The following is a 576716-nucleotide window of genomic DNA, read 5'->3' on the forward strand; positions in this document are numbered from 1 at the left end:
GTGAGTAACAACGTCGAAAGCTTTGCTCATATCACAGTACACAGTATCAACCTGACCCCTCTGAAGGACAGCTGCAGAGGCATACGTCATAAACGTGACAAGGTTGGTAGAAGTAGAGCGGCCCGACATGAAGCCATGTTGATTCGGTACTATGATATGTTTGAGATGGAAGGAAAGTACGCTGTGCAAAGCTAATTCGAACAGCTTAGAGGTTGCACATAGAAGAGAAATCGGACGATAATTGGAAACATCAGATTTGTTTCCAGACTTGAAGACAGGAAACACGCGTGCCATTTTCCACACGCGAGGAAAGGCAGCATTTTTTAAACAGTTATTAAATATGGCAGTCAGTACTGGTACGAAGATATAACTGAAGGCTTTTATTATGGCAGCTGGAATGCCATCAGGTCCAGGAGACAAAGATGGTCTCAGACGCTTAAGACTCTCAGTTATCAACTCCTCGTCAAAGAGAATGGAATTAGATAGTGCACCAGATGGGAGGCAAACGGAATCACAATGTGGATGTTTGTAAACGGATGAAAAATGTTGTGCAAAACTGTCGGCAACATCCCGAACTTCCGAACCCTGAGAGTCAACTAAGCTGATACTTAAATCTGATTTAATGGAACGCTTGCGAACGTAACGCCAGAACTGACTAGGACGATTATTATTATTATTATTATAATAATAATAATAATAATAATAATAATAATAATAATAATAATAATAATAATAATAATAATAATAATAATAATAATAATTGTTCACAGGAAGGGAAAGGCGCAGTATCTGTCACACTTGCTACGTGGGCACCTGAACAGCGCCGTAAGGGAAGGGATGAAGGTGGGAGTTAAAGTGAAAAGAGAGAAAGGGGAGTCGTAGTGGAGGGCTACGGGGTATTTTGACCACCTGGGGATCTTTAACGTGCTCTGACATCGCACAGCACATGGACGCCGCTTCGTTTCGCCTCCATCGAAACGCAGCCGCCGTGGTCGGGTCCGAACCCGGGAACTCCGGACAGTAGTCGGGCGTCCTGGCGGGGCCTAACTGTTCTTCCCTGCCGCTAATCTCGTTACGGTCCTGACTACTTTGGCTACTGTAGAGATCTGTATAGAACTCCTCGGCTACTTTGACTATCTTGTCCATATTCGTGATGACGTTGCCCGCCTTGATCCTTATCGCATACATCTGGTTATTGCCTATGCCCAATTTCTTCTTTACCGCTTTAAGGCTTCCCCCGTTCTTTACAGCATGCTCAATTGTCTCCATGTTACACTTTCTTTTATCGGCCACCTTGCGCTTATTGATTAGCTTTGATATGTCGGCCAATTCGATCTGGTCTGTTGGATTGGAAGCTTTCATACTCTTGCGTTTCTTAATCAAATTTTTCGTCTCCTTAGATAGCTTACCGGTATCTTCTCTAACTATCCGACCGTCTACTTCTACCGCACTCAGTAGTGATATCTCTAAAGTTATTGTTCATTACTTCTAGACTGATGTCGTCATCCTCGGTTAGACAGGAATATCTTTTCTGTAGCGAGATCCTGAACTTTTCTGCTCTTCCCCTCACCATTAATTCGTTGATTGGTTTCTTTCTTACTAATCTGTTGCGTTCCTTCTTCAGATTTAGGCTAATTCGGGACATCACCATCCATTCGTCACTGCTTCGCACTTTCCCGATTACCTCTACATCTTCAATAATGGCGGAGGTTGAACACAGTATGAAGTCAATTTCATTTGTAGTCTCTCCGTTATTGCTTTTCCATGTCTATTTCCGGTTTCTCGAATTGCTGAAGAAGGTATTCATGATTCTTAAGTTATTGCGCTCTGCAAACTCAACTAGTAACTCCCCCCTGCTATTCCTACAACCAATGCCATAGTCATCAACTGCCTGGTCTCCTGCCTGCTTTTTTCCTACCTTAGCATTGAAGTCGCCCATTAGTACAGTATACTGCGTCTGTACTTTTCGCATTGCCGATTTTACATCTTCGTAAAATCTTTCAACTGCCTGGTCATCATAACTACATGTGGGTGTATAGGCCTCTACAACCTTCAGTTTATATCGCTTATTAAGCCTAATTACAATGCCTGCCACCCTCTCATTATTACTATAGAATTCTTCTATATTACCCGCTATCTACTTACTGACAAGGAAACCTACTACTAGTTGTCGCCCCTCTGGTAAACCTCGATAACACACTACATGGCCATCCTTCAGTACACTATATGCCTCATTCGGCCTCCTAACCTCTCTAAGCCCTATGACATCCCATTTCATACCCTCTAGTTCCTTAACAGTACTGCTAAACTAGCTTCACTAGCTAGGGTTCTAACATTAAACGTTGCCAGGGTCAATTTCTAATGGCGGCCTGTCGAGCGGAGCCAGAAGTTCTTAGCACCCCCTGCTGTGTCACAGGTTTGACCGCCGCGTGGTCGCTTGTTCCGTAGCCATAGGTGACTGAGGGCCGGGGTTTTATAAAGCTAATCTTGAGAGGGTGTGGCCAATTACTGCACCAGTGTGGCCAACTCCTGTTCTGGTGAGGGAGTGCGTTGCCGGAGGTGTTCACCGGCATCAGGTCGCACCCCAAACCTGTTTATGCAATTCCATCGACATGTGGTTTTTTTTTTCCCGGTGGAGAATTGCGCGGCACCGGGATTTGAAGCCCGGTCGTCTTCCATGCGAGGCGGATGTTTTACCGCTACGCCACCACTGTAGCTACAACATACGCATTGGCATATTTCAGCACTGCGCTTTTAACACGTGACCGCAAGAAAAAATTGCTCGCTCACGCCCAAAAACAAGCATCCGCCGCCGGGGAAAACATGCACCTCAATCCGTTCGTCGTTCTGCAGCGTTCAAAACCTACCGACAGTAAGCAACACCTGACACGAGCAAGTACCCTCTGTCGCGCGTCAAACGCAAGGTAAAGGATGAGTTTTTAAAAACAAAGGACGAAGTGCAAACGACACATTCACATGAAAGAAGGCACGGACAAGCGCTCACTGACAGTTTATCTTTTATTGAAGGAAAACACACATTATATATGCACACCGTGGCGGCGGTAATCAGAGGCAGCAAACGTCAAAAGATGAAAGGACCATAAAAGCGATACAAGACAACAGGCATAAAAGTGATAAAAAACAGTTATGATCGATGGTTCGGAAACAACAAACTGATCTATGACACGTGGTGTATAGGGCCAGATGGAACATGAAGACAATCACAAAAATTGTAAAAAAACTGACAATCACAACAAAAACTCTTTTCAGACAAACGACTAAAAGGAAAATACCTTCAAGCGCTCTAGCATAATAAAGATATTAGTTATTCAATTCATCAGGCATGCGAATCTTAATGCGACTCCAAAATTCAGGCGCGAAAATCAACCGCGCCCTTCTAAAAAAGAGACCTCACTCTGATACAGCACTTTGGACGGTTCGCTAACGCAATCTAGACCTTTCCTTATTATGAAGAAGGCTTCTTTCAGCTCACGAGCTACATTGTCTCGACTTTTATACAGGACAGAAGTTTCTTTTAGGATAGGCACGCATTTGCACTTCTTGCAATGAATCGGCAGATTAGATCCAGTGCCTTTCTCAAGCGATCGCTCGTGCTCTCTCAAACGCTCGTTCAAACATCTCCCAGTCTGGCCGATGTATACCTTACCGCAAGTGAGTGGGATCTGATATACAACGCCTTCCTCGCACCCGACATATGGTTGGGTATGGCGTGTTCCACATGTTTCCGTTATTGGTCTCGGGTTATTAATCCGAGGGCACAGGGAAGCCAGCTTGCAATGGCAGAAAATACTACTGGGACTTTAAATTTATTTGCGACCTTCTTCAAGTTGTGCGCCGTGCGATGAAAATAGGGCACAACTACAGGTTTAACCCTTCTAGAATCGTCTTGAGCGGCCCTACCTCTCGTACCTTTTACTTTTTTGATCAAGAACTCAACTACAGCAGATATAACGGTCTGTGGGACAGCTGCCTTATGTAGCCTTTCAATCTGAAGTTCAACGCCACTTTGCATGCAATGTTCACAAGATTTCTTTAAAGACGATTCCAAGACTGATGTGGCTATGGCTCTTTTTACTGTATTCGAGTGGGCCGATTCGTAAGACAAAAGCGATTTTTGTGCTCGGGGGTGGTACATCCAGCAAACTCCTCCTTGTGCAAAGGAGAGTTCTAAATCCAAAACTGTAGCTTATTGCTTCCTGGAAGTTCAAAGGTCTACTCCAAGCCATGGCTACAGCCTCTAAACATTTCTAGAATTTCATTTATAGTGCCTTTGTAAGTCGATAGGTCCTGTCTGTTTAATACTATAAGAAAATTGTCTACCATACCTAAACACCTTCAGAATTTTCCTTTTGTCAAATTTACTGTCAAGAACTGAGTCAATGGCTGACAAAAAAATGTTACTCAAAACAGGAGCAACACAAGAACTTATGCAAATACTTCTTTTTTGCATGTAAACCTGATCTTCAAAACGGACCAATGTGGCGCTAAGATAGAATTCCAACAAGGAAAGGAACCGTTCTATTGACATGCCGGCTGCATTCTGGAAACGCACAACACATTTCTTTTCAATACAAGACTTAACAGCTATAAACAGCTCTTTGTGTGGAATAGCATAAAAAATATCTTTAACATCTACTGAGAAAAAACTGCCTACAGTTCTGCAGGACTGTAAGATACCTATTACATCAGTGGAGTTTTTAGTAGCAAAAGGATCCTCTACTTCAAGCGAGTTCAGGTGTTTTAAGAGAAATTGGCTTATATGTCGTTGCCAAGACTCGCGCTCACTAACAATGCAACGAAACGGAACTTCTTCCTTATCAGCCTTGGCCGTGAAAAAGATGCTTAGCGTATTTTCCTTGCATTCGCTTATAGCATTCGCTATCTTATCCAGTTCAAGGTTTGTACAGATGGAGACTGTCCGTGATTTTACTTTTGCTGTCTTGAGACTTGTTGGAGCGAAATTCTTTTAATAGCACGGCAGGCCTTTTCTCTGTAGATGTCTGGCGGGACCACCACGAAGCCTCCTTCCTTATCGGCTTGCATTAGCCGCAGACCACTTTCCTTGAAGAAAGTGACGACGATGTTCATCTTAGATCGGCTGCCTGTGGCTCTCTTCGGAACTGTTCTTGACAGAGCGTCTACTCCATCCAGCAGGCATCTCTCGCCGTCTTCAGGCGACGCCTTCCCCGCAACGCTCCTATTCAAAGATAGAAGCTCATTGTCCACATTCGCAGGTTCGAGGCTGAACTTCGGTCCCTTCGAAAGAACCTTGCCAACTTCGTCAGGGATTTTAGCTTACCCAAGAACTTTCACTTCCCCGCTGCGTTCCTTCGTTGTGGGGTTCTTAGGTGTGTTGTTCAACATGTGACGCCACCAGAACTCCACAGCCTGAGCTGCAAGCTTCCTGTATTCTCGAAACTTCTCGGCTATCCATTCCGGGTCTTGGTTGTGACATGCGACACGCAAATAGTCAAAGAAGAACCGCACTTGTCTCCACAGTTCTGATCGTACAATCCTGCACACCCGCTTAACGTGGTCGTAGGAAGGCCGAAGAGCGCCGAACAGCGTGATGACCTCACCTGGGATCAGTCCATGCTTGAGGCAGAACGATACGTGTCTGGCTCGGCGGGTTGACCATGTGATATTGGTGACAAGCGCAGCCAGATGTGCCGTAGGAGATGAAACACATAAAGAAGGGCCCACTGAATAAGAAATGTATTCAAGAAGGACTTTTTGTTGGGCTAGTTGATGCTGCATTTAAAAAAAAAAAGGACAAAGCGCTAACGACACATTCACAAGAAAGAATACACGGACAAGCGACACTGACAGTTTATCTTTTATTGAAGGGAAACACACATTATATAGGTACATCGTGGTGGCACTAATCAGAGGCAGGAAACGTCAAAAGGTGAAGGAACCATAAAAGCCATAAAAGACAACAGGCATAAAAGTGATAAAAAACAGTTATGGTCGATGGTTCGGAAACAACAAACTGATCTATGACACGTGGTGTATAGGGCCAGATGGAACATGAAGACAATCACAAAAATTGATAAAAAAACTGACAATCACAACAAAAACTCTTTTCAGACAAACGACTAAAAGGAAAATACCTTCAAGCGCTCTAGCATAATAAAGATATTAGTTATTCAATTCATCAGGCATGCGAATCTTAATGCGATTCTAAAATTCAGGCGCGAAAATCAACCGCGCCCTTCTAAAAGAGACCTCACTCTGATACAGCACTTTGGACGGTTCGTTAACGCAATCTAGACCTTTCCTTATTATGAAGAAGGCTTCTTTCAGCTCACGAGCTACATTGTCTCGACTTTTACACAGGACAGAAGTTTCTTTTAGGATAGGCACGCATTTGCACTTCTTGCAATGGATCGGCAGATTAGATCCAGTGCCTTTCTCAAGCGATCGCTCGTGCTCTCTCAAACGCTCGTTCAAACATCTCCCAGTCTGGCCGATGTATACCTTACCGCAAGTGAGTGGGATCTGATATACAACGCCTTCCTTGCACCCGACATATGGTTGGGCATGGCGTGTTCCACATGTTTCCTTTATTGGTCTCGGGTTATTAATCCGAGGGCACAGGGAAGCCAGCTTGCAAGTGGCAGAAAATACTACTGGGACTTTAAATTTATTTGCGACCTTCTTCAAGTTGTGCGCCGTGCGATGACAATAGGGCACAACTACAGGTTTAACCCTTCTAGAATCATCTTGAGCGGCCCTAGCTCTCGTACCTTTTACTTTCTTGATCAAGGATTCAACTACAGCAGATATAACGGTCTGTGGGAAAGCTGCCTTATGTAGCCTTTCACTCTGAAGTTCAAAGCCACTTTGCATGCAATGTTCACACGATTTCTTTAAAGACGATTCCAAGACTGATGTGGCTATGGCTTTTTTTATTGCATTCGCGTGGGCGGATTCGTAAGATAAAAGCGATTTTTGTGCTCGGGGGTGGTACATCCAGTAATGTCCTCCTTGTGCAAAGGAGAGTTCTAAATCCAAAAACTGTACCTTATTGCTTCCTGGAAGTTCAAAGGTGTACTCCAAGCCATGGCTACACTCTCTAAACATTTCTAGAATTTCATTTTAGTGGCTTTGTAAGTCGATGGGTCCTGTATGTTTAAGACTATAAGAAAATCATCTACCATACCTAAACACCCTCAGAATTTTCCTTTTGTCAAATTTACTGTCAAGAACTGAGTCAATGGCTGACAAAAAAAAGTTACTTAAAACAGGAGCAACACAAGAACCTATGCAAATACCTCTTTTTTGTATGTAAACCTGATCTTCAAAACGGGCAAAACGGACCACTGCGCTTGTCCGTGTCTTCTTGTGATAGTGTCGTTAGCGCTTTGTCCTTTTTTTAAAAAATGCTGCACCAACTAGCCCAACAAAAAGTCCTTCTTGAGTAAAGGATGAAGATGTTTTTCGATCTGGGGTCGCCTCAGCTCGGGTGATTTACCACGTTGTGCCTAATTTGCCTATTTTTATCTAAATACTGACATTCTGGTGGTTACTGATATTGTAGTGGAAATCAAGAAGAAGAAATAAGCATGGGCAGAACATGCAGTGCGAAGGGAGGATACCCGATGGTCACTTGGGGTAACACATTGGATTCCAAGGGAAGGAAAGCGTAGCATGGGGCGGCAGAAAGTTAGGTGGGCAGATGAGGTCAAGAAGTTCGCCGGGGTCAAGTGGATGCAGCTAGCACAAAACCGGGTTATTGGATATGTAAGGGGGAGGCCTTCGCCCTGCAGTGGGTATAGTCAGGCTGATGATGATGCTGATGATGATGATCATGATTTAAATATTGGAAGACGGCCACATCTTCAAATCAGTACTGTCCATATGAGAAGAGTACGGCTGTTCTAGTGCCAGCATTTCTAAAGGGACTGCACCACCCTAAGCAGGCTAGCACGGAAAAGGCGGCCATCGTTTCTCAGGCCATGGAGCGACCAGAACATGGAGACGACCACCCATTCAATGAGACTTCATCCCTCAGTGGGGATGAGTCAACGATCGTGGACGATATGGCTGACGTGACAATCAGGGCTTCAGGTTAGTGTGTCACCGAAGGCAAAGAACGGTCGGTTTCCCAGAAGTAATTTTGTCCACTGAGAAAGTGATTGATTTAAGAGAGAGGAACTCCATCTTGCTTTTCGCGGCCATTCAATCACTGCTCGGGTTAGCTCCGATTCGCAGTCGGTTAACCTAGCAAGGGGCTCTTAAGCTGGATGTCGCGAAGGAAGAACAAGTTGATGAACTCCTGCAGTGGACTCAGATTGGCGACATCAAACGTAGAGGGCGGTTGCCTCATTCCTACAGAAAAGCACCTGTTTTATTAAGGGTGTACTAAAGTGACAGTCAGAAAGCCACCTATTGATTACTTGAAACCACAAGGTGTTCCGCATGTTAAGCAACTCATGCGTCATCTGAATTCTGAAGAAAAGGAATGGACTACGGAGCCTACCAACTCTGTCGAGCTGGCATTCGCTCCCAACTCAGAGAGCCCCGAAAAAATTGGCCTGCGATTCGCAAAACACGCAGTCGCCGATTTCACTCCTCCACGGTGTTTTAGATGCCAATGGGTTTAGTAGTGGTCCAAGTTTGCACTAAGGATTGGCGCTCTAAGCGGTGCGGTGGCGGCCACGATTTTATAGCCTACAAGGCAGATTTTGCTTGTGTCATCTACAGTGGTGATCATCCAGCGAGTTTTGGTGGCTGCCGCTTCTGTGTGACCGCTCTACACCTTCGAATATCTTTCATTACTGGTACCGAACCCAGAACGACTGAGAAGCCTGGGTAAGGCATTGAAGAGTTCCTAGCGTTGGAGGCAGCTGTTGTTGCGGCAACCAGCAGTGTCCCTAAGACACCTGAGTCCAGCAAAATGCCAAGGTCTACTGCGTCCGAGTCGGTTACCTCTAGTAAAAAGTGGCCAAGTTTCTGAGCGACCGGAACATTGCCAGACTCAACGGCAGGGAGGAATTTCCTATGCCTCACTAGCGACAAGAAAACCAGCTACTGCGGCCAAGAGTGTTTCCCCGTCTGCATCATTTATCGACGTTGTGAGTGAGCGTGTTTGTCAAAATAAGGAGCTCAGTATTAAGGTGTGTCCGGACTTCTCCATGTTTTGTTCGGTGCCCTGCTTTCACATATTACAGCAATGCCGCCTGGTAACCTGAAGAAATTCCTACAGCTGATGCTTTCACTGGAGTCCACGATTAGCGCCTTCGCAACCAAATTCCTTTCGACTTCATATGGCTGGTATTCAACCTCCTGGATCTAAAATCCACTGAAATGTGCAGTTCATATTGCAATGAAACTTCGCGGGGATTTCAGGCCGGTTTGCAGAACTGAAACTATTCCTAAAAGCGACTGGTGTTCCAGCGTTGGCCTTGTCCGAAGCTGGCCTGCCAAGCGGAAAATATTTGACAGGATATGTTGTCTATAAAAACTGCAGCATAAAGTCATTTCCTGCAGCCAGTGCCACACTTTACATAAGAAGGGAAATTCCACTTGTTTATTTAAACGTTACCGATCTTTGGACAGATGACATTGAGGTTGCGGCTGTGAGAATACAGCTGGGCTTTCAAGCTCTTTCTATTGCATCCGTGTACAGTTGTGAGCAACTATACCTGCATCTAAACGACATCGAGCGACAGCATCAAGAACATCAACAACGGCACATGCACGAAGATAAAATGCAGCACCATTACGATTTTCTCGATACAAGATAGCTGTTGCTTGATGGTATTGAAATGCAATTTTCCCAAGCTCCGCCACCGGCAGCATGTTATATACCACTTTTGCTCACGACCCTACGTATCCCCGCGGAAGTAGGTAGCAAATGATTTGTTTCTGCAGCAGCTCTGCGACCACTGCCCAGCACTTCGAATCTTTGACGAAGATTTCAAAGACCATCATTCCGTGTGGGGTGACATGAACACGGACTCCGGCGGATGCAAACGCTTAGACGTTATTGCCAGTATTGACCAGTGTGTTGCCAATTACGAAAGCCCCATTTTCTTCTGACCTCCAGCCTCAGCGACAACTATAGACCTGACTTTGCATTCACCTGATGTCCGCGTGAAGTGATCAACAGAAACTGACCGTATGGGAAGTGATAATTACCCGACGTTTGTGTTTGCTTCCAATTTTTGTATCGGCGGCCCTAAACTCAGCCATGTTGTCAACTGGGACAAGAACAGAGAGTACCTAGAACGGATTTCTGGTGATGTTACTCACAAAATGATTTCTAGTAAGATGGCAGCAACTACGCTGGTCAAGTTACCTGATCATTTTCCGGTCCCGGACTTAATATTGAAATATGGCTTATAGCTCTGCTATGCCTGAATATATGTAGCGAAAAGCAGTGACTACCTAGGGATCCGGAAAAGTTAATTTCTCCAGTCTTCTGCGCCGTTCGCCAGCAGCTAAACTCTCCTTGGCTTCCATGTCAAGCGCATCTAAGTTCTATAGTTCATTTACAGGAAAGGAATGGCGCAGCATCTGTCGCTCGATGGATGGATGGTATGGATGGAATATAGGAGCGTCCTCTTTAAAACGGAGTGGTAGCAGTAGCTATCATGCTTATTTTTCTCCCTATATCCTAATTATTGTTGTAGATTGGTTAACTATACCGCGGAAGGCCAGAAGCGCCGCTCGGCATTCGTTCCCGCTTGGTCCTCATAGCTGACGGCAGATGGGTGATGTCATATCCTTGACGTCACCCTAATTTAAGTGACTTAACTATTTTAGTCTTTGGTACTTTCAAATTGCGCGTCAATCGCAATATCTATCACTCGCGGAATCCCGCTATCATCCTCACGGTAGACAATCGCAATTATGAAGAGCGTTTCACGACCCAGGGACAGGCACAGTGGTAAAGCGCTAGGCTAGGGATCCAAGGGATGGAGGTTAGATGGAGGTTAGGAGGTTAAGTTAGAGTAATTTTTCTTAATGAGGAGGAGTCGCACACCTCTTAAGCTTTGCTACGAAACGCTCGCAAGAGCTGGGTGAGGGGGCTGCACAGCTGGCCTCGGCTGTGATGTCACTCGGTCACGGCATATGGCATTCGCGAAGCTCGGCTGCGACCCTCGTGGTGAAGCTTTTCGCTTCAAAACTCATGAACCTTTCCCCTGTGAGAAGGGCGGAGCGACATCTCATGCGGAAGAAGGTTGACCGAGACTTCAAGACAGCCTGCAATAGGCTGAATCCTGCCATTCGGCGGCACGCCAAGTGCTCTACAGGTAGCAATGGACCTCGTTCTGCTCTAGTTTTACTGTATTCGCACCGATGACGAGGATATGGTGAGTCATTGGCAGTCTTGCTGGAAAATCTCGCCCTGTGAAGCCTTTTGAAGCTCTTGCAATGCGCAACAAAAACCCCTTTGCGTGCTTGGCAGAGGATTTCGCAGACGAGATTGTATCTGCAAATACTGAAAATGACCCATATACACCACCTGCTTCCTCCACCTCTATCATGGATGCTTAGGGAGCTTCAGACTGCGCTCAGTGGCCTGCGGCGCCAGCGTGCACCAGGTTCCAATGCTATCACCAAACAAATCCTACAGAACCTGCCCCTGGAAGTCATGAAGGAGCTCCTAAACTTTATCAGTCAAGTTTGAGAGACTGGCGACATACCTCCGTCATGGAAGATTGCATATGTAATTTTAGTGCTGAAGCCTGGCAAAGATATGACGGACCTTGCCTCGTATTGCCCTGTGTCACTGACCTCCTGTGTGGCTAAGCTAATAGAGAAGCTGGCAAATAAACGCTTATCGTAGTGGCTTGCCCATTTCTTCTTCTTAATTTCCACATGGGCAGGACATGTAGTGCGAAGAAAGGATAACCGATGGTCGCTTAGGGTAACAAACTGGATTCCAAGAGAAGGAAAGCGTAGCAGGGGGCGGCAGAAAGTTAGGTGGGCGGATGAGGTTAAGAAGTTCACAGGGGTCAAGTGGATGCAGCTAGCACAGAACCGGGTTAAGTGGAGAAATATGGGAGAGGCCTTCGCCCTGCAGTGGGTATAGTCAGGCTGATGATGATGATGATGATGATGATGTAGTGGCTTGAGGACATAAATGCACTGCCAACATGAATGACAGGATTCCGCCGAGGACTAAGTGCACAAGATAGCGTCTTAGATTTGGTGGGTCACATTGAACACCAGAGAGCTTTCGGCCTTTCTACCTTAGCAATTTTCTTGACGTTGCAAATGCTAATGACAAAGTGCTTCAGAGCTTCATTTTGAGCAGATTGCAAATCATGGTATAAAGGGCCGTATTTTAAGGTTAATTTACTCGTTTGTCAGTGGTCGTGCGGTCAGTGTGCGGTTAGAGAGTACCATAAGCACCGAATGTGCTGTATCTTGAGGTATGCCTCAAAGAGGTGGTCTTCCACCTACGCTCTTTAATGTCGCAATGGCTGGCCTTGCCGATGAATTCCGAAAACATTGCCGGCAAGTGTGCATGTCAATATATGCTGAAGGCATTTGCATTTGGATTACTGGCTACCAACACAAGCAATTATCCTTGATAGCTCGACAGGCTCTACTTTAGGTGCAAACTTATCTTCACTGTGTGGGATTGTCTCTATCAGTAGAAAAATGCGGCTTTGTTCTACTTTCGGGTGTAGGATGACGTCATACGCGATTAACGATAGAGCTTTGTCACTCTTCCATTAGCCGATTCAATCACACGCGTTTTCTGGGTGTCATTATTGACTTCCGTCTACAGAGGCGAAAAGCTGTCGACGCGATAGTCCCATCTCTACCTTCGCGTCTCAACGTGATCTATGAAATTGGAAGTGAGCAATGGGGAAACCGTCCTTCATCAATGATCAAACTTCATGAAGCGATGGTGATCAATTGTACCAATTACCTTTAGTCTCCCCCTCGGCATCACAGCTTGAACGTCTCGGAGGTTCCCATAGAATGGCCTGAGAGAGCCATTGGAGTTCATCTGGCGGCTGCGAATAATGCAGTACTTCATGAGTTACTATCGAAACCACTTAATCTGGTCGCTTTATAAAGATTACTAAGAGAGACGGAAGCTGGGCAATCCATTCTTCAGCGGATCCACTAGAGATCTGAGTCGAAAGCCTACTTGGCACTTTATATTCGGACTTCTCTAGGCATTACTGTTCGAAGGCAAAGGAAACGACTGAATCCACCCTCGTCATTTCCTACCCTCGACTGTAAATTCACGATTCCCCGTGTGAGCGCAAAGTGGAGTTCTCCTTTTCCGACAACGCGTTCGCTCGTACTTGAAAATTTACAAAGAAAATAAGCCCGCCGTCTTCATACTTTCACTGATGGGTCTGTAGACGAGGTCAGGAAATCTAACTCAGCGGCTTCTTACATTCCTTCTATGGACTATACGTGGTCTGACCGCTTTAGTAAAGTATCCTCCACAGCAGCTTAAGGTGTTGCTATTAAGGTGGATTTACGTTCTTGTTCAGCTTAAGCTGTTGTCTTTCTAACATATTCAAAATCGTCCCTTCAAAGGTTAGCGCGCGGGTTCCATACTGATGCCTTGTCTATGAGCTCTCTACGCCTGGTGGAGAATCTCCACAGCAGAGGCTTTATTTTACATTTCGAATGGGTGCCCTCACACAAAGGTGTCAGAGGAAAAGAGGTGGCAGACAGTTTCGTCCATAAAGCTAGCTCAGGTACTTCCTAACAAAAGTCCCCGACGATAAAAAAGGCTTCAGAGCAACGGTACTCAACCATCTTATTACCCTGTGGAGTGCGCCTCATAAGTCATGTGTGACCAAGGAACTGAGAAGGCATCAGGCCGCTCTAGTACATCGAATTCATACGGGCTCTGCTCGCACTCCTGCCTAGATGCATAAAACGGGCATGTCCTATATGTAGTGTGTGCGGGCATACAAAACATATTATGTACAGTAACAGTATATTATGTACAGTACAACACAGAAAGGTGGGTGATGCTTGTTTCCTTTAAGAAGACAGGGGCCCTTCACAGTGCATTTCAAAAAATTTTCTACATGAGTGGAAACCAGACATGCAGAAGGGAGGCTTAACACCTTCTATTACAATTTCTGCCGGACACTGATCTTGACTCTAGACGGTGACAGCTGGAATGGACTGTGTTTTATTGTGAGTTAATGTATTCATAGATGGTGATATTTTGAGTCGACAACGTTATACTGTGAATGAACGCGTGCATAGATGGTGACTGCTGGAGTGGAATATGTGGAGTGACTGTGCGCAAAGTGGGGCAGATATGTGACGCTACGGCGGAGCAAGTGCCGGCAGAATAAGCAAGGCTAATCTCGCCTGTAGCATTCAACCACTCAACTCAACAGCAGGTAAATGCACTAATCCAAATAAATTAACTCCCTTGCTGCCCCCCTTCTTCCCGGTGCAATTAGAGAAGTCTACAATGCAGTATAGAAGGTTCAAACAACAGCAGCAATTAATAATTAGGTAATAATAAGTATATTTTATGCACATTACTCAAACAAGGAAGAGAGCTCTTTTTTTTAAATCGATATTTATTGCCCCAGGGCATCAGTAGGGTATGAGATGAAGGATGAATAAGTGATTAAATGAATGGAAAAAGGTTTTCTGATTTTATGATAGAGGGAGCTCCTGTTGGCTATATTTTCGAGTAGCTGATTTGTACAGCGATAGGCAAGGCTGCATACTGTCGCCCTGCCTATTTAACCTATATGCAGAGTGCATCATGAGGAAGGCCGGTCTGGATGAGTCTTCAGCTGGAGTGAAGATTGCTGGAAAAACGTATCAACCTTAGATATGCGGATGATACCACTTTAATGGCAGAAAGTGAAGTGGAACTCAACAGACTTCTGATGCGCGTACAAGAAGAGAGTGAGAAGTTTGGGCTTAAACTGAACATTAAAAAGACAAAGATCATGGCGTCTTGCCCTATCAAGTCCTGGAGCATCAATGGACAAGAAGTGGAAGCTGTGACAGATTTTATGTTCTTGGGCTCCAAGATTACCTCGGAAGGAGACTGCAGCCATGAAATTAGGAGACGCCTGCTTCTGGGAAAGAGAGCAATGGTTAGCCTTGACCGCCAAGTAAAGAGCAGAGACATTAGTCTGCCAACCAAGATCCGTATAACTCGTGCTATGGTTTTTCCAGTTGTGATGTATGGATGCGAGAGTTGGACTGTGAAAAAGGCTGACCGCCGAAGAATTGACGCGTTTGAATTCTGGTGTTGGCGAAGACTCTTGAGAGTTCTTTGGACTGCCAGAAGATCAAATCAGTCGATATTGTCGACCATAAACCGTGACTGCTTATTGGAGGGTCAAATTCTAAAGTTAAAGCTGAGCTACTTTGGTCATCTGATGAGAAGAGAGGAGTCGCTGGTGAAAGATTTGATGTTGGGAAAGGTTGAGGGTCGCCGGAGAAGGGGTAGGCAGCGAACGCGATGGTTAGATGGCATCCTCGAGGCACTGCAGATGATGTTATGTGATGTTAGGAAGATAGGTCGAGACCGGAAAGCGTGGCGTGACATGGTCCATAGGGTCACGAAGAGTCGGACATGACTGAACTGAACTGATGCTCATAACAAACAAACAAACAAACAAACAAAAGAAGCAAGCTCAACGGTGCAAGCAAAAAGCCAAGGAAGTACCCCTTGAAAATCACTTGAGCTGTGAACACACAACTGAGTAAGTAAGCAGTTTTTTTTTAAATTTTGACCTGACGTACGATCCAAGCTCTGCTCGCGTATTAAAACACGTGAAAGCCCATCGAATGCGGCTATGCCCTGACTTCACGACTTCACGAGTCGGAGTCTTCATTTAGTTCCCTACGAACAAGTTCAACTATACTCAGGTGGTCTCTACCTCCTAGCGTTTATGCTCCGGCTCGTCGTTTCCCTAACTACGTTTCTTTTCACTTTAAGCATGAAGGACCCGACCAGCAGGAGTTACTCTCTTTGGTAAATGACCTGTCCCTCTCCTTATGCTTTTCGCAACAATCGCGCGTTTTCTCAGCACGGGTGTATTTGTGACGTTGGGATCGTCGTCGCTTGTTTTCGTGTCGCGAAAGTTTGAGCTTTCTCTCCTTTTGGTAAAAGCCTTCTTTCTTGTACCTGCCTTTCCACTCTACTTATCGGCTGCACTTCGGTGCTTACTTTGTTCTTTCGTTTGGCAGCTGGTGAGGCTGCTTTGCATTATAGACCCAGACCTTGATTCCTTCTCAATATCGTCATTGTTTTCACTTTACATACCGCCAACGATATACGTGATGGATTTCATAGCTGGATCAGGACTACCTTCCTTAACGTCTCGAAACGCTCTTTCATGCTGAACTTTCTGGGCTAAAATTGCATCGACAAAGTCCCTAATGCCTTTCTCTCCACTGTCGATCCGGGCCTTGCTTTCTACAGGCATTGCACAAACGTTCTCTACTGACATCAACGCTGTCATGCGTCTGTAATCGCTTTCATTTCCACCTGCTGCCAGCCTTTGCCAGCTCGCGGTAACCGGAGCAAGTGCGGTGCCCCGTCTGCATTGCGGCTAGCACCACAAGCCACACTCCCAGTCATATCCAAACAAGGCTCGATCACGCACGCACCCAAGCTAGGCATTTCCTCTGCCGACCCGCCACTCTGGTTACCCTGATCCGCCGCTGGGCCACTTAGCTCAGAACTAATCTACGCTAGATCAAGTTTCTTCGATAGTTGGGGCGCTTCGGAGCGTGCGAGAACCACGTAGGCGTTCACAATAGGTCGGTTGCTTTTATGAATGCAACTGAACTCGTCAGGGCACGAACGATCTGCACTCCTCTCTAGTCGCTCACTGGGAGCTTTACAATAGTGGCTCTCAACAGCGTCCTTGTCATGGGTCTGCCTTCGCCGATCAAAACTCCTGCGATGCGCAGATTCCAAGAGCACAACATCATTTTTCGGCCTGTCATTTTCTCTGACGACGCTGATTTTGGAAATCACAATTTTGACATCTTCTAGACTGACTACATTTCCGCCATTCGGCGAGCTTCTCCTTTTCTGTCGAGAGGCGGTTCAGTTACTATCAGGTCCCCGCTCTCATTTAGTGGAACCGGGTCATTTACAGCTACGTGGGTCGGCGTGAAGTTAACCTTGTCTGACGGTGCCACTTGGAATTTCTCGCCAATGGGACCGGCTCAAACCTTTTCAGCTGCCAGTGGCTCGGCCAAAGCTACCCGAGGCTGCCATTCGAGACTCGGTCGGCTCGCTGCTGTGGTCGCGTTGCTCGGCCTCTTCCCCAAGCTGCGTATCACTCTGGTGCTAGTGAAATTCGCTCCGACTTCCTCGCAGTCTAGCTATTTGGTTACAGCTCCTTTCCATTGATGCGCCAAATCTAAGCACGAATTGGTACCGGTTTCCTCGCTCTGATACTTATTCCGAAGAACTTGCGGTGACAGCCGCTGCTTTACTTGTAATCGCTTCTTTCACCTTCTTTTTTTCAAGCGCTCGCCAACAAGCTCCTGATTTCTTTAGGCGCTTCAGCGGAGACAAGAGCTACCAACTTCTTTGCCCTACTATCTTCCTCGAAGTGCTTACTTTTCCAGAAACACTCAAAGTCTGCCAGATACCCTGTGATACGATTGCCTACCGTCATGGCGGTAGCGAAATGCAGCGGATGCAAGAGCATCAAACAAACCAGCGGGCATTTCGGCCATTTCACGCCGTGAATCCGGACGCCCAACGATTCCTCCCACCGGCGTGTTCCGCCCTGTCCAAGCTACACCTGTCGTCATGTGTCCTCATGTGTGTGTGTAAACGCTGGTCAAGCCCAGCGCTCGAAGGAGACAGCGTCGCCTGGGCCGGTAAAAAGAGGTTCCTCCGCGCCACGGTGACTGAGCCAACAAAGCTTGCTGTAACATACATCATTCTCCTTCTGAACTCCCGAGTGTATAGAAAGGAGCGGCTGCTTCCGCTGCGACAGAGACGATGCAGAGACGACGCCGAGATGCCTGCTATGTGAGCGTGTAAGTTTTCGTTTTGGGTTTGCTTCTGTGGCCGTTCCTACGTGATGCTGTGTTGAACGTTGTTTTTGTTTGTAGACGCCTCCTCATTTGCCGGGACTGCTGCTGCCTTCCGCTGGACCCCGAGCCGCAAGGCCAATGCTACCCTTGGGGCTTTCGAGCCTCATATCCTCGGCAATATAAAACGATTGCAAGATCAAAAAACAGCGCGGCTACTTGGGACAAACAGAGAAGGGAGAATAACGGACAAGCGCTGACTAACAACTGAAGTTTATTCGAAAAAAGCACAGGTAATATACACTTTTTTTCTTCAAGAACCAGGACGCATGCGCTCCCAAACAAGCATCAGTCTAATCATGGGAATCCAAATATACAATCTCAGTGTCATGCAGAAGCACCGATGGCGTGCTCACGCAACTATCCCCTTCTTTATGGATGTGATAGGCTTCCGATAACTCCCTGGTTAGTTGATCCTTATGCCTGTAGATTACATTAGTGTTGTTAAAAAGAGGTGTGCATAGTTTTTTATCAGGATATCTCTGATCATTATTTAAAGGGCAGTCCCTGTAGTGCAGGGCAAGGTTCGAAGATGGGGCATTTTTCAAAGATGCCTTATGTTGGCGTAGCCGGGTGTTGATACATTTACCTGTTTGGCCTATATACCTCCTTCCGCAAGAAAATTCTATGTCATACACCACGCCTTCAGCACATGGTACGAACTTAACCTGGTGGTTTATTTTACACGACCTCCTCTCGCTTTTTTGTTGATTCTTCATTCTTCTGTCCACTATGGCACATATCTTGGCAAGTTTTTTGGGGGCTGAAAATACTACATCAACACCATATCTTGATCCTATGTTCCTTAACCTATGCGACAACCGGTGTACGTACGGGATGACTGCGTACTTCTTTCTACTGCCCTGCTCCTGTGGCTGAGATCTATCCACCGACTTTAGTTTTCTTAAAATTTTTTTACAGGCAAGTGAGATTACCTGATCCGGATATGCCGCCAATCTTAATCTGTCAATCTGCTGTCCAAAACTACTAATCATTTCATGCTCACACGATTTTGAAAGGGCAGACCCCAAGCACGCGACAGCTATACCACATTTTACCAATTTTGAGTGGGCTTATCCGGATCAGGTAATCTCACTTGCCTGTAAAAAAATTTTAAGAAAACTAAAGTCGGTGGATAGATCTCAGCCACAGGAGCAGGGCAGTAGAAAGAAGTACGCAGTCATCCCGTACGTACACCGGTTGTCGCATAGGTTAAGGAACATAGGATCAAGATATGGTGTTGATGTAGTATTTTCAGCCCCCAAAAAACTTGCCAAGATATGTGCCATAGTGGACAGAAGAATGAAGAATCAACAAAAAAGCGAGAGGAGGTCGTGTAAAATAAACCACCAGGTTAAGTTCGTACCATGTGCTGAAGGCGTGGTGTATGACATAGAATTTTCTTGCGGAAGGAGGTATATAGGCCAAACAGGTAAATGTATCAACACCCGGCTACGCCAACATAAGGCATCTTTGAAAAATGCCCCATCTTCGAACCTTGCCCTGCACTACAGGGACTGCCCTTTAAATAATGATCAGAGATATCCTGATAAAAAACTATGCACACCTCTTTTTAACAACACTAATGTAATCTACAGGCATAAGGATCAACTAACCAGGGAGTTATCGGAAGCCTATCACATCCATAAAGAAGGGGATAGTTGCGTGAGCACGCCATCGGTGCTTCTGCATGACACTGAGATTGTATATTTGGATTCCCATGATTAGACTGATGCTTGTTTGGGAGCGCATGCGTCCTGGTTCTTGAAGAAAAAAAGTGTATATTACCTGTGCTTTTTTCGAATAAACTTCAGTTGTTAGTCAGCGCTTGTCCGTTATTCTCCCTTCTCTGTTTGTCCCAAGTAGCCGCGCTGTTTTTTGATCTTGCAATGCACCAACTAGCTCAGATTTCCGTTCTTCTGAAAACGATTGCAGAGCGCCTCGCGGTTTTGAACCGTTACCTAGCTTGAATGACAAAGCGTTATGCCTCTCCACGCTCATTCCAGGTGCTGAAATTTCCAGCTGCATCAGTTTCTTTACGCGGGAAAACTGCTCTTATGCGCTCTTGGCGTTCTAGCCTTTCGGCGTCCTCCTTTATTGTGCTTTCTTGGATATCATTGAAGGCCTCATTGGCTTCCGTCACTTTCTCTGCCTCAAGCATTTTCATTTTTCTTTCTTTTTGTTGAGCCCAAATTCATTCCCAACTCATCACAAATTTGGAAACGTTCTTTGACCTTGTAACTCTCCTCTTATAATCCGGGCTCTTGCTGATAGTCCTTTCAGAATATGCTTGACGCTCGTTAACTCACTCAAGCAAAACAAGCGCAGGTATTTCATACAGTACATTGTTTATGCTCTTAGCATCCCTTGCTTGTTATTTTCATCTTGGCTTGAAACACGCAAGTTTAGCACAATGCTATCTTATTCAGAGTCAAAGAAAGACTTGCATTTGAGGCAAAGATTAAGTACTCACCGCGCCGAGCTCTGACGCCAGTCAATCCACAGTTTCCATCTAGCGTTGGGAGACCACCGCTGCACGCCAATTGCACGTTCAAGCCTGGGACATTCGACGGCTTGCTACCAGTGTGGCGCCACGGTCACACCTGGGACATCCCAACGCTGGCACCAATAGTGTTCGGAAGGTGTACGGCTCGTAGCTCACGTCCCCCGTTTCGTGATCGAGAGCTGCCTGCTCTCTTGGCGGTAGCGGTGAAACCGAGTCAGCGTCGAAGCGATGAACAAAGGCGTCTTTACCCACTGCGTACAGAGCATATTTACAGCAAATCGTACGGGACCGAGGACTGTAAGCTAGACTCAACTGTAGTGGCACAGCCATGGTCGCCACCTCTATGACGCGTGCCTTCATTGGGAGCGGCACGGCACTCGACGAACGCTCGTGCAGGTCTCAGTCTCCAGGGGCTGTACGCTCGCTTATATAGTCTGGAAAAGATGTTGGCACCCAGATTGCCTAATCCGGTGGCAGCATGTGACGGCAGCCCGAGAGGTGCAATCAGCGAGCGCGGTATTGGCTCGCTTCAAATCTGCCGTGGCGAGAAGGCAACTCGAAGCCAGGTGACCGGTGCTGTCGCGTCTGGAATTCCGGACGTCTTGAAACAAGAATCTCGCCGATGCTTCTTGGTAATTCGCCGCTACATTGAGGAGCAGCATCGAGGATCACGGAGGGGGAAGATCGACGTTTGATTGAGCAGAATTCGGGCGGCTTGTCAGCGCACAACAGAAATTCACAGAAGGGAGTGGCCGTTTGGTGCCATAGAGAAAGAGACACAGAGAAAGTGTCGGAGACAGAACTGACAAGGAAAACAAACTTTATACAGCAAGAGACGATACACATAAGTTGACATTAGCACTTAAAGTACGTAGACAAGAGGTTCAAAGAAAGACAATTCAAAGCATGCAAATGAAGAGGCTTTCAAAAACACAGACGGTTCGCATCAGTGATCCATGCACGAGAAAGTCAGAACAAATAAACACCAACTTGTTCACCGGCACTGTCGCAGACCGACGTCTGTAGAGTCACGATGTGGCCGTCTTGTAGACGACCGCTGCTACCTCGCAGATCAGTGGGCTTGCGGAGCAGTGGGTTCACTCCAGCAGCCGAGCAGTAACCCTTGCTTACTCGGCGCCACGGTGTATAAATATTTTTAGGCGCCAAAACTGCGCCCGGCGGGGCGACCACATTATGTTCGCCGCTCTATGCGCTTCTTTCGAACATGGACAGATGGCGCAACGCCACGGACTCTATACCAGTCGCCGAGCTGCGCAGTTCGTATAGTGGGATCGTTCGGTTATCCGACGTGTATATGCGCTCTCGATAGTGTGTAAAGGGCTCAGCAGGATTCAAACTACTGTCGACACTGAATACAGTAGGATGCTCCTGGCTTTATTTGCTGGCACTGTTTGAATCGGCGGTACTGAAGCGGCGCCTTGATCCTTCCGAACTCGTCATCGAAATGCTCTCATTGCAATTTGATATGGGCATCAAATGTTGGTCGCTCCTATACCGAAGTCCGCACTTTACGTCATGTTTGCCCGGCCCTTCCTGCTATGCCCTACCATTAACCGCGCTTATGGCAGATCCCAGTACTACCTAATCTTTCCACGTCTATTTTCATCACATCTAGTCTTTCATATAAACCTTCTGTCATTATACAGTAACCAATGCTGGAGTGGGAAACGCCAGATTCCCACGTGATTACGCCATCACATTTTTCTTCTCTGCTTACAATAATAAGGTCGTGTTGCTCACACATTGTCAACATAATTTTTCCGGAGGCGTCTACAAATCCATCCCATTCATCTATGTGAGCATTAATATCTCATAGTGTGAGTATCTCCCCTTTGTCTCACATTAGCCTAATATCTTCCGATAGACATTTCATCAAAGCTTTGTTTCTCAACCTGCTGTTGCTTCCTGTCCGCAAGTACACCACTCCTAACAGTACTTGTTTGCCTGCCATGTTGCATTTAATCCATGAATGCTCCTCACATCCTTTGTTTGCTCGCTGCCAAGTACGTCCATGTCTAATTACTCTCCTACGCCAAAACCTTTGCTTTCTTCGCCTTGTCTATTGCAACCTTCCCAACTGTAACATGGGATAAGCGGAGCTTCTTCGAGATCCCTAAGGTACGTTTCTGAAAAGCCATATAGCGCAATACCCTCTGCTTCTATCGGCTGCTTGATTTCAAGCCATTTTACTGCTGATTTTCTCCTCGCATATTTATGTAAGGGATATTGTCGGACTTTAATTTCTTCTTCCTCTGTCGTTTCTTACGGCTCGTCTCAGTATCCGTTAGGTTGCATGGTTCTTCAGGGCATCCTTTGTGCTCAGCGAAATATCCTTCAATGCAGTTCTTAGGTGCCAGAAGCTGCTCGTCTCCCTTTGCGCCCTCTTTCTGAGGGCTTTCATTCCGCATAAAAAAGCTACAGCTCTACCCACAAGGCGCTATCCATATGTTCTGCCTGTGACTGTCGGCGCCCTCTACGCGTTTCATCGTTCAAACCGGACATCTCGGCCCCATTGCTTCGCGCCGAAGGCAGCGCAGTTCCCAGCAATGTAGTACTTTAGTGAAAGGGCCGCTTGCAATCGAGTGAGGAAGGGGGGCGCAGTTGCGCTGGCTGTGTGACAATAAAAGGAGGCATTAGGGTTATTGGTCCGGGTTGTTTGCGTGGGGGCACTTTTATCATTGCAGCGCTTCGAAACACCTACTCCACGCTCGCCGACGCGCGCGCGGTGCGAGCGCCAACGTTGTAACGCCATAGAGAAAGAGATTGGTAAAGAGCGGACACTCCCATAGGGCCCAGCTGCCCATTTGACTGTAGTGCACCAAGCGGCAACTACTTCCTGCTTTGCTGAAAGGCGCGCGATTTGAATGTTAGCATGCGCTGCGCCCTTCCCTGCTCTTTTGGCGCATTATTTTGGTTTTACATGGTCTGCTAGTGTTTCTATTTATTTTCAGCATGCATAATAACATGAAAAATAGATTCCCAGTTCTCTACACTCGCCATCAACGCAGCTGCGCCACAGCCTTTGCAAAACAGTATTGCAGAAAAGACGCCAAGTGCTTTGTGAAATGAACATTTATTTTGCTTTATATAAAACACACAAGTGATGCAACAGATGTAGACGGATGCATAGACAAACTTGGCACACATTAGACGATGTGCACAGTACAGAAAAATAAAAATACACAAGGCGAGAAACAGAAAAAATAGCATGACGTTGATTTCCGCATTATGACAAATGATATGTAGCAAAACAGGCCTTATACATTAACTACACAGTCCCAGTAGCGGCTACCTTAGTAAGGGTAACTTGTATTGTTCAGGGAAGAGAGTACTGACGCTTGGGGAAGGCCACACCGTTCACTTGTCGCATCTGCGGTGCTTCGGCTGCAGTCCGTGGGTCCATGCAGTGCTGCTGGAAAAGGAATGAACATCATGCAGAAGGTTGCAATGAACTGTAAGGCCACTGCACCGCTCACACATCTGTGCATGTGGGTGCGTACTGAAGACTTTGTGAGCAGCAGTTATGGTCTAGAACAGAAAAGCTGTCATTCGTAAAACTGATACAAAAGCTACTCTTGCAACGTAGAGGTCAGGAAATGCAGGCTAACCGAACCTATCGGAAAATGCATTTCTACAGTGAGTGAAATAACAGCCACTAAGCTAACAATATTCCTCAAAGCACTTAACAGCTGAAGCAAAAAAGCTTGAAGCATAATAAAAAACAACTCACTTTAACGTTGTCCCGTTAAATGCAATGCGACACCGCGCAAAACTAGCCGTCCGCAAAACCGCGGCCGGCGAGCACACCATCTTGGCTCGCCCTTCATACGCGTCTTTGTGAAGCGCAGACCGCAGTGCTGAGCTAAACTGCCTGAAATGCCTCGCAGTTTGACAAAAATGAAACAGTTCTCACCTTGCGGTTGCCCTGTTAAACGCGTGACACCACGCAAAACTAGCCGTTCGCAAAACCGTCTCACGCCATGTCACGTCACCGCGGCGGCCAGCACGCCTTGTCATGCCTGTTAGCTTGCCCTTCACGCGCGACTTTGTGAAGAGCAGTCGCCGCCGTACTGAGCTAAACTGCTGGAAATTCTGCAGTTTCACAGGAAAGTCAAGAATGCAACATTTCTGACCTTACCGTCGCCCTGTTAAACGCGACACTTAGGAAAACTAGTCGTTTGGCAAACCGCGTCAGGCCTGGCCGCACCGGCCGGCTACGCCATGTTGCCGCAACGGCGTGCCTTGCTGCTTCGCATGCCACTTTGACCAGCGTGCTGAGATAAACTGTTCGAAATGCAGCTCAGTTTCGCAAGAACACAACATATTAATTCTCGCCGCGGTTGGATTCTGCCGGAGCGTCACGAACTGCGCCTGAACAGCCGGCGCGCTTGTTCACGAGCTGCGAAACTTAATTGGCACCGGACGGCGTGGTAATGGAAACTGTTTAAAATGCAGCGTAATTCAGCAACAAACGTTGCTCACCTTGACGTCGTTCCAAACCGCAGTCGTTCCGCTTAGCAGCCCACGAGAGATAAAATATGCGGTCTGTGCGGCACAGGCGCGGCGAGGCACGAGCAGACAACAGCTCGCTCCCTTCGACAGCTTTTTGTCCTCTGCTCCGGCGGGCTACCGCTGCAGCGAGTGCCGTCGCGCGCGTGTCCGCGCATGCGCACGTTGGTGCCGCCATCCATCATTCGGCGGCAGCGCAAAAAGTCGCGCGTCATTTCTTGGGGCCAGTTTTCGCCGAGTGACCGCTCTTTACCAATCTCTTTCTCTATGGTAACGCCCGCTGGAGATAAGACGTGGCTGATGATTACCACCACTGGCCACTCTGCGTGAAGAAGCTTCAGTGGCTCGAAGCCTTACGCGCACGCTGCGCCAGGAAAAAAATGAACCAGAAAAGGTTTGAGACCCGCTTAGCTCCTGCCATCGAGCCATGCGCTGCATGCGATTCTTTTCGGGCTCCTTTTCTCTCATTCTTGAACGTTGCAAGGTTTTTCGCGAAATGTATTTTTCAAGATCAAATTTTTATACCAGTGAATGTACACGCTTTCCGGCGACTACAAAACGGAACAGTGGCGTGATCGCACTGGTCTATTAAATGTAATAATGTGTGTGGTGTAAAAAGCACGGAGTTAAATTAGGCTTGCTTAAGGGCGGATAAATTTAATTTAACTGTGGTTTGCATATCAATAAAAGCGTAGTTCTTTGGAAAACTTGGATTAAGGGTGTCGGCTTAAATTACAATCTACTTAATTGTGGTGAATTAACGGCGTATTACGATCGATTCGGATGGAGTAAACTTGATTACTGTGTATTTAAGAAAAGTTGTGGTTGACCAAGAGTGGATTACAATAGGTTAGGGTAGGGTAGCTTAGGATACATTTCGGGTTTACGGGTTCACACTTGAAGATTTTTATTTTGCGAAACGCGAACATTTGGGGTGGACTTGATCAGTCAGAAAGTGCTGAATGAAGCCCCCCGATAAACATGCAAACTGGCGTAAAACAAATCTTTGATGTATTTTCTTATTTTCTGGGCATGCCCTCTTCATTGGTAATGGTTTGCAGAGACGCTTCGCAGCAAAAACGGCACAAGTTTCTTACACACTGCACTTCCTGCACCGCAATGGAGATGTGAAAATTTCTAGAGGAAAAATGCGAAAGCCGTTGCTGCTGTACACAACCACTGTTCCGTTGAACGTAATAAAGTTCATCGGCGTTCTATAATTGATTTACAGAAAAGACGCAGAATCCCGCTGCTGGCATCCTTACGGTAGACAAGGAGAATTACGATGTGCATTTCGCGAAAGTCCTTGCGCACGCCGAAGATCTGGCATTCCTCGACATTGATAAACCCTGTATTGACAAACTATAACCACTCTTGAGCAGTTTAGCATTGTATCTGGCGTTCAAATGAATAACTCTAAAAGTTCGGGTATGTGGTTCGGCTCATGGGGATCAGTGCTGACTCATTATGCTGAAATTGAATGGTCTTGTGTCCCAGCTAAATACCTTCAAGTTCCCCTTCATGCATTCAAGTCCAGGGGGCGCTACTCAAGACAGCTAGACTTGACCCTAAAAAGCTATTCGCAGATTTTTGTTCCGCACTGTCTATCAGTTTTTGGTCGAGCGCAGGCCTGCAACATGTTTCTGGCGACAAAAATGTTTGTTTTTCAGGTACTCTGTTGTGCGACGCACTACATCCAAAGATTTCATCGAATGTTTGCGACATTCATATGGTCCTCCAGTTTAGAGCCGATGTAGCACGATAACCTATGAACGCCTGTTTATGCTAGCGGACCAGGTTTGACACCTCTCTATGTCTGACATTTGGTCGTTTCTTCTTTTTCCTTATTATCACCCATCAAATCAGTGTGAGATAGTAGAGACATCAAGTTAAGGATTAAGCGAGTAGCAAAGTTCACTTACGCAAACTAATGATTTGAAAGGAGAGCCATGGACGGGAATGATTAGCGCTGTGTCGTCATTGCCTTAAAGGCGGGCCTTGAAGTGCCCATGAAACGCAATTTACTAATACTAGAAAATGCACACGAGTGATGGGTGTCCCATCAGTCTTCTGCCCAACGCAAAAACGTTTAAGCTAGCATGACTGCTATGAAAATATCGGAGATTGAAGATGCCCTCTCAACTGAAGGATGAAAAAGAAAATGTAGGAATTAAGCCGCCATGGCGCCCCATCCCACCCACGTTGCATGGGAACCTCGATGACATCACACGGGATGTTTGCGCTGGGGATTGCAAGCGGTCACCAGGAGCACTTTTAATGATTATTTCTAAATTATCGGTTCCACGCAAGCTTTTAAATTTGGATCCCACACTAACAGACCGCGTCTACGCATTTCTTCACTTGAATATTCGCACTACCACCGTTTCAGGGGCTATTTAGACGTCACCACAATTTTATAAAATGTACTACACTCCCTGACAGTGCCCAACACCCGTTTGTGTCGGTTCTCGCTGTAAGTATGGTGCATTGCTTGTATCAAGGTCGCATTGGTATATCGGCGGAAACTTGCCCTTAGCTACGGAACTCATTCAAGGCACGGTTGCACACCCTGTTCTGTGCACGCAAGTTAGTTCAAGTGAGTTCCTAGACACGAAAACATAATTGGTCTTCCTGACATCTTTGCTTAAACTAGATTTCTACATCTCTGGAATCCGCAATTTTTATCCTCCCCTCCTAAGCTCGGGCTAAGCGTCAAATCAGTATTTGTTAACTCTGCCGAAAACATTCGTGTAACACTACAGATCAGCATTTTGTTGCTTCTTCTGAGAACTCAGGAAAATGATTGCCGGACCAGAGCACCTGCGATTCAAATGACTTGTCAACTGTTTGATTCATTTAGACTGAAATTAAAGTCAGCCATAATTGGCGCGTAAGCAAACATTCTTTTTGACTAATTTGAGGAGAAACCATTCTGAGATTTTAGAAACGAGCGCAATAAATTTTAATTTTCTATTGAATTTTTTTAGACTTTACACGGACTAAATAAAGTGCTCAAATGAAACTGAATGCATATTTTGTAAATAATAGCGACTCCGCGGCATTTTTCCAAGTTCCTTCCCTCGGCATCTGACACGGGGAGAAAGACTCATCTCTTTCCTGTCCCGCCTTCACAGCTATGCTACACAAGTTCAGAGGAGGGGCTGTATAGGTTAGGCTGATGCAAGCATTAACTGCAAGGCGATTGCAGTAATTACGGCAATCATTCTAGGAAACCTTGCCTTGGAAAGAACCTTGCTGTCACAACCACGGGATCGCATCTGATTTTACCCTAAAGGGATCCCTCTGCTTGTGACACGGTTCCGTTGGAGGATATACAGAGGAGCCTTATGACCTCCATGATCCCAGGGTGACCATACTCCATAATTGTCTATATAAAGCTCTGCTTGATGAGATATGGGTATGAGAGAATAACACACTAGCACTCCAATGTTCAATGCAGAAATTTCGCTCGGTATCAGGCTCGCACTGCGTTACCGCAGCAGTGAAGGTCGTGTGAGCTCTACATTCGGTGATTTTCGGACATGGCAGTTGCCTCTAGCGTAAAGATTTGCCAGCTGCGCTGTGGTCACGCCGAAGGACACGGCGGAAGACCCGGAGAACATGTTCTTAAGTTTTAAGCTTCGCGACACTCTGCATAAAGGCGTAAGCTTACATGAAAACCTATTTTGGCAGCATTTGGTGTACATCAAGGATTCCCATTTTTTTACCAAGCCATTAAAGCGATGACGGCAGTCCACATTTTATTTCTGGTCACCTGAAGCCTGGGGAGGGCAAAAGTCAACACCGTGGTGGTAAGGGGACTGAACCTATTTCACGGTATTGCAAAAACCAGCGTCTTCTAGCATCTTACATTACAATAGCAGCATACCCTTCGCACTGGTTTTTGCTCGGGACGCTGGCGGGCTGCGAGGTTCGTTGAAGGGAAGAGATTGTACTGGTACGATGGTAGAGAAGGCTGACATTCGGCTTACGACACTGGATGTGCCACTGGTATCTTCATGGCACTTGTAGAAGTGCTCTACGCCCCATTCCGGAAATTATTCTTAAAACTGGGAGATATGGAATTGGGCAAGGGAAGAGTATTGTCTCAGAATGCATTGTTATTTTGGAACTCATGGAGCAACTAAATGGTAGTATTTTTTATTTCGGGCGTGTAGATAGATGCGTAGGCTTTAAGCTACCACGATTTGCTCAGCTCTCACTGTAATATCGACCACCGACGAAAAAGTTGCATCGGAAAGACGAACTTAATGATGTAGTCCACAATTACAAAACCGTATACCGGAACATTTATTGCGAGCCTGGTGATATGCTTTAATCATGGCCTGCGTGTTAGCGAGCGCACTCTCGCCTTGGCGGAATAGAAATAGATTAGAGAAAAACTAAACTAGGAAAAGACTAGCCTGCCGAGTGGTGAGCCACTGTGCGAAAAAAAAAGGACATACCGCGCGTGTAATGTGCCATATATATGACGCTTTCTGCGTTTTAGTGCTTTGCTCTGTACGCTGCGTCTAAGTTAGCCTAGCCGTGGGTCATCGTAATGTTTCTTTTAACTAAGATTTCGTCAGCATTAAGATATTGTCGTCGCTGCTCCGTCTGCCTGTTGTGAGGCTTTGTCGCTGAAGTTCTGCGCCGGAGCAACATTTTCGTGCACCGTGCCAAAGCACCACCAAACAGAGAAGCATGTTAAAATACTTTCCATGCACAACCTAGTGCGACATCCAGGCGACAAGCTTCAGTGCTCCAGCCGTCAGAATCGTTACAGCGGGTACCGTACCCTCTACATTTCAAACCATCAACTCTCGACGCTAAAATGTGCACGCATGCCTAATAACCAAATGTAATGACTAGCTTGTAAATTGTCGGCGTGGTTTAGCGGCTCAAATCACATGTTGGTTTCAATCTTACTGGCGTTAATTTTTTTCCTCTAATATATTTTGTTTGTTTTCTTGAGCTTTTGCTATGCTATAGGAGCTACTTTAATATTTCACCAAGTCTTTTTTTCGCCCGTCTACTAATGTCAATAAACGAAGCACCCCAGTCTCCAGCGTCATATTGGGTCCATAATCAGGCATAAAGCTGTGATTCTTGGCATCAGTAGGACTGGAAAAACATCCCTTCAATTTGAATTAACAAGTATTTTTCAACCGGTATTTTGAGCACATTCTATGTGCAAGTATACCTCACGTCACTCGACGAGACCGTTGCTCCTTGCCGGGAGTGATAATCTGAGAACAAATGATTTTACAGAATGAATTTATCAAGCACTGACGGTTTGCATTTTCCAAGTCTCGCTTTACTGTTCCGTTACATGATGTTTTGATGTATTAGTTCCTGCGTTCTCTCCTTTCCTTCGCGGTATTTTGCTGTTCGGTCTATTGTTCAGCCCTCAACTTACATTCCCATTCCGGCTATTCGCGTTACAATCACCCGCTACTGCCTTTTATTTTTCAAAATATGCCTGAGGTCTTGTCCTACTGCATAATGTGGCACAAAATTATTCATGCAAAAGTCACAAGTCGCCTCACGTTTGCGGGCCTCACCAAATTCTGATTTCCCCCTGAAAGCTCAAAGTTTAAAACTCGCGGTACAAGAGTCTCCAGAACATTTTCTTTGTAATGTTTAGGGCGGTAGTCCTCACCAAGCGCTTCGTCAGACGTGCAACGTTCCGGGAAATAATCTCGGCTTTGCATTGCTCGTCAACATCATGATAGACGGTACTCACATGCGTAGTTTTCGGTTCATGAAACTTGTTTTTATCTGACAACCGGTAGCGTCATTCTGCACTCAGATGATAAACACTATTACTACAGGTGTGGACAACGATGGAGACGAAGAGGGGTCCCCTAGCTGTTTTTTTATTGCGCCAGGTTTCGCGTAGCAATGGTTGACCTCGAACAGACGCGAAGAAGAAGGCCACCGACAGCTAATGCTTTCGCTCCACATTCAGTAGCCTTGAATTGTGGGCTTACGCTCTCGCGTCATGCGCTTAAAGGATGAGCTTAGGTGTCCCCAATAATGTAGCACCTTTCACTGATAGGAGAATAATGTAGCAGGCAAAAGAAGCTTCCGCAGTTGCTATCGCAATTCGACTAGAGTTAACCACAACTAATATTGTTAAATTCGCAGTCTTGAAACAATATAATCAAAGGAAAGCGCATATGTAGGTTCTTAATGTCATGTTTTCTCAAAATATCTATCGTGTAAAACAGCCCGAATCAACAGAGACGCACTCATCATGCCATGGCCTTGGTGCGTTTTGGTCGGAGGGGTGAAGGAGTTGTCGCAGGTGCCCTTCATATGTGTACAGCATATAGCAACCAAAATCTTTAATTGCCTTCGTTTATGAAGACGTTAGACTTTTCTTATTGCTGTTTAAAATTGACTTCTGTTTCTCGTTTTAAGTTGTATGAAAGAAGAAAAAGATACTTACGCTGAGAAAGGTAGTTACTATAGCAGGTCTTTCCGCTGAAAAGCTTTGGCGACATCAAAGTTATCCGATTTGGGTTTGGTTTCCTCACTGTAGAGTCAGCCGCACCCTGATCGGAAGTGTTTGAGAGCTCATGTACGTATGACATATTCTTCAGTTTATTTGTGCAAAGAAAGGAATCTTCAAGTTTTGTTGCCTCTCAAAACATTTTTCTGTAACACAACCAAGCTTTCATTCAACCAACAGCCTTCTAAGACAAAGTACGTTTTAGTGCTCGTGCTCATATTGTTCCTGTGGTCAAGTAAAGATTTACGGGCCAAAAAGCATATTTTTAGTGCTGGCAACTCTAAATCTAAAACCTTGGACACTGTAGCGTTTGCACTGAAAGAGCTTTCGCTTATGCTTCAAGGGGAATTATCGTACACTTAATTATTCAAGGTGACTACATGCATGCCTCGCATTCCATAACCTCTGGCCACAATGTGCTCTCAAAGAGCAAGACAAAGATCGACAAGAGGAATACACACTGGTCGGCAAACAACGAGTGGGTGTGGTTAGAGAGGGTACAAAAAGAAGGATGACATTACAGCCAAGTGTAGGGCTTCACTTACTCGTGCTTGAATAACAACTGATTGCCGATGGTTTTTCTCCTGTGTGAAAAGGCATTCCAGCTCGCACCCTCAATCTGATAAGCAATCGCACGCAGTTATTGAATTGGTTGGTCATTCAGCTGGTCATTACTTTGCGAAATTCACCTGTATATTACCTCTGGGCACCGCATAACTCCAAATAACGATTTTCTCTTTTCTCCACATCAATAGCGGTTTACAGTAGAGGCAGTGGAAGAGATCTTCGGTGGGAAAAGTTACTTGGTCATTCTTTGATAAAACAATGTTAAAGGAATTTAGCATACCATCTACCGCACCACCATTACCGGAGAGAAAGAGTTTTAATAGGCCACCACGAGCAGTAAAAAGGGTAGCCGTGTTCTAACTCCATTAATAAGACTTGCGAAAGCCCTGTTTGGCATGGTTGTTGAGCATTGAATAATAATATATATGAAAAGGCATTACTGAGTGGAAATACGTTTCTGGACAGGAGGTCACACTGAGGCCAAATCGAAGGCAAATGAACTTTAAGTCGTGTATCAGTACAGCATCCTTAGCGCTGACGATGAAGGAACTTAATTTTTAAATGAAACGTAGATTACGTGTTTTGGCTTGGCGCTTGCGTTCCTCGGCGGTATGCTTTTTCCAGTAAAAAATTCAGTTGTTAGTCCAGCCTCTGTCCTGTGAAGTTCTCTCTCGTGTTTGCGTCGTTTTTTGGCTGGTTTTACCCTTTGAATTGAATCCCGTAAAGCTGCACAATGCTTTGAGTACGGAGAGTTCATTAAATATGTCATCACTAACCGGCCTACCAGAAGCGTCGTACTGGAGGTGACCGGAAACTGGATTCTTTATCGTCCTTAGCTTGAGTTTAGTTGTTGTGCCAGGTGAGATCCAACTGAGACGAAGCTCCGGCTAGTTTTTTAATTTCCTCATGCCTGGTTTGTACTGAATGTGTGACCGCATCGCGAAAACATATGGTAGCCTGATTAGTCAGCACCAAGAAAAGGAAACAAAAATACCTGATCGAATTAATTAAAGATAATGGATACGTTTGGTTTGTATGGTTTACCGTCCCAAATCGACTCAGGCTTTGAGCGACGCCGCCGTGGAGGTCTCCGGAAATTTCGACCACCTGGGGTTCTTTAACGTGCACTGACATCGCACAGCACACATCCATCGAAGCGCAGCCGCCGAGGGTCCCGCATCAGACTGGGTTTAAGGCCTGTGAAGTTGCCATGCTCAACTTTGTCCTTATATCCCATATAATATATATATATATATATATATATATATATATATATATATATATATATATATATATATATATATATATATATATATATATATATATATGGGAATAAAGGCAATTCAAATTATTGTGCAGAGTAGTCGAGCGCCTAACCATTCCGCCGTCTCAGCGGAGCAAATATATAGATACATACTGAAGTTACAAAAAATAACTAATGATAGCCAATACTTAATGGTGGTTATTTAAATTAAAAAAGAACTATTAAGTTTGTAAATATAATCGCAGAATATTAACATAAAAAAGAAAAGGTGAAAAGAATGAAAAAAAAGGTTCCAATGTAGATGCCGAACGCACGAGCTGTGGAAGGCAAAATTTAGAGGATTCTACTTAAACACTCTTGTGTTTGGCCTTTCTCACACCAGGTTGGTTTTACAAATGTTAGTTGAAGTTTGAATAGCAGACTACATGTTTTTGCCGTCTTTACTAATCTCTGTTTCAGCTCTTAAACGAGACTCCCAATTGGAATCTATTTTAAATACTATTCGCATGAAAATTGTTCTCTCCTTTCTTTGAAGCGCGCTCGTTCCATGCAAAGATGCCTTAGGAAAAGAGGTTCGGTCTGATAACGCTTACGTTTCCAAATGAGTGCGCACTGCGTAGACAAAAGAACTGTCCAATTTGTATGCCGCTTTGCGCACGTGGGTCTGCACGTCTTTGGGGAAGTAGGAACCACGAGGGCAATCCCTTGAAAGGACATCGGGCTACGCTCGGTCGAGGTCGCCGCTTCACGTCACATAATATTACGTAAACGTCAACAGGCTTGAAATTGAGAATAAACGCAATTATCAGAAATGCGAGAGCTCTTTGCCAGTATACCGACTGAGTGGGTAGCAAGTGCGAATTTTAATTGTAATTAGGACATAGACCGAAGACCGTAACATTGCGGTTACAACATAAAGACAAATTCACACGTATCTAGTCGGTTTCTGGTATTCCGGTAGCGGTAACAGAGTGAACAATCTGCAAAAAGTCTGTAGTAGCAGTGCACCAACTAACGTATGTTGTTAAAGGACAATATTAGTGGTCAAGACACAAGACGCGAAGACGTCGCAAAGTTAATGATAACGCTAACTGGTTTCGGTCAGTTACAATTTTGAAAGTATGTCCTCGAATTTGAGGTGTATGCGAAGCCATAATGACCACACTGCTTGACACTAAGTATCCACAGTGCTCTCTTATCCAAGACACTGACCGCGGCACTAATTCTCGCTTTATGGATGAGAGTCCTCTCCGTGGGCATGCGCTGTTTTTGGCATCAAATTCTCTAGGCAGTGGCGGACACAAATATGCTGTTGTACTCTTAAAAGACGAAACAGAGGAGTTGAAAGCGCACACGCCCAACAGCCCGATGACATCGGTTCTCTTGTGGAGCTGCATCAGGGCGCAACGTTTGATGCATTGCTTGGCACGTCTGAAGAAACACTTCTGTCTGCATTGGGCTTTGTGGACCGCTTCCAGGCGGCGCGGGAAACGTTTCTCAGAAGTCCTCGTCCCATCCCGACGTTTCATCGGGCGGAATCTCGAAGTTTCGGGGATAGACGTCAAAGTTCGAGCTGTCTGCAGGTCCCCGGATCTGCAACAGTGCATTTTTACTAACGTCAACAATAAAGATTTTCAAAATGTCGATGTGCCTGCCAAGTTCAAGCACGGGAGGAAGAAAATACTTTCAGATGTATCATTACTGAGTGGACAGGAGAATTAGGCGGTAATTGACAAAATATCGAAAAAACATCTGAGGAGACAAAAGGTACTACTAAATAGCATTAAAGCGCGAAAGCCAGTAAGCAAAAACACGTATGCAAAACTGCAGAGCTATCGAATATAATCAATAGTCGTAAAATGTCCAACACAGAGAAGTATAATATAGAGTATAACCTTACAAAGACGGTAACCTAAAAATGGCAATGGAAGAACTAATTATAGGCAAAAATTAGATATATCCGCTGAGAGACAATGCGGGCGACATCATTACCAATACGGAAAAGACAGTTAATGTTCCCGAGAAATTCTTGACTTATCTGTATAGAACTGGAAACAATCATCCTAATAAATAAGTGCCAGTACTGCAGAGAAATCGCACGTTAATTATTTTGAAAGCCTTAGAGGGCAGAAAAGGGAGAAAGAAGTTGGGAAGAATCTGTCGATTGCTGATTTGTTGAACGACGGAGGAGAGATGGTTCTAAAAACCCATGCGCTCTGCATACGAGACGCTTCATCGCCTCAATTGCACCACAAGCTTGAATAGCTTAAGAACTCATTCTAAAAAAAAAAAAGGTGGAAGGGGTCGTCAAGCAGTTGAGAAATTTCAGGCTGCTCAGCTAACCATCCATTACGTGTAGGGTATTTACAATTGTGATTCAAAATGAAATAAATATAGCCTTTGAATTCAATCTAGCTAAAAGGAGAAAAGGAGAGATAGGCTTGCCAAAAGGTTGCTATATACAAACGTTAGTTCTATACTGTCAACCAAATGATAGAAAAATGCTCGGAGAATATCCAAACTATACATATGTTCCAAGAATTGGGGAAAGCATTTCACAAAATCGCTTTGCGGAATCAGTATGTAGATGTGCTTTATGGGAAATCACTCGTGCATGCATATGTATATAATAGAAAGAGGGAGAGAGAGAGAGATGTGTCGCTTCTTCTGCACGTAGTTGGTAAAAACGCCTTCATGACAGGTTAGGAAGGAAATCCGACTGGAAATAAAGGAGCAGTGAGAGCCCTAAAAAGATGACGACACTCCAAGAAAGTCTCGTGGTGCGGCAGCTCTTGCTTTCAAATACTACACTTGGATTTGTATTAGTGGGAAAACAATCTTACCGGTGCCAAGTGACGATCTTTGGTGCGCCTGACTATGTGTTGGCCCATCGTGACCTCCCAGGACACGAGTCCTGGCGACGGTAATTTAACAATGCTTTCACAAGTTTAATTTTTTGCAGAAGCCTTCCTTTGTGGCCGTTCCCGTGCCGCACCATGGGGATTGCACTCTCATGGATTTTTAATTATGTCTCCAGAAAGGAAGAGATACGGCATGAAAGACACGTGAGGTCATTAACCTACACGGACGAGGCTATAAAGAGGTCAGCAAGGAGATTCCTTTCATTCCGATCTCTAGACTCCTTTTGATAACAGTCGTACCAATTTATCAAGAAAACACTATGCCTGTCCACTATTTATGCACTTTCGGGATTGCCTAAGTTGTTTGTAGCGTTCATTTTACCCTAGGCATGAGAAGGCATGAGGTAGTCGATCTCTAAAAAAAGTGCGATTTTTTCTATGTCCAAGGAAACAAAAGGAGCACCTTACATGCCACCGTCTTATGACTGCAGGCAGAACCTCATCTGAAAGCACTCCCCTCTGATAGGTCTTCACATTCAACGTCTGGCTGACGTAACGTTACCTATTTTTGTCTGTGCCTACTCTTCATTTCCGACGTCAAAGGGGTCGTGATACCAATTTTGAAATAGAAACTGTTTTTTGCTTCTTATTCCTAATGTGCCAAGCAACTAAACCTCAAAGTTTCAGCTGCTTTGTAGCTGCAGATATTTTCACACCTAGTATTTTTCTTTCTTCGCGCTTGGCTGGCAACATCGGCCGACGCCCCGTCAACTGCTGCATTTTCTGTGCACGAGCAGCGTCAGACACGGTTACGCGAAGCCGCGGTAATGTCGGCCAGACAGCAGTCATGCTGCTTACCGCAAACTAAGCTTTTCATCGATCTCTGTTAACACTTTTAACCTACGGAATAGCGGCATCTGTGGGCGGGATTCCGGAGCACGTCGGCCCCCGGGTATGAACAGCGAACCCGCTCGAACAACATTGTGCATTGAAACAAGTCTTAAAAGCAACACATAAAATGTATCGTCCGACGGCGCCTTCGGGTACCGCACAGCAGCTGCATCTTAGCCGCTCATTGTCTGGCCCAAATCAAGCGCAAGGAAGATGGCGCCTAATCATCTAAATTACTACAGCGGACGACACTCAGCGCGGCATTTTAGTAAATGGACCCTAGATCATGAAACTTCCTTACTCTTAACCCCACTGTTTTGTAGAAGAGGAAATGACTACTTTCGGCGACGCCTCGTTCATGAACACCGGCTGTGAGCATTAACTCTCACCGAATGTGACGGCATTTCACGAGAAGGATTTATTTTTTAAATTCTTTTTTCGATGGCTTATCATTATTACGAGAAAAACAAATTTTAACATTCTTTTCTGACGCTGGATATATGTTGGACACAAATATCGTGACGTCCAAGCAGGGGTCCGCTCAAGGGGTCCGCCGTTATCGCTGGCGCAGACGACTTCCGTGGCGGTGTGTACGGCGATGAGGGTAGTGCTGCCATCGGACGATGGCGGTGGTCCCGCTGAAGGCAAAAACTAAATCGCGCTTCACTACAGTCCGTGTTTTGTTTTCCTGAAACATGCTGATTACACTTATTGGGAGTCATGATAGCAAGCGCGAACACAGTACAGTGTAACGGCAGCTTATCGGCGCCGGCACAGCAGCAGACGATGCAGTCGTCGATGTCACTCTGTGACGTCACCAAGCATTTCAACATGGCAATGCTGTCGGCGGGAGGAGCTTCGCGGTGTCAACTTCAGCCACTTACTTCGAAATAAGGAATGCGACAATAGGCGCTCAAATTCCGGCAATAGAATAATAAGGTCCAGTATTATCTGCCAGACTACAGAACTGTAATATATTGGATGACCGTGGCATGACCGCATTTAACTAATGTCGCTATGGAAGCGAACAGGCTCGTGCCTTCGGCAGTCTGCACCTTTTGAAAGTAGCATCATTATGTGCCTAATTGAAACAAATGTCGCGGAACGTATTGTAGGAAGTATCGACTGCTGATTTGTCCAGGCGCCACAAAAATAAGAGATTTGGCATGGAAAAATGGATCTGTGTGTGCGGGAGAGGGGATATGTAGCCAATCTCGCCATGCTGTCTTATCGCGCTGTCATACACGACATCGATGCAGACTGACTTTGTCGGAAGAGTTTCTCTGTGCGGAAGACAAATAATTGGGCCCCGTTTAAACGCACTGCATGAGCTGCGACGCCAGTACCACCAGCAATAAAAAAACTCCCATCCGTCGGCACACTCTTGTCATTCTAGAAATAATATTTATACGGTTTCGCCATCCCTACAGCGGCGTCTTTCCCATGGCACCCCCGTCGCTAAGACGCGATTGTCTCTTATAACTTGCACCCACACTGCCGCCAGTTTTTCCGTAAGTACAAGCTTTCCCATGGCCTGGTGCTCGGTTTTTCTGTGGTGCTTGGGAAATGGGCCGGATATCAAAAAACGTTTCGTCTTCGGGCCCAACTTTTTCTGTACTTACCGGTTGTCAATGGGTGCAAGCTTTCCTCCGGCCTGCTGCTCGGCTCTTTGGGGTGAAATGCTTGGGAACGGGGTCATGGACCACATAAAAGGTCCCATATCAGCTTCTGCCGCACGAGGCGAATTATGTTTGTCCCATGGCGGAAAGAATCACCGCCCCATTGGCGCAACGTTTTGGGCGAAGCGGTGGCCATGTGGCTTCTGTCTCTTAATCGGGAGGTACCAGGTTTGATCCTTAGTGCGGTCCAATTTTCAATAGGCACAAGCGTTCTTCTGGCTTGGTGCTCTTCTGGAGTGAAAGGCTCGGGAAAGGGGTTGCGTCATCCTGTAACGAGCGAAATGCAACCTCTGGCGATGAAGTTCGTAGAAATAAGACTGGGAGCACTTGCGCGCTGTTGGAATCCAGTCAATCGGACTCGACGCTGATATCAGGTGGTACATTCACTACGTATGAGGAATTCAAAATCCCTTATGCTCTTGGACCACTTCAATGGGGCCCACTGACACTGCAACTTTCACCGATGATGTACCCTATCGAGAAACGGGACCAGGTTATAAGGCTGGGGAGCAACCGGCTCTCTGTCATTCAAAGGAAGGAAGACGCTTCAGTCAGAGTTGACCGCTCCAACGTGGCGACAGTCAAGATAGAGTTCACTCGCTGGTGCTGTCGACGGATGGGCTGCGCCGGCTGTGCCCCCCCCCCCCCCCCCCCCCGTAGATTTAAGTCATTAGGAGTAGGGGCAACCCTGTAACCTGGCACGCGAGGATGCATGGGGGCACTCTCAGAGACTGTTTTCATTCTCCCTTCAGCAGACCTGGGAAACACTGAGGTCTGTGGGCGTCCCAGTAGGTTAACAGACAGAATACAAAGCGAAAGCAGAATGCACGCTTTGCGCTTCTGCTAGTAGTACCACCGTGAGACCAAAGAGGTGGGTGATGGAGCCTCCCCTCGCAATTGCAATACGTTGACGGCAGGTCCTGAATCCAGCTATAGAGCCGACGTCAAAACTACAATTTTTAAAAAAATTGATAGAATGAGGCTCTCGCGTGGAGCGCGGCACGAATAGAGTTACCGAATTTGGAGGCGCTCCGGCGTCTGATGGGGGTGCACGTCAAGGAAGTGCACCACAGGAGTTGCGAACCTGTCTGCCCGAACATTAAGGAGAATAACATTTTCTTCCCCATCGGACACGTAAAGTGGCGTTTAGAAGCTAATGGCTTTAAGATGAGTTGAAGTGCATTGACACCTAAGACCAGTGAAAGGAAGCCGTGTTTTCATGTCGTTTAATACATGTGCTGTTGATGCGAAGTTTTCTGCCGGCAGTAGTGGTGGTGCGGGAAAATGATGGCTTAATTGGACAACCGATTAAACACGCCCACTGTAAGCGGTGGGGTTTAGAATTTTGGAAAACAACTTTCCAAATAATACCGCTGAACGGATGACGACCTTAAGTCTATTCACGGTGTCGAAGTAAACACCAAGGACGAATTGTTGGAAATGAGTGTATTGACGTTTGCTATAAAATAATAGATGTGTGTACAGTAGGGGGTCTAGCATTTGTATATTGTTTTCTTATTATGTCGAGAAATGGATTTTTTGCATTTCACACCCTTATTTGCTCTATATGGGCTTCCCTAAGGTAATGGTCCATCTTTATCTTTCTGAAAGGTATGAATGGTTGGAATATATGTTTGTTGCATGAGCGACTTAGAAAACAGTTATTTATATAATGCTTTAATGCTCATAAGCACCGGCAGCCATTATGAAACAAACAAAGGTTTAATGGCCTCTTGTTCTGGCTAGACGTTTTAATATCTATAGGACCCTGCGGCACTATCCCCGTCTTCTAGCCCCAGAAACCCACACAACTGGCCAATAACGCCAACCGTCGGAAGCATTTTCTCTTGATATCCACGCCATTGTCCATGCCCTCCTTCCTTTTTTTCCGGAGTGCACAGTATATTGCGACTCTCAAACTGCCCTTTGTCACACACGCTGCTCTTTGAGGACCAACAAGTGGTCTCCGCTGTTTTCCTTCTTTGGCCAACTGGCTTCTCCTGGCTTAAGACAATGAACGGCCTCCATCACTGTGTCAGAGGCCTTCCCCGAAACTAATGAACACACTAACCCTTCCGATTCTTCCTATAACGCATTGCTTCCTATCTCTTAATCTTACCCCTACTAGTTTTCGTTCCACAGCCCTCTGCGTTGTCCTCAACTTAAGTAGATCCCTCTTGGTTAGCCTCCACGTTTCAGCCCCATAGGTGAGTACAGGCAAGAAGCAACTGTTGTATACTTTCCTCTTGAGCGATACCGGTAAGCTGCTAGTCATAATCTTAGAGTGCTTGTCAATGCGCTCCATCCCAGTCTTATTCTTCTTGTTATTTCCTTTTCATGGTCCGAGTATGCGGTTACTGTCTGTCCTAAGAGACGTTAAGAGATAGGAAGCGTGGAGAGTGGGTCAGAGAAATAACTCAAGTTACTGACATTCTAGTGGAAATTGAGAAGAAGAAATGGGCATGGGCAGGACATGTAGTGCGAGGAGAGGATAACCGATGGTCGCTTAGGGTAAGAAACTGGATTCCAAGGGAAGGAAAGCGTAGCAGGGGACGGCAGAAAGTTAGGTGGGCGGATGAGGTTAAGAAGTTCGCAGGGGTGAAGTGGATGCAGCTGGCACAGAACCGGGTTGATAGGAGAAGTATGGGAGAGGCCTTTGCCCTGCAGTGGGTATAGTCAGGCTGATGATGATGATAAATTAAGCATTGACTCTTCCTAGACAGCTATCAATCCTACCCCTTCTGCAAAAATTGGTCCTCCACCTACGGAAACCTATCTCACTGCCTCTTTCACTGCCTGCTCAGTAATCGGATTCCCCCCTTTGTCACCTGGCACACCCGTCGGAGCTGCCGCTTCCGAAAGCTCCGCACTTGTGCAGGCATGCTACTGTTACACGAGTAACTAGCGGGCAGTAGTGATAACACATTTCTTTTCTGGTGCGAACCCAATGAGCACTACATTGCTACGCCGCCAGAGCAGTCCGGTCTCGGCTACGGCGACCAGCAACGTCGTCCGTTACGCTGCCCATCGCCGCGCCGACAAGGTTTAGTGAATATGAAAATGGCCATGAAATAATTTTGGCTACTGTGGTTGCAGTGAGTCATCTTGTCTTCCATCCATTAGAGCCGTTAGAACGTTATCACTCTATGGAAGAGCCAAAATGAGCCGATCAGCAACGTCAAAGTTGCTTGGGTTGATGGGCAGGTAGCGGATGATGTCAAAACCGATGACGAACGTCAAACCAACTTTCTTAAGTCAGAAAACTTTGTAGTGGCGTCACAAATACCTGTATATGTTTCTTTCAGTGAATCTAGGTCACAGTCAATGCCTTGCGGTAGGTGCAGAGTATGACAGCGGGCATTTCCGTAAAGTTTAAGTTAAGATTAAGCAATTTCTGCGCCTCCCTTGAAATTTTAATACTTGACTTGTGATGGTCACATAAAGAAAGCTCATAACGAGCTTTGCACAACATTGCAGTTTGGTCTCTACGCCTTTAAGACGCGCTCAACACGCCCATATTTCCGAGTCTGCATAAAACGTGTGGTAATAAAGTTATGAACCTTCACCTCATTGTTCGAACCAATAAATGAAATGGTGAAAAGGACGGCCTTCCCATATTTCCTCCTACACAGAACCGGGATTGTATGGAGGAACTGCACTATCTCCACTGTAGGCATGAAATAAACTGCCGCCCTCCGAATGTGAAAACAAAATGGTGCAGCTGTTACCTGAGGTTCAAAGGGAGGTTGGAGCGTCCGCGCTTGTAACCCGTCCCAGTCAAAGCCCTGGAACCACCTGCGAAGTAAATCGAGTAATGTCTCAAAGTGGTAACGCTAGCCGATATTCGAAAATATGTTCTCCTCATGAGTTCAGTAAATGAATGATTTTTAGTTTTCTTCAGAAAGTATATGGCCGGTTGTCTAATAAGATACTCGCTACTTCTGCAGCAATGAACCTTCAGACAAAAGCCTCATTTATTAAAAAAAGTTTTTGGTAGGAAGAATAAACGCGAAGAAACACAAGTGGGGAGCCTACTCCTCAATTGCAATGGACAGTTTTCAAATTATAACCAGTCATCCCAAAAAGTTACGTTGGAACACATGTGTCTCGTGCGGTAAGAGACAGATCATTTGTCAATGTTGCTGTTTAAATGGCTCTGCATATGACACTGCGTAAAAAACAACCCTTTCAAACAAATCAATTTTAAATACCTTGTGCCCGTACTTTGCACATATTTAACTGTAGGGTTAAAAAGGAGACAAAAGTGTAGGCTTAGGTTTCGTTGAACCGCCTCACTAGGCCTTTCTATCACACAAAAAAATGGCTGTATGTTCGTGTAACACGAATAGTTTGACTCGTTTTTGTTTCTTACGCTATCGCTGAATGCAATATGGCATTCTTGCGAGCGTGGTGAGTTAGGAAAAGGTAGACTCGTTCCTAAAAACAGGACATATAGGTATCTATTTTGCCCGGAATGTTTACTGTCGTATCTGTAGTGGGGAGTGTTTTTGGCTGTGTTTGGTATTTATTTATTTCAATAATATGATCTGTGTAGTCTACGCATGAAAAAGCCGAGAATGCAAGGCGGCAGTTTTTTAATAAACATAAATATCCAAGGAAGGTGTGCCAGCCTTGATGAATAGTGTTCGAAACTGCCTTATAGAGTCACAGTAGACCTATAAAAAAGTACTAGGAAGGCACAATGCACGCAAATGATGTCCCAAAGCTTGCACGTCGTAAACACATGTGCGCGTTAACTAACTCTGTGATCCGTGACGTTCATTTTGCTCAAACATATCCCGCCCAATCTATCAAAAACACGTACTTGTGTTTCTTGATGTCCATTATGCCACCCTTTTGGTAGCCCAGCCGCTCGGACGGGTTCTCGCGGCAAAGGCGCTTCATAAGCGACACGGCGTTGCGCGACATGGTGCGCGGAAAATCCAGCATGTCAATGCCGCGCAAGATGATGTTATAGGTCTTCATGGGATCATCGGCGGTGAAGGGCGGCGAGCCCGCCAGGAGCTCGAACATCAGCACACCCACGGACCAGAAGTCCACTGCACGATCATGGCCTTTGTTCAGCACGACCTCCGGGGCCACGTACTCGGGTGTGCCGCAGAAGGTCCACGTCTTCTGGCCGGCTGGCACGCGCTTCGAGAATCCGAAGTCCACCTGCGAGAGTTGTGGCATCGTTCTTACATTCGTCAAGAATACGCTGCCCTCCACTCGAGCCACACAATTTCACGGTATTCACATATACACATGTGGCTGCCTATATTTTTTTGGCACATTCAACGACCTTCTAGCCGCCCCCAGTAAAAACAGCATAATGATTACTTCAGTGGCAGTTTTACGGACGCTCCCATCGTAAAAAATGCCGTATCGCGCCAAACCGGTTTTACCTGTCTTGTATTATCAGGTATCAACCTCATATCGGCGTGACCTGTCCTATATGCAGCTTAAACATGTTTATATCGGTATGGTGTAACGCTTAAACCGGCAAAATCAGTCCGGTATGGAGCTTATGTCGGACAGACCATGTCCGTGGTGCAGGTCGAACCGGACACACCATGTCCATTGTAGATCTCAGTCCGGACGGACCAGACTGGTATGCAGCTCATATACTGCACAGACCATGTCCGGTTTTACTCAAAATGCACGTACCCGTGCATGGATCTGATACCGGCAAGAGTGTTTCCACTTGTCAACTTAAGCTGGACCAATCGATAAAGCTGAGTATGAATGACCATGTCAGAGCATGCCAGCCCGCTAATAAGCATAAAACCATACACAATATACGTCACAACATTTTGTGTATATGTGGGATACGCATTTTTTCACAAATACCTCGAAGAATTTGCAGCCGTCGAAGAGTGCGTTAGTAAGTACATTCGTGCATCACATCGCTTTTGCGCGTGCAACAGTCGCAACAGCTTGTCCGATCTTGAAGTGTATCTTCATATCTGCCACTGAAGAGCCTTGAAGTGAAAGCGCAGGGAATAACGTAACGATTCGCTAGCGAAGACAAAAATATGTTCGAGTATAATTGAAAGACATAGCTGACAATTTAAATATGCATGGTGAAGCATTCCTGAGTGTTTACATATGCAAAACGGTTAGTCAGAAATGTATTCATTGACGTCGCTGCTTCACTGGAAGCACTAAAGCTAAAACGTAAATTATAACAAGCATTATCGCGCCGAATATCTCTGTATTTAAAATATTGCATGCATTCGAGGATGGCGACAAAACACTTAACACTATAAATTTAAGATATTCTGATATTTACTAGCAAGAAAGCGATGCATTATAGGATGTGGGACATTGCTGAACCTTCGTGATAGCCGGGAAAAAGATAGTTTGAAGGGAGATCGGTGAATGACGATCACAACTTTGTACCCGAGAAAAACACTAAGTTCGAAGGCTGCAAGTTTGCTATATAGGAAAAATAAATATATAACCACCGTGTTTGGAGCGATCGTGGAGTAGTACGATCCAACGTGAGCACGAATTGAAGAATTCATCGTCCAATCCTTTATCTACCTCTTTCGTCCTAGCAGGTCGCAGTAATACTAGACAAAAGCTTTCCAGATCCCTTCATTGTCGCTGGTGACGGCGCTAGTGTGCCTGATCTGCGGAATTTCAATTCTTGCTGCATATATTTTTCATCTGTGATTGATCGCTTCGTTGCTGTTTCAAGTTGTATCGTACCGTAACGGCTGCGCTTGAAATGCCTATCGCAGTGCAAGAGATAGCCATCGGGTAGCATGGAATGTCGCATGCATGTCGAAGCCATCGGGTGAGCATGGTCGAAGCAGATGGCATCGGCTCATCTTGTTATAAAGGTTTCAAAAATGACCTTGCGATTGTTCTTCATCGCGTAATCAAACGTGCATAAGACTACAAGCGTCTCCATCCTTCCTTTTGGAGAACACGTGTCATTCTTATTCCGGAAACGAATGACCCGTTAAGCAGTTGTCGATAACTTCATATCGGCCAGTGAGCCTGACGAACGTGGATGATAAAATCTTCATGAAGGTATAAGTGAAAAGACTACAAGGAGTCACAAAACAAATTGTTCGGCCACATCAGTCATGCGGGATTAAAGGACAAAACGTTTTTCAAATATTCATGTGGCAAAAAGTCTCCTAAGTGTTGCGATGTACGTCGCCATGATTCAGCTTGATTTAGAAAAAGCCTTTAATCGGGTTGTCTACGAAATTTCGCATCTGATACTAGAACATGTTAACTTTTGATGAGCAGTATTACAATTCCTTTAAGATGGCACATTCAATGTGCTCTACGAGTCTTGTTGTAAGAGTGTCGCAAGCGCTCTTTGAATATTAGCATCACTGCGACAAAGATACCCGCTGTCTCCCTTGTTCGCTCTAAACTTCAAGCCGCTTTTTAAACATTAAGCAGAATGAAGGCTTGAAAGTTTCATGATAATGGCAAGTGAGGTAATAATTTTAGCTTACGCCGAATATGTAGGTGTTTTTTGTAGCGACAAAGATAGCATCATGGAAACAGTTAATAATACAAATATAGTTTGTCAGATGTCCGGAGGCGCCACGAATTGGAGCAAATGCTTAGGCTTTTGGCACGGGTACTGTAACACCAAACCATTTGTGTTCTGAAATATCCAGTGGTCACAGACATCAGTAAAGTAGCTAGAGGTACCACTAGATCTCTATAAGGATAAGAAGGAATACTGCAATATGATGATGACACCTGCATCTAGGATTCTGGTTCGACGCGCCCACAATTACGTGCGAGATTGCAATGAGCTATGTTATCGACATCGAGGTACTTACGGCGTCAAGGATTACTTTTAGCAGCAGAAAAGTGTGCAGCGATCGCATTTACGGGAAAATGTGTCAGCCGCTACTCGATTACTCTTCAAGGAGTTCAAATACTGTACGTCTCCAGGCACAGATTCTTGGGAGTAATTATTGACCACCGACTATTTTGGTCGAAACATATTACTATGGTGAAGAAAAGGCTAATTAATTTTTGCCATGTACTTTCTTTCATGGCTGGCATCAAATGGGGTCCAACTGAGCACTCCTTAATACGGCGAGACTGTTGGCTACATTTGGTACAGACTCCCAGTACTCTCTAGTATGAGCATTTCCTTCTTGAGGACACCTCTAACAACGGCACGAGTGAAGAGGCACATGCTCGCCCAATATACTTGTCACACGAACCACTTCGTGTATATTTACCATTTTCACTCATTTATCAAGATTCTGGATGAGCGGCCGGACTGCAGTTTTAAAAATTCACTCCGCTGCCATCAGTCGCAAGTACCGACAGGATATGCCCTCCCATATCGTCCAACCCAATCACTTTGGACGATGGATAAACCTTTGGTGCATCTTCGTATTCCCGGAATACTAAAGAAATCAATGGTGCCATTTAGTAGACTCAAACAACTCACTCTGCCACTCATCTGATCAGAATATCTAAATATATTCACGTATGCACCGATGGATCTGTGTCAGCACAGGCATCCGCCGCAGCTGTGGTCATACCAGCTCAGAAAACGACCCATTTCCTTTTGGCACATTCTTCTACATCAACCGCTGCTGAACTTGTAGCCATTCGGGAATCTATTCGCTACAAATGTGAGAACCACCTCAAAAATGGTGTATATTCACGGACTCAAATACTGCATTGCAAATTTTGGAAAACTTCTTACGCCACACTGCCTACCAGTGCCTGGCAGTAAACTAAGCTCCTCACATCTGCCCAGCTGCAAGGCCATAGGATTATGCTTCAATAGATCTCTGCCCACTGCGAGGTCCATGGCAATGAAAAGGCTGATGTTGAAGCGAAAAGCACACTCAGCAATGGCCTCCAAACAGCTGTGCCTTTTTCAAGAGCAGATACGACGTGCCTTCTTACGAGTTGTGTGAAAAATGCTACAGCAGCTTACTGGGCCCAGCCGGACGCCCGACACATTCGCCTAAGAAGGCTCGATCGAACATTGAAATTTTATTTTCCGCGTGATATTCCGCATCATCAGGCATGCTTGCTACATAGACCTCGTTTAAACTTGGCTTTCACGCGCAAGTACTTACCTTTAATTGGTCAGGTAGACTGGCGGGAATGTTCAACTTGGCATCCCAGAAACTGTGGACCATATATTATAGGTGTGTCCAGCGTATGCGTGCGAAAGAAGTGTGCTAGCCGCTTCTTTGAAGCGTTTGGACAAGAGGCCTTTGTCAGAGGAACTGCTCCTGGGTGCTTGGCAGGACAAGGGGAAGGGTGTCCAGGCAGCACGTGCTCTTTGCCGTTTTTTGTGCGCCAGTGGACTTGATTCGCGCTAGTAAAGCAAGCTCAGTGCCTGTATATGTATTTGATATGCCTTCTCCCACATCGTCACCCATCATGATCTTTCTTCTCTCCTTCCCCTTCCCCAGTGCAGAGTAGCAGGCCAGATTTGAATTATTCCGGCCAATCTCTCTGCCTTTTCCTTTCAATAAATCTATCTATCTATCTGGGATAGTGAAACCGACAAGGCGCGGCAGAAGACTCTCAGCTGAGGTGGTCACGAGCTTTTAATATTCTCTCGCGCCACCGTGTGCAACTTGTTCATTGTCGGGAAACGTTTAGTCGTGCTTCAAGGTTGTGCATAAAGAAAGCAGACATGCAAAAGACAGAGTCTTCGCGATCTTTGTCTCGGAATCTAAGTGGTAGTAAACTAATTGGACAAATTTGTCTCGCTCTCTGAGACAAGAGGGTCTTGGACTGGTTGATTTGTTTTTACAGCAGGTGGTGTCTAGGGTTCTGATTTTGTGCGATAAAAGTTATCTGTTTTTTTTTTTGAGCAGTGATACTAGTAATCCTACGGGAAGTTTTATCTCACTTTGTTGCGTTTACGTCCGACGCAATGACCACACGTGTTCCAGGTTTCTTTTGCGAGGTTGTATCAGCTTGCCAGATTTTGAAAGCTCGGTTTTCTTTGGAATATCTGTCTAGTGTTACAAGTAGAAACATTTAGAGACATTTATGAGACGTGCTATTACCAGTGCCCCTATAACGTTCCATATATGGTGCAGTTCCAGGAGGTGACGTCTAAGAGAGTTAAAAAATGCCAACTCGGTCTTCATCAAAACCCTCCTTCCAACTTCCCACTAACACGTTTCGGTTAAGCCCTGGCTGCAAGAAAAGGGGATTTTATTGCTTAAGCAATACTACGCGAGGTTTCAGCCCGTGGCATAAACCCGGCCGGTAGCCAAATTTGAGGTCTTAGAAAAAGAAGAAGCAGCACAAAAAGAAGAAAAAGGAAAAGAAGAAGATTAGAAAAAATAAAAAAAAATTAAAAATAAAAATAAGAAAAATAAAAAGATAAAGGAGGAAAAGGAAAGAGGAAGAAGAAAGAAAAGAAAGAGAAGCTACGTCGGCTTGCTCACGCAACTTACCGGGTTTAACTAAAGCTAAGCCCCAGCTAATTTTGTACTATGAACTGTAAGTTGCTTGATTTGTCATAAGCCTGAAACAATAGAGCACATCTTTCTGGAATGTTGGAAGGCTAAAGAAAGACCTCCGTTTAGAGCTTTTGACATCCGCTTTTGCCAGTACATGAACGAGGTGCTGTGCCATATGACTTGATCATGCTGGTCTGTATGCATGGTGTATGGAACACGAGGACAGCAGTTTGTAATGAAGATGTGAATGTCAGGCCTGCTGGAAACTATTTCATTGAGCACATTGTGTAGATTCGCGATGCGTTGAAATCACTGTTTCCCGAAGCTGGTTATCAATTTTTGACCAGCTGGCTTCATTCAAACAATTTTAATTATGATTCATGAGGTTTCAAGAAGCATTGCTTTTATATTTTATTTCCAATGTTCTGTTAGCTTCTAAAAGGAAAATGCAAGGCTCCCCCGTACGCAAGGCTTCCCGTAGAGTTACGACGAAGTGTCATGACCAGTAACACTATCGATGACTTGAGTACAATTCAGTGACTGGTGCTAGGCTAGCCTGTGGGAAGCACCCCGAAAACACTCCAACGATCGTCTACATCTTAATAGCGTCATCTGCACGTCGGTATTGTCGCACATTAGCAGCAGCGAGTGTGGTGATCGGACGCCCCCTTATCTGCTTTGTTTTCGCCTTACAGATTGGTTACCCCTGACTGCCTGCTGCCATAGTGCACTGCCTTGCTCTATCCTGAACACGTACATTCCAGTGCCTGCCGACGGTCAGCTTCCGTGAATTACTTGCATCTGCAGATTTCAATGACGAACCCTGCTGCGCTGGCCTCAGGACAGCTCTAAGTGTGACGTCACCGACCTTTGCGCCACCGCGCTTCTGCCGGCCGAGCTGTAAACGGGTCACACGAGCAGCAGAGACGGTGGTGATCGGACGCCCCCTTATATGCTTTATTTTCGCCTTACAGGCTGGTTACCCCTGACTGCCTGCTGCCATAGTGCACTGCCTTGCTCTGTTCTGAAGGCGTACAGTTCCGTGCCTACCGACACTCAGCTTCCATGAATTACTTGCATCGCAGATTTCAACGACGAGCCCTGCTGCGCTGGCCTCAAGACAGCTCTAAATGTGACGTCACAGACTTTTGCACTACCGCGCTTCTGCCGGCAGAGCTGTAAACGGGTCACACGAGCAGCAGCGACGGTGATGATCGGACGCCCCCTTATCTGCTTTGTTTTCGCCATACAGGTTGGTGAAAAACCTACTCTTCTACTAGACAATTTTCTTTCACCACCGCTGCTGCTGCCGTGCTGCTCGCTGCTTGCTTTTTTTACCGTGCTCTCATTTGTAGTGTTAGGAGAAAGATTTTCCAATTTTAAACCTGTATGTTGCATAAGCTATAGTAAGGCTAACATGCCGGAGACATGCCCTTCTTGCCAAGACTGTCTGCCAAGTGACGGACTCGCCATCAAGTGCGTCGAATATGAGTACACCTACCATCTCTGCAATTGCTCTGGTGTTTCTTCGTCAACATTAAGGGAGAAGGCGAGAAAGGTCGCAAAGCGTGGCGATGCCCACACTCTCGTAAAACAAACGCAGGAAGCTCTGACAGGCCCAGTACGCAGCTAGTCCTTGATAACTGTTTAGCCGGCATATGTAAAACACTTTATGCTCTTGCTGCCCTGCCTGATCAAGTCGATGAAGTGAAGAAGTCCATTGAACTAATGTAAAAAAATACGATGATATACTTGAGCAACTCGTCAAACGATAAAGAAATCTGTACCTTAAAGAAACGTGTTAGTGCCCTTGAGACCAGAGTCGACGCTGATGATGTTGAGTCGTTGAAAATGACTGTGAACGACCTTGAGTGGCGAAATAGAGAGCTGAACCTTGAGGTGCATTGCATACCGGTGACAAATGATGAGAATCTGATGGAAAAGGTAAATGATATAGCAAAATTTTTGCCAAGGCTCATTTTGAACGACGTCGATGTTGTGCACAGACTGACTTCCTTTAAACGCAGGGAAGGTACCCGGGATCATTGTACGGTTTTTAAAGCTCTCAACTCGTGACATGTGGTTTCAGAAGCGGACAGCCTCAAGAGATGCTCAGTCGGATGTTTCAGTCACTGAAAACATGACGCGTCAAAGTCGTGAGCTGCTGCGCTATGCAATGGCTTGGGCAGGTGAAAATGATACCAGTACGTTTGGCACCGTAATGGAAAAGTGTTCGTTAGAAAGAAACAATACGATCCTTTGATTGTCATCCGTTGTGCTGCAGATTTAGACCAGTTGTGAGGCCAGTAATGTGCGGTAATACGCGGCACTCATTTTTCAGTGTCTTTTTTTACTGATCTATTTGATCTCCCTGACCTCAGTAGTTCCAATAAGCGTGATAATCCTCGTTGCTGGTGTTGTATTCACGTTAATCTCAGATCTGGCCGAAATAAACAAGAAGAACTTGACTGTTTTTCAGCGTAGTGGAAACTTGTTTCGCTGTTGTTGTTTTCGGAAACATGGTTTACTTGTGAAGGTGACGTTTATGTTATACCGACGTACAAGTGTTTCTATATGAATCGATCCATAAGAAGGGGAGGTGGTGTTTCAATGTTAGTTTCGAATCTTATGAAATCAGAAATGCTGCCTGAATTTTGTCGCATCACGCCCCAAAACGAAGTCTTGGCAGTCAAGTCTGGCACAAGGATATTTTGTGTCTGCTATCGTCCCGCGGGTAGCAGTTCTGCTGAGATCTTTTTATTTCTTCATTAATTCCTAGAATGTGTTAACATGAACCAATATCAGTTAGTTTTAGGTTGCGATTTTAACATTGACATGCTGGCCAATAATAACACATCAATCGAGTTTAATACTTTATTAAACGTTCACTCCTGTGTAAATTTCATCAAGTCACCTTCACGGATTAGGACAGAATCAAAAACACTTTTAGATCTTGTCATAAGAAACTTCAAAACAGATAGCTTGAAATCTGGCACTATCGCTTATGCTCTGAGTAATCACATGCCAATATTCATATTTGTCAATGTCACTCTGAAATCCCAACGACAACCGCACCAAACGTCATTTTATTGAGTTATAAATGATCACACTTTATGCGAGTTCAGGGAACGCTTATCTATTGTTAACTGGGAACATGTTTTTAAGGAAAGTGACCCTGATGAAGCATACGCAAAATTTTGAGAGATATTTACTGACATTTATTATGCTTCCTTTCCTCACATTCAAAGAAAAGTAAAAACCATGGGTCGAAAAAGAAAACGAGATAAATTTTACATAGTGTTTTTACAAAGTATGTGTCCTGAACCGCTGTAGAAGGTTTTAAAATCTATCTTTGCTAATTCTTCCGAACCGACCAGAAATATTCATGAAGGGATTGAATTAAAAGGTGCTGACCTAGCAGATGGCTTTAATGACTACTTTCTTTCCTTTGCTGATACATCAAACGGCGACGTAAATCTGTCTAATATAAGTGCCCGAAATAGTGAAACAATATTTCTAACACCGGTTATAGTAAATGAAGTCGTTACAAAAGTTTTATCACCTTAAGTAAAGCTACAAATGCGTCAGGTTTCCAGATACAGCCCATAAAATTTACTATCGACATCTTTGCACCTTGCCTTGCCAATATCTTCATCCTATTTTTGGTGTCCGGCGTTTTCCCGCGTCTTATGCAAAAAGCAAAAGTTACAGTAGTGTATAAAAAAAAGGAAACACAAATGAAGTGGCAAACTATAGCCCGATATCAATCTTACCTGTGTTTTCAAAAGGCCTCGAAAAATTCACTATTAAACGGCTATCCTGCTTCACTGAAAGATATAACATTATCACTACAGCTCAATATGGTTTTCGTAAAAACAGATCGACTGAGTTAGCTTTCCTTGATCAGAAAGAGTTCATACTAAAAACTTTTGAATAAAAAAACATGGTACTTGAATTTTTTTTAGATTTTTCAAAGGCGTTTGACCTTGTTAATCACTCTGTGCTGCTTACTAAATTGGGTTACTACGGCATCACAGGCATAGCCCATATGCTGATTTCCTCATACTTGCGACATAGGTCTCAGTTTGTTAGTATTGCCGGTGAATGCTCCGAGTTGAAAGCGGTAGCTTCTGGCGTTCCGCAAGGGAGCATTTTGAGTCCACTTCTTTTTGTTCTTTATTTTAATCATATTCTGAACATCGCTAAGTACTTAATTTACGCAGATGACACTAGCCTGTTTTCTTCGGGTACTTCAACTGCTTATCTCGCAAATCGAGCTAATAAAACCTTAAAATAAATAAATACTTGGGCGGCTGATAATCGCTTAAGGATTAACGTTAGCAAAACTGCTGCAGTCATGTTTCATCCACGTCATAAACATTTTGAACCTCCTCTAATTGAATTAAACAATACCAGAATCGAATTTGTGCAGTCTGTGAAAACTCTCGGTGTTTACTTTGCAGCAGATATGTCGTGGAATGACCGTATTAATTACGTAGTTTAGAAACTTTCCAGAACAGTTGGTATCATGCACCGAAATTGCTTTAATTTTCCTACGTCAATTAACATATTACTTTACCACTCTTTGTTCTTTTCAATTGCCAACTACGGATGTATGGTGTGGGCAACAACAAGAGCTGAAAATATGAACAAACTCACTGTCTTACAAAAACGCATTATACGCATTGCATGTAAAGTGCCGTATTTCTTCCAAACTGCAAGCCTTTTCCATCAACACAACGTTATACAAATGAAGTCCATGTATCAATATAGGCTGTGCTATAGATATAAACTCGCCATAAAGAAAAATGGTGACTTCTTACTTACACTTTCTGCGTTAGGGCAAAGCAGAACTGTGTATGATACCTTCGCAGCAGAACCTTGGCATGTTAAGAAATGCCGCACGAACTATGGCAAACAAATGTTGCAGCATACCTTATCCACCCTTCTGAACCAGTTGTACAGCTTCGAAAATACGAAAATATAGATCTATTGAATATTTCTCTGAAAGAATTGCCCCAAATGTTCGTGTATTTTTGTACTGTACAAGTACAGTTTACTGCGTACTGAATGTACATGTCTCTTTCTTTGTACCGAACATGTTTTTTTTCCTCACACCTTGTTTGATGTTGTACTCCGCTGCCGTCAATGCTGCTCTGCCAGGACCTCTCAAGCTGTCTATAGAGCTTTTCCTGTGACTGTTCTCGCAACACCAGTTGAGGAAATAAACCTTCAACCTTCAATCCCCTGCACCCTGCTGGAGCCATCGCTACCTACTAATCTGCATTGACAGATTGATGGCTGGCCGTGCGGACGTAACGACAGAGTCGATAGGTCAAACACTACGCGATCTGAATTAGCCGCTATGACGACCTTCCACCATTACGACTGACCGTGAATGTCAGTTTGACTCAATATTGTTCGCTAACTTCTCTCAGCTGCTCGCCGTGAATCATATCAAGATATCTTACCACACAATATCAAAAGGTGTCATGGATCGTTTTCACCAGCAACTGAAGGCTTCACTCGTGGCTTCGAATTTTTTTTTCAACATGGATTGAGCATTTCCATTCGTTATATGCTTGGCATCCGCTCTGGTCTTCGAAACGACTCTTCCTCCAGTGCCGCTGAGCTGACATTTTGGCACTGCTCTTTGAGTACCGGTCGAATGTTTATACTCCTTGCCAGCCTTCTCTAATGACACTTCTGACTACACCTGTCGTCTCAGTAGCGCTATGCGTGATATCGTTCCTTAAGCCGCACGTACGGGTTCGTACGCAACGGCGCTGTGCGTCTTCCCTTGCGCAATCGTACGATGGTCCATTCAAGGTCCTCTGGCTAGCACCTTAGTTTTTACTACTCCTTAATGTCCGGGAAGATATTGTCTGCATTGATTGGCTGAAACCTGCCTGCTTCGACTCGGAACACTGCTTGTTCATCATCATCATCATCAGCCTGACTATGCCCACTACAGGGCGAAGGCCTCTCCCATATTTCTCCACTTAACCCGGTTCTCTGCTAACTGCATTCACTTGACCCCTGCGAACTTCTTAACCTCATCCGCCCACCTAACTTTGTGCCGTCCCCTGCTACGCTTTCCTTTCCTTGAAATCCAGTTTGTTACCCTAAGCGACCATCGGTTATCCTCTCTTCGCGCTACATGTCCTGCTCATGCCCATTTCTTCTTCTTAATTTCCACTAGAATGTCGGTAACCTGAGTTATTTCTCTGACCCACCCTGCACGCTTGCTATCTCCTAATGTTACCCCTACAATTCCATAGCCTTCTGGGTTGTCCTCCACTTAAGTAGAACTCTCTTGGTTAGCCTCCACGTTTCAGCACCATAGGTGAGTACAGGTAAGGTGCAACTGTTGTATACTTTCCTATTGAGCGATACCGGTAAGCTGCTAGTCATAATCTGTGAGTGCTTGCCAAATGCGCTCCATCCCAATCTTATTCTTCTTGTTATTTCCTTTTCATGGTCCGGATCTGCGGTTACTACCTGTCCTAAGCAGACATATTTGCCTACTACTTCCAGTACTTCGCTACCTAATGTAAACTGCTGTTCCTTTCCGAGGCTATTGAACATTATCTTAGTCTTCTGCATATTGATTTTCAAGCCTACCTTTATAGTTTTCCTGTCTAGGTCACCAATCATTATTTTCAGTTCATCCCCCGAGTTGCTTAGCAAGGCAATGTCATCAGCAAATCGCAGATTACTGAGGTATTCTCCATCTACCCTTATCCCTAACTGCTCCCATTCCAAGTCTCTGAATACTTCTTCTAAGCAAGCTGTGAATAGTACTGGGGAGATTGTGTCTCCTTGCCTAACAACCTTCTTTATGGGAATTATGTTACTTTCTTTATGCAGAACTATGGTTGCTGTGCAGCCACTATATATATCTTCCAGCACTTTCACGTACGGCTCGTCTACCCCCTGATTTCGCATTGCCTGCATCACCGCCGAGGTTTCAACTGAGTCAAATGCTTTTTCGTAATCAATGAATGCTATGTATAAGGGCTGGTTATATTCCGAGCATTTTGCTATCACCTGATTGATGGTATGGATATGATCGATAGTAGAGTTCCGTTTCCGAAAACCTGCTTGATCCTTTGCTTGATTGCAGTCTAAGGTTGTCCTGATTCTCTTAGCGATTACTTTAGTAAATACCTTATACGTAACAAACAGTAAGCTGATTTGTCTGTAATTTTTAAGGTCCTTAGAGTCCCCTTTCTTATGAATGAGGATAATGTTTGCATTCTTCCATGGTTCCGGTACCATCGATGACACCAGGCACAGCGTATACAGGGTGGCCAGCTTTTCTAGCACGATATCCCACCCGTCCTTCAGCAAATCTGTAGTTATCTGATCCTCTCCAGCTGATTACCCCCTTTTCATAGTTTCTAATGCTTTCTTGACCTCGTCCTTCAAAACTGGTGGCACGTCCGACTGTTTTCTCCTACCGCCAATCTCCTTACGGTCCTGACTACTTTGGCTACTGTAGAGATCTGTATAGAACTCCTCGGCTACTTTGACTATCTTGTCCATATTCGTGATGACGTTGCCCTCCTTGTCGCTTATCGCATACATGTGGTTTTTGCCTATGCCCAATTTCTTATTTAGCGCTTTAAGGCTTCCCCAGTTCTTTACAGCATGCTCAATTTTCTCCATATTACACTTCCTTATATCGGCCACCTCGCCCTTATTGATTAGCCTTGATATCTCGGCCAATTCAAACTGGTCTGTTGGATTGGAAGCTTTCATACTCTGGCGTTTCTTAAGTCTTTCGTCTCCTTAGACAGCTTACCGGTATCCTCTCTAGCTATTTTACCGCCTACTTCTACCGCACATTCAGTAATGATATCTCTGAAATTATTGTTCATTGCTTCTAGGGTAATGTCGCCATCCTCGTTTAGAGCTGAATATCTACTCCGTAGCGAGATCCTGAACTCTTCAGCACTCCCACTAACCGCTAATTCGTTGATGGGTTTTCTTTCTAATTTGTTGCGTTCCTTCTTCAGATTTAGGCTAACTCGGGACCTCACCATCCTGTGGTCACTGCATCGCACTTTCCCAATTACCTCTACATCTTGCAAAATGGCGGGGGTTGAACCCATTATAAAGTCAATTTTATTTTTAGTCTCCCCGTTAGGACTTTTCCATGTCCATTTCCGGTTCTTCCGTTTGCTGAAGAAGGTATTCATGATTCTTAAGTTATTACGCTCTGCAAACTCAATTAGTAACTCTCCCTTGCTATTCCTACAACCAATGCCATAGTCACCTACTGCCTGGTGTCCTACCTGCTTTTTCGCTACCTTGGCATTGAAGTCGCCGATTAGCGCAGTGTACTGCGTCTTCACTTTTCGCATTGCCGATTCTACATCTTCGTAGAAGCTTTCAACTGCCTGGTCATCATAACTACATGTGGGTGTATAGGCCTGTACAACCTTCAGTTTATATCGCTTATTAAGCCTAATTACGATGCCTGCCACCCTCTCATTAATACTATAGAATTCTTCTATATTACCCGCTATCTACTTACTGAGAAGGAAACCTACTACTAGTTGTCGCCCCTCTGGTAAACCTCGATAACACACTACATGGCCATCCTTCAGTACAGTATATATAAACCTCACTAAGCCCTATGATATTCCATTTCACACCCTCTAGTTCCTGTAATCGCAGATTACGGAGGTATTCTCCATCTACCCTTACCCCTAACTGCTCCCATTCCAAGTCTCTTAATACTTCCTCTAAAGCAAAGTAATTATTTTGAGTAAATTATGCGCTGTACCAGTATATCTCTGCATTTCTCTGTAATCACAATTCTCTGGTAGAGGAACGGGGCTCTCAGGTGGTGACAGACGTCGTGCACTATTCACAGTGCCGGTTGAAGCGGCACCATTCGGCTGATCCTTGTATATTTAAGTTTTACAATGGGGATGACGCGAAGAAATCGTTTAAAGCAACTGTGCATTGATGCGTTCCTTCTTGCACAAGGATCGCGATCATTGCCACTTGAGCTTCGAGCGGGTGTTTGTTTTTCTCCGCAGTTATGAAATTGCTGCTGAAGTTGTATAAGACGAGTCACAACGCGTACTGTGGCTCGTGGCAGCAAAAACGTTTTGTTTCGAGTATCAAAAATGTGAAAAAATTTCTCATGTCCCCACTTTCGGTCGAACATTCCTTGCTCTCGATAGGTACTGTTTGTCGAAGAAGCCAGCATATGTTCAAATCCACTAGCAATAAGACTTCGTTAGCTTCACTAGTAGTAAGCGCAAGAATAAAAAATTTAATTAGCACCTGTCCTTTGGCCGCAACTCACAGAACTCTCCAACTCCATATAGATAAACGCTTGTTCAATGAAACGCATGTTTCACACACAAGAATAACCGAAGTGAGCGGTCATCCTTGTGCGTGCAACGTGGAACTTCTTTACCCATTGGCAACTTATTAAACCAAGCCTCCTTCAGCTAAGTTATCGCGTATAAATGGCAGCATGCACCGATTTCCATTGCGTATACGGAGCAGTAACAGACCATGTCAAGGGCCTAAATAAGCTAAAGCAACAACAGCGACGACGCAAGATGAAAGTGTGTGATGCTGGTACAAGTCAAAAGCAAAACTGTAGAGAAAATCGTGACTTCTAGATTTTAAAACACACAAATTCAATCCAGCGGCCGCTCCAGCAGTAGTAGGCAGATTCAAGTGCTTCCACTTGTTACCCTAGGCCGATACAGCGCCGCCCGCTCCAGTGGTGGAGCTCGCACCCAATAAAAATGTCACGACAATAAAGCACGAAGGAGGTCTAAGAAGATTCGCAGGATTACAGACTACAGCTAAAGCGAGTGAGACGGCGATGAGAACATTTGATGCCGACTTTGTAAACGCTGCGTTTGCTTTCGCTATGTATATCTTTGCCTAGCTGAGTTAAGCCACTGCAAATTTTATTGCGAAAACAATGCCACGCCAGGTCTAACCACTCGACGCTTTGTGCCGTGTCCCTGCCAGTGGAAGAAGAAGAAAAATAAGAGAAAGAAGAAGAAGGCTCGGTCCCTCACAGATAAAGCGTGCGACTTCCGGCGTCTAAATCTGTAAAAAAACGAATTGGATATTTGGACTATCGGCACCAACGTTGTCGCCATTCCTGAGCTCGCTTGACGATCGTCTAAGTTACTGGTCCTGGTTTTGTCTTTCCCATTTGCTTCTTTTGGTCTCTGTTGACTAATGCAAGCGGTGACGCTGTCAATTTAAGGTAATGTCGACGCAGTCCCCCGCCAAGGGCGCTCCCCTTGGTCGGCTTTCCCCCTGACCGATGATCTGCCCTTGGAAGCTTTTCAGAGCTCCGGTGTCCGCAACATCCCTGTGGCGCTCGTTCCTAAGGATGGGGGCACCATTAATATGAACAACCCAGGAGCTGTTCAAGCTGCTCTTCAGGAAACCACTTCCTTCTACGAAGGAATAGCCGAGGCGCGCCAATTTGGTTGCGGCTGGATTCTTTGCCGTTCACCAGACCTGTCATGTATAAAGGATCTGCTAAAATGCTCTACTTTTGCCACTCATCAGATTACCAGTTTTATCCCTTCGCACCTGGCCTGCACAAAAGGTCTAGTCCGAGGTGTAGATTCCTCATTAAGTCCACAAGAAACCCTTGACCTTCTTTCCGCGGTAGGCGTTGTTGCGGTCTATCGCTGTAGCCGGGAGGTCAATAATGTTCGTGTGCCGACAGAATCGGTTATTGCTACATTTGCAGGCACAGTCTGTCCAACGGAGATTAAAGCGTGGCCTTAAATATTCAGAGGAGATCACCTACCATCAAAGCCTCTGCAGTGCAGCAACTGCTGGCGTTATGGCCATACTGCTGGCGGTTGCAAATCCACTTTGCGGTGTTGCAAATGCGGCGATGCCCATAAAGCACACTTATGCTCTGATCAAAATGTCAAATGTTGTCTTTGCGGCGGTCTTCACTCAGCAAATTCTTTGGAATGTCCTTCTAGAGCGCATGAAATGCAAATTCTGGAGATTATTGACCGCAAACGTTGCTCGAGGTGTAAGGCAATTCAAGAAATTAGAGAGAGCTCATGAGTATGCAGGTGTGTCAGCCCGTTCAGGAGCATCATTAGATTCCACGATGTCTAAAACCATAATAACTGCTGTGGAAGCAACCATGACCAAAATGGTGGGTAGGATTGTGACAACAGTCACAGAATGCATATCCGACGTTCTGGCACCTCACATTTCTCAGGCTGTGCAAACTGCTATGGTTTCTCCTACGGCACCTGCGCATTCACTATCAGTGCAGCACTCATTAGCTGCAATGTCTTGCTCGCAAAATGAGTCTCTTTCCGCATCACCTGTGCAAAATTCCGACAAGTCAGACGAGGCTCATGATGCAGATATGAGAGAGACAGATACGCGAATTCTAAAACGCAGTGTATTCCCGTTGTCAAACCCGTCATCACCTCGCCCACAGGCAAAATCAAAAAAGCAACAGCTAGGCTCTAAACCAAAGGAAAACATTTTAAGGCATGCTGTTGCTGCTGCCCGGATTACATAACCATAGGAACGTTAAAAGTTCTTCAGTGGAACTGTAGATCTCTTCTTTCAGCTACTACAGATTTAGTTTTTCTTTCTTTAAAACATAATCCAGTAATAATTGTTTTGCAAGAAACTTGGCTTGCAACTGGAAAACATTTTCACTTACAAAATTATCGATCATTCCGACAAGATCGGCAGTCAAGAGGTGGTGGGTTACTAATTCTAGTTTCTTCAAAATTTTGTCATAGGGCTAAGATTTCTTTTCAATATTCTACTTTAGATTCTGAATTATTAGCTTTAGATTTTGAAATTCCAGGGTTCAGTCCGTTTACATTAGCGAATGTTTATTTCCCTCATGGTGTTCAGGACACCAGATCTCTAGATCACCTACTTGTTAATTGTCAAAATTCGGTTATTTTGGCTGGAGATTTTAATTCGCACCATGTTTCGTGGCAAGCGTCTGTGGAATTGGCTTTCAGACAATAACCTTAACTGCATGAATTCTGGCTTACCAACTTTTGCACGTGCTCACAGTCAATCTGTGATTAGTTTAACTTTTTCCAGCACTAGTGTTTCTATACTAAATTGGTCGACAGTTGATGGTGGCACCTCTAGCGACCATGTACCTATTGTTTTTGAGGATAACTGCCGCTTAACTCCGCAGACATCTCAGTTGAGATCATACGTAAATTATAACCAGTTTAACTCCTTTTTGATTTCGTCTCTTGAGTCAGTGGTTGAGGCTACGGAAGAGTTAAAATCGCAAACATTATGCCAGGCTATTGCATCCTGTCGCAAGAAGTGTGACTTCTTAGTACGTGCATCTAAAGGGAATACATCAACAAAATGGTGGAATGTAGATTGTTCGCGTGATTACAGAAGAAGAAAGGCTGCATGGAAGAAGCTCCTTCACAACCAGTGCCCCAAAAATTGGCATGATTATAATTTTTTTGCAGCTACATTTAAACGCACAGTCGCACAAGCGAAAGATAGTTATGATACTGAGCATTTCAATTACCTTTCACAATCTAATAACCGACGTGCACTTTTCAGGTTTTTAAAATCCCGGAAAAAGATTGCTGTCTCAGAAAATTTACCCTCATGCGTTTCGACTCCTAAAGACGCTCTTAAACAGTAGAAAACATCGCTAAAGGTTTAGAAAAGCGTTTTTTGTCAACACTTCCCAAATCCCCTATGTTCGTAGGCCCAGTATATACGGTTAAGGATGTCCCTAAAATTACATTTTCTCAGCTTTCTTCGATTGTAATGACGTTGCCAGCTGCTGCGAATGGTCCTGATGGAGTAACGTCAAAAATGTTAAAGATCCTTTTTGAGGTGTCTCCAAATTCCTTGTTAGAATTGGTAAATTACTCAATAATTCATTCTCGGATACCTGGTGACTGGAAACTAGCCAAAGTGATTCCTTCACGGAAACATAATGGTGGTGGCTATACTTTGGACAATATCAGACCAATATTTTTTTTAGATCAAACTTGGTAAAATTAATTGAAAGGGTCGTACTCAAACGGGTTACCGAGTTTGTAGAACAAAAACATATTCTTAGTCCCTGTCAAATCGGATTTCGAGCAAAATTTTCAATATGGAATGCACATACCGACCTTGAGAGCCGAATTCTTGCGCGGCGCAAAAAAATGCATGCTGCATTGGTGACTCTCGATATAGAGAAGGCTTAGAGCCCCGAATTTTATTGCACAGATTAGAATCTCTACGTTTTCCACAATACTTAATTGATTGGATATCTACATTCCTACAAAACAGACAATTTTACTGTTCATTGAATGGAGTGCATTCTGGCAAATATCAACAAACCAGAGGTGTCCCTCAAGGGGCAGTTCTCTCGCCCGTGCTCTTTAACATTTTAATGAGTTCAATTCCCACTCATCAGGAGGTTCGCACGTATGTCTATGCGGATGACATCGCATTCTTTACGGCTGTACCTGACATTCAATCCCTCAACAGGCGCCTGCAATCGTACCTAAGCTCCCTTCAAAATTGGTTATGTGACTTAAGATTTACATAAACGTTAAAAAGTGCGCGTTCCTTGTTTTCAAAATTCAGGATGCGGTAAATCTTTTTCTAACACTTAGGCAGGAAATAATTCCTCAAGTTAAGTCTATGAAATATCTAGGGGTGATTTACGATGACCATCTGGCATGGAGGGATCACATTGAACATGTTGGAGCGAAGGGGGCACGTGCTGTGGGTATGTTGCGCAGGTTAAGCAATCCAAGGTCTGGGATGCGGCGAGACGCACTTTTATTGATTTATGTTATGTATGTCCGCCCAATTATAGAATTTGGATCTGTGTTATTTTCTGGTTCACCTGCTTACAAAATTCGTCCGCTTGTTCTTTTATAGCGGGAAGCGCTTAGATTATGCCTTGGGCTCCCCAAATTTGTGGCTACCAATGTATTATACCTTGAAGCCAGAATACCACCGTTGTTAGCTAGATTACAATTCTTGACTGTCCAGACGTATCTAAAAATATATGAATCACAGTTCCACCGCTCCCTATCAATTTTTTGTTGCGAGCCAGACTCCTTTTTTGGAGTCAGATGGCCTCGGTTTCATACCCCGCAGGTAATTCTAGTGCAAAATCTGTTACAACCTTTGCACGTAGTCCTTTCTAACATCCTTCCAACAAAAGTAAGCGCATCGTCGGTTCAAATTGCCTATGATGACATTTTCCCAAATAATGCAAAACAGTTATCACCTCACATTTTAAATGGATTATTAGAAGATCATTTACAGTCTTGCCGTTAGCATAATGATAGCGACGGATGCTTCTCAATTTAATGAAAAAGCTGGCGTTGGAATATACTGTCCGCTTTTAGACTAGGCTTTTTCAGTCCATCTTCCGGATTTTACTCCAATTTTCCAGGCGGAGTTGCTGGCGGTGGTGCTTGCTCTGCGCAAACTAGACCCACCATACTCAACAGTGGCTGTAATTACAGACTCTTATTCCTTGTCGCTTTCTTCGAATACGGATTCGCCAATTTTAAACACCTTCCTTTCATTGCTCCCCTCACATTTGAGCCTCATACATATAGTGTGGGTACCAGGACACAGTAATGTGACAGCCAATGAGGTTGCTGACCGACTCTCTGAATGGCCCTGTATTTCGATTAGCACGATTTCGGAGACACTCAGTCTGGATCTGTTTTATCATTCCTGGAAATCAAGGCAGACTTCTCTAACCAGGCTACGCTGCCGTATTCCGCCCCTAAATTTCTATAAGCACAGGTCTGGTTTGGCGCTTTCTCCTGTCTGCGCACTCTGCGGGGAACCGGAAACAATAGATCATTTCTTGATATTTTGCCGCCGTTTTACCATGATGAGAAAAACGGTATTTAGAGAAGCCGTTACAACAGCTGGGTCTTATTTTGAGCAGCCAAATTTTATTATCGTTCGGTGCCACTATGCTTGGGTGCAGCCACAGGTCTGTTTTTAGCGTCATTCAAAACTTCTTAATAGAAACAAAGCGTCTACCTTACTAATATGCTTTCAAGTTTTAATCTGTACATATAAATCTTACTATTCTCCTACTGCGTGCGTTAGTATTTACTCTTTTTATTTTGGTTTCACATATTTACATTTCCTTCTCTATTCTCTAGCATTTATTTCTATTTATTTTTGCGATGTAGTTATACATCTCAAGATCCAATATCTCTGCATCCTGTGTGGGTATGTGCCATCAAATTAGAGGAGAACAACAACAACAATATTCGGTTCAGCAGCGTTGAACCCAGCTATTTTTTTGTGCAAGACCGAACGCTAGCTGTGCAGTCTAGTTTTCGTCTGGTTAAGTGGAAGTAGTAAAATATGTGGACACCAGACACTGATGAGTGCACCATGTGACAGGTATGAGATACAATTTAGTTGCGAATATCATAGGGAAAGTGCAGACTCACCAGTTTAGCGTATCCAGCAGAGTCCAAGACCATGTTCTCCGGCTTGAGGTCTCGATAGACGATGTTCTTGTCATGTAGGTACTGGAGCGCTTCTAGCACGCAGCCGGTGTAGAATCTTGTCGTACTCTCGTCGAACGCTCCCCTGGGTGAAAGCAACCAGCGACACATGAAGCCGATTCTGTGGTCCAGCGGAACAAAACAACTCACCACCGCTTCGGACATGCGCTCTGCCTTAGAGCATGTCAGTATGCGAAAAAAAGCGGATAATTGCGGCCGAAGCTCTCGACCGGAAACAGCGACATAATGGAAGCCACGAAACAGGCGTCCTTTCCCAACTTGTTGAGAACATTTGTGCTGTATACCAGTAGCATTCCAAGGAGTTTCACGGTGCTTCTCGCGCATTTTCAAAGGTATAGCATTCCCTCCTTCATTGAAATGTCCATTCTCTCCGTTTGTTTAGGGGGACAGCGCTTATCACAGTTTTTAACTACGAAGCCGACGAAATCGGCTAAAAACGGTTGTACTTGGGTGCCGAAATTAAATTTTATTTGCCTAATTCACTCTCAACTATTGTTAGTGGCATGAAAGAGCAACGAAAGGACTTGAAATTCTCGAATGATTCTCTGGTCGAATACCATTTGAACTCAGTGCATTGGAAGAGCTTGAAATGCATTCCTATCAAGTGTTATTCACGTCGCCATATTTTGCTCAAGGGCACTTAAACACACAACTTATTCTTAAATACATTAAAAACAATACCATCAAACCATTGAGTATTAGTTTTCGGCGAGGCGTAGTAACATCGACAAGCAAAGTGCACTTGAGGTGAGGCGATCAATCTACAGTTTTTATGATCAGAATAAATCGTTGTAGAAAAGGAAGATTGAATCGAATGCATTGTTCGACAGGTTCAGGACGAAAGCGGAGAAGGTTAGTGAAGCCTATGATTTCATCAAGAGCAATCAAAGCATAAGCTAACTGCCTGTTCTTTTCCTTTAAAACATAGTAATTTTATGATGGAAGTTGTTTTACATCAGTGGCGGGAGGTTCATCTTTTGAATCCTCGTTTCATGCTTACAAGTGAACTCCTCCTGGGCGAGGAGGCACAAAGTTCTGTGTAAGATTATTTCCACCGCACTAAGGTCGTTTGCCGGGCGTTGATTATTTATTTCCACGTAAATTGGCCACGCTTTGCTTCCTTGATAATGCTTTGATTAATTTCCATTTGCAGGTTTTAACTTCCTAAATGAAAGGGATGTCTTAGTGGAGGGCACTGAATCGCACAACTTCGGGTGGCATCGAACCGGCATCTTTCATGCGCTTTTAGACCACAATTCCCGTGTTTAGGCTTCACTACACGTGGCAAATTCAAAACCCCTCTTGGCTTCGATGCAGGCGCTATCCACAACTGCTGGACGTGATCTCCGACGCGTAGCTGCCTTCCTTTTCGTGTATGATCTATTCACGCGGCAGATTTCTATTTAAAACGAGCCAGTCAACTCAGGGTATTCTCCTCCTTCAGCCGCAGATATCATTATTACAGGAAACAAAGAAAAGCCATGGTAAGAACTACAAGGAAACCTCATAATGACCTAATGGGTTTTAACGAAATAACGGATATGACACAGGAAAACCAATTCCCCTTGGAAGCTCTCTTTCAAGACTTGGCGTCTGTTTCGCTATATAAAATGTTTGCTATTACGGGGTGTAGTTGACCGAAACAACGTCACTGCCCCCCTCGCATTGACTGTATCGCTTTGTAGAGTGCGCAGAAGTTCCCTAGTTATTCGGTGCGGAAAAGTAAAATTACCACTTATACCAGCGTCTGTCGAACTCTGCGCATAACGAGCCCAAAGTTTTTCCTAATTGAAACAGCGCCTGCATCGAGCATTTCTTTTATCTGTGTGGTGGGTTTGGGCGATAAGAGAGAAAGCCCGGCGCGCCAATTTTTGTCGGAGTTAGTGTACGGGACCCGCAAAACGATTCCCCGCAGCGTGGTTGGCACGGCTCCCTCTCTCTCATTGGTCAAGTCAATAGGCCGCCGCGACGGCACTCTGCATATGAACCTAGTGCGCGCAGTTCTGTGGGTTTGCCATCTGGCACTGTGGGTGGGAGAAGCCTGAGGAGACTCACGCCGGATGGCATTCACGCGCTGCTTGTGAACGAAAGAGCAAGGCCAATTACGCTTTCCAGAACGGGGCAATGATCACAGCGGTTGGAGAGGTTACGAAATGTCGCGTAGCGAACGGGTTTGACGTAGCCCCGGCAACGCTGTTCGGGGATATTTCGCAGTGAATGCATGAGGAGTCAATTACGCTGTTGAATGCCATGTGAAAGGCATACGAAAGCAGCCGATAACATTTTCCTGAAAGTTTATTAGGAAGTGTTTTCAAAAATTGGTCTTTTTTTGAGACTTCTACGGAACACGTTACAAGTAATTAATTAATGGCAATCAATTACGCTTTATGTGCTTTTGTATTTACTCTATTACGATTTTCTGATTTTAACGTCTTGGGTAATTTAGTTACTTTCTATGTAATTGATAATTGGCAATCAATTACTTGTATAGACTTAAAAAAGAAAAAGAGTGATACCGGCACAACAGCGCAGCTGCTTTTGAGCAGGTACAAGCTAGCTTGTACAAGCTCTTGTACAAGCTAGAGGGGTGCGGTGATACGGTGATCATACTGGAGAAAAAAAGATTTCCTTGTGCGTAAAGGGAACGAACAGAGGCGAAACACGAGTGACAGCACCATTCCAGCAAATGGCATGACCACACGCGCCTGTCTACCTCGTTCGTTGCTCTTTCCACGATCTCAGTCTTTGGTGGTGTCACTATTTGGATGCCTTTTTTAACAAGACATGAATAGCGAAATTGTTTCAATCAAGAAAGCCGGTTTTTCTCGACGTTCTAACGTTGAAAGTTGGAAGTTAGGTTAGAAATATGCCTTAAATAACCAATGTCGGCTATATAATACATTTAATAAGAAAATCATCACTGCAAGTCGGGACTATTTTCATGTTGGCAGAAAGAGAGGGCGCTTCGGGTCCGTAGTTTCCTTTACATTTCCGCAAAAGTTTGAGTGGAGGGTATTGATCTCCTTAGATACAAGCCTTGAAGACTTACGCAACCACGAGCTGGCGCGCAGTTTTCATTCGCTATAATACCGCCTTTCCCTCCAGTACATATATTGAGAGACAATTAATCGTATCGGCTTACCTCTTCACGAGGAAACGCGGGAGTATTAGCGACGATAACATAACATAGCGACGATAACAATGTTTAACGGTATATCACGCAATCCGCAGTTTCTCTGTCGTCTCTGTGCACTTCTGTTATATTGCCGCGAAACCTGCAAAACAGTATTTGTTGTTTTTTTAACAGCCGCCGGCATACAGGCTTATCACTCTGATTCTGGACCGCGTATCAGTTCTGTAATCTTTGTTTGTTACTGCTCGATGTCGCGAGTCACACCTTTATCAGTTTTGTCGTAGCGCAAGACGCACCGAGATCTGTCTGGAAGGTTCCGGCCACTCGGGTGTCTTTCCACAATGTTCCAGCCCGTGCTGGTAGCTGTTTGCGACGTTATCTAGATTTTTCTGTGCAGCCTTTAAATTGAGCGCTGCCGAGTGTGACGGGCATTCTTTGTTCGACGATCGACGAGCACGTTTGTTTCTATCGCCGCCGCCGAGTTGCTTATTTCTTTTGCGGGCGCAAGTCAGCCCAAATAAAGAGTTTCTTTAGTGCAATCATCGACCCTTCATTTGTGTCGTCGCCCTCGTCACCACTACGTGACATCTGGTGGAGGTGCTGCCTTTGATCCTTCAAGCGAAGACCCAAGCCGTGTTCCTGTCGCCCTGGAAAACCATCCTACAGGTCAACGAGCCAGCCGCCGACTTCAAGGCCTGCAACCCGAACACGGTCTGCTGCCTGACCCCACTCGATCTCGGAAGACATCGACGCTCACAATGGCCCAGCCTACAGCACCGGTTGTTTTCGTTCAACCCCGTGAGCCCCCCTGCTTCCATGGACGACCGGATGAAGATGCAGAAGACTGGGTGGACCTTTTCGACCGTGTGGCAGAATTCAATGGCTGGAACGACGCCACGAAACTCAGGCAAGTCTACTTCGTTCTTCAAGGACATGCCCGAGTTTGGTTCGAAAATCATGAGGCAGCTATGAAGGATTGGGACATTTTTAAGGAAGCGTTTTTGACTGCCTTTTCAAGCGTCGTCCGAAAAAAAAGAGCCCAGGACCTCCTTCAGTCAAGACTTCAACTTCCTAACGAGCCTGTGCTGGCGTACGTTGAAGAGATGAAGCGCCTCTTTCGCCGCGCTAACCCTAACATGACTGAAGCTGAGAAAGTCAAATTTTTAATGCGAGGCGTCAAAGAATCGCTTTCTGCAAATCTTGTCCGAAATCCGCCAACAACAGTGGCGGAATTTGAAACGGAAGCGTCTGCCATCGAGAAGACGTTGTACACCCGGATGCGCCACTACGAGCGACCACTTCAACCAGACTACTCATGCCACTACCCCAGCGCATCTGCAAGCGGGGAGAACCTTCGGGACATCATCCGGGAGATCGTGCGAGAAGAGCTCCGCAGAATGCAGCCATCATCGCAACAACCCCAGGTGGCGACACTCGCGGACGTCGTCCGTGAAGAAGTCCAGCAGGCGCTGGGCGTTCCTGAAGCGACGGCTGCGACTTTTCCAGCACAAGAGGCAACAGCGATGAACTACGCTGGTGCATTACGTCGCCCTCCGCCCCGACGTGATGACTTTCCGAGCCCTCGCCGCTACCGGCCTGTTCCTGAAAACCGTCCCTTGGCTCCCGCCCGCCAAGCCTACCAACGACCAACAAGCCCCAGGAAGTGCGACGCATGGAGGACAGCGAACAACCGCCCATTATGCTTCCACTGCGGTGAGGCCGGCCACATTCTGCGGCACTGCCCGTACCGACGAATCGGTCTCCGCGGATTTGCAGTCGACGCTCCACGACCACGCCCAGGTGAACGACCGCAAGAAATCGACAACTATCTGCGTAGCGGTGAGATTGCGCCACCAAGCCGTCGATTCAGGTCTCCATCGCCGTACAGGGCCCGCTTTGCGTCGCCAGGACGTAACTATGATGGTAGTGTGCGCGGAAGGTCCCCAAGCCCCCGTAGGGGAAACTAAAGGCAGCAACCTTTGGAGGTAAGGTTGCTCAACGGCGAAAAGAAGAAGATCCTCCGCCGCCGACGACCACTAACGACGACGCAACCATTTCATCGCCGCTCCACACGACGACATCGCCGACAACACGACCAGAGTGCAAGCAGACACCGCCGCCCAGCGAAGTAACAACGGTATGCCCCGGCCATGACCTGAAGAAACGACGAAGCCGAGATCGGACACTAAGGCCCACGTGCAATGCGAGGACGCGAACAAGTGACCTTGAAGTTGATATCGACGGTCGCAGAGTCACTGCCCTAGTAGACACCGGAGCTGACTATTCAGTCATTAGTGGACCGTTAGCCTCTCAGCTCAGAAAAGTTACCACCGCTTGGAATGGCCCGCTGATTCGCACCGCAGGTGGCAACCTGATTACTCCATCGGGACGATGCACTGCAAGAATAACCGTAAATGGGCGTACTTACCACACCAGCTTTGTGGTCTTGGAGCAGTGCTCCCGCGACGTGATTTTAGGCATGGACTTCCTAAATGAACATAGGGCTATCATCGACCTGCGATCCAAGCTCATCAAGCTCTCTGCAGACAAAGCCATTCCTGCTACGACGACGTCGATGCAACACATCGCCCTAAACGTCCTCGATGAAGAATTGACCGTCCCGCCCCGATCAAGCATCGCAGTCTGCGTAGGTAGCGCAAACATCGAAACCGCTGAAGGCATCGTCGAGGAAATATCCAATTGCTCTTAGAACGAGGTGTCGGTATCGCAAGAGGCATCGCGAAATTCCGGAGAGGTCAAACTCAGGTGCTGGTAGCAAACTTCACCGAAGAATACCGGCATCTCAACAAGGGCACGACGATCGCTTTTCTCGACGAATTAGCCGACCTCAAAGATGTATTCGCCCTCCACGACCAAACGCTGGAAGACTCACCGGACCAATTCCGTCAGCCCAAATTTGACATCAACCCGGAATTGACCCACAGCAGGAAAGACCGGATTCTTAGTCTTCTCCGAGGCTACGGGGAGTGCTTCTCGTCATCATCGAGGGTACGACAGACACCACTGGCCAAGCACCGCATTATGATGGACGAACACGCTCGACCTCTGCGCCAAAGCCCTTATCGTGTATCGCCGCGAGAACGCCAGGCCATTCGCGATCAAGTTGAGGAAATGCTGCGTGATGACGTAATCCAGCCCTCGAACAGCCCCTGGGCGGCACCAGTGGTTTTGGTCAAGAAGAAAGACAGCACACTTCGCTTCTGCGTTGATTACCGCCGCTTGAATAGCATAACGAAGAAGGATGTCTACCCGCTTCCCCGCATCGACGACACTCTCGACCGGCTCTGCAATGCAAGGTACTTCTCATCGATGGACCTGAAGAGCGGATATTGGCAAATTGAGGTCGACGAAAGAGATCGCGAGAAGACCGCCTTCATCACACCGGACGGCCTTTATGAATTTAAGGTGATGCCATTTGGCCTCTGCTCCGCACCAGCCACGTTTCAACGAGTAATGGACACAGTCCTGGCAGGCTTGAAGTGGCAAATTTGTTTGGTATATTTGGACGACGTTGTTGTCTTCTCGTCAAACTTTGAAGACCACCTAAAACGACTACAAACAGTGCTGGAAGCCATCAAGTCATCAGGACTAACGCTAAAAGCAGAGAAGTGTCACTTCGCCTACGAAGAACTCCGGTTCCTAGGTCATATCGTTAGCAATGACGGTATTCGCCCAGACCCGGAGAAAACAGCTGCAATCGCACAATTCCCACCGCCTGCCGACAAGAAAGCTGTGCGCCGATTCCTTGGGCTGTGCGCTTATTATCGACGATTTGTCAGATACGTTTCGCGGATCGCCGAACCGTTGACGCAGCTTACAAAGGCTGACGTACCTTTTAAATGGGAAGCGCCGCAAGGAGAAGCCTTCGACGAACTTAAGCGCCGCCTGCAATGCCCTCCTGTACTTGGCCACTTTGATGAAAACGCCGAGACCGAAATTCACACCGACGCGAGCAGTGTGGGCCTAGGCGCCGTTCTTGTCCAGAAGAGTGCCGGACAGGAGAAAGTAATCGCCTACGCTAGCAGATCCCTCACAAAAGCCGAAGTCAATTACTCGACGACCGAGAAGGAGTGCCTTGCAATCATCTGGGCCACTTCTAAGTTTCGTCCATACCTATACGGCCGACCATTCAAGGTGGTAAGCGACCATCACGCGCTCTGCTGGCTGGCTAATTTGAAAGATCCTTCCGGCCGCCTTGCCAGATGGAGCCTACGACTTCAAGAATTTGACATGACTGTAATCTATAAGTCGGGCCGGAAGCATTCAGACGCATTCAGACGCAGACTGCTTATCCCGCGCTCCGGTCAATGCTCCCCCGAAGGACGATGACGACGACGCCTTTTTGGGACCGGTAAGGGCCAGCAGTTTCGCAGAACAACAGCGATCAGACCCTGAGCTGAAAGCGCTAGCCGATTACTTGGAAGGAAAGACCGCTTCCCCTCCTGGTGTGTTCAGACGACATTTATCATCCTTCACGTTAAGCAATGGCCTCCTCGTGAAAAAGAACTTCGCACCTAACAAGACCGCGCAGCTTCTCGTAGTGCCTAAAACCCTTCGGCAAGAAATTCTGCAGGCGTTGCACGATGAGCCAACAGCAGGCCACCTCGGATTTGCGCGCACGTTGCGTCGAATCTAGGAGAAGTATTACTGGCCGCGACTGCCTGCCGAAGTTGCCCACTACGTGAAGACGTGTCGTGAGTGCCAACGACGCAAGACGCCGCCGAACAGACCAGCAGGACTACTAAACCCGATTCCGCCCCCAATCCTGCCCTTTCAACAAATTGGGATGGATCTCCTCGGCCCCTTTCCATCTTCGTCTATGGGTAACAAGTGGATCATCGTGGCCACTGACTACCTTACCCGTTACGCCGAAGCAAGAGCACTACCAAATGGTACCGCGGCAGAAGTCGCCAAATTTTTTGTCGAACAAATTCTCTTGCGACACGGCGCCCCAGAAGTGCTCATCACAGAAAGGGGAACGGTGTTTACGGCAGAGTTGACGCAAGCCATCCTGGAATACAGTCACACAAGCCATCGAACGAACAACTGCGTACCATCCCCAGACCAATGGCCTTACGGAGCGCCTGAACAAAACGATCGCGGACATGATCGCTATGTACGTCGACGCTGAACACAAGACCTGGGACGCCATCTTGCCGTACGTGATCTTCGCGTATAACACGGCAGTCCAGGAGACGACCAGAGCGACCCCGTTTAAGCTTGTGTACGGCAGGGAGCCCACGACGACGCTCGACGCAATGCTGCCGCACGTAACCAGCGAAGACAACCTTGACGTCGCCGCCTACCTGCAGCGTGCAGAGGAAGCCCGACGACTCGCACGGCTGCGTATTAAAGACCAACAGCGCACCGACAGCCGACGATACAATTTACGACGACGCCACGCAGAGTACAATCCAGGAGACCAAGTGTGGGTTTGGACACCAATTCGCCGTCGCGGATTAAGTGAAAAGTTGTTGCGTCGATACTTTGGGCCATATAAAATCCTTCGCCGCGTCGGACCCCTGGACTATGAAGTCATTCCCGACGGAACATCAGCATCACAACGGCGACGCGCACGCCCAGAAATTGTACATGTTGTACGACTGAAGCCATATTACGCGCGTTAAAGAATCTGTGGTGTTTATACTTTGCAGTGTTTATGTTTAAGTTTCTTTGTTTTGAAACATCGAGGCGATGTTTTTTTAAGGGGGGAGTAATGCCGCGAAACCTCCAAGACAGTATTTGTTGTTTTTTAACAGCCGCCGGCATACAGGCTTATCACTCTGATTCTGGACCGCGTATCAGTTCTGTAATCTTTGTTTGTTACTGCTCGATGTCGCGAGTCACACCTTTATCAGTTTTGTCGTAGCGCAAGACGCACCGAGATCTGTCTGGAAGGTTCCGGCCACTCGGGTGTCTTTCCACAATGTTCCAGCCCATGCTGGTAGCTGTTTGCGACGTTATCTAGATTGTTCTGTGCAGCCTTTAAATTGAGCGCTGCCGAGTGTGACGGGCATTCTTTGTTCGACGATCGACGAGCACGTTTGTTTCTATCGCCGCCGCCGAGTTGCTTAGTTCTTTTGCGGGCGCAAGTCAGCCCAAATAAAGAGTTTCTTTAGTGCAATCATCGACCCTTCATTTGTGTCGTCGCCCTCGTCACCACTACGTGACAATATGAATAAAGTGTTCGAGGAAAAGCAACGCAAAAGTAATTGTTACTTTTGCGGGGCTGTAATTGACACCTGTAATCAATTACATTTCGGATAAAGTAACTTGTATTCGGTTACTTAAGTCTGGCCTCTTCACTATCTTTTAATCTATTACACTCATTCTCAGCAAAACAATTGTGGCATTAGTCCATTCGTCTGTGGATGGTGCGCTTTTGTACGTCTGTGGCGTGTATGACTAAGTTAAGCTGGCTTGCGTCAGCTCCGTCGTATATGCTGTTCCCCTGTCCGTGATAAGAACTTCGGGGGCACCATGTCGCTGGAGAATTTGATGAAAAACTTGGCGACTTTTACTGTGGAACCATTAGATAGAGCTTCCGCTTTGGCGTAGTGGATCATGTAATCAGTGGCCATGATGATCCACTTGTTACCCACAGATGAAGTTGGGGAAGGGCCGAGAAGGTTCGTCTCTACCTGTTGGAAGGCTTAGACGGGGGTGGTACCGGGTTCATCAGCCCAGGTCTCATCGGGGGAGTCTTGCATCGCTGACACTCATGACACGTTTTGCCGTAATGATCAACGTCGGGTGATAACCGTGGCCAATAATACTTCTGAATGCGGCGTAACGTACGTGCAAGGCCCGGATGCCCTGCTGTTGGCTCATCATGCAGAGCCTGCAGACTTTCCTAGCTGAGATTCTTGGGCAAACGAAGCTGGCTGTCCTGTTGGACGCGAAGTGCTTTATGGCAGAGACATCATTGCTTAAGAAGAGCGACGACAGATTACGTCTGTGCAGCGGGAGGGAAAGCGGTCGTACCTACGAGGTAACCAACTAAGCCTTTCAGCTCAGGGTCCAACCGCTGCTGCTATTCGAAACTATGGGCGGTCGATGGTCCTGAGAATGCATCTTCCTCGACTTCTTTTGACGGTGCATAAACGGGGGCTCGTGACATGCAGTCTGCGCAGGAGTGGTAGTGGCTTGTAGACAACTTTGATGTGAAATTCTTGAAGACATAAGTTCAATCGAGCAAGACGGCCGGAAGGATCTTTCAATTTGCGAGCCAGTAGATCGCATGGTAATCGCTTACTACCATGACTGGTCGACCCTAAAAGTACAGACGGAACTGTGACGTAGCCTAGATGATTGCGAGAATCTGCTCTGTCGCCGAGTAGCCGGGTTCGGGCTTTGAGAGGGACCTGCTAGCATAAGCAATGCCTTTTTCCACTCCGGCACTCCTCTCTACTAGGAAGGCGCGTAGGCCCACGTTGCTTGCAGCGGTATGAATTTCGGTCGGTGGTTTCATAGAAATGGCCGAGGAGAGGAAGAAACTGTCGGTGGCACTAAAGTTCCTCAAAGTTCCCGCTCGAAATGCTTTTCATTCATTTCTGCCTTTGTAAGCTGGGGAAGAAGTTCGGCGATGCGCGAAAGGTTCTTGAAAAATCCGCAGTAATACGCACACAGTCCGAGGAATCGGCGCGTAGTTTTCTTGTCACCACCCAGGTAGCACAAAATGGGCTATGACATGGGGGCCCACGTTGGGCCCGTTTTTTTTTTTTTTTTTGCCACGGGCCCAACGTACGGGCCCAACGGGCCCAACGCAATATTTATTTCGGGGGTGTAAGTAGAATAAATATGGCGCCGGAAAAATTTTGAGGTCGTTCAGTACATACTCGTAAAGCGGAGCAGTTACTGCTGCATATTTTCTGCCAATACTGCATATTTACCGTAGTTTTTAGATTAAAATTAGATAGCCTTTATTCATGGCATGGATATGCATAAAATGGTTATGTGAAAAATTCAGAAGATGCAATTAGCAGCCGGTATCAGATGAATTACGTTAAAATATGGTGCCTGAAGGTTGTTATGTAGTTATGATGACCAGGCCGTTGAAAGCTTCTATGAAGATGTAAAATCGGCAATGCGAAAAGTAAAGACGCAGTATACTGTACTGATGGGCGACTTCAATGCCAAGGTAGGGAAAAAACAGGCAGGAGACAAGGCAGTAGGTGACTACGGCATTGGTTCTAGGAATAGCAGGGGGGAGTTACTAGTTGAGTTTGCAGAACGCAATAACTTACGAATCATGAATACCTTCTTCAGCAAACGGAAGAACCGGAAATGGACATGGAAAAGTCCTAACGGAGAGACTAAAAATGAAATCGACTTCATAATGTGTTCAACCCCCGCCATTGTGCAGGATGTAGAGGTAATTGGGAAAGTTCGATGTAGTGACCACAGGATGGTGAGGTCCTGAATTAGCCTAAATCTGAAGAAGGAACGCAATAGATTAGTAAGAAAGAAACCCATCAACGAATTAGCGGTGAGGGGAAGGGCCGAAGAGTTCAGGATCTCGCTACAGAATAGGTATTCAGCTCTAACTGAGGATGGTGACATTACCCTAGAGGCAAGGAACAATAATTTCAGAGATATCATTACTGAATGCGCGGTAGAAGTAGGCGGTAGGATAGTTAGAGAGGATACCGGTAAGCTGTCTAAGGAGACGAAAGGTTTGATTAAGAAAGGGCAGAGTATAAAAGCTTCCAATCGAACAGACCAGATCGAATTGGCCGAGATATCATAGCTAATCAATACACGCAAGGTGGCCGATGTAAGGGAGTATAACATGGAGAAAATTGAGCATGCTGTAAAGAACGGGGGAAGCCTTAAAGCGGTAAAGAAGAAATTGGGCGTAGGCAAAAGCCAGATGTATGCGATAAGGGAGAAGGCGGGCAACGTCATCACTAATATGGACAAGATAGTCAAAGTAGCCGAGGAGTTCTATACAGATCTCTACAGTACACAAAATAGTCAGGACCGTAATGAGATTGGCGGTGGGGAAAAACAGTCAGACGTTCCACCAGTGACGAAGGACGAGGTCAAGAAAGCACCAGAAACTATGAAAAGGGGGAAATCAACTGGAGAGGATCAGATAACTACAGATTTGCTGAAGGACGGGGGGGATATCGTGCTAGAAAAGCTGGCCACCCTGTATACGCAGTGCCTGGTGTCATCGAAGGTACCGGAAGCATGGAAGAATGCAAACATTATCCACATTCACAAGAAAGGGGACTCTAAGGACCTTAAAAATTACAGACCAATCAGCTTACTGTCTGTTACGTATAAGGTATTTACTAAGGTAATCGCTAATAGAATCAGGACAACCTTAGACTGCAATCAAGCAAAGGATCAAGCAGGGTTTCGGAAACGGTACTCTACTATCGATCATATCCATACCATCAATCAGGTGATAGAAAAATGCTCGGAATATAACCAGCCCTTATACATAGCATTCATTGATTACGAAAAAGCATTTGACTCAGTTGAAACCTCGGCGGTGATGCAGGCATTGCGAAATCAGGAGGTAGGCGAGCCGTACGTGAAATTGCTGGAAGAGATATATAGTGGCTACACAGCAACCATAGTTCTACATAAAGAAAGCAACAAAATTCTCATAAAGAAAGGTGTTAGGCAAGGAGACACAATCTCCCCAGTACTATTCACAGCTTGTTTAGAGGAAGTATTCAGAGAATTGGAATGGGAGCAGTTAGGGATAAGGGTAGATGGAGAATACCTCAGTAATCTGCGATTTGCTGATGACATTGCCTTGCTAAGCAACTCGGGGGATGAACTGCAAATAATGATTGATGACCTAGACAGAAACAGTAGAAAGGTAGGCTTGAAAATCAATATGCAGAAGACTAACGTAATGTTCAACAGCCTCGGGAAGGAACAGCAGTTTACATTAGGTAGCGAAATACTGGAGGTAGTAGGCGAATATGTCTACTTAGGACAGGTAGTAACCGCAGATCCGGACCAGGAAAAGGAAATAACAAGAAGAATAAGATTGGGATGGAGCGCATTTGGCAAGCACTCGCAGATTATGACTAGCAGCTTACCGGTATCGCTCGAGAGGAAAGTATACAACAGTTGCATCTTGCCTGTACTCACCTATGGGGCTGAAAAGTGGAGGCTAACCAAGAGAGTTCTACTTAAGTTGAGGACAACCCAGAGGGCTATGGAACGAAAAATGGTAGGGGTAACATTAAGAGATAGAAAGCGTGCAGAGCGGGACAGAGAAATAACTCAAGTTAACGACATTCTAGTGGAAATTAAGAAGAAGAAATGGACATGGGCAGGACATGTAGTGCGAAGAGAGGATAACCGATGGTCGCTGAGGGTAACAAACTGGATTCCAAGGGAAGGAAAGCGTAGCAGGGGGCGGCAGAAAGTTAGGTGGGCGGATGAGATTAAGAAGTTCGCAGGGGTCAAGTGGATGCAGCTAGCACAGAACCGGGTTAAGTGGAGAAATATGGGAGAGGCCTTCGCCCTGCAGTGGGTATAATCAGGCTGATGATGATGATCATGATGCCTGAAATATAGAGTGAAGATGTTTCAGAGCAGTAAGCCCGCCTACGGCCAATTTGGGGCCCACTGCGGCCTTTCATGGGCAGCCTCAATTGGGCTTATCTTATGTTTGCCGCATAGAATACGAATATATATTGCATTTGCCCACAGTTAACACAAGAAATACCTATGTGGGCGGTGTGGAGGCATGTCAGCTTTTAAGCCCGGATGCTAACCATGCAGGACCTGTTCAGTTTTTGAGTGGGCAGCCCCATTTGGGCTAGCCCGTCTACTATTCGCTTTAGCCCCATATTTGCTTCGGTTGTGCCCTAAAGTGCCCCGCAAGAGACCAGTGCGGGCAGAAGCGGGAAGGAGCCCTTTCCTGCCCCGCTCCAGGCCATGCGGAAATTATCTAGGTTTTTGGTGGGTAGCCCCATTTGGGGCAGCCTAAAAATTTTCTGCATGAAGTCTACATTTCAGTTGGACTTTCCCTCGAGAACCCCTCAAGGTTCCCATGTAGGCAATTCGCGGGCGTACCCGTATTTAGCCCTGCCGCGGCCAATGCGGGATCTATTGCGCTTTTGAGTGGACAGCCGCAATTAGATTAGCATAGGCTTTTTCCACACAAAGCCCAAATTTTCTTTGCATCGGCCCTAACATTCCCCGAGCGGGACCCTTGAGGACCAGACGTGGGAATATGTACTCAGTTAGCCCTTTCTACGCCTATATGATACCCAGATGGAAAAAGCAGGGGCAAGCCCAAATTGGACTTGCCCGCTTGATCCCTAAAGGGGGCCCCATGGGTGTTATCGTGGTTGCCCAAGGTGAACTTGCCCATACGGGCCCCAGGTGGGCCACGTAATGTGTGCTAATTGGGCAGGTTGCGAAAACTGATAAATCGCAGCTGTTTTCTGTGGGCCTTTGCGAACTCCCTCCTGGTTCACGATATGACCCCGAAACACCTCCTCGTAGGCGAAGTGACACTTCGATACTTTCAACGTTAGCCCTCACGACGTGATTACGTCGAGCTCTTTCCGAAGCCTTTTGAGGAGGCCTTGCAAGTTCGAAGAGACGACAATGACGTCGTCTAAGTATACCAGACAAATCTGCACCATCGACTAGCCAGTACACTATCCATTACTTGCTGGAACGTAGCTGTAGTGCGAAGCAGAGGTCGAAGGGCATTACATTTAACTCGAAGAGGCAGTATAGTGTGATTACGCTGGCTTCTCGCAGTCTCTTTCGCCGATCTTAATTTCCCATCCACTGTTCAAGTCTATCGACGCGAAATACTTAGCAATGTAGAGGCGACCTAGAGTGTCTTCATTGCGAGGGAGTAGGTAAACATCCTTCTTCGCTAAGTTGTTCAAGCAGTGGTAATCGACGCAGAAGGGAAGCGTGCCGTCTTTCTTCCCTAAAACGACTGGTGCCATCCAACGGCTCTGATGGCTTGATGACGAAACATTTCCTCAACTTCATCGCGGATGCTCTGGCGTTCCCGCGGTGATACGGGGTAGGGCCTCTGACGAAGCGGTCAGGCGTGTTCATCCGTGATCATGCTATGCTTGGTCAACCGAGTTTCACTCATCTTAGATGCTGAATAAAAGCACTCACTGTAGCATTCAAGAAGCGTGCGTATTTGGCCTTGCCTGCTTCGGGCTAGTGCTTGGTTCATTTCTAACGTTGGCGGAGCACCTTAGTGAGATGCAGCTTCTGGCGGTTGGTCGGGGAGGGCGAACACGTCACGGATGTTGCAACTAATCGTAGTGTCTTTGTTGATGTAGCCGGTGTTTTCCAGTCACGTTTGTTACCAGGACCTGCGTTTGTCCATTCGGGAAATGGGCGATGGTTCTTGCGATGGCCAGTACTCGATCCAGTAGCAAAAGGGCGATTTCCTCGACAAGCCATTCGGCAGTTTCGGTATCTCCGCTACCCACAAGACTACGAAGTTTGATGGGGGCAGTACGCTCAATATTTCGTTGAAGACGCTAAGAGCAACACGATATGCGCCGAACTCGCGGTAATGTTCATTCAAAAAGTCAATGCCCAAAATCACTTCGGGCGAACACAGCTCTAGGACCACAAAGGTCGTAGGGTAAGTACGTCTATTTACGGTTCCTTTTGCAGTGCATCGCCCCGGTGGAGTATGAGGTTACTACCAGCGGTGCGAATCAGATGGCCATCCCAGGCGGTTATTACTTTTCTGAGCTGGGATGCAAACGGTCCACTGATGACTGAACAATCAGCTCAGCTGTCTACTAGGGCAGTGACTGCGCAACCATCTACAGCAACGTCAAGGTCGCTTGTTGGCGCCCTCGAAATTACGCGTGGGTCTTGGTGTCTAATCTCGGCCTCTTCGTGTGTTGAGGTCACGGCCGGTGCGCACCGCTATCACTTCGCTGGGCGACGGTTTTTGCTTTGAATCTAGTCGCTTTGTCGGCGATGTTGTCGTCGGGCGTAGCGGCGATGTAAATGTTGCAGCGTCGTCGTTCGCCGTCGGCGGCGAAGGATCTCTGTAAGTTTACCAAGTAGCAACCTCACGTGCAAACGTTACTGCCTTTAGTTTCTCTTAAGAGGGCTAGGGGACATTACTCTTACTTAACTGCGTTCAGTAACGTGAAGCGTGCGCTGAAGGGCGATATGGCGCGGAATTGGCTAACTGGCGGCGCGCACTCTGCCCTGTGCTCTGCGCAGGTAGTCGTCGATGTGCTGTGGTCGTTCGTCAGGACGGGGTAGGGAGGCGTCGATGGCGAAGCCACGCAGACCGACGCTTCCGCACGGGTGGTGGCGTAGTATGTGGCCGGCCTCATAGCAGTGGAACCATCGTGGGTGGCTGTTCGCAGTCCTACAGCATCGCACTTCCTGGGAATTGAGGGTCATTTGTAGGCTTGGAAGGCAGGAACAAGTTGCGGAGTTCAAGAGCATCCTGTCAGGATCAGGCAGGATCAGGTCGCAGTGCAGTGCGATGTAATGCGACGGAATAGGTTACGGTCGGTGTTTCCTGAGGAGCGGTCGTCGGTGTTAGTATTGCACCAAGCCCTGCACCAAGCGCCGTTTCTTAGGGCTGTTGTGATGACGCAGTAACCGGGGCAGTTTTTGGACCACCTCACGGATAATGTCCCTCAGGTTATCTCCGCATGCACAGAAACCGTTGTAGGGGCATGTGTACACTGCCTCAAGAGGTCGATTGTATTGACGCGTGCGGGCACACAATAGTCCTCTCAATGGGGAATGCTTCTATTTCAAATTCGGTCACGGTTTTTGGCGGATCTCTGATGAGGCCAGCAAAACGCGACTGTTTAACGCCTCGCATCAAAAATTTCCCTTTGTCCAATTTGGTCGTACTAGGGACGGCACCGCGGAACAGGCGCTTCGTTTGCTGAACGTATGCCAGGACCAGATCATTGGGGAGCTGAAGCCTTGATTTGAGAGCGTACCAGCGCTTTTTCTTTTCTGAGTACACTGGGGAATGGTTAGCCAAGCTCCTGCTTGAAGGTATCCCAATGGTTTTAAGAACTCTCATGGTTTTCAAAATAGATTTTCGCAGGTCACTGAAGTGCGAAGTAATCTTAGCTCAGTTTTGCTGAGTCATTCCAAGAGTTGAATTTTGACATGCGGTCAAAGAAGTCCACTAGGTTTTCCGTACCTTCACTGGCACTCCTTTGGAAGATGGGGCACTCTCAGTGGCCTCAAGAAGACGAGGAGGGGTTTCTCTTCGTTAGCCATCTTCGGGGTTTTTCCACGTTCACAAGATCCAGCACCTCCATCAAATGTCACATGGTATCAGCACCTCCACCAAATGTCACATTGTAGGGACCAGGTCGTAAAAATAGAAGAGAAGACAGGCACAATATCGCTGAAATCAACTTTTTATTGGGCTGTGGTGCGCCCGCAAAAGACTAAGCTGCTTAGCGACGGCGATGGCAGGACTCCCCGCTGCATGCGGCAGGGCTGAATATAAATTTGGCGCAGAAACATCTAGATAAACCAGACAGGATACTGGAAAAGCCTCGAACAACAGGAAAACTGTCGTGCTGTCTGCAAACGTTCAAGGCCAATCTCGGCGCATCTTGGGCTACAAAGAAAATGTAAAGCCCCGTTTCGCGACTCTGAGCAAACAAACGACGAGCACAAGATTTTTTCGTTCGTGCACAGAAACAAATAAACATTTGTAACCTTCGTGGAAGTAAACAAACGCGCTAGTAGAAAACAATAAATTAATAATTTCCTATGATAGCTGTACTTTTATTCTATTGTTCCCGCTACATTTTTTGAATTTAATGGTATGTTTATTTGATGTCATTGCGTGCATATTTCTGCAGCTTTGAGTGGTACAGCCGCCTCGATGAATGTACAGGATATAAAATACTATAAAAATAATATGTGAGGAGTTGCACTATATATAGAATATTTTCTCTATTGAAGCGACAACATATTTTGATTTAGAGAAACTTTTGCAGTGCCTTGAAATGCGAGCTCGAGCGCCTTCAATAGAGTTGAGGTTCAATTACTTCTCGAAGGCCTTATTTCTATTGGACAACAAAAAAAATCTTGAAACTTTCACCTAAGCCTGTGGTCCTCACCTGTCTCTGAGGAGTGACCAGACCTCACCCCCGAGGCATGCCTCCATGAGCATGTACACGTACTTCTCGTCCCGGAACGTCTTGTACATGCGGCAGATGAACGGGTGCCTGCAGCCCATCATGAGCGCTTTCTCGCTCAGTACGTGCTCCTGTTGCTGCGTCTCCACGATGTGCTTCTTGGTCAAGCACTTGAGGGCGAACGTTCGGCTGCGGTCGTGGACGTACTGCACCTGTGGGTTGCAACAGTTATTCCCAATCAAGGAGCAGTTTCGTTTCCATTGGGCTACACACATCTCCGTTATTGACCAGAAGCAGGTAAATGTACGCTGAAATGAGATATTTAGGCGTGGCAGTTTCTGGTCTCACGGCCTAAGGAGCTAGAAATGTGGTCTTTCGGAACCAACCTCCTACGTCAATATAGCGTCGTCATCGCCGTGAACAATGTATGAAGCTGAAGATTGATCCGTACATATGATGCGCTGTGAGATTCTGCTTTAGCCATCCAACTACAGAGTGAAAAGATTCGCGATAGGCTGCGTCGTCATCGAGAGCACGTACAAGCCTAAACGCATTGCTTTTCGTTGTATGATGGCTCACAGATGGTGGGAACCATACTGGAAACATGAAGCCGGCATCAACAGACAGCTTTTGACACTGAGTGTCAGCAGGCTCAGCTACCTCTGGCAATTTTGATGTGTGGCGACCAGCGGGTTCAGCGCCGGCTGTCGTATTGAAAGTCGCGTCAGCACGCCTTACGAATCATTCGCAGTAGAGTCCGCGACCGCTACCATATTTGTCACCAGCTTGTGGCTGTTGGCCTTATGAAAAATGGCACGTACCCAACATAAAGATTGGCTATGGTATGGAGTCTTACACAAACTATGTTACAGACACAAGCTTGTTGCAAAGCGAGAATGAAAAGTGTTATAATAAAGTAGTTAGGTATAATAATTGCGGCTATAATATAGAAACAATCATAACTTTAATGCAAAACATGACCTGGAGGAATTTAGAGAAGGGTTAACAGGTTAACCTACCAGTTGCTATAATGTAGTCATAATGCTTTAATATATTAAATTATATATAACATAGTATATTATAATAAAATGTATAATGTAGTCACAATGCTGTATTGAACCCACCTTGCCCCGCGGAGCTCAACTCCCAGTTCTATTGCAAATCACATTAGCTTAAAGACAGGCAAGTGCATCGGCCAATATTCTCAAAAAAAGAATTTGCGTGCCGCCATGGGAAGACGCATTCGAACGGGCGCATGCTGGTGGACTGCTTACTGACGACGTACTCACGTTGCAGTAATCCAAAGGAATCGAATTTATCGGTCTGCTGAGGTACAAGACTTACAAGCAGGTGTTGACGCGACGGACGACCTCACTCAGGAAGCCTTGAAGGCGATCAAGGAAGCCGCTGTTTTCATTGGAGCAAGCTAAAATTGGCAGCGACAAGCAGAGATGTGCACAGGCTAGCTTCCCCGAACAGCTATGCAGTCTGTGAAACAAGAATGCGAGGGCGACACCCAGCAACATACTGACATACTAGCCAAAATAGAGTCATCCGCTTCTAGGACGCGAAGAGGTGGTTCTCCATTAAGTCCCATTGTGCCACATAAGGAAGCTAAGTAGAGCAGGGACAGGTGGTCCTGGAGGGGGCGCTTCGCATGGTCTGCCACTTCAGTACATGGCTGGATCGGGCGCAATGGCGCTTTGAATAGTGCGACTATTTGTTTGCATGTTCGCTCTAAGAGTGGACGACTCTGCACTCAAAGCGAAAAAAGCAAAGGTGAAACCCAAAGGGCTGATTACTGTATGGACGCCTCGAAAAAAAGGAGGTTACCCTACGTGCGTTAGCACAACGCGCATAGTTTCGGAGGAAGGCAATGACTGCTCGAGCAGCATGGCAATATGCCTTCTGTTTCACAAGCACAGAAAGTAAGGAAGGTTAATGAGCAGAGAAAGCTGGTAGTCGAGACTATTCAGAGGGTTTATTTTACACTTGCACGCTTAGAACTCACTTTGTGCTTCAGAAACGAACTTATTAGGCAGCTTCAATAGCTGTTCGAGGTCAACGTCTGACCTAAGCGCGCTGTGCTTTTTCTTGTGAAGTGACAATATCCGTCCCTGTTTCGCAGCCCTACGTCCGCACGAGTAATTGTTGTTCAGGTTCTAGCTGGTTACTATGGGCGAACTATCACCAGGAAACGTAGAAGTTGTGGGCATTACCTACTCTCCCTGCTGCCTGCCCCTTTTGTGGGCACATACAGTATTCATTTGACATCGATATCCTGTTTGGTCTCACGTGGATCGGTATTATTCTAGCCAAGGCCGCCACAAGGACTTTCCTGTGTGTCCTCTCGAACAATTTTCAGCTTCTCTAATCTCCCCTACCACCACAGCATATCTGTAACACCGGTGATAGATGTGGGACCGCCGTGCCAACCGTACCTTTCACTATTTCCTTCTTCATATTGAAGCTGCGCGACGCGGAAAGCAGGAAGTGCGAGCGAAAGCTTTTGCTTTGCTGAACTCCATCTATCGATTCTTATCTGTCATCTCAGCCATGTACTAGCTGCAAGTCCGTGCGCCTTTTGGAATCACTCAGGCCTCATCACAGCTGTCTTTGAAAGAGAGTGAAGCTGAGCTGACGGCGGGTCCCGTAAGCGGCGCTGTGCCGTAAAAACATGTTGCGCGTTCGGAATCGACAACTTCAATTTTCACTCATTGGCTTGGCTTAGCACAAAAAAAAATTAAAAGCTGAGTCATGGCAAGGAGAAATAAAAGCTAGCCACAGACGAGGATGTGAAATCCGCTGCTAGAAAAAAGTACCGGTTAGTTAAACTATTTACGTCACTATACTATTATTAATGAGAGCTTTGAAAGGAAATGACACAACCGAGTAAACACAAGAGGTTTCATTCTTTTCTCAAAACCAGAGAGTCTTGCTTCCTTAAAGCCACTGGGGGCGTGCACATCAGTGTATACAACAGCAGCTAACAAGGAGGCGAGCGCTTACAGCGGCAGCAGTTTCCGGGACGGCATGACGCATTCATTATTCGCGCGCCTAATAGGAAGCGCCGTCAGTAAGAGAGACAGTAATTTCATATCGGGAACGGCTGTAAACAAACGCCCGTATCTCGGCGACCATACCTCCCATCTGCACATTGTGGCCTCCAGTGGAAGGCAGAGGTTTCAAAGTATCGGGCCCGCAAGAGCGCCTAACAAAAACGTCTGGTTTATAAGTCAAACAGCGTAATGAGTGATTAGTCACGTATGTCGTTTTAAAGTAACAACTTATGTATGAAATACTACCTTTAATTCTGCAAAAGAGTCCTTTTGCTAACTGCCGATTTTCATCAGCCCATTTTGCTCTACGAATGCCGAGAATGATAGCAGAGAGCACCATACCTAGAGCCTAGTGCACTCATCTAAGCACCTGCGGGCACCCTTCGGCACCGAACGCTGCACTTTATGCATGTACGAAAAAGGAAACATATTACATCAAGCGCGCATGATGTAATATGTTTCCTTTTTCTGGCTGGTATAACAAGAGTTTCCACAGGCACAATGTACTAGCACTCAGCGCAAACGAAGAGGAGAGCTGTGTCGATGTTAGCGAGCCTGCTTGTTACGAGAGCGGCCGCTCATTTGTCCTTATCCTCACCAGTTCAACGCGACCAAATCCTCCGACGCCAAGTGTGGCCAGCACTTCTAGGTCGTCCAGCTGGATAGGCTTCACCTCGGAGTCCACTTCCAATGCTTTGCTTGTGATCCTGCAAGTGGAGAGAACCCGCGTTGACAAAACCCCGGCTTCAGTAGATTCTCGCACCCACTGGAAAACGGGTAGCACCTTATATCTACATAGAAAATTTAATTTGACAGCGTCCAAAACGCCCTTCTCCGCATTGAGATCCGCTGGTATGCTTGAAAGTGAGTGGTACTTTCAACTTTTAGCTCGTTGCTAATGACGCGGTTCATTTTGAAGAATGAAAGCGTTTTCCAAACGAAATAAAATACATTCTATTGGTTAATTTTAACTACAGGTGAGACCTATAATTGTGTCATGCTCCAATGTAGTGTGTTGACCTTGGCATTGATCTCTTTATCTTGGAATAATAGTTCAGCAATTATCCGGATCCGGCGCAGTCCAGAATGAGGGCTTAAATTAACAGAAGAATATTTCTGCCGTTATTAGAGCGCTCATTTGGCGTATTAGAAAGGCGTAAATAGGCATAAATAGAAAGCCTCATACAATGTGCAAAAATGAGCATTAATAATAAAATATTTCAGTTCGAAAAAGTTTCCCTCTAAAACCACAACTGACAATTTTTCGTCGAATAACCAGATTTGGGCCCAAATCTGGAAAAAAAAAAATAGCACACCATATTTTTCTCCACGCAATGACAGTCCGTCGACAACTATAGCAACATGGAATTGAAGATATGTTGTTTTATGAAACAAATATTTGATTTTTTAAACCGCCCTTCTCGCGGGCAACACTCTTCGTACAGAGATGCCCTGGTTTTTGATTACCTGAAAAACAAGACTGTAGCGAGGCTCTTAAAGTAGACACAATGTAGACAGCCTCTTCATCTGGTGAAAACTTTCAGCCATTTCTTTACATTCGCGAGCATGAAATCGCATGGGGCCGATTCCAGGGAAAAGAACGCACGATCCACCACTTCAAACAATAAATCGATAATTTTCGCCGATGCAACAGTCGAAGACAATGCAACAGCATCACAAGACACTGAAACAGAATTGTCTGGGCGAGAGAATATTTCTTTTTTGCGCTAACCGCGGCAGCTAATAGGGAGTTCGTCTTTCAGTAGATCAAGATGTGCTGCAAAACATCGTGCTGTTTTGTAATGCCATTTTTGAAGTAGCGTATGAATAGAAATCCTGCGAATTACCAAAACACATGAGCCATCACTCACAGACCGTCTTGCTTCTTGGGAAAGGAGTTTTTTTTTACCGCTGCTGTTCAGAAGACGTGAGAGGATAAGTTTGGTTAACTCGGAAGGTTGAATTAGTTTTGAGAAATTTGCAGCTAGAGTAATTATTTTGCTTTTTACGAACATGATATACCGCTATTTAACATTTGAGTTGCTCTTCGAGCGCTGCTCATCCAAGCGTGGTAGTAGTAAAAAAGGACTCCATTCTAAGAGATGACTGACCCCAGCAAACTACCTTCCTCATCAGACCTACCACCTGATGCCGCCTCGCGCAAACGGGCCTCGCAGCCACCCTGTGGCACCTTCCACTTTATGGAACAAATATCGGCAGGTGTACTGGCCTAGGTGGAATCCATCTTCCATTTTTACTACGTCACCTCAGAGAAGTCACATTTTCACCAAATAATTTGCGACCTGTTTCTTTACGTGGATCAAGACGCGGCGGGCATCATAGCTGGATACTTAGGCAATACACCGCACTTCCGACCCAATAAGAATTTTCTGGCAGTGCTACGGCATCCTCGAGCCCACACTTCGAATGCCTGCTCACAAGAGAAGAGCTTGTCAATTGTCGACCCTGCCATCTGCTCGTCAGTAGGCAGCAGCTTCTGAGAAGCAGCTACGTTGAACCCAGTCCCGCACCCTGATGGAGTTCTTGGTGCAGCTTTTGCTGGTGCCCAACCGCCTGATTTCAGCTGTTGTAGCGGACTTGATCCTCTCTTGCCTCGCCGAGCTTGCCTTTCAGGTTCACGACGTTGCCTTTCCTGCGGTATTTCATCTTGCTTGGTCGCTGCGCCCTCTTCAACATCATACATCCACCATATCCGGGATAGAAGCCCTGCTCGACCTGATCGTCGCATCGGTACGCACTGCGAACACCCTAACATGGCCAGGGCTAACCACCCCCATGTCGTCACCACCATTCCCCTTCCCCGAGCGTCAACCGCTTGTCCAACCCTCGCTGTTCTCCAATATGCTGGTATCACCCCACCTTTCAGCACCAAGCCTGCAAGCGCAGTTCAACATTAGCTCGTCGGGGAACGCGCGGCGAAGTCACTAGAGCGACACGTGACCTCACTTCTTCAACCCGGGTACCTGTTTTTTGTCATAGAGATTTTCAGCCGGCAGCGTGCTGAAGGCCACGAAGGATCATCGCAGTTCCATGACGTAGGAACCGAAGCTTCGTTCGGTGAATTCTGCTTCCATCGCCTTGAACGGCCTTCGTTCCCGCACTGTAAACATTGGACTGTGGTTCACATTTCGATGGTTTTTCATGGTAGCTAAGATCAATCAGTCCGCTCTCCTTTGCAGCTTCCTGACCCACATCGACCGGGACACCAGACAGCGACTATATTGCCTAAGATAATGGGCGGTTGTCTTCTGGATGCGCAACACAGGCCAGAATTTGCAGATTTATTACAGGAGACACGCCGAATTCCTGCTTTATTTCCATCCTCTCCGTGAGTGTAACTCCGGAAGATAACTACCGTCACCTCTGGTAGTTCTTCCAACTGCTTAAATGCTACGGTCTGGTTGTCAGCGCCTTCCGAATTTCTTTTTCTTGGCCGCTACATCTTATTGTTGCTATTTTTTGCTTGTCATTCTCACTTAAGGGCGGTGAAAGGCTTCCCATCACTCACAACTCAGTGCAACATTACGCAATTGCTAAAGCTTGTGAATTCCTCACGTGTATTTACAGCTCACTGGGCCGCGCTCTTACATCCATATACCTTTACACAACCGAGAGCTTGTAATCAGCAATTTTGTGGCCTGCCGAAGCTTATACCCTGTAATGGTTGCAAACGAGATGTCGCAGATGCTGTTCCGCGAACACTTCTGAAGACTAATGTGCCAACTGGCATCATGGTGAATGTCGGCAGCGTGGCCATGGATCCTGCATCACATTGACTCCGAGTAGCAACCACATCGTTTCCTGCAAACATTCTATTGCTGGGTGCCGTGTGCACATCACCTAGCCCGTCCTTGAACATTTTTTTAAGGCTTACTATATTACCTCATGAAAAGGACTCATGTCCCTGGCGTTTGTCCTCCATACAATCTCCTTGAAATACGTCGACCGCGAACTACGTTAACTAGCTTACATCACTGAGTTCACCACATTTATCAACCACATGAAAGGCACCGATAGCGAGGCTACCGATGCTTTTTGTCATGTTAAATCCATAGGCATTTATCACGTACTGTAGACCAAGAATGTGTGACGCGCGCGTAGCTCCAAAACCCAGAGCAGCAAACGGTTTCTGCGTGCTCATCCCCGTTTCCTCCGTGTGCAGCTCCTGCCTCGCACGTACGGGCCCAGGTCACTCTGTAGCGGCCTTCCGGTGACGTTACTTAGTCTTTTCATTCCGAACGCCTTACATCGCGCTGCTGTTCACTCCCTTCACAAGAGTTGCTATTGCAGCATCAAAGCTACACCGTTCTTCACCAAACAGCGGTGCGTTTGCCACTGCTGTAGCGCCCGTGTTCTCCAGTGGACCCGTTTGTGCCTCGCTTGGTAGTCTGCTAGAGTAAGCCGCCAAATGAAGACTCATCTAACTCTCATCCTGCATTTCGCTACCTGGTGGTCATTTTGACACACCCACCTAGACGTGGTAGGCCTCTTCCTCTATTTAAAGTACATCCTTGAAATGAGTGACAACTTCAGCCGCTGGCCTGAAGCTGCCGGCTACGGCGTTCCGATCGGCCTTCCTTACACACGGCGCGCGTGTTGGAAAGAGGACCGCGTCCACAATACAAGAAGAAAACAGGCGGGTGGCGGCGGAATGCAAAGGCGCGCATTTGTACATCACTGTCGCGAGCGTTGCCAAAGTCTTTATTTCATCATGGCGTTCGCGCTTCGGCTGTCCCGGCATTATCAATACGGATCGCGACCACCACATTGAATGACTGCTCACAGACCTCAACCACCTACTTGGCACAACGCACCGCCTTGTCACCGCACATTATCAGTAGAATTTATGATGTTCATTTCCTTTTCGGAAGATTCCTTACTCTTCCAGTCATGTAGTTCGGCTTTAGAAGGCCAGGAGGCGTACTTGGAAGTCATGATGGCAGAGCATATATTTATATAGCAGAACATATATACAGTGAGTAAAACTGAAAGTAGAAATGAATATGCAAAAAAACAACTTTACGCTACTTTGCTCATCGGCGTAACTGGATAGCACGTTACATGCCTACTCATGGCGCTCCAGCTCAGACTGGACTTCGTTTTACACACTCAAACAACAAAGAAATATTGGCGGTCATTTTCAGCGGCCGGCCACATACATCAACTGTCCAATGAAGAAATAGCATGCTAGATTAGCACAGACCCGTGGGTTGGCCTCAGATTCTAACCCAGGGCCCCCCTAGCAATACAAATTACATCAAAGAGTACGGCAACACTTTCTCCGGTATCGAACCGTCTCCCGTCAGGAGGCTCTCTTCCCACTTGCCTCCTGCACATCGCCGCCCTATTCACGCTGCCGCTGTTGATTAAATCCTTTCCACAGATGGAGTGCCACGCGCCACCCGTGCCTGACTTCTAACAGCAACAACATGGAAACGACCACTCAACCGCTATGCCCAGGACTCGAACGAAGAGGAAAGGGAAGCTTCTGGCTTCCTCGCTCAAAGGACAATACCCGAGTCAAATCCTGAGTGCTTCCTAGGGCACTCTTTGTCGCGGAAACGATGACCGGGACTGCCTCTCGCACTGCACAAATTCCCAGTGTAAAAAAAAGACGTTACCGGCAGCGCCCTCCGCTGTGCCTCTCCCCATGGATGGCCTTCCCGAAAAGCCGGCTACGGCGTTCCGGTCGGCCTTCCCTACACACGGCGCGCGTGTGGGAAGGAGGACCGCGTGGCGGCGGAATGCAAAGGCGCGCATCTGGAAACGATTAGCCTCGAGCGGCGGCCCTATGTTATCGATGGGCAGACGAGAGGATCCATCGCTCAATGTTTTCCTCACTGCCGCTATATGGAAGCCATTGTCTTTATCGGTCTACGCGCCGTACAGCGTAGATACCTTGACTCGTCTTCCGCCTCCTCCTTATGCCTGCTGCCCCGATGTGTCTACCAGTTCAGTTTTTCCATAGGGTTCCATGCTTTGGTGCTCCTAAGTCAAACATTTCGCCTCCTGACGACGCTAGCAACATTCGGCGTAAATGTCGTACCACCAACTTGCACTGCGCAAGCCGTAATGATACCTGCGAAATTACCGCTCATTGTTGGTATCCCAAGGGGATCTTTCTAGCTTAAACGGAATTTCTATTCTGGAGAACGAATTTCTGAATTGCTCGACTTACCGCTAAATCGTTGCTGCGTTTCAATCTTGATTCGTCCGTTCCTTGTTCAATTGTACCTGCAGAATAATTCGATACTCCACCTAGCTATGCTCAGTATTCCAGGACCTCCGGATGTTATACAATGCGGCGCCTTTTTATTATCAGAGTCTCGGCTAGGGCTATTCCACGTTCACTTTATGTTCTCTCGTTCGTGAACATTCATGATCCGTAAACCATTTTCCCCTACCATTCCTATAGACTACACCATTCACTAGTGTGCAGACTGTTTTTTATTTAAATTGGCCATCAGGCTATTCTTATTTGACTTTACTCACTGCTGATTTCAGGTCTTCATGGAATATTTTCTCTATCTTGGCATTATTTCTGGATGTAGGGGCGTATGCTTGTGCCATCTTCAATTACTACCGCTTATTAGGACATATTACGACTGCTGCAGCCCTCTAGTTTTTCTATATCTTATTGTCACGTTCGCTGTGGCCAACTATATCTCTCTTGAAAAGGAAAGGAGCACATTTGTGTGCTTAGTCTGTCTAGCATATAGCACCGCTGTCCATGTAGGATTGGCGTCATTTGTCTTCCTAATCTCACTAGACCCATTGGCGTTTTATCTATTATCAGCTGCTTCTTCGAAGGTCACAGCTACACCACTCTCTGGGCCCAGCATTAGACATCGTCGATTTCCACCGTCGTACTTTCCGGAACCAGACATTATATGCTCGCACAGCTGCATTACATACTTCCGTGCCGCCGTGGTCATTTCCGCTTAGGATTCGGGATCAGGGTTAACTGCGTTCATGGACAAGTTACCAAGGTCGCCAAAAGTTTTTCTATTGAGGGACTGCGTTGTCATTTCTGCTCACAGAGATCAAGGCACACCCAAGATCTTGCTATGCTATTCCATAAACACGCGGACATCTTTTGATCAGGTTGATACCAGACGGCCAGACAAGTATGGAACGAAGAATGACACATGTAACTTTAAGAGACAGGAGGTATGCCGAGAGGGTCAGGGAACAAACTCGTGTTGACATTTTAGTAAAAATCGGGGAGAAGAAATGGGCATAGGAAACTTCATGTGATGCTCAGGAAAGATAATGGTTTTCTGTAAAAGCAACGCACTTTATTGTATGGAAATGCTAGCCTAGCTGGTGGAAGAAAGGTTGGCGGATGAGGTTAGGGAGTTTGCGGGGATCAAATGGGTGCTGCTTGTAACACACCAGGTTAATCAGAAAGATATGGAAACAACTGTGCCGCTCAGCACAGGCTGAGTTCATCCAGGCTGAAAATGATGATCATGATTATATCTGCGGAGCCCAAGGAATTCCAACTGTTGCGCTCGTGGTCAGAAGTGAGATGCTCTGTGGCATCGCTTCGAATGAGCATATTCACTTTTACGCCTGGCCGTCACCTGCTTTGTTTGCAGCGTTAAAATATTCTAAGCTTCTGAGGGACTGCTGTACCTTTGACTACCTGGCCTAGATCAACACCCATCTTGGAATAAAAACTGCCTCCCATTTCCTTCTTTCCGGCGTCAACACCCGCCGCGCTCGAAAACCTATTGGCCGCTTTGCATCGTCTGAATGGGTTGACATGGTGCTAATGGTCAAAGTGTCTACGTCAAGTGCTCAATTCACAACTCGATCGCATTAGTAAAACCACCTGGACGAGGTGTCGGCTCGAGCTACGTGAATAAAATCGGCATCATATTCTTTGGGCCTATAACTTTCTTGGCATATATTCAGAGAACTTCGTGTAGTTTTACCAAGCCGTACAGCATTACTTGAGCAATAGCAGGAGGAATAAAATTTTGCTCAAGCTGATATTTTTAATCTTGTTCTTCTTAGTACAGGTTCCCCATATAACATAGTTTAGATAAAACGGAAGACGCTGCACTGATTAATAGGACGGACAACAATGCACCTACCGTTGCGTAAAGTATGTTTTTTTTGTGTTTGTGTGACAGACAGCGTTAAAGTACGTAAAGTCCTTACCTCTGCGGCGGTCTTAGCTGGAGTCTATCGTCGTAGTGTTTGTCTTGGAGTTCTCTGAGATCTCCGATGAGTTGGATGAAAGATCTGCATGGGGAAAACAAGAAGCATATTATTATAGCGCTCGTGAAATACTGGGCTGCAGGAAGTATGCAGGAAACTTACACAAAATATTTACACAATTCTCAATTTCAAGTCGCAATATGAGCATAAAGACAAAGTACGCATCGTAGCCAAGAAATCAGGCGACTGGCATACACATATCCGCTCTTTTTAAAATTTCCCTCATCCCTGTCTTCGTTCAGGAGGACTGCAGTTCCTACTTAAAATCAAATAAACTGAAAATGTTCTCCTTTTTGTAGCGTAAAGCTACACTACGTGGGTCGGAGCCTAGTTTCGCGCTAGTCTTGGCCGCCGCTTATGCGCATGCGCGAGAGCCGCCAAATTCAAAACGACCAACCAGAAGTCTCATGCCTAATCGTCATTGAATCGATACTTAAAAAAATAAATTGTAATAGGGCGTTTATTGACGCTCAGATGGAGAGCTGTGAGGACAGGACCTTGCAACGGCGAGCCCAGCGTACTTCTTCTTTGTCTTCGTCGCACAACGCACAGGTGCATGTCGATGGCTGAAGTGCTGACTATCACAGTACATTTTCCCCCCGGGTAAAAAAAAGGAGCCATCTTGGCGACTTATGGCGCGGAAAGCACAGCGGGGTCATAGAATGGCTTCAATCGGTTCACGTGAACTGTTTCACGACCACGGCGACGCAAGTCCGCAGAGGGCGTGACGGGCTCAACTACGTAGTTGACTGCAGATGTTTGCTGGAGGACCCTATATGGCCCGTGGTAGCGAGCAAGAAACTTCTTTGAAAGGCCAGGGGTTGTGGAGGGCACCCAGAGCCACACCAGTGTGTTCGGGAGATATGACGAAGCTTCGCCGGTATCACGGAGGTATTTTTGTTGCCACTGATTTTCTGTTGCGAGAGAGCGGGCTAGCTGACGGCATTCTTCTGCGTACGTGACGGCATCGGATAGCGGGGAAGATTCGGAAACGTCAGGGCGGTAGGGAAAAAGTGTGTCCATAGTACAGGGTGGCTCGCGCCCGTAAAGGAGAAAGAAAGGAGAGAATCCAGTAGTGGCCTGTGTCGCGGTGTTATATGCGTAAGTAACAAACGGTAGAACTTGGTTCCAATTGGAATGGTCGGTGTTCACGTACATAGCCAGCATGTCACCGAGAGTGCGGTTAAAACGTTCTGTCAGTCCATTCGTCTGAGGGTGGTACGAGGTAGCGGTGCGGTGTATGATGCGGCATTCTTTCAGGAGAGCCTCAAGAGCGTCTGATAAGAAAACGCGTCCGCGGTCACTGAGCAGTTCGCGAGGGGCACCATGGCGAAGAACCAGGTTTTTCAGAATAAAGGCAGCCACGTCGCGTGCGGAAGCAGAGGGCAATGATGATGTCTCAGTGTAGCGGGTTAGATGATCCACTGCCACGATAATCCAGCGGTTGCCAGCTGAAGTTGTAGGACGGGGACCGTATAGATCTATGCCGACACGATCAAACGGACGGGCAGGACAGGGCAACGGCTGCAACGAAGCAGGGGACTTGAGAAGAGTTTTTCGGCGTTGGCAAGACTGGCAAGAGCGGACAAAATGGCGGACAAAGCGGTACATTCCACGCCAGAAGAAGCGTAGACGCAAGCGCGTGTAGGTTTTCAACACTCCTCCGTGGGCGCACTGGGGATCAGTATGGAAAGCAGCACAAATTTCGGCGCGGAGATGACGGGGGATGACTAAAAGCCACTTCCTTCCGTCGTGAAGATAATTGCGGCGATAGAGCAGCCCGTCACGAATTGAAAAATGGTGAGCTTGGCGAGCAAGCGCCCGAGACAAACGACCTGGAGAGTGACTTGAAAGAAAGTCCAGAAGTGCAGATATCCACGGGTCGCGCCGCTGTTCCGTGGCCATGTCGATAGTGGCAAGCGAAGACAAATCGTAGGCGCAGATCTCATCAGACAACAAAGAGGGAGGCAGCGGTGAGCGCGAAAGAGCGTCCGCGTCAGTATGCTTGAGGCCTGAGCGATATATGACACGAATGTCATACTCTTGGAGGCGAAGAGCCCAGCGAGCAAGGCGGCCGGACGGGTCCTTGAGGGACGCCAGCCAGCACAGAGCGTGATGATCAGTGACCACATAAAATGGTCGGCCATAGACATACGGACGGAATTTGCCGATGGCCCAAATAATGGCCAAACATTCTCTTTCCGTAACAGAATAATTGGACTCTGCCTTGGTCAAGGTGCGGCTTGCGTACGCCACCACATAGTCTCGGATACCAGGTTTGCGTTGGGTGAGAACGGCGCCTATCCCAATACCGCTAGCGTCAGTGTGAATCTCAGTTGGCGCATTCAGGTCGAAGTGGCGGAGGATGGGAGGCGAAACTAAAAGACGGCGTAAAGTGTTGAAGGCGTCATCACAAGCAGGTGTCCATGCGCAGAGGTCGGAGCTGCCGGAGAGGAGCTGGATGAGAGGAGCAATAATAGAGGCGAAATTTAAGATGAAGCGGCGAAAGTAGGAGCACAGGCCGATGAAACTTCGTAGCTGCTTCAGTGATTTTGGGCGTGGGAATTCGGCAACTGCACGAAGTTTGGTGGGATCGGGAAGAATGCCATCCTTAGAAACGACATGACCTAGAATTGTTAGTCGGCGAGCAGCAAAGCGGCACTTCTTCAGATTCAGTTGGAGGCCGGCGGTAGCGAGACAAGTGAGAACGTCCTTCAGTCGGAGCAGGTGGGATTGAAAATCGGTAGAAAAGACTACGATATCATCGAGATAGCAAAGACAGGTTCGCCACTTGAATCCACGAAGCACAGTGTCCATGAGGCGTTCAAATGTGGCCGGGGCGTTGCAAAGCCCAAAGGGCATGACGTTGAATTCATATAATCCATCTGGTGTGATGAAGGCAGTTTTAGAGCGGTCAGCGTCAGCCATTGGCACCTGCCAGTAGCCAGATCGTAAATCCAACGAGGAGAAAAACTCGGCGCCCTGCAAGCAGTCTAGTGCGTCATCGATTCGTGGCAGAGGATAGACGTCCTTGCGCGTGATCTTGTTGAGCCGGCGGTAGTCGACACAAAACCGGAAGGAGCCATCTTTCTTAGGTACCAACACAACTGGAGACGCCCAGGGACTGTGGGATGGCCGAATGACACCACGACGGAGCATGTCGTTCACATGATCAGCAATTACTTGGCGCTCCGAAGCCGACACGCGATAGGGGCGCTGGCGCAAAGGTGCAGTTTTACCGGTGTCGATGGTGTGCTCTACGACAGACGTGCGGCCCAAGTCAGTTTGAGGAAAGTCGAATGAAGAAGCGAAGTTCTGCAAGAGGGCGACAAGTTGATCACGTTGCGCAAGTGGAAGATCAGCATCGATAGCATGTTGGAAAACGTCGGAGGGCGTCGAAGCGGTCGCAACATCGCAAGAGCATAGACTAACGTCGAAGGAGGGGGTTGAGTCAGCAAGAGTGGTGATATGACTGGGATCAAGCTCTTCAAGACGTCCAATGCATTCGCCACAAAGCAGGACTGCTGGGCAAGAAAATGGGTTCGAGGCGTAAAGTGCACTCTTGCCGTCTTGAATTTCGAGAACTGCGAACGGAAAAAGGAGGCAGGGATGACGGGAGGTGGCTTCGGAAGGTGTAAACATCGCAGTCAAAGGAGTTACCCACTCACAAGACAGTGGTACGAGGGCAGCAGAGAACGGAGGAATGTCGGTGTCATGGGCGACGAGAAGTTTTGCAGTGCGGGGAGGGGTATCACAGAAGGGGGCATCACAGAGGGGGGCGAAGGCAATCTGCGCACGAGCACAGTCAATAACGGCTTGATGAGTCGATAGAAAATCGTATCCGAGGATGATATCATGCGAGCAGTTCGGCAGAACAATAAACTCGATGGGGTACAAGACGTCTTGAATGAGCACACGGGCTGTGCAAGATGCGGAGGGGTGAATGTGCTGTGATGAGGCGGTGCGGAGCGAAAAGTCGGAAATCGGAGTGGTCACTTTGCGAATTCGACGGCAGAGCGCTTCACTGATGACGGAGACGGCTGCACCGGTATCGACGAGAGCGAGAACAGTGGCGCCTTCTACAGAAACTTTGATAACATTAGCGGGACGACATGGAGGACTTGAGGAATTCGAAACAAGCGCAGTTCTTGCCCCCGGAACTGCGACTGTTAGTTTCCCTCAACGGTGCTGGTAGAACGTCGCAGCATTGGAGAAAGCGATGGGCGCCGAGGAGAATGTGATCGACGAGTGGTGTAGGTTTGGCGATCTTGTGGGACAAATTGAGAACCGGGCGGAATCATTTGCGAGCGTGAGTCGGTATCGTACGGGTAAAGTCGAAAGTCAAGCTGTGAAGGTTGGAGGCGCTGGCGACAAAGGCGCGCAACATGGCCCGGCCGACCGCAGGCATAGCAAATCGGAAGGTTGTCCGTAGTACGCCAAGGTTTCATAGGATGTGGGCGGAACCTTGAGGGTGGGGCTTGAAACGAAGGCTCAGCATGCGGCGGTGAACGGTAGGCAGGGACCTGCACATAGGAGCCAGACGTGGGCGAAGGTGGTGGCCTAGCCGTTACTTGGGCATACGTGAGAGGTGCCGTCACAGGCGGCACCACGGGGTTGGACGGCAAGACATCAGCGACGTGTTCTTGCACGACACGGCGTATAGCAGGGGCCAAAGATGGAGCCAGTTCAGGAACGAGGCGGCCCGAGTCTTGAAAATGGGGAAGGAGTGAGATCTGACGTGCGACCTCTTCACGAATAAAATCTTTGATCTTTTGATTCAGCGGGCTCCCTTCAGAAGTTCGCGAACCACCCAGGGCTAATGCGGATACGCCTTCGTCGTACACACTGGAGCGGCGCCTAGAAGCGCGCCGCTTGCGGAGCTCGTCGTACCTCTGGCAAAGCTTCACGAGTTCAGTAACGCTGGTGGGATCTTTCGCTACCAGCATCTGGAAGGCGTCCTCAGAAATGCCCTCGAGGATATAGCGGATTTTGTTTGCTTCCGGCATGGCCGGGTCGACTCGTTTGCAGAGATCAACGATGTCTTCTATGTAGCTGGTAAAGGTCTCATCAGCGCGCTGAACACGATCGTGTAAACGTTGTTCGGCACGAAGCTTACGCACTGCCGGGCGGCCGAACACTTCCGCGAAATTTTTTTTAAATGTCGACCAAGATGACAGGTCAGCCTCATGGTTGCGAAACCAGAGGTTCGCCACGTCCGTCAGATAGAATATGACGTTACTGAGCTTGTATGAGTCATCCCACTTGTTGTAGCTGCTTACTCTTTCATACGATGACAGCCAGTCGTCGACATCTTGATCGGCCGTGCCACTGAACAGGCAAGGGTCACGCTGGCGCACGACGCCAGCACACATGATCGTGGGTGGAACGGCCGGCAGCGTCGAAGTGGACTCGTCTTGCATGGCGGTCGTAGAGGGTAGTGTACGGCTTCGCAGTTCCAGTTTGGGTGGGATCGTACCCAGCACCTCCACCAATTGTAATAGGGCGTTTATTGACGCTCAGATGGAGAGCTGTGAGGACAGGACCTTGCAACGGCGAGCCCAGCGTACTTCTTCTTTGTCTTCGTCGCACAACGCACAGGTGCATGTCGATGGCTGAAGTGCTGACTATCACAGTACAAAATTAATAAACCTTAATCCCCAGTGCAGCGGTGGCGTAGCGGTAGAACATCCGCCTCGCATGCAAGAGGACCGGGCTTCAAATCCCGGTGCCGTGCAATTCTCCACCGGGATAAAAAAAAACGCGTGTCGATGGAATTGCATAAACAGGTTTGGGGTGCGACCTGATGCCGGTGAACACCTCCGGCAACGCACTCCCTCACCAGAACCGGAGCTGGCCGGCTGGAAGATATATACAGTCGCTGCACAACAACCATAGTTCTGCATAAAGAAAGTAACCAAATTCCCATAATGAAAGGTATTAGGCAAGGAGACACGATCTCCCCAGTACTATTCACAGTTTGCTTAGAGGAAGCATTCAGAGACTTGGAATGGGAGCAGTCAGGATAAGGGTAGATGGAGAATGCCTGAGTAATTTGCGATTTGCTGATGACATTGCCTTGCTAAGTAACTCCGGGGATGAACTGCAAATAATGATTGATGATCTAAACACGAAAAGTAGAAAGGTAGGCTTAAAAATGAATATGCAGAAGTCTAAGGTAATGTTCAACAGCCTCGGGAAGGAACAGCAGCTTACGTTAGGTAGCGAAGAACTGGAAGTAGTAGGCGAATACATCTACTTAGGACAGGTAGTAACTGCAGATCCGAACCATGAAAAGGAAATAAGAAGAATAAGATTGGGTTGGAGCGCATTTGGTAAGCACTCGACTAGCAGCTTATCGGTATCGCTCAAGAGGAAAGTATACAACAGTTGCATCTTACCTGTACTCACCTATGGGGCTGAAACGTGGAGGCTAACCAAAAGGGTTCTACTTAAGTTGAGGACAACTCAGAGGGCTATGGAACGAAAACTGGTAGGAGTAGCATTAAGAGATAGGAAGCGTGCAGAGTGGGTCAGAGAAATAACTCGTTACTTACATTCTAGTGGAAATTAAGAAGAAATGGGCATGGGCAGGACATGTAGTGCGAATAGAGGATAACCGATGGTCGCTTAGGGCAACAAACTGGATTCTAAGGGAAGGAAAGCGTAGCAGGGGGCGGCAGAAAGTTAGGTGGGCGGATGAGGTTAAGAAGTTCGCAGGGGTCAAGTGGATAAAGCTAGCACAGACCCGGGTTAAGTGGAGAAATATGGGAGAGGCCTTCGCCCTGCAGTGGGTATAGTCAGGCTGATGATGACTATGATGATGATGATGAATCCCCAGCCCAGCGCTTTACCACTGCACCACGCACCGGATATTTTTTCCTTTATTGCCTGGCTTTGGCACATGACATAACACGAAACTCCGATCAAAACAAGACAAGGCAATGTACATGAATGAATGTCATGATCAGCCAGTGTCTGACTGGCCTCGTCGCATTAAAACTCCCGCAGTGACAACAGTGAGAGCCAATCGGGAAGTTCTGCAGCCACTGTTTGGATGCCAATAAATTACTTCATACTCTCTCTAAAATAAATTCTAGCAGGTCTGGCAACCCTGTCACAGTGATAGCCTGCCATTCTGGAGCGCCATATACAGTGGAGGCCATAATCATAATTACGTAATTACCCCCCATCTTCATTCTCTACGCCTAAATATCGAATGGCGTGCGAGTCTAGTAAAAAATCTTTCTTTATGGTCCGTTGTAATACATTCCAGAAATATACTCCTTCCCAACAATGTTAAAAACGTGATCTATTGTTTCTGGCTGCTTACAGATTAAACAATGTGCTGCCCACGGAGGGAAGGGGCGCCACGCCCCGCACCGTGGGAAGCTTTTTATAATTCCCCTTGTCTACAGTGCGAATGATAGCGGGATTCCGCGAGTGACAGATACTGCGCCTTTCCTTTCCCGTATACGAATTACAGATCGCCGGTGAACTGTAATGCGTTCAATGAAATGCTGGTTGTGTTCGACAAGGGGCGCGCGATGTACCGTCACGACAAGGCGCTTTCCCAGAGCGGCCGCGAAAGAGGCCCGGAAGACTTAATCTCCCCAGAATGAGCACACCGCTTAGCGAAGACATCGCCAGGAAGCTCATCGACGTGCTATAGTCGCCGCTAAACAACAGCAACAGCAGCTGGAGGAAAGTGAGAAAGAGGAGGATTCCATGACTCGTCGGTGCACTGAACACACGATAAAACTCAGTGTAAGTGCAAACTAAGCACCAAGCGTAACCATAACTTTACTCTACGTATATCCAGTCATAGCAGAGCTAAGCCACTGCCAATTTATTTCGTTCAACGTTTCCAATGCAGGAGAAGGGACACAAGAGAAGAGCTGCGAGCCGAAGTTGAAATGCATTCATGGTATAGTGCAAAAACACAGAACTCACGTAATACGCAAAAATCATTTCATCAGATGACATTAGTTACATACAGCATATATTAATTGCATGTTGCAAATCATGGCTGCTTTGTGCTCGAATAAATTAGATACACGAAAATTGTTGCAAAATAGGAAAAGCTCAGCGCAAGGTAAAAAAACGGTGAAATGTAAATGGGAAAACGCTACGTCAGAGAAATAAAATATGGTCGGTAATTGCTTGATTGGCCATTTTTTTCTCTGTTCATGCTTTGTGTAGCAAGCATGTTTGGCCATTTCAGCAAGTTTGAGTGCCATAAGCAGTGCGGCTCAATGCAAAACTTAACCAGCCAAAGGACGAGACACAGGAAAGAAGAGGACAGGACAAGGCTGGACTAGCAACTGAATGTTTATTGATCAGAAGAAAACAACGAAGACTCCTTCCGAAAAGCACGCGCACAACCCAACCGGTGGAATGAAAATGAAGAAGAAAATTCAAATCCAGTTCAAAGTCAAGGCCTAATCAACGACTTTTCTAATAGATCAAATTCCTTACAATGAAGGCTAACCGACGCCTTAGCCACACACTTGTCCTCGGTTTAGCAATGTAAAAAGGCTTTTTGCGGCCCTTTTTTTTTCTTTTAGCCCTACCCGACCGGTGAGAACCCGACCTTTGCAGGTCATTAGTTGTTCGAAACTTTAAGACCTCTAAGGAGCACAGCAGGGTTAGCAGAGCCTCTTCCAAACTGACTGAATGGGTAGGTATGTATCATAATGAATGGGACATTTTAGCAATCAATTTTGTTACTTAGGAGAGTAATTTTATATGCACATTAAACACCGCAAACATTTAAAGCCGTTCCCTTGAGGATGTTAACTTTATGCAAGCATCAATCATATTGATCGTGCAATAGTCGCACAATGGGTGCGTCTAATACTGACGCGCTAACGCTAAAGGCAGAAAAGCAGCTTTTGTCATGGTAGTTGGCAGCTGCAATGGCCTAGCACTGATTCGTTGATATTTTTGTGACGTAACGAGACTATATGACGTCACAATGTTGGCAGGAGGTACAGACTATGGCTACTCACTTGAGACGGGAGGGTAACTTAGGAATCAATCTTCCGATGCTACTGGGTACCGAGTCACGCATATTAATCCGCAGGCATATTCCGACGGCTTTGGCAAAAATGGGGTTTTAAAGCTATGTCGGGTGCTCGCTTCTGACCGGTAGCCGGATAACGTCGTAGCCTAAAAAAGTGTGGTAATAATAATGTGTAAGATTTTTGAGGCACAAACTAAGGGATTGGCAAATAAGCGAACGAGGAGCTGCAACATGATCAGGAGACACGCGTCATTCCCTTAAAGGCGGAGTGCGCCTTATATATTTCAACTGATTTTGTTTAGTTGCAGTACACCAGACGAGAAGAAGACGCGTCATGAATGACAGAAGGAAAGCACTGTAGATACGAAACTTGGAAGGCCACCTGTGGCGGCATAGCATACCAGCTATTTGGTTTATTTTAGCGCCAACACTTTCTTCTCTGCTCTAATAGTAGGGATAAAAGCATTCGGCAATCCGCGTCGTGATGACTTCCCAACACCAACGACTTCAAGCTTGCTTTATTCTGAAAAGAAAGTCCCGTTCATAAGAGCTCAATTGGCGTCACTGTGCTCGCCTACCAAATGAAGCTATTTCTGAACAATCACGTTTGGGTGCTAATGAATGACCGACTCATACGCAGCCAATTTGATGGTCAACGTGATGGCTAGAATCCGTACTTCTATCCTGCGTCACTGGATTATGTCCAATATTCATCATCATCAGCCTGATTATACCCACTGCAGGGCGAAGGCCTCTCCCATATTTCTCCACTTAACCCGGTTCTGTGCTAGCTGCATAAACTTGACCCCTGCGAACTTCTTAATCTCATCCGCCCACCTAACTTTCTGCCGCCCTCTGCTACGCTTTCCTTCCCTTGGAATCCAGTTTGTTACCCTCAGCGACCATCTGTTATCCTCTCTTCGCACTACATGTCCTGCCCATGTCCATTTCTTCTTCTTAATTTCTACTAGAATGTCGGTAACTTGAGTTATTTCCCTGACCCACTCTGCACGCTTTCTATCTCTTAATGTTACCCCTACCATTTTTCGTTTCATAGCTCTCTGGGTTGTCCTCAACTTAAGTAGAACTCTCTTGGTTAGCCTCCACGTTTCAGCCCCATAGGTGAGTACAGGCAAGATGCAACTGTTGTATACTTTCCTCTTGAGCGATACCGGTAAGCTGCTAGTCATTATCTGCGAGTACTTGCCAAATGCGCTCCATCCCAATCGTATTCTTCTTGTTATTTCCTTTTCGTGGTCCGGGTCTGCGGTTACTACCTGTCCTAAGTAGACATATTCGCCTACTACTTCCAGTATTTCGCTACCTAATGTAAACTGCTGTTCCTTCCCGACGCTGTTGAACATTACCTTAGTCTTCTGCATATTGATTTTCAAGCCTACTTTTCTACTTTTCCTGTCTAGGTCATCAACCATTATTTGCAGTTCATCCCCCGAGTTGCTTAGCAAGGCAATGTCATCAGCAAATCGCAGATTACTGAGGTATTCTCCATCTACCCTTATCCCTAACTGCTCCCATTCCAAGTCTCTGAATACTTCCTCTAAAGAAGCTGTGAATAGTACTGGGAGATTGTGTCTCCTTGTTAACACCTCTCTTTATGGGAATTTTGTTACTTTCTTTATGCAGAACTATGGTTGCTGTGCAGCCGCTATATATATCTTCCAGCACTTTCACGTATGGCTCGTCTACCCCCTGATTTCGCAATGCCTGCATCACCGCCGAGGTTTCAACTGAGTCAAATGCTTTTTCGTAATCAATGAATGCTATGTATGAGGGCTGGTTATATTCCGAGCATTTTTCTATCTCCTGATTGATGGTATGGATATGATCGATAGTAGAGTACCGTTTCCGAAACCCTGCTTGATCCTTTGCTTGATTGCAGTCTAAGGTTGTCCTGATTCTATTAGCGACTACCTTAGTAAATACCTTATACGTAACAGACAGTAAGCTGATTGGTCTGTAATTTTTAAGGTCCTTAGAGTCCCCTTTCTTGTGAATGAGGATAATGTTTGCATTCTTCCATGGTTCCGGTACCGTCGATGACACCAGGCACTGCGTATACAGGGTGGCCAGGTTTTCTAGCACGATATCCCCCCCGTCCTTCAGCAAATCTGTAGTTATCTGATCCTCTCCAGCTGATTTCCCCCTTTTCATAGTTTCTAGTGCTTTCTTGACCTCGTCCTTCGTCACTGGTGGAACGTCTGACTGTTTTTCCCTACCACCAATCTCATTACGGTCCTGACTACTTTGGCTACTGTAGAGATCTGTATAGAACTCCTCGGCTACTTTGACTATCTTTTCCATATTAGTGATGACGTTGCCCGCCTTGTCCCTTATCGCATACATCTGGTTTTTGCCTATGCCCAATCTCTTCTTTACCGCTTTAAGGCTTCCCCCGTTCTTTACAGCATGCTCAATTTTCTCCATGTTACACTTCCTTATATCGGCCACCTCGCGCTTATTGATTACCCTTGATATCTCGGCCAATTCAAACTGGTCTGTTGGATTGGAAGCTTTCATACTCTAGCGTTTCTTAAGTCTTTCGTCTCCTTAGACAGCTTACCGGTATCCTCTCTAGCTATTTTACCGCCTACTTCTACCGCACATTCAGTAATGATATCTCTGAAATTATTGTTCATTGCTTCTAGGGTAATGTCGCCATCCTCGTTTAGAGCTGAATATCTACTCCGTAGCGAGATCCTGAACTCTTCAGCACTCCCACTAACCGCTAATTCGTTGATGGGTTTTCTTTCTTACTAATTTGTTGCGTTCCTTCTTCAGATTTAGGCTAACTCGGGACCTCACCATCCTGTGGTCACTGCATCGCACTTTCCCGATTACCTCTACATCTTGCATAATGGAGGGGGTTGAACACATTATGAAGTCGATTTCATTTTTAGTCTCTCCGTTAGGACTTTTCCATGTCCATTTCCGGTTCTTCCGTTTGCTGAAGAAGGTATTCATGATTCGTAAGTTATTGCGCTCTGCAAACTCAACTAGTAACTCCCCCCTGCTATTCCTAGAACCAATGCCATAGTCACCTACTACCTTGTCTCCTGCCTGTTTTTTCCCTACCTTGGCATTGAAATCGCCCATTAGTACAGTATACTGCGTCTTTACTTTTCGCATTGCCGATTCTACATCTTCGTAGAAGCTTTCAACTGCCTGGTCATCATAACTACATGTAGGTGCATAAGCCTGTACAACCTTCAGTTTATACCGCTTATTAAGCCGAATTACGATGCCTGCAACCCTCTCATTAATACTATAGAATTCATCTATATTACCCGCTATATACTTATTGACAAGGAAACCTACTCCTAGTTGTCGCCTCTCTGGTAAGCCTCGATAACACAGTACATGCCCATCTTTCAGTACAGTATATGCCTCATTCGGCCTCCTAACCTCACTAAGCCCTATGACATCCCATTTCATGCCCTCTAGTTCCTCTAACAGCACTGCTAAGCTAGCTTCACTAGCTAGGGTTCTAGCATTAAACGTTGCCAGGGTCAGTTTCCAATGGCGGCCTGTCCAGCGGAGCCAGACTTTCTTAGCACCCCCTGCTGCGTCACAGGTCTGACCGCCGCCGTGGTCAGTTGTTCCGCAGCCGCTGGTGACTGAGGGCCGGGGTTTTTTTATGGAGCTTATCATAGGAGGTTGCGGCCAATTACTGCACCAGGGTGGCCAACTCCTGTTCTGGTGAGGGAGTGCGTTGCCGGAGGTGTTCACCGGCATCAGGTCGCACCCGAAACCTGTTTATGCAATGCCATCAACACGCGGATTTTTTTTTTTCTTTCATCCGGTGGAGAATTGCGCGGCACCGGGATTTGTACCCCGGTCCTCTTGCATGCGAGGCGGATGTTCTACCGCTACGCCACCGCTATCTACGTAGATAGCGGTGGCGTCCAATATTCAAGAGAGCGTAATAAAGTTTGAGGGGAAGTCTCAGTACGCAAGGCGAGCCAACGTGTCGACAACAGGACTTATAGTCGTCTGGGCAAATACTTGCTCATTGCTCTTTCATACTATGTAGCCATCTTTCTTTCGTTCTACGCTGCATCCTCACTAAACTTTTGGCTTTTCGGGACTACAATATTTTATTGATATCGCTGAATCTAGGCCCTGTTTTTTTTTAATTTTTCAAGTAATTATAAATAGTTTGCAAGACATGGGCGTACATGGTAATCTTGTGCGGTTTATTCGCTTGTTAATCTGAGCTGGCTTGAATGGATTTCGGCTCGGGGCCCATGTAAGAACGGAACGCACTGTATTGCGAGGGGTAACTCAAGGGAATGATCTTCCGCCAAGCCTTTTAAGGATGCAGTGACTGAAATTTCCCAGCTTTAAGGGTATTTGAATGCATTTTCCTACGTCAGTGTTTGCACACGGACATTTGTATTTGGTTTACCGGCTTCGAACGCTAGCAGTTAGCCTTTTATTGCTCGACAGGCGCTATTTTCTGTACAATATTACCTTAGAGGTGTGAGGTTGTCTATATCAATAAAGAGTCCGGGCTTGCCCTGCCTATAGATATAGGAAGATGTTATGTGTGCTTGAAGATATACCTTGCAAGTCATGCGTTCATCAGTGTAGTCGCACAAGCTTTCTTGGACTTGTTTTGTCTCCTGTCTTGATTGGTAACGATTCTTTCATCTTCATTTAACGCCTGAATGCGGCCTGTAGAAGCGCAGTGAACAATCTGAACAATCCTTCCTCAGTGGTCAGACTTCACACAACCCTGGCAATAGACCACACAAAGTGCGCATAAGGTAACTACTACTCTTATCTTACTAAAACAAACGAATGTATCTGCTTATGAGGCACTGTGACGTTGAATAAATATATTCATTCTAAATTTAAGGCACCAAAAGAACACGCACACCAACAAGAACAAACGAATGTATCTGCTTATGAGGCACTGTGACGTTGAATAAATATATTCATTCTAAATTTAAGGCACCAAAAGAACACGCACACCAACAAGAAAAGAAGAGCAGGACAGAGCGCCACTCATAACTGATTTATTGTTCAGAAAAACGAGCATATATATCCCTGCCGACGCATGCGTAAGGGACACATTCAGCATCATGTAGTATAAGATAAGCTATGTTCAAGAAACATTTTCTCTGCATTATACAGATTGATCGACGTATCACTGAAGCACAGATTCCCTTTCGTACCGATATAAAACGCTTCAATTAGCTCTCTTGTCATCGTTATTAATGCTCCTTGCAAGAACCCCCTTTTCAGAAAAACACGGTCCACAAGTGCCTGAAGGGCAGGATCTTTTATGCTTCGGTAAATTGTGGCCCTCTTTAATTTTGCTCTACGTTACGTTCATATTCCCGGATTCGCTCATTAATACATCGCCCGGTTTGTCCTATGTAGGAGCAAGCGCAAGAGAAGAGAAAAACAACCCCTTCGGCACATTTTATGAATGGTCGCGCCAGACTCTTTCCTTTCTTTGCGCTATTTGTGGGCAAAGGCTTCCGAGCTTCAGGGGAGCCGAAAAGATGACTGGCATCTTATGCCTGCTCGCAACTTTCTTCAGGTTGTGGGCCAACCTGTCTCACCTCTTTTCGAGGGACCTCCTCCAATGTCGTGGATAAATAAATGTTTAAATAGCAACCCGAAAATTGAAGAATGCTTTATGAATGAAGAGCGTGCGTTCACTCCAGCCGCCATAGAAGACTTATACATATTACGGCAAGATGCAATATATTCCTTTATTTCGCCAGATTTAGAAGCCCCATCACGGAAAAAAATCGATGGCGCCGCGGCTTCTTTTTTGCCCATAGAGAAGCTAGTAAATGCACAACGTGATACCTGCCAACGTGATACCTGCCAACGTGATACCTGCCAGCAGCGGCATTAGTCCACTACGCCATAGCTGTGCCCAAATTTCCCACTAGTGGCCTCTGTACTTTGGATGCCTTTTCATGTCAGCCCAAGAGTACGCCGTCACGCGCAACAGAAAAGGAAGCACCATCAGAATAACTTGCTGCAAAAAAAAAAAACAGTATGGGAGGCTTCACTTATCGCTCGAGCAATACAGTTGAAAGCTCCGCCGTGCAGTGAGTGATTAGCGCGCTTGATCACAGTTCCCAATGATGCAGGATCGGAAATCTCGACCACCTGGGGGTTCTTTAACGTGCACTAACATCGTAAAGCGCACGGCCTCCTTGGTTTTCGCCTCCATCGAATGCCGGCGGCCGCTTTTCCATGGAGGCGAAAAACAAGGTGCCCGTGTGCTGTGTGATGTCAGTGCACGTTAAAGAACCCCCGGTGGTCGAGAGTTCCGGAGCCCTCCACTACGGCGTCTCTCATAACCTGAGTTGCTTTGGGACGTTAGCTCTCCCAACCAAACCAATTTCATTCTTCACAGTTATGATGACAATTGAGTGACCCCGATGTTATCTCAGCAGATCACGTGCCTCCTGATGAAGCACTCAAAGGGTGGTAGCAAGGATTCACATTGGTGGTACAAAGATTCGGTGGGTCCGATTCCCTAAAGATCACCTTCTACCGATGTATTATTGGAGCCCTTTTTTAATATCACCTCATAAGCTGGTGTTCACAGCGACAGAGAAGCGGTGCTGACCCGAGACGCACCAGAATGAGTTCACCGCCTTGTCACTTGATTGTGCCAGTAAAGTGCACCAAGGAACGCCTAGGGTTCTTGTATTTGCTCTTGTTCGATTTGAAATACTGATGTAATCGTGGAGATAAAGGACTAGAAAGTAGAAGGGAAAACAATGACGCCGGTGTGATCCAAACCCATGCCCCCCATATTTGGCGCCAAGTGTTCTATTGACCAAGTGCTGATGTGGCGTGTAACCAATCCGTCAGAGCGTTTGCTCGCGCCAACCTCATCCGTAGCGGCGGATGTAGAATATCCTGTGTTACGCGATTACCTGCGTTGTTACTTATATTACCGCGAAACGTTCAAAACTGTATTTGCTGTTTTGCAACAGCCGCCGGCATACAGGCTTATCACTCTGATTCTGGACCGCGTATGAGTTCCGTAATCTTTGTTTGTTAATGCTCGATGTCGCGAGTCACACCTTTATCAGTTTTGTTGTAGCGCAAGATGCACAGAGATCTGTCTCGAAGGTTCCGGCCACTTGGGTGTCTTTCCACAATGTTCCAGCCCGTGCTGGTAGCTGTTTGCGACGTTATCTAGATTGTTCTGTGCAGCCTTTAAATTGAGCGTTGCCGAGTGTGACGAGCATTCTTTGTCCGACGATCGACGAGCACGTTTGTTTCTATCGCCGCCGCCGAGTTGCTTAGTTCTTTTGCGGGCGCAAGTCAGCCCAAATAAAGAGTTTCTTTAGTGCAATCATCGACCCTTCATTTGTGTCGTCGACCTCGTCACCACTACGTGAAAATATCGAACAACAATATAACAAAGCCTTCCATTGGTGTCTATCACAATTTTGGCTTCCTTTGTATTCGTCTGACAACAAGCGTCTTATTTTTCCTGCGTTTCGTTTCTGATGAGCTTTACACCGGGCGTTGTAAGTAACATCAGACAAGGAATAAACAAGCCGTGCATCACAGCAACACGTTTTCCCACCGTGTCGCGCTCATCAGTGTATTCTTTTCTATTCTGCTTAATTAGATCCGATAATAATAGTTATATATTTTTTGTTATTCCCTTCAGGATATAGTTAGGTTTGGTAGGACGCAGAGGTGAGCGTGAAGCAGTCTCATTTTTCTAGAGGTATATCTATATGCATCTGTTTCTTTTTCCAGCATTTACGATGATATTCCATGAAGTATGAAAACCTACATGTGCTCGTACGCTAATAGGGCGCCTTGGTGCTCTCGCCGTCGCTTTCAGGGTTCGGACAACCTCCTCTGTGCTACCCTTCGCCGCCATTTTGCTCTTTCGGGGACCTGTTGTGTTTCATTCGACAGTTGCATGCAGCAAGCAATGCTTGCAGCGTGGTCTACCTGTGGTGGCCTGGTAACTTTATTAACGGGACTGAGCTTGAAAAAGAGAGCATTTAGTTTGCTTTGTTCCTAAGAGTAACAATCAAACGGTTCGCGGTTGCCTTTAAGCGCAATGGATTCCGTGCGAGTGGGCAGGAATCAGAAAGCTATCGCCCGCTGACGTGCTTCCCAGCGCGCTGCCTGCGTTTCAAATGGACCTCGGCTATTTCATTCTCCTTGTTAGTGACAGTATAGAGCATAAAGGTCACCAAATAATGTAGAATTACGCTACACTCTTTGTACGAAGATGAACACTGCGAGGCCAGCGGCGGGCACACCACTAGCGGGAAAGATACAATACATAATGATAATATTAATATAATAATAACAATTGTTTCAGAGGAAAGGTGCAGTATCTGTTACACTTGTTCTTAAGGCAAGGGAGGAATGTGGGAGTGGGAAGAGGAGTCGTAGTGGAGTGCGTAATTTCGACCGCCTCATCGCACAGCACACAGACGCCTCTTCGTTTCGCATCGTAATGCAGCCGCCGGGGATAAAACCCGGCACAGTAGTCGGGCCTCTTACCACAGCGGCAGGATTGAAAACTTGGTTACTGCGGCCACAACGCAAGGTACTAACCATCACATAATCATTTTTGCTCAGTGATGTTTTGTGCGATGACTTCAGTTTCTTTCTCAAACACATATACTACATAGTTGCGTTTTGTTTAGAAAAATGTTATCTAGATGTGGGTTTTAAATGGACGCAATGGCATTTCGCTGCTTTGTCTGTAGGACCTTTTCTTTTTGCAGATAAATTTCATCTAAACGTTATTTTTATTGCTAAAGCAATACTGCTAGCACTTCAAGCCTTTGGCGTGTCGTGGCGCCTCTATACATTTTCATATGACCGTGTGAAGTCACGCCAGACGTCACGCCAAACTCGCGCCATCGGATGGTGGCCGTGAGTTCTTACAGGAGTCGCAGCGGTGACGTCAAGCCATTTTCACGTGACCGTATGACGTCACGCCAGGTCGAGAGACGGGGCCCCAGCTCTCGCCATCGGATGGTGGCATACTTAATTACTTACCAGCATACTTACTGGTTAGTTTCCTAGTTCTTTTCCTCCATTGTGAGTGAACGCTTTTTAGGTATAGGTATTTAAGTACTTTAGCTGCCCACCCGTTACTCCAAGTTCCCCAGGCGTTCCTCATATAATATTTTACTCTGAGCTTCCCGTACTTCGAAAGATGTCCAGCCCATATCTCCCTGTACCGCCTCATTTGTGGTTTTGCCGTGGGCCCCTAGTGCTAATCGTCTGACGGATCTCTGATTTATTTCTAATGTCGACTGTACCTCTGATTTTAGGCCCAAAACCGCATTTCCGAAAGCAAGTCCGGGCACCATAATTCCTTTCCAAATACCCCTCAAAACCACATACCTGTTGTATCCCCCACAATGCCCTATGCTTCATTATCCCAGCATTTCTTCGCCCTTTGGCCCTAAGAGATTGCTCATGCTTTTCAATGTATGTCAATCCTTCGTTTACCCATACCCCGAGATATTTATATTCTGCCCTTCTGGGTATTTCATGGCCTTGTATTTTAAGACAGTGATCAGTTCAGCCGTTGAAAATCATCAGATCCGACTCAACTGCGCAACGGAAGCCCTCAACTGCGCTAAAACGGAAACGGAAGCCCCTTCGTCCCCGCAATACTTAACTAGAGTTTACAAATCTTCCTGGCTATCTGCTACCAGCACAATATCGTTTATATACATTAACCCGGGGAGGCACTGCTCTACCGCCTTTGACAGGTTAAAACCTAGGTTACTTTCTTGTATCCTCCGTTCCATATTTATCATATAAAGCATGAACAGCAGCGGTGATAGAGGACAACTTCCGTACTTCTTATCCCTTCCCATCTAATTTCTAATTTGTTATCCCGGTTATTTCTTGTAGGAAATCTGTTATCTCATGACCGATACCTTCTTTTAATATGTTCCACAGGAGTTCCCTGTTTCCTGAAGGCCGAATACAAAAGTCTATTTTCTACTCTTGATATTTCGATGCATTGGGTAAGCATGAACAGGTTATCATCTAAATGCCTGCCTTCTCTAAAGCCGTTCTGAAGTTCTCCGAGTATCTTCTTACTTTCTACCCATGATTGCATTTTTAATTTCACCGCCTGCATGGCCAACTTGTATATAACAGATTTTATGGTAGTCTGCCAGTAGGATTTTAAGTGCATCCTATCTCCTTTCCTCCTATACATCAAATTCAGTTTGCTAACCGCCAGCTGTCCGGAATTTGCTTATTCGTTAGTACTGTTTCCAAAGATTTTCACAACGTTTCCTTACTTTTTTCACCAAGTTCATTAATCAGGTTGATACGAATTTCATCTATTCCTGTAGATGTGCTTTTAGGAATATTTTTTTTTCGCCGTTTTCCAGTTCAGATTGGTCAGTTCTAAGCTGCTTTGTATTCGGCTATCCTGTGTTGCGTCCTGATTTGCGGAGATTACCCTATCGTCGCTCTTAAATGAGTCGGCTATAACTGATGTAATGTAGTTCACTGCGTTGTCTCCCTTTAAACAATTTATCTCGTTATCTTGAATCCGATCTTGCTTTCTTTGATTTTTTTACCTAGCCAGCTTATATGTTTTCAGAATTTTCTTAAGTGGCATCATGTATTTGAGCCACCCAGCGATCGGTGGACTGCTTTATTTTACTTTGGACATCAAGTTTGTTTTGTAGATACGATTTCCATTTTGCTCTATTTTTTCCTGCGATACCTGTGCTTTCTGTGCCTCTCGGTGTTCTCTTGAAGCTGCCCGTCGTTGTTCAATGGCTTCCCTGATTTCCTAATTATTCCACCAGCTCTGTGGCTTCTTCTTTCCATTCCAGCGAATTGTTACTTTAACCTCGGTAATTTTTCTCCTTATGAGTAGTTCTACAAGTTCACAATCCCAGATTTCCATGGGCTTTTATCTATTTCTTCCTGTATGTCTGCTGCTATCTGCGCTATTTGATCGTCGTTTAAATTTGCGTTTACGTTTTGTCTAAGTTCCATTTCTCTTTTCATCAAGGGCCCCATCTGCAGACTAATACGTTTATGATCACTTCCCAGACTACACTCCCCTTCTTCGTCTATTTTCATTTTTCTGACCTTGCTATAAATTTCCTGCGACATTAGACAATAGTCAATGGTCGTCTGCCTGTTGCGGAATTCCCACGTGATTTGGCCTTCACATTTTGTTTCTCTATTTACTATAACTAGATCGTGTCGCTCACAGAAATCTAGCATTAGCTTGCCGTTACAATCCGTGTATCAATCCAGATCGTCGATGTGGCCGTTCATGTCCCCCAGTAGAATAATATTGGCCCCGTTTCCAAACTGGCTTATATCGTCCCTGAGACATTCAACAAGATCCCTGTTTTCTTGCCTGCATTGATGTCCTGTTCCTAAATAAACTACCCCTAGCCATGTCCTTATGCCGGCAATTGTTCCTGAAACCGAGATATGTTCTTTACAAGATGATTTAATTCTTTGCCAATTTGTTCCCTGGTGTATCAACATACCTAGCCCTCCACCCTTTTTTTCCGTTCTCGTTCTGTTGCACCCTTCCCAGACGTAGCCTTCTATAAACGGTGGATCTTCTAGATACCCGAGATAAGTCTCGCAAACAGCGTACACACCTATTTTGTCATCCTTCAACTGCTGTTCTATCTCTAGCCATTTCGCTCTTTTTCTATCTCCTTGCATGTTTATGTAGCTGACCCTAGAGTTAAATTTCTTTTTTGTACTTTTCTTTCTCGACCTACTCTTTGCCATTTTTGGAGGCTCAGCCTCCATTATTACACTTTCTTCTGCTTCACTTCTAACTACCTCTGTGCACGGAGTCCTCGCGGACCCCCTAAAAAAGCCACATCCCTGCCTGCCAAGCGCCACCCGATCTCTGCTCCCACCCTTCTGTTAAACTGAATGCCATCTCGCTGAAAAGCCCTACCAAAACCTGCTTTATGTACCTCCCTGTTTACCTCAACCACTTCGAAACGCTTCTCCAGGCTTAACTTTCTTATGTACTGATTAACTGTCACCACGTCCTTTTCCATCTTTCCGTTCAATCCTAGCACCTCTGGTACTGTGCATACAACTATCTGCGTCTGCTGTGCTATCTCCCTGATCTCGTCAACTCCCTTAGCTAAACTTTCCACCACTCCTGCAGCGTCACCATTTAGGATATCGTTTAGCCCCGCGGCTACTATTACCATACTGCGCTCTGCGGAATTCAACAGCCTATTTTTACTCTCTTTTAGCACTGCCCTCATTGTTCTCCCTGGGAAGGCTCCAACCAACACTCTCTTATCACCCCTTACACGTTCCAAGATATCTCGCTAGCACCTGTTCATGTTAGAATCTCCGGCGATAAGCACCTGGGCCTTCTCTCTCCCTCTCCCAACTGTTGGCTCCTGCTTTCGGTTATCTGTGTCCTTATCTCTGGGATTTTCATTCTTCCTTACTTCTTCCTTTTTTTCCGGCGTCTTAGCTGCTTCTAAATAACTCTGACGGTTCGGATCCGCCTGACCTACTTTGCTTATGCCTTCCATGCCAGTGCTGGCCCAAGCCACGTGGCCCGCATTGGAATGTTCGTCCTCGTTGGTTCCAAGGATAAAGTCGGCCCCTTTTATTTGAACTTGATTAAACTGTCCAAGCAGGTTCTGATTTTTCGCTGTTAACAAACGTACTTCATTTTCTAAATCATCCACACTAGACACTAAACTGCCCCTTTCTTGATCAAATCTATCTTGACGCGCACTCAGTACGCAACACCGACACAAAAAGTAGCTGCCTTCCGCTTCACCTACAGAGTCAAAACGCGTTTACTTGCGATTAACCTGCGCCTCACACTGAGTACACTTTACCTTCTTTTGATTGCACATCTTAAGCGCTCATCGACTGAACTATATCTATTACGAATTCTCAGAATATACAAATTGCCAAAAGAAGACACAAGAAACGACTAGCAAACAAGCGTTAAAAACCAATTCTGCGAATGCCAATAGCCTACAAAAAAATATTTATCTAAACAAGATAGCTAAATAATGAACGCCAAGAAAACCTAGCTGCCGGCACGAAAAACCAGGCCGCTAGGACCAAGAGCTAAAATCTATTCTTTAGGCTGCACCTAACCTAACTAGCTGAAAACGAAATAAAGTTAATAAAAGAAAGAACTCATCTATTTGACGCTTCGGAAGCTCCCGCTTTCGCCAGTCCGTCCGTTTCCGGTAGCCACGTGCAATCGGAGGAGCGATGGAACACGCGTCCGCACCACGCGGCTGTCAACTGTCGATTTGCTCGCAGGCATGTAGCGCCACCTGTCAGTTATCGATCCAGATAGGTTTGATGGGTGTTTAGCAGCTGCACGCGTAGCGGCGCTGCTATGCTGCTAAATACTAGGGTGCCTCAATGGTCCTGCGTAGTAAATACGGGTTGTGCTTTTTGCACTCACATCTGGTCACCTGGCAAACCGGGATGAGGGGAACACTCATGTAAAAACAGCGTAAGGAGGTGGTAGGTGCCCTTAGCTATTTTTTTGTTACTTTTCGGCTGCTGGCCTGTGGTGGACGAAATTTTTGCAATGTAGCTGGACCCCTGAACCGCACGAATGCTCCCAGGTGAAAATTCAAAGTGGGACCACTTGAAAGTGGTTTATGAAACAGGTACCATTTGCAAGTGGAACCACTTAAAAGTGGTTTCGCTTGCAAATGGTATCTGCTCCATAAACCACTTTGAAATGGTCCCACTTGCAAATGGTCTCACTTGCTACCAACGTTTTTAGATTAGGGTCTCACTTGCTGCCTAAACTAAAAACGTTGCTTGCTACATAAACCATTTGCCAATGGTTTCATTCATCACGACGAATAAATGCAAAAATAATAAATGCGGGCTACAATCATGATTTATTGCCTGAGCCTTAAAATTCCAGGGCCCTTCTTTTCATGCTTCGTCGCGTGTCTTGTATTTTCTCGGAAAGCACTGTTGCTAGTCTTGCAATCGTGAACGCCACATCGACTTGTTTCATCTTTCCCCAGTAGGTGAGCGTTTCTGAAAAGCAATAATTCCTGAATTAGAACTCCTGCAACACTGTGGCCAACATGGCTAAAACTCCACTTGCCAACCACGAGGCTGACTTTTTCTGGAGTCAGCTCCTTTCTTGGTTGAACATCAAGGTTCTTGAGGTCGGGGCGGGTGGGGGGGGGGGGACTACCCTGCCACTGTATGTTCGGCAAGCAAGTACTTCAGATCCCCAGTGTGCTTGTGCGGTGTCTTTAACGACAAGCTTTGGCGTCAGATTTTTTGATTGGAAGATCTGCTTCCCTTGAGCCTCACTTATAGTGACTCCCTTTTTCAGGTGAAACTGCAAAAATAGCAAAACTCTACCACTGCCATTTAAAAAATGCAAAGCAATCTAAAATGTATACTTATCCTGCCGTTCGCACATTCAGCAAAATTTAGCCTTTCAGAACTGCAGGCTGCAAACATGGAAAATAAATTCTGGTAAGGTCTTTCTGTTCTCTGTACATGTTTCACAATGTACCTAAATCAACCTGGCATATCCCTCTCTCATACTGTGTGAATGTGTGAATTAAAGGCTACCGAAAATTTAGGAAACACGCTAACAAGTATCATGCAGCAAGTTAACATAGTAACATTACCAATGTAATCCGTCCATCTCAAAGCCCCTGGTCTTCACCAGTGGTGTTAGTAAAGAAGAAAGATGGTTCGTTTCGCTTTTGTACCGATTACCGGTGCCTCAACAAAATTGCCTACAAGGACAATTACCCCCTTCCGCGTATAGACGACGCTCTTGATTCCCTCCAAGGTGCCGAGTACTTTTCGTCTCTTGATTTACGTTCCGGTTACTGGCAAGTGCCAATGGCCGCCTGTGACAGAGAGAAGACCGCATTTGTGACGCCGGATGGCCACTATGAATAAATGTGATGCCCTTCGGTCTGTGTAATGCTCCCGCCACATTCAAGAGGATGATGGCTAACATCTTGCAGAAGTTCAAGTGGCACATTTGCCTCTGCTACTTGGACGACATTGTTGTCTTTTCCACCGACTTCGCTACGCATGTAGAGCGCTTGCGGCAAGTTTTGGTTTGTCTTACTGACGCCGGCCTACAACTGAATCTCAAGAAGTGTCGCTTCGGTGCCAGGGAGTTGACCATTTTGGGCCACATCGTCTCTAAGGAAGGTGTTCGCCCTGATCCGGCCAAGCTGCGCGTAGTGGCGGAGCTTCATAAGCCGGTCTCGCTTAAGCAACTTCGAAGCTTCATAGGCCTATGCTCCTATGTTCTGCGCTTCCTACGGAATTTCGCTTCTATTATTGCACCCCTGACGAAGCTACTCGGGGGAAACAGTGACTTAACTACCTGGTCGGCCAAGTGTGACGAAGCGTTCACCGCATCGCGCCATCTTTTGACATCATCCCCAATCCTTCGCCACTACGACCCGACAGCACCCACCGAGGTCCATACTGATGCGAGTGGCGTTGGCCTCGGAGCTGTATTGGCACAACGGAAAAACGGCTTTCACGAATACGCCGTCGCCTACGCGAATCGTGTCCTCTCTAAAGCTGAATGCCACTACTCAGTTACAGAAAAGGAGTGTTTGGCAATTCATCATCATCATCATCATCATCATCATCATCATCATCATCATCATCATCATCATCATCAGCCTGACTATACCCACTGCAGGGCGAAGGCCTCTCCCATATTTCTCCACTTAACCCGGTTCTGTGCTAGCTTTATCCACTTGACCCCTGCGAACTTCTTAATCTCATCCGCCCCCCTAATTTTCTGCCGCCCCCTGCAACGCTGTCCTTCCCTTAGAATCTAGTTTGTTACCCTAAGCGACCATCGGTTATTCTCTCTTCGCACTACATGTCCTGCCCCTGTCCATTTCTTCATCTTAATTTCTACTAGAATGTCGGTAATTTGAGTTATTTCTCTGACCCACTTTGCACGCTTCCTATCTCTTGTGTGGGCACTAACCAAATTCCGACCCTGCCTGTACGGTTGCCAGTTTGACGTCTTCACGGACGACCACTCGTTATGTTGGCTGTCCTCTTTTAAAGACCCGTCCGGACGCCTCGAACGATGGGATCTCCGCCTTCAGGAATTTGACATCCGCGTTATGAATCGCTCTGGCCGTAAACACATGGACGCTGACGCTCTGTCTCGTTCTCCCCTCTCCAACAAACCTACGTGCTCCACGGCGGCTGATCCCGTCTTCTCGTCTCTAACCATCGCTGATATGCCTGTGGAGGAGCGCAAAACCCGTGGCTCGCATCTCTTGTCGACATTGTGTCCACTTCTAACGCTGCTGCGACTTCTCGAACTTAACGCCGTCAAGCACCACACTTTGCCCTACGAGACGGTCTTCTCTACCGCCACAATTATTTGCCTGATGGTCGACGGTGGCTTCTCGTCATTCCCCGCCATTTACGACATGAAATTTGCGCCTCTTTACATGCCAACCATCAGTGTGCCCATGCTGGTGTAGTCAAGACGTTTCAAAGAATTTCTCAACGCTACTACTGGCGTGGCATGTACGGTTATATTCGCAAATACGTCCGCTCCTGCATCGCCTGTCAGCGCCGCAAGTCATTCACACCTCGTGCTTCTGGCCCCTTACAACCCCTTCCATGCCCAGCCTATCCTTTTCATCGCGTTGGCGTTGATCATTACTGGCCACTTCCCTGCATGGTCTCTAGGAACCGCTGGATTATCGTCGGCATCGACCACATCAGCCGATATGCGGAGACCGCTGCCCTACCTGCCGCTACTGCCCGTGAAGTTGCCCAGTTTTTGCTTCATCATTTTGTCCTTCGCCACGGCTCACCACGTGAGCTACTGAGGGACAGAGGCCCAGTCATCCTTTCCTACATCGTTGAAGCTCTACTGGCCGAATGTCGAACCATACATCGGACCACAACAGCTTATCGCCCTCAACCTAACGGGCTGACTGAGCGCTTCAATCGTACTCTCGGAAATATGCTTACGATGTACGTTGCCGCCGATCAGACTACACCCCTGTCAAGCGTGCAAGTTAAAGTGTGCTTCCGCGGAGTGCACTTCGCAGCTGGAAAGAAACTTTACGCTACGCAGTGCTAAACGGGAAAGCGAAGTGCGCTCGCATAAGCACTCGTTGGTACGAAACTGTCAACTGAAAAACATGTTTTAAAAAACAAATTGGAACCTCCAAGCGCGAAGTTCAGGGAACTGCTCTTAAGAGTAGTAAAACATTCAAAAAATGTTTAAAATTTGACACTGGACCATGATTCGTAGGCCCCTTATCAACGAACACCAAGAACAATAACAACCGCCCCCTAAATGAAAATGGCGTAGCCGCAGTGGCGCACCACTCAAAATGTGGAAGTTGCGTACGCGGTTACAACACGTTTTTGTTATTTGATATTTTGCCCGTCGCTATTATAAAACATTTCATCAAATGAAAATATGTAAAAAACACGTAAAATCAACTTGAATACATTTCTTATTACATAATACATTTGTGACGAAGAAATTTCTGCCGGCGAGGCTACGCGCTCAGCCCTCGAAGTCTGTTTTGCGAACGCACTCCGACCTGAGTGCACACTTTGGCAAGTGCACTTATGTTACGCTATTTAGCAGCGGTAGAGTGCACTTTTCGTTAGTCACACTCGCCGTAAGTGCACTTTATTTTGCTCGCTTGAAGGGGGTATAACTGGGACGCTGTTCTTCCTTTCGTGACGTACGCCTACAACACCGCCACGCAGTCAACTACCGGATTTAGCCCTTTCTTCCTCCTTTATGGCCGTGAGGCACCGTCCACGATGGACACTATATTACAATATCGTCCCGACTCCTCTGAGTGGACTCCCCTTTCCGACGCTGCAAAGCATGCGGAGGAATGTCGCCAGCTGGCCCGTAGTTTAATATCGGAATCTCAAGGCCGCCGAAAGCATCGTTACGACAAAATTCAGACGCCACATGTTTTCCCTAGAGGATCCCTCGTTTGGCTCTGGGTTCTTGGCACCCCACAGGGATTATCATCGAAATTTCGAAATGAGTACCACGGTAAGCGGTGCATCCGTGGCGTAGCGGTAGAAGATCCGCATCGCATGCAAGAGGACCGGGGTTCGAATTCCGGTGCCGCGCAATTCTCCACCGGATAAAAAAAAATAATCCGCGTGTCGATGGAATTGCATAAACAGGTTTGGGGTGCGACCTGATGCCGGTGAACACCTCCGGCAACGCACTCCCTCACCAGAACAGGAGTTGGCCACCCTGGTGCAGTAATTGGCCGCACCCTCTCATGATAAGCTCCAGAAAACCCCGGCCATCAGACACCAGTGGCTGCGGAACAACTCACCACGGCGGCGGTCAGACACGTGACGCAGCAGGGGGTGCTAAGAATTTCTGGCTCCGCTGGACAGGCCGCCATTGGAAACTGACCCTGGCGACGTTTAACATTAGAACCAGGCAGTAGGCGACATGGCATTGGTTCTAGGAACAGCATGGGGGAGGTACTAGTTGAGTTTGCAGAGCGCAGTAACTAAAGCATTATGAATACCTTCTTCAGCAAACGGAAGAACCGGAAATGGACATGGAAATGTCTGAACGGGGAGGCTAAAAATGAAATTGACTTCATAATGTGTTCAACCTCAGCATTATGCAAGATGTAGTGGTAATCGGGAAAGTGCGATGCAGAGACCACAGGATGGTGAAGTCCCGAATTAGCCTAAATCTGAAGAAGGCACGCAACAGATTTGTAACAAAGAAACCCATCAACGAATTAGCGGTGAAGGGGAGGTAGGAGAGTTCTGGATCTCGCTACAGAATAGATATTCAGCTCTAACCGAGGATGGCGATACTACCCTAGAAGCAATGAACAATAATTTCAGAGATATCGTTACTTAGTGCGCGGTAGAAGTAGGCGGTAGGATAGTAAGAGAGGATACCGGTAAGCTGTCTAAGGAGACTAAAGATTTGATTAAGAAACGCCAGAGTATGAAAACTTCCAATTCAACAGACCAGATCGAATTGGCCGAGATATCAAATCTAATCAATAAGCGCAAGGTGGCCGATGTAAGGAAGTATAACATGAAGAAAATTGAGCATGCTGCAAGAACGGGGGAAGCTTTAAAGGGCTAAAGAAGAAATTGGCATAGGCAAAAACCAGATGTATGCGATAAGGGACAAGGCGGGCAACGTCATCACGAATATGGACAAGTTAGTCAAAGTAGCCGAGGAGTTCTATACAGATCGCTACAGTAGCCAAAGCAGGCAGGACAGTAATTGGATTGGCGGTAGGGAAAATCACTCAGACGTTCCACCAGTGACGAAGGACCAGGTCAGGAAAGCATTAGAAGCTATGAAAAGGAGGAAATCAGCTGGAGAGGATCAGATAACTACAGATTTGCTGAAGGACTGGGGGGATATCGTGCTAGAAAACCTGGGCAACCTGTATACGCAGTGTCTGGCGTCATCGACGGTACCGGAACCAAGGAAAAATGCAAACAATATCCTTATGCATAGGAAAGGGGACTCTAAAGACCCTAAAAATTACAGACCAATAAGCTTACTGTCTGTTACGTATAAGGTATTTACTAAGGCAATCGCTAATAGAATCAGGACAACCTCAGACTGCAATCAAGCAAAGGATCAAGCGGGTTTTCGGAAACGGTACTCGACTATCGATCATATCCATACCATTAATCAGGTGGTAGAAAAATGCTCGGAATATAACCAGCCCTTATACATAGCATTCATTGATTACGAAAAAGCATTTGACTCAGTTGAAACCTCGGCGGTGATGCAGGCATTGCGAAATCAGGGGGTTGAAAGTGCTGGAAGATATATATAGTGGCTGCACTGCAACCGTAGTTCTGCATAAAGAAAGTAACAAAATTCCCATAAAGAAAGGTGTTAGGCAAGGAGACACAATCTCCCCAGTACCATTCTCAGCTTGCTTAGAGGAAGTACTCAGATTAATATGGGAGCAGTTAGGGATAAGGCCAGTTGGAGAATACCTCAGTAATCTGCGATTTGCTGATGACATTCCCTTGCTAAGCAACTCGGGGGATGAAATGCAAATAATGATTGATGACCTGGACAGGAAAAGTAGAAAAGTGGGCTTGAAAATCAATATACAGAAGACTAAGGCAATGTTCAACAGCCTCGGGAAGGAACAGCAGTTTACATTAGGTAGCGAAGTATTGGAAGTAGTAGGAGAATATGTCTATTTAGGAGAGGTAGTAACCGCAGATCCGGACTATGAAAAGAAAATAACAAGAAGCATAAGATTGGAATGGAGCGCATTTGGCAAGCACTCGCACATTATGACTAGCAGCTTACCGGTATCGCTCAAGAGGAAAGTATACAACAGTTGCATCTTTCCTGTATTCACCTATGGGGCTGAAACGTGGAGGCTAAGAGAGTTCTACTTAAGTTGAGAACAACCCAGAGGGCTATGGAATGAAAAACTGTAGGCTAACATTAAGAGATAGGAAGCGTGCAGAGTGGGTCAGAGAAATAACTCAACTTACCGACATTCTAGTGGAACTTAAGAAGAAATGGACAGGGGCAGGACATGTAGTGCGAAGAGAGGATAACCGATGGTCGCTTAGAGTAAGAAACTGGATTCCAAGGGAAGGAAAGCGTAGCGGGGGGCGGCTGAAAGTTAGGTGGGCGGATGAGGTTAAGAAGTTCGCAGGGGTCAAGTGGATGCAGCTAGCACAGAACCGGGTTAAGTGGTGAAATATGGGAGAGGCCTTCGCCCTGCAGTCGGTATAGTCAGGCTGCTGATGCTGATGATGATGATGATGACCACGGCCCCTACCGCGTCGTTCACCAAATCTCCCCTGTAAATTATATCGTGAAGCCACTCACTCCCTCTTCGGACATGCGCCATCGCGGCCGCGAAACTGTGCATGTGACCCTCCTCAAAACATGCTACGACTCGCTCGTCTTGCCCTCGCCATAGGTCGCCAGGGTTGCTCCTCTTCGATCCCGGGGAAACAGTAGTGAATGAAGAGCGGATTTACGAAGACGAGGAAGAGGACGACGAAGTGCCGCTGCGCTGCTCGAGCTCTATGGTTTTGTGCCTTGACGGACTGTGTGCTTGTGCTGTTCGCCGTACAGCTTACAGAGGGCTATATTCCCTGTCTAGCCATCAGTAAAACCCCTTTCACGGAGCGCCAACCCTTTAAATGACGTCGTAACTTTTCGTAATCGTCGGCAAAGTCGGTCATGAATCGCAGACACTCTGGCACCCGTATCGACCTGCGCATATACAGATAGACCATCGATAGAGATCCCTATAATGTTTGTGGACGATATATGAGGCCTTGAGCTTTTCGCACAGAACGCAGTTCTCGCCTCAGGAACCGCGGAACTTAGTTTCCTGCGTCAGCAGGGGGTTGTCACCGGCGCATTGGTGACAGTGACCGGCGACGTGGAGAAGGAAAACGATGGGTCGTATATGAACGCTGTTCGGCGGCGTATGCAGGCGAAGAGGGAGCAGAACGAAACAGCGTTAGGGAGTACTCTGAAGACGCAGGTTCTGGATGCGCAGCCATGCGACGACGGCATCGACGGGCCACATGTCCAGGGCAACCACAGTAGTTGCAAATTGGGCGATTGTGCGAAGTGCGCCACGGGTTGTAACAGTGCGGATTAGCAGGATGAAGCGGAGCCGTTTGAGGAAGCGGTGCGTGGCGTAGGGCAGGCTGCATGGGTGGTAACGGCTCAAGCGTGGGCCGCGCAGCCACTGCCGCGTAGGTCAAGGGGCTGGTAGACAAGGTTGGCTATACTGTACTGGTGCTCCGACATATGCCAATGGCGCGACAGCAGGAGCTTTAGGAAGCCTGGGAAGTGCTTCTGCGACTTGTTCGCGGATAACTTGCTCCAACATTGGCACCAAAGGAGAAGAAGTGTCAGGATGATGGGGAACGAGGGCCAGTTGACGGGCAACTTCTTTTCTAACAAACTGCTTTATTTGGGGCAGCAAGGAGGACTGTTCTGCGTCAGGTGTTAGAGCTGAAAGAGGCACTTGGTGTGAGAGCGAGGAACGAGTGATTTTACGGCGCTTGCGTAATTCCTCAAAGTTTTGGCAAGCAGTGATTACGTCGACGACGGTTGCTGTATTTCTGGCCAGAAGCATCTGGAACGCGTCGTCGTCTATTCGTTGTAGATTGTGATCAGTCTTGGCATGTTCTATCATTGAAGTGTCCACGCGTTTGCAGAGGTCTACAACATCTTCAATATAGCTTGCAAAGTTCTCGCCAGGTAGCTGGGCACGGACGCGCAAGCGTTGCTCAGCGCGCAGCTTGCGCACTGCAAGCCTGCCGAAGATATCGGAAAAAATGGTCTTGAAAGCAGACCACGATGAGATATCGGCCTCGTGATTGCGGAACCACAGGTTGGCAACGTCCGTTAAGTAGAATATGACGTTATTTAATTTGAGGCCGTTGTCCCATTTGTTGTGAGTACTGACCCGCTCATATAAGGAAAGCCAATCTTCGACGTCGTGGTCGCCGGTTCCGCTGAAGATTGGAGGGTCCCGTTGGCGCAAAGCTCCAGCGCAGAAGATGGGGGACGAGGATCTTGTTGTACTAGGGGTGGTAGGGTCGGTCATGGCTGTTGTTGGTAGTGTGCAGCTGCGAAGCTCCAGGGCGGACGGAAATCTCACCTCCACCAAGTGAAAGGGGTTTTACTGATGGTTCAATAGGGAATAAAGGCCTCTGTAAGCTGTACGCCGAACAGCACAAGCACACAGTCCGTCAAGGCACAAAACTAGAGAACTCGAGCAGCGCCGCGGTACTTCGTCATCCTCTTCCTCGTCTTCGTGAATCCGCTCTTCGTTCACTACACCAAGAGCAGGTTGTTGTTGCCGTTGCAACAGTGAAGTGCTGTTCCTGTTCCCTTTGTTTGAGGTGCCTGCATAAGCAATACACATAAATAGCATAAGCAAAACCTCTAAAAGAACTAATCAGCACAATCCTTCCTGAAAGAGCTTTGTTTCACTGGAGGTGGCTAAACGTCCTGGGCAACATCAGAGCCTCCGGTGGAAGGGCACTTGTCATGGTAATCAACTGCGACATCTTAAACATAATTAACTGTTTAGCTCCAAATCAATACCTAATTTTTAACTGACTGCTACAGCTTGTCTTATAGGGAACTTTTGAATGTATTGTAACTAAGTACCGGTTTATGAAGGGCTCAATGAAGTGGGAATGGATACCTAAGCTGCATTGCGCTTGCGCTCGTCCCGTGCTACGTGTCCCTCTTACTTTTGTGTCGTGTTTGTTGCGCAATTTCACCATAAGCTGCCAACTCCATAATCTAAATATCTGTTTGGCATACAAAAGCAGTTTCGTCAAAATAAAAATTTAATACAACAAAGTCTCATAAAAATCCCTCGTCATTCATATTAGCACAATTATGTAGCTTTTTACTTTAGCCTTCAAGAATTGGTAACTTCGTCAGCAACAGATGTTAGCAAATTGTTAATATAAAAGGATACCAGCCAGCCATTCCTCATGACTGTAGGCAGAATTTCGGAAACCTCGTTTAACCTGAATCATGCAAAGAGCTTGGTGATGGTGTAGCATGAGTACAAGTCCCGATTTGATAACCGAAGATATGTTAGAGGTACCTTTAAGGTGGCCATGTTAGTAAAGAGCTTTCAATAAATTGTGTATGCTAGTTTAATATTCATTCTACAAGTGAATCGTAGAACCAACTTCATCATCATCACCCTGATTATACCCACTGCAGGGGGAAGACCTCTCCCATATTTCTCCACTTAACCCGGTTCTGTGCTTGCTGAATCCACTTGACCCCTGCGAACTTCATAACCTCATCCGCCCACCTAACTTTCTGCCGCCCCCTGCTATGCTTTCCTTCGCTTGGAATCCCGTTTGTTACCCTAAGCAACCATCGCTTATCCTCTGTTCGCACTACTTGTCCTGCCCATGCCCATTTCTTCTTCTTAATTTCCACTAGAATGTCTGTAACTATAGTTATTTCTCTGACCCACTCTGCACGCTTCCTATCTCTTAATGTTACCCTTACCATTTTTCGTTCCATAGCCCTCTGGGTTTTCCTCAACGTAAGAAGAACTCTCTTGGTTAGCCTCCACGTTTCAGCCCCATAGGTGAGTACAGGTAAGATGCAACTGTTATATTCTTTCCTCTTTACCGATACCGGTAAGCTGCTAGTCATAATCTGTGAGTGCTTGCCAAATGCACTCCGTCACAATCTTATTCTTCTTGTTATTTCCTTTTCATGGTCCGGATATGTGGTTACTACCTGTCCTAAATAGACATATTCGCCTACTACTTCCAGTACTTCATTCTTATTGTAAACTGCTAATCCTTCCCGAGGCCTTTGAATATTACCTTAGTATTCTGCATATTGATTTTCAAGCCTACCTTTCTACTTTTTGTGTCTAGGTCATCAATTATTACTTGCAGTTCATCCTCCGAGTTGCTTAGGAAAGCAATGTCATCAGCAAATCGCAGATTACTGAGGTATTCTCCATCTACCCTTATCCCTAACTGCTCCCATTCCAAGTCTCTGAATACATGCTCTAAGCAAGCTGTGAATAGTACAGGGGAGATTTTGTCTCCTTGCCTATGACCTTTCTTTATGGCAATTTTGTTACTTTCTTTACGCAGAACTATGGTTGCTGTGCAGCCACTATATATATCTTCCAGCACTTTCACGTATGGCTCGTCTATCCCCTGATTTCTCAATGCCTGCATCACCGCCGAGGTTTCAACTGAGTCAAATGCTTTTTCGTAATCAATGAATGCTATGTATAAGGGCTGGTTATATTCCGAGCATTTTTCTATCACCTGATTGATGGTATGGATATGATCGATAGTAGAGTACCGTTTCCGAAAACCTGCTTGATCCTTTGCTTGGTTGCAGTCTAAGGTTGTCCTGATTCTATTAGCGATTACCTTAGTAAATACCTTATACGTAACAGACAGTAAGCTGATTGGTCTTTAATTTTTAAGGTCCTTAGAGTCCCCGTTCTTTTGAATGAGGATAATGTTTGTATTCATCCATGGTTCCGGTACCGTGGATGACACAAGGCACTGCGCATACAGGGTGGCCAGTTTTTCTAACACGATATCCCCCCCGTCCTTCAGCAAATCTGTAGTTATCTGATTCTCTCCAGCTGATTTCCCCCTTTTCATAGCTTCCAATGCTTTCTTGACCTCGTCCTTCATCACTGGTGGAACGTCTGACTGTTTTTCTCTACCGCCAATCTCGTTACGGTCCTGACTTCTTTGGCTAGTGTTGAGATCTGTATAGAACTGCTCGGCTACTTTGACTATCTTGTCCATATCCGTGATGACGTTTCCCGCCTTGTCCCTCATCGCATACATCTGCTTTTTGCCTATGCCCAATTTCTTCTTTACCGCTTTAACGCTTTCCTCGTTCTTTACAGCATGCTCAATTTTCTCAAGACCCAACTTGCCACTGTCCAAATGGGTCGCAGCTTTTGGCAGGATGCTCACTGTCCGAATCTCGAAAGCTTGTTTCTTGCGGAGTGTTTGCTCCTCAAGTAGATTGTGCATTGAAACATAATGGTTAGCTTATTTGAGCCACACTTCTCGACCAAACGTATTCTAAAAAAAAAATCATTTCCACATTTAAAGAGCATTAACAAACTATCTCAAACCATGAAGCCACTTTACAGTAAGCTAGGAAGATACTGGTAACATACTTGTGAACAGCTTCCCATTAATACAGTCTTGCAGTGATTAATTTATTCCATGCAGCTTTTCGTTCTCTTCACACTTCTTATATCGCTGGCGCCAGTGCCTTGCGTCTTGCTTAGCGAGCACAAGCTCGGACTCGGCAACAACGCATTCGCCATTGTCGCTGCTGGATGTAGATTCGCGGCAATTGTTTCGCGCCTGAAAAAAATAAGTTACAACACAAGTTATGAAAGTTTTTTGCCCGGTGCACTTACAGCAGCACAGCTGGATACTTCCTTATTTTTCCTTTTGGAATTTTGAAGCTGCTTCTTCAAGATGCGGTCATATGCTTGGCTCTTTGCAGCCACCTGTTGATCTTTTTGATTCTTTTGTTCCTGAAATGCAGTGAATCCCTATTAAATCTTTCTGCTATCTAAATTGCGTATCAAACATACCCGCTTTGCCTTCTGCAGCAGAGGCACGTGATCGTGGTCACTGGCGTCCACTTCATATTCTGATACCGGAATCTTTGTCTTCCGAACACGTTTTGGCTGCTGCTTTTTTTGCAGTACTTCTTCAGTCTCTGCGAAAAATCGATACGGATCAGTTAATGTTCGCCTTTAGGTGTGTATAGGCAGAGAAACAATTTTAAGAAAACAAGTCTACTAACCTGCCAACATCAAAACTTGTGGCGGATAGTGACTGGAGTTGTAGTTTTCCGGGTCTCGCCAAAAGGACAAGTACACGAACTTCGGATCGAAGTCCGTGTTATCTACAGATTTGAACTCTGATATCAACGGTGGGTACACGGTGAAATTTTCCGTCAAGATTGCTCAAAAAACGCCCCAGGGCATACGTGTTTAGAGCGGCAAGCACAATTAGGAACGAGATGGATAACAACAAAAATACGTTAACACGTTCGTGACAGCCGCTTGGCTTGGATTGGCTGCGCTTTCAAATATTCGGCCAGTTTAAACAATTTTCGTTTAAATCAAAGTAGCAAATGCATGATATTGTTGCTCATATTTTACACTGGGCTAGCATAAAAAATTTCTTATATTTTAAAAACTATTCTTAGAAAATGTATAGAAAAAGAAATACATATTGGTGTTCATAAACATTATTTTTTTTTCTATTATGGCTACTTTAATCCAATCGAATCTGGGCTTGTGTCTTTAGTCTCCCCAAGGCTATACCCAAGGCCCATTTCGTGCTGCTTTTGTTGTCTCGTGGTTTTGAGGCGGCCGATTAGAACTTAGAATGATCCCTGCAAAAAAAAAACGCAAAGCTCGCAAGCGGTATTTAGAGCCTGATGCCGCGGATTACGAGGCCATCCCGAGGTCTACATTGCATAGGATTATGACGGAAGGTTGCACCAGTGGGACAGACTCGAGCATGTAATCATCTGCTTCTGATTCATACAGCAATCTCTGTAGGGAACTAGAAGATTCCGTGGAGTGCTTAGATGAAGTTCTCGACTTTACAGATGAAGTTCCGAACTGTACAGATGAAGATCGCAACACAGGAAATTCTTTTCTTTCTGGCCATTCGCAAACGCACTCCAGCAGGCAGTTCACTGAATTGGTGACACCGCTAAGAAATAGAACTTCGCTCTCTGTTGGAGACGCTCTCGTTATCATCATGGATGAAGCTATTGAAGATGTGGCATGGACAAACATAGAAAGGTTGCTGAAGAACAAGCTTCTGCCCTACTGAAAAATCCTGTATAAAATTCGTACAGGAAATCGTATACAGGTTTACTGTACAGGATCTGGTATACAGGATTGGGGGCTATTTCAGCAAATTCCTGTACTGCAATGGAATGTCCGGAATGAAACCGCACGGATCTCTGATACCGGAATGGCCTGTATGGTTGAAGGCCCTCGTTTCCGGAAAGAAACGCGTCGCCAGGGTGGAAAAAGCATGAACAATATAAAATAAAACGACTACATTTAAAATAATAAAAAAAAAATAAAAAGAATTTTGCTACCTAATGTGGAATCGAACATCGGTCCTTATGGTCTTTAGACGGGCACCTTAACAAAAAAAAAAAGAACACTACCCTACGGTGGATTACGGTTACAGTGGTTATTATTCAGTATATGTAGCTACTTTTGCTCTTTCGTACTTTTATATTTTCCTTGGCAGTAGAATTTGTGGCCGTAATTCACCGATCGTCCTTTAAACATGCTGAATATCTTTGCAGGCTATCACGAGGGTTCACAAATGTGCCGTATCTTTATAATGCGTCGCTTTATTGAAGCAAACCTCAAGATATTATAATTTACTAGTGCTGATGTGTTTTTCATCGTCTACGAACGCTTGTAAGTTTTCCTACATACAGAGATATCCAGTGCACTAATACTTGTAATACTGGGCGTTTCAGCTTCACGTGCTACCAGCGGAGCCTCGATGTCAATGAATACACTTCCGACTGAGCGGTTTCAATATGTAAACATTCGAGAACGCGTCGCCCGGTGTGCGGCTATCTGCGCATCTTTCGATGGTCAGCGATGTTTGTTTATTTTTTCTCGAACAGTTTTTTTGTCATTGCTAGCGAAACGATACGTTCGTACTTCTACTTTCGTGTTGTAGGCGGCAGATCTTCAGTCGCAGATATGAAGACGCACCGCAAGATCGTACGAGCTGCAGCGACTGTTGTACGCGCAAAAGCGACGCGACGCGCGTATATTTCCAAAAATGAACCAACTCGCCCAAAAAGAAGTGTTAATGCTTGCTAGCGCACACTTCGACGGCTTCGCATTTTCGAGGTATTTGGGAAACGAAGCGTGCCCTTTATATACAGAACAGTTGTATAACATGTTTGGTATCATGCTTATTTAGTGCGCTGGCGTGTCCGGCATGGTCATTCTGGTTGAGCTTCGTCGATCGGCCCGGCTTCTGTTCAGAAGCGGAATACTCTGCCTGGTATCAGTTCCAGAAATGACGCGCTCGTACGGTTTCTGGTTAATTGATACAGGCTGAACACTACAGAACACCACTACATTTCAAAAAGGAAAAAAAAGAAAAGAAAAAAACAAAAAAACAAACAAAAAGGAAATAGAAAAGGAAAAAAAATTTACTTGCGATTCGAACTTCGGTCTTTGAAGCCAGCAAGCACGCACTTTAACGACTACACCACGGCAGGACACGGTGATAGCGGTTATATATCTCGTTATGTAGTCGAGATTGCTCTTTTGTAGTTCGTGTATTTTTGTAGGGTGTAGAATTTGTGGTCGTAACTGAATGATCGCCCTTTAAACACCCTGCATCTTTTTCCTGGCTATCACGAAGGGTTATCCGTGTACCGCATCTTTACAATGTATCGCTTTCTTGCAGACAAACCTCCGAATGTCACAATTTACTAGTGCTGATGTGTTTTGTCATCGTCTGCGAACGCATGCAATTTTTGCTACATATAGGTATATGCGGTGCACCAACACCTGTAATACTGCTTCGTTTAGCTTCACCTGCTGCCAGTGGAGCCGCGACGACAATGAATTTGCTTCTGACCAAGTGTTTTGCATGCGTAAACACTCGAGGAAGCGACTCCCGATGTCCGGCTGACCTGTGCATATTTCGATGGTCAGCGATGTTTCATTTATTCTCGAGCGTATTTTATCCGCGCTAACAAAACGCTACGTTCTTGCTTGCACTTTCGCGTTGAAGGTGGCAGAGCTTCAGTCGCAGATTATGAAGATGCACCGCAAGATCGTACAAGCTGCAGCGATTGTTGCACACGCAAAAACAAAACGCGATGCATGTATGTACTTGCTAGCGCACACATCCACGGCTTCATATCTTCTAGGTATGTACAAAACAACGCGTATTCCACATATACAGAAAAGTTTTAACGTATATTATGTGTGGTTTCATGCTTATTTAGCGTGAAGGCATGTTCCGACGTGGTCATCCTGGCTGAGCTTCACGATCCGCCCGCCCGAGTTGTACTGAGAAGCGGAAATACTCTGTCCCGTATCAGTTTCATTCATATCGGATTTGTCCGGTTTCTGTTAAACCGGACATGACCTGTCCTGTATATGAGCTCAATACAGGACTGGTCCGCCCTGTTGCATATCCATACCGGACTGGGATGTCATATATAAGTTGCATATTGGAAATGGTCTGCCCTGTATTAACACGATACCGGACTGGATCGTCCGGATTGAGATTCATACCGGACATGACCTGTCCGATATAAACTCGTTTAAGCTTCATACAACTCTGGTCCGCCCTGTTTCATATCCATACCGGACTGGGATGTCATATATAAGTTGCATACTGGAAATGGTCTGCCCTATATTAACTCTATACCGGACTGGACCGTCCGGATTGAGATTCATACCGGACATGACCTGTCCGATATAAATTCGTTTAAGCTTCATACAACTCTGGTCCGCCCTGTTTCATATCCATACCGGACTGGGATGTCATGTATAAGTTGCATACTGGAAATGGTCTGCCCTGTATTAACTCTATACCGGACTGGACCGTCCGATTTGAGATTCATATCGGACATGACCTGTCCGATGTAAACCCGTTTAAACTTCATACAGGTCTGGTCACACCGGCATCAAATTTATACGGGATAATACAGGACCGGTTCAAGCCCGTTTGTCGTGATACGGGATTTTTCACTAGGGTGGGAACGAACAATCTTCCAGACAGCAAATATCTTTTCCGGAAATTTGCTGGTGCATTTCCTGTTGTCATTGCATTTCATTTCTACTGCCCAACATGTCAAATTTTGCTCAAAACTACACCGGGCAACTTGCAAGCCAGACAGGGAATCTCGCCGGCGTGTTCGGTGTGTGGATAACAGTTATCCCGAAGGGATTTAATGTCGAAGGGCAGCTACTTTGTTCGTCTGCCGCTGGCGACACAGCTAGCCTCGGTACTCGCGGACGAAACTGTGCGGGAAAAGCTAATAGAATTCCTGGAAAACCTGAATTCACTCAGCGAGACAGCGAACTCTGACTTAACTGACGGGCAATTATATCGAAAGCAGCGTGCTAGACTAAATTGTGGTCATCACGATTTGACAGTCTCATTAAATGCAGATGGCAGTCCAATTTTCAAATCGGCAAACTATGCCATTTGGCCAGGCAGCTAACAATCAACGAGCTGCCACGTCTCCTGCGATGGCGATCCATCATTTTCCCACTTTTGTGGTACGGCAACAAACACCCAAATATGACGCTACTCCTTTAAGCCTTCTGGATCAAAATGGAGAGAGCGGCCCAGGAAGTCATTAATTGGAAAGCCAGGGATATAGCAGTAACCTCCAGTGAGTTTCGTACATTTTATTTTCCTTATGAGATATAAAGTATTGGTATCTAAAAATGCAAAAAGATATTGCTCACAGTTCCTCAATTCAAATAGCACTTAGGACTTGAACAAACTCTGTCTTGTCTAGCAAAATTGTTCAGGCAATTTTGTTTTTAAATAAGTTTTGCATAAGGTGCATGACAGTTGGAACTCTTCTGGATGATCATGCAAATCTTTACTTTGCCTAACATCATTCTAATAAATGTGTGCAATAAGCTGATGATGGCAGTTACATGCTTTTATGCAAATGTTTTCCTATGTCGTCTGATACGCGGTTCACCCCACTATAATTTCTCTTCTAGGTGTACTGCATTAGCTGCGTGGCAGATGCTCCTGAAAGGGCAGCAACGCAGAATGGCCTGCAGTACAATAGCTATTATTGCGGTTCATGGTGACTTCATTCAGGAGTTTGCATTAACGGTAAGCTAAAAGCTCATTTTTTAACACATTATAACTGATGGCTCTATTAATTTTGCAGGCTGCATAAAATATGCAGGCAGTGTGGGTAGCAGTGAGGACCGCACAGAGCTGGGAATGCTGAAAGATATGGAAGCAGCTGCAAGAACCAAGCGCACAATTCATGGCGTAAAGGGTCCCTCACCTCTCCTTAATGTGCCAGAATTTGATGTCTGGAGTTTTAATCCCGACTACATGCATTGTGCACTGCTCGGTATGGCTCGTCAATTTACTGAGCTGTGGCTGTCAGGTATTGGTGAACAGTATTACATTGGAGATCCCACACGGCAAGCCATAGTTCGTGGACGTTTCTGCCCATCTTAAGCCACCACAGTGTTTCAATAGACCACCACGTGCCCTTAATCTACGCAAATACGGCAAGGCAGCTGAGTGCCAGTGCTGGATGTTTTATTACTGCTTGCCTTGTTTGAAGGATGTGCTGCCAGAGCAGTATTACAAACATTTTGAACTTTTTAGTTCAGCTTTGTATATCTTGTGCAGAACATCTGTAACGCCTGATGATGTTGATGTCGGCACTTTAAAACTTACAGAGTTCGTAGTGATGACTGAATTTCTCTACAGTAAGGCACAGATGACCTCAAATGTGCACACACTTCTGCACCTCCAGAAAGGTGGGCTCCTTCATGGGCCGCTGTGGGCACTCTCATGCTTTCCGTATGAGTCTAATATGGGCCATTTCCTGAAGCTTGTATCATCTTCAAATGGAGTGCCTCTCCAGATTTTATCGCGTTTTTTACTTCGGAGCACATTTTTAGAACTAAGGGGTATGGCCTCGGAAGAAGTTCAACTGCTGTTGTCGAGGAACCCAGAGAAACCAAGCACTTTGCAGACCCTTGGTAAACCAAAAGCAGCACCCGAGTATGTTTGTAATTTTGTCAGAGGGCTCACTTCAGATTGTTGACCATGACTGTGTTAGAGTTGCTGGTAATATTATAACTTGCAGTACACAGTTCCATTGAAGTGGGATTCAACGGCATTAAAACTGGGAAATGCCTACATTAGGGCAGAAAGGATTCTGTCTGTAACTGCAGTTGACGAAAGCTGCAATAAGTACATCATGTCATATAGGTACTATGTAATTGACTTTGCATACTCAAGTCACTTAAAATATGTCCTTAAGCACTCCACACAGCTTTTATATACACATTGTGAATCTGTGCACCCATGTATGTATTTGGAGGCTAACAACGAAGTTATATTTGCTGAATTATGCAGCAAGTACGAGTGGTCCTAAGGCAATGTTTTTATTTTGTACAAGAGTTATATTAATTTGTCGGTTGTTCCATTTTTATGGTTACCGTGTGGCATTTATCTCTTTCCATGCGCCATTGTTAAGCTCATGAATATTCTCACGTTGTGGTGACCAGGGTCGATGACACAAATGAAGAGTCGGTGATTGCACTGAAGAAACTTTTATTGGGCTGACTTGCGCCCGCAAAAGACCTAAGCAACTCGGCGGCGGCGATAGCAACAAACGTGCTCGTCGATCATTGGACTAAGAATGCCCGTCACACTCGTCAACGCTCAATTTAAAGGCTGCTCAGAACCATCTAGATAACGTCGCAAACTGCTACTTGCACAACCTGGCACACTGTAGAAACATACGCAAGTGATCGGAATCTTCGAGGCAGATCTTGGCGCATCGTTCGCGACAAAGAAAATGATAACGTGTCGTATCTCGACAACGAGTAGAACAAACACGGGATACAGAACTGATACGCGTGCCAGAATCACAGTGATACATGCCGGGGGCTCTTAAAAAACAACAAATACAGTTTTGAAGGTTTCGCGGCAATATCACTGCGGGCACCTTCCTTTTTGTGTAGTTCTTTATGTGTATATTCTTTTTTAAATCAGTAATTAAGAATGATCATGTTGTCCCATATACTTGTTCATAATTGCTTGTGTAATTGTATTATGCAGCTTGTTTGGAATAAAGTTCTTGATGTACAGCTAAAAACAAATATGAGGCTCTGGTTACAAAATCTGCTGGCACAATACTCATCCAGATTAGAATAGAAATATGCAGGGGTTGGAAAACTTGACCACTTGCTCCTAAGTGGCTTTTTCTTACTGACCATTTAAGGGGCCAGTGGAACCACTTGGCACACCAACGCCTACCACTTGCTCCAAACTGATTTTCAAGTGGGACCCCTTGTGTTAAAGTGGTTCCTGAGTGGAACTACTTAGCTTTCCAAGTGGTACCACTTACATTGAAGTGGTACTCAAATGGTACCACTTGTAATACCACTTTGAATTTTCACCTGGGATATTAAAAGGTATTAAAAGGGATAAAGTTACAGCATTATATAAGCCCAAAGCATTCAACTCTCTTTGTACATGCACCAAGCATGCTCTCTCCTATTTTCTGACTAGAATTCCTCTTGGCGTATAATACCTGAAAATTATTTCTACCTAAATAAACAAATCGTCTTTGTTGTGCAAACTGATCGTTCCCTTCATTGGGCGACCATGTGTATACTACGTACTAAGATCCGAGGGAAGAGGGAGGGAGCCCCGTTTTCTGGAACAATCAGGGAGCGGTTGCTGCGGTGGGGGTGAGAAGCTTTTCTTATGAGCTGGTGTCTACCCCATTTCTCCTGTTCTTGTCCGCGTCGTAGCTTCCGCTATTTTGCGCCTTCTTCCGCCGAGTGTCTTTGCAGACGTCGTCGAGAAGGCCGTGTGTGCATGGTGGTAGGGGGCGACGAATTCGCCATAGGAAGGCCATGTGCTAGAAGAAAGTAATAAAAAAGTATGTGAAGCAGCCGCTGAGAGGCTTGCTAGTTAGCAGCGTTTGGGAATGTATGCGCTCTCTGAGATGCCTGAGTTGTGCTTTCCACGCTGCTCCGAATCCTCCTCTCCCCAGGAGTCGAGCGGTGTGTCCGTTAGTAAATAGTTTACTGCCTCAGTGCTTATATTCCCTTTTAGCGCATCTGCAGTAGATGAAGAGCATGCGCTGTTGCTGTATTTGTGTTTTTTGTTGCCAACGCCTCTGAGGAAAACGGAGAGGGCGTCGGTGAGTGCTCGAACTCCTGGCTTTGTGATGTGACAGAGGACATTGTCGCATTAGCGGCACATCGGATGCCGCCGGAGATAGCTGCATCGCAGCCCTTGAGTGACACCCATTTTCGGCCATGGATGCATGAGAGCCACTGCATCGACAAGTGAGCTAGTTCCGGCTGCCCATTCTGCGGAAATATGGCGGCTATGGCGGATATTTTTGAGGGACTTTTACTTCTACCTCCTCAAGTGCTCTGCGACCACTAATACGGCACAGAAGCATGACTGTTTTCGTACAAATGTAAATTAGGACGTTTTATATATGTATAATTATTACTTTTGATTGATAATTTCTTTATTACTGTGTTGTGAACGATTTTCTGCACTTGTGTATGTGCAGCATGTAAAGTGAATTTGTAGCTTTCGTGCTGTCAGTAGGCCTGTTGTGAAAAATTGTTGAAGGGCTAGTGGTATGGTGAATGGCGGCAGCTCATTAGTACAAGTTTTGGCAGTCAGCCTTCTGCGGTGTTTAGTGGGGTCGACAGGCCGCCATTGGAAACTGACCCTGCCAACGTTTAACGCTAGAACCCTAGCTAGTGAACCTAGTTTAGCAGTGCTGTTAGAGGAACTAGAGCGTATGAAATGAGATGTCATAGGGCTTAGTGAGGTTAGGAGGCCGAATGAGGCATATACTGTATTGAAGGACGGGCATGTACTGTGTTATCGAGGTTTAGCGGAGAGGAGAGAACTAGGAATAGGTTTCCTTGTCAATAAGTATATAGCGGGTAATATAGATGAATTCTATAGTATTAATGAGAGGGTGGCAGACATCGTATTTAGGCTTAATAAGCGTTATAAACCGAAAGTTGTAAAGGCCTATGCACCCACATGTAGTTATGATGACCAGGAAGTTGAAAGCTCCTACCAAGATGTAGAATCGGCAATGCAAAAACCAAAGACGCAGTATACTGTACTAATGGGGGATTTCAATGCCAAGGTAGGGAAAAAGCAGGCATGAGACCAGGCAGTAGGTGACTACGGAATTGGCGCAAGGAATAGCAGGGAGGAGTTACTAGTCGAGTTTGTAGAGCGCAATAACTTAAGAATCATGAATACCTTCTTCCACAAACGGAAGAACCAGAAAAGGACATGGAAAAGTCCTAACGGAGAGACTAAAAATGAAATTGACTTCATACTGTGTTCAACCGCCGCATTTATGCAAGGTGTAGAGATAATCGGGAAAGTGCGTTGCAGTGACCACAGGATGGTGAGGTCCCGAATTAGCCTAAATCTGAAGAAAGACCTCAACAGATTAGTAAGAAAGAAACCCATCAACGAATTAGCGGTGAGGGGGAGGGCAGAAGAATTCAGGATCTCGCTACAGAATAGGTATTCAGCTCTAACCGAGGATGGCAACATAACGTAAGAAGCAATGAACAAAATTTCAGAGATATGATCACTGACTGCGCTGTAGAAGTAGGTGGTAGGATAGTTAGAGAGGATACCTGTAAGCTGTCTAAGGAGACGAAAGATTTGATTAAGAAACGACATAGTATGAAAGCTTCCAATCCAACAGACCAGATAGAATTGGCCGAGATATCAAAGCTAATCAATAAGCGCAAGGAAGTATAACATGGAGAAAATTGAGCATACTGTCAAAAATCGGGGAAAGCCTTAAAGCGGTAAAGAAGACATTGGGCATAGGCAAAAACCAGACGTATGCGATAAGGGACAAGGCGGGCAACGTCATCACGAATATGGACAAGATAGTCAAAGTAGCCAAAGAGTTCTATACAGATCTCTACAGTAGTCCAAAGTAGTCAGGACCCTAATAAGAGTGGCAGTAGGGTAACACAGTCAGACGTTCCACCAGTGACGAAGGACGAGGTCAAGAAAGCACTAGAAACTATGAAAACGGGGAAATAACCAGGATAGGATAAGATAACTACAGATTTGTTAAAGGACTGGGGGGATATTGTGCTAGAAAACTTGGCCACCCTGTATACGCAGCGCCTGGTGTCATCAACAGTACCGGAGCCACGGAAGAATGCAAATATTATCCTCATCCATAAGAAAGGGAACTCTAAGGCCTTAAAAATTACAGACCAATCAGCCTACTTTATGTTCCGTATAAGGCATTTATAAGGTAATCGCTAATAGAATAAGGACAACCTTAAACTGCCATCAAGCAACGGATCAAGCAGGTTTTCAGAAACGGTACTCTACCATCGATCATATCCATACCATCAATCAGGTGATAGCAAAATTCTCGGAATATAACCAGCCCTTATACATAGCATTCATTGATTACGTAAAGGCATTTGACTCAGTGAAACATCGGCGGTGATGCAGGCATTGCGAACACAGGGGGTAGACGAGCCGTACGTGAATGTGCTGGAAGATATATATAGTGACTGCACAGCAACCATAGTTGTGCATAAAGAAAATAACAAAATTCCCATAAAGAAAGGTGTTGGCAAGGAGATACAATCTCCCCAGTACTATTCACAGCTTGCTTAGAGGAAGTATTCAGAGACTTGGAATGGGAGCAGTTAGGGATAAGTGTAGATGGAGAATACCTCAGTAATCTGCGATTTGCTGATGACATTGCCTTGCTAAGCAACTCGGGGGATGAACTGCAAGTAATGACTGACGACCTAGACAGGAAAAGTAGAAAGGTAAGCTTAAAAATCAATATGCAGAAGACTAAGGTAAGGTTCAGCAGCCTCGGGAAGGAACAGCAGTTTACATTAGGTAGCGAAATACTGGAAATAGTGGACGAATATGTCTACTTAGGACAGGTAGTAACCGCCGATCCGGACCATGAAAAGGAAATAACAAGAGGAATAAGATTGGGATAGAGCGCATTTGGCAAGCACTCGCAGATTATGACTAGCAGTTTACCGGTATCGCTCAAGAGGAAAGTATACAACAGTTGCATCTTACCTGTACTCACCTATGGGGCTGAAACGTGGAGGCTAACCAAAAGGGTTCTACTTATGTTGAGGACAACTCACAGGGCTATTGAACGAAACCTGGTAGGGGTAACGTTAAGAGATGGGAAGCGTGCAGAGTTGGTCAGAGAAATAACTCACGTTACTGACATTCTAGTGGAAATTAAGAAGAAGAAATGGGCATGGGCAGGACATGTAGTGCGAAGAGAGGATAACCGATGGTCGCTTAGGGTAACAAACTGGATTCGAAGGGAAGGAAAGTGTAGCAGAGGGCGGCAGAAAGTTAGGTGGGCGGATGAGGCTAAGAAGTTCGCAGGGCTCAAGTGGATGCAGCTAGCACACAACCGGGTTGGTTGGAGAAATATGGGAAAGGCCTTCGCCCTGCAGTGGGTATTGTCAGGCTGATGATTATGATGATGATGACAATGCGAGGCTAAAGATTTCAAAAGTTTTTGAACTGTTGCGCCAATTTCAATGAAAATTTCAGGGATGCCTTACCTTTCTTATATTCGAATATATTCCAAGTTTCATCGCTTTAGCACAGGCAGAAGACAAATTGTAGCTGTTATAATCAGTATTTAGGTGTGTCAGGCACTGCGTATACAGGGTGGCCAGTTTTTCTAGCACGATATCCCCCCCGTCCTTTAGCAAATCTATTGTTATCTGATCCTCTCCAGCCGATTTGCCCCTTTTCATAATTTCTAATGCTTTCTTGACCTCGCCCTTCGTCAATGGTGGAACGTCTGACTGTTTTTCCCTAACACTAATCTCGTTACGGTCCTGACTAATTTGGCTACTGTAACGATCTGTATATGTTAAGTGTGTCGGTGTCGGCTAGCTATCATTTTGAAATTCATGAAGATGTACTAACAGCTTGTGCTTAGAGAACTTCTGTTTAGTTCATTGCGCAGAATAAGACCGATTTCGGGTTCTGTAAAATCCGAGTACCTTAAAAACGCACTTCATTCTTCTTCCTATTGTCATTATATCACATAATTGATAGGATTTTTTTCTTGGCTAATTATTAAAATGTAAAACGTACCTTATCTTGTTCTCCACTTTTTTTTGTCCAGAAGCCACCTTCAAAGCAGCGATTGGAGAAAGAGTTTAGAAATGGCAGTTTTCCTAACGGTTGTGGTGGTTTCACCGCGCTAACACAAAGAACGAAAATAAAGACAACACCTGCATTTTCATTTTTGTGTTAGCGCGGTGAAACCACTATGAATAACCAACTAGGCCCAATTCTCGCTATTTTAACGATTCTGCTCTTGCAAAAAGTGCAAACTGAGAAAAATGCGTTCAAAGATTTTAGAACAAGCTTTCCCGATTTAGGACTTGAATTACTAAAACATATACTTGTTGCATATGTTGGCTCTGCCCTTTCAGCACGCTACTGCTCTGTCGCCATTCCTTCGAGCTGCATTTTGTTTTTTCAGCTTGACACTGTTCACTCAGCCACTGTTCATCGCCGCTGTAGTGCCTGTGGCTCTCATGTATGCGCCTTGCTATTGCGGGAGTATCGAATAAATCAAATTTGTTAACGCCAGCCCTTCAGCAACTGACACTGTCCATGCTACACAATGACTATTGGGACCGTATTCACGTCTATACGGATGGCTCGGTAATGCCTACTTGTTCTGCCTGCGCCGTCGTCGCTCCTGCGAAGCAAGCAAACATTGACCAGCTAATTTCGTTTAAACTACCTCTACTGGAGCTGACGTGGCCGCACTTGCTGCTGCTGTGAAGTATTCCTATGCACAAACTCCTCCAAATGGACTGTGTTCTGTGATTGAAAATCTACATTAAATATATTCAATCGGTCTTGAGCCATGGCGACCATGAGAAAATTGTAGCGGAGGTTCGACGTCTGCACCACGAGGCATTACAAGAGGGTCCCGAAATAAACTACCAGTGGATACCAGGCCGTAGTGGAATTGTTGGCAACGACTTATCTGACGATGCTGCTCGATCGGCTCACAATACAAACAACGTTGTCCAGATACCACTCACAAGAGCCGACGCAGCGAGGCACCTTCGACTGCTACATGCTTCATGGTGTACGCCTGGAGGCTGGACATCCCGCTCGCACCACAATAAACAATCACTTCAACTGCACACACCATTCGGTCTTCCCGCTGTGATACTACAATGCTGTGTCGCCTATTGCTAGGAGTGGCGTTTACTAATGCCTACTTTCATCTCATCGGAATGGCAGGCTCTCCAACATGTGAGCAGTACGGGTGTGTTGAAGCTATTGCGCACGTACTTTGTGACTGTCCTCAGTGCGAGCGTGAGCGCTCCTTCCTGGCTGCTACACTCCACCGCTTGGATTCTCGCCCTCTTATTGAAGGTAACATTCTGGGCCCTCAGACTAAGGAAAGCAGTGAAGGCGGTTTTTAAGTTTTTAAAGATCTCGGTGTTTAATTCTAAACTTTAAGTGTGCATTTACCCCCATTTCAAGATAGATCTCTGGACTTGGCGCTCTATCGTTCCTTTTTCTCCCTTCTTCCCTTCCCCACGTGTGGGGTAGCCTAATGGGCATCGCCTAGTTAACCTCCCTACCTTTCTATTCTATGTCTCTCTCTCTTGACAGCTGTTCAGCGCCCTTGTATGCGTAGGTGAAATTCTTTCCGTGGCTGCTTGCTAGGCGAGCCTCTTCGTCTAGGCTCCGGCTTCTGTCGACAGCTTGTCAAGCATTTTAGCTAGCCAGGCTCCGAGTGGAGTGAAAACAGCATCCGAATATAAATGCTGCATTTTATTAAAATGCAGCATTTATGCAGCACCTCTTTCGGTTTACTGGCCACTCCACTATTGACGCGGCCTAACAAAATGTGTTTTCTTTCTGTTTTTCGTTTTTGCTGTCTGCTCTTCTGTCGAAAGCAGATATTTTTTGGCTAAAGAGACCAACAAAAAAGCATTCTAACATAGGAATCCACTCAATTATACTTACGTGCTGATGAAATCACCTAAAATATATTGTACAGTTAAGGAATACTATACGAGCGAGCTGTCCCTTCATACGTTAAGTTGTTCCTATGTGCCCAAAACTTTTCGTTTTGCTTTTTTCACTGTCTATTGAACTTCGGCCGCGGCGGCCGCTTCTCAATAGAGACAAAAAGAAAGGCGCCCGTGTACTGTGTGATATCAGTGCACTGCACAAATCTCCAGGTGGTCGAAATTTTGGAGACCTTCACTACGGCGTCTCTCATTGCCTGAGCCGCTTTGGGACGCTAAACCCACTAAACCAAACCATCTGGACCCCTCTCTTGAGGGCGATTGAGAGCAGTAGCGGAATTCATGGCTTCCCACTCAAGGGACAGGACGCTGTGGGCATTTATGCTTATACAGATGACATCTAATTATTTTCACATAATGTGGAAAGTTTCAGTGTTTCTTGGCCATCTTCCACAGGTATACTGAAAACTGTGAAGCTAAAACCACAGCGGAAAATATTGCGCTGTGGTGGTCGGCTCACATGTTCACGCATTCCCTACAGGTGTCCCGCCTGTATAAGCCAATCATGTAATAGTAGTGTTGTTTGAACCGTCTGGAGGAGCGCGCAAGGTGTGCTCAAGCTTCCATTGATTCACTTTACCCCCAGGAGTTGATATTGTTACGGACGACATCAAGGAAGAAGAAGCGGGGACAGAAGCGCTCGTGCTAGGCCCGGCAACATATTCATTAAACGTCATCTCACTGTCATGGACCATCTCTCTGTCCTGTGTTCTCCTGTTTTCATCGGCTTGCCGTATCGTAACATTTGGTTGGAGGTGCTGGTACTTCATCATCACCCCCCCCCCCCCCCATTCTGGTCCGGAGCATCAGCGCCCTGCGACTTCTTGCGCCATCGGCGAAAGGTTAGGAGGCACTGCATGGCTGTTCCCCAGCCTGCCGGATCCAGCAAGACCTTGCCGTTCATCCGCCCCGTCCCCCCCACCCCGACCACAAGACACGACGAAGGAGAGACTGACCCGAGACGCCACACATAACCACAAGACACAAGGACAGACCCGAATGACCTAATGTGATCCCACTGACCTGATGTGCCGACCAAGGAGCCTACGACTCAAGACACCGCTACACTTCAAGACATTCTCCCCTGCCTATGCCATGCGGTGCGTGCCTTCGCCTCCGCCATCGAGTCGTGGCAACGTGTGGCCCGAGAGTGTCCTGCCAAGGTTCATCGCGAATCATCGTGCCGGCAAGCCATTCTATTCTTCCTTCTTCCTCTTCTTTTTCAAGCATCTGGACACGCCCATCATCATGCCATAGAATCATCAACATCGTGCATTTCCTCGTCCACGATCGGGACGATCGCTCGGTGGCCCCGGATCATGTTACGGACGACATCAAGGAAGAAAAAGCGGGCAGTGGTGCGGACAGGAGCGCTCGCGCTAGGCCCGCCAACATTTTCATGAAACGTCATCTCACTGTCATCGACCATCTCTCTGTCCTGTGTTCCCCTGTTTTCATCGACTTGCCGTATCGTAACAATATTACATTCGATAGCTATTTTGTTAAATAGGCGGGAAGCGACTTATGCTTTCTTTGTCATACGTGTTGCTCCACTGCCTCTTCATATTTCCGTGAGGTTTTCAGTCTTTGCTGGTCGCTTTTTGTGGGATGGAAATTCCTCCATGGTCGCTCGCCCATTGTTGAAATTGGCCATGGAAAGGGGTAGGACTGCCGTCATGGAAAGTTGCCATTTAAAACACAGTAACAACTGGCAGGTGCAGCGGTGGCGTAGCGGGAGAACTTCCGCCTCGCATGCAACAGGACCGAGGTTCGAATCCCGGTGCCGCGCAATTCTTCACCGGATAAGAAAAAAAATCCGCGTGTCGATGGAATTGCATAAACAGGTTTTGGATGCGACCTGATGCCGGTGTCATTATAAATAAAAAGAATAGCGCAAATAACACAGACATAGGAGAAGACAGGACGAGCACTAAACATCAACTGAGGATTTACTTGCAATAAAGAGAACATAAAAGCACTTGGTGGCGTATGCGCACTCTAGTCAAAACCAGTGATCAAAAACTAATCAAAAGGGGGCAAACTGTTCCATGGGTACACTTTTTCGTTTTCTGAAAGGGTGATTGAAGGCGCACTGACACACTTATCGCCTTCCCTGCTAATGTGATGTGTTTCACATATGTCACGCTCTAACCTGGTGCCTCCCCTACCAAGCGCACACGTGGCATCAAACGCCGGCACGCACCCGCAACGCTTACAATGATTGGCCAAATGGCAGACCCCCGCCAATGAATCCACCAGCAAACAGTGCTCTCGTAATCGATCATTAAGGCAGTGACCAGACTGCCCCACGTAGCATCTACCGCAGGAGAGAGGTAGGCGGTAAACGACGCCGGCAATGCAGGATACAAACTTGCGCTCGTGTTTTTTGGTGCAGATAGGCTTCCTGTCCTCATTAGCGGCTTTTAACATGCGCACCAGCTTTTCGGGGGCGGTGACAGGACGCACTTCTCTCCAACCTTGTTCGCTGGTGGATTCATTGGCGGGGGGCGGCCATTTGGCCAATCATTGTAAGCGTTGCGGTTGTGTGCCGGCGTTTGAGGCCACGTGTGTGCTTGGTAGGAGAGGCACAAGGTTAGAGCGTGAGATATGTGAAACATATCACATTAGCATGGAAGGCGATAAGTGTGTCAGTGCGCCTTCAATCACCCTTTCAGAAAAAGAAAAAGTGCACCTAAGGAACAGTTTGCCCCCTTTTGATTAGTTTTTGATCATTGGTTTTGACTAGAGTGCGCATGTGCCACCAAGTGCTTTTATGTTCTCTTTATTGCAAGTAAATCCTCTGTTGATGTTTAGCGCTCGTCCTGTCTTCTCCTATGTCTGTGTCTGTGTTATTTGCGCCAGCCTTTTTATTTATGATTACACACCAACTAGCCCAGCTTTCTGCTTTGATGCCGGTGAACACCTCCGGCAACGCACTCCCTCACCAGAACAAAAGTTGGCCACCCTGGTGAAGTTATTGGCCGCAACCTCACATGAGTAGTCCTATAAAACCCTGTTCTTGACGAATCGTCGGTAATATGCGCAGAGTCCGAGGAATCGGCGCACAGCTTTTTAGTCACTGGGCTGTGGAAAACTGTGCGATCGGGGGTGTTTTCTGTGGGTTGGGGCGAACTCCCTACTTGCTTACGATATAACCAAGAATAAACATCTCTTCGTAGGCGAAGTGACACGTCTCTGCTTTCAACGTTAAACCTGAGGACTTAATTGCGTCAAGCACTGTTCGAAGCCTTCTCAGATGGTCTTCGAAATTTGACGAGAACACAACGACGTCGTCGAAATATACCAAACAAATCTGCACTCTAAGCCCGCCAGGACAGTGTCCATTACCCGTTGAAACGTGGCAGGTGCAGAGCACTAGCCAAATGGCATTACCTTGAATTCGAAGAGGCCGTCCGGTATTATGAACTAGGTCTTCTCGCGGTCTCTTTCGTCGACCTCAAATTGCCAGTACCCGCACTTAAGGTCCATCGACGAGAAGTACTTAGCGTTACAGAGCCAGTCCAGTGTGTCGTCGATGCGGAGAAGCGGGTAGACATCCTTCTTAGTTATGCTATTCAAGCGGTGGTAATAAGCGAAGTCTGTAATCTTTCTTCTTAACCAAAACGACTGGTGTCGCCCAGGGGCTGTTGAATGGCTGGATCACGTCATCACGCAGCATTTCCTGAACTTGATCGGGTATGGACTGGCATTCTCGCGGCGATACACGGTAGGGGCTTTGACGTAGCGTCGAGTGTTTTCGTCCGTGATGATGCGATGCTTTGCCAATCGAGTCTGCCGCACCTTCGACGCTGAAGAAAAGCACTCGCTGTAGTTTCCAAAAAGAGCGCGAATCCGGTCTTGTCTGTCTCGGGGGAATGCTGGGTTAATGTCGAAATTGGGCTGCTCGACTCGGTGGGTGCAGCGTCTTCAAGTTGGCTGGGGAGGGCGACGACTTCTCAGGTGTCCGCTAGCTCGTCAAGGCAAGCAATCATCATGCCCTTGTTCAGGTGCTGGTATTCGTTGGTGAAGTTCGTGACGAGCACATAAGCTTGTCCACGACGGATACGGACGATGCCGCGTGCGACGCGAAGTCCTCTATCCAGTAACAACTGAGTGTTTCCTTCCACAACCCCTTCCGTGATTTCGCCTTCTTTTATAACCACAGGGACGATGACGCTTCATCGGGGCAGTACGGTCAGTTCTCCGTCGAGGACGTTGAGAGCGATGTGATACGTCGAAGTTCTCGTAGCAGGTATGGCTTTGTCGGGCGAGAGCTTGATGAGTTTAGATCGGAGGTCGATGACCGCTCGATGTTCGTTCAGAAACTCCATGCCCAGAATCACGTCGAGGGAACAGTGCTATAGGACGACGAAGCTTGTAGGGTAGGTACGCCCATTTACTGTAATCCTTGCGGTACATCGCCCTGACGGCGTAATAAGGTTACCACCAACGGTGCGGATTAGCGGGCCGTCCCAAGTGGTGGTCACTTTCTTGAGCTGTGCGGCGAAAGCTCCAATGATGACAAAATAGTCGGCTCCGGTATCCACGAGGGCGGTAACTACGCGTAAGTCGACAGCAACCTCAAGGTCGCTTGTTCGCGTCCTAGGATCGCACGTTGGCTTCGGTATTCGATCTCTGCTTCATCTCTTGTTGAGGTCGCTGCCGGGGCACACCGTCGTCACGTCGGTGCGCGGTGGTGTCAACTTGAAGTCTGGTGGTGACCTCGTCGACGTTATCGTCTTGTGGATTGGCGTTTTAATGGCTGCGTCGTCGCAATTCGTCATCAGCGATGGAGGATCTTCGTGTTTTCACCGTGAAGCAACCTCACCTCCAAAGGTTGCTTTATTTTTCCCCTGCGCGGGCTTGGGGACCTTCCGCGCACACTGTCATTGTAGGTTCGGCCTGGCGACGCAAAGCGGTCCCTGTACGGCGAGGGTGAGCGTGATAGACGAACTGGCGACGCGTGCTCTCCCCTCTGCAGGAAGTCGTCGATTTCATGTGGTCGCTCGCCAGGACGGGGTCGTGGGGCGTCGATGGCGAAGCTGTACAGACCGATGCTTCTTTACGGGCTGTGACTTAGGATGTGACCGGCCTCACCGCAGTGGAAGCATAATGGTCGGTTGTTCGCAGTCCTCCAGGCGTCGCATTTCCTGGGGCTTGGGGGTCGTTGGTAGGCTGGACGGGCTGAGGCCAGGGGGCGGCTTTTGGGAGCGGGACGGTAGCGACGAGGCCCAAGAGGGTCACGTCGGGGTGCAAGACGACGTAATGCAGCAGCATAGTTCATGCTGCTGCTTCTTGCACTGGAGAAGTCGGAGCCGTCACTTCAGGAACACCCAGTGCCTGTTTGACTTCTTCGCAGACAACGTCTTCGAGCGTCGCGACCTGGGGTTGTTGGGATGGCGGCAGCAACCAGCGGAGTTCTTCTCGCACGATCTTTTGGATCAGGTCCCGAAGGCTCTATCCGCTCGCAGATGCGTTGCTGCAAGGGCTTGCGTAGACCGGCAGAGTGGTCGTTCGTAGTGGCGCATCCGGGTGTCCATCATCCTCCCGATGGTCGACGCTTCACTTTCAGATTCCGCCACGGTTTTTGGAGGATTTCTGACAATCCCTGCAAGAAGACTTTTTAACGCCTCGCATTAAAAATTTCACTTTCTCACCTTCGGTCATGTTAGTGTCGGCGCGGCGAAAGAGGCGCTTCCTTTCCTCTACGTAGACCAGGACAGGCTCGTTTGGTAGTTCAAGTCTTCATTGGAGGAGTGCCTGAGCTCTTTTTTTTTTCAGACAGAACTTGCAAAGACCACCAAAAACTCTGCTTTGAATGTCTCCCATGTCTTTAAAGAAGTCTCGTGATTTTCGAACCTAACTCGGTCATGACCTTGAAGAACAAAGTAGACTTGCCTGAGTTTCAGCCGCTGAATTCTGCCACATGGTGGAAAAGGTCCATCCAGCCTTCCGCATGTTCACTGGGCAGTACTTAAAAGATGGGGGTTCCCGGGGCTGCACGAAGACGACTGGTGCTGTTGACTGGGCAATTTCCAAAGTTGATGCCTTCCGGAGTCGAACGGGGTCAGGCAGCAGAATGAGTTCGGGTTGTAGGCCTTGGAGTCGGCGGCTGGCTCGGTGGCTCGTAGGCTCAACCCAGGGTGACAGAAACAAGGCTGAGGTCTTCGGTTGAAGGATTAAGGGCAGCAATTCCACCAGATATCACGTGGTGGTGACAAGGTCAATGACACAAATGAAGAGTCGATGATTGCACTGAAGAAACTCTTTAATGGGCTGACTTGGACTCGCAAAACAACTAAGCAACTCGGCGGTGGCGATAGCAACAAACGGGCTCGTCGATCGTCGAACAAAGAATGCCCGTCGCAGTCGTCAACGCTCAATTTAAAAGGTGCTCGGAACAATCTAGATAACGTCGCAAACTGCTGCTAGCACAACGTGGAACATTGTAGAAACATACGCGAGTGGTCGGAATCCTCAAGACAGGCGCATCTTGTGCGACAACGAAACTGATAAAAGTGCGTCTCGCGACATCGAGCATTAACAAACAAAGAATACAGCACTGATACGCGATCCAGAATCATAGTGATAAGGCCACATGCCGGCGGCTGCCAAAAAAACAACAAATACAGTTTTGTATAATTCGCGGCAATAGTCTCATAGTCTCAAATCTCCCTCTCTCTCTCTCTCTCTCTCTCTCTTTACATATAGCTATACCAGCTAGCGTCCTCGTTTATCGAGATGTTTGAGAGCTTTCGTACGTATTCACATATCAAATTTTAGATGTTCGAAAATGCAATGGACGTTTTTCCAGTAGAGCACCCCTGTTGCGGAGGCCGAGCGAAGCACTTTTGACGGGACGGGTCACTGAGAAATAGTGCAGAAATTTGTTCACAATAGTGGGTGGGCTTATTATCCAAACAGTAATTGAGTGCAGTGCTGCTTTCACTTAGCCTTGGCAGAAACGAATGAGTCACCTGTGATCACAAGGTACACTCCATCTCACATATACCCTGTTAACCATGGCAAAGGGACACTGGCGAACCTGGCCCAGCTTCTCGCTTTAGGCGACCTAAGGGAGGCGGGGATAACTCAATGCCTGCAATTCGTAGGTCTAGAAGATGATAGGACTACACGCAATTATTACGCAGCAGTTCGTCGCTTCGATGATGCGAGAGACGTTGTTTCGTGGAAAGGTACGTGCACCGAAATCCTCCCCCTATTTCCGTGTTGCATCCCGGCGAAAGTGGTGGCCGAGGAGGCTTCACGCATGCGCAACACCGCTACTTGAAAAAGGTTCGTGGTCTACAGTACAGGTTAATAGTTTCCTGCGCACGGGCTAAACTAAAATCGACCGGTGGTGTACCACACGTAGTTTTGCATAGAGCGCAGATATCAAAGTAAAATACGCGTCGCGTGCTCTCCTCCAACTCGGCTGCTGAGAAAGGAGGACGTGAAAACCGCGTCGCTGGGTTACCTGTTTTGTAGGCGTGGTTTCATGGGCTGTCCGATCACGCTGTTGCGGTTTCTTCTGAGTACGTACCGCAGAAGTTTGTTCTAAAGCGATGACGGGAACTGCATTTTCGATTATGTAAAAAGTGACGCAAACATAACCCTGAAACGGCACAGAGCAGACAGGATTCTCGTTTCGCCTGTACTGAAATTGAGTCCCTTCATACGGGATCTAAAACGTGTTCCTCGGCTCTGTAGTCGCGCCCTATACCCATTCAACCATTACTGCATTTCTATTACCAATTAGTTAGCCAGCATATTGAGCATGAAGTCCTACATTTATATTTTTGCGCAACATTGTTAAAACCGCCATGATGACGAAGGCGATATTTGAGTTAAAATTCTCCGTAGCTAGATATGACAGACATTTTTACGTGAAACACCGAGAATAAACTCTCAATACCACTCGCGTGAATCGACGGGAGCTCCCAAGTCAAATAATGCACTTCTACAGACAGCACCAACCTACGGGTGCAGATGCTTTGAAGGCTAGTAAACAATGTTTAATCTAAACTGAAGACCCCGCATCGAGCACTGGCAAGGAATGGTATAAAGTCACCACAGATATCTACATGTCTCGTGCATAGGCGAGGGGACGCCATTTATTGTAGCGAAAGCTACACTGCGCTTAATTTTCAGGCCGTCGGTGTGGCACCGTGGCAACATGTGCCGTATAACTGTCACGTGGTATAGACCGAGAACAGGGCCAGGAGTTGGAGGAGAAAAGAAGAGAAAGAAGAAGTAAAAGGAGAATATACAGAAAAAGATGGAAAAGAAGAAAAAGAAGGATAATAGAGATAACTGGGTAGTTGGTAGAGGCGAGCGACAACTGCGAATTGCTAGGACAGAAGGTTCGTTCGAACGAATTGAGACGGCGGCACATTAAATCCAGGTGTTCGCAGAAAAATTTCAGGCAACGCTCACAGCTTTCGCTCTATCACTAGGTTCAAGCCCATGCTTAAACCCCCCAATATTTCCTTGTCGAAGTCAAGAAGGTAAAATGGCCAATACAAAAGAAAGATGCTTGTTAAGGTGGACGTGTATCCTAAGAGGGAGCTGATGAGGTTATGAAGTTTTCAAGGGGAGCTTCGCAGTCGCAAATAATTGGGTACGGAAGAAAAGACCATTGTTCTGCTGCGAACAGATAATCGTTAGTATGATGATGATGACGAGCAGTACAAAAGCCTTCAGAAGTGCCCGTGGTCTCCTGCGATTTTTTAAGCATGCACCCTCAATTGTGTAGGCATTTCCATGAGTAGGTTTAAAAGCGTCCATTGGTTAGATGGTTCCAGACGTTACTTGCTTTGGCCGTAGCTGGTGCTTCTGCCATTCCTGTCGGCCATAAATCTCCTCCATTCGGAGTATTTCCACACGCGTCGGCAATTGAGCGATCAATGTACACCGGAGCGAGCAACCACGCTGAAAGGCATACATTGAGTGACGATAACTCTTCTTACAAATCATCAGCGCGACTGCGTCTGCTCTTCCTGTGAGAGTGGCTGTCGCTTTACATGCCGCGGAGTTTTTATGCCCAAGGAGCTTTCTCACGGGGCCGTCACTCTACGCGAACAGCGTTTATGTTGCCTTCGTATTACATTTTTCGCCCGAGTTCATTTGTTCTTCGCGTTTTCAAGTAAGATGTCGATAATTGCTTTTGATTTCTGACCCGCTCTGCACGTTACATGTCTGCTAGTGTTGAACGTAATGTTGAGCCCTTTTCTCTCGTTTCTGCTCTATAGGTGAACATTGGCAAAATAGTATACAGTTTTTGCTCGGGGGGTAAAATAACGTTCTCAGAGTTTATGCGCTCCATTTTTATTGTTCTAGTGCTTTCACTCTCGTGTAGCGCATTTGAGGTCAGGCTTCATTAAGTGTATCCGCTGTTCCGGTACAAAATTCATTAAGAAATAACATAATTTCATTGACTTGAGCTCGAGGCCATTTTTTTCAAGATCCGACTAAGCGTTCCAGGTTTTCGCTTCTGGGCTCCAATAAGTTTAACTTCTTTTTGTAAATAGGTGGCAATATCATTGTCGAATATAATTCAAGTAGGACTTTTTGCTGGGTCAGTTGGTGCAGCATTGTCCGTGCCTCCTTTCATGTGAATGTGTTGTTAGCGCTTCGTCCTTATTTGATAATTGAAATAAGGACGAAGCGCTAATTCAAGATAATTCAAGACAGAAATTACAACAAAAAAGCGTCCCAAAACTGTCCACTACTGTATTCCTTCAGAAACACGTAATCCAGATATGCGCATTTGACTGAAAAAGGAAACTAACTTCGAGCACAGAATGTTGTTCGCTGGGGGGGAGAGAACAAACGTCTCTGCAGGCCCATCAATCGGAGGACACTTCTTTTGAGGATGCCACGTAAGAGCCATTCTAGGTGCCCACGAAGACACGGACACCCCTTCCATCTTTCACAGCAAAACGCCTAATGCGAAAGATGGCGACATATATCTCCAAGTGAGTGTTACTGTGTGGCTGCTTTACATAACAAGCGACGGCGTTGTTTCTGGCTTCACGTAAATAAAGAATTAGTCACGTCCGCCGACTGCCTCCTCGCCAACCGCGTAGTCTGTGCGAGCCTCCACCGATCACATGGCGTGTGACGTCACAGCGACTCGCTTCCTCTGGAAGCGGTGCATCTCGTAGTTATTCGGCCATGGGATCATTGTGCAACAACACGAAGCCTTTATGCTATCGAGTAAAAAGGAGAAACGCTACATTATTAACGAAAAGCGGTGTGTTCGCATGCGCGTCTGTTTAACAATGAGCTGGAGCTGAACCACATCATACGGCTGATACCGCTCGGAGGTAGGTGCGCGCTTCTCAGCTAGGGGGATGCTAGTATTGGGATCTGAAAGATAATGTAGGAAGCAAAACTGCCGGACCGCAACGCTTCCAGACGTTTCCCGATCTCTTATTTGTGCCCACAACTGATGAGGCTGCAAATCTCCCACCCGTTGCACATCTGGATATATTCTTTGCGCACGCACACATTGTCTCGGCCTCTACGGGTGGCCCAAAGTTAAACAGCGGCATGCTATCCAAGAAGAACATGCGCCTCCACGCACAATTGCAGCGGATGCAAATTTTCACTGCGTAGGTGCTGGCAGGTCAAGTTGACATTACATGTTCACCTATCTATGGTTGGGGCGAAAATGTGAATTTTTTTTTGCAGAAATGCATTTACCTTTACTTCCGGAGTGGTTTGCACCATCTGTAAGATGATTGCTCCTTCCTTGCACCTCTTAACCATGCGGTTCGTCCGCGAAAGGTAAGGATAGCACCATGCAAACGTGAGTTGTACGCACTTGATACAAAGAATAGAAAGCATTTTTATTGCACTACGATATCGTAGGGTATAGTACGACATATTTTTTTTTGTCACCTTATAGGCACTGACATTCGTTGTAGAGGATGGCTCAGGAATGCCTTCAGTGACTTGAAGATAGTTTAGCGTGTGTTCATATCTCACTCACTGCACATGGCGCTTATGTATTATTTCTCCGTAAAAGTACAATTGTAGCGATTCGATCAGTGAGCCTTGTCCACTGCGACTCAACGCCAGAGTCCTGAGCTGACGCGTTGAATAGAACAACCGCTTAAAGCCATAGTGAGAAGAAACACGTTAGGCTGCATCTTGCCGCAAGCAGGGCTTTTGTAAGCAGAATTTAACTCGAAAAACATGAAACCGTGTTTTGCTATCATCACGCGCAGATGGCGGAAGCTTCACCTGACACTTCACCCGCGACACGTCCTTTTCTGTCACGCGTGTTAATCGACCTCTCCAGCTTTAGCTCCCAGAAAGAAAAAAAGCCTTTGCTATAGGTTGCCTGCATTTTTTATGAATTTGTTAGAATATTTGAAAACGCACAGACTGCTCAGGATGAAACTTTCTGTAATATTCAAAATGCAACATAGAGCGTGGCTTCATTAATTGATGGTCTAATCATTCAGGGCCCGTTAACCGTGACTACCAGCACTCTGAAATAATTATTTTCATATCAGGGGTGCATGATAGCGGGTTCCCGATCCACATACTGCTGCAGCCTAAATTGGAGGATTTTCAACATCACCTTGCTAGCATGCGAAATAAGCGCGATCGTGCGGTATTTGGAACAATCTTTGGCACTGCCTTTCTTTGGAATGGGGATGTAGACTGACCTCCTCCAATGCTGTGGACACTGCAGGGTTGTCCAAATTTGTTGACATAGTGTATACAGAACATTAACAGCGTCGTCATGGTTGAGGTTTTGAAGCAATATACCATAAATTATTCTAAGTAATATTAATCCAACATTTATATATATATATATATATATATATATATATATATATATCACAAGTTTACCGTATTCGCTAATGAAACTTTGCTGGCGTCCCTGCAGGTACGAGCAAAACTATATATATATATATATATATATATATATATATATATGTGAAGGAAAGAAGCCAACAGTCGTCGAGGCCAAGGAAAGCGTTGGGGATGGTACTTTTATGTCTTTTTTTTAATGTTTGCTTAGATAATCACAGAAATTAGTAATGTAATCTGTTTAGGGCAAAGGTAATTAAACACAAAGTAGGAGAAAAAACAACGTGCTGATGGTGGGAACCGAACCCACGACCTCCGAATATCGCGTCCGGTGCTCTTCCAACTGAGCTACATCGGCCGCTGTCCCCCCGGCTACTTGCTTGGGTATTTATGTTGTCTGTATACGAACATTGAGAGTGTTCACCAGCGCCACCCTCAGCCATAGCGGCGGACGTAGAACGTTCTTTGTTACCGCCAGCGTCACGTAGAACGTGATCAAGAGCGAGGGCGAAAGCTGTGCTAGAACCCTCTTACGCTACCTATGGCTTCAAGACTGCCAGAACCGAGACCCCCGTAAACTACAAGCAGATCAATTAAGGGGAAATGAGGGTTCTCGTAATAATACATGAAAGAAAGAAGCCAACAGTCGGCGAGGCCAAGGAAAGCGTTCGGGATGGTCTGTGAGGGTACGGTTTAGGCATTCCGTGAGGCCGTTGGTCTGGGGGTGATAGGCTGTGAATTTGTGACGGACGGAGCACGAACGGAGAATTTCGTCAACCACTTGCGACAGAAAGCAGCGGCCATGGTCAGTTAGTAGTTCACGAGGGGCACCATGATGTAGAATCACGTTTTCTAGGAGGAAGTCAGCGACGTCTGTGGCGCAGCTGGTCGGGATGGCTCTGGTAATAGCATACCGCGTAGCATAATCGATGGCGACGGCGATCCATTTGTTCCCTGAGGCGGAAACTGGAAAGGGCCCAAGAAGGTCAACACCTACACGGGAGAACGGGTCAGTGGGTATGGGGATCGGCTGCAAATGGCCTGAAGGCAAAATTGTGGGCTTCTTTGGACGCTGACAAAATTCACATGCGACAATGTATTGCTGGACGGAGCGGTAGAGCCCCGGCCAGTAGAAGCGTCGGCGCAGGCTGTCGTATGTGCGAGAGACACCCAGGTGGCCAGCCGTTGGAGCATCATGAAACTGGTCAAGGATGGTGGAACGCAAATGTTGAGGAACGACGAGCAAAAGGTCTGCGCCGTCTGGTCGCATATTGTGTCGGTATAGGGTGTTCTCGTGGAGTACATATAAGGCAAGAGATGGATCAGGTCGGTCGCAAGTCAGACGGAGGATAATGGAATGGAGCAAAGGATCTAAGTGTTGTTCGTCGGCAATGTTAGAAAAGGTCGACACAGACAAGACACATGCGTCATCGTCAGAGTCGGTAAGACTAGGAGAGTCGACGGGATGACGGGACAAGCAGTCTGCATCTTGGTGAAGCCGGCCGGACTTGTACACGACGGAAAATGTATACTCTTGTAATCGAAGCACCCAGCGCCCCAAACGGCCTGTAGGATCTTTGTGGGAGGAAAGCCAACACAAGGCATGATAGTCTGTTATAACAGTAAAATGCCGGCCAAACAAATAAGGGCGGAATTTTGTAAAAGCCCAAATGAGTGCCAGGCACTCTCGCTCTGTGATAGAGTAATTTTGTTCGGACGTAGATAAGAGGCGGCTGGCATACGCAATCACCCTTGTGCGGCCGTGTTGTCGCTGGGCAAGTATAGCTCCAATGCCATGGCCACTTGCGTCGGTGTGAAGTTCAGTATTGGCAGATGGGTTGAAATGGGCCAAGACGGGTGGAGTCGTGTGAGCAGCAATAAGTTCCGAGAAAGCTGCAACTTGTTCAGGCCCCCAGGAGAATGAAACGTCTTTCTTTAGGAGTTTGGTGAGAGGACGAGCTAGCGCTGCGAAATTCGGAACGAATCGTCGGAAATAAGAACATAGGCCAATAAAGCTTCGAACATCGCTGGATGAACGTGGAGTGGGAAAATCGCTGACGGCACGAATCTTGTCTGGGTCAGGCTGAACGCCGGAAGCATTAACCAAGTGACCAAGGACTTTGATTTGTCGGTGACCAAAGCTGCACTTTTTGGAGTTTAGTTGCAGTCCCGCGCGGCGAAAAAGCGCTAGGATTGTAGAAAGGCGACGGAGATGGCTTTCAAATGTAGACGAGAAAGCTATTACATCGTCAAAATAACACAAGCAAGTGGTCCACTTGAAGCCTCGGAGCAAAGAGTCCATCATACGTTCGAAGGTTACTGGGGCATTGCAAAGGCCAAAAGGCATGACTTTGAATTGATATAGGCCGTCAGGGGTGATGAACGCTGTTTTTTCACGGTCTCTCTCGTCGACAGAGATCTGCCAGTAGCCGGAACGAAGGTCGATGGACGAAAAGTAGCTGGCTCCGTGCAAAGTATCAAGCGCGTCGTCTATACGCGGAAGAGGATACACATCTTTTCTGGTTATCTTATTTAAATGACGATAGTCAACACAGAATCTCCAACTGTTATCTTTCTTTTTGACCAACACAACAGGGGATGCCCAGGGGCCACTGGAAGGCTCAATTATGTCGTTCGCCAACATTTTGTCGACCTCTGTTTGGATGACGCGTCGCTCAGCAAGCGAAACACGATAGGGCCGCCTGTGAATAGGACTGGCGTCACCGGTGTTAATGCGGTGACTGACAACTGTGGTTTGACCCAATGGGCGGGTATCGAAGTCAAAAAGGTCACTGTAGGTGAGCAAAAGCTGTTTTAACTCTGCGGCGAATTCAGGCTGGAGATCAGCTGCAATCATGCTTTTAACAGGATCAGGGCGCGATTTAGAGGACGAGGGAGGTGTTGCAGGAACGGCATTTGGATTATCGGTAGTCAGAGCTGAAATGGCACAATCGGTCATCGGCGACAGCTCTGCTAGTGAAATTCCCTCGGGCAGAACTTGAGTTGATAAGCTGAAGTTAAGGACCGGGAGAGTGGCACGGTTCTGGGAGATATGCACAATCAGATGAGGAAGGGTGACGTGCCGCTGCAAGATGACATCAGTAATGGGACACGCGAGATAGTCGCCGTCTGGGACGGGTGGGAATGGTGACATAGGGATGTAGACGGAAGCTTCAGGAGGAAGGCGGCAGAACTGTGCTGATCGAAGGCGGGGTGAGCAGGAGGGGTCTTCAGAGCAGAGCGGAAGGTCCAAGCGAGTGGGCCGGTAGAGCAGTCAATGAGGGCAGAGTGGGCTGTTAAAAAGTCAATGCCAAGGATAACGTCGTGGGGGCATTCATGTAGGACGGTGAACAACACTGGAGCATGACGACCACCAATGGTAACTCGCGCTGTGCACATGCCAACCACGGCGGCAGGGCTTCCATTGGCGACGCGAAGTGTGGGCGAGACGGCTGGAGTAAGGGCTTTTTTGAGGCGACGGCGAAATGAGGAGCTCAGAACGGACAGTTGTGCGCCGGTATCAATGAGAGCAGAAACGGGAACACCATCCACAAGGACGTCAATGCGATTATTTTGTAGGGCAGGGGTCAGCAGAGATTTTTCAGTCCAGGTCACAAATGCAGCGTCACCTCCGGGAGCTGCATTGGCTAGTTTTCCGGTATGTGGCTGGAATAGGAAGGGGAAAAACGGCGGCGAGGAAGAGGAGAACGCGAGCGTCGGGTCTGCGGGGATGGTGAATGGTTGGTAGCATGAGCAGGGACATTGGGATCAACAGTGGTCTGGTCGGGGCGAGGTGAGGTATAGCGAGGGGCATAGTCTCCGCGGCGGTCGACGTAGGTGAATTGACGAGATGGCGTGTACCAACGGCTACAGCAGTGACAGGAAATGTGGCCAACACGGGAACAAGTAAAGCAGATGGGACGATTGTCATGGGTACGCCACTCATTCGGATTGCGATACCGATATCGGGGCGAGAAACCGGCGGTGGGTGAGGTAGCTGCAATTACTGGAGGGGCAGGTCCTGAATCCACGGTGTCGGTGCAGCAGATAGAAGGAAGATCCATATTGGCAACCTCTTGGCGAACAACAGCCTGAATGAGTGATATTGTAGCCAAGGTATTGTCGGGGGTAGGCGAGAGTGAAGCTGCAGGAGTCATTGCCTCGAGCTCTTGGCGGACGATGCGGGTCAAAGTAGTGTCATTAGTTGGCGGTCGAGGAGGCGGAAGATCGACACAGGAAGAGCTTGCAGCCGTGTTCGGTAGACGGCAGAAACGATGAGATATGCGCCTCTGTTTCGCTTGTTAGAAACGTCGGCACACTTGTAGTACAGAGTCCACGGTGGAACAATCCCTGCATAAAAGGAGGTTGAAAGCATCGTCGGCAATGCCTTTTACTATGTGGCCGACTTTATCCTCCTCAGGCATGCCTTGGTCGACTTTGCGGCATAGAGACAGGACGTCTTGGATGTAAGTGAGATAAGACTCCGTAGACGTTTGGGCGCGAGAGGCGAGCGCTTTTTTGGCGGCAATGTGGCGGCCAATAGGCTTTCCGAATAGGTCGTGCAGCTTCTATTTGCAAATATCCCAAGATGTTAACTCCTCTTCGTGGGTTTCAAACCACACCCGCGCGGTCCCAGCCAAGTAAAATATTACATTCGCGAGCATGAGTGTGGCATCCCACCTGTTGTGCTTGCTCACGCGCTCGTATAGGGCTAGCCAGTCGTCTACGTCGACGTCGTCGGTCCCTCAGAAGGTTCCGGGGTCACGGGGGTGGGCCATTACAACAGCAGGTGCGGCGGCTGTAGAGGTAGAGGCGTCGGTAGTCATCGTGGTGGTTCCGATGTGGCGGCCGCTGCGGAGATCCAGCTTGTGACAGGGGATCGAATAGATTGACCTCCACCACCCAGCACCTCCACCAAGAGATATTACGGGAAATATTTCACAGTACGGCAGTTGTCCACACCACTGAGGATAATCACAGCACATCACTCGCACAGCGAAGCACTCGTCTGCGTCGTCTTCTTCTGGGAGTCTGTCGCACTTCTTTTTCATCAGCCCGGCCAGCGAATACCGTGGAAAATACCAGTACAGCGAATACCAATATATATATACATACACCGGGGGGCGCGGGGGGTTTAAACACAACATTTTCCAGCATCGGAGGAGCGCTCGGTGTAGTACGCGCCTGCTGATCATGTAGCGCAGACACAATTTGTGACACCCTCTAGTTTGATTGTACACGAGGCTGCTAAGAACATGGGGCTGCCTAGAAGCGTTTGGGCTCTGTTGTCCAGGAAGCAGCGATTGATAAGGCTCATACGTATGCGCGTCCTGGGTTTCGAGAGGCGGGACTCTGGCGTCCCGTTCCGGGCTGCACTGGCGCCTGCCAGGTGTTTTAAGGTTGTGAGGGTCTAGCCACGATTACCCATCTGCTGTGTGTGCGCCAATAAATCTCGTTGAAAATTAGTCGTGACCTGTTTATTTTCGACAACCTGAACGTTAGTTCTGCGGACTTGGCCGCAGTAATAGAGTTTCTTTCCGAATCGCAATGGATAGGTAGCATGAACACACTGAGGTGAAACCTTTGGCAAGCTTAGCTACACCCCTCTCAATTCAACTTACAAGCATTTGTGGCAACGAGTTCAGCCACCTCCTCGTCCAGATTGTTCGGGCGCATTGTGACGTCGTTTGAAGGACCCTTCTACGGTGCGGGCGATTACCTTCAAGTTTCTTGTTTATTTCGCAGCGCGTGAAGCGTAACTGTTTCGTGATTGCCTCCGTTTGCGGTCGCGCTATAGTCGAATCAGTCAGTGTTGGTCCCGCGTTATTCGCGTAGCTCGTCCTTCGCTAGCAATCATGCGCCGTGGCTCTGAGCTCTTATTCGTGACGTGTGCGATGTTTGCCTGCAGTGGAATACGACGTATGAAGCGCCCATCCTTGTTGCTGCTCCCTAGCGTTCCTGCGCGTCGAGTTTTCGTACGCGTACTGCCTGCGCAGACGACGTTTTTTCTTTTTCGGAAAACGTCACGGCCAGCTTCGGTGGGACCGTTTCTTTGCTGCCCAGATTGCCCGTCTAATTTGCGGTTGAGTTGGCCGCGCTTGCCTACGTCTGTCATTGGCGTGAGAACGATCGAGTCCTCAATTTAGCGCGATTCCGATGCAATCCCACTTTTATTTGTTTACCGAGAAACAAACTTTGCGATAATCTATTAACGCTCGTACTGGCCACGTAGCGGTAAAACATCCGCCTCGCATGCAAGAGGACCGGGGTTCAAATCACGGTGCCGTGCAATTCTCTACCGGATTAAAAAAAACGCGTGTCGATGAAATTGCATAAACAGGTTTGGGGTGCGACCTGATGCCGGTAAACACCTCCGGCAACGCACTCCCTCACCAGATTAGGAGTTGGCCACCCTGGTGTAGTAAGTGGCCGCAACCTCTCATGATAAGCTCCACAAAACCCCGGCCCTCAGTCACCAGCGGCTGCGGAACAACTGACCACGGCGGCGGTCAGACCTGTGACGCAGCAGGGGGTGCTAAGAAAGCCTGGCTCCACTGGACAGGCCACCATTGGAAACTGACCCTGGCAATGTTTAATGCTAGAACCCTAGCAAGTGAAGCTAGTTTAGCAGTGCTGTTAGAGGAACTAGAGGGTTTGAAATGGGATGTCATAGGGCTTAGAGAGGGTAGGAGGCCGAATGAGGCATATACTGTACTGAAGGAAGGATGGGCGTGTAGTGTGTAATCGAGCTTTACCAGAGAGGCGACAGCTAGGAGTAGGTTTGCTTGTCAATAAGTATATAGCGTGTAGCATAGATGAATTCTGTAGTATTAATGAGAGGGTGGCAGACATCGTAATTAGGCTTAATAAGCAGTATAAACTGAAGGTTGTACAGGCCTATGCACCTACATGTAGTTATGATGACCAGACAGTTGAAAGCTTCTACGAAGATGCAGAATCGGCAATGCGAAAAGTAAAGACGCAGTATGCTGTACTAATGGGCGACTTCAATGCCAAGGCAGGGAAAAATCAGGCAGGAGACAAGGCAGTAGGTGACTGTGGCATTGGTTCTAGAAATAGCAGGGGGGAATTACTATTTGAGTTTGCAGAGCGCAATAACTTACGAATCATGAATACCTTCTTTAGCTAACGGAAGAACCGGAAATGGACATGGAAAAGTCCTAACGGGGAGCCTAAAAATGAAATCGACATCATAATGTGTTCAACCCCCGCCATTATGCAAGATGTAGAGGTAATCGGAAAAGAGCGATGCAGTGACCACAGGATGGTGAGGTCCAGAATTAGCCTAAATATGAAGAAGGAACGCAACAGATTGGTAAGAAAGAAACCCATCAACGAATTAGCGGTGAGGGGGAGGGCAGAAGAGTTCGGGATCTCGCTACAGAATAGGTATTCAGCTCTAACCGAGGATGGCGACATTACTCTTGAAGCAAGGAACAATAATTTCAGATATCATTACTGAGTACGCGGTAGAAGTAGGCGGTAGGATTGTTAGAGAGGATACCGGTAAGCTGTCTAAGGAGACGAAAGATTTGATTAAGAAACGCCAGAGTATGAAAGCTTCCAATCCAACAGACCAGATCGAATTGGCCGATATATCAAAGCTAATCAATAAGCGCAAGGTGGTCGATATAAGGAAGTATAACATGGAGAAAATTGAGCATGCTGTAAAGAACGGGGGAAGCCTTAAAGCGGTAAAGAAGAAATTGGGCATGGGCAAAAACCAGATGTGGGCTTGGCGGCACCGGCGCGAACAGAATGAACAATTCACTTCTCACCCTTCTCCAGGTGGTGGCCTATTCTGCACAATTTCTACCGGAACATGGCCTCGTCAACGTATCGTGGAACACGGCTTTTCTTTGCGCCGCACAAGAAACAGGAGCGGCTGCAACTAGCTTTGACGAATGGCAATGGACCGGCAACCGCTGCGTCGGCACAGCACCAGGAGCATCGACATTATCGGCGGAGGCGTTTTCCTTGAACCTGCCTGTCCCTGATTTCGGCAGTGGGCTTGGCGGCACCGGCGCGAACAGAATGAACAATTCACTTCTCACCCTTCTCCAGGTGGTGGCCTATTCTGCACAAGTTCTACCGGAACATGGCCTCGTCAACGTATCGTGAAACACGGCTTTTCTTTGCGCCGCACAAGAAACAGGAGCGGCTGCAACAAGCTTTGACGAATGGCAATGGACCGGCAACCGCTGCGTCGGCACAGCACCAGGAGCATCGACATTATCGGCGGAGGCGTTTTCCTTGAACCTGCCTGTCCCTGATTTCGGGAGTGGGCTCGGCGGCACCGGCGCGAACAGAATGAACAATTCACTTCTCACCCTTCTCCAGGTGGTGGCCTATTCTGCACAAGTTCTACCGGAACATGGCCTCGTCAACGTATCGTGAAACACGGCTTTTCTTTGCGCCGCACAAGAAACAGGAGCGGCTGCAACAAGCTTTGACGAATGGCAATGGACCGGCAACCGCTGCGTCGGCACAGCACCAGGAGCATCGACATTATCGGCGGAGGCGTTTTCCTTGAACCTGCCTGTCCCTGATTTCGGCAGTGGGCTCGGCGGCACCGGCGCGAACAGAATGAACAATTCACTTCTCACCCTTCTCCAGGTGGTGGCCTATTCTGCACAAGTTCTACCGGAACATGGCCTCGTCAACGTATCGTGAAACACGGCTTTTCTTTGCGCCGCACAAGAAACAGGAGCGGCTGCAACAAGCTTTGACGAATGGCAATGGACCGGCAACCGCTGCGTCGGCACAGCACCAGGAGCATCGACATTATCGGCGGAGGCGTTTTCCTTGAACCTGCCTGTCCCTGATTTCGGCAGTGGGCTCGGCGGCACCGGCGCGAACAGAATGAACAATTCACTTCTCACCCTTCTCCAGGTGGTGGCCTATTCTGCACAAGTTCTACCGGAACATGGCCTCGTCAACGTATCGTGAAACACGGCTTTTCTTTGCGCCGCACAAGAAACAGGAGCGGCTGCAACAAGCTTTGACGAATGGCAATGGACCGGCAACCGCTGCGTCGGCACAGCACCAGGAGCATCGACATTATTGGCGGAGGCGTTTTTCTTGAACCTGCCTGTCCCTGATTTTGGCAGTGGGCTTGGCGGCACCGGCGCGAACAGAATGAACAATTCACTTCTCACCCTTCTCCAGGTTAGTAAAAAACGTTATTACAGCAGTATTAGGGACGACTGTCCTGGTTTGCTAGTGCTGCCGAGCCCACATGCCCTCTTGTCTATTGCTGTTGAGTGTTGCGATGTCATTTCTGGCATTCTGCTGTGTTGTGGCGATATTGAAACGAACCCGGGGCCCGACACGGTGGCTTTGTTACAAACTATTCTTGATGGTCAAAACGAAATCAAGGCGGATATATCAGAAATGAAGCATAAGCTGTCTAACATGGAAACGGTGGTATCTCATGTGACCGAATTGACTAAAAGGCTTGAGGAGTCTGAGAATGAACTATCTAGTTTGCGTGCAAGCATGGATAACATGTTAAGAAAGATCGACGACCTCGAGAATCGTTCTCGTCGAAACAATGTTGTCATTCACGGTATTCGTGAGGTTCCAGATGAAACGTACGAACAGCTAAAAACCAGTGTAGTAAGCGGTGTTTTTCATGAAAAACGGCGTTTCCGTGGCGAGCACCGAACGTATTCATAGGATAGGACGGCCAAGCACAGAGCGTCCCAGGCCTGTCTGTAATTGTGCATTTCGGCAACTATAATGAAAAGGTAGAAGTACTAAAAAATACCAAGAAGTTGAAGGATACAAATTTTTCCGTTGACGAAGATTTCTCAAGTATCATCAGGAACAGAAGGCAAAACCTTTGGAAGAGTGCTGCAGATAACCGAAAGAACGGATAAAAAGTGGCTTTAATTTTTGACAAGCTGAAAATAGATGGTGTCATGTATGCTTGGAATGACGTTACAAGCGAACGTTATCAGGTTCATCAGCCGCTATCAAATGCTTCCACGTCTGCCCGAGAGAGTGCCTCTACGCCTACCAAGGGGAGTGCTTCTCCATCTGTTCAAGACTGACAGACAAGCGGAAATGAATTTCATATACTAAACATAAATGCACGCAGTCTTGTTAATAAGGTAGAGGAGCTGGAGCACGTTTTATTAGAACACCAACCTGATGTCGCAGTTGTCACGGAAACTTTGCTTCACCCTGATATTTTGGATACGGAGATATGCCCCTCTGGGTTTGGCGTTATCAGATTTGACCGCAGCAGCCGAGGGGGAGGCGTAGCTATTTTCATTGGCAATACGATGCAGCACACGGTTATTTCAGGCCCTCATAACATCGAATCCGCTTTTTGCCGAGTCTATCGCGGAACACATGAAATTTTAATTGGCGCTGTGTATCGTCCTCCGGGCGCAACTTCAGACGTCATTGATGCATTGAACGACTTTCTACACCATTTGAGAATTCAAAACAAAAACGCGATAATCGCGGGGGATTTTAACGTTGCGGATGTGAAATGGGATGAAATGATGCCGGGGCAACGTGAACGAGAGGCAGCGCTCGGTCTTCTAGATTTGTGCTTTTCTCATGGGCTTCAGCAGGCAGTACGAGAGTACACAAGAGTACAGGGTAACAGCAAATCAGTTTTAGACCTTCTTTTTCTATCTCAAGGTCTTTTGTCACAGCCGGTGGAGGTAGAAGTGTTGCCTGGTCTTTCCGATCATTGTTTAGCTAGTATGAAATTGTCCTTTGCCTCTTTTCGAAAGAAAACGATTGAAGTGTCATCTTACAGAGAATTTAACAGGGCAGACGACACCGCCGTACTTGACGAGCTAGATTACTGCTTTGGCCCGTTTGAAGAACTAAGCTGTAACGAATCAGTGACTGTTAATGAACTATGGTTAGAATTCAAATCTTTAGTCCATAGGTGCATAACTCGTTATGTGCCACTGGTCACAAAAAAGAAACGTGCGTTCAGTCCGTGGATAACAAGGAACATTATTCAACTAAAAAGAAAAATCGGCAGGCGTAGGAAAAAGTACCGACGCACACTCGATCCGGCTGCGTTGAGTGACATGCTAGCTCTAAGTAGTAATATGAGGTCACACATAAAGGAATCTAAATTTAAGTTTTATAACGTTACATTGGAAAAATTTCTACGAGAATCACCTCAAAAGTTTTGGAGACACTTGGCAGTACCAAAGAAAAAAGTCGCGGAGATAAGCTCAGAGATAAGTGTTTTCAGTGAAGACGATAACAAGCCAGCGGATACTAGGTTCGCTGCTGAAACACGCGCAATTGACGACATAAGCTTATCGATAGAAGGCGTACTGAATTCATTGTTGAGCCAAAAAACATAAAAATCAATGGGCCCTGATGATATTCCTAACCTGTTTTTGAAGCGATACGCAGAATGGTCAGCTAGATACCTCGTACTAGTGTTTAGGAAGTCACTATCAACAAGCACTCTTCCCGATGATTGGAAAACTAGCAAAATAGTTCCTATTCTCAAGACTGGAGATTCAAAAACGGTAAGTAAGTATCGTCCCATTGCACTAACGTCAACCTGTTGTAAGCTTCTAGAGCACATTGTCTCAAAGCACATTCGACAATACTTAACAGATATTGAATTCTTGAATAGGTGTCAGCATGGTTTTCGACAGGGCATGTCAACGGTTACACAATTAGTAAAAACTTTGCATGATTTTAGCGAAATCATTGATCAGAAAGGGCAAATTGACATAATATTCCTAGACTTTAGGAAAGCCTTTGATCAGGTAAATCATACAAAACTTTTAAGCAAATTTCAATCAGTACACAAAAACACAAATAAAGTTTGTTGGCTGGAAAGTTTTCTTGTGGGCCGCAGGCAATTTGTAAGTATTGACGGGAGCGCATCCCAAGTGTGTGACGTGACATCGGGAGTGCCACAGGGCTCGGTACTCGGACCGTTATTGTTTCTTGTTTACATAAACGACCTCATTGAAGATTCAGAAATCAAGGCCAGATTATTTGCAGACGATTGCATTATTTATACTAATGTTAATTCAGTTGAAGACCAAGTTAAGCTTAATGGTTACCTGCTCAACATTAGTGAATGGTGTAGAAAGTGGCAAATGTCTTTAAACCCTAGTAAAACAGTATGTATGACAATCACACACAAACATCAGCCACTCGAATTTGACTACTCATTACAAGAAAACAAACTTAATCGAGTAACAGAATATACATACCTGGGAGTGACAATTACTTCCGACCTGCGTTGGAACACTCACGTACATAACATCGTTGCTAAAGCAAATAAAAGATTAGGATTCATTAGGCGGTCGCTTAAGCATGCTACACAGGATACTAAACTTACGGCTTATAAGATGCTCGTACGCCCGATAATGGAATATGAGTGTGAGGTGTGGGATCCCCACACTCAAGCACTTGCAGCTGAACTAGAGCGAATGCAGCGACGTGCACTTCGCTTTATCTATTCTCGCTTCCGAAGACAAGATCAGGTAACCCCACTTTACACTTTAGCGAACTTGCGCCCTCTTCAATGTCGCCGGAAACAAAAAAGACTCATCCTTTTCTATAAGATTATGAACAACATGGTACATATCGATAAGCAGCAATACATAAGCGAAACTACTTCACGTATCACTCGGGGTAAACATTGCAGACACGTAAAAGAACAAAAGTTTTCTAAGCACTGCTACAAGCATTCTTTCTTCCTGTCCACAGCGAGAGAATGGAACAGACTGCAAGAGAATGTGGTGCTCACATCGGGTGTGGATGTGTTCTCTGCCGGAGTTCGTGATTATTGGTATAGTGCCTGATATAATGCGCCTTGCATTTGTGTTGGGCATGGTGTTTTCACATTGTTTTCTGTTTCGTTGCAGCGATATTTTTGCGCATTTTTATTTGTTGCTTAGAGGTCAGTTCCATTTTTGATATATTAAAACTTGGCACCGACTGGATGGTGCTGGTGTTTTGTTTGTCGTGTTCCACCTTTGTAATCTGTACCCTGTATCGCTCCTATCTTGGTCCTGACCAGACTGATAGTATCTCTAATAAATAAATAAATAAAGGACAAGGCGGGCAACGTCATCACGAATATGGAAGAGATAATCAAAGTAGCTGGTGAGTTCTATACAGATCTCTACAGTAGCCAAAGTAGTCAGGACCGTAAAGAGATTGGCGGTAGGGAAAAACGGTCAGACGGTCCACCAGTGACGAAGGACGAGTTCAAGAAAGCACTAGAAACTATAAAAAGGGGGAATTCAGCTGGAGAGGATCAGATTTGCTGAAGGACGGGGGGGATATCGTGATAGAAAAACTGGCCACCCTGTCTGTATACGCAGTGCCTGGTGTCATCGACGGTACCGGAACCATGGAAGAATGCAAACATTATCCTCATTCATAAGAAAGGGGACTCTAAGGACTTTCAAAATTACAGACCAATCAGCTTACTGTCTGTTACGTATAAGGTATTTACTATTGTAATCGCTAATAGAATCAAGACAACCTTAGACAGCAATAAAGCAAAGGATCAAGCAGGGTTTCTGAAACGATACTCTACTATCGATCATATCCATGCCATCAACCAGGTGATAGAAAAATGTTCGGAATATAACCAGCCCTTATACATAGCATTCATTGATTACGAAAAAGCATTTGACTCAGTTGAAACATCGACGGTGATGCAGGCATTGCGAAATAAGGGGGTAGACGAGCCGTACGTGAAAGTGCTGGAAGATATATATATAGTGGCTGCACAGCAACCATAGTTCTGCATAAAGAAAGTAACAAAATTCCCATAAAAAAAGGAGTTAAGGAGACACAATCTCCCCAGTACTATTCACAGCTTGCTTAGAAGACGTATTCAGAGACTTGAAATGGAAGCAGAGAGGGATAACGGTAGATTAAGAATACCTCAGTAATTAGCGTATTGCTGATGACATTGCCTTGCTAAGTAACTCAGGGTATGAACTGCAAATAATGATTGATGACCTAAACAGGAAAAGTAGAAAGGTAGGCTTAAAAATGAATATGCAGAAGTCTAAGGTAATGTTCAACAGCCTCGGGAAGGATAAGCAGTTTACGTTAGGTAGCGAAGTAGTAGGCGAATACATATACTTAGGACAGGTAGTAACTGCAGATCCGGACCATAAAAAGGACATAACAAGAAGAATAAGATTGGGATGGAGCGCATTTGGCAAGCACTCGCAGATTATGACTAGCAGCTTACCGGTATCGCTCAAGAAGAAAGTATACAACAGTTGCACCTTACCTGTACTCACCTATAGGGCTGAAACGTGGAGGTAACCAAAAGAGTTGTACTTAAGATGAGGACAACCCAGAGGGCTATGGAACGAAAAATGGAAGGGGTAACAATAAGAGATAGGAAGCGTGCAGACTGGGTCAGAGAAATAACTCAAGTTACCGACATTCTAGTGGATATTAAGAAGAATAAATGGACATGGGCAAGACACGTAGTGCGAAGAGAGGTTAATCGATGGTCGCTTAGGGTAACAAACTGGATTCCAAGGGAAGGAAAGCATAGCAGGGGGCGGCAGAAAGTTAGGTGGACGGATGAGATTAATGAGTTCGCAGGGGACAAGTGGATGCAGCTAGCACAGTACCGGGTTAAGTGGAGAAATATGGGAGAGGCCTTCGCCCTGTAGTGGGGATAGAAAGGCTAATGATAATGAATTATATATATATATATATATATATATATATATATATATATATATATATATATATATATATATATATATATATATATATATATATATATATATATATATAATATTGCCGCGAAACCTTCAAAACTGTATTTGCTGTTTTGCAACAGCCGCCGGCATACAGGCTTATCACTCTGATTCTGGATCGCGTTCCGTAATCTTTGTTTGTTAACGCTCGATGTTGCGAGTCACACCTTTATCAGTTTCGTTGTAGCGCAAGATGCACTGAGATCTATCTCGAAGATTCCGGCCACTCGCGTGTCTTTCCACAATGTTCCAGCCCGTGCTGGTAGCTGTTTGCGACGTCATCTAGATTGTTCTGTGATCCCTTTAAATTGAGCGTTGACGAGTGTGACGGGCTTTCTTTGTCCGACGACCGACGAGCACGTTTGTAGCTATCGCCGCCGCCGAATTGCTTAGTTCTTTTGCGGGCTCAAGTCAGCCCCAATAGGTAACCTGCACTGCATAGGTAGCGCTGCATTTGTCCCGCAGCGTGACTAAAAAATGCCGCTGTTAGCCGCTTGGTTCCCGGTAAACGACCGAGCTTGTACAGCAGCATTATAGATACGCGTGAGACAGATAACGTCATTCCCAGGCGCTCTCGATGTAGCCCAGTTATCTGACACACGCCACGCAGAGCTTCGACAGAGCGTGCAATCTGGTTCCTGTAAGCTCATGCAGGTGACGTGAAAACGCCCTAAAAAGCCGCCTCAGAAGTATTTGCTCTTCTGGCTAGGATGTGTGTTACGGCGCGGCGATCGACACAACAAACGTCATTGCAGGTTGCCTATAAAGAGTTATTTCAGTACCATCACGCCTGTGTTTTCTTTTGGCGTGTACGGCCTTGTCGCCACTACGTGACATCGGGTGGAGGTGCTGCCTTTGATCATTCAAGCGAAGACCCAAGCCGTGTTCCTGTCGCCCTGGAAGACCAGCCTACAGGTCACCGAACCAGCCGCCGACTTCAAGGCCTACAGCCAGAGCACGGTCTGCTACCTGACCCCATTCGATTTCGGAAGACATCGACACTGACAATGGCCCAGCCTACAGCACCGGTTGTTTTCGTTCAACCCCGTGAGCCCCCCTGCTTCCATGGACGACCGTACGAAGATGCAGAAGACTGGATGGGCCTTTTCGACAGTGTTGCAGAATTCAATGGCTGGAACGACGCCGCGAAACTCAGGCAAGTCTACTTTGTTCTTCAAGGACATGCCCGAGTTTGGTTCGAAAATCATGAGGCAGCTATGAAGGATTGGGAGATTTTCAAGGAAGCCTTTTTGACGGCCTTTTCAAGCATCGTCCGAAAGGAAAGAGCCCAGGCCCTCTTTCAGTCAAGACTGCAACATCCTAACGAGCCTGTTCTGGCGTACGTTGAGGAGATGAAGCGCCTCTTTCGCCGCGCCGACCCGAACATGACCGAAAGTGAGAGTCAAATTTTTAATGCGAGGCATTAAAGAATCGCTTTTTGCAAGTCTTGTCCGAAATCCGCCAAAAACCGTGGCGGAATTTGAAACGGAGGCGTCTACTATCGAGAAGACATTGGCCACCCGCATGCGCCACTACGAGCGACCACTTCAACCAGACTACTCATGCCACTACGCCAGCGCATCTGCAAGCGGAGAGAACCTTCGGGACCTCATCCGGAAAATCGAGGGAGAGGACCTCCGCCGATCTTCGAGAAAATCTTCTATGAGTTCCGGTACGATCATCTCGCCGTTCATTTAACTCTTTAAGCTTACAGCGTTTGCACGGCTCCACCAATTCCTTCAATAAATCCTTCCTTCCCAGTGCGATAGAAAACTGGAATAACCTCCCCGAATACATTGTCATTGAGGCTAATCCTTCTAGATTCAGACAGCTTCTAATCGATTATATCAATGAAATAAAATAATCTTCCTGTACCTTATGTCAGCTACCAAGCCCTGCAAACTGACCAGCCGGTTTTACTTCCATAGCTGTTATTTGAATTTGATATTTTTGCCAGTCTGCCATGACTTATCTGAATTTGTTACTCTAGTCTTTTTTCACCTTTTTTTTACCTGCTATTTCTATTTTGGGCCTTTATGTTATCTTGTTATTTGTTTTTTATATATATATTTTTCTATACTTCTATATTTTATATTTATGATCATGTATGACTGCTGAACAAACCTGTACTACCCCTTCCCCTTATGTAATGTCCCGAACGGGACTTTTAAGGGTTAATAAATGATGATGATGATGATGAATGATGATGATTGATGTCAGCATCGCAACAACCGCAGGTGGCAACGCTTGCGGATGTCGTCTGTGAAGAAGTCCAGCAGGCGCTGGGCGTTCCTCAAGCGACGGCTGCGACTCTTCCAGCACAAGAGGCAATAGCGATGAACTACACTGGTGCATTACGTCGCCCTGCGCCCCGACGTGATGACTTTCCAAGCCCTCGCAGCTATTGTCCTATTCCTGAAAACCGCCCCTTGGCTCCCAACCGCCAAGCCTACCAACAACCCCCAAGCCCCAGGAAGTGCGACGCCTGGAGGACAACAAACAACCGGCCATTATGCTTCCACTGCGGTGAGGCCGGCCACATTCTGCGCCACTGCCCGTACCGACGAATCGGTCTCCGCGGATTTGCAGTCGACGCTCCACGACCACGCCCAGGGGAACGACCCCAAGAAAGCGACAAATATATGCGTAGCGGTGAGATTGCGCCACCAAGCCGTCGGCTCAGGTCTCCATCGCCGTACAGGGCCCGCTTTGCGTCGCCAAGCCGTAAGTACGATGAAAGTGTGCGCGGAAGGTCTCCAAGCCCGCGCAGGGGAAACTAAATAGAGCAACCTTTGGAGGTTAGGTTGCTCAACGGCGAAACGACGAACATCCTCCGCCGCCGACGAACACTAACGGAAGACGAGCCATTTCACCGCTGCTCCACACGACGTCATCGACGACAACACGACGCGAGTGCAAGCAGACACCACCGCCCAGCGAAGTAACAACGGTATGCCCCGGCCATGACCTGAAGAAACGACGGAGCCGAGATCGGACACTAATGCCCACGTGCAATGCGATGACGCGAACAAGTGACCTAGAAGTTGATATCGACGGTCGCAGAGTCACTGCCCTAGTAGACACCGGAGCTGACTATTCAGTCATTAGTGGACCGTTAGCCTCTCAGCTCAGGAAAGTTACCACCGCTTGGGATGGCCCGCTGATTCGCCCCTCAGGTGGCAACCTGAATACTCTATCGGGACAATGCACGGCTAGAATAACCGTAAATGGGCGTACTTACCCCACCAGCTTTGTGGTCTTGCAGCAGTGCTCCCGCGACGTGATTTTAGGCATGGATTTCCTAAATGAACATAGGGCTATCATCGACCTGCGATCCAAGCTCATCAAGCTCTCTGCAGACAAAGCCAGTTCTGCTACGATGACGTTGACGCAACACATCGCTCTAAACGTCCTCGATGAAGAATTTACCGTCCCGCCCCGATCAAGCATCGCAGTCTGCGTAGGTAGCGCCAACATCGAAACCGCTGAAGGCATCGTCGAAGGAAATATCCAATTGCTCTTAGAACAAGGTAGCGGCATCGCAAGAAGCATCGCGAAATTCCGGAGAGGTCAAGCTCAGATGCTGGTAACAAACTTCACCGAAGAATACCGGCATCTCAACAAGGGCACCACGATCGCTTTTCTCGATGAATAAGCCGACCTCAAAGATGTATTCGCCCTCCACGACCCAACGCTGGAAGACGCACCGGACCAATTCTGTCAGCCCTAATTTGACATCAACCCGGCATTGACCTACAGCAGGAAAGACCAGATTCTCAGTCTTCTTCGAAGCTACGGGGAGTGCTTCTCGTCCTCATCGAAGGTACGACAAACACCACTGTCCAAGCACCGCATTATAACGGACGAACACGCCCGACCTCTGCGCCAAAGCCCTTATCGTGTATCGCCGCGAGAACGCCAGGCCATTCGCGATCAAGTTGAGTAAATGCTGCGTGATGACGTAATCCAGCCATCGAACAGCCCCTGGGCGTCACCAGTCGTTTTGGTCAAGAAGAAAGACAGCACACTTCGCCTCTGCGTTGATTACCGCCGCTTGAATAGCATAACGAAAAAGGATGTCTTTTCTCTTCCCCGCATCGACGACACTCTCGACCGGCTCTGTAATTCAAAGTATTTCTCATCGATGGACCTGAAGAGCGGATATTGGCAAATTGAGGTCGACGAAAGAGATCGCGATAAGACCGCATTCATCACACCGGACGGCCTTTACGAGTTCAAGGTGATGCCATTTGGCCTCTGCTCCGCACCAGCCACGTTTCAACGAGTAATGGACACAGTCCTGGCAGGCTTGAAGTGGCAAATTTGTTTGGTATATTTGGACGACGTTGTTGTCTTCTCGTCAAACTTTGAAGACTGTCACGAAATCGGCGCACATTTTCATCAAGCCGGTACGGCGCGAGGCCCGCGCGGCGTCGCGTGGAAAGAATGGAGAGAAAAGCCTCCTTCCCCGCGCGGGAGAGCGCGTAGCTTTGTACGCGTTGCTGTCACCCTCTTTCCCATTGCCCGGGGAGGACGGTGGTTCATCGGCCTGGAATGTGCCAGACCTTTCGAGAACTTTCTATGGGACCTAACCAATGACGACGCGCGGCTCGACGGGAGGAGGAGAGAGCGCTATAACCAGCGAAGCTAAGTGTGTGTGCGCGCTAGCTTTGACGCGTGCTAACAAACAGACGCGGCGCGCCCTATTTAAAGCAACCGCGCCGCTTGTTGAGTGAGTCAGTCAGTTCGTCAGTGTTTTGCGACGTGCTCGCCTGTGCTTCGGCTAGACTCCCGAGGATCACCTGCTGCTGGCAAGCCCACGGACTTTCAAGGGAGCGGCGCTCGTCTCGTATGGCGGCCACATCGTGACTCTTGAGGCATCGGACTGCAACAGTGCCCGGTGAACAATTTGGTGTTTGTTTATGTAACTCTCTCGTGTTTGATCTGTTGTAAAGCCTGTGTTATTGAATCATTCTGTAGTTGCATGCTTAGCGTTTGTATTCTGTGAAACTCTCGTCTGTTGTATTTCAAGTGATCTTGTGTATTCCTTTGTATCGTCTCTTGCTGTGCATAAATTGTGTTATGTTTGTTACTTCTGACTCCGATCCTTACTGTGGTTTGAACCGGCGACCGCTGGGCACCAAACGACCACCCACTTCTGTCACTACAAGGTAGATGAATTCCGGCTGAGCTTGCCACGCAAGTCGAGGGCATCTCCTTTGCGACCGGAACAGCTACCCCCACTCACTCTAAGGGTGTCTGGGAGTGTGCGCACCGTTAAGGGCGCATCGTTAATGATAACCCCTTATAATTATTAACGGGTGACATAGACCACCTAAAACGACTAAATACAGTGCTGAAAGCCATCAAGTCATCGGGACTAACGCTAAAAGCAGAGAAGTGCCACTTCGCCTACGAAGAACTGCGGTTCCTAGGTCACATCGTTAGTAAGGATGGTGTTCGCCCAGACCCGGAGAAAACAGCTGCAATCGCACAATTCCCACCGCCTGTCGACAAGAAAGCTGTGCGCGGATTCCTTGGGTTGTGCGCTTATTAACGACGATTTGTCAGAAACCTTTCGCGCATCGCCGAACCGTTGACGCAGCTTACAAAGACTGACATACATTTTAAATGGGAAGCGCAGCAAGGAGAAGCCTTCGACGAACTTAAAGGGAAGCTGAAGAGTTTTTCGAATTCATTAGATGCTCACGTGTGGATGTGGGATCCTTATAAATCATGCGGGTGAAATTTTTTTGCAGATTCATTACTTAGGAGCGACGTAATCGCCGTTTAAATTTGCGCGGTAGCTCCGCCCCCCGCCGTCCGCTGAGCGCTGCTGATGACCCTGACGATGCCAGCCGAAACCGGAAACCGCGGAATGGTGACGTCAAAACTGGTGATCGCCGCTTCCGCGACCGTATTTCTTTCTGCGTGTGTGCTTGCATAAATAAGCTGCTTGGAGCTGCCCTGTGTTTCTGTGTTTGTGCGTTTTGGTTGTAAGGTACAGAAACGTGCACAGTAGTCAGTGACGAGGTGGACCCATCATGCCCGCGTTCTGCGCAGCCTTCGACCGCACGAACATCGGCGGCCGCGACGATGTGATCTTTCATTATTTCGCGCAAAATAAGAAGCTTCCGCGAAGTGGGTCACTGGTGTTAAGCGAAAGGATTTCAAGCCGTCGAAGACGTGGATCAGTGCTATACTACATTTGCTCGCCTCAAAATTCACTCATTGTATCCTGAATGCAGTTTAACAAGAAAAGTATACTTACCAAGGGACGTTTCCAATACGTGGAGGTGCTGACACTTCGCTTTCGTTCGAGTCAAAATCACCGCTTGAGCCAGCATCGTTTCTCTCTTGGGGAGGTTTGCTCTTTGCATAGACCGATCCCACCAACCGATTTGCGCATGCGTCGGTTTTCCGGAAGTTGCACCACCGCCATGTTTGTTGTAGTCGGCTGGTCAGCGCGCGCACATGCGACTACACTCTCCGCAATCTCCTCTTCACAGGAACTCAACGCATACTTCCCATACCTCACTGCCGAGAAAAATTTGTTGTCATTATTACAGTGATTGTTGATGTTACAGTGACGGTTGATGCAAAGCAAGCGCTCTAGGGGCCTTATTTTTTGTTCAACCAGTAGCCTCGTTCAGTTGTGAGGAGGAGCTTGTCGGAAATAATCGAGGTCTGCGTACAAAAAATCGTATCACGGTAATTTATGATTCTGGTAATTGATGGTTGATCGGTGTATGATAGGCAATGGCGAAATAAAGAAATTACTGTTTTAATTATGAATTAAAGAAAATAAAAATGAATAAATTGGACAAAGAGGAGTTCAACGGTGTCAAAATACTCAGAATTAAAAGCCGATGCATGATGATGCTAACAGAAATTTTAGATTATGTAATTTTTCAAATTTGACAATCAAAGCCAGTGTTTGATGATCTAATAAAGAAAATTGAAAGTGCATTTGCTCAAATAATTGAAGTAAAAAAACAAAAAATAAAAAATGGGGTTTAAATGTGCTAAATTTTATAAAACGAAAAGTCAATGTTTGTTATACTAATCAAGAAATTTTAGAGGGGGAAACTGCCCAATTATTTATTCAAAGTAGAGGAAAAACTGAAAGAATATGAAGATGGGTCAAATACACAAAAAGAAAGTAAATGCTTGATACGATATTGAAAAAAAAATTAAAGCATAAAAGTGACCAAATAAATATCTCAATTATTGTATGAAATGAAAAAGTGCACTTAACGATGTCGAACTCATTTTGACGCCTTTGAACAACCTCTTTTATTAACACAAGATTTTCAATTACTAAAATTATTTTCGTACAATTACGCACTCTAAATTTTGTCATTTAGCGCCCTCTAGCATTGACTTTTCATCCCGGGCATTTTGACACCTTTGAACCCCTTTTTGGGTTTCGACTTCTTTCAATTATTTCAGTTAAGTAACCAATTACATACTTTAATTTTTCTTATTTAGTATCATCACGCGTTGGCTTTTTATTTTGAGAATTTGACACCTTTCAACTCCCTTTTTCTAATTCCACATTTTTGAATTATTTCAATTACTTAATAGATCGATTACACACTAAAATTTCCTAATGGCATGATCAAGCATTTGCTTTAAAGTACAATAATTTTGACATCTTTGAGGCCCCGTTTTTTATTTTTTTTTTCAATTTAATTACACATTCTAAATTTTCATAAACAGAACCATCTAACACTGGCCTTTCATTCAGATAATAGTACCCGCAAGTTTTCATTTTTCAATTATTTCAACTAATTAAGTGCCAAATTCCGCTAAATTTTCTAAGCATCATCAAATTGTCTTTTCATCTGAGCATTTTGAGACTATAGGACCATCCATTTTCCAATTTCTTTTTTTCCTTATTTATTCAGTTAAACACATTAATTCCATTAGCTCATCGTCGCCTATCAAATACCAATCAATTGTCAATCAGTAGAAGGACAAATTATCAGCGTAAGGATTTTACGCAGCACTCCTTATTTCCGACATGCGGTGCCGACAACTATTACTTCTACTACTACAACAACGCCGATTGCTTTTCGGCCGAACGAGCTGTATAAGCTATTGCATTAATGCATAAAACTAGAGTAATATATGTGCTATGTGTTGTGACATCGCACAGGAACGAGACATGAATATTTCCAGTGCACTAAGACTAAAAATCGTTCGGAAACACGGCGCGCAGGCTGTCCGGGCAGCCGGTTGACTACATGTACCAGCATGCACCGGGACAGCGGTGGCATCGTGAAACTGGGATCGGTCTATTCGCTCAAACATATAGGCCACCACTATCCTCCGGGTAATCTTCTATGTGTTCCATCGTCATATAAGAAGCAAACCACCATGCGCCGCGCTTCATGTGCAGCGGCGGCGACCGCGCCGGATCCACCGAGCAAACACCTTTGTTGACGTCACGAGATGCCCAGCCAATCACAGGAGGCAGCGCTGCGCACGAGCTGGCCCGCGGCTGCTGCTGGACTTTTCGCCAAAATAAAATACGTTTGCGCTTTCTTTTGCCTAATTTCGATGAGAAATTTGAATTCCGAGGGTGGAAGATAGTAAAGTGCAACTCTTCACTCAATTTTTCTGGGAAACCTTTCAGCATCCCTTTAAGCGCCGCCTGCAGTGCCCTCCTGTACTTAGCCACTTTGATGAAAACGCCGAGACCGAAATTCACACCGACGCGAGCAGTGTGGGCCTAGGAGCCGTTCTCGTCCAGAAGAGTGCCGGACAGGAGAAAGTAATCGCCTACGCTAGCAGGTCCCTCACAAAAACCGAAGTCAATTACTCGACGACCGAGAAGGAGTGCCTTGCGATCATCTGGGCCACTTCTAAGTTTCGTCCATACCTATACGGCTGACCATTCAAGGTGGTAAGCGACCATCACGCGCTCTGCTGGCTGGCTAATTTGAAAGATCCCTCCGGCCGCCTTGCCCGGTGGAGCCTACGACTTCAAGAATTTGACTTGACTGTAGTCTATAAGTCGGGCCGGAAGCATTCCGACGCAGACTGCTTATCACGCGCTCCCGTCGACGCTCCCCCGAAGGACGACGACTACGACGCCTTTTTCGGACCGGTAAGCGCCAGCTGTTCCGCAGAACAACAGCGATCAGAGCCTGAGCTGAAAGCGCTAGCCGATTACTTAGAAGGAGGGACCACTTCCCCTCCTGGTGTGTTCAGGCGACATTTATCTTCGTTCGCGTTAAGCAATGGCCTCCTCGTGAAGAAGAACTTTGCACCCAACAGGACTACGCAACTTCTTGTAGTGCCTAAAAGCCTCCGGCAGGAAATTCTGCAGGCGTTGCATGATGAGCCCACAGCAGGCCATCTCGGATTTCCACGCACGTTGCGTCGAATCCAGAAGTACTACTGGCCGCGACTGCCTGCCGAAGTTGCCCACTACGTGAAGACATGTCGTGAGTGCCAACGACGCAAGACGCCGCCTATCAGACCAGCAGCACTACAAAATCCGATTCCGCCACCCTACCCTTTCAACAAATTGGGATGGATCTCCTCGGAACGTATTCATAGGATAGGACGGCCAAGCACAGAGCGTCCCAGGCCTGTCTGTAATTGTGCATTTCGGCAACTATAATGAAAAGGTAGAAGTACTAAAAAATACCAAGAAGTTGAAGGATACAAATTTTTCCGTTGACGAAGATTTCTCAAGTATCATCAGGAACAGAAGGCAAAACCTTTGGAAGAGTGCTGCAGATAACCGAAAGAACGGATAAAAAGTGGCTTTAATTTTTGACAAGCTGAAAATAGATGGTGTCATGTATGCTTGGAATGACGTTACAAGCGAACGTTATCAGGTTCATCAGCCGCTATCAAATGCTTCCACGTCTGCCCGAGAGAGTGCTTCTACGCCTACCAAGGGGAGTGCTTCTCCATCTGTTCAAGACTGACAGACAAGCGGAAATGAATTTCATATACTAAACATAAATGCACGCAGTCTTGTTAATAAGGTAGAGGAGCTGGAGCACGTTTTATTAGAACACCAACCTGATGTCGCAGTTGTCACGGAAACTTTGCTTCACCCTGATATTTTGGATACGGAGATATGCCCCTCTGGGTTTGGCGTTATCAGATTTGACCGCAGCAGCCGAGGGGGAGGCGTAGCTATTTTCATTGGCAATACGATGCAGCACACGGTTATTTCAGGCCCTCATAACATCGAATCCGCTTTTTGCCGAGTCTATCGCGGAACACATGAAATTTTAATTGGCGCTGTGTATCGTCCTCCGGGCGCAACTTCAGACGTCATTGATGCATTGAACGACTTTCTACACCATTTGAGAATTCAAAACAAAAACGCGATAATCGCGGGGGATTTTAACGTTGCGGATGTGAAATGGGATGAAATGATGCCGGGGCAACGTGAACGAGAGGCAGCGCTCGGTCTTCTAGATTTGTGCTTTTCTCATGGGCTTCAGCAGGCAGTACGAGAGTACACAAGAGTACAGGGTAACAGCAAATCAGTTTTAGACCTTCTTTTTCTATCTCAAGGTCTTTTGTCACAGCCGGTGGAGGTAGAAGTGTTGCCTGGTCTTTCCGATCATTGTTTAGCTAGTATGAAATTGTCCTTTGCCTCTTTTCGAAAGAAAACGATTGAAGTGTCATCTTACAGAGAATTTAACAGGGCAGACGACACCGCCGTACTTGACGAGCTAGATTACTGCTTTGGCCCGTTTGAAGAACTAAGCTGTAACGAATCAGTGACTGTTAATGAACTATGGTTAGAATTCAAATCTTTAGTCCATAGGTGCATAACTCGTTATGTGCCACTGGTCACAAAAAAGAAACGTGCGTTCAGTCCGTGGATAACAAGGAACATTATTCAACTAAAAAGAAAAATCGGCAGGCGTAGGAAAAAGTACCGACGCACACTCGATCCGGCTGCGTTGAGTGACATGCTAGCTCTAAGTAGTAATATGAGGTCACACATAAAGGAATCTAAATTTAAGTTTTATAACGTTACATTGGAAAAATTTCTACGAGAATCACCTCAAAAGTTTTGGAGACACTTGGCAGTACCAAAGAAAAAAGTCGCGGAGATAAGCTCAGAGATAAGTGTTTTCAGTGAAGACGATAACAAGCCAGCGGATACTAGGTTCGCTGCTGAAACACGCGCAATTGACGACATAAGCTTATCGATAGAAGGCGTACTGAATTCATTGTTGAGCCAAAAAACATAAAAATCAATGGGCCCTGATGATATTCCTAACCTGTTTTTGAAGCGATACGCAGAATGGTCAGCTAGATACCTCGTACTAGTGTTTAGGAAGTCACTATCAACAAGCACTCTTCCCTATGATTGGAAAACTAGCAAAATAGTTCCTATTCTCAAGACTGGAGATTCAAAAACGGTAAGTAAGTATCGTCCCATTGCACTAACGTCAACCTGTTGTAAGCTTCTAGAGCACATTGTCTCAAAGCACATTCGACAATACTTAACAGATATTGAATTCTTGAATAGGTGTCAGCATGGTTTTCGACAGGGCATGTCAACGGTTATACAATTAGTAAAAACTTTGTATGATTTTCGCGAAATCATTGATCAGAAAGGGCAAATTGACATAATATTCCTAGACTTTAGGAAAGCCTTTGATCAGGTAAATCATACAAAACTTTTAAGCAAATTTCAATCAGTACACAAAAACACAAATATAGTTCGTTGGCTGGAAAGTTTTCTTGTGGGCCGCAGGCAATTTGTAAGTATTGACGGGAGCGCATCCCAAGTGTGTGACGTGACATCGGGAGTGCCACAGGGCTCGGTACTCGGACCGTTATTGTTTCTTGTTTACATAAACGACCTCATTGAAGATTCAGAAATCAAGGCCAGATTATTTGCAGACGATTGCATTATTTATACTAATGTTAATTCAGTTGAAGACCAAGTTAAGCTTAATGGTTACCTGCTCAACATTAGTGAATGGTGTAGAAAGTGGCAAATGTCTTTAAACCCTAGTAAAACAGTATGTATGACAATCACACACAAACATCAGCCACTCGAATTTGACTACTCATAACAAGAAAACAAACTTAATCGAGTAACAGAATATACATACCTGGGAGTGACAATTACTTCAGACCTGCGTTGGAACACTCACGTACATAACATTGTTGCTAAAGCAAATAAAAGATTAGGATTCATTAGGCGGTCACTTAAGCATGCTACACAGGATACTAAACTTACGGCTTATAAGATGCTCGTACGCCCGATAATGGAATATGAGTGTGAGGTGTGGGATCCCCACACTCAAGCACTTGCAGCTGAACTAGAGCGAATGCAGCGACGTGCACTTCGCTTTATCTATTCTCGCTTCCGAAGACAAGATCAGGTAACCCCACTATACACTTTAGCGAACTTGCGCCCTCTTCAATGTCGCCGGAAAAAAAAAGACTCATCCTTTTCTATAAGATTATGAACAACATGGTACATATCGATAAGCAGCAATACATAAGCGAAACTACTTCACGTATCACTCGGGGTAAACATTGCAGACACGTAAAAGAACAAAAGTTTTCTAAGCACTGCTACAAGCATTCTTCCTGTCCACAGCGAGAGAATGGAACAGACTGCAAGAGAATGTGGTGCTCACATCGGGTGTGGATGTGTTCTCTGCCGGAGTTCGTGATTATTGGTATAGTGCCTGATATAATGCGCCTTGCATTTGTGTTGGGCATGGTGTTTTCACATTGTTTTCTGTTTCGTTGCAGCGATATTTTTGCGCATTTTTATTTGTTGCTTAGAAATCAGTTCCATTTTTGATATATTAAAACTTGGCACCGACTGGATGGTGCTGGTGTTTTCTTTGTCGTGTTCCACCTTTGTAATCTGTACCCTGTATCGCTCCTATCTTGGTCCTGACCAGACTGATAGTATCTCTAATAAATAAATAAATAAAGGACAAGGCGGGCAACGTCATCACGAATATGGAAGAGATAATCAAAGTAGCTGGTGAGTTCTATACAGATCTCTACAGTAGCCAAAGTAGTCAGGACCGTAAAGAGATTGGCGGTAGGGAAAAACGGTCAGACGTTCCACCAGTGACGAAGGACGAGTTCAAGAAAGCACTAGAAACTACAAAAAGGGGGAATTCAGCTGGAGAGGATCAGATAACTACAGATTTGCTGAAGGACGGGGGGGATATCGTGATAGAAAAACTGGCCACCCTGTATACGCAGTGCCTGGTGTCATCGACGGTACCGGAACCATGGAAGAATGCAAACATTATCCTCATTCATAAGAAAGGGGACTCTAAGGACTTTCAAAATTACAGACCAATCAGCTTACTGTCTGTTACGTATAAGGTATTTACTATTGTAATCGCTAATAGAATCAAGACAACCTTAGACAGCAATAAAGCAAAGGATCAAGCAGGGTTTCTGAAACGGTACTCTACTATCGATCATATCCATGCCATCAACCAGGTGATAGAAAAATGTTCGGAATATAACCAGCCCTTATACATAGCATTCATTGATTACGAAAAAGCATTTGACTCAGTTGAAACATCGACGGTGATGCAGGCATTGCGAAATAAGGGGGTAGACGAGCCGTACGTGAAAGTGCTGGATGATATATATAGTGGCGGCACAGCAACCATAGTTCTGCATAAAGAAAGTAACAAAATTCCCATAAAAAAAGGAGTTAAGGAGACACAATCTCCCCAGCACTATTCACAGCTTGCTTAGAAGACGTATTCAGAGACTTGAAATGGAAGCAGTGAGGGATAACGGTAGATTAAGAATACCTCAGTAATTAGCGTATTGCTGATGACAATGCCTTGCTAAGTAACTCAGGGTATGAACTGCAAATAATGATTGATGACCTAAACAGGAAAAGTAGAAAGGTAGGCTTAAAAATGAATATGCAGAAGTCTAAGGTAATGTTCAACAGCCTCGGGAAGGAACAGCAGTTTACGTTAGGTAGCGAAGTAGTAGGCGAATACATATACTTAGGACAGGTAGTAACTGCAGATCCGGACCACAAAAAGGAAATAACAAGAAGAATAAGATTGGGATGGAGCGCATTTGGCAAGCACTCGCAGATTATGACTAGCAGCTTACCGGTATCGCTCAAGAAGAAAGTATACAACAGTTGCATCTTACCTGTACTCACCTATAGGGCTGAAACATGGAGGTAACCAAAAGAGTTGTACTTAAGATGAGGACAACCCAGAGGGCTATGGAACGAAAAATGGAAGGGGTAACAATAAGAGATAGGAAGCGTGCAGACTGGGTCAGAGAAATAACTCAAGTTACCGACATTCTAGTGGATATTAAGAAGAATAAATGGACATGGGCAAGACACGTAGTGCGAAGAGAGGTTAACCGATGGTCGCTTAGGGTAACAAACTGGATTCCAAGGGAAGGAAAGCATAGCAGGGGGCGGCAGAAAGTTAGGTGGACGGATGAGATTAATGAGTTCGCAGGGGACAAGTGGATGCAGCTAGCACAGTACCGGGTTAAGTGGAGAAATATGGGAGAGGCCTTCGCCCTGTAGTGGGGATAGAAAGGCTAATGATAATGAATTATATATATATATATATATATATATATATATATATATATATATATATATATATATATATATAATATTGCCGCGAAACCTTCAAAACTGTATTTGCTGTTTTGCAACAGCCGCCGGCATACAGGCTTATCACTCTGTTTCTGGATCGCGTTCCGTAATCTTTGTTTGTTAACGCTCGATGTTGCGAGTCACACCTTTATCAGTTTCGTTGTAGCGCAAGATGCACCGAGATCTATCTCGAAGATTCCGGCCACTCGCGTGTCCTTCCACAATGTTCCAGCCCGTGCTGGTAGCTGTTTGCGACGTCATCTAGATTGTTCTGTGATCCCTTTAAATTGAGCGTTGACGAGTGTGACGGGCTTTCTTTGTCCGACGACCGACGAGCACGTTTGTAGCTATCGCCGCCGCCGAATTGCTTAGTTCTTTTGCGGGCGCAAGTCAGCCCCAATAGGTAACCTGCACTGCATAGGTAGCGCTGCATTTGTCCCGCAGCGTGACTAAAAAATGCTGCTGTTAGCCGCTTGGTTCCCGGTAAACGACCGAGCTTGTACAGCAGCATTATAGATACGCGTGAGACGGATAACGTCATTCCCAGGCGCTCTCGATGTAGCCCAGTTATCTGACACACGCCACGCAGAGCTTCGACAGAGCGTGCAATCTGGTTCCTGTAAGCTCATGCAGGTGACGTGAAAACGCCCTAAAAAGCCGCCTCAGAAGTATTGCTCTTCTGGCTAGGATGTGTGTTACGGCGCGGCGATCGACACAACAAACGTCATTGCAGGTTGCCTATAAAGAGTTATTTCAGTACCATCACGCCTGTGTTTTCTTTTGGCGTGTACGGCCTTGTCGCCACTACGTGACATCGGGTGGAGGTGCTGCCTTTGATCATTCAAGCGAAGACCCAAGCCGTGTTCCTGTCGCCCTGGAAGACCAGCCTACAGGTCACCGAACCAGCCGCCGACTTCAAGGCCTACAGCCAGAGCACGGTCTGCTACCTGACCCCATTCGATTTCGGAAGACATCGACACTGACAATGGCCCAGCCTACAGCACCGGTTGTTTTCGTTCAACCCCGTGAGCCCCCCTGCTTCCATGGACGACCGTACGAAGATGCAGAAGACTGGATGGGCCTTTTCGACAGTGTTGCAGAATTCAATGGCTGGAACGACGCCGCGAAACTCAGGCAAGTCTACTTTGTTCTTCAAGGACATGCCCGAGTTTGGTTCGAAAATCATGAGGCAGCTATGAAGGATTGGGAGATTTTCAAGGAAGCCTTTTTGACGGCCTTTTCAAGCATCGTCCGAAAGGAAAGAGCCCAGGCCCTCTTTCAGTCAAGACTGCAACATCCTAACGAGCCTGTCCTGGCGTACGTTGAGGAGATGAAGCGCCTCTTTCGCCGCGCCGACCCGAACATGACCGAAAGTGAGAGTCAAATTTTTAATGCGAGGTATTAAAGAATCGCTTTTTGCAAGTCTTGTCCGAAATCCGCCAAAAACCGTGGCGGAATTTGAAACGGAGGCGTCTACTATCGAGAAGACATTGGCCACCCGCATGCGCCACTACGAGTGACCACTTCAACCAGACTACTCATGCCACTACGCCAGCGCATCTGCAAGCGGAGAGAACCTTCGGCACCTCATCCGGAAGATCGAGGGAGAGGACCTCCGCCGATCTTCGAGAAAATCTTCTATGAGTTCCGGTACGATCATCTCGCCGTTCATTTAACTCTTTAAGCTTACAGCGTTTGCACGGCTCCACCAATTCCTTCAATAAATCCTTCCTTCCCAGTGCGATAGAAAACTGGAATAACCTCCCCGAATACATTGTCATTGAGGCTAATCCTTCTAGATTCAGACAGCTTCTAATCGACTATATCAATGAAATAAAATAATCTTCCTGTACCTTATTTCAGCTACCAAGCCCTGCAAACTGACCAGCCGGTTTTACTTCCATAGCTGTTATTTGAATTTGATATTTTTGCCAGTCTGCCATGACTTATCTGAATTTGTTACTCTAGTCTTTTTTCACCTTTTTTTTACCTGCTATTTCTATTTTGGGCCTTTATGTTATCTTGTTATTTGTTTTTTATATATATATTTTTCTATACTTCTATACTTTATATTTATGATCATGTATGACTGCTGAACAAACCTGTACTACCCCTTCCCCTTATGTAATGTCCCGAACGGGACTTTTAAGGGTTAATAAATGATGATGATGATGAATGATGATGATTGATGTCAGCATCGCAACAACCGCAGGTGGCAACGCTTGCGGATGTCGTCCGTGAAGAAGTCCAGCAGGCGCTGGGCGTTCCTCAAGCGACGGCTGCGACTCTTCCAGCACAAGAGGCAATAGCGATGAACTACACTGGTGCATTACGTCGCCCTGCGCCCCGACGTGATGACTTTCCAAGCCCTCGCAGCTATTGTCCTATTCCTGAAAACCGCCCCTTGGCTCCCAACCGCCAAGCCTACCAACAACCCCCAAGCCCCAGGAAGTGCGACGCCTGGAGGACAACAAACAACCGGCCATTATACTTCCACTGCGGTGAGGCCGGCCACATTCTGCGCCACTGCCCGTACCGACGAATCGGTCTCCGCGGATTTGCAGTCGACGCTCCACGACCACGCCCAGGGGAACGACCCCAAGAAAGCGACAAATATATGCGTAGCGGTGAGATTGCGCCACCAAGCCGTCGGCTCAGGTCTCCATCGCCGTACAGGGCCCGCTTTGCGTCGCCAAGCCGTAACTACGATGAAAGTGTGCGCGGAAGGTCTCCAAGCCCGCGCAGGGGAAACTAAATAGAGCAACCTTTGGAGGTTAGGTTGCTTAACGGCGAAACGACGAACATCCTCCGCAGCCGACGACCACTAACGGGAGACGAGCCATTTCACCGCTGCTCCACACGACGTCATCGACGACAACACGACGCGAGTGCAAGCAGACACCACCGCCCAGCGAAGTAACAACGGTATGCCCCGGCCATGACCTGAAGAAACGACGGAGCCGAGATCGGACACTAATGCCCACGTGCAATGCGATGACGCGAACAAGTGACCTAGAAGTTGATATCGACGGTCGCAGAGTCACTGCCCTAGTAGACACCGGAGCTGACTATTCAGTCATTAGTGGACCGTTAGCCTCTCAGCTCAGGAAAGTTACCACCGCTTGGGATGGCCCGCTGATTCGCACCTCAGGTGGCAACCTGAATACTCTATCGGGACAATGCACGGCTAGAATAACCGTAAATGGGCGTACTTACCCCACCAGCTTTGTGGTCTTGCAGCAGTGCTCCCGCGACGTGATTTTAGGCATGGATTTCCTAAATGAACATAGGGCTATCATCGACCTGCGATCCAAGCTCATCAAGCTCTCTGCAGACAAAGCCAGTTCTGCTACGATGACGTTGACGCAACACATCGCTCTAAACGTCCTCGATGAAGAATTTACCGTCCCGCCCCGATCAAGCATCGCAGTCTGCGTAGGTAGCGCCAACATCGAAACCGCTGAAGGCATCGTCAAAGGAAATATCCAATTGCTCTTAGAACAAGGCATCGGCATCGCAAGATGCATCGCGAAATTCCGGAGAGGTCAAGCTCAGATGCTGGTAACAAACTTCACCGAAGAATACCGGCATCTCAACAAGGGCACCACGATCGCTTTTCTCGATGAATAAGCCGACCTCAAAGATGTATTCGCCCTCCACGACCCAACGCTGGAAGACGCACCGGACCAATTCTGTCAGCCCTAATTTGACATCAACCCGGCATTGACCTACAGCAGGAAAGACCAGATTCTCAGTCTTCTTCGAAGCTACGGGGAGTGCTTCTCGTCCTCATCGAAGGTACGACAAACACCACTGTCCAAGCACCGCATTATAACGGACGAACACGCCCGACCTCTGCGCCAAAGCCCTTATCGTGTATCGCCGCGAGAACGCCAGGCCATTCGCGATCAAGTTGAGTAAATGCTGCGTGATGACGTAATCCAGCCATCGAACAGCCCCTGGGCGTCACCAGTCGTTTTGGTCAAGAAGAAAGACAGCACACTTCGCCTCTGCGTTGATTACCGCCGCTTGAATAGCATAACGAAAAAGGATGTCTTTTCTCTTCCCCGCATCAACGACACTCTCGACCGGCTCTGTAATTCAAAGTAATTCTCATCGATGGACCTGAAGAGCGGATATTGGCAAATTGAGGTCGACGAAAGAGATCGCGATAAGACCGCATTCATCACACCGGACGGCCTTTACGAGTTCAAGGTGATGCCATTTGGCCTCTGCTCCGCACCAGCCACGTTTCAACGAGTAATGGACACAGTCCTGGCAGGCTTGAAGTGGCAAATTTGTTTGGTATATTTGGACGACGTTGTTGTCTTCTCGTCAAACTTTGAAGACTGTCACGAAATCGGCGCACATTTTCATCAAGCCGGTACGGCGCGAGGCCCGCGCGGCGTCGCGTGGAATGAATGGAGAGAAAAGCCTCCTTCCCCGCGCGGGAGAGCGCGTAGCTTTGTACGCGTTGCTGTCACCCTCTTTCCCATTGCCCGGGGAGGACGGTGGTTCATCGGCCTGGAATGTGCCAGACCTTTCGAGAACTTTCTATGGGACCTAACCAATGACGACGCGCGGCTCGACGGGAGGAGGAGAGAGCGCTATAACCAGCGAAGCTAAGTGTGTGTGCGCGCTAGCTTTGACGCGTGCTAACAAACAGACGCGGCGCGCCCTATTTAAAGCAACCGCGCCGCTTGTTGAGTGAGTCAGTCAGTTCGTCAGTGTTTTGCGACGTGCTCGCCTGTGCTTCGGCTGGACTCCCGAGGATCACCTGCTGCTGGCAAGCCCACGGACTTTCAAGGGAGCGGCGCTCGTCTCGTATGGCGGCCACATCGTGACTCTTGAGGCATCGGACTGCAACAGTGCCCGGTGAACAATTTGGTGTTTGTTTATGTAACTCTCTCGTGTTTGATCTGTTGTAAAGCCTGTGTTATTGAATCATTCTGTAGTTGCATGCTTAGCGTTTGTATTCTGTGAAACTCTCGTCTGTTGTATTTCAAGTGATCTTGTGTATTCCTTTGTATCGTCTCTTGCTGTGCATAAATTGTGTTATGTTTGTTACTTCTGACTCCGATCCTTACTGTGGTTTGAACCGGCGACCGCTGGGCACCAAACGACCACCCCCTTCTGTCACTACAAGGTAGTTGAATTCCGGCTGAGCTTGCCACGCAAGTCGAGGGCATCTCCTTTGCGACCGGAACAGCTACCCCCACTCACTCTAAGGGTGTCTGGGAGTGTGCGCACCGTTAAGGGCGCATCGTTAATGATAACCCCTTATAATTATTAACGGGTGACATAGACCACCTAAAACGACTAAATACAGTGCTGAAAGCCATCAAGTCATCGGGACTAACGCTAAAAGCAGAGAAGTGCCACTTCGCCTACGAAGAACTGCGGTTCCTAGGTCACATCGTTAGTAAGGATGGTGTTCGCCCAGACCCGGAGAAAACAGCTGCAATCGCACAATTCCCACCGCCTGTCGACAAGAAAGCTGTGCGCCGATTCCTTGGGTTGTGCGCTTATTATCGACGATTTGTCAGAAACCTTTCGCGCATCGCCGAACCGTTGACGCAGCTTACAAAGGCTGACATACATTTTAAATGGGAAGCGCAGCAAGGAGAAGCCTTCGACGAACTTAAAGGGAAGCTGAAGAGTTTTTCGAATTCATTAGATGCTCACGTGTGGATGTGGGATCCTTATAAATCATGCGGGTGAAATTTTTTTGCAGATTCATTACTTAGGAGCGACGTAATCGCCGTTTAAATTTGCGCGGTAGCTCCGCCCCCCGCCGTCCGCTGAGCGCTGCTGATGACCCTGACGATGCCAGCCGAAACCGGAAACCGCGGAGTGGTGACGTCAAAACTGGTGATCGCCGCTTCCGCGACCGTACTTCTTTCTGCGTGTGTGCTTGCATAAATAAGCTGCTTGGAGCTGCCCTGTGTTTCTGTGTTTGTGCGTTTTGGTTGTAAGGTACAGAAACGTGCACAGTAGTCAGTGACGAGGTGGACCCATCATGCCCGCGTTCTGCGCAGCCTTCGACCGCACGAACATCGGCGGCCGCGACGATGTGATCTCTCATTATTTCGCACAAAATAAGAAGCTTCCGCGAAGTGGGTCACTGGTGTTAAGCGAAAGGATTTCAAGCCGTCGAAGACGTGGATCAGTGCTATACTACATTTGCTCGCCTCAAAATTCACTCATTGTATCCTGAATGCAGTTTAACAAGAAAAGTATACTTACCAAGGGACGTTTCCAATACGTGGAGGTGCTGACACTTCGCTTTCGTTCGAGTCAAAATCACCGCTTGAGCCAGCATCGTTTCTCTCTTGGGGAGGTTTGCTCTTTGCATAGACCGATCCCACCAACCGATTTGCGCATGCGTCGGTTTTCCGGAAGTTGCACCACCGCCATGTTTGTTGTAGTCGGCTGGTCAGCGCGCGCACATGCGACTACACTCTCCGCAATCTCCTCTTCACAGGAACTCAACGCATACTTCCCATACCTCACTGCCGAGAAAAATTTGTTGTCATTATTACAGTGATTGTTGATGTTACAGTGACGGTTGATGCAAAGCAAGCGCTCTAGGGGCCTTATTTTTTGTTCAACCAGTAGCCTCGTTCAGTTGTGAGGAGGAGCTTGTCGGAAATAATCGAGGTCTGCGTACAAAAAATCGTATCACGGTAATTTATGATTCTGGTAATTGATGGTTGATCGGTGTATGATAGGCAATGGCGAAATAAAGAAATTACTGTTTTAATTATGAATTAAAGAAAATAAAAATGAATAAATTGGACAAAGAGGAGTTCAACGGTGTCAAAATACTCAGAATTAAAAGCCGATGCATGATGATGCTAACAGAAATTTTAGATTATGTAATTTTTCAAATTTGACAATCAAAAGCCAGTGTTTGATGATCTAATAAAGAAAATTGAAAGTGCATTTGCTCAAATAATTGAAGTAAAAAAAACAAAAAATAAAAAATGGGGTTTAAATGTGCTAAATTTTATAAAACGAAAAGTCAATGTTTGTTATACTAATCAAGAAATTTTAGAGGGGGAAACTGCCCAATTATTTATTCAAAGTAGAGGAAAAACTGAAAGAATATGAAGATGGGTCAAATACACAAAATGAAAGTAAATGCTTGATACGATATTGAAAAAAAAATTAAAGCATAAAAGTGACCAAATAAATATCTCAATTATTGTATGAAATGAAAAAGTGCACTTAACGATGTCGAACTCATTTTGACGCCTTTGAACAACCTCTTTTATTAACACAAGATTTTCAATTACTAAAATTATTTTCGTACAATTACGCACTCTAAATTTTGTCATTTAGCGCCCTCTAGCATTGACTTTTCATCCCGGGCATTTTGACACCTTCGAACCCCTTTTTGGGTTTCGACTTCTTTCAATTATTTCAGTTAAGTAACCAATTACATACTTTAATTTTTCTTATTTAGTATCATCACGCGTTGGCTTTTTATTTTGAGAATTTGACACCTTTAAACTCCCTTTTTCTAATTCCACATTTTTGAATTATTTCAATTACTTAATAGATCGATTACACACTAAAATTTCCTAATGGCATGATCAAGCATTGGCTTTAAAGTACAATAATTTTGACATCTTTGAGGCCCCGTTTTTTATTTTATTTTTTTCAATTTAATTACACATTCTAAATTTTTATAAACAGAACCATCTAACACTGGCCTTTCATTCAGATAATAGTACCCGCAAGTTTTCATTTTTCAATTATTTCAACTAATTAAGTGCCAAATTCCGCTAAATTTTCTAAGCATCATCAAATTGTCTTTTCATCTGAGCATTTTGAGACTATAGGACCATCCATTTTCCAATTTCTTTTTTTCCTTATTTATTCAGTTAAACACATTAATTCCATTAGCTCATCGTCGCCTATCAAATACCAATCAATTGTCAATCAGTAGAAGGACAAATTATCAGCGTAAGGATTTTACGCAGCACTCCTTATTTCCGACATGCGGTGCCGACAACTATTACTTCTACTACTACAACAACGCCGATTGCTTTTCGGCCGAACGAGCTGTATAAGCTATTGCATTAATGCATAAAACTAGAGTAATATATGTGCTATGTGTTGTGACATCGCACAGGAACGAGACATAAATTTTTCCAGTGCACTAAGGCTAAAAATCGTTCGGAAACACGGCGCGCAGGCTGTCCGGGCAGCCGGTTGACTACATGTACCAGCATGCACCGAGACAGCGGTGGCATCGTGAAACTGGGATCGGTCTATTGGCTCGAACATATAGGCCACCACTATCCTCCGGGTAATCTTCTATGTGTTCCATCGTCATATAAGAAGCAAACCACCATGCGCCGCGCTTCATGTGCAGCGGCGGCGACCGCGCCGGATCCACCGAGCAAACACCTTTGTTGACGTCACGAGATGCCCAGCCAATCACAGGAGGCAGCGCTGCGCACGAGCTGGCCCGCGGCTGCTGCTGGACTTTTCGCCAAAATAAAATACGTTTGCGCTTTCTTTTGCCTAATTTCGATGAGAAATTTGAATTCCGAGGGTGGAAGATAGTAAAGTGCAACTCTTCACTCAATTTTTCTGGGAAACCTTTCAGCATCCTTTTAAGCGCCGCCTGCAGTGCCCTCCTGTACTTAGCCACTTTGATGAAAACGCCGAGACCGAAATTCACACCGACGCGAGCAGTGTGGGCCTAGGAGCCGTTCTCGTCCAGAAGAGTGCCGGACAGGAGAAAGTAATCGCCTACGCTAGCAGGTCCCTCACAAAAACCGAAGTCAATTACTCGACGACCGAGGAGGAGTGCGTTGCGATCATCTGGGCCACTTCTAAGTTTCGTCCATACCTATACGGCTGACCATTCAAGGTGGTAAGCGACCATCACGCGCTCTGCTGGCTGGCTAATTTGAAAGATTCCTCCGGCCGCCTTGCCCGGTGGAGCCTACGACTTCAAGAATTTGACTTGACTGTAGTCTATAAGTCGGGCCGGAAGCATTCCGACGCAGACTGCTTATCACGCGCTCCCGTCGACGCTCCCCCGAAGGACGACGACTACGACGCCTTTTTCGGACCGGTAAGCGCCAGCTGTTCCGCAGAACAACAGCGATCAGAGCCTGAGCTGAAAGCGCTAGCCGATTACTTAGAAGGAGGGACCACTTCCCCTCCTGGTGTGTTCAGGCGACATTTATCTTCGTTCGCGTTAAGCAATGGCCTCCTCGTGAAGAAGAACTTTGCACCCAACAGGACTACGCAACTTCTTGTAGTGCCTAAAAGCCTCCGGCAGGAAATTCTGCAGGCGTTGCATGATGAGCCCACAGCAGGCCATCTCGGATTTGCACGCACGTTGCGTCGAATCCAGAAGTACTACTGGCCGCGACTGCCTGCCGAAGTTGCCCACTACGTGAAGACATGTCGTGAGTGCCAACGACGCAAGACGCCGCCTATCAGACCAGCAGCACTACTAAATCCGATTCCGCCACCCTACCCTTTCAACAAATTGGGATGGATCTCCTCGGCCCCCTCCCCACTTCGTCTATGGGTAACAAGTGAATCATCGTGGCCACTGACTACCTTACCCGTTACGCCGAAGCAAAAGCCCTACCAAATGGTACCGCGGCAGAAGTCGCCAAATTTTTTGTCGAACAAATTCTCTTCCGACACGGCACCCCAGAAGTGCTCATCACGGACAGGGGAACGGCGTTCACGGCAGAGTTGGCGCAAGCCATCCTGGAATACAGTCACACAAGCCATCGACGAACAACTGCGTACCATCCCAAGACCAATGGTCTTACGGAACGTCTGAATAAAACGATCGCAGACATGAGCGCCATGTACGTCGACGCTGAACACAAGACCTGGGACGCCATCTTGCCATACGTGATCTTCGCGTATAACACGGAAGTCCAGGAGACGACCAGAGCGACCCCGTTTAAGCTTGTGTACGGCAGGGAGCCCACGACGACGCTCGTCGCAATGCTGCCGCACGTAACCAACGAGGACAACCTTGACGTCGCCGCCTACCTGCAGCGTGCAGAGGAAGCCCGACGACTCGCAAGGCTGCGTATTAAAGACCAACAGCGCACCGACAGCCGACGATACAATTTACGACGACGCCACGCAGAGTACAATCCAGGAGACCAAGTGTGGGTTTGGACACCAGTTCGCCGTGCCGGATTAAGTGAAAAATTGTTGCGTCGATACTTTGGGCCGTACAAAATCATTCGCCGCGTCGGACCACTGGACTATGAAGTCATTCCCGACGGAATGTCAGCATCACAACGGCGACGCGCACGCCGAGAAATTGTACATGTTGTACGACTGAAGCCATATTACGCGCGTTAACCAATCTCTGGCGTTTAAACTTTGCAGTGTTTATGTTTAAATTGCTTTGTCTTGGAACATCGAGGCGATGTTTTTTTAAGGGGGGAGAGATGGCATCCTCGAGGCACTGCAGATGAAGTTATGTGATGTTAGGAAGATAGTGAGAGACCGGAAAGTGTGGCGTGACATGGTCCATAGGGTCACGAAGAGTCGGACACGACTGAACGACTGAACTGAACTGAATGCCGCGAAACCTTCATAACTGTATTTGCTGTTTTTCAATAGCCGCAGGCATACAGGCTTATCACTCTGATTCTGGATCGCGTATCAGTTCCGTAATCTTTGTTTGTTAACGCTCGATGTTGCGAGTCACCCCTTTATCAGTTTCGTTGTAGCTCAAGATGCACCGAGATCTAACTCGAAGATTCCGGCCACACGTGTGTCTTTCCACAGTGTTCCAGCCCGTGCTGGTAGCTGTTTGCGACGTCATCTAGATTGTTCTGTGATCCCTTTAAATTGAGCATTGACGAGTGTGATGGGCTTTCTTTGTCCGACGACCGACGAGCACGTTTGTTGCTATCGCCGCCGCCGAGTTGCTTAGTTCTTTTGCGAGCGCAAGTCAGCCCCAATAAAGAGTTATTTCAGTACCATCACGCCTGTGTTTTCTTTTGGCGTGTGCGGCCTTGTCGCCACTACGTGACAATATTCGCATGCGCTGATGTGCCCAGGGGCCGAATTACGGACTCCGCTCACAAGTTTGTGAGCGTGACGTCCCAATTACGAAGCTGTGACGCAGCCTTGAGACGTCAATCGTAACGAAGTACGAAATCGTCCAATTACCAGCGACATTTAGCGTGGCTCCGCCCTAGTAGTCCCGAATCCTCGGCGAACGTTGATGTTGTTGTTCTTATTGTTCTCCTCTACTGTTATCGCAGATACCCACACAGGGGGATCGGCCAAGAATTGGGGTGCAGAGATATTAGATTTTGAGATGTATAACTACATCGCAAAAATAAAAAAAATAAATGCTAGGGAATAGAGAAGGAAATGAAACTATGATAAACCAAAATATAAAAGAGTAAATACTAACGCACGCAGTAGGAGAATAGTAAGATTTATATGTACAGAATAAAACTTAAAGCATATTAGCAAGGTAGACGTTTTGTTTCTATTAAGAAGTTTTGAATGGCGTTAAAAACATGCCTGTGTCTGTACCCAAGCATGGTGGCACCGAACGATAATAAAATTTGGTTGCTCAAATTAAGACCCAGCTGTTGTAACGGCTATTCTAAATACCATTTTCTTATCATGGTAAAACGGCGGCAAAATATCAAGAAATGATCTATTGTTTACGGTTCCCCGCAGAATGCGCAGACAGGAGAAAGCGCCAAACCAGACCTGTGAATATAGAAATTTAGGGGCGGAATACGACAGCGTAGCCTGGTTAGAGAGACCTCAGTCTGCCTTGATTGACATGATTTCCTATTCCAGGAATACTTGAGATGCAGGTAGTCATCCGATGATAAAATAGATCCAGACTGCGTGCTTAATAAGGCACGCCGCCGAAATCGTGCTGCTGTTATGTACGCTGTTGCCGGGAGGATGGGCAATACAGGGCCATTCAGAGAATCTTTAGCTAGTCTGTCAGCAACCTCATTGGCTGTCACATTGCTGTGTCCTGGTACCCACACTATATGTATGAGGCTCAAATGTGAGGGGAGCAATGAAAGAAAGTGTTTAAAATTGGCGAATCCATATTCGAAGAAAGCGACAAGCACAAGGAATAGAGTCTGTAATTGCAGCCACAGTTGAGTATGTTGGGTCTAGTTTGCGCAGAGCAAGCACCACCGCCAGCAAATCCGCCTGGAAAATTGGAGTAAAATCCGGAAGACGGACTGAAAAAGCCCAGTCTAAAAGCGGACAGTATATTCTAACGCCGGCTTTTTCATTAAATTGAGGAGCATCCGTTGCTATCGTTATGCTAATGGGAAGACTTTGTAAATGATCTTCTAATAATCCATTTAAAATGTGAGGTGATAAGTGTTTTGCATTATTTGGGAAAATGTCATCATAGACAATTTGAACCGACGATGCACTTTCTTTTTTTGGAAGGATGTTACAAAGGACTACGTGCGAAGGTTGTAACAGATTTTTGCACTAGAATTACCTGCGGGGTATGAAACCGAGGCCATCCGACTCCAAAAAAGGAGTCTGGCTCGCAACCAAAAAATTGACATGGAGCGGTGAAATTGTGATTCATATATTTTTAGATAAGTCTGGACAGTCAAGAATTATAATCTAGTTAACAACGGTGGTATTCGGGCTTCAAGGTATAATACATTGTTAGCCACAAATTTGGGGAGCCCAAGGCATAATCTAAGCGCTTCCCGCTCTAAAAGAACAAGCGGACGAATTTTGTAAGCAGGTGAACCAGAAAATAACACAGATCCAAAGTCTATAATTGGGCGGACATACATAACATAAATCATTAAAAGTGCGTCTCGCCGCATCCCAGACCTTGGATTGCTTAACCTGCACAGCATACCCACAGCACGTGCCCCCTTCGCTGCAACATGTTCAATGTGATCCCTCCTTGCCAGATGGTCATCGTAAGTCGCCTCTAGATATTTCAAAGACGTAACCTGAGGAATCATTTCGTGCTTAAATGTTAGAGAAAGATTTACCGGATCCTGAATTTGGAAAACAAGGAACGCGCACTTTTTAACGTTTAATGTAAATCTTAAGTCACATAACCAATTTTGAAGGGAGCTTAGGTACGATTGCAGGCGCCTGTTGAGGGATTGAATGTCAGGTACAGCCGTAAAGAATGCGATGTCATCCGCATAGACATACGTGCGAACCTCCTGATGAGTGGGAATTGAACTCATTAAAATGTTAAAGAGCACGGGCGAGAGAACTGCCCCTTGAGGGACACCTCTGGTTTGTTGATATTTGCCAGAATGCACTCCATTCAATGAACAGTAAAATTGTCTGTTTTGTAGGAATGTAGATATCCAATCAATTAAGTATTGTGGAAAACGTAGAGATTCTAATCTGTGCAATAAAATTCGGGGCTCTAAGCCTTCTCTATATCGAGAGTCACCAATGCAGCATGCATTTTTTTGTGCCGCGCAAGAAGAATTCGGCTCTCAAGGTCGGTATGTGCATTCCATATTGAAAATTTTGCTCGAAATCCGATTTGACAGGGACTAAGAAAATGTTTTTGTTCTACAAACTCGGTAATCCGTTTGAGTACGACCCTTTCAATTAATTTTACCAAGTTTGATCTAAAAAAAGTATTGGTCTGATATTGTCCAAAGTATAGCCACCACCATTATGTTTCCGTAAAGGGATCACTTTGGCTAGTTTCCAGTCACCAGGTATCCAAGAATGAATTATTGAGTAATTTACCAATTTTAACAAGGAATTTAGAGACACCTCAAAGAGGATCTTTAACATTTTTGACGTTACTCCATCAGGGCCAGGCGCAGCAGCTGGCAATGTCATTACAATCGAAGAAACCTGAGAAAATGTAATTTTAGGGACATCCTTAACCGTATATGCTGGGCCTACGAACATAGGGGATTTGGGAAGTGTTGACAAAAAACGCTTTTCTAAACCTTTAGCGATGTTTTCTACTGTTTTAAGAGCGTCTTTAGGAGTCGAAACGCATGAGGGTAAATTTTCTGAGACAGGAATCTTTTTCCGTGATTTTAAAAACCTGAAAAGTGCACGTCGGTTATTAGATTGTGAAAGGTAATTGAAATGCTCAGTATCATAACTATCTTTCGCTTGTGCGGCTGTGCGTGTAAATGCAGCTGCAAAAAATTTATAATCATGCTAATTTTGGGGGCACTGGTTGTGAAGGAGCTTCTTCCATGCAGCCTTTCTTCTTGTATAATCGCGCGAACAATCGGCATTCCACCATTTTGTTGATGCATTGCTTTTAGATGCACGTACTAAGAATTCGCACTTCTTACGACAGGATGCAATAGCCTGGCATAATGTTTGCGATTTTAACTCTTCCGTAGCCTCAACCATTGACTCAAGAGACGAAATCAAAAATGAGTGAAACTGGTTATAATTTACGTATGATCTCAACTGAGATGTCGGCGGAGTTAAGCAGAAGTTAACCTCAAAAACAATAGGTATATGGTCGCTAGAGCTACCACCATCAATTGTCGACCAATTTAGTATAGAAACACTAGTGCTGGAAAAAGTTAAATCACAGATTGACTGGGAGCAAGTACAAAAGTTGGTAAGCCAGAATTCATGCAGTTAAGATTATTGTCTGAAAGCCAATCCCACAGACGCTTGCCGCAGGGATCCGTCCTGTATCCCCACGAAACATGGTGCGAATTAAAATGTCCAGCCAAAATAACCGAAATTTGACAATTAACTAGTAGGTGGTCTAGAGATCTGGTGCCCTGAACACCATGAGGGAAATAAAAATTTGCTAATGTAAACGGACTGAACCCTGGAATTTCAAAATCTAAAGGCAATAATTCAGAATCTAAAGTAGAATATTTAAAAGAAACCTTAGCCCTATGACAAAATTTTGAAGAAATTAGCATTAGTAACCCACCACCTCTTGACTACCGATCTTGTTGGAATGATCGATAATTTTCTAAGGAAAAATGTTTTTCAGTTGTAAGCCAAGTTTCTTGCAAAACGATTATTACTGGATTATGTTTTAAAGAAAGATAAACTAAATCTGTGGTAGCTGAAAGAAGAGATCTACAGTTTCACTGAAGAACTTTTAACTTTCCTATGGTTATGTAATCCGGGCAGCGGCAACAGCCTGCCCCAAAATGTTTTCCTTTGGTTTAGAGCCTAGCTGTTGCTTTTTTTATTTTGCTTGTGGGCGAGGTGATGACGGGTTTGACAATGAGGATCCACTACGTTTTAGAATTCGCGTATCTGCCTCTCCCATATCTGCATCATGAGCCTCGTCTGACTACTGGGAATTTTGCATAGGTGATGCCGAAAGAGACTCATTTTGCGAACAAGACATTGCAGCTAATGAGTTCTGCACTGATAGTGAATGCCCAGGTGCCGTAGGAGAAACCATAGCAGTTTACACAGTCTGAGAAATGTGAGGTGCCAGAACGTTGGATATGCATTCTGTGACTGTTGTCACAAGCCTATCCACCATTTTGGTCATGGTTGCTTCCACAGCAGTTATTATGATTTTAGACATCGTGGAATCTAATGATGCTCCTGAACGGGCTGACACACTGCATACCCATGAGCTCTGTCTTTAATTTCTTGAATTGCCTTACGCCTCGAGCAACCTTTGCGGTCAATAATCTCCAGAATTTTCATTTCATGCGCTCTAGAAGGACATTCCAAAGAATTTGCTGAGTGAAGTCCGCCACAAAGACAACATTTGACAATTTGATCAGAGCATAAGTGTGCTTTATGGGCATCCCCGCATTTGTAACAACGCAAAGTGGATTTGCAACCGCCTGCAGTATGGCCATAACGCCAGCAGTTGTTGCACTGCAGAGGCTTTGATGGTAGGTGATCTACTCTGAATATTAAAGGCCACGCTTTAATCTCCGATGGACAGACTGTACCTGCAAATGTAGCAATAACCGATTCTGTCGGGCACACGAACATTATTGACCTCCCGGCTACAGCGATAGACCGCAACAACGCCTGCCGCGGAAAGAAGATCAAGGGTTTCTTGCGGACTTAATATCGAATCTACACCTCGGACTAGACCTTTTGTGCAGGCCAGGTGTGAAGGGATAAAACTGCTTACCTGATGAGAGGCAAAAGTAGAGCATTTTAGCAGGTCCTTTATACATGTCAGGTCTGGTGAACGGCAGAGGATCCCGCCGCGACCAAATTGGCGCACCTCGGCTATTCCTTCGTAGAAGGAAGTGATTTCCTGAAGGGTAGCTCGAACAGCTCCGGGGTTGTTCATTTTAATGGTGCCCCCATCCTTAGGTACGAGTGCCACAGGGATGTTGCGGACACCGGAGCTCTGAAAAGCTTCCAAGGGCAGATCATCGGTCAGGAGGGAAGCCGACCAAGGGGAGCGCCCTTGGCCGGGGGACTGCGTCCACATTACCTTAAATTGACAATGTCACCGCGTGCGTTAGTCAACAGAGAACAAAACAAGCACAGGGGAAAGACAAAACCGGGACCAGCAACCCAACACTTAGCCGATCGTGGTTGAGGGCAAGCGGTGTGCTGCAGACAGAGCGAGTCGTTTCGCTGCTGCATATTCAAGCGTGTGAAACGCTGAAGGAAAATAAAGGGGCAGAGTTGATACACGTGCTTCTAAACGTTGATGCCACAGTGTGGCACAAAACTAAGCAGGGACCGTCTCCTAACTTTTTCTAACACGACGCAACTAATACGCAATAAATAAAAGAAACAAATATTTATTTTGGCAAGATACTATTTTTAGTATTGATTAACATTGAGCTCAAGTTGAAGCGTTCTTAGTTTTGTAGTTATACTTGCTATTAGGTAACTTTTGTTGCCGCGAGGGTGCACCGGCGGCGTCATGGCGTGCACATGGCGTCCTGCAAGCTAACAGCTGATTCCCCGAGAAGGTGCTGCTTTTTTTAGCGTCGTCGGTAATCGAAGTACCGTACTGGTGCCGTGAGCATGCTGAAAATCTAATAGAATGCAGTCGAAGTTCAGGGCCTGCAGCGATAAAATTTCTTAGAGCGCTTGACACGGAAATGGACAAGGACAACTTGCGAAGGTGTTTTCGGTCGGCGCCTACTAGTATCGATGAGAAAAAATGCTGAAAGTGCAACGTGCAGGCTCCGTGGTTCTATTTGTTTCTCTTTAGGAAATACAAGACGATTGCGAAGCGTGTAGTGTAGGCCAAAATGAAGCTCTGTCCATGCACGATCATCTGTTTGTATGTAGCTGGATAGTTTAGGAAAGAACATGATCATGGGAATGCTTCCTAACCTGCAGTGACTGAACCCGAACCATTTATTCCCTGCAGTGCCACCGTGACAGGGCTTTCGATGTAGCTTTCATTGTAGTGTGCTCTGTATTTTTTTCTTTGTTCTCATGACTGAGTTGCTTTGTTTTTGAGCGATACCTTCTGCCCACACACCATTTGCTTGATGCATATGTGATGTTTTTGCACCAGTTTATATACCTATGGGATTTTCTGCTTACGATACAATCACTGTGAGCACTAAAACTCGCAATATTATGCATTCAATTTGTCAGCCTTACACTGTTTAGCATGAAGCAAATGCTTTCTATGCGTCCTAACAGTATATGCAGGCCTGTAGTCCTGGAAGGTTCACTAATGGAGACTACCTTATGCAAACATTGTACATAGCAATACTTGTGTCATGTTTTTGCACTGTTAGGTGCCATACTTTGTTTCCTGCTTCTGAAATGTGCCAAACCTATGACAACTACTATGCAAGCCTGTAATCATTAAGCAACTATTCTTTTGTGTCATGCCTCTGAGTCGCAGTTTTATGCACAATACTTTCATTTCTTGTTTCTGAAGTGTGTCAGACCTGCGATGAGTACTGTGCCAGCTTACAGGGTCTAAAAATTTATTAGTGTATGTCTTCTCTGTGTAGCAAAATTGTACAGCACGTGCAAATAACTGCCTGTGCTATTGCAGGCAGTTGGTTTCGCTGCTGCATATTCAAGCGTGTGAAACGCTGCAGAAAAATAAAGGGGCACAGTTGATACACGTGCTTAAAAAAAACTTCTGTGAGACTTTCCCATTCCGATAGGCATCACAATTGCTGCCTCGTTGTGAAACACTTTAATTATGTACTCAAACACATGCACACACACAAACATGCACGGTTGCAAGCAACAGTGAATGGGGGGGGGGGGGGGGTACGAAGACAAATTATACTTGACAGATGAGGTTCGAGAAGATTCATCTTTATCACATCAGGTTTCTGGAACAGACATGAAACGAGAAGGCTCTGCTACGTTGGTCAGCTACGTGTGGTATATCATAGCCGATTGTTGTGCTGGCATTGACGCCGCAGCTGTTGCCGCACCATGGGCAGCTGTGCCAGCCAGCTCTGGTGGCAGGTTCTGTGGAACAGGCTAACATGATTCTGTATGGCTTTTCCCTAGAGGTATGCATGGCAATAGTGATCCCACTTCCAAGTAGCCGGTACACAGATGTGACCCTTTCTTGTCCAAATCAGCAGCACCCTCCTCGTCTGCAGCCAGGAAGACATCCAAAGAAGTTATGCAACGCGGCACATGCTACACGCTCTGGCTGGTAGAGGAGCGTCTAGTATTTTTGCAAGCGCTGGAAGCGGCTCTTCAGCACGCCTACGCAGTTATCCACCATTAACCTTGTGGAGGTGTATGCCTTGTTCTATAGCCGTTATGAAGAATCTGGACCGGGATGCCATGGCACTGGCAGCCATGTCTCCAATAGGTGCCCCTTTCACCAGCATAACCGAAAATGGCTCGCTGTTAAGCACATTCTTCGTCGTTGTCGACCTCAACAGCCTCATAAGCTTTAACAGCCTTGCTGACACAATGGAAGAGTCGCATCAAGTAGCTCATTGCCAGGTCTTGCTGACGATGACTTTCATGGGCGTGCAGACAATGAATGATTGAACGTTTCAGCAACACTGCTGTAAGGACAGCCTTGCACTTCATATCGGTATAAATTGTGCCTCATTCCTACTCAATACAGGCATCAAACACACGCATTCCCTTCTTCGTTTCTTACGTAGGCATTTCAACAATGTACGACGTGTCTTACGGTTCAGCTTTTATAAAAGCCCAAGAACGGCAATACATGTGAGGCATGTGGAGCCTACCGTAACTTATCTTGCAAAGAGCAGCGCGGCTCACTGTCGTGAATTCGACGTCTCGCAGAAGGCCTGCCTCGGCCTGTGTCATGCCTGTGTGCAGCCGAGAAGGCCGCCAGAAGAAAGCATCATGCCAAGATCCCACGTAGGGAGGTTCATGGCCCAAATCATGTTGGCATCTCATATCTGAAAACAGGGACACCACAAGGCTACTCGTAGACGCCCGATGGGCCGTCGACAAACCCGACGACGCCCGGTATGCTGCCGTGACGAAGGAAGCCTTTCTTCGCCGCCGCCCTAGCTGCACGCCGCAAACGCTTTCGAACTGTCGGCTGCGCGAGGCCGATGTTCGCCTCGTTGCCAGTAGCGGTTTGGAAGCCACTAGCAGCTCGGAAAAAGCGCAGTGCACACATTATCTGCCGCCGCACAGACAGCGCACTCGGCCGCACACACCTATCTCAGTTCGTCGCGTCGCACAGTCACTGTCCTATATTCTTCTCGAGTAGCAACATGCGTCGAAACATCTCGCCCGGCACGTCAAACAGTCTTCGTACACCGGCCTTCGCCGATGATCGCGTCGGGGCGCCGCCGCTACCGCCTCACAAGAACGCCGGCCGCCGCATAGATCACCGCCATTTTTCCTTTGTGAGCGCTCACAAACGAGTTGTGAGTGGCTCGCGTCGCTCACAACCCTCGCTCACAATTCGCCAGTAGCCAACGTCATCACTTCAAGTGTGTTCACGACGTCAACAGCAGACGTCGATGACTTAAAGAAAGGCCACTCCCGCCGTGTTGCCGCTGGCCAATAGGAAGATTGTGAGTGTGAGCCGTCTGTAATTCGGCCCCAGTACTAGTAGCCTGCTGTGAGATCAACAATAACAGTGACCGGCTGGCCCTCTAACTAGACTTAAATGGTATCCTTCTGTGGCGCAGAAAATTTCCTACGCAACCACGCCCTAACAAAAGCAAACTTGTGAGTATTTCATGATTGATAGAATGCACGTCTATCTACACATTAGGGAATTAGGATAGTGGAGGCTGGTATTGATGTATATATACGTACACACACGCACGCACGCACGCACGCACACACACACACACACACACACACACACACACACACACACACACACACACACACACACACACACACACACACACACACACACACACACACACACACACACACACACACACACACACACACACACACACACACACACACACACACACACACACACACATATATATATATTATATATATAGGGAGAGGGTTGAAGCTCGAATGGGTCCGGTAGGGCATAAATGTAAAGGAGGTGACACACGGTGGAAAATAGCGCACTTTAATGCGACGTTTCGGCCGGGGTCCGGCCTTTGTCAAGCAATGTAGAAAGAAGCTGTCGGTTACCATTTCTTATATACATGCACAATCGAAGAACACGTGACCAGCCACTATCAACAAATAAACATCAAAATATCAAAACAAGATTCCACACGCGTGATGTGATGGCGGTGCAACGTATATAGACAGAATGACACGTGTTGCGCTTAGGTCATGCATCTTAATATGTTGCACAAAGAAAGGAAGGTGTATCACTTAAAAGATTGTTGTCACTATCAGCGCACAAAACAAAATATCACGAGGTTAGAATGAGTGGAGTGCATGTCACTCTTAATCCTGCAATATTCAGGAGGGGGAGGGGGGATACATCTACTGAAATATTATTCTCATTGGTAGGCGACAGTGGCAAATAACACATGTGTAGAATTTAACAGTGAAATATAACTGTGATTTAGCGCGGTACAAAAAAAAAGTAAACAGTCACTCAAATCGCGGCATGGTGACAAAACTCGATCGTGTGCTCAAAGCTATAAGGACAAAGAGAAGCAGTTAAATAAGTTAATTGTTCCTAACAGGATTACACAAGGAATCATGTGCAAGGTTATTGGATAAGTTGTAATGATCAGTCCATGCTGCGGCGGGAATAGATATGATCGTGATAAACTGGCAAACAAGAAAAAGATCAGTGCAAGAAAACATGACATCCTGTGAGGCGCTTTGGGCTGTAACCGTAAGAACGCAAGCGAAGAGGCAAACAGTGCAAAATGGAGCCAATGTCGAATAAACATAATATCTTTTGAGACGCTGCCAAAGGTGCTACCATTTAGTTAAAATGCTACGACGAGAGACAAGTTAGATTGCCAATGTTTTCATTCAGACTAAAAGAAACCGTGTTAAATTTCTGTATTAAAAATGATTCGCGAACTTCGCGTTCATGGTGGGTTCTGAAACCTGATTCCAGTAAAGTTACTTGCATTTTTTCAAAGGGGTACTCGGTAATGTTTACATGCTTAGTTATAGGAAGGTTAGGCAGTGTATTACAACTAGCTTTAAGATTATTAAATCGGTATCTGAAGAGTGTTTCGGTTTGGCCAATATACTGAATTTTGCAGATAGATGATTCAAGCATATAAATCACTTTGTCCGTATCGCATGAGAAGTTGCCCCGAATCTTTACATTAAAGTTCGATGCAGTGCTGAAAGCTTTCACCGATGTAGTCATATGTGCACAAACTTTGCACCGTGAAGATGGCACTCGATTGGTGCTGTGGGGCTAGCTTTAGACGAAGTTAAAATATCACTGAGGTTCTTGTTACGGCGATAGACAACACGGGGGGCTTGCTGATAAATTTCATTTAGACGATCACTTTGCATGAGAATACTATGATGCTTATTTAATATGCCTGCAACGTTGGGGACCGAAGCTGAATGCGTTAGCACGAGATTGATTCGAGATTGGCCGGATGGTTCCTTTTCCGCTTTGAGGAGAGCTTTGCGATCAAGAAGGCTTGCTCGTTCCACTGCATCATTTATTAGGCGCTCTGGATATTTGCGTTCCATTAGGGCGTTACGAAGGTTGGCACAGTGAAATTCAAAGTCGCGATCGTCTGAACATATCCGTTTAAAGCGGACGGCTTGTCCATATGGGATGCTTGTCTTCCAGTATTTAAGGTGGCTGCTGTCGAAGTGCAGGTACTGAGGTCTGTCACTGGGTTTCCGGTATAGATCAGTGAATAGTTTGCCATTCTTTATTAACACTGTCACGTGTAGAAACGCAATAGGGGTTCAAAAATATGAATGAGAAAAGATTATGGCCTCATGCACATTAATAATACTAGTGATGAATGATAGAAGTTCTCCTTTACCATGTTGCCAAAAAAAAATGTCTATGATTCTCTTGTAGTAAAAATGCTTTAGCGGGTAGTCGTCGAGACACCGGTCTTCTAATAAGCCCATGAATATGTTGGCGTAGATAGGACCAATACGTGTGCCCATCGATGTTCCGTTAATCTGGACATAATGTCTGCCATCAAATTCAAAGTTGTTAGTTCAAGTATTAATTTAAGAAGGATAGCCAATGTAGAACCATCAATGTTACTGCATAAGTTTCGATCTTCAAGAGCCCTTACAACTGACCGGATACCATCGGAGTGGGGAATATAGGTGTAAAGTAACGCAACATCCAGAGTTACGAGGAAGACGCCTTGACGGATAGTGATATCAGCTATGTCATCTAGGAAATCAGTTGTATCCTTTATGTAGGACTGGAATGTGATTGGAATCTTATCGATTAGTGTATCAATATAGCGTAACATATTTTCAGTTGCGGTTGCTGTTCCGGAAATGATGGGTCACCCAGGGTTGTTAAGTTTATCAATTTTGGGCAATAAATAAAATCGGGCTGGTACAGAGCTAAGGGGAATTATTGTCTTTGCAGTGCTTCTGTCAATTTTTTTACTCAAGCTACGACTGGATAAGGTTTCTTCCAAAACAGTTTTAAAGTCCGCTGTCGGATCGCTTTCTAGCAGGCGGTAAAAGGAACCATCTGCCAGTTGCCTTTTGACTTCCGCGATGTAGTCACTTCTGTTCATGACTACAATGGCACCACCCTTGTCAGCGGGCTTTATTACAATATCAATTTGTGACGCGAGTCGTTTTATTGATGCGGTTTCTTTTCCAGAAAGGTTACGACAAAATTTCTTTTGGGTATTGTAAGCTTTCAGTACATCATTTTGGACTGCCTTAATATAAATGTCGAGGCAGGTTTCTTTTTGAGTCGGGGGAGTCCAGTGATTTTGAGAGGGCAATTTACTATCTTTTACGGGATCTTGTGGCCGGCCATGGAAGTACTTCTTAAGTCTCATATTTCGGGAAAAATTTTCCAAGTCTTTTAACAATTGAAACTCATTGAACCTACCTGACGCAGGACAAAAATTTAGGCCGTGTGCCAAGGCACTCTCTTCGCCATTAGTCAGGGTTAATTTTGAAAGATTTACAATTGAGGTTTGAACCTGAGATGGCAGTGGCAAGTATATAGCGGGTAATATAGATGAATTCTATAGTATTAATGAGAGGGTTGCAGGCATCGTAATTAGGCTTAATAAGCGGTATAAAATGAAGGTTGTACAAGCCTATGCACTTACATGTTGTTATGATGACCAGGCAGTTGAGAGCTTCTATGAAGATGTAGAATCGGCAAAGCGAAAAGTACAGACGCAGTATACTGTACTAATGGGCGACTTCAATGCCGAGGTAGGGAAAAATCAGGCAGGAGACAAGGCAGTAGGTGACTATGGCATTGGTCCTAGGAATAGCAGGGGGGAGTTACTAGTTGAGTTTCCAGAGCGCAATAACTTATGAACCATGAATACCTTCTTCAGGAAACGGAAGAACCGGAAATGGACATGGAAGAGTCCTAACGGAGAGACTAAAAATGAAATCGACTTCATAATGTGTTCAACCCCCGCCATTATGCGAGATGTAGTAAACGGGAAAGTGCGATGCAGTGACCACAGGATGGTGAGGTCCCGAATTAGCCTAAATCTGAAGAAGGAACGCAACAGATTAGTAAGAAAGAAACCCATCAACGAATTAGCGGTGAGGTGGAGGGCAGAAGAGTTCAGGATCTCGCTACAGAATAGGTGTTCAGCTCTAACTGAGGATGGCGACATTACCCTAGAGGCACGGAACAATAATTTCAGAGATATCAATACTGAGTTCGCGGTAGAAGTAGGCGGTAGGATAGTTAGAGAGGATACCGGTAAGCTGTCTAAGGAGACGAAAGATTTGATTAATCCAACAGACCAGATCGATTTGGCCGAGATATCAAAGCTAATCAATAAGCGCAAGGTAGCCGATATAAGGACATCTAACATGGAGAAAATTGAGCATGCTGTAAAGAACGGGGGAAGCCTTAAAGCGGTAAAGAAGAAATTGGGCATAGGCGAAACCCAGATGTATGCGATAATGGACAACGCGGGCAACGTCATCACTAATATGGAAAAGATTGTCAAAGTAGCCGAGGAGTTCTATACAGATCTCTACAGTAGCCAGAGTAGTCAGGACCGTAACGAGATTGACGGAAGAGAAAAACAGTCAGATGTTCCACCAGTGACGAAGGACGAGGTCAAGAAAGCACTAGAAACTAGAGAGGATCAGATAACTACAGATTTCCTGACTGACGGGGGGGGGGGGGGGGGATAGCGTGCTAGAAAAACTGGCCACCCTGTATACGCAGTGCCTGGTGTCATCGACGGTACCGGAACCATGGAAGAACGCAAACATAATCCTCATTCACAAGAAAGGGGACTCTAAAGACCTTAAAAATTACAGACCAATCAGCTTATGTCTGTTACGTATAAGGTATTTACTAAGGTAATCGCTAATAGAATCAGGACAACCTTGGGCTGAAAGCAAGCAAAGGATCAAGCAGGGTTTCGTAAACGGTACTTATCGATCATATCCATACCATCAATCAGGTGATAGAAAAATGCTCGGAATATAACCAGCCCTTATACATACCATTCATTGATTACTGAAAAGCATTTGACTCAGTTGAAACCTCGGCGGTGATGCACGCATTGCGAAATCAGGGGGTAGACGAGCCGTACGTGAATGTGCTGGGAGATATATATAGTGGCTGCACAGCAACCATAGTTCTGCGTAAAGAAAGTAAAAAATTCCCATAAAGAAAGGTGTTAGGCAAGGAGATACAATCTCCCCAGTACTATTCACAGCTTGTTTAGAGGAAGTATTAAGAGACTTGGAATGGGAGCAGTTAGGGATAAGGGTAGATGGAGAATACCTCAGTAATTTGTGATTTGCTGATGACATTGCCTTGCTAAGCAACTCGGGGGATGAACTGCAAATAATGTTTGATGACCTAGACAGGAAAAGTAGAAAGGTAGGCTTGAAAATCAATAAGCAGAAGACTAAGGTAATGTTCAACAGCCTCGGGAAGGAACAGCAGTTTACATTAGGTAGCGAAATACTGGAAGTAGTTGGCGATTATGGCTACTTAGGACAGGTAGTAACCGCGGATCCGGACCATGAAAAGGAAATAACAATAAGAATAAGATTGGGATGGAGCGCTTTTGGCAAGGACTCGCAGATTATGACTAGCAGCTTACCGGTATCGCTCAAGAGGAAAGTATACAACAGTTGCATCTTGCCTGTATGGGGCTGAAACGTGGAGGCTAACCAAGAGAGCTCTACTTAAGTTGAGGACAACCCAGAGGGCTATGGAACGAAAAATGGTAGGGGTAACATTAAGAGATAGAAAGCGTGCAGAGCGGGTCAGAGAAATAACTCAAGTTACCGACATTCTAGTAGAAATTAAGATGAAGAAATGGACATGGGCAGGACATGTAGTGCGAAGAGAGGATAACCGATGGTCGCTGAGGGTAACAAACTGGATTCCAAGGGAAGGAAAGCGTAGCAGGGGGCGGCAGAAAGTTAGGTGGGCGGATGAGATTAAGAAGTTCGCAGGGGTCAAGTGGATGCAGCTAGTACCGAACCGCGTTAAGTGGAGAAATATGGGAGAGGCCTTCGCCCTGCAGTGGGTATAATCAGGCTGACGATGATGATGATGATGATGAAATCACAGTTATATTTCACTGTTAAACTCTACTGATGTGTTATCTGCTACTGTCGCCTACCAATGACAATGATATTTCAGTAGAGGAATCCCCCCTCCCCTTCCTGAATATTGCAGGATTAAGTGTGACATGTACTCCACCCATTCTAACCTCGTGATATTTTGTTTTGTGCGCTGATAGTGACACAAATCTTTTAAGTGATATATCTTCCTTTCTTTGTGCAACATATTAAGATGCATGACCTAAGCGCAACACGTGTCATTCTGTCTATATACCTTGCACCGCCATACATCACGCGTGTAGAATTTTGTTTTGATATTTTGATGTTTATTTGTTGATAGTGGCTGGTCACGTGTTCTTCGATTGTGCATGTATATAAGAATTGGTAAGAATTGGGAATGTATATAAGTCTTGTTTTTTCCACCATTTGTCACCTCCTTTAAGTTTATATATATATATATATATATATATATATATATATATATATATATATATATATATATATATATATATATATATATATATCTAGCGCCGCGTGGCCGCCATGCTTGGTGCCGACGACGATGAAGCGTTGGTTCGCTCGAGAGGCGCGCTGGTGCCGGACACTGTCATCGCAGCTTGCAGCAAACCTGACTCTCGGGTGTTACCTTCACGTTACCGTGTACCTTCACGGCTCCCTTTCTTGTGTCGTGGCTTGAGTCGTGACACTGGTGGAGGTGCCACTGATGATCCCTTCTCCTGCGGACGACGGGCGCTTCTCGTGACCACTCCAGTTCGTCGTGCTAGCCAGCAGCTCCGAGGCTTGCCCCCCGAGACCTTCCCTCTTGACGAAGAGCCCCTAGCTTCCACCCTAGCTATGGCAACGACACCGGCCGCCCATACCACGACTGCCCCTTCCACCTCTTTGTCCTGCCTACGTACCCCTAAGCCAAACCACAATGAGCAGTTTGAAGACGGCGAGGACTGGCTAGCTCACTGCGAAAGGGTCGCGACATTTAACGGCTGGGACGACGCTATAAAAATACGAAACGTCTACTTCAGCCTTGAAGACGCTGCTCGGACGTGGTTCGAGAACCGCAAGGCCACATTCTTTACGTGTCCGGCCTTCCGAAGCCAGCCCCTGGGAACGCATGCCAACAGTGACCGCCGGGAGAATGCGGAGCGTGCCCTGACCTTTCGAGTTCAGCGCCAGAACGAAGGGGTCGCAATGTACGTTGAAGACGTCATGCGCCTTTGCCATCGCGCCCGCCCATCCATGAGTGAAGAGAAGAGGGTGCGGCACCTGATGCATGGCGTCAAAGATCAGCTTTTTTCTGGCCTAGTGCGGAACCCGCCCACCACCGTCGCGACGTTTTTGGCTGAAGCTGTGATCATGGAGAAACTGCTACAGCAGTGATGCAGTCAGTATTCTCGGCCACTGAATTCCCTCTCCGCACCACCGCCGACTGATCGCGCCGACTACAGATCGCGCCGACTACAGACTACAGACTACAGATCGCGCCGACTACGGGGCAGACCTGAGTTCCTTTCGCGACCTCATTCGCACCGTAGTTCGTGAGGAGCGGCAGCAACTTCACTGGACATTTTCCCCAGGTCCGGCTTCTCTGGCCAGCGTCATCCGTGAGGAGGTCCAGAACGCACTATACCACCGATAAGTGCAGTCGTTCAACCGCCGCATCCGGGCCTCACCCAGCCGATGACTTATGCTGATGTCACACGCCGCCCAGCCCTGCTTCCTACTTCTGCGCGTTGCAATCCACCCGAGGTGGCTGTACACGCTGCGGAACCGCTGCCCCTCTGGGCAGATCGGCGCCAGGTGCCCCGAAAGACTGATATTTGGCGTACTCCAGATAACCGCCCTCTATGCTACCATTGTACCGAGGCTGGTAACCTCTACCGGCACTGCCCTTATCGCCAGATGGGCCTAATAGTTCTTGCTCCCGACAGCCCTCGTCCACGGCCTGGTCAACGGCCTCGGGACATCGCCGAGTACGTCACCCGCCAGCGTGACATTCTCCTCGTCGTGAGTCGCGATCGCCTTCGCGACGCCGCTATTCGCCCTATGGGCCACATTATACCGCTTCACACCGTGGTTCCTCGAGGCCTTATCGGAAAAAATAGCTCCGGCAACCTTCGGGGGCGAGGCCGCCGCAAAGCTTCCACCGCCGGACCACTCGATTCGCCCCGACGTCGAATGCCGAATTGCCGATTACCGAAAGCTTAACAGTATGACAAAGAAGGATGTCTATGCGCTGCCACGGATCGACAACTCTCTCGACCGAATTCGCCGTGCCAAGTACTTGTCCTCGATTGACCTCAGAAGTGGTTATTGGCAAATAGAAGTTGATAAGAGAGACCGTGAAAAAACTGCCTTCATAACACCAGATGGGCTCTATGAATTCCGCGTCCTCCCATTCGGGCTCTGCTGCGATCCTGCCACTTTCCAGAGAATGGTGGACACTAGACACTGGACACTCACAGGTCCGAAGTAGCAGACATGCCTTGTTTATCTCGATGACGTGATAACCTTTTCGCCGTCGTTCACGGAACACCTACGCCTTCTAAGAACTGTTCTCGAAGCCTTTCGGTCCGCCAACCTTTCTCTCAAGCCCCAAATCTGTCACTTCGGTTTCACCGAATCGAAGTTCCTTGGCCACATCGTCAGTGCTGACGGCATCCGAGCTGACCCCGAGAAACTTACTGCCGTTGCTACGTTTTCCATCCCCACCAACAAAAAAGCAATCCGGCGGTTTTTAGGGCTATACTCCTATTATCGCCACCTCATTAAAAACTTTGCACAGATGGCCAGTCCTCTGGCACTACTGACTCGAGATGACGCATCGTTTTGCTGGGGCGCGAGCAGCAGATGGCTTTCGACGAGTTACGACGCCAGCTCCAGTCAACCCCAATCCTGGCACATTTCGACGACGACGCCGATATGGAGCTACGCACGGATGCGAGCAACGTCGTCCTTGGTGCCGTTCAAGTTCAGCACCGTGACGGGTCGACAAATAATTGCCTACGCCAGCCGTGCACTTTCCCGTGCTGAGTGTAACTATTCCACCACTGAAAAAGAATGTTTGGCGGTAGTATGGGCCGCTGCCAAGTTCCGCCCGTACCTTTACGGCCGACCGTTTCGTGTCATCACTGACCATCACTCGTTGTGTTGGCTGAAGAACTTAAAGGACCCTTGCGGCCGCTTAGCACTTTGGGCATTGCGCTTGCAGGAGTTTTATTTCGACATTATTTATAAGTCCGGCCGAAAGGACACCGATGCTGATAGCCTGTCCGGCGCTCCTGTCGACCCTCCTCCGTCAGACGCAACCGACGACGATAGCTTCTTGGGAGCAGTCAGTACGTCCGACCTCGTTTCCAGACAGCGTGCCGACGCCGAGCTGCGACTGATCATCGACCACATCGAAGGTGGGCGCCCTACAATGCCCCGGTACCTTGCTTGAGGGCTGTCGTCGTTCTGCCTCCGCAACGGGGTGCTTTATAAGAATTCTACATCGAGTGCAAAAACATACTTGCTAGTCAAACCGGCTGATCTAAGGCACGAAATCCTCCTGGCCTTCCACGACGAACTAACTTCCGGTCATCTTGGCTTTACACGCACCCTAAACCGAGTCCGGTGGAACTATTACTGGCCACATATTACTCCGAGCGTTAGACGGTACGTCCAGACTTGCTGACAATGCCAGCGTCGAAACAAACCCGCGCTCAAGCCATCCGGCATGTTGCAATCTATTGAACCACCCCTCACCCCATTCGAGCAAGTGGGCATGGACCTTTTAGGCCCATTTCCTTTATCCTCCAACGAAAATAAGTGGATCGTAGTCGCCACAGACTACTTGACACGCTACGCTGAAACAAAGTCCCTTGCCCGAGGTACTGCCGGGCATGTTGCTCACTTCTTTATGAATGAAATTGTGCTTAGACACGGTGCACCGTCGACCATTATTACTGACCAAGACAAGGCATTTACAGCTCGGCTACTGCGGGACACCTTAACTCTCAGCCATACCGATCATCGCACGACAGCAGCCTATCACTCACAAACAAATGGCTAACGGAGCGACTCAAAAAAACGTTGGCGGACATGATTTCAATGTACGTTGACGTTGAACATAAAACGTGGGACGAGATCCTGCCATATGTTACCTTCGCCTACAATACGGCGTAGCAGGAAACCACGCAGTTTACACCATTCCGTCTCATATATGGCAGGGAGGCCCGCATGATGTTGGACGCGATGCTACCGTGCGGGGATGAAGCGGTCGAACCCGATACCGCCCATTTCGCGGAACAGGCCGAGCAAGCCCGCCAGCTGGCCCGCTTGCACATCAAGAAGCAGCACGGCACCGACGCTCCATACTATAACCCGCGGTACAGTGAAGTCCACTTCGAACCAGGGGACCAAGTGTGGGTGTGGACCCCCGTGCGCACAAAGGCTTGTGTGAAAATCTGCTACACCGTTATTTCGGACCCTATAATGTCCTGCGCCGCTTAAACAGTGTTAACTACGAAGTTGTTCCAGATGGAAGTGTGACCGTCAGAGTTCGGCGTCAGCGACCTGAAATTATGCACGTGGTCCGCTTATAGCCGTACTTTTCACTTGACTGAGCGCTGTGTCAACTTGAATTATTGTACAGTTCACCTCACCCCTAATTTTTTTTCTCTTCTCACCTTGACATCGGGACGATGTTTCCCTTTCGCGGGGGGGAATAATGCCACGTGCCTAGCGCCGCGCGGCCGCCGTGCTTGGTGCCGACGACGACGAAGCGTTGGTTGTCTCGAGAGGCGCGCTGGTGCTGCACACTGTCATCGCAGCTAGAAGAAAACCTGACTCTCGGGTGTTGCCTTCACGGCTCCCTGTCTTGAGTCGTGGGTTGAGTCGTGAATATATATATATATATATATATATATATATATATATATATATATATATATATGCGGGCTGTTCAGAAATGAGCGAAATGAAATTGAAGCTCGTGCGTATACTCACTCCCGGTCTAGTGCCAAACATTCCACGCCAGGCTCCAGCGAGATAACATTCGCTGTCCGCTTGTCTTCTCTGGTAACAAGTAGACAAAAATTTGAGCAACGTGTCAGAGATTTTTACACTTTTATTTGATCAGCAGCATGAACAATAATGCACCTTTGGATCTTTTTTTTTTTTAATTTCTTCTAGCTTGGATGTACGTCAGTACTTAGCATCCATTTTTAAGAGGCCTTTTGCGCTGTGTCAGTCACTAACGTTTTTGCAATTGAACATTCCAACTATTACTGGGGAATGAAAATACCTCCACGAGGAGAGAAAATCATGCTAAATCGTCCATTAGGGAACCTAAGGCATTCCAATTTCGAACGCCCTCTACGTTCAAAACAATTACTCGCTTATAGAGTGCAGCGTCACAGGAGGTTTTGATTAGTCACACTCGTAGATTTCGTTCACAACAAGGCAACTGATCCAGCACTCTCCTTTTCTTTCTCATGAAGCCGAGGAAAATGGAGGGAGGTGGGACGGGGAGATTAAATATACTGTGTTGGAGTTCTAGGCGCACAAATCCAGCCCTTCGAAACAGCAGAGCGGAAATGTAAAACAACTGAAAGTTGCCGTAAAGCTCACACAAGCAGTTCCGGCTCAGTTATCTCATCTTAGCTTTGATACATACACGTCAGATCATCTATGAGAGTATTCCGAAAATTCCGTTAGGGCGCCCAGTTATGATTTCCTCGTAAAAATCTATTTTCTCCTCGCTTTTAATTGCTTTTCTGCATATTTCTTTGATAATTTCTCCTGCGTCCTATTGTCCAGTAAAGGCTTTTACTTTACTTTGATCAGCGATATTGATTTGCTATCTTCCGAGTCATTCATGGTCAAGATTAGCTATTAGCAGTTCTTTTAGTCAACGTTTTTGGGAGGAGAAATTTTCAGTGGTAGCTACTGCCGCTCACTTGGACCTCTCGCCTTCAAGTGTAGATTTTCTCCTCTTCACTTTTCCACCTGGAAGCCGGGGCTCTTCTCTATCCGCAGTCGGATCTTATACGCTTTGGGGCTTTTAATTGTAGCGCAATGAAATAGAGGCTGTCATTTTGGAACGTACTCTAATACACATTAGTCACCGTTAAGGTTCAACTTTGCCTGCATGCAGTTTAATTCTAGTTTGTCCGCTGTGTCCCCCAATAGATCCTCGCACCTGTTGAGCGGGACATTGTTTCTATCCGCGGCCGTCGTTCCTCACCTGAGAAGAGCTTGCTCGCCGAAGTAGTCTCCTCGGCCCAGAACGCGGATCTGCTCCTCTTGATTGGTACCTTCGATCCTCTGCGTGACCTTCACCTGTGGTTGAAAGACATCCGCGGAAGGCATAACTCACCAATGGGTTTCGTGGCCGCGATGGCGCCTAAACGCTGCTTAAAGTAGGGCACAACAGGGGTCGCGGTTTAAAGTCGTCTCTACTTCGTCGCCTTTGAGCGGAACGGAATACATCCAAACCTGGCTCCTGGCGCTTGCGAATATTGAATCATCAGCGCTTCACAGAATGGAGGAGTCACCTAAAGAAATCAAAACTCTCCTTTAAAGCATGACATGTTTCTAAGAAACGCTGCAGATACACAGGCGGTACAAATAAGATTTTTCTTTAGTTGTAACGCCGTACTTAGTGACGTAAGGAGCTCCTGTAGGGCAACTGTGTACTGGGCGTACAGTATTAGACTCTATTGTTGCTCAGTTCAGATAAGTTTACAAAATGTTTGATGTTTATTTCCTCCTTATATAGGGTCAGGGAGGTTGAAGCAGTTAGCGCTTCAGTTTGTCACTCTGCAAGAGATGTTAATGACCTTTTTCCGAATAGCCTCATCATCCGAGGCTAGCATATGAAGGTTAGTATAACAATAATTAGAAAACTATGCTTGTCCTAATCCCAGTAAAATAGACGCTCATTTAATGTTGCCTCTGGTACGGAAACCTTCGGATTAGATAACCTGCTCTCTGTTGAATAGGTTCACGTTGCAAAGATTAACTACGTTATAACCAGTACATGGGTTCATTTTATGAGAACCACGGGGACTATAAACAGCCCCTGGAGGTATCGATATTTCTGCTAGACTGCAGATCACAAAATGAAGCAATATTAGATCGTTCTTCAGTTTTTGTTTTTGTTTTTACTCTAATAACTACCTGCTCTGCACCAGTCTGTTTTAAAGAACGCTACTTGTGGTCCGCAAGAGAGTTAAATTTAATAAACATTCTCCTTGTAGCAAGCTTTATTGTGGTCTAATAAAGGCGCCAAAAGCTGCAGCGATGCATCCCTCTCCGTGCAGACTGATTTTGCACAACATGCCTTCGGGGTGATTATGTTGCCTGTGAGAATTTCTATGATGGCATCTTGTATCAGCTTTCAATAAAAAGAGAAAGATGGGTAATGAACTTTTAATTAGCCAGACAGACATTAGGCTGGGTTACATTGCTCTACTCCAGATGGTCAAGCCTGCTGGCGACGTCAGAGGAGCGCTCGACGATTTGGTCTTGCAAGGCCTGAGCCGCACAGGAGTGTATCACAGCCTGGAGGTTTCTTTCACCGGAGCACATGGTTGAGGATAACTATCTTATCACACAGTGTGCATTCACTGTGGACATATGGGGGAGTTATTATTCAGCGCTAATAAGAAAAACGAAAGGAGCGCACTGGACGAAACACGACGCTACTCACTGAAGGAAAAACGTCAACGAATTTATATGATCGACGACTTGTATATGCGCAACTGAAAAGTGATCAATTGTGAAGCAGACAATTTTTACAAGGTTCAGATTTGAAGTCGCGAGCTTGGTGGAAGAAGTATGGTATAGATAGAACGTGACTAAAAAAAAAGCGCCACCGACCGAAAGAAAGATGAAATGCTATTTCAGCTCGTACACTGGAGCCTTGTTCCCATTCTTGGATTTGCACAGGCTCGCAACCAATATAAAACATCACGAAATCGATACTTTGAATGTTATCTTTAGCGTCGATGCGCATCAGCTGGATGCCGGGTTTCAAATCCATGTTAACGAAGGCGGGCAGCTCTGCATCTCTATGTTCTTGTTAAATATTTTGAATGGGCTTGGGATAAGTGACCCGCTCCACACAAGAAGTTCAACTGACGTACGCCAATTGTTTCCTTAAACATAATGGTGGTACATAGATTTTGCGTTTGTTGATGCGGAAGAGGTCTTTTACGCAGCGCCTCATCATGCGCCATTTGCATACGTGAAAGAATGCATTGATAAAAACGGTACCGTTAGTGTTCAAAATTACGGTAGAGAACGTTTTAGGCCTTTTAGATTTTTGTTTTTGCAGTTCTTCTATCAAACTAAATCATCATCATCATCATCATCAGCCTGATTGTACCCACTGCAGGGCGAAGGCCTCTCCCATATCTCTCCACTTAACCCGGTTCTGTGCTAGCTGCATCCACTTGACCCCTGCGAACTTCTTAATCTCATCCGCCCACCTAACTTTCTGCCGCCCCCTGCTACGCTTTCCTTCCCTTGGAATCCAGTTTGTTACCCTAAGCGACCATCGGTTATCCTCTCTTCGCACAACATGTCCTGCCCATGTCCATTTCTTCTTCTTAATTTCCACTAGAATGTCGTTAACTTGAGTTATTTCTCTGACCCACTCTGCACGCTTTCTATCTCTTAATGTTACCCCTACCATTTTTCGTTCCATAGCCCTCTGGGTCTTAATGACCCAGAGGGCTAACTTAATGACCAGCTTACAAAACAAGGGCCTTTGGGTCTGGCGAGTGTTCTGCAATATTCATGCTCTGGATATGAAGCAGTATAAAAGGGACGAAAAACACAGCAACGCACTTGGTGTGTTCGCATCCTGTTGCGTTGTTTTCCACACAAACTTTGCTCATTTGTGTGCTTTCCTTACTGCTGTGTTGGTCATCCGTTTACGCTGTTTTTCACCCAAAATACGAATTACTGTAGTTGTGATGTCGTAATCCTGAGCGGCAAATCTGGATTTTTCTGCACGGCTATTTCCAGCACCGACTGCTCGACGTTCGATCGAATAAGCTGCGTAAAAGCTGGCCCTCTGTCAAGGGCAACGAAAGATGGCTCAGTGCCTCGAGTGACGTCCTATTTCTCAAGTCAGAGAAGGTTGCTATTGTAATTATGGAAATAGTATATTACAATGAAAATGCCTTCCAATCTGCTAGAAAGAATTTCGTTGCTATAAAAAAAGGTGATGTGAGAGTAAGCACGAGGTTCATAACTTCTGCAATAATAAACAGTACCCACTGTCCGTGTCCTTATCAGCAAAAAATCACAAACCTGACAGTCCCTTCATTAGTATTGTGACCGCAAATTATTCATGGCACAATAAAGGCAGATTCTTTTTTTAAACAAGGCCTAACGTTTGAAGGTGTACAAACGTTTCCAGGAAAGAACTCTTTATAAGTTGGAGAATTAGAACGACACCAAGAAATTAGCTCCTTTTTCTCACACGGCCTCCGTAGAAGAGGTGCTAGTGTCGGTACAGCATTGAAGTTACAAAACTGGCCTTCCGTATTACCTGTCTGGAGAAAACTTATTCAAGTTATTAGAGCATCATTATAAGGACACTTTTAACCCATAGCTTATACTGCTCGATTGGTCGAAAAGCAGTCGGCGAAGTAATACTAGTACACCCGGAAATAATTGTGGGCTGCGTAAAAAAAAAGATTGTATCATGGTATTTGCTCATTCTACTGATTGACGACTGATTAGTGTCTGACCGACTAATACTGGTTATTGAAAGCATTGTAATTAATTGATTTTTTGATCTATTAACGAAATTTAAAAAAATGAATGAGTTAGTTAAGAGGGGGGTTCAAAGGTGCCGAATTAATCGGGATTAAAGTCAATGCTTGTTGGCGCTAAGTGTGTAATTGATCAATTAATTCATTGAAACAATTCAATAAATCAAAAAAATGCGTTCAAAGGTGTTAAACTGTCTACAATAGAAAGAAAATGTTTGTTCATGCCAGGTATCAGCGTATGAAAAGAACGATGGAATGAAACGAAATAAAAAATGACGAAGATAAGTAAACATATATACAAAATTTAAGAACAAAAAAAAAAGAAATAAGAGCAAAACATTGCCCGTGTCTGTGACAACCTATCGCATGTACTTAACGGCGGATCTACATTGTCCCCCTAATTTTTATCCAAGAACCTTGTCCAGAAAAACGATATATATACCGGGTGTCCCAGCTAACTTGAACCAAGGGATACAAAATAATACATTTGAGGTAGGTCAGTGAAACCAATTGCATTCAACTGCCAGCCTACTTGCGCAGTACAGGCAATTTTTTGTTTTTCAATTACTTAATTAGATAATTATGTTAAGTTTTCTAATTTATTAAATATCGACTTTAGACCAAACATGTCAATTGGAAACTTGTAGAGCACCTTCAGAAACCTCCATTTCATTAATTGCGATAAAGAGAGTCTCACGTCTATCTCTCTTTCTGGGCTCAAAAGAAATCCCGCGAAATACAAATCATACCACGTGACTAGCGCATTTGTGCGCCGCGATTGTGGTGCTCTCAGTCGTGGTTTGATCGAACGAAATAAGCGGCGGCCGTGTCTCGGCCCCGTTAAAGCGGCAGGCCGATATGCCTGCAATGGCTTCTTCGCCCGCGTCAGACAGCCGGCCCACGTGACGGTGCAAGTAGCGGCGAGAGCGACGAGCCGACACCACGGAGATTCTAACAAGGCCTGCTTCTCTCCCATCAGCGAACGTCACGACAAACGGATGAGCGATAAGGTATCAGCCACTGAATCTGCGCATACAGGCTTGGGTAAAGGGGCGAGATGACATCATGTGACTCGACTACCTTCATTTGCCGGTTCTTTATTGTCATCCGCCTGTTGTGACGTAGGCTACTGCGGTGCGTAGGCCTGGCCAAGATCGCGGTGGCGACGGGCGAGCTCGAGCTCGCTCCAACCATCGCCAACATTTCTGCCTGCCGCTGTAACGGGACAATCGGGTCACGGCTGCAGCTAATTTCGTTCGCTCAAACCACGACTGAGAGCACCACAATCGCGGCGCTCAAATGCGCTAGTCACGTGGTATTATTTGTATTTCGCGGGCTTTCTTTTGAGCCCGGAAAAAAAGATACACGTGAGACTTTCTTTATCGCAATTAATGGAATCGGGGTTTCTGAAGGTGCTCTACAACTTTCCAATTCACATGTTTGGTCTAAAGTCGATATGTATTAAATTAGAAAAATTAACATAATTAGCTAATTAAGTAATTGCAAAACAAAAAATTGCCTGTAGCGCGCAAGCAGGCCGGTAGTTGTAAGCAACTAATTTCACTGACCTACCTCAAATATATTATTTTGTAACCCTTGGTTCAAGTTAGCTGGGACACCCGGTATATATACATATATATATATATATATATGTGTGTGTGTGTGTGTGTGTATTGGGCCATTTGTGGCAGCGAGTTTATGCGAGGTTTCTTTAGCTCCCTTGGATGGGTAACTTGGGCAGGAGTTTATAATAGGACCTATTTATATAAGTGGATGTGTTTATATGTGCGGAAAGTTTTCCCATTTTCTAAAATACTGGATTATTTTAGAGTTCTTTTGAAGCTAATTTTTCAGGGATCATTGATAGTTCAACGTCAACGGCGATTGCTTAGCGCTTACATGGAGCCAAATATGAACAAAGTAACGTTTTACACTTAAAACTATCATTCCAGACAGTCTATCACTTATGCTGAGGATCATCATCATCATCATCATCAGCCTGACTATACCCACTGCAGGGGGGAGAAAGCCTCTTCCATATTTCTCCAATTAACCCGGTTCTGTGCTAGCTGCATCCACTTGACCCCTGCGAACTTCTTAACCTCATCCGCCCACCTATGCTGAGGATACATTCCTCCAACAATCAGGAACTGTCGACCTTGAATTCGGCCTACTCCAAAATATTGAAGCCGGCTATCGTATCTTTATTTATTGAATTATCTTTCTAAAAATCTGTATGTGACCATTTCTGTATTTATACCTAGATTTAAGGTTGTCAATGAGAGTTTGGTTTTTCTTTTTGAAATGAAGATTTGTTTATGCCCTGCAGGACTTTGGCTCTACGCACCCTTAAAAAAGATGTAGATGCAGATATGTATATTGCCTACTCTATACGAGAAAACTAAAGTATTCAGGATTCCCGTTGTCTGCGTGCTTTAAAGAAAGACAGGTGACCACGGCCGCTGAGTGAGATATGACTTCTTTTGTAAGCGGTTAATAAAGCATGCAGCTTTGAGACACGATAATGACAGCGGTTGAGGCGTGAAAGTGAATATGAAACATCCATTGCTTCTCCGCTACTCTTCTAATTAGAGCCTAGCAAGATCGTCTACATTTGCAGGTCCTCCTCGGTGCGTGTCTACCGAGGAGTGAGGCAGATACTGCGATTTGTTTCTCCCAAACAACAAGGAACCTTAAGTTTAGTTAGTTTAGATTATAGGGTTTCAGATCATAAAACGGCTCAGGCTATGATAGACACTGTAGTTTAAAGATCAGGAAATTCTATTTATTCATTTATTTACTTATTTATCATCATACTCTCGCCGCCAAATTGGCATTACAATGGGGGATAGGCTACAATAAATGAGGCAAAAGAAAATAACACAGGTGTTTTGACATGTAGTCTAGATGGCTGATATCACATTTTCGTGATATCAGTGATCGAAGGCATGCCAAGAACAAAGAATCAAGAAAATAAAGTACAGCAGTAACGAAAAAGTAATAAAATTTGTAACAAGCGTGGCCACGCCACGAGGTAACCGATTCTGACCCGAATTCGGTCGTAGTAAAAATGACATACAATGTCTGTGAGTTTTGCACCGTATTTCATTACTTTGTTGACGTGGACTCGTAGCAAATAAGCTTAATTGAGAGAAAGTAAATATTTGTCACTCCGTATACCTGCTCGACAATAAAAAATGTTCCAAGAGATTTCAACCTTATCACATGCGACGTTCCTCTAGGAAAGCAAGCCAAGGATCTCCTTAGCACGTGAAACACAGAAATGTCTTCTGTAAACTACGAATGTAAATTAAACCGCCAAATTTTGCACTCGTTTTATTCTCTGTATGCCAATATTAGACCACGTTTCCCCCACGGTACATGCCTAACCATGTACTGATTTAAATATGTGTCGTACGATAACGGTTCAATTCTTGAAGGAAACCGCGTAGTGTAATGCAACAGGCAGCCCGATGTGCGGCATGCTGTAAGTTTTTCATACGGTGGTGCCATGATAAGTCAGGCGCAAAGATTATGCCGAGACATTTAAGCTCTATCCGCACACGGAAATAATCCAAGCAGTGTTTATGAAATACTTGTACTTCACATAAAGGAAAGGTTTATAGCGCAAAAAGACACTCACAAATAGGCACAAATAGACACACAGGACCGGCGCTGACTCCAACTTCTTTCTCGAAACATCACATACAAACTTTTTTTTCAACATCCAAATGCTCCCGAAATGTCAGCAACAAAGTCATAATAGCATTGTTGGCCAACCCTACATACCAACATTTAACAGTCGACCTTCACTACTATACAGTGAGACAGATGGTTCACTAATACATTTTGAACCAAGTCTTTTTATAAACGAGACTTCTAGCAGCTCACGGACAAGATTATCCCTGCCTACAATCTTAATTTTTTTGAACTTCGGTTCACATTTTGTCTTGACATCGCACGATTTGCAATGAAGAGGTATATGTAAATTTTGAGTGTTTTTTAGAGAGCGCATATGATCTACAGCCCTATCGTTTGCCCAATGTATACCTTTCCACAGGTTAAGGGTATTTGGTAAATAACCCCTGTAGCGCATTTCACAAAAGGCGTGCAGCCTTGTCTTCGACCGGCATTTCCCATGACTCGTCCGCACATGCCAGCCAACTTTTAGGGGGTGGAGAAGACTATTCTGATACCGTATTTATTGGCGACCTTCTTCTGAAAGGGAAAATACCCCGTAATAAAACAAAAAGGTCAGTCCTCTTATGTCTTTCGTCAGGCAGCATCGGACCGTATTAAGGGTGCACTACTATGACACAATGCTACTAGCGACCCAGCCGTGTTCTTCAAATCCAAGCCTCTTGCTTGTTTCATTGGCGTGGCATGCATACCACTCGTTGCTACGGAGTGCGGGAGGGAAGATTTCCACCCCCCAAGAGTTCCAGGAAGGAACCTCCTCCTCATCTTCCTCATCCTTCAGCTCGACCGAAGTCGCGAATAGCTCAACATCCGGCGTAAAGGCAAAAACTCGAGTCGTGGCCAGAAACTACTCTCGTCAGCATCTCTACGCGGGTGGGGTAGTTTGCGACTTGCCGCACATGCTTCTTTTCCTTTCTGTTCCTGGAAGTGTAACACGCGCAACGTGGCATTCCAACCTGTCAAGTGAAAACTTGCTTTCTTCCATTGCTTTTGTTTGCCTTCTTTTTTCGCCCTCGTTGCTTTCCCTGCCTGTCGCGCATCGAGGGGCCGTCCCCAGGAATGCAAAAGAAAAAAAGAACATTTGCACTGCTTGTGCGATATTTTTGTTCGTAGCCCCAGCAAGTCATGGATCGAGTCTACAATGGCTTCAAAGAATACGATGTGAGGAATCTTTTCTGCGTACCGCTACAAAATGCGAGCAATAGCGTAAGGGCCCGGTGTCGCAGGAATCCTGACGACGTCGGTTTGTGCGTCGGTCGTGGCCAAATCGGGAAAACTCGAAAGTATGGTGCGAAACATTCATGGAATGGTTTAAGTAACGCGAAAAGTAGAAAGGAGTTAAGGGAGGCATGGGGAAGGAAGAGAGAGAGGGCGATCGAAAATAGAATAGAAAGGCAGGGAGGTTAACCAGGGGATGCCCAGTAGGCTACCCTACACGTGGGGAGGGGAACAAAGGGAGAAAAAGGAAAGAAAGAGCACGGAGGGAAGGAGTCTATGACAAGTCTAGAGATCTATAAAAGCGTACACTTAGTCCTGAACACAACCCCGAGTCCTTCAAAATTTTAAAAGCACCTTCACTGATTTTCTTTGTGATGAAGGAGTCATTCAAGGGCCAAGAATCTGACTACACACTAAGAGCGCGAGTCCAAGCACGCGGAGTGCAGCAGCCAGGAAAGCATGCTCGCGCTCAAGCTGAGGGCAGTCACAAAGTATGTGCGCAATAGTTTCAACACACCCACACTGCTCACACGCTGGAGAGTCCCCCATGCCGATGAAGTGGGATATGTATGCGTTTGTAAACGTCAATCCTAGCCACAGGCGATACAAAACTGTAGCATCACAGCGGGAGAGGGTTGAAGTAACTGGTAAAAGTGGCGTGAGCGGGACGTCCACCCTCCAGGTGTTGACAATGATTCTTTTGTCACATTTCGGGCGATCAGTCGAAGGTGCCTTGCTGGCTCTTGTCAATGGTATACCGACAATTTTGGTTGTGTCGTGAGCCGATCAAGCAGCATCGTCAGCTAAGTAGCGAACAATTTCACTATGGCTTCCACTGGCAGATTATTTCGTGATTGCACATTTCGAACCTCCGCTACAAGTTGCTCATGGTCGCTATGGCCAAGAAGACATTTTTAGGAGCTTGTGCAGAGATCTACTTTAAAGCAGCACGAAATGCGGCTAGTTCTGCTCCTGTGTTATGCGAAATTAGATGGTGTTTGCTTGCCTCGCAAGAACGACCATGGCGCATGCAGAACTAGTCGGGGTTACCGAGCCATCTGCTGGCCCCATTGTGTACCGTGTCGGAAGTTGGATTTCTTCAATATCCCCAGAACAGCACACATGGGAGCTGCAGACAGCCTGAGTGAACTGTTTTGGGATGAAAGACTGCTGCGTTGCTATGATTTTTGCAAATGCAGAATGTGGTCTGTTCAGAGGCATCTGCGCAAGGTGATGTTGTGGAACCCTTGAAATATGTAGGGAAGGATGAATATAGCAAATTTAGGTTCATTAAAGCAAGTATTGGCGCATGAACCCAGGCCCTATCTTGCTGCGAGATCAAGACGGGCGCGACGACAAAGGATCAGGCGTGTGTCAAGAGGACTCCGCGACAACTTTTCTTGCCACTGTGAGCGAAGCTAAGGTGGCGGAGCATCTGCAAATGTCCCCCTCCGCTACGTAGTTCGGTCGGCCGGCTTCTGCGCAGTTATACGCAGTCGAGCTTTTACTGCAGTTTCGGTTTTGTTTCCGCGGTCAGAGAAAAGTGCTTTCGATAAGCTTAGGCTACTTGTCACAACCTCGGATTTCTTTTTTTTTTTTTTTAACTAAGGCTTGTGCGGTCTTTGTAGTCGTCGTTTCTTATGAGGAGCTAAAAGAAAAAAATTATGAGCCGAAAAGGATTCTGACGTGCTCTTCGATTCACAGAGGTTTAAAAAAAAGCACAGAGCTCCCATCTAAGTGCCTGAGACGTATCGGATGTCGAAGCGGCCCCGTCACCCTAAGTCGAATGATGATGCACCTGGATGGTTTTAGCATGGCACGATGAAGCCGGCAGCGCAGGACATACATGTGGGAACATCACTTCAAATGCTACGCCTTTGAAGATCCATTTGAACGGCCCCCGACACTGCATTGCGCTATTTCATGATATGTCTTGCAATTCTCAAGTTACATAATAATACTTCTGTTTCCTCCTTGCATTCTCAACTGCGCATGCATCTCGCAAAATACTTGACAAGAGGTTTCTCCTGCTTTCGCATTTTCCTTTCAGAGGTAGTTACGTCGCCACGCGACAGTAGCTGTCATCTCCGGAACTAAATTGTTCAGCCTCGCGACCGCAAACCCGTTAGCGTTTAGGATCCTTTGCAGCATACGGACGCTTACATACGGCATATCCGTCAACGCAGACAATTGAGCACGATCGTATCCATTCGTGTTGAGAAAGTGAAAGATCTACAAACACGAACATGAATATCCCTGTTGAGCCATTTATTATGTCGTTCCGTAGCTTTGCTGCAGTCGGCACTTCGTCACGCATGTAATGGTGAAACACTTTTCACCTCATGTCATCATAGTAGCGAGAGGGAAGGTTTCGTAATTTTGAAGCCGCGTCTTCTCGTCTTTCTTTTTGTTAACACAAGCTTAAATGAATTCACTCTACTAGAGATTTCAGAGCACACGGGAGAAGGCGCGCTCACTAACTCCGGTGAGCTCGCTTCCTTAGCAGAATACGTATGAGGCGGAAAACCGGCTGACTGCTTCTTACGCCAGCACACACGTTGCACACCTTCGCCTGCATTGGCAATCATCAATCTTGAATCTCGCTTTGGTCACGCTTAGCGATCAAAAAGGTTTCAGGAGTACACGGCGGGCAGCGAAGAGCAGACGCAATCTTCTTTCAGAGTGGGAGTATCGAAGACCCCAGAAAACTCGAGAAGGAAAAAAAGACGTTTCGCAGCCACTTTCCAACGTTGTAATAATTTCAGTTATATTAAAAATGACCACAATATGACGAGCCTTATGACGCGCTTTTTTTTAAGGCGCTGCTGGTAATGTTAGTCTCAGGAATATATTCACCTGTGCAGGGAAATGATGCGCTTCAGATCTGCAGATTTCTCAGCGCTGCAAAGAAAAGCTGTCGATCTCGATTCAAAATTTTGCAAAGTCTTACAAGACTAACCAAGTTCGTGTATCTTTCATCATCATCATCATCATCATCAGCCTGACTGTGCCCACTGCAGGGTGAAGGCCTCTCCCATATTTCTCCAATTGTGTGCTAGCTGCATCCACTTGACCCCTGCGAACTTCTTATCCTCATCCGCCCACCTAACTTTCTGCCGCCTCCTGGTACGCTTTCCTCCCCTTGGAATCCAGTTTGTTACCCTAAGCGACCATCGGTTATCCTCTCTTCGCACTACATGTCCTGCCCATGTCAATTTCTTCTTTAATCTCCGCTAAACTGTCGGTAACTTGAGTTATTTCTCTGACCCAATCTGCACGCTTCCTATCTCTTAATGTTACCCCTACCAATTTTCGTTCCTTAGCCCTCTGGGTTGTCCTCAACTTAAGTAGAACCCTCTTGGTTAGCCTCCACGTTTCAGCTACATAGGTGAGTACAGGTAAGATGCAACTGTTGTATACTTTCCTCTTGAGCGATACATGTAAGCTGCTAGTCATAATCTTCGGGTGCTTGCCAAATGCGCTCCATACCAATCTTATTCTTCTTGTTATTTCCTTTTCATGGTCCGGATCTGCGGTTACTACCTGTCCTAAGTAGACATATTAGCCTACTACTTCCAGTACTTCGCTACCTAATGTAAACTGCTGTTCCTTCCCGAGGCTGTTGAACATTACCTTAGTCGTCTGCATATTGATTTTCAGGCCTACCTTTCTACGTTTCCTGTCTAGGTCATCAATCATTATTTGTACTTCATCCCCCGAGTTGCTTAGCAAGGCAATGTCATCAGCAAATAGCAGATTACTGAGGTATTCTCCATCTACCCTTATCCCTAACTGCTCCCATTCCAAGTCTCTGATACTTCCTCTAAGCAAGCTGTGAATAGTACTGGGGAGATTTCTTTATGGGAATTTTGTCACTTTCTTTATGCAGAACTATGGTTGCTGTGCAGCCACTATATATATCTTCCAGCACTTTTACGTACTGCTCGTCTGCACCCTGATTTCGCAATGCCTGCATTACTGCCGAGGTTTTAACTGAGTCAAATGCTTTTCCGTAATCAATGAATGCTATGCATAAGGGCTGGTTAGATTCTGAGCATGTTTCTACCACCTGGTTGATGGTATAGATGTGATCGATGGTAGAGTACCGTTTCCGAAAACTTCTTGATACTTTGCTTGATTTCAGTCTAAGGTTGGCCTGATTCTAATAGCGATTACCTTAGTAAATACCTTATACCGGCTGTGTAGTACCGTGTATCCTTTGGTGCAACTACCAACATTTATAGCACTCGACCGAGCGAAGATAGGATATTGACGCCACACAAATATGCCTGTATACTAGCCTAATGCTATTGAACTCATTCAAGCCGTGCAGTTTGTTTTAACTATTTGGATTACTCATGCAACAACACTTTAATGACCGTATAATGTAATACTGCATAACCTTCTTAAACACCAAAGAATCGCAAGACGGTCTCTCTAGAAAAACCTATATTCTGTTTTCTCTCATAATTAGACCGTTAAACGGGCTAGTCATTTTTCGGCACGCACAGGCCGCAGTAAAACCTATCCACCAGGAGCTCTCATCACGGCTTAACTTTTCCAAAACAGCCCGGGGCTGGAACATCCTTCATCATTTCGATTAAGCCATTGACCATCCTTCATGTCAAGCACCTAAAAGGTGCTTGAAGTGTGAAAAATAAATAAATTAAGAAGCAAGTGGCGATGCAAGAAAGGCGACAATGCCCATTAACATTATCGCATTGCCCTCCTAAGCGTGTCCCATTTTTTTCTGTTCTTTTTCTTTTGCAGAACAGTTCGAACGCAATAGGCTGCCGGCGGAGTTATGTTTTGTGCGTTGTGCGCCACCGCCCCAGGCCGCATTCATACTTCCCATGCAGCACTCGGACCAACATCAGACAGCTTGGCTATTTTGTCAAACGAACGCCGTAGATCAAATTCTTCATTGCAGCAGGTGCTCACTGTCTGATCTCCGCCGTTTAGTACAGCCATTTTGCAAAACCACAGGCTGGCAGCCAATGTTATTTTGTAACTGCCGTCTTGCTCTGCCAAAGCCCCATGACCCCATGGCCTGATCGATAAAATATTCCACATTTTCACCGTTGCTTGTCCTATAGAGTGATTGACGCGAGCATCAGACGGTCAGAAGACCAGTGTTTGGAGGAGGGGGGAAGCGGGGGTCGGGCCACCCGCAAAAGCAGCACGGCGCCGACCCCCGGGGGCGTCGGCAACTGCAACTTAGCAGGCGCCGTATACTCCTGCGCTGCAGCATACGAAGAAGCCGGAATACTGCCTGTATTGTTAAAGAAGATTTGTGAACACGGTCAATATAACCTCAGCGGCGTTGTGTAAACGCACGGACTGCTTGGTCACTATACATGTTTTTCGAATATTATTCCGTTTATCAACCCACCTTGTATGTTAATATTTTTTCTAAGCATGTTTTAGTTATTTTTATTTTTTACGGGAGCACTGGTGACTTGGGCCAGTTCTTTGCAAGTACGGGGCTTTACAGGCCGCTGTAGTGAGCACAATAACAGCGAGTTAATCTGCATTTTTCCGTCATGTCTTCGTGGCTCCGGGGCGGTAGGGATGCTTGCAAACGAGACAGCGCATTGAAGGAGAAACAAGGTATTTTCCGCGGGTGCTTGCCACCCGCAACTGCTGGCGCTAGAAGTGCGCTCGGTTTTCAGCCCTCTGCTTTGGTATTTATGTTTTCACCTGCGAGGAAGAGGCACGCGCGAGCACGTGTAAACAAAACGGATGAGATCTGCGGCGCTCCAGGAGCAGACAAACAAAGGACTGGCATTGGTAAAGTGCTCCTGGCGCACAGCAGGCAGCTTTCTGTTGGGCGAAATCAAATACTTCCAAACACGTCGCCAAGTTCGTCCCAAATTTATGGACAACTCTGCTGTCAGCCTTTTCTCTGTTTGGCTCGGGAAGCAAGCGTGCTTTTTGGCATCCGGGTTGTAGGACTCCCATCTGAAGAATGAGGCTTCCTTCTCTGGACCGGTGTCGCTGTCTGCTAACTCCGTACTGCCACTTTTTTTTTTTGCGGCGTCACCTTGTCCCGGTCTTCTGCGGTCAGTATTATCCAAATTCAAATCTCATTTCTGCCTCATAAGCTTCTCTTGCGGTTTTTCCTAGTACTAAAGAAGAAAAAAAAAAAGATACGGAGGCTAGCTGATATGTATTACAGGCATAGACATGCACCGCTTTGCCTACACCTTGTGCGCCTGCGCAGTAGCATTGGTGCGGCCACTGCTCTTGCACCGGAGGCGTGCTTGGAACTGTTGCGCCTTCGCTATGCTAATTAACTCTATAATGTAAGAGCGATACGCTCTTTTAGCATTTTTCATTGGTGCAAATATGTTAATACCAGTATTTTTTTGTTGGCGATTTGCACTGTGGTTGAGAACCCTTGCAAAGATCAAAACCATACGACGTGATTTAATCGCCTACATGTGCGTGGAATCCTGTCGCTACCAGATTCGCGAGAACAACCACAACAAAAAAGATAATGAACCCAAAGTGAATTTCAGCAGGCGAAAACGAGGGGGCTGCATCACGGCTCCTAGAGCGCCTCGGAGGTGAGGCAGAGAAATATGATAATGAGACAGCGCTCCAGTCCGCTATTACCATAATGAAAGACGCAGGGTTCTTCGGGATAAGTAAGAAAAGAAGCCTGATTTCGACGGGACTGTGGTACCGAGTTTTTCAGAATCGGCGAGCCTTCTTCCTACGGACTTGCAAAGCTTGTCCAGACGTCTTGTCTAATAGCTATCGTAGCTCAGTAGCATAATGACATCTCGGGTAAAGGAGAAAAACGCCGCCAGAGGGAAGGGTTCAGTGGAAATGATTTCAGATCCGCGAACTAAACGACGCGTAAAATACCGTTCGAAAAAAAAAAAAGACAAAGAAAATTCCAAAAACGGTCATGCAGGGTCGAGGCTGCGCATCACTGGCGCACAGAAGGCACTGCAAGGCATGCACCCACAATAAGCTAGCTACACTACTCGGAGGTGACAAACATTTCGGGTGGTTGCAAAGAGCAAAGAGTGTCTCACGCTCTCGGCCGCTCCCAAGGTTTTGCAAACATTTTTAGGTAAGGCGTCTATAGAACAACTACCGACATTTTGGAATATTATGGAGGCCCTTGCGCGTAGCTGAAATCATTTTATAAGACTCTTGGAGCATATCTCGTCTCAGTGTCATGAAGCCAGCGACTGTGACGTTCAGCAAACTTCAAAGCTTCGCGGAATTGCATCGTTTCTCTTAAGAAGGCTCTTTAAAACGAAGCGAAGATGGCCAAAGTAGCCATCAACAATACAAACTGAACACTGGGTAAAAACGCGAAGCATATTTATGGGCATAATACGGCAAGTTAAGAGGAATATGAAACACTTCTGGTCGTGTGCATCGTCGCTGCGATGCTGTCACGTAGGGGGCGACCTCATAGTCTCGTTAACCTAGTCGACAAATTACCTTGTATGTGCCACAAGACCGCGGGGAAAGGCTCTGCACTATCCGCGGCTGCGGATGGGCATCCAATTCTTTATGCTCCGCGTTTCTTTCGAGTCTCGTCGCAGACGGTTCTGGTTTCTCATCATGCGCGGCCGAATCAAGTATAAGCACATTGTTCAAACTTACCTCGCAGCGGACTTTGTGCGCAGTTTCAGCGTAAATAAGCCTCCGGTTCAGGCGGGAACATTTTTCAAACGGGCGTTCGATGAAGTTGCAGAACACTGTACTTTTATATACAGTCAACTTTCATATTGTTACGATACGGCAAGCCGATGAAAACAGGAGAACAGAGGACAGAGAGATGTTCGATGACAGTGAGATGACGTTTAATGAAAATGTTGCCGGGCCTAGCGCGAGCGCTCCTGTCCGCGCCACTGCCCGCTTCTTCTTCCTTGATGTCGTCCGTAACAATATTATCCATGTGGTAACAAATTTCACACGTACAGCAGATGTACAAGCGAACTTCAATCGACATTTTAAAACCAAATGCGTGTTCAGATTCAGTGAAACAAACCCAGGACTGTTAGGAGTCGTGTGTGAATTTTTTTGGTCCTCTAAACCTTATTACTACTAGTCAAGACTAATCAGTTAACTTTTTATGTATAGACATCAGGAACAAATGTTCGATGCATTTCTTTCTACACTGTCTTAAAGGACAGATAATTGCGCGGGGCTACTATTTACGTAGTTTTCTTTACATAAACACTAAGGCTAATATAAAGCTTCTATATGGTAGGATGCCGCACACTAGCAGCGCTGTCCGTTCAGCGCAGCATCTCAGAGAACATCAGCGGCTTTCATTCATGGTAAGGCTTTGAGCGTGCACTGATGAAAACTTTGCTACGCGCTCTCTCTGTTGACTTCTTGGCCTAAGTTTGTAAATTAGTCTTCGGTAATTATTAAACTCTGGCAAAAGAATATTTTTCTGTACATTTGTCGCGACGACACCGGAAAGTCCCAGTTTGGTTCAGTGGGTTTTACACTACTCGTATTCCAAAACACTAGCGGCGAGGCTCAAGTTAAGTGCCGTTAATCTGAATGGAATGGAGCACAGGTTGGCTTAAAACCGCCATTTTTGGGGTTGCCAAACAAATTTTGGTGCTGAGCCGAGGTCGACTTCGGATTTTTTGTCTGGACCTCCCACATTTTGTTGCGAAAGCAACACTACGTTTGTCGTCGAACCATTTCGCGTGGCACAGCATGGGACAAGCTGCGCATGCGCGAGCAGCCGCGTGGCGTCACAGGCAGCCTCCTGTGTGTCAGAGCTGCGTCGCGGCCGCGCTTCGCCGCGCGCTCAGCCGATGCCGGATAAGTGACGTCATAACCACAGCCGGCGCCAGCTGCGCATCGCTCTCTCCGTTGGTTGTGCGGAAATGTGTGAGTGGTGTATATTAGCAAGGAGCGCACGGCCAGAATCGACCAACTATGGGGAAGGAGAGTTAAGAAGCGCTTGGGACTGGGTTATTTGGAACATCTTCTCGTAAAGGCTGCGCTGCTTAGTTGGACACGGCAAAGGAATTGCGCTTAACCTCAGGAAGGAGAGCCCTCAGCGCGTAGCCTAAGCTACCCTGAGCGTAGCCATGCAGCTGTTGCTTTCGCAACTCAGCTAGGTTTAACCGGAGCTAAACCAGCCTGAATAAACAGGAAATTTAGATAATGGCACCTCATATTTTGAAGGTGGACCACGGCTGTGCTAAAACGTTTCGAGTGGATCCTGAAATTTGTTTTTGATGGCTATCCCGACCCATTCTAAAATTTCGGGGTTCAACCAAATTTTGCGCGCAGTCCGATGACGGATTCAATCTTTCTGTGGCTGGACCCCAGAATTTTGTAAATCGACGCGAGCTGCGCTAAAGTTTTGGGATAGAGCTCTAAATTCTGACTCGCATCATCACCTCATATGTTAGGACCCTCACAATGTTTCGATAGACCCCTTCGAAATCCGCAATGAAATATGATCGATACTGGAGGTGATGACGCCAGTATTGGTGGACCAATTTCAAGTATGTGGACACTGTTTTTCCTTGACGCCGACGGTAGATTTTTGTGGCGCTTTCGTATCTAAAGCTTGGTTACATTTGGCTGGCACACCAGGTGTGTTTGCGCACATATTTTATAGGTTTTTGGTTCGCGCCAGGTGTGATAGGAAGGGGGTCTTCATCATTTTTAATATGTCACAAGGTGCACCGAGATTTGTCTCGAATGATGGCAGCCACGTGGCTTTCACACTGTACCAGGTAGTTGAAATTGCCTTTCGCGACTTTATGTCGATGTTTACTGCCAACCTTTAAATTGAGCACGGCCGAGAGCGAGCGACAGGCATTGTGTACGTCGAGCACCGCAGAGCACGTTTGCTCTTATCACCACCGCGTTGCACAGTCATTTTACGGCTAGAGTTAGCCAGTAGGTAGTTTGATATAGAAGCCTTTCGGCGCCTTCCTGACTACCCGACAATTGTCGCCACAACAACTCACCACAACATGACAATATTGTTTTCATCCTCTTGAAAATTATGTTGTGCGCCTCATCGCATTCTGCCAAAATGGAGCTCCACCCTTTTCTGTATTATTCTTACCAAGTCACTCTACCATTGCCTTTAACCATAAACAAACGCTAATATGCCGAACTTGCAGCGTTAATATCGTTCTTAATGATTGTCTTATACAAACAGCAACACATGCATTTTCTGCACATAACTACTTCTTTCTAAAAATAAACACTTGAATATGGAAAGCAGACTGTTTAACGGCATGCCATCTCTTTTGAAATTTGCTTTCCAAAATTGTCCAATTATATTACAACCAACCATTTTTCCGATGCCCTTTAAGAATTTTTTATTGTCCAGCCGCAGTGCTCATAAAGTTGGATTTTTGTAATTCTTGCGCCAGAAAAGCCTGCCGTCTAAATGTGCTTGTTAGGCACCCTCGCCTAGGAGTTCCAGCAGTCGTTCAGGAAGAAAGAGCTACACGCATGTTTTATTCTACATCGGCTATAGTCTGATAGAACACAAATCAGCAGCAACCACCACACACAATTCCTCCGTGACAGAAAGCAATTCACAGTCACGGCTGTTATGGTTAACCATCACGCAAATTATAAGGCTAAGAATAATTGTGTTTCTTGCTTGTTATATTTAAATGCCAAAAAGGGATTCTGTTTATAGCGTTCAGCGGAGTAGTAAACACGAGTGAATTGTTACCAATGGTTAACAACTGCTGTTTCTTTAATGTCCTATTTTAAAACAACCGATTCCTGTTCTCCTTTTTGTATGTCTCCGCAGTGTCTATAGCCGCTCTATCGAACTCTCGTTCGATAGAGCGAGAGTCGGCGGCGTCGGAGACTGCGGAGAATGCGGCATAAAGAGTCACAACAGCAGACACTGACTTCTCTAAAAAGCGCTGGCAAAGTAAAGTGCAATTTCATTCCTATCGGTTGTGTCAATAATTTTTGTTCAAGACAGTGTCTCCTTCCGCGACCACCATCCTTTTAACAGTTTTAACATCTTTAACACGATCAGAACCAGCCGGTCTTTGCGGCGCCTTTGTTGCAGATGCGGAGGAGGTAGTTAAACACATCGACCGTAATAAAACTAAGCAGTTCAACAGGAAAAACCGATTTTTTTCTTGTCAAAGCTACCTCGCCGAAATTGAGCTCAACTTGTCACGGAACCGGTTACATCTCTCCAAAGTCTCAGCTCAGACCACAAGATAGTAATTCTTCCAGCGGACAAGAGTAGTGCGACAGTGACAACTAGGACTTGGACCACGAAGTTATAGACCTTGTTGAGAGCCACGTGTCCGCCAGAATCTATTAATAAAGACTCTACGATTCGGTCCCTCTCGGAGATTTTCTGGCTGCATCTAAACCTGAGACTTACTTGAACACACTTGTCGCCATCCTGCTTGTACGGCATTCCTAAAGTTCTAGACTTCACAAGGCGTGGATTTTCCCTCTTCATTGGATCTCGATCTTGTCCCCATTGCGGGACGTCGGACGGAATACAGGAGCGTCCCTTTTGAAACGGGCTGGTAGCAGTTGCTATTATAATCATTTTTCTCCCTATATCTTAATCAATGTTTTAGATTGGTTAACTATACCTTCATTCTATTTATTGAATTTTTGTTTCTACATTACTAACATTATGTCACTTCTCTGCTTTTAAGCCGCCAACCTTCCAGTCGTTTTTTGCTAGTTTCCACCGCCGGTTTATTCACCCGGCCACTGGTATCTCTAAACCCCAGAGCTTCAGGAACAGTGATTGCGCCTGCATCAACTTCCGGATGGATACCATTGCATTCGAGTATAATATGGTCAATTGTCTCACTGGAATTGCCAAATATAGCACATGTGTCATCTTCATTGTTAAATTTCTTTTTGTAGCTGCGTATTTTAGGGCACTCTGATCTAGCTTCAAAAAGTAGGGCACTGCCTCTTGAGTTACCAAAGAAATCTTCCTTCCTGATCTGCATTTTCCACTTTCGTAATAATTTCACACTCTGTTTCTTTTCCATCGAGTTTATCCAATTTTTACCTACTGTGTTTTTCACCTGTTACTTAACGTTCTTTATTTCTTCGTCCTTGTGACCAGCATAATTACTGGTTAGTTTCCTAGTTATTTTCCTTCATTGTGAGTCAACGCTTTTTAGGTATAGGTATTCAAATGCTTTAGCTGCCCATCTGTTACTGTTCAATTTCCTCAGGCGTTCCTCATATAATATTTTACTTTAAGCTTCCCGTACTTCGAAAGATGCCCAACCCATATCTCCCTATACCGCCTCATTTGGGATTTAGCCGTGGGCACCTAGGGCTAATCGTCCGACGGCTATCTGATTTATTTATAATGTCGACTGTACCTATGATTTTAGACACAAAACCGCATTTCCCAAAGTAAGCCTGGACACCATAATTCCTTTCCAAATACTGCTCAAAACCTCGTACCTGTTGTATCCCCATACTGCCCTATGCTTCATTCCCCCGGCATTTCTTCGCCCTTTTGCCTTAAGTGATTGCTCATGGTTTTCAATGTATGCCAATCCTTCGTTTACCCATACCCCCAGATATTTATATTCTGCCACTCTGGGTATTTCATGGCCTTGTATTTTAAGAAAGTGATCAGTTGAGCCGTTGAAAATCATCAGACCCGACTTAACTGCGCTAATACTGAAGCCTAGAGCATCCCCTTCGTCTCCGCAATACTTAACTAGAGTTTGCAATTCTTCCAGACTCTCAGCTAGGAGCACAATATCGTCTGCATACATCAAATCGAGGAGGCGCAGCTCTACCGCCTTTCCACCTAATCTATATGACAGGTTAAAACCTAGGTTACTGTCTTGTATCCTCCGTTCCAGGTTTATCATATAAAGCAAGAACAGCACCGGTGATAGAGGACAACCTTGTCTTAATCCTTTGCATACCTTGACAGCTTCCGTACTTCTTATCCCTTCGCATGTAATTTCTACTTTGTTATCCCGGTATATTTCCTGTAGGAACTCTGTTACCTCATAACCGATACCTTCTTTTAATATGTTCCACAGTGGCAAAAGTGCGTAATGAGCCACCTAACGGCACACTCATCGCAGGGGTCTCTGTATTGTCACTCCTATTTACACGCGTCATACTAGATCGGAACCGGCGCCGATATCCAGCTAGGGTGCCTTCTGTGAAGAGTGCCGCCTTCCGACCACTGGCTCGTTGAGGGGCGAAATGATCGAGTGTTGAGAGCCCCAGTGGACGAAATGACTGGAGGGTGTTCCCAAAGAACGACTTCTCAAGCTGATAAAAATCAAGCACGACAAGTGGCAACTCACGGACCTTCGTGCATATGCCATTTATTGCTTCGTAAAGTTCATTTGAGTACTTTTTTTCCGTAGTGTTTGTTCGCCTCCTTGATACCTGGCACGTAATGCGTTTAACTCGTTTATTTTTGGAAAAAATCAAATATTTAGCTTTTGTTTGACACGGGCTGCGAATGCGTTAAGATGTGCGCGTACGTCGTGCGGTCTAAATTTGCTGCCGGCGCCTGGCTCAGTTTGTTTCTGTGCGCAGTGGAAAGAGCATGCAAGGCGCAGTAGTACGTAAGGTGAGCGCTAAGCTTGTCTTTCATGGTATCCCATGAGGAGCACGCTGTTGTTATTGTGTCCAGCTAGGATGGTGTGCGCGTGCATGTCTGCGTGAGATTAGGCTTATGACCAGGCATGGCGCATGTGCAGCTATGACAAGCATGTCAGGACTCATCATGACTAATTTAGTGACGGTTAAAAGATAGTTACTGCTATGCATAAAAACCACATAAGTATGAGTAATGCGATCACGCATTGCCCAGGCCTTCGCTTTTTTTCTTCACTCGGTGACCGGCGATGAGCGACCAAAATGTCATGGCTGCATGGCCGTTTAACAAGAGAAAATTCCTAATGGTGAGGAGAGGATTAGAGGAAAAAGGAAGTGCACCAAATAATCTGGCATCTTTTAAACCATTCGTTTAGCGCCATCAGTGAGCCTAAAGGAATCCAAAAAATAAAATGGAGTTAAGAATAGCTGTGAAAACACTTTGCTCAGCAGATAATGTGCACGAAACACAATAATGGGTAATGTAAAATGAAACAAAGAACGCATACTTTGAAATGAATGCCTGAAACAGGAAGAAGTCGGAAAGAGTGCGGTATGGCTGGACCCCGTTCACATTTGTTCCCTGTAAAATGGGCACTTAAGGCAATCCTTCTTGAGGCGCACGTGAAACCATCCAGAGATTTCTGTCACAACACGTATCGGTGTGACTGAACCATATGCGTCGTTGCCTAAACAAAACCTATTTTCATTGATTGAATTCGCCTCTTAAGCCTGCAACAAGTTTTGTTTGTTTTGGGGGCGGCGTAAAGGCATATATTTGTCAACCGAATCATTTGTATGTGGCGCTGAGCAATTAGTTTTTTTTTTTTGTCCCATCCTTGCTTGCCGCGCTCTGCGAGACACAAGGCCATAATTTTAGAGAAACTTATGTTCACAATTTTCTGGCTTTATCTAGCCTAAAAGGGATGTTTTGTGGCACCAATAGACGAAAGCTGCACGTCGTTTACGTTTCTAGTGATGGCATATTGCGGGGCTAGCAAATGTTGTATTCCGATGTGCTGGAATGGCGTTTGCGGAAAGTACTATACCACCTGTAAAAGGTTCAAGGCATCGGCAACAATATGGCTTGGATATGTAAATGTTTGCCTCATTTAGGAAGACAGTATTTATCCTCTGATTTTCTGTTGAGACGTCCTGGATATTCCGGCCAGCAACTATACCTGATAACTGCGGGCTTGTAGCAGAATACACTCATTTCTGACTTGCTTTGATTTTTCTCGTACATTAACTGTCTTTCACAATGACACAAGTTTAACAAATATGCTGAATTGCTACTTAGTCAGTGGCTTCACAGTTTCATTGAAATGCCTAAATATACTCAGAAAAAACGCTGAAGCAGAAGTTAGATACCGCAATAAATGGCCGCCTGATATTCGAAATTGAAAACTTACATTTCCGTGGCTGATTATGAAGAAAGTATCCCCTGACGTTCCCTGTCGGATGATGTAGACACCAGGAGGGTAGAAATCCTGCGCAGAAAATCCCTCTCACTGTAGTGCAGTTGTATACCACATATTAGGCAGTGACAAGAGCAATAGGCTATCATGATATTTAAAAAGCTTAAACCGCCAGCAAAAGGAAACTGCCAACCCTCGTTGGAGCTAGAGGCACTTACACCTCGCGTTTGCACAAATTTTCCCAGCATTCAGCGTTCTGTTGTCTGTCGCGCTGATGTAGCACGGGATAATAGCAGTGAGATTTATAATTATGAGAAAGAGTTAAAAACCATGCGATTTGTATTTCATAAAAAAATAGTTAAATAAGCTTACTTTGTTAGTACAAATTCATAGAAATTATTTGTCGCACTGCCCGCGCAGTGCCGTGAAAGTTTCCTAGGAAATCTGGATCTGGTTCTATACAGGCCAAGCGTGAACAAATCGTGGTGAAATCCAGTCCCCTGTTATTTTTCGGTGGTGCGTTATATATTTATGCAATCCTTCAATAAAGTTTTACGCGAACAAATATCTCATCCGACCCCACAGACCATTAACAGGCTTAGCGCTACAAACGAATAGCTCTCACTCGCGCGGGAGAACTGAACAAGGTTCCTGATTTGAGCGATACAAACAAAGCAAAATCACCTTATTTAGTTAAAAAAAAAAAGAACTTATCACGAAGCTCGAAGTATGTTAGACGATTTATTCTAGAAAGTGTCTCAAATATTGAAAATACGTTGACAATATCGTGCGGGGCCACTACGGTGAAATTCTCATTTGACACGCGAGTCGTAAGTATAATTGTGAGAGACGGGCTAGTTGGTGGCTAGTATTAAAATGCATTATAAAACCGCGTAAGAAAGACAAGGAACAGAGAAGAACACGACGAACTGGTTTATTACCATGGTGCGTCAAATATCATCGCAATCAGAATACAAACAACGATCATCACGTCCCACTGGTGTGTACGGAACTATCTCGATAGGCAAACGTCAGGAGCAGCATCGGCGGGAGGGACCATTGTCGCCTCGGTTTTGCGACGACGATTATCCTCAAGAAGTTCGCGACAAAACTCACAAGTGTACGAGGCCTATTGTATTAAGAAGGAATCCGGCTCATGTATCAGCAAAACTTCTGTTAACTTATCAGAAGTAGAGTTTTCCTATCTAGATAGTATGGTGTCCCATACACATCTTCGCACCAGTGTGACGTGATGACCGTTTGTTAGGTTATTTTGTGATTGCGATGATTGTATAAAATGTGTTTGAAAGAGTGCGTTGTTGGGCGAGTCGGTCAGACATATCTTCAAGGTATACTGCGCACACACACGCGCCATGCCAACGCATATGTTGGTTGTCGGACGGGCGTTGTTTACGAGGCCCCCCTAACCTGTGGAAGGGCATACATTGGTCAGACGGGCAGATGTTTAAATGACCGCTTAAGGAAACAGCTTTCTATGAGGACTAAGACAGGGTCGAATTTAGCCTTGCACTGCAGCGCTTGTCCGGAAGCTACAAGCGACAAGCCATGCCTACCTTTGCTGAAGAAAACAAACATTTTAAAGAGAAGCAGAGACCAGGTCGCACATGAACTTGCCGAGGCGTTTTTCTTTGGTAAGCGTGGGGATGATTGTGTAAACGACCGTTTAATCACACTTTATGAAAAAGAAGGCAGATTTCTGAACTGCTCATGGGATTAGATATGACGCTTGAAGGCATATAAGATGTGTTTCCTTCCATATGAATTTCAGTCGCGAGTCTGCGCTTGTTGGTGTACCTTTCTCGTCCTTGTTTTGTGTGTGCGCAGTATACCTTGGAAGGTATAAAATGTGACGCACAGTGGCAATAAACCAGTTGAAGTTCTGCGCTTTGTCCTGTCGCGTTCTTCTCTGTCCCTTGTCTATTTGCGCGGTTTTGTGATGCATTCTAATTCGAGTCGTAAAAGCGTTTAAAAAACATTTAGGTTTTAGATAATCTTTTCAATATTTCTTAATGAACTCCTACAACAATAGCGCTGTCAACCGGTTTACAATTCCTGGAACTTATCTGAAGCCCTTTTTAGACGCTCTGAGGTAGAACGGTTCACGAAGACACGGATATCTGTCACTCTGCAAGCAATCGCGCAATAAAAATAACCAGCCACTGATGAACGGTACTTATCCCTTGCAAGAAAACAAATGAACCGCAGAAGTTCCTCATTTGTTTTTAATCTGACAGTTGTTATTCCTTCATAAAGAAAACACGGCACATACTTTGTCCACAAAGTTTCTTTTTTTGCAAGTTAACAGAAGCGACACTCTCAAACAACATGGAACTGTTTTCAGACATGACATGCAAAACAGTGCACATTTTTTCCCTCACGTTTTTCTGCTTTTTCTCAGTTGTAGCCGCTTTTAACATGGCCGTTAGAGAGCTCATGGTATGTTTTCATTTTGTACAATGAGCTGCGCAAAGGGTGCGTCGCAGCACAGACTTGTTTTATGGCACAGCATGTTATGCGAGGCCCCATCATCTGCGCTGGACGCCGTTTTGGACAACTTTTTGAATCTGACATCGCAGAGCACACGGGTGTTTTGTATTTTGCATATATTTAAGTACGGCTGCCGGCGCGGAAAATCAGCGGACGTAGGTTAACAACTGAGCGCTAGCGGCAGTAAGCTGTAAAGACGAATTGCATTTCTCTTAACGAAACGGGAAAAAATACAATTTCCATGCGTCGTGATATGGAATGCTTCCTTCACCTCTCTAAATCTTTGTTGTGAAGGCCGATACAACACCTGTGCCGCGTCAAAGATTGGTCGGCAATTATTACATTTGCGGTGTTGTTCATTCACCCCCGAGGATTTGTCGTTATTGTGCACTTTTAGGCGAATGTTCAAACAATGCCCTGTTTATCCTATATGTATGGCAGCTCACACAAAAAAAAATGAATTTTATAGGCCACACCAGTTACACAGCATACACACTTTTTTCTATGCTTCACATTATACGAAAGAGAAGTTGTGCCAACATTTCTCGACTTTCTTTCCACAATCGGACAAAGTTTGCTTGATTTCAACGGAGAAGAGCTACTGCAACGCCATATCGTTTGGCAACGTGTAAAGTTGTAAAGTGAAAGAGGTTTGTATGCTGTGTACCTGCTGTGGTTTATAAAATTGGTTTTCTTTTTGGGCTGGCATACATAGGACAAACCGGGCGCTGTTTGAACATTCGCCTAAAAGAACACAATACCGACAAACTCTCGGGGGTGAATGCAACAATTGCCGTCCTATCTTTGACGCAACACAGGTGTTGTATCGGCATCAAAGATTTCTAGAGCTGATGGAAGCACTCCATATCGCCTCGTGTGGAACTTGTGTCAGTGAGCCTTCGCTCTCGTTATCGAGGAGGAAAATCGGCTATATTCGCATGTCTCGTTTTCTTTTTCTTTTTGCTAGAGGTTTTCGTTCTTGATAAGCTTCATTTTCTTCCCAAAAAATACAAGCTGAAAATCCCCGCGATACTATCGGCGCTCCTATTACCTTTTCGGGCGACGAAATGGGTGGCACCAAATCAATGTGGTTCATGCACATATGTAGCATGATTGACTCCAATTGTGCTAGCGAGGGAAATCTCCCGCACGAAGATGGCAGACTTCAGCTGCACCACTTCTGTCGGTGCAACTGCAATTGATTATTCGGATTTGGGCCACAATGACCACACTAATGCTTCCGTATGAAGCTTCACTTGTTAACGCGACAGCACCGCTATAGCTAGCAGGACAGACTTAGTCCTAATAAAGCTTCTGCAAAGATATGCTAAAAGAAAAAAAAGAAACTGTCGGAGTAGAGTGGATTCGATTCCAGAAATTTCTCGTGAGAACCGAGTAAGGAACTTCTAGGCTGTTACCGTTATATTTTAAGCGATAGCTTAACAGCTCGTTCAATCGAAAAGCGGCCGACGTAGTAGTAGTAGTAGTTATACTAGTGGTAGTAGTAGTAGTAGTAGTGGTAGCAGTAGTGGCAGCAGTCACCACCGCGTGGCGGAAATAATTGGGGACTGCCTAAAAAAATCGTGGCGTAGTAATTTGTGGTTCTAGTGACAGACTCGATGTTTGAAAGGCGGTGACAAAATAATGAGATCATTCTAATAAAGTGATTATTCGTTTAATTAAAGAGACGAAAAATGGAAACAGTTGGGAAAAAGGGGTGTTCAATGGTGTCACAGTGCTCAGAATGAAAAGTCAATGCTTGATGTAATTAAAAAAACCTAGAGTGCCTAATTGATCAATTATATAATTGAAGTAATTAGAAAAAGCAACAAATGCATCCAAACGTAACAAATATCTCAAAATGAAAAGCCTACAAATCTTGTAGCTGGGCTAGTTGGTGATACATTCTTAGAATAAAAGGTAGCGCAAAAGGACGGAGGAAGGGCGTTCGTGTTTGTGTCGCTTCCTCCGTGCTCGTCCTTTTGCGCTACCTTTTATTATAGGAAAGCCTATGTTTGCTAATTATCAGTGTCACTGTATAAAAACAAGTACTAAAGAGAGAAACAAAACATTTAAAAACTGAAAAAACTTGGTTAGTGAGTGTGAAATGCTATCGCGTCATATCCTTAACAGCAGATGTTATGTGTACTCATGATTTCTTTACCGCATTTGAAACATGCAATATTTATGCATGTTGTATTTGACTGACTCAACATGTCTAGAACTGTATTAGTGATGTTGAGGTTTCAATCTGCGGCAGCCAGTAGAAGGTGCTGAACCCACAAGTTCGATAAATTCACTGTATCATACAAAAGTATTCTTTAACTAGCCGTGAGTCTGCGTGACGTGCGGCCCAAAGCCGTTACAAAGTCCTTTTCAGTCAGGTTCCTAATCGCGTTTAAAATGAAGCTCTCGAGTAGAGTGCTCGCTTCCAAGCGGTCGACCTTGTGCAACAACCAACGGTCACTTATTACGAACTATGCAATACTAAAATTGGGATAGTATAGCGACTTGCTTCGTCAGCAGAGCCGGCATAGTCAATTAAACGCCAGATTACAATCAATAACGGCTATCGAAAACAAGCTTGTCGGGATTGGCGTAAGAAAGCTAATAATAACGTCATTGGAGAGTAAACGTAGTTGAAGATATTCTGTTCACTGGGGGGGTGCATAAATACTAATAATAAACGGAGTCTTCGTGCATCAAGTTCCAAGCTCCTTCTTACGGTCTTGTGCCTTTGCAATTCTCAGCAGCCATGTCTCTGACACTACCGATGTCACAAGGCAGCGGCTCTTGACAAATACACCGAAACAGGGGACAGTGTGACATACCACTTCAAGAACGTCCGACATCTTGGCGAGGATCTCGTTGGAAAGCGTCTGCAGCAAAGGGACGCTGCAAAAAGGGACGAGAAGAAATTGAGTAGATACGTCCTGAAAAGCAGGCTGCTATGAGAATGAAGGTAGAGATATGGGTGCATTGAAAAATGTTGTCACTGTGTGGGCATATCACACGCATCATGATATTACGGGTTTTCTCAAACTGAAGCTGAGTGTAGACACGCTAAATCTGTCTTGACTGCGGCGACAGATTCGAACTTCAGGAGGTATTCTGCCACACAATACTTCGCTCTGCAGCACAGAACATCGCAGAAATCGCCAACTGCGCAGTTATAGTATTTTTTGTTTTTTTGTTTATATTTGAAGAACGATGGAAGAGCGCGCAGTTTGAATTTGGCGCGCTATGTTTCGGCTTTTTGTGGATAAATCGACGTATTTATTCACATTCTGCCGCTTTAGAAAATGAGTTTTCTGTCGTTTCTAAAAGTTATGTGACATCGTCTTGTCAATGGCTTCAAGTTCTCAATTGACACTAAGAATCTGGTGGCATTAAATAAAGACTTGATTGAATTTTCTTAGTTTATTACTTCATAAGAGATGAGGAACACTGTGGAGAACACTGTTGAAATGGAGAACATTATAGTTAATCGCACAAGTTGTTTGCGAGGCTACAGAACCTACAGCTATTCCGTCCAATCAAGGGAGCAGCAGCAGAACAAATAATCCGTCAAATATAATCTAGTGTCGGTCCGCTTTTCGGAATTATTTCAGCTATTGGGTATGTAGTGCTGCAGTTTACTCAGAAGAGTAAACGAGTGCTTCTTTCACTAGTTGAACCAGCAAAGTTCGTACGAGCAATTGTGCGAAACCATATCTAAATACAATGCCCACCCAGTCTGGCGACGTGTCCAGCAGCTGTGCAGTGATTCTATTGAAAACACTAATTGTGACATGATAGGCACAGATAAACACATTAGAAAGAGGAGCGGTTATTCACCAAGCAGCAACTAGCCTCTGCTGTTCTTTAAGGAGGAGTAACTCCTTTATTTTTTGCGAATGGCTTTCCAGTGCCCTATTCTTTATTGCCTCCATGACTGCTAAGATCCCAGCAGAATCAAATCCTTCCTCTTAATTTATGGACGCTACATACAGGTAAGAAGGACCGAGGTTTAGTGTTCTAACCAATTGAAATCAATGTTTTAGTAGTCGTGTAATGTACGCACTACAATTATTTTGTTCCACAAAGTTACATAAAGAGTCACCATTCACTAATTAACATATCAAACATCGCTCCACATACGCAGGTGTGAATGGGAAAATTGCAAAGCGCCACAAAAACTGTCTGAACCACGCGTTTTCGACGAGAAATCCTTCAAATAAAGCTTAAATATTTAGTCAGGATTAGAGCTTTTTCCTTCCATGAGCAGTAAACTCCAGGATTGAAGCATATATATTTGATGGAAGCCTCTAAACATTTTCCTTAGGCGCTCCACGCATGCAAAGACAGTAAAAAAAAAAGAGACCCTTACTCCTGTAAACATTACTTGAAATTCTTGGTTTCATCTTCCCTTGGACACTTTTGAAGGAATGTAAAGAACTCGCCGGTGATAGAGCGTTAAAAGTTTTTGTTCAGCGTACACGTGATCAGCATCTTAGCCTCCAATTAAGCTTTCATTTTCTTATAAAACAATGGTCACCAACATGTTTTTTGTGCCGATTGATTCAGCGGGGACGATAGAGGAAAAACTAATACTTGGAACGTTGCTACTTTCATGTGGCTTCCTATAAGGGTACGAAATATGTGGGTGTTAAATGAAAAGTTCATGCGTGAAAGTTGTTTTAGGAACAAAGCTCTTCCCCGAATTATTCTCTTCGTCCTTCTTCATTAGGTGACGTGGTCAAGGGTGGTGGTTAGCAAGCGCCATATGCCGACCCCTGAATATAGATAGCAGTAGCCACGTATTTCTCGCTACATAACGGCATGTACAGCTACAGCGGGAAAATATTAGCACGAGTGACCAACGCACAGCACGGCGGAAAAAATGAAAAATGTATGGTAATATTTGGCAGCACTGGCTTTTGCAGGACGATCCTTGAGACTCAGAATTGGAGATGGCATGCCATTCGCGTTATTCTTTTCGTCAACCACTGCGCTGCATGTGCAGGCCATTTTACGCCGGTCATTATTAATTTATGCTAATCGTTTTCCGCGGTAGCTGTACGTTCGATCTATAAAAACAAACTCGAGTACTGTGTTTTCATTTCAGAAGTCTAGACGTTATTTAGAACGCCGCCTATTTGTCCGATATTTAGAGCCCTTGCTTTTTATCGGGGCAAATTCGAGGACTCCGCAGATGGCAGTAAAGGACAAGAAAAAAAGTTGGTTCCTTGGGGCACAACTTTAACTAAGTAAAGCATTCTCAGCAGACATAACACGTTGACCACGCTGAAGGGATTTCTGCCTCATCCTTTGTGCTTGCGTGTTAGTTAATTCGTCAGTGGAAAACTAGTGAGCTGTGAACGCCTCTCACTGCACCTTTAGTAAAAGCCGGGGGAAAAAAGCCCTGACTCTACTCTGCATCGCGAGCCACACAGCCTTGTGTATATATAGCCTTCGTAGGGGAAACAGCGATCGCATGCTCAAGAAAACACCTCTAGCAAGAAACCTCGCTGTTGAGAACAAGGGGCCGCCGCAACCAGCACGGCGCCAGATGTTGGGACGCCGCACTTTTCTCTCGAGAAAAGGGATTGCGCTGCCTGTTGGCTGGGCGCGCACGCCACGCGCCCTGAGTCCATTGGAAAGAGGGAAACTTCCACGGCTGAAGGCTTGTGGTGGCTTGTCAGAAGAGCGCGAATGGAAACAGCGATGGATATTTTTTTATTTCTCTCCCATTGACGGATTTTGTTTCCACTTTATTACATAGGACGCTTACCCTCTTAAACATTGACATTAGGACCTGCCAAAATAGACGATACAACGCGAGCTGAAGAGGACGCACAGACTGAGAAATTTTCTTCGATCACAGCACCAAAGACCGAATGAGAAAAGAGTCGCCATGGTGTGCACATATACCGCCTTGACAAGCTCAAGAAGAACTTAGGAAGATCAAAAGAGAGGACAGGAGAGGTGTTGGAGACCTTCTGAGGAACTGGATGTTCTCCTCTTGCCTCTGGAGGCCGGTTTTCATCATGATCGCCTGGAAGACGCGTCGGTCCAGCACCCACACTTTGGCCTTGGTCACCGCTGCGACAGAGAGGAACAATGCTCCTAATTCAAAGAATTAATTTACTGGTCTAAGCTATTCAATGAGCTCACTTGTCAGAAAAAAACGGAAGCTCTGCTATCTACCTGTGCGGTGAAATCAAAGCAATGCACACAAGCGAAGACACTTGGAGAAGCTCACGTTTAAACTTTGCTTGACTATCTTTGTCTAAAAATACCTCTTCAGCACTGAAGAAAACGAAAAAGCACAACCCTGTTAGCTCTTGGAGAGCAAGCACGTTTAAATATAGGAATGTGTTTTAGCACTGAAGTCAAAATAACCTCTATAGTTCAAGACCGTCATCAGCACGCCCAACAACTTGTTTTATATTACATAGGTTCGCGCTCCTCAGACCTTCTAGTCTTGCTGTTCGCGTTTCCTCTGTTGCTGATAGTAAATCTACGAGTTGGCCGCACTCGGGCGGCCTTGTTTAGGAGCTGAATCTGGATCGCAGTGGCACCAAAAATGCTATATATACATATATATATATATATATGTATATAGGGAGGGGGTTGAAGCTCGAATGGGTCCGGTAGGTCATAAACTTGGAGTAGGTGACACACGGTGAAAAAACAACACTTTAATCCGACGTTTCGGCCGGGGTCCGGCCTTTGTCAAGGAATGTAGAAAGAAGCTGTCGGTTCCCATTTCTTATATACATGCACAATCGAAGAACACGCGACCAGCCACTGTCAACAAATAAACACGAAAATATCAAAAACAAGATTTCACACGCGTGATGTAATGGCGGTGCAAGGTACATAGACCGAATGACACGCGTTGCGCTTAGATCATGCATCTTAATATGTTGCACAAAGAAAAGAAGATATATCACTAAAGATATTGTTGTCACTATCAGGGCACAAAACAAAATATCGCGAAGTTATAATGGGTGGAGTACATGTCACATTTAATCCTGCAATATTCAGGAGGGGGAGGGGGGGGATTGATCAACTGAAATATCATTCTCATTGGTAGGCGGCAGTAGCAGATAACACGTCAGTAGAATTTAACAGTGAAATATAACTGTGATTTAGCGCGGTACACACACACAAAAAAGTAAACAGTCACTGAAATCGCGGCATGGTGACAAAACTCGATTTTCTGCTCAATGCTATGGGGACAAAAAGAAACAGTTAAAGTTAACTGTTCGTAACAGTGTTGATAACAAAAGGAATCGTGGGCAAGGTTATTGGATAAGTTGTAATGATCAGTGCATGTTACGGCGGGAAGCAATATGATCGTGAGAAACTGGAAAACATGAAAACGATGAGTGCAGGTAAAGCATGACATACTGTGAGGGGCTTTGGGCTGTGACCGTAAAAGCGCAAGGCCATAAACTTTTCTCATTCTTATTCTCGAACCACTATTGCTTTTCTAGACGTGACAGTGTCAATAAAGAATGGCAAACTTATCACTGATCTATACCGGAAACCCAGTGACAGACCTCAGTACCTGCACTTCGACAGCAGCCATCTTAAATACTGGAAGACTAGCATCCCATATGGACAAGCCGTCCGTTTTAAACGGATATGTTCAGACGATCGCGACTTTGAATTTCACTGTGCCAACCTTCGTAACGCCCTAATGGAACGCAAATATCCATAGCGCCTAATAAATGATGCAGTGGAACGAGCAAGCCTTCTTGATCGCAAAGCACTCCTCAAAGCGGAAAAGGAACCATCCGGCCAATCACGAATCAATCTCGTGCTAACGCATTCAGCTTCGGTCCCCAACGTTGCAGGCATATTAAAGAAACATCATAGTATTCTCATGCAAACTGATCGTCTAAAAGAAATTTATCAGCAAGCCCCCCGTGTTGTCTATCGCCGTAACAAGAACCTCAGTGATATTTTAACTTCGTCTAAAACTAGCCCCACTGCACCAATCGGCTGCCATCCTTGCAACAAGTCACGCTGCAAAGTTTATGCACAAATGATTACATCAGTGAAAGCTTTCAGCACTGCATCGAACTTTAATGTAAAGATTTGAGGCAACTTCTCATGTGATACGGACAACGTGATTTACATGCTTGAATGTTCTATCTGCAAAATTCAGTACATTGGCCAAACCGAAACACCATTCAGATACCGATTTATTAATCATAAAGCTCATTGTAATACACTGCCTAACCTTCCTATCTCTAAGCATGTAAACATTACCAAGCACCCCTTTGAAAAAATGCAAGTAACTTTACTGGAATCAGGTTTCAGAACCCAGCATGAACGCGATGTTCGCGAATCATTTTTAATATATAAGTTTAACACGGTTTCTTGTGGTCTGAATGAAAATATTGGCAAGCTAACTTGTCTCTCGTCGTAGCATTTTAACTAAATGGTAGCACCATTGGCAGCTTCTTAAAAGATATTATGTTTAATCGACATTGGCTCCATTTTGCACTGTTTGCCTCTTCGCTTGCGCATTTACGGTCACAGCCCAAAGCCCCTCACAGTATGTTATGCTTTACCTGCACTCATCGTTTTCATGTTTGCCAGTTTCTCACGATCATATTGCTTCCCGCCGTAACATGCACTGATCATTACAACTTATCCAATAACCTTGCCCACGATTCCTTTTGTTATCAACACTGTTACGAGCAGTTAACTTTAAGTGCTTCTTTTTGTCCCCATAGCATTGAGCAGAAAATCGAGTTTTGTCACCATGCCGCGATTTGAGTGACTGTTTACTTTTTTTTTGTGTGTGTACCGCGCTAAATCACAGTTATATTTCACTGTTAAATTCTACTGACGCGTTATCTGCCACTGTCGCCTACCAATGAGAATGATATTTCAGTTGATCAATCCCCCCCCTCCCCCTCCTGAATATTGCAGGATTAAATGTGACATGTACTCCACCCATTATAACCTCGCGATATTTTGTTTTGTGCCCTTATAGTGACAATATCTTTAGTGATATATCTTCTTTTCTTTGTGCAACATATTAAGATGCATGACCTAAGCGCAACACGTGTCATTCGGTCTATATACCTTGCACCGCCATTACATCACGCGTGTGAAATCTTTGATATTTTGGTGTTTATTTGTTGACAGTGGCTGGTCACGTGTTCTTCGATTGTGAATGTATATAAGAAATGGGAACCGACAGCTTCTTTCTACATTGCTTGACAAAGGCCGGACCCCGGCCGAAACGTCGGATTAAAGTGTTGTTTTTTCACCGTGTGTCACCTACTCCAAGTTTTTATATATATATATATATATATATATATATATATATATATATATATATATATATATATATATATATATATACCCGCCGTGATGGCGCAGTGGTTACGGCATTCGACTACTGTTCCCAAGGATGCGGGATGGAATCCCGGCCTCGGCGGCTGCTTTTCGATGGAGGCGAAAAGCAAGGCGCCCGAGTGCTGTGCGATGTGAGTGCACGTTAAAGAACCTCAGGTGGTCGAAATTTCCGGAGTCCTCCACTACGTCTCTCATAGCCTGAGTTGCTTTGGGATGTTAAACCCCACAAACCAGACCAACCAAACCAATATATATGATATAGACCGTTTTTGCGCCGAGGAGCAAAATAGCTTCGAACCAGAGCGCGCAGTGCCAGTCCTCCTCTCTGGTATGTGGGGACGCGGCGATAGCAGCGTGGGCGGCATTCTACGTAAAAAAGCGCCGGCGCTACACAGTCTTTTGCCCACAAAGCGTTTTGAATAGCCTAAACGTGTCTAAGCTGTTCAACTTATGCAAACGATGCGCTATCTTTACAGTGTTTTTACGTTGGCTATGGTTGTTTACATACCCGACCACTGTTCTTTCTTTTTTTCGCCCATTTCTTTCATTCCCCTCCAACAAATGTTGCACTATTAGCAGCATTACACCTAAAAATTACCTGAATCAGCTACATTCGCTTGCTTTCATTGCGCAAACTATCCCATACAAAAATGTCCTAAGGTGAGTATAGAAAATCCTTTGTATGGTCGGCTATAGAAATTTGGCCTAAATATCTATAGCCGCTTCTATGGCTGTCTTTAGGTTTTTCTATAATCTGTTCTATAGAAGTCTCTAACCTGTTCTATGGACTTATGGCTCCCTATTTACTGCAGTCTTCAGCATTTTTTATGGTCAGGTATAAACTTTTATGGTCAGCTATAGAAAATTATTTGTATGGTCCGCTACAGATATTTGGCCCAAAAAGCTATAGCCGTTCCTATGGTAGTGTTTAGGTTTTTCTATAATCTATTCTATAGACGTCTTCAACCTATTCTATAGACTTATGGCTCCCTATGTACTGCAGTCTTTAGCATTTTCTATGGTCGCATACAAACGTTGATGGCCAGCTATAGAAAATACTGTGTGTCGTCGGCTATAGATATTTGGCCCAAAAAGCTATAGCCTGCTATAGAAGTCTATAACCTATGGACTCATTCTGGTATCTTACTTTAAGTATTTGCAGTCTTTAGCATCTTCTATGGTCAGCTATAGAAAATTCGCGTGCGCGCGCGCGTGTATGTCTGTGCATGCGTGTGCTTATGTATGCGCAAGTGTGTACGTGCATGTGTGTCATGTTCTATATCTTCGGTTTTATTTTCAATTCGATGAATAAATAACTGAAAATTGGCCAAAAGCCCCCACGACCAAAATCATCATGGGTCGGAGTTACTCACTGCAGGCGTACTTCCATGTGGCGACAGTGCTCCCACCAGTTTTACCAAGATTGTGACGTAATCCTTTTGTCGTACAGCGTTGTAGTTGATGACATACGGTTTCTCGTTGCATACAGCACACAACTCTTAATCAAGCTAGAGTACAAGTCGCACGAGGGATTCGAACCGACGATATAGGTACTTTCAAATAAGGGCGCACGCCTACTGGTCTATAGCTTTTGGTATATACAATATTCTATAGCCAGCTAAAACAGGGTATATGACTTGCAGTCTGTAGCTTTAGAAGCATTGACATTTCTATAGACGGCTAAAGATAACTGTATGGCTGCAGGTATATAGCTTCGAGAGCATGCACTTTTCTATAGCCAGTTAAAGCAGCCTATATGACGCAGTCTGTAGCTTTGGAGGCATTAACATTTCTATAGACAGCTTAAGATAACTGTATGACTACTAGTCTATAGCTTCAGGAGCATACACTTTTCTATAGTCAGCTAAAGCAGCTTATATGGCTTTCAGTCTGTAGCTTTAGAGCCATTTAAATTTCTATAGATAGCTAAAGATAACTGTATGCAAATAGTATATAGCTTTAGGAGCATACACTGTTCCATAGCCAGCTAAGCAGCGTATATGGCTTGTAGTCTGTAGCTTTAGAGACATTCACATTTCTATAGACTGCTAAAGGTAACTGTATGACTAGTAGTCTATAGCTTCAGGAACATACACTTTTCTATAACCAGCTAAAGCAGCTTATATGACTTGTAGTCTGTAGCTTTAGAGGCATTCAAATTTCTATAGCCACCTAAAGATTTCGGTATTACTAATATTCTATAGCTTCAGAAGCGTAAACTTTTCTATAGCTTGCTAAAACTTATTCTATGACTTGCAGTCTGTAGCTTTAGAGGGGTTCAAATTTCTATAGACAGCTAAACATAACTGAATGACAATCTATATCTCCAGGAGCATAAACTTTTCTATAGCTTGCTAAAACTGATTCTATGGCTTGCAGTCTGGAGCTTTAGAGCCATTCAAATTTCTATAGACAGCTAAAGATAACTCTATGAGTAAATGTCTATAGCTTCATGGACATATGGTTTTCTATAGTTAGCTAAAGAGATTTTGTATGGTCCAGAAGCTATAGACAAAGTGGTATAGATTTTTCGATAGCTGCCTATAAATATTTCAATGGCACTTTATAGCCGGCTATAAAAGTCCATAGATAGACATAGCTGACCGTAAACGTTTACATTGAAGAACATAGACCATTTTTGTATGGCATTACGGTAGCCCGGTAGAGTTTACGGTAGACCGTGACATTCTACCGTAAAAATGTTATGGTAGCCCGTAACATTTAAGGATAAAAAGTAGATAGAAAGCTGCCCTGTCTTGCTTGCGCCACCGCCTTTCTGTCTGAGCCGCATAAAAGTTGGACACGAATTGTTAATCAGGCTTGTAGTCCTTGGCCGACCCGATCAGGCGCATACATTTCAGTAATGGCTTTAACTGCTGCTGAAAAGCTTTTGTTTCAGTCAGGTACTTGCAGAAAGCAAACATTTGCATGCGAAAGCTCCAAAATGCCGATGTGCGCTAGTTGTCTCCTGTTCCGCGGGTCCGACCTCACGTACCAGCATGGCTGTTAATTGTTCTTAACTTGGCTGCTAGACGGCGCCAGCTACGCAAAATAGCAGCGCCCATAATAAAACGGTTTATATATATATATATATATATATATATATATATATATATATATATATATATATATATATATATATATAGGTTTGCGCAATAGGTTTGCTCCAACCTATTGCGCCTCCCCGAACACCGTTTGATCAAATCGGCATCGACCTACTGGGCCCATTTCCGCTGACATCGGTCGGTAACAAATGGATTATAGTCGCGACCGACTATCTCACACGGTATGCTGAAACCAAGGCGGTGAAGCGTGGCACGTCATCTGAGACCGCCCAGTTTTTTATGCAGCAGATCGTGTTGCGCCATGGCGCACCGTCCCAAGTAATCACCGATCGAGGCACAGCGTTTACGGCACAACTTATGCACGACGTATTTGAGCTGAGTCACACGAGCCATCGCAAAACCACTGCTTATCACCCACAGACGAATGGCCTCACGGAGAGACTCAATAAAACGATCGCCGACATGATTGCAATGTACATAGACTCGCAGCACAAGACCTGGGACGAGATTCTCCCGTACGTTACATATGCCTACAACACTGCCATCCAAGAGACTACGCGTTTTACGCCATTTCGCCTGTTCTATGGACGCGACGTTCAGACGATGTTAGATGCCATGCTTCCGTGCTGCACGGATAATCCGCTCATCCCAGACGCTGAGCAGTTTGCTCAGCGCGCTGAGGAAGCACGTCAACTTGCCCGCATCCACATTCAGCAACAGCAGAGAAAGGATACGCGTCGCTACAACCTCCGTCATCTACACGTCGCATACCAACCAGGAGAGCAAGTTTGGGTGTGGACACCGGTGCGCCGGCCCGGCTTGTCTGAAAAACTGATGTCGCGATACTTTGGACCTTACAAGGTTCTGCGCCGTGTCACAGAAGTGACATACGAAGTCCTTAGAGCGGGTACTGTGCAGACCTCGCGTCGGCAACCACGCTTCGAGGTGGTGCACGTTGTCCGCATGAAACCGTATTTCACGCAGTAATGTGCAGTGTACTATGCACTAGTTTAGTTGTGTAGGGCACCGCCTCCGTTTTATATTTGTTTTCTGTACTGACTTGCATCGCCCATCGCTCGCGCCCTGTCTGTGCTTTCGTTTTTTTTTTTAGGAGGGGGAGTAATGCCACCTGGTGTCCCTGATGTTCTCAGGTGGCACCTGGAAGAAAAGGACGCCGAAGTTGTCTCGCGTGCTGTGCGCGGAACTTTGCCTGCTGGTTCAGCTCCGTCCCGTCGTCTAAGTCACGTCTAGCCCTGTTGTACGTGACAATATATATATATATATATATATATATATATATATATATATATATATATATATATATATGAAGCAAAGAAGCCAACAGTCGGCGAGGCCAAGGAAAGCGTTGGGGATGGTACTTTATGTTTCTTTTTTTTTCTTTTTTACTTCGATAAGCTCAGAAATTAGTAATGTAATCTGTTTAGGGGAAAGATAATTAAACACAAAGTAGAAGAAAAAACAACGTGCCGATGGTGGGATCCGAACCCACGACCTCCGAATATCGCGTCCGGTGCTCTTCCAACTGAGCTACATCGGCCGCTGTCCCCCCTGCTACTTGCTTGGGTATTTATGTTGTCTGTATACGAACCTTGAGAGTGTTCACTAGCAGGGGGGACAGCGGCCGATGTAGCTCAGTTGGAAGAGCACCGGACGCGATATTCGGAGGTCGTGGGTTCGGATCCCACCATCGGCACGTTGTTTTTTCTTCTACTTTGTGTTTAATTATCTTTCCCCTAAACAGATTACATTTCTAATTTCTGAGCTTATCGAAGTAAAAAAGAAAAAAAAAAAAAAGAAACATAAAGTACCATCCCCAACGCTTTCCTTGGCCTCGCCGACTGTTGGCTTCTTTGCTTCATGTATTATAACGAGTACCCTCATTTCCCCTTAATTGATCTGCTTATATATATATATATATATATATATATATATATATATATATATATATATATATATATATATATATATATATATATATGGTGCATAGATAGGCTATGTATAGACTGTTGAAAGGGATGTTTTTTGATTCCTGGGCACCTGCGTTCTAGGATCGGATAATTATTTTGGTTGGGTTGCCGTTCCCGGACCAATTACGCTCCTCTTTTCTCATCAATTGATTGTTGCAGCTTCACATTCTTCACAATATAAGGCTTCTTGCAACTTGAGACTGCACTCCCCATGGCATTGTTTAACACAGTATTTCACACTGGCGTAGAAAGGAAGCGTAGGAAGAGCGTACCTTTGACGCTTGCCGTGCGGGTGCAGTTGTAAAGTATGGCCAGCTCTCCGAAAGCCTTGCCAGGTCCCATACGGCCCAGCACTTGGTCGTCCTTCTCCACCTCCAGCTCGCCCTCTAAAGATAATCGAACGCACCAGAATGCGTTAGTTAATGAGAAATAAATAAATCAGCCTGTGGTAATTTTTGCAGCATTTTTGACGAACAGATTGTTTTACTTTATTTTCATCATAGCTACCGCTATCACCATGACACAGTTTCAGCAGGGTGGTACAGGCAGAGGTTTTAATACAGTGGCGTGTACAGAAAATGCGCTTAACACAAGCTAATGCAACTGACACTACAAGCATGCACAGCATAACTAAAGGGGGAAATGAACGGAAAGTGAGAGGCTTGTTGTGGCACACATAAAAAAAACGTCATCAGTAAACCACGTCAAAACCAGCATAAGGAACGTTTTTTTTTTTTTAAAGACGGAAGCCTTACTGTAACACTGTGCGAAAATCTTTCGGAGGGTGTTGTTTTTGTATTTTTTGTTGTTCGCGTTGTTAACAAATGACGGCACCCACAAATGCGGCGTCGGCATACATATTCACCAGTCACCCGCATGCACGTGGCGGCAGAGTGTGACGCAACCGGTATTCACTCTTCGTTCCTGGCGGCGTCATACTATTTTGCTACCTACTTAGCATACATCCGCGACTCAAAAAAGAGGCTAGGTTGCAATAGGCGTTCGAACCGTCGATATATTCCTCTCCACTTCCACGCCTTAATCAGTGGAACACACCACGTGACGTAGCGCAGCGGGACCCTTCAGAGAAATGAGAGTGGCCAAGAGGGCGCCATCGGAGGCGTAGAAAAGGTACAGAAGAACAGCACTACCCGTCGTATGGTGACGCGTGTCACTGGTAGCGGCATGGGGAGCAGTCGCCGCCGCAGGCCATCGTGCGATTCAGCCTACATATGTGTAGGTGGTCCTAAGTGTTTCAGCTCAATTTTTCTCATGCGGACGTTATCACTATGCACTCTACTACTTTGTATGAATAATAATCAAATACAAACTAGAAGAGAAAAACCTGCCGCTGGTAGGGATGGATGGATAAAACTTTATTTAGGCAAAGGAGTTTGGGACTCGCAGATCCATGGGCCCCCGCACGGCCCCACTGCACTCAAGCGTTCATGCCCCGAAGGTCCACAACGCTGGTAGCCCGGCTTGTGACAGTTTCTTGGTCAGCCGGGTCCGTAGACCGCAGCAGGGCCTCCCAGACCTCCAAGGTGATAAGGTGCTCGAAGCCCCGCGGGGGAGGGTCCGCCGGGCAGCGAGCTGATGTGAAGGGCGTTAGCGTGTGAATAGGGACAGAGGGTGCATGCGGGTGTAGGATAGAGGGTATGATAGTAAGAAAGAGAGGGGATGGGAAGCTGTGCGTTTGGAGACGTCTCCAAAGAGTGGCACGTCTATTGTCTAGGGATGAGTGAGGTGGAGGATATAGCTGCCGAGTAGGTCTATAGGCCTCGGTCAGCTCGCTGAAAGTGTGAATGCGCTCCCTCGTGAATCCCAGGTCGGAGGGTTCCTTTGCCCGGTGTATGGTAAGTTGGCAGCCTCGTTGCCGGGGTTCCCGGAGTGCGCCAGTACGCAAATCAGCTCCACTTGGTGAGACGGGTTTTGCGCAACAGACGAGCTTAGAATGTCAGATAGTATGGATGCTACTAAGGAATAGTATGGAATGTGAGATACTATGTAACTCTGCCTCGCATAAAATTTTGAATGGCAGTTTTGCAGTCGCTGAGGATGTAATTTGCTTTCGTTACGCCGGCAGCTATTGCAGCTTCCTCGGCTTCTTCGGAGGTGAGGTTTGCTAGCAGGGGCAGCTTAAAAAATGGGGAGAGAGAGGAGTTTACTGCCGCTTATGCCTGTGCATGCTTCATCCACCCATTCGGTGGAGTGCCACGGGCTATACGGCGCTGTTAGTAGAGATGCATATTTCGGGACTTAATAAGCTCCTTGTGGATGCGCTTGGGGATAGGGAAGAGGTGTCATTGGCGGGTATTCTGACTCCGAGATGAGAGAGTATGTGGCGACCCGTTAAGTGCGTGTGAGTCGTATGTATTGGGCATGCTTGTGGGCTTCAATGAGCTCAATGCTATTGTGTATGCCTAGGGCTGCAAAGCGTTCTTTAGGCATGTTGCAGGGTAGTTTGAGTGCAGCTTTGCGAATGAGTATATTTAGAGCGTGGATGTCGTGATTTGCAAGGGAGAGGTAGGGAGTTGTGTAAAGCACCCAACTAAGGACAAAGGCTTGAACGAGGCGACATAGGTCGCGTTCTTTCATTCCCCTGTGCCTTACTGTTACTCTCCCGCTGGTAGGGATATAAACCCACGACCTCCGAATTTCATGTCCGCTTTCTTACCTACTCAGAAAACGGGTGCAATGCTTTTCGCCTCCATCGAAAAGCTGTTACCGTGGCCTAAATTTGATTCCGCATGCTTGGATGGAGTAGTCGAGCACCCTAACCACACTGCTACACAGACGTATCTGGAGATTGTTGTTTCTTGTAACTAAAATTTTAGAGTCCTCACCAACGCCACCCTCATACCTATCTGTGGAAGTAATACGTCCTGTATTACCCCGAGAGCCGCATGGAACTTGATCGACAAAAACCCTCTTAAGCTTGATATGGCTTCAACACTACCAGAACTAAACCCCTGGCAAGCTGATAAAGAGAAAAATCCGCAGACAACGAACGACGCGTTATAACACACATTTGAAAAAAGCCAGCAGCCAGCGTGGCTAAGGAAAGCGTCGCGGAGTTTTTTTGGCTGTTTGCTTAAATTAATAGATTACCCACAGAGGAAGGTTGCTTTGTTTTTCTAAACTGGATGTAGCTATGTTTCACTCATGAAAACAATTCCGATGGTAAATAGCATGATTAAATGAAATCAACCTTCTCTGTGATTTTCTTGCACGACAACATAAAGGTTGTACATTGAAACAATCAAAACGAAATATGTGCAAACCTCATTAAAATTAAATTACAGACGCAAGGTTATCACCATCATCATCATCATCCTGACTACACCCACTGCGGGGCGAAGGCCTCTCCCATATTTCTCCAATTAACCCGGTTCTGGGCTAGCTGGATCCACTTGACCCCTGCGAACTTTTTAACCTCATCCGCCCCCCTAACTTTTTGCCGCCCCCTGCTACGCTTTCCTTCCCTTGGAAGCCAGTCTGCTACTCTAAGCGACCATAGATATTCTCTCTTCGCTCTACATGCCCTGCCCATGCCCATTTATTCTTTTTGATTTCCACTAGAATGTCAGTAACTTGAGTTATTTCTCTGACTCACTGTGCACGCTTCCTATCTCTTAATGTTACCCCCATCATTTTTAATTCCATAGCCCTCTGCGTTGTCCTAAACTTAAGTAGAAATCTCTTGGTTAGCCTCCACGTTTCAGCTCCGTAGGTGAGTACAGGTAAGAAGCAACTGTTCTATACTTTCCTCTTATATATATAACTGGTATTTTTAAGATGTTTTGTGCAATGACAGCAGTTTCTGTTTAATAATATAGCGTTGTTGGCTTTTATATATTTAAATGCTTTTCGCGGTTTACCGTCAAGGCGCTGCAATCGACGAACGCAAGCCCCGCTCCGCTGCGTCGGGAAAACCCTAATTCTAAAACTGGCCGATCGCCGCGAACGTTGCGCTATGGCACGCTATTTTCTTGGGGGCCCCAAGCCTTGGGTTCCCCTATTCTAAATCTCCCTAATACCTTATACGTAGCAGCTAGTTGGTCTGTAGTTTCTAAGGTCCTTAGCGTCCCCTTTCTTATGAATGAGGATAATGATTGTGTTCTTCCATGGTTCCAGTACCGTCGATGAAACCAGGCACTGCGTATGCAAGATAGAAAGTTTTTCTAGCACAATATCCCCCCTGTCCTTCCACAAATATATAGTTATTTGATCCTCTGCAGCTGCTTTCCACCTTTTCATAGTTTCTATTGCTTTCCTAACCTCGTTCTTCGTCACTGGTGGAACCCTACCGCCAATCTCATTACGGTCCTGACTGCTTTGGCTACTGTAGAGATCTGTATAGAACTCCTCGGCTACTTTGTTTATCTTGTCGACATTCGTGATGACGTTGAACGCCTTGTCGTTTAGCGCATGCATCTTATTTTTGCCTGTGCCTAATTTATTCGTCACCGCTTTAAGGCTTCCGCCGTTCTTTACAGCATGCTCAATTTTCTCCATGTTATACTTCCTTATATCGGTCTCTTTGCGCTTATTGATTAGCTTTGATATCTCTGCCAATTCTATCTGGTCTATCGGTCGGGGGAAGTCTAAACGTGAGCGTGAGCTATTGGAAGCTTTCCTGATCAGAAAAAAATATGCAGATATGCGTCAGTGGGCGTTCGAGACTATCACCGAAAAGAAGTGAAAGTTTTTATTATTATAGTAGCCATTTCACCATGTGATGCTCGAAGTGTATTATCTGTAGGGTGTGTGCGCAGGCAGGAAGTTATCTTAAAATGGGCAATTATTCATCGGAGTAAATCGCGCTGCAAGTCCAGCGTTGTGGTGTGTGCCTTCTTTGTTGTTGTCTTCCGCCTGTATTCGCTGGATCCCTTTCTATGCTATCTGGTCTGTTCGATTGAAAGGTTTCATACCCAGGCGTTTCTTAATCAAATCTTGCGTCTCCTTACACAGTTTACCGGTATCCTCTCTAATTATCCTACCGCCTACTTCTGCAGCGCACTCAGTAATGATATCTCTGAAATTATTGTTTATTACTTCTAGGGTCATCTCGCCATTCTTGGTTAGAACTGAATATCTATTCTGTAGCGAGATCCTGAACTCTTCTGCCCTCCCCCTCACCGCTAATTCTTTGATAGACTTCTTGCTTACTATCCTGTGGCGTTTCTTCTTCAGATTGTATTCGGGACTTCAGCATTTTGTGGTCACTGCATCGCACTTTGCCGACAACCTCTTCATCTTGCATAATGGTGGGGGTTGAACACAGTATGAAGTCAATTTCAATTTTAGTCTCCTCGTTAGGACTTTGCCATGTCAATTTCCGGTTTTTCCGTTTCCTGAAGAAGGTATTCATGATTCTTAAGTTACTACGCTCTGAAAACTCTACTAGTAACTCCCCCCTGCTATTTCTAGAGCCAATGCCCAGGTCACCTACTACTTGGTCTCCTGCCTGCTTTTTCCCTACCTTGGCATTGACTTCACCCATTAGTACAGTATCCTGCGTTTTTACTTTCCGCATTACCGATTCTACACCTTCGTAGAAGCTTTCAACTACCTGGTCATCATAACTACATGTTGGTGCATAGGCCTGTACAACTTTCAGTTTATACCGCTTATTAAGCCTAATTACAATGCCAGCAACCCTCTCATTAATACTATTGAATTCATCTATATTACCCGCTATATACTTATTGACAAGGAAACCTACTCCTAGTTGTCGCCTCTCCGGTAAACCTCGATAACACAGTACATGCCCATCCTTCAGTACAGTATATGCCTCATTCGGCATTCTAACCTCACTAAGCCCTATGATATCCCATTTCATACGCTCTAGTTCCTCGAACAGCACTGCTAAACTAGCGTCACTAACTAGGGTTCTAGCGTTAAACGTTGCCAGGGTCAGTTTCCAATCGCGGCCTGTCCAGTGGAGCCAGGCTTTCTTAGCACCCCCTGCTGCGTCACAGGTCTGACCGCCGCCGTGGTCAGTTGTTCCGCAGCCGCTGGTGACTGAGGGCCGGGGTTTTGTGGGACTAATCATGAGAGGTTGCGGCTAATTACTGCACCAGGGTGGCCAACTCCTGTTCTGGTGAAGGAGTACGTTGTCGGAGGTGTTGACCGGCATCAGGTCACACGCTAGACCTGTTTATGCAATTCCATCGACACGAGGATTTTTTTTTTATCCGGTGGAGAATTGCGCGGCACCAGGATTCGAGCCCTGGTCCTCTTGCATGCGAGGCGGATCTTATACCGCTACGCTACCGTTGCACCGCTGTACCAGAAACAGTACATTTAGTAAATATTACTGTGAAGAATGCCGCACTTCTACGCAGAGTGGACATTGTTTTCCGGCTATTCGGGCCTCTACTACGCACAGGAAAATCAATATCCTTCCAATGGTTTTTAGGAATATGGGAATTAGACTGTGCCTTTGTGGAGTAGCGCAGAAAATGTTTCGTTCTCTCAATGCCTATCGAATGAATTGCCAGTCATATATAACAGCATAAAATGTCTGCATCTCAAGTTCTAATTCAAACGCGCAACCCTATTAACATTTTTGCTTTGGGAACATTAAACGTTTCAAAACGATCTCGAGGCGTCGCAATCTGATAATCATCTTAGAGAATAATAAACAGCCAAGGGACGAGGACGAAGAAAGACGATGTACACACGGTAAGGCGTGTGTACATGTAATCATACTTGTAAGCCGAAGCGGTACGAAGGGGTAAAAATTTAAGCTCACATCGGAGCAGAAAATGTTTTCGCTTAGCGCTGAAATTTAGTAGTCAATATTAATCCCAATGTGGCAATATTTTAAGATCTACAAGTCCACGTACTTACAGCTGGTTACTTAAAAAAAGAATGTAATACCATCGCTGTAGAAATAACACATTTTTTTCATTTTTCTCTTAGTTTTGTAAAAACAGAATTCTCAACATTGATGTCTCTCTTTCATTCACGACACTAAGCGGCAGCCCTTTGACGTGCACTTGTCAACAATATTTGATGGCATTTGTTGTGGGTTAATTGTTCGAAATTGATTATTGAAAAATAATGTTAGTAATGAATAAAATATTTGTGACAATAACTTTATGCAGGTTGCACTATGCAATTTCAGGTAACCTTTAAAATCTAAGCGGCCCTTCGGACGCCAATGAAACCAGACGCGTGATGTTGACTCTAGCCTAGAGTAACTGAGCCTCTCTTCGTTTGCCCCATTTAGCTGATTTGTTCAGTATGAGTTGAGAAATTTTAAACGTAGGCTACAAAACCTAAGTCTCATACGGAAAGTTCTAGATACAGGGTAAAACGAGAGAAGGAATATGGCTACACAGTATAAAATAGGCACTGAACAAAAGTAGAAGGGTAGGGGGTGGGTGGGGAGCCTGAGTTCATCAGTCGAGCCAACGTTTCGACATGTGGACTTGACCCAGACGAACACAAGTCCACTTGTTGAAACGTTAGCTCGACTTCCGAATTCAGGCTCCCCACAAAGACAAGTCCACTTGTCGAAACGTTGGTGCGACTAGCGGACTGAGGCGCCCCCCCCCCCCCTCTGCTCTTGTCAGTTCAGATTTAGAGTGCCATGAGAAACATCTCAATAAATTGTTTCCTGCACGATATGCTTGCGTAGTGATTTTTTCCGCGCCTTAAGAAAGCCCGCGAAATATGAAAATTCTCGTGACGGAGGCGGGGCCTCAGGAGTGCAATTGATGAACAAGGTCGAGTGGAGTGTGACTGCGGCCATGAAGAGAGCAGGGCGTTGGACAGATGTACAAGTGGTTTCTAGTAATGATAATAGTCAAATGAATCAGTCTATTCATACATCCGTCCACACAAAGCCACCCACCCAATCTTATCCGTCCATCTACCAAAACCCATCCACCCAAACCCACCCACCCACCCATCCAAACTCCAAACTCACCCATTCATCCATCGATGCACGCAAACCCATACATACATACATACATACATACATACATACATACATACATACATACATACATACATACATATATATATATACATACATACATACGCACTTACACCACTTTTCGTATTTGACTGCAAAGCAAATCGTCGGAGGCACCGGTGCATTAAAAAATTAAAGAGCACGGCAGAATCTGCCTTGCAGTAATGCGAAAGCACGGATGCTGCTATTGGTTACTTCTGGTTGCTTCTATTTGCACAATTCACGTCTTATTTACATATTTCAGTCTTGGGTACTTTCAAACTGCACACCAATCCCTTCCTGTGCCCTTTTTCGGCTCTACTTCCGGTTGCGTGACGTCACCACCTCTACGTCACAATAATTCACTTCTTGCTCACCCATTTTAGTCTTTGGTACTTTCAAATTGCGCGCGAATTCTTTGCTATGCCCTTTTTCGGCTCTACTTCCGGTTGCGTGACGTCACATCCTTGACGTCAGTCTAATTGACTGCCTAAATAACTGCTTAAGCCTTTGGTACTTTCAAATTGCGCGCCAATCACTTCCTACGCCCTTTTTTGGCTCGACTTCATTTTGCGTGACATGAAATTCTTGAGATCTGCTTTAATTGACTGATTTAATTAACTATTTTAGTAGTTGATGCATTTAAATGAGGCGTCAAGCCATTAGCTAATGAGACCATTTTTTTACATTTTTTCTCTAATTAATTACCTAGTCAACTTATTGACCTAATTATGTTTTCGGGCAGAATATTACGTCACCCTCAATCGATTGACACAACTCATTAACCTTACCACTTCTCAATTACTTACAACTGCTGCGGACACGAGTGTTCGTGCTTTGCCTCTAATTAATTACCTAATTAACTTATCGACCTAATTATTTTATCAGACACAACAATACGTCACCCTCTATCGATTGACACCACTGATTAACCTGTAACACTTCTCAACTGCTGCGGACAGAAATCTGTGAAGTAATGCTAGCGCATTAATAACGTGCTCAGTCTGCCAGGCCATGCGGCAGTAGAAGGTTCCGCACTCTCTTGATTTTTTGCATCCAATAAAAGTTTCCTAACTGTGTTAAGTGGCCGAAGCGTTCGCTCATTGCATACTTTGCACACCATAACGAAGTACTATTACGTGCGTTATACCCCTGTTACAAGGGCAGGGTTAATCCCGGTTACGATAACCGCGGTTACGCGAAGCCGTGGTTGGCCCATGCGACACAGCGGACCAAACCGCGGTTACACCACTAACCGCGGTTATCGCAAAACGAGCTTGCCGACCTCGGTTTGCGTCGTTAATCGAGATTATGACAGCATCTGTTGACGAAGGCTACTTGTCGGCGCCCGAGAGTGCGAAGCGTGCGAGCGAGTCTGCTTCACAAAGTTGAAATTCATTTTCCCACTTTATCACGTTCAAGAATCGATGTATATAATTTGCGGTGTCTGCTGTTCCGCCCGACGTCTTCGGCCGACAGCGCAGCGACTGCGCACTGATGCCCCGTCCTGCCTGCAGTATCGGTTGAACGGCTTGTTGCTGAACGGAACGTCAAAAAATGCAGCCTTAGCTGTATCACGAAAATACACGAGTGTGCAACGCTTTCAGTACGGGATGCCGCGAGTAGGGTGAGCTACTTTACACACTCAGTGGCGGTGGGACGCCCGAGCGCGGCGCATGACGACACCGTGCGCGAGCGTCCCTAGTCGTCGCTAGGCCTAAATTGTTTCGCTTCGAAGCCGCGATGGTCGCCGCTTTGGAACTGATCAATGCTTTTGTAAATCGTCTACTTATGAAACTGCTTTATTCTGAACATATTCCGCCATAGTAAAAGAATGATGGGATTAACTCTGACGACGCATTAGTCGCAGAGCTAGTGCAAGCAGATCGGATGAGCCGCAACGCACCGGCGGCAGCTGGCTTGAGCAGAAACTTGCTTGTATCGCGGCTATCGCTCTTACCAGCAATTTGCTGCTGGTCAGCGATCCTCACGAGTGCTTCATTCTTGATATTGGACTCAGCATTCAAGACGCCAACAAATTTAGCACGCTTTATTTCGGACATCGGCGCTAGCGATCCGCCGTGTCGTTCACGCACGGTTTGCGCGAGGAGGGGCCACCGCGGCGGTGTTTACGGCGGTTCAGGAGGTGCTGCCCTCGTGCGGTGTTTGACAGTGCTGTTGACGCCTCTTAGGACGGCACTCCTGAAAGCACGTTATAAATAAATGCAGCTTCGTTCCACCGCGTCGCTTGTTGTACTTGATGGGCCGCCTAACCGAGGAGGGCGGCGAGCTGTGTAACAACAGCGAACCGCGATTGGCGGTTAACCACAGGGGTACTACAAACAATTGTTCAAACATTTCTTCTAGGGCAGACTTCCATAAGTAATGGGATAGGAGGAACGATACACCAAAGGACCCAGAGAGGGATCTAGTCGCATCATGACATCCAGGCCCATGAAGCGGCGGCCAAGTGATGTTTGCCCTCCTGAGGAACTCTTGGTAAACCAATCAGTCTGAAAATCCGGTCGTGAGTTGAATTTCATATCTTGATAACAGTCGTTCATTTATTTGAAGGCGTCGCTAGATTTCGAACAGATGCCGAGTGTAGACACACTCAGGGCATCCGGCACAGATTTCGCAAGAACCACTCCACATTCGCTAAAATGCAAATGTCTGTTTTAAGTCGTGTTCTCTTTAAGCTTGCTTTAACGATTGGGCGCGAGCGCCACCACCAGAGCGAATGGCGCTAGTTTCGACCTAGGGGAGTAAGTGTGATCACGTGACTCTTCTTGCTGCTGCTGAAACAGACGCTCGATTGAGTTTATGCGTTTTAAAAGCTAATAGTCGCATTTATTTCTGTAATGTTGGTTGATAAAGAGTGCCAGCCTTACAGTTTTGTTTATCTTGCATTGTTACTGAGGTTGCTGAAGTTCAATAAGTTGTTGTTACGGTCCGTTACTGCTCTGTACCAGGAGGTAAGTGAGGAAACTTGGCGCAAGCTCCCATTGCTACCCGAAACATAAGCTCACAGAATCTTTCTTAATCAAAATTTGAATGTTCAAAGAAGCGAGTGAGCATTCCCATGATATACACAGCGGACATTTCACCGCGCAAGAATTCGTCCATAGAGTTGACGAAAAGCATTTCAGTGAGCGGCAGAAGAAACAGCGCGCGCGTTTTAATCTGCGCTTGTCACTTGTGAAGCTAACGATATTGTAACGAGTAGAATGTGGCAACCCCTGAACGAATCAGTTTCACACACTGCACTCAGCTTCGTCCTCTTTTTCCTCCGTTCCGAAAGGCACGCGGCATTACCCCCCCCCCCCCTCTTCGAAAGCGGTGACTCGACACACTGGGAGTGTTCTTAAACTAGAGGCACACAGGAGAAGCAAGGAACACAAAGCTGCACACGCGCAAAATATCACTCCCTCTCATAATACGGTTTCATCCGCACTACATGAACAGTTTCAGCATTTGAGCGCCGCCGTATTGAGGGTCGTTGATTCCGAGGAATAACTTCGTAGGTCACGTTACTAAGACGCCGAATGAGCTCGTATGGCCCAAAGTAACGGCGAATCAGCTTCTCGGAGAGTTCTCGACAGCGTGCTAATGTTCGCGTGACTCTTAAATGACCAGCCGAAGACTCATCGTGGCATGCGTGCAAGATTTCTGGCCGGAGGTCGGGCTGCACAACGAGAAGAAAGGTTTCCTTGTTGTGCTGAACGTTTCTCTTATATAACTAAAGTTGTCTATATATACAATGTAACGAGTATATAAGTTATGCAAGTTCTCTTATATATAAAGTGTAACAAGTAGAATGCGGCAATCACTCAACGGATCCATTTCAAACATTGCACTCAGCTTTCTCCTCTTTTTCCTCAGTTCCGAGAGGCACGCGGCAATATTATTGGTGGACGGATGGGAAAGATATGGTGGCTTCTTCATGAAGCAGCACGCGTCCAAAGAAAGGGAGGATCACGCGAAAGCCAGACGGTCTCAAATTACTCTAAATGTCCGCGTTGACACGGAAGTTTCACTGAAGTGAACTAGGCACGACCGGCGGTATGAATGGTGAGTTGTTTCAGGCAGCGCCTCCAGTGCTGTAGTAGTTTCAAATGACAGAGTCCGTGCACAGACAAAAAATAGAGCATTGCATGCATGTTGTGATGTGCTGCTCGAGTCGAGTAGTGCGCAAAAAAAAAACAAAAACAAAAAAAAACAATGGCTACAGTGCGCGGGGAAAACAAATATACGCCCTCACCAAGAGTGCGAATGACGGTATTCACTGCGCAAGAATTCGCTGCGTGGAATGCACGTCTTCACACTTGTTAAAAAATATTCCAAGTCATCCTCACAGTCAAATTTGTCTGATTCAAGGGAGCAGGCGAACGGTGCCGCTTCCGCCAGTGCTATGCGAAGGCGCTGTCAAGCTCCTGACTGTCCTCTGCTCTTGAGGAGGAATCCTATTCCCCGTTCAGTGACCGTTTAAATCTGACTGCTTCTGTGGCAGATTCAGTTTTTTTTTTTAAAACAGCAGCAATGCTGCAGCCGGTGCGCGTCATCGTATGTAAATGTCACCAACTTGGATAACTGAATCGGTGAAATGCTTTCTTGCCGAATGAGTGGCTCTAATACCTCAAAATAAGCTTGTACAGGCCCAGGCCGAGCTGAATAATAAATAAATAAAAAAATGAATGTAATGTTAACGCTCAATTGAAGTGCCTAGGAGAGCATCCTACAGTAGCCCTTCAACGCGCGTTATCCCACTTAGTTCGTCACGCGGGTGATTCCGAGTGGTGGCGCCACGGTATGTCCTCGCGCCCAATATTAAAACTTGCGTAGCTCCCAGATAAAGCAGATAAATTGTTACCGTTTTCAGTACAGCCCGTTGAGGTGGTGAACAGCCTATGCGTCACTAGCTACCATCTCACTCTCGCGGAACGAATGAGCAATAAGCATAAATATACCGAAGACAGCAAGTGTAATTCCCAGAGGGGAGTCTCCTGATTGTACGATACAATTCGCTACACTGACACATGTTGTCAGATATCTGGGCATAACGTTCAGAAGTAGATCAACATTGAACTCACATATTGCTACAGCGAGTGGAAGGGCCGCACGAGAAACATGAGTTCTTCGCAGAAAAAAACCCTCTTCATTTGGTACTGTAAAGGTTGGTGTAGGTACGCGGTAACCTGGTGCACACTGTCAAGCGTCAGCCTTCAGGAGGAGGGGTTTGCACTATGTACGTACGTACATAGTCAAAGGCAACTCTCGGCACTGAGATATTTGTGCGGTACAAGGCGAAAGGCACCGACAAATGCCGTTAGACTGACAGGCGTAAAAAGGTCGAACGACTGGAGAGTCGAGGTAGGAACACCCCGGCCCGTGTATGACAAAGGAGAGACATAAAAGTATTAGGGACGGCGTCCATTGCGTGATTTTTCGGCAATACTCTCGACGGGAAGGAGGTCGTTGACGTGGCAGATTTTAAGAGAACCAGGCAAACCAACACGACGGCCACTTATCGTAGTGCATGGCTCCAAGGAGTACGAAAAGGACCGTGGAAACGACTTGAATAGACTAAGCTGACGGGCTAGCTGGTTTTCCATATTATAATGCAGCAGCGCATGCTACACACAGAGAGAAGACACGGAAGCAGACACACGAGTAGTGAACTGCACCTTTATTTGAAAAGGGCGCCAACCACTACATATACACCTTCAAGCAGTGCAAAACGTGTGCAGCCACAAGCGAGATGAAATATTGAAAGGAGGCAGCGAACCAAGAGTGGAACAACAATCAGCCAAAATAACTTATTCCACTTGCCCTGTTTTTTGTGTAACAAGAGGTAAGCAGCATTCTGTACAGAAAAAAAAAACATCTCTTTAATAGTAGTAAAATCGAACAAGGGCGATAAAAAAATGATCGAGACGAAAACGTCCTCACACATGAGAGCCATTAATTAAAACAGCTATAAGATAAATATTCGTTGCAAAAGAAAATATGTAAAAATGAAGAGTAAGAAAAGAGACAATAGATGCGCAGATATGTAAAAGAAAATAAAAGGAAAAACCTCTGAAAAGACCAAACAGGAATGCGAGCTCTTCGTCTGAAAGGGAAATGGAAAGCGCACCCACTCTTGAGGTTAGAAATCTTTATTTCGCGAATCAGATGGTCGGGGCATTTCCTCAGAATGGTTCTTCATAGGGAAGCACTGTTCATGAGAACATTGTTCATTGGAACCCCAATTTTTGCGCTCATAGTTTTACAGTGCACTGGCAAGTTCCTGAGTCATGAACCAGTTAAGTCCCTTTGATATTTCATTTATATTTCGTTGATACATCGGCCTGTTTAGCCGATCTATCAAGGCGGTCAGAGTTATGTTTTCCTTTTAATTTCTTGCAAGTCTAATGTATGATGTTTTGTTAATGCGTTGTGTTCGGGCTTTGATTCTGATTTTGTTCGAAAACGTGAACCTACACTGAAATTTATACTGTGACAACTACTACCTTGTATGGGCCTCCAGACCCTTTTCAACCTGTCATAAAACAGCTTTTTTCGCCTGAGGGCGTTCAACTTCAAAATTTAAATAACTGAAATTCGATTGCATTCAATGCAAGTCTTCCCACACAAAAGAGAGATCGAGTAGAATACTCCCTCAGCACACATGATCAAGGGGCCTCTGTGCCACGTGGTGCAAACTATGTTCACGTTTTGAAGCGAATGCTTCACTACGCCAGCTTTTCGAGCCGTGGGCGTAGCCCCGGTTTTCACCTCCATGTGACACGACAGATGCCGTGCTTTTCCTATTTTATAAACGAATTTATAAATATAAATGGACTTTGATCGGCGGAACGGTGCCCCCTCAGTTCCGCCAAATCGTTTTCCGACGTCGGAAGGCTAGCACAGTCCCTCGCGTAGTGCCCCCTCAGGCCGCAGCGGAAGCAGGTCGTGCGGGTGTCGTTACGCCCGCGTCGGTTAGAGGCCACTGTAGGGACTGCCAATCGAGGAGTCTGCACAGAGACGGTGCGCGCGGCAGACGGTGGCAATCCCCACGTGGCCAACAACGTCAATTCCGCCTCGATGGCGAGCGCCATGGCGGTGCGGACGGACTCAGGACGCCCAGAACGGACCAAGCGCTGCACCTCAGGGAGTCGGATGGCGTCGACAAACACCTCGGTGCCGACGAGGGCCACGACGTTCTGAGGTGCCCCCGGCAGCGACTGCAGAACCAGGCGCTCAATGGCGGCAGCGAGGTCCTGGTATGTCTCCCCGGGCTCTTGACGGTGGGCTCACAGACGGTGGTACGGCGCACGGGGTTGACCTGAAGCACTGTAGTGGTCGGACAGGAGGCCCACCAGGACGGTGCAAGAGCCCTGCTGGTCGGGCGGCACGTTCTGCAGCAGCTCAGTTGCGCGGCCTCTCAGTTTGGAGACGAGCATCCATGCCTTCATTTGCTCGTCCCAGCCTCTCACCGTCGCAATACCTTCAAGTTGGATGTGGTAAGCATCCCACGAGATAGTGCCGTCAAACGTGGGTAATTCCACTACATCCAATGATGTACCCGCGCCGAGCACGTTATTGGAGGCTACGACAGCAGGCCCAGCGACGGCAGGGCTGGAGGCAGCGGTGGGGGTGACGTCTAAAGACTCATGACCTGTGTTCGGCTCGGCTGGCACAAGGCGACGAAAGTCGCGCTGGAGAGCTTCCATCTCCCCAGCCTGGGCAGTCAGAAGGGCCTCCCATGCGTCCATCCGCTGAGTAACTATATCCAGGAGGCGCGCAATACTGCCATCCAGCTGCTGCGAAGGACCGAGCCCCTCCGAGCATCTAGGTCTAGCTGCGCCAGCCGCTGCGTCGTCGGCGCCATCGCCTGGCGGCAGAGTCCTGTCGTCTGGTACGTCGGGTCCTTGACTTTTGGAGCGGGTGAGCGGCATGACCCCACTTCTGACACCAAAATGTTGTGGGACGCTGTGTCCGCCTAGAGATAGACACAGAAGAACGGAGGACACCAGGCACACATCACTTGCCCCGACGCTCTTCTTTTGTTCTCTAACCCTCGCGCTCGTCTCGCGCCTCTTCTTTTTTTGGCGCAGCGCTCCTCGGCGCGCGCCGTAACACTATATATATATATCCTGTAATATATATTTTATATATAAACCAAGCGAAGTTGTTAGTGTTATAACTAGCGTGAAACCGTCGAGTGCAGGACTTGATAACATCCATGCCAAATATATCAAACCCAATGCTCATATATCAACGACGCACTTACAAACATTGCCAATCTAATATTCAAAACTTGTTTTTCCTCGGGAAATAAAAATGAGCAAAATTGTACCTATTTGTACCTATGACAAATTTTCGACCAATTTCCATCCATCCATTTTTCACCGAGGCAATTGAATAGCTTATTTACTGTCAACTATCTAACTACCTCGAAAAGTTATCCAAAGTAATTTGGCTTCCGCTCCGACTACTCTACTAACTTCCCTTTAATTGCTTTCTTCGATAAATGCCAAAGACAAATTGTTAATGGCCATTACGTTGGCTCAGTTTTCATTGACTTCACTAACGCTTTTGATTTAATTAACCACAATATCCTCTTCCTAAAACGTTCTACGCTTGCTATTAATGACTCCACACTAGAACTCCTCCGGAGTTATTCATGCAATCGTAAAATAGCTATTAGCACATCAAGAATTTTACGAGATCGTAAAACAATAAACATGCGAGTGCCTCAAGGATCCATTTTAGGCCACTGCTTTCCTAATTTATATTAAACTTAATACGCTGTCTTGCCTCTTCTGAATGTTTCTTATACGCTAATGATATGACTATACTTAGTAACTCTTGCCTTGTGACTGTTATGTCTAAATAAAAGACGATCTTATTAACCTATCTATCTGGTGTAAAAATAACTGCTTAGTAATCAATTCTGAGAAAACACAATTCATGGTTTTTTGTTCGCACCCCTGCCGGCCGATTTTCGTCTTTGGGGGGACAACATCACGTTTTCTTAAAATTCCACCTTCATCTGGCTCTTCTTCGAAAAAAGAAAAACTGCTTATGGCATCAGGGTGCTCTTAAAGGCTCGACATTACTTCCATCTGTCAAAACTACGTATGTTATACTACGCTTTCCTACATAGTCATCTCAATTATTGCATTACGACTGGGGTCTAACACATCCTTAACACATTGCACCGCTACAATACGTACAAAACCAAGCTTTATTTATAATTACATACAGTCCTTCTTCTTAATCATCATCATCATCAGCCGGACTATACTCACTGCAGGGCGAAGGACTCTCCCATATTTCTCCAACTAAAATCCGGTTCTGTGCTAGACGCATAAACTTGACCCTTGCGAACTTCTTAACCTCATCCGCTCCCCTAAATTTCTACCGCCCCCTGCTACGCTTTCCTTCCCTTGGAATCCAGTTTATTACCCTAAGCGACCATCGGTTATCCTCTCTTCGCACTACATGTCCTGCCCATGCCCATTTCTTCTTTTTGATTTCCACTAGAATGTCAGTAACGTGAGATATTTCTCTGACCAACTCTGCACGCCTCCCATCTCTTAATGTTACCTCTACCAGGTTTCGTTCCATAGCCCTCTGAGTTGTCCTCAACATAAGTAGAACCCTTTTGGTTAGCCTCCACGTTTCAGCCCCTTAGGTGAGTACAGGTAAAATGCAACTGTTGTATACTTTCCTCTTGAGCGATACCGGTAAGCTGCTAGTCAGAATCTGCGAGTGCTTGCTAAATGCGCTCCATCCCAATCTTGTTCTTGTTATTTCCTTTTCATGGTCCGGATTGCGGTTACTACCTGTCCTAAGTAGACATATTCGCCTACTGTTTCCAGGGCTTCGCTACCAGTTCTAAACTGCTGTTTCTTCCCCAGGCTTTTGAACATTACCTTAGCCTTGTGCGTATTGATTTTCAAGCTTACCTTTCTACTTTTCCTGTCTAGGTCACCAATCAACCTTTGCAGTTCCTGCTGAGTTACTTAGCAAGGCAATGTCATCCGCAAATCTAAGATTACTGAGGTATTCTCCATCTGCCCTTATCCGTAACTGCTGCCATTCCAAATATCTGAATACTTCCTCTAAGCAAGCCGTGAATAGTACTGGGGAGATCGTGTCTCCTGCCTCACACCGTTCTTTATGGGAATTTTGTTATTTTCTTTATGCAGAACTATGGTTGCTGTGTAGCCACTATATATCTCTTCCAGCATTCTCACGTATGTCTCGTCTACCCACTGATTTCGCAATGCCTGCATCACCGCCGAGGTTTCAACTGAGTCAAATGCTTTTTCGTAATGAATGAATGCTATGTATAAGGGCTGGTTATATTCCAAACATTTTTCTATCACCTGGTTGACGGTATCGATATAATCGATAGTAGAGTACCGTTACCGAAACCCTGCTTGATCCTTTGCTTGATTGCAGTCAAAGGTTGCCCTAATTCTACTAGCGATTACCTTAGTAAATACCTTATACGTAACAGACAGTAAGCTGATTGGTCTGTAATTTTTAAGGTGCTTAGCGTCCCCTTTCTTATGAATGAGGAAAATGTTTGCGTTCTTCCATGGTTCCGTTACCGTCGATGACACCAGGCACTGCGTATACAGGGTGGCCAGTTTTTCTATTACGATCGCCCCGCCATCCTTCAACAAATCTATAGTTATCTGATCCTCTCCAGCTGCTTTCCCCCTTTTCATAGTTTCTATTGCTTTCCTAACCTCGTTCTTCGTCTCTGGTGGAACGTCTGACTGTTTTTCCCTACCGCCAATCGCATTACGGTCCTGACTACTTGACTACTGCTGAGATTAGTATAGAACTCCTCTGCTACTTTGTTTATTTTGTCCATATTCGTGATGACGTTGCCCGCCTTATCCCTCACCGCATACATCAGATTTTTGCCTGTGCCCACTTTCTTCACCGCTTCAAGGCTTTCACCCGCTCTTTGCAGCATGCACAACGTTCTCCATGTTATACTTCATTATATCGGCCATTTTGCGCCTAATAATCAGCTTAGATATCTCTGCAAATTTTATCTGCTCTGTTAGATTGGAAGCTTTCGTACTCGGCCGCTTCTTAATCAAATATTTCGTCTCTTTAGACAGCTTACCGGTATCCTCTCTAAATATCCTACTGATTACTTCTACAGCGCATTCAGTAATGATATCTCTTAAATTATTGTTCATTTCTTCTGGGGTATGTCTCCATCCTCGGTAAGAGCTGAATATTTATTAAGTAGAGAGATCCTGAACCGATCTGCCCTCCCCCTCACCGCTAATTCGTTGATGGACTTCTTTCTTACTAATCTGTTGCGTTCCTTCTTCAGATTTAGGCTAATTCGGGACCTCACCATCCTGTGGTCACTGCATCGCACTTTACAGGCTACCTCTACACCTTGCATAATGGCGGTAGTTGAACACCGTATGAAGTCAATTTCATTTTAGTCTCCCCATTAAGACGTTTCCATGCCCATTTCCGGTTCATCCGTTTGCTAAAGAAGGTATTCATGATTCTTAAGTTATTCCGCTCTGCAAACTAAACTAGTAACTCCTCCTTGCTATTCCTAGAATCAATGCCATAGTCACCGACTGCCTTGCCTCCTGCCTGTTTTTTCCCTACCTTGGCATTGAAGCCGACCATTAATACCATGTACTGCGTCCAGGAACCGAAAATGGACATGGAAAAGTCCTAACGGGGAGGCTAAAAATGAAATTGACTTCATACTGTGTTCAACCCCCGCCATTATGCAAGATGTAGAGGTAATCGGGAAAGTGCGATGCAGTGACCACAGGATGGTGAGGTCCCGAATTAGCCTAAATATGAAGAAGGAGCGCAACAGATTAGTAAGAAAGAAACCCATCACCGAATTAGCGGTGAGGGGGAGGGCAGAAAAGTTCAGGATCTCGGCACAGAATGCAAATTCAGCTCTAAGCGAGGACGAGGACATTACCCTAGAAGCAATGAACAATAATTTCAGAGATATCATTACTGAGTGCGCCGTAGAAGTAGGCGGTAGGATAGTTAGAGAGGATACCGGTAAGCTGTCTAAGGAGACGAAAGATTTGATTAAGAAACGCCGGAGTATGAAAGCTTCCAATCCAACAGACCAGATAGAATTGGCCGAGATATCAGAGCTAATCAATAAGCGCAAGATGGCCGATATAAATTGAGCATGCTGTAAAGAACGGGGGAAGCCTTAAAGCGGTAAAGAAGAAATTGGGCTTAGGCAAAAACTAGATGTATGCGATAAGGGACAAGGCGGGCAACGTCATCACGAATTTGGAGAAGATAGTCAAAGTAGCCGAGACGTTCTGTACAGATCTCTACAGTAGCCAATCTAGTCAGGAGCGTAATGAGATTGGCTTTAGGGAAAAACAGTCAGACGTTCCTCCAGTGACGAAGGACGAGGTCAAGAAAGCATGAGAAACTATGAAAAGGGGGAAATCAGCTGGAGAAGATCAGATAACTGCAGATTTGTTGAAGGACGGGGGATATCGTGCTAGAAAAAACGTGCCACCCTGTATACGCAGTGCCTGGTGTCATCGACGGTACCGGAACCATGGAAGAATGCAAACATTATCATCAATCATAAGCAAGGGGACTCTAAGGACCTTGAAAATTACAGACCAATCAGCTTACTGTCTGTTACGTATAAGGTATTTACTAAGGTAATCGCCAATAGAAACAGAACAACCTTATACTGCACTCAAGCAAAGAATCAAGCAGGCTTTCGGAAACGGTACTCTACTGTCGATCATATCCATACCATTAAGCAGGTGATGGAAAAATGCTCAGAATATAACCAGCCCTTGAGGACAACCCAGAGGGCTATGGAACGAAAAATGGTAGGGGTAACATTCAGAAATAGAAAGCGTGCAGAGTGGGTCAGAGAAATAACTCAAGTTACCGACATTCTAGTAGAAATTAAGAAGAAGAAATGGACATGGGCAGGACATGTAGTGCGAAGAGAGGATAACCGATGGTCGCCGAGGGTAACAAACTGGATTCCAAGGGAAGGAAAGCATAGCAGGGGGCGGCAGAAAGTTAGGTGGGCGGATGAGATTAAGAAGTTCGCAGGGGTCAAGTGGATGCAGCTAGCACAGAACCGGGTTAAGTGGATAAATATGGGAGAGGCCTTCGCCCTGCAGTGGGAATAATCAGGCTGATTATGATGATGATGATGATGATGATGATGATAACCAGCGCTTAAATATAGCATTAATGGATTACGAAAAAGCATTTGACTCAGTTGAAACCTCGGTGGTGATGAAGGCATTGCGAAACAGGGGGTAGACGAGCCGTACATGAAAGCGCTGGAATATATATATAGTGGTGCACACCAACCATAGTTCTGCATAAAGAAAGTAACAAAATTCCCATAAAAAAAGGATTTAAGGAGACACAATCTCCCCGGTACTATTCACAGCTTGCTTAGAGGACGTATTCAGAGACTTGGAATGGGAGCAGTTAGGGATAACAGTAGATGAAGAATACCTCAGTAATTTGCGATTTGCTGATGACGTTGCCTTGCTAAGCAACTCAGGGGATGAACTGCAAATAATGATTGATGACCTAAGCAGGAAAAGTAGAAAGGTAGGCTTAAAAATGAATATGCAGAAGTCTAAGGTAATGTTCAACAGCCTCGGGAAGGAACAGCAGTTTACGTTAGGTAGCGAAGCAGTAGGCGAATACATATGCTTAGGACAGGTAGTAACTGCAGATCCGGACCATGAAAATGAAATAACATGAAGAATAAGATTGGGATGGAGCGCATTTGGTAAGCACTCGCAGATTATGACTAGCAGCTTACCGGTATCGCTCAAGAGGAAAGTATACAGCAGTTGCATCTTAGCTGTACTCACCTATGGGGCTAAAACGTTGAGGCTAACCAAGAGGGTTCTACTTAATTTGAGGTCCACCCAGAACGCTATGGAACTAAAAATGGTAGGGGTAACATCATGAGATAGGAAGCGTGCAGAGTGGGTCAGAGAATTAACTCAAGTTACCGACATTCTAGCGGAAATTAAGAAGAAGAAATGGACATGGGTAGGGCATGTAGTTCGATGAGAGGATAATTGATGGTCTCTAGGAGTGACCAGTTGGATTCCGAAGGAAGGTAAGCGTAGCAGGGGGCAGCAGAAGATTATGTAGTTGGATGAGATTAAAAACTTCGCAGGGGTCAAGTGGATGCAGCTAGCTCAGGATCGGTTTAATTAAAAGAAAATGGGAGAGTCCTTTTCCCTGCAGTGGGTATTGTCTGGCTGATGATGATGTCAATAATTATGATGCTGATGATACTACATCGCTATGCATTTGATCTATTTAAAAGGTAAAAAATATTACACTACATCGTGGTTGGTTTTATCTGCTCAAAAGGTAAAAAAATATTACACTATTCGTTTTATCTACTCGAGATACTCGGGTTATGAGAGTGTTGCGGCATGCAACCTTTCGCTGGCATCCGGTCACTGTTACTGTTAAATAGTCAACGTGTTTCTGCACTGGGATTTAATTTATTTCATAGCAGAATGGAAACATAGGATCTTCGCACAAATAATTGAGAAATGTATCGAATACTTGTGACCTCGCTGTGGCATCTCTAAATGGTCACTTTTTCCTCTAACTATTGAACACTGTACACTACCGTTTGGATGTATCAATGTGGCCAGGTTTGTAAGGTTTGTTAAAAAAAATTAGTCTGTTCAGTTCGAATGAAACCTCTAAAAATGTCCCACCCTCTTGTCTGAGCATGGAAATGAAGCTGGGAGTAATTTAAAGGAACGAATAGAAATCGGTGCTTTTCTTCTCAAGTTTCTAGGCAGAAACATTGAAAATGAGAATAAAACATGTTTCTCTGACACTCACGTTTCTTTTTTTCATATTAGGACGACTTACCCAGTAGCACGCTTCCAGCCGCCTTACTCTTTGATGGACAGTACATTACCTTTTTTATTCGCCCGAGTTGGTCATGCCCTTTGTCTATCCTCATTAAAAACTTAGCGCCATGAAGGAAATAAAAAAAAATTAATTACGCCACAGGCGCGTGCTCTTGCTCTCCCGACCTAACCCAGAGCAAGGCTGAGCGTTGCCTGCCGCATATCCTCTCCCTCCTGTCCGGAGCTCTTCCGTCCATCATCTCGGTCGTTTGCCTTGTTCGGGATCGTGGGCGGCGTTAATCGGTTAATATTAACAGACGGCACTAATTGGCGCGAATCGTCGCGGCTTGGTGCTGTAATGTCGGCCAAATATCGCTGATCTCCATGAAGTAACATTTCTGCTGTGGCGGACACTGACATGGCAAAAGAAGACTGATTATCGCCGGTCGTTACGCGGGAACACGTTTCTTTCAAGACCGCTTCGACAAAAGGAATCAGGAGCGTTCCACTAATCGTACGGCACCAGTTAGAAAGGCTAACGCGGGCTTACATATATATATATATATATATATATATATATATATATATATATATATATATATATATATATATATATATATATATATATATATATATGTGGAGAGTACATTACATTCTTTATTCGCCCGAGTTGTTCATGCCCTTTGTCTATCCTCGTGTTCTCGTCTTGTCAAGGCCACTGACCACCTACCGCCCCCCCCCCCCCCCTTTGTTTTTTTTTCGCTTGCTTCCGACTTTTTTCTAAGCTAACACCTTCCCTTATCCACCTCCACCCCCCCTCTTTCATTTCCAGTTGCAGTGGCAACAATTGTGGCGATCCCTTTCTCCCTACCCCCACTCTTCCGCCGTCCTGGCCAGGAAGGGTGACAATAGCCCGCATTCTTTCCCAGCAGAGGCTATGCGTCCAGGCACCTGTGTCAGCGCAATTCGACAGGCCTGTCGAGCTCGGAGCTGCGCCTGGGATGGCACACCTGGACATCATCCTTCGCTACTGCATCTGTCTCTTTGGTCTGTCTCTCACATTTTGTTTTCCTACCCTGGTGTGGTCTGTGTCCAAACGCTTAAAAGCGGCAACACGATCCAAGAAGATTCACTCATGAGAAAGATCAGTCTCCGATCGAAACGTCGAGTGAAATGAAAAATAAAAAATGTTTCCTTTAATGAAGCGTATCTTCGCTATATACTCTTTCAGCAGTCTAGTACGTTATGTTCTCGCAACCTATATATATATATATATATATATATATATATATATATATATATATATATACGATATATGAAGGAAAGAAGCCAACAGTCGGCGAGGCCAAGGAAAGCGTTGGGGATGGTACTTTATGTCTTTTTTTTAATGTTTACTTGGGTAATCACAGAAATGAGTAATGTAATCTCTTTAGGGGAAAGATAATTAAACAGAAAGTAGAAGAAAAAGCAACGTGCCGATGTTGGGAACCGTACCCACGACCTACGAATATCGCATCCAGTGCTCTTCCAACCGAGCTACATCGGCCGCAGTCCCCCCTGCTACTTGCTTGGGTATTTATGTCGTCTGTATACGAACCTTGAGAGTGTTTACCATCGCCACCCTCAGCCATAGCGGCGGACGTGGAACGTCGTTTGTTACCGCCAGCGTCACGTAGAACGTGATCAAGAGCGAGGGCAAAAGCTGTGCTAGAACCCTCTTACGCTACCTATATCTTCAAGACTGCTAGAACCGAGACCTGCTACTTGCTCGGTTATTTATGTTGTCTGTATGCGAACCTTACGTGTTCACCAGCGCCACCCTAAGCCATAGCGGCGGACGTGGAACGTCCTTTGTTACCGTCAGCGTCACGTAGATCGTGATCAAGAGCAAAGCGAAAGCTGTGCTAGAACCCTCTTACGCTACCTATGGCTTCAAGACTGCCAGAACTGAGACCCACGTAAAGTACAAGCAGATCAATTAAGGGGAAATGAGGGTTCTCGTTATAATACATGAAGGAAAGAAGCCAAGAGTCGGCGAGGCCAAGGAATGCATTGGGGATGGTACTTTGTCTTTTTTTAATGTTTACTTGGATAATCACAGAAATTAGTAATGTAATCTGTTTAGGGGAAAGATAAATAAACACAAAGTAGAAGAAAAAAACAACGTGCCGATGGTGGGAACCGAGCCCACGACCTCCGAATATCGCGTCCGGTTCTCTTCCAACTGAGCTACATTGGCCGCTGCCCCCCCTGCTACTTGCTTGGATATTTATGTTGTCTGTATACGAACCTTGAGTGTGCTCACCAGCGCCATCCTCAGCCATAGCGGCGGACGTGGAACGTCATTTGTTATCGCCAGCGACACGTAGAACGTGATCAAGAGCGAGGGCGAAAGCTGTGCTAGAACCCTGTTATCCTTCCTATGACTTCAAGACTGCCAGAACCGAGACCCCCGTAAGCTACAAGCAGGTCAATTAAGGGGAAATAAGGGTTCTCGTTATAATACATGTAGGAAAGAAGCCAACAGTCGGCGAGGCCAAGGAAAGTGTTGGGGATGGTACTTTGTCTTTTTTTAAAATGTTTACTTGGATAATCACAGAAATTAGTAATGTAATCTGTTTAGGGGAAAGATAATTAAACACAAAGTAGAAGAAAAACAATGTGCCGATAGTGGGAACCGAAACCACGACCTCCGAATATCGCGTCCGGTGCTCTTCCAACTGAGCTACATCGGCCGCTGTCCCCCTTGCTACTTGCTTGGGTATTTATGTTGTCTGTATACGAACCTTGAGAGTGCTCACCAGCGCCATCCTCAGCCATAGCGGCGGATGTGGAACGTCATTTGTTATCGCCAGCGTCACGTAGAACGTGATCAAGAGCGAGGGCGAAAGCTGTGCTAGAACCCTCTTATCCTTCCTATGGCTTCAAGACTGCCAGAACCGAGACCCTCGTAAGCTACAAGCAGATCAATTAAGGGGAAATGAGGGTTCTCGTTATAATACATGAAGGAAAGAAGCCAACAGTCGGCGAGGCCAAGGAAAGCATTGGGGATGGTACTTTGTCTTTTTTGTAAATGTTTACTTGGATAATCACAGAAATTAGTAATGTAATCTGTTTAGGGGAAAGATAATTAAACACAAAGTAGAAGAAAAAACAACGTGCCGATGGTGGGAACCGAACCCACGACCTCCGAATATCGCGTCCCGTGCTCTTCCAACTGAGCTACATCGGCCGCTGTCCCCCCTGCTACTTGCTTGGGTATTTATGTTGTCTGTATACGAACCTCGAGAGTGTACCAGCGCCACCCTCAGCCATAGCGGCGGACGTGGAACGTCGTTTGTTACCGCCAGCGTCACGTAGAACGTGATCAAGAGCGAGGGCGAAAGCTGTGCTAGAACCTTCTTACGCTTCCTATATCTTCAAGACTGCTAGAACCGAGACCCTCGTAAGCTACAAGCAGATCAATTAAGAGGAAATGAGGGTTCTCGTTATAATACATGAAGGAAAGAAGCCAACAGTCGGCGAGGCCAAGGAAAGCGTTGGAGATGGTACTTTATGTCTTTTTTTAATGTTTACTTGGATACTCACAGAAATTAGTAAAGTAATCTGTTTAGGGGAAAGATAATTAAACACAAACTAGAAGAAAAAACAACGTGCCGATGGTGGCAACGAACCCACGACCTCCGAATATCGCGTCCGGTGCTCTTCCAACTGAGCTACATCCGCCGCTGTCCCACCTGCTACTTGCTTGGGTATTTATGTTGTCTGTATACGAACCTTGAGAGTGTTCACCAGCGCCACCCTCAGCCATAGCGGCGGACGTGGAACGTCCTTTGTTACCGCCAGCGTCACGTAGATCGTGATCAAGAGCAAAGCGAAAGCTGTGCTAGAACCCTCTTACGCTACCTATGGCTTCAAGACTGCCAGAACCGAGACCCTCGTAAGCTACAAGCAGATCAATTAAGGGGAAATGAGGGTTCTCGTTATAATACATGAAGGAAGGAAGCCAACAGTCGGCGAGGCCAAGGAAAGCGTTGGGGATGGTACTTTATGTCTTTTTTTAATGTTTACTTGGATAATCACCGAAATTAGTAATATAATCTGTTTAGGGGAAAGATAAACACAAAGTCGAAGAAAAAACAACGTGCCGATGGTGGGAACCTTGCCCACGACCTCCGAATATCGCGTCCGGTTCTCTTCCAAATGAGCTACATCGGCCGCTGTCCCCCCTGCTACTTGCTTGGGTATTTATGTTGTCTGTATACGAACCTTGAGAGTGTTTACCAGCGCCGTCCTCAGCCATAGCGGCGGACGTGGAACGTCCTTTGTTACCGCCAGCGTCACGTAGAACGTGATCAAGAGCGAGGGCGAAAGCTGTGCTAGAACCCTCTTACGCTACCTATGGCTTCAAGACTGCCAGAACCGAGACCCTCGTAAGCTACAAGCAGATCAATTAAGGGGAAATGAGGGTTCTCGTTATAATACATGAAGGAAAGAAGCCAACAGTCGGCGAGGCCAAGGAAAGCGTTGGGGATGGTACTTTGTCTTTTTTGTAAATGTTTACTTGGATAATCACAGAAATTAGTAATGTAATCTGTTTAGGAGAAAGATAATTAAACACAAAGTAGAAGAAAAACAATGTGCTGATGGTGGGAACCGTACCCACGACCTCCGAATATCGCGTCCGGTGCTCTTCCAACTGAGCTACATCGGCCGCTGTCTCCCCTGCTACTTGCTTGGGTATTTATGTTGTCTTTATACGAACGTTGAGAGTGTTCACCAGCGCCATCCTCAGCCATAGCGGCGGACGTGGAACGTCATTTGTTATCGCCAGCGTCACGTAGAACGTGATCAAGAGCGAGGGCGAAAGCTGTGCTAGAAACCTCTTATCCTTCCTATGGCTTCAAGACTGCCAGAACCGAGACCCTCGTAAGCTACAAGCAGATCAATTAAGGGGAAATGAGGGTTCTCGTTATAATACATGAAGGAAAGAAGCCAACAGTTGGCGATGCCAAGGAAAGCATTAGGGATGGTACTTTATGTCCTATTTTTTAATGTTTACTTGGATAATCACAGAAATTAGTAATGTAATCTGTTTAGGGGAAAGATAATTAAACACAAAGTAGAAGAAAAAACAACGTGCCGATGTTGGGAACCGTACCCACGACCTACTAATATTGCATCCAGTGCTCTTCCAACCGAGCTACATCGGCCGCTGTCCCCCCTGCTACTTGCTCGGTTATTTATGTCGTCTGTATACGAACCTTACGTGTTCACCAGCGCCACCCTAAGCCATAGCGGCGGACGTGGAACGTCCTTTGTTACCGCCAGCGTCACGTAGATCGTGATCAAGAGCAAAGCGAAAGCTGTGCTAGAACCCTCTTGCGCTACCTATGGCTTCAAGACTGCCAGAACCGAGACCCTCGTAAGCTACAAGCAGATCAATTAAGGGGAAATGAGGATTCTCGTTATAAGACATGATGGAAAGAAGCCAACAGTCGGCGATGCCAAGGAAAGCGTTGGGGATGGTACTTTATGTCTTTTTTTTAATGTTTACTTGGATAATCACAGAAATGAGTAATGTAATCTCTTTAGGGGAAAGATAATTAAACAGAAAGTAGAAGAAAAAGCAACGTGCCGATGTTGGGAACCGTACCCACGACCTACGAATATCGCATCCAGTGCTCTTCCAACCGAGCTACATCGGCCGCAGTCCCCCCTGCTACTTGCTTGGGTATTTATGTCGTCTGTATACGAACCTTGAGAGTGTTTACCATCGCCACCCTCAGCCATAGCGGTGGACGTGGAACGTCGTTTGTTACCGCCAGCGTCACGTAGAACGTGATCAAGAGCGAGGGCAAAAGCTGTGCTAGAACCCTCTTACGCTACCTATATCTTCAAGACTGCTAGAACCGAGACCCTCGTAAGCTACAAGCAGATCAATTAAGGGGAAATGAGGGTTCTCGTTATAATACATGAAGGAAAGAAGCCAACAGTCGGCGAGGCCAAGCAAAGCGTTGGAGATGGTATTTTATGTCTTTTTTTAATGTTTACTTGGATACTCACAGAAATTAGTAATGTAATCTGTTTAGGGGAAAGATAATTAAACACAAACTAGAAGAAAAAGCAACGCGCCGATGGTGGGAACCGAACCCACGACCTCCGAATATCGCGTCCGGTGCTCTTCCTACTGAGCTACACCGGCCGCTGTCACCCCTGCTACTTGCTTGGATATTTATGTTGTCTGTATACGAACCTTGAGAGTGTTCGCCAGCGCCACCCTCAGCCATAGTGGCAGACATGGAACTTCCTTTGTTACCGCCAGCGTCACGTAGAACGTGATCAAGAGCGAGGGCGAAAGTTGTGCTAGAACCCTCTTATGCTACCTATGGCTTCAAGACTGCCAGAACCGAGACCCTCGTAAGCTACCAGCATATCAATTAAGGGGAAATGAGGGTTCTCTTTATAATACATAAAGTAAAGAAGCCAACAGTCGGCGAGGGCAAGGAAAGCGTTGGGGATGGTACTTTGTCTTTTTTTTAATGTTTACTTGTATAATCGCAGAAATTAGTAATGTAATCTGTTTAGGGGAAATATAAATAAACATAAAGTAGAAGAAAAAACAGCGTGCCGATGGTGGGAACCGAACCCACGACCTCCGAATATTGTGTCCGGTGCTCTTCCAATTGAGCTACATCGGCCGCTGTCGCCCCTGCTACTTGCTTGGGTATTTATGTTGTCTGTATACGAACCTTGAGAGTGTTCACCAGCGCCACCCTCAGCCATGGCGGCGGACGTGGAACGTCCTTTGTTACCGCCAGCGTCACGTAGAGCGTGATCAAGAGCGAGGGCAAAAGCTGTGCTAGAACCCTTTTACGCTACCTATGGCTTCAAGACTGCCAGAACGAAGACGCTCGGAAGCTATAAGCAGATCAATTAAGGGGAAATGAGGGTTCTCGTTATAATACATGAAGGAAAGAAGCCAACAGTCGGCGAGGCCAAGGAAAGCGTTGGGGATGGTACTTTGTCTTTTTTTTAATGTTTACTTGGATAATCGCAGAAATTAGTAATGTAATCTGCTTAGGAGAAACATAAATAAACACAAAATAGAAGAAAAAACAACGTGCCGATGGTGGGAACCGAACCCACGACCTCCGAATATCGCGTCCGCGCTCTTCGAACTGAGCTACATCGGCCGCTGTCCCCCCTGCTTCTTGCTTGGGTATTTATGTTGTCTGTATACGAACCTTGAGAGTGTTCACCAGCGCCACCCTCAGTTAGTGCGGCGGACGTGGAACGTCCTTTGTTACCGCCAGCGTCACGTAGAACGTGATCAAGAGCGTTGGCGAAGGCTGTGCTAGAACCCTCTTACTCTACCTATGGCTTCAAGACTGCCAGAACCGAGACCCTCGTAAGCTACAAGCAGATCAATTAAGGGGAAATGAGGGTTCTCGTTAAATAATAATTAAGATATAGGGAGAAAAATGAGCATGATAGCTACTGCTACCACCCCGTTTCAAAAGGGACGCTCCTATATTCCATCCATCCATCCAAGGTTCGTATACAGACAACATAAATATCCAAGCAAGTAGCAGGGGGGACAGCGGCCGATGTAGCTCAGTTGGAAGAGCACCGGACGCGATATTCGGAGGTCGTGGGTTCGGTTCCCACCATCGGCACGTTGTTTTTCTTCTACTTTGTGTTTAATTATATTTCCCCTAAACAGATTACATTACTAATTTCTGTGATTATCCAAGTAAACATTAAAAAAAAGACATAAAGTACCATCCCCAACGCTTTCCTTGGCCTCGCCGACTGTTGGCATCTTTCCTTCATGTATTATAACGAGAACACTCATTTCCCCTCAATTGATCTGCTTATATATATATAAATATATATATATATATATCGTAAAATCTTCCAGGATCAAGAAATATGTGGAAGATGAGGTGGGGGTGCACAAACGAACACAACGGTTTACTTACGACGTTTCGGCTGGGGCCCGGCCTTCGTCAATTAATGCGCAAAGCAGCCGGTGCTTTCCGCTTTAATACATGCGCTATCGAAGCACATGTGCCAAGTAGTAACACTGGAGTAACAATAGAATAAAATGCGCGCACAACTACAAATAATGCATTGTCAAAGAGGTTGCATCATGTTGTAATGGTGCGTGTGGCGCTCATGCAGTACATTTTCGGCATGACATGCAGATACATAGCGAATTACAGGGCTGGAAAGCAACTCTGCTGGGTCTGATTTGATCGAGATCAAGTCTAGTGTCAATGACCTGGAATGGCGTAGTCGGTGTTTAAACCTAGAGTTTTATGGTGTTATTCAGAGTGAACAGGAAGACCTACTGGCTAAGATTAATGAAGTGGGTGCCGAGGTTTCTGTTGAACCACTATTGCAACAGGATGTCATGACCATGCATAGACTGCTCGCGAAAAAGGACAGAACTCCCATCATTCTTGTTCGATTTTCTCGTCAGGAGCTGAGGGACAAATGGTTCGCCAAAAGGAGCGCCTTCCATGATGTATACAGCTCTGTCTTTGTCAAAGTGAACATGACCAAGTATTCGCGAGACCTCCTTGGAATCGTAAAAGAACAGGCGAAACGATTTGGCTTCAAATTTGCTTGGCATGGCAATGGCAAAATATTGGTTAGAAGGAAGGAAAGGTACTCCGCCTTTGCCATTCGGTTAGAGAGTGACCTTGCTCTGCTAGCCCAATAACTCGTCGTAAAATGAAAACTAAATATGGAGTATCAGGAATTACTACTTCCCCATAAAGTAAACGGTTGCCTCGACCTAAATAATTTCTCTGCCTTACATATTGATGTCCGGTCTCTGCATAACAAGTTTGATGACTTCTCATATTTTTTTGAGAGTCTGCAGCACAATTTTGTTCAATTCTGCTAACTAAAACGTGGGCCGTATGCGATGCTGACTTAGTGAAATTTCCCGGCTATGATCCTGAATCGCCCCTCTCGTGGAGGGGGTGTTGCCATTTACGTAAAGAACAGTTGCCTTCATAGCGAAGTATTACCTGAGTTCTCTATGACTCCTGACTGTGAAATCCTCGCGCTGAAGACTGCGGACAAAGTGGTTTCTATCGTTTACAGGCCGCCGTCAGGTGACCCAGATAAGTTCTTAACACATCTCGACAAATTTCTTGATTTTGCCGCTGAAGTCCAATACTCTACTATTATTGGTGGCGACCTCAACATTAATACACTTGAACCTTCTAGTATAAATCGCCATTTGAATTACACAATTGCTTCCAATGGTTTTACAAATCTTATCACTACACCCACAAGGATATAACACCGACGTCAATCAGTAAAATTAACCTTTTTTATGGTAGACATTGTCTCCCCCGCCATTTCTGCTGGTGCTATTGCCTTAGTGACCGCTGTGCCATTTTCGTATCCGCTCCACATGGCTGCTCACCAAGTTACGCACAACCAAATAGTTTTGCTTATCAATGTATAGCTGATGTGACACTTGCCCGATTTCTCGAATCTGTACGCGTTGCAGACTGGAACTGCGCTTTTGCCTGTTTTTCCTTTGATGAATCTTATGAGCTCTTTATAAGTACTTTGAAAGACATTTACAATAAGTGTTTTCCCTGGAAAACAAAGAAATTAAACACGAAACTCTGTAAACCTTGGGTGATTTCAAACACGTCAAAATGATGAATCATAAGTATAGGCTCTTCAAGCGCTTTATGTCACTCGGAACCCTGATCACCTTACAGCTTTCAAAAAATACCGCAACAAGTTAAGTAACAAACTGCGAAGATCTAAATCTGCCTACCAATCGCGTATCCTCACTAGCAGGGAAGGTCCGAAATTATTTTGGAAACTGTTAAATGAATCATTTCTAAACGAGAATAAATATACGCACTTAGGTCAGCTTGTGATCGATGGCTTGCCCTAGTCCCGCTCTTTGCTGGCAGAAAAGTTCAATTACTTTTTCACAAGCTTTAGGCCGAGTGGTTCCGGGGTTGAAGCATTTCGGTTTTTCCAAAATACAGGTTTAGACACTTTTGCTTTTCATTTAGCGACCAGCGAGGAAGTTTTTAGCGTTATAATAAACCTAAAAGCTACAAGTTGCACCGATTTCGATGGCTTCCAAATTAAACCAGTTAAATTTGTTGCGGATCTCTTAGCACCATGCCTAAGCTACATCTTTAACTTGCGCTCACATCAGCAATATTTCCTACACGAATGAAATATGCAAACGTAACTGTTATTTTCAAAGGAGGCGATAGAAACAAGATGACAAACTATAGGCCAATTTCTATTCTCCCTGTTTTTTCAAAGGCTCTTGAAAAAGTGATGCTCAAGAGAATCGATGGGTTCTTTTCTAAATATGCCTTAATAAATGCCAGTCAGTTTGGATTTCGAAAGGGCAAGTCCACGCAATCTGCTTTACTCTTGCAAAAGGAAATTATTTTAAATAATATCGAAGCTAAAAGTTGGACCCTTGGTATTTTCATCGACTTTACAAAAGCTTTCGACCTTCTTAATCATGAAATACTACTCTGTAAACTTGAAAGCTATGGTGTCCGTGGTCTTTCCTTCCATCTCTTTCGTTCTTATTTAAACATGCGCCAGCAGGTCGTTTCGGTCGATAATCGCAAGTCTAGCTCCCTTTTCATTGAATGTGGTGTCCCGCAAGGTAGCCGTCTTGGCCCGTTCCTCTTTAATGTCTATGCTAACGACCTTGCGAGCATAGCCTATCATACCACTTGTACTCAGTACGCTGACGACACAAGTTTTTTTCTTAGGGGATCTTCTGCCGATGAACTAATCGTGCAAATCTGGTTCTTTGTGCTCTCCACAAACGGTTCACAGCTAATGGTGTGGTAGTTAACTCTAACAAGGCCAAAGCAGCCTTTTTCGCCCCCCCTTAGCCTGGATTACAGTAAACAATACTACGCATCTAGAAAATAACATTATTGAAATTGTAGACAAGCTCAAATCACTCGGTGTTGTATTCGACTCTCGCATGAGGTGGTCTGACCATATAATGTATATTGAAAGCAAGCTTACAAGATCTGTTGGTCTCCTCTCGAGACTGCATAACGAACTTTCCCCAAAGCATAAGCTCCTTATTTATCACGCTGTAATTCAATCACACATAAACTACTGACACCTCGTTTGGGGTACAACATCCAAAACAAATTTAAACATCATACTCGGTCTCCAAAAGAAGGCGATTAGACTGACTGCTGGTGCGTGCTACACTGCCCACACAGAAACATTATTTCATCGTGTGCATACGATGTTTGAATATCGTCTACTTCACTGCCTTAAATTGTCGCCTCAATGCTTAACTGACTTCTTGAAGAATATATCTGGACTTAAGCATTACGAAAAACCCTTTCACACCAGAAGTAAACAAATATGGGACGTTCCTCGAACGAGGACGCTATACGGTAACCAGAGCCTTCGTTTTAATTTACCGTGCATATTAAACCATTATAGCATACACAATTCAAACATCTTTACCGCCTCAATTATATTTTATCAATTGCGCACTGTCGCTCTGTACTTTCCGTTCCTTGCCTTAAGCATTATTACAATGATAGTCACTTCATTTTCATTACGTTTTGCTATGTTTCGTGCATACTGTTACATTATTGTGGGCCGTTAATTTACTGTGCTGGTTTTTAACTTGCTCTTTCATTTGTATATATCTGCTCTTTCTATGCTTCATAATTTTCAAGTTATATATGTATATCTTCGCCTTAATGTCAGACGTCCTGTTGCTCTTCCATTACTGGGCCTCGGGCATCTCTCAAGCTATCGTTGTAGCTTTTCGCCCAAGGCCAATTTCCTGTATATTACTGGACATAAATTGTTTTTCAGTTTTTCAATTGCACGCACAATGTCCGCTCACATGCGCACAAGGTAATGATTAACGCGTATTGCATCTTTTAAGATATTACCAACAATCATGCACAAGTTATGTAATAATCTTTTACACAAAAAAATGCAAAATTGAATACACGAGGCGTAGTCGCTGGTGAATAGTTTTCCGTCTTTGACAAGTTCCGCTATGCTGTCTATTACGATTTCTTTATATTTACATGTAGGATCAGCGTCCGAACTTTTATAAAACGTGGTGTCATTAGGTTGCCTTTCTGCTTCAGCGATATAATCACTTTTATTCATGACTACCACTGCGCCACATTTATCTGCGGGCTTGATAACAATATCATGCCAGTTCTGCAGTGAATCAATGGCCTTCTTTTCTTCTGCAGACAAGTTATGCTTGAAAGTAGTGCGCTTTTCGTATACCTTTAGAATGTCTTGTTGCACAGCGGATATATATAGGTCAAGGTATTTGTCTCATTGAGGAGGCGGGGTCCATTGATAATTTGACGGCATATGCGTAGAAGAGGGCTGTTCATGAAAAAACCTCCCCTAGTCTCATAGTGCGTGTGAAGTTCTTCAAGTCTTTTACTAGCTGGAACTCGTTATACCCGTGTGTCGCTGAACAAAAGTTCAAGCCGCGCGAAAGCACTGCAAATTCTTTTTCAGATGAGGCACAATTTGATATGTGGACGATGTTTGTTTGGGACAGAGCTTTAGCACTGGCGTCCACTTCTGAGGAGAATGCGGAAGGAACGTTATTACGCGGCAGCTTGTTAGATTTCGTAACTTCCATTTGTGAGCCCTTTTTGCTTGATAATAATCTAATAACGTGTACTGCAAAAGTGTTAAATCGAAAGTAGCACGCAGCTGTCGTCCCCTTTTCATTAAGTGTTTAACGGATGACTGGTAATGATCAATGACAATTCGCGTGAGTTCTAAGGATGCTTTCTTTAGAGTATCCTTCCACATATTTGCGTTTCGGCTCGACATTTCAGATCTAGTAGGCCTTAAAGCGAGTTTAAGGCCTTTCGGAGCAATCGGCGCTGCGACATATGGACTTAGAGGAAACGCATGAAGTTGATAGCGGACGCGCTTGTCAATCAACTTTCTCATCCTAAGAAAACCGGTCGAGGATGTCACCATACCGTTTGAAGCAGTGCCTAGTGAGTTCTGCGTAGCCTTCGCTCCGTTCGCAGACTTGCTCCTTAGAGGGTAGTTGTGCGGAAGCGGGTGCTGCCAGATGTCTAAGGCGGCTGTTTCGTTGTGTACTTGCCTCCATTTGTCCTGGTAGGGAACAGTTCCTTTGCAGTAGGTTCCGATATGGATGACAGGGTCCTTTGGCAGGTTGGTCCAAGGAGCAGTCTTTCTCGGTCCAGTGGGCGCATGATCGCTTCAATGTGTAAAAGAAACGTCCGAAAGATTGCTGTATGTGGCTAGCCATCAGTGCAACGCCCTCAAAACTTGGGTGGACGCCGTCCGCTGCAATAACACGTACCGATGGATACCACTAAAAAACATGCTGTGAACGCCGGCAGACATTTCGTAGACGGCTGTTAAGGCTGCACGCCTCACGGTTGCAGTGTCGCACAGTCGTAGCGTTCACATTTCACATTTGGAAACCTGCCGATGTGGATCAGTTGGTAAATAGCCACGAGAAATAGAAGGGTAGAGTTTCCGCAAAGGTAGAGAAATAATATCCATGATAGTTAACATTTCGAAACCTGCCGCCATAGAGTAGTTGACAAAAAACCCACTACAAATAGAAGGGTACAGTTCCCGCCATGGTTCAGATGGAAGAATTAATATCCACGAGAGTTAACATTTGAAACATGCCGCCGTGGATCAGTTGGTATATAGCCACAAGAAATAGAAGGGTACAGTTCCCGTCGTGGTTGAGGTGGCAAATTTAATATCCACAACAGTTAACATTTGGAGACTTGCCGCCATAGATTAGTTGGTAAAACCACACTAGAAATAGAAGGGTACAGTTCCCGCCATGGTCCAGGTGGCAGAATTAAATCCACGCAAGTCAACGTTTGGAAACCTGCCGCCGGGGATCCGTTGGTAAATAGCCACGAGAAATGGAAGGCTACAGTTACCGTCCTGATAAAGATGGGATAATTAATATCCGCAACAGTTAGCATTTGGTAACCTGCCGCCGTGGATCAGTTGGTAAATAGCCACGAGAAATAGAAGGGTACCGTTCACGTCATGGTCCAGATGGCAGAATATCCCAAGACCGTTAACTTTGGAAAACCTGCTGCCGTGGATCAGTTGGTAAATAGCCACGAGAAATAGAAGGGTACAGTTCCCGTCATGGTCCAGATAGCAGAATTAATATCCACGAAAGTTAACATTTGGAAACCTGCCGCCGTGGATCAGTTGGTAAATAGCCACGAGAAATAGAAGGGTACCGTTCACGTCATGGTCCAGATGGCAGAATTAATATCCCAGGACCGTTAACATTTGGAAAACCTGCTGCCGTGGATCAGTTGGTAAATAGCCACGAGAAATAAAAGGGTACAGTTCCCGTCGTGGTCCAGTGTGCACAATTATTATCCACGACAGTTAACATTTCAAAACCTGCCGCCGTAGAGCAGTTGGTAAAGAGCCACGAGAAATAGAACTGTGCCCTGATGGACGTCATCCACCCCTTGCAAGTGTTGTCGCGTTTCCTGTGCTGGAATTACAGCTGGACACACGGGCGGCGGTGGCGAAAGGACGCTTGGCTTATCTGCTCTTTTACTTTTGCTTATTCAGGTTGGTAAAATTTACTTACTCGTTGCTTAACGCTCCGCTACTGCTACCGCCGTTGCCACCATGTTCCGTGCTTTGCTCAGTGGTATGTGCTCTTATATCTTTTTTGTACTCTGATACCTCGAGCTTCTGGTCCACGAGTCATGGCAGACACTTGCCAGTCCTGCAATGAGCCCCTGCCAGATGACGGCCAATTCCTGATGTGCTGCGAATGTAAGTCTTGCTATCATATTGGTTGTTGTTCTGGCTGGTCGGAGTCAACATTTAAGATCAAAGGCGAGAGCGGGCGCAGGGTATGGCGATGCGTGGCATGCCGTCAATCAACAGCCAAAGGTTGGCACAGAAGAAACATGGACTCTGAGCTAACTGTTTGCCTGGCAAATATAACTCGAAGGCTTGATGCTCTAGCAGGATTGCCTGCTCAAGTTGGGGAAATTAAGGACTCAATCGATTTATTGTCCCAAAAGTATGACGACATCCTGAACCGACAAGTTAAACAAGAAAAAGACATTAGTACCTTGAACAGACGTGTAGACAAATTAGAGGCGGTATGTACTTCAAGTGACGTTCACCAACTAAAAGCGACTGTCAAAGATTTGGAATTTCGTAGCAGAAAGTTAAAGATAGACGTTCATGGCATCCGAGCTACGCCAAATGAGGAGTTGATGTGCAAGTTGAATGCCGTGGCCACGACTGTTAACCTGCCAGAGTTAACGGCAAATGACATTGGCGCTATTCACAGGCTTCCGATCAGGCAAAAAAACACAAAAAAAACGCCTGGAATTCTTGTTCGGTTTGCCCAGCAGTCAACCCGAGATAAATGGCTGGAAAAGCGTAAAGACCCAGAAATGGTTCATCTGGAGTCACCATCACTGAAAACATGACACATCAAAACAGAGAACTGCTCCGTCGCGCTAAGGAATGGGCACAGGACAACGACTATCGACTGCATTGCAATGGCAGGATTCTAGTGAGGAAAAGTGAGGGCGATAGCGCCGTTGTCATTCGTTGCGCGGCTGACCTTGATAAGCTGTGACATGGCTCTACCTGAAAAAGCCTTCCGTTTGTATATTTGTTTTTGCTCCGATCATGCTGGATTCTTCGACTGCGCTGGTAGGCATGGTAAACCTTAATTACTTTCGTGATACTAGTTTTTAGAAGTGCCTTAGTTGCGTTCATTTTAACTTGAGATCCGGTAGAAATAAGCAGGATGCACTTGACTATTTTTCGGGCGAAGCGCAAATACGCTTTAATGTCATGATGTTTTCAGAAACATGGTTTGCCTTGGAAGAGGAAGTGTTTTGCCGCACAGGCAAAAGGGGTGTTGACGTAGCAATGCTAATCTCTAACTCAATGGATTCTGAATTAATGTCAGAATTCAGCTGTATCTCTCCTTTTTACGAAACGCTTGCCATTAGATGTGGTACTTCTGTTATCGCCCTCCTTCAAATGACGTTCGTCTGTTCTTGTCTTTTTTAGACTCTTTCTTAGAAGTTGTCAGTGAAAGAAAATATACATTAATTCTGGGTGGTGATCTAAACATTGACATATTACAGAATAGCAGGGTTAAATTAGAACTAGAATCATTATTAAGCTCTCACTCCTGTCAAAGCAGCTTTATAATGTCTCCTACGCGAATAACTGCACAATCAACAACACTTTTAGATCTATTTGTCACCAATATTGATCCTTCCCTTGTTAGAGCCGGCACTTTGATTTACAATATCAGCGACCACTTGCCTATATTTATGTTTGTCAGTCAAGTAATTAACACGCCTGCACGTATGCGCTCAGATTTTTCATACAGACGCATTACTCCTGATACATTCTCCGCGTTTAGAGAATGCTTAAACAGAGAAAACTGGAACGATGTGTTCGCAGTGAGCGATCCTAACATAGCGTACGAGATATTTATGAACAAGCTCTCTACAGTATGCGTGTTTTCCTATCCTTGCGTGTTTTCCTATCAAGACGTTTAAAATTTGAAAGAAAAGTAGGAAGCCTTGGGTGGATAAAGAGTGTCTTAAGCTTATTAAAAAACGGGACCAGTTGGTCAAAGCATTTATAGAGAGTAAGTTCCTTGAAGCCCTCAAAGTGTTCAAGATGTACAGGAATTCAGTCACAAAACACCTTCGTAGTGCAAAAAAGGCAATATTACTCTAACCTCTTCGAAGCAACACAAGGACGCACAAACGACGTTTGGAAGGCACTCAACACTGTATTTAGTAATGATTCAGAAGCGGTAATCACAATCGTGAAAATGGGATAGAACTTCAAGGAACTAGGTTAGCTGACGCATTTAATGATTTCTTTTCATCAGTCGGCGATGCAACCAGCAGAAACCCCTTTTAAGATATATGAAGGACCGAAGTAATCCAACTATATTTCTAGAGCCAGTCTCAAATAGTGCGCTTGTAGCGACATTTTTAACCCTAAGCAATAGTAGAGCTGCTGACGCGGACGATATTCAAGTGAAACCTGTAAAATTTGCCATTGATATATTAGCACCTTGTCTTGCCCACATTTTTAATATGTGTTTGTTCGCAGGATGCTTTTCTTAAAAAATGCAGCGAGCAAAAGTGACAGTTGTGTTTAAGAAGGGAAATAGAAATGATATGTCAAACTAGCGCCCCATATCCGTTTTACCTGTATTCTCCAAAGGTTTAGAGAAAATAATTTTGAAACGCCTGACCTCTTTCACTGAACGCTACAACTTAATGACATCTGCTCAGTCTGGCTTCCGCAGGAACAAGTCTACGGACCTCGCACTGCTGGCCCAAAAGAAGTTCATTCTCGAAAACTTTGAATGTAAAAATATGGTACTTGAGCTGTTTCTGGATTTTTCCAAAGTCTTTGATCTCAATAATCATGAAATTCTCCTTCACAAACTCGAACACTATGGCATAAGAGGCATTTCGCATCAATTAATTACGTCTTACTTCCAATACCGTACTCAATTTGTCGTCATTGAAGGAAAACACTCCACAATAAAGTCAATTAAAACAGGTGTCCCGCAGGGAAGTATCCTGGGACCATTTTTTTTTCATACTGTATAATAACGAGATAGTTCGCGTTGATGCAACGGCACATTACATAATCTATGCTGACGACACAAATTTATTCTTTTCAGGCAAATCGCGTGTTGATCTAGGTATCCGAGCGAATAGAACGTTGTGCGAGATTAATGCCTGGGCTCAAATTACCTGCCTAAAGCTAAACAATAATTAAACGAAGGCTACTTTATTTCACCCCGACACACACATGTCGAGCGACCTTCCGTTTTCTTAAATAACACTGAAATTGAAGTAGTAAACCGCTTTAAATCACTGGGCGTGTATTTCTCAGAAAACATGAGATGGGATGATCATGTAAACTATATGGTTAGTAAGCTATCTAGGACAGCTGGCATTATGCGCCGTTACTGCTACAATTTTCCTATACCTGTTAACATGCTTATATAGAATTCCTTATTTTCCTCTTAATTAAATGATGCGTTTTCTGTATGGGCAACAACACCAGTCGGAAATATTAGCAAACTCACTGTTTTGCAGAAAAGGGCTTTACGCCTCGCCTGTAAAGTTCCATATCGCTTCCACACAGCAGGCCTATTTAAGAAGTACCACATTATACAAGTTACATCGATGAACGATCACAGACTATGCCGCTTATATAAACTCAGTTTATTAAAAAATAATGATGCCATCACTACCTTAGCACGGCTAGAGAAAAACTTCTCTGTTTATAATGTGCGCCATCCTGAGGTGTGGTATGTTCCAAATTGTAGAACCAACTATGAAAATGAAATGTTATAATTTAAATTGCCTACACTTCTCAATCACATGATAAATGATGCTAACATTGACATATCAGATATATCACCAAAAGAGCGGCGTTTATTGTTCGTATAATGTTGTCATATGATTTTCCTGTTCTTCTTGCCTGTTGTATACTTACTTTTTTTTAACGATGTTGTCATATCCGACTGTGTTTCACTTGCCGCACGCTTCTGTTCTACCCCTTGTGCCAGGGGGTCAGGGCTTTTCAAGCTGTTCACACAGCTCTTTCCTGTCCACCTCGCAGCATCTTTTTGTTGTGGAACAAAATTTAAATTTCAAGGGTACAGTTCCCGTCGTGGTCCTGATGGCCGCATAATTATCCACAACAGTTAACATTTGGAAACCTGTCGCCGTGGATCACTTGGTAAATTGCCACGAGATATAGAATGGTAAAGTTCCCGCCATGGTTCAGATGGCAGAATTAATATCCACGACAGTTCACGTTTGGAAACCTGCCGCCGTGGATCAGTTCGTAAAAAGCCAAGAGATATAGAATGGTAAAGTTCCCGCCATGGTCCAGACGGCAGAATTAATATCCACAACAGATAACATCTGGAAACCTGCCGACATAGATTAGTTGGTAAAATAACCACTAGAAATAGAAGGGTACACTTCCCGTCCTTGTCCAGATGGCAAAATTAATACCAACGACAGTTAAGATTTGGAAACCTGCCGCCGTGGATCAGTTCGTAAAAAGCCAAGAGAAATAGAACGGTAAAGTGCCTGCCATGGTTCAGATCGCAGAATTAATATCCACAACAGTTCATGTTTGGAAACCTACCGCCGTGGATCAGATGGTAAATAGCCACGAGAAAAAGAAGGTACAGCTCCCGTCGTGGTCCAGATGGCAGATATAATATTCACGACAGTTAACAATTGGAAACCTACCGCCGTAGATCAGTTGGAAAATAGCCACGAGAAATAGAAGGGTAGAGTTCCCGCCATGGTCCAGATGGCAGAAAAAATATCCACAACAGTCAACATTTGGAAACCTGCCACCATGGATCAGTTGGTATATAGACACGAGAAATAGAAGACTACAGTTCCCGTCTTGGTCCAGATGGCAGAATTATTATCCACGATAGTTAAAATTTGGAAACCTACCGCCGTAGATCAGTTGGCAAATAGCCACGACAAATAGAATGGTACAAGTTCTCACCATGGTTCAGCTGGCAGAAAAAAATATCAACGACAGTTCACGTTTGGAAACCTGCCGCCATGGATCAGTTGCTAAATAGCCACGGGAAATTGAAGGGTACAGTTCTCGTCGTGGTCGAGATGGAAGAATTAATATCCACGACAGTTAACAAATGGAGACCTACCGCCGTAGATCAGTTGGTAAATAGCCAAGAGAAATAGAATGGTACAGTTCCCGCCATGGTACAGATGGCAGAAAAAATATCCACGACAGTTCAAGTTTGGAAACCTGCCGCCGTGGATCAGTTGCTAAATAGCTACGGGAAATAGAAGGGTACAGTCCACGTCGTGGTCCAGATGGAAGAATTAATATCCACATCAGTTAACATTTGGAAACCTGCACCGAAGGTCAGTTGGTAAATAGCCAAGGAAAAAAGAAGAGCACAGTTCCCCCAGTGGTCAAGATGGCAGAATTAATATCCACGAGAGTTAACATTTGGAGTCCTGCCGAAATGAATCCGTTGATAAATTGCCACGAGAAATAGAATGGTACAGTTACCGCGTGGTCAAGATGGCAGAATTGATTTCCAGGAGGTTTTAACACTTGGAAACCTGTCGAAATGAATCATTGTTTAAATAGCCACGAGAAATAGAAGGTACAGCTCCCGTCGTGGTCCAGATGGCAGAAATAATATCCACGACCGCTAACAATTGGAAACCTACCGCCATAGATCAGTTGGTAAATAGCCACGAGAAATACAATGGTACAGTCCCCGCCATGGTCCTGATGGCAGAAATAATATCCACAACAGCCAGCATTCGAAAACCTGCCACCGTGGATCAGTTGTTATATAGATACCAGAAATAGAAGGCTACACTTCCCGTCTTAGTACAGATGGTAGAATTATTATCCACGATAGTTAACATTTGGAAACCTACCGCCGTAGATCAGTTGGGAAATAGCAACAAGAAATAGAATGGTACTATTCCCGCCAGGGTTCAGGTGGCAGAAAAAATATCCACGACAGTTCACATTTGGAAAGCTGCCGCCGTGGATCAGTTGCTAAATAGCCACGGGAAATAGAAGGGTGCAGTTCACGTCGTGGTCCAGATGGCAAAATTAATAGCCACAAAAGTTAGCAATTGGAACCCTGCCGCCATAGTTCAGTTGGTAAATAGCCACATTATTTGGAAGGGAAGGGCACAGTTTCCGCAATGGTAGAGAAATAATATTCACCACAGTTAACATTTGCAAACCTGCCGCGATAGCTTAGTTGGTAAAAAATAGAATAGAAATACAAGGGTAACGTTCCCGCCATAGTCCAGATTGCAGAATATCCACAAAAGTTAACATTTGGAAAGCAGCCACCGTGGATCATTTTTGGAGATTGCCACGAGAAATAGAATGGTACAGTTCCCAGCATCGTTCACATGGCAGAAAAAATATCCACGACAGTTCACGTTTGGAAACCTGCCACCGTGGATCAGTTTCTAAGTAGCCACGGGAAATAGAAGGGTACAGTTCTCGTCGTGGGCCAGATGGAAGAATTAATATCCACGACCGGTAACAATTGAAAACCTACCGCCATAGATCAGTTTGTAAATAGTTACTTGAAATAGAAGGGTACAGTCCGGTCGTGGTCCAGATGGCACAATTGTTATCCACGACAGTTAACATTTAGGAACCTGTACTGTAGACCAGTTGGTAAATAGCCAAGAGAAATAGAAAGCTACAGTTCTCGCCATGGTCAAGATGGCAGAAAAATTATCCACGAGAGTTTACATTCGGAAACCTGCCGAAATGGATCAGTTGATAAATAGCCACGAGAAATAGAATGGTACAGTTTCCGCGCGGTCACGATGGCAGAATTGATATCCATGACAGTTAACACTTAGAAACCTGCAGAAATGGATCAGTTGGTAAATAGCCATGAGAAATAGAAGGGTACAGTCCCCGTCGTGGTCCCATGCAAAATGAATACCCGCAACAGTTAACATTTGAGAACCTGCCGCCACGTATGAGTTGGTAAATAGCCACAAGACATGGAATGGTACAGTTTCCGCAATGGCAGAGAAATAATATTCACGACAGTTAACATTTTGAAACCTGCCGCCATAGATTAGTTTTTAAAACCCACTAGATGTAGAAGGGTACAGTTCCCGCCATGTTCCAGATGTCAGAATGATTATACACGACAGTTAACATTTGAAAACCTGCCACCGTAGATGAGTTGGTTAATGGCCACGAGAAATAGGAGGGTACAGTTCATGTCGTGGTCCAGATAACAGAATTAATATCCGCGACCGTTAACGTTTGGAAACCTGCCACCCTGGAACAGTTGGGAAAAACCCACGAGAAATAGAAGGGTACAGTTCATGTCGTGGTCCAGATAACAGAAATAATATCCACGACCGTTAACATTTGGCAACCTGCCCCCGTAGACCAGTTGGTAAATTGCCACAAGTTCCCGATGGTCAAGATGGGAGAATGAATATCCGGAACTTTAAACAATTAGAAGCCTGCCGCCCTGGATAAGTTGGTAAATAGCCACGTGAAATGGAAGGGTACCGTTCGCGTCTTGGTCCAGATGGCAAACCTAATTGCCACAACAGTTAGCAATTAGAAACCTGCCGCCATAGATCAGTTGGTAAATAGCGAGATTAATTGGAAGAGAAGGGTACAGTTTCCGCAATAGTAGAGAAATAATATTCACAACAGGTAGCATTTGGAAACCTGTCGCCATAGATTACTTCATAAAAAAAAACACTAGAAATAGAAGAGTAAAGTTCCCGCCATGGTCCAGATTGCACAATATCCGGGAAAATTAACATTTGGAAACATGCCACAGTTGATCATTTGCGAAATTGCCACGAGAAATATAAGAGCACCGTCCCCGCCATGGTCCAGATGGCAGTATAATTATCCACGAGAGTTAATATTTGGAAACCTGCCGCCATGGATCAGTTGATAAATAGCCACGAAAAATACAAGGGTACAGTTTCCGCGTGGTCAAGATGGCAGAATTGATATCCACAAGAGGTAACACTTGGAAACCTGCCAAAATGGATCAGTTCGCAAATAGCCACGAGAAATAGAAAGGTACAGTTCCCGTCTTTGTCGAGATGGCAGAAGTATTATCCACGAGAATTGACATCTGGAAACCTACCGCCGTAGATCAGTTGGTAAATAGTCATGACAAAAAGAATGGTACAGTTCTCACCATGGTTCAGCTGGCAGAAAAAATATCCACGACAGTTCACGTTTGCAAACCTGCCGCCATGGATCAGTTGCTAAATAGCCACGGGAAATAGAAGGGTACAGTTCTCGTCGTGGTCGAGATGGAAGAATTAATATCCACGACAGTTAACAAATGGAGACCTACCGCCGTAGATCAGTTGGTAAATAGCTACGAGAAATAGAATGGTACAGTTCCCGCCACGGTTCAGATGGCAGAAAAAATATCCACGACAGTTCAAGTTTGGAAACCTGCCGCCGTGGATCAGTTGCTAAATAGCTACGGGAAATAGAAGGGTACAGTCCCCGTCGTGGTCCAGATGGAAGAATTATATACACATCAGTTACCATTTGGAAACCTGCACCGTAGATCAGTTGGAAAATAGCGAAGAAAAACAAAGAGCACAGTTCCCGCAATGGTTAAGATGGCAGAATTAATATCCACGAGAGTTAACATTTGGAATCCTGCCGAAATGAACCCGTTGATAAATTGCCACGAGAAATAGAATGGTACAGTTACCGCGTGGTCAAGATGGCAGAATTGATTTCCAGGAGGTTTTAACACTTGGAAACCTGCCGAAATGAATCAGTTTCTAAATAGCCACGAGAAATACAAGGTACAGCGCCCGTCGTGGTCCAGATGGCAGAAATAATATCCACGACCGCTAACAATTGGAAACCTACCGCCGTCGATCAGTTGGTAAATAGCCACGAGAAATACAATGGTACAGTCCCCGCCATGGTCCAGATGGCAGAAATAATATCCACAACAGCCAGCATTCGAAAACCTGCCACCGTGGATCAGTTGTTATATAGATACGAGAAATTGAAGGCTACACTTCCCGTCTTAGTCCAGATGGCAGAATTATTATCCACGATAGTTAACATTTGTAAACCTACCGCCGTAGATCAGTTGGGAAATAGCAACAAGAAATAGAATGGTACTGTTCCCGCCAGGGTTCAGGTGGCAGAAAAAATATCCACGACAGTTCACGTTTGGAAACCTGCCGCCGTGGATCAGTTGCTAAATAGCCACGGGAAATAGAAGGGTGAAGTTCACGTCGTGGTCCAGATGGCAAAATTAATAGCCACAAGTTAGCAATTGCAACCCTGCCGCCATAGTTCACTTGGTAAATAGCCACATTATTTGGAAGGGAAGGCTACAGTTTCCGCAATGGTAGAGAAATAATATTCCCCACAATTAACATTTGCAAACCTGCCGCCATAGCTTAGTTGGTAAAAAATAGACTACAAATACAAGGGTAACGTTCCCGCCATGGTACAGATTGCAGAATATCCACAAAAATTAACATTTGGAAAGCTGCCATCGTGGATCATTTTTGGAAATTGCCACGAGAAATAGAATGGTACAGTTCCCAGCATCGTTCAGATGGCAGAAAAAATATCCATGACAATTCACGTTTGGAAACCTGCCACCGTGGATCAGTTTCTAAATAGCCACGGGAAATAGAAGGGTACAGTTCTCGTCGTGGGCCAGATGGAAGAATTAAAATCCACGACCGGTAACAATTGAAAACCTACCGCCATAGATCATTTAGTAAATAGTTACTTGAAATAGAAGGGTACAGTCCGGTCGTGGTCCAGATGGCAGAATTATTATCCACGACAGTTAACATTTGGAAGCCTGTACTGTAGACCAGTTGGTAAATAGCCAAGAGAAATAGAAAGCTACAGTTCTCGCCATGGTCAAGATGGCAGAAACATTATCCACGAGAGTTTACATTCGGAAACCTGCCGAAATGGATCAGTTGATAAATAGCCACGAGAAATAGAATGGTACAGTCCCCGTCGTGGTCCCGTGCAAAATCAATACCCACAACAGTTAACATTTGAAAACCTGCCGCCATGGATGAGTTGATATGTCGCCACAAGAAATGGAATGGTTCAGTTTCTGCAATGGCAGAGAAGTAATATTCACGACAGTTAACATTTTGAAACCTGCCGCCATAGATTAGTTTTTAAAACCCACTAGATGTAGAAGGGTACAGTTCCCGCCATGTTCCAGATGTCAGAATGATTATACACGACAGTTAACATTTGGAAACCTGCCGCCGTAGATGAATTGGTTAATGGCCACGAGAAATAGGAGGGTACAGTTCCCGCCATAGCCCAGATGGCAGAATTAATATCCGCGACCGTTAACGTTTGGAAACCTGCCGCCCTGGAACAGTTGGGAAAAACCCACGAGAAATAGAAGGGAACAGTTCCTGTCGTGGTCCAGATGACAGAAATAATATCCACGACCGTTAACATTTGGCAACCTGCCCCCGTAGACCAGTTGGCAAATTGCCACAAGTTCCCGATGGTCAAGATGGGAGAATGAATATCCGGAACTTTAAACAATTAGAAACCTGCCGCCCTGGATAAGTTGGTAAATTGCCACGTGAAATTGAAGGGTACCGTTCGCTTCTTTGTCCAGATGGCAAACTTAATTGCCACAACAGTTAGCAATTAGAAACCTGCCGCCATAGATCAGTTGGTAAATAGCCACATTACTTTGAAGGGACGGGTACAGTTTCCGCAATGGTAGAGAAATAATATTCACCACAGTTAACATTTGAAAACCTGCCGCCATGGATGAGCTGGTAAATAGCCACAAGAAATGGAATGGTACAGTTTCTGCAATGGCAGAGAAATAATATTCACGACAGTTAACATTTTGAAACCTGCCGCCATAGATTAGTTTTTAAAACCCACTAGATGTAGAAGGGTACAGTTCCCGCCATGTTCCAGATGTCAGAATGATTATACACGACAGTTAACATTTGGAAACCTGCCGCCGTAGATGAGTTGGTTAATGGCAACGAGAAATAGGAGGGTACAGTTCCCGCCATAGTCCAGATGGCAGAATTAATATCCGCGACCGTTAACGTTTGGAAACCTGCCGCCCTGGAACAGTTGGGAAAAACCCACGAGAAATAGAAGGGAACAGTTCCTGTCGTGGTCCAGATGACAGAAATAATATCCACGACCGTTAACATTTGGCAACCTGCCCCCGTAGACCAGTTGGCAAATTGCCACAAGTTCCCGATGGTCAAGATGGGAGAATGAATATCCGGAACTTTAAACAATTAGAAACCTGCCGCCCTGGATAAGTTGGTAAATTGCCACGTGAAATTGAAGGGTACCGTTCGCTTCTTTGTCCAGATGGCAAACTTAATTGCCACAACAGTTAGCAATTAGAAACCTGCCGCCATAGATCAGTTGGTAAATAGCCACATTACTTTGAAGGGACGGGTACAGTTTCCGCAATGGTAGAGAAATATTATTCACCACAGTTAACATTTGCAAACCTGCCGCCATAGCTTAGTTGGTAAAAAATAGACTAGAAATACAAGGGTAACGTTCTCGCCATGGTACAGATTGCACAATATCCACAAAAGATAACATTTGGAAAGCTGCCACCGTGGATCATTTTTGGAAATTGCCACGAGAAATAGAATGGTACAGTTCCCAGCATCGTTCAGATGGCAGAAAAAATATCCACGGCAGTTCACGTTTGGAAACCTGCCACCGTGGATCAGTTTCTAAATAGCCACGGGAAATAGAAGGGTACAGTTCTCTTCGTGGGCCAGATGGAAGAATTAATATCCACGACCGGTAACAATTGAAAACCTACCGCCATAGATCAGTTAGTAATTAGTTACTTGAAATAGAAGGGTACAGTCCGGTCGTGGTCCAGATGGCAGAATTATTATCCACGACAGTTAACATTTGGAAACCTGTACTGTAGACCAGTTGGTAAATAGCCAAGAGAAATAGAAAGCTACAGTTCTCGCCATGGTCAAGATGGCAGAAAAATTATCCACGAGAGTTTACATCCGGAAACCTGCCGAAATGGATCAGTTGATAAATAGCCACGAGAAATGAAATGGTACAGTTTCCGCGTGGTCACGATGGCAGAATTGATATCCATGAGAGTTAACACTTAGAAACCTCCCGAAATGGATCAGTTGGTAAATAGCCACGAGAAATAGAAGGGTACAGTCCCCGTCGTGGTCCCGTGCAAAATGAATACCCACAACAGTTAACATTTGAAAACCTGCCGCCATGGATGAGCTGGTAAATAGCCACAAGAAATGGAATGGTACAGTTTCTGCAATGGCAGAGAAATAATATTCACGACAGTTAACATTTTGAAACCTGCCGCCATAGATTAGTTTTTAAAACCCACTAGATGTAGAAGGGTACAGTTCCCGCCATGTTCCAGATGTCAGAATGATTATACACGACAGTTAACATTTGGAAACCTGCCGCCGTAGATGAGTTGGTTAATGGCAACGAGAAATAGGAGGGTACAGTTCCCGCCATAGTCCAGATGGCAGAATTAATATCCGCGACCGTTAACGTTTGGAAACCTGCCGCCCTGGAACAGTTGGGAAAAACCCACGAGAAATAGAAGGGAACAGTTCCTGTCGTGGTCCAGATGACAGAAATAATATCCACGACCGTTAACATTTGGCAACCTGCCCCCGTAGACCAGTTGGCAAATTGCCACAAGTTCCCGATGGTCAAGATGGGAGAATGAATATCCGGAACTTTAAACAATTAGAAACCTGCCGCCCTGGATAAGTCTGTAAATAGCCACGTGAAATTGAAGGGTACCGTTCGCTTCTTTGTCCAGATGGCAAACTTAATTGCCACAACAGTTAGCAATTAGAAACCTGCCGCCATAGATCAGTTGGTAAATAGCCACATTACTTTGAAGGGACGGGTACAGTTTCCGCAATGGTAGAGAAATAATATTCACCACAGTTAACATTTGCAAACCTGCCGCCATAGCTTAGTTGGTAAAAAATAGACTAGAAATACAAGGGTAACGTTCCCGCCATGGTACAGATTGCACAATATCCACAAAAGATAACATTTGGAAAGCTGCCACCATGGATCATTTTTGGAAATTGCCACGAGAAATAGAATGGTACAGTTCCCAGCATCGTTCAGATGGCAGAAAAAATATCCAAGGCAGTTCACGTTTGGAAACCTGCCACCGTGGATCAGTTTCTAAATAGCCACGGGAAATAGAAGGGTACAGTTCTCTTCGTAGGCCAGATGGAAGAATTAATATCCACGACCGGTAACAATTGAAAAAATACCGCCATAGATCAGTTAGTAATTAGTTACTTGAAATAGAAGGGTACAGTCCGGTCGTGGTCCAGATGGCAGAATTATTATCCACGACAGTTAACATTTGGAAACCTGTACTGTAGAGCAGTTGGTAAATAGCCAAGAGAAATAGAAAGCTACAGTTCTCGCCATGGTCAAGATGGCAGAAACATTATCCACGAGAGTTTACATTCGGAAACCTGCCGAAATGGATCAGTTGATAAATAGCCACGAGAAATAGAATGGTACAGTCCCCGTCGTGGTCCCGTGCAAAATCAATACCCACAACAGTTAACATTTGAAAACCTGCCGCCATGGATGAGTTGATATGTCGCCACAAGAAATGGAATGGTTCAGTTTCTGCAATGGCAGAGAAGTAATATTCACGACAGTTAACATTTTGAAACCTGCCGCCATAGATTAGTTTTTAAAACCCACTAGATGTAGAAGGGTACAGTTCCCGCCATGTTCCAGATGTCAGAATGATTATACACGACAGTTAACATTTGGAAACCTGCCGCCGTAGATTAATTGGTTAATGGCCACGAGAAATAGGAGGGTACAGTTCCCGCCATAGTCCAGATGGCAGAATTAATATCCGCGACCGTTAACGTTTGGAAACCTGCCGCCCTGGAACAGTTGGGAAAAACCCACGAGAAATAGAAGGGAACAGTTCCTGTCGTGGTCCAGATGACAGAAATAATATCCACGACCGTTAACATTTGGCAACCTTCCCCCGTAGACCAGTTGGTAAATTGCCACAAGATCCCGATGGTCAAGATGGGAGAATGAATACCCGGAACTTTAAACAATTAGAAACCTGCCTCCCTGGATAAGTTGGTAAATAGCCACGGGAAATGGAAGGGTACCGTTCGCGTCTTGGTCCAGATGGCAAACTTAATTGCCACAACAGTTAGCAATTAGCAATTAGAAACCTGCCGCCATAGATAAGTTGGTAAATAGCCAGATTAATTGGAAGATAAGGGTACAGTTTCCGCAATAGTAGAGAAATAATATTCATAACATTTAGCATTTGGAAACCTGTCGCCATAATTTAGTTCATAAAAAACACTAGAAATAGAAGGGTAAAGTTCCCGCCATGGTCCAGATTGCACAATATCCAGGAAAATTAACATTTGGAAACATGCCACAGTTGATCATGTGCGAAATTGCCACGAGAAATATAAGAGCACCGTCCCCGCCATGGTCCAGATGGCAGTATGTATAATTATCCACGAGAGTTAATATTTGGAAACCTGCCGCCATGGATAAGTTGGTAAATAGCCACGAAAAATACAAGGGTACAGTTTCCGCCATGGTAAAGATGGAAGAATCGATATCCATGCGAGTTAAAATTTGGAAACCTGCCGCCATGGATCAGTTGGTAAATAGCCACGAAAAATAGAAGGGTACAGTTTCCGTGTGGTCAAGATGGCAGAATTGATATCCACGAGAGGTAACACGTGGAAACCTGCCAAAATGGATCAGTTCGCAAATAGCCACGAGAAATAGAAAGGTACAGTTCCCGTCTTTGTCGAGATGGCAGAAGTATTATCCACGAGAGTTGATATCTGGAAACCTACCGCCGTAGATCAGTTGGTAAATAGCCACGAGAATTACAAGGGTACAGTCCCCGCCATGGTCCAGATGGCAGAAATAATATCCACAACAGCCGGCATTCGAAAACCTGCCACCGGGAATCAGTTGTTATATAGATACGAGAAATAGAAGGCTACACTTCCCGTCTTAGTCCAGATGGTAGAATTATTATCCACGATGGTTAACATTTGGAAACCTACCGCCGTAGATCAGTTGGTAAATAGCAACAACAAAGAGAATGGTACTGTCCCGCCAGGGTTCAGGTGGCAGAAAAAATATCCACGACAGTTCACGTTTCGAAACCTGCCGCCGTGGATCAGTTGCTAAATAGCCACGGGAAATAGAAGGGTGCAGTTCACGTCGTGGTCCAGATGGCAAAATTAATAGCCACAAAAGTTTGCAATTGGAACCCTGCCGCCATAGTTCAGTTGGTAAATAGCCACATTATTTGGAAGGGAAGGGTACAGTTTCCGCAATGGTAGAGAAATAATTTTGGTACCCAGAGAAATAATGAAGGGAATGGTACCCTTCTCTTTCTCGTGGCTATTTACCAACTGATCCACTGTGGCAGGTTTCCAAATGTTAATGGTTGTGGATATCAATTCTGCCATCTGAACTATGGTGGGAACTTTACCATTCTATATCTCGTGGCTATTTACCAGCTGATCCACAGCTACAGATTTCCAAATGTTAACTGTTGAGGATATTAATTAGGCCATCTGCACCACGACGGCAACTGTACCCTTCGATTTCTTGTGTCTATTTACCAACTGATCGAAGGCGGCAGGTTTCCAAATCATAACTGTTGTTGGTATTATTTTTGCCATCTGGACAACGACGGGAACTGTACGCTTCTATTTCTGGTGGCTATTTTTTCAACTAACCCAAGGCAGCAGGTTTCCAAATGTTAACTGTCTTGGGATAATGATTCATCCCTCATCGAAGGAGATTTGCCAGTAGCCAGAGCGAAGGTCGATGGAGGAAAAAATTTGGAGGACGCTTAAGCTTTGCCCTCAAGAGTGGAACGCGATAGCGTTATTGCACCTCGTCGAGGAAACTTATTAAACGCAAGGGTATTGGGACATCCTCGCACTGGTACCCGCGCGGCCCGAAGGGGGGAAGCGGGTGAGCGAAGATAGTGATTTAAAGAAATGAAGGACGCTTGATTCTACAACCCGTGAGGGTGCACGGCGAAACGTCAGGGGCGAGTGGCGCGCCACGTGTCGGGGCAGCGCCGCACATTGCGATGAGGGGTTCTTCTGTGTTTGTCGCAAGATGGCTCTGCATGTGCGCAGAGCGCAGAAGAAATGTAGCGGAAACGTACTTCGCTACCCGTGTAACTGCGACTTTTGTAAGTAACATGCTCACAATTACCGATATACACCGCAGTATAACGTTCTACGGCACGTTTCTAAGGCAACACCGCATTCACTAGAAGCGCTTTTGTACCGCTTTCAAGCATCGAACTCGTGGCTGAGTGGTAGCGTCTCCGTCTCACACTCCGGAGACCCTGGTTCGATTCCCACCCAGCCCATCTTGGAAGTTGCATTTTATTTATGAAGTGCATGTTTATTTATGAAGTGCATGCCGGGATTTATCGCTCACGGCCAACGCCGCCGACGACACCGGCTTTTCTGCGACACGAGCTCCTTAACGCTACCGCATTAGAATAGCTGGCTCCATGTAAGCAATCAAGTGCATTGTCGATGCGTGGAAGAGGGTAGACGTCTTTTCTGGTCAACTTGTTGAGGTAGCGATAGTCGACGCAGAATCTCCCCTTCCATGTTTTTTTCTGGACTAGCACAACCGGTGATGCCAGGGACTGTTGGAAGGCTCAGTGATGTCGTCGGCCAACATTTTGTCGACTTCACGTTGAATCACCTGGCGCTCGGAAAGAGAGACACAGTACGGTCGCTTGTGAACAGGAGCAGCATCGCCGGTGTCGATGCTGTGGGCTACAACAGATGTTTGGCCAAGAGGTCGGGCCCCAAAATAAAATAAATGTCGCTATATAACAGCTTGTAGAGTGTGTCGACAGACTCTGGTTGCAGGTCAGCCGAAGTCATGCTAGAAAGAGGATCACGGTGTAAAGGAGACAACATAGAAGCGCTAGGGGCTGTGCAAGGTGCAGAAGGAGGGTCTTAGGGCTGAAACTTCACAGTCGGTCAGCGGCGACAGTTCAGCTAATGAAATTCCGGCCGGGAGGACTTGGGCCGACAAACTGAAGTTTAGGACTGGGAGAATGGTGCGATTCTGAGATACGTGTACGATGAGGTGTGGGAGGATGACGTGACGCTGCAGGACGATGTCTGCAATTGGGCACGCCAGGTAGTCTCCACCGGGCACGGGCGGGAAAGAGCACATAGAAATATAAACAACAGCTTCCGGAGGGAGGCGGGATTATTTTGCTGAGCGGAGGCGAGGTGGCGCGGAGAGGTCTTCAGAGCAGAGGGGAAGGTTCAGGCATAGAATGCTGGTTGAGCATTCAATAAGGGCTGAGTGACCGGTCAAAAAGTCAAGGCCAAGGATCAGGTCATGGGGGCATTCCTGGAGCATGCTGAATAAAACTGTTGTGTGCCGACCAGCAATGGTTACACGGGTGGTACACATACCAAGCACGGCAGCAGGGCTGCCATTGGCGACACGAACGGTGGGCGAAACTGCTGGCGTCAGGACTTTCTTCAGGCGGCGCCGAAACGAGAAACTGAGGACAGACAGTTGGGCGCCAGTGTCAATAAGGGCAGAGACAGGAATACCATCCACAAATATTTCGATAAGGTTAGAATGTGGAGCAAAGGTCAACAGAGGTTTTTCAGTCCGCGTCGCGAATGCAGCATCACCTCCGGGAGCTGCATCGTCTAGTTTTCCAAGAAGCAGCCGGCATTGGATGGTGAAGAATTCCGACGAAGAAGAGGAGAGCGGGAACATCGGGTTTGTGGGGAAGGCGACCGGCTGAAGACACGAACAGGTTGAACAGGATCTGCACGGGACGGGTCAGGTTGGGGTGAGGAACGGTGCGGTGCAGAGACTCCACTGCGATTGACATAGTAGAATGGACGTGGCGACATGGACCAGCGGTTGCGGCAGTGACGCGAGATATGACCAACACGGGAACAGTTGAAGCAGATGGGGCGATCATCAGCGGTACGCCAACCATTTGGATTGCGGTAGCGGCTAAGCGGTATCGAGGCATAAAGCTGGGGTTAGAGGCAGCAGCGATCACAGGAGGGGCTGAGTTGGAGCTGATGGTATCCGGGACGTGGCCAGTAGAGATGTCCATGTTAGCAACCTCCTGGCGAACAACAGCCTGGATGAAGGATACCGTAGGAAGGGTGCTGTCTGTCAGCTGAGATGAGGAAACAGCGGGAGCCATAGCCTCGAGGTCTCGGCGGACGATTCATGTCAAGTTAGTCGGGTTGGAAGACTGACGGAGAGTAGGCAGGTCAGTACAGGACGAGGTATCAGCTGTGTTCAGCAGGCGGTCAAAACGGTGACATGCGTTTTTGTTTCGCCTGCTCGAAGCACCGGCACACCTGAAGAGCAGAGCCCACAGTTGAACAGTCCTTGCATGAGAGGAGGTAAAAAGCGTCGTCGGCTATACCATTCAGTATGTGGCCCACTTTATCTTCCTCACTCATGGCTGAGTCGACTTTTCGGCACAGGGATAGGATGTCTTGTATGTAGAAAATATATGACTCGGGCATTGTTTGGGCGCGAGATTCCAGGTCTTTCTTGGCAGCAAGGCGGCGTCCAATGTGCTTGCCAAAGAGGTCGTGAAGCTTCTGTTTGTATATGTCCCAAGATGTCAGTTTGTCTTCGTGCGTTTCGAAACAGACGCGCGCAGTGCCGGTCAAATAAAATGACATTTGCCAGCATGAGGGTCGCATCCCAGCGGTTGTGTTTGCTTTCTCGTTCGTAGAGTGCCAACCAGTCGTCCACATCAACGTCGTCGGTCCCGCAGAAGGAGCCCGGGTCCCGGGGTTGAGCCATGACGACTGTTGGGGCGGCGGCCGTAGAGGTGGTGGGGTCTGTGGACATGGTGACGGTACCGACGTGGCATCCACTGCGGAGATTCAGCCTGTTGTGCGGAGATCGATGATTTCACCTCCACCAAAGATGTTACGAGTGGAATTCACGCACCGATGGGTAACACCACTCTGAAAACGATGGGCACCAATTAGCCGCACAACTCAACACTGAGCGTCGTCTTCGTCCACACCCCCAGACACTTCTTTCTTAACTTGCTGAATGCCAGTGTGGTACACCCCATAACAATATATATATATATATATATATATATATATATATATATATATATATATATATATATATATATATATATATATACATATATGGTTGGTTTGTTGGTTGGTTTGTGGGGTTTGACGTCCCAAAGCAACTCAGGCTATGAGAGACGCCGTAGTGGAGGACTCCGGAAATTTCGACCACCTGGGGTTCTTTAACGTGCACTGACATCGCACAGCACACGGGCGCCTTGCTTTTCGCCTCCACCGAAAAGCTGCCGCCGAGGCCGGGATTCGATCCCGCGTCCTCGGGAACAGTAGTCGAGCGCCGTAACCACTGCGCCACCCCGGCGGGGCATATACATATATGTATGTATGTATATATATATATATATATATATATATATATATATATATATATATATATATATATATATATATATATATATAAAGGAAAGAAGCCAACAGTCGGCGAGGCCAAGGAAAGCATTGGGGATTCTACTTTGTCTGTTTTTTAATTTTTACTTCGGTAATCACATAAATTAGTAATGTAATCTGTTTAGGGGAAAGATAAATAAACACAAAGTAGACAGAAAAACAACATACCGATGGTGGGAACCGAACCCACGACCTCCGAATATCGCGTCCGGTGCTCTTCCAACTGAGCTACATCGGCCGCTGTCCCCCTGCTACTTTTTGGGTATAAATGTTGTCTGTATACGAACCTTGAGAGTGTTCACCAGCGCCACCCTCAACCATAGCGGTGGACGTGGAACGTCCTGGGTTACCGCCAGCGCTACGAAGCCATAGGTAGCATAAGAGGGTTCTAGCACAGCTTTCACCCTCGCTATTGATCACGTTCTACGTGACGCTATACACATTATGAAGTCAATTTCATTTTTAGTCTCCCCGTTAGGACATTTCCATGTCCATTTCCGGTTCTTCCGTTTGCTGAAGAAGGTATCATGATTCTTAAGTTATTGCGCTCTGCACACTCAGCTAGGATGGATGGAAACAACTTTATTTAATAAAAAAAGTCTTCCAGGGTAGTTCTCTACTAGTCCAGGAGTCCACGGGCTTTTGCTTCACATAGAGCCCGATCGACCAGCTATTTCTGACCGGCGGGTTGAGCTGTCCGCAAAGGAGCCTCCCAGGAAGAAAAGGTGGGATGGGGGATGGGAGTACTGCCTGGGGGGAAGGACATTCCCACAGGTAGTGGAAAAGTGAGGATTTTGGCTCGCCACAGGTGTCGCAGTGAGGGGGCAAGCCAGGGTGAAGGCATGAGAGACGGTAGGGGGAAATGAAACAATCCGTCTGCAATTGTTGCCATGTAGCACTGGATAAGGGTGACAAGGTGCTGTGGGGTGGTAGCAGTGTCATGCGCTTGTGTTTGTAGAATGTGGTGATTTGGTGGTATGTAGAAAGGACCGATGCGGCCTTCTGCGCGGAGTGGGGTGCCTGATCATCCGGGGCTCGGGTAGAGAGTTCTCGAGCCAGCGCATGAACGCGCTCATTACCGGGGATCGAGGCATGCCCTGGGATCCACGTTAGATTAACCGTTCGGTCGAGACAGGTGGCGGTGGTAAGAGTATGATGCGCGGCCGGTGTCGCCACGCCGTTTAGGTAGTGGCGGTAGGCCGCCTGAGAATCTGTACAAATTTCGGTAATGGCTTCGTCAATGGCTGAATGGGCAAGCGCGAGTGCGTTGGCGTCTCCTTCCGCTTCTGCAGGCGAATTAGTTCGGATAGTGGCGGCGGACCCCACTCTGCCATCCTCGTAGGCAGCGACTGCAGTGAAAAAGCCTACTTTAGAATTCCCTGCCGCGTCGACATAGAGGGTATCAGAGCGTTTGCGGTATCTTTTGGTGTAATAGCTGGCTCTAACTTTCCGCCTTCCCTGATAAAGGCAAGCGCCCATGTTGCGTGGTAGGGGCTTCTGGTATATGTGATGCTGCGTGCCTGGAGAGATCATGAAAGGTGTAGCACTTGCTGGGGTGGCGATGGGTGGATTGAGGCGGAGTTGTCGCAGTAGGCATCGTCCTGTTTCCGTGCGACTCAGGCGGACTAATTGGTTGGTGCGTTGAGCTTCTATTAATTCGTTCACGGTATTGTGAGTACCAGTGGTCAGCAGACGTTCTGTGCTAACCATCCGTGGAAGACGTAGGCCGGAGGTTACGGCCATGCGTATTAGGATGTCCGCCTGCTGTGTTTGGCGCTGAGTGAGTATATGATATGGGAGGTGGTATGTGATTCGGCTAATGATTAATGCATTGGTCATATTGTTACGGACGACATCAAGGAAGAAGAAGCGGGCAGTGGCGCGTACAGGAGCGCTCGTGCTAGGCCCGGCAACATTTTGATTAAACGTCATCTCACTGTCATCGACCATCTCTCTGTCCTCTGTTCTGCTGTTTTCATCGACTTGCCTTATCGTAACATTAGGTTGGAGGTGCTGGTGCTTCATCATCCCCCCCCCCCATCCTGGTCCGGAGCCTCAGCGCCCTGCGACTGCTTGCGCCGTCGGCGAAAGGTTAGGACGCACTGCATGGCTGTTCCCCAGCCTGCCGGACCCAGGAAGACCTTGCCGTTCCTCCGCCCCGTCCCCCCCGCCCCGACCACAAGACACGACGAAGGAGAGACTGACCCGAGACGCCACACATGACCACAAGACACAAGGAGAGACCCGAATGACCTAATGTGACCCCACTGACCTGATGTGCCGACCAAGGACCCTACGACCCAAGACACCGCTACACTTCAAGACATTCTCCCCTGCCTATGCCATGCGGTGCGTGCCTTGGCCTCCGCCATCGAGTCGTGGCAACGTGTGGCCCGAGAGTGTCCTGTTAAGGTTCATCGCGAATCATCGTGCCGGCAAGCCATTCTATTCTTCCTTCTTCCTCTTCTTTTTCAAGCATCTAGACACGCCCATCATTATGCCATGGAATCATCAACATCGTGCATTTCCTCGTCCACGATCGGGACGATCGCTCGGTGGCCCCGGGTAATGTTACGGACGACATCAAGGAAGAAGAAGCGGGCAGTGGCGCGTACAGGAGCGCTCGTGCTAGGCCCGGCAACATTTTGATTAAACGTCATCTCACTGTCATCGACCATCTCTCTGTCCTGTGTTCTCCTGTTTTCATCGGCTTGCCGTATCGTAACAATATTGAGGGTTTCGCGTTCTGACAGTCCATGGTTGCGCGCAGCCACACGCCTGATTAGTCCAGCAACCTGCTTAGTCTGTCTTTGCAAGAGTTGAAGGGTGGCGGTTGCATCAAGTGCGTTGTTAATGAGAAGGCCGAGAATCATCATCTCAGACACAATGGGCGCTGGGTTTCCATACATGTGAAGTTCAATGGGGGGATCACCGGGTATGGGTTTAAGCTGCATTAGTTCCGATTTAGTTGGGGAGCATCGGAGGCCTGTGTTTTCTAGATAGGTGGTGGTGATGTCTATGGCAGACTGCAAGATATCCTGGGCTGTTCCAATTGATCCGCCTGTTGTCCAGACGGTTATATCATCTGCATATAAGGCTGTGTGGAGCTCTGCGATAGCGGCAAGGGCCTTTGCTAATGGCGCTAGGGCCCCGTTAAAAAGTAGCGGTGATAGGACCGCCCCTTAAGGTGTTCTGCAGTTAGGCAGGGGATGGCTGGGAGGCAATATCCCCAAGGTAAAGTTGTGCCGTGCGTCCCTGAAGAAAGGCCCGAATATACTGCCCTATGCGCGTTCCGCAGCCCGTGGTGGCTAATGTCGTCAGGATATGGTCATGGCTTATCGTGTCGAATGCCTTGTGAATATCCAGGGCCAGTATGGCGCGCGTAGAGGCTGTACGGCGCTTAGTGTGTAAGAGAGACTCTTTAAGGGCGAGAAGTACGTCTTGTGCCGAGAGGTTTGGGCGGAATCCAAATTGAACATGGGAGAGAAAGCCTGTTGCTTCTAGGAACGGTTGCAGACGATTGAGAATGACATGCTGGAAGAGCTTGCCGACACAACTCGTTAAGAATATAGGGCGCAGGTTTTGAAGAGTGAGGGATTTGCCCGGTTTGGGTATAAATCGCATGCTGGCGTGGGTCCAGGTTAATGGGAGCGTCCCAGTGTGCCAGTGGTTATTAAAGAGTTCCGTGAGTTCCTGGTGAGAGACTTCGTCCAGATTGAGTAATGCCCTGTACGTTATGCCGTCCGGTCCTGGCGCCGTAGAGCGGCGAATCTTAAAGAGTGCTCGGCGAACTTCACTTAAGGTGATGTCAGCATCAAGTTGGGAGTTAGGCGGAGGTTGATTTAGTGGATCTGCTGACTGAAGGGATATGGGTATATAGGTGTCCCGTAGTTGACCAATTACGTCGGTGGCTTTTTGGAGTTCTAGCTGTATTAGACGTTGTGTGTTTACTTGTGTCTGTGCTTGAGTGGTTGTTGGATCTAAAAGAGCGCGTAGGAGGGCCCACGTGCGTTTAGTGCTTAATGTACCCTTGAGGCCGTTACAAAAGGTTGCCCAGTTTGCACGGGCTAAGGCGTTGGCGTATTCTTCTGCCTCAGGAGTGAGAGCGGCTGTGCGGAGTCTCAATTTACGATTTTGTCGCTGGTGACGCCAGCGTTTGAGAAGTCCCTGTCGGGCCTCCCATAGATGAACCAGGTGCGGATCAACCTGCGGTGCAGTAGGAGTATTTTTAATGCGTTTGCTGTTCACCCGGATGGCCTCCACCAGGCGGTCTGTCCAGTCGGTGACAGTAGGGACTTCGATAGAGTCAGCTGCCAAGTATGAGCGCAATTTATCGCAGTCGGTGAGAAGGTGTGTGCGAGGGCTGAAAATCTTGGAATCGTAAGCGATAGTAGTGGACACTGGGAAGTGGGCACTCCCATGGCTGTCTTGTAGCACAATATGAGACTTAACAATTAAATTTGGTGAGGCCCATGTGAGGTCCGGCGTGGTGTCACGAGTGACACTTGTGCCGATGCGAGTGGGTACAGTGTGGTTTGTGATCAGGCCGAGGTTATGATCAGCCATTGCGGTAGATATTAGGTTACCTTTGGGTGCGTCTGAGGTGTATCCCCATTGCGTGTGGCGTGCATTAAAGTCCCCCACCACAAGGTGTTGTGAGGTGCGAAAGGAGCCCAGGATTCCCGGTATAGATCTGCCTTTATCTTTAGGGTTGCTGTATATGTTAATAATTGTGAGGCTGCTTGTTTGCCCGCGTGAGCTGAGCTCTATCACGGTATATTGAGTGTCTTTACTGTCGGGCATGCTGTCGGTGTGCGGTCTAGCACCGGCATTGATGCGAGTGTGAGGATTGCCGCACGTGACGTAAGGGCTGCTGTCCGATAACCACGGATATGAATGCGATTTGTTTCCGTCTCTTGCAGAGCGATGACATGCGGGGGATTAGGGGACTTTGCGATATATGCTGCTAGTTGCGCTTGTTTTCTGCGTATGCTGCGGCAGTTCCATTGCCAAATTATTGTTTCTGTTTGCGTAGTGGATTGGCGTCGCTGCCGACGTTTTCGCGTGCTATTGTTCTGTGCCATGTTGCTGAGCTGCAGACGCTGAATGAGAGCAGGCTTCGGGTTGAACTACGCGCTGCTTGCGAGGCAATTCCTGATGGGGTACAAGTTCGAAAAGCTTGTTGATGCCGGCTTCATGTTTGTCCAAGCGTGTGTTGATCGTGGCTTCTATCCTCTCGGTCATGGATTGTATGAGCTGTTTCTGCATCGCTCCGATTTGTTCGGCAGCTATGGTGTTGATTATACTAGTAACTTCTGAGCGAAATTCGGCGGAACGTATATATTGTTTAACTGCCTCTTGAGGTGTAATGGGAAGAATGGGAGGGTTAGGGGTTGGATGGGGTGAAGTAGCGGAGGCTGCTTGGACGGACAACTCACCTTTTTTAGCAGGGCCGGCTCCTTTCTCGGGTGTGGCTTGCCGCGCCGACAGTGCCTCCTGGGTCTCCTTGATGCGAGCTGAGGACTCACTGGCTTTCGACGTAGATGCCTCAGACTCGGGGTCTCGAACGCCAGACACTACGTCACGAACGCCGGATGAGGGACCACGGGCGCTAGCTTCTTTACTGCGAACGCTGGACGCGGGGTCATTGTCTGGCCTGGCAAACACAGGGCGCGTCTTGAAACGGCGCTTGCATTGCGGAGCGCCAGTTTGATGGTTTTCTTTACAAATAACGCAGGAGGGCTCACAGTCGTGGTCCATGGCTGGATTATCTGCTTCACATCGCGGGCACAGCGAAAGGCCGGTACCGGGGCAGACGTCCGGACGATGGCCGAGCTTGCGACAAAGGTTACAGGCTTCAACCTTGCGTCTGAAGGGAACGCAGCGGGTTACACATCCTTGATAAAGTATGTAATAGGGGACTCTGATGCCACGGAATGTGATCAGAAAAGACTCGGTAGAGCCCATACGCCTGCCCATAATGATGGTATCGTGCCGGTCAAAGTCAAGAAGACTAGAAGTGATTTCCTCTGTGGAATGGTCCAAGGGAATTCCGTGGATGATGCCTCTGCGCGAATTCAGGGGATCAGCGACGTGCGTGGCAACGTAGTAGGTAGTATTGTTAAACTGGAGGGCTTTAATTTTGTGATAAGCTTCAGTATGATGCATGTTAGGCGTACTGATAAGGAGGGTGTTATTGACGGGATTAGGTCGAAATATATCAGTACTTGCTTCAGCAGTTGAGATTTTCGAGGCTTGCAGAACGGCTTGGCGAAGAGCGTGAGCAGGAATCTTGGAGCAGTCAAGGCCCCCGCGAAGACGAATAATAACCTTGTAGTCGCTGGCTGGTAATGGCGGTGGGCGAGGCGTGCGCCTGCGAGGCACTTGCGAGGTAGTTTCCTTAATCTCCGACAGGAGGGTGATGAATTTCTTGAGTGAAGGATTTCTTGAGTTTCGGGCGCATCTGTCGTGCACTACACGCCAGCTGCTGTCGGTGGCTTCTTCCGGGGAGATCTCTTCTCGATCGACCGTGTATGCGTTGAGCATAGTGGGAGGGTAGGCCTAGGACACTAGGCCTAGCAATGATGTCGGGGCCGAAGTCCCAATATCGGCCTGATTCCAGGGGAACGGCGCACAGTAACCAGATGATGGTGGACCAGGGTAGTCTTGAGACACTCACGATGATCTCAAAAAATCTGGAAGTGCTTTAGAGAACTTCTGAAGCCACTAATTAGGAAAATCGCCGGAGCCCATCAGAGACGTGTCCATTCGCTCCGGCCCCCTAGCGTCTTTTTTCCACACTCAACTAGTAACTCCCCCCTGCTATTCCTTGAACCAATGCCATACTCACCTACTGCCTGGTCTCCTGCCTGCTTTTTCCCTACCTTGGCATTGAAGTCGCCCATTAGTACTGCGTCCTTACTTTTCGCATTGCCGATTCTACATCTTCGTAGAAGCTTTCAACTGCCTGGTTATCATAACTACATGTAGGTGCATAGGCCTGTACAACCTTCAGTTTATATCGCTTATTAAGCCTAATAACGATGCCTGCCACGCTCTCATTAATACTATAGAATTCATCTATATTACCCGCTATATACTCATTGACAAGGAAACCTACTCCTAGTTTTCGCCTCTCTGGTAAACCTCGATAACACAGTACATACCCATCCTTCAGTAAAGTATATGCCTCATTCTGCCTTCTAAGCTCACTAAGCCCTGTGTTATCCTTATTAACTTTTCTGAAGGACACAGGGTTGCTTAATACCCTTTAAAACTCATCTGTGTGTGATTATGTGCGTGTGAAAGTTAACTTTTCTTAAGGACACAGGGTTGATCAATACCCTTTAAAACTCATCTGTGTGTGATTATGTGCGTGTGAAAGTGTGCGACACCGATTCTCTTTTTTTTCTCACTTATTCCCCCTTCCCCTCCCACACTCTGTCACCCTCATCAGGAGTAGCATGCTAGGCTTACCACCACGCAGACATCTCCTGTTGCCATTAAAATAACTCTCTCTCTCTCTCCTATGATATCTCATTTCATACCCTCTAGTTCCTCTAACAGCACTGCTAAACTAGCGTCACTAGCTAGGGTTCTAACGTTAAACGTTGCCAGGGTCAGTTTCCAATCAGTCCAGCGGAGCCAGGTATTCTTAGCACCCCCTGCTGCGTCACAATTCTGACCGCCGCCGTGGTCAGTTGTTCCGCAGCCGCTGGTGTCTGAGGGCCGGGGTTTTATGTCGCTTATCATAGGAGGTTGCGGCCAATTACTGCACCATGGTGGCCAACTCCTGTTCTGGTGAGGGAGTGCGTTGCCGGAGGTGTTCACCGGCATCAGGTCGCGCCCCAAACCTGTTTATGCAATTCCATCGACACGCGGATGTTTCTTTTTTTTTCAAATCCAGTGGAGAATTGCGCGACACCCGGTCCTCTTGCATGCGAGGCGGATGTTTTACCGCTACGCCACCGCTGCACCTTCCACGGGGTAAACGTTGTGTATTTCCTTATTGACACCACATCCACGTGGTAAATGTGGTGTTAATAATGTAAAAAAAAACGACACCAAAACCAGCCTCTGCAATCATCCGTCATAGCCGATGCCGCTTTCATGCGTTAAACCGGCGCCAATATGCATTTATTTTCTTTTTTTTTTGTTGTTGTTGAAAGCTTCTGTGCATCCGTAAAAGTTTGTGAGCAAATTTTGCTTTAGAGAAATGCTCGAATGTTTGAGAAACATATTCCCTGCACCTAATTGTTACCGTAATATTACATAATACACCTAGGTTAATGTAATTTAATGTTATTGTTTACTGGTAGCCTATTATAATCATTGTAATCCCTTTTCGTCCAAGTGCTGTCTTTCGAGCAAACTCGTCGTTTCTGACAAGGGGAGTAAACAGCTTCATGCGGGCTTAAATATCAGTTCGGGAATAAATACATCTTTATAGCCGCATGATGACCTCCATTTGTTTCGGAATTGTCTTATATCCGGCATCTGTTTTGGAAGCAACCCTAATATTTTACTTCGCATGAGATTTAGTCACTGCTAAATAATTAGTTATAAATAAGTTTTCAGCCTGTAAAATTGCTTCCCAGAACATGACAGTGCCCATGCGCAGTTTATAACGATGTCTTTGCAGGGAGTAATTCGTAGCTTGCACTTTAACGTTACTGAAAATTAATCGCTGAATATTGTAAATTCAGTAAAGTGTGTTAAAGTTCTCTCACACGGTGAAGTTTATTGGCATTGCAAAACAAATTAATTACACTACTAATTTACCGTTATATATTAATATCACTCACATCAGAAATCAATTATACTTTCCTCGGTTTCAGGAAATCATTTACAGTTAGTGGCGCATGCAGTGATACGCTATCACATTCTATGACAGTGGCCGCAAAAAGCATCTCGGCAAATCCAATCCACTGTGAAGAATCTGCTTTCCTGTATAATGTCGGCGTGATGTCATTTTTGTGCTTGTCAGAGTGCACTCAGTCTAAAGCAACTCGCAGTGCGCTACCATTTAACCTGCTAAATCCTCGAGTCAAGTACAATACAATGAACCAAGCTTTCTCGATTCAATCTAAAGTATTGCAGGTATCTGCGTGGGCTTGGCACTAAATTCGCCGGTATCACTCGCATGAGACACGCGCAAACTGTTTAAAAGTCGATAAGAAAAACAAAGCTGTCATTTGGCAGGCCCAAGAATTAGGCGCGTGAGCGCGGTACAGCGAAGAAACGTGCAAAGTAAATCTGGAAGTCTGGTGGCTGCGTGCATTGTTTTCCTAAAATCCGCTCTTCTTCTGCTGCATTGAAGAAATCCTTGGATCTTTTTCTGCAATATTCCAGAAATACTGCAGAAGACACGTTTTCATCGGCAACAAACCCGCCGTAAACTCGGAAGCAGACCTACGCAGCGTGCGTTTCTGCGAGCGCCGCCGGCTGCCGATCCACACTTGATGGATGGATGGATGGAATATAGGAGCGTCCCCTTTGAAACGAGGTGGTAGCAGTAGCTATCATGCTCATTTTTCTCCCTATATCTTAATTATTGATTTAGAACGGTTAACTAAACCATCATTCTATTTATTAAATTTTGTTCCTACATTACTAACATTATGTCACTTCTCTGCTTTTGAGCCACCAATCTTCCAGTCGTTTTTTGCTAGTTTCCACCACCAGTTTATTCACCCGGCCACTGTTATCTCTAAACCGCAGAGCTTCAGGAACAGTGATTGCGCCTGCATCAACTTCCGGATGGATGCCATTACATTCGATTATAATATGATCAATTGTTTCACTGGAGTTACCACATACAGCACATGCGTTATCTCCATTGTTAAATTTCTTTTTGTAGCTGCGTGTTTTAAGGCACCCTGATCTAGCGAATACTCATTTTCAACAGCACAAGAGGCGCCTGTACACATGGATTTCACCGGACGGTCTGTACAGGAATCAGATCGATTATATTATTTGCCGGCAGAGATGGAGAAGCGCTATACAAGCAGTAAAAACAAGGCCTGGGGCCGATTGTGGCACCGATCATCACCTTCTTGTTGCCAAAATTAAGCTTCGATTGAGGAAAACGCAGAAAACTAGAAGGCCTTTCAGGTATGATCTGGATCAGATTCCATTAGAATATGCTGTGGAAGTGAGGAATCGATTTCAAGAATTAGATCTAGAAGACAAAGAGCCCGAAGAGATGTGGACTGATGTTCGTGACATAATACAAGAAGTTGCTACTAAGGTAGTTCCAAAGCAAAAGAAATGCAAAAAAGCAAACTGGTTATCTGATGAGGCTTTGCAAATAGCTGAGGAAAGGAGGATGGCAAAAGGTATGGGGGAAAGAGAAAGATACAAGGTTCTCAATGCGGATTTTCAGAAAATAGCAAGGAGAGATAAGAATACCTTCCTGAACATACAGTGTCAAGCAGTTGAGCACAACAGCCAATTAAAGAACACAAGAGCTCTGTATAAGACAATCAAAGATATCAAAGGAAGCTTCTGTGCTAAGCTGGGCGTGATAAAGGACAAACGAGGCAAGGACCTCACTGAAGCCTCAGAGATAAAGAAGAGGTGGCAGGAATACACAGAAGAACTGTACAAGAAGGACCCGGATGTGCAAACCCAACATAGGACGGTTGTGATTACTGATCTCGAGCCGGGCTTCCTGAAGAGTGAAGTTGAATGGGCCTTAGCCAGCCTTGCTAAGAACAAAGTTAGCGGAATTGATTGCATTCCAGCTGAGTTGCTTCAAAACCTCAACCATGACGCTGTTAACATTCTGCATACATTATGCCAGAAGATTTGGACAACCCTGCAGTGGCCACAGGATTGGAGGAGGTCGGTTTACATCCCCATTCCAAAGAAAGGCAGTGCCAAAGATTGTTCCAACTACCGCACGATCGCGCTTATTTCGCATGCTAGCAAGGTGATGTTAAAAATCCTGCAAGGTAGGCTGCAGCAGTATGTGGATCGGGATCTTCCGGACGTGCAAGCTGGGTTTCGCAAGGGCAGAGGAACTAGAGACCAAATTGCCAACCTTCGCTGGATCATGGAAAAAGCAAGAGAGTTCCAGAAACCCATTTACTTCTGCTTTATTGATTATGCGAAAGCGTTTGACTGCGTAGATCACAGCAGATTGTGGCAAGCTCTCCAAGAGATGGGAGTTCCAATTCACCTCATCTGTCTCCTCAGGAACCTTTATGAAGGGCAAGAGGCCACAGTCAGAACTGGGCATGGTCTTACTGATTGGTTTCCGATTGAGAAAGGGGTGAGGCAAGGCTGCATACTGTCGCCCTGCCTATTTAACCTATATGCAGAGTGCATCATGAGGAAGGCCGGTCTGGACGAGTCTTCAGCTGGAGTGAAGATTGCTGGAAAACGTATCGACAACCTTAGATATGCGGATGATACCACGTTAATAGCAGAAAGTGAAGTGGAACTCAAGAGACTTCTGATGCGCGTACAAGAAGAGAGTGAGAAGTTTGGGCTTAAACTGAACATTAAAAAGACGAAGATCATGGCGTCTTGCCCTATCAAGTCCTGGAGCATCAATGGACAAGAAGTGGAAGCTGTGACAGATTTTCTGTTCTTGGGCGCCAAGATTACCTCTGAAGGAGACTGCAGCCATGAAATTAGGAGACGCCTGCTTCTGGGAAAGAGAGCAATGGTTAGCCTTGACCGCCTAGTAAAGAGCAGAGACATTAGTCTGCCAACCAAGATTCGTATAACCCGTGCTATGGTCTTTCCAGTTGTGATGTACGGATGCGAGAGTTGGACTGTGAAAAAGGCTGACCGCCGAAGAATTGACGCGTTTGAATTGTGGTGCTGGCGAAGACTCTTAAGAGTTCCTTGGACTGCCAGAAAATCAAATCAGTCGATATTGTCGACCATAAACCCTGACTGCTCATTGGAGGGTCAAATTCTAAAGTTAAAGCTCAGCTACTTTGGTCATCTGATGAGAAGAGAGGAGTCGCTGGAGAAAGATTTGATGTTGGGAAAGGTTGAGGGTCGCCGGAGAAGGGGTAGGCAGCGAACGCGATGGTTAGATGGCATTCTCGAGGCATTGCAGATGAAGCTATGTGATGTTAAGAAGATAGTGAGAGACCGGAAAGCGTGGCGTGACATGGTCCATAGGGTCACGAAGAGTCGGACACGACTGAACGCCTGAACTGAACTGAACTGATCTAGCTTCAAAAAGTAGGGCACTGCCTCTTGAGTTATCAAAGAAATCTTCTTTCCTGATCTGCATTTTCCACTTTCGGTATAATTCCACACTCTGTTTCTTTTCCATCGAATTTATCAAATTTTTACATTCTGTGCTTTTCACCTGTTGCTTAATGCTCTTTATTTCTCCGTCCTTGTGACTAGCATACTTACTAGTTAGTTTCCTAGTTCGTTTCCTCCATTGTGAGTCAACGCTTTTTAAGTACAGGTATTTAAATACTTCAGCTGCCCATCTGTTACTGTCCAATTTCCTCAGGCGTTCCTCATATAATATTTTACTGTGAGCTTCCCGTACATCGAAAGATGCCCAGCCCATATCTCCCTGTACCGCCTCATTTGTAGTTTTGCCGTGGGCACCTAGTGCTAATCGTCCAACGGAACTCTGATTTATTTCTAATGTCGACTGTACCTCTGATTTTAGGCACAAAACCACATTTCCGAAAGTAAGTCCGGGCACCATAATTCCTTTCCAATTACCCCTCAAAACCTCATACCTATTGTATCCCCACAATGCCTTATGCTTCATTATCCCGGTATTCCTTCGCCCTTTGGCCTTAAGTGATTGCTCATGCTTTCCAATGTATGCCAATCCTTCGTTTACCCATAGCCTGAGATATTTATATTCTGCCACTCTGGGTATTTCATGGCCTTGTATTTTAAGACCCTGATCATTTGAGCCGTTGAAATTCATCAGACCCGACTTAACTGCGCTGAAACTGAAGCTTAGAGCGTCCCCTTCCTGTCCGCAATACTTAACTAGAGTTTACAATTCTTCCCGACTCTCAGCTAGCAGCACAATATCATCTGCATACATCAAACCGGGGAGGCGCTGCTCTACCGCCTTTCCACCTAATCTATATGACAGATTAAAACCTTGGTTACTGTCTTGTATCCTCCGTTCCAGGTTTATCATATAAAGCATGAACAGCACCAGTGATAGAGGACAGCCTTGTCTTAATCCTTTGCATACTTTGACATCCTCCGTACTTCTTATCCCACGTAATTTCTACTTTGTTATCCCGGTATATTTTCTGTAGGAACTCTATTATCTCATAACCGATACCTTCTTCTTTTATTATGTTCCACAGGAGTTTCCTGCTTACGTTGTCGTACGCCCTGTTTATGTCCAGGAAGGCCAAATACAAAGGTTTATTTTCCACTCTAGATATTTCGATGCATTGGGTAAGCACGAACAGGCTATCATCTAAGCGCGTACCATTTCTAAAGCCGTTCTGAAGTTTTCCGAGTATCTTGTTACTTTCTACCTATGCTTACACCTTTCATGTCACCGCCTGCATGGCTAACCTGTACATAACAGATGTTATGGTAATCGGCCTGTAGGATTTTATGTGCATCCTGTCTCCTTTATTTTTATAAATCAAATTCATTTTACTCTGCCGCCAGCTGTCCGGAATTTGCTTATTCGTTATGACTGTTTCCAGAGCTTTTAACAACGTTTCCTTTCTGTTTGGACCGAGTTCATTAATCAGCTTGATCGGAATTCCATCTATTCCTGTAGATGTGTTTTTAGGAATATTTTTTTTCTGCCTTTTTCCAGTTTAGATTGGTCAGTTCTAAGCTGCTTTGTATTCTGAAACCTTGTGTTGCTTCCTGATTTGCGGATATTACCCTATCGTCGCTCTTAAATGACTCGGCAATAACTTATGTAATGTAGCTCAGTGCGTTGTCTCCCTTTAAACAATTTCTCTCGCTATCTTGAATCCGATCCTGCTTTCTTTGATTCTTCTTACCTAGCCAGCTTATATGGTTCCAGAATTTTCTTGCTCAGCCTCTAGAGGCATCGTGTATTTCAGCCATCCAGTGATCGGTGGACTGCCTTATTTTACTTTGGACGAGGGCCTGCACCTGAAGTTTTTTTTTGTCGATATGATTCCCATTTTTTATTGATTTCCTCCTGAGATACCTGTGCTTTCTTTGCCATTTGGTGTTCCCTTGAAGCAGCCCGTCGTTGTTCAATAGCTTCCCTGATTTCCTTATTCCACCAGCTCCGTGGCTTCCTCTTTTTATTCCAGCGGTTGGCTACTTTAACCTCCTGAATTTTCATCCTTATGAGTAGTTCTACCTGTTCATAATCCCAGTAATCCATGGGGCTTTTCTCTATTGCTTCCTCTATGTCTGCTGCTATCTGCGCTATTTGATCGTCGGTTAATTTTGCGTTTACGTGTTGTCTAAGTTCCATTTCTCTTTTCATCTGCAGACTAATACGTTTATGATCACTTCCCAGACTACACTCCCCTTCTTCGTCTATTTCCATTTTTGTGACCTTGCTATAAATTTCCTGCGACATTAGACAGTAGTCAATGGTCGTCTGCCTGTTGCGGAATTCCCACGTGATTTGGCCTTCACATTTTGTTTCTCTATTTACTATAACTAGATCGTGTCGCTCGCTCACCGAAATCTAGCATTAGCTTCCCGTTACAATCCGTGTATCCATCCAGATCGTCGATGTGGCCGTTCATGTCCCCCAGTAGAACAATATTGGCCCCGTTTCCAAACCTGTTTATATCGTCACTGAGACATTCAACAAGATCCTTGTTTTCTTGCCTGCATTGATGTCCTGTTCTTAAATAAACTACCCCTAGCCATGTCCTTATGCCGGCAATTGTTCCTGAAACCCAGATACCGGAGAGACGGTGGCGCCACCGCTTGGTCGATCTCGCGGCGAATATGCGCCGACTACATTGCACTCGCGCTGAAACCGCACACGTTGGTTCGGTGCCAGTGATACGAAGGCGGACAGCGTACTGTACGACTAACGCAATCGCCTGTAAAGGTGAGCATAATCTTACGCACATTGCGCTTTGTGAGAACAGTGTCCTAACGGATTGCTGCATTCTGTGTCTTTTTGTGCCGGAACGCTCCGGAATGTGCTGAAATGAAAAAGTGGGAAACGCGCTTGTTTTCACCTGGCTGCCAAAATGACATCGCACATGTGGTTAGGTCTCGCGGTGAGTTAAGCAGATTTCGCGGAAGAACATCAGTCTAAACTTTCTTCAACAGAAACAATGTGTGTGCTACGTTTCCCTTGCATTTAGTACGCACAGGAGGTCCACGAAACGATTTTAGTTTGACAGCTTGATACTTCGCACAGTTTGCAACGTCTCGGTTTGTTCTACCGTTTCCGTTCGTGCCGCATGGTCCATGTTGGCGTACCTTAATTTTCCTCGCACCCTCGGCTCCCTCCTCCTCTCTTATCTTTTACACCTCGCGCTCGCTCACCTGAAACCTCCTTCTTCATTTCTCTTTTCTCTTCCTCACCTCCTTTCACTAGGCGCACGCCGCGGACCCCCCCTCCAACCCCCCTCTTTTTGTTTACTCGGAGCATAGGCGCGCGCCGCCGCCTCCCGTCCTGCTGTTCGGGAGCGTCCCCAACAGCCGTTCTGTTTACACTTTTGTTCTCCACGGCCAGTCAGCGCAGCATGCCTCTGCGCTCGCGCTCTCGGCCTCGAAGGGCGCCGGTCGTCCGGCTTGCTTGCATAATAGTTTATTCCAAACTGCGTAAACGATATAACGCTATCATCAACCTGTGCTACTGATGCCGCAGCATTCAGGTAGAGGTCGACAGCTTCGATTCTGTGGTCAAAAATTGTACCGGATGTTGCCATTACAGAGTTTGGTTGTGAGCAGATGTTTACTTTTTTTTTTCTTTTGCCTAAACGTACATATGAAGCGGTTAAAAAAGCCTTGGCCGCATGTTTACCTGCTTTGCTCTTTACAGTGCGCATATTGCAGGCAAATTTGCGACTTACAGTTTTTAAAACTTTAATTTCCATTGCATCAAAAATGCCATAATTGTACAAGGCTTGAGTCATCTCATATGACACTGCTTCGACTAAATATATTAAGACTGTTGTACATGTGGGTTACATCGTTTCCTTGGTTGGTTGGTAAATTCCTATACAGGTGCCCCTTGGTGATGGTGTCTTGGTGGATAAGACCACACTAGGTCGGCTACGTACGGACTGAAAGGGAACAGCGGCAAAATTTTCTAGGGGCATGATGCGGCCAATGTTCACCGAACAACTGAGAGGAAAGTCCCTCTATGGCAAATGAAGCAACCTGAATAAAGATGCAGCATACAAGGAAGCTCTGGACTCTGTTCGGGTAAATGACATCATCGGTAAGCATGGTACTGTAGCAAATTGAGCATGTGAGCAGTAAATGTCATCTATGTGACACTGATTTAATTGCCTCTTCTCTATTTTCAGGTTAAACTTGTGGCAATTATAACACCACAGTGGTGCAAAAAATGACCAGCCTGTCATCAATGGTTTCAGGCAAAATTAAATAAAATTCGAAGCTTTGACTTCAGCTCCAAGTGGCGATCTGAAATTTGAATTACTTCATAGCCTTCTGCGGTAATTCCAGTGTAAGTGGCCATAACATTCTACCACACTAGGGTGCCCACTGGAATCTTAGGAAAATTAGAAACACATCAAACAATACACTATATGATGACAATAGCCACTCATGCATTAAGAGTTCAAAAAAATTTATCCACCAAGAGTGCATCAGAACCACGGTGGCCAACTTGATTATGAAGCTCATCAAGAACGCATTAAGAAAATGTATAGAAATGTTAATGTGCATGATGAAAAATGTAATCAAAATTTAATCAGAAACTCATTAAGCTTTTTCGTAAGGGTGAGACCTATGAACCCTTTTCCAAACATTTTCACCACAGAGCCGAGCACCAGCCTGTGGAATACTGCGCTACTTGATAGACAGAGACAAGTGGAAGACGACACATGACACACACAAGGGGAAGACGACACAGTATTCCACAGTATGATCAACCAACTGGCCCCCCGTGTTTGCATTGTTGCCGAGCACCAGGCCGGGGGAAAGCTTGTTCCCATTGAAAAACCGGTGGGTACCCGGCGGCACCAGGGATCGAACCTGGTACCTCCCGAACACGAGGCGGATGCTCTACCACAGATCCACGCTTCGTTTTTTTTTCTTCATTTCAAGGCCACGCTTCGGTATGTGGGTTCTTTTCTTGGTTTGGCCGGTTAGTTAATGTGCGGGGCACCAACTGCCTTTGCCGAACCCCCCTATTTCAGGCGCCCGTTGGGTGTCTGGATGTTTTTTGTGTGTGCGGTCATAACGGAATGCCTTGTCGGAAATCTCATGCGCATGCGCGAGTGGCGTGTCACTGGCGTTACGCCGTGGTTGAGAAGCTTCGGTGAACTCGGTCCCAGTCACTCAATGCATTCCGCGAAACTGCGCTAGCGGTCGCAGTGGGCCACCAAGAATGGTTTCCCGGAAGACAGACTGCGCGAGAACCGCGAGGAATTGCGTCCCGAGCAAGACGGACGTGCTCCCGTGTGCTTAAGCCGGAGGGTAACCCAGCTCAGTGTATCTCGTCTGTGCCTTGGTTTTGACTGCACCGTACTGCTCGTATGCCCTAAACAAATTATTCAATTAAACCAGATTTCTATTTTAATTTGGCCCATTTGAGCGATTTCTTCGACAAAGCAAGGAGACGGACCAACGACAACGAGAAGAAAGAAGATACTTCTAAGACCATGATTAGAAGTTTACTGATGTCAATCTCTAGACTTTTGGGCCTCCATTTGAAGTATTTATTCCAACCAGATTCATGAAATAGCGTTCTGGGGTGCTGATGCTACAAGTGTTCAATAATCGATTGGCGACGATTCGGGTTCTTGAGCGAGTTAGGCGACTCTTGCGTAGAACGAAGTGGTGCACTAAATTTTTCCTTTTCTCTCCACAAGGCGCCGACGAGACGCACTTTAGCAAGCTATGTAAACAAGCCGAAAAGACTCCGGCTGGTAAACAAACATCACAGGCCCGCCGAAGTTGCTCGAGAGGCTCTTTCGGGACTGAAGAAACATGGAGGAAAAATTGTGGGCGCACGCAAACAACCGCTGCAGCGTTGCGTGCCGCTAGCTGAGTGTGCGTGTCAACGCAGCAACGAACGCTTCGAGTGCCTACTACTCTGGCGCCAAGTTTTGCACCGCAAAGCGCCCCGCTGCCTGCAGAGGAACAGCACCGGACACGCGCCCCACGGCTTTTTCTGCCTTTGCTTCAAATTTAAACCACCGCAGCAGATGGAGCTGCAAATGACAACTCTATCTTCCGTCCGACCTACTCACTAAAACAGCAGCCACTGTAAAGTTTTTAATTGTGTTGCTTTGTTTCACGGCACGCAAAAATTGTAACAAGCGAGGATGCTAGAAGCCTTTTTTTTTCTCAGACGTTTGTGAGTAGAATAATATGAACTGCATTTACTCTTATCCCCTAAAACAAAGTAAATGTCAAGCTACGTGAAAGTATGCTCTAGGAGTCCACGGAGTGAAATGGTGTTTTTTCTGCGGTTCTAAGTTCATAGTGGATGGTTTTGAAGTCCCGCAATGCGTGAATGCTCTTTATAAATTGTGCAGTGCTCACTCATTGATATCATTATCTTGAACTCACACTGCTAGAAAGTCACTAGGGGGGGGGGGGGGGGAGGGGAGGCTGACATGATATTGTGAATGTGCTAGTATTAAACATTTGCAAATACAAAATAATTATTGATTACGTGGCGTATTATTATGTTGCGCAGTGGGCAATTGTCGTCAAGCCAGATTCTCCGGTTTACAGTCGTGTGCCTCTGAATATACAGGTGTGCGAATACAGGTAGGCAACTGAAGGCCAACTTCATGAAGACTGAAGCCAAGCATAAGGCCTTAAAAAAGCAACTCGAAACTGATGAAGACAGGCTAACTTAAAGGGGCCCACAAACACCTCCCGAGCACTCCTCACAAACTATCTCAGTCGCTAGATCATGCTGCGATACACATTTGAACGCAATAATACACGTCTACGCGCAGTGCAGGTCCCACAATCCCATTCGAAAGTTGGCGCGTTCTTTCCTTCGACTTTTGCCAGTCCTCCTTCTCCTCTGTGCAACGCTGCTACGTGCATGCGTTTTCGAATGACTATTGGTCTGCTTCTTTGCGACGTCACACAGCCATTAAAATATCGCTTATGCCACAAAAATTGAAATACGCTTAACTTTTAATTATCAGGAAAGAAAATAAGGATGTTTTGTAGACAGAAACATTTTTTCAAAGCTTTTTTTTCCTGCACTTCCGGTCTCGCGCGCGCACGCGCGCATCTTTGCCCTTCGCGCAGGCACCACGGCAATCGCGGCGCGGTCGCGAGCGGCGATCTCGTTTCAGTTCCTTGCAGTGTACTTGCGGGGCACTTTCCGCCTGTGAATGTTCTCGTTTCTTGTGTCGCCCATGCGAAATGAACTTCGAAGTCGGCTTACAGGTTTACAACATTAAGTCGGTGCTTTAAATGTCGGGCCCCAATCCACTGCGCCTTACGTAGTGCAGCAAAATTTCGGAGGCAACCGCTGCTCTTTTCCTGTGTCCACCAAACCAAAATACGCACCTCGGATCAAGTCAAGGCGACAACATACGCTGGTAAGTAATGTGTTTACTAGCTTGAACATAGCGCACAGATAAGCGACGGTTTCACAGGTGCAATGAGTTAGTCATTGTTGTGATGCATCATTACTGTGGCGGCTATTAAAATCCTACCGTCTTAACCGTTGACTTGAATGCGTGAAACTACTCACGGAGGTTGCATTTTGTCTCGTAGTAAGTTTGTAGGTTATAAACTTTTGCCTTATAGTAAATTAGCTAAGACAACTGCATCTACCTGGCTCGGCCGTGCGCGATGCGCGAACCTGTGGTATCATGTGCCGGCGTTGGCAGCTTTCGGCCCCCGATACTGGCGCAGATTGCGGGTTCGCATTGTACGCAGCAGCAGCGAATTAAGCACCCTTACCTAACTTACTGCGAGCAAATAAAAGTTACCGCAATATCAAAGCTCCGTGTGCAGTTTCACCACAAACTACTGAGCGGTTAGGCCGGTGAGATACAAGACGCCGCGGTAAACACGTATTAGCATTCGCATGCTGTATCTGCCCCTTGCAAGGTTTCACATGACGTGCAGTGATGAGGAGGCACCGAAGAAACAAAGAAAACAACTTTATTTCGAGAGAAGGCCTACAGAATTTCTCTAGATAAGTCCTAGAGCATATTCCATTATGTCCTGAGGGTAAACAATTGACGTTATTAAAAAAAAAAAAGCTTCTCTTTGCAGCGAAGCTTGTGCTTTTTTAGTCGCTCAGCAGTATAAATTATCGCTAAGAACACAGTATTATATCGCCCACACAATAATAATAAGCGCAATTACACTGTTGTCTTGTAAACTGTGGACCTTAACGGATGCGGAACAGCGAGCCCGTGAAAAGAGAGATGTGACATGGTCACTTGTGAAGTCGGCTCACTTTAATTACTTCCATTTACTTCCAGCTTGACCTCAAGAAGCTGAACAACTCTGATCGGCATAATTATTCGCTATCTAGCTTTACACACACCCTGAACCCACAGTTGCTCTGTCTTTCCTACTTTTTGTTTCAAGTGGCAGCTTTGATGCAATACTTGAAGGGCCTGCGAGCAGTCGCACACCATGTGGAGTTGCCGCGATAAGCAAACAGCAACATGCTTTGTGTGCACGTTTGCTTGGCCGCAGCCAGAAGCGAAACACAGAGACATGGGTACAAGACTGCACTCACTACGACAAAAAAAGTCATATGAAACTGCGCTCCAGTTATTGTTAGTCGCAGCAAACATATTGAAACAATTGTTTTGGCTCCAGCGGCCAATGCTGTGCCTCGCTGATGCCAGTCTGTTGAGCATCTGGGTTAAGTATACTGACAGTTGTGCTGTGCAATTGAATAGTCATGATGAAGCACAAATCTGTGCCTGTGTGCAGCAATTACTTCTTTTGATGGTCTTTCATAGGCATCAGTCATAAGGTGGCGCTCTGAAGCTATGCTTGCAGCTGTGTCTCTGTGTAAAGAGCCCCGAGACCGTTTCTCCGCATCCTGGAGGAGCCTCTGGACGTACGCTGCGCGAAATAGCCATCGTGATTACAACAGTTCACTTAGTTTTTTGTGTAATAATATAAGTAAAACGAAATTTTAGCTTACAAAAAGTATGCTCCATTTTCACTGAAGCGGCACTGAAAAGTCCTTTTCTTGATTTTGTCATTTTCACTTTCCAGCCGTCCTCTCCTTTCTTTTTCTGTGCCTGGAGCTTGGAAGAATTTTCATTGAAGGGAATAACAGGCAGATGTGACCTAAAAAGAAGGTAATTATGAATGAATTTCTCATACTTTGGAAAAAAATGTGTTTCTTGTTGCCTACTAGCAAAATTATACCAAGTAGAGGCTACTATAAGAAACCATTATGCATTATATTCACATCACTGCAGCAGAGATTGCTTCTGTTTTAGCTTCTATATCCACCGCCTTTATATCAAATTAAAAATGTGATGCAATGATCTTCAAGCAGCAAAATGAATGTATGACATGGGCTATACAACTTCATATCGTGGATCACCCGTGTTCTCCCTGCTGTGGTATTCTAGCGATCATCATTAGTCCAAGTGATCAAGTGAACCTTGAGCATTCTTTCAGTTTCAATACATTAGCTTCGGGACATTCGAGATGGTTCTAGAGGGGTCGGAAACTTGCGACGAGAACTTCCAGTTCTTTAAAAACTACCTTTGTCTTGGGACTGCACTAAGATGAGGAGCACAAAAGAGAGACAAGGTGTTTTTCCAGCCAGCCCTCCATGCTCGCCCTCAACTTTGTGTCATTGCAGTGTCTCAGCTCATGTCATTTCTGTCTGTATGTATTCCTGGTGCACTGTTCTTTATCTCATCCCATCTGCCTATTCTAATATAACAGCAATGACTTTCAATGAGGACCCTTGGGTGGCCTGTGCAGTACGTCTATAGCCTCCTGTCTCACTTTTTCCACGGAAGGGGATTACAGAATGGCTAGTGCTACCATTCTACCAAATATGTTTTTACCATATTATATGAAGCATCCTTGAATGTCAGAAGTGTGCACTGCAGTCTCCTCCAAATGTATGATAACTACCTTTGACATGGAAGTGTTCCAAGTTTCGAAAAGAAAGACACAAGATAAGTTCAGCTAATTTTACAGCAGTGTATTTACTATCAGGATGGAAGGATTGTGGCAGCTGGCTCATAAGGTGCATTGAGTGCCTACTTTATGCAGAAGTTGGGATTGAGTTACATGGAGGGCACTTTTTTTGGCAGATGTCAGGGTCGACTCCTGTGAATTGCAATTGTAGGGTCTCATTTTACCTGGCCTGATAACATGAGAGCTCCAGATCAAGCACTGCACTAAGGAGACTGAAGTCAAGCCCAACCTCCATAAAAAGAAGGCACCAAATGCGTCTAGTAACACAGCAGCTTCCCCCTCCTCACATTAAAAAAAAAAAAAAACCTTTGAACTTTTTTTCTCTAAACCTCAGCACTAGACCATGAGAATGACTGTTTTGAGGCGCTTGAAATTGGTCACAAAGCAATTTTTCAGCCCTCCAGGGCTATTCCATAGCACGAACTAAAAGCAATCTGCTTAGTTGCAAGTTCCAATGGGCTGCTTAGCAAGTTGAAGAATCAAAAGGAGCAAAAGGAAATGGAGCAAATGATATGAACTTCTGGTTTTCTTTTTCGCACTGTGTTCTATTTCCTATGGTCTCTGTTCCTTTTATAATGACAATATTATGTACATACATTAAAAGCTTCATGCAAGAACTTATTGTTTGCACATGCCATGCAGAAAAGTTGGACTACATAGTCACACTGAAAAATGTCTTAGTCTTCTCTTTCATTCAACAAACCTTACTTGCATCCCACCATCAGAGTATGCAATTGATTTGGGAGCAAACTTGATGACAAAGTTGTGAAAAGATTCAAGGGAAGATGTTTGGGCTTTGGGAGACAGTTGTCGAGTGTCAATCAAAAACTGGGAATTCTTCAGAATGGAGTTCAGCTTCTTGAAAGCACATGAATCTGTTAAAAATATATACATAAAAATATATACATATATAAATATTTGGCTGATGAGTTGCAGTGTTGGTGTGTGTTCTAGTCAATCGTAGATGCTGAACCTGCTGCATTGCAGCTGAAAACAGTTTTAGCATCATATTCTTAAAAACACCTCAGGTCTTGTACTACTATATTACGGTGAAAAGAAATCTAAGAGATGTTGTCAAGCAAACATGCTACACTTTGTCTTCTTTAAAATTGTCAGTATAGAACAGTATGGAAAATCCCATTGTATTTGTGTTCCATACTAGCATGTATAACCAAGCTGCCTCAGTATTAAAATATCTTGCAGTCTCAGCACTCACATTTACATTTTTTTGTTTCTTCACTTCATTAGGGGTTTCTTTCTCAGCTATGTCAAATGTGAACTTCCTGTTATGTGCGAATGTATACAAAGTTTTTTCTGTGAAGTTCTATTTGCATTACCTATCTCTTAAATTTATCATTGGTTGACAAATGCCACAAGTGTGAGCCGTGCACCTTCCAAACAACATCAAAGTGAAAACTTTACAAAAAAAACTATACAAAACAGATTACCTCTGCTCATCCATTGCCTGTTTGCAAGGAACTAATGCAGGCATTTGATGTATGGTCTATCACGGCCATCACGCTTATCGCATATGTGGTTCAACAGGCTGCTACATGCTGATGATCAGGTCACCATTACCCTGGCCCAAGGCAGCAACATAGACTTGTGATTGTCTGGATCCATGGTTCTATTGCTTCACAGCCCTTTGACCTGATCACAGCTTCCAACTTCTTAAATGCAATATAGAATATTGTTATTACCATGTATTCGCCCTAATTATTAAAGCAAGCAACTGCATGCATCTTTAGTAATGCACCAAGCATCAAAGTAGTGCTGTACGGGCGATTTGCTGCTCTTGCAATATGTCCAGATAGCTGGGTGGTGGTCTGTAGATAGATGAAATTAAAAACTCATTACATAATAATATATGTCAGCAAATGTACCTCTTCACCAATGGTTTGCAACGATAAAACATTTTGTAATTCAATTGTTTGTATCATATAATGATTAATTTGATTCTTTTTATGTATAGACATGCAAGCAGCACTTGGCAAGGGCACTCTTGGTGAGGCTGAAAATAATTTCTCCTAATAATATGCAGAAATTGTCGCCTTTTGTTAAAGGCTGCACTGAGACTCGTTAAGTTGAGGCCAGGCCCCATGCTCGCACTATTGGGCACTGCAGCTGACTTCACACAGTTACTATGAATCGCAGCTTGCCAATTTTCATATCACAGCATTGCCTTACCTCTCCTATTCTTACCTTTTCCCATTGTATACCTCTCCTATTCTTACCTTTTCCCATTGTAGAATATGGTCAGTCTGAATGATAACAACGTTGTACGTGCAGTACTTGGCGCTGTAGCCCGGGGAGTCGCAACGCCCATCTCCTGCGAGGTCCACTTCCATTTCATTCAGCTGGCTGATGATCTGCACCCGCTGTTCCTGGAAAAGCTGGGACAAAAATAAATGTGCATTTTTGAGCCACTTGTAACATTGTGCCGAACTGTGTCACTCGATCGTTGCACTACTGCATGCGCGCGCTGTTTTTTCTTTTTTTTTATTACGCAAGCTTGCCATAAGGCATATTATAAAACCCGTGCAAATTATTTTCCGTTAGGAACCGGAGAAGGCTCTTGCTCTTATTGCTGTTGGTGAGCCATTTGGAGAAGTCCTCTTCCCTTGTTGCGGTTAATCCCCCCCCCCCTTTCCGCAGGAAAAATCTAGTTGTGTATAACTCCTGTCTATGCTCCTGTCAAAACCAACTCTTACACTTCCGATCGGGAGCTGATCGCTTAGGGATAAAGAGGCGCAACTTTGAGCGACTAAGCCAGTTCACGCGAGTGATAACGTTTCATTCGCGACCCCCCCCCCCCTCCTGCTGAAGGGTAAAGCCTCTTGGCGCTTTTTTTTTCTGTTTCCATCTATTCATTCCTGACTTTCTTCGCTTTCTTCTTATCAACGCCCATCTCGGTTTTCACGTGTTTCTAATTCCTGGCCGCCTCGATTGGTAAACTTGGACGCGGCTCCATCCGCGCGACATTTCAGGGTGCGCTCTGTACGAACACCACACGGCGCTAAAAAAAAAAAAAAAAGCTACAGGGCGGGAGTCATGCTGCGATAATAATCGGGCACCGAACAGAGTTTACTTCCTGTCGGCGCGCGTGTTCGCCGTTGCAGTCAGCTGACGCCGAACCGCGGCTGACAAACTACACCACAGCGCACAACTAGGCAGTCCCCTTCTCCTCATCCCCTTCCTTTTTTTTTTTCTTTACAATCGATCGTTATCTTTCACGAAGGGGCATCATATAGTCAAAAGCAAGAGGAACCTAAACACAGAGGTTTCAAGGTTCGGGCAAGGTGCACGAGAGAGTTTCCCTCCGCAACGCCCGGAAGACCGCTCTCTGCGATCTCGATTCTGAATTCCTAGTCTTTCGCAAACATCTCATGCCCTTGCTGCGGTACGGACATTATGGACCCCGAGCTTGAAAAGCGACTTCGGCGAATGAGTACCGAGATGGGACTCGACCCCCACAAGTACACGCCGTTGAAGAATCCGCTGCTGAACCCCGACGATGATAGTATACGGCTTATATGGGTGCATTGGTGCGTGGGGTCGACTATCATAACATTAAAAAATAATAAAATCCCATCGTAAGCTCGCCACTGGTTTATTTTGAGCAGTGTAGTTCACAGTGATCATGACAAATCTTGCTATATAAATGCCACAACGCCGAGCAAGATCGCCTGAGTTAAAAAAACAAAAAAAAAACAATCAACACTGTACTGTGATAACGCGTCTAAAGCTAATATTATCACAATCTTTTCATTTTACACTTACCGGCAGGGTTGGAAGAAACAGCGTTGGTACCGCTCCTTCACGCAGACTCAGTCTTGTTGGGATCCCCAAATCGCGAACCACATATCCGGGTAAAGCAAACGTAGATAAACGCTGTCTTCACCGATGCTGGCTATCCGATGATCTGTAGCCACTGTTTCCGGAGGTTGGCGTTTTGAAGCACTTGATGCACAATGTTTTTCCTGCCGTCACTAGCAATACCTTCGCAGCCAGGGACTGCACACTGTAACAACCTCCCGCTCATGTCCCGTCAACAACAACAATTCAGCGCTTCGATAACTGCCTTCGCGAACACAAGAGAGTGACCAGTCTAGCCCAGAACTGTTCTGCACCCGTCGCGCACACGACGTAACACAAAATCGAAGGTGAGGTCAACGCCAGGGATGTATAGCGTGGCAACAAAACTTGCGAGTTCTTGCCGAAGGGCGATGACGATGAAGCAGACGACAAGAGGACCCCGGCGGCGCGTCGGCGAGCAAGCGCGACAAAACGGAAGTTGCGGCGTGCGGCGCTAAGCAAAAAAAGTAAAAGCGCAGATGCGTCAGTTGTGACGTGTCAGTGGGCGAGGCCTTGGAGGAGGGCCAGCCTTTGCGCGCGCTAAAAAGTTGAAAAGAGGAGGAAAGCCGCGAAGGCGCAGATATTCAAAATTTGATTGCAAATAACTCTGCTTCCAAATGCCGCATTTAAAAATTTTTGCGGGAAGGTTATCTTACATCGACATTCTTTCACATGCTAGGCATAGGGAAACTGTATCGCTAAGGCTGTTTTGGGCCCCTTTAATGCAAGCAATACTCGTGAAACGGAAACCTAGAATTTAAGGGTGTGCCTGTGCAACAGAGGGAAAATCTGGCAGACCTTCTCGGCAAGATTGGCGGAAAGGTTTGAGGGCCAGTCGATGCATCAGACATCGAAATTGTCCACCGTTCGCCAGTTGTTAGAAAATCGAGGCAAGAAAACATTGTCCAATTTGTGCACCCTAAGGAGCGTGACGCCGTGTTGGAAAAAGTTCGCAAAGCAAGAATTGTGGGCACAGATCTTGGTTTGGAGCCGTCTCAATCAGTCTGTGTCAACGAGTGTCCTCAGCTATAACGGCTTCCGGACGTGCAGTGTCAAGACAACAGGATGCCGGGTGCAAATTTGTTTGGGTTCGAAATGGCCACATTTTGAGTGAAAGGCTGGAGGGTCGCCAGTGCTTACAATTGCCCGTTCATCTGACCCATCGAAAATTACTTAAATTGCTCTGAGGAACATTCCAGCTATTGCAGATTACAATGTCATGGCAACGCAATTGCACGACTCTGCTACTGTGTTGTTAAAACTTTAGTGTTGCCGCTGTTATCATTGCTTTGTGAACATAGTGCCATTCATCGTTGGAAGATGCCTCTAAACTTATTTGCGCAGATATGTCGCGCAAGGTCGCATTTCACTTCATAATTTTGAAACACATCTTGTCTTTCATGCTTCTAGAAGCCAAAATCTATTCTTGATAGCCTAAAAGCGCCCCCCAGAAACAGACAAAAAAAAAACGAAAAGCGTACGTGTGCCCTATATTCCTGCCACTAAACATCTGTATACTTCCGTGGCCACAAGGCATGTAGTGCTCCTTATTCTGTGACGATTGTTTCAATAGATATTGTCTCTCCCCAGGTAAGGGGCAAATTTAGTTTGTTTCATTGTAATGTACAATCAGGAAGGAATAAGCACGATGACATATCAGAGTTTCTTAATGTTTTTTCTTTTTAATTTAAAATCGTGATGTTAACTGAAACCTGGTTTATAAATAAATATGATGTCTTAAGCCTACCTAGGTTAACTATTTACTATATTAGCAGACAAAACAAACGAAGAAGTTGATTACTGCAGCTTGTGAAAATAGGCTTGTCAGCAAGTCTAATATCAGGTTTTCCGATAGGAATTAAGGTTGCGATTCGGGCAAGTTGTTTATTGGTTCACATTACATTTTATGGCCAACGAGATTTAATTTTATACTGTTACCTCAACAGTTTCATAATGAGTCACACTTTTGGAAGCACGCAGCGACAGCTATGAAAAGGATTTTCTCAATGGCACCTGGATCGATTTTCTGATGGCAAGACACGGTTACTGCAAGTCCCCCGCTCATGACATTCACAGTGTGAAGGCGTGCAGGAGCGTGCTACCTTTGTGCCAGGTATTTGTCGCCGCAGTCTAGAAATGTAGTGAGTGGTCATTTATTATTAGATATCAAAAAGGAAGGAAAAGATGTTTGCCAGCCCCGGTATCTGAAGCACCTGAACTGGGGCGGCGGAAACAAAGGGATAGCGAGGAAGAGGTAGAAGAAATCAAAGAGGTGAGCTTTAGGGAGAAAGGATAGGGTAGGTAAAAATAAAAAGAAATATTATACACTATGGCACAATATACAGTAGATTGCTAGAGCCCCGCCCGCAAATGTCTTCGGTCGCTGAACACTCGGCATATCGGGCGGACCTGCACAAGAGCTGTCGCTGTGAAGTGATGGCAATCTAGAAATGTAGGACAATTTTCTTATGTCACAGATAGTAATTTTCATGTAGTATTTTGTTCTATGAACTTTACTGACAACACGAATATTTCGCAACAGACGTTTGTGTAGTTATATACCACCGAAAAGTAGAAACCGCTCTGGAGAAAATTAGCTACAGAAGAAACTATACTATACTGCACAAAAATAGTAAACAACTACATGAAAATTTTAGAATGTTAAGAGTTTTTTGTTATTTTGGAAACAGTTCTATCGTTCTTATTTCGACTGGGACCGGTATAGCATCAATGATCGTCTTCATCATCAGTGTGCTACAGATGCGCTATCAGTGTTGCACCGTGAGCGTGCTTTCTACTTGTCTTTCCGAACTGCGCTGCGAGAACCCGTCGCCCCAGACCACTAAACGTTTCTTCTAGTGGTCAAAATTTGTAAGTTGCTGAATCGAATCCTGACATTTGTAAGCGGAAAGAAGTCAGCGTACGTTCCGCCCCACTATAGACTGCCATCTTTCGGCTACAGTTGCCCGGAAGAAATGCTCGCATAATGGTTACAAACGCTCGTCACATGATACAATATTTTCTCTCCGAAGACCCTGGTTTGAGTGTAGACGCCTCATGTATTGCATGCTTTATGAATTTTGTTTCCTTAATAAGCCAAACCAGAAGTGATGTTGCAAGCGTGTGGTACTTCTCAAACAATATTTAGCATATATGGAAGCATAATCGACCATCCACTGCACACAGGTAAGTAAGAAAGAAAGAGAGAAAGAGATAAAGAAAGAAACATAAGGGCATTATCTCAGTAACTAATGTCAAAGAGCACTGGTAAAGCTACAGCGTTTTTTGCTTTTAGTTTTTTATACAACGGTGCGGAGAGAAACGTTTTGAATGCAAAGTTATTTCTAATGATATTGGAAAGCAAAGCGCGGTTAGTCTGAAGAGTGCCGCTATTAATTCGCAATGACGTTTTATGATCACACAAGCGTTGTGCTTTTTTTGGCATCATGTAGCCGGATGGATTGAGGATTGCTTGCTGGTACTAATAAGCATGTTTATAAATTACGTTACTTAAGTCACTTCGGGGCGGAAAGAATTTAAACACATCTAATTATGAATATGTGATGCCGACACAGGATGCGGTCTTCAATCTAACAATGCTGTACCATAAATTATTGATTTCCTGACGCCGGTTAAACGCATTATAATACTTATTTTATTTTTTGGCTCCTACTTTCAATAATTTTCATTAGAGCAAACCAAACTCTCACCCGAAATGACTGCGACGACGTCATTTCTTGGACTCGCTCACGTGCATAAAATCCACCATAACCTGAGTGCGCGCTGGGCAGCGCTGGAATTGAGCGACGCTCGAACGACGCCTATTCATGGCTGTGTACTTGTTGTCAAGCGCAGAATAGCGCCGAGCCTACTCCAGCTGTTCTCTGGTGTTTTGCAACAGAAATGTTATCACTATGCGGAAATGTGCAGGAAGAATCTTGTAGAGTTATCAAACGGATATCGATTTCCGCTAGGCTACGAGCGAACGTCATGATTCGTTTTCTTCGGTCCACGGTTGCAAATCGCCTATTGGAGGCTCCGTTAAGCTCGTACGACTAGCGGAAATTTTATTCGGCGGTGGCAGCTCTAATCAAATATGAGGTTTCTCGCAAGAACCGCATGACGAAACCAAAAATCCGAAACGCGGCACAAGCGTACATCGGCTCAGTAACGGCTCCGCACAAGAGTAAAAAAAAAAAACAAGCATAGCAGCCGCCTGCTTGCCATGTCTGGGCCGATGGCGGAAGGGGCTAATGATAGCTCAGAAAAGCGCCGATTAGAAGGGCGAAAGGGAAGAAGGTGGCGAGTTCGCGCTCCGCCGAGTAGTAACATTTGGTGTACACCAATTTACCGGTCTGCGTACGCGCAGCATCCACAGCTTGTCTCCGCTATTTGGATTATGACTTGCAATGAGCGAACATGCCACGCTTTTTGGATGCACAAGCGGCGCGCTTGAAAACAAAGTGGAGAGGATTCGCTGCAGTCAGTTACATCCTCGGCATCATCTTCGCATTGCAATCCGAAAGCCTTTTCCGTTTAAGCGTTCTTTCCGCGCCGAAATCACCCGCGCATGAAATAGGAGGCCCTGCTCCTAAAATCCATGACGAGTGATGTCCCTTCTTTCTCACAGGTGGCGGGCGGAGACCGCTGTATGGCATTCGCTAACGGCATCGTAACTCCAGGGATGACAAGAGGGTTTTCACCTACGCTTGACTGTTTGCAATGATGGCCACTGTACGGTCGGTCGGCACTGAGTCCTAACTGTTCGCTGCAGGAGTTGGTAATGGACATGTTTCAAAGGTGAGAGTAGTTTCTCTTTGAAGGACAGTTCATACAACTAATCTAGGTCTCGGAAAGTTTGTAACGGGTGACTGTATCATTCCTGGATTCTTTACAGGACTCGTAAATACGTTTTCGTCGTTAAGCGAAGTCATTATAAGGCCTTATAACGATTTGTTGCCACTGGCTCAGTCTTTTTCCAGTCATGGGCCGCCACCACAGCAATCTTGGCTTTCTTGGTGGATCAGCTTTTTATTTTCATCACGTGGGCATGTTGGCCATCCGGATTAGCTTGTGCTGGCAGAACACCATTACACAGTATCCACCCGGTGCGTGGTGGCCTTTTATTACCATGCCTATGTCACCCTCTTATGGTGAGCGCGTTGTCATCTGTATCGCATTCACTTTGTGCATTACACTGTGCGTAGCCAGGTAAGCAACTCATTTACTTGCTGTATATACCTACAGATTTTTTAATTGACAGAGACCGTCTCAAATAGTTTCAGGGCAGTCAATAATCATGTCTATTTGATCACTGGGTATTTCTCACACATTTTTGTTCTTTTGTTGCGTTTATACGACTCCAGAAGTTGAGTCGTTGTTTGTCTTCTGCTGTTGCCTCTAAAATGGGGGCTTTGTCAAGCTGTATTTTTACAGCTTTTTCTGCAGCTCCTCTGTCCATATATCTTTGAGGCAGAAATAAAATTTATTTATTTATTTATATCGTCTCTGTATTCCTATGTGTAGCAACTCTTGTATTTTGCACCGCTACAGTATTCTCCAGTCCATTTTGATATACAGATCATAAAATCTTCGTTATCGTTATTGATCCGTGAACACATTTTATTATGTTAAATGTCTTTATAATCATGCACCAATGGGTGCAATGGGTATCCCCGGCTTTCTGTGTGCCTCATATAGCCGCTTGATAAGGTTAATCATTTGCTTCCCATCGCTGAGATTTTTATGACCCTCTTTCGGGCACGAATTTCTGCGAAATTTTGCATATTTGGACATGAAATATTTTCTCATTTAACCCAGCACGTGCAGTAGGTGCACGGGCTGCCACGCAGCAGTGCCACTGGTGACAAAGATGATTGTCATAGAACTTGCCGCCGAGCCAGAAGTTCATCAGCGGCGCAGTAAGACCGCGGTGCGCCGCCAGCGAAGAAGGCCTTGCAGCCGTGGAAGCAGCACTGAGAGCAGTGCAGAAGGGACCGACCTTGAGCCACGTTTTAACGAGAAAGACCGCGCTGGAGCAAGAGCGTATTAAGAGTCAGCGCAATGAAGGTTCTTCACCGCCAAGCTTACAGCTTGCTCCGGTTCACGGCTCCTTTGTGTGGCTTATCGAATTTTCTGCTGTATAAGAAATTCGTTTCTTCTAGTTATACAGGGCAGCAGTCGCATTAGTGCCAGTGCTGTGGCGAGGTATGAACTTGTCGATCAGATTGAAGCAGCTTCCGTGGTCGTTATTTGAGAGGATTGGTTTAAATGTATGGCGATGCTCTTTGCCTTGTAATTCAGAGTTAGGTGGAGTGTTGTTTTGAATAGTTCAATTTGTCTTAGGCGGATTAAAACAAAATTACGGCATCAAAAGGCAGCAATTTCAGGTATATAACAAATATTGCTGGGTAATTTTGGTCGGTCAGTTAAATATAAATATAAAATGTTAGAGTTTTACTGATGACGTTAAACAGGCTTGTGTAATCAGTTTGGATAACGAGAAAAAAAAACACACTAGATCTGAGACTTCTCTAGCGTAGTTTGAGCAAGGAGACAAATTCAAACAATGCAAACTATGCCTTTGGCTAAATCTGTAGAGGCTTCTCTCAGGCTTATCTGATGTTATCAAAAATTGATACCGCTTATGTTATAATAGCTATCATCCGTATTCGACCCCACCCAACTCATTTTATCTGATGCTGTAAATCCGTTCAAAATTCGTCAGCTTGTTTTATACTTTTCAATTATTCTCACGCGGCTATGAAAGAACACTGAACAAGAGTAGAGGGTTCGCAGGTCGAGGCAACGTTTCGACAAGTGGAGTTGTCTTCGTCTGGGCAAAGCGATCATCACTGGCAGGGGTCTAAATATGCTTTTGCTTCCAAAGAAGAAATGCTGGGGACGGGGAGGGAGGGTGGATGAGAAGAAAGTAGGTCAAGAAGTGAAAATAAAGTATAAAAAAATGTTTCTGCAGTATGTCTGTTTTAGCCTTGAACAACGGATCCTGTGGCCTGCAAAAGAAATAAAAGCCGCAGTACCAGGAAAAACTAAAAGGCGGGATGGATTATAGCCACGACCTAAAGCAGTTTTAGTGCTTGTACACCTTTCTTGAAAAGGAACAGGCATCCCAAGGGTCCTGATAAGGAATATATCTGTAGGGGAACAATTCCCGAAGACTTTCTGCAAAGGGGGCGGGGGGAGGGGGGAAGGAGAAGGAAAAAGAACCAAATAAAAACCGCACAGTGAACCACACCTGGCACACCAACAAAAAGTTTGAGGGCCAGCTAAACTAGGAAGTTATATGAAGGAAATCTGTTTGGAGAAACATACGCTGCTAATGCTATTGCAGAGGGGGATATAGGGTACATGTGCTGTGAATACACTATGCAATTAATACTATATTTGATTGTTTTCTCCATTATTTATGTCGCAGAGGGAACATATTTAAGGGATTCTAACGTTTATTTATTTATTATTGATTTATATTTATTTAGATAATTATTCCTGCTGTTTCCAGTGCTCTAAATGTCTAGATGAGATACGCCTCTTCATATTTTCTGCCCCTTCCAGATTTAAAGCCTGACTGGAGGATATATAACTTTATTTCTTCGAACTTATGGTTTAATGCTTGGAAACTGCTTTCGGGAGGTTTTTGCCTGTGTCTACACAATGGCCATTATGCCTTATGTTCATTGGTCGCCCTGTCTCTCCGATGTAGTGTTTATGACGAAAGAATTATTCTAGGAGGCAGACAATGTTTGAAGACGTGCAGTTAAAGCCTGATGTTACGTGAAAAGTGGATTACTTTTAACCGTGGTGTCGTTTTGTATATGACTGCACGTCATGTGGTTGTGTTGGATGTTTGTTGTCGAGTTTAGAACTCGACAACAAGCGTCATGCGTTTCCCGAATTTCTTGTTTGCAGAAAACCAGCACTGACTGGAACCACCTTCCGCGCTACACCGTCCGCACTGAAGACACGTGGTCCTCGAACACCCGATTACTAAGTATACCACCGTAAACGCGGCATCTGCATCCTTATTCTCCTTTTTGCCTGCACTCTTTGGCTTGATATTAATTTTGTTTATTTTTGCACTCACCTCTTCTGCAATGCCTGCGGGCCCTGAGGTGATTGTAATAAATAAATAAAGGATAGAGAACGGGACAGAAATAGTTGCCGCAATGCAGTGAATTAAATTATCAGAATGAAAACAGCTTTGATGTAACGTTTCTGTATGTGCAACAGACATTATCTCATGTTAAATTCAGAATTGTGCTTCAATATGTATATTTCTCGCGCTATATTTAGTGGTTTTATACGCCATGCATTTTAGCCAACATGGGTGTGTATTTTTCTCTAAATTGTGAATCTCAGTTGTATGTCAGATTTCGGCCTAAATATTGTGACGGACGAGCAAGAAAGAAGCGGACACTGGCAGAAGCGCTCGCGCTAGGCCCGCTAACATATTCATTAAACGTCATCTGTCGACCATTGAGAGTTTTCTATCTCTCCTCTGTTCTCCGGTTTTAATCGGCTTGCCGCTTCGTAACATTTGATGGAGGTGCGGGGTACTTCATCACCCCCTCATCATGGTCCGGAGCTTCGGCGCCCTGCGACTTCTTGCGCCGTCGGCGAAAGGTTAGGAGGCATCGCATCGCTGTTCCCCAGCCTGCCGGACCCAGGAACACCTTGCCGTTCCTCCTCCCCGTCCCCCCACCCCGACCACAAGACACGACGAAGGAGAGACTGACCCGAGACGCCACACATGACCACACGACACCGAGACCCAAACGACCATTAGGTGACCCCACTGCCCTGATGTGCCGACCAACGGCCCCACTACCCAAGACACCGCTACATTTGAAGGCATCCTCCCCTGCCTATGCCATGTGGTGCGTGCTTCGGCCTCCGCCATTGAGTCGTGACAACATATGGCCCGAGATTGTCCTGGGCCAAGGTTCATCGGGAATCATCGTGCCAACAAGCCGTTCTATTCTTCCTTCTTCCTGTTCTTCTTCAAGCATCCAGACACGCCCATCATTATGCCATGGAATCATCAAGACATCGGTAAACGTCCACGGCTGAGACGATCGCTCGGTGGCCTTGGGTCATCTTATGGACGAGCAAGAAAGAAGAAGCGGGCAGTGGCGCGGGCCGAAGCGCTCGCGCTAGGCCCGCTAACATATTCATAAACGTCATTTCACGACCATCGAGCTTCTTCTGTCTTCTGTTCTCCTGTTTGCATCGGCTTGCCGATTCGTAGCAATATGTTCAATTTATATGATTCCTGATAACTTGTCATGAGCGATTGTGCTCTGAACGAGTGAATCCCACATGAACACTCGCATCTCTGTTTTCGTGCTTACAATGCATCAGTACAATGCCTCGGCGGTCGCTTTTTTAGGAGGCGAAAAGCAAGGCGCTCGTGTGCTGTGCGATGTCAGTGCACGTTAAAGAACCCCAGGTGAGCGACATTTCCGGAGTCCTCCACTATGGCACCTCTCATGGCCTGAGTCGCTTTGGGACGTAAAACCCGCAAACCAAACAACCAACCAACTTTTTATGTTTATGGGAAGACTTCTTATCATTTTTTGGCCGAACAGGATAAAATGATGTATAACGGGCTGTGACTCACCAGCAGAGACGTACAGGTGTGAGCCCACGTCTCCTTCTCGGATGACTAGCGTGCCAGCATCGAAGACCTGCGGATACATGCAGTCGACCACCTCTCGCACCTGAGACGAGTCTAGGTTCTTCAGGAAGTCGTTTTCCATAATGGCGTCCTTGATTAGCTGCTTAGACCTGCACGAGGAAATACACGAGAAACGAAAACGCGAATGTTTGCTATATTCTGTACTAGGATTTAAAAATAGAATTTTGCAACAAGATAGTAGGTTGTACACAGGGCCTGCACTTTTCTCTGCTGGTTTTAGGCCATCACCTTGCGCGCCGGGTCGACAAATTGACGACAATCTGTAGAAGAAATCAGTGAAGCAAAAGAAGCAAAGTAGATAAGCTAAACACCAATATCTGCTTCCGACCATTGAGTTCATCTGCGGCAGGCGCGAGCTGTTTAAAAATCAACTAATCTTGATTCACAGACTAGCTACACCGACCAAGAAACATTCCTCTCAGTAATAACGACTGGCCATTGGCTGGGTGTGAGAATGGCCTACTGCGATTGCTCATATTTTGTTTCCAATGTTTTGGAACCTCGCTGAACTACATATGAGGAATAGGCCCCTCAACCAACGCATCAAAGACGACTGCACGGTGGAAAAGCTTATGATATTTCGGGTAGTGAACCTCAACGGTAGTGGCCCTTGCTTACGAAAGTCGGCCGAGAACATATCTGCACTGTATTCGGCTGCCTTCACAACGGTGTAGCCAAAAAGCCACAAAGAAGCTTTTATCAATGTTTACAAAAGGGCATGAAGAAAATAGTGTTTTAAGCAATCACTCTCTTTGATTGTCATAGTACTCAGGTTGTTTCAAGAGCAGCTCACGTGGCACCTGTTCATTAACCTGCAACATGAACATAACTTTACAATCATTGCGCATTCAATTCTAAACGCTATCCTTGCGAACTTAGCTTCTAATGGGCAACGAAGATTACAACGCTGCACAGAATCATTTTAATAAGCACCCATACGCATTGGCTGACATGTCTACTAAAGCCCGTAAAGTTGCAACGCTGTCTACGAGTCACTTCTCGAACTCACCTTCTAAAAGTAGCTCCATTATATACTGAAGAAGGTGCACTGGGTCTTCAAATCCATAGGATAATGGAATCTATAAATTGTATTCCTTACGCAAAGTTCGAAAGCCTGCGATGGTACGCTATCAAAGAGGTTAGCAACAAATAGAGCCTCTCGTATTTAAGGGTGCACTCTGGATTGCTTCGTTATAAATGTATACAGACGTTCTGAAGCATGCTAGGGCTCAGTTGGCGCACCTGAAATCCTTGGGGTGGTGCGAAACGTCCACTTCCAGCACCAGGGTTCGGCAGGTGGCGCTCTCGCCGGAGACGCCCTGCTTCTTCTGCAGGGTGCTCTGGCCGGCCATGGAGTGATGCTGGTGGATGGTGGCCAGCAGATCAGGACGGCCGTCCTTGGACGTCGCCTGCAGCACCGACTGCAGACAAAATTGCAGCCGATTTAGCTACCTCGGACAAATATCAAGCATACGCGAAAGCCCGTAACGTCCCATTTACCATTTGGGTAGGGCTCGGTAAGTTATGTAGCACTAGAAAAACTTTGGAACTGATTTACACCCCTTAAGAGGGCAATGCGATAGCGCTCTGTCTAGATTCATTTCGTACGTATAGACGCTGATGAAGGCGGCTACATTCAGTGCACAGAGCGAAAGAGTAGCAGTAAAATGTGTGCAGTGATCATATATATCAGAGCTCTTGAACGTTACCAGTTGAAAAACTTCCGATTGGGCCCACGTATTAAAAAAAGACGGCGTTTTTGATTGGACAAAATTCTAGTGTTTATGAATATAGACGGCGCATCGTGCTGAACAGGAGTGCAAAAAACCAGGACACAAGGAACACATAGAAACAGGACTAGCGCACGATGCTTCACCGACTCGCCCACACAAAGGCATTAATAGGCGGCGCCCGCGGCCACTAATGAAAACTGCGTCTAAGTTGCATACTTTCAGATTGTTTATAAATGCGCAATCACCGCGAAAATTGAATCAGTTGAAGAGTTGTAGTGCCAAACATTCTTAGACATAACAGCGGTAGATGTGAAAAAGAAGAAAAAAAATTGATTTCCAGAAAGCAATGATGGAAACAGCAGAAAACTTCACTGATTCTCCTGACGCGCGACAATCCAGAGGCAGCCGAAGAGTGTCTAATTAAATCAGTCACTTTTTAAAGCGCAGTTATTCAGGTGGTAGGACCCAATAAATCAATATATATATGTGTGTGTGGGTGGGTGGGGGGTGTATGTATGTATGTACGTACGTATGTATGTATGTATGTATGTATGTATGTATGTATGTATGTATGTATGTATGTATGTATGTATGTATGTATGTATGTATGTATGTATGTATGTATGTATGTATGTATGTATGTATGTATGTATGTATGTATGTATGTATGTATGTATGTATGTATGTATGTATGTATGTATGTATGTATGTATGTATGTATGTATGTATGTATGTATGTATGTATGTATGTGTGTGTGTATGTGTGTATGTATGTATGTATGTACGTACGTACGTACGTATGTATGTATGTATGTATGTATGTATGTATGTATGTATGTATGTATGTATGTATGTATGTATGTATGTATGTATGTATGTATGTATGTATGTATGTATGTATGTATGTATGTATGTATGTATGTATGTATGTATGTATGTATGTATGTATGTATGTATGTATGTATGTATGTACCGTCTTTGCCAAAGGTAACCAGGCTGCATGTTTTGCTTCTCGCTTGTATTCTAAAGCCAACATGGCTGCCCATAGGATCACAACTTGTTAATAAGGGAGGGCAGGAGCTCTCCTTTACTTTGCCCAGATTTACAGCTTCAGAAGTGGCACGAATTCTCCACTACCTGACCTAGAAGCGAAATCCGCAGCCTGGTTACTTTTGGCAAAGACGGTATGTATGTATGCATGTATGTATGTATCGCACGTCGAATTTAGTGGCTCGAGGACCATGCTTCATGAGCTACATAGGTGGGAGGTAATAGAATCGGTGACCTTTTCCCACGTGCGTGTGTCACGCGCAACCAATCTGTCAGCAGAGGCAGAAAAAAAGAGACCCTGAATTCAGCCTATTGGCCATATTTTAATGCCTCATATCTAAAGACATAACTTTATACAGTAATATAACCAGCCCTTATACATAGCATTCATTGATTACGAAAAAGCGTTTGACTCAATAGAACTTCGGTGGTGAAACAGGCATTGCGAAACCAGGGGGTAGAGAGTCGTACGTGAAAGTACTGGGAGATATACATAGTAGCTGCACAGCAACCATAGTTCTGCAGGAAGAAAGTAACAAAATTCCCACAAAGAAATGTGTTAGGCAAGCAGACACGATCTTCCCAATACTATTCACAGCTTGCTTAGATGAAGTATTAAGAGACTTGGAATGGGAGCACTTAGCGATAAGGATAGCTGGAAAATACCTCAGTGATCTGCGATTTGCTGATGAGATTGCCTTGCTAAGTAACTGAGGAGATGAACTGCAAAGAATGATTGGTGACCTAGACAGGAAAAGTAGAAAGGTAGGCTTGAAAATCAATTTGCAGAAGACTAAGGTAATGTTCAACAGCCTCGGGAAAGAACAGCAGTTTACATTAGGTAGCGAAGCACTGGAAGTAGTTGGCGAATATGATTACTAAGGACAGGGAGTAACCGCAGATCCGGACCATGAAAAGGAAATAACAAGAAGAATGAGATTGGGATGGAGCGCATTTGGCAAGCACTCGCAGATTATGACTAGCCGCTTACAGGTATTGCTCACGAGGAAAGTGTACAACAGTTTCATCTTACGTGTACTACTCTATGGGGCTGAAACGTGGAGGCTAACCATGAGAGTTCTACTTAAGTTGAGGACAACGCAGAGGGCTATGGAACGAAAAATGGTAGGGGTAACATTAAGAGATAGGAAGCGTGCAGAGTGGGTCAGAAAAATAACTCAAGTTACTGGCATTCTAGTGGAAATCAAGCAGAAGAAATGGGCATGGGCAGGACATGTGTGCGAAGAGAGGATAAGTGACGGTCGCTTAGGGTAACAAACTGGATTCTAAGGGAAGGAAAGCGCAGCAGGGGGCGGCAGAAAGTTAGGTGGGCAGATGAGGTTAAGAAGTTCGCAGGGGTCAAGTGGATGCAGCTAGCAAAGAACCGGGTTAATTGGAGAAACAGGAGAGAGGCCTTGGACATTATCGACTGATTTGATCTTCTGGCCGTCCAAGGAACTCTCAAGAGTCTCCGCCAGCACCACAATTCAAACGCGTCAATTCTTCGGCGGTTAGCCTTCTTGACAGTCCAACTCTCGCATCCATACATCACAACTGGAAAGACCATAGCACGAGTTATACGGATCTTAGTTGTCAGACTAATGTCTCTGCTCTTTACTAGGCGGTCAAGGCTAGCCATGGCTTTCTTTCCCGGAAGCAGGCGTCTCCTAATTTCATGGCTGCAGTCTCCTTCCGGGGTAATTTTGGAGCCCAAGAAGAGAAAATCTGTCACAGCTTCCACTTCTTGTCCATAGATGCTCCAGGACTTGATAGGGCAAGATGCCATGACCTTTGTCTTTTTAATGTTCAGTTTAAGCCCAAACACCTCACTCTCTTCTTGTACGCGCGTCAGAAGTCTTTTGAGTCCCACTTCACTTTCTGCCATTAAAGTGGTATCATCCGAATATCTAAGGTTGTTGATACGTTTTCCAGCAATCTTGACTCCAGCCGAAGATTCCTCCAGACCTGCCTTCCTCATGATGCACTCAGCATATAGTGTAAATAGGCAAAGCGACAGTATGCAGCCTTGTCTCACTCCTTTCTAAATCGGAAACCAATCAGTAAGACCACGCCCAGTTCTGACTGTGGCCTCTTGCCCTTCATACAGGTTCCTGAGGATACAGATGAGGTGAATTGCAACTCCCATATCTTGGAGAGCTTGCCACAATCTGCTGTGATCTACGCAGTAAAACGCTTTCGCATAGTCAATAAAGCAGAAGTAGATGGGTTTCCGGAACTCTCTTGCTTTTTCTATGATCCAGCAAAGGTTGGCAATCTGGTCTCTAGTTCCTGTGCCCTTGCGAAACCCAGCTTGCACGTCCGGAAGCTTCCGATCCACATACTGCTGCAGCCTACCTTGGAGAATTTTCAACATCACCTTGCTAGCATGCGAAATAAGCGCGATCGTGCGGTAGTTGGAACAATCTTTGGCAGTGCCTTTCTTTGGAATGGGGATTTCAACTGACCTCCTCCAATTCTGTGGCCGCTGCAGGGTTGTCCAAATTTGCTGACATAATGTATAGAGAACGTTAACAACAACATGGTTGAGGTTTTGAAGCAACTCCGCTGGAATGCCATCAATTCCGCTAGCTTTGTTCTTAGCAAGGCTGGCTAAGGCCCATTCGACTTCACTCTTCAGGATGCCCGGCTCGAATTCAGTAATCACAACCGTCTTATGTTGGGTTTACACATGCGGGTCCTTTTTGTGCGGTTCTTCTGTGCATTCCTGCCACCTCTTCTTTATCTCTGATGCTTCAGTGAGTCCCTGCCTCGTTTGTCCTTTATCACGCCCAGTGTAACACAGAAGCCGCCTTTGATATCTTTGATTGTCTTATAGAGAGCTCTTGTGTTCCTAAATTGGCTGTTGTCCTCAACTGCTTGGCAGTGTATGTTCAGGAAGGCATTCTTATCTCTCCTTGCTATTATCTGAAAATCCGCATTGAGAACCTTGTATTTTTCTCTCTCCCCCATAACTTTTGCCACTCTCCTTTCCTCAGTTATTTGCAAAGCCTCTTCAGATAACCAGTTTGCTTTCTTGCTTTTCTTTTGCTTTAGAACTACCTTAGTAACAACGTCTTGTATTATATCACGAACATCATTCCACATCTCTTCAGGCTCTCTGTATTCTAGATCTAATTCTTGAACTCGATTCCTCACTTCCACAGCATATTCTGATGGAATTTGATCCAGATCATACCTGAAAGGCCTTCTGGTTTTCTGCGTTTTCCTCAATCGAAGCTTAAATTTGGCAGCAAGAAGCTGATGATCGGTGCCACAATCGGCCCTAGGCCTTGTTTTTACTGCTTATATAGCGCTTCTTCATCTCTGCTGGCAAAGAATATAATCAATATGATTCCTGTACAGACCGTCCGGTGAAGTCCATGTGTACAGGCCCCTCTTGTGCTGTTGCAAATGAGTATTCGATATGGTCAGGTTGTTTTCTTAACAAAACTCATCTAGCCTGTGCCCAGCTTCATTTGACTCGCCAAGACCGAACTTGCCTGTAATTCCGGATATTTCTTCACTCCCCACCTTAGCATCCCAGTCTCCTATGAGAAAAAGGACGTCTGATGATGGAGTGCAGTCTAAAAGGCATTGCAGGTCAGCATAAAATCTCTCAACGTCAGCTTCTTCAGCAGTATTGGTTGGTGCATAGACTTGGATAACTGTTATGTTGAAAGGGTGACCTTGGATCCGAAGTGAAATCATTCGGTCGTTTTTTGGGGTTGTACCCTAGCACTGCTTTGGCCATTGTTTTGTATACTATGATAGCGACCCCATTCCTTCTCCTGGATTTGTGCCCACAATAAAAGACATAATGGTCGCCGGAATTAAATTCTCCCATTCCGGTCCACTTGAGCTCGATGATACCCAAGATATCGATGTTCAATCTGTCCATTGCTCGCTTGACGACATCCAGTTTACCTTGCGTCATAGATCTTACATTCCATGTTGCTATGTGATATATCTCCTTGCAACATCGGACTTTCCGGTCGCTTCCCGACACATCCACAACTGAGCGTCGTTTTGGCTTTAGCCCAGCCGCCTCATTCATCCTGGAGCTACTAGGAATCGCCCTTTGTTCATCCCCAGTAACCTCTGGGATGCCTTCCAACCTGGGAGGCTCATCTTCCGGCGCCATATCATTTTTGCTATTGTGACTGGTCATAGGATTTTCTTGGCAGGATATACTGGAGTGGGTAGTCATTACCTTCTCCAGTGAATCACATTTTGCGATTCACTGGAGAATTTAATGAGCAGAGGAGCATGCTTTTAGTCTGTATTTTTTTCCGTTGCTAATGGATTGGGGGACACCAATTACTCGTTCGGATTTTCTAGTCGGGGACGCACAAGCAAAAAAAAAGAGCAGATACGGCCACCACGCTCTGAAGGTGCATACATTCTGGCAGTGGTGTTTGGTCTGATCGCACAGGTTGTTGACAATAAAGCTGGAGCCCTTTCCGGTCCTCACCCCCGCACAGATTGGTCCTAGGTATAAGGAAAAGCTCTCGGTGAAGAAAGTACGATATACGCAGCAGAAGTATGCCAATATGTTTAGTGTCCGGAGAGGATGCTCGCTTTGCTACTCCTTACACAGGTATTAAAAGGTGGTGCTTCATAGGCGGAATGGTAATCTCATGACTAGCGACTTTTGTAGAAGTGGCTTACATATGTACGCGTGGCTGCGTTTCACAATCACATGATGTCCCCAGCAGGTACCATGCGCTGCCTTCGTCGAGTTTTTGAAGGCATGCGCTCACTTCTCATTGCTCCAAGTGATGCCCTTAAATCTTCTCATATCATAAGTGTGCACCTTAAGAACCGAAATATTCGTAGTTTCCCCTTTTAAACGCTCACAGTTTTCAGTTATTTATTCTAAGAGCGCGCCCCACAGGTCTCCTATGGAATCCTTAACTGCAGGTTTCCTCATCGAATTTTCTCCAAGGTACAGTCAAATTAATCGGAGTCTCAAGTATGTCTTCCAGGTTATGCAATCCCAGAGAGTGAATGAGTTATTTTAAATGCCAGTGGGTTCAATATAAATGCCAACATGAACAATGGCAGCGCCACAAAGAACTTGTTCCGAATGATGACGCATTGAATGCAAGCGTAAAAAGTTGTAATCAGGTCCGAACAAATTTATTCAAAATGGGGTAAATGAATGCGGTGGGTGGCTCCAAATCACAGAACACAAACGTCAAGGGTAAAGCGCCGTTGTGATTATTTTGGAGACTACGCGAGGCATAGGCGACAAGTCAGGATATTGCATTAATCTGGACAACATTATAACAATGTAGTACCTTGATGCCGTTCTAATTTTTTTTATTACTGTAGAAATGTTAAATTTGTTGAGAGGTATTGAGAAAATTGTTTCCTGCAATATACGTGTGAATAACAATATGTAAGTTCAAGATGAAGGCTATAGAGTAGGCTTTCTGAAGACATTTATTTCAACGAAAATACTAGGCTTGGTGGCTAACGGAGAGGGTTCTAATTAGGTTGCGAACCACGCAGTGGGGTATGTAACGGAAAATGGTTGGAATAGGTAGTGTGCAGAGGGGGCCCGAGAAATAACTCGAGTTAACGACATTCTAGCCGAAGTTAAAAAGACAATATGGGCATGGGTAAGACATGCAGTGCGAGGAAAGGATTATCGATGGTCTCTAAAAGTAACCGCTTGAATTCCAAGGGAAAAAATGCATAGCACTGGGCGACAGACATTTCGGGGGGCTGATGCGGTTATGAAGTTTGCGTTAGTGTAGCCAGTACAGGAGTGGTTAATTGGAGGAATATGGGAGAGGGTATAGTCTGGCTGATGACGATAAATGATGGCGCTGCAAGGCCCTAATTTCGACAAAAAATAACTCAACTGCCGTCGAAGAAACACATTCTTGTCTGCTATAAAAGCACAGCTGCATTCTAACATGAAATGAACTAGTACAGGAATGACTCTGCCAAAATTTTCTTCGAGGAGGCCGACTTTGAGCTCTACATATTGATGCTAATTTGGTAGAATGCAAGTGCAGTCACTTGCAGTATCCATTGTAAACAGAGAAGCCAATGTGGACGAAAATTACGAATCTCATCTTATTTATTCCAGTCGGACCATTGAGGTAGAGTAAATGGTTCTGAAACTACCAACTGCTTGCAAATGCGATTGAAACGACTAACTTGTTATGAGTGTGTACGTTGGCAGCAATGCTCGAATGCCGCCTACTGCAGACGGTAGGAGCGCACAGTCACCTGCAGAGTGCTCGGCAAAACAAGATAAACCAGAAGCCTGATGATGATGTAGACTAGAAGTCAGTGTTAGCTAAAAAACTGCCAGACACAAAAAACATTCAAAATTAGGAAAAAGAATCATGTCCACAATGCATAACTTCTTTCCTAAAAACTACTGACAATGTTCATGAACGCAATAAATATATAATAATTGGTTTCAAAACAGGTACGAAAATTTTCAAACTATAATTGAAATCATTTTGAGCTAAAAAATGTATCCCGCCACTAAGTGAATAAAAATTGACTTCAGTATGAATTAGGTAAAAAATTGTCACTGTGTGAAAGTTTTCAATTTTCAGTGTCACGTACCAGAGTAGCTTTGTAAATTTTCTAGGGAAGTTTGCATGTTTTAACTAAGAACGATTAGAAGAAGCCTAAACAAAATGAAAGACACGAAGTGGTCAAACCAATTACACTAGACACACAGGGTGTCGCGAAACAGCTTTATGCATTAGAAATCGAATGTTTAAAAAACAACAAAACTCGGCGCTTCCTAAAGGATACCAGAGGCAAAAAGTGCACAACTAAGACTTGATACGCAAGCCGTTTTTTCGATATGATTGTTTTCCCCTCCAGTGTACACACAGAGATAGTGCTCAGCCTATCTTAGCCCCTCTCTGCGATGTAAAGCGAAACAAGAATGCAGCCGTTTCAGCTAAATTGGGTCAATGCGAGTCATGTGCGCTTGCACGCTTTCGGTTCCGTGCTGAGGTTTCAAAGTAAAGCTTCAGGCAAAGATCGGTGAAATCGGTCACTGGGGTCCTTAGTGCCATCGCAGTGTTACATTTTGTGACCGCTCAAAGCGTGTAAAGACGGTAATGGGATAACGGCGTGTTTTGGATCCATTGCGAAGGGTAGGAAGTCGAAGATACCCACTACATGCAATCTACACCGTGAATGAGTGGCAGTTTAACACGCGAGTACTCTCGTGGAGTGGACCGCGAAGCAGTTCGATTTGCACTGCCGCGGGCTCGAAACAGAGGCTCGGCGCAGTTTGGCTGTGTTCAGTTTATTTATAGCCTCATCGTTGTCGTCAGCAAAAGTGTCACGCTTTTGCGGCGGCTCTGTTTGGCCGAGATGAGATGACATCGTGGAGGTCTCGACCAACCACAGAGCACCACCACAGTATGCGCGAATGCGTGCCTTAATGGCCATATGCCAATCAATGATTAATGAATAAATAATGACTAGCTAATTATTATTTACTCATTAGCGGTAGTTGCGCAATAAATAATTAATGATTTTTATTTACTGAATACGAATTACTAATTGCTGATTAGTAATTAATTAACAATACCAAACAGTGGCAGTTGTGTAATGAGCTAATTACTAATTAATGCCACGCACCCCGGACTACAGTATGCCTTTAAGGTCATATGGCAATCAGTGTTTAATCACTAATTAGAGAATAATTAATAATTTACCACTTATTACTAATTGCTGAGTCCTAATAATAAATATTAGGCAATAATGACTAATTAGGTAAGTACTAATTGATGGCAAAGCAATGATTATACTAATTAGTGACCGTTGCGTAATACATAACTAATAACTTATGCCGCCTTATATGGCCATATGGCAAGCAATAAGCAATTACTAATTAAATACTAACTAATTATAACTAATTAAATGACTACTGATTATTAATAAATAATAATATTGTTACGCCGCGCACCGGCGCACTGAGCAGCTGCAGAAGCAGCAGAAGAAGAAGCGGAGGAAGCGAGGCCCGTGCAGACTGATCCGGGTTTTTCTGAGCCGTGTGCGTCCGTCCTTCATACGAAGTTCACCTGTATTAAAACCATTTTGTCTGTTACAGTTGGTACTAGGCGCTGGGTAAAAACATTCTGGATCCACCAGTACCTCGTCGCAGCCGTCGTGTAGCAGGTTTGCCACCTTTATATTCTCAACAGTACCTTTCAATGGCTACCACCCGCACGACACACACTCATGAACAGCAACCTGAAGAGACGACGGCCTTTCCCCACCAGCGAGAGCCGCCTACTTTCCACGGTGAGCCCGAAGATGACGTTGAGGAATGGCTCCGACATTACGAAAGATGCTGCAAGTACAACCGATGGAACTCAATCGCAGGGTACAATGTTGTTTTCTTCCTCGCTGGCACGGCTCTGACTTGGTTTGATAACCACGAAGACATCCTAACGACCTGGGACCGATTTGTTGAAGAAAATACGAAGTCTTTTGAGGATACCCTTGTGAAGAAGGAACGCGCTGAGCATCAGCTTTCCCAGAAATCCCAGCTTACTGGTGAGACATGCACACGTTATATCGAATAAATATTGAAACTTTGTCGCATTGTAAACCGGTAAATGTCAGAAGAAGCCAATGTAGGGCACCTTCTCAGGGGGATTGCTGAGGATGTGTACAGCTTTCTTATTTCGCAGGACACCCTTGCCACAGTTGCAGATGTCATCAAGCAGTGCCGGACACTCCAGGCTTTAAAGGCATGTCGGATAGCGCCCAAATTTGGCCGTCTTTCAAATGTGAGAACTGTTGCCGGTATCGACATTCCGGAGGCTGAAGACATCGCTTCTATGGTCAGGAGGATTATACGCGAGGAGCTGGATATTCAGCGGCAACGTACAAATTTCGATGTACCCTACCACCCGACATCGAAGCCCGTATCATCATGGCAACAACGCACGCCATGGGTTGCACAAAATAATGATGAACCACCTTACACCAGCGGCGTGGAGCGGACCCTGCAACCAACATCGCACCCTTATTTCCAGCAGCGTCCAGTCCATCCGGATTATGTGCCTCGCGGTGCGCCTTGTCGCGATTCAGTCGCCCCATCTCGGCCTCCAAGGGATCGTGAAGTGAACTACCAGAGCCGCCAGCCACCTGTATGTTACGGCTGTGGGGGCAGCGGACATATCTTCCGCTTTTGCCCGCGTCCTCAAATTTCCCGACCCCATGTCCAACGAGCACCGCGCTTCACGAATAGTGCCCAGTGGGAGCAGCAGCCACCAGCTACCTTCTGTCGGCCCTCTTCCCCTCAACGCCACGCACGGAATGACTCCCCTATGTCCGATCGCAGCATCACTCCCCCACCGCAGCGACAACCCCGTTCTCCATCCCCCCGTCGCCGCTTTGTTTCTCCACCGCTGGAAAACTAGGTGGTGCGACCGATGGAGGTAAGGTCGCCGGAGGGTCAATTTCACGCATACCTCTACCGATCGTCATGCTAAAGAACAAAATGTCAGTGTGTGTAGACAATGTTAAAACGGATGCTTTGGTTGACACTGGTACCGCTGTGTCAGTTATGAGCCTTTCATTTAAGAACCGCCTTCGACAGAAAGTTATGTTTGTGTGGGACAAAAATACTACGTTTTGTGGAGTTGGGGGTGAAACTTTAGTTCCGGTTGGCTTGTGCTCAGTTTCAGTTGTAATTGGTGACGAGTGCTTTCGGACAGAGTTCTTTGTATTAAGACGTGCTACGCATGACGTTATCTTGGGTGTTGACTTTTTGCGCGAGTGTGGTGCTACTTTAGACTTTAGTGCCGGTGAAAATGGTTTGCAGCCGAACATTATCCCCGCATTAGTAGATAGCATGTCTCAGAGTCATCAAGGAGTTGAAGATGTGCTGCTGCCTGCGATGACGGCGACATTTCTCCACGTGAATTCATCTGAATCCTTCATGGGTAAACATTCAATATGCGTCGAGCCAGATGTCTCGAATGGAGCGAAAAAAAAATATTTTGGTGCCACGTTCCGCTCGTGGAGGCGGAGGATGGTCGCGCATACCTCTGAGCTGTGAACCTGTCAGAAGAGCCTGTTCGTCTTCCTACTGGTTTGACAGTCGCGAGATTTGAGAATTATGACTCATACCGATGGAATTATTTCCGATTGCAGAGGAGCCGCGAAAGACAAGTCTGAATATTGTGCTGAGTTTGAGGGCATGGTCAACAAATCGCTCCCATCTAGTGAACGTCGTATTCTGCAAGACATTTCGACAACTCATGCACAAGTGTTCAACTTTGCCTCAAATGGATCGGGTAGCCATTTCCCAGCTTCTCGGCTACAGCACAAAATTAACACAGGAAGCGCACCCCTTATTCGCCAAAAACCTTTACAGAGTCTCCCCGGCAGAGCTCAAGATAATTCAAGAACAGGTGGACGAAATGCTGCATAAAGGAATCATCCGAGAATCTTCCAGTCCGTGGGCCGCACCTGTGATCCTGGTGCGAAAAAAAGAATTCTTGGCGATTTTGTGTAGACTACCGTCGTTTGAATGCGGTTAAAAAAGAAAGATGTATACCCGCTACCTGGGATTGATGACGCTGTCGACTGTCTACATTCGGCGTCATATTTCTCCTCTACTGATTTGCGATCTGGCTATTGGCAAATTCCTCTACAACCATCCTACCGTGAGACGACTGTTTTGTAACACTAGATGGTTTATACGAATTTAATGTAATCCCTATTGCAAAAACCAGTGCCACAGGGTGCCAGCGCCCCAACGCCATACCTGATTATGGTCCCAGTATGACGCTGGAAAGTGGGCGCACTGGGACGCGGCATACTGGGACGCTCCGCACTGGCGGCACTGTTCGCCCGGAGAAAAAAAGGCGTGGGATTAAAATTAAAAAGTAGAAAGTAAGAAAACAAGTTAGGTACATATAAAAAACCTAAACAAAGTAAAAAGAAAGACAAAAAAATTAGTGCACCAAGCGAGCCTCGGACTCAGTTCCTAGACACATATCAATTCCTAGCTCAGCACGCTAACCACTCGGCCACGCCGATGTATATTTTTCCTTTATTGCAGGTCATCTCGGCCACGCCGAGAACTAGATTTTTTTGAAACATTTTTGCATTTTATGTCATGACCCGCATTTATAAGGTTGGGTCTTCATGTTTCGCAGTCTACAGGCCATTGCTGCCGCTCTAACAATTGCAACTTCTTGATCATTTTAGCTTGCTGTCTGCTCTCACGGCTTGCAACTAATATTCTGGGTGCCTATGCGCGCTATTTTGGGCTCTGGAATCCATTTAACATGTGGAGTTTGACATCGCTGGCAAATTTACCACCGCCGGCTCTTGGGTGGTGGTCTGCTACAGGGGCAGTAATTTTCGCTGAACAAGGAGCTTTAGTAGAAGCCTTCAAGAAAAAAAGTGCGACCATGTTTCAATACCGGCAAGCGCCGCAGCGATGACCCAAATTGCGTGTAACTAAACCTTATTTGTATGTAAACATTGCGGGAAGCGTTGCGATGACCGAGGGCTCGGCTGCTTGATACTGCCGCGAAACCTTCAAAACAGTATTTCTTGTTTTTTAACAGCCGCCGGCATACAGGCTTATCACTCTGATTCTGGACCGCTTATCAGTTCCGTAATCTTAGTTTGTTAATGCTCGATGTCGCGAGTCTCGCCTTTATCAGTTTTGTTGTAGCGCAAGATGCACCGAGATCTGTCTCGAAGGTTCCGGCCACTCGGGTGTCTTTCCACAATGTTCCAGCCCGTGCTGGTAGCTGTTTGCGACGTTATCTAGATTGTTCTGTGCAGCCTTTAAATTGAGCGTTTACGAGTGTGGCGGGCATTCTTCGTTCGACGATCGACCAACACGTTTGCTGCTATCGCCGTCGCTGAGTTGCTTAGTACGTTTGCGGGCGCAAGTCAGCCCAATAAAGAGTTATTTCCGTGCCATCAATCCTGTGTCTTCATTTGTGTCATCGACCCTTGTCACCACCACGTGACATCTGGTGGAGGTGCTGCCCTTGATACTTCAAGTGACGGCTGCGACTGTTCCAGCACAACAGGCAACAGCGATGAACTACGATGGTGCATTACTTCGCCCTCCGCCCCGACGTGATCACTTTCGGAGCCCTCACCGCTACCGTCCTGTTCCTGAAAACCGCCCCATGGTCCCCGCCCGCCAAGCCTACCAACGACCCCCAAACCCCAGGAAGTGCGACGCCTGGAGGACTGCAAACAACCGGCCATTATGCTTCTACTGCGGTGAGGCCGGCCACATTCTGCGCCACTCTCCGTACCGACGAATCGGTCTCCGCGGATTTGCAGTCGACGCTCCACGACCACGCCCAGGTGAACGACCACAAGAAATTGACAACTATCTGCGTAGCGGTGAAATTGCGCCACCAAGCCGTTGGTTCAGATCTCGATCGCCGTACAGGGCCCGCTTTGCGTCGCCAGGCCGTACCTATGATGAGAGTATGCGCGGAAGGTCCCCAAGCCCGCGCAGGGGAAACTAAACAGAGCAACCTTTGGAGGTGGGGTTGCTCTGTTTAGTTTAGTAACGGCGAAAAGACGAATATCCTCCGCCGCCGACGACCACTAACGACGACGCAGCCATTTCACCGCCACTCCACACGACGTCATCGACGACAACACGACCAGACTGCAAGCAGGCACCGCCGCCCAGCGAAGTAACAACGGTATGCCCCGGTCATGACCTGAAGAAACGACGGAGCCGAGATCGGACACTAAGGCCCACGTGCAATGCGAGGACGCGAACAAGTGACCTTGAAGTTGATATCGACGGTCGCAGTCACTGCCCTAGTAGACACCGGAGCTGACTATTCAGTCATTGGTGAACCGTTAGCCTTTCAGCTCAGAAAAGTTACCACCGCTTGGGATGGCCCGCTGATTCGCACCGCAGGTGGCAACCTGATCACTCCCTCGGGACGATGCACTGCAAGAATAACCGTAAATGGGCGTACTTACCCCACCAGCTTTGTGGTCTTGCAGCAGCGCTCCCGCAACGTGATTTTAGGCATGGACTTCCTAAATGAACATAGGGCTATCATCCACCTGCGATCCAAGCTCATCAAGCTCTCTGCAGACAAAGCCATTCCTGCTACGACGACGTCGATGCAACACATCCCTCTAAACGTCCTCGATGTAGAATTGACCGTCCCGCCCCGATCAAGCATCGCAGTCTGCGTAGGTAGCGCAAACATCGAAACCGCTGAAGGCATCGTCGAAGGAAATATCCAATTGCTCTTAGAACGAGGTGTCGGCATCGCAAGAGGCATCACGAAATTCCGGAGAGGTCAAGCTCAGGTTCTGGTAACAAACTTCACCGAAGAATACCGGCATCTCAACAAGGGCACGACGATCGCTTTTCTCGACGAATTAGCAGACCTCAAAGATGTATTCGCCCTCCACGACCAAACGCTGGAAGACGCACCGGACCTATTCCGTCAGCCCACATTTGACATCAACCCGGCATTGACCCACAACAGGAAAGACCAGATTCTCAGTCAGTTTCGAAGCTACGGGGAGTGCTTCTCATCGTCATCGAAGGTACGACAAACACCACTGTCCAAGCACCGCATTATAACGGACGAACACGCCCGACCTCTGCGCCAAAGCCCTTATCGTGTATCGCCGCGAGAACGCCAGGCCATTCGCGATCAAGTTGAGGAAATGCTGCGTGATGACGTAATCCAGACATCGAACAGCCCCTGGGCGGCACCAGTCGTTTTGGTGAAGAAAACAGACGGCACACTTCGCTTCTGCGTTCATTACCGCCGCTTGAATAGCATAACGAAGAAGGATGTCTACCGGCTTCCCCGCATCGACGACACTCTCGACCGGCTCTGTAATGCAAGGTACTTCTCATCGATGGACCTGAAAAGCGGATATTGCAAATTGAGGTCGACGAAAGAGATCGCGAGAAGACCGCATTCATCACTCCGGACGGCCTTTTTGAGTTCAAAGTGATGCCATTTGGCCTCTGCTCCGCACCAGCCACATTTCAACGAGTAATGGACACAGCCCTGGCAGGCTTGAAGTGGCAAAATTTGTTTGGTATATTTGGACGACGTTGTTGTCTTCTTGTCAAACTTTGAGGACCACCTAAAACGAGTGCTGTAAGCCATCAAGTCATCGGGACTAACGCGAAAAGCAGAGTAGTGTCACTTCGCCTACGAAGAACTCCGGTTCCTCGGTCACATCGTTAGCAAGGACGGTATTCGCCCAGATCCGCAGAAAACAGCTGCAATCGCACAATTCCCACCGCCTGCCGACAAGAAAGCTGTGCGCCGATTCCCTGGGCTGTGCGCTTATTATCGACGATTTGTCAGAAACTTTTCGCGGATCGCCGAACCGTTGACGCAGCTTACAAAGGCTGACGTACCTTTTAAATGGGAAGCGCCGCAAGGAGAAGCCTTCGACTAACTTAAGCGCCGCCTGCAACGCCCTCCTGTACTTGGCCACTTTGATGAAAACGCTGAGACCGAAATTCACACCGACGCGAGCAGTGTGGGCCTAGGAGCCATTCTCGTCCAGAAGAGTGCCGGACAGGAAAAAGTAATCGCCTACGCTAGCAGGTCCCCCACAAAAGCCAAAGTCAATTACTCGACGACCGAGGAGTGCCTTGCAATCATCTGGGCCACTTCTAAGTTTCGTCCATACCTATACGGCCGACCATTCAAGGTGGTAAGCGACCATCACGCGCTCTGCTGGCTGGCTAATTTGAAAGACCCCTCCGGCCGCTTTGCCAGATGGAGCCTACGACTTCAAGAATTTGACATGACTGTAGTCTATAAGTTGGGCCGGAAGCATTCCGACGCAGACTGCTTATCCCGCGCTCCCGTCGATGCTCCCCCGAAGGACGATGACGACGACGACTTTTTGGGACCGGTAAGCGCCAGCAGTTTCGAAGAACAACAGCGATCACACCCTGAGCTGAAAGCGCTAGGCGATTACTTGGAAGGAAAGACCGCTTCCCCTCCTTGTGTGTTCAGGCGACATTTATCATCCTTCACGTTAAGCAATGCCCTCCTCGTGAAGAAGAACTTTGCACCCAACAAGACCGCGCAGCTTCTCGTAGGGCCTAAAACCCTTCGGCAAGAAATTCTGCAGGCGTTGCACGATGAGCCCACAGCAGGCCACCTCGGATTTGCGCGCACGTTGCTTCGAATCCAGGAGAAGTATTACTGGCTGCTACGGCCTGCCGAAGTTGCCCACTACGTGAAGACGTGTCGTGAGTGCCAACGACGCAAGACGCCGCCGATCAGACCAGCAGGACTACTAAACCCGATTCCGCCTCCAATCCTGCCCTTTCAACAAATCGGGATGGATCTCCTCGGCCCCTTTTCAGCTTCGTCTATGGGTAACAAGTGGATCATCGTGGCCACTGACTACCTTACCCGCTACGCCGAAGCAAGAGCACTACCAAATGGTACCGCGGCAGAAGTCGCCAAATTTTTTATCGAACAAATTCTCTTGCGACACGGCGCCCCACAAGTGCTCATCACGGACAGGGGAACGGCGTTTACGGCAGAGTTGACGCAAACCATCCTGGAATACAGTCACACCAGCCATCGACGAACAACTGCGTACCATCCCCAGACCGATGGCCTTACGGAGCGCCTGAACAAAACGATCGCGGACATGATCGCTATGTACCTCGACGCTGAACACAAGACCTGGGACGCCATCTTGCCGTACGTGATCTTCGCGTATAACACGGCAGTCCAGGAGACGACCAGAGCGACCCCGTTTAAGCTTGTGTACGGCAGGGAGCCCACGACGGCGCTCGACGCAATGCTGCCGCACGTAACCAGCGAAGACAACCTTGACGTCGCCGCCTACCTGCAGCGTGCAGTGGAAGCCCGACGACTCGCACGGCTGCGTATTAAAGACCAACAGCGCACCGACAGCCAACAATAAAATTTACGACGACGCCACGCAGAGTACAATCCGGGAGACCAAGTGTTTCTTTGGACACCAATTCGCTGTCACGGATTAAGTGAAAAGTTGTTGCTTCGATACTTTGGGCCATACAAAATCCTTCGCCGCGTTGGACCACTGGACTATGAAGTCATTCCCGACGGAACGTCACCATCACAACGGCAACGCGCACGCCCAGAAATTGTACACGTTGTACGACTGAAACCATATTACGCGCGTTAAAGAATCTGTGGTGTTTAAACTTTGCAGTGTTTATGCTTAAGTTTCTTTGTTTTGGAACATCGAGGCGATGTTTTTTTAAGGGGGGAGTAATGCCGCGAAACCTTCAAAACAGTATTTGTTGTTTTTTAACAGCCGCCGGCATACAGGTTTGTCACTCTGATTCTGGACCGCGTATCAGTTCCGTAATCTTTTTTTGTTAATGCTCGGTGTCTCGGTCACGCCTTTATCAGTTTTGTTGTAGCGCAAGATGCACCGAGATCTGTCTCGAAGGTTCCGGCCACTCGGGTGTCTTTCCACAATGTTCCAGCCCGTGCTGGTAGCTGTTTGTGACGTTATCTAGATTGTTCTGTGCAGCCTTTAAATTGAGCGTTGACGAGTGTGACGGCATTCTTCGACGATCGACCAACACGTTTGCTGCTATCGCCGCCGCCGAGTTGCTTAGTTCTTTTGCGGGCGCAAGTCAGCCCAATAAAGAGTTAACTTCGGTGCCATCAAGCCTGTGTCTTCATTTGTGTCATCGACCCTGGTCACCACTACGTGAGAATACGCAGAGTAAGAAGGAGCGCAAAAGCTTGAGAAACACGCCAAATATTATGTATTACAAGCGCAGTCTGTTATTGCTTTTTCTCTCATGGGCCCGTCGCTCGGTAAACTACTCTCTTCCTGGTTTTAGTTTTTCTTTCTGCTGTTTATACTGGGCCGTGGTGCAGGCTACGCTCGCCTGCGATTCAGTCCGCATTGAACATTTTAGCAGTAATCATTGTGTTAGAGTGCTCTTAAGATCAGCTGTGAAGTTGGTTATGCATGGTAGCACACATTATTCAATTCCAGCTTTAGTTGTGCGTTAATCGTCAGTGTGTCATGAGATCGAGGCGCGGCGGTCCTTGTCTCTCTCGAAACGCTCGAAACGACCTATCGAAACATGGAAACTCTAGAAAAAAGATACTGCCTTTGTTTTCTTACAAATGCGCAACGACTTCGAAGCAAAAAGCGCTTGCTTGAACCATATTTTTTATATGCCCCCGATGGTCGATTGAAAGTACGCTGTTGCCCTGTTGGCCACTGAGGGATGTAACTCCGGCTGACGCTGCAGGCCGCACCGGTTATACTGGGGCGCTGGGACCAGTGCGGCCCCAGCGCACATACAGCGCTGCTCCCAGTGCATCGCGGATGCCAGCGACACACCCAGCGTCAAAAGTCTTATCCCAGCGTTTTTCTTCCATCGCACCAGTGCAGCCAGTGTCTTCCCGTTACTGCTCCAGTGAATATCGCAGACCTCCAGCGTGCCCAGCAGATCCAGTGCAAAAACAGCGCGAAAATCTTACTGGTTTCGCACTGGAGACGCTGGGTTTTGCAATAGGGATGCCCTTTGGATTATGCAACGCTCCCGCGACGGTCGAGCGATTTATCGACACTATCCTTCGCGGCCTCAAATTGGAAATATGCATGTGTTACCTTGATGATGTTATCATTTTCAGGAAGACATTCCAAGAGCACAATGAGAGGCTTCACAAAATTCTTGAATGCATTGGCAAAGCGGGCCTCATTTTGAATTCGAAGAAGTGCCATTTTGGAGAGCGACAAACTTTAGTTCTTGGGTTCCTCGTCAACGAGGATGGTATCAGGCCGGATCCGCAGAAGATTGCTGCCGTACGCGACTTCGAAACTCCATGCACCCTGAAAAGTCTTCGGAGCTTTCTTGGCCTCTCTTCTTATTTTCGTCGCTTCATTGCTGGGTTTGCGCAACTTACCCGCCTCTTACTTCTCTACTGCATAAGGATTCGCTATTTGTGTGGACCCCAGAGTGCGAATCCTCTTTCAATCTTCTCAAGTCTTCTCTAACTTCAGCATCACTGCTGCGGCACTTCGACCCTTCTGCTGTGACGGAGGTCCACACTGACGCCAGCGGCGTCGGTCTTGGGGCGGTGCTTGTGCAGCTGCATAGTGGGGCTGAACACGTTGTTGCATATGCCAGCCGTACGTTGACAAAATTGAACGGAACTACACAGTTACAGAATTGGAGTGCCTCGCAGTTGTGCTCGCTGTGCACATGTTCTGACCATACCTATATGGACGCTACTTCACCATAGTCACTGACCACCATTCACTATGCTGGCTCATCGGACTTGGCTATCCATCTGGTCGTCTGGCGCGCCGGGCATTACGCCTACAAGAATACAACTTTGGTGTCGCGTACAAGAGTGGACGACATCACAGTGATGCAGACTGCTTGTCACGGCACCCATTGCCGACTTCCGTTAACGATGATGACGGCTTCGATGGGTGTGTAGCTTCAATCGCGTCGACATTTCCTAGTATGGCGACCTTTAGGCGAGAACAACGCAACGACCGGCCACTACAGCCTCTTGTACAAGAGGCAGAAGGAAGAGCCGAGTTAATGCAGTTTACATTCGAAGATGGTGTTTTGTTCAAGAATAACTACTCAGTTGACGGTGCTGCCCTCCTTTTGGTCGTCCAAAAAAGCCTCCGTGCACAAGTTTTGCATGCCATGCACGATGATATTGCCGGGTGGCGCTCGGAGCGAAAGACGTCGAAGTGGCGCTCGGGGAAAAAGGACGAAGTGAATCGGTTCCGGACTCGCAGGACGTACCTAAACCTTGGACCACGTAATTCTACCTGTACCGGCTCTGTTAACATAGCCCCAGTCGCCAACACCGTGACAAATCTGGTGGAGGTCAGGTCTGATGTCCCGTACCCCTACGCTAAGCAGGAGTGCTGGTCATATATTCGAGGAAACGCCCGTTCACCGCACTAGCCGCAGACAACGAGGCCTACCACCTGAGTTTTCCCCCTCGGGCATGACTACCAGAAGCCACGACGTCGTCGCAATGCCTGGCGCGACCCCCACCTACGTGACGTTGCAAAACCCCCGCGTCCCAAAGACCTTTCACGGGGACACCTTTGAAGACGTTGACGACTGGTTGCAGCACTACGAAAGGGTAGCGACCTTCAACTTCTGGGATGACGCCGCACGGCTTCGAAATGTATATTTCAGCCTCGAGGATCGCGCTCGGACGTGGTTCGAGAACCATGAAGAGCAGCTGTCGTCTTGGGGTGAGTTCAAACGTCATCTTGCGGCAACTTACGGAAGCTCAGATCGCCGCGAACGGGCCGAACGCGCTCTACACACTCTGATCCAAATGCCTAACGAAACCGTAGCGGCGTATATCGAAGGACGCGCCTGTTTAAGCGTGTGGATCCTACGATGTCCGAGGACAAAAAGCTGCGCTACCTCATGCGTGGCGCCAAAGAGCAGCTTTTCGCTGGCCTGGTGCGCAGCCCGCCGAAAACTGTTGCAGAATTCTTTGCGGAAACATCCACTATAGAAAAAGTGCTTCAGCAGCGAGCTTCGGCACGGGATCAAACCATCCACGCCGCCTCCGTCTCTGCTGAGTTCCCATCGCATAGCATGGACACATCGGCGCTACGGGAGCTCATACATTCCGTTGTGCGCGACGAACTCCGACTGATGTATGGCACACTTCAACCAGCTCCTTCCTCCATTGCCAGCGTTGTCCGCGACGAGGTGCAGCAAGCGCTCCGGCCTCCATTTCCAATCGGTGAACCTCGCCCTACTCCTCCTCTTACACCACCAGAGTGTCACCGCCCTACATACTCCCAGGTGCTGCAATACTCTCCGCCCTCGTCGCCGTCCCTGATTCCTCCGAACGTAGCTGGGCCGAAAACAGCAGCCCCCGTGATCCAGTATGTCACAGATTCTCGACCGCCTACACGGAAAGCAGACGAGTGGCGTACCCCCGATCGACGGCCGTTATGTTTTCACTGCGGCGAACCGGTTCATGTCTATCGGCGCTGTCCCTACCGTCGACTAGGTCTCGAAGGGTTTTCCGCTGATTCTCCGCGGCCCCGCTACGGCGAACGGCCTCGAGCCGTTGAAGATTTCGTCAATGATCAGCGCCGGATCGTTCCGTCTCGTCTGCGACCATCTAGATCACCGTCACCCAGGTCTCGCCCGTCGCCATCTGCTACGAGTTCCTCATGGGCAGCGCAGGGCCGCTCGCCCAGTCCCCAAAGGGCAAACTGAAACCAGCGACCTTCGGGGTTAGGCTCGCTGGACATCGCTGCGCGGGAGACCCCCCATTGATGCGGACACGGAAAGACTACGCATCGACATTGGAAAAGTCCGCGGTTACCGATCATAACGCCACATCGACGCCACCACGACGCACCTGCAACCACGACGAATTGCCGGTGGAACCGACGACGAAAGGACGCACCCACAACGACGACGAATTGCCGGTGGAACGGACGCTGCAACAACGCACCTGCAACGACGACGAATTGCAGGTGAAGCAGACCGCGTACACCGACGCAGAGCACTCAAAGACTCAGAAGCCTGACGTTCGCGAGCAGATTTCGTTGGACATACCCGTAGTACTGGATGGTCGCCATGTTCGATCTCTGTTGGATACTGGCGCTGAATATTCTATTTTGAGCAGCCAGTTTGCCGCAGTTCTCAAGAAGGTTTTGACTCCGTGGGCTGGCACAAACGTTCGCACCGCGGGTGGTCATCTGATTACTCCTCTGGGCATGTGCACGGCCAGAGTCCAAATTCAAGAATCAACATTTGTGGTAAGCTGCCTTGTACTGAAAAGCTGTTCGCGTGACCTGATTCTGGGCGTAGATTTTCGTGAATATGGCGCAATTATTGACCTCCGGAATTCTAAGGTCTCGTTTTCTACTGAGAAAGCAGTGGCCCTCAGCGGTGCAAAGCAACCACTCAATGTGCTTCGAGTTTATGAGGACAGTGTCACTCTGCCACCCCGAACCAGCACCTTCGTTAATGTCAAATGCAATGCCCTTAACGATGGTGACGCAATAGCCGAAACTAGCGTATCGTTACTGTTGACACAAGGAGTCTGCGTGGCCCGCAGTTTAATACATCTTCACCGTGATCAGTCCAAGGTACTTGTTACAAATTTTTAGCACGAGTATCGGCACCTTTTTCGTGACACTTCCGTAGCTTTCGCCGAACGCATCTCTGATGTCTCCGAGTGCTTGTCCACAGAAACCGTGCCACCGCCCACATCCCTCGACAATCTCGATGTCAGCTCAGAGCTATCGGTCAGCCAGCGTGACCAGCTGTTTTCATTGTTACTCGAATTCAAAGAGTGTTTTGCATCGTCGTCAAAAGTGAATCAAACTCCCATCGCCAAGCACCAGATCGTAACGTTCGATACTGTGCGCCCAATCCGCCAGCACCCCTACCGCGTCTCTTCGACCGAGCGCGAAGTTATTAGGTCACAAGTTAAGGGAATGCTCGATGATGAGATTATCCAGCCTTCCAATAGCCCATGGTCCTCCCCGGTCGTTCTAGTTAAAAAGAAAGACGGCACGTTACGTTTTTGCGTCGATTACCGCAAACTGAACGCCGTAACCAAGAAGGATGTCTACCCCTTGCCGCGGATTGACGACTCTCTCGACCGCCTTCGGCGTGCAAAGTATTTTTCGTTCATCGATCTAAAAAGTGGCTATTGGCAGATTGAGGTCGATGAGCGCGATCGTGAGAAGACGGCCTTCGTCACACCCGATGGCCTTTACGAACTTAAAGTTCTACCTTTCGGCCTGTGTTCCGCGCCGGCCACATTTCAGCGGATGGACACTGTCCTCGCCGGCCTTAAATGGCAGTGTTGTCTAGTCCACCTAGATGACGTGGTGGTCTTCGCAGTATCATTTGCACAACATCTTCAGCGCCTGCGGTCAGTACTCGAAGCCCTTCGATCCGCTAACTTGACACTTAAGCCACAGAAATGCCACTTTGGCTACCGAGAGCTTAAATTTCTCGGCCATGTCGTCAGCGCCGCCGGCGTGAAGCCCGACCCTGACAAGATTGCTGCTGTTGCGGAATTTCCGATTCCACGTGACAAGAAGGCTATTCGCCGATTTCTCGGCTTGTGCAGTTACTACCGGCGTTTTATCGATAACTTCGCTGATCTCGCTAAACCGCTGACTCAGCTCACCCGGAGAGACACCCCTTTTGTTTGGACTCACGAACAAGAAGCTGCTTTTGCCGAGCTGCGTCTCCGTCTCCGATCGCCGCCTGTTCTAGCCCATTTCGATGAGCAGGGAGAGACAGAAATACACACCGACGCCAGTAACATTGGCCTTGGGGCGGTTCTCGTGCAACGTCAAGAGGGTGTGGAACGAGTCGTCGCCTATGCCAGCCGTGCTTTATCCCGCGCCGAGATGAACTATTCAACTACTGAGAAGGAATGCCTCGCCATTATTTGGGCTGCTGCAAAATTCCGCCCCTACCTTTATGGTCGCCCATTTAAAGTGGTCACTGACCACCATTCCTTGTGTTGGCTGGCCAACCTGCGAGACCCATCCGGCCGCCTGGCGCGATGGAGCCTTCGCCTACAGGAGTTTGACCTCACTATACTCTATAAGTCCGGACATAAGCATGAAGATGCTGACGCGCTCTCTCGTGCGCCCGTCGAGCTCGCTTCACCACACACGGGTGACTCTGGCAGTTTTCTCGGAGCTGTTGATGCTTCAGATATGTCTCATCAGCAGCGTGCTGATCCAGATTTACGAGCCCTGATCGATTATTTAGAAGGTCAGCCAGCCACAATACCTAAGTGCTTTTCTCGGAGCCTCTCAACTTTCTGCCTGAGAAGTGGTGTACTCTATAAGCACAGCTCTAGATCCGATTCGAGAACCTACCTCCTCGTGGTACCCGCAGCTCTGCGAGAGGAAATCCTTTCCGCTTGCCACGATGAACCAACTTCTGGCCACTTGGGCTATACTCGCACACTTGCTAGAATACGAAAGACATTCTACTGGCCCAACCTTGCCACTGTCGTTAAGCGCTATGTTAAGAGCTGTCGGCAATGTCAGCGTCGGAAGGTTCCGCAATCAAAGCCTGCAGGCCTTCTCATGCCCATAATACCACCACGCGCACCGTTTGATCAAGTCGGCATGGACCTTCTCGGTCCTTTCCCTCGATCCTCCGGGGGCAACCGCTGGATAATCATCGCCACAGACTACTTGACTCGATATGCCGAGACCAAAGCGTTACCTAGTGGTACAGCATCGGAGGTTGCCCATTTCTTTGTACACCAGATCATGCTGCGGCACGGTGCTCCGACCTGTATTATTACTGACAGAGGGACTCCTTTACTTCACAAATGATGGCCGAAGTTTTTCATCTCAGCGGTACGGCGCATCAAAAAGCTACTGCTTACCATCCGCAGACCAACGGGCTGACGGAAAGGCTTAATAAGACCATTGCGGACATGCTGGCGATGTATATCGACGCCCAGCACAAGACTTGGGATGCTATCCTACCATATGTGACATTCGCGTACAATACGGCAGTCCAAAAGACCACACGCTTCACGCCGTTTCGCCTAGTTTACGGCAGGGAGGTTCGGACGATGCTGGACGCAATGCTCCCTTGCGAAACAGATACCGAGCTTTCTACCGACGCCGAACACTTTGCCCAAGATGCTGAGCAAGAACGCCAACTAGCACGCGTCCACATCGCCCAGCAACAGGACAAGGATTCACGCCGGTACAACCTCCGCCACAAACAAGCTTCCTACAACACCGGGGACCAGGTGTGGGTATGGACTCCTGTTCGACGCCGTGGCCTATCAGAAAAACTGATTTGCCGTTACTTCGGACCATATAAAGTCTTGCGGCGCCTCAGCGACATTAACTATGAGGTCCTCCCAGATGGCCCAGAGCAGAGAGGCCATCGGCTACCTCGTCCAGAGACAGTTCATGTCCTACGCATGAAGCCGTATTTTACGCGGTAACTGACAGACGGCATCTGCAAACCTTTTTTTCGTTTGGTTTTGTCCACCTGTGTGCACGTGTGCCGTGTGCGTCACGCTTAAGGAGGGAGGAATGCTAGGTGGCGCTCGGAGCGAAAGACGTTGAAGTGGCGCTCGGGGAAAAAGGACGAAGTGAATCGGCTCCGGACTCGCAGGACGTAACTAAACCACCAGGACGTACCACCGTGACAATATTACCTCTGGACATCTAGGCTTCTGTCGTACCCTGCAAAGAATTCTCCAGCGTTTTTATTGGCCACAAATGTATAAGACCACTAAGCAATACGTTGCGACATGTGAAAAATGCCAACGACTTAAGGCACGCACCACCACGCTGGGTGGACCTTTACAACCCGTCAAGCCACCTACCTTACCTTTTGAAAAGATTGGAATTGACCTGCTCGGTCCTTTTCCAAAGACTGTAGAGGGCTGCCGCTGTGTTATCGTCTGCGTTGACTATCTTACTAGATACGCGGAGAGCGCTGCTCTCATTACCGCAAAGGCTGCTTATTTTTTGTCGTTTCTTTTGCATTCCGTTATTCTTCGCCACGGCGCACCCCGTGTTATTATAAATGATCGTGTTCGGCAATTCACTGCTGACGTCGTGGAAGAAGTGCTCCGACTTTGTGGTTCAGACTACTGACACTCGACACCGTATCATCCCCAGACCAACGGTCTCACCGAGCGCACCAACCGCACCTTGACAACCATGCTGTCCATGTACGTCTCGTCAGACCATCGCAACTGGGATTCAGTGCTACCGTATGTGACTTCCGCTTACAACACTGCAAATCATGAAGTTACCGGCTATTCTCCTTTCTATTTACTCTATGCAATAACGCCCCACGTTTTCTTAGACACCATCTTCCCATTTTCCCCCAACGACGATGCGTCTGTTTCCCAGATACCATGCCGTGCCGACGAAGCCCGTCGTGTAGCCCGCTTACGCACACTGGCTTCTCAAAGTCGCTCCAAAGAACACTACGATCGGCATCACCGTGCGGTTGTTTACTCCCCTGGAGACTACGTCTGGCTTTGGACGCCTATTCCCAAGCGAGGATTTTATGAGAAGTTTCTCTGCAAGTACGATGGACCCTTCGTCGTGTTGGACCACCTGAATGACGTAAATTACATTATCGCCAAAGTCACGACGGATAACCGCCGATCCCGCAAGACACAAATTGTTCACGTGGCTAGCATAAAGCGCTGCCATCTTCGATCCAGCTAATTTTCTCGAGGACGAGAACCGTTTGGCCGGGGGAATTGTTACGCCGCGTAGCAGCGCACAGAGCAGCTGCAGAAGCAGCAGAAGAAGAAGCGGAGGAAGCGAGGCGCGTGCAGACTGGTCCGGGTTTTTCTGAGCCGTGTGCGTCCGTCCTTGATACGAAGTTCACCTGTATTAAAACCATTTCATCTGTTATAATATTGTTACGATGAAATAGCAAAAGGGGTGTTTATTTACAGTGATATGGCAGTGGGATAAGGTGAAGCCTACTAGCCCCAGGCACCAACGCTTCGTCTTCTTCTTCTGCCTCACCATCACCATCCCTCATCGTCGTCATTAGCGTGACATTTCCCCCCTACTCAGACGAAGCCCTCTGGGCGTGTTCGTGAGTCGTGCGAGGCTGACACGGCTTCAAGCGGGCAACATGACACAGTTCGGTTTTGGCAGACCGGCGACCCGATGCTGTCAGGCGGGCTATCCCATAAGTTAAATCACTAAGGCGTTTGATAACCACATATGGGCCGTCATAATGGGCCAAGAGTTTTTGATGTAGGCCACGGCGCCGAATTGGACGCCATAGCCAGACTAAATCACCTACAGAGTACGTGACCCGCCGGTGACTGGAATCGTATCGCACTTTGGAACGTTCTTGTGAAGCACCAGACCGTAATCGGGCGATTCTCCGAGCTTCTTCGGCGAGACAGAGGGTCTCAGCCAGGCAGGGGTCTTCACGGCTTGTGAAGGGCAGGATAGTATCCAGAGAGTAGCGTGGCGGTCTGGCGTAAAGCAGAAAAAATGGACTGTACCCAGTCGTCTCATGCGTGGCGGTATTAAACGCATACGTGATGAAGGGCAGTATGGTGTCCCAGTTCTTATGCCCTGCGTCCACATACATGGCTAGCATGTTGATAAGCGTTCTGTTGACGCGCTCAGTCAAGCCATTTGTCTGGGGATGGTATGGCGTCGAGTGTCGGAAAGTTACGGCGCATAAACGCATGAGCTCTTCAACAACATCAGCAGTGAATTGTCGGCCCCGGTCAGTGATGACAATTCGTGGCGGCCCGTGTCGTAAGATGACTGAGTGCAGCAAGAAAAGCGACACCTGATGCGCCGTAGCAGATGGAAGAGCGGCGGTTTCACAGTAACGTGTGAGATAGTCCACGCAGATTACAATCCAGCGATTTCCATCCACGGACTTCGGAAACGGACCTACGAGGTCAATGCCTACTTGATCAAACGGTGCTGTCGGGGTCTTCACAGGGTGCAGCAAGCCAGACGGAGTTGCAGTTGGACGTTTGTGGCGTTGACATTGCTTGCAACTGGCAACGTATTGTTCAACCGTCGAGCGCATTCTGGGCCAGTAAAATCTTTCTTGAGCACGGTGGAGTGTTCTAACCGATCCCAAATGCCCAGAAGTTGGATTATCATGCATAACACGCAATACGTCCGTGCACAACGTCTTGGGAACTACGAGTAGGTATCGCTGGCCGACAGGCGAATAACTCTTTTTCCATAGGAGGCCATCATGCACACAAAAACGGCTTGTAGGTACGTTGGCTTGGGCAAAGAGAGGCTGCAGACTGGTATCATTTTGCTGTTCCGTTTTGAAAACATTCGTGTCGGGGAACGCTGGCTCGAGGGTCGATATATAATTGTCGAAATCGTCGCTTTCAGGTCCAGTCGTGGCCATTGGCATCCTAGAAAGACAATCTGCGTCTGCATGACGCCTCCCGCTTTTGTAAACCACGGCAAAGTCATATTCCTGTAACCGGAGGGCCCAGCGTGCGAGGCGACCACATGGGTCTCGAAGGTTCCGCAACCAACAGAGTGAATGATGGTCAGTTACGATAGTAAACGAACGTCCGTACAAATATGAACGGAAACGCTGCACAGCGAAAACTACAGCTAGGCATTCCTGTTCGGTGACTGTGTAGTTTCGCTCCGACTTGCTCAGGGTACGACTTGCGTACGCGATAACATGCTCTCGTTCATTGTGCCGTTGGACAAGGACTGCACCAAGACCGATTCCACTAGCGTCCGTGTGTACTTCTGTCATTGCAGTAGGATCGAAGTGACGTAAGATGGGTTTCGATATTAAAAGAAACTTCAGTTGACGGAATGACGCGTCGCAGTCTGGTGTCCAGTTAAAAGTAGAGTTTTTGTGGAGAAGGCACGTCAATGGGTAAGCAACGTCAGCAAAGCGATGTATAAAGCGTCTAAAATACGAGCACAACCCTAGAAAACTGCGCAACTCCTTCACTGTCTGCGGGGGTTTAAAAGACTCAACAGCGGCAGTTTTCTGGGGATCCGGCATTACACCATCACCATTGACAAGGTGTCCTAGCACCAGCGCTTGGCGCTCTCCAAAGCGGCACTTTTTGGAGTTCAGAATTAGGGCGGCGTTGTGCAGGCAATTCAAGACACGTACTAGACGGTCATTGTGTTCTTGGAAGGATTTCCCAAATATCACGACATCGTCCAGATAGCAAAGACAAATGTCCATTTTAAGCCGCGCAAAACTGTGTCCATAAAGCGTTCGAATGTAGCTGGCGCATTACACAGCCCGAATGGCATAACATTAAACTCATAAAGGCCATCTGGCGTTACGAAGGCTGTTTTTTTCTTATCTGCAGGGTCCATTGGAATTTGCCAGTAGCCAGATCTGAGATCAAGACAAGAAAAATAGGACGCACCAGAGAGGCAGTCGAGGGCATCGTCTATGCGAGGAAGAGGATAGACGTCCTTTTTCGTAACAGAATTTAAACGCCGATAATCGACGCAGAATCGCCACGAACCGTCTTTCTTGCGTACAAGAATAACAGGGGCAGCCCAGGGGCTAGATGACTCCTGTATCACCTTTTTCTGTAGCATGTCCTCCACTTGCTCATGAATGACTTTGCGCTCAGATGGGGACACGCGATATGGCTTTTGACGAATGGGACGAGCCGAACCAGTGTCGATGCTATGATGGGTCCGATGTGCAGGGCGAGAGGTTGGTCCATCTGTTTCAGAAAAGTCAAACATAGGCGAAAAAGGTAGAAGAATATCCACAAGAGTACGGCGTTGAGGTGAGCTGAGATCGGCGCTGATCATGCGGGAGATTGAAGTTTCATCAGCAGGCAAAGGTACGGTGGCACTCGTAGCATCTGTGACCAAAGCAACGACGTGGGGCGCATCGGGTCCACAAGAGGCAAGCTTCAATCCCGTTGGTAAAACTGCGGGCTCGGACGATGGGTTGATGGTCCATAACGAGGCACTACCATGATGCACGGATATCATACAGTGAGGGATAATTACATTTTTCTTCAGGCATGCTGAGTGAACTGGGTGCACCATGGCCTGGAATGAAACCTTCTCAAGAAGTGGAACGGACACGGGGACGAACATGGCAGACAAGGGTGGAACTACTGTGTCTTCGGTAATACTAAAAACTGTTTCTTCATCACGGCCACTTTCAAAAAGTGTCGGCAGATGCGAGCCATCAAAATGAACCTCTTGACTTCGGCAGTCCACGGTAGCGCCACAAAACTTCAAGAAGTCCATTCCTAAAATGATGTCATGCGTAGAGTGGGGTAAGACTACGAATTCGGCTTGAAAAATTGCACCACCCACAGACACTTGCGCACTACACACACCCAGTGGCCGCAACGCCTCTCCACTCACACCACAAAACGTTGAAGCACGGTCATATTCAAACATCACTTTGCGTCCCAACAAGCGCCTAAACTGATTACTCATCACAGACACAGTCGCACCCGTATCCACCAAAGCTAATGTATACACACCATCAATAAACACACGAATTTTGTTTTTGAGCATTATAGTTGGAGGGATGTTGGCACACAGCACATTTCCAGCGGCCTCACCCCCATTGGTCGCGCTGGTTAGTTTTCCTGCTGAGGATGCTGAGGCGACATGGGGCGCCGTCGTGGTGATGGAGAACGACGCGCACGGAAGGCGGGTGGTGGAGTAACACTTCTATCAGATGCAGGGGAGTGGTCGCGGATATTCTGGTTATGGATGTTGTGGTAATACCCACGCTGAGTATTTGATTGTTGAAAAACGGGATTGTATTGCCGATTGTTGGGTACTGTTGGAAGCGCCGGACGGTTATAGCGAGGTGGGAACCTACTGCGGCAGTATCTGGCGATGTGACCTTCGACGCCGCAGCGGTAGCATATCGGCGGAGAAGGTAGAAAATGCTGTTGCGAATAAGAGCAGGGAACAGCTGGGTGCGTCGTAGGTCTGTCTGAATGCTCATACTGCTCAGGAATCCTGGTAGATCGAATGGAAGATCTATGGGCACTTGAGGCGACGTCATACCTTGGGGCGTCAGGCACCGACGCATTCCGGTTGGCGAAATGCATAGGAGGATAGTCAATGGAAGCTGCAACTTCAGGAGCTTGTGGGAAAGGCTGAACGGTAATCGCTTGTGGTGGTGAAGCCGGCCGTCTAGATACCCTCTGGACAGAGACCTCAGCAGATTCGTGCAGGGGAAGTGGGTTGAGCCGCAGGAGTTCTTCCCGCACGATTTGCCGGATCGTCGACGGAAGATCTAGTTGGGCGTGGTCATCAAGGCTGGCCACGGTAGGCACGTTGGCCAGCCGCCCAAATTTTGGCACAATACGACGCGTTCTCAGAGCTTGAAAAGCGCGGATGTGTTTAATGACATCGGAGACGGTTTCAAGGCTGTCTTTGGCGATTAAAAAGTTGTATACGTCAGCCGCGATACCCTTCAAAATGTGGCCGACTCTATCTTCTTCGGGCATGTTGGAATTGACACATCTGCACAATCGGAGGATCTCTTCTGTATAAGTGGTACAAGTTTCATCCGGCAACTGAGCTCTTTGGGCAAGGGTCTGCTCAGCCCGTTTTTTGCTCGGTACAGAGTCACCAAAACGCTGTTTGATCTCGGTGGCAAACCGTTCCCAAGTTGTCAAATTGTCCTCGTTATTCTCGAACCATGTCATCGCCGTGTGAGTTAGAAAGAAGACGACATTTGTGAGCATGGTGATAGGGTCCCACCGGTTGTACCGACTAACTCGTTCATAATGAAGTAGCCACTTCTCAACGTCCTCACCTTCCTCTCCTGCAAACGGTCGTGGTTCCCGGTAAGGCTGGCAGGGAATAGAGCTGGAGGGGGCAGGCCTGTCACCAGCCTGGCTTGCAGCGTCGCGGCCGGCGCGGTTAGAATCGCTGTGGTCCATGATGTTTGGAAGCGGTGGCAGTCCAGCAAGGCGGCGACTACGTCGAAACTCCAGTGGTTCTTGCTGCGCCGTACTTGGGGATCGAACGGAGCACCTTCCACCAAGTTGTTACGATGAAATAGCAAAAGGGGTGTTTATTTACAGTGATATGGCAGTGGGATAAGGTGAAGCCTACTAGCCCCAGGCACCAACGCTTCGTCTTCTTCTTCTGCCTCACCATCACCATCCCTCATCGTCGTCATTAGCGTGGCAATATATATAAATATTTATTTATTAATGTCGCCTTAGTTGGCCATAAGGCTATCAATAAGCACACACTAATTAATGACTAATTAATCATTGTCTAATTATTTCGGTTCGAGAAAGCTTCCTTCAGAAAAACACGTAAACGAACGCTTATGACCGGTTGAGAGCCCTATTGCGAACACACTAATATAGTTGCATATCTTACAGCCAAGCAAGAATGTATTCCACCTACACTTATGAAGGCGTTCTCTCCTGAGGGGCGCCGGCGAGTTGGCAGAGCACCAGTAGCCGGAAATTGTTATATCTAACTAGCTAGACGCAACCTTTTACGAGAGGTCTAACCCTATTATCAGCAAACTATACCAAGAGTGCCCAATCAATAAAATTATGACAACAGTAGCTGTAAAGTCATCGGCAGCGAGGCAAGCGCGGCAAGCTGCCGCAAGGCTTCAATTAGATATGCCGTCTTCACCGCATGATGGCTCAGGAGTAGCACAGGAAACGAATGCAAGAGATGAAGCTACTCCTCAAGCACACCCCACATTCACCTGCAAATAATATAATTCGACAACAGTAGCACACACTAGATATTCGCCGCCGCGTAGTCGACTCGCGAATATGATCAAATAACGGCCTTAGAAAAAGTGCCAATTTCAGTGGCGCAGCGCGAAGCACCGTTCAAATTTGCGCTGGATACTTTGCGCGGCTTTCTAATACGCAGTCGTTTCAATGAGATAATCAGAATGTTCGATATACTTAGCTATTAGCATTGTCCAGAATAATTGTAAATGGGCTCGGCTGCATTCGGCATTATATTTGCAATAATATACTCATATGAAAACTAAAATCTTCAAGTATACTTGTGAACGCTGCAGAATGGTTCGGTGTTGCCACATTCTGTTCGTAGAAAAATTAAAGAACAAACTGCAATACAATTTTGAAATACAAACACAAACTTCGAGAGCCACTTTAACCCTTTACTCATCATTAATTGGATTTCTTTTGATCGGCAACTCGCTCCTTAGTTTGAATTATGGAAGTTACCTTTCTCGCATTTTGTCAATGAACTACAGCCACATAATTATAATTCTTGGCATCAGTGCCATGTATGCATCGGCTCTAGAAACGAACAAGTGCAAATCGAAACTTACAGGCACTCATCTACATGTTTCGGGCTAAGGTTGCGCAGTTTTTGTTTCTCGTCTCAAGTTCCGCTGATGCATCTTCACCAAGAAAATCACTGCTGCCTAACGCAGTGCAAAAATGCCACCACCACATTGGCAGGTGTTCCACTGAAAAACTTTAGCAATAATTTGGTGTACTTGTCTTCTAGGCTCACGCGTAAAGCATTCTCATGGGGCCGGATTCTCCGGATCGTCGGAAGCAGCTTGACGGCAGCGGTATACATTGTCGTCCTACACAGGCAGGGTCTCCCATTCTCTTCCATCGCCGTGTGTGAGCTCGGTCTGGAGCTCCCCTCTCTTCAACGCCACCTGTCTTGCAGATTACAAACTAATTTTGGTGACCGCCTTCGTCATATACAGTAGGCTTAGTCCGTTAAATCCGAATTTCACTCCCAAGTACCAAACTCGGCTGCCCATGTGTTCAGTACGAAGTGGCGTTCCTCTGCAACCGCTGGTTTCCCCGAAGATCGCCCCGCATACGCATGCGAGAGACAAAGCTGGTCGGTGCGAATCCCTCACACAAGCTGGGTCTTAAATAGTAATTATATGCTCTATATCGTATCTAATCATGTCCCACCACTAGTAATCCACTGCGGCAAAAGAGTGAACCACAATTTTGACAACAATGATGGCTGTAAGCGGCCCGATCTCGGCGTCCCTGCGGATGGCATATATATCGCGAAACGACAGCATCTTCGATAACTACAGGACGTGTGGCCGCGCGCAAGGGGATTTAGATTTTGCAGGGGGGAACCTGCCAGATCTAAATCATCATATTGGCATGCCAATCACCATATTGTCACGTCGCGCGGTGTGATAACTTCCTAGCTTTAGTGGTGAATTGCCATATTAGCCACTGTGTGATAACGTCATAGACATGATGTTGAGCCACTTTGATTTTAGGGGGTTGTGATGACGTCATGGCGTCCGGTGGTGACGTGTGAATGGCATCATATCTATGGTGGCTCGGCACCTTAACCGCCATGGTGGCAAAGCTTGTTCACCATCTTTGTTTACGTAAGGGTGGTCACCTGGTTGCCGTGACATATCGTCATCATCAGCTTCTCCCCATATATCTCCACGTAAACCGGTTCTGTGCTAGCTGCATCCACTTGACCCCTGCGAACTTCTTAGCCTCATCCGCCCACCTAACTTTCTGCCGCCCCCTGCTACGCTTTCCTTCCCTTGGAATTCAGTTTGTTACCCTAAGCGACCATCGGTTATCCTCTCTTCGCACTGCATGTCCTGCCCATGCCCATTTCTTCTTCTTAATTTCCACTAGAATGTCGGTAACTTGAGCCATTTCTCTGACCCACTCTGCACGCTTCCTATCACTTAATTTTTTCGTTCCATAGCCATCTGGGTTGTCCTCAACTTAAGTAGAACTCTCTTGGTTAGCCTCCACGTTTCATTATTAATATAAACGGCGCGAACACGAAGACAAAGGACAAGATAAAAGAAAGCCACAGTACAAGCGCTGACTCACAACTATGCCTAAGCCCTTTACTCTAAGGCCGAGAAAAAACAAACATGAAGAAAACGAAACACTCAGCGAAACAACCCCTGGGTTCACCTGCAGCACAAAAATCACTTAAAAAAGGCACCTCTTTGTTTGAAAGAGCAAGAGAAGTCTTGCTGACACACTTATTGTCCGTTGAAATAAAATATTGTTAAGGGAAACTTACACAGCGGTAAACGCCAGATAACTCTCAGAAGCACACGCCACCAGCACGAACCCAGCTTAGCCTGAGCGTCGTCTTCTTCACAACACCACACCAGTGCGTCGTCGTCATCTAGATATTGCGCACCGTAACAGTATTTCCCGCGCGGGAGAAGCACTGTCCCGGTGCTGCCTACACAGGAGAACTTGAATGGTATGGATTCAGACGGGCGACGTGCACAATTTCTGGATGAGGGGTTGGGGAAGGATACTTCAGCTGTAGAGGGGCGATCTCATAGGTCACATCGGTGACTTGTCGCAGGACGCAGTAAGGACCCATGTAACAAGGCAGAAGTTTCTCGCACATCCCCACACGACGGGCCGGAAGCCAAAGAAGCACGAGGGAACCAGAAGGGTAGTGGACGTCTCGGTGATGTAGGTCATAACGACGCTTTTGTGAGCACTGAGACGCGCCAAGCCGGTCTCGAGCAATGTGGCGGGCGGCATCAGCGCGGGCGATGGCGTCCGAAGCGTAACTGCAGGAAGAGTTGTCAAGAGGCAGCAAGGTGTCGAAGGGGAGTAAAGGGTTGCGGCCGAAAAGTAGATAAAAGGGAGAGTATCCGGCGGTATCATGGCGTGTGGAGTTATAGGCGAACGTGAAGAAAGGTAAGGAGATGTCCCAGTCACGACGGTGATCGGACACATACATAGATAGCATGTCGGTCAGTGTGCGATTAAGGTGCTCAGTAAGACCGTTCGTTTCCGGATGGTAGGCCGTGGTGAATTGGTGACGAGTAGCGCATGAGCGGATAAGGCCATGAACCACTTTAGAAAGGAAACAGCGGCCAGGATATGTGAGCAGTTGAAGCGGAGCGCCATTAATCAAGATTACGTCATGCAAAAGAAAGTCAGCAACGTCGGAGGCGCAGCTGGTGGGGATGGCCCTGGTTGCAGCATATCTGGTAGTATAATCAGCCCCGCAGCAATCCATTTGTTTCCAGACGTCGACGTCGGAAAAGGCCCAAGAAGATCGAGGCCCACACGAGAAAACGGTTCAGTCGGCACTGAGATTGGTTGCAGGGGCCCACTAGATTGAAGCGATGGTGTCTTACGGCACTGACATAGCTCACAAGCGGCGACGTAGCGACGGACAGAGCGGTAGAGACCAGGCCAGAAAAACCTCTTGCCTACATTTTTGAGGCCATGCGAAATTCGGTGCACATGCGGTACCACTGCAACAACCTTCCTCTTCTCTCACCCATGCTGGGTAGGGAATTCAGTCTCTGCGTTCTTTTAAGGCTCTTCAGTACCCGGCAACTAGGCTCAATAATAACCGACTCCCGATAACCGGAATTTCGCATGACTAAAAAATGTAGGCAAGAGGTATGGTGTTGACGTCGCATTGACCGCCCCGCTCAAGATGAAGAAGATCTGCCCGGCTATTCAAAGGGAAAGAGAAGCGAAGAAGCAAGAATGTGGGGTGAAACATAGAAACCCATATGTTGGATGCAAGACAGCTGTTGTGTAAAAGCTTCCACTCTCTTGTGGAGCCAGTTATATAGGACAAACAGGACGATGTATTAATAAGAGACTACAGGAACACAGGAACAACTTGGAAAGTGGCAAGGACAAAGCGTTTATGGTATCACATTGCCATTTATGTGAAATAATGAAGAAGGAGAAGAAAAAGTCCTCTCCTAAGTTTGACCAGGTTAGGATTTTGTATCGCCACAAAGAGAAGATGGCAATAGAGGTAGTGTTATCATATTTTATTTCAACGGACAATAAGTGTGTCAGCACTAGCTCTTTCAAGCAAAGCGGTGTCTTTTTTGAGGGACTTTTTGTGCAGCAGGTGACCCCAGGGTTTGTTTCACGTGATTGTTTCGTTTTTTTCAAGTTTTTTTTTTCTGTGCCTTGGAGTAAAGGGCTTAGGCATAGTTGTGAGTCAGCGCTTGTACTGTGGCTTTCTTTTATCTTGTCCTTTGTCTTCGTGTTTCACGCTGTTTAAATTAATAATGAATAATTACCAACTCGCCCAACAAAGTATCTTGGAAGTCTATACGCAAGGTCATTATTGCCCATTGATAGCCCATGAATGCCAATTATGGGGGAACAGTAAATCACTGGTCCAAGAGTGGTCAATGTTATTGCATGACTGCACCATTATTGGTAGCGCATTGGCAACGCCGGGCCACTGGCGGACCAGACGTCGCCAATCAATTTCCAATATCGAGCCGGTCGCATGTGCTACCTGGGCTCAAACTCCGTTCTTGAAATCAGCAGTTGAGCACCTTACTACTGAGACACCACGACAGAGGTTTAACAGCAAACAAACAAGGAAACGTACTCAGACAACTCTATCGTGCATACAGAAGGCACACAGTGTCTTGTTCAAACTGGATATTTGCTATGCAGCTCTCTGCGGTCGCATGTTTCAGTAGTTGCGGTATTCCAAACAGAAACGGGAATATACGATTTTTGAGTGCTTGCATTAGGTTATATTGATGGCAACAACCTGTTATGCTTTGACAAGGCGCCTAACGACTGCAGCGCTTCGTTTGAGACACTGCTTGTCAAAGAATCGCGGCCTTCTTTGACACTGCTTGTCAAAGAAGGCCGCGACTAAAGGTGTCCTTTCTAGCGTGACATACTCGTTATGGACTACTATATATATGTATTTTTTAATGGAGCGTGGAGTAATAGCATGCTCATATTTCTTTTCGAAGAGGCAGATAGGTAAGAAAAAGGTCACAGGAACCGCGAAACAAACAAAAAGCACCCTTGTAGACGCCGCATGTAAATCACTGCGGGCTGGCACGCAACGCGAACACGCATCCACACTTGGTAGGGTTGGGCGCTTTGCCGCTTGGTGGCGACTCTGTTCGATCTCGAGGCCAATAGCTTCAGGAGCATACACTTTTCTATAGCCAGCTAAAGCAGCTTATATGGCTTGCAGTCTATGCCTTTAGAGGCATTGACATTTCTATAGACAGCTAAAGGTAACTGTTTGGCTACTAGTCATAGCTTCAGGAGCATACACTTTTGTATATCCAGCTAAAACATCTTATATTGTTTGCAGTCTGTAGCTTTAGAGGCATTCACATTTCTCCACTAAGCTAACGATAACTGTATAACTACTAGTCTTTAGCTTCTGGAGCGTACACTTTTCTATAGCCGGCTAGAGCAGCTTATATGTCTTGCAGCCTGTAGCTTTAGATGCCCTGACATTTCTATAGACAGCTGAAGATAACTGCATGGCTACCAGTCTATAGCTTTGGAGCATACACTGATTAGTAGCCTATAGCTTCAAGGGCATACACTTTTCTATAGCCAGCTAAAACAGCTTATATTACTTGCAGTCTGTAGTTTTAGAGGCATTCACATTGCTATACCCAGCTAAAGGTAACTGTATGACTCCCAGTCTATAGCTTTAGAAGCAAACACGTTTCTATTAGACCTTATGCAAAATTGCTGCCATCTATCGGACCTTTAGCGAACCGCGCTAAGTGACGCCATGTTCAAGGGTTCAGTGCGTCGGCTACGCTTACGGCCGCTGCCGTCGTGTTAGCTGCGTCTCCTGTGTGCTGTGATTTCCGTGTATTTGTTCGCATTCAAAGGAAAAAATTGCGGAATATTAGACGATTGACTTGTCCATGCTGCCTACATTCCAATTTTACTTCGTGAAGCGATACTGCCCTTCCAAAACTTCTTACGAACGGTGGTAACAGCGTAGCTATAAATGGCAAAACCTTCGTTGTTGGTCCGGGACATTCATACGCTGCTCAAATACGCGTCCATGAAAACGCAAAAAATATTGATATTGCTATTGATATTGCTTCCGGGTGTAAAACATTGCGCAATGTCATTACGCGCACACAAATGAGCTTAATGTTGTTTCTTTTTTTTCAATATAGGGCTGATGCTTAATAAACACTGCTCTCTGATTGCTTCGCGGTTCCCAGTGAAGCGCGCGCTGTACTCTTCCCATCCTCTGCCTTAACGTTTATCAGCTGATGTATCTCGTCAGCGTGTAGTCAACTATATAGCAGATCTCATATTCTATATGTTACTAGTTAAAACCCCCAACCACGTGAATTTGCCGGCGAAACGCGACAGGTCAACGACGTGATTCGTGCGCGCTGATCCTCCTCAGATACGTAGCTCCTGTTGCCGTCACATCGTGGTTCTATTTCGTGAAAATCAATATATAGCAGACACTGCTGCCCGTGAAATCACTTAGCAGAGGTCTGCCTTTTACCCAGACGCAATGTCAAGCTCCTTCGTGGACGCGTATTCGAGCAGTGCTTCGTGCAATGCGCAGTTTTTGCAGCAGTCTTTCTCCTCTCCAATACCGCATTTTTTCTTTCAATTTCCCTAATTCTTGACGGAATTGAAATATTTCAGTTGTATTTGGTTGCCTATGTCAGGGATGAGCTCAGTAGTGGGACAAGGGGGGGGGGGAGCGAATGAGGTATAATGGCTTTCTTTGCTTGTGAAGATATTGAATGAAAAAAACTAATCGCACTGCGTTCTCATGCAATATTTGACACTATAGCGACATTCTTCACGAAATCGTTTTGCGAAAAAGTAGCGAACCTATACGGGCCGTCTAATGGTAAATGGCAGTTTTCTTTCTATAGCTGCCGAACATATTTTGCAAAGTCCGAATTTATGGGGCGTCCATGCAGTCAGTTGACACCTGAAAGAACACAAATGTTTTCAAGTGTGGAGCTGTGATGCATGGGATATTTTTTTTTTTTTTGCCATATTGGAAAACAACAAACATTATTTGCCAGCAGCAATTCAGAGAAGTAGTAGAATGTACCATGCAATAGGCATACCGAAATTGTGATGCATACATGTATAGGGCTGGGTACTTTTAGACAAAATAAAGTTGAAAGACATGTGTGCGCTCATTCTTGCTTCTACTGCGATGGCCGCAGTAGCAAACCTCACTGATAAGCGCGGTAAGGCTCGCTACAAACGATATTGCTCTGTGGATAGTGTCAAATGGTTGACAGTTTCAATCCCTACCTCATTACACTGTTTTTATGGCGCGCCATGAAGGTTAAACGAAGAAATGGCATTATTGAACGATATGGATGGGAGAAAAGAAAACTGACGTGGTACAAATTAAGGTGTAACTCCTTTTCAATGCACCTCACACAACTCGCAGAAAACAAACATCTCACTAATAAAGAAAAGCAAACAGCGCGATGATCGCCATCACTATAGCAGCAACAATCATGACGAGAGCAGCTAAACGTAAGGGCAGTTGCTGCCACGTATATACTCTGTCATTTCTTTTGCAAGTCGTGTTCTGGAGACGCATCTCAGCAACTGAAGCCTGGACGTAGTCGACTATATTCAATTTATCAATGAATCGAATGAGTAAAGACGTTAGAATATCGCGCTGGAATTTAAGAGAGCAGTCTGGCGCCTTTGAAGTGCCGAAACCTGTTTTATCTGGATACCTGGACGTATACATACGGGCGAAATTTGTTGACAGCTTGTATGCATGAAACCTTAAAAGCTGAGATGAATTGGCGCGACAAGGAAATCAGAAAAAACGCTCTTGCACATCTTTTATGCGAAAAGCCGATGCGCAGTCCATCTACAGGCAAATTTATCACACCGTGGGTGATATACTATTCCGTCTGCCTTAGCACCAGGAACTGATTTGCAATCTTGCAATGTACGCTAAATAAGATATTTTACAACTCAGCTGTGCCTTTGATCGAAAGTGAGCCTAGCGCGACAACCACGTGAGAGCAGATTAACACAAGCCTGAAGGAAAAAACAAAAAAAAAAGCTCAAGGGATGCAACTTGCTGCTTCTTTTCTTCTTTACCCCTACTTTAATTTTGCGCACAAGGGGCACAACAGTATGTTAATGTTATCGGCAACAACGACCATTAACGCAGCCGGCAGCGCAACCCCCTATGCTGCTTGCCGCTCCTCAATGCAGCTACCCTTGAATATGGCGGAAACGAGCGCCGATAGATGGCAGCAATTTTGCATAAGGTCTGTAGTCAGCTAAGGGATGTTGTATGGTTCAGAAGCTATAGACAAAGTGGCATAAATTTTTCTATAGCCGTCTATGGACATTGCTATGACACTTTGTGGCTGGCTATAAAATTCGATAGATAGACACCATAAACTTTTCCATTGAAGCACATAGACCATTTTTGTATGGGTTGTTGGCATGCTCCCTCTACAAACACGGCACAAAATAGGGGCTTACATTGTTACGACATAGAACGGCCCAATGAATCAGACAAGCACAAGGGAATTGCTCTAGAAACATAAAATTTATTCCCCGAGGCGTGAGTATAGAGTAGCTCGAGCGAAGGTGAGAACTGGGCTAAAACATGGAAGAAAGCAGGGAGGGTGCCGAATTATTCTGAGTAGGGTGGTATAAAGATAAAGAAAACGATGGTATATGGGTACGCGGCATTGCTTCTCTTGGAAGTAAAATAAAGAAAACGGCGCATTAGGCTCTCGAAGGTAAAGCTACAGCTAGTAAAAAAATCTTTTCCCATAAGTGAGGATTTCACAGTAGACTAAATCGATCGCCGCTGTTTTACGTTTATTTCGCCTCATTTTTTTCGTTTATATGTTCCCGTAATTCTCATCCTTTCCGCTGTGTCGCGAATACAACATCAGGACCAGAGACGTCAGCGGAAAAGACGTTTCGGAAACAAGAGTCGCTCCCAGCCTAAAGGGTCGAAGAAAACAACTATAAAAGTAGGGCAAACGGATGTGAATCTCGAAGGAAGGAGGTCTCGGGCGCTACAAAGAAATTAATCCTTCATTACGAGCGAAGCAATGGAAGGTTGTGCTGCTGGTAGCGCTCTTCTTTTTTCTTCTGTGCCTAGGTCATGTTGTTTGCGTTAATTTGGCACCAGTGGAAAATTAACTAGCCAAACTTGATTCACGCGAGAACAGACACACGACAGGGCGTCGGTGCACAAGAAAAAGTATGGAGCCTTGTATGGTCGCCTTCTATGCGTTGTTTGCTCTGGTAGCGAATGCGAAAAAACGCCCAACGCTGTACACTACGCGGCTTCGCTGTTAGGTGATTATAACTAGAGCGAATACAATTGGTCTCGCTCTCTCTGGAGTCTTTCTTTTTGCTCTCGTGTGGCGCTGTTCTCTCCGCAGTCTTGCGATTTGAGCATGTGTCAAATGATGTCTTCTTGATGTTTCATTGATGCCTGGCAATTGATTGCGATCTTTGTACGCATGGGGTCGAAGGACCGACGAGAGGAGGATAAACTTCATGGTCGTCGACAAAAACCACTTTCTGTGCTGGAGCCGGCGTACATCCCCTTCAAGCGGCCATAATCCCATGGCGCTCGAGGACTTGTCACAGCCTGGATGTACGAGTGGAAGCTGAGAAATGCGGCGCTACTTCTGCATTGGGGCCAAGATTGTGCTGGCGTGGCGGCTCGTTGGGAACCTGATTGCTCTGATATTGTTCAGTTAGGTTTGCAGCATGACAGCATAGGAAATGGTTAAAATGAAGACCCTTTTTCACTTTACGCGCATGCTTATAGGTATATTTGTCATGCGCGTGGCTTGAACGTTTCCCCCGAAAACTACCTCTTGAATATGAATATCTTCATATGTGCAATTTCTCTGCTGCCAGGCCACTTATTTCCTTACTTACAGCGGTGATCGGTATATTTAGCTTTACTGTACCTAGCAGCAGGCAACTGATGAGATTTATTGTTTGGTTTTGCAATGCACTCAAAGTGCAGGTCTCACCTTAAACTTCTGAGGTGCACCTCCGGACAGTAGGAGAGCTAAGCGTTAAATTTGTGCCAGAATTTCCTCCGTCGTAGAGCTCCAATTGCTTGCATCGTCCCCATAGAGACCATCTCACCGACCTTACCTCACGCACTCGAGAAAAATATCTCCAGTTTTTACATTTAATTTCGCACTCAGCAGAAAAGGCGGCAGTATTGTGTGTCGTGAAAACTTGTAATTCATCAAGGAAGGCCACATAATATTAGTACGTCATATAGTTTGAAGACTAATCAGGGCTGACTTTCAGACTTGTCCGGTAGTCGTAAACATTTGTACTCGAATTGGCTCCAGCAGGTGGCCGAGTGATGATTAGTCATTGCGGAAGTTGTTTCGCTGAAACAGATGGCCAAGCGAAGTCTGTGCGTGAGCCATCTCTGTGCCACTGAGGAGCGTTAGTTTAGTTGGTCAGTATACCTTATGTCATTGAATAAGCAGTATTGTAAAAATTACGACCACTAACTGGCACTACTAAGCATCACTACTATGTTCCCCTATTCAATAGCCCACCTTGCAAAAAGGCAGCAGAGCAGGCAGCAGAGCAGGCAACAGAACAAGCACACACAGACACAAGGACAATGCTGCACTGACAACTCCTGAACTCGCGCACCTTCTTCTCCATCAACTTCACCTCTGCAGCCAACTTCTTCCTTAACTTTAACTTCACAGGTTTGCAAGAGAAACTTTAGAACCATGTGCAACCAGGAACTCGGCAGACCAATACTTCAGCAACCCTTCGGTGGTACTGCTGGAAAAGGAAATAGACGTTTTACGCCTACCGGCAGGGGGTTAAAGTTAAGAAAGAATTTGCTGTAGAGGTAAAGTAAAGGGAGAAGAAGGCGCGCGTTTTGGTTATTATAATTGTCAGCGCAGCATTGTTCTTCTGTCTTGTTGCCTGCTCTGCTGCCGTTTTGCAAGACGTTCGATGTTCGACCAACTGGCTCAAGGTTCCACTCTATTATTGTCAGTAGCCTAAATTAGAAAGGCTAATGAGGACTGCCAATCAGCAAATATCCCAGACCACTATTAGTCACGATACATATTCTTCATACGCAATGATATTGCTCAAGGAACGCGTAACCGTCCCTCGAGATTTTTTATTTTGGCGGAAAAGTGAAAAAGATTCGCGAGCCGTTTCAAAATTTCAAAAGCAAGAATTTGGAGTCGGAGGTGCGGTTTAACTGCAAGGAAGGCTAATAGTTCCAGGATGCAAATGAAACAAGGAAACATATCGAACGTGTAACGCAATGAGGCTTCGCTGCTCATAAGACATGCAAGGCACACCGCAAACGCTGCATAATTTACTTCGGAGCCGCACCCTCCACGTCTTGGGCAGAGATGAGGAGAAATGCGACAGGCTTCCATTTTTCCCCCGCTTTGTAATACACATCACCATGTCCCTCGCGATCAGAGAAAAAAAAAAATCATGAAGTGGGGCCATGGTAGAAACCGAGGCCAGGAAGAAGGTCATTCTTTTGAGTCGGTCATAAAGCGGCCCAGCGGGAGTCGAAGGCGTTAATCTTGGACACGGCGGCAGGCCTTAGCCGCGAGCGCAAGACTCGGTTATCCGGAGCAGTGCTTGCACATATTGCCGAGCCCCAAGCTGCCATTCTGCTAGTCAGACGCCCGCGGCGCTGTGACGTCTTTACTGGGAGAAAGTGCTAGAAATCATCCTGGGTTCAGCTACAGTATGCGGTCTTGGAGCAAAGTATAGTGCATGAAGGCGCAGAGTCTATTGCAGCCGGCGGCTGGTCCCAAAGGACATCGACTTGCTTCCCGAGGATTGGGGAAGCACGCGAACTTGCGTCACAACGCGACAACATGTGGAGAGCAACATTTATGTTTTTGCGCGTGAAAAGAATGGCTATAAGCTTTCCTGAACATTTATAATGTTATTACACGACTCTATTTGCGAAACACCGGCAATAATTTATCTGAGTGGGCCCAAGAAGGGCAGTCCAATCCATGCTGAAAGCCTTAATGGGGAAAGGCGCTGCCTTGGAGACCAACGATTGCGAAGCAGGGAGGTGCAAAGAGGATTGCACTTTCAGAGAGAACAAGTGGCGCTAGTTCCTTACGAGCCAACATGTTCGATAAATAAAAAACACGACGCAAAAGCCCAAAACTGTGGTAACTGGCGAACACCAACGAGAGCTAGGAAATCCAGTTTTCTGGCAGACATTTGTGAATAATCTTTGGGATAGTGTAAAGGACTGCTATGCGCATTCTGATTGGGATGTATAGGATTTCGGATGGGAAAACATTTATTGTCAGCAATGAGCGATTTGTGGGCGGTAAACTTAGATGGCCTCCGTTGCTCTCGGCGACCGTTTGAGCCCACTCAGTAGCCCGAACTTGCGTTAACGGGTCTTAGCTGGCCACTATAGCCTCCCACCACCCTAAAGAAGGGACTGGTAATAGATCCGCTGGTGGCGGCGCTTTTTTGCAGCTCCATAATATATGATCGTATCCTGCTATTTCGCTGCAGTGTTTACAATTTGGATTGTATTGTGCTGGGTACATGTGCGCTAATTTAGATGGGCCGATGCCAGATTACTTCCTGCTTTTTGTCCAGTTTCTTCTCTGGTGGAGGATATATCCGCCTTTCTAGTTTAAAGTGATTAGTGTAGTCAATAAATGAGATAAGAACATCCCTCTCGAAATTCGGGGAATCAACCTGGCTCACTGCTCGGCTGACATAACCTCGAGCTATACTGTGAGCCAACTCGTTTCCTTTGTTGCTCGAGTGTACCGGCACCCATATTAATTCCACTTTTTTGGTTCCAGTCTTTATATCTTAAAATTCGCTCTGTCTCTTTGGAGATCATGCCCCTCGCAAAATTGTTTATAGCAGATTTGGAGTCGCTAATTATGGTAACCGCTTTGGCGCTGACCATTGGCATGGCGATAGCCGCCTCCTTCGCTGCCCCTGAGTTGTTTGTTTTTATTGAACCTGCCATTAATGTTTTACCCGAGTCGTTCACACCCACGATAGCAAAAACGTTGCCTTCTTTGTATTCCGCCGCGTCTACATAAACAGTGTATTCAGAGCCTTCTAACTTAGAATAAGAATAATGTTTATTTAACATCTTGAGGGTGTTGGGTGCGCCGGCAAAAAGGAAAGGCTTGACGAGGCCGACGCACCCTACAGAGGCATTGCAGTGGTTCATAGCATAATATCACTTTTAGAAACAAGAGCAAACATAAAACAATCGATTTTTTATTATCTATGCATTCGTTCATACTGTTTATTTAATTGATGCGGGAGAGTGTAGCTCAGCATTTGGTAACCATAATTTGTTCGGATCTTAGCTACAAGCCATTTGAGTGTCGTTCGTGTAGTGTATATTGACTCTTTGCGTTGCAATCCTGACAGTTTTATTGTGAACACCGATTTCATACCGCCGCAGGAGTAAAGTTTCGTATAATTGTGGCAAGCGGATAATTCGAAGTTCATTGAAAATTGGTTCAGTGTGTCCAAGTCGGGGAGCATTCATAACATTGCGAACGGCCCCTCAATGGCCTTTGCTTGTGCTTTTTTCCTGCCTTCATGAAATGCAGGATGCATGTTTTTTGGTAGCGGTTTAATAGTGAGTGCGTTCCTTACTTCAGTCGGCAATTTTACTTGTGCATTTCTTTCCGGGATTCAGTCTTGTAGTCCTAACTTACCCAGAATTTTCCATCCCGTGGATATGGTGGCGAGCCTCTTTAGCTGTTTTATTATATGTGCCTCGCATAGTTCCATGTTGTTATTATAGACCCCCCAGTTTAGGAAGTCTTTCCGTTGGGGGCATGCGTGGGGTAGCCCCAGTGCTGCTTTATATGTCTGCCTTATGACTGTTTAAATTTTGTTCTTTTCTGCCACCCCTAGCTTGAGGTAGGGGATGGTGTACACTAATCTGCTTGTCACAAAAGCCTGAACAATTCCGCACAATTTTTTCTCTTTGACCCCGCGTATTTTGTTGGCTATTCGCTTTATCAATGTGGTTGTCATGTTAATTGTTGGCTTAAGTGATTTATTATTTCTATGTTCTTTCCATCGTCTTGTATTATCAGTCCCAAGACCATGATTTTGTGCACTCTGGTTATCGGTGTGCCATTTAATTCCACCAAAATGTCTTCAGCGTTGATATTGCGTTTTTTTGTTCCTCGGATTACCAGAAGTTTCGATTTGCTTGGTGAGCATTTCAGCCCTGCCCATTCCGCATATTATTCAACAATGTTGATTGCCTGTTGAAGATTTTCTTCTATTTCCCCATCGTTGCCTGTGCATGTCCATAAAGTGACATCATCAGCATATAGCGTATGTTTCTTCCCTTTCACAGCTTTCAGTAATGGTGGAAGGTTCTTTAATGCTAGGTTGAAGAAGAAAGGGAAAAGAACTGAACCCTGTGGGGTTCCCTTGTCTCCTAGCTTAATTGTTTCAGACCTGATGTCTCCAAGGCTTATATCTGCTGTTCTTTCGGTTAGAAAATCCCTAACGTAATCGTAAATCCTCTTGCCAGGGGAAATTTCCTCCAGATTATTTAATATTGCTTCGTGTTTGACATTATCAAAGGCTTTCTGTAGATCATGGCCAAGTACAGTTTTTGGGCCCATTTTATTGGGCGTGCCAATTATGTCTGCTTTGAGTTGAATCATTACATCCTGCGTGGACAGCTTGCTCCTGAAACCTAGCATTGTTTCGGGAAATGCCTTCCTTTCCTCGGCATACTCCTGAAGTCTGTTTAGTATTACATGCTCCATCAGCTTCCCTAGGCACGATGTTAGCGATATCGGCCTGAGGTTGCCTACTTCAAGTTTCTTCCCAAGCTTCGGATGAAGAGTGGAAAGATGCTAAGGGATGTATAGAAAAAACTTGCTTTAAAAGTTTTCCTCTTTTAGCACCGAGCCGTTAATGTGGTGTAGAAACCAAGAAGCCGCGTTCCCGAAAATAATTCTGTTGAATTTGTGCAATATAGTAGCGTACTTTTATGAGCATATTATTAAAACGGTTCAAGCTTGCGATGCTTGGCAAGCGTTGCGCTTGAATTTTGTCCTCTGCTCGCAAGCAGCAATTACGATTGGCATGGTAAACCAAGTTAAAGATTTTGGAACGGCTTTAAAATGAGATACAAATGTGAGACATTGCTACACAAATAATGATGGGATTGGACTAAGCTTCCGATGAGAGCAAAAGCTTGCTTTTAATCTCTCCCTGCGTTCACAGCAACTGCCGCATAGAACCAAAGAGGGCGCATTATCAAATGTGAATAGCATAAAACTATACAAACTGCCCTTGAAAAAATCTTCGGATATATTGTTGGCTCTCGAGAAGTTTTGCAATATATGAAAACATGTGGATCGAAAACTCGCTCCTAAAAACGCCTCATATTCTGTGCATGATATTGGGGCGCGTTTTTAAAATCAGCAGAGAAAACCCACACGGCTCCTACAAGGCGATCTGTAGATGTCACCGACAAACGTAGCAAGCAGCAATACAAGCCAGCTGGTCTTTTAATGAGGCGAAGCTTTTAATGAGGCGTTCCAAGATATGGTTCGCCCGCTTGGCGCCAAGCAATACAGCGGTGTGGCAATATACAGTTATAGTGCAGTTGTACGATATGTAAAAAAATACTGCTCTTAGAACACTTTTCCATTTGTGACACAAAATTCTTAATTGCTCCGACCACTGTATGAGTGATCATGCAGCCCTTTTCCTTACAATGGAGGCAATGCGAACATGCACCTTGTCTGGTTCTGTCAAATTGAGGACGCTTAAGCTGTACAGTGCGTTAATTATTTTCGCCTAAAAAAAGGCGCGAGAAAATGTCTTGTGCTCTGTCACTGCCGCCTTGTTTTCTTTTTTGCAGCCAGAAAAAAAGCGTTTATAGGGGCTTACCGGAGTCTTAGTGCCACAAGTCGTAAAAGCATGAAAGCCTGCAGGAAACCCCTACGTAAGGAGGTGATCACGTGATGAGCCCCCGGCTAACCTGAGAGGGACGAAGATATGCAGGTTGGTCAAGTGAAAAGACTGAAGGCTTCCTTGGTACCTGTAGACGGCGTAAACATCAGTGTAAATGTACAAGATAAAGCTGGAATATAATAAAATACTATTATAGAAATATGAAGGAATGGTGTAATTTTCCGCTGCGAAAAAATGTTTGTTCTAAAATGCGTCTTTTGCTCGTATCCTATAGTTGAGGCTGCCTTAGAAAACCAACCTGGGAGGTTTTTGACGATAAAATTGTTGATACAAATGAAACCAAGTTCTGAGAGAAAAAAAAATGCCAATTATTACGTTACTTTCTAATGCAAAATCGTAGCGCATCTCATCAGCTGTTTGACCTATTCGATAGATTGAGGCAAAGAGGTCGTGCCAGACATGTATGTACGATCACACACAACTTTTTTTCACACATATTCCTCGAAGAAACACTCCACTAAAAGTTCATGACTATCATGAAGGAAGCTTTGTAGCCGGAGAAATGAAGAAAGCTAATAAGTTATCGGGAGGACGCGGGAGGCAGCGCGTGGGCCCATAGGAACGTTGCGCGGCGAAGCGATAGCAGCGATTGACTGATGCCGCTGACGCCGCTAGCAAGTCAATTCAACGTTGATCTGCGTTCCGGCTTAGGATGCACGAATCGCGATCCGCTGATGCCCAGCCGACGCTTCGCCAACCGGAAAACACCGTCGCCACCACGCAGGAAATATTGGAGGGGGGGGGGGGGGGGGGGTTTGGAGCAACGGCGAACATTGGCGGCAGGGCCGCAGGAGCGCGCGCTGCCCCGGCTGAGGAGCTGGTTACGCGGGACACCGGCTACGCCGACGCGAAACGTAAGAACGGGCACCAAAAATCTGCACTCTAAAATGCAAGAGCTTGAGCATACGGTACATCGCGCGCCCCTTGTCGAAAACAACCAGCGTTCCATTGAACGGATCAAAGTTCACCGGCCTTCTATAATTGCTTTACCAGAAAGGGAAGGCGCAGTATCTATCACTCGTGAAATCCCGCGGACACATATCGAGGAAATCCCGGCAGCGATGGACGCTTTTCGATGGATGTATAGCTATGCGTGCGTGTTTTGTGCAATGTCAGTGGTCTGAATTTCCCAGGTGGGCGAAATTTCCACGGACATCCACTACGGCGTCTCTCATAGCCTGGGACGCTTTGGGACGTTAGACTCCATAAACCAACCAACACATCGCGGAGAAACCTTGCCGACGCGAGATTTTCACCATGATTACAGTGTTGCGTATATACCACGGAAGAGGACGACTACGGAAAAAACAGTGAGAGACGATCAATGAAGCTGAAGCCATGGTTGATGCTTGCAAGAACACTTACGTCTGTCATCAGCTGTGGCGGTTTTCTTGAACTAGCCTTCTGCCACGTATCATCTTGGTGGAGGTGAATCAAGATCGCCGTGAGCACAAATTAACCCGTTTACGCTGCCAAAAGCTGGATTTGCGCCGAGGGCGTCACCCACCTGGCATCACAACGACGTCAAAAACAGCCACGATGACCTCCGAGACAGCCCCTACCACCGCGGGACCACCGCCTCAGCCAGTAGTACTAACGAAGGTTCGCCACCCTCCAATCTTTAATGGCGACGACCACCCAGACGTGGACGATTGGCTAGATGAGTATGAGCGCTGCAGCAGGTACAACCACTAGGACGCAGCCATCATGCTCGCTAACATCATATTCTATTTGGCGGGAGCAGCTCGAACATGGTTCCAAAATCACGAACAAGAGCTCGTTACTTGGGACATCTGCAAGCAAACATTTCAGTTCAGGACTTGTTCGGGAAGCCCATTGGGCGGGCTCTAGCTGCAAAAACGAAACTTTCTTCTCGTGTCCAATCCCCCACGGAGTCCTACCTTGCCTACATTCAGGACGTGCTGCGTTGTGTCGCAAGGTTAACAGCTTCATGCCGGAAATTGACAAGGTAGGGCATATCCTCGAGGGCATCGCGGATGATGCGTTCCACATCCTGTTCTGCACGGACTGCTCCACTCTCGACTCGGTGCTTGAAGTCTGCAGAAAATTCTAGCAGGCAAAACGAAGACGTCTCGTGCATCGCTTTGAGCGCTTTCCAAACACGCCGGCTACTTCATCCTGCGATGACCTGGCCCCTTTGCACCAGCCCTCCCATCCCACGACCGTCACTCGGATCGTCCGGAGAGAACTCGAGACCATAACGCCTGTACCACTCCCGTCTCTGCTGCCCGACACCGTGGCCATGATACAAATCGTTGTCCGTCAGGAACTTGCAAACGTCGGCCTCTCCTCCCGCCCCGCGCCACCCCCGCCTCCTGTTCCTTTAGTGGCTGCTGCAACCACCAGCCCAACCTCCCCACGTCGCTACTTTGATCACAATCCTGCAGAGTGGCGCACCTCAGACGACAGGCCAATCCTTTTTATTTGCTGTCTCGCTGGCCACACTTGGCGTTATTGCCGTAGCCATACCCCTCCCACCCCTCACTCCGTCGGTATTATTATAGACCTTGACGTTTTGGTGCCCAATCAGCGGACCCCGCCCCGCCTATGATGGACCTGGACACTTTCCTCCTCAACCGAATGAGCCTCGCACCGAGACTGTCCCAACGGCTCGTCAATCCAGTCGAGCTCCATCTCCCCGCGCTTGTCGATCCCGTTCACCAGTACCTCGTCGCAGCTCCTCCCCATCATGCGCCGGCACTACTCGGAAAACTAGCGAATGCAGCGCACCGGAGTGACGCTTCATTACCGACCCGGACTGCAAATTCGGTACTAACCTACGCGCTAGACGTAATATCATTGGTATTCTAGTGGATGGAGTCCCAATATCTGCACTTTTTGACACTGGCGCCCACATTTCTGTCCTTAGTTCCGCGCTCCGCCGATGCCTCAAGAAAGTCCTCACACCCGCTACCTTATCTACCATCCGTGTTGCGGATGGCAACACAGCTACTGTTATTGGTATGTGTACTGCACGAATTAGCACTGCCGGCCGCAACATCCCTGTGTTCTTTACAGTCCTCACCTGTTGCCCTCAAGATGTTATAGTAGGCTTCGACTTTTTAACTGCCCACTCCGCTCTTATTGACGGTTCTTCTGGACTGCTTCATCTAGACCTGCCGCTCTGTTCTGACGAATAAGCTCATGAAACTTCAACACTCTGTCTTCTCTCCGCTGCATTTAGTCGTCTGTTACCTGAAGCCGCTGTGTATGTGCTCATGTCGCCTTTTCCCTTCATTCCTGATGGCGACTACGTTATTTCCCCCTTAACCGGCGTGACTCTGCAGCGTAGCATAGCTCTCCCGCACAATATCGTCTACGTAGCAAATAGCCACACATATATTCCCGTCCTGAACTTCAGCTTTTCTCTACAAGTTCTTCCTGACGGCATTCTCTCGCCGAACTGACCCCACTGTCTGACTTCAATGTATCTGCACTTTTATCTGACACTCCTGCTGAAGTATCGACACGCCCTGCACAGTCTGTGCCTACAGAGGCCCGCATATCAGGAATGGTAGCTCCTGACTTGTGTCCTGATTGTTCTCAAGAACTTACGCGCCTTTTGACTACGAAGTGATGACTTTGGTAACCGACCCTTGGGACAAACCTCCCTCTACTCATCGCATCGATACTGGAGACACCAGACCAATACACAGAAGATCTTACCGAGTCGCCATTTCTGAACGTCGCGTCATACAAGATGAAGTGGACAAGATGTTGGCAAGAAACATTATAGAGCCTCAGAGCAGCCCCTGGGCGTCCCCTGTCATGCTTGTTAAAAAGAAGGACAATACCTGTAGGTTCTGCGTTGATTACCGACACCTCAACAAAGTTACAAAAAAGAACGTTTACCCACTTCCCAGGATAGATGATGCCCTCGACTGCTTGCACGGTGCCAGTTATTTCTCTTCGATTGATCTTCGTTCACGTTATTGGTAGATCGCGGTCGACGAGCGGGACCGTGAGAAAACCGCCTTCTTTTCCCCCGATGGCCTGCACCAGTTCAAGATGATGCTTTTTGGCCTGTGTAATGCGCCCGCTGTATTCGAGCGTATGATGGACTCTCTTTTACGTGGCTTCAAATAGACTTTAAATATTATCTCGATGGCGTCATTGTTTTTTCTTCGACCTTCCAGAGCCATCTTGGAGTCTTCCGAAGAGCTGGCCTTCATCATCATAATCATCATCATCAGCCTGACTATACCCACTGCAGGGCGAAGGCGTCTCTCATACTTCTCCAATTAACCCGGTTCTGTACTAGCTGCATCCACTTGACCCCTGCGAACTTCGCCTCATCCGCCCACGTAATCTTCTGCCGCCCCTGCTACGCTTTCCTTCCCTTGGAATCCAGTTTGTTACCCTAACCGACCATCGCTTATCCTCTCTTCGCACTACATGCATTGCCCATGCCCATTTCTTCTTCTTAATTTCCACTAGAATGTCAGTAACTTGAGTTATTTCTCTGACCCACTCTGCATGCTTCCTATCTCTTAATGTTACCCCTACCCTTTTCGTTCCATAGCCGTCTCGATTGTCCTAAACATAAGTAGAACCCTCTTGGTTAGCCTCCACGTTTCAGCCCCATAAATGAGTACAAGTAATATGCAACTGCTGTATACGTTCCTCTTGAGAGATACCGGTAAGCTGCTAGTCATAATCTTCGAGTGCTTGCCAAATTCGCTCCATCTCAATCTTATTTTTATTGTTATTTTCTTTTCATGATGCGGATCTGCGGTTACTACCTGTCCTAAGTAGACACATTCGCTTACAACTTCCAATGCTTCGTTACTAACGTAAACTGCTGTTCCTTCCAGTGGCTGTTGAATGTTACCTTAGTCTTCTGCATATTGATTTTTAAGCCCACCTTTTTACTTTTCCTGTCCAGGTCCTCAATCATTATTTGTTGTTCACCCCCCAAGTTACTTAGCAAGGCAATCGCAATTACTGAGGTATTTTCCATCTATCCTTATCCCTAACTGCTCGCATTCCAAGTCTCTGAATACTTCCTCTAAGCAAGCTGTGAATAGTACTGGAGAGGTCGCGTCTCTTTGCCTAACACATTTCTTTATGGGAATTTTGTTATTTTCTATGTGCAGAACTATGGTTACTGTGCAGGCACTATATATAACTTCCAGCACTTTCACGTACGGCTCGTCTACCCCCTGATTTCGCAATGCCTGCATCACCGCCGAGGTTTCAACTGAGTCAAATGCTTTTTCGTAATCAATGAATGCTATGTATAAGGGGTGGTCATATTCCGAGCATTTTTCTATCACCTGGTTGATGGTGTAAATATGATCGACAGTAGAGTACTGCTTCTGAAAACCTGCTTGATCCTTTGCTTGATTGCAGTATAAGGTTGTCCTGATTCTATTAGTGATTACCTTAGTAAATACCTTATGCGCCACAGACAGTAAGCTGATTGATTTGTAATTTTTAAGGTCCTTTGAGTTCCCTTTCTTATGAATGAGAATAATGTTTGCATTAATTCATGGCTCCTGAACCGTCTATGACACCAGGCACTGCGTATACAGGGTGGCCAGTTTTTCTAGCACGATATCCCCCCCCCCCCCCCCGTACTTTAGCGAATCTGTTGTTGTCTGATCCTCTCCACCTGAATTCCCCCTTTTCATAGTTTCTAATGCTTTCTTGACCTCGTCTTTCGTCACTGGTGGAACGTCTGACTGTTTTGCCTGCCGCCAATCTCATTATGGTCCTGACTACCTTGGCTACTGTAGAGATCTTTATAGAACTCCTCGGCTACTTTGACTATCTTGTCTATATTCGTGATTACGTTGCCCGCCTTGTCCCTTGTCGCATACATCTGGTTTTGCCTATGCGCAATTTCTTTGCCGCTTTAAGGATTCCCCCGTTCTTTACAGCATGCTCAATTTTCTCCATGTTATGCTTCTTTATACTGGCCACCTAGCGCTTATTGATTAGCTTTGATATCTCGGCCAATTCTATCTGGTCTGTTGGATTGGAAGCTTTCATACTCTGGCGTTTCGTAATCAAATCTTTCGTCTCCTTAAACAGCTTACCGGTATCCTTTCTAACTATCATACCGCCTACTTCTACAGCGCGCTCAGTAATAATATCTCTGAAATTATTGTTCATTGCTTCTAGGGTAATGTCGCCATCCTCGGTTTGAGCTGAATATCTATTCTGTAGCGACATCCTGAACTCGTCTGCCCTCTCCCTCACCGCTAATTCGTTGATGGGTTTCTTTCGTTTTAATCAGTTGCGTTCCTTCTTCAGATTTAGGCTAATTTGGGATCTCACCATCCTGTGGTCATTGCATCGCACTTTCCCGATTACCTCTACGTCTTGCATAATGGCGGGGGTTGAACACAGTATGAAGTCAACTTCATTTTTAGTCTCCCCGTTAGGACTTCTCCATGTCCATTTCCGGTTCTTCCGTTTGCTGAAAAGGTATGCATGATTCTTAAGTTATTGCGCTCTGCAAATTCGACTAGTAACTCCCCCCTGCTATTCCTAGCGCCAATGCCGTAGTCACCTACTGCCTGGTCTCATGCCTGCGTTTTCCCTACCTTGGCATTGAACTCGCCCATTAGTACAGTATACTGCGTCTGTGATTTTCGCTTTGCCGATTCTACATCTTCGTAGAAGCTTTCAACTTCCTGGTCATCATAACTACTTGTGGGTGCATAGGCCTGTACAACTTTCAGTTATTAACGCTTATCAAGCCTGATTACGATGCCTGCCACCCTCTCATTATTACTACAGAAATCATCTGTAATACCCGCTATATACTTATTGACAAGGAAACCTACTCCTAGTTCTCGCCTCTCCGGTAAACCTGGATAACCCAGTACATGCCCATCCTTCAGTACAGTATATGCCTCATTCGGCGTCCTAACCTCACTAAGCCCTATGACATCCCATTTAATACCCTCTAGTTCCTCTAACAGCACTGCTAAACTAGCTTCATTAGCTAGGGTTCTAGCTTTAAACGTTGCCGGGGTCAGCTTCCAATGGCGGCATGTCCAGCGGAGCCTGGAATTCTAAGCTCCCCCTGCTGCGTCACAGGTCTGACCGCTGCAATGGTCAGTTGTTTCGCAGCCGCTGGTGACTGAGGGCCGGGGTTTTATGGAAATAATTATGAGAAGTTGCGGCCAATTACTGCCCCAGGGTGGCCAACTCCTGTTCTGGTGACGGAGAGCGTTGCAGGAGGTGTTCACCGGTATCAGGTCGCACCCCAAACCTGTTTATGCAATTCCATCGGCACGCGGTGTTTTTTTAAATCCGGTGGATAATTGCGCGGCACCGGGATTTGAACCCCGGTCGTGTTACATGTAATGCGGATGTTCTACCGCTCGCCACCGCTGCACCATCAGCTGGCCTTCAGCTGAATTGAAAAATGTAGCTTCGGCCGACGTGTACTCAAAGTACTCGGACACCTGTTCGACGTCCGCGGCGTTCAACCCGACCCCGATAAAATTCGTGCTGTAAGTGCATTTCCTACTCCCCGCTGTACCAGTAACATTTATAGTTTTCTTGGCCTTTGCTCGTATTTTCGGCGGTTTGTCTCCAACTTTGTGGGCACGGCTCGTCCACTCACACTGCTTCTGAAAAACGACGTTCCATTTTGCTGGGGCCAAGAACAATCTCAAACCTTTTGTGTGCTCATCTCAGCCCTCACCAACCCGCCTGTTCTTGCCCTCTTGAACCCCTTAGCACGAACGGAGGTACGCAGCGACGCCAGTGGCCACGGTATTGGTGCCATTTTCGGCCAACAGCAGACGGGCCGCACTCGCGTCATTGCTTATGCCAGTCGCCTCCTTTCAGCGGCTGAGCGGAATTTTTCGATCACAGAACGTGAGTGTTTAGCCCTGGTGTGGGCCATTACAACATTTCGCCCTTACTTATTTGGCCGCCCGTTCTCAGTCATCACCGACCACCAGCAAAAGCCTTATGTTGGTTTTCTATGCTCAAGGACCCTTCTGGTCGTCTTTGGGCGTTGGGCGCTGCGTCTTCAGGAATATGCTTCTGTCGATCTCAAGTCCGGCCGGCTACACACGGATGTCGATTGCCTGCCCCACAACCCGGTAGATCCACCGCCTGAAAGCGAGTGTGACGATGACACCTGTGTGCTGTCCATCTCTGACTTTTTAAACATTCGTCATGAGCAGTGCTTAGATTCCAAGCTTTGCGGCATTATCAACCGCCTCAGCACTGATCACCCTGACGCTACTCTTGCTTTGTTTGTGCTCCACAACGGCACTTTATATCGGCCGAATATTCTACCAGATGGCGCTGAGCTTCTGCTCGTAGTCCCCGACCACCTGCGTGCCACCGTTCTTCAGCAGTTGCATGACGCGCCCACTGCGGGTCATCTTGGCCGATCTTGTGCGTACGACAGCGTCCGCCAGCGCTTCTTTTGGCCAGGCCTCTACCGCTCTGTTCGCCGTTACGTGGCTTCTTGTGACAGGTGGCAGCGGCGAAAGAAGCCCTCGGTTATGCCTGTTGGATCCCTACAGCCGATCGACATACTAGTAGACCCGTTTTCCCGAGTTGGCCTTGATCTCCTCGGGCCTTTCCCACTCTCTTCGTCGGCGAATAAATGGATTGCGGTGGCCACGGATTATACTACGCGCTACGCTGTCACCCGAGCGATACCTACCAGCTGTGCAACTGACGTGGCTGCGTTTCTTCTCCACGACGTCATCCTGCTCCATGGTGCTCCACGCCAGCTGCTCACTGACCGTGGCCGTTTCTTTCTTGCTCGAGTAGTCGAAGAAATTCTCCGATACTGCTCCATTAAGCCCTACTTCATCACCGCTTACCATCCACAAACTAACGGTCTCACCGAGCTCTGAACTCCCTCACTTAGTGTTGGGCTCTGTGACAAGCTCTTGCAGCGGTACACAGGCCCCTACAGTGTTTTACGGCCAGTCACTTCTGTGACATACGAGGTCACCCCTGTGCACCTACGCCGACAGTTCGATATGCCACGTTCCAAAATGATTCATGTCGCTCCCATGAAGCCCTACCACTCCAGCTTTTGTTCCCCGACGTAGTTACGTATATGCCACGGAACAGGACGATGATGGAAAATACAGAGTGAGAGACGACGATGCTGAAGCCACGGTTGGTGCTTGCAAGAACATTTATGTCTGTCATCAGCTGTGGTGGCTTTCCTGAACTAGCCTTCTGCCACGTATCAATAGAAAGGCTTTCGCCTTAACTGATTCACAGGAATAGATAGGCGCAGTATCTGCGACACTTGGTTCTGTGCGCAGCTGAAGCCTTATTGAGGTACCATCGAGTCCACACACAGGCGACCGGATTTTCACGTAATGGGGCTAGAAACCATTCTCTTTAAAAATATTACAAGCCCAGAGAGTGACAATGTGGGACTATAATAATTGTTATATTGTAAACAATTAATATGAGACCTATGAGATTTCACTGCTCCACCCAAAGTCACCGACTGCTACACCCACTTCCGAAATCGTACATGTCGCCCGCCTAAAGCCATACTACTCCCCCTCCACATCGCACGCCTAATACGCACCGGGACATTGCCTTTTGCCGAGGGGGGTAGTGTTACCTGGAAACATGGGACCAAAGTGATGTGCTCACTGACGAAGACGACGAAGGAGGAACACGGGCACGACAAAGCGTTGAAAAAGAGGACGACGCTGACAGAGTGGACACTGTACGGCTACAGAAGGCGGTGAAAGTGTTGGCTGTGCTGGTGTGCTGTTCTGCATTCTTCTCCTGACTGTTGATCCTGTCTTGTCTGCAAGCCTGACCGTTCTCTCTGCCTGACCGTTCTCTCTGGTGAGGCCATTTCACGTCGGGGGATTGGCCAGTATTTGTTTTAAACCGAACCTAGGATTCATGTACAATTAGGCCTATGTCTCTAGCTTCCCCAGGGGGTGGTTCGGCATCCTGGTTTGCCAGTCTGCCGGCCCAAAGCTTGGACTTGGAATCTTTCGGACGAAATGGAATAAGTATAATACCGGTGGCATTTGTACCAATTGGGGATGGATTCCTGAAGTTGAAAAATCCAAAAATAATCCAGGAGCAGCTAAAGGCTGTCACTCCCCACTACCTAGAAATCTCTGAGGTGCGTCCGTTTGGCAGGAGAGGTATCCTATGTAAGTCCTCGAATATACAGTGTGTGTCGGACTTGCTTCGATGCACATCGTTTGCATCATTGCCTGTTAAACCTTTTATACCTGAACAGCTGGCATGTGCAAAAGGTATTAAACGCGGCGTTGATTCGTCGGCTTCTCCGCAAGAAATGATTGAAGAATTTAATGAGGCTGGCACTGGCATCTTGTCACTATTCCGTTGCAGCAGGGATGCTGGTGGCTCTAGGGTGCCGACAGAATCAATGATAGCGACGTTTGCCGGGGCTAACTGTCCAACAGAGATTAAAGTATGGCCCATTGTGTACCGTGTAGATCCCCTGCAGCCTCGCCCTTTGCAGTGCAAAAACTGCTGGCGATTCGGACACAGCAGCAAGGCGTGCAAGTCCGCATCACGCTGCAGACTGTGCGGAGACAACCATTCATCTGACATGTGCACTTCTGCTGTGGTAATTTGCGCACTATGTCACGCAGATCACCCTGCTGATGATGGTACATGCCCAAAACGCACAGATGAACAAACTGTTCTTAACATCATTCAGCATAAAAGGTGTTCTAGAGCAGATGCCTATGCCCAGCTAGACCATAAGAGGAATTCGTATGCAGCTTGTGCAAAAACAATAGCTTCAGATGTGGAAACAGGCATAACAAAGTCGGTTATCTCAGCTGTTGAGAAATCTCTTGAGGGTTTCTTTGAGCGTATGTTAAGCACATTTACAGAGGCTGTGTCACAGGTCATAGCTACAAAGATTGGTTCGACCGAAATTGCAGCTTTGCCAGTTGGCAACCCTGGTATAGCTGAATGCCATGCTCCAATGGTTGCTAGGGCTTCAGTTGAGGGAGATTCTACCCAGACGACGCCTGCTCCTTTTTTGTCAATGAAAGTACAGGGACAGGGTCCTGTGGATACCCATGTGTCCACCGTTTACCCATTGGATGTAGAGATGCCATGTTCGTCCCAGAAGCGTCGCGCTTCTTCCTCTCCCTCAAAATCCGCCCATTCTAACACTAAAAGTAAAAAAGGTTCCCCTAATCCTCAGAATAACATTGATGTCTTAAAGGAGGCTGTTACAGCCTCCCGGATTCTACAATAATCATGGCGGGGTTAAAAGTACTACAGTGGAATTGTCGTTCAATTGCATCTTCGTTTCACGATTTACAGAATCTTATCTCAAATTTCAACCCAGACATAGTTTTATTACAAGAAACTTGGCTTTTGCCAAATCGGCCATTTTCTCTAAAGTATTTTAGAACTTTTAGATCAGATCGCACTAGCGGCCGGGGTGGCGGCTTGCTAACATTAATTTCGTCAAAAACAATTCATCGGGCGAAGGTGTCACAAAAAATTCTACGACAAGACTGCGAACTGCTTGCAGTTGATATCGCAATTACACAGTCTGCTCCTCTCACTATTGCAAATGTCTACTTCCCAACAGGTGTCCGTACAACAGATGATTTGAGTGATCTTTTGAGTTCAACCAACGGACTGATTATTGCTGGCGATTTTAATTCACACCATGTTATTTGGGGTTACCGTTCAGATATATGTGGGCAGCGACTTTGGAACTGGATGTCTATAAATGATGTGCATTGCTGTAATAGTCCAGGCATAACCTTCATGCGAGCATCTGCTAGGTCAGTAATTGATTTAACGTTAGCAGCAAATGGAGTAAGGGTCTCATCATGGGCTACGGTGGATTGTGGTACATCTAGCGACCACTTTCCAGTTACGTTTAATATAGAATCTACTCCCCTTAGAGTAACTACTTGTGAACAAAAATTTGTCAACCATAAACTATTTAAAAAGTTTGTGAACTCCTCTTTTTCCTCAATAGCATCATCTCAGCATTCTGAACGTGCTCAACAAGCACTCTCTTCACTGCTAGATGCCACTGAGCGTTCAGTGTTCACTGTGAAATCGTCTATCCCTAACAAAATGTCATGCGGATGGTGGAACGAAGAATGTGAGAAAGCATTCCGTCGTAGAAAAGCTGCGTGGAAGAGCCTTTCCCATAACCAGTGTCCCCAAAATTGGATAAATTATAAATTTTATGCGGCTTCATTAAAAAAAACTATTCGTATAGCAAAGGATGAGTATAATGCTAATATGAATATCTATCTCTCTAATCCAATTAATCGGAAGGCATTGTATAGGTTCATGGAACGCAACCAAAATTCTTCTCCACCACATGTAACCGAGTCAGAGGTGTTAGCACCCAATGAAGCAAAAGCGAAACTTGAACAAATTGCGAACGGTCTTGCTATTCGCTTTCAAGCGCAAACGGTGGCTCCCTTACTTCGACCTACACCACGTGCTGATTTCGTTGCAGTTGAGTCACCGGAATTGCATTGTATAATGGCTGCTCTGAAACCTGCAGCTCCTGGGTGTGACGGTATTAAAGTGGCTATGCTGAAAGCTTTAGTGCAAGACCACAGCTCGGAGGTGTTGAATATTGTCAATTTTTCTCTGGAAAATGCTTGGTTACCTCAAGACTGGAAAGTTGCAAAAATTATACTAAGCCTCAAAGATCCGAAAAAAGGCTTTGATTTGGATAATATTCGGCCAATTTCTCTGACTTCAAATCTAGTGAAACTTATTGAACGCATAGTTCACCGCCGCCTCACAAACCATGTGATGACCCTGAATGCATTTAATGATGCACAAATTGGTTTTCGTCAAGGGTGCTCCATTTGGACGGCTCATACAGATTTGGAAAGTAGAATTAGGTTAGCAATGAAGAAGAAAGAAGTGTCGGCATTGGTCACTTTGGATATCGCCAAAGCATATGACAGTGTAGACCATTCTATTCTGTTGAATAAGATAAACGAAATTAGGTCGCCTTCTTACATGTTTGCATGGTTAAAAGAATTCTTAAGCAATAGAAAATTTTTCTGCACGAGAGGTTCTATAACTTCTGAAACTTATTACCAAACTAGAGGCGTGCCTCAGGGATCGGTGCTGTCTCCATTGCTATTTAATATATTAATGAGAGATATTCCTGTTCATCCAAATATAAAATTGTACGTGTATGCGGATGATATTGCCTTTTTCTCTTCTGCACGAGATGTTCATTCCTTATATCAGCTATTGCAAGCCTACTTGAATGCCCTTGAAGTTTGGCTCGGTAAAGTAAAATTAACTCTCAACGTGAAAAAATCCTCAGTACTCGTTTTCCCACCGGCACACCCTCTTTATATCTCCCTTATGTATTGCGGTTCACAAATCTCACAGGTTGAATCATTAAAATACTTGGGTGTATTATACCACTCCCAATTAGACTGGCGGCCTCATATCAAAAGTAATTGCCTGAAAGGTGAACGAGCCCTTGGTCGCCTGATTCGAATTAGCCATAAGAAATTCGGTATGCGTAGAGATACTCTTTTGTTTCTCTATAAAACTTATTTGAGACCAATTCTGGAGTTCGGCTGTGTTCTTTTCTCGGGCAGTCCTAATTACAAACTACGACCTTTGTTGCTACTGGAGAGGCGTGCTTTACGACTATGTTTGGGGTTGCCAAGAACAGTTTCAAATGCAGTCCTCTATTTAGAGGCCCGTGTACGTGACTTGAAATCTCGATTTGAGCTGCTAACTGTGCGAACCTTTTTAAGAGCACTGGAATCTCTGTCTGGAGTGGCTTCTCCCATTTTTATTACACACCAATCTCAGTTTCTAGATTATCATTGGCCGCAATATAAGCAACCACAATTTGTATTTACTCAGTCCTTGCTGTCCAAAATTGCAGTTTCGCTTAGGTCAGTAAGACGTGTTGGCAATGTTCAAGCTAATTCCACACTGTGCTTTGACCAGTCGTTGCCATCTAATGCAAAACACTTGACTACCACGGTAATAAAGGGACACCTTGAAGATTATCTATTACAATATCCACGACACGTACCTATTTTCACAGATGCCTCACAACGAAATGAAAAAGCAGCAATAGGGATTTACTCCAAAGCACTTGATTGGAGTTTTTCTGTACGGATCCCTGATTACACACCAATATTTACTGCTGAATTGCTTGCAATTGGTTTGGCCCTTCAAAAAGTTCCCGGCAATGTTACTCACGTAATCATACTCTCTGACTGCCTGTCAGTCTTAGCAGCATTAGAAAGTCCGAAAATGCGTCTTTTGAAACAAACCCTGATGTTTTTCCTTCCGATACACTTACAAGAAGTACGTTTTCAGTGGGTTCCGGGACACTGCGGCATCGCTTCTAATACAATGGCGGATTATTTAGCAAATTCAGCTCTCAGTGGGCCTGTTGCCGATGTTGTACCCAATATTATCTTGCTAAATATATCCCGTTTTGAACGATTTCAAACGTTAAACTCCTTGAGCCATGAGCCACTCCTTGCGACTATGGATTTTAATCATTTAAATTTTCATTGGAATGTCCGATGTTGTACCTCGAGGCAATGTGAGGTTTCCATGACGCTCATGCGTTGTAGAATTCCTTCCCTCAATCTTTATTTATGTCGCTCTGGATTCACGCCGTCCAATCTTTGTGCGTCATGTAATGACGTGGAAACAATTGAACATTACATCCTCTCCTGCCACAGGTATGCTACTCAGAGAAGACATTATCTAGAAATACCTCTTGCTCGCCTAGGACTGCCATTTACAGTTCCTGTCCTCCTCTCCTTTGGTGCAACCGTCAAAGGGTATGCCCTAAAACCGGTGTGTGAAGTACTTCATAATTATAATATTGCTACTGGAAGATTTGTGTGTTAGCGCTGAGCTGTCTGAATTGTATTTTTTCTCCTTATTATTTTTAGTAATTTACAATTTTATTCCTTTTTTCATTGCTTTCTATTACATCGCCTCAAAATTTCAAATTTTTTCAGTAACACTAGCTCCTAATTATTAGGTTATTTATATCATATAGTCAAATCTTCATTATCAAAAATATTATGTCACCTACAACGAATTCTGGCCAATCCCCCACTGTGGGTATGTGCCATTACAACGAGGGAGAAGAAGAAGAAGAAGAAGATGTCTCAGCGTCGAGTTCAGCCCATCGCAGTGCTGTTACATTAAGTACATCCCCGTTACAATATGATCGAGAGTTGCGTTCGTAAACAACTTCCAGATGAAAAATACGCTTGTGCAGAATTGTGCAGAATAATCCATTCGTTAGGGTACATTAAAAGAGATCTAGATTACACTGCCCGCAAGCTATACTATCTAGCACTCTTGACAGCTATTTAAACGAGTCATGATTCCTTTCAATAGCTGTCAAGGCTTGTTTTTTTCGCAGCTCCTTATTTGAAATTTCCAAAGGCGCTCGACTGAAATCAACAATCTAATTGAAATGGCACCTCCACCTATAAACACTTAACCTAGATCAATACTCGCCAACCTTCAATTTTTTTTGAAAGGAACTGTTGACTACGGTATCCCTGCATATTAAGACAGTATTATTTCGCTATTCCAATTACTATACTGACAGTACAATGACTGGGCTTCTTCGTGTTCATGTGAAGATCGAAACGTTTTCAGATGAAAGGATTTCGAGATGCCCTTTTTAAAGAACATCTTTGAAATTTCACCGTCCATTGCGATACTGGTGTAGCCGTATTTGGTTATCACCTAAAGCTAACATGCCCAAGTTCAGTGCCCCCCTATATTGTTTCCTGTTTGGGACTGCATACACTTTCATGGCAGTGACTTGCGTAGTGAGATCAGTTTAAGGAGCCCTCGGAGCCGGATTAGTATCAAGTGTGATGTCGTTAATTGCAGCGTTGTTTTGGAAGACTTTTGTTCTGTGTCGCCACTGACTGACCAAAAGCCAATTTCACTGCGGCTTTAATTTCGCTCTTTTCCTGATTGATTAATATGGCAACGCAAAATTAACTTTACCGTAATTTGAATCAAAGGGTGCGCATTCCCTGTGCTCAATGAGTAGTCGGTAAGAGCCAAGGAAACTTGGTAATATGACTATCCTTTCCGCCACAACGGGAATCTTGGAAGGACACTGGAGGCATGCGTTTCTACCCGCAGAAACTAGAGAATCTCATTTCATCTTCTATCCGCTGTGTCTACTGCAAGCATCGACACGGAAACTGCTGCAGTGTCGATGCGGGCTTCTTATTTTGTCAAAACGAAGCACCTTACCATGACGGCTGGCTGGAGAGGTGACGGAATGTTTGACCGGATCACTTCGCAAATCACTGCAGCACAGCTCTCATCAAGACGATAAAGTGTACTCTCGCGTGCAAGGAAAGCAGACGAAGGCACCTAACAACTCTCGGAGGTGACATCAATGAAAGTGTCCTTAACACGAAAGTTATGTTTGCATATTCCGCCCCTTGTCGCAACAAGTCCGGTGAAACCTCATTACGCATGCTTAGCCTAGCTGATGTGCAGCGGGTAATATAAGGAGGTCTTACCATTGGATGCGCCCAAGTGCCATAAGTTAGTCGGACCCCGATGGGACGCAGTCCCAATGTGTCTTCTAATTGTTTTCTGCGCGTAGGCATTTTTGTGACTAAGAGGAGGAGGTAGCACAAAGGAAACCTTTTGGAACGCTGTTTCTTTTAACGCTGCAGAATTGAGAAAACAAAATACCTATTGTCTGTGGAGTCTCTGCCCTTAGTAACAGTTTTATTCTCCCTTTAGAATTCAAACTAAAAATGGCGCAAATAAGCAGGGAAGAGGAGAGACGGACACTGTGGTTGTATAGGTATTCACAGAATCGAGGTGCAGTTTGCTCTATGTCCCATTTTTTTTTTGCCTATAAAGATGGAAGCATTAGCCCCGTCTCTGTTCCGTGGCCATAAAAAGCATTAAGGTCTGGTGAAAGAGAAATGTAATATTCTGCGTTGCTTGCTTTTATATCATTGGCATTATTCTCAAAGAACGAAAGAAGCAATCACTTTCGTGGCCTAATTTTACGCATGAACATTCCTTACGATACACGTGTGGGCTACGTTTTTGTCCTCTCACGAAAACCGCTGCGACTGCCTTGTCGCACGTGCTACCTTCGATTTGCTTAGAGCGATTACTTCAAATGCGTGCTCCGAGCAGCAACAGACGTCTCTAGCGACATCACTACGAGTCCTTTTGTTCCATTCGCCGTGTTTTGAGAGGAAACAGACTGGTTTGGTTTTGGTTTATGGGGTCCCGTAATTGAGGTTCGACAGCAAATAAAGGCGGGAGTATAACATATTATTCGAACACAGGAGGAGAAAATTGTCAGCACATGTAATGCGAAGAAACAAGGTACGGGTAGCTTACTGGATTTCAAGACACGGCAAGAGTTGCAGAAAGATGGCTTCACGTAGCGGGCACAGGAGTAACCTTATTAGTAAAGATATGGGTGATTCATTTGTCTTGCAGTGGGCGTAGAAAGACTTGTAACAATAAATGAGAAATAATCTAGGATAGAAGAATTGATTACTCCACAGAAAATCTCTCCGCGCTCTTCTACTGTGGAAAAGTGGCTCTGTTGCTGATAACGTCGTAAATTAAATTCGCGAAACGCTCGCATGTCCAAAGCGCCCCTGAAAAATATGCGTTCATATAATTCCTGTGCCGTTGCAATAAGCTCTCTAACCAGTCAGCCTCAGAAGATAGGGAAGGCGGTTTGTCGTTGTTGTGACCGGTAGAATTGGTGCAGGCAGCCTCAGTAGCCTCGCTTCACCACGATCCTTCCTAAATGAAGATGTTCCGTCTGCAACGCATCATCCGCGATACCCTTGAGGATATGCCCTACCTTGTCAATTTCCGGCATGAAGCTGTTAACCTTGCGACACAACGCAGCACGTCCTGAATGTAGGCAAGATAGGACTCCGTGGGGGATTGGACACGAGAAGAAAGTTCCGTTTTTGCAGCTAGAGCCCGCCCAATGGGCTTCCCGAACAAGTGCTGAACTGAAATGTTTGCTTGCAGATGTCCCAAGTAACGAGCTCTTGTTCGTGATGTTCGGATGCGTCTCGTTGCAACGTGAATGTACGGTAGAAACATGATCAGTAGGGAAAACAAAAACTACATGACGGTAGCCGTGGAGTGCTGTAGGAGTATAAACAGCTGAGCGTACCTACGCACATAAGCATTATTCAGAAGACACGAGCGTGAGTACTTTAGTGCTTTGTTTTGTCTTGGAGGTGTGCCACCGAGGGCACGAGAGATCTTCAAAAGAGTTTGAGCAACAGCCTGATCTAATCTATTTTATGCCCATCATAGCTGAGAGAGCACAACATATCACAACAAGCGCACAACAAGAGCACAACAAGCGCACAACATATCAGAATTTGATCACTGCTGTTGTTTATTCTGTGTTCGTTATCTAACTGCGCAGTCTGATCGAAAATAGTTCCAGGCAGTCCAAAGTTGCTACGAATGAGTAGAATTGGCAACGTTTCCTCTCTGACCTACAATGCCAGCTTTTTGTTCAAATGTTCATTCATTAACTTCGGTTCCGTTCCTCTACGCTGAATGTAAAGTGAACCCTTTCATTGACCTCCATAATACGTGAGTATCGGTAAGACACAGCTGCTTACTATCTTTTACACCTTTACTTGAGGGATAGTAGTAAATGGCCACTTATAATCTGCGAATGCTTTTGAAGTGCACTCTGTCCTACTTTCAATAATTTAGTTATTTCACCCTAAGAGCTCGGATCCGATGTCACTAACTGCCCGAAGTAGACGTATTCGCTTAGTACTTCCACCGCCTGGCTACAGAAATTAAATTCATGATTCCTTCCAATCCTGTTGAACATTCATTTAATTTTTTCTATAATATTTTTAAGCCTGCCATTTTGCTTTACCTCGCTATATCTTTATTCATCTTTTGTAACATATCCCAGAGCTATCAAGCGAGACAAGGAAATACCATCAGCGAAGCACAGTTGAGAGAGTTATTCTTCATGACCGCTTACCCCTAACGGTTCCTCAATCCATACCTGTGAATATCACTAGCGAGATTGTGCCTCCCTTCCGAACACGACCGTTATGAAAATTTCATTATTTTTTCTTAAACGACTATGGTTGTTGTGCAGCCATTACAATAATATCCAGTATTTTCAAATATAGCCCAGCTGATTTTGGAATGCCCGCATGACTGCTGAGATTTCAACTAAGTTAAATGCTTTCTCATGATTTATGAAGAGTTGTATGAGGAGGATTGTATTCTGCAGATTCCTTTATCGCCTCGTCGAGTGTGGGTGTGATTCGTTCTAGAGTAGCCTTCACGGATGATGCTTGGTCATCTGTTTTATGAGAGTTGAAGGTTGTTCTCGCTTAACTCGCTATTACTATATTAAACACATACGAGTTAAAGGAAATTAAACTGATCGGTCTGTAAATTTCCAAGTACGTAACATTGCATTACTTATGGTATTATTATTAACTTGCGTTCTTCCAAGAAGCCGGTAAACTCGAGGTCAGGAGGCATTGCTTATGCAGGATGGTCAGGTTTTCTAGCCCTATCCCTTGATCATCTTTTAACACATGTTTACTTACCCAATTTTTCTCACCTCTGTTTTCGCCCTTTTCATTGGTTTTGAAGATTTCCTTGTCCACTCATCTTTATCGACGGAATATCTAATTCGCGTGCATCCCTGCCGCTTTTCTTAATCCTCTTGATAGTTTCGGGTATTGTACAAATTAGTGTAGATATTTATGGCAACATATTGCCCATCTTATTTACACATGTAATGTCATTGCCCGTTGTGCACTATGAGCATAGATACGATTGTGCCGATGCCTAGTTTCCACTTAGTCGTTTCTAGCCTGTCACAGTTACAAGTTTATTTATCTCCGTTGTATACTTTTTATATTGGTTATTTTATACGTGTTGACTAACTTCGATAGCAACGCCGGATCTATTGTGTCGGTGAGTTTGCAGGCTTTCTTATCAGATATTTCGCCTCCTTGGAGAGTTCACTGTTCTACATTCTCTAAATATTCTACCGCCTACGTCCGCTGCAAACTTACTAATGATATCTCTGAAATTATCATTGAGCCCTGCACTAAAGCTGTGCTCCTCTGCAAAAGTCGAATATCTGCTCCGCAGCGAGATCCTCAATTCCGTGTAACCGCTAACTCATTAATGGACACCTGCATTACTAGATTCTTCTTTTTCGTTTCCAACACTTTAACAATGACCTGCACAATCTGCATAACACCCGGATCAGAGCGTGCTATGAAATCTGGTTTGTTTGTCTCCTCATTTGGACTCTTCCATGCACGTACCCGGCCCTTTCGTCTGCTGGAGAAGGTATTCATAGTGCGTAAATTATTTCGTTTGCCGAACTCTACAGAGTACTGCCCTCTTGATATATCTAGAGCCTATGCCCCAGTCAACTATAACCTGGCTTGAACCCTGCTTCTTGCCTACTTTGGCACTGAAGTCACTCATCAGCACGGGATACTGTATTTTTACTTTCAGTGCCATGCCTTCAGAGCAGCATTGCACTACGTTTTCATAATAACTTGATGTAGGCGCGTAGCACTGTAGCGCCTTCAAGTTATGCATATTGGTAACAACAAATGCGATGTCTGATACTCTGTCGTTAATTCAATAGTGCCGTATGATACCAGGTATATGTGGAAGGTCAGGTCGAGACGGTAAGGCAAGGGATGCCAACCGAGGCGCGTGCCACCGGTGGCGCCGCGGGATAATGAAGAAGGTATGTACACGTGAAAGAAGATCCTTAGAAGGCTCACACAATTTTCCCGGGGAGTCAGAAGCGGCCAGCCTCGCCGCTCCTAAAGAACTGCTGGATCGCGGCGCACAAATGGTTTCAAACAAGACACATGAACCATCTCAGTGCCACGGTGACGTTGATCGGCTGGGGGATGAATAGGTGTCCCTTTGTAGTTCACTAGAGAAGTATGGGCGATGGCCGTGTATGGACCAAGGTAGCGGTGGTGAAATTTATCACCAAGGTCAGGGGTGCGGAGAGGTGGGTAAAATAGTAATTCGTCACCAGGATGGAAAGAGACCCCACGATGAGTAGAATCATAGCGACGCTTGAGACTTCTTGGCAGGCTTCTGTGTTAAGGCGAGCAAGGTGACGGCATCTTGCTACACGGGATACGAACTGAGCAGGTAACTGATGTGGAGGAACGTCGGAAGTAGAGAAGAATGAACTGTCCAGAATTGTGTGGGGAGGGCGGTCATAAACGAGAAAAAATGGAGAGTAACCGGTAGTCCGCTGTACTGCAGTATATAGGCGAATGTGACGAATGGTAAAATAGTGTCCCAATTTCGATGATCCGGTGTGATGTACATGAATGTCATATCCGATAAAGTACGATGAAATCTTTCAGTCAGACCGTTAGTCTGAGGATGGTAGCTTGAAGTGGTGCTGTGAAGGGTGGATGATGCCTGGAGTACTTCGGCAACAACTGTCGACAAGAAGCCTGTCCCGTGGTCACTTTGGAGCACCCGTGGAGTGCCATGCCGCAGTACAATATATCGCAAAAAGAAATTTGCAACCTCTTGAGCCGAGCCAGTGGGTACGGGTGCTGTCTCCGTGTAGCGCGTAAGGTGATCCACAGCCGTGATCATCCAATGGTTGCCCCGATCAGAGAGAGGCAGGAGATCATATAAGTCGTTGCCGACTACTTCGAATGGTGTGGCGAGACAGGGAGGGGTTGTAGGAGGCCAGCAGAGGGAGAAGTTGGTCGTTTGCGACGTGGCACAGGGGGCAGGAAGCGACGTATTTAGCTACACTGGAGGGCCGGCCAGGCCAGAAGAATCGTCTCTTCACGCGGTCGTAAGCTTTATGAAATCCTAGGTGACCTGCCCTAGCGTCATCGTGTAGAGTCGCTAAGATACTTGGGCGAAGCAGACGTGGGACGACTGGAATTCAGCGGGTTCTCTCAGGGCAATACACGTGGCGGAGTAGGATGCCATCTTCGAGCTTGAAGTTGAGTAACTGTCTGCGGAGCCTAGCATTAGGTGAGTTCAAAGCGCTATTAAGGCGGTCGATGATGGCATGGCCGTAAGCGTCGGCAAGTTGCTGCGAGCGGAGAGTGTTTTTGGTCCGAGGCGTCAAACGAAACTGCTGTGATATGCGCCGGAGGCAGAGAGAATCGGCCCTGGTCAGAGAAGGAAATACATTGCGTAGAAAAAATTCAGGTTGATGGCGAAAGTCGGCAGCGAGAAAGTGCGTTGGCATCTTGATGGTGGCGACCCGATTTATAAACGACGTCGAGCTGGTACGCTTGTAGGCGTAGAATCCAATGACCATGCCGGCCTGTCACGCTTTTCAGCGAAGACAACCAGCAAAGAGCATGGTGATCAGTCACAACTGTGAACTGGTGACCATATAGATAAGAACGAAATGTTTGAACCGCCCAGACGACGGCAAGACACTCCTGCTCGGTAACGGTATATTTTGCTCAGCTGGAGTCATTGTCCGGCTGGCGAAGGCAATCACTTTCTCGCGGGAAGTTGCGTCGCGCTGAAGCAGTACAGCGCTTAGACCGCAACTACTGCCATCAGTGTGCAGGATGGTTGGAGCGCTGTCCCTAAGTAGCCAAGAACAGGATCCGAAGTCAAGGCATGCTTGAGGTTCTTGAATGCAGTTTTGCACTGTGCAGTCCACACGAAAGCGCTGCGCGCTTTAAGTAGTTCATGAAGGGGAGCAGCAATAGTAGCGTAATGTCTAATAAAGCAACGGAAATAGGATGACAGGCCTAAAAAACTGCGCAAATCTGCAGTCCATTGAGGACGAGCAAAATTTAGTACCGCAATGTTTTATCAAGGTCTGTACGAATGCCGTCATGACGAAATAGATGTCGCAATAGTTCAATTTCATTCTGTGCAAACGTGGCACTTCTTAGTGTTGAGTTGTAGGCCTGCTGAAGCGAGACACGTGAGAACTTCATTCAGGCGAGTAAGATGGTCGTTAAACGTTGACGAAAAGGTAACAATGTCGCCCAAGTAACATAAACAGGTTCTCTATTTTAGGGTACGAAGTACAGTATTAATCATTCTTTGAAATGTCGCTAGTGCGTTACAAAGGCCGAAGAGCATAACAATAAGTCTAAAGTCTGTCGGGAGTTACGAAGGCAATTTTTTCTTTGTCATCTTCGTGTATAGGTATTTGCCAATAAGCAGAACAGAGGTCTAAGTCGAGAAATATGCAGCGCCTTGGAGAGAGTCAAGGGCGTAATCAATTCGAGGCATCTGGTATACATCGTCGCGGGTAATTTCTTTGCGTGCACGGTCATCATCATCATCATCATCAGCCTGACTATACCCACTGCAGGGCGGAGGCCTCTCCCAAATTTCTCCAATTCACCCGGTTCTGTGCTAGCTTCATCGACTTGCCCCTGCGAACGTTTTAACCTCATCCGCCCATCTAACTTTCTGCCGCCCCCTGCTACGCTTCCTTTCCCTTAAAATTCAGTTTGTCCCTTACGGAAATGCCATATCTGGACTTATAAAAAAATCCATATCAGGTATATCAGGAATTGGGCAGATATGGTATATTAGGACAGATATAGGCCAGATAAGGCATATCTGCCCAATTCCTGATTTCGAGTACCAGATAAGGCATATCTGGTCAGATATGCCTTATCTGCCCAATTCCTGATTTAAAAATCTAGCCCGCATGGCATGTAGGTTTAGAACTACAATCTATATATCTGCATATCAACATAACACTTTATTACAACACACACAAGACAATTTCAGTATCCCAGCTAAATGCACGCTCAATCAAGTTTGCCAAGGGAAACCTGAATTTCCCCTTTTATTTCAAACCTTACAGGAAAATAGGTTTGAAACCACGGTTTTCTTTTTTTACTGCCTATATGGAATCGCTCAAAGACGGGCCTGAATTACCTCTGAATACCGAGGGTCAAAGACATACTCATTCGTTAGTAAATATTGAGATTCTACTCATTTAGGCGCTATACAATAACAAACTAATGGGATATCTGAACAGAATAATGTCTACACGAGAGGCTAAAGTGAAAGACAATAACCTAATAAATTAGATATTACATTTTTATTCTACTCTTTTACACACAGAGCTTTAACCAGTAAATGCTTTTAGTTTGAGCTGGTTTACTTGCGCAGCTAAATAAAGTAAACGGCTAATAATCGAACTAGACTATTGAAAAGGAATTTAAAGGTTTGACGATATCCGGAAAAGGTACCGCTAAACCGCAGGGCGATAAAACACACTGCTGGGACTGCTGATAATACCTAAACCTTGGCAAAGTACATATAGGCTGTCAGGAAGTACTGGTGTTACCTTAAGCAGAGACTGCAGTGCAAAATGAGCGAACGCGCCTAACTCGTGGTTGCTTTTGAAATTAAGAGAGAAAACAAAGAAAAGCATGTTCGATGGCATTTGTCATGACAGCGACAGCTCTGCCCCTAAACCAAATCAAGCATGAAGCTACTTAGGTAGTGCAAATAATAATAATAATAATAAACAACGAAGGACCCTACCCACCCACTGAAATTTGTTAAAATTGCTGGAGCGAAAGACAAATTAGCAACGAAATGTACGGGAAAATATCACATACTGGCAATTACCATTCGATTTACTGATTGGAAAATTTTTCCATCAAAGTAATAGTGAACAATATCCTGAGGCTGGCAAGTGCTAGTTCCCGAGAAGAAGTCTCATGCTCACAGTTTTGGTGATCGGGCGTGAAGATGAGGCGGCGCGATGAGGGTGCGATCCGACGCATTAGTGAAGATTTGACCGGGCCACCCAGGGCAGAAGCCTCGAAAAGCTCAATCGACCATCAGGTTCGCTGCCAAGGCTGGGGAGGCAGCTTCCAGCCGCAGTGGGAAACAGTAATTTCCTCTGTGCCGACAGTCAGACTGAAGCTCTTGTAGGTTCGCTGTCGCATTTTTGTTATATGCACGCAGCTAATAGCGAACAGGCGCTGCCACACACACACCAGCATACACAACATGCAGCACGCCCTCCAGCCGCACCGAACTCCGATGTCTGCCACCGCGAAAGGAACGAGACAAGTGCTTAGGCGCACGGAATTGAAAGGGGGAGGGGAAAGAAGCAAGCACACACAAAACGGCGAGCTCGCGGCCTACGCGGTATAGAGCGTGGCAGCGAGGAGGAGAGATGAAATGCGAGCCCGCGACACAAGGGCCGCCGCTGTTTCAGAGGGAAGAGGCGAACGCGGGAGAGGAGGAGTCACGTAAGTCGGGGCTGGGCTGGTTGCAGGAGGGTCAGATGCCATAGGTTGGGTGATTGTTGCCAGCTCTTCTTTAATGATGCTGCGGAGACCGGCGGCATTAGAAGTTACGGAAGAATGATCGCAGCAATATCGACAGACAGGCTTGAGGGCTTGGAGCTCCTCGCGGATGATGGCTCGAATCAGTGCCCGCAGATCGAGTTCAGCAGAGGTCGGGCCATTAGCGATGCTGGGCTGCAATTGGGAGGACTGCAGCTGGTCAAGGCGTTGGCAGGTCGTAATAATGGCATCAACAGTTGAAGGATTCTGGGCAACTAGGGTGTTATAAGCACAAGGATTTATTCTTTTCAAGACGTGGTGCACGCGTTCAGGTTCCGGCATGGTGGGACTAATACGCCGTCAAAGTGCAAGTATGGCCTCTATGTAAGACGCATATGACTCATCGGGACCTTGGAGGCGGGAGGCGAGCTTGTTCTTTGCGATCTCAGCCCGAAGTTCCGGGTCCGCGAAGTATTGGCGGAACTGCTGCTTGAATGTGGTCCAGTTAGTAGTGTGGGGTTCGCGATTAATAAACTAGGTTCTGGCGACCTAAATGAGGGAGAAAGAAATGTTGAGAAATTTTAGAGCGTCGTCCCACCCTACAGAAAACTCCTGTATAAATTTCTCACAGGAAATTGTATACAGGTTTACTGTACATGTCTGGGATACAGGATTGTGGGCTATTTCAGGAAATTCGTGCACTGGCCTAGGAAGTACAGAATGAAACCGCGCGGAGCTCTGATACCGGAATGGCCGGTAAGGTTGATGGCCCTCGTTTCCGGAAAGAAACGCGTCGCCAGGCTGGAAAGAGCATGCACCAGTATAAAATAACACAACTATATTTTAAAAAGTAAATAAATAAAATATAAAAAATAAAAACTTTTATTGCCACGTTAGGAACGGAACTTCGGTCTTCGTGGTCTTGAGACAGGCACCTTAACCACTACTCCATTGCGGATTATGGTTACAGTGGTTATGATTCAGTATATGTAGCTAATTGTGCTCTTTCGTACTTTGTATATTTTCCTTGGCTATAGAATGTGTGGCCGTAATTCACCGATCACCCTTTAAACATGCTGGATCTTTTTCTAGGCTGTCACGAGGGTTCACAAATGCCCGGTATCTTTATAATGCGTCGGTTTATTGCAGGCAAACCTCAAGATATCATAATTTACTAGTGCTGATGAGTTTTTCATCGTCTACGAATACTTGTAAGTTTTCCTACGTACAGAGATATCTGGTGAACTAATACTTTGCTTTTAGCTTCACGTGCTACCAGCGGAGCAGCGACGTCGATGAATACACTTCCGACTGAGTGGTTTCTATATGTAAACATTCGTCAAAGCGTCACCCGGTGTGCGGCTATATGTGCATCTTTCAATTTTTTTTAAGGAGAGTCCTTAGCCGTATACTTAGCCTTAAACGTATACTAAAGAGGATGGTGCGAGACAATTCGACTCATCAAGAAGCGGCTGCGCCTATTCGTCGTCGCAAGCACCGTTCCCCACGGGGACACAAAGAATCGGAATCTTTACATGACTATGCTTGAAGGAGATACCAACCTCCTATCAGGTCGGCCTTGGAGTTCCACAGAGAGGAGTCCTCAGCCCAACTTTATTTAACGTCGCGCTAATTGGCCTGGTTAGTGAACTGTCAACTAACATTCACATCAGTGCATATGCTGACGACATCTGCATCTGGGCTTCTGTTTCGACGCGCCCACAACTACGTGCGAGATTGCAACGAGCTGTGTCATCGACATCGATATACCTACGGCGTCAAGATTAACTCTTAGCGGCAGAAAAGTGTGCAGCGATCGCATTTAAGGAAAAATGTGTCAGCCGCTACCCGATTACTCTTCATGGAGGCGAAATACCGTACGTATCCAGCCACCGATTCTTGGGGGTAATTATTGACCACCGACTATCTTGGTAGAAACATATTACTATGGTGAAGAAAAGGCTAATTAATGTTTGAAATCTTCGCTTCATAGCTGACATGAAATGCGGACCAACTGAGCGCTCCTAAATACGGCTTTACGAGACCCTGTTTGTTGGCTATATCCGGTAGTCTCCCAGTACTCTCTAGTATGAGCATTTCCTGCTTGCGGACTTTAGAGAGTGTGCAAGCGCCGGCACTGAAAATATGCCTTGGATTACCCAGATGCACCTCTAACAAAGGCACAATTGAAGAGGCGCATGCTCGCCCGATATCCATATACTTGTCACACGAACCACATCGTGTATATTTACGAGCACTTACCAGACACCGTTTTCATCCGCTCAGCAAGATTCTGGATGTGAGGCCGGACTGCAGTTTTACAAGTGCACTACGCTGCCATCAGTCGCAAGTGCCGACAGGATATGCCCTCCCATATCGTCCCGCCCAACCACCATGGATGATGGTTAAATCTTTGGTGCAGCTTCGTGTTCCCGGAATAGTAAAGAAACAATGGTGCAACTTAGTAGGCTCAAATAACTTACTCTGGCGCACATCTGGTCAGAATATCCTAATTATATTCACGTATACATCGATGGATTTGTGTCAGCACAGGCATCCGCTGCAGCTGTGGTCATACCAGCTCAGAAAACGACTCTACATTTAATTTTGGGACATACTTTAACATCAACCGCTGCTGAATTTGTAGCCATTCGAGAATCTATTCGCTACATATGTGGGGAACCACCTCAAAAATGGTGCATATTCACAGACTCAGACTGCATTGCAAATTTTGGATAACTTCTTACGCCACACTGTCTACCAGTCACTTGCACTAAACATTATGGAGCTCCTCACATCTGTCCAGCTCCAAGGTCACAAGATAATGTTTCAATGGATCCCTGCCCACTGCGGACTCCATGGGAATGAACGGGCCGATGTTGAAGCGAAAAGCGCAATCAGCAATTGCCTCCAAACAGCTGTGCCTTTTTCAAGAGCGGATATGACATGCCTTCTTACGAGTTGCATGAAGAATGCTACGGCAGCTTACTGGGCTCAGCCAGAAGCCCGACACATTCGCCTAAGAAGGCTCGATCGAACATTGAAATTTTATGTTCCACGTGATATTCCGCGTCATCAGGCATGCTTACTACATAGACTTCGTCTAAACGTGGCTCTCATGCGCAAGTACTTGCATTTAATTGGACAGGTGGACTCGCTGGAATGTTCAACTTGTGGCATCCCAGACACTGTGGACCATATATTATTGGTGTGCCCAGTGTATGCGGGCGAAATAAGAGTGCTAGCCGCTTCCTTGAAGCGATTGCACAAGAGGTCTTTGTCGGAGGAACTGCTGCTGGGTGCTTGGCAGGACAAGGGGAAGGGTGTCCAGGCAGTGCGTGCTCTTTGCCGTTTTTTGTGGGTCAGTGGGCTTGATTCGCGCTTGTGAGGCAAGCTACTGTCTCTGTATATATATTTCATATGCCTTCTCCCACATCGTCACCCATCATGATCTTCTTTCCTCTCCCCTTCCCCTTCCCTAGTGCAGAGCAGCAGGCCAGATTTGAATTATTCCGGCCAACCTCCCTGCTTTTTCTTTCAATAAATCCATCTATCTATCTTTCGATTGTCGGCGATGTTTCTTTATTTTTTCTCAAACGTATTTTCGTCATCACTAGCGAAACGGTACGTTTGTGCTTTCACTTTCTAGTTGAAGGCGGCAGATCTTCAGTCGCCGATATGAAGACGCACCGCAAGATCGTACGAGTTGCAGCGACTGTTACACGCGCAAAAGCGACGCGATGCGAGTATGCTTGCTAGCCGACACTTCAACGGCTTCGCAATTTCGAGGCATTTGTGAAACGAAACGTGCTCTTTATATACGGAATAGTTGTATAATATTGTAACGGATGAAATGGTTTTAATACAGGCGAACTTCGTATGAAGGACGGACGCACACGGCTCAGAACAACCCGGATCAGTCTGCGCGCGCCTCGCTTCCTCCGCTTCTCCTTCTGCTGCTTGTGCTGTTTCTCAGTGAACCGCTACGTGGCGTAAAAATTGCCCCGGGCAAACAGTTCTCATCCTCAAGAAAATTAGGTAGATCGAAGATGGCAGCGCTTCATGCGAGCCACGTGAACAACGTTTGTCTTGCGGGATCGGCGGTTATTCGTCGTGACTTTGGCGATGACGTAATTCACGTCATTCAGTTGGTCCAACACGACGAAGGGGCCATCGTACTTGCAGAAAAACTCATATACTCCTCGCTTGCGAATAGGCGTCCGAAGCCAGACGTAGTCTCCAGGGGAGTAAGCAACTGCACGATGATGCAGATCATAGTGTTCTTTCGAGCGGCTTTGAGAAGCCAATGTGCGTAAGAGGGCCATACGACGGGCTTCTTCGGCACGGCATAGTATCTGGAAAACAGACGCATCGTCGTTGAGGGAAAATGGGAAGATAGTGTCTAAGAAAACGTGGAGAGTTCTTGCATAGAGTAAATAGAAAGGAGAATAGCCGGTAACTTCATGATTTGCAGTGTTATAAACGTACATCACATACGGTAGCACTGCATCCCAGTTGTGATGATCAGACGAGACGTACATGGACAGCATGGTTGTCAAGGTGCGGTTGGTGCGCTCTGTGAGACCGTTGGTCTGGGGATGATACGGTGTCGAGTGTCAGTAGTCTGAACCACAAAGTCGGAGCACTTCTTCCACGACGTCAGCAGTGAATTGCCGACCACGATCATTTATAATAACACGGGGTGCGCCGTGGCGAAGAATAACGGAATGCAAAAGAAACGACAAAAAATAAGCAGCCTTTGCGGTATCGAGAGCAGCGGTCTGCGCGTATCTGGTAAACGCAGACGATAACCCAGCGCAGCCCTCTATAGTCTTTAGAAAAGGACCGAGCAGGTCAATTCCAATCTTTTCAAAAGGTGAGGTAGGTGGCTTGACGGGTTGTAAAGGTCCGGCCAGCGTGGTGGTGCGTGCCTTAATTCGTTGGCATTTTTCACATGACGCATCGTATTGCTTCGCGGTCTTATAAATTTGTGACCAATAAAAACGCCGGCTAATTCGGCGCAGAGTACGACAGAAGCCTAAATGTCTCAAGGTAATATCATCGTGCATGGCATGCAAACCTTGTGCACTGAGACGTTTTGGGAGGACCAAAAGGAGGGCAGCACCGTAAACTGAGTAGTTCTTCTTGAACAAAACACCATCTTCAATAGTAAACTGCGTTAACTCTAATCTTCCTTCTGCCGCCATACTAGGAAATGTCGACGCGATTGAGGCTAAACACCCGTCTAAGCCGTCTTCATCGTTAAAGGAAGTCTGCAATGGTTGCCGTGACAAGCAGTCTGCATCACTGTGATGTCTTCCACTCTTGTACGCGACACCAAAGTTGTATTCTTGTAGGCGTAATGCCCGGCACGCCAGACGACCAGATGGATAGCTAAGTCCGATGAGCCAGCATAGCGAATGGTGGTCAGTAACTATGGTGAAGTAGCGTCCATATAGGTATGGTCAGAACATGTGCACAGCGAACACAGCTGCGAGGCACTCCAATTCGGTAACTGTATAGTTCCGTTCACATTTTGTCAACGTGCGGTTGCATATGCAACAACGTGTTCAGCCCCACTATGCAGCTGAACAAGCACCGCCCCAAGACCGACGCCACTGGCGTAAGTGTGGACCTCAGTCACAGCAGAAGGGTCGAAGTGGCACAGCAGTGGTGCTGAAGTTAGAGAAGACTTGAGCAGATTGAAAGAGGATTCGCACTCTGGGGTCCACACAAATTGCGAATCCTTGTGCAGTAGAAAAGTAAAGGGATGGGCAAGTTGCGCAAAACCAGCAATGAAGCAACGAAAATGAAAGAGGCCAAAAAATCTCCGAAGACTTTTCAGGGTGCGTGGAGTTTCTAAGTCGCGTACTGCAGCAATTATCTGCGGATTCGGCCTGATACCATCCTCGATGACGAGGAACCCAAGAACTAAAGTTTGTCGCTCTCCAAAATGGCACTTCTTCGAGTTCAAAATGAGGTCCGCTTTGCCAATGCATTCAGGAACTTTATAGAGCCTCTCATTGTGCTCTTGGAAGGTCTTTCCAAAAATGATAACATAATCAAGGTAACACATGCATATTTTCCATTTGAGGCAACGAAGGATAGTGTGCATAAATCGCTCGAACGTCGCGGGAGCGTTGCATAATCCAAAGGGCATTACAATGAACTCGTATAAACCATCTGGTGTTACAAAAGCAGTCTTCTCATGGTCGGATGAATGTAGAGGAATTTGCCAATAGCCAGATCCCAAATCAACAGAGGAGAAATATGACGCCGAATGTAGACAGTCGACAGCGTCATCAATGCGAGGTAACAGGTATACGTCTTTATTTGTTACCGCATTCAAATGACGGTAGTCTACATAAAATCGCCAAGAATTGTTTTTTTTTTCGCACCAGGATCACAGGTGCGGCCCACGGACTGGAATATTCTCGGATGATTCCTTTGTGCAGCATTTCGTCCACCTGTTCATGAATTATCTTGCGCTCTGCTGGGGAGACTCTGTAAGTGTTTTAGCGAATAGGGGATGCGCTTCCTGTGTTAATGTTGCGCTGTAGCCGAGAACCTGGGAAATCGCTACCAGATCCATTTGAGGCAAAGTCGAACACTTGGACATGAGTTGTTAAAATGTCTGGCAGAATACGACGTTCACTAGATGAGAGCGATTTGTTGACCATGCCCTCATACTAAGCACAATATTCAGACTTGTCTTTCGTGGCTCCTCTGCACTCGAAAATAATTCCAACCGTATGAGTCAAATAATTCTCAAATCTTGCGAGTGTCAAACCAGAAGAAAGACGAACAGGCTCTTCTGACACGTTCACAACCCAGAAGTATGCGCGACCATCCTGCGCCTCCACGACAGAAGCGTGGCACCAAAATATTTTTTTTCGTTCCATTCGAGACATCTAGCTCGACGACTATTGAATGTTTACCCATGAAGGATTCATATGACTTCACGAGGTTTCTCCCCGTCACCGTCATCGACGGCGGCAGCACATCTGCCTTCAAGGCGAGAACTCCTTGATGACTCTGAGACATGTTACCTACTAATGCGGGGATAATGCTCGGCTGCAAACAAATTTCACAGGCACTAAAGTATAAAGTCACACCACACTCGCGCAAAACGTTAACACCCAAGATAACGTCATGCGTGGCAAGTCTCAATACAACGAATTCTGTCCTATAGCACTCGTCATCAATTACAACTGAAATCGAGCACAGGCTAACCGGAACTAAAGTTTCACCCCCAACTCCACAAAACGTAGTATTTTTGTTCCACACAAACATAACTTTCTGTCGAAGGCGGTTCTTAAATGAAAGGCTCATAACTGACACAGCGGTACCAGTGTCAACCAAAGCATCCGTTTTAACATTGTCTACACACACTGACATTTTGTTCTTTAGCATGACGATCGGTAGAGGTATGCGTGAAATTGACCCTCCGGCGACCTTACCTCCATCAGTCGCACCACCTAGTTTCCCAGCGGTGGAGAAACAAAGCGGCGACGGGGGGATGGCGAACGGGGTTGTCGCTGCGGTGGGGGAGTGATGCTGCGATCGGACACAGGGGAGTCATTCCGTGCGTGGCGTTGAGGGGAAGAGGGCAGAGAGCAGGTAGCGGGTGGCTGCTGCTCCCACTGGGCACCATTCGTGAAGCGCGCTGCTCGTTGGACAGGAGCGCGACGAGGAGCACCACGTGGCACTTCATCCAGATGGGCTGGATGCTGCTGGAAATAAGGGTGCGATTTTGATTGCAGGGTCCGCTCCACGCCGTTGTTGTAAGATGGTTCGCTGTTATTTTGGGCAGCCCATGGCGTGCGTTGTTTCCATGATGATACGGACTTCAATGTCGGCTGGTAAGGTACATCGAAATTTGTACGTTGCCGCTGCATATCCAGCTCCTCGCGTATAATCCTCCTGACCATAGAGGCGATGTCTTCAGCCTCCGGAATGTCGATACCGGCAACAGTTGTCACATTTGAAAGACGGCCAAGTTTGGGCGCTATCCGACATGCCTTTAACGCCTGAAATGCCCGGCACTGCTTGATGACATCTGCAACTGTGGCAAGGGTGCCCCGCGAAATAAGGAAGTTGTACACATCCTCAGCAATCCCCTTGAGAAGGTGCCCAACCTTGTCTTCTTCTGACATCTGCCGGTTTACAATGCGACAATGCTTCAATATTTCTTCGATATAACGTGTGCATGTCTCTCCGGGCAACTGGGCTTTCTGGGAAAGCTGATGCTCAGCGCGTTCCTTCTTCGCAAGTGACTTCTTCCCAAAGGACTTAGTAATTTCTTCAACGAATCGGTCCCAGGTCGTCAGGATTTCTTCGTGGTTATCAAACCAAGTCAGAGCCGTGCCAGCGAGGAAGAAAACAACATTGTACAGACGTGCGATTGAGTTCCATCGGTTGCACGTGCTGCATCTTTCGTAATATCGGAGCCATTCCTCAACGTCATCTTTGGGCTCACCGTGGAACGTACGCGGTTCTCGCTGGTGGGAAAAGGACGCACGTCTCCTCAGGTCGCTGTTCATGAGTCTGCGTCGTGCGGGTGCTAGCCATTGAAAGGTACTGTTGAGGAGATAAAGGTGGCAAACCTGCTACACGACGGCTGCGACTAGGTACTGGCGGATCCAGAACGTTTTTACCCAGCGCCTAGCCCGAAATGTAACGGATGAAATGGTTTTAATACAGGTGAACTTCGTATGAAGGACGGACGCACACGGCTCAGAAAAACCCGGATCAGTCTGCGCGTTGCTCGCTTCCTCTGCTTCTTCTTCTACTGCTTCTGCTGCCTCTCAGTGTGCCGCTACGCGGCGTAACAATATGTTTGGTATCATGCTTTTTAGTGGCCTGGCGTGTCTGGCATGGTCATTCTCGTTAAGCTTCATCGATGCTTTTGTTCAGAAGCAGAAATACTTTGCCCGGTATCAGTTCCAGCATTGACGGGTTCGTCTGGTTTCTGCTTAATTGATACAGGCAGAACCGAAATTAAGCCGCGCGGAGCTCTCATTCCGGAAATTCCTGTATGGTTCGCGGCCCTTGCTTCAGAAAAAAAAAAACTGAACGCCAGGCTAAAAAAGCGCTGTGTTCGTCTCTATAGTCTTCCTTGTTTTTCTTTCCTTTGGCCGCGAGCCTTTGCGCTGAAAACTATGTCCTTAAATCTAAAATACCAACTAGCCCAACAACTAACTCTACTTAAGCATGCAGAGCTATAAAAATACACGACTACTTTTGGAAATTTTTTTTTTAAATCTGACACGTCGGGATTCAAACTTCAGCCTTTACAGCCAAACGCAGAGACTCTAACCACTGCACTACGATGAAATACGGTTACGGTGGTTATATCGCCATTTATCGCTCTTTCGTACTTTGTGTATTTTTTTAGGGTGCAGAATTTCTGGTTGTAATTGACCGATCGGCATTTAACCACGCTGAATCTTTTTTCTGGCTATCAGGAAGGGTTATCCATGTCCTACATTTTTACGATGCACCGCTTTCTTGCAGAAGAACCTCAGAATGTCGCAATTTACTAGTGCTGATGTGTTTTCTCGTCGCCTCCGAAAGCATGTAATTTCTGCTACATACAGAGATATGCAGTGCACCAACGCTTGCAATACTGCTTGTTTTAGCTTCACCTGCTGCCAACGGAGCAGCGACATCAATGAATTTACTTCCGACTAAGTGTTTTGCATACGTAAACACTTGCGGAATCTACTCCCGATGTCCGACTAACCTATGCATATTTCGATGGTTAGCGATGTGTTTCATTTATTCCAGAGCATATTTTTATCCTCGCTAACGAAGCGTTACGTTCTTGCTTGCACTTTCGCGTTGAAGGTGGCAGATCTTTAGTCGCAGATATAAAGATGCACCGCAAGATCATAAAAGCTGCAGCGACTGTTGCACACGCAAAATCAACGCGATGCGCGTATATATTTGCTAGCGCACACGTCTACGGCTTCATATCTTCTAGGTATTTGCGAAACAAAGCGTACTCCACATATACAGAAGAGTTGTAACGTATAATATTGTTACGGGGCAGAAGGCTAGCACAGGAAACCACAGCAGGTGAAGGGCAAGCGTCCACAGCACAGTAGAGCAAGTGTTCAGGCAAGTCCCAACGGTTTCTTCAGCTTCGTCTTCCTTTCGCGTCACTACTGTTTATCGTCCTCTTCAACATCCAGCAACGCGCAGGGCATATATGTAACATTATCCCCCCCCCCCCCCCCCCCACGAAAAGCACAGTCTCGGTGCGCATTATGTCGAACTACTGCAGGTGTAGTACGGCTTCATTCGGGCGACATGAACGATCTCGGTACGTGGCACAGCGGACTGTTGCGGCGGATGCACAGGGGTGATCTCATATGTCACAGGAGTGACTGGCCGTAAGACACGGTAGGGTCCTGCGTAGCGTGGCAAGAGCTTCTCACACAACCCAACTCTACGAGCGGGAGTCCAGAGCAAGACGAGAGAACCCGGAGAGTAGTGGACGTCGCGGTGACGAGAATCATGGCGGCGTTTCTGGGAATTTTGGGAGGAAGCTAGTCAGCCGCGAGCAATAACCCGGGCGGCGTCAGCTCGAGATATGGCGTCACGAACATAGGAGCTGGCATTTACGGTGGGAGGCAGTACGCTGTCAAATGGAAGGGGAGGGTCGCGGCCGTATAGGAGATAGAAGGGGGAGTAGCCCATTGTGTCATGACGGGAGGAATTATATGCGAACGTTACAAACGGCAAAGTAACATCCCAGTCATGGTGATCATCCGATACATACATTAACAACATGTCCGTAAGCGTGCGGTTGAGGCGTTCGGTGAGGCCGTTCGTTTGTGGATGGTAAGCGGTGGTGAAATAGTGCTTAATGGAGCAGAACCGGATAATTTCGTCGACTACCCGAGCAAGAAAGCAACGGCCACGGTCAGTGAGCAGCTGGCGTGGAGCACCATGGAGCAGGATGACGTCGTGGAGAAGAAGCGCAGCCACGTCAGTTGCAAAGCTGGTAGGTATCGCTCGGGTGACAGCGTAGCGCGTAGTATAATCCGTGGCCACCGCAATCCATTTATTCCCCGACGAAGAGAGTGGGAAAGGCCCGAGGAGATCAAGGCCAACTCGGGAAAACGGGTCTACTGGTATGTCGATCGGCTGCAGGTATCCAGCAGGCACCACCGATGGTTTCTTCCGTCGCTGACACCGGTCACAAGAAGCCACGTAACGACGAACAGAGCGATAGAGGCCCGGCCAAAAGAAACGGCGGCGGACGCTGTCGTACGTGCGAGATAGACCAAGATGACCCGCAGTGGGCACGTCGTGCAGTTGCTGTAGAACGGTGGCGCGCAGGTGTTCGGGGACTACGAGCAAAAGCTCGGCGCCATCTGGTCGCATATTCCGCCGGTATAAGGTGCCGTTGTGGAGCACGAACAAAGCGAGGGTTGCATCAAGGTGATTAGTGCTGAGGCGATTGATAATACTGGAAAGCTTGGGGTCTAAGCGCTGTTCATAGCGAATGTTTAAAAGGTCAGAGATGGCCAATACACATGTGTCATCGTCACACTCGCTGGTGAGTGGTGGATCTACCGGGTTTTTGGGAGAGGCAGTCGGCGTCAGCGTGCAATCGGCCGGACTTGTGAACGACAGAAAAAGTGTATTCCTGAAGGCGGAGGGCCCAACGCCCCAGGCGACCAGTAGCGTAGAAAGCCAACATAAGGCGTGGTGGTCGGTGATGACGGAGAACGGACGGCCAAACAAGTAAAGGCGAAACTTTGTGATGGCCCACACGAGGGCTAAGCACTCACGTTCTGTGATCGAGTAATTCCTCTCTGCCGCAGAAAGGAGGCGACTGGCATAAGCAATGGCACGAGTGCGACCCATCTGCTGTTGGGCAAGAATGGCACCAATACCGTGACCACTGGCATCGGTGCGTACCTCCGTTGGTGCTGAGGGATTGAAGTGTGCCAGGATGGGTTGGTGAGGGCCGCAATGAGCGCAGAAAATGCTTGAGACTGTTCTTGGTCCCAGCAAAATGGAGCGTCGTTCTTCAGAAGATTGGTGAGTGGGCGAGCAGTCTCCGCAAAGTTGGGGACAAACCGCCGAAAATAGGAGCAAAGGCCTAGAAAACTACGCACGTCACTGGTACAGCGGGGTGTAGGAAATGCTCTTACAGCACGTATTTTGTCTGGGTCGGGTCGAACGCCACGTGCGTCGACCACGTGACCGAGCACCTTGAGTTCACGTCGGCCGAGCTACACTTCTTGGAGTTAAGCTGAAGGCCAGCTCTTCGGAAGACTCCAAGAATGGCCTCAAGGCGATGGAGATGGCTCTCGAAAGTCGAGGAGAAGACAATAACGTCATCGAGATAACATAGACACGTCGTGTATTTGAAACCGCGCAAAAGAGAATCCATCATGCGCTCGAATGTTGCGGGCGCATTACACAGACCAAATGGCATCACCTTGAATTGGTACAGGCCATCAGGTGTGACGAAAGCGGTCTTCTCTCGATCCCGTTCGTCAACAGCGATCTGCCAATAACCAGAACGGAGATCAATCGAAGAAAAATAGCTGGCGCCGTGCAAGCAGTCAAGGGCATCATCTATCCTGGGGAGCGGGTAAACGTCCTTCTTTGTAATTTTGTTTAGATGTCGGTAATCAACGCAGAACCTCCAGGTATTGTCCTTCTTTTTAACAAGCACGACAGGTGATGCCCAGAGACTGCTGGAAGGCTCTATAATGTTCCTTGCCAACATCTTGTCGACTTCATCTTGTATGAGGCGACGTTCAGAAATGGCGACTCGGTAAGGTCATCTGTGAATTGGGCTGGCGTCTCCGGTATCGATGCGATGTGTAACGAAGGGCGTTTGACCCAAGGGTCGGTCACCAAAATCAAAAATATCTCTGTACGATGTCAGTAGGGTCGTAAGTGCTTTAGCATGATCAGGGCGCAAGTCAGGAGCAACCATGCCGGATATACGGACCTTCTGAGGTGGGAACGGTGCAGGTCGTGTCGGCACTGCGGCAATAGGGACACGTAAAAGAGCAGCCACAATAAACTCCGACAATGGGGTCAGTTCGGCGAGAGAAATGCCCTCAGGAAGAACTTGCACAAAAGAGCTGAAGTTAAGGACTGGAATACAAGTGCTGTTCTTCGCTACATGCACTATGTTGCGAGGTAGAGCGATGCTACGCTCAAGTGTCACGTCAGTTATGGGTCAAACAACGTAGTCGTCATCCGGAACGGAGGGAAAAGGCGACATCAGCACATACACTGCGGCTTCTGGTGGTAGGCGACTAAATGCAGCGGAGCGAAGACGGAGCGTTGAAGTTTCAGGAGCTTTGTTGTCAGGGCAGAGCAGCAGGTCTAGATGAATCAGTCCAGAATAACAGTCAATGAGAGCGGAGTGTTCTGTTAAAAAGTCGAGTCCTAATATAACTTCATGAGGGCAACTGGTGAGGACTGTAAATAGCACAGGGATGTGGCGGTCGGCAATGGTAACTCTCGCAGTACGCATACCAATGACAGTAGTTGTGTTGCCATCAGCAACACGAACAGTAGACGAGGAAGCAGGTGTGAGGACTTTGTTGAGGCGTCGACGGAGCGAGGAGCTAAGAACAGAAATGTGGGCTCCAGTATCAATAAGGGCAGAAACGGAGACTCCGTCCACAAGAATACCAACGAGGTTTCGTCTAGGTGCGGGGGTCAGTTCCGAGTTGACAGTCCGGGTCGGGAATGCAGCGTCACTCCAGGGCGCTGCACTCGCTAGTTTCCCGAGCAGGTACCGGCGTGTGATGGGGAGGAGTTGCGGCGAGATACCGGTGAACGGGATCGACGAGCCAGTGGGGATGGAGATCGGCTGGTGCGACGGGCAGGGGGGACGGTTTCGTTTCGAGTCTCATCTTGTTGAGAAAGATAATTTCCTGGTCCATCGTAGACGGGACGGAGCTCCTCTGGTTGGACAGGGAAGCGTCGAGGTCCGTGGTAGTATCGGCGGTCGGCGTTGTAATAGGAGCGAGGAGCGAAGAAGGTACGGCTACGGCAATAACGCGATGTGTGACCGGCGCGACAGCAAGTGAAGCAAATTGGCCTGTCGTCTGAGGTGCGCCACTCTGCAGGATTGCGACTAAGGTAGCGACGTGGGGAAGGTGGGCTGGCAGTACCAGCAGCCACTACAGGAACAGAGTGGGATGGTGGCGTGGGCGACACGGGGCTGGAGGACATGCCGACGTTTGCAAGTTCTTGGCGAACTACGGCCTGTATCATGGCCACGGTGTCGGGTAGCGGAGACATGAGTGGTGTAGGAGCTAAGGCCTCGAGTTCTCTCCGGATGATACGAGTCATGTTCGTGGGATGAGAAGGCTGTTGCAAAGGGGCCAGATCATCGCAGGATGATGTAGCTGCGGTGTTTGGAAGGCGCTCAAAGCGATGTAAGAGGCGTCGTTGGCTCGAATTTTCGGCAGACTTGAAGCACTGAGTCGACGGTGGAGCAATTCATGCAGAACAGGATGTTGAACGCATCATCCGCAATGCCCTTGAGGATATGGCCTACCTTTTCATTTTCCGTCATTGAGCAGTTGACCCTGCGACACAACGCAAGCACGTCATGAATATACGCAAGGTAGGACTCCGTGGAGGATTGGATCCGACATGAAAGTTCTGCTTTTGCTGCGACAGCTCGACCAATGGGCTTCCCGAACAGGTCCTGAAGCTTTTGCTTACAGATTGCCCACGTCACCAACTCTTGTTCGTGATTTTGGAACCACGTGCGAGCGGTTCCCGCCAAATAGAAAATGATGTTGGCCAGCATAATGGTCGCGTCCCAGTGGTTGTTCTTGCTGCAACGCTCGTACTCATCCAGCCAATCTTCCACGTCTGTCTTGTCTTCGCCATTAAATATGGGAGGGTGGCGGATTTTTGTGAGCACGACTGGCTCAGCCGAAGTTGCCGCGGTGGTAGGGGCTGCCTCGGAGGTCATAGTGGTAGTTGACATCGTTGAAAGCCCAGGTAGATGACGGCCACTACGCAAATCCAGGTTTTGGCAGCGCAAGGGGTAATCTGTGCTCACGGGGATCTTTGGTCACCTCCACCAAGATGATAGGGGGCAGAAGGCTAGCACAGGAAACCACAGCAGGTGAAGGGCAAGCATCCACAGCACAGTAGAGCAAGTGTTCAGGCAAGTCCCAATGGTTTCTTCAGCTTCGTCTTCCTTTCGCGTCACTACTGTTTATCGTCCTCTTCTTCAACATCCACCAACGCGCAGGGCATATATGTAACAATATGTATAGTTTCACGCTTATTTAGGGCACAGGCATGTTCCGATGTGGACAATCTGGTTGAACTTCACAAACCGCCCGAATTGTGTTGAGAAGCGTAAAAACTCTGTCCCGTATCAGTTCCATTCATGACGGGTTTGTCCGGTTTCAGTTAAACCGGACATGACTGTCCAGTATATGAGCTCAATACAGGACTGGTCCGCCCTGTTTCGTATCCATACCGGACTGAAATGTCCTGTATAAGTTGCATACTGGAAATGGTCTGTCCTGTACTAACTTCATACCGGGCCGGACCGTACGGATTGAAATTCACACCGGAAATTACCTGTCCGGTAAAACCTGTCTAAGGTTCATTAAGGACCGGTCATACCGATATGAAATTTATGCGGGATAAAGGACCGGTTCAAACCCGTTTGGCGCGATACGGGATTTTACACTAGGGTAGCTACTGCAGCGTTCATAGGTGTCGAGCCAGTCATCGACGTCTTCATCGCGACGACAAGTGAACAGCGGCGGGTCGCGTTGTCATGTGGGCACAGTCGGAGGGAGTGATGCAGCCAAGGCAGAGGGTGCTGCCGGTTCGTGGGTACTCTCACTAGACATAACGATGGTGGCATGTGGTAAACAGCGACCGGAAAATAGCTCCAGCGAGAGGCAGAGCACAAAGCAGCAAAGGGATCAAGTCTCACCTCTACCACGTGTGGAAGAGGGCCAGGTCGAGACGGCCAGGTCGAGACGGCAAGGCAAGCGATGCCGTGTCTGGCGTTTATTCCAATAGACAACCGAGGCGCGTGCCACCGGTGGCGTCGCGGGATGGTGACGATGGTATGTACACATGAAAGATCCCTGGAAGGCTCACAAAATGCTTATTAATCAGGAATCCCGCGCCTAAATTTGGTCTGTGCGCTACTCTACTAGAGGATAGTACATGCCCGCCACTCACTACAGTATATGCCCTATTGTTGACAGAAGGTTGTCGACAGAGGTGCCAGCGAGAGTTAAAACAAATTAATAAACCTTGTCTACACCGGCAATCGAGCCTCCATCCTTTGGATCCCCAGCCAGATTGGAGCCCAGCGCTTTACTAACTGCGCCACGCCGCGGTTCGTGAAATGTTCTTCATAATTTCCCTTGTCTACGGTGAGAATAATAGCGGTATTGCGCGAGTGAAGGATACTGCGCCTTCACTTTCCTGTAAACGAATTATCGAACGCCGGTGAACATAGATGCGTTCAATGAAACGTTGGTTTGTTCGCCAAGGGGAGCTTCATCAGCGGGGCGTTCATCAGCGGCATCAGGCATCAGCGGTTTTTGAAATTGATTAACAGGATAGAAAAAGCGCAGTATTTGTCAGTTCTCCGCGAACACAAGTACCAGACCGCAAAGCAAGGGAGGAAGCTGAGAGTGAAAGAAGAGAGGGAGGTAGAGGTGCCGTAGTGCAGGGCTACAATCCACCGCGCTATAATCGCTTTCGCGATATCGCACTTTAGCGGTCCAATATGGCCTCTAGAATTTTTTGTTCTTAAGACTTCATTAGCCATATGGTAATCATCCTGATCATCATCAGCCTGACTATACCCATTGCAGGGCGAATGCCTCTCTCATATTTCTCCAATTAACCCGGTTCTGTGCTAGCTGCATCCACTTGACCCCTGCGAACTTCTTAACCTCTTCCGCCCACCTAACTTTCTGCCGCCCCCTGCTACGCTTTCCTACCCTTGGAATCCAGTTTATTACCCTAAGCGACCATTGGTTATCCTCTATACCTATACCTACACCTAAAAAGCATTGACTCAGAATAGAGGAAAAGGACTAGGAAACTAACCAGTAAGTATACATGGTCACAAGGGCGAAGAAATAAAGAGCGTTAATCAACAGGTGAAAAACAGACATTAAAAATTGTATAAATTCTATGGAAAAGAAACAGAGTGTAGAACTATACCGAAAGAGGAAAACGCAAATCAGGAAGGAAGCTTTCTTTGATAGCTCAAGAGGCAGTGCCCGACCTTTTGAAGCTAGATCAGTGTGCCTTAGCTACAAAAAGAAATTGAACCATGAAGATGACACATGAGCAGTATGTAGTAAATCCATAGAAACAGTTAACCATCTTATGCTCGAAAGTGATGGTATCCATCACGAAATCGATACAGGCACAGTCACTCTTCCTGTGGCCCTGGGGTTTAGAGATACCAGTGGTAGGCTAATAGAATCAGGACAACCTTAGACTGCAATCAAGCAAAGGATCAAGCAGGTTTTCGGAAACGCTACTCTACTATCGATCATATCCATACCATCAATCAGGTGATAGAAACATGCTCGGAATATAACCAGCCCTTATACATAGCATTCGTTGATTACGAAAAAGCATTTGACTCAGTTGAAACATCGGCGGTAATGCAGGCATTGCGAAATCAGGGGGTAGACGAGCCGTACGTGAAAGTGCTGGAAGATATATATAGTGGCTGCACAGCAACCATGGTTCTGCATAAAGAAAGTGAAAAAATTCCCATGAAGAAAGGTGTTAGGCAAGGAGACACAATCTCCCCAGTATTATTCACAGCTTGTTTAGAGGAAGAATTCAGAGACTTGGAATTGGAGCAGTTAGGGATAAGGATAGATGAAGAATACCTCAGTAATCTGCGATTTGTGATGACATTGCCTTGCTAAGCAACTCGGGGGATGAGCTGCAAATAATGATTGATGACCTAGACAGGAGAAGTAGAAAGGTAGGCTTGAAAATCAATATGCAGAAGACTCAGGTAATGTGCAACAGTCTCGGGAAGGAACAGCAGTTTACATTAGGTAGCGAAGTGCTGGAAGTAGTAGGTGAATATGTCTACTTAGCACTGGTAGTAACCGCAGATCCGCACCATGAAAAGGAAATAACAAGAAGAATAAGATTGGGATGGAGCACATTTGGCAAGCACTCTCAGATTATGACTAGCAGCTTACCGGTATCGCTCAAGAGGAAAGTATACAACAGTTGCATCTTACCTGCACTCACTTATGGGGCTGAAACGTGGAGGCTAACCAAGAGAGTTCTACTTAAGTTGAGGACAAGCCTGAGAACTATGGAACGAAAAATGGTAGGGGTAACATTAAGAGATAGGAAGCGTGCAGAGTGGGTCAGAGAAATAACTAAAGTTACCGACATTCTAATGGATATTAAGAAGAAGAAATGGGCATGGGCAGGACATGTAGGGCGAAGAGAGGATAACCGATGGTCGCTGAGGGTAACAAACTAGATTCCAATGGAAGGAAAGCATAGCAGGGGGCGGCAAAAAGTTAGATGGGCGGATGAGGTTAAGAAGTGCGGAGGGGTCAAGTGGATGCAGCTTACACAGAACCGGGTTAAGTGGAGAAATATGGGAGAGGCTTTCGCCCTGCAGTGGGTATAGTCAGCCTGATGATGATGATGATGATGATGATTATGATGATGATGTGATAGGATGAATGAATCTGCGGTGAAAGCTAGCAAAAAACGATTGGAAAATTGGCCGCTTAAAAGCAAAAAAGTGACGTAATGTTAGTAATGTTGAAGCAAAAATTCAATAAATAGAATTATGGTGTATTTAACCGAATTAAACAATAATTTAGATATAGAAGAAACAAACGAGCATGAAAGCAATCGCTACCCCTCCGTTTGAAAATGAATGCGATTATATTTCATCCGTCCGTCCGTCCGTCCATCCATTCATCCATTCAGCCCGGTCGCATGATTGTGGAAAAACCAGCGCTCCGTGTTTAGCGGCAATACACGCAGATAACTGCACTTAAGGGGAAATATTTCCTACAGATTAGTCAAGCAATACTTTATAGTAGTAAGACATAATGCACAAAGAGCAGCATTGGAATGCAAACAATGTGGTATTGAAGCTGCGAGAACGATCGTATATGACTGAGATGTGATTAACAGTCCTCAGTTGGTAAACGGAATCCTTATCCACGCATCTTTGAAGATGAATGAAATCCGTGCTGTTTGGTAGGGTATCGAGCATTGATTTTGTAGCGAGAGCTACATTGGCCACATTCTCACCATTTCGCCGTGCCTGTCCGAAGAGAGCGGAGAAAGATAGAAGGCGTGGAAGGCGGTAACTGGGAGCTGACATGTCCAAGCACTGGCTGGACGTATTGCTTCCTGACATCACTTTTGGCAGGAGCTGCCAACTCGGGTCTCTTTCCTTTCATATGGGAAGATGATACCGCAGTAAGCCTGCCAAAATCATTGCATTCACGTTAGCCCTAGGCCACGCAGGTACGTATACATACGGCTTCGTTAAAGAGGGGCTTTATATGCTGGCTGGTAGCTTACGCTATCGCGTCATCGCGAAGGTGGGAGTGAAAACAGAGAGAAAGAGGTGCCGTAGTGGAGGCTTCAGACCACCGCGCGATAGAGGCTTTCGCTTCATCGCACTTCATTGGTCAAAAGTACCCCCTACAGCATAAATAAAGCTGAAAATTTTATGCAAAATCCATGTCTTTAATTTCAAGCCGAACCGAAGCGTAGCCATGCAGATAGCTCTCGCGTAAATCTGGGTTTAACCACACAGTTTAACCAGAGCAAAATTTTTAATTCTGTTTTTCCCATAATTACTGTCAGCAGTGAGCAGCAGACACCAACACCGATAATCGAATGCCGCGAAAAAAACTAGTCAAAACCCAAAGCCAAGGACCACTGGCCAGGATAACTGCTTTTTTTTATAGCAAGATGCAGTTTTACTTTAGTGAAAGCTCGCCGTTTATGATGTTATAAAAATCGATTAATGACGGGAATAGCAAACATATGTCATACTAAAGCAATTTACTGAAGCCATGGAAAAAACATCATTTTATTAGCCGGGCATATATTAAAGTGCTAGAATCACAGCATGGCCGCTTCATTTATTTGCTCCTAGTCGGCAGTGTGCAGCACATCTGGCAGGTGAATGACCACCTATGCTCACTACAGCCAAATTGAATCGTTTTAGAACTGGAATTCTATTTTGTTTGGCTAGGAGGAGAAATAACTAACTTTCAGCACTTTGAAAACTAATGTGTGTCTCCTCCTAGCCAATGCAAAAAGGATTCCAGTTCACGCAGGAAGAATAATCACAACAAGGTCAACATGAAAATGCATCTGATGTTGTTTGCGAGATTTTCCTGCCGTGTGGTCGCTCTTACATGGAACAATCTGGGCGTTGTATTATTGAGCGGGCTCCGGCGCAGAAGCGATCTATGAGCACCGACACAGGTAATCTCACCCTGCATTGCAAGAGCTAGCTGTGACAGCAAATATTATTTACCTTAGGTAGAAAAAAAAACGAACTTTTTAGAAGGCGAAAACAAAAAAAGAACATTAGAAGGGTTCAACACTACTGAACCGAATATGGAGCGGAAGCATTAGCTGCGGGCGACCGAGCGTTCTTCTTCTTCTCCTCGTCCTCATCCTACTCCTCCTTCTTCTTCTTCTTTTTCTTCCCTAGCCCATATATAAAGCCCTGCTTTAACAAAGCCGTATGAACTTGCCCTAGTGGCCATAGGGGTGACGTGAATACAAGGGTTTGGCAGGCTGATTCCGACATAACCGTCCCATGTGAAACGAGAGACCCAAGTTAGCAGCCTCTGCCAGGGGACCACGGACAAGGACACGGCACACAGCGACGAGCGGTTAGACCTGGCGTAGTATCGAAACCGAAACTGCTTTCACGGCCAGAAACGACGTCCCAGTTGACGAAATGGTGACGTCACACTCAGTATTAGAAAAACACTCTGACGCGCGTTGGATTGTGGAAATAAAGTATGGAATTTATGACAGAGCACATAAAATGTCTGAGATAACCAAATACAAGCTTCAAAATTTCATGATCACTCTTAGAGTGGCCAGAAACGTGGGTTTACTGTTTGTGACGTCACAAATGCAGTGTTGCCCGCAGAAATCATCTCAACTGAAGCCACTAAAATAAAATAGTGTTGCGCGTGAATGAATTACCGCATGGCGCCCAAATTTGGTAGAATGCCACTGGGCTTAGAGGCCAACCTACAGTAAACATTTTACCAGAATATTCATATGTCGAAAAACCTCCGGAGTTGCCCTTTAAGAAGTTCACAGGGGTCAAGTGCATGCAGCTCGCGCAGGACCGGGTTAATTGGAGGAATTCGGGAGAGGCCTTCGCCCTGCAGTGGGTATAGTCAGGCTGAGGATGATGGTGATGATGATGATGATGATGATGATTGCGCGTACGTCATCATCAGTTATTATTTTGAGAAAAAGGACACAATCGTCGCCAAATAGATAAATTGAGGTAACGGAATCAGGCAGGGCATTATTGAATATTAAGAACAGTACGGGCCCCAGCCCGGTACCTTGCGGAACACCAGAAAGGACGGGGTGTAAGCTTGAGTTAGTGCCATTAGCTGTTACGAACTGCTGACGTTCTGTTAGAAAGCATTCAAGCCATTTCAGTACATTAGTATCAAGTCCTTTTGTGCGCAGGTTTAGTAGCTGAAGCCGGTGGCAAAAATTATCCGCCTTAGCGAAATCTAAAAATATGCAATGTGCAGTTGAATGACGATCAAGAATTGTATGCAACCTGTGGGTAAAAAAGATAAGTTGTGTCTCGCATGAATATCACTTGGGAAAATCATGTTGTGCATGATGAAAAAACGAGTTTAAAACGAAAAGTGTACTATATGTGTAAAAAAAGGATATGTTCGAGCATCTTATCGGGGAATCTTACAGAGAACTTTGCCTATTATGCTGAAGGATAACCCGAAGCGCTTTTGGAAAACTATAAGCCCCCGTACTTCAAACATAATTTTCCTTACTGATAATTCAGGAGTCACCCTTCTCGCATCCGACGTTCCAGATATTCTAAATGACACATTTTGCTCCGTATTCACACAGGAATCCTTCGACAACCTCCCTGAAGCCCCTTACTTTCCCTATCCGCATATGGAAAGTACCATCTTTGAGCCACACGGCATTTCTAAAATCATAGACGCACTAAAACATTCTTCATCAGCAGGTGTGGACGGTATCAACGCAAAAATCTTAAAGAATCACCAAAGACCATTCTAGTATAATGTTATCCTTAATTTTCTAGCAATCGCTTTCTTCGTGCTCATTACCACGTGACTGGCGGATTGGCAAAGTCATTCCAGTCTTGACGGCTTGTTGGATGTGGTAAATGAGGTATGGCAAGGAGGAGACATTCCACTCGGCTGGAAACACTCGGTGGTGGTAACAATACCAAAGGCTGGGAAACATCCCACAAGTCTAGAATCTTTGCGGCCTATCTCGCTAACACCCACAATTTGCAAAATCTATGAAAAGATGATAGCCACCCGCCTGTCATGGTGGTTGGAAAGTAATAAAAAATACCATGCTCGACAAATTGGGTTCCGAACAAACCTTGGGACAGAAAATGGACTAACTGTGCACGCTGAAGAGGTCATACACGTGTCGCCTTATAGCCACCTAGTGCGCACTGTAGTGGCTACCGACATGGCGAAGGCATACGACAACGTGTTACATGCCACGATTCCTAGCAACATGGAATGTATGGGCATTCCCTTGCAAGTCATAAAAGCAGTACATAATCTGCTTAAGGACAGGACGTTTTCTATCCGGATAAACGGAAAACAAATTGGCAATTACACCTCGAACAGAGGCGTGCAACAAGGGTCAGTGTTAGCACCTTTATTATTTAATATCGCACTGATCCCATTGGCGTGGAAATTAGCTAAAATACCAGAAGTGGGGGTCATGATATACGCAGATGATGTCACGATTTGGTCGGTTCATAAATTGAGAGACAGAATCGGTATCTGCAAGAGGCTTTAAATACCATAGATGAGTACGTGCAAAGTGCAGGCCTGGAATTATCACCTCAAAAGTCCAGTTACATTCATGTTGCCAACAAGAATGGAAGAAAACAATTGGCAACGCAAAGAGTCTCCCTAAAGATTGGAAATCAGGCATTGGAAGAGGTGGACGAGTTGGGAGTTCTTGGCCTAGAAATTCACAAATCCGGCAAAGGAACACAATGGCTTCATAAGGTGAAAAAAGTAGCTGCGACTTCCTTAAACTTGATAAAACGCATTTCGTCTAGGGGAGGAGGAGCTCGAGCGGACATGGCAAGACGTCTTGTACAATCAGTGTTACAGCCGAGGATACTATACCAGGCCCAATTCCAAAGACAATAAGTAGAAACGCAATGCGCACTATCACGGCCTTACCAAAACTTACCCCTATCCCTATTCGCCAAAAGTTTGCACAGATAAATACGTTGACAAAATTAATTGAACAACGAGAGGCAACAAGGGATATGAAGCGAAAGTACGTTACGCCCATAGCATCCTTGTACAACGAAGTGGCAGTTCGAACACCACCAAAGGCTGACCCCCCTCCGTGGGAATTCACTACTATTACGACAAACAAGACCACTCGGCTTCGTCGCAAAGAAAAGCTGGCATCTCGACCTCTGGTTGATGCACTTCCAGGTACCTTAATTGCATATACGGACGCATCAATTATAGAAAATGGCGGTAGAACAGCAGCTACTAGTCCAACACACAGCGAACTAAAGGTACATAAAGAATATCTTTTAGAATACCCGGACCCGCTTGTGATGGAACTCTATGCAATCCGCGATGCTATGGAAGCCATAAATAAAATAGATTCGATAACAGAAGCCCACATCTATACAGACTCCTTAGCCGCCATAAAACAACTGAAGAAAGTGACGAAGACGCTATGTGTTACCCAGGAAATCCACACACTCAATAAAAAAAAAAAAGATAAGCATCCAGATACATTGGACACAAGACAATGCTGAGAACGCTGAGCAGAGAAAAGTTGACCACCTCACACACGAAGTTCCACACACTAATGCGCCCCCCACCAGGCTCCCTTTCGATGCCCGCTCCGCTGTTTCCATTTTAGCATCCTCTTTAAGGAAAAGTACACGTGCCGTCATTCCCCCGTGTACATTTCCACTCCCTCGTAACTTAACGAGATTGGAGGAGGTTTCCCTTAGAAGGATAAGAGCTGGGGCGGCCCTTACCCCGTCGGTAAAATGCCGATGGGAATCGCAAGCTGACATCGGACCAACCACATGCCCGAAGTGTTCCACACCAGCTGCAGAAGTGGATGTTCGCCACCTGCTATGGACTTGTGCATGGACAACGGCATCAAGGACACAGATTCTGCGCGAACTTGGACTAACCACAAGGGAAGAGGACTTTTCTAAATGGCTCACCGACAACGCTAAGAGCGGGAGCCTGCTCCGGTTCCTCACGGAAAACCATTTACATGAGTTTATATAATATGCCTTATGGCAAGTTCGCGTACAAAACAAAAATTCCAGTCTTCAAGAAAGGTAACTGATCTTCACCCCTTAACTACAGGCCAATCTCATTAACCAGTGTTTGTTGTAAAATCATGGAACATATAATATATTCGCACACTGCCCAGTTTTTATCATCAAATATTTTCTTTCATCCTAATCATCAATGCTTCTTTAAAGGTCGTTTCTGTGACACTCAGCTTGTCCTTTTTTCTCACGATATACATGCATGCCTTAATCGCAACATTCTCACAGATTCTGTATTTCTTGATTTCGAGAAAGCATTTGATAAAGTCCCTCACAGACGCCTAATACTTAAACTGTCACGCCTAAACCTGCATCTTTCGATTCTGGATTGGATTCGTGCATTCCTAACTGATCGCTATCAATTCGTCCATGTTAATTCACACTCGTCATCTCTCTCTCTCCTGTCTTGTCTGGCGTTCCGCAGGGTACCGTTTTAGGTACTCTTCTCTTTCTTATCTATATAAATGATTTACCCTTTAACATCAGGTCTAACGTTCGACTATTTGCCAATGATTGCGTTATCTACCGCCCAATAAACACTCCGACTGACATGAGCATCCTTCAAGAAGATCTTGTCCGCACCGAGGAATGGTGCAGAACTTTGCTTATGTTACTAAATAGTACTAAAACTTTTCTCTTTCCATCGTCGGCATAGCCACCGGGATAATACTTACACAATTGCCGCAAATCCTATAATATCAATTTACACCTATAAATCCTTGGTATCCACTTAAGTAAAGATTTAACCTGGTCCCATCACATACATTATGTTACTAATTCAGCAAATAAAGTTCTAGGGTATATTCAGCAAATCAAGTTCTAGGGTATTTACGGCGTAACCTTTAATTAGCCCCTCGTTCCATAAAACTACTTGCTTACCTAACTTTTATCCGTCCAAACTTCGAACTTGCATGTGCCGCTCATGATCCTTTCTATGCTAACCTTATCACCACGCTTGAATCTGTCCAGAACCGTGCAGCAAGACTCATTTGTTCTGGCTGCTCTTATCACACTAGCGTTTCAGCTCTAAAATCTAAGCTTCATCTTCCCACACTGGCTTGTCATCGCAAGACTCTCCGTCTTTCCCTGTATCATACATTTTATCACAGCTTCATCCACGATGTCACCACCATTACACGCGCTCATAGAATATCCCGCAACTACCAACTTAATGCAGTCTACCCTGAACAATCTCGCACTGTAACATATCAGCAGTCTTTTTTCCTCAGAACAGCCCACGACTGGAATGACCTTCCACCCGAAGTGGCAACCATCATCAATCCACTCCACTTCAAATCTGCCATCGAAGATCATCTGTATCCACATTAAAATTATTTTGTGAGCCCACCCCTCATGTAATATCCCTTGTGGACCCTCGAGAAATAATGAATAAATAAAGAGGATACTGGTATTTAAAGTAGGGCGATAGTTATTAGGTGAATGTTTGTTCTCAGATTTATGAACTGGAATTAATTTCCCTATCTTCCAGTCTGCCGGCATTGTACTATGTTCAAGAGACTGCTGGAATACTTTAGAAATAATAATTGAGGAATATTATCTTGTGCTTTTTAAAAACTGAGTTTATGCAGTCAGTTCCGGCAGCTGAAAAAGGTTTTCGCCATCAATAATTTTGGCGATTCCATCGGGGCTGATAGTGACAGGGTACATTGGTAGATAATTATAAGCCCGACTAAGAGGTATGTTGCTTGATGGGTATTTATTGAAGAAACTGGAGAAAACATTGTTCATACTGATGAACATTCGCTTTCAGGAATAGGTTCGTCGTGGGAGCTTGTTAGTGATTTTAGACCTGTCTGCTGGATTAACAACTTTCCAAAATTATCCAGGATTTGCTGGCAGCATATCGAGTGAAGTCTTTGTGAGAAACATTTTTTTAGCATTTTTAACGGCTGAAATATAAGTATCATTTGCGGCGCGATCCAGAGGTCAATCCTCTGGTTAATCCTCGCGATCCAGAGTTAATGCAGAGGGGCCAGTATGCCAGTTAACTTGTTCAATCTCTGTGCGCTAGTTTAGGGGCGTATTGAACTGAACGACGCAACGGTATCTTTTGTCAGTAATACGTGATCGGTTTTCAGTACTTTGCTGGATGTTGAAGTACAGTTTCATACTAGACTTTCATATTTTATGTCATGATATACCCTTTATTGGCATACCATGTTCCGAGAAGGATAACCTGCAACATTGTTTCAACTCTCCTTATGTGTACTTCTTGTATCGGTGATGACGGCATCCCCTACTGCGCATCTCTAGGAGGTCCCCCGGACAGTTTATACTTCGGGACCTCCTTCTGTAATACTAATAATCCATGTACATGTACCTCACAGTGAAAAATAAAATAAAGATGATGATGATCTCTTACAATTTTATTTCACATAAGCATCTCTTTATGCTGATCAACTATGTGTTCGTTCCTTATTGTTCGTTCCTTATTGAGCAAAATGTCTGGCCCACATGAGTACCCATTGTTCAGTAGCATTTATTCAGCCTGCGGAGCGTCGTCTTCAATATCAAAGCACACGTCTCTTTCTTTTGTGCACGATTGACACAGTGGCCGTCTTTCACGATGAAGATGCTACCGCACAAAAGCGATTTAGTGTAGGGCATGTTTCGTTCAGCAAAGGGCACGGCCACAGTCGATTATGTTCCTTAACTTATGGATCTGTCGCACCAGCGACGACGCCAGCACAACCGTAGTGCGAGTTTTTTAGCCCCGCGACGCCGACGGAACTGATCTGCGGACGGTCATCCGGTCGGATCGGAGACCGAGCGAGAACTTGACACCCGATGAGTTAGCGACCTGAACAGCGGCGCTTGTCTGTAGCTTAACCGTGTAAGGACGAGGAAAAGCAAGCAGCTACAATTCCCCTTGGCCAGAAATGTCAATCGGCGGGCAGCGGAGGAAGCGGCGATCGCCCTAGCGTGCGTTAGTACGAACGCGAAGGTGATCATCAGTGACAGCAAATCAGCAATAAGGAATTTCTGCAAAGGCAAAATATCACACTACGCTTTGAACATAATATCGAAAAGCAACATAGACAGAGGGATCACCCTAACCTGGGCCCCCGCTCACACCAACATACCAGGAAACGAAGCGGCCAACGCCCTTGCCCGAGCGCTCATTATCCGGGGGGGACGCCGGCCTCAACCTAACTTTAAGGTCGAGACGCTCGCCACCTACAAAGAAGTCATTGAGTACTACAAGTTAGGACGGCGGAAATATCCACCCCCAGATAGGTCCCTCACATCCACAGAGGCAGTCACCTGGCGCTGCCTGCAAGCCAAGAACCACATGTCTCCCAGATGGAGATACCTCACGCAAACTGGAAATCCGGAGGACCAGTTCTGCAGATTCTGTAGCGATATAGGAACTTTAAAACATATCCTCTGGGAGTGCAGCCACTCGCCGGGCTACAATTTATTCCAGGACGAAGAAGCATGGGAGACCGCGCTTCATAGCGAAGACCCGGCGACACAGGCCAATATTGCCCGTCTGGCAACCGAAGCGGCGAACCGCTTTGTCTACTAGCCCCTGCCTCTTGGGGTGACATCGGGCTCCCTGGACGCCTGCGAGCGGTGCCGGAGCTCCGGTGTCGCCTCCTTCGGACAATAAAAGTTTTCACCACCACCACCACCCGCAACGCGGGATATTGGTCTGCAATTTCGGCGATTACGGAGCACGCATTCACAAGCTTCAGCTGTTGCATGTGGCCATCGAGTGCAGTTCTGGCAATAGTGACCACGAATCGATGGCTGCTTAATCATATAGCGCGTGCACATTGAGCGGGAAGCGTCGATATGTGACCCTGTCTGGCGAGCGCAGCCGGCAGCTGTCGACGTATACCTTGTTGGTACCCGGCGCAGACAGGAGACGTAGCACCCACGGCGCTTCTTGAAGCGCTGTTGTAGTTTGTAAACAAAAGAGGTGGAACTGGTGCGAAAAGAAATACTTTTGGTATTGTGTAGCTCACCTTGCATTTTATGCCATGTGAATGAGCAGCATACATCCAGTCACATACAAAAGCTATAACACGCTCGAGGCGCAGTCGTAATCCGTGAATCGGCGCATTCCTGTGGGTGTTTAGGGCTCACACGTTAATAATAAATGGTGTATATTAACGCTGAAGCAATCACGAGTCATTTTCGGCACAAGCACTAGAACGCAAGGAGGCATTTGTTCGATGAGGGCAGTGAAGCGCATTCGAATCGCGTTGGGTTTTAAGACGGCTTTCCATTCCGGCCGTCCATTCGCAGAGGTTGTCACACCTTTGGCAGCGACCCAAAATATGCGCATAAACATTTAATAGCTATCAGTTACTAGTTATTAGACTAACCACAAGACTTCTTAACAATTAACACTAATTAGTTAATAGTGATTGTGTACTAATTATCAATAATTAGCTAGCACCAATCAAGTACTAGCAAACACTATTAGTTATTACTAATTTGGTACTGAACAGCACTAATAAGTTACCACTAATTAGATACTCAATGATACTAATTGGTTAGAAATAATTGCATTCGTATTAACACTAACTAGTTAGGACTAATTCGTTAGCACCAAAATTGTACAGCAGCAATGTATAGTAAGACATGTGTGGTCGTGCGCACGAGAGTTGTGTGCGATATCTGCGCGCGAGGTCTGTCATATTCCGCGAGACGTGTTGTTGTATATAGCGTTCCTATCATCTGCAATCTCACACTTGAACGCGCGCCAAGGAACGCCACGCGACAGGAGCGATGGTGCACTGTCCAAACGTACACTTGCCGGAGAAAGTGTGACAAATACTGCGTCTTTCTTTTTGTAAACCAAATATAATTACATGTAGCACTGCAACGAACGTCAATAAAAGGCAAAAAATGAGAGGCAAATGATAGGACAAGAAGGGCAGGCTTTCGCGATTCTACTCTTAAGAGACATCTAAGAGACCGTCTAATTTTTTGCGATAACGGGTCTAAAGCGGCGGCGCATGCATTCGAGCGCTGGCCGTGGCCGGATTGAACATAGCTTTGCAAAAATGGTTTACCAGACGAAAATAATTAAGTTTGCATGACTAGCATGCGCACATAATAGCTATTACCTATAAGCACTAGACTAGTCGTCTATCATTCCCTTTTCCTTTCCCATATACAGTATTGCCTTTTGGTGTGGTGTACAACGACGTCAACAAATATGTCAAAGCTAATAAAACTGCAGAATAGGCTGATTAAAATTATCCCAAATAATTCTTCAACACGGAACCCTGACGTTTTTTTGAAGAAGTTTGATTTAATCGCGTTATCAGACCTGTACAGGTATCGCCTTTGCAAACATTCAGAAGCCAACAGAAGTATGAATTAAACTTGCTGACATATATCGCATGCTTAAATGCTAACAGTCATTATTACTCAACGCGTCATTCCGAATTTTGGTTTGTGCCTCGTTCCAGGACCAATTACGGAAATGAAATGTTGAGTGTAGCCATTCCGAATGTGTTGAATGCTTTCAGGAAAGAGAGAATCATCATAGATAACCTGACCTTAAGGTCACTCAACAGACTGTTTTTGTCATGTTCCTCTTCTTATCTATAAAATTATTGACGTTATATTATATAATATATGACTATATGAATTATAATATAATATAATATATGAATTATATAATATATGACTATTTTCCTGTTATATCATTTCTGCGCTTTTGTTTTCTCAATTCACTGTGAAGAATTCCTATGGTCTGTTTTCTATTTATTGTAATTTTTTTACTTTATTGATTGTAGTTCAATCATGTATTTATCATTTGCTTCATTGATACATTGTGAATTTGTAGCTCATGCTGTGCTCAAGTATAGGGAGTGAGAGCCTAGTCAAGCTGCATGGCTGCAGTTTTTTCTCCTATCTCCTCATGTATGTACTCATAATACATGAAAATAAATCTATTCTATTCTAAGTCAAGCGTACCGCTTCGTTGAAAGTTTTATCTGCTCTTCCGATGTGGCGAGGTGTGCTCTCACGTCCACACATGCTTGTCCTGGTTTTCCTCTCAGTCTTTGGACCGAAATAGTGAAAGTAATCGGCGAAGCAACACTAACCTCTCCCCATTTTCGCGGCGCATGTACACGGCGCTAGTAAATAATGGACATGACGCTATTTATAAGCGGGAGCACTTGTTGTTAAAACAAGCTAACTTTCATAATGTACGAATAATATTGTTACGAGACGGCAAGCAGATGAAAACAGGAGAACAGAGGACAGAGAGATGGTCGATGACAGTGAGATGACGTTTAATGAAAATGTTGCCGGGCTTAGCGCGAGCGCTCCTGTCCGCGCCACTGCCCGCTTCTTCTTCCTTGATGTCGTCCGTAACAATATGCTTCTGATTGTATGCTTATATAATACAGCATACGCCCGTGGATTTCGGCCTCCTCGACAGTCTCTAGACGGAAACCCAAAACACGTCTGAGGATCATTAAGGTCGCATATTGTGTAAGCTTATCAAAGAAAAAGAGAATATGCAAATAAAATCTTTTTGCTGAAGAAAAAAGCTCTCAGCTACCACAACCCACGGTGTGCATGCAAGAATGCAGTCGACACTGCGATTAGCAGACGACATGGGGATGATATGTCGTCAGCGGCCAATTGCTGCCAGACCAGGATGCTGCTTTCGAATTAATAACACAATTCGTTTTAAAGATATCTACTGCACCGAATGAGCTCAAGTTTGCAGGAATTATAACTTAACGCACGTCCAGTTAAATTGAATAATTTGGATGAGCTGTCGCTCGTCCGAAGCGAAATCGTTTTTTTTAAGAGATCACCTACGGCTTATATGGTTTAAGGTCCCACAGCAAATAAGGCTATAATTATGACACCGTACTTTTGAGCTTAAGAAGTACTCACTAACCGCAGTTCCTTAACCTGCACTGACACTTGTTTTCAGAGGCTGTAAAACGCCAAAAAAATCCTAACTTTTAATATGTCATTATTTCACATTAAATAGGGGCATGCTTAAGCAAAGGAAATGCGCAAAAACGTCTGTTTTTGGGCGAGATGTGTACAAGCACGGATTCACAAAAAATAGGGGCATCCTTGGGGCAGAAATAAGGTGGTCTATGGAGCGGGGAGAAGGAACTACCTTTTTCTTCGATGTTTGGTTGTCGGCTCTACAAAGAAGCGGCCTGGCTCTCATTTTTTCTTGAAATAGTTTAGGAAAGCTTGCCACACTGCCAGTGATTTTGTGCATGGGTTCTATGCGCAAGGGCGCGTCGACCGAGTCCTGTAGGGCACCTGACGTGAAGTGTCTTCTCTCGGTTCATGTCGAAACGAGGACATAGGATAGGAGGAATCTTCCATAGAAGCCATTGTGCCCCATTTCAGACTGTAGCTCCAATTTCTTTCATTGCGGCGGGAGGGAAGCCCACTGAAGCATTGGATCATTGTCCTAGCTTCAATATCAAACAGAAACGAAATTGCCGTCGAGAGCTATTTGAACCACCGCCAGCGGAAAAGAGCGCTTTCGAATGTCGGAGACCACCGCCGCATCTCATAGAACTGTATCCGTCTGCAAGGAGTCGTTCTTTTTTAACAACAGTTTCGTTCCAGTCACCAGGTGCACTGAAGTACTTGAAACAAAAACTAGCGAGAGGTCTGGCTCTGATGTTGCCATTATGGTTCAGAAATTAGTCAGTCTGAGTGAAGAAGGAATTCTTTGTCCTTCGGAATGTGCTGACTGGATACACTCTCTCCACATTGGGAGAACTTTGCGGCGATAGAAATGTGCCCGACGCCATGTCAACAAGGGCGCCTTTGAATGTTCAAAATGAGCGCCGAAATGGCGGTGGCACACACGGTAGCCGGTTGCACCTATTTGTCGCGTGTGATAATCAGGGGCCAACCCACATCCGGCCGATAATGGACTTGTGCTTTACACAATGTCAGCTTAACAAGGCCCAGGTGCCTGATGTACTACCATGCATAGTACAGTACAGTGAAAAAATAATATAATACACAAATTCGTGGCACAGATTTGTGCATGTGAAAAATAAATGATAACAGGACATGGATACATTTTTGCAACAAAAATAGAAATAAAATCAGTCAAAAAAATAGATGCAAGGGAAAAAAGAAAATCAAAAGGTACAATATAAGGCAGTATTTTTAAAAAAGAAACGTACTCGAACGAAGTACATTTTCATATTTAAGGCTTCTTGGAACAAGATAACTGGAAGTATCAACCACTAAAATCTAATGAGTTAAAAAATACTGCCATAATCGGTTGAGATTGGGGCTGCTAAATTCATCATAATTATTGATAATATGTGGAAGATTATGTTTCAAAGACTGCAGTTTGTAATTGGTGCTGAATCGTGGAATTAGCCACAAATCAGTTCTGCGTATGACTGATTATTTTGATTATGTTGTAAGAATGCGATGGACGTAATAAACTGTCTGCAAGCGGAAGATGATAAATAATATTGTTACGGAGCACAGTATGGAACGACGACGACGTGCTGATGTGAAGTAGGGAAGAAGACGACGCTCAGGCTAGCTGACTTCGTTCTGTGGTGTGCGGTGTGTCGTGTACATCTAACAGTGAACTAACGTTTGCCACTGTGTATACTTTTCCTTAACATTTGGTGGAGCATTGCTGGAAGTACGTAAGTCGCCAAACCTGGATCTCCGTAGTGGCCGCCAGATTGGTACCATCACAATGCAATCTAACGCAACACCTTCATCGGCACCATCAGCTCCCACCGTCGTCATGACGCAGCCTCGCGATCCAGGCACCTTTTGCGGCACCGACCACGTCGACGTAGAAGACTGGCTCGCCATGTACGAGCGGGTCAGCAAGCACAACCGTTGGGACGCGACCCTCATGCTCGCCAACGTAATCTTCTATTTGGCAGGTACGGCGCGCGTCTGATTCAAGACGCATGAAGACGATATCACATCGTGGGAGATGCGCAAGGAGAAGCTTCGAGACCTATTTGGCAAGCCGATAGGACGAAAACTTGGCGCACAAAAAGACCTGGCATCCCGTGCCCAGTATTCGACGGAATCGTATTTGTCTTATATTCAAGGCATTCTAGCCCTATGCCGAAAAGTGGATAGCGCCATGTTCGAATTAGACAAGGTGGGCCACATATTAAAGGGAATTGCAGACGATGTTTATAATCTGTTGCTTTGCAAAGATTGTCCGACGGTCGACTCAGTTATCCAAGTTTGCCGCCAGTTTGAACAAGCAAAACACCGCCGTATTACTCACTGATTCGAACGCTTGCCAAACACAGCTGCTGCGTCCTCGTGCGAAGATAGTCCAACCTTACAGCAGCCATCTCATCCCTCGAACTTGACCAGGATTGTTCGTCGAGAGATAGAAGCTATGACACCCGTTGCGTTCGCTCCTCAGCCAGCGGATGCTACTATAGCCTTAATCCAATCTGTCGTTCGCCAGGAGTTCGCAAACGTGGGCCTCTACGCGAACGTGGGCTTCAACTCCGGCCAACCTTCTGCACAGCCCTCACTCCAACCTAACGTTCCAGTCGTAGCTGCTGCGGCTCCTACCACGCCCTTTCAGACGCGGTACCGCTACCGCTACCGCAACCCGGACGAATGGCGAAGCTCAGATGACCGACCCATCTGCTTCAACTGCTCACGTGTCGGCCACATTTCTCGCCATTGCCGCAGCCGTTGGGTTCCGCCACCTCGACCTCGCTACTAATTCTGATCGCAGCGCCGACTATGTTCCACACCCAACCTATGTCCGTGATATGCGCACTCGTGACTTTAACTCGCCAGTCCCGCGCATGTCCAGCCGCTTACCGTCTCCTCAGACCCGACGGTCCCGCTCGCCCCAATCTCGCCTTTCCTCATCTCCCCACTTCTCCGGCTCTCATCCAGAAAACTAACCAATGCAGCTCCCGGAGGTGACGCTGCATTGACGACCCGGCCCGAAAATCCTCTGCTGACCCTCGCTCATCGCCGCAACCTTCTAGACATCTATGTGGATGGTGCCTCTGTTAATGCCCTCATCGACACTGGTGCCCAAATTTCAGTCCTCAGCTCATCCTTTCGCCGCCGTCTCAAAAAGTTTGTCACACCCGCCGCTTCATCCGCCGTTCGTGTTGCCGATGGAAGCGTCGCTGCCGTCGTGGGACTGTGCACTGCGCGCGCGAGTATTTCCGGTCGCACTACCCCTGTCCTCTTCACTGTTATCGACCGCTGCCCTCACGACGGCATCGACTTTTTAACAGCCCATACTGCCCTTATTGATTGCTCAACTGGTCTTCTTTGCTTAGACCTTCCCTACTGCTCCGAAAACACCGATGTCAAGCCTCGCCTCCGATCCGCCGAATTTGTTCGTCTACCACCCGAAGCTGCTATTTATGTCCCGCTGGCTCCGATCCCCGCAGTTCCTGACGGCACATACGTCACTTGCCCAATTACCGATTTTGTTCTCCGTCACAACGTCATTCTCCCTCATACCGTCGTGACTGTCACTGCTAACCGCTCCTATCTTCCCGTACTGAACTTCAGCCGTTCGACTCAAGTTTTACCCCATGGTATCGCACTCGCTGATCTGTTTCCTTTGGCGGACTGCGAAGTTGCTGCTCTAACCCCTCAGCATCTGTCGGAGCAGCATATATCGGCTTCTTCTCATTCGAACCTCTTTTCAGGCATGATAGCCGCTGATCTGCCAGATGCCCAAGCCAGAGCTCTCTCCGCCCTTTTGCTGTCGTACAGTGATATATTTGATTTCGGGGACCGACCATTGGGCCAAACATCCGTTGTGACCCATCGAATCAATACGGGTGACGTCAACCCCATCCAGAGACGGCCTTATCGTGTTTCCCTTACTGAGCGGCATGTTATACAGAAAGAAGTTGACAAGATGCTGGCGCAAAATATTATTGAGCCTTCCTGCAGTCCCTGGGCGTCTCCTGTCGTATTGGTCAAAAAGAAAGTCCAAAGTTTGGAGATTTTGTCGACTATCGCCACATTAATCAAATAACAAAGAAGGATGTTTACCCTCTTCCGCCAATTGATGACGCGCTTGACTGCTTGCATGGTGCCAGCTATTTTTCTTCCATCGACATGCATTCAGGCTACTGGCAAATTGCTGTCGACGAACGGGATCGGGAGAAAACTGCGTTTGTCACCCCCGACGGACTCTATCAATCCAAGGTGATGCCATTTGGACTCTGTAACGCTCCTGCGACATTCGAGCGCATGACGGACTCACTCCTCCGTGGCTTCAAATGGACAACATGTTTATGCTATTTGGATGACGTCGTCGTTTTCTCTTCCACGTTCGCAACCCACCTTGATCGACTTTCTACGGTCATGGACGTTTTCCACCGCGCCGGCCTTCCACTGAACGCCAAAAAATGCAGCTTCGGCCGGCGCCAAATCAAAGTCCTGGGTCATTTGGTTGACGCAAATAAATGGTGTGCAGCCCGACCCTGGCAAAGTTCGAGCCGTGCGCGACTTCCCTACCCCACGTAGCTCAAGTGACGTGCGAAGCTTCCTTGGCCTTTGTTCCTACTTCCGCCGCTTCATTCGGAACTTCGCCGACATCGCTCTTCCGCTTACCTCTCTTCTGCAAAACAACGTACCTTTCACATGAGGTTGTGACTAAGCCTATGACTTTACGACGCTTATTTCCGCCCTCACCACCCCACCTGTTCTGGCGCACTTCGATCCTTCTGCACCTACCGAATAGCGCACCGACGCTAGCGAACATGGTATTGGTGCTATCCTTGCCCAGTCCCAGCATGGTTCCTCCCGCGTCATTCTCTCTGAGCGCAATTATTCAATTACAGAGCGGGAATGCCTTGCACTTGTTTGGGCGCTGACCAAATTCCGCCCTTATTTGTTTGGGCGGTCCTTATGTGTAGTGACTGATCATCATGCTTTGTGTTGGCTGTCCTCACTTAAGGGCCCCACTGGCCGCTTAGGCCGCTGCGCCTTAAGAATACAAGAGTATGAATTTACTGTAGTGTACAAGTCCGGCCACTTACACCAAGACGCTGACTGCTTATCCCGCCATCGAGTAGATCCTCCCGATTTGTCCGACCATACTGCTGACGACTACGTTTTGTCCATCTCGGACATTATCAATATCGGCTCCGAACAGCGTCGTGATCCTGCCCTGCAACCAAGTATTGACCAGCTGCGCAACATTCCCGATCCTTCCGCCAGCATGTTTGTACTCCATAACGAGACATTATACAGACGCAATAAGCGTCCAGATGGCGCGGACCTTTTACTGGTAGTTCAGGCTCATCTTCGCTCTAGTGTCCTCGCCCAACTTCACGACGTTCGTACAGCAGGACACTTGGGAGTATCACGCACGTACGACAGTGTGCGACGCAGATTTTTCTGGCCTGGTCTCTACCGCTCTCTCCGTCGCTACGTCGCCGCTTGTGAGCTGTGTCAGCGCCGTAAGACACCCTCGCTTCAACCTAGTGGGCCCCTGCAACCAATTCCAGTGCCAACTGAGCCGTTTTCTTGTGTGGGCCTCGATGTTCTTGGGCCCTTTCCGACATCGACTTTTGGAAACAAATGGATTGCTGTGGCGTCTGATTATACCACCCGATATGCTGTAACCAGGGCTATCCCCACCAGCTGCGCCTCCGACGTTGCCGACTTTCTTCTGCATGATGTCATCTTGATTCATGGCGCTCGTCGTCAACTGCTCACAGGTCGTGGCCGCTGTTTCCTCTCTCAAGTGGTTAATGACCTTCTCCGCTCATGCGCTACTCGTTACCAGTTCACCACGGCCTACAATCCGCAAACGAACGGTCTTATTGAGCGCCTTAATCGCACACTGACCGACATGCTTTCTATGTATGTGTCCGATCACCATAGTGACTGGGACGTCTCCTTACCTTTCGTCACGTTCGCCTACAACTCCTCGCGCCATGATACCGCCGGATACTCTCCCTTTTATCTACTCTTCGGCCGTGACCCTTTACTCCCATTCGACACCTTGCTGCCTCTTGACGACTCATCCTGCAGCTACGCTTCGGATGCCATCGCCCGCGCTGATGCCGCCCGCCACATTGCTCGAGAGCGTCTTGGAGCGTCTAAGCGCTCTCAAAAACGTCGTTATGACCTTCATCACCGAGACGTCCACTATCCTCCTGATTCCCTCGTACTCCTTTGGCACCCGGCCCGCCGCGTAGGTATGTGCGAGAAACTTTTGCCTCGTTACGTGGGCCCTTACTCCGTCTTGCGGCAAGTCACCGATGTGACCTATGAGATCGCCCCTTTACAGCCCAAGAATCCTTCCACAACCCCTCATCCAGAACTCGTGCATGTCGCCCGTCTAAAACCATATATTTCAAGTTCTCCTATGTAGGACGCACCGGGACGGTGCTTCTTCGGCGCAGGGAGTACTGTTATGGAGCACAGTATGGACACGACGACGACGTGCTGATGTGAAGTAGGGAAAAAGACGACGCTCAAGCCAGCTGACTTCGTTCTGTGGTGTGCGGTGTGTCGTGTACATCTAACAGTGAACTAGCGTTTGCCACTGTGTACTTTTCCTTAACAATATGAATGCAACATACGAAAGTCATACATGCTTTGTATCGTGAATATATTGTATTGAGGAAAATAATGTTCTGTTAAGAAAATAGTCAGTGTTAGCTATAATGCACACAATCCTTTTTTGCAACACGTGAGCCTTCTTATTGTTGCCTTTAGTTGCCGTTAACCGCACGGAATTGCAATAGTTAATATATGAGAAGAACAGTGCCTGATATATTTGGAGTTTAGTATGCACTGAAAGTATTGGGCGGCAGTGAGGTACGGACCATGTAGTTTTACTCAGTTTTGCGCAGATATTGGTGATGTGCGACTCCCATGTTAATGAATCGGAAAACGTCACTCCTAGAATCTTATGTTCTTTTAGAGCTTAAATTTCTTCTCCATCGCAGTGAAGAGGTATCGATCGCCAGGCTTACAATTTTATTTTCTCGGAAGAAAAATAATTACTTTTGTCTTTGCCGGATTACTTTTCAATCGGTTAGTCTTTGACCCGAAAACCGATTGTAAGGGACCGACAGGCACAACAGATTAGCGCGGGAAGTCGGGGAAAGTATGTGGCTACCAACCCAGCTCTTCTTTGTTTTCGTAGCATGAGTGGACGCAGGTGGTGTGCAGACAGGAGGTTGTTGCGGGGCACCTGGCGAAGCACGCAAAGCCATTTAGGATGACGAGCGTTACGAGCTGAGTGACAGTCAGTGCCGTGGTGAACACCATCTAGCATGCGCCGTCTTCAGCCCCGCAGTTGCAGGCGAACACGCATTCACGCAGGCACCTGAGGAAATGCTGTGCCGAGCGCCTAACAATATCACTGCATTCGTGACGAGTCTGAAGACAGGCGAGTCGTGACAGAACTGCTGACCGCTCTTTTCATTTCCCTGTTTTTTGTACACCATCAAGCATAATGCAACGAGCGAACAAAACGTAACACAAGAAGAAGGAGTACACAGGACAGCGCTGGACTAACTGAAGTTTTATTGGAGAGTGGCAAACCCAGGAAGCCAAACGACATATGCGTATCAGCGCGTTACACCCACGTGATAGACCCCCTTACACGTTTAACCAACAACCCCCCCCCCCAACCAAAATTCATCGCCACAGGGAAACTTCTTTTATCTTTTTTCCGCCTACACGCGTACACTGTTTTTTATCAACCTATATTCTTTATCCGTAAGGAACAGAGATGGAGCGCTAACGCACTTATCACTGCCTTGCAACCTAATGTGAAAGGCTTCCAGTATTTCCCTTTCCTCTTTGCTCTTTCCTTTTCCTAGTAGGGAAATCTTGTCTAAAGCCGGCTCGCAGTCCTTACATTGTATACAATGACGCGGAAGGTTATTTAGGTCTGACACACTTTTCAAGGAATTATTCTGTTCACGTGCCCGGTCATTCACACATCTACCAGTCTGGCCGGTGTAAACCCGCGTTGAAGTGCCGGCTAGTTGGTAATACATTTTGGAATAACAGCGCGAAGGACGAGTACGAAGATTTTGTGTTTTGTGTCCTTCTGATCTTCGTCCTCGTCCTTCGCGCTGTTATTCCAAAAAGGTGTAAACCCGGCCAGTGTTCCGTTTTGTTCGCTGGTTGCATTATGCTTGATTCAAGCCAACTAGCCCGCATGGCCACCTTGTTGTACACAGTGTTTAGCGCGCTGTCTCGACCCGGCGGTTGCAGGTGAGACGCTCGTTCAGGCGAGCGCCCGATGGAATTGGGTGGCGGGCACTAACAAAAGCGGTTCACTCGTGAGGACAGCCGAGCTGTGACAGAACCACGGACCACTCTTTTCTTTTTCTTTTTTTAGCAACGGTACCCATTCACTTGAACGTTGCAACGGCCAGGTGAACAGCCACGTGTACCTCGGAATGTAGGAAGGACGTGACCCTAGGAGTTTTGCTTTTCTTTTTTTTTTTCAATGAAAGAGAGGGTTTAATTCTCTTAAAGTTGAAGAGGGAGCTGAAGGGGGCTGGACCTCAGGGGGTAAAACCGAGCCTGAGAGCCCAGTCCGGCGTTCTCGGCTATAGGTTTAGATGCTCTGCATTGTCGGCAATGCCGAGGTGGAAATATTTCCCAGTTAGCCAGTTCCACCTTGCATCTCTGTTGTAAATGTTGTAAATACTTGCTGTGTATAAATATTCAGCTATTTTCGTGACCTCCTGTCTTCAAGACTTCGTTGATACCGTCTCCGATGGGGCGCCACTGCACAAGGAACCTCCGCTGAACCATTTTACCGTCTCTGATGGCGCATCCCTGGTGCACATAGGAAAAGAACCAACAACGGAACTTCACTCCGATTTTCGAGCATTTCGTTACATTGTGCCTCAAGACTGTTTTCTTCTGGGGCAGATAAGTGAATGCTACCACCATCAGCATAAATAATATATTTAGCCTCCGACCCAGTCGTCACAATGTCATTAATACATACATTAGAAAGAAACGGCCCTAAAATACTACCCTGTGAAACTCCCCTTACAATGAATAGAAAAGAGGACTGTGTGTTATTAATGTGTACGGACTGACTTGTCTCGAAGGTAAGATCAAATAAGGCTTAAAGGTGTTCCTCGAATTCCATACAAAAATAATTTATATAAAACGATATCATCAATTTATGTAAAAGGAAGTATCGGCCACCTGAAGACACCGACAAAACGTTACGCGCGTCTCCACCAAACACTATGGGCTTACAGAAGATAACATTTGCCGCCTCATTTACGCCTTTTTCATCATCATTATCAGTCTGATTATACCCACTGCAGGGCGAAGGCCTCTCCCATATTTCTCCACTTAACCCGGTTCTGTGCTAGCTGCATCCACTTGACCCCTGCGAACTTCTTAATCTCATCCACCCACCTAACTTTCTGCCGCCCCCTGCTACGCTTTCCTTCCCTTGGAATCCAGTTTGTTACCCCCAGCAACCATCGGTTATCCTCTCTTCGCCCTACATGTCCTGCCCATGTTCATTTCTTCTTCTTAATTTCCACTAGAATGTCGGTAACTTCAGTTATTTCTCTGACCCACTCTGCACGCTTTCTATTTCTTAATGTTACCCCTACCATTTTTCGTTCCATAGCCCTCTGGGTTGTCCTCAACTTAAGTGAACTCTCTTGGTTAGCCTCCACGTTTCAGCCCCATAGGTGAGTACAGGCAAGATGCAACTGTTGTATACTTTCCTCTTGAGCGATACCAGTAAGCTGCTAGTCATAATCGCCTGCTTACTGGGCCGCTATTTGTAGACATATCTAAAACTATACCGTAGGGAAATAGACACCTTAGATGCCCTCCTCAGGAAATCATACAAAACCGCTCTCCATCTCTCCCCTTATACACAAACCTCAAAACTCCTACAACTAGGACTCCATAACACTATATACGAGCTCGTTGAAGATCACAGACGAGCTCAGTACATACGGCTCACTAAAACTTCTACAAGTAGACACATATTTTACAGACTGCGTATCCAAATATCCGCCAACCACCTCCGTCTTCTCCCCCTCCCTAAACCTATACGCCGCCACCTCGTAGTAAAACCGCTCCCACGCAACGCACACCCCGATTACCACACTGCACACAGAACGGCCCGCGCCCTCCAGCAATACTACGATTTTGAGGAGGACGCCGTATGGGTGGACACGGTTTGCGCTGGCACGTGCTTTGCATTGGCGGTCGTGGACTGCACGGGGTGCCCACTAACCTGTATCTCCCTCCCAGCCCCCTCCACTCCTGAATCAGCAGAAGAGGCTGCAATAGCTGCTGCCATTGCCCACGCTCTAAGCTCGGTACATTCTTTCTGATTCCAAAACTGCGTTGCTTAATTTCGCCAGAGGCAGGATCCGTGAAACCGCATTCCGCATGCTAGAATTGGTTTCTCCTTAACCATACCGCCATGTGGAGCTGACCTGGGTGCCTGCGCACTCGGGAAATCCCGGCAACGAGGCTGCCAATGTCCACGCCCGAGGACGTATAAGCCGGGCGGCAGTGGACTCGGGCCTGGACGACTCGAGAGAGCGCATGCATACCTTCAGTCAGCTGACGCAGGCCTAACGAGGCGATCGCCAGCTCCACCCCTCCCCTCCATCCCTTACTATCCACCAACAAATCCTAAGGCGCCGCCTGTAGACCCGAACCCTCCCCACGTCCTACCTACTATCCCGTATGCACCCAGGTGCCTTCATCCCATCTTGTTCCATGTGATTTCATCCCACCGTTACACTGACACATATACTGATTCAGTGCCCGGCTGATCCTCCCTCGCCGGGCTTGGAGCTATCCACCTGGGAGGAATGGGAGGCCTTACTACGCGCGACAGACCCCCATCGGCAGAAGACCGCCATCACGCGGGCCGCGGATGTGCTGCAGTGACATGGACTTTCACACATTTAGTGCTGTGAAGCCGTGCATGGCCCGGGCTTGCGGCCCACACCAGTGGGCAATAAATTTTTCTCTCTCTCTTATGCCTGATGACAGACTACATGGAACATCACTTAAGTGAATCAAAAAATGTTTTCACAGGCGATTTTAACCTCCTTGCATCAACTGGGAAATCCTTCGCCACGGTAACATAGACACACATAGCTCAAAAGGACTGCTTGATATCACTTTTAACTTCGGTCTCATTCATGTAATCCGGGAACCCAGCGCGCTCTACGAAAACAAGCACCAGTGCTCTTGACCTTACCTTTATTAGCGACAAAGTTAACTTTGCTAATTATTCATGCGAAGCAGTAGATGGTGTTTCAGGTCACAAGGTTACATTACGCAACTCAACTTCCGTTCAAAGACGAAAAGCATCAATTTTTTACTCGCTCAAAGCGGATGATGTCTGCATACTTGAAACATTTATACCCCCCTTTTAGTTCCAGTTCTCAAACTGCCACAGTGTCTGTCAACCAGTTATGGCTGACGTTTGCAACTATGGTGCAAGGTTACTTATCTAAATATATCCAGAAGAAAACGAAGCCAGTACACCTAACCCATGGATAACAAGAGCAATTATACATCTGAAACGCAAAATAGCTCGATTAAGGAAGCTGAACCGTTGAATTCAGTTACCAAGATATGCTGTTAAAATCCGCAGCCATTCACAGGCACTCAAACAAGCCGTGAAAGCGACCAAGTATGTCAAACTAAATTTATCAAGACGGCTCCTCATAAATTCTGGCAGTATCCTAATTCAAAGAGTAAAAAAAGTAAACCTCCTCCGAATGTGAGACCAAACACACCCACATCCTTTAAAAATTACTTTAAACCTGCATTTACGCTTGCTGATGGCGCCCTCCATGCTCTAGAATCCCAAAGTAATGATAACAGCAATACACTTCATGAAATAACATTAACTGAAGAAGGAATATTGGCCTCCTACTCCGCACTGACACAAAGAAATCGACGGGTCCAGACAATATACCAAATGCATTCTTGAAACGTTATGACCAATGTATTTGAAAATACTTGCTGGTTATATACAATAAATCAATAGAAACTGTAGAACTACCAGAAATGTGGAAAATAGCCAAAGTGATCCCGATATATGAATCGGGAAACCCAGCCAATGTTTCTAACTATCGCCCTATTTCTCTTGCGTGTACTGCCTGTAACATCCTAGAACATTAAATTTTAAAGACCACCGTTCAATTATTCCCTAATCAGCATGGCTTCCAGAAAGGTTTACTAAGACAAACGCAAGTGCTAGGAACGGTCTACGACCTAGCTAGTACAATCGATAAAAGGGGGCCTACAGAGAAGGTATTTCTTGATTTATCAAGAGTTCGACCGGGTATCTCATTCCAAACTGATGTTAAGTTGATTCACTATCGTGGTAATGCAACAATCATCAATCGGTTGATAGCTTAGTTACATGGTCATCGTCCATTTGTCTACATAGAAAACAGTCAGTCGGATTTGGAAGAAGTGTTATCTGGTGTGCCACAGGGCGCAGTGCTTGCCCCAATTCGTTTTCTTTTAAGGTGGCTTCAGACGAAAGGACAGGAGCGCGGACGGCCGCGCGCGTCAGCATGGATCTGCTGCCACGTGACCACGCGTCGATCCGGCCGTCGAGCATTCACACGAAGCCAGCGGACCATCCGCGTGTACCCTCCTCCCCCGCTGTTCGTGCGCGCTGCCGAAAACCTTTCTACCGAGAGTTTCAACATGGACGCCGAGCGAAACCGTCGTCTCGTTGCTCTGGCTGTTCTACGTGAAGTGTGCGAGGACGACGAGGAAGCGAAAAAGCGTTCATTTATTTCAAGCATCTTCAATATTTCATATCGGTGGGCAGCTCTCTACGAGCGCTAAAAACGTGACTGTTCCTTGATCACTGAGCGCTTTTTTTGCTACTTCACCCATAATCAGCACTAGAAACCGAGTAAAGCTATAACTCTGGCACACCCACAAGCATAACCGCACAAAAAACGATCCACTGCAGCGAACACAGAGCGAACGACACAGCGCATGCACAACAAACAATACACCGCTCGAACTGAATATGTGACGAAAAGCGCGGGCGTAGCAACTCGGAGGTAGCAGCGAAAAAGCAGAAAGAGCAAAAAACAATCTCGGTGAGCGGCGGACGCTCGGTCAGCGCGGACTGAAAAAGGCCCTTCGCATATTCAGTCCGCTCCGTCCGGACGGCCACGCCGCTCTCTCACCGTCGCTCAGAGCAGTGACGTGAGTGTCACGTGAGGCGCGGGTAGTGATGACGCGCGCGGATGATCCGCGCTCCGGTCCTCCCGTCTGAACACACCTTTAGAGCGCAGCTCTTTGGCGTCCGTTCCTGGGTTTCGCGGCGGCGTCGGCTTCGTCGCCCTCGTAACCAGTTCAGCCCCCTTTCAGCCCCCCAGTTCTAGCCGGCGCTTCGGCGATCGGAGCCTTGCAGGAAGAGGGGGAGGGGGGTGCACTCAGCGGCGAACGATGGGGGCCGGAGCGCGCGCAGCAACCGAAGAACACGTGGAAAGGAGAGGGGGGGGGGGGGGAGGGGCTCCTCTCTGTCCTTTTCACGCGGGGTGGCGAGGGTGCTCTGCTGTTGCCGAAACGCCGCGGCTTGCTATGGGACTTTGCGCTGGAGTTTTGCGTAGGGTGGCGCCGCTTCGTGGCAGCCAAGAAAAGCCTTACTGGGTAGTACAACGGCAGCTCTTCCTATGCTGCAGCGCATATCCCGCAGGTTTTCTACGTCGATTCTTGCTTCTTTTTGCCCCTTTGTGAGCGTGAAAAGAGTCGTCATGTATCATGGACATCGTTATAAACCCGCAGTAGCTAGCCCAATATTAAAAAAAAATAAGAGAAGAAGCGCTGCGGCTGCCTTCTGGCGAAATGTCCAAAGCATGCGACATTGATCTTGCCGTGTACTATCCGTCCCGAAACATCGTCACCGCTGCTTTTTTTGCTTGCGTCGTAGGGTGCCACGGACAAGTTAACAATTTTATTGTTCAACTCTACTGCCTTCTTTCAAGCCGCGCGAAACGGTGCTACGGTGCAATTGGTACGGGTGGTCATGTGCTTGCATGCACTAGTTAGAGAAACGCCGTTCGCTCTAAGCTGGCCTCTCCGCCGGATCTGAAATATGTAGAGCGCAGCTGTTTATTTGTGATCGAGAGCGAAACCGTCCGTTATGTTTTTGGCAGCTGTGTAAGTAAGAGCTGCACGTGCGTATGTCAAGCAGCGAAAGGTGAGGACGATAAACGAGTTTACTGAAAACGTTTGCTATCTCGATGAAAGCAGCCATTCACTTTCAAGAGAAAACAGTAATAAACATCATTTGGGAGATATTTATAATTACTAAGCAGCCAACAATAGCATTTCGGGCATGCACTGCGCGTTCTTGATCTGACAGAGAGCCTGATTCTGATATGCAAAGTCCCCACTGCCCCCAACAGGCAAAAACTCTGGCTCGAGAGCTGCAAGCACATAAATCATGTATCAGTTGAGCAGTGAAACGAGGTCAGCGTGCCTTCTGATATCTGCACCTAACGATCGAACACAAGCGCCTGCCGCGTTGTAATTCGAACGTATCTGGAGTCCCAGCATCAGCTTTCTGCGGGACTTTCCAGACGTGGACTGTATTTCCAAACATTACGAGTGTGACTCATCAGCTAAACGGTCCGTAAAAAGCAAAAAACACCTTAGGATCAACTTACAGCTCACATGCATACATTGAACGCAAACCCCAACGGCCCGTGCACGGCCGGCTCATGGTGCCCATCGGAAGGACTTTTTACACCTTAGAGGCATTAATTACGCTGTCTATCCGTGTTGCGGTTTCGTCGATTCACTTGCTTCAGCTCAGCTGCGTGTAGAACTTTCGTAGAGCTCCAAGAATTCGCGCGACACTCGCCTGGCTATATCAACTGGCAGCGCGCCGAGTCTTCACCTCCGATTGCTGCATGCCGTATAATGCCAGACATTTGTTTACGTCGCGACAGCCCTAAAAGAATTTTCGGCGCCTTAAATTGGTTGTAATTCATACATAATAGAGATTAAAGCGGTGGATCCATACTAACTCCATGCATTCGAATGCAGACGCCGGCGATTTGTACTACCCAGCAGACGCGTAGGGGGCGCTTTTTAGCACCGTTTTCGTGGCGCCCACTGGGCAGCGCAAGGCTCCTATCAGCGGATCACGGTGCGTGTGCATCCCACTCTCACTCGCTTCAATCGCTAGCGGTAGCGGCTTCAGCGGCATCAGTCAGTCGCTGCTATCTGTTCGTCGTGCAACGTTCCTATTGACCCACACGCTGCCTTCCGCACCCTTCCGATAACTCAATTGCTCTCTTCATTTCTCCGACCACAAAGCTTCTTTCATGACAGCCAAGAACTGTTAGCGGAGTGTTTCTAAAGAAATACGTGTGAAAAATTAAAAAAAAAAGTTGTCTGTAATTGTACATACATGTCTTGCTCGAAATATTGGCCTCAATCTATCGAAAAGGTGAAACAGCTAATGAGCTGCGCTCAAATTTCGCATTAGGAAGTAACGTAATCAATTTTTTTTTTGTAGATCGATAACCTAAGCAACAATATCGACGCAACAGTACGCATGTTTGCAGACGACTCCGTTATCTACAAATTTATTAGCCCTGCCGACAAAATAGCTCTGAACAACTCACTGCAGTACGTGTCAAAATGGTGTGACGATTGGCAGATTCCCCCAACCTGGAAAGACTGTCTGCATGACGGTCACTAGAAAGAAACATCCATTAAATTTCACTTACGAAATCAAACATGACACACTCACTAATGTAGAACACTTCAAGTATTTTGGCGGGATTATTGACTCCGATTTACAATGGAACAAGCACGTGACACACTGAAAGGCGCATTTTTTACACGGTAAGACATTCCCTTCGACTTGCTTCAGCAGAAACAAAACATTTGACATACACTTCACTTGTCCGTGCTGTGATAGAATACAGAATCTTCCGCTGGATGCCCTGCACCAAACAGATTGATAGATTGGAGAGCCTTCAACGAAATTCTGCCCGATTTCTCTCCAATAAATATAGTCGTCATGACTAACCCATACTGCTTCTGCAAAAAGCCGGCCTCCTTACAATTCACACACGAGTCTAGCTTCTTATCCTACTTTTGCGCAATACCTAACTTGACCAGATATCTACTTGAGCCATGTCACAACAGCTACACATGCAAAGCGTCTACTCGAACCCAGATACCATGGTAATACATTCAAATTTTCATTTTTTTTTTCCAAATATGATCCATGAGTGGAATACGTTGCCCCCTGAAATTATAAATCAAGTGTGACTTGAAACATTTGTCTTGCCATTGACAAGCTATTTTGATCAATTATAGACACACTGTCACCACGTGCGATTTATTATTTTCGTTTGTATAAGAGTGAAAAGGTTGCTGCTGTACTGTGTGTCTTTTTTTATGTTTCCGTACTCTTTCATATGCATGTAAACCCGATCCTATTACGGCCTCAAAACGAGGCCAACAGTATGTATTAAATAAACTGTAATGAAGCTGTTTAGATGGTTCGCACAGCAATACATTTATCCTACGTAGTAGCTACGAAGGTCGGCGTTCACAGCGACGTCGTCTTTGTCGTCTTCACTTCTTTATCGTCTTCGGCGCGCGACGTCTCAGATTTCCTCTTCTTTCTCCTTTCCACAGGTCATGCCTCTGTCTTTCAATACTCCCCCTGTGAAAGACGCCATCCTGGCGGATTAAGCGGAGGTCACGATGGCAAGGTCGTGGTACGGTTTGAAGCGGTCAAGGTGGACACTTTCACGTCCTCTTCGGCGGCATTTGTTGATGGCGTGATGGGCTCTATAAGATAATTAACCGGAGAAGTTTGCTTAAGCCACGATAAGGTCCCTGGTATCGACGCAGAAACTTGGCCGACTGGCCTGAACTAGAAAAGGGCACCCATAGCCCTACCAACGAGTCTACGAGTCTGGAAGCAGACGGCAGACATGAGGATCCAGCGCGGTTGTTTTTCTTGTGGTACTAATTTCGAGCTGTGCTTTGACGTGTGATCTGACGGCACCCTTCGGCATAGGCAGCGGCTTGAGAAATGGGTGTCAATTCGGAGGTGTCGGGACGGTAATATCGTGTCCATTGTGCACGAAGGTTCGCGGCCGACAGGAGGAAATAAGGCGATGAACCGGTAGTCGCTTGCGTAGCAGAATTGTAGGCGTAGGTTATGAATAGTAACACACGGTCGCAGTTTGAGTAGGTGGATGAAACATACAGAGCCATCATGTCTCCTAGGGTTCAATTAAATCGACCATTTCATTTCTCGGGAGATGGTAGGAAGACGTCGTACGATGAACAACACTGCACGCCTGAAGAAGGGCTTCTACGACATCAGACAAAAATACGCGACCACGGTCACTAAGTAATTCCTGGGGCGCACCGTGACGCAGGATAAGGTTCTAAAGGGTGAAACGTGACGTCACGAGCAGTTGCAGCTGGTAAAGCGGCAGTTTCAGCATATCTGGTGAGGTGGTCGACGGTAACAATGATACAACTGTTGCCGGCAGAAGAGCAAGGAAGAGGCCCGTAAATATCAATTCCAACACGTGCAAATGGTCGAAGTGGACACGGGAGAGGCTGCAGGCGAGCTGGAGGGCGTAGTGGGTTCTTGCGATGCTGACAGTGAAATATGCTGCATCCATTTGGGATCTCTTTACTGAAAACCTAATCAGCACCCTCGAACTAATTCAGAATGACTCAGCACGTTTCATCCTTTGGAACTATAACCGCACCGCCAGCACATCTATGAAGCGTACATTACAGTTAACATCAATTGCTAGCCCTCGAAAGTACGCTCGTCTTTGTTTACTTCATAAAATGTTTCATAAGCCTAGTCTGCGCAGCGATCTTATACCTCTCCCAGCATATGTTTCGTCACGAGTTGATCATTCACATAAAATCGGTGTTCCTTTTTTTAAAACTAAACATGCAGCCGAGTCTTTACCCCCGCGAACAGCAAAGGACTGGAACCATCTTCCCGGAACTACTGCTTCCATCATTGATCATCAGCGTTTTTGTTCCGCGTTAGCTAATATTGTATGAATAGAATTGTAACACCCTGTACATAACTGTATATCTACTGCACTGTATATATATCTATTGTATTCTACCACTCCCTCCTAAATGCCCTCGGGCCTTGAGGGTAAAATAAATGAAATGAAATGAAGAGCGGATGTACTGGCGAATAAAACGATACATGCCCTACAGTAGTATCGATGACGTAGGCGAGTATATGTTTTCAGGAATCCAGCATGGGTACACTGTTGATCATCGTGATAGCTCGCGCAAATGACTGATCGGCCACATGATAATGTTTCAATGGATTCCTGCCCACTGCGGCCTCCATGGGAATGAGCAGGCCGATGTTGAAGCGAAAAGCGCTCTCATCAATGGCTTCCAAACAGCTGTGCCTTTTTCAAGAGCGGATACGACGTGTCTTCTAAAGAGTTATATGAATATTGCTACAGCAGCTTACTGGGCTCAACCAGACGCCCGACACATCCGTCTAAGAAGGCTTGATCGAACATTTAAATTTTATGTTCCGCGTGATATTCCGCGTCATCAGGCAATATGCGTTGTGGGGCTAGTTGGTTCATACTCAGATAGGTTTTATGCGCACAAAAAGACGACACAAAATCCTGTCTGTCTCCCTTGTATTTGTGTCGTCTTTTTGTGCACATAAAACCTATCTGGGTCATCAGGCATGCTTGATACATCGACTTCGTTTAAACGTGGCTTTCACGCGCAAGTACTTACATTTAATTGAACAGATGGACTCACCGGAATGTCTAACTTGTGGCATACCAGAGACTGTGGACCATGTATTATTGGTGTGCCCAGAATATGCGAACGAAAGAAATGTGCTAGCTGCTTCCTTGAAGCGTTTAGACAAGAGGCCTCTGTCGGAGGAACTGCTGCTGGGCGCTTGGCAGGACAAGGGGAAGGGCGTCCAGGCAGTGCGCGCTCTTTGCCGTTATTTTAGCGCCAGCGGACTTGATTCACGTTTGTAAATCAAGCTGCTGTGTCTGTATATATATTTCATATGCCTTCTCCCACATCGTCACCCATCATGACCTTCTTTCATCTCTCCTTCCCCTTCCCCAGTGCAGAGTAGCAGGCCAAATTTGAATTATTCGGGCCAACCTCTCTGCCTTTTCCTTTCAATAAATCCATCTATCTGTCTATCTGATCGGAGATGTCGAGGAATAATGAGCAGCCGTTTTCGGCCATTAGGGAGATAGTTTCCGCGGTAAAGGAGGTTGTCACGGATAGTAAAGTGATGGGCTTGACGTCGAAGAGTTCAAGAAGGGCGATACTGTGATTGGTTGGCCAGAACGTTTATGAGCGAAACAATCCGGGGATCTTTGCGCTGCTCAGATGCCATATCCATGGTTTCAAAGAAGAAAGAAGTGAGGCCGGCTACAGCGTGTGGTTCAGGGTCAGAGGTCCTAGGGGAACGTGAAAAGGCGTCTGCGTCGGAGTGCTTGCGACCAGAGCGATGAAGGACACGAATGCCATAATTTTGTAAACGGAGAGCCCAGCGGGCAAGGCGACTGGAGGGGATCTTTTAGGGACGACAGCCAGCACAGAGCATGGTGATCGGTGATGACATCGAATAGCCGACCGTATAAATAAGGAAAAAACTTAGTTATGGCCAAAACAATCGCCAGACATTCTTTTTCTGTTACTGTATAGTTGGTCTCTGCTCAGGTCAGGGAACGACTGGCGTGAGCTACGACGTACTCAGGGAAACCAGGTTTGCGCTGAGCGAGAACGGCGCCATTACCGATGCCGCTGGCGTCCGTGTGTAGCTCTGTAGGAGCGCAGTGGTCGAAGTGGCGTAGTATCGGTGTGGATGTCAGAAGTCGGCGGAGCGTAGTAAAAGCTTCATCGCATTCAGGTGACCAGGCCAACAAGTCAGGGCTTCCAGCTAGAAGGTGGGTCAAGGGGCAATAATTTCGGCAAAATTTCTGACGAAACGGAAGAAATACGAGCAAAGCCCTACAAAGCTGCACAGTTCTTTCAGTGAGGTGGGCCTGGGAAATTCCGCCTCTGCTCGAAGTTTGGCAGGGTCCGGCAGAACTCCGTTCTTGGACATGACGTGGCCGAGTATCACCAGCTGTCGAGCACCAAATCGGCACTTCTTCAATTTTCGCTGCAAGCCTGCGTCGCTCAGACATCGAAGAACACTCTCGAGGTGAAGATGAGATGGAAAGGCCTTCGAGAAGAGTACAACATCATCTAGGTAGCAGAGACATATCTGCCCTTTCAGCCCGGGAAGGATGTTGTACATCATGCACTCAAAATGTGGCTGGAGCGTTGCACAAACCAAAAGGCATGACATTAAATTTATATAGACTGTCTGGCGTTATGAATGCTGTTTTCTGGCGGTCGGCTTCAGCCAGTGGCACCTGCCAATTTCCAGACTGGAGGCCCAGCGAAGAAAAATATTAAGCTCCCTGCAAACAGTCAAGGGCGTCGTCGATGCGTGGGAGGGGATAAACGTCCTTCCGAGTGATCTTGCTGAGACGATGGTAGTCGGCGCAGAACCGAATGAAGTCGTCCTTTTTCTTTCCTAGAACGACGGGTGACGCCCACGCGCTGTGAGAAGGCTGGATCACTCCGCGCTCGAGCATGTCACTCACTTGGTCATCGATAACGCGGCGTTCAGCGGCTGTGACTCGGTAGTGGCGCTGGCGCATTGGTGCGTGGAGGCCGGTGTCGATATGATGGCGAACCGCGGTTGTACGTCCCAAAGAATTTTGGTGAGAGTCGAAGGAGGCGCTGAATCGTTGAAGCAAGGCAACGAGCTCGTCGTTCTGTCGACAGAACGGTCGAAAATATCAGATGTGGTCGAGTCGGTGATTCCAGTGGGAGGAGTGAGGGCGGTAATGTGATGCACTGTAGGGTCTGCAGTAACGCTAGAGGCGTCGGCGGGATCAATGATATCGACAGTGCCAAGCGACTCTCTTCGAAGTAACGTCGTTGGAAAAGGCAAACCAGAAATGTTTAGCACGGCATGCGGGAACAGCACATATTTGCTATGAGAACAACGGACGGACGGTGTGTATATTACTGTAGCGTCATTGATGGCGTCACATTTCAAAGGCATGAGAACAGAAAAGGAAGCCGAGGGAGTATTGTAAGACAGACAGGGGGTGGGTTGGTACTTTGCAGGATCTCGGCAACTTGTTCCTGGATGACACGCTGTAGAGGAGGCGACAGAGATGAAGTATCGGGCCACCAAGTAACCAGGGACAACTGTCGATCCACCTCTTCTCGCACAAACTGTTTTATTTGCTGGAAAAGCCCCTGGGGGGGGGGGGGGTGATCCTGAGGAGTACCAGAAAAATAGTGTCGATAGTGTTTCATCCGAGGAAATGGCACGGCGCGTCATGAGACGCTGTTTGCTGAGCTCGTCATAGCTCTGGCACAAAGCAATGACGTCACAAAGTTTGAGGGGATTCGGCGGCGAGCATGTAGAATGCATCCAATTCATTTCCTTTGAGGACATGTTTGATCTTCTGTGCTTCAGTCATAGATGGATCAAAGACGTTTACACACGTCGACAACATCATCAATGAAGCTTGTGAAATTTTCGCCTTTCTATTGGACGCGAGAACCCAACCGTTGTTCGGCGCGAAGTTTCCGAACAGCGGGGCGGCCGAAAATCTCCCTGAGACTAGTTTTGAGTGCTGCCAGGTTGGAATATCGGATATCGGCTTCGTAGTTTCGGAACCACAGGCTGGCGACATCACTTAAATAGAAGATGACGTTAATGAGCTTAACCTTGTCATCCGTAAACCCCGCTGCGCGCCCCTCCTCCGCAGTGGGCCCAAACCCAGTTTCGAACCTCGCAGCCTGCATAGGTGGTTCTGTTTGTCTTTCAAAGGTACTTCCTTTGACCCCTCACCTGAAGTGCTCCCCTAGAGCCTCAGCTGCAGCAGGCTCTTCGTATGAAGTCAGCCAGTCCTCGACGTCGGTATCGTCCGTGTCGGTGAATATGGGTGGGTCGCGCTGCCGCACTGGTCCTGAACAGATGGTAGCGATGGGAACAAGCGGGCCAGACTGGGTCGGGACGCCTGTCATGATGGTAAAGCCGGGCAAGGTGCGACTGCGGAGCTCCAGGTTGGGAATTGGTGACACCGCCACCAAGTGTAATCAAGCGGTTTAGATGGTCCGCACAGCAATATATGTATCCTACGTAGCAGCTACGAAGGCCAGCGTTCACAGCGACAGCTCGAGCTGCGTCCGCTTTGTCGTCTTCACTTCTTTATCGTCTACGGTACGCGAAGTCTCAGATTTCAACTTCTTTCTCCGTTCCACCGGTCATGCATCTGTCTTAAAAAATAAATAAATAAATCATGATTCAATGAATCAAGAGCCTTGGAAAAGTTAATAAATAGGCCAAGAGTAAGCAACTTATTTTCAATAATCTCTAAGACCTGCTCTTTGAGAACCAGCATAGCATGCTTTGTCGAGCGCCCCTTTCTAAAACCAAACTGGGCATCAGAAAAAAAGCCTGATCTCGTGAAAAAACTTTACCAACCATAATGATATTTTTTGAACCATTTTGAGAATAATGGTATAACAGGTGTTGGCCTGTAATTTTAGTGTAATTTACTGTCTCCGCTTTTGTTTATGACAGTTACTCCTAATTTTTTCCTTTCGTTAGGAAATTCGCCATGCTCGATGATCAAATTAACAATGTGCTTGAGAACAGGAATACTATCCGGTAATACATACTTTACAAGCTTGATTTGCAAATTAGTTATGTGAAGAGCTTTACTACTGTTAAGCTGCATGAATATTCTTGAGACTTCTACCTCACTAACAGGATGACAAACAAAACTGTTACTAGGGATATTATTTCAGGTGGTAAATATTGGAGGCTATGATGCACCATTATGAAGTCGACAAATACTTGATTGAAGTGATCAGCTAGAGCTTGAACGGAAAGTTCACGATTATTAACTAATATCTACTCAGTTGCGGCGTTCTTATTTCGAAGGCCAAGGACCCTATCTATGGCTTTCCAAGTGGCTTCTGGTTTATATTTGGTAATATTAGCGCATATATGTTGAAAATATGCTATCTTTGCATGTCGAAGCTCGGAATTCAATTTATTTATCAAGGCTTTGAAACGTTCGAGCGCGAACTGTGTGCGCACATTTGTAAGAGCATGAAAGACCTTGTTTTTCTTCCTTGCCATGCGTAGGTAAACTGGGGTCACCGACGGCCTTTTTTATCTTCTTTGATGGACGAAATATTCCGAAGGGAAAGTGCACAGCATATAGTTTTACGGAAATTTCAAGAAAACGTGTATAGGCGTCGTTTGCATTTATTTCCAGAAGTATAAAGGACGAGTCATATGTCCCGATTTCTCGCTCAAAAGGTACAAGAGCCTCGTCTGAAATATATTGCATTGTAATAAAATCAGGGCGATGTTTGTTGGATCTTATAGGGGGATGGGTTTGGGTTGTTTGGATTAACGTCCCAAAGCGACTAAGGCTATGAGAGACGCTGTGGTGGAGGACTCCGGAAGTTGAAACCACCTGGGGTCTTTAACGTGCACCGATATCGCACGTCACACGGGCGCCTAGCTTTTCGCTTCCAACGAAAAGCGGCCGCCGAGACCGGGTCTCGATTCCGCGTCCTTGGGAACAGTAGTCGAGAGCCGTAACTACTGCACTACTCCGGGGGGCTCATAGGGGGAAGATAAAACATAAAAACAGGGCAATTGTCACTGATATCTGCAGTGATCGTACCGGTAAAGGACACCGCTGTTTCAATGTTTGTAATAGGGTGAAAAATATGGACAGTGATGACGAGTGGGTTTTGTGATAACATTTGTGAAACCATTTGCATTGAGTCTTGTCGAAAAATTATGGGCACTTGCGTTGTCATCCTGCATATTCAAATTGAAGTCACCACCACAAATCAAGCGCAAGTTGTTCGCGCAAAAGTATTCAAGAAATTGGTCAAAAAATTCAAGAAACACTCCATCCCTGCCATTGGGTGAAAGGTAAACAACACCCACGATCTCAAGAATATATCTAAGCGTTAGCATTTAATAATCGTTGGTGATACGGCAATAATCCGGTAAAGCTTCATAATTCAAGTTGTCATCTATATAGATGGCTACTCCACCACCACGTCGGTTATTGCGATTAATGGCGAAGTTTATATAACCGTCAATGCGAAACATATTACAACCATCGTGATACCAAGTTTACGTAACCATTATGTTATATTTAAAAGGAAACTGGGTGAGGAGATGGGTAATATTATCTTCTTTATTTATTGCAGAGTGTGTATTAAGTTGTAATACCAAGTTATCCGAGGAGCCAGGCGGTTGTATACATCGTGGAAGAACTAGTTCTTTGTAATCAATTAGAAAAAGAACCGAGTGCGATGTGTGCTTAGTGCGCGTAGATGGGCTTAGGTTTCGGGAGAGTACCTTCCAAATTCGCCCCATCCAAATCTTATTCTCCAAGTTATTTACCTTTCCTGGTTCGGATCTGCGGTTACTATCTCTCCTAAGTTGGCATATTCGCCTACCACTTCCAGAGCTTCGCTACCTATTTTACACTGCTGTTCTTTTCCCAGGCTGTTCAGCATTACCTTAGTCTTCTGCATATTAATATTGTTACGGTTATGCTTGAGGGTTCAGAGAGCGGAGACGGGAGACATGGCTTTCACAGAACAGGCCTTTCCTGCAGGCACCAACCGACACTGCTCGAACGTCGTCGTCTTCGCCCAAACTACTCAGATTCTTCTTTTTCCTTCTTATGCGCATATCAGCGCATGCATCGCCTAACGTAAGACTACCCCGGTGACTGAAACGCACCGTCCCGGTGCGTACTAGCGTTCAAACCGGGGTCCGTGAAGTACGGCTTTAGGCGTGCAACATGGACCGTCTCGGTGCGTGGTGTAGAGGTATGGCGTGCGGGATGCAAGGGCGCAATTTCGTATGTCACTGGTGTCACTTGTCGTAAAATACGGCAGGGTCTTGTATAACGGGGCAAAAGTTTTTCCGAGAGGTCGACGCGGCGAGCTGGGGTCCAAAGCAGCACGAGAGACCCGCAAGAATACTTGGTGTTGCGATGACAGAAATCATAGCGACGTTTCTGGGAGCGCTGGGAGGCTGTGATTCGGTTGCGAGCAACAACGCGGGCAGCATCAGCTCGTGCTATGGCTTCAAGAGCATATGAGCTTGCAGTGGCAACAGAAGGAAGGAGGCTGTCAACAGGAAGCAGAGGTTCACGACCTTATAGAAGATAGAAGGGGGAGTAGGCGATAGTGTCATGACGCGACAAATTGTATGCAAATGTCACAAACGGCAGTGTTATATCCGAGTCGCGGTGGTCATCAGAAACGTACATTGACAGCAGGTCAGTTAGAGTCTGGTTAAGCCGTTCGGTAAGCCCGTTCGTCTGTGGATGTTAGGCAGTCGGGAAAGAATGACGAACGTTGCACAACCGTAGGATCTCATCGACTATACGTGCAAGAAAGCAACGGCCATGGTCGGTGAGCAGTTGGCGGGGAGCTCCATGGACAAGTATAACGTCGTTGAGGAGGAAAGCAGCGACATCAGTTGCACAACTGGTTGGTATTGCTCCTGTGACTGCGTAGCGTCTGGTGTTATCAGTGGCCACCGCAATCCATTTGTTCCCCGCTGCGGACAATGGAAAAGGCCCTAAAAAATCCAGACCCACTCGAGAAAATGGGTCTATGGGGATGTCGATCGGCTGCAGAAGTCCAGCTGGCAAAAAATGAGGGCTTTTTCCGCCGTTGACAGCGGCCACAGGCAGCCACGTAGCGGCGGAGTGCGCGGTATTGGCCTGGCCAAAAGAACCGACGGCGCACACTGTCGTATGTGCGAGAGACGCCCAGATGACCTGCTGTGGGAACGTCGTAAAGCTGTTCAAGGACGGCTGTGCGTAGGTGCTGAGGGACTACTAGTAGAAGGTTGGGGCCATCAGGTCGCATATTGTGCCGGTATAAGGTGCCGTCGTGGAGAACAAACAAACGAAGGGAAGGGTTATGGTGATCGGCGCTGAGGCGATTGATAATTTCGCGAGGCTCAGGGTCCTGGCGTTGCTCACGGCGAATGTTGGAACAGTCAGAAATAGAAAGCACGCAAGCGTCGTTGTCACATTCAGGTTGGCTTGGCGGGTCGACTGGATGACGGGACAGGCAATTCGCATCATGATGCAACTGGCCAGACTTATAGACCACTGAAAAATTGTACTCCTGAAGGCGCAAGGCCGAACGTTCTAGTCGGCCAGTAGGGTTTTGAGTGTAGAACGCCAACACAATGCGTGGTGGTCAGTGACTACTGCGAATGGCCGGCCATACAAGTAAGGGCGGAACTTCGTAATGGCCCAAACTATGGCTAAGCACTCACGTTCAGTTATGGAATAATTCTGTTCGGCCGCAGAGAGGAGTCGGCTGGCATAGGCGATGACGCGACAGGAACCGCGCCCACGTTGTGCGAGAACAGCACCAATCCCATGACCACTTGCGACGGTGAGTGCTTCTGTGGGCGCTGACGGATTGAAGTGAGCCAACACTGGCGGGCCGGTGAGGTGGCCAATAAGAGCGGCGAAGGCAGCCGATTGTTCGTGGCCCCAGGAAAAAGCGACAGCTTTTTTGCATAAGTGGATGGGCGATCTCCGCGAAGTTTGGTACAAATCGCCGAAAATACGAGCAATGTCCGAGGAAGCTACGCATGTCGCTGCGAGATTTCGGTGTAGGAAAACCACTTACAGCGTGAAGTTTGTCGGGGTCCGGCTGCATGCCATGGGTGTTGACCAAATGTCCTAGGACCTTGAGTTCCCGGCAACCAAAGCTACACTTCGTGGAGTTCAACTGAAGGCCAGCTCTTCGGAAGACGCCAAGAATAGCCGAAACAGAATGGAGGTGGCCCTCAAAGGTTGATGAAAATACGATGACGTCATCGAGGTAGCACAGACATGTAGTCCATTTGAACCCGCGTAGTAAGGAGTCCATCATGCGCTCGAAGATCGCAGGAGCATTACATAAGCCGAAAGACATCATCTTGAATTTGTAGAGGCCATCCTAGGTGACAAAAGCCGTCTTTTCACGATCTCTTTCGTCAACAGAGGTCTGCCAATATCCAGAACAGTGATCGATAGAGGAGAAGTATTTGGCACGATGCAGGTAGTCGAGGGCGTCATCGATCCTTGGAAGAGGGTACACGTCTTTCTTTGTTATCTTGTTTAGGTGTCGATAATCTGCGCAAAACCTCCAGCTGTTGTCTTTCTTTTTGACGAGTACCACCGGAGACGCCCAGTCGCTGCTCGACGGCTCAATAATGGTGCTGGCCAACATTTTCTCCACTTCTTCCTGAATGATCCGTCCGGAAAGAGCAACTCTGTAAGGCCGTCGGTGAATAGGGCGGGCATCTCCAGTATCAATGCGATGTGTGACGACGAACGTTTGGCCCAGGGATCCGTGACCGAAATCGATAATGTCGCTGTACGACCGCAAAAGGCCGGCAAGGGCACTGGCATATTCGGGGCGCAGGCCAGCGACAACCATGGCTCAGATGCGGTCCTCCGGACTATGTGACGGGACAGGTTGGGCAGGTACCTCGGCGTGACGTTCGGACAGGCCAGCAGATATAGTAAAGCTGGACAAAGGCGACAGCTCGGCAAGAAAAATGCCCTCCGGGAGAACTTGCGAAGACATGCTGAAGTTGAGTACGGGAATGTAGGTGAGATTATTCGCGACGTGTGCAATGTTATGAGGTAGGACGATGTTGCGCTGTAGAGTGACGTCGGTGATGGGGTTGACAATGTAGTCGCCGTCAGGCAGGAAAGAAGAGGGTGACATGGGCACGTACACTGCCGCCTCGGGATGTAGGCGAGTAAATGTACTGGAGCGGAGACGAGGCTGGGAATGATGAGCACTAGGGTCGTGAACACAATGGGGCAGGGCTAGGCGCAGAAGTCCGGAGGAACAGTCAATGAGGGCGGAATCGGGTGTTAAAAAGTCTAGGCCTAAAATGACGTCTTGAGGACAAGTAGTAAGGACGGCGAAGAGCACAGGGACGTGGTGGCCGGCGATGCTAACGCGCGCAGTGCACATTCCGATGATGGTAGCAGTGTTGCCATCAGCAACACGAACTGTAGAGGTGTCAGCGGGCGTAAGAACGTTTTTGAGGCGCTGGCGGAACGAAGAACTAAGGACTGAAATATGGGCTTCAGTGTCAATGAGAGCGGGCACAGGGACTCTATCTACAAGGACATTGATCAGGTGGCGACGTGGTGCGATGATCGAAACACAGTTGGCTGCCCGGGTTGGTAACGCAGCGTCACGTCCGGGCGCTGCGTTGCCTAGTTTACCGAGTAAGGGCCTTGGTACGTCGTGGACAAGGTGCGGTGAGAAGTAGGTGATCGGGAACGGTGGGTTTGAGGCGATGGCGAACGGCTGGGACGACAGGCTTGCTCAATGTTCTCAGTACGAAGCTGTGCTGGGGTGACAGGAACTCGCCGTGATGCATAGTAGTCATGACGAACAGGGGTGTGATAGGGGCGAGAGGGGGGAGCCGGGCGGCTGCGGCAATAGCGGGGCGTGTGGCCAGCTCGACAGCAGACAAAGCAGATAGGCCTATCGTCAGAAGTGCGCCACTCCGCAGGATTGCGGGTAGGGTTGCGCGGTGTGTAGGGCGGTCTTGTGGCAGCAGCAGCAACCACTGGTATTGGCTGTGGTGCAGGGGGTGGCGTGGCAGGATTGGAGACGAGGCCCACATTCGCGAATTCTTGGCGGCCGACAGCCTGTATCATAGTTATTGTTGGCTATGGAGGAGGTGATGTAAGTGTAACAGGAGTCAAGGTCTCGATTTCCCTACGGACGATAGTAGTGAGGTTGTTTTGACTTGAAGGCTTCTGCAAAGTGGGCAGATCACATGAGGATGTAGTCGCCATGTTGGGAAGGCGCTCAAACCGATGGACGATGCGGCGCTGCTTCGCCTGTTCGAAAAGGCGACAGACTTGTAGGACTGAGTCCACCGTAGAGCAGTCTTTGCAGAGAAGTATGTTGAATGCATCATCAGCGATACCTTTAAGTATATGGCCAACTTTATTTACTTCCGGTCATAGAGGTGTTCACCTTTCGACACAGGGCGAGGACGTCCTGTATGTAGGCGAGGTATGATTTGGTTGACGATTGAGAACGAAGAGCCAGGTCTTTTTTTGGCTGCTAGAGCTCGCCCAATCGGCTTACCGAACAAGTCCTGAAGTTTTTGTTTGCAGATGTCCCAAGTAGATATCTCTTTTTCGTGGTTGGTAAACCAGGTCTTCGCCGTTCCCGCTAGGTAGAAGATGACGTTGGCAAGCATTATGCTAGCATCCCACCGGTTGTTCTTGCTGCACCTTTAGTATTCATCTAGCCAATCTTGAACATCCGTCTTGTCTTCGCCGTTAAAAATAGGCGGATGGCGGATTCTGGTTAAGACCATGGGGGCAGCTGGAGTTTTCGTAGCTGGTTATGCGTCCTGGGATGTCATGCTTACGGTGGCAGTCGGTGGGGTGAGCTCGGGGAGATGGCGTCCACTGTGTAAATCCAGGTTTCTGGCACGAAAATACGAGGAGCTGCGGCAAGGGGATCGAAAGCGCCTCCACCAAGATGTTACGGGGGTAGTTCAGATTGAGGGTTCAGAGAGCGGAGACGCGAGACAAGGCTTTCACAGAACAGGCCTTTCCTGCAGGCACAAGCCGACACTGCTCGAACGCCGTCGTCTTCGCCCAAACTACTCATATTCTTATTTTTCCTTCTTATGCGTATATCAGCGTATGCATCGCCTAAGGTAACAATATTGCCACGTGCCTAGCGCCGCGTGACAGCCGTTTTTGGGGCCGACGACGACGAAGCGGTGGTTGGCACGAGCGGCGCGCTGGTGCTGGACTCTGTGACTCTGTGTTCGGAACGACAAGCCGACCTTATTTCTCGGGTCCTCGGCTACGCGTACTTTCACGGCTTCCTCTGACTTCAGTCGTGACAATATTTACGCCTACCTTTCTGCTTCTCCTATCTAGAGCTTTAGTCCTTAGAATCAATTTGTCTCCTGAGTTACTTAACAAGGCAATGTCATCAGCGAATCGCAGATTATTGAGATATTCTTCATCGACCCTGATGCCTAACCGCTACCATTTCATGTCTTTGAATACACCCTCTAAACAATCTGTATATAGCACTGGGGAGATGGTGTCTCCTTGCCGAACACCTTTTTTAATTGGAATTTAATCACTTTCTTTATGCGGAACTATGGTTGCTGTGCAGCCACAATTGATGTCTTCCTATACATTCACGTAAGGCTAACTTGCACTCTGAACTCGCAATGCCTCTCGAAATGACTGCTGAAGTTTCGACCAGGTCAAATGCTTTCTCGTAGTCAATGAATGGTATGTATAGGGCTGGTTATATTTTGAACACGTTTCTATCACCTGGTCCGAAACCATGCGTGATCCTTTCGTTCCTTAAATTCAAGGTTGTCCTGATCCTACTAGCGATAGTAAATACCTTGCATGTAACTGATAGTATCGGTGTGTAATTTTTCAAGTCGATATTGTCCCCTTTCTTATGAATTACAATAACGTTAGCGTTTTGTATGCTTCCGGTACTTTCGATGTCATCAGGCACTGCGTATACAGACTGGCCAGTTTTTTCTAGCACCATATCCCCCCCTCCTTCCCCAAATCTGTAGATACCTTGTTTTCCCCAGCTGCTTTCCCCCCTTTTCATAGCTTATAAGGCTAGATTAATGTCGTCCTTCATTACTGGCGGAACGTCTGCTTGCTCTTCACCACAGCCAATCTCATTTTTGGCCTCACTACTTTGGTCCTGTAGAGGTCTGTTTAGAACTCCTCAGCTGCCTCGATTATCTAGTCCATGTTAGCGATCACATTGCCCGCCTTGTCCCTCGAGTGCATGCATCTAATTTTTGCCTGTGCATTCTCTTTACCGCTTTCAGGCTTCTCAATATACCCCTTGTTATACTTCCTTATGTCGGCCAACTTGCGCTTATTGGTTAGCTTTAATAATTCTGTCAGTTCTATCTGGTCTGTTTGGTTGGAGGCTTTCATACTTTAGCGCTTCTTAATCAAATCTTTCGTCCCCTTGCATACTTCATCAGTATCTTCTCTAACAATTCTACCACCTACGTCTCGTCAGCCGCTGATGATTGATGCCGGGGGGTTCATTAGACTATTCATGAGATGTTGTGGCTAATTACCGCACCAGGATGGGCAACTCCTGTTCTGGTGAGGGAGTGCATTGTAGGAGGTGTTCTTCGGTATCCGGTCGCACCCTAAACCTGTTTGGGAAATTTCATTGACCCATGTTTTTTTTGTCGCTTTTTTTTCAATCCGGTGGAAAATTGAACGGCACCAGGATTCAAACTATGTCCTTTTCCATGCGAGACGGATGTTGCACCACTACGCCACCGCTACAATTCTATAATTTCTGCTAGTTTCTTTTCTTTCTTTCCTGTCGCGTTGTATATGTTGTAGCATACTGTATCTTTAGTTTGCGCAAATGCTGTTACCACTGCTCCCACTTCCTCAGCAGGTCCCAGTGCAATGATTTCACCATGGGACCTCTTTTGCATTTATTTATGAATTTATGATGTATGTCATATTCATACATGTACAATGACATTTAACTTAAACCATCGCCCTACTTGTCGAAGTCGTCTTTAGAGTATTCTTTTCATTATATCTTGCGCTAATTGCTATGTATTCACAGTTGACGAGAGATAAAAGATGACGATGAAGAAGATTTCGGTTACACTTATGTCTTTCTTCTTTTCTCATATATACTATCTTTTGCAATCTTTTTTTAAAATGTTCAGTGGCGACTGAGCGCTTATTTTGTGTTGTAGTTTCTTTCTTAGCGCTCATTATTAATAATTAAAGCCGTCTGTCTGCTGTGGGGAAATGAGTGAGTGATGCTTCAGCTCCATAGACTGGCTTCCTGATAAGTGAACACTCTCCGCGCTCATTCGCAGCTAAATCATGACTTGTGGTGCATTCGCGCAATTATTTTTTTTATGGTGTCAGACCAGCAGATGGCCTATTTTTCATTCCCATTCGACCCTAAGTATATACCATAGCATAGCATAGCATTTATACCATAGCATAAAAAAACGTTTACTGAATATCTCCCCATTAAAAAAGTGGATAACTTGAGATTCTACCGATGCGATACTGTCACGAAAGGTCAGGGGCCAGGCCTGCACTGATGCACCAACGGTTCACGCGGTAGCTGCTCGGACTACAGAATAAAAATTAACCGAAATACAAAAATAGTTCAGGTTTGGTTTATGGGTTTTATTGTCCCAAAGCGGCTCAGGCTATCAGACACACCGTAGTGGAGGGCTTTGAAAATTTCGACCGCCTGGTGTCCTTTAACGTACACTGACATCGCACAGTACACGGGTGCCTTGCTTTTCGCCTCCACCGGAAAGCTGCTCCAGCGACCGGGAATCAATTTCGCTTCCATGGACACAGCAGTCAAGCGCCCTAACCACAGCAACACCGTGGTTTGGGCCGAACAACAAAAAATATCCCATGTTAATCTAGTATCACTTCAAGCCCAAAGTAAAACGTGCTTCCACAAAGGCGGCGCCACGCAGGACTACGGCTGCTTGGCTGTTTCAGGTAACTGAGCGCATGCACAGTGGGTGTTTGAAAAATGGCCTTTCAGCGAAATATATCATTCTTCCTCTCATATGCCGCCCGCCGCGGTACCCAATAACGCACAAGGGATAAAATAAATCTGGAGCAAGTTGCCTGTTATGTAATTTGGGCTATCTAAAAAGAAAAAAGCGCAACGTCCTGAAACGTCCTGTCACATGTTCACATCAGCAACATGAACTGTTCTCGACTGTATGGCTATAAAGCTTTAGTTCTAAGAACAAGCGAAGCTTCCATAAATGGACAAGAGGGACTTCACACTTGGTAGAGGTCGCCGTCGGAGTCAATAGTATCGTGATATTGTCTAGAGCATCCGCCTGTGCAATGTGAGGCATTCTAGAGACAGCTGTCAAGCACCTCTGGGTATTGAACCGCAGCGACCTTTCCAGACCATACCACAAACACTGCACATACTACGCCAAGAACGCTGCATGCGCGAAAGATTGAATTATACACGGAGCACTTCAATCATTACACGCAAATATCAAAAATTATGACTAGCAGCTTACCGGTATCGCTCAAGAGGAAAGTATACAACAGTTGCATATTACCTGTGGGGATGAAACATGGAGGCTAACCAAGAGGGTTCTACTTAGGTTGAGGACAATGCAGAGGGCTATGGAACGAAAAATGGTGAGGGGTAACGTTAAGAGATAGGAAGCGTGCAGAGTGGGTCAGAGGAACAACACAAATTACCGACATTCTAGTGGAAATTAAGAAGAAATGTGCATGGGCAGGACATGTAGTGCGAAGAGAGGATAACCGATGGTCGATTAGGGTAAGAAACTGGATTCCAAGGGAAGGGAAGCGTAGCAGGGGGCGCCAGAAAGTTAGGTGGGCGGATGAGGTTAAGAAGTTCGCAAGGGTCAAGTGGATGCAGCTAGCACAGAACCGTGTTAAGTGGAGAAATATGGGAGAGGCCTTCGCCCTGCAGTGGGTATAGTCAGGCTTATAATGATGATGATGATGATGATGATGATCAAAATTCAAAAACGCTCGAGTACAAAGAGGACTGATAGCAAAAAAAAAAGCTTCATCGTCTTCTCCAGCGTTCTCGGGGGACAGCCGCGAGGAGGCCTCTATAGGGTCTCCACTACCAAAAATGGCAACAAAGGAAAGCACGTTACTGCAAAAAACTTAGCCGAAGGCCGGTGAGAGTATGATCAGAAAGTCACAAGCAACGAGGAGAGTATAATAAAAACAGATCAGATAATAAGGCTTAAAGAATCGGCGAAAGAAGCAGTTGTCCGGCAGGACGTTGGCGAGGAGGCACCGGCGAGGTGGGGGCCAGCGGTGAAGAGGATGATTGTAACATAAAGAAGAAGAGGAATTTAGCATACTCTCAGCAGCTCAAGACCACATTTATTGCTTGAAGATTTACTGCACAAATAAAAATGCAAGATGCAATGCCGAAAGAGCTGCTTGGAAATGGAGCTGACTGAGAGGGTTCTAAACACACTGCTGCATTCGCACAGAAACGCCAATTGTGGCCTCGAGAAGGCAATAATGGTTCAATACTTTCAACACCCAATATTGTCACGTGGTGGTACAAACCAACACACAGGTATAGCGGTGGAATTAACTCTTTATTGGGCTTAATTGCACCCACAGAAGAAGTATAAGCAACTCGGCGGCGGCGATAGCAGCAAAGGTGCTCCTCTAACATATAATGTCCGTTGCATTCGGCAGTGCTCATTTTAAACTAGGCGCTGCAACACATATCTCTATATATTACTGGAAAAGACTGGAATAATACGGAAACAGTTGTGCTCGCCTGCGATCTTTCCAGATCGGGGCATCGCACGCTACAAAGAAAGTGATAAAGGCACGTTTCCCGAGCATGAGCAAACAAGCGCAAGATCGCTCCTTGATAAGGCCGCATGCTGGCAGCAGACCAAGGTTCGCGACAGTATATCTACCACGCGCTTCAGTTGCACGACTTACTTCGAATGGGAGCAGCCCACATCAGTCCCGAGTTTCATAACCCACATTTGTCCAGCATGGGCGACACAAAGAACCTGAGGGACATCATTGCACTCTCTGAGTAGAACATGCTGTCAGTCTAGATGGCATAATTCTTCAAATATGGTAACCTAGTGCGACACTCGAAAGGATATGGGACGAGCTCAATCGCTGGTACCGTACCCTACCTTGCCAAAGTTCGTCATGTACCTCTAGCCTACCCTGCTGAATTTCATCACTGCCTCTGAACTTCCAGAATGCAAAGCTTATTTTTTTTCCTGTAAAATGCCCACACAAATTATCGCTTACATGTGCTCAGATCCACCCGGTCCACGGTTATCTTTCTCCGGGGTATTGTAACACGTTTGACCAATTTATCTTTCTTCCCGTACGTTAAGCCCTCCAGCGACGCATGTAAACCTGTAGTAGATGCCTAAGGTGGTCATCGAATCGGGCGCAATTTTCCGACCCTGATTTTACTGGCCTCTCCGCCGCGGTGGAGCAGTGGTAAAGACGCCCGACTACCACTGCGAAGTAACCCGACTGCCAGCGGCTGCATTTCGATGGAGGTGAAACGAAGAGGCGTCCGTGTCCCGTGTGTTATCAGGGGACGTTCAAAATCCCCAGGTGGTCTAAATTACTCCGAAGCCCTTCAATAAAGCACTTCTTTCTCATTTTTCATTTAGACTCCCACATTCCCTACTTCTCATAGGGCGCGGTTATGTGTCCACAAAGCAAGTTTAACAGATACTGTGCGTTTCCTTACCTGCAACCAATTACTATTCTTATTCAAGAAGGACTTTTTGTTGGGCCGCTTCGTGCAGCATTTTTCAAAAATGGACGAAGCGCTAACAACACATTTTTTGTTGTGATTGTCAGTTTTTTTATCAATTTTTGTGATTGTCTTCATGTTCCATCTGGCCCTATACACCACGTGTCATAGATCAGTTTGTTTTTTCCGAACCATCGATCATAACTGTTTTTTATCACTTTTATGCCTGTTGCTTTTATCGCTTTTATGGTCCTTTCACCTTTTCACGTTTGCTGCCTCTGATTAGCGCCGCCACGGTGTGCATATATAATGTGTGTTTCCCTTCAATAAAAGATAAACTGTCAGTGAGCGCTTGTCCGTGTCTTCTTTCATGTGAATGTGTCGTTAGCGCTTCGTCCTTTTTTTAAAAAATGCTGCATCAACTAGCCCAACAAAAAGTCCTTCTTGAATACCTTTCTTATTCAGTGGGCCCTTCTTTATGTGTTTCATCTCCTACGGTACATCTGGCTGCGCTTGTCACCAATATCACCTGGTCAACCTGCCGAGCCAGACACGTATCGTTCTGCCTCAAGAATGAACTGATCCCAGGTGAGGTCATCACTCTGTTCGGCGCTGTTCGGCCTTCCTACGACCACGTTAAGTGGGTGTGCAGGATTGTACGATCAGAACTGTGGAGACAAGTGCGGTTGTTCTTTGACTGTTTGCGTGTCGCATGTCAGAACCAAAACCCGGAATGGATAGCCGAGGAGAAGTTTCGAGAATACAGGAAGCTTGCAGCTCAGTCTGTGGAGTTCTGGTGGCGTCACATGTTGAACAGCACACCTAAGAACCCCACAACGAAGGAACGCAGCGGGGAAGTGAAAGTTCTTGGGTAAGCTAAAATCCCTGACGAAGTTAGCAAGGTTCTTTCGAAGGGACCGAAGTTCAGCCTCGAACCTGCGAATGTGGCCCATGAGCTTCTATCTTTGAATAGGAGCGTTGCGGGGAAGGCGTCGCCTGAAGACCGCGAGAGATGCCTGCTGGACGGAGTAGACGCTCTGTCAAGAACAGTTCCGAAGAGAGCCACAGGCAGCCGATCTAAGATGAACATCGTCTTCACGTTCTTCAAGGAAAGCGGTCTGCGGCTAATGCAAGCCGATAAGGAAGGAGGCTTCGTGGTGGTCCCGCCAGGCATCTACAAAGAAAAGGCCTGCCGTGCTATTGAAAAGAATTTCGCTCCAACAAGTCTCAAGCCAGCAAAAGTAAAATCACGTGCAGTCTCCATCTGTACAAACCTTGAACTGGATAAGATAGCGAATGCTATAAGCGAATGCAAGGAAAATACGCTAAGCATCTTTTTCACGGCCAAGACTCATACGGAAGAAGTTCCGTTTCGTTGCATTGTTAGTGAGCGCGAGTCTTGGCAACGACATATAAGCCAATTTCACTTAAAACACCTGAACTCGCTTGAAGTAGAGGATCCTTTTGCTACTAAAAACTCCACCGATGTAATAGGTATCTTACAGTCCTGTAGAACTGTAGGCAGTTTTTTCACAGTACATGTTAAAGATTTTTTTATGCTATTCCACACAAATCTTTCATGTTGTTCGTCTGAAGCCTTATTACGCGCGTTAAAGAATCCGTGGGGTTTAAACTTTGTAACGTTTATGTTTAGGTTTATTTTAGAACAGCGATGCGGTGATTTTTAAGGAGAGAGTAATGCCGTGAAACCTTCAAATCTGTATTTGTTGTTTTTTTTAGCAGCCGCCGGCATGCGGCCTTATCACTGTGATTCTGGCACGCATATCAGTTCTGTATTCTTCGCTTGTTAATGCTCGATGTCATGAGACGCACCTTTATCAGTTTCTTTGTCGCGCAAGATGCGCCGAGATCTCTCGAAGATTACGGCCATTCACGTATGTTTTTACAATGTTCCAGGTTGTGTAACAGTTTGCGACGTTATCTAGATGGTTCTGAGCCGCCTTGAAATTGAGCGTTACGTCTGCGACAGGCATTCTTAGTTCGACGATCGACGAGCACGTTTGTTGCTATCGCTAACGCCGAGTTGCTTTGTTATTTTGCGGGTGCAAGTCAGCGCGATGAAGAGTTTTTTCACTAAACTGCAAGACTCCTCATTTGTGTGATCGACTTTGTCACCACCACGTGACAATATAGTAACCGCAGCTTGCTTACTGTGACTAGTTATGGTACACCGCAGCAAGTTTTTCATGTGTCCAGCGTCGTAAGAGCCTTAATTCCCAGACCATTTGCCTCACAGAACGCTTTAATTGGATGTTGTCGCGTTACAGCGTCCTCGTTGCGGTTATCTATAGTAACCCTTTATTTCATTTCTTACACTTCTGTAAGATGTCTATGCGCAAGTAAAAATCGTAGGGACACATAGGCTTCGCTTTGAAAGTATTGTGGGACAGCATTATTGCCTCATGTCGCTGCTCCACTTTGGTACATGAACTCTGACACCCGATAGCAAGTACTCTCTTTATAGTGTCGCCATCATCTCAGTAGTGTTCAGTCGTAACAGCTGTATTTTGTGATAGACCGCACGACATACATATATATATATATATATATATATATATATATATGCATAAAGATTTGTGGGTGTGCGTGTAGCCGTTGTGATGCTGTCGTACCGTCGGGAATGACTTCATAGTTGAGTTGTCCGACGCGGCGAAGGATTTTGCATGGCCCGAAGTATCGACGCAGTAACTTTTCACTTAGTCCACGGCTGCGAATTGGAGTCCTAACCCACACTTGGTCTCCTGGATTGTACTCCGCGTGGTGTCGTCGTAAGTTGTATCGTCGGGTGTCGGTGCGCGGTTGGTCTTTAATACGCAGCCGTGCGAGTCCTCGAGCTTCCTCTGCACGCTGAAAGTAGACGGCGACGTCAAAGTTGTCCTCGTTGGTTAGGTGGGGCAGCAATGCGTCGAGCGTCGTCGTGGGCTCCCTGCCGTACACAAGCTTGAACGGGGTCACTCTGGTCGTCTTCTGAACTGCAGCGAAGATCACGTACGGCAAGATGGCGTTTTAGGTCTTGACGAATAAATAAAGAGCGTTATGCAACAGGCGAAAACCAGAGTTGGGAAAAAATTATGTAAAGTCTATGGAAAACAAACAGTGTGGAGCTATACCGAAAGTGCAAAAAGCAGATCCAGAAGGAAACTTTCTTTGATAACTCAAGAGGCAGCTAGTGCCCTACTTTTTGAAGCTAGATCAGGGTGCCTTAGAAGACGCCACTCAAAAAACAAAATTAACCATGAAGATGACATATGTGCAGTATGGGGTAAATCCCCAGAAACAATTAACCATCTTATTCTCGAATGTGATGGTATTCATCCGGAAATCGATGCAGGCGCAGGTTCAGAGATACCAGTGGCCGGATGAATGATCCTGCTGTGGAAGCTAGCAAAAAACGATTGGAAGATTGGTGGCTTAAAAGCAGAAAAGTGACATAATGTTAGTAATGTAGAAGCAAAAATTCAGTAAATAGAAGGATGGTATAGTTAACTGATCGTGAGTGGCACGACGTTGCATGACAGCAACTGCTACCACCCTCTTTCAAATGGGACGCTCCTATATTTCATCCATCCGTCCATTCAGCGTCGACGTACATGGCAATAAAACAATAATTAGGATCTAGGGCAAAAATGAGCATGACAGCAACTGCTACCACCCTCTTTCAAATGGGACGCTCCTATATTTCATCCATCCGTCCATTCAGCGTCGACGTACATGGCAATCATGACCGCGATCGTTTTGTTCAGGTGCTCCGTAAGTCGATTGGTCTGAGGAAGGAAAGGAGTTATTTGCCGATGGTTTGTATGACTGTATTCCAGAATGGCTTGCATCAACTCTGCCCTAAACGCCGCTCTCTTTCCGGGATGAGCACTTCTGGGGCACCATGTCGCAAGAGAATTTGTTCGACAAAAAACCTGGCGACTTCTGCCGTGGTAACATTGGGTAGTCCTTTTGCTTCAGCGCAACGGGTAAGGTTGTCAGTTACCGCGATGATCCACTTGTTACTCGTAGATGAAGATGGAAAGGGGCCAAGAAGATCCATCCCTATTTGTTGAAAGGGCAGGGTTGGGGGCGGAATCGGATTCAGTAGTCCCGCTGGTCTTATCCACGGCGTCTTGCGTTGTTGCCACTCACGACAAGTCTTCACGTAGTGGGCCACTTAAGCAGGCAGTTGCGGCCAGTAGTTCTGGATTCGACGCAACGTGCGCGCAAACCAGAGATGGCCTTCTGTGGACTCATAGTGTAACGCCTGCAGAATATCCTGCCGGAGGCTCTTAGGTACAACAAAAAGCTGCGCGGTCCTGATGGGTGCGAAGTCCTTCTTCACGAGCAGGCCATTGCTTAACGCGAACGATGATTTATGACGGCTGAACACACTAGGAGGGAAAGCGGTCTCTGCTTCTAAGTAATCGGCTAGCGCTTTTCGCTCAGAGCCTGATCGTTGTTGTTCTGCGAAACGGCTGGCGCTTACCGGTTCCAAAAAGGCGTCTTCGTTGTCTTCTTCGCCGGCGCATCAACGGAGGCTCGTGACAAGCAGTCTCTATCGGAGTGCTTGCGGCCGTACTTGTAACGACTGTGATGTCGAATTCTTGAAGACGAAGGCTCCATCGGGCAAGGCGACCGGAGGGGTCCTTCAAATTTGCCAGCCAGCAGAGAGCGTGGTTATCGCTTACCTCCTTGAATGGTCAGCCGTATAAACACGAGCGTAACTTTGAAGTGGCCCAGTTGATCCCGAGGCACTCCTTCTCGGTCATCTAGCGATTGGCTTCGGCTTCGAGAGAGACCTGCTAGCATATGCGATTATTTTCTCCTGTCCGGCATTCTTCTGAGTGAGAATGGCGCCTAGGCCCACACTGCTCGCGTCGGTATGTATCTCGGTCTCGGCGTTTTCATCAAAGGGGCCTAGCACAGGAGGGTACTGTAGGCGGCGCTTAAGTTCCTCGAAGGCTTCCGCTTGCGGTGTTTCCCATTGAAATGGAACGTCTGCCTTTGCAAGCTGCGTCAAAGGTTCGGAAAGGCGCAAAAAGTTCCGAAAGACCGTCTAACTAAGAATGCCTGTCGTACACGTCACCGCTCAATTTAAAGGCAGCTCAGAACCATCTAGATAACGTCGCAAACTGTTACTAGCACAACCTGGAACATTGTAGAAACATACGTGAGTGGTCGTAATCTTCGAGAGATCTCGGCGCACCTTGCGTGACAAAGAAACTGATAAAGGTGTGTCTCACGACATCGAGCATTAACAAACAAAGAATACAGAATTGATATGCGTGCCAGAATCAGAGTGATAAGGCCGCATGCAGGTGGCTGCTAAAAACCAACAATTAAATTTTTGAAGGTTTCGCGGCAATACAAAAAAGACAAGATTTGGCGTGCTGTTAATAATTTCGAAACGTGTAATAATTAGGATGGAAAACGATCTTCGCTATCAACCACACTGGCTGCAGAGGGTGGCGCCGTTGCGTTCTATGAAACTTCCGTAGACCGTGTACCTCTAACTGTAAGCAAATTATGCCGGCTTGAAAATGCTGAAATAATTGTGGCTTCCACTAATTTAGTAAGTAATCGAAATGCAGCAGGATGCCGTGGAAGATGGCACCTGCTTTTCCTTCGTTCTTTTCAGGTTACGACAATCTTTCCAGCCTGAAAGCACCCAAATACTTGCTGTGAAAGCTTTCGTTTGAACTAATATCTCTCAATTTGATTAACAATAAGGAATTGAATATTTCGAAGAAGCGAGTAGTGTATGCATTGCAAACCTTCTCGTTTCTCCCAGACGCCAAACATCAATAATTCAAAAGAAAAACGTACGGCGGAGTGCAGATATGAGAGAAAATGTTAATATTGTCACGTGCTTCGGGGCGTCAGGAAAGGAAGAAGAGGCTTGATAGAAGAAGAAGAAACGGAAGACACAGTGGTGTGTGCTGGTGTTCCTTGGGTGACTAGCAGCACTTTAGACTACCAATAAACACCCACGTTACGTACTGAGTACGCAACAGTTGTGGTGGAGTGTTCGGTGTAGATCAACACGGATCCCCGTTATCTTCGACGAAGCCGCCGACTCGCTGGTTTGCCACCTCTACCATCTAACATGGCTCAAGACGACGACGCTGATCGAACAACACCTGCGGCGAGTAACTGGCAGCACTACCGCGAGCCTCGTACATTTAGTAGAAATTGTGACGAGGAGGTCGACGAGTGGCTAACCAACTACAAACGGGTGAGCCGGTACAATCGTTGGGATGCGACCGTGAAACTAGCGAACGTAGTGTTCTTCTTGGAAGGCACTGCCCTAGTTTGGTTTGATATACATGAAGACTCACTTACCAGCTAGGATTGTTTCACAGAAGAGATAAAGGACTGCTTTTGCGACGGATCCGCGAAGAAACAAGCGTTGATGCGGCGGGCCCAGGTACCTGGCGAGACTTGCATCGCATATATTGAGGATATAGTGAAATTGTGCAAGATGGTAAAGCCTCGAATGTCCGAGGAAGATAAAGTGGGCACTTTCTTAAAGGTATCGCTGTAGATGTCTATCTATAATTTTCTTATCAGCAAAGACAATTTGAACTTTACAGCTGACTTCATCGGGCACTGCCACACTTTCGAAACGTTAAAGTTGCGCCGCATCACTTCTAAATTTGGGCGACTGACCAACGTCACATCTGTTGCGAGCATGGATGTCAGTGCTCCGTAGTCCATGGCTGACCTGATACGCCGGATTGTGCGGGAAGAATTGCTGCGCGACATATTCTGCGTGCCGGGACGAACACTAGTATGCCGGTTTCGCGCTGCAAGCAGAACCTGCGACCCCATCAACTTCCTGGACTCCGGCTTTAAATGCGTCACGCTTTGGCGAGTGGAGACAGCATAACGATTTAAGCACTTCTCAGCCACAGATGGGCCGAAGAACCACCTACACACGCCAGGTGGTTCGTCAGCAACGCCGCCCCGATTACCACCACCAACCAGAAGCAGTTTTCGCCCGCATTTACTCGGACCGGTGGCGCCAGAAACCTGTGTGTTATAGCTGTGGCATGACCGAACACATCTCCCAGTATTGCCGTCGGCGGGGCCTGCTACCCCAAGATCATCGCCCGCTGCCCAACGTTTCTGATCATTTCGACACTGAATTTTATTCGGCACCGACTCTGGATACATACTGCCCGGCACAGATGCGAAACGGATCGCCTGCTTCGAACCGCAGCTTGATGCCGCCAACCCAAAGACAGCGACGTTCACGGTCTCCTCGGCGCCGTTCTTCCCCTTCGGGAAACTAGAAGGCGCGGCCGATGGGGGTGAGGTCACCGGAAAATCAACGTTCCCAATACCTCTGCCTGTGTTTATGTTAAAGAACCAACTCGAAGTATCCATTGATGGCATACACACCATGGCACTAATTGACACTGGAGCAACAGTCTCTGTTTTAGCATTCAAGAATGGATTAGCTAGGACATAAAGTGATGTTTAGCGTGAATCAAGCTGTGGTATTCCGTGGTGTTGGCGGTGAACCATTGGTACCATTGGGTGTGTGCTAAGCGAAAGTTGTGATTGGGGGCCAAGCGTTTCGAACCAAATACACAGTGTTGTCTCGTTCCACGCACGAAGTAAGTATAGACTTTTCGCAACAGTGTGGTGCAACTTTACACTGCCGTAGTGGACAGATCTCGCTAAATGCTGCGTTTATGTCGGCTCTTGTAGAAACCTCGTCGCTCGATTTAGGAGCGTTTTCTGTGTCTGAAGATACAGTGGTACTTGCGATGTCCGAAGAATTCATTCAAATTTTTTCAACTACGAATTTGGGCGAGGATTTCGACGCCCTAGTGGAACCTACAACACTGGCCTGTGCAAAAAAGAGTGTCTTGGTGCCTCGTTGCATAGTTTAAGTCCCCAGAGGCCATACCTTGCGGTGGTCTGTAAACTCTTCAGGCCAGCCAACCGTGTTGCCTCGTGGCATGAGGCTCGCTCATTACGAGGAAGGTGTGTCGAATTGCGTGGCGGCACTAACTAACCATGCTCCTTAAGAGAAAACCTCTCATTTTGCAGAGTCTCGAATCCACGCAATGATAAAAACATCTTTGGGAGCACAGGAGCAACGAATTTTGATTTACCTGCTTTCCAAGCATATTTCGGTTTTCGACTTCGCCAGAGATCATCAGCCACCGATTCTAAATTCTCGCATCCATCATTCGATTGATACTGCAATCTCTCGCCCGATCAGACAGAAGCCCTATCGTGTGTCTCCGGCCGAACGTCAGCTTATTGACGAACAAGATAATCACATGCTCCTTCGTGTCATTATCCAGGAATCTTCAAATCCTTGGGCGGCTCCCAGTTATTCTCGTTAAAAAAAACACATGGCGTTTCTGTGTGGCCTATCGTCGCCTTAACGCCGTCACCAAAAAAGAATAATATCCGCTTCCACGTATTGACGATGCAATCGACTGTCTTCATCGGCGTCATTCTTCTCCTCGGTAGACTTGAGATCGGGGTACTGGCAGATACTGATGAACCCGAGCGACAAAGAAAAGACGGCATTTGTGACACCCGATGGTCTCTGAATTCAACGTAATGCCCTTTGGATTGGGCAATGCGCCTGCCACGTTCGAACGATTCATGGACACCATTCTGCGCGGACTCGAGTGGAAAATTTGTTTGTGCTATTTGGACGACATTGTGATGTTCAGCAAGACCTTTCATGAACACAATAGCCGCCTCGCCATCGTTCTTGATTGCATTGAAGAAGCAGGCCTTGCCCTCAACTCTAAGAAGTGCCACTTTAGTGACCGCCAAACAATTGTTCTTGGTTACTTGGTCGATAAGGATGGTGTTCGGCCGGATCCTCAGAAGATTGCGGCTGTAACCAGCTTTACAGCACCGCAATCAGTGAAGCAGCTTCGGAGCTTTTTAGGATTGTGTTCCTATTTTCGTCGTTTTGTGCCCAGATTCGCTGACATCGCATACCCGCTCCCGTGCCTTTTGCACAAAGATGCACCGTTCAATCGGACTGCTGATTGCGACTCTGCCTTCCGCCACCTCAAATTCCTTCTGACATCAGGACCTATTCTACGTCACTTCTGTCCTTCTGCCCCCCTCGAAGTTCACACCGACGCTAGTGGCGTGGGCGTTGGTGCTGTGGTCTTCTAGCGTCATGGCAGCGATCAGCACGTGATAGCTTATGTTAGTCGTTCGTTGAGCAAGGCGGAGCGTAACTACACCGTTATTGAACAAGAGTGCCTCGCAGTGGATTTTGCGGTGCAACGATTTCGTTCCCACCTATATGGCAATGTTTTTTACCATCGTCCCTGACCACCCTTCGCTCTGTTCACTCGTAAATCTTCGTGACCCTTGCGGCCGGCTCGCTCGATGGGCATTGCGGTTGCAAGAGTTTAACTTCACCGTGGCATACAAAAGCGGCCGTCAACATGCTGACGCTGACTGTCTGTTATGCTTGCCGCTTTCGTCCACTGGTAGTGATGATGACAACTTTGATGACTACCTGGCGCCTATCTCGGCAACGTTTCCTGACCCTCAACTGTTCCAGACAGAGCAACGCAACGATCAGACTTTGGCACCACTCTTCTCTGCCGCTCATGACTCAAGAGATGCGCGTTTCTGCGTTTGTGCTGGCCTACTTTACAAGAAGAATTTCAACCCCGGAGGTGCACACTTTCTTCTCGTCGTGCAGGAAAACCTCCGTATTCCCGTTCTTGATATGATGCACGACGATACCACGTCGGGCCACATGGGTGTCACCCGGACCCTTCATCGCACACAGGAACGCTTTTACTGGCCGAAAATGCGTCAAGCCATTCAGCGCTATGTAGCCAGTTGTGTCAAGTGCCAGCAGTACAAGCTCCCTACTTTCCGTCCACCCGGACCGCTGCACCCTATTGCGCCTCCGACCGCACCCTTTGAGCAAGTGGGCATGTGCCTCTCGGGCCTTTTCTGCGATCTTCTAACGGTAACCGGTGGATAGTGGTGTGTGTTGACCACCTCACTCGATATTCAGAAGCAGCCGCAATACCCTCAGCCACTGCTTACGATGTATTCCTATTTCTTCTACGATTTCTTGTCCTGCGCCATGGCCCTCCTCGAGTTCTGATCAGTGACCGTGGGCGCCAATTTGCTGCTGAAGTTATCGAAGAACTGCTTCGTCTATGCACCTGCGATTGCCGTCATACAACGCCGTATCACCCGCAATCCAATTGACTTGTTGAACGGACCAACCGCACTCTGACCACTATGTTGGCGATGTACGTGGACTCTGATCACAAGGGCTGGGATGACATTCTCTCTTTTAGTACATACGCGTATAACACTGCACAGCATGAGGCGACTGGCTATAGTCCGTTTTACCTCCTGTATGCTGCAGTTCCTCGCAGTTGTCTTGATACCATCCTTCCTTTCCCCCTCCACAACGAGCCTTCTATCGCCGCCACATTATGTCGAGCCGAAAAAGCTCGCCGCCTTGCCCGAGTCCGCATCCTGGACTCACAGGAACGTTCAAAGGAGCGTTATGACAACCGACGCCCACATGTCTCTTATGTGCTCGGTGATTTAGTATTGCTGTGGACGCCGCTGCGCAAGCGTGGTTTAGCTCAGAAGCTGCTGTTTCGCTATAGCGGCCCTTTTGTCGTTTTGGGGCGCCTGAGGGACGTGAACTATGTAATTTCACGCCGCACCGAAAGTGGCCAATGCTCACGCCGGACCCAGGTGGTGCACGTGGCTCGGCTAAAAAGGCTCCATCCCCGGCACCTTCCTTAAACTGTTTGCCCTGGGGCTTCGTCTGCGAGGGGGGAAGTGTCACGTGCTTCGGGGAGTCAGGAAAGAAGAGGCTGGAGAGAAGGAAAAACGGAAGACACAGTGGTGTGTGCTGGTGTTCCTTGGGTGACTCGCAGCGCTTTAGACTACCAATAAACACACCTGTTACGAACTGAGTACGTAACAATATGTTATAATGCACCACAAAAACGTTTATACTTCGGCGAGCCCATTATTTCGGTCTTCAGACGTTAAACGCAGAACGGAAAAACTTCAGCTTAAATCATTATAGCGGCTTCGGATAGAAAACAGCGCTCTGCTTCCAGGCAAGCGCTGGGCAGGGCTGGTTTCCTTCCTTGTGGTTTTATGCAGATCGACATTTTTTTTCGCTGATATGACCTGTTTCTGTGTGTGCGTAAAAGATGTTTCGCATGGTATGATGTGCGCGAGAAAATACGACCCAGTCGCACTGCTGCTTCGACGCCAAACCCACAAGTGGACTTCCGTGCCGTGTTCGAGCTGTCCATCCAGTGCGATGAAGACGTTCTGGAGCTTCAACGCATTGTTCAAGTCATTAAACGCGGCAAATCGTCCGCACTGGTCGAGCCAGTCCTCTGGAACATGTCCAGGGGTGCCGTTCAAAATGGGGCTGCCGGAGCTGCTGGAATAAAACCGCAACCAGAACTGTAGACTTAGCCATCATTACTGCAGAAGTCTCCTTCCGGTTTCGGATAGGGTCCGGTAGTTAGCCGTGCTCGGGTTGGAGCCCATGAAGTTGGCGGCTTACCCGGTGGGTTGTGGGGGTATTTCCCGGGTCGACACAAACAGGGAAGTTGTTTCGGTTTTTGGGAGGAGTCTGAAACATGATTGCCAGCACCTCCACCAGATGACAGGTGGTGGTGAAAATACCGAAAGCAGCAAACGCTGAGACTGGCGTTCGACTGAATGAACTCTTTATTTGGGCTGACTTGTGTCAGCAAAGAACTGAGCAATTCGGCGGTGGCGATAACAGCAAGTGCGCCTCGGTCGCTGATCTAAAAATTGCCATCGCCGTCTTCTTCCCCTCCCCCCCTCACCAGCACCGCCGAGACGCAGGAACTTAAACACGAGGTCGCCCTTTTGCGAGCTCAAAACGAAAAACTAGCCAGCGAGCTTAACTCGCTGAAAAACAAAATCACTACGCCACCCTCCTCTAGCGACGAGGAAGAAAATATAACAGACAGGAAGATTCCTAATAATATGAAAAGTCGCTTCGGAACCCTGGAGACCCGGGTCACCGCGATTGAAACGCAGTTGGCTGATCTTCCCAAAATTATCCATGACACAATCGCGCGTCAGATGGACAGTGTCATCACACAGGTGACACAAGCTGTAACTCACATTATCCAAAAATGGATACAGGAAAATCCTCGCGTTCTTAAACGCATTGGTGTAATGAGAGACGTTAACCGCCCTTCAAATTTAACAGAGTCATACCCGATGGGTCTGACCTTTCTGAAAACTCCTGCATGTCTGCGCCGGGCACTAGCGGACTGGGAGGTCTTAACAACGTAATCCCGCCCTCCGTATCCGACCATGGCCTCCAACCCTAAGTCGAGAGCCAGAACAACTCAGCCGCTTTCACTAACGCAGTGGAATTGCAGAGGTCTCAAGAACAGCAAGAAGCGGGATGAACTCCGCCTCCACCTTGAGACCTCTGAATTCCTCGTTGCCGCTGTTGCCCTTCAGGAACCCCGCGCAGGCGTCAAGCCCACAAACTACACTACATTTCAACACAACCCGCAGACATGTACACTTGTTCACAGGCAATATACTGCAGAGGAATTCACACTCCCCACAACACCACCGCTCGCGTACACGATGGTGTCGGTATTGCTCCTAAGGTGGTCTCACCCACCTGTACACATTCTGAACATTTATTGTACCCCGAAACGTAAGAGTGTTACGTTAAGCGAAATTTTCACGCAAGCTATGCAGGTAGCGGGAAAGGACCCACTTCTGATTGTCGGTGATGTTAATGCTCAGAGCAGGCTCTGGGGGTATCCCCGGCAGGACACACGTGGGAGGAAGCTTTTGGAACTTCTCTCTACACTTTGACTCACCCTCACCACTGACCCCACCCACCCAACACGTGTAGGAAATTCGATTCAACGAGACACTTGCCCGGACCTCACATTTACACGCAACATACGCCATGCCGACTGGCTGAACGCAGAGGAAACTCTTGGTAGCGATCACTGATCTACACAACCATCTACACGCGTCCACTGAAACGCCAACAAACACAACTATGTGTCCCGGACTGGATAAAATTCCGCACCTCTCTGTCTATCGTAGCCCCCTCCAGTCGGGATATGACACCTGGTACAGATCACTCACGTCTGCACTGAAAGAACACTAAAGGCAGATACAGCTCATGGAAACGCAAACGGATGTAGACAACCACCTCCTACATCTTTGGGAGGCCCTCCGCAGCCTCACCAAAGCATTTAAAAAACAGAAACATAACAAACACCTCAAAAAACGCATCCTCGAACACACACATCAAGCCGCGGAATATGCTGCTGAGCTAGCCGACACTAACTGGGTAGACAGGTGCAACATGGCTGCCTGGTCTGGTCTTACGACTAGATGTCTGGTCGTAATACGTGGCGCCTACTCCGCGCGCTCATCGATCGAACACAAACACACACGAAAACCCAACGCCACTTACATAAAGTCATGCACAACTTTACAGGAACAACAACACAGCTAGCGCACACGCTCAGCGTCCGATGCCTGTGCACCACTAAGGACCCCTGGGCGGTTGCCTAATCGTATGCAGGCAAAGAGAACACGGAGCTGGACACTCCGTTCCAGCTCCACGACCTCCGGGCGGCCTTAAGCAGACGTAACGCGGCACTGCACCCGGGCGCGACAAGGTTACGGTCAAGCTTTTGGCCAGTCTTCTCGATGCAGCATTTGTCGTGCTTCCCAAATACATCAGTAGTATTTGCGACGGAGACACTCCTCTCCCTCTCGATTGGAAGTCGGCTTTCGTCACCTTTATCCCGAAAACCGGCAAACCTATTGATGTGGAGAACCTTCGCCCCATCTCTCTCACGTCTTGTGTCGGCAAGCTGATGGAGACAATGGTGTGCGACAGACTCTCCGAATTTCTCGAAACACAGCACATTTTCGCGGACACGATGTTCGGTTTCCGCCCTCAAAATCAGCACAAGATATACTCCTTCAGCTCCACCACGACATCTTAGATCCTGTCGAATGTCCCCATAATGACAAGGTGGTCCTGACCTCGGACCTTAAAGGCGCATTTGACAATGTGAAGCGCGAAGTTATCCTCGATCACCTGAGTCTCACCAACTGTGGTAACAAAACATTCAACTACATAAAACAATTCCTTACAGACCGCCAAGCCTACATACGCATACAAGATGCGGAACACGGGCCATACACCATCGGCTTGAGGGGAACACCTCAAGGCGCTGTCTTGTTTCCCCTCCTCTTCAATTTAGCCATGCTTCATATTCGCTCCAAATTGGCTTCTCTTCCCGGGATACATCACGCACTTTACGCGGATGATATCACAATCTGGGCCACGCAGGGTAACGTGGACCACTTGGAGTCCTGTCTGCAGGCCGCGGCGACCGTAGTCGACGACTACTCGACCTACTGCGGACTGCAGTGCGCCCCAGCTAAATCTGAATTTATGCACGTACGTCCCTCCCCTCGAGACACAACTCAGCTTCGCATCAGTCTCCCCTCGGGACCGATCCGGGAGGCCAAAGAGATCCGCGTCCTTGGCCTCTTCATACACCATCAATGCAGAGTTGACACCACTCTGGCCAAAATTCTCATGGTGGGAGACCAGGTGGGTCGTATGGTCCACCGGGTCTCCAACCAGCGGGGCGGATTACGAAGCAAGGATGCACTGCGGCTTGCCCATGCTTTTGTAACGAGCAGAATCCTCTACTCGACATCCTACTTGTACCTGTGTAAACACGATGAGGATCGATTGGAGGCCATCCATCGGAAAGTCATCAACAAGCGGGCTCTCGACCTTCCGGTCAGCACGTCCAACCAGAGACTTCTGGCTCTGGGCGTGGTGAACACCTTCCGAGAGCTACGAGAAGCCCACTTACTAAGCCAATACACGTGTCTTACACAGACCACGTCCGGTCGCCGCCTCTTGGATCGACTACACATCAAACACGATTACCACATTGAGGAAAGGATGAGAGTGCCAGAACTCTGGAGACGCGCCCTCCGGGTCCGACCCCTTCCCCGCAACATGTCCAAAGAAGACCATAACGGTCGTCGCCAGGCGCGTGCGGTAGCGTTGGAGCGATACTATGGTCACCAGCAACACGTGTATTATGTGGATGTTGCCGGCCCTTACCACGGGGGATGGTATACGGCTGCCGTCGTACACAATACAAACACGGTTAACAGGCTCACTTTCAAAGCCTACAGCACAACTCACGCGGAGTAGATTGCTATCGCTCTGGCTCTCAGTATTCCCAATTCGAAACACATCATCGCCGACTCGCGAGCTGCCTGTCGGAATTATAGGCTGGGATGGGCTCCCCCGCTCGCCCGGCGTATACTGCAATCTAGCTGCCGATACATAGACCCAACTCCGCATAACCTCATTTGGGCACCCGGTCACTAGGGGCTCATGAGAAACGAACAGGCCGATCAGGCCGCCCGCTCACTCTCTCCCAGGGCTATCTCCCTGTCCTTGGAAGCCTACTCCCAATCAAACAATCTGGCCCTTAAATTCAAAGACATCACCAATTACTATAAGGAAGAGCACAGGCGCTACCCAGCCCCTAGTAAAGGACTGGATCGCGCTAATGAGCGCCTCCTCATCAAAATTTTTACCAATACTGTACTGTGCCCGGAGGTCCTTAAACATTTCAACCCGCCCTTTGATGGTGCGTGCCAGTACTGTGGGGAGGTGGCTGATACCTTCCACATGGTCTGGGCGTGCCAGTCAAACCCATCCATTCCCCCCAACCCCAATCCAACTAGAGAGGACTGGGAGGCGGCCCTGCTCGGCTGTCAAGACCTCAGGGCTCAAAAGGCCTTGGTTCAACGGACGCGGGCGGCGTTGCTTGCCATTGGGGCCCCGGAATAGGGCTCCACCTAGTATTGTGAGGGGAGGAAACCGACACGTCTCTAACCCAAACACCTCTCTGTGACCATTTATTTGTTATTTATAAATGTTTTAGCCACCACCACCATCAAGGCTCAATTTAAAGGCGGCGAGAAAATATCTAGATATAGCCGCAGACGGCGACTAGCATTATGGGGAACATTGCACAAACATACGTGAGTGGCCGGAATATTCGACATACATCTCGGCGTATCTTGCGCGACGAAGAAAATGATAAACCTGAGTCTCGCGACAACGAGCGTAACCAACAAAGAATACAGAATCGACCCCTGTGGCTGTCGAAAAGAACAAATCAAGATTGGAACAGTTCGCGGCAATACATGCATACATACATACATACATACATACATACATACATACATACATACATACATACATACATACATACATACATACATACATACATACATACATAAGCATGCATGCTAATTTTAGGGAATAAAAAGGTAAATAGAGCGTTCTAGGTCATTAGTGAGTTTGCGATGATTTTTCTGAACAGTTTTCTAAATGTATTATCACAAACGACGTTCGTGTGCTGCGATTCGTACTTTCTTTAAAAGTCCTGAAATTATCATTTCGAACACCCTGTATATGTTGCCTTGTAGACACTGCTGCATTAATTTATGAGTTCCTACCATCTGAAACACTCGGTTTCGAACGGTAATTTCACCGCCGTATATTGAATTGTTGAAATACCTTGCTTCATGGAGAGGGTTGAATTTAGCTCGAGCCCTGTGCAACGGTACAGAACCAATTAGCAACCAATAATGTCGCGAATACACTATCGACGTTAAAGTGAAAGAAAGGTTGGGCTTGCCCACTGAGAAGCAATTTCAGGTTGTGTCCTAGGCCTGCTCGCAGTTTCAAACACTTCGTACACGCCCTACCTTCAAGATGATAACAGTTAGTATCATTCAAACTTTATTTAAACCAACCACCTTGTGATTTCTCTGCGTCTTGAGCGCAAACATCGCTTTCGGCATGGCCTGATGCACATGTTGTGAGCTAACTTGCCGTTATTCAGAGAAGACATGAAATCCGGCATTGCTGTAACACTATCTTCAGAAGGGCTACAGTTGACATCCTTAAGTTGTTTCGCGAATGCGCCGCCGAGTTGTCTTTCATAGTGGAAGTTCCTTCAGAAAACTCCAGTTTTTAGGTTTATTCAAGACTGATCATGTATGTTGGGTATATTAGCCAAGGTCCCAGAAGCCCGTACTTAATTATTCGTCTGGCCATTCAAAAATTGTAAAAAATGGAATCATTTTTTCTTGCATCTACTCAGGCCTACTGAACTCTTGTTACCATAACATACCAGAAAGTGTACGGTCGCAGGTACGCCCGCTGGAAAGTTTCTGTCATCTCGGCAACTGGCGAGAAGCTTGTGCAACAGATAAGGGAGGAGTTTGTAAATCCTAAAAAAGAGGAATAAAGCAGATAAAAAAGTAGCTGTAGTTCCCTGTGTCCACAAAGTAGTCAACAATCTGAAGAACATAGCAGGACGTTTTGATGTAGGCGTAGTGTTTTCCGCGCCGCATAAGTTGAGGGGGCTCTGTCGTGCGATCAGGGATAATCATAAAAAATTGACAACATTTAACCCCTTTAAATGCCAAGTGTCGCACAGGTCAACTATTGTAGAACGCACGTGCGCCGTAGGATATGAAATTCCATTGCCATGTAACAAATTTTATATATGACAAACCGGAAGATGTATAAATATTCGTTTGCGAGAACACCTACAATCCCTTTCTGACAATAATTACTCCCATTTGAAAGACCACTGTCGCAACTGCGTAAACGATAAAACAGAAGCATAACCAACTGCCGCCCTTTAGTTGCTAACACCAAGATTTTATTTAGACACCGGGATAAAACAACAAGAGAGCTGATGAAGGAGTACCTGATCCAAAATAAGACAGTCGCAATGTGTAAGCCAGCCTTTTTTCATACTAGTAGATAAAGAGATGGCGTTTCTTGATAATTCCTAAACGTTTCCTTAACCTTCAAGGGAGAAGGAAAAAACGTGCCGGAAAAAACTATCATTGAGTGATTATAACTTTTCATATCTTTTGTTGACCCCTTCTGATGTCTTTTGCGCAAGTGCTATATACTTGTTATCATTATCATTGAAGAAACTGTATAAATATGTGTTTCTTTCCAATAAAAATTAGGTTGTGAGTCAGCGCTCGTGTGTACGTCTTCTTCCTTTTGTCCCTTATCTTTTCGCGCTGTGCCCTTCCAATATGAATCACTATCTCATAACTGCCAGATATTTCAGAGGGCACACCTTCACGTCTTGTTTTCAGTTAAAAAAGGGACAGCTTCAGGCAAAAATGGAACCACTTTCTGGCTTGGTTCTCTTGTGATCTTCCTGCCCATTTTCAAGGCGATTTGCTTGTTATCGCCTTCATTCTTTAAAAAAAAGGAAACATTTTCACTCTCGTGCTGGTCACTGCATTCAAAGAAAGACATACGTAAGTAAGTAAGTAAGTAAGTAAGTGCTTTATTTTCCGTTTGCAAAGTACAGTTGTAAACGGACAGGTTCGAGGAAAAAAAGCTGCGGAAACAGCTTGACAGGTCCTAAAACCCGTCAAGAGGATTGCTTCGGCTATGTGAATTCCTGCCGTCCTTTACGTTTAAACTGAACACCTGAGGTGTTAATCGCCACAGTGCCTTTAGCACCATTAACAATCTGCGTTGCAACTCTGTTTTGTGATGCAACCCAGGCGGTCTAGTGGCCACTCCTTTTCCTGAAGTTTGAATGCAGCAAGAACGACAGGCTCAAATGCACAGTTTCATGGCCGAGCAAAACGGCCATCTTATGGAATACCAAATGAGGAGGAATCACGATACTGTACGTAAACCTGCCGCCTCGATTGAAGACTGAGCTGGTAGTCAAAGAAATTCTGCGAACGCATGAACATTGTATCTTGGCATCCGTACACAGGCCTCCTTCGTTCCCCGAGTCTGCCGGACTTTCATTGCGAGGTCTTTGTGCGGATCTGTGGGCGTCGAACTTACAACACCACCGAGGAAATCCCTTCTGAACGTGGCCGAAATCGTTGCGCGCTTTGGAGTCTAGGCGGGAGCAGGATGTCTTGTTTTAGCCAAAAGAAAAAAAGTCCCTGAAGAACGAAAAAAGACACATATTGAAATGTGATACTTCTCTCAGCCTGAAACGAAGAGCCAGTCCTTCAAGTCATGCTGCGATTGTGCTTAGCCAGAAGAAACAACCTAAAAGTGCCAGGAAGCTGTGCATCCAACAAGAGCGCATTCGATTTCCTGCCAAGACGTATATTTTCAAAAAAAAAGGCAAATAATCTTTGCTCGTGAAAACTCCGACGATTCGTTTTCCAGTGCCTGCTCGTGAAATGCGCCAATTCTTGACACGTCGTATTTTTTGCAATCTTGCTATTAAATTATTTGCAACAAGCAAAAAAGGATCACCGCTGTAATCTAGGCAACAGCTGCTCCAGTAGTCTCAAACATTTCTCGCGAATCGTGCACTGTAAAATACGCCTTAAAGCGAGCGAACCTGAATTTCTGACTCAACCATCATCGCTTGCGGTCACCGTTTGTCAGGCCCAAGCATGAGCATGGTATTGATACTTCCGCGTAACACAATATTGACCTTACTAATGCCCTCGAGTCGATTCAGAGCCATAGAAAAGACCTTTTTATTACGACAATTATTACCACGGTCCTATTACCACAAGTCTCTAAGCAATATAATATAAAATAAACTTATCGCTCTTGTCTCCCGCTATAGGATAGTAAGCGTCAACGTATTTTTTTTAATATCTTAAGTGCTGCTAAACCTTACAAGGAAATTGCGTGCAACAAGCTAACTCCAATCATCTTAATACAGTGCATATCCCCAAAACCTCTATTTGGGTCAATTTCTTCTGCACCTAATATTTCAGCCTTCTTGCCACACTTACCACCGTCATCAACCTCTACCACTAAGGCACACTGAAACGCGGACGTCGTCGCTTTACATCTTCTATTGAGACACTTCGCGGTTCTTTGTTGCGCGACAGCAAAATGCTTTTCGGCGACTCTTTCACGAACTTCAAGCTCCTTGAACACTGCACTGCACAGGGCGCTGTCGCCCCGAGTGGCAATGGCTCAGTGCCATTGGAGGATATTTGGGCCACGCCTGGCTCAGATGAAGAGAATTCGCTTGCTGGGGTGCCACTGTATACGCCGTAGTGCGTAAGCTTGACATGCTGCTGCCCGAAACACCTCTGACGCCCGCCACTCTTTTTCAGAACGCCTGAAAGGATAAGCTCGCAAGGAGAGTCCTTGCGCTCTACATTGAACGCAATCGCAAAGCCGACTGCCCGATAAACTTTCTCCGGTATCAAATCCATATAGTGATGGATATACTATGGCTTGTGTCAAATAGATGATGCGAATTGGGACAAACCCATATCCATTGACTGACACAAGATTTAGACCATAAGTGCCTGGCCTACCAACCTCATATCTCACCAAGGTAGACTGCAGCAAGGTGAAGGCGACTGTATGTCAAGCAGCTAATACTGCTCCAGAGCTACCTATGCCCGCACCCACAATTGCGTCCCCTTCTCTCCCCATGCTTGACGAACTGCTCGACGTGCAGTGGCAAGCCAAAGGCAGCGCCTGCATGACACCCTGTGCATGTGGGGTATCACCTCAAAAGCCTGCTTAGAAGGAGTTTGTTCCTGAGTGCACGGTTCACTCACCTGGTTTTTCCTCTTTCGGTAGCCCTTCAGTATTGACTCAGACATGGCACTGATTAGGTCTTAAGGTAAATCCGACTGCTTCAGTCTACTAACTTGTAGGGAAAAACGTTTATCAATCATCTGTGCACACGACTTACACAAAGCCGACCGGAGGCACGAAGACGCCAAGCCCCTTTTAACGAACTTGGAATTTGAAAAAGTGAAAGGCAGAATAGCCTTCTTCGATCTCAGCATGTAGGCCCAACATATGTGGTCGACTCCACGAAGGTACTACCGCAGGTCAAGAAACTGAATGCACCCATTATCGGGAAGTTCAACGGTGAATCTGAGGGAGTCACAGCAGCCCCCGAACAAACCCACCACCGCTTCTGCAACAGAGACCAGGGCATTTTAAACAAGGACATTAAGAAAAACCAGGAAGTCATCTACATATCTCTAAATTTTCATGACTCCCACATCCGCAGAGTTCAGCTCCTGATCTAGCCTTCTATAAAATTTGGCCAGAAACATTTCGGCGAGAACTGGAGCCACACAGGACCCTTTTTGGACATACAGGTTGTTGTAACTAACAATTGTGGATTCCAAGTAACATTTAGGCAATTCCGAAAAGGAATCCACGGACACACCACAGGCGTTCTGAAACGTAATGCATCCCGTGCTCTATCGACTCGCGTACAGCAGAAAACAACTCATCATGCGGTATGAAATAAAACAGTTCCTCCACGTCCACAGAAATAGCGCTGTTGGTAGCTGATATCCCTTCCTCCAAGGCAGCCACAGACATTGCCGAGTTCGCGACCTTGTAGGGGTCGTCCGGGGTGAGACAATTCAGAGGACGCTGTAGGTACCTGCTGACCCACTCTTGCCAGCTCCCCCGTTCCGTGACAATGGCACTGAAAGGACACAGCTCTTCTTAAGACCAAGTCTCGGGCGGTGGCTTTGCTGTCGGACTTAAAGCTGGACAAGCTGGTGCATGAAGTAAAGAACTGCAGAGCTACCGCCTTGCGAATGTTTTTCTCCGCCAAAACGCATAAGGAGCTGTGCCCTTTCAGAGCCGTCTCAAAAGCGTGCACAGGGTGTCACATAACCTTAAGAAGGGAGCGGAGAAGGCGGGTGTTCGTCTTGTGTTTTCCGCTCCGCATAAGCTTTCCAAGCTGTGCAGGCTTGTTGATGAGGGGACAAAAAGAAAGCTTCCTGTAGGGTAAACCACCAGAATAGGTTTGTTTCTTATTCAACAGGTGTCGTGTATCGCAATCCCCTTGGCTGCGGCCATATTTACGTGAGACAGACGAGGAAATGTGGCAACGAGAGGCGGCGTGACCACGCTACATTATTAGGGAAAGGTCACAGTTGGAACCTTCCTCTGCACTGCAAAAAATTCAAAGACTGCGAAGCGGGTGTGTGCCCAACTTGGGAGCGACAAGCATCATCGGGCGCGGAAGGTATAGAATTGATAGAGAAATATTGGAGGCCTGGAACATAATCGCCGCAGATAACGACTTGTGCGTTAGTTCTGCATCGGTATTATTGCTAGAGAAAGAAAGCAGATTCCTGGGTAGCTGATAGCCGAATTTGTAGCACACTCATCCCGTTTTTACTTCTCTCATGTACCGATTGCTTGTTCTGGTCACACTATGGTTTTAGGTTTTTGTTTCTTTTTTGTTCTACTAGTGGAGGGTTCTTCCTTAAGTTCTTAGCACAACTACGTCATGTTTTGGATTCGGTTTTATGTTTTAGACACGTGCATGCTGAGCGTGTTGGAGGTGTTTTTGCGACCACGCATCAGTTGCTAGTGCGTTCTTGTCCTGCTCTTCTCTGTGTTTCGTGTTTTATGTGCGCTGTTTTAAATAGATTGCTACCAATTAGCCCAAATTTCGACATTACCAAGCTATACACATGTGCATGCGCTTGCAGGGCGTGCCGGAAATAGAACTTCGTTCGCGTTCTCTGTTTTATTTTGGGGGCACTAGAACAAGTAGACATCATGCCGGCGAAAGTTTTCGTTATACGTGTTCAGCGAGGCCATTCGTCTGGGGATGATAGGCGGTAGATTTACGATGGGCGGTGACACTCCGCTGCTTGATGGCCTTTATCAGTTTGCAGAGAAAGCGAAGATTCAGTGTGGTGTTATAAGTGATGGGGCCACCGTAACTCAGGATGATGCTCTCGACGAAACATTTTGCAGCCTCGGCTGCCGTAAAACTCTGGAGGGCCTTTGAGCGTAGTGCGAGAGATAATCTTGCAGATTATTCACAACCGGTAACAGTTGGATAATAACGCGGATTATCCACCTGTTCTCGAAGGAGGATGTTGGAAAAGAGCCAACAAATATAAGCCAACTTGCTGAAATGGGAGTCTGCGCACTTGTGCAAGCTGCAGTAAACCAGAATCCTTACCGGCGGTGTTTTCCTGGAAATCTTGGCACGTTCGCATGTAGTGTCATAATGCCGCCGCTAGGTCTGCCCTGCAATTACTCTTTTTAAACGAGCGCGGCGGTGCGCTCGTCATGACAAGCCTGCAATTTTTATTTTGGGACAGATTCCGTAACAAGAAGGTAATGTGTTGCCGCTGCCGCAAAGCTCAACTTTATAGCATGTCGTTTCGCATACAAAACGAGGACTGCGCTCTGACGAAGGGACGGGGACTTCCATTGTACGGGCTTCCAGGAAGTCAATGAGTGATGCGAACTCAGATCCTGACGTTGCTGCTGAGGTACAGTGATGGCATCGACGGCTGCGATAAGGGGAAATCAGGGCAGAGGGGAGCATAAGAAAAGCAATCGCACAGAATCGCTTCAGAATGGGGTCATGGACCAAAATGTTGTGCCGATGAGTCCCGCTTTCGGACAACCATAAGTCCATCTCGGGCCACATAAGCCCATATGTGGCAAATGTTTGAGGCTTTTTCTCCCAAACTAAGCATTTGTTTTTCGTACAACACGCTCGTCATAGGAATTTTTTTTCAGCAGTGATGCATGGTGCCCTGCACAACCTCACATAGTCACACCGGGCGCACAAGGCTCGCGAAGAGCAGTCGACTAGTGGCTGCTGTTTTAGGCGCGGTAACACACACACGTGCACGTGCGGACACACACACACACGCTTATATATATATATATATATATATATATATATATATATATGTGTGTGTGTGTGTGTGTGTGTGTGTGTGTGTGTGTGTGTGTGTGTGTGTGTGTGTGTGTGTGTGTGTGTGTGTGTGTGTGTGTGTGTGTGTGTGTGTGTGTAAGAAAATAGGTTTGGCTACTGGATGCACGAGGCCAAAAATACTTCCTACTGCTTCTAGTTTTTATTTTGAGTCGACGTTTCGGCAGTAGCCCTGCCTTTTTCAGAAGACTTCTCAGCCTTTCTCAGTCTTGAGAAAAGCGCGGCTCCTGCCGAAACGTAGGCTCAAAAATAAAACTGGAAGCAGTATGAAGCGTTTTGTGACCCTATATTTATCTTTAGGAGAGTATACAACGAGTAAGGCAGGAGCCGTGCTTTTCTGAAGACTTTTCAGCCTTTTTTATCTTGAGAAAGGCAGGGTTACTCATGAAACGCCGCTTCAAAAATAAAACGGGTAGCAGCGAGGAGGATATTTTTGACTCTCATATATATATATATATATATATATATATATATATCTTGTGAAAGAAGGTCAGGTCCAGACGGCAAGGTCGTGAAGGCAAGGCAAGGTATGCTGTGTCACCGTTTAATCTGATGGAGAAAAACCCAAGCGCGTGCCGGAGCCGGCGCCGCGGGACGATGATGATGGTATGTACAAGAGGAAGAAGAAGATCATGGTATGTACAAATGAAAGAAGATCCGTGGAGGGCTCACACAATCTGCCCCGGGGGTCGGAAACGGCCAGCCTGCCGCCAACTGATGTACCGCGGCGCACAAGCGGCTTCAAGCGAGATACATGAACAATTTCACTTCCACGGTGGCGTCGGTCGGCTTGGGGATCAACAGGTGTGACTTGGTAGTTTACTGGGGAAGTTCGGTTGATGACCTTGTAGGGACCAAGATAGCGGCGCTGAAATTTATCACTAAGACCAGGGGTGCGCAGTGGTGTATAGAGCAGTACTTCGTCACCAGGACGAAAAGAGACCACGCGATGCTTCGAATCGTAGCGACTCTTGCGGTCTTGCTGGCACGCTTCTGTTTTGAGGCGGGCAAGATGACGGCATCTGGCCACACGGGATAAGAACTGGGCTGGTAATGATGAGGAGTAGTCGTGAAGGCAAGGCAAGGTTTTTCTCCATCAGCGTTTAATCTGATGGAGAAAAACCCAAGCGCGTGCCGGAGCCGGCGCCGCGGGACGATGATGATGGTATGTACAAGAGGAAGAAGAAGATCATGATATGTACAAATGAAAGAAGATCCGTGGAGGGCTCACAATATATTTATATTGTCACAACTCAAGCCGCAGGGAGCCGTGAAGTACACGTAGACGAGGACCCCTGAATAAGTCGGCGTCTAGCGCCGATAACAGTCCAGCACCAGCGCGCCTCTCCAGCCAACAACCGCTTCGTCGTCGTCGGCACTAAGCACGGCGGCCGCGCGGCGCTAAGCGCGTGGCAATATACCCCCCCCCCCCCCCCCCCCGCGAAAGAGAAACATCGTCCCGCTTGTCAAGGTGAGCGGAGAAAAAAAATTAGGGCTGAGGTGAAATGCACAACACGACAAGGTCTCACTTGCAGGAAGCGTCAAGGTTACGAAACGCGACGTTGACACAGCGCTCAGTCACGTGAAAAGTACGGCTTCAAGCGCACCATGTGCACAATTTCAGGTTGCTGACGCTGAATACTGACGGTCACACTTCCATCGGGAACAACTTCGTAGTTAACGCTGTTTAAGCGGCGCAGGACTTTATAGGGTCCGAACTGCCGGTGTAGTGGTATTTCACTCAAGCCTTTGTGGCGCACAGGGGTTCACACCCACACATGGTCCCCTGGTTCGAAGTGACTTCCCTGTGCCGAAGGTTATAGTGTCAAGCGTCGGTGGCATGCTGCTCCTTGATGTGAAAGCGGGCCAGCTGGCGGGCTTGCTCGGCCTGTTCCGCGAAATGGGCGGCATCGGGTTCGACCGTTTCATCCGCGCACGGGAGGATCGCGGCCAACATCGTATGGGCCTCCCTGCCATATACAAGACGGAACGGTGTAAACTGCGTGGTTTCCTGCAGCGCCGTATTGTAGGTGAAGGTGACATATGGCAGGATCTCGTTCCATTTTATGTTCGACGTCGACATACATTGAAATCATGTCCGCCAACGTTTTGTTGAGTCGTTCCGTTAGGCCGTTTATTTGTGGGTGATAGGCTGTTGTGGCGCGATGATCGGTATGGCTGAGAGTTAAGGTATCCTGCAGTAGCCGAGCTGTAAACGCCTTGCCTCAGCCAGTAATAATTCGTTAATGACTGCGACATTGCAATTAGCGTGGAATTAGCCCTCCCGAAGAAAGAGATAATCTATTTGTCAAAACACTTGCGTGTCAATTTGGTTTAAATTTGTACGCCTCAGCATGCGCCTAATGCGATTGTATAAATTCTGTTACGTGTGGATTAAACGTCAGTTGAAGTCTAGCGTGCTGTCCCGTCGGTACCTTTTGTCGCTGTCCTTTGTGGTTTTCCACGCTAGTTGCAATGTCGCAGGCATTAATGAATACGCACCAACTAGCCCAACTCTCTCCCATGGTCAGTAATAATGGTCGACGGTGCACCGTGTCTAAGCACAGTTTCATTCATAAAGAAGTGAGCAACTTCCCCGGCAGTACCTCGGGCAAGGGCGTTTGTTTCAGCGTAGCGTGTCAGGTAGTCTGTGGTAACTACGGTCCGCTTGTTTCCGTTCAAGGATAACGGAAATTGGCCTAAAAGGTCCATGCCCACTTGCTCGAATGATGTGAGGGGTGGTTCAATAGATTGCAAAGTGTCGGATGGCTTGAGTGCTGGTTGTTTTCGCCGCTGGCATTGTCGACAAGTCTGGACGTAACGTTTAACGCTAGGAGAAAGATGTGGCCAGTAATAGTTCTGCCAGACTCTGTTTAGGGTGCGTGTAAAGCCAAGATGGCCGGAAGTTATTTCGTTGTAGCAGGCCAGGAGGATTTCATGCCGGATCAGCCGGTATGACTAGCAAGTATGTTTTTGCACTTGATGTAGAATTCTTCTTATAAAGCGCCACGTTGCGGAGGCAGAACAATGACAGACCCGAGCAAGGTACCGGGGCATTGTAGGGTGCCCACCTTCGAGATGGGCGATGGTCAGTCGCAGTTATGGCGTCGGCACACTGTCTAGAAACGAGGTCGGACGTACTGACTGCTCCGAGGAAGCTATCGTCGTCGGTTGCGTCTGACGGAGGAGGGTCGACGGGGGGGGGGGCGGGAAACGCTATCAGCATCGATGTGATTTCGGCCGGACTTATAAATAACGTCGAAATAGAACTCCTGCAAGCGCAATTACCCAACGTGCTAAGCGGCCGCAAGGGTCATTTACGTTTTTCAGCCAACACAGCGAGTGATGATCAGTGATCACTCGAAACGGTCGTATAAAGGTACGGGCGAAACTTGGCAGTGGCCCATACTACCGCCAAACATTCTTTTTCGGTGGTGGAATAGTTGGACTCACCACGGGAAGGCGCACGGCAGGTGTAGGCAATTACTTTGTCGACCCCGTCTTGGTGCTGAACTAGAACGGCACCAAGGCAGACGTTGCTCGCATCCGTGCGTAGCTCACTGTCGGCATTGTCGTCGAAATGTGCCAAGATCGGGGGTGACTGGAGCCGGCGTCGTAACTCGTCGAAAGCCATCTGCTGCTCGGCGCCCCATGAAAATTATGCGTCAACTCGAGTCAGTAATCTCAGAGGGCTGGCTATCCGTGCAAAGTTTTTAATGAAGCGGAGTTAATAGGACCAAAGCCGTAAAATCATCGGACAGCTTTTTTGTGGGTGGGGACGGGAAAGGCAGCAACGGCAGCAAGTTTATCTGGGTCAGCTCGGATGCCGTAGGCACTCACAATACACCCAAGAAACTTCAGTTCGGTGAACCCGAAGTGACCCTCTTGAGGTTTGAGAGAAAGGGCGGCAGACCGAAAAGCTTCGAGAACAGTTCTCAGGCGACATAGGTGTTCTGTGAACGTCGACGAAAAGATTATCACGTCTTCGCGATAAACAAGGTATGTCTGCCACTTCAGACCTGGGAGCACAGTGTCCATCATCCGCTGGAAGGTGGCAGGAGCGCAGCAGAGCCCGAATGGGAGGACGCGGAATTCATAGAGCCCATCCGGTGTCACGAAGGCAGTTTTTTCACGGTCCCTCTCAACTTCGATTTGCCAATAACCACTCCTGTGGTCTAGCGCTAGAGTCCTAGCTAGTGAAGGTAGTTTAGCAGTGCTGTTAGAGGGACTAGAGGGCATGAAATGGGATGTCATAGGGCTTAGTGAGGTTAGGAGGCCGAATGAGGCATATACTGCACTGACAGATGGGCATGTACTGTGCTATTGAGGTTTATCGAAGAGGCGAGGACTGGGAGTAGGTTTCCTTGTCAATAAGTATATAGCGGGTAATATAGATGAATTCTACGGTATTAATGAGAGGGTGGCAGGCATCGTAATTAGGCTTAATAAGCGGAATAAAGTGAAGGTTGTACAGGCCTATGCACCCACAGGTAGTTATGAAGACCAGGCAGTTGAAAGCTTCTACGAAGATGTAAAATCGGCAATGCGAAAAGTAAAGACGCAGTATACAGTACTAATGGGCGACTTCAATGCCAAGGTAGGGAAAAAGCAGGCAGGAGACCAGGCAGAAGGTGACTATGGCATTGGCTCTAGAAATAGCAGGGGGGAGTTACTAGTTGAGTTTGCAGAGCGCAATAACTTAAGAATCATGAATACCTTCTTCAGCAAACGGAGGAACCGGAAATGGACACGGAAAAGTCTTAACGGGGAGACTAAAAATGAAATTGACTTAATACTGTGTTCAACCCGCCCCTTAATGCAAGGTGTAGAGATAATCGGGAAAGTGCAATGCAGTGACCACAGGATGGGGAGGCCCCGAAGTAGCCTAAATCTGAAGAAGGAACGCAACATATTAGTAGAAAGAAACTCATCAACTAATTAGTGGTGAGGGGGAAGGCAGAAGAGTTCAAGATCTCGCTACAAAATAGATATTCAGCTCTAACCGAGGATGGAGACATTACCCTAGAAGGCATGAACAATAATTTCAGAGATATCATTACTGAGTGCGCTGTAGAAGTGGGCGGTAGTCTAGTTAGAGAGGATACCGGTAAGCTGTCTAAGGAGACGAAAGATTTGATTAAGAAACGCCAGAGTATGAAAGCTTCCAGTCCAACATACCAGATAGAGTATCTCTTGCAGGGCTAGTTGGTCTGGCATTGTGTTTAACCAAAGGAAAAACAGCGCTCGAAACCGCTCAAAAAACAGTCTAAATCCTACGTAAGGTGTGAGACTGCAATGGTCAACGAGATCCCCCTTACGTGTGGCAAGGTGTATGTCGGTCAGACCGGGCGCTACGTTAACGAGCGTGCCAGTGAACATCACAGGTCTTTAGGGAAAACATCAGATTCGTTCCAAAACCTATGCACCCATTGCCGCTCCTGCTTTGATGAAAACAAAAAAAGATGTGAACCACGATTTGGAGAGATTAGAATTCTTACCAGAAGCAAAGACAGATTAGCTCGCGAGCTCGCAGAAGCCTTTTTTATCAAGGAGAGGGGGGCAGGTGTGAGCACCACTTCTATATTTCTGCATGAAAGTGAGCATAGATTGTTGAAAGACGCGAGGTTACGACAAGTTTTCTTTTTTTTTTCGTCCCATTTTTCAGGACATGCGCAGGCGTTCACCGTCTTCGGGCTATATATTTGTACACATGTGTCTTTCAATAAACTCAGTTGGAGTCAGTGCCTGTCCCGTTCGTCTTTCTCTGTGTTCTGTCTAATATTCAGCGCTGTTTTTTCCTTTGGGGCGGCAGAAAGTTAGGTGGGCGGATGAGGTTAAGAACTTCGCAGGGGCAAGTGGATGCAGCTAGCACAGAACCGGGTTAAGTGGAGAAATATGGGAGAGGCCTTCGCCCTGCAGTGGGTATAGTCAGGCTGATGATGATTTCCATGGGTAAACACAAAGACCAGATAGAATTGGCCGAGATATCAAAGCTGATCAATAACGGCAAGGTAGCCGATATAAGGAAGTATAACATGGAGAACATTGAGCATGCTGCAAAGAATGGGGGAAGCCTTAAAGCGGTAAAAAAGAAATTGGGCATAGGCAACACCCAGATGTATGCGATAAGGGACAAGGCGGGCAACGTCATCACGAATATGGACAATATAATCAATGTAGCCGAGGAGTTATATACACATCTCTACAGTAGCCAAAGTAGTCAGGACCGTAATGAGATTGGCGGTAGGGAAAAACAGTCAGATTTTCCACCAGTGAAGACGTACGAGGTCAAGAAAGCATTAGAAACTATGAAAAAGCGGAAATCAGCTGGAGAGGATCAGATAACTACAGATTTGTTAAAGGACGGGGGGGGGGGGGATATCGTGCTAGAAAAACTGGGCACCCTGCATACGCAGTGCCTGGTGTTATCGACGGTACCGGAACCACGGAAGAATGCAAACATTATCCTCATTCATAAGAAAGGGGACTCTAAGGACCGTAAAAATTACAGACCAATCAGCTTACTGTCTGTTACGTATAAGGTGTGTACTAAGGTATTCGCTAATAGAACCCGTACAACCTTAGACTGCAATCAAGCAAATGATCAAGAGGTTTTCGGAAACAGTACTCTACTATCGATCATATCCATACCATGAACCAGGTGATAGAAAAATGCTCGGAATATAACCAGCCCTTATAAATGACATTCATTGATCACGAAAAAGCATTTGACTCAGTTGAAACCTCGGCAGTCATGCAGGCATTGCGAAATCAGGAGGTAGACGAGCCGTACGTAAAAGTGCTGGAAGATATATATAGTGGCTGCACAGCAACCATAGTTCTGCACAAAGTAACAAAACTCCCATAAAGATAAGTGTTAGTCAAGGAAACACGATCTCCCCAATACTATTCACAGCTTGCTTAGAGGAAGTATGCAGACTTGGAATGTCAACAGTTAGGGATAAGGGTAGATGGAGTATACCTCAGTAATCTGCGATTTGCTGATGACATTGCCTTGCTAAGTAACTCGGGGGATGAACTGCAAATAATGATTGATGTCCTAGACAGGAAAAGTAGAAAGGTAGGCTTAAAAATCAATATGCAGAAGACTAAGGTAATGTTCAGCAGCCTCGGGGAGGAACAGCAGTTTACGTTATGTAGCGAAGCACTGGAAGTAGTAGGCGAACATATCTACTTAGGACAGGTAGTAACCGCAGATCCGGACCATGAAAAGGAAATAACAAGAAGAATAAAATTGGGATGGAGCGCAATTAGTAAGCACTCGCAGATTATGACTAGCAGCTGTCCGGGTTCGCTCAAGATGAAATTATACAACAGCTGCATCTTACCTGCACTCACCTATGAGGCTAAAACGTGGAGGCTAATCAAGAGGGTTCTACTTAAGTTGAGGAAAACTCGGAGGGCTATGGAACGAATAATGGTAGGGGTAATATTAAGAGATAGGAAGCGTGCAGGGTGGGTCAGAGAAATAACTCAAGCTACTGACATTCTAATTGAAATTAAGAGGAAGAAATGGGCATGGGGAGGACATGTAGTGCGAAGAGATGATAACCGATGGTCGCTTATGGTAACAAACTGGATTCCAAGGGAAGGAAAGCGTAGCAGGGGTCGGCAGAAAGTTAGGTGGGCGGATGACGTTAAGAAGTTCGCAGGGGTCAAGTGGATGCAGCTTGCACAGAACCGGGTTAATTGGAGAAATATGGGAGAGGTCTTCGCCCTGCTGTGGGTATAGTCAGGGTGATGATGATGATGACTCCTGAGGTCAATCGAGAAGAAGTACTTGGCTCGGCGATGCCGCTCGAGAGAGTCGTCGATCCGTGGCAGCGGATAGACATCCTTCTTTGTCATACTGTGAAGCTTCCGGTAGTCACCGCAGAAATGCAGTGTTCCGTCTTTCTTTTTCACGAAGACTGCAAGGGACGACCATGGGCTGCTGTACGGTTGACTGACGCCATCGGCAAGCATCTCTTTGAATTGCTGTTGGATAGCGTCTCTTTCCCGATGAGACACACGATGGGGCTGTTGATGGATAGGTCGAGTGCCTTCATGTCTGATAATCTTGTGTTTAATGACCGACGTTTGCTGCACTTTAGAAAAAGACGTGAAGCACGCACGAAACTCCAGCAATACATCCTGGAGTTGCATCTTTTCAGCGGAGGAAAGGCTAGAATTGATGACGACAGCGTGTACGGCATCATCCGGTTCGGTGCTAGGCGTAGCTTTCTCGGAAACAAAACATTCGGCGACTGTTGCAGATGGTCAACGTAAGCGATCGCAGTGCCACAGAACAGATGTCGATGTTCATTGGAGAAATTGGTGACGAGCGCCTCCGTCTCTCTGCCATGAAACAAAGACCTCTTGCCACAGAAACTCCCACGGCGAGTGAGAGGGAGACATTAGGCTCAACAACCCGGAGGCCGTGGTGTGGCTCGTCGCAGGCAACTCTGGCGAGGATGCTGGCGCGTGGTGGCAGTGTGAGGCTATCGGCGACTCGCAGCGTGAAGTGGGACCCATGGTACTCATGCTTTTCGGTGGCAGTTTAGAGGAAAACGTCATCAAGCGACTGTGAGATCTATAATGGCAACGTGCTCACGAAGGAAGTCGATGCCAAGAATAACATCGCGAGAGCATTCGCGTAGAAGAAACGTTGCGACAAATGTGCAGCCTCGCACCGTAGCCCGAGCCGTATACATACCCAGTGGTGCAACCACATGTCCGCCTGAAGTACGTATGTCTGGTCCCTTCATGGCGTCATTACTTTTCTCAGCGTCGTTGAAAGCCGTCCGCTAAGGATAGAATAATCGGCTTCTGTATCCACAAAAGCACTGACCTCCTTCGTGTCGACGATAACAGGGATCCCCAGGGAGACCCTGCTCCGACCAGAGCCTGTCAACGTCGGTTCTGAGTGAAGTGAGCGGTGCGGCGGCGGAAGCTTGGCGGCAGTTGTATGGTCTGCGTCGGGGCCATTCAATCGACACGGCGGTGATAACTGGCCGGCGACGCGGACGGCGTCGGGGTGATCTGGTCTGTGCGGCGAAAACTGGATGGGAATTCGGCGTTCGACGTCGTGGTGAATCGAGCGATGCGGCGGTGGAAGCTTTGTGGCGAATCGGTGTGCGGCGGCCTCGCCCCCCAAGGTCGCCGGAGCTAGTTTTCCGGACGAGGGCTCGAGGAGCCACGGTGTGCAGCGGTATAACAAGGCCCAGAGGGCGAAGAGCAGCGTGGCGGAGGTGAGCGCGACTCACGACGAGGAGAATGCGGTGGACTACTCTGACGGGTGACGTATTCGGCGATGTCCTGAGGCCGCTGACCAGATCGTGGACGAGGGCTGTCGGGAAAAAATCCTCTCAGGTCCTGGCGATAAGGGCACCGCCGGTAGAGGTGACCTGCCTCACCACAGTGGAAGCATAGAGAACGGTTATCTGGAGCGCGCCAGAGATCAGTCTTCCGGGGCGCCTGGCACCGATCTGTCCAGAAGGGCAGCGGTTCCACAGAGTGCACAGCGACCTCAGGTGAAGTGTAAGGCGAAGGAGGAGGAAGCAGGGCTGGGCGACGTGTGACATAAGCATGAATCATCGGCTGATTGAGGTCCGGGGGTGGCGATTGAACGACTGCACTTGTCGGTGGCGTAAGTGCGTTCTGGACCTCCTCACGATGACGCTAGCCAGAGAAGCCGTCCCAGGGGTTAATGTCCTGTGAAGTTGTTGTAGCTCCTCGCGAATCACGGTGCGAATGAGGTCGCGAAGGGAGCTCAGATCTGCCCGAGTCGGTGAGTGCAGTCGGCGGTAGTGCGGAGATGAAATTCAGTGGCCGAGCATATTGGCTGCATCGCTGCTGTAGCAGTTTCTTCATAATCACAGCTTAGGCCAGAAACGTCGCGACGGTGGTCGGCGGGTTCCGCACGACGCCGGAAAAAAGCTGGTCTTTGAACCGTGTATCAGGTGTCGCACTTTCTTCTCTTCGCTCATGTACGGGTCGGCGCGATGGCAAGGACGCATGACGGCTTCAACGTACATTGCGACCCCTTCGTTCAGCTGGACTCGAAAGGTCAGGGCACGCTCCACGTTCTCCCGGCGGTCATTGTTGGCGTATGTATCGAGGAGCTGGCTTCGGAAGGCCGGTCACGTAGAGAATGTGGCCTCGCGGTACTCGAACCACGTCCGAGCAGCCTCTTCAAGGCTGAAGTAGACGTTTCGCATTTTTGCAGCGTCTTCCCAGCCGTTAAACGTCGCGACCCTATCGTAATGAGCTAGCCAGTCCTCGGCGTCTTCGAACTGCTCATCATGAAATGGCTTAGGGGTACGTAGGGTCTGAAGGATGACACAGGACGAAGGGGCGGAAGGGACAGTCGTGGTATGGGTGGGCGGTGTCGTTGCCATAGCTAGGGTGGAAGCTAGGGGCTGTTCGTCCAGAGGGAAGGTCTCGGGGGGCAAGCCTCGGAGCTGCTGACTTGCACGATGAACAGGAGTGGTCACTAGAGGCGGCCCCGTCGGGTCGTCCGCAAGGGAAGGGAGCATTGATGGCAATATATATATGGCACTATATATGGCAATATATATATATATATATAGTCACGTAGGGGTGACAAGGTCGACGAGACAAATAAAGCGTCGATGATTGCACTGAAGAAACTCTTTATTGGGATGACTTGCGCCCGAAAAAGAACTCAGCAACACGGCGGTGGCGATAGCAACAAACGTGCTCGCCGGTCGTCGGACAAAGAATGCCCGTCACACTCGTCAACTCAATTTAAAGGCTGCACAGAACAATCTAGATAACGTCGCAAACAGCTACCAGCACAGACTGGAACATTGTGGAAAGACACCCGAGTGGCCGGAACCTTCGAAACAGATCTCGGTGCATCTTGCGCTACAACAAAACTGATAATGGTGTGATTCGCGACATTGAGCATTAACAAACAAAGATTACGGAACTGACACGCAGTCCAGAATCAGAGTGATAAGCCTGTATGCCGGCGGCTGTTAAAAAACAACAAGTACTGTTTTGAAGGTTTCGCGGCATTACTCCCCACTTATAAAAACATCGCCTCGATGTTCCAAAACAAATAAACTTAAACATATACACTGCAAAGTTTGAAAATCGCAGATTCTTAAACGCGCGTAATATGGCTTCAGTCGTACAACATGTACAATTTATGGGCGTGCGCGTCGCCGTTGTGATGCTGACGTTCCGTCTGCAATGACTTCATAGTCCAGTGGTCCGGCGCGGCGAATGATTTTGTACGGCCCAAATTATCGACGCAACAACTTTTCACTTAGTCCGCGATGGCGAATTGGTGTCCAAACCCACACTTGGTCTCCTGGATTGTACTCTGCGTGGCGTCGTCGTAAATTGTATCGTCGGCTGTCGGTGCGCTGTTGGTCTTTAATACGCAGCCGTGCGAGTCGTCGGGCTTCCTCTGCACGCTGCAGGTAGGCGGCGACGTCAAGGTTGTCTTCGCTGGTTACGTGCGGCAGCATTGCGTCGAGTGTTGTCGTGGGCTCCCTTCAGTACACAAGCTTAAACGGGGTCGCTCTGGTCGTCTCCTGGACTGCCATGTTATACGCGAAGATCACGTACGGCAAGATGGCGTCCCAGGTCTTGTGTTAAGCGTCGGCATACATAGCGATCATGTCCGCGATCGTTTAGTTCAGGCGCTCGGTAATGCGCTCCGTTTGTCGATGGCTTGTGTGACTGTATTCCAGGATGGCTTGCGTCAACTCTGCCGTAAACGCCGTTCCCCTGTCCGGGATGAGCACTTCTGGGGCGCCGTGTGGCAAGAGAATTTGTTGTCCCTTACCATTCAGCTCATTCAAAATTGGTGAAGCGAGCCATTTCTGACCTGTGCTTGTCTAATGCGCTTAAAAAATCATGGCCACACAGCATGCTTTCAAGTTATGAAAAACAATGCAGCAGATTATCTCAGGCAGGCTATCCCACGAACCATATTATATCTGTCTCCCAGAAGCTTCTAAATCAGATAAATATACAAGGCAGGCAATGTGAAGGATTTCGTGATAATAAGGATAATCAGAAACAGAAGGTCGCAGTCATTCCGTACTGCCACGCCTTGTCCCATAAGCTCAAAAAGATTATCAATCGGGCTAAAGTAAAAGTACTGTTTTCCGCACCAGAAAAGTTGGCTAACATTTGCCATCGTGTCAACCATCCTACCAAGACCGTAAGAACCTGCAGGACCAATCAGAAAAAGCAATTCATCCCATGTGAAAACAAAGTCATCTATTCAATCCCCTTAACATGTGGTGACACATACGTCGGACAGACAGGAAGATGCATCAATGATCGTTTGCGAGAACACAACAAATATGTGCAAAAAGGTGACAAAGGACATATCGCAGACCATATCAAAAACTGCAGCGAATGTCTACTAGATTTTCAACAATGCAGAGTCATAGGACATCACGCTGATCAACTGACTAGGGAAGTTATTGAGGCTTTTAACATAAAAACTAATAAATACACCTGTGTCAGTGCTCCGTCTGTGCTTCTGTCCGACAAAGAAATAAGGTTTCTATCTGCAGAACATTGATCGCCATCGTTTAACTCGCCGTTAAAGTTTAAGCAGTTTTAGCAGTAACCTGTCAATTTTATGCATTCCACTCCTTTTGTATATTTTATCAATTTTATCATGTTTCGATGCTTCGCTTTTATCGTTTTTATGGCTCTTTACACCTTGCCACATTAACTGCTTCCCATCTTTCAAAATTATCTGTTCACTTCAATCATCTCTTTTTAGATTATATCGTCTTTTACCCTCTTCAACCTACCACGCTCTTATCGCTTTTACGCCCCCTACACCATGTTTGACGTCGACTACTTCTGGTTTTATCACCCAGCTTTCTTCTTATATATTGCTCACTTATGTTCAATGAATCAGTTGTAAGTCAGCGCTCGTGTTGTACATTGGTTCTTTCGTCCCTGTTCTTTTGCGCTGTTTTAGAATGTATACATACGAACTCGCCCAGGCTTCTATTTTGGCAGAATTTGTTCGACAAAAAAATTTGGCAACTTTTGCCGCGGTTTGGGGATGGTACGCAGTTGTTCGTCGATGGCGTGTGTGACTGTATTCCAGGATGGCTTGCGTCAACTCTGCCGTAAACGCCGTTCCCCTGTCCGTGACGAGCACTTCTGGGGCGCAGTGTCGCAAGAGAATTTGTTCGACAAAAAATTTGGCGACTTCTGCCGCGGTACCATTTGGTAGTGCTCTTGCTTCGGCGTAACGGGTAAGGTAGTCAGTGGCTACGATGATCCACTTGTTACCCATAGACGAAGATGGAAAGGGGCCGAGGAGATCCATCCCAATTTGTTGAAAGGGCAGGATTGGGGGCGGAATCGGGGTTAGTAGTCCTGCTGGTCTGATCGGCAGCGTCTTGCGTCGTTGACACTCAGGACACGTCTTCACGTAGTGGGCAACTTCGGCAGGCAGTCGCGGCCAGTAATACTTCTCCTGGATTCGACGCAACGTGCGCGCAAATCCGAGGTAGCCTGCTGTGGGCTCATCGTGCAACGCCGGCAGAATTTCTTGCCGAAGGGTTTTAGGCACTACGAGAAGCTGCCCGGTCTTGTTGGGTGCGAAGTGCTTCACGAGGAGGCCATTGCTTAACGTGAAGGATGATAAATGTCGCCTGAACACACCAGGAGGGGAAGCAGTCTTTCCTTCCAAGTAATCGGCTGGCGCTTTCAGCTCAGGGTCTGATCGCTGTTGTTCTGCGAAACTGTTGGCGCTTACCGGTCCCGAAAAGGCGACGTCGTCATCGTCCTTCGGGGGAGCATCGACGCGAGCGCGGGATAAGCAGTCTGCGTCAAAATGCTTCCGGCCCGACTTATAGACTACAGTCATGTCAAATTCTTGAAGTCGTTGGCTCCATCTGGCGAGGCGTCCGGAAGGATCTTTCAAATTAGCCAGCCAGCAGAGCGCGTGATGGCCGCTTACCACCTTGAATGGTCGGCCGTATAGGTATGGACGAAACTTAGAAGTGGCCCAGATGATTGCCAGGCACTCCTTCTCGGTCGTCCAGTAATTGACTTCGGCTTTTGTGAGGGACCTGCTAGCGTAGGTGATTACTTTCTCTTGCCCGGCACTCTTCTGGACGAGAACGGGTCCTAGGCCCACACTGCTCGCGTCGGTGTGAATTGCGGTCTCGGCGTTTTCATCAAAGTGGCCAAGTACAGGAGGGCATTGCAGGCGGCGCCTAAGTTCGTCGAAGGCTTCTCCTTGCGGCGCTTCCCATTTAAAAGATACGTCAGCCTTTGTAAGCTGCGTCAACGGTTCGGCGATCCGCGAAACGTTTCTGACAAATCGTCGATAATAAGCGCACAGCCCAAGAAATCGGTGCACAGCCTTCTTGTCTGCAGGCGGTGGGAATTGTGCGATTGCAGTTGTTTTCTCCGTGTCTGGGCGAATACCGACCTTGCTAACGATGTGACCTAGAAACCGGAGTTCTTCGTAGGTGAAGTGACACTTCTCTGCTTTTAGCGTTAATCCTGATGACTTGATGGCTTCCAGCACTGTCTGTAGTCGTTTTAGGTGGTCTTCAAAGTTTGAAGAGAAGACAACTACATCATCCAAGTATACCAGGCAAATCTGCCACTTCAAGCCTGTCAGGACAGTGTCCATTACTCGTTGAAACGTGGCTGGTGCGGAGCAGAGGCCAAATGGCATCACCTTGAACTCATAAAGGTCGTCCGGAGTGATGAATGCGGTTTTCTCGCGATCTCTTTCGTCGACCTCAATTTGCCAATATCCGCTCGTCAGGTCCATCGATGAGAAGTACCTTGCATTGCAGAGCCGGTCGAGAGTGTCGTCGATGCGGGGAAGCGGGTAGACATCCTTCTTCGTTATGCTATTCAAGCTGCGGTAATCAACGCAGAAGCGAAGTGTGCTGTCTTTCTTCTTGACCAAAACGACTGGTGCCGCCCAGGGGCTGTTCGATGGCTGGATTACGTCATCACGCAGCATTTACTCAACTTGATCGCGAATGGCCTGCTGTTCTCGCGGCAATACACGATATGGGCTTTGGCGCAGAGGTCGGTCGTGTTCGTCCCTTATAATGCGGTGCTTGGCCAGTGGTGTTTGTCGTACCTTCTATGACTATGAGAAGCACTCCCCGTAGCTTCGAAGCAGACTGAGAATCTGGTCTTTCCTGTTGTGGGTCAATGCCGGGTTGATGTCAAATGTGGGCTGACGATATTGGTCCGGTGCGTCTTCCAGTGGTTGGTCTTGGAGCGTGAATACGTCTTTGAGGTCCGCTAATTCGTCGAGAAAAGCGATGGTCGTGCCCTTGTTGAGATACCGGTATTCTTCAGTGAAGTTTGTTACCAGCCCCTCAGCTTGTCCTCTCCGGAATTTCGCGATGCGTCTTGCGATGCCGATACCTCGTCCCAAGAGCAACTGGATATTTCCTTCGACGATGCCTTCAGCGGTTTCGATGTCTGTACTACCTACGCTGACGGCGACGCTTTATCGGGGTGGCACGGTCAATTCTCTGTCGAGGACGTTTACAGCGACGTGTTGCGTTGAAGGTGTTGTAGCAGGAATGGCTTTGTCTGCAGAGAGCTTGATGAGCTTGGACGGAGGTCGATGGTGACCCTATTTTCATTTAGGAAGTCCATGCCTAAAATCACGTCGCGGGAACGCGGCTGCAAGACCACAAAGCTGGTGGGGTAAGTAATGGTCATTTACGGTTATTCTTGCACTACAACGTCCCGATGGAGTAATCAGATTGCCACCTGCGGTGCGAAGCAGCGGGCCATCCCAAGCGGTTGTAACTTTCCCGAGTTGGGAAGCTAACGGTCCACTGATGACTGAATAGTCAGCTCCGGTGTCTACTAGGGCAGTGACTCTGCGACCGTCGATATCAACTTCAAGGTCACTTGTTCGCGTCCTGGCATTGCACATGGGCCTTAGTGTCCGATCTCGGCTCCGTCGTTTCTTCAGGTCTTGGCCGGGGCATACCGTTGTTACTTCGCTGGGCAGCGGTGTCTGCTTGCACTCTGGTCGTGTTGTCGTCGATGTCGTCGTGCGAAGCGGCGATAAAATGGTTGCGTCGTCGTTAGTGGTCGTCGGCGGCGGATGATCTTCGTCTTTTCGCCGTTGAGCAACCTCACCTCCAAAGGTTGCTGCCTTTAGTTTCCCTTACGGTGGCTAGGAGACCGTCCTTGCACGTAACCGCGGCCCGGCGACGCAAATCGGGCATTGTACGGTGATGGGGAGCGTGACAGACGCCTTGGCGACGAGTGCTCTCCGCTGCGCAGGAAGTCCTTGATTTCCTGTGGTCGCTCGCCAGGACGGGGTCGTGGGGCGTCGACAGCAAAACCACGGAGGCCGATCCGCCTCTACGGGCACTGACGGAGGATGTGTCCTGCCTCACCACATGGAAACAGAGCCGTCGGTTGTTTGCTGTCCTCCAGGCGTCGCACTTTCTGGGGCTTGGGGGTCGTTGGTAGGCTTGGCGGGCGGGGACCAAGGGACGGCTTTCGGAAGCAGGATGTTAGCGACGAGGGCTTGGGAGGTTGCGTCGGGGTGCAGGACGGCATATTGCAGCTGCATAGTTCATCACTGCTGATTCATGCTCTGGAGCCGTCGGAGTCGTCGCTTTAGGAACGCCCAGCGCCTGCTGAACTTCTTCACGGACGACGTCCGCGAGCTTCGCCACGGGTTGTTGCGATGATGGCAGCATTTGGCGGAGCTCCTCTCGCACGATCTCCCGGATGAGGTCCCGAAGGTTCTCTCCGCTTGCAGATGCGTTGGGGTAGTGGGTTGAGCAGTCCGGCTGAAGTGGTCGCTCGTAGTGGCGCATCCGGGTGGCCAACGTCTTCTCGATAGTAGACGCCGCGGTTTCAAATTCCGCCACGGTTTTTGGCGGATTTCGGACAAGACTTGCAAAAAGCGATTCTTTGACGCCTCGCATTAACAATTTGACTCTCTCACCTTCGGTCATGTTAGGGTCGGCGCTGCGAAAGAGGCGCTTCATCCCCTCAACGTATGCCAGGACAGGCTCGTCAGTAAGTTGAAGTCTTGACTGAAGGAGGACCTGGGCTCTTTTCTTTCGGACGATGCTTGAAAAGGCAGTCAAAAACGCTTCCTTGAAAATCTCCCAATCCTTCATAACTGCCTCATGATTTTCGAACCAAACTCGGGCATGTCCTTGAAGAGCAAAGTAGACCTGCCTGAGCTTAGCAGCGTCGTTCCAGCCGTTGAATTCTGCCACACGGTCGAAAAGGTCCATCCAGTCTCCAGCCTCTTCTTCCGGTCGTCCGTGGAAGCAGGGGGGCTCACGGGGTTGGACGAAAACAACCGGTGCTGTAGTAGGCTGGGCCATTGTCAACGTCGATGCCTTCCGAGATCGAATGGGGCCAGGCAGCAGACCGTGTTCGGGTTGTAGGCCTTGAAGTCGGCGGATGGCTCGGTGACCTGTAGGCTGGTCTTCCAGGGTGACAGGAACACGGCTTGGGTCTTCGCTTGAAGGATCAAAGGCAGCACCTCTAACAGATGGCACGTAGGGGTGACAAGGTCGACGACACAAATAAAGGGTCGATGATTGCACTGAAGAAACTCTTTATTGGGCTGACTTGCGCCCGAAAAAGAACTAAGCAACTCGGCGGCTGCGATAGCAACAAACGTGCTCGTCGGTCGTAGGACAAAGATTGCCCGTCACACTCGTCAAAGCTCAATATTAAGGCTGCGCAGAACAATCTAGATAACGTCGCAAACAGCTACCCGCACGGGCTGGAACATTGTGGAAAGACACCCGAGTGGCCGGAACCTTCGAGACAGATCTCGGTGCATCTTGCGGTACAACAAAACTGATAAAGGTGTGACTCGCGACATGGAGCATTAACAAACAAAGATTACGGAACTGATACGCAGTCCAGAATCAGAGTGATAAGCCTGTATGCCGGCGGCTGTTAAAAAACAACAAATACTGTTTTGAAAGTTTCGCGGCAATATATATATATATATATATATATATATATATATATATATATATATATATATATATATATATATATATATATATATATATATATATATATATATATATATATAAATTTACGTAGGCTATACTGCTGATCTAGTTGGTGGTGGTTATTAAACATTATGGTGTCACAGCGATGGCAGACAAGGACAAAGGACTACTTACACACACACCTACCTTGAACTTACAACTATATTTTGGACGCTTTTGATACGCGCATTTATAACTGACAGAAGGAACTGGACACGCAATCGCACTCACAAGACAGTTATAGCAATCTCAGTAGCAGCATCGCAATATCTCGCAATCTCAGATGCCGAATCGCAAGACACTTGGCAAAAATTCGTAGCCTTATTTCTACCAGAAAAACTAAAGCTGCTGGCCATAGATGACCCGTTTCTAGTTAAAAATTCAAAAGACGTCCCATTCTGTTCCTGCAAAATAACCAGAGTAAAGCCTTTCTGGGTTTCTCTGTCGACGTAAAAAATCTGTATTATTCAATCCCTCATGCTGAATTGCTCCAATGTGTTAGCGAGTGCGTCTATCAGCATGGCAGCGTAGATTTTCAAAATGCCAGCTGCATTTCAGTCAGCGGCTTTCTCGAACTACTGTTTAATTATCTCACATCCACCCACACTGAGTGGAATGGCTCCCTCTTCATACAAAAACAGGGTATCTGTATTGGTTCATGTATCGCCCCATTCTTGAGCGATCTGTACCTTGCCAAGCACGATAGAGCACTCAGCACAAAGCTAGATAATTCACAGGTTCTCAAAATCTTCAGATACGTTGATGATTATCTAGTACTTTTAGACAGCCACGAGGATGAATTCTTACCCCAGGTTGGCAGTGTTTTGGCAAATTTTAATCAATGCTTATATCCATTCACTTTAACGCATGAAATCCCGGAGGACGGCTTCAATCGCTTTCATGAGCGGTTTTCTCCAGAACGCGTGTGCTGGTCGTTTGAGCCAAGAGCCAACAAGCCGGTCTTAACTTACGATTCCGCGCATTCCAAGCTAATTAAGAGAAACATTGTGCAGGCCGCCTTTAATAACGCGTTAACTAAGTCCTGTGAGCACTCTTTAGAAGAAAGTTTTCGAAATCAAGCCCAGAGATTGCTTCAATCCGAATACCCGGCAACACGTCTTTCGTCAACAGCCGAGAAATTGCTCAGCGCCATGCAAAACCAAAAGTCCATTTCATCGAAAGATAAAGATCAGGTATCCCACAGTTTGAAAAGAATTGGGAAAAAAGTAGGGGTAGAGGTAGTCTTTTCTTCACCTCACCGCCTTTCCAGGCTTTGTAAGCGCGTTAACAATCCAGCCGGACGAAGGAAAGAATGCACTACAAAGCATAAATAACCGTTTGGCGCATGTGCCACAGGCGGTGTCTATTCTATTCCTCTTTCCTGTGTAAATAAAAGACTACAGGAGCATAAATTGAACGCAAAATACAAGGAATCTATCAACATGGCTATGCACTGCCGAGACTGCTCACCCTGTAAGAGCGACCCTCCAAAATTTGCGAACACCAGAATCTTGGCAAAAAACAAGAATCAGTTGACGCGAGAAATAATTGGAGCCGCCTTCATATACAACCTGAAAGCAGACTGCGTCAGTGTGCCTTCAGTAGCCTTCCTAGTGAAAGAGACCGCTTTCTTGTCCGGTTCTTTATGAGTACTCTGCATCCCAGCCATGTAAAATACTTTTCTTACTTCTCTGTTTCGTTTTTTGACCTGCTGACTTCGCCTCATTTACGATATCCATGCACCTGATTTTAGCTACTCATAGAGGTTTTGCTGTTAATTGTTACCTCATTTTGTTAATTCTCACCTCAGTGACGTCTTCTTTTCACATTGTTTTAGCTCGCATTGAATTTTTGGCTGTTAATTGTTGCCTCTATGATGGAATTTTATGTTTTTATCTTTCGCCTTATTGAAGTTTTTGGCATGTTTTTTATTGGCTGTTTTTCATGCATCTTCACCTTTTCATGATTTTGCCTTGTTTATGGTTGGCTCTTCTATGCCATTTTTCATTTATCGTGCTGCATTTTGTTTTACTTGATTCTATGCCTTGTTTTTAAAGCCTCTTCTGTGTTTGTTGCACCACGGTCGTTTTTTGGGGGGGCGGCCTTCTCGTACTGAGATTGTGATAGGGCTACTGGGATTGCGATTCGGCATCTGAGATTGCGAGAGATTGCGATGCTGCTACTGAGATTGCTATATCTGTCTTGTGAGTGCGCTTGCGTGTCCAGTTCCTTCTGTCAATTATAAATGCGCGGATCAAAAGCGTTCAAAATAAAGTGGTAAGTTCAGCGCAGTTGTGTGTGCCCCTAGTCCTTTGTCCTTGTCTGCCAGCGCTGCGACACCATAATGTTTGATATGTTAGTATCCAGTGTACAGCGCAGCGCGGTGTACGGTTCATTAGAGGAAACATATTATTTGACTCGGCGTTTCGAGCAGAGGACCGATCTTTCCCTCTCATGAAAAAGATATATAGTGATGGGCTGTCGTGACGCTGGGGCTACGTCGACCCGGCCTTCACTTGGTAGCGTGCAGAGACTCGGGGTTGAAGAAGGACTGAATCTTCGAAGTTGGTAAAATATATACAAGCAGGTTTAATGGCACTTTGAGGAAACTTATTTACAAGATTATTTACATGAAAATGAAGGGTACATCAGCAAAATGGCAAGCGTTAAGAGTTCATAGCGAGAAGAGACTGGAGGAGCCGTTTACCCAGGGCTCAGAGCGCTTTTTTCGGGCTCTGCACTGTCCTTAAAACCCCCTATGTCCAGCCCCCCCTCTGAAGATGCTGACCAATCAGTTCCAGGGCACGCCCCTCAGATATCGGCATCCAATCGAACACATCACTGCACTGATGGTCTGAGGCACTGACTGGTCCGGCATGAATTCGTTGGGCGTGATCACTTGTTGGCGGGAAAAGCTTGGGAACGGCGAGGAGAGGAGGTACATTTCTATTCTTCAGCAAAGAAACCACAGGCTGCTTCTGACAAGTGGGTTTCCTTCTCAGAAACCCAAGCGCACGTGCGCGCCACATAATGATCCCAGCATTGTCCCTTTCCGACAATTGCAAATCTTTCCTGCATTCCTGGGAAATCACTTAATGGCCGTATGCGTCATGCTCCTTTCTTGTCCTGCACGTCAGCGGACATGTCACTCTGTCGTCTCCTTTGGATAGGAGGCATTCATCACTGGAGGATAGCACTTCTCGACTGGAAGGGTGAACAAAAGAAAGAAAGCACTTCCTGCTATTTCCCGCAGGGGGACGTTTCTTTGTGTTTTTCCAGACGTTCTCTTGACAGGGTCAATTTGGCATTTGCAGGGTGTCCACAAAGCAAAACAGGCTTACAAAACAGGATTCCTGGAAACAGGCTCACTTAGAGCCATTGGACCATCACCACATATCCACAGCACTTATCCATGCCCACAGGCGAACAATAGAGCGCGCAAATGCGGATGCACGGTCGTAACAGCCTCCTCCCCCGCCAGAAGAGTCTCGGAGGGCAGCAGTCGCAGCTGCTGCATGAAGAGACGACTTAATGGCCTGCACGTGAACGCTTGAAGCTCGCTGTTGCTTGTCGCGTTGTCTTGATTGTTGTAGGCCAATTTGCTTGAGCTGTCTCTGAAACTCAACCACATGTCGAAGAAAGCACTCGGCTCCCGTCTGAAGAGACCAGGCTAAAAGAAAACTGCCATTGTTGTTCGAGAAAAGCCCACTCTCAAGACGTTCAGGACCCACGTATTCCTAGAAAACCAAACGTGCTGCTTTACATAGTCACACATATACAAGCGCACGAAAAAAAAAAAAAAACCTGATTATCAATTTGGATACATGGTGAGGAACATCTCGGACCGCTTAGAAAGAGCGGCTAAGCGCGTCCGCATTCCCATTTAATTTCCCCTTTTTGTATCTTATTTTAAAATTGTACTGCTGTAAAATCAAGCTCCACCTAAGAAGGCGACTGTTCTTCGATGTCGCAGTTTGCAGCCAAGCCAGGGGACAATGGTCCGTCTCTACAGTGAATTTGGCCCCTCCAAGATAGCACTGCAATTTTTGAATGGCCCATACAATGCAAGCGCACTCTTTCTCTGACGCGCAATAAGCCCTTTCTCTAGAACTCAGTTTTCTGCTCAGGTAGAGCACGGGGTGCTCATTACCGTCGTCAGCTCTCTGGCAGAGAACAGCACCTAACCCTCGATCACTGGCATCACACTGGACCGTGAATTCTCGGGCATAGTCTGGAGCTCGCAATACCGGACGGCTAATCAGCACAGCCTTCAGGTTTACGAAGGAGGCTTCCTTTTGTTCGTCCCAGACTACATTTGTCGGTTCTGTCTTGCGGAGAGCGTCGGTCAGAGGGCTAGCCAAAGCTGAATAGTTAGGGATGTAGTGATTGTAGTACCCAGTCAGACCCAGGAATGCTCGAATTTCCGTCTTCGTGCTCGGCCGCGGGTAGTCAGCTACCGCAGAAATCTTAATCTCGCTGGGTTTCCTGAAACCTTGACCTACATTGTGACCCAAGTAGTCCACGGTCGCCCTTGCCAGGCAACATTTCTCGGCCTTTACGGTTAGTCCAGCTTGATGCAAAAGGCTCAGTACAGCTCTTAGATGTACCATATGGTCCGCCCATGAGTCGGAAAAAACCGCAATGTCATCTAAATAAGGCACTGCGAATGTTTCACACCCCTTTAAAACCCTATCCATGAGTCGGGAAAAACAAAATGGAGCATTTTTGAGCCCGAAACTCATCATTGTTGGCTGGTAGCTGCCCGTCGGAGTGACGATAGCCGCGTATCTGCTGGCGCGTTCAGTGAGCGGTACTTGCCAGTATCCTCGAGTAAGGTCCAGCGTAGTCACATATGCCGCTCTACTGACCTGTTCTACTCTCTCCTCAATATTCGGAATAGGATACACTTGATCCCTGGTGAGAGAATTTAGCTTTCGGTAGTCTACCACAGGCCTAGGGTCTTTACCTGGAGCTTCTACTAAGATCATAGGCGAAGCATAATCGCTTACCGAGGGTTTTATTACTCCCAATTCCAGCATGCGAGTTACTTCCCTATCCAGAATTTCTCTTTGCCTTGGAGAGAATCGGTAGCACCTTGATCGCACTGGCACGTCTGAAGTCAGCTCAATATCGTGCTCAGTCAAATCAGTCCTGCCTGGCCTGTCCACGAAGCAGGCCTCAAACTCTGTTATTATCTCGCCCAGATCGGACAGCTGGGATTTCTTTAGTTCTCCTCTCTGCTCTGTCTTTTTGAGAAGCTCCTGAGCGTTGCTTCCTTTTCCGCTTAGGCAAATCAAGTTGTCCCCCATCTCCTCGGGAAGGTTTAACGTTAGATTTACCACGGCTTGCTCCATAGCTAAGTCCTCTCGGGTTCCACTTAAAAGTCTCGTGAGATTACTAGACACTGGCGGCAAGAGGTTACTCTCAAGAACGTCCTCATTCCGCGTCTCATCAAGCTCACTTTCAAGTTGACATATCTGAGATGCCTCGCTCTCAAAGTTTTCTGACCTGCTATCTTCCGCATTTACCACTGTTTTAACTGCCGTTTCCTCCGCTGTGGATTTTTCTGGAATGAGCAGTGTAGCTAGTTCTCGCGCCTTTGAACGTGCTAAGGCTTGCACAACTCTGTCTCCGAAAAGGATGCCCCTCTTTCGCAGCAGCATGTCCGATTTGTTGGAGAACAAATACGGATAGCACTTAGGAAGCTTTCCTGAAGCGGCAGCCTCGGTTGTTAATTCGCCGAAAGGGCCCTCGATGACCACGTTCGCGATCGGCAAGCACACACTCTGTTCCTCAACTACCTGTCGGATCCATGCACACTGTCCTGTATAGTCGGAAGGCGACACATACGCCGAATGGACAACATCCATCGTTGCGGCCGAATCGCGCAGTACCTTGCAAGGCTTCCCGTTGACTACTAGGTCATGCAGGTAGGGTTCTAAAAGCTGCATATTTTCATCGCAGTCCCTGACATACGAGAAAGCAATCTTTTCTTTCCGGCAGTTGACGGCAATGTGACCCTGCTCATTACACCTAAAGCATGTGAGCGGCTTCCTAGCCTCAAGCTTATTCTTTGTGTTCTGCACGTTGGTCACTTCCCCACTTTTCTCACTGCCGTCCTTTCTAGGGCGTTTGCCTGAAGAAGCCTTCCTTTCTTCGTTTGCAAATCTAGCAAAGTGCCTTTTCTGACGGTTATTTACACTGAACTTGGGATTGCGGGGCCTATCCACTGCTGGGTTGCTGAATTGTCGGCGCGAAGCATACTCCTCAATAAGTTCGGCAGCTTCAGTTGCCGACTTAATTTCGCCTCGGTCCTGTAACCAATTTCTTTCTTTTTCTGGGAGGCAGTTATAAAACTGCTCCAAAAGAATTCGCTCGACTACAGCGTCCCTATCACTGTAGGAATCTGTGCTCTTTAGCCACTCGCCCAAATTTACTCTTAAATTGTACAGGAATTCAGGGTAACTCTCGTCCCTGGACTTAGTAGCGTTCCGAAAACGTTGTCTGAACGCCTCGGCGCTAAGCCTATACTTTCTCAGAAGACAAGCTTTCACCTTCTCGTAGTTGTCCGCGTCCTCCTTGCTTAGCCGCGCGACAACCTCCGCTGCCTCGCAGGGCAGAACCGTCAATAACCTCTGAGACCACGTGTCTCGCTGGAAGGACAGTTTTTCGCAAGTTCGCTCGAAGTTAGCCAGATACAGACCGATATCCCCTGATATCACATATGGCTGCATGTACTTTGACATCTTGAAATCTGCCTCCTTGTTGAGACGAGGTACCGCTAGCTGGGGACAATCGCCCGACCTCTTGCTCAACTCTAGTTCTAATTTCCGGAGCTCAATTTCTAGCTCCAGCCTTTCTGCTTCTCTTTCAATTTCAATTTCTCGCTCTTTCTGCTGTCTGAGCTGTTCCTCCTTTTTTTTGTTCGATGAAGTTCCATGCTTCACTGAGCTCCTCATCATCGGCTCCCAAATCAGTGATTGCCTTTAAAATCAAGGGTTTTCGTGCCAAACCACTTGTATCAATTCCCAATTCCTCACACAATAGCAACAGGTCCGGTTTCTGCAGCTTTTGTAGGTCCATGATCGCTCCGAGCGTCGGCTACTTCCAAAACAACAGTGCAAACTACCAAACCTAAAGGCGTTTCAACACTTTTTACCAGTTCTAAAATCTAACCCTGTTCTAGAACCTGGTCCACATCAGAAGAAAAGCCAAGCACTCACCCACACATGCGATCGATGTTCCGAGCTGCTCTCTTGTTGGCCGATTGTTGCGCCTGCTTGTTGCTTGAGATGCCACCTCCGATCACAAGATGTGGCTTGTAGATTCTGATCCACCTCGAATCACCAGATGTTGTAGCTTGTAGATCCAGATCCCACCTCCAGTCATCAGATGTTGTGGCTTGTAGATTCAGATCCCAACGCTGGTCACCAGTTGTCGTGACGCTGGGGCTACGTCGACCCGGCCTTCACTTGGTAGCGTGCAGAGACTCGGGGTTGAAGAAGGACTGAATCTTCGAAGTTGGTAAAATATATACAAGCAGGTTTAATGGCACTTTGAGGAAACTTATTTACAAGATTATTTACATGAAAATGAAGGGTACATCAGCAAAATGGCAAGCGTTAAGAGTTCATAGCGAGAAGAGACTGGATGAGCCGTTTACCCAGGGCTCAGAGCGCTTTTTTCGGGCTCTGCACTGTCCTTAAAACCCCCTATGTCCAGCCCCCCCTCTGAAGATGCTGACCAGTCAGTTCCAGGGCACGCCCCTCAGATATCGGCATCCAATCGAACACATCACTGCACTGATGGTCTGAGGCACTGACTGGTCCGGCATGAATTCGTTGGGCGTGATCACTTGTTGGCGGGAAAAACTTGGGAACGGCGAGGAGAGGAGGTACATTTCTATTCTTCAGCAAAGAAACCACAGGCTGGTTCTGACAAGTGGGTTTCCTTCTCAGAAACCCAAGCGCACGTGCGCGCCACATAATGATCCCAGCATTGTCCCTTTCCGACAATTGCAAATCTTTCCTGCATTCCTGGGAAATCACTTAATGGCCGTATGCGTCATGCTCCTTTCTTGTCCTGCACGTCAGCGGACATGTCACTCTGTCGTCTCCTTTGGATAGGAGGCATTCATCACTGGAGGATAGCACTTCTCGACTGGAAGGGTGAACAAAAGAAAGAAAGCACTTCCTGCTATTTCCCGCAGGGGGACGTTTCTTTGTGTTTTTCGAGACGTTCTCTTGACAGGGTCAATTTGGCATTTGCAGGGTGTCCACAAAGCAAAACAGGCTTACAAAACAGGATTCCTGGAAACAGGCTCACTTAGAGCCATTGGACCATCACCACATATCCACAGCACTTATCCATGCCCACAGGCGAACAATAGAGCGCGCAAATGCGGATGCACGGTCGTAACAGGGCACCATATATAGTGATGGGATATACAGTCGAACCTCGATATATCGAACACGGATATATCGAATTATTGTATATATTGTAAGGTAACGCGAAGGTCGGACTTGGGGAATCAGGCTTTATTACAGACCTGAAGCCTTGGTCGCACACTGCAGCCAAACACACTCCGCGATGACGATGGGTATCTACAAGAGGGAGCAGGATGAAGATGAAGCAGCACGTTCAGCAGTGTGGAAGATGAAGCGCCACACAGTGCTCACACTATTTCGCCCGCGCAGTTCAAGCGGCCAGCCTGGCCGCAATTAGTCCGCAGGAATGCGCCGAACAAAAGGTTTCATACGTGAAACGTGGACAACTTCAGTGCCACGGTAACGACAGTCCGGAGGAGGGTAAACAGGGGAGACGCGATAGTTGACCGGGGAGGTTTTTGCAAGAACTGTGTAAGGACCAATGTAACGGTGCTGTAACTTGTCACAAAGGCCAGGAGTGCGTAATGGGGTCCAAAGTAACACCTCGTCGCCGGGACGGAACGAAACTTGGCGATGGGTTGCATCATAGCGGTACTTGCGGTCTTCCTGGCTAGCTTCCGTGTTGACGCGAGCAAGCCGGCGTGATTTGGCCACTCGGGAAAGGAACTGGTCAGGAAGAGAGGATGAGGAACTGGCATGTGTAGAAAGAAAAGAGGCGTCAAGAAAGGTAGCGGGAGAACGGCCGTAAACGAGGAAAAACGGGGTGTAACCTGTGGTCCGCTGTACAGCCGTATTGTAGGCGAACGTAACAAAAGGAAGTATTATGTCCCAGTTTCGGTGGTCCTGGTCGACATACATAAACAACATGTCAGAAAGCGTGCGGTGGAACCGCTCAGTCAACCCATTGGTCTGCGGGTGATAGCTGGAGGTCAATTTGTGATGTGTGGTTGAGGCTTCAATAACTTCGGCTACAATCTTCGACAGAAATGTCCGACCACGATCGCTGAGAAGCACTTGAGGGGCCCCATGGCGCAGTACGAGCGATTCCAAAAAGAAGGTCGCGACCTCATGTACTGAGCCATTAGGCAGGGAAGCGGTCTCAGCGTAGCGTGTTAGGTGGTCGACGGCGGTGACGATCCAGCGATTACCTCGTGCGGACAATGGAAGTGGCCCGTATAAGTCTATGCCAACAACGGCAAAAGGAGTAGCAGGGCAAGGTAGCGGCTGTAGTAGGCCAGCAGGAGGAGAAGTGGGCCGTTTGCGGCGCTGACATGGCAGACAAGAGGCGACGTATTTTGCCACACTTGAGGCGAGGCCTGGCCAGAAGAAACGGGCTTTCACGCGGTGGTAAGTTTTATGAAAGCCTAAGTGACCGGCTGTAGCATCATCGTGGAAAGCCGCCAGGATACGGGTGCGAAGCGCTCTCGGAATAACGGGGACCCAACGGGTGCCTTCGGAGCAATAAATATAACGGGAGAGCACGCCGTTGTCAAGTTTGAACTTTTGGAGTTGCCTGCGCATCCTAGCAGTAGGAGGGTGAGAAGCACCGGTGAGAAGGTTGATTAGGGAAATACAGTAGGGATCTGCTCGCTGGTTTGAAATAATGGCGTAGCGATCTGGAGCAGCGGCAAGAGTAGCACAGGTTAAGGTTGGGGCTCTGGACGACATTGGGACGTCGAGGGTGCACGCAGGAAGGCTCGAGGAAGCACTAGGTGGCGATTCTGATAGCGGGCAGCGGGAAAGAGCATCGGCATCTCGATGTTTGCGTCCCGATTTGAATATGACATCAAAGTGGTACTCCTGCAAACGCAGAATCCAACGGCCCAGGCGTCCAGTCAAATTTTTGAGGGTTGATAACCAGCACAGAGCGTGGTGATCGGTAACGATCGTAAAATGGCGGCCGTAGAGGTAGGGGCGGAATTTCTGAACTGCCCAAACGACGGCTAGGCACTCTTGCTCAGTGATGGTGTAGTTGCGTTCCGCTAGTGTTAGAGTTCGACTGGCAAACGCAATTACCTTTTCCCGAGAAGCGGTATCACGTTGCAGAAGTATGGCGCCGATACCGAGGCTGCTGGCATCGGTGTGAAGAATGGTGGCAGCAGTGTCGTCGAAGTGAGCGAGAACAGGGTCCGAAGTGAGGGCATTCTTTAGGGTTTGGAAAGCTTTTTCGCATTCTTCGGACCAATTGAAAGTAGTACGGTCTGTAAGGAGGCGGTGGAGCGGTGCAGCAATGGTAGCGAAATTTCGAATGAAACGGCGAAAGTACGAAGACAGGCCAAGGAAACTGCGTAGTTCCTTAGTCCGCTGAGGGCGTGCAAAGTTCAAAACTGCAGCAAGCTTGTCAGGGTCGGGTCGAATGCCATCGCGGCTGACGAGGTGGCCCAGGATCTTGATTTCTTTCTTGGCGAAATTACACTTTTTTGTGTTCAGCTGGAGACCGGCGGATGCCAGGCACGTTAATACTTGATCAAGGCGGCATAAATGATCAGAAAAAGTCGCAGAGAAAATAACTATGTCGTCCAGGTAGCACAAGCATGTTTTCCACTTAAGTCCTCTAAGAACAGTGTCAATCATGCGCTCAAACGTAGCGGGGGCATTACAAAGTCCAAAAGGCATGACATTGAATTCGTAAAGCCCATCGGGAGTAGCGAATGCTGTTTTTTCTTTGCCGGCTTCGTGCATCGGTATCTGCCAGTAACCGGAACGCAAATCCAAAGTGGAGAAATATTCGGCGCCCTGAAGACAGTCGAGGGAGTCGTCAATTCGTGGCATAGGGTAAACATCTTTTCGAGTGACTTTGTTAAGTGCGCGGTAATCAACGCAAAAACGCACGGACCCATCCTTTTTTTTGACCAAGACGACCGGAGATGACCAGGGGCTAGCTGATGGCCGAATAATGTCTCGCCGGAGCATATCATTCACATTATCTTCTATGATTTTACGTTCTGATAAGGAAACACGGTAAGGGCGGCGGCTAACAATAGAAGTACCTTCTGTAATAATGCGGTGCTGTGCAGAAGACGTTCGGCCCAAGGTCGGAGAAGTGACATCAAAGGAGGCTTGGTGTTTTCGAAGTAATTCCTGCAAAGCTTGGCGGTGAGTCGCAGGAAGGTCAGGATTGATGGTGCCAAAGAGAACACAGAGAGAAGCATCGGAAGAAGCTGCTGGTGAGGAAGAGGGGGCGGTAAGGGTGGTGAGGGACACCGGGTGAATGTCCAGGACACAAGGAAAACATGTCCCTTTAGTCAGCACAATGGGCTCTGGGGAAGTGTTCGAAGCAGCGACAAGCGCTGTGCCATGCTCAAACCGAACAAGACTTGGTGGTAGCGCGATTCCGCGGGTCAGATGGCGATCAGAAGGCACGATTAGCACATCTCCGTTATCAATGTCAGCAGAAGTAAGCGCGACAAGTTGTTCGCATCCAGGGGGCAACACTGAGTTAGTAGCGGCAAGCAGGCGATAACGGGGCTCGGGATGTTCAGAAGACGGATCGCTCTCGTTCATGTAAATGATCCTGTCGCGACACGAAATGCTGGCTGATGCGGCAGACAGAAAATCCCAGCCTAAAATAATTGGGTGAGCGCATGGTGACATCACGGCAAATTGTACATGGTGGCGGACACCGTCAACAAAAACTCGCACAGTACACTTAGCAGAAGGCCGAATTATTGCACCATTAGCTCCACGGAGTTCAGGTCCATCATAAGGCGTTTTCACTTTTCGCAAGCGGGAGCACAAGTCAGTGTGTATCACAGAAACAGCGGCGCCCGTGTCAACCAAAGCTTCAACAGATAATCCTTCAACCCGCACTAAAATAATATTCCAGGGACGTTCCGGAGGATTTTTGGGATGGCCGAAGAGTGCAGTTTTCCCTCCTAAAACTGCAGTGGTCAGTTTTCCGACAGGCGGGGGGTCGTCAGAGAAGCTTGACGGAGAGGCGAGGCTGAGCGGCGAAAAGGCGAAAGAGAACGGCGTCTTGAAGGCCTGTAACCAGCAGGCGGAGCGGGGCTTTCTGGCGGGGGTGATGAACGTCGGGGATAATCGGGGAATGAACGGTGGTTAGAGCCGGAAAAGCGAGGAGGGTAGTCTGCTTCAAATGATTCGTAGCCGCGGCGTTCATTCTGGAGCCTGCGACGACAGAAGCGGGAAATATGGCCTCGGTACCCGCAGTAATAACACACAGGGCGGGCTGGGCGCCAGTTGGGGTAGTATGTCGGCGCTGCGGCAGGTGGTGCCAATGCAGCGACATGAGCAGTGGTAGGCGCCGGTGGCGTAGGCGCTCCAACTGCGGGCGGCAAGGACGTGATCTGGGCGTACGTTGGCACCTGACAAATGGTAGGAGCGACCGATGTTGGCGGGGAATAGGTCATTGAGGCCAGCTCTTCTTTAACAATGCTACGCAGGCCGGCACTTGAATTATGTGGCTCAGATGCAGGGCGGCACAGATTACCTTGAGCCGAGAGCTCTTCACGAATTAATTCGCGAATAAGCACACGGAGGTCAGCTTCGGCAGTGAAACCAAATGAAGTGGGATCAGGCTGCAGGCGTATTGACTGTAGTTCGTCAAGGCGTTGACAAGTGGATATGATGGCATCGATTGTGGTAGGGTTCTGCACGGCCAGGGCGTTGTAGGCGAGTGGCCCAATACCTTTAAGGACGTGCCGAACCCGCTCGGCCTCTGGCATTGTGTCATTGATGCGCCGACAAAGTGAAAGTACATCTTCTATATAAGAGGTGTAGGTCTCATTAGGCCGCTGAAGTCGGGCTTCTAGCTTCTTCTTGGCGGACTCCGTGCGAACAGTAGGAGCGCAGAAAATCTGGCGTAACTTTTGTTTAAAGGTAGCCCAGTCCGGAATCGTCGACTCATGATTTAGAAACCACGTTTTGGCCACATCCGTCAAATAAAAGGACACATTAATTAATTTAAGAGAATCGTCCCATCGGTTGAAAGCACTGACCCGGTCGTAGCTGTCGAGCCAGTCATCAGCGTCGTCGCCGCGGAGACCGGCGAACATCTGCGGGTCGCGCTGACGGCTACTGACAGTCCAAGTGGCAAGGGGAGCTGGAGTCGAGTTGGTAGCAGCCGGAATAGCGGAGTGGCCCTCTTGTGTCATGACGATGGTGGTCGGGGTCAAACGGCGGCCAGAACGAAGCTCCAGGTGGATGCAGGTGACGAAGCAGCGGGGAAATCAAGGCGCACCTCCACCACGTGTAAGGTAACGCGAAGGTCGGACTTGGGGAATCAGGCTTTATTACAGACCTGAAGCCTTGGTCGCACACTGCAGCCAAACACACTCCGCGATGACGATGGGTATCTACAAGAGGGAGCAGGATGAAGATGAAGCAGCACGTTCAGCAGTGTGGAAGATGAAGCGCCACACAGTGCTCACAATATCGAACACTTTCTATATCACGCGGAAAATCGCATGCATTTTTAATTTTTTATTTCGACGGCGTCGCTTGCCAAATGGATAAATCGAACTCCGCCACCCCAAACCATGTGCACTCTGTTGACAGGAGGCGAGCTTTCCCTCAACGCCCTCGAAGATAGCGGCGGCGCGATGGGCGTTCCCGACTGCTGCGCACGATCGCTGCATACATCGGTCGCGCCGAGGGCGCCAGTTGAACGTAGCGGCGTATGCACGCGGCGGCTTGGCCAGGCTACGGTGGCTAGCCTGGTTTGTCAACGACTAACCACGTCTCGGCGCCGCCACTTGTGCTGCGCCAGTCGTTATCGTGTGTGCCCTAGGCAGCCTAGGTGGCCTAGGCCTGTCACGGCGTGGTCGGTGTTGTGATGGCTGCAAACGCGAAGAAGCGGACAACCCTGACATTTGCTGCGAAATTGGAAGTGATCCGCCGCGTTGAAAATGGTGAAAAAAAGTCAAGCGTCGCCGAAGCTTTCAGCATACCGAGGAGCACTTTGAGCACTCTGCTGAAAAACAAGAGTGACATAAAGACCAGCACTCAGGCGCGCGGCGGGTGCGCAAAGCTACCTTTGAAGACGTTGAGAAGGCGCTGCACAAATGGTTCATCGACGCAAGGGCCCGGAATATTCCTGTATCGGGACCGATGATACAACAGAAGGCCAAGAACTTTGCGTTCATTCTCGGTGCCGAGAACTTCAATGCCAGCAGCGGTTGGCTGCAACGTTTTAAGGCCCGCTTTAACATTGTCGGGAAGACAGTCTCGGGGGAAAGTGAGGACGCCAATGAAGGCGAGATCAAGAAGTGGCTTGAAGAAGAGTGGCCTAAGATTCTCGTCAAGTATGAGCCCAATCAGATATTCAATGCTGACGAGACGGGCCTGTTCTGGCAAATGCTTCCGCGACAAACGCTCGACACGCGCGGAGACAAGTGCCTCGGCGGCAAGCAAGGCAAGACTCGTATTACAGTTCTGTTGGCTGCGAATATGGACGGCAGCACGAAGCTGCGGCCACTTGTCATAGGCAAGTTCCAAACCCCGAGATGCATGCGCAACTGCCCCAGTGTTCCGGTGACATACGCATGGAACAAGAAATCGTGGATGACTCGGGAGATATTCCAAAAATGGTTGAAGGCATGGGACTAGGAGCTGGCGCGTCAAGGCCGGACGGTTTGCCTCATCGTTGACAGTTGTACAGCACACCACACTGATGTCCAGCTGAGCAACATTGTAATTACGTTTTTGCCGCCGAACACGACGTCGAAGCTGCATCCATTGGACCAGGGCATTATTCGCGCTTTCAAATCCATTTATAAACGTCGGCTGAACGACATTTTGCTTCTCAAGCTGCGGATGGGCCAAGAGCTAAAGATAGACCTTTTGGGTGCCATTCAAATGCTGAAAGCCTCGTGGGACAGCGTCAAGCAGTCGACAGTATTTCACTGCTTTCGGCATGCGGGTTTTGTAAGCCGCATTGAAGAAGCTTCCGAGCAAGCAACTGAAGAATCAGCGTTGGACGACGGCACAGAGGAAGAATGCCAGCTCGAAGAAACCTGGAGCCAGTTGGAGCGCTTTGTCGGTGCTGAGCACCACAGCATGTGCATTGATGACTTCGTTGGCGGTGATGACAGCACCGGAACAGTGGCGGAGTTGACAGATGTAGAGATTGCGGCGGAAGTTACTGCTGAGCGGCCAAACGAAGACGCTGCCGAGGTTGATCCCGTAGGCGGTGCCCCGCTCCAGACTGCAACTGAGGCTGTAGCTGCTTTGGACCTTGTACGCCGCTACTGCGGCGCAATAGAAGGCGCTGGACTATCGCTTGTGGACCGTTTAGACTACGTTGAGGACGCCGTGGTCAAGCACGCGGTTGCCAATTTGAAGCAAGCTACGCTACTACAGTACTTTAAGCCAAAGGAATAAATACTTTGTTTGAAACTTCAAGTGAGTATTTACTGCGCCACTGTGCCACGATTGGTTCATTGATTGATTTGTACTAGTTCTTGACGCGTTTTCTACGTGATTTTGTATATCGAATTCCGGCTATATCGAACTATTTTGCAATCACCGCGCTGTTCGATATATCGAGGTTCGACTGTATACCAGTGGTAGCCGGTGCCCATCTTCCTCTTTAGAGGATGAAAAAGTGACGAGGCGAAGCATTCTTATACCTTGCACAGGGTCTTTGTAGAGCTTGTACACCTTGTACAGCTCCTATATTGCCCACATAGATTCTCTTTCAAGATAATAAGAAATAGGAGGGAGGGGGGTGGAGAGTGGAGTGTAATGCCCCTATAGGACCCTTATTTTTGCTAAACCTATAAGAGGTATTCACGTGACGGAATCCGCAAGGGGTGCTAGCGGCTAGCGCGGCATCCGCCATATGCGGCGGGCGCCGCAACCAGCCGTCGTATTCAACTCGTTGTCACCCGTGGGGCGCGTGTTTCGCGTCTTATCTAATTTCTGCGGGCTCCAGCAAAAACCTTGCGAGTGAGTGGATAGAACAAGAAAAACGACGGTCTCAATAAGAGGTTCAACTTTGTGAAGACATCCGCTCGTACTACTGCGGTAACTTCGTCGTGGTACTGCCAGACCACGGCTTCGCGTTCAATTCTGCGGAGCCTCATTTGTGAAGTGCGCTCTTAAGGTTGGCGACTGGTGAAGAAATTAAAACGTACGAATTCATGAAAGTGTTTCAATTTTTTGGCAAGAAGGCGAGGCCATGAGCCACACGTGCGTGTGGGCTTTAAAGGCCCGTGTCTCGTTTTTAGAAATGAGTACATTGCGACGTGTATGTTCACTTTGCTAGCGCTAAAGCTCATCTCTGCCGATAACTGAAATGCAAGTGGCGTGTTGCAACTGTATCAAGGATTATCACTGCACATCGCGTAGTTGCGAACATAGGTTCCGTGGTTCCACATGTGTGCATTTCAAGCAGTGCTACGTTGCCTACAGTAAATTTGTAAAACATGCTCGCTGGGTGTGTCGTTTATGCTGCGAGCACGTCACAGAATTGGTCGTCCTTCTGTCGCTCAAATTAAGCAACGTTACTGCGGGAACACCGCCTGCTGCGATCGGCAGTTCGCCGAATACGACTGCTAGAAGTGCGCGTTTCGAACTCACGCCAGATTTGGAATTAGGGCAATTAGTAATGCGCTGTCTCTTCAAAATGTAGTCTGCCTCAGTGGCAGCTAACAGTTAACAGATTTGATGAGCTGCAAGTCGTGTTGTGAGCAATGGCAGCTGGCCACTTTTGCTGTCGAGCTGTTGCACGGGTGAATGCAACACCGATCAGGCAGTTTTATGCCCCAGAGTATTAGTACACCGTTGCAGACTCTATGCGCACAAAGGGCTCCACAGCGGAAAGTGGATGTATTTAGCAGCTTGATAACTTGACGGACCACTTCCAATATACGGCGGGCGAACCTATAACTGCCTATGCCACCGTTGACCTTCGACATGGCGGACGAGGAGTGACGATGCCAGCTGATAATGCGACCTCATTCCTCCTATACACTCCGTGCGGCCGTAAACTGCCCGCAGCTGCTACAAGTGACTTGCGTGCAAAAATAGAATGCGAACAGCAAGTAAACAGTGGACTACTTGACAATAGACGCCTCCGGAGACGTAATCGTGTATCCGATCTGTTTGTGCCATCATGCATGCAGACCAAATCCATGGCGCCAAAAAAATGACAAGAGCCCTACCAAGCGAGAACCTCCGAAAGCATTTCGCTGCCTGTTTGATCCCCGCCTCCTGCAGTAGCAACAGCATAGTTAACAGCGACGCATATGAATCCATGGAGTGCGTAGGCAGGGAGGTATTTCAAGGAACAGGAGTACAGAAACCGTCTTATAACGCAAGCGTGACGCCCACAAGCCGCAGTTCCTCGGCGAGCTGACGCGAAGCATTGCTTCTGAATCAAGGAGATTCGAGCCTTGCGAGTCCAGGAGAGGCACGCCTATAAAATCTACAGTCCGCTCTTGTGCCAGCTTGGTCTCTTTCCTTGTAGCTTAAGCGATGGCCGCCTGTAAGCTCGATATTGACGCATATGCAAGGCGGATCTCGACCAGGCCCGCGTAATCCCGCTGCATCGCGCTTGATTTGCATGTGCGAGGAGCCAAGTGGATTTGCCGCGCTCTGGTCTTGACTCGAGGTGAAAACACTTGGCTTAATTAAGGCAGCACCGTTGTCACAGCGAGGAACCAGTTTTATTATTGCCCACCTCCGCTGCTTTCTTCTATCTTTCCCCTCCCCAACATGTCTGGCCACTAGGATCATTCCCCAATCCCCTTCCTCTTGGTGCAGCTCTTGTAGCGCCCAAAACGCGTCCTTTGAGCACCGCAGGCGTAATGGTTTCCCAGCCGCAGCGGTGTATCTTCCGTCTTCAGTGTTTGCAAACCGAAGAGGACAAGCAACTCGGTCTTCCGAAATTAGCGCAAAAATGGAAACACATATTGCCATCTGCGTCTAGTTCAGTCCAAGCGCGGTGATATTGATTCTTGTAAACACATACACACATTGTCTGAGGAAAGCCCTTGAACGGAAGATTTAACCTGTTCTTTGCCATCACGATAATAATAAATATGTCAGCTGATCCTTTCTCAACAGGCGTCGCTGTTATTTTCCAAACACGCTCCGCATTGTTTTTTTTTTTTTATGGTATGTGTTGAGAGCGCAGGACAAGCATCAGATGCAAACTTTTGCCGCGCACTGAAAGCTTAGACCATATAGGTATATCATCTTAAAACACTGCACATTTGCTTCACGTTTTTTTTTTTTTTTTTTATTCAAAGAGTCAGCCGATTGCTTTTCTATGGCACCTATATCTACAGGCTGCGAGTGCAGGGTAAACATTAAAATAACATTTTAGCCACGAGTCGTTAACCTAAACTATTCCCATCCACGTGCATTTAAGGTATTTTACATGCCACCATATATAGAAGGCTTAACGCAGCACTGTTAAAGGCTCCGCTCTCCGAAATATCCGACTATGATATTGTCCGAGCTGCGAGCGAAAGATCACGGACATGGCCGTGGAAATTGGCAGCTGACTGCTGACAAGCCGGCCACTGATTTGCATAACTTCGCAATATCATTAAACCACGTGAAGTGGCAGGTTTTACAGGAGCATCCTACTTGGGCACCTGAATAGGAGGAAAGCGAAATCAAACATTCGGGCACCCTTGTATCCACAGGCTGCTCATAGCCTACCTCTTAGATGGAACATCGGTCCCTCCGGGACCCTTGTATCCCTATTCCAACTCGAGGTTCCCTTCTTAGATGGGACACTGAATCCCTTGCTTCCTTACAATACTCCTTGGCCAGGAAGTCGCGTTCGTACGGCTTGGGCTTTATACCTGTGCCCGGTGGTATTTCGCAGAGTTGGCAGCTTACGACGATACTCTAAAAAGTACGCGTCAGATAATAGAGGCGCACTTATCAAAGAATTAGCCATTACATGAGTAGAGAATTGATTTGAATGAGGAGACGGACGCCATTGACGCCCTTAAGCGTGGAGCTTTAATGTCTCTTTGGCGAGAACGGGCAGAACAACCTGCTCTTAGAATCACCATATGATAGGTTGGCGACAGCACGCAAAATAATTTTCTGTGAGAACAGAAACAGCCTTCTCGCCCTGCAAAAGCAAGCAGTAACTTCAAGACGAGTAGAATTACGCATATTTCAGGTTTGCCCTCACTTTCAATGGTGAAAACTTTTGAGAAATAATTCCAATAGATCTACACAAGAAGCGGGAATCTCCTGTGTGTGGGAATCTCATGTGATCGACAGTGTGAACATGATACTACATATCTCATTGGCACTTGATACTTACATATCTGATTGCATATTTATCCACACTGCATGCCTGATTTAACACCACATATCTGAATGCATCATGGCCTAAAAAAACTGATAGCGGTTCCAGGAAGTTCTTCAAAGTGCAACTAACCGCGAGCTTTTTCTGACAGTGAAAATTATTTCTCAGAGGTGCATTAGGCACCATGCATAATATACTTGCCTTCTTGCCCAAGCAATTTTCTCAGGCACATCTTTTTATACATAAAAAAGCAATCGTAGCAGTTAGAGTTTTTGCTCACGACTGTCTTTTGTTATACACAGCACATGAGGACAATAGCGGTCAGTTTGTGCGTGCTAACATTTCTAGCCACGTTATAATATCATCGTTTAGCTGCTGGTACACGAATGCTGCATTCTTCGCTTTGTGAAGCGGCTGGCGTAGTTAATAAAATAAAGTTATTTTCTAAAATCCTGAAAATTTGCCTTCTTCAGCAGTATTTGTCTTTAAAACAACTCCGTCTGTACACCTTTAGCGTACGGAGAGTGTGCTTTGTCGATTTGCGGGGTGACAGGTTGTATTTTTAAAATCGGTAAAATTTAATACCTGCAAAAAATTTCCAAGTCTGCAAAAATTGATTGGTTATGAACTTCTTGAAAAATGTGACAGAACCAATGTGATCGAACCTGCAGCAGCATTGCCTACACTGAAATAACCATCCATTTACAAACAGTGAGCCTTGCTTTTGTAGGTTTGTTTCCTTCATTTTCTGTCTAAGATAATGGCTCAAACAATTTGCCCAGTAGTATTTCCAGCCCAGTAAACGAACTAGTAATAACCTGATCTGTTGCTGTTCTGATGCTACTTTTGTCGCCTCTGCGTGTAATTAAGCGACGTTGTCGTTTCAGCTCGGCATAATTCGCTTTACGGACCAACTCAGCTTCAGCTCTGCGTTTACGATTGCCGGCAGCTTCATGGCAATACTGATCTTTCAGCGCGGCATCCTTAACTTCACAGACCTAATTAGCCCTGCGTTTGTGGTCTTCGACAGCTTGCTGACGTTCCAGCTGGGCTTCCTCCACACGCGTTTCGCTACCTTTTCTCCACCCTGGGTCTACGAAGCCTCGCTGCTGGTCGAGTGCGACAATGCTCAAACGAGTGCCAAGACACGCATTTTGTTATATGTCAGACGACGGTGCCACACTAGCACCAGTTCAATCCCACGAGTTGAAAATCACCAAAACACGATATTATTGGTCTACTACACCACGCTCGTTATTTTCACTAATCACCAATCACTATTCAACAAATCCCACTGTTAATAACCCCAATCTATCAACAAACGCTGCATACATATAATATAAGCGCTCCATACAAAGCATCCACAATATTTCGGCGTTTTTCGACTTTCTCTTGATCTAGATGCGGTTTGTACTAATGCATACTAGCCGCGCCATCTATCTCCCTAAAGACGTATCATGCTTGAGTTCCGGTAGCCGCCACATAAGGGCAAGGTGCCATCCAACTGTTTTCTCCGACACGGCTTTAACTTGCCCTTGAAAGCTCCTTCCCAAACCGGGGTACGCCGGTGGCTTTGCGATACAAAGAGGCCACTGCACTACGCGTAAAAAAAAAAGAAAAAAAGAAAAAAACAAGCAAACAACTGGGAGAGGCTCAATTTGTCGCGAGTAGTCACTGATGTATAAACGTGGAAAGTATATATAGTTCAATCATGCTCCAAGTGCGATAAGCTGCAACGCAGAAGTGAGCAATCGCAATGGCGAGCGATCACGCAATGGCCCCCTTCCGTAGCGCACACGGTCCGATATTAATCAGACGGCCGTTAAGCAAAGAACTTAACGCGGCGAAATAAGCCGATCATCACAGACTGCTCCCTTCGGCCTATTTGGTGGTGACGGTCGTAGTGGCATGAGCTTAAAGTACGCTGCGGTCAAGTTCTCACAGCCAGAATTTTATTTATTTGGGCCGACATTGTGATGGTAAACGCGAGTAAAGTACATACGATGCGCAATTCTTCCCCGTCAAGACGGGGAAGGAGGATCGAAAAATATTTGATACAAGGACTGAAACCTTACAAAAACACTGGCGAACATGATATATATTGTCGGCTCACTTTTATCCCATTCCGCAGAGATTCGAATCAAACTCTCTAGCGTTGGTCGCTGGAGCACAGCAGAAATTTGTAAAACGATACGACAGTGTGCTAAAACGCACTGTGGAACACTGAAGAACTGGTTTTCCGTTCCTTATTTTTCGCGGCTGCATGAGCGGTGGGAACCATCTTCTATCAGGCTGTCGAGAGGATTCTGCCGTTTATACCGCTGTAATTCTATTCTTGCCTTCCCCGCCATGTTCCGCATGAATTGATAAATCAGCCAATGACGCAGTTTAGACGTCACAGTCCTTCAAAAAGAAAGTAAAAAGATCTCATTAAGGAATAGCACTATGGAGATGGACACGATCTCTTCAGTACTAGTTAGACAATGTTTGAAAAGATTGTACTTGGGGAGAATTGGGGATTGTAGGTAATGAATAACACCCTTTTGACTTTCGATTTGCCGATGACAGTGCCTTTCTTGGTGACTCAGTAAATATGTTACAAATCATGGTAAATGTCTTAGGCACAGAGGGACTGCGGGTTGAAAAATTAGTGTGCAAAATCGAAGTAACTAAATAACGTACCAAAAAGAGACGCTGGGTTAAGATATGCAGTGAAGCATTGGAAGTGGCAAGAAAACACGTCTACTAACTGTAGGTAGTGATACTAGACTCCTGCCATGAAAAGAAAATAAACATAAATACGATAATGGGGTAAAATCGGTTTGCCAGGCATGCGAGATCATGATTGGTAGTTTACCAGCATCCTGACGAAGGAAGTATATAGCAACCTATTGGGAAGATAACAAAAATAGTGGAACCTAAATCCCATATACCATGTAACGAAAAATAACAGGCATGACGATGTGAAAGAAAGAAATAAATAAAGAAAGAAATAACGAAATAAAGAAAGGAAGAAAAATAAAGGTGAAATAAAAGTCAAGATAAAAGCTGGCAATAAAACGTCTTGTTCTACAGCCCTCCATCTGTGTTAGATGGCAAATGAACTGGTTTGATTTGAGGTGACAATCACGAATTTAGGATACTCTCTTGAAAGTCAAGGAGATATAACAGGCGCAGCATGCACAGTGAAGGCAATTGATGGTCGCTAAGGGTAACGGAGTAGATTTCAAAACAAAGCAAGCAGAGTAAAGCGGCAGAGTGTCAGGTAGGCTGAGCAGATTACAAAGTTGGCGAGACTAGCACAGAACGGGTTAATTAAGGAGGTAACCGAGAGGCCTTTGTTGAGCCGATGGTGATGATTGTGGTTACAGGAAATTAAAATTGAGTGAAAAAAGTGCACAGCCGCTGAAAACCGTCCAGTGGCATTCCTTTTTCCCCATTTTTTTTTTGTTCGCTTCTAGGCTTCCGAGAACACTGAACGTCCAACGAGGCAAATACCAATCGGCGCTCTCTTGTAACGCGCAAATTACCTGTTCAGCATGGTTTTTCGCCGTGCTAAGCAATTTCAATGAGCACGCTGACAACACGCTTATCCACCCGTGTTCGACGCTTCTCGGTTCCCTGCGCGCTGCGGAGGGAATTAGCGTAGAAACCCGACAGAGATACTACGCCTGCTGAGAGCATCAAGCTGTCGGTGGTAATGTGCTCTGACAGCTTGCTCTGATCTTGCAATCGACTACGAGTTCTGGGTGCTTCTGTCACGCCGAAATGCTGGCACAGCAAAGTGAGCAGCAAGAGGACTGAAACGCATAACATGCGCTTAGTGTCACTACAGGGCGAGGCTGCTCTTCGTGGACCACTTAATTATAAACACAGAAGATTGATGATATGTGCAAGAGATTTGAAGAAAGAAATCAATATGTTAAAAGCAGAAAGTCCAAGGTTTCTCAGAGAGGGTAGCAAGACACGGTGGACGTATACGGTCAAATAGGAATAATCAGGAAAATTATGATCAGCCACATTGTCTGCGATAAGTTGGCTTGCACAGGGTAACTGTAGTTTAATGGCCGCATATTATTACAGCAGAGATCACCGGGCTTGCGGTGAGTATGAATACGAAGCCCTCACAAGTGAAATCGTGTCTAGGCCCTGAACCGCCGAACCACGCTGCCGCTGGTCATGTCGATAACTCGATAGTAATCAAAAAACCACACTGCAATGAGGATCGTAAAAGCTGCAGAGAATGGCTAAGCGATATTTTTTGCTCGTTGTACTCTCCGCATCTGAGCAAACTGAGGGTTAACGTGAACGTTTTTGTTCCTAACCCTGTGTTCCTACGAAGAGACCCTCATGTGTGTTCGAGCAGCACCAGGGCGTGCTTGTTCGCAAAATTATCTCTGGGCATAGTCGTCATTGCCATTTTTGTGGACATTTAGCGACACTCAAGCCTGAAGACGTGCGCTCACTGGCTTCATCAGCACACGGTTAAGATAAGCATAAGGAGGAATACCAAGAACAAATATGATCGGCATAGGTGGCGTCGGTATTTGTTAAGCCTTCTTCGCCAAAAATGGAAGAGAGTAAAACCTGACTCCACTTGGAAAAGAAAGGAGAGAGAGACCGCGATAATAATTGATCTGCAAATTTGAAAAAAATAAAAAGAGGCGAGTGCGTATTGGAATAAAATAGTATTCATTTGTGACTTAGAATAGAATTGGAATAAATTGCTTATCTAAAGACAAAGGAAAGAGAACTGTAATAGAATTAAAATATCGATAGAGTCGTGAGTGAACACAAAAGCATTAGCATTTCTTGAGATCAATCTCTGAATTGAAGTCATATAGACGGTGAGGAAAGTAAGCGTTCATAGCGGAACTAGTGCGAGGGGAAGCTTCATAGTGCACTCTTCTTAAGCGCTACTATCACCATGAGTGAAATGGTGCCCGAGAAAAAGGCGATACGTGGATAATATTTTTCGAACGAAGCTGAGTGGAGTCAGTATTTCAGAATGCACACCAAATGAGACGCTTTTATATCAGGGCCCTGTGGGCAGTGATTTCAGCAGTCACTGCGACGTGGCCGTCAGTGGTTGTCTAACTTGTTCTTTGACAGCTCACGTGATCTCGCTTATTTTCGCCATCGAAAGCGGCTCTTTGAAAGTTAGACGCGAAGCCGTTCCTCTCCAGGTTAAAAATGCAGCTGTTTCAGAAAACCCGAGAAAGCGACCACCTCGTCTTGTCTCGAGGACGCACTTGAGCACGGTGTAAAGACGAGTCCATAGCTGTAGAATCGCGTACCTTGAACAAAGCTGTAGCTGCCACGTGAGGAAAAGACAGATCGCTTCATGATGTGAGTCACTTGCCTGCAGCGCCGTAGCCGTTTAACCAGGCAAAGCTCCGCATTTGGCCCGCTGAACAAATTTCCACAGTGTGCTATAAACACTTCCGTTACACAGAGCGAACGAGGCTGCCCTTTTGCTAACCTAGATGCCTACTCGTACCTTTTTCTAGCGCCGCCTTACAGCACAAGTAAATAACTCCAGTGGCAGCTAATATTGTGTGGTAGCAGCCGTTGCTCGGCTGATCAAGGACTCTAGGATATGTTTCCGCAAACAAGTTTAAGGTGCCAGCACACACAACTTACAAGGGTGGAAGAACGGGCTAGTTGGTAAATCATCTTGGAAAGCAAAATAGCGCACTTGAAAACACAGACACAGGAACGGAACGACGACACAGCGCTGTATTGTCGTCCATTCCTGTGTCTGTGTTTTGAAGTGCGCTATTTTGCTTTCCAACACACAACTTATTTTAACCTTGATTAAATTCGGGCCTTCAAAGACCTCTCACACGCCACTTCTCAATCTCGGGGGCACTGACTGAAGCAGCGAGATTGTGCATCTTCCTTTTTGCCAGCATTGCTATTGCTGCATGATGCCACCGCATGGCGGCCAGTGCAGCTTCGCTCGTTCGCTCGCCAGGCATCGGCACCAGAGATTCCCGAGCATCACAACAAGGACTATAATGGCGCGTACCGCAATAGGAGGCAGCAGCATGCAGCGACGCTTTCTCTTGGCAAGCAACCTGATTCCTCTGGCAGCGAAGCTTCGAGCTGCGTCTCCCAGATAGGCGCCATACGATAAGACAACGCGAAATATGTCATTGGCGAGGGACAGAATGCGGTCAAGTGACGTAAACACGTCTCAGCCCCAGGCTAACTTTTACGGGAGCCCGACCAGTGCGCTCTAGTGTACACGATCATCTTCTAGCACGCAAAACATGCTTTCTATTCCTCTTTTTTTTTACAGGATACTCATGTGGGTCTATGGCGAGCCACGTTGGAGGTCTCTAGATTATTGTCTAAAACCTAGAACCAAGTTTCACTGATAACGCGCAGAACGCTGGCGTCATTTGGGTTTTGTGTTCCACACCCTTGTGATATATATCTGTTTACCTTAAGCTTTGTCGGTTAATACCAAAAGATGAACAGGATGCAATAAAGTAATGGTCGGTACGGGCTCGACAAGTGCAGCCACATGACGTAGTATATTGTCTCTGTCTTCTTGCGCTTCATGTAGGTGGTGGAAACCATTTTTCGGGGAACTGTCATCATTCCAAAAGTTTAATTCGTAGTTTCACGCAACCAACGTCGAAGAAAGAATGATAGCGAATATCTAAAGGATCAACAGCCTGGAGCCACACTTCTAAGCAGGAAAACATCACCGGCAATCTCTGCTGTTAAGGACAACCCTTGCGCTTCAAGACTTGATGTCTATACGAGTACCGCATAGACTGCACTGTTAGGCTCAAAAGCAAATCATTTTGCCTGCAGGCAGCGCAGAATGATACTGACGGCAAGTCCAACAAAAAAGCATGGCATGACACATGGGATTCATCATCATCATCATTTATAGTACCCTTAAATGCCTCGGGTGGGGTAAACATAAGTGGGGGGGGGGGGGGAGGTAACACATAAAGATAACAATTGTTCATGGTCTAAACACTGGTACAAAAAGTCAAAATGCTCAAATACAACAATACAAATGAAGGAGGTACTGCAAATAAAAAGGAAGAGGAAACAATCGCTTATGAAGCAGACTAACATTGTAAAATTAATTGAAAGAGTCATACTTATACGTATTTCGGACTTCATGAATCAAGAAAATATCCTCAGCCCTTGTCAAATTGGTTTCTGTCAAACGTGTTCCATCTGGAATGCGCATGCTGACCTCGAGAGTTGAGTTCTTTTTGCGCGGCGCCAAAAAATGCACGCTGCCTTGATAACGCTAGATATATAGCCAAAGCCTATGATAGTAGTGCACATAGCATTCTATTGCAAAAATTAAAAAGCTCTTCAGTTTCCACATTATTTAGTAGCCTGGATATCTTATTTCCTCCAAAACCGAGAGTTTTACTGTGCATTAAATGGCGTTAATTCTGGCAGATATAAGCAAGCCAGGGGAGTGCCGCAAGGAGCAGTCCTCTCACCAGTCCGTTTCAACATACTACTCTGCTGGATTCCAGTTAATCATGACGTTCACACTTACGCATATGCAGATGATAATGTGTTTTTTGAAACAGCATCGGATATTTAATCTCTTTATCTCCGCTTGCAAACCTACCTAAACTCGATTGAGAATTGGTTGTGGGGCTTGCGTCTCACATTAAATGCGAACAAAAGTGCGGTCCTTGTATTCAGTATAAAAGATCCTGTAAGTCTGTCTGTAATGTATCAGCAACAAATAATACCACAGGTTAACTCATTAAAGTATTTAGGGGTCACTTATGATGATAATCGTTCATGGCATCCCCACATTAACCATATTGCTACGAAAGGGGCTCGGGCTGTGGGCATGTTGCGCCGAATTAGTCGTCCCTGGTCTGGAATGCGGAGAGATGTGCTTTTAATGATTTATGTTATGTATGTGGTCCAATTTTAGAGTTGGGTTCAGTCTTGTTTTCTGGTTCAGCAGCTTATAAAATTCGACCGCTTGTTCTCTTGGAGCGAGAAGCGCTTCGGTTGTGTCTTGGACTTCCAAAATTGTTGCCAACAACGTGCTCTTCCTTGAAGCCCAGATTTCTCCTTTGATATGTATATTACGAATTCTCGCTGTTCAGACGTACCTAAGGATATATGAATCAGAGTTTCACCTATCTATGTCTATTTATTGCTGTCAACCAACCTCCTTTTTTTAGTGTCCATTGGCCTAAATTTCACACCCTGCAGGTAGTTATGGTCAAAAATTTGCTGGACCCTTTAAATGTTTCCTTTTCTAGTATTCTATCCATACAAACAAGCGGGTCGTCTGTTGAAACTGTCTTTGACGACATATTCCCGAATAATCATAAAGACTTATCATCCGGTATTCTAAACGGATTATTAAAAGATCATTTAAGAAGCCTTTATGCTAGTTTAGTAGTAGCTACTGACGCATCTCAATGTAATGAAAAGGCGGGTGTGGGGTATGTAATGTCCGTATTTTGACTGGTCTTTTTCTGTCCGGCGTCTGGACTTCACCTCAATTTTTGAAGTGGAGTTTCTGGCGGTGGTATTCACTTTACCGAAATTAGACTCCTCTTTTTCTAAAGTGGCTGTAATTTTCGATTTTCTATCCTTATGTTCATCACTCTCTTCGTCAGTGGATTCTGCAATAGTAAAAACCTTTCTCTCCCTGATCCATAGACATTTGAAACTTGTACATATGGTATGGGCACCAGGCCACAACAATGTCACTTTAAATTAATATGCTGATAGTTTGGCAAAACAGTCCCTCAATGGCCCCGTATTATCTATCTTTCCGGCGACAGCGTACATCCCCGCAGCGAGGTTTCGGAGAAACGTTCTACTAAATATGAAAAATGGACATCTTTTAAGATCTGATGACTATCTACATCTAAATTATTCTTGGAATAGAAAATATGTCAATCACGGCAACTTGAGATTTCTCTAACAAGGCTGCGGTGCCGTATCCCACTTTTAAATTTCTGTCTTTACAGATCTGGTTTGGCATTTTCTCCAGTCTGCGCATTTTGCGGTGAACAGGAATCATTAGATCACTTTTTATTGTTTTGCCGCCGCTTCAATACGCTGAGAAGACAGTTGATGGAAAGGCGATTGCAACAGCTTGGCCTCAGTTTAAGTAGCTCGATAGTGTTATCATTTGGCGCCACCATCCTTGGACACAGTCACGGGTCTGTTTTCGCCGCCATGCAAAATTTTTTACTCAAATCAAATCGTTTGCCTTGCTAAACATTTAAACATCACTTGTTCTACAATCCAGTGTCAATCTCCCATGTGCGTTGATGCGGTTTCTTTTCCAGAGAGGTTACGACAAAATTTCTTTTGAGTATTGTAAGCTTTCAGCACATCATTTTGGACTGCCTTAATATAAATGTCGAGGCAGTTTTTTCTTTGGGTCGGGGGAGTCCAGTGATTTTACATTAACGCGGAGACCACGCGGGGCAGTCGAGCATGCTAGATAAGCCTTTAAAGTCATAACATGCAGTTCTGCACGAATGCGCTTTTCTGCCACTTTTCTAACGCGTAGAAATTCGAAATTCGCGTAGAAGAAACCGCATCAATAAAACGACTCGCGTCACAAACTGATATTGTCATAAAGCCCGCTGACAAGGGTGGTGCCATCGTAGTCATGAACAGAAGTGACTACATCGCGGAAGCTGAAAGGCAACTGGCAGATGGTTCCTTTTACCGCCTGCTAGAAAGCGATCCGACTGCGCACTTTAAAACTGTTTTGGAAGAAACTTTATCCAGTCTTAGCTTGAGTGAAAAAATTGACAAAAGCACTGCAAAGTCAATAATTCCCATCAGCCCTGTACCAGACCGATTTTATTTAATGCCCAAAATTCATAAACCTAACAACCCTGGACGACCCATCATTTCCGGTATAGGAACCGTAACTGAAAACCTGTCACGCTATGTTGACACTCTAATCAATAAGATTCCAGCCACATTCCAGTCCTACATAAAGGATACAACTGATTTCCTAGCTGATATAGCCGATATCACCATCCCTCAAGGCGTCTTGCTCGTAACTCTGGATGTTGCGTCACTTTATTCCAATATTCCCCACTCCGATGGTATCCGGTCAGTTGTAAAGGCTTTTGAAGATCGAAACTTATGCAGTAATATTGACGGTTCTACATTGGCTATCCTTCTTAAATTAATACTTGAACTTAACAACTTTGAATTTGATTGCAGACATTATGTCCAGATTAACGGAACATCGATGGGTACACGTATTGGTCCCAACTACGCCAACATATTCATGGGCTTATTAGAAGACCGGTTTCTCGAAGACTACCCGCTAAAGCCTTTCTACTACAAGAGATTTATAGACGACATTTTTTTTATTTGGCAACATAGTGAGGCAGAACTTCTATCATTCATCTCTAGTTTTAATAATGTGCATGAGGCCATAAACTTTTCTCATTCTTATTCTCCGACCACTATTGCTTTTCTAGACGTGACAGTGTCAATAAAGAATGGCAAACTAATCACTGATCTATACCGGAAACCCAGTGACAGACCTCAGTACCTGCACTTCAACAGCAGCCATCTTAAATACTGGAAGACTAGCATCCCATATGGACAAGCCGTCCGCTTTAAACGGATATGTTCAGACGATCGCGACTTTGAATTTCACTGTGCTAACCTTCGTAACACCCTAATGGGACGCAAATATCCAGAGCGCCTAATAAATGATGCAGTGGAACGAGCAAGCCTTCTTGATCGCAAAGCTCTCCTCAAAGCGGAAAAGGAACCATCCGGCCAATCACGAATCAATCTCGTGCTAACGCATTCAGCTTCAGTCCCCAACGTTGCAGGCATTTTAAAGAAACATCATAGTATTCTCATGCAAAGTGATCGTCTAAAAGAAATTTATGAGCAAGCCCCCCGTGTTGTCTATCGCCGTAACAAGAACCTCAGTGATATTTTAACTTCGTCTAAAACTAGCCCCACTGCACCAATCGGCTGCCATCCTTGCAACAAGTCACGGTGCAAAGTTTGTGCACAAATGACTACATCACTGAAAGCTTTCAGCACTGCATCGAACTTTAATGTAAAGATTCGAGGCAACTTCTCATGCGATACGGACAACGTGATTTATATGCTGGAATGTTCTATCTGCAAAATTCAGTACATTGGCCAAACCGAAACACCCTTCAGATACCGATTTAATAACCATAAAGCTCATTGTAATACACTGCCTAACCTTCCTATCTCTAAGCATGTAAACATTACCAAGCACCCCTTTGAAAAAATGCAAGTAACTTTATTGGAATCAGGTTTCAGAACCCACCATGAACGCGAAGTTCGCGAATCATTTTTAATACACAAGTTTAACACGGTTTCTTGTGGTCTGAATGAAAACATTGGCAAGCTAACTTGTCTCTCGTCGTAGCATTTTAACTAAATGGTAGCACCTTTGGCAGCGTCTCAAAAGATATTATGTTTAATCGACATTGCCTCCATTTTGCACTGTTTGCCTCTCCGCTTGCGCTGTTACGGTCACAGCCCAAAGCCCCTCACAGGATGTCATGCTTTTACTTGCACTGATCTTTTTCATGTTTGCGAGTTTCTCACGATCATATTGCTTCCTGCCGTAACATGCACTAATCATTACAACTTATCCAATAACCTTGCACATGATTCCTTGTGTAATCAACACTGTTACGAACAATTAACTTCGTTAACTTCTTCTCTTTGTCCCCATAGCATTGAGCACAAAATCGAGTTTTGTCACCATGCCGCGATTTCAGTGACTGTTTACTTTTTTGTGTGTGTGTACCGCGCTAAATCACAGTTATATTTCACTGTTAAATTCTACTGACGTGTTATCTGCTACTGTCGCCTATCAATGAGAATGATATTTCAGTTGATCAATCCCCCCCCCCCCCCTCCTGAATATTGCAGAATTAAGTGTGGCATGTTATTCCACCCATCCTAACCTCGTGATATTTTGTTTTGTGCGCTGATAGTGACAACAATCTTTTAAGCGATACATCTTCCTTTCTTTGTGCAACATATTAAGATGCATGACCTAAGCGCAACACGTGTCATTCTGTCTATATACCTTGCACCGCCATTACATCACGCGTGTGAAATCTTGTTTTTGATATTTTGATGTTTATTTGTTGATATTAGCTGGTCACGTGTTCTTCGATTGTGCATGTATATAAGAAATGGGAACCGACAGCTTCTTTCTACATTCCTTGACAAAGGCCGGACCCCGGCCGAAACGTCGGAATAAAGTGTTGTTTTTTCTACCGTGTGTCAACTACTTTAAGTCTATGCCCTACCGGACCCATTCGAGCTTCAACCCCCTCCCTATATATATATATATATATATATATATATATAGCTCCGATCCGCTCAGTAATGTGAGCCGTCTTGCCCATCTCTATGTCTAATGTCGCAGAGAATTTATAGCAAGCTCACAAAAATGGAAATGGACGAAGAAGGGGAGTGTAGAAAGGGAAGCGATCATAAACGTATTAGTCTCTAGAAGGGGCCCTTGACGAAAAGAAATATGAAACTTAGACAAAACGTAAACGCAAAATTAAATGACGGTCAAATAGCGCAGATAGAAGCAGACATAGAGGAAGCAATACAGGAAAACACCATGGAAGACTGGGATTTTGAACAGGTAAAACTACTCATAAGAAGAAATATTAACAGGTTAAAGTAGCAAACCGCTCGAATGGAAAGAGGAAGACACCGAGCTGGTAGAATAAGCAAATCAGGGAAGTCATTGAACAACGACGGGCAGCTTCAAGGGACCTTCGAGAGGCAAAGAAAGCACAGGTATCACAGGAGGAAATAGACCAAAAAATGGGAATCATATCGACCAAAGAAACTTGATGCACAGGTCCTCGTCCAAAGTAAAGTAAAGCAGTCCACCGATCACTGGATGGCTCACATACACGATGCCACTAGAGGCGGACCAAGAAAATTCTGGAACCATTTAAGCTGGCTAGGTAAAAAGATTTAAAGAAAGCATCACCAGAATAATGCTACCGAGGGAAATTGTTTAAAGGGAAACAACGCAGTGAACTAGATGACGTCAGTTATAGCCGAGTCATTTAGGAGCGACGATATTGTAATCTGCGCAAATCAATAAGCAGCACAAGATAGCAGAATACAAAGCAGCTTGGAACTGACCAATCTAAACTGAAAAAAAAAGGAAAAAAAATATTCCTAAAAACACATCTACAGGAATAGATGGAATTCCGATCAAGCTTATTAATGAACTTGGTTCAAGATTAAGGAAACGTTGTTAAAACTTTGGAAACAGCAATAACGAATTAGCAAATTCCGGACAGCTGGCGGCAGAGTAACATGAATTTGATTTATAAAGAAAAAGGAGACAGGATGCACATAAAATCCCGCAGGCCGATTACCATAACATCTGTAATGTACAGGTTAGCCATCCAGGGGGTGAAATTAAAGGTGCAAGCATGGGTTGAAAGTAACAAGATACTCGGAGAACTTCAGAACGACTTTAGAAATGGTAGGCGCTTAGATGATAGCCTGTTCGTGCTTAGTCTGCCTGTTCGTGCTTAATATTTATAGTGGAAAATAGACCTTTGTATTCGGCCTTACTGGACATAAACGGGGCATAAGAGAACGTAAACTGGGAACTCCTGTAGAACATATTAAAAAAAGAAGGTATGAGTCATGGGATAACAGAGTTCCTGCAGGAAATATACCAGGATAACAAAGTACAAATTACATGGATAAGTATAAGAAGTACGGAAGCTGTCAAGGTATGCAAAGGATCAAGATAAGGTTGTCCTCCATGACTGCTGCTGTTCATGCTTGATATGATAAATCTGGAACGGAGGATACAAGACAGTAACCTAGGTTTTACCCGGTCATATAGATTAGACGGAAAGCCGGTAGAGAAGCGCCTCCCCGGTTTACTGCATGCATACGATATTGTGCTGCTAGCAGAGAGTCAGGAAGAATTGCGAACTCTAGTTAAGTATTGCGGAGACGAAAGCTTCTAGGCTTCAGTTTTAGCGCAGTTAAGTCAAGTCTGATGATTTTCAACGGCTCAATTGATCAGGGTCTTAAACTACAGGGCCATGAAATACCCAGAGTAGCAGAATATAAATATCTGGGGGTATGGGTAAACGAAAGATTGGCATACATTGAAAAGCATGAGCAATCACAAAAATGGCGAAGGAATATTGGGATAATGAAGCATAAGGCATTGTGGGGATACAAAAGGTATGGGGTTTTGATGGGTATTTGGAAAGGAATTATGTTGCCCGGGCTTACTTTCAGAAATTCAGCTTTGTGCCTTACAGTCGACATTAGAAATAAATCGGAGAGCCGTTGGACGATTAGCACTAGGTGCCGACGGAAAAACTACAAATGAGGCGGTACAGGGAGATATGGGCTGGGCATCTTTCGAAGTACGGGAAGCTCAGAGTAAAATATTGTATGAAGAACGCATGAGGAAATATGACAGTAACAGATGGGCAGCTAAAGCATTTAAATTACCTATACCTAAAAGCGTTCACTCATAATGGCGGAAAAGAACTAGGAAACTAACTAGTAAGTATGCTAGTAACAAGGACGGAGAAATAAAGAGCGTTAAGCAACAGGTCAAAAAACACAGAAGGTGAAAAATGGATAAATTCGATGGAAAAGAAACAGAGTGTGGAATTATACCGAAAGTAGAAAAAGCCAGATCAGGAAGGAAGCTTTCTTTGATAACTGAAGAGGCAGTGCACTACTTCTTGAAGCTAGATCAGGACGCCTTAGAACATGCAGCTACAAAACTGAATTTAACAATGAAGATGACGCATGTGCAGCATGTGGTAACTCCAGTGAAACAATTGACCATGTTATACTCGAATGTAATGGTAACCATCTGGAAGTCGACGCAGGCGTAGTCACTCTTCCTGAGACCCTTGGGTTTAAGATACCAGTGGCCGGGTGAATGAACGTGCGGTGGAACCTAGCAAAAAACGACTGGAAAATTGGTGCATTAAAAGCATAAAAGTGAGATAATGTTAGCAATGTAGAAACAAATTTCAATAAATAAAATGACGGTACAGTCAACCAATCTAAAAAAATAATTAGATATAGGGGGAAAATGAACATGATAGCAACTGCTACCACTCCGTTTTAAAGGGGACGCGCCTATATTCCATCCATTCATCGAAGTCGCAAAGAACAGAAGCAGGTGGAATCAAATTTAAAAAAAAGAGCCTGCTGTGTATACACAGTAGGCTCTTTTTTTATTCCTATCGGGACGTACTTACGCCAAGAATCGACTAATCTGGAACTGAGTTTTCTTGCTGAAAACGACGGCTGCTACTGGCATATACAGATAAAAAGAGGGGCCTAATTAGCTGCCTGGATAGAGCGCTCACAATTAAGGACTTCTCCAGATGCACTACCTGCGCCGCTGTTTTTACCTAGCGTCCTCATTTGTGTTACGAGAAGTGGCCAAATGTTCTTGGCGACTGTTTAGTGGGCCCGATCGACCACTTTGGCGCATATCCAGTGAGCAGCGTAACTGTGCAGTGTGGCCACACTACTCCTCCAGCAGTTTTCTTTATTTAGTTTAAAACACGGCTCTTGTCGACAACGATGCTGTAGTTGAGTTGTGCTAGTATCCAAGCAAGCAGAACTTTCGAGTAGTCGCAAAGTTCATATTGAGCAATCTGCGGGAGAAGATTCATCTGACAGCTACCAAGATATACATGTGCGGTCGGCCAGCGAAGCCTTGGGAAAAAGATATCGATTCCAATACACTAGCTGTGACGTTCAAGTTGTGCATAAGATGACGACAACGTGAAATCCCCAAGGCGTGACTTTTTATGAATAGAGCCAATGTGGCAGGGAGACTAAAGTTTCATTTGCTTTTTTTTTTCTTATGAAATGCAGGTTAAAGAAGTTCATCTTTGAAGAAATTTTATTCTGTGAAATGTTAGCAGAGCAAAGATTTATAATATTATATGTGACGTTCATGTAATAAATAAAACTTGCAAAAGGTTACAACAAGCAAGAATATCGCTTTTTAACTTCCATATTCATATTTACAGCGGACAACAGTGCGATGCAGATTCATCCGGTTTCTTTTAGACAAAACAACCGTGCCGATGTAGAAACCCCTGATCGCTTCAAGACTTTTATTAATAAGTTCGCCCTTCTCTTGCTGTATTTTATTTGATTTGGTTTATGGTGTTTAACGCGCTAAGGTGGCTAAGACTACGAGAGTGGAAGCTTTCGTGATTCGGCCTCTTCTCGGCGGACCACTCACTATTTAGGAAAATAAGTCGGTAATAGGTATCATGACGTAAAAAAAAAAGTTATACAGCCATCGCCCCCACCTAACGCAAGGTAACTTCTGTGGCGTCAGCGAGCTTTTTCTGCGGATCTCGAAAAGGAACACGTAAACTGCCTTCCTTAGCGGGCGTTGATGGTATTAATTGTAAACTGCTAAAAGACGAAAAACACTAGGAGCATTATTATTGCACACTAGTTCCAGCAAAAATTATCATCCGAAGTGATGGCCCCGAGGGTAGGTCTGGTGACGCGAGTGCAAAAAAAAAAAGGCTTCCCATTTTCACTCAGTAGTTACTGTCTCATTTGTTTTAATTTTATGGTACGTGTTGCTCTGTTATGAATAAACTTCTTTGATCCCTATCAACATGGCTATTGCAAGAACATGTCATCTGACACACAAAGTGGTTCTACTTATTGATGACGTCAGCTGTAGTCCACATCGTAACACTTTAGGTGACCCATTACTTCAAGATCTCGAAACATCGTTCAACAAATTTCCGCACAAGTACCTTCTCTATAAACCTTCAAGGTTAAGCTAATGAATCGGTTTGCCTTGATTAGATACAATGCTTCCTCTCCAGCGGCTAACTGCTTTTCTTTGATCGCCCGTTGCATCTGATGTGTCACATTGTAAAATATTTAGCTTTTGTATATATTGTATATTTTCTCTACCCGCCGGCTTCTATCACTTCTAACATTTGATTAATTGCTGAATATGTTAGTGATGATCAATCGTAAAAAACAATCGACACCATTATAGTCGTTGCACCATTATAGAGCAACGTCACACGTCCTGTTGCTCTGCCATTACTGGGCCTCGGGCATCTCTCAAGCTATCGCTGTAGCTTTTCGCCCGAGGCCCATTTCCTGTATATTACTGGAAATAAATTTTTTTTCAATTTTCAATTCAGTTTTATTCAATGATTACCTCGCTTTGCCCGCGGGCGCAAGAGCAGGGGGGTTGCATACTGGAAAACAAACACATCTTCATTTATGGAGCACACTTGATGACCTGAAAGCCGATTCCATTAACTGATGCATCGAACAAAAAAGGAACTGGCATACCTGTTAGTTCTGGCACGGTATTCCAAAATTTTAAAACAATCCTCTTTGCGAGTAGACATAATGTGGCCTATGTAAGTATGTTTCCTTTCGAATGCCTGTTTTGTAGTGGTATATTTGGTACAAGAGTTTCAGACGTAATTTCCTTCTTCGAGAGGAGAGAGTTGCCCATCCTAATTCATTTTTCATGGTGGTGCAGCTATCAGTTCTTGAGTACCGACACAGCACAAGCCTTGCTGCTCTATTTTGGATGTTTTCAATTCTATTGCACATAGTAGTGTGCCAAGGGTCCCATACGGCACAAGCGTATTCGAGCAGTGGTCGAACGTACGTTAAATAAGCTATTGATTTCAAACAAGGCGGCACGGGTTTCAGATTTTGCTGTATAAAGTTTTAAGTCCAGGTGGCCTTTGCAACTACAGTATCCACATGTGTATTCCATGAACAGTCGGCTGCAAGTGTCACACCTAAGTATTTTTGCGCCACTTTTTGTGTCACTATAATACCATTGATGCTATACTCTGAGGCTAACTTATTTTGTTACGTGCGAACGGAACCTGAACGCATTTGTTAGCGTTTAAATTCATTTTCCATTTTGAACACCATTCAAGAATACATAATAAGTCACTTTGTAACTGGGCAACGTCGTCTTCATTTCTAATTTGTCTATATAAGACACAGTCATTGGCAAACAACCGTACACTAGAATTTATTCCAGAGCAAATGTGATTTATATATACTGTAGTGAACGAAGAGCGGATGTCACGAAACACGAGGAAGAGAACAACGAAGTGCCGCTGCGCTGCTCGAGCTCGCTGGTTTGTGCCTAGACGAACTGTGTTCCTGTGCTGTTCGCCGTGCAGCTTACACAGGGCTATATTCCCTGTTGAATCCTCAGTAAAACCCATTTCACTTGGTGGAAGTGAGGATTTCCGTCCGCCCTGGAGCTTCGCAGCCGCACACTACCGACAACAGCCATGACCGATGCTAGCACTCTTAGTCCAACCGCCTCCTCGTCCCCCGTCTTCTGCGCTGGAGCTTTACGCCAACGGGACCCGCCTATCTTCAGCGGAACCGGCGACCACGACGTGGAGATTGGCTGTCCTCATATGAGCGGGTCAGTACACGCAACAAATGGGACGACGGTCTCAAATTAAATAACGTGATATTCTACCTAACAGACGTTGCCAACCTGTGGTTCCGCAACCACGAGGCCGATATCTCCTCGTGGTCTGCTTTCAAGACCACTTTTTCTGATATCTTCCGTAGGCCTGCAGCACGCAAGCTGCGCGCTGAACAACGCTTGCCCGGCCGTGCACAGCTACCCGGCGAAAATTTTACAAGTTATATTGAAAATGTTGTAGACCTGTGCAAGCGCGTGGACGCTTCAATGACAGAAAATGCCAAGATTGGCCATATTTTACAAGGAATCGACGATGACGCGTTCCAGATGCTTCTGGCCAGAAACCCGGCAACCGTGGTCGACGTAATGAATGCATGCCAAACCTTTGAGGAATTACGCAAGCGCCGTCAAATCACTCGTTCTTTGCTCTCACACCAGGAGCCTCTTGCAGCTTTAACAGCTGACGCAGAACAGTCCCCTTGCTGCAACAAATCAAGCAGTTCGGTCGAGAAGAAGTTGCCCGTGAACTGTCCCTCGTTCCCCATCGTCCTGACGCTTCCTCTCCTTTGGTGACAAAGTTGCAGCAAGTCATCCGCGAACAAGTCGCAGAAGCACTTCCCACGCTTCCTGAAGCCCGTTGACATACGTCGGATAACCAGTACAATATAGCCAACCTTCTGTACCAGCCCCTTTGACCTACGCGGCAGTGGCCGCGCGGCCTCCGCCTGAGCCGTTACCACCTATGCAGCCGGTCCTACGCCATGCACCGCTTCCTCAAACGGCTCCGCTTCATCCTGCGACTCCGTGCTATTACAACCCGTGGTGCACTTCGGACAATTTCCCAGTTTGTTACTACTGTGGTTGCCCTGGACATGTGGCCCGTCGGTGCCATCGCCGCATGGCTGCGCGACCCGAGCCTGCGTCTTCGGAGTACTCCCCACCGCTGCTTCGTTCTGCTCCCTCTTCCCCTGCATACGCCGCCGAACAGCGTTCGTATATGACCCATCGTTTCCTTCTCCATGTCGCAGGTCACTGCCACCAATGCGCCAGCGACCACCACCTGCTGACGAGGGAAACTAAGTTCCGCGGTTCATAAGGCGAGAACTGCGTGCTCTGCGAAAAGCTCAAGGCCTCATATTTTGCCCACGAACCTTATAGTAATCTCTATCGATGGTCTGTCTGTATATCCGCTGGTCGATACGGGTGCTGCAGTGTCTGTGATTCATGATCGACTTTTCCGACGATTACGAAAAGTTACAACGCCATTTAACGGTTTGTCGCTCCTCACTGCCAGCGAATAGAGGATTGCACCTTTAGCAGCATGTACAGCGCGTGTCGTCATTGAAGGTCTTTTGTACAGTGTCGAGTTCGTAGTTTTGTCGTCTTTTCCCACGACGTGATCCTTGGATTGGACTTCTTGTCTAAAAATAACGCCGTGATCGATTGCGCCCGAGCTGAAGTGGACTTTTCTGCACTGTGCGACGTACTGACCGACGACAACCGTTCTGTGTGTCCTCAAAAGCTCACCATCACTGCAGATGTCGACGTAGCTCCAGAGGCTTGTGCCCTTGTGCCTCTTTCGTGTCCTGCCGTGTCAGCCGTTAGTGTTCTCTTTACGCCGTCTGCATCCTTATTCCACCGCAAGCACCTGCCGCTGCCGTCTCCTGTTCTCGATGTTCACGGTGGCTTCACGAAGCTACTCATCTACAACCCGTCTCCGCGCCCTATTACTCTGCTACGTGGGGAATCTCCCAGTTCTATTGAACCAGCCTACCTTCTCCCTGACATGGATGCCTCCGAGATCAACCGTGGTAACTATATCGATGCTCTGCAGTTCGATCCGACGCCTGATTCATTGCCAGTCCATAAAAAAATGGTCTATGTACTTCAATGGAAACGTTTATGGTCAGCTATGTCTATCTATGGAATTTCATAGTCGGCTATAAAGTGCCATTGAAATATTTATAGGCAGCTAAAGAAAATCCTATACGACTTTGTCTATAGCTTCTGGACCATACAAAATATCTTTAGCTAACTATAGAAAACCATGAAGCTATAGACTATTAGACATACAGTTATCTTGAGCTGTCTATAGAAATTTGAATGGCTCTAAAGCTACAGACTGCAAGCCATACAATCAGCTTTAGCACGCTATAGAAACGCTTATGCTCCTGGAGCTATATATTAGTAATTCAGTTATCTTTAGCTGTCTACACAAATTTGAATGCCTCTAAAGCTACAGACTACAAGCAATATAAGCTGATGTAGCTGGTCATAGAAAAGTGTATGTTCCTGAAGCTATAGACTACTAGTCATACAGTTAGTTTTAGCTGTCTATAGAAATGTGAATGTCTCTAAAGCTCATACTACAAGCCACATAAGCAGCTCAGCAGCGGTGGCATAGCGGTAGAACATCCGCCTCGCATGCAAAGAGGACCGGGGTTCAAATCCCGGTGCCGCGCAATTCTTCACCGGATTAAAAAAACAATCCGCGTGTCGATGGAATTGCATAAACAGGTTTGTGGTGCGACCTGATGCCGGTGAACATCTCCAGCAACGCACTCCCTCACCAGAAATGGAGTTGGCCACCCTGGTGCAGTAATTGACCACAACCTCCTATGATAAGCTCCATAAAACCACGCATCGTAATGCAGGCATCATAATTAGGCTTAATAATCGATATAAACTGAAGGTTGTACAGGCCTATGCACCCACATGTAGGTATGATGACCAGGCAGTTGAAAGCCTCTACGAAGATGTAGAATCGGCAATGCGAAAAGTAAAGACGCAGTATAATGTACTAATGGGCGACTTCAATGCCAAGGTAGGAAAAAAGCAGGCAGGAGACCAGGCAGTAGGTGACTATGGCATTGGTAATAGGAACTGCAGGGGGAGTCACTAGTTGAGTTTGCAGAGCGCAATAACTTAAGAATCATGAATACCTTCTTCAGCAGACAGAAGAACCGGAAATGGACATGGAAAAGTCCTAACGGGGAGACTAAAAATGAAATTGACTTCATAATGTGTTCAACCCCCGCCATTATGCAAGATGTAGAGGTAATCGGGAAAGTGCGATGCAGTGACCACACGATGGTGAGGCCCTGAATTAGCCTAAATCTGAAGAAGGAACGCAACAGATTAGTAAGAAAGAAACCCATCAATGAATTAGCGGTGAGGGGGAGGGCAGAAGAGTTCAGGATCTCGCTACAGAATAGACATTCAGCTCTAAACGAGGATGGCGACATTATCCTAGAAGCAATGAACAATAA

General features: G+C 46.5%; 1 protein-coding gene, 1 non-coding gene and 4 pseudogenes across 2 annotated transcripts; 3 read left to right on the forward strand and 3 right to left on the reverse strand.

The window, feature by feature from the left end:
- Positions 1-34292: 34292 nt before the first annotated feature.
- On the reverse strand, positions 34293-352259 carry LOC146171570 (cGMP-dependent protein kinase, isozyme 1-like). The gene is made up of 15 exons (XM_084586427.1): positions 352135-352259; positions 350815-350981; positions 258177-258290; positions 249464-249569; positions 246317-246380; positions 240972-241049; positions 217491-217585; positions 216251-216319; positions 94376-94459; positions 86784-86892; positions 83109-83338; positions 64782-64923; positions 43701-44050; positions 42604-42670; positions 34293-35037 (listed from the first exon to the last, which is right to left on the reverse strand). The coding sequence occupies exons 1-15, from the start codon at positions 352242-352244 to the stop codon at positions 34942-34944; spliced, it is 1881 nt and encodes a 626-aa protein (XP_084442553.1). The 5' UTR covers positions 352245-352259; the 3' UTR covers positions 34293-34941.
- LOC146171571 (uncharacterized) lies at positions 117385-129856 on the reverse strand (annotated as a pseudogene).
- On the forward strand, positions 135039-135882 carry LOC146171572 (uncharacterized; annotated as a pseudogene).
- TRNAL-CAA (transfer RNA leucine (anticodon CAA)) lies at positions 287405-287477 on the reverse strand. The gene has a single exon. It is a non-coding gene; the product is annotated as a tRNA-Leu (tRNA).
- Positions 352260-459632: 107373 nt separating the features above from the next.
- On the forward strand, positions 459633-474646 carry LOC146171574 (uncharacterized; annotated as a pseudogene).
- A 19847-nt stretch (positions 474647-494493) lies between these two features.
- LOC146171575 (uncharacterized) lies at positions 494494-509333 on the forward strand (annotated as a pseudogene).
- The last annotated feature ends 67383 nt before the right edge of the window (positions 509334-576716 follow it).

This window comes from Amblyomma maculatum, unplaced genomic scaffold (assembly GCF_055883805.1).
Source record: "Amblyomma maculatum isolate TAMU_Amacu unplaced genomic scaffold, ASM5588380v1 scaffold_19, whole genome shotgun sequence".
NCBI lineage: Eukaryota > Metazoa > Arthropoda > Arachnida > Ixodida > Ixodidae > Amblyomma > Amblyomma maculatum.

What these genes read in the sequence shown, in the direction of transcription:
- LOC146171570 (XM_084586427.1), bottom strand. Translation starts at nt 352,244, where the DNA reads ATGGCCGGCCAGAGCACCCTGCAGAAGAAGCAGGGCGTCTCCGGCGAG. An exon ending in TGTTTGGCACTAGACCGGGA is followed by an intron (nt 94,460 to 216,250) that starts GTGAGTATACGC and finishes TTCCCCATGCAG; the next exon opens with ATCTTTCATCCAACTCATCG. An exon ending in CTGCTGGATACGCTAAACTG is followed by an intron (nt 44,051 to 64,781) that starts GTGAGTCTGCAC and finishes CAACTCTCGCAG; the next exon opens with GTGGACTTCGGATTCTCGAA.